Genomic DNA, 465,469 nt, shown 5'->3' with positions numbered 1-465,469 from the left:
TATTATTAAAGCTCATATTTTGGGGTGCCTGGATGGCAGAGTCTTGGTTTTGGCTCATGCTGGGGTCCTGAGAGCAAGCCCTGTGTTGGGCTCTGTGCTCATCGTGGAGTCCACTTGAGACTTTTTTTCTCCCCACCCACCCACACTTTCTCACTCTCTCTCTCTCAAATAAATAAATAAATCTTAAAAGAAAAAAGCTCACAATTTATTGTATTTAATCAGATATTTATCCTAAGATCTATATAAGATCAACTAGACTTCCAAAGAAATCTATAGTACAGTACGTTAAGAACCACTGTCTAAGGATTCCAGCAAACATCTTACTCATAAAGTATACTGGAGACAGTTATAAAAATCAGATGACAGAATTCCACTAATTATCCACTTGGGGTCAGATGACTGAATTTTAGCTTTTAGACTGATTCCTTCCTCTAGGATGCAGACTCTCTGGCCACAGAGTCCTGGGATTGCTAGGCTATCCCATTACATCCATGCATGAGTGTCTGCCAGAAACACACATCATTGTTTTATCAATGAAACAATTTCTCACATTACTTCTGCTATCAAACCCCTATTGTGAGTGGAGATGAAGAGCTGAAGAACTTGTAGGTCAGATGGTAGCTAACATTATCTGGAAGGTGAATCTTTATGAGGAAATTCCATTTATCGGTTTCCCTAGGGCAGCTGCAACAAGTTACCACAAACTGAGCGTCTTAAAACAATAAATATTCTTTCACTGTTTTGGAAGTCCAAAATCAGAGGGTTGGCTCCTTGTGGAGGCTCTTAGAGAGACTCTGTTCCATGTCTCTCCCTGGGCTTCTGGTGGTGGCCAGCAGTCCTTGGTGTTTTGGGCTTGCAGCTGCATCACTCCAGTCTCTGCCTGCCTCCGGCTTCAGATGGCCCTCTGTTCTGCATCTCTGTGTCTGTAATGTCCTTCTCCTTTCTCTTATAAGGATACCTTAAATCCAGGATGATCTTATCTCAAGATTCTTTTTTTAAGATTTTATTTATTTGAGACAGCATGAGAGAGCATGAGCTGGAGGAGAGGCAGATGGAAAAGGAAAGGAAGACTCCCCACTAAGCAGAGAGCCTGATGCAGGGCTCCGTCCCAGGACTCTGGGATCATCACCAACTGAGCCACCCAGGTGCCCCTCAAGATTCTTAATTATGCTCTATTTCAAGGTCACATTCATAGGTATGAAGGGTTAAGACTTGGACATGTCCTTTTACAGGGCACAATTGAACCCATTACATATCACAAATTAACAAACTGCCCCTAAGGTTTAGCCTAACATCGATTCACACAAAATTTACATTATGCTATCTGGGCTGAAGTGATTTATTGACTGATGAGTGGGAAAACAACTCTATTTTGTTTGGGGTTGGCAGGTCCTGTCTCAGAACCTTTAGATTGCTTCTTGATGCCAGTGGGCTTGGTGACCTTGAGCTTGTTGAAGTACAATGGTCTTACTCAGGGGTGGCAATTGACTACTGTGATGATGTTACTGATCTAGACATCCATAAAGCAGGAGGACAGGTATAGGGACATGTTCTTATGATGTTTCTCTAAGTAGTCGTACTTTCAGATGTGGTAGAGGCAGTCTTTCTTGATGACTAATGGTCCTCTTTATCTTCATCTGGTCACCACGCCAAACACCATTCACCCTCAAATGGAGACACTGCCAGTAGAGGAGCATTTCTTGTTAATGTAGGTGGCCTCAATTGCCTCGTTAAGCATCTGGAACTCCTAGACTGATGTTCTTGTGGTATCATAGGAGATTCTTCTTGCCAGTTTCTCCAAGCAGGACTTCTTTTGAAAGATGGTTGGCTGCTTTGAGTAGGCAGGCTCACTCTGAATATCTACAGTCTTCCTGGTCACCTGAGAAAAAGCTGGACTGAAGTAATTTAGACTAAATTACAGACCACACAAAACCTTTTTGGGGGCACCTAATTATCTCCCTCATTCATAACTGAGCGAAGCCTTGTGAGTTTATGTCTGCATCATTGACTAGAAAGGAAACACAATGAGAGCAAGGACCTCCTCTGTCTTACTCTCTTACACACACACATTCACTTATTGAGCAAATGTTTGAAGTATAGAGGAAAAGGAAACACAATTTTAAAATCTTTTTTGGAAAACAAAATAAAGAGTAATAACAAAATGTAGCCACTTTCTCTGACTAGCCCTCCACTAAAGGGAGAGCCATACTTGCCTGCTGGAGCAGTACAGTGAGGACTTAAATTGGTCTGGCCCATTCTGGTTCAGCTCCCTGGGTTTCCTTTGCTATGCATACCTCGTGGTCCCATCTGAGATGAGACTGGGAAGTTACTCCTTTGAGAGCTGAACCAATAGAGGTCTTTCTCCTGTTCTGGGTTCAGAGGTATTATAGCTTTAGGGGAATTATACCATGTTGAGCACCTGAGCTCAACAGGCTCAGGTGCTCTGTCCTTTTTCCAGCCCTCACCTTATTGGCACTTGTTATGTTTTCTGCTCTGTAGCATAGTAACACCACAGTCTAGAATTAAGGAGAGACCACTAATACCGCTCCTGCTTCCAGGGCACATCTCAACCAGTAATCATTGCAGTGATATTAGGGTGAAGTAAACAGCTAGAGGTGCTTAGAGTGGGGAGCACCTTCAGGATCTGCTTTCCCCAGTTCCCAAACCCAACTTCACTGTATTTAAAGCAGAGCCCTAGCTCTGCTGTGGCCCTTTCCACAGAAAATTCTATCTTGCCAATCCTCTATTACTTGAGGTTTGAGATGCCAGCAATAGGCAGGCAGCACCTTTCTTAAAACACACATTTTAAAAACCTGAAATAACAATAACAACAAAAACCCCTGTGTTCTCACTGCTTTCCCATAGATTGTCTTGGACTAAAGCTTTCCTCTTATTTGTCTGATATTATGCTAGTCTTCCAAGGTCTCAAATCCATTCAAACCTCCTTTGTGCCACCAAGTTCCTGAAAGGTGGGTTCTTGGTCTGCATTTGGTCTGCAAATCTGATCTAAAGAAAGAATTTGACCAACTGCTTTCCTTTTCTAATAACAAATGTTTCCAAGTTCCTAGTGGAAAATGAAGAAATTCATATCTCTCAGCAACTCTTACATATTAACGAAAATTCAGAATATTTACAGAACCTGTGGGAATAAGGGGGAAACATAGCTTACAGGAAAAAAAAAGATAGTTTAAATGCTTACATTAGGGAGGGAGGGGCAAGCTGGTGGAAGAGTAGGGTCCCCAAATCACCAGTCCCCAACAAATTACCTAGATAACCTTCAAATCATCCTGAAAATCTACAAATTGGGCCTGAGATTTAAAGAGAGACCAGCTGGAATGCTACAGTGAGAAGAGTTCGCGCTTCTATCAAGGTAGGAAGACGGGGAAAAAAGAAATAAAGAAACAAAAGGCCTCCAAGGGGGAGGGGCCCGCGAGGAGCCGGGCTGAGGCCGGGGCGAGTGTCCCCAGGACAGGAGAGCCCCGTCCCGGAGGAGCAGGAGCTGCACCGACCTTCCCGGGCAGGAAAGGGGCTCGCGGGGAGTTGGAGCAGGACCCAGGAGGGCGGGGATGCCCTCGGGCTCCCGGGGACACTAACAGACACCTGCGCCCCGGGAGAGTGCGCCGAGCTCCCTAAGGGCTGCAGCGCGCACAGGCGGGACCCGGAGCAGCTCGGGGGGGCTCGGGGGCGGCTACGCGGAGGGGGCTGCGGGGCGGGAGCGCGAATCCAACAGCGCAGGCCCCGGAGCACTCGGCACCAGGACAAAGCCCAGGATCCGGCCTCCCCCCGGGACAGGCAGAGGCCGGGAGGGCCCAGGACAGCGAGGACGCTCCTGCCCCGAGCTGAGCAGATCAGCGGCCCCGCCCCTGAGCCTCCAGGCCCTGCAGACGGAGAGCCTCCGGAGTTCCTGCGGGGGCTGAATCCAGGTTCCAGAGCTGGCCCGCCACTGGGGCTGTTCCTCCTGGGGCCTCACGGGGTAAACAACCCCCACTGAGCCCTGCACCAGGCAGGGGCAGAGCAGCTCCCCCAAGTGCTCACACCTGAAAATCAGCCCAACGGGTCCCTCTCCCAGAAGACCAGCGAGACGGACAAGTTCCAGGGGAAGTCAAGGGACTTAAAGTACACAGAATCAGAAGATACTCCCCCGTGTTGTTTTGTTTGTTTGTTTGTTTTTCTTTTTGTTTTCCGTTTCCCCCACCCTTTTTTCCCTTTCTTTCTTTTTTATCTCTTTTTCTTCTCTTTTTTTCTTCCTTTTTTCTACTTTCTCTTTCTCTTTTCTTTCCTTCTTTCTCTCCTCTCTTTTTCTCCTTTTCCCAATACAAGTTGTTTTTGGCCACTCTGCACTGAGCAAAATGACTAGAAGGAAAACCTCACCTCAAAAGAAAGAATCAGAAACAGTCCTCTCTCCCACAGAGTTACAAAATCTGGATTACAATTCAATGTCAGAAAGGCAATTCAGAAGCACTATTATACAGCTACTGGTGGCTCTAGAAAAAAGCATAAAGGACTCAAGAGACTTCATGACTGCAGAATTTAGATCTAATCAGGCAGAAATTAAAAATCAATTGAAGGAGATGCAATCCAAACTAGAAGTCCTAATGACGAGGGTTAACGAGGTGGAAGAACAAGTGAGTGACATAGAAGACAAGTTGATGGCAAAGAGGGAAACTAGGAAAAAAGAGACAAACAGTTAAAAGACCATGAAGATAGATTAAGGGAAATAAACAACAGCCTGAGGAAGAAAAACCTACGTTTAATTGGGGTTCCCGAGGGCGCCGAAAGGGACAGAGGGCCAGAATATGTATTTGAACAAATCCTAGCTGAAAACTTTCCTAATCTGGGAAGGGAAACAGGCATTCAGATCCAGGAAATAGAGAGACCCCCCCCCCTAAAATCAATGAAAACCGTTCAACACCTCGACATTTGATAGTGAAGCTTGCAAATTCCAAAGATAAAGAGAAGATCCTTAAAGCAGCAAGACACAAGAAATCCCTGACCTTTACGGGGAGGAGTATTAGGGTAAGAGCAGACCTCTCCACAGAGACCTGGCAGGCCAGAAAGGGCTGGCAGGATGTATTCAGGGTCCTAAATGAGAAGAACATGCAACCAAGAATACTTTATCCAGCAAGGCTCTATTTCAAAATGGAAGGAGAGAAAAGAGCTTCCAAGACAGGCAGGAACTGAAAGAATATGTGACCTCCAAACCAGCTCTGCAAGAAATTGTAAGGGGGACTCTTAAAATTCCCCTTTAAGAAGAAGTTCAGTGGAACAATCCACAAAAACAAGGACTGAATAGATATCATGATGACACTAAACTCAGATCTTTCAATAGTAACTCTGAACGTGAACGGGCTTAATGACCCCATCAAAAGGAGCAGGGTTTCAGACTGGATAAAAAAGCAGGACCCATCTATTTGCTGTCTACAAGAGACTCATTTTAGACAGAAGGACACCTACAGCCTGAAAATAAAAGGTTGGAGAACCATTTACCATTCAAATGGTCCTCAAAAGAAAGCAGGGGTAGCCATCCTTATATCAGATAAACTAAAATTTACCCTGAAGACTGTAGTGAGAGATGAAGAGGGACACTATATCATACTTAAAGGATCTATCCAACAAGAGGACTTAATCCTCAATATATATCTCCCGAATGTGGGAGCTGCCAAATATTTAAATCAATTAATAACCAAAGTGAAGGAATACTTAGATAATAATACACTTATACCTGGTGACTTCAATCTAGCTCTTTCTATACTCGACAGGTCTTCTAAGCAGATCTCCAAAGAAACGAGAGCTTTAAATGATACACTGGACCAGATGGATTTCACAGATATCTACAGAACTTTACATCCAAACTCAACTGAATACACATTCTTCTCAATGCACATGGAACTTTCTCCAGAATAGACCACATACTGGGTCACAAATTGAGTCTGAACCGATACCAAAGGATTGGGATCCTCCCCTGCATATTTTCAGACCATAATGCCTTGAAATTAGAACTAAATCACAACAAGAAGTTTGGAAGGACCTCAAACACGTGGAGGTTAAGGACCATCCTGCTAAAAGATGAAAGGGACAACCAGGAAATTAAGGAAGAATTAAAAGGATTCATGGAAACTAATGAGAATGAAGATACAACCGTTCAAAATCTTTGGCATGCAGCAAAAGCAGTCCTAAGGGGGAAATACATCGCAATACAAGCATCCATTCAAAAACTGTAAAGAACTCAAATACAAAAGCTAACCTTACACATAAAGGAGCTAGGGAAAAAACAGCAGATGGACCCTACACCCAGCAGAAGAAGAGAGTTAATTAAAATTCTAGCAGAACTCAACGAAATCGAGACCAGAAGAACTGTGGAACAGATCAACAGAACCAGGAGTTGATTCTTTGAAAGAATTAATAAGATAGATAAACCATTAGCCAACCTTATTAAAAAGAAGAGAGAGAAGACTCAAATTAATAAAATCATGAATGAGAAAGGAGAGATCACTACCAACACCAAGGAAATACAAACGATTTTAAAAACATATTATGAACAGCTATACGCCAATAAATTAGGCAATCTAGAAGAAATGGACGCATTCCTGGAAAGCCACAAACTACCAAAACTGGAACAGGAAGAAATACAAAACCTGAACAGGCCAATAACCAGGGAGGAAATTGAAGCAGTCATCCAAAACCTTCCAAGACATAAGAGTCCAGGGCCAGATGGCTTCCCATGGGAATTCTATCAAACGTTCAAAGAAGAAATCATACCTATTCTACTAAAGCTGTTTGGAAAGATAGAGATGGAGTACTTCCAAATTCGTTCTATGAGGCCAGCATCACCTTAATTCCAAAACCAGACAAAGACCCCCACCAAAAAGGACAATTACAGACTAATATCCCTGATGAACATGGATGTAAAAATTCTCAACAAGATACTAGCCAATAGGATCCAATAGTACATTAAGAAAATTATTCACCATGACCAAGTAGGATTTATCCCCGGACACAAGGCTGGTTCAACACTCGTAAAACAATCAATGTGATTCATCATATCAGCAAGAGAAAATCCAGAACCATATGATCCTCTCATTAGATGCAGAGAAAGCATTTGACAAAATACAGCACCCATTCCTGATCAAAAATAACTTATATGTCTAAAGAGGAAAGGCTTACGATCAATCCCCAGTGATGCTGAAAAGGCATTTTCTAAAACTCAGTATCCATTCTTAACTTACAGTTCTCAATAAAGCAGACATAGAAGAATTCTTCCTCATTATAAAATACATCTGAGGAATCTGCAGAAGATTCTTCAGTAAATGAGGGAAAAACAAGAATGCTTGATCTCTTCATTGCTATTTAACATCATTATGAAGGCTCTGAGCCATTGAAATCAGATAGGAGGAAGAAATTAGAAGCAAACTAATTAAAAGGAGGCAGTAAAATGTTTACTTTCAGATATTATCACAAAAAAAAAAAAAAAAAACCAAAAAACAGAATTTACCAGAAAGGCAGTAAGAAGTCAATTCAATAAAGTATAATAGGATATAAAAATAATGCACAGAAATAATATTTTCACATACAATTAAATGCTAGGTTTGAATAGGGAAATACACCATTTACAATAAGAGCAAACCCAGAATACCTAGAATTTCTCTGCCTTCAGTCATCCCGATTAGTGATTTTACTTACTACATCCACTCATTTAGTGCTTCCTGTTATTTGCAGCCAAAGCATAATCTGAGTAAAAGCTGTGTCAGGTTTGGTCTGAAGACCTTTTTTTAAAGATTTTGAGAGAGGGCACAGAGGGGCAGAGGGAAAAGCAGACTTCCCCTGATGAGCAGAGAGCCCGGCACAGGGCTTGATCCCAGGACCTGGAGATTAAGAGGCAAACTGAAGGCAGAGGGTTAACACACTGAGCCTCCCAGGCACTATTTATGAGAGGTTTTTATTAGCACTCTTACTTTTTGCCCAAGTAACCCTGAGGCTTTGGATATTCAGGGTAGCCTGTAGAGTGGTCACAGTTGACAGGGATGTGGAAGCTATGTGCTACCTGCTGGTTGCCAGTCTTCCTTGGCTGACTGGGATCCCAGTTTAGAGATGCTGCTCTTAACAGCAGGGTACAGACCCTCCAGGTCAATTCTTGGAGGGAATTCCAGCTAAGGTATGCAAGATACTCTGCAGAGGTGAGCTCACTGTGCACAAAACTGTGGAGCATTTTAGTTTTACAATTTTTGTGTGTCCAAATATTTTATCAAGTGGTATTGAAGCTTATTTAATTGCAAAGTATATATACATTTGTGAATCATGAGAAAGTGCTTGGATTCCAACTTAAACCACAACGATTTTGAAAAGGCCAGCTACATCCCTTGTGAGCCGTCTTCCCAGCAGCTACGTAAATATGTAACTACAAATGCTCCAGATAAATGTTTTTCAAGGAACTCTTGTTGAATTGCTCCGGATTTTGACAAGGTCAAGGTTCTAATGAAAAATACGGACAGCCTTAGGGTGGACATGCAGCTGAGCACCTTTGGGAAGAGTACTTGCATAATCAGCTTCAGTTGCAAGTATTGCACATCGCTATTTGGCCCTAAAATGGCTATGCAAGTTGCACTGTTCAAGCAGAACTAGCAGCTGAGCTTGGCACAATCTGTGACCTTTCACAGGAAAGCCCACAGCCCTTCTCCAAAAAGCACGTAAGGGGCTCTGAAAAGAGCCTTTGAGTTAGAGTTAGCGGTAAAGACGCTTACTCCGGCACGTTTACTTGGAGCTGGTGTACTTGGTGACGGCCTTGGTGCCCTCGGACACGGCGTGCTTGGCCAGCTCCCCGGGCAGCAGCAGGCGCACGGCCGTCTGGATCTCCCTGGACGTGATGGTCGAGCGCTTGTTGTAATGCGCCAGGCGCGACGCCTCGCCCGCGATGCGCTCGAAGATGTCGTTGACGAACGAGTTCATGATGCCCATGGCCTTGGACGAGATGCCCGTGTCGGGGTGCACCTGCTTCAGCACCTTGTAGATGTAGATAGAATAGCTCTCTTTCCGGCATCTCCTGCGCTTTTTCCCTCTTTCTTCTGGGTTTTGGCTACAGCTCTCTTGAAGCCTTTCTTGGAGATGGTAGTGCCCTTCGAAGTCAGCTCCGGCATGACAAGTGTCCAGCCCCAGCGTTACAGCTCCCTGGTTCCAGCTCTAACGGCTCCACTCTCCCGTCTGCGCCGAGTAACGGAAAGGCGCTCAAGCGTTGGCAGAGCGGTATTTATAGGCACAGCGCTGCAGTGACGCACGGAGCAGACACCATCTGATTGGCTGGCGGGTGGTGGCGTGAATGTAAATGAGGTGATTCTGGCCAGGCTTTCTGATTGGCCAGATGGCCATCAGCCAATCAGATAGCAACTCACAATCTACTGTCAGCCTATAAATAGGCCCCTTAGCGCTTCTGGCGGCTGTGGTCTCCCCTGGTAGATCAGCCTCGCGATGTCTGGGCGCGGGAAGCAGGGCGGCAAGGCTCGCGCTAAGGCCAAGACGCGCTCGTCGCAGGGCCGGGCTTGCCAGTTCCCGGTGGGCCGCGTCCACCGCCTGCTCCGCAAGGGCAACTACGCGGAGCGGGTCGGGGCGGGCGCGCCGGTGTACCTGGCGGCCGTGCTGGAGTACCTGACGGCCGAGATCCTGGAGCTGGCGGGCAACGCGGCCCGCGACAACAAGAAGACGCGCATCATCCCGCGCCACCTGCAGCTGGCCATCCGCAACGACGAGGAGCTCAACAAGCTGCTGGGCCGCGTGACCATCGCGCAGGGCGGCGTCCTGCCCAACATCCAGGCCGTGCTGCTGCCCAAGAAGACCGAGAGCCACCACCACAAAGTCCAAAGCAAGTAGCACTTCCAAGTCCTGAATCCCAGGGAGTGATCTGAACGTTGTGAGAAGAAAAACCAAAGGCTCTTTTCAGAGCCACCCAAATGATCAGTGAAGGCTGTGCATGTGCTGCCGTATATGTGATGTCCATACATGCGTGTACCTACGCAGTGAATCTTGGTAAAAATCCCAGCATAGGGGATCCCTGGGTGGTGCAGCGGTTTGGCGCCTGCCTTTGGCCCAGGGCGCGATCCTGGAGACCCGGGATCGAATCCCACATCAGGCTCCCGGTGCATGGAGCCTGCTTCTCCCTCTGCCTGTGTCTTTGCCTCTCTCTCTCTCTCTCTCTGTGACTATCATAAAAAAAAAAAAAAAAAAAAATCCCAGCGTACTGAAATGACCGTTGGTTCTACTAACTGGGCTCTCACCAAGCCTTCCTGATAAGTGGGCAGCGTTAGATTTTTTAAAAGGGTAAGGGTAGGGGTAGGGGCAGAGCAGCTGAAGCAGGCTCCAGGCTCTCTGTAGATCCTTCTGCAGGCTTTGATCCCAGACCCCGAGGGGAAACCAAGAGTCCTTCACCTAAACCGACTAAGCCATCCGGGCTCCTGGAACAGCAAGGTGTTTAGTTACCACATACTGGAGTGAGAAAGCACAAACTTATTAAAACCACCACTTCTCAGCTAATGTAAACAGGTGACTTTTAAAAAATGTTTTTAGGAAAAGAGCGAGCCTGGGCATGCAAGAGAGCATGGGGGTGGGGCAGGAGGGAGAAAATCCCAAGCAGGCTCCACGCTCAACCCGAGCCCTACCTGGGCTTGGCCTCTAGACCCAGAGATCGTGACCTGAGCCGAAAACCAAGTCCCTTGCTTAACAGATTGAACCACCCAGGTGCCCTGCAAACAAGGCAACTTTAATGCTAATATTTCAGCGAGTTAAGGACTATACTTCAGTGATGAAGAACAAGCAGGAAGGTACGCCTGGCTGGCTCAGTGGCTGGAACATGCGACTCCTCTTGATCTCACTGTTTCGAGTTCTAGCCCCATGTGGGTGTAGAAGTTACTTAAAATCTTTTTTTTTTTTTTTTGAAGGTTAAACTTTTATTCAGCAAGGCTCAAACAATTACATGCTAATTTCCAGCTAGGTTGCACCAAAAGGGACTTAAAATTTTCCTTTTGGGGGGATCCCTGGGTAGCTCAGCAGTTTAGTGCCTGCCTTCCGCCCACTACGTGATCCTGGAGTTCTGGGATTGAATCCCGCATCGGGCTCCCTGCATGGAACCTGCTTCTTCCTCTCTGCCTGTCTCTGCCACCCCCCTCTCTGTGCCTAGTGATATATAAATAAATAATAACCTTTAAAATTTTTTCCTTTTGTTATCCCTGAAGAATTGGATTCCTGTTATATAAAAGCTTCGTTCTTTCTTTAGACCTACAAAGAAGTATGTACAGTTGACTTCACCAAATGATTTATTCCCCTTTCCCATATTTAGAAATTCCTTATGATCCCTCAGACAGTTCCTTCTGGAGCAAGCTTCCTCCTTTCCCCCAGCCAGCCCCAGTGGGTTCACCTTTACAGGCTCTGGGACTTACTTAATATCTTTAAAAAAAAAAAAAAAAGGCAGGACAAGTGAAATCTTGTAGCTTTAACTGGTGGCAGTTCTACAGCACATAGATCTAACAAGGATGCAAGGTTTTCTTAAAGTATCCTCTAAAAAGGAATTTCCTTTCAGACATGCTAGTATCATTCAGTATCCTGAAATCTTCAGACGTATTAGTAAATCAAAACATAGCAAGTTAATCTTAAAATATAGGGCATATGTGAATATTCGATCTGGGTGGCTTCACACACTTTTAATATAAAGGAGAAGAATCATTTCTTAAAATGTACAACAACATATATCAAAACAAAGGTTGGTGCGATGGAGAGATACTAATGTCAGTCTTATAAGAGTGAGGAATATGACAAGAATGTCATAATTATTTGAAATTATTAAGAAATTTTGGCCAACCTTTTCAAAAATTTTAACTACAAAAAAATACTTTTTCAGTTGATTTGTTTGTACTGTGAACACTAAGAAATTGGAAAACAAATGAACATTTAGACTATCAAATGCAAAATTACAAAATATTCAGTAGTCTACCTTATCCAAAAGAAAAATAATCTCATTGGTTTAAAAAAAAAAAAAAAAAGAGGCCATTCCAGACACTTGAGATCTACACATAGGGTATGTATAGAAGCAGATTTGAAGGTATAAAGTTCTATAAGAAGTTAAAGGATGAGGCTAAAGTACATAGTATGTTGATTAGGGGATTTGGGTTATGAAAAATTTAACCATCTCTTGATTTAATGTACATAAATATTGATTAAGACATGCAGTTGGGGAGGGTACAAAAGGAAGGAAAAATTTTGAAGACTGAAAAATTGCACAGGTATGTTGAACAAAATTAGATAATGTTTAGATCACAACAATTACAATTTGTATGTGAAATTTTAAAATCAAGGAAAAATAATGGTATAATAGATAATCGTCTAAATGAGGGATATGTGAAAAATCTAAACAGAAAAGTTCTAAATAATTTATATAGATACACTTCCATCAAGCCAGTAGAGTTTAAGACCCCAGCCTTAAAAAAAAAAAAGCAAAAACAAAACAAACAAACAAAAAAAAAACAGCCTTGCCAAAGCACAGAGTATGGAAAGGCAGAGGAGAAAGGAAGTGACTTTGTAGTAGAGAAATCTAGCAAACACTATCTCAGCCAGGTGATCAGTGATAAGCCATGTTGATAGCATCTGCCTTTTTCTCCCCACTTACTTACTTACTTACTTACTTAATTTATTTATTTATTATTTTTTGATAGCATGTGCCTTTAGTATGATATGTTGAGAAGGACATTTCACTTCTTTGTTATTCCTCCCAACAACTCCATAATCCCAATTAAACCATGAGGAAAATACCAAACAAATCCAAGTTGAGGAACATTCTACAAAATATTGGACTATAAATCCTCAAAATTATTAAAGTCATCAAAACCAAGGAAATTCTGACAAATCTTAGCCCAGAGGTGGCTAAGGAGACATGACCATTAAATGTCATGTATTTTGGGTTGGATCCTGGAACAGAGGAAAAAAACAAGACAAGTTAGGTAAAACCTATTGAAATCCAAACAAAATTTAGAGTTCAATTTACTGCGATGTACCAATGTTAGCTCCTTGCTTGTGACAAATGCACAAATATTGACAATAGGAGAAACTGGGTGAGAAGCATACAGGAACTCTATCTTGACAACTTTTCTGTAAATCTAAAATCATTCCAAGTTAGCTTATTGAAAAGATCAAAACAAACTCAAGCTTACTGAAAAAAAAAAACAACAAAAAACAAAAAAAAAAAAACCAGGGAAGAGTTCTAAATCCAAACACAACAACAAAAAATAAATAAATAAATCCAAAAACAGATGAAATACAGCTCTTAATGTGACAGTAGAATTGGCTCTGAACAGAGTGTGGTTCAGGATGTTCTAGTGTCCTCTTAAAAAAACTTTGAGGGGTGCCTGGCTGGCTCAGTTGGTTAAGCTCCTGACTTTTGATTTCAGCTGAGGTCATGATCTCAAGGTCATGAGATTGAGCCCCCTTGTCAGCCTCCATGCTGGGTGTGGAGCCTGCTTAAGATTCTCTCCCCCTGCCTCTCCCCACCCCTGCTTGAGCTTTCTCTCTCTTAAAAAAAGCCCCTCATTTGTAGCCGGTGTACTTGGTGACAGGACACAGTGCCCTGCCCACTGTGTGCTTGGCCAGCTCCCCAAGCATCATTAGGCAGTAGCTGTCAGGAATTCCTTGTAGATGATAGTCAAGAGCCCATTATAATGAGCCAAGTGAGTAGAATCACTAGTGAGGTGCCCTAAAGTCACTAACAAACAAGTTCTTCACTCATAGGGTTTCTGTAGAGATGCTAGTTTTGGGATGAACCTGCTTTAAGACTTACTGTATAGACCTTAAGTATAATAGGGTATCTGTAACAACTCTGGCATTTCCTGCTGAGTTAGGGACAGATGGGGCTAGGCAGGAAAAGATAAGGGAAAGGCCCAGAGTCAGTCCCATCAATCTCTGGGCTCCTGTAAATCCCAAGGACACCGAGAGGCCTCAGAATCAGGCTCCTATAAATTCCAAGGACACTGAGATACAAGAAAAACAGAAATAAGGAAGCAAATGTGGCCCCCTGGCTCCCAAACATTAGGGAGTATCTTCCTTTGATGGCTACCAAGTAATCACTGAGACTCAAAGACACCTATATGTCATTCACTCAAGATGGCACAAGAAATCTCAAGGCCATAAACTCTCTAGTCAGGTTTTCTATAAAAGGCCAGCCAGGGCAGCCTGGGTGGCTCAGTGGTTTAGCCCTGCCTTCAGCCCAGGGTGTGATCCTGGAGACCTGAGATCGAGTTCCACATCAGGTTTTCTGCATGGAGCCTGCTTCTCCCTCTGCCTGTGTCTGTGCCTCTCTCTCTGTGTGTGTCTCTCTTGAATAAATTTGAAAAAAATAATAAAAATAAATAAAAAAAAAAATTAAAAAAATTTTTTTTAAATCTTAAAAAAAAAAAAAAAAGGCCAGCCAAATAAACCTTCGGTGGACAACCCTGTCAGGACCGCTATCACTTCTGAGAGCTCTCTCTGTATCCCCACTTAATAAACTTCTATCGGGGATCCCTGGGTGGCACAGTGGTTTAGCGTCTGCCTTTGGCCCAGGGCGCGATCCTGGAGACCCGGGATCGAATCCCACGTCGGGCTCCCAGTGCATGGAGCCTGCTTCTCCCACTGCCTATGTCTCTGCCTCTCTCTCTCTCTCTCTCTCTGTGACTATCATAAATAAATAAATAAATAAATAAATAAATAAACATTAAAAAAAATAAACTTCTATCGCTTTACTCAGTCTCCTTTGTCCGTGAGTTTCATTCTTCGACTCCAAGAGACAAGAACCTGGCTCTCCCACTTCACTGCCATTCTTCTGTTATCAATGATGACTTTTGGAGCCTTTCTTGGACATAATAGAAAACTTAGAGAAAGACCTGGAAGTAAGAAACACAGCCTCCCACAACGTGAGGAAAAGAGAGTAGCAGGTTATAAAGCCATGGGGCTTATTAATACACCATGTATTCAGATGAGGTATTGGGCAAACTCAATTTCTGATGGGAATAAAATCAAAAGGCAAATGAATAGAAATGAGATACTTCAGGTCAACTTGGATTGAACTATACTCTTAGTTGCATGGGCCACTCAGAAAGCAAAAGATTGTCACCTGGGGCTTGGAACCTCTTCAAACTGGAGCCCCATAGAGCTGCTTAATTTTGCAGATCTCAGCCTCAGCCTCTTGGAGAGACACCAACTTCCTTACCCAAGGTCCAGATTCCTGGAGGAATGGACTTATGTCCACTCACTGTCCCTTAATATTAGAGGGAGGACGATGATATCGGAAAACAATGCATCTGGGGCAACAACATCAATGTGTTAGGAGGACTATCTACTTTCCAGTGTTTCCTGATGTGGAATAGTAACTGCTTATCTTTGCCTGTTTTAAAAAACCCTGTCCTGTGGCAGAAGTGGTTCTAGTCTACCACCTGAGCAAGTGAAGGTGATGCTTTGCTGTTAGAGTTACTAGCCTGAGTGAATTTCTAATTTTGAGAAAGTGAGATGAGGCATCATTTCATGTTGGGTAGCTTGTTTCTGCCTCCTTTGGTGCAAAAAGGTGTTTCTTTATTACAGCATGGGGATAGGGCCCATGGGCAGAAAAAGCTGGACTGAGGTTGTAAGGAATGGCTGATTATATACCTTGGAGTTGGGTGGGGAAGTAAAAAGGAAAGGGAGTTTCCAGAATGATTTTCATACGCTAAAGAAGACTCTTAGGATCCCAGAGGCCTAGCTATTGTCAATCTAAGGTTGTTTTTCCCTCTAGCAAAACATTAATATGAAGACAGTTGGGAGTTTCCTGGAGGTAGGTTCTACTCTGCCAATCTCTAGTATTTGTCACTGAGCTGCGGGCTATAAGGGCGTTTAATTTTATCTGTGTTTCCTTTTTGCCTTTGTTTCCCACATGGATGACTGTTTCCTGAACTGGAGGCTGTCCTGGGCCTGGGGTTGCTGTTGCTGTGCTTTTGTTTAACTTTGTATTGGGGTCCAATGGCACAGCACTCCTGCTGAGTGAGGGACAGGCAGGGCTAGGTCTGAAGATAGGTAAGGGGCCCCAGAATCAGGCTCAGGAAAATCCCAAAAATGTGGAAGTGAAAGGAAACCAGAAATAAACAAATCAGACCATCCAGTCCCAGGTGTCAGAGGTGGGGTCTTATTGCAATGGATGCTTGTGACCGACAGAGAATTACTGGTCCCTAAAAGGGAAATGGGCCGCCGTTAGAGGTGTTATCACTAGCCCTACTCAAGGGTGTTATCAATAAAGATGTTAAAAGGGCTTAGATTCACTGGTTGGCTTTCAGTAAAAGACCAAACGTTGTAGGGGCCTCAGTGACAACCCTGTCAGGACCCCTCTCACTCCTGAGCTCTCTCTGTATCCTTGTTTAATAAACTTCTATCCCTTTACTCACTCTCCTTTGTCCGCAAGATTGATTCTTCAACTCCATGAGACAAGAGCCTCACTCTCCCACTTCAGAGCATCCCAACCAGCTTTGTCACAGGCTCCCCGATCTTAATCTGCAGCACTCATCCCCTCCTAGTTTTGCACACTGTCATGCTAAGGTCTCCACCACCGTCCTGCTCTCCCACCTTGCCTGCCAGCCCATCCTTCTCTATCCTCGGCTCTTCTTCCAACTTTCTAAGTGGAGCTGCAGCCTCCAGTTGGGTATTGGTAGCTGTCGAACAGCCCCCTGTGGCAGCTACTGCTTTCCCTTCTTTGCCGCCATGTGCTGTGCACAGTTCCTCAAACAAATGCATTGGACCAGCTAGTGTTTTCAGGGCATCCCCTGTACTCATGCAGCAGTACACAAACACCTGACCTATGGGCCACCCCTCCCTGCCTGCAGGGCCAACCTAGGACTTCCCCCTCGGATGCTTCTTTCCCAAGACCCCATTTCTTTGATCCCCTAGTTGGCTCACCTATTGTTGGCTCACAACTTTGGGAGTTCCCTGAGTGAAAATCAAAACTAGTCCCAGAGGGCAAGGGAAGACTGAAGGAAGAGATGGGCCACTCCAGGTCAGTAGGTGGCAGCTTTAATAAGCAAAGGACCTTGCATCCAAGGCTTGTCTTAGGCAGCAGCAAGACAAGTGGATGGCCACACCCTCCCACCAGAATCTTAAGAGTTAATTTAGAGGCCATATCTGGGTTCCATCTTGTGCATCATTCTGATGCTCCCTCAAGGCTATCTATGTCCTTGAAGGGACTCCTAGTACAGGAACAGTGGGGAGAGACATACATTCCAAGGACAGGGGAGTGGGTAAGTAGCTTCCGATTGTCCAGGTCCAGTTTGAGGGTCAACCTGCAGTCACATGTCTGTCAATGGCTCCCCCTAGCTTTCAGGGCAAAGCTCAGAATCTACAGTTTAGCTGTGAGATGTAGCTCCTGCCCACATCACTGGGCTCTTTTAACACTTTCTCATGTTGTAGTTTTATCAAGATACTTCAGTTCCTTGGACCCATTTTGCTTTAATTCACGTTTGTCTTTCCTAGTTATATTCCCTCCCTGGAATGTTCTTCCTTCCCCTCTTCATTTAATTAGTCTTTATAAATCTTTCAAGATAATTCTTATGCATTACATCATTTGTGAGGCTTTCCTTGACCATCCTCCATCTTAGGGCCATTTAGATGTTCCTCTTTGGTGACCTTGTATAGCATTTAATATGCTCCAGTAGAAGTTGTTAATTTTTATGCCTGTTTCTTTTACTGAACTATAGACTTTTTTATGATGTCTTCATTGTTTCGGATGTCACAGTGCCTGAAACATAAAAGACATCAATTAATGGCTAGTTGAATGCATTTATAAATAGATTTGTGTCCTGGGTTCCAGCTGCTTACTATTTAGTCTTTCGTTTTTTAAAATGTATCCATCCATTTTAGAGAAAGAGATAGAGCATGTGAATGGGGGAGTGGCAGAGGAGAAGGAGAGAATACTCAAGCAGACTCCCTGCTAGGCTTGGAGCCCAACTCAGGGCTCAATCGCAGGACCCTGAGATCGTGAGCTAAGCCAAAATCAAGAGTAGAATGTTCAACTGAATGAACCACCCAGGTGCCCCATTATTTAGTATTTTCGTGACAAAATAATAGCAACATAGAAAATTGAGGGGGAAAAGGCATCCATGACTTCAACATTTTGACAAATTTAATTTATTTATGTTTTCCACAAGCCTTTATGAATACAGAATATTCTCTATTTTCAGTATTATGATTTTTTAAAAACACATTAGATTTTTTTCCTAATTCTTATTGTTGGGCCGGTGGGATCAAGGGGGATCGGGAGGCACCAACAAAATGGTGGCAGACCCCCCACCTTGTTGCCCCCACCTCAGAACTTTCCCATCACCAGCAGACACCCCCCACCCCAGGACATGTCATCAGGGGGGAGACTGGACCTATGCAGGAAACCTGAGCCTACTTTATCCAAACCCCATATAAGGGCATGGACAGTTATTGCCCTAGGCCATTCCACCAGTAATATGCCTAATACCTATCATCCTGTACAGACACCCAACCCGTTCCCCCTTCCCCCTTAAAAAGCCCGCTTGCCCTTGCCTGCAAGGGACTTCCCTGGCCCATGACTTTCCCACTCTCTCCCTCCCCTGCAGACTGCAGAACCTGGGACTGAGAGCACATCCCATTAAAAGCCTATTTCAACCAACTTTTGCCTGGCCTCTCTATTCCATTTCACTACCAATCGGATTAAACCTGACACTTATTTTCACTAGGTACATGAAAGTCCATCAAAAAACATTTATTGAGCACTTACACATCACACACTGCATCACACACTGTTCTCAGTGCTTTATGTACCTGATATTGTTTAACTTTAAAAATAATCCTTTAGGTAGGTGCTATTATACCCATTACACAGATGAAGAGATTAAATCTGTTTAAAACCACAGAGCTAGCATGAGAGCCAGCATTTCACCCCAGATGTTATGACTCTAAAGCCCACCTTAACCACCACTATACTGGAATGGATAATTTACCATAATTTACTTAAATATACTTCCATTGTTGCCTATCTAGGCTGTTCCCAAGATTTTATTATTACAACCAGTGGTCTAATGAACATCCACATGCAAATAGCCTTTTTCTCCATCTGAAGTATTTGCTCAAACCATTCCTAGGTATAGGTTGAGTGGGTCAAAGAGTATGCAAGACTTTTATGGCTTTCTCCATATTGTTCAATTATTCTTCCAGATGGCAGCATAAAAAAGCCATCAGCAAATCCTCAGAGTATATCTTTTATTTTGCACTCACAGAATTTGGGGTTCTTGAAATAAAGATTTGCTTAGTTGGTAAGGTAAAGTACTACCACATTATTTTAATTTGCATTTTTAAAAATCGGAATGATATTAGACATTTTCATTCATTCGTATATACAGATAGACCCTGACAGAAGCATTGACAAATGTATGTTTGTTTTGCCATGTAGTCCCATCTTGTGAAATGTCACTTTGGGTCCTTTAAAAAATGAATTTAAACAACAAATTCAGATTTGTTGTTTTCTAACCATATAAAACTTAAGTTATATGGTACACCCTTCCTAGAATATTTGTAAAGTCTGAATAAAGCAATTTTACAGTGTAGTCATTAAGAGCCAGTTGGATTTTGAAACTACCCCTTAAGGAAGAACGGATTCCTCATTAGTGTGAAATGTGGTCACACAGGAGCTCCTTTAAAGTCAAATATAATCTTAAGTGACACCAGAGAGAGCCCAGCAGGCATTCCATGGGAAAATACATCCAATTTTTAATAATGTTTCTGAAATGGCACTTTTGAAAATGTACAGTGAAATTTGAATACTGCACCTAATAGTACTGGGAAGAAAAATTGAAATCAATGCTTAAAATATTCATTCAGACTTCAACTTTTCTGTGAACAAGGAAAGATATAAAATAAGAATGGTAATTAAATGAACAATTGTAGAACACCCACAGATGGCTGTTCAGGCCTTTTTTCGATGGCTCTTTCTGGCTCGTGTGAGCATGGGAAACAGACCGACCTGCCTCAAAACCCAGCTGTGCTGCTTCTAAGTTGAACCAGCTCCCTGGCCTCTCCCCCTTGCACACTGTAATGCCTACTTCGCAGGGGAGCAAGAAGCCCAAGTCCTAGATCACATCATTACAGCGTCTGGCACGTAGCACATGCTTTAGATCAGTTAGTGCTTTTCTTCATCTATGGTGGTTCTCAACCAGGGGTGACTCTGCTCCCCATGGAACAGTGAGTAATGTCCAGGGGATGTTTGTGGCCAACGGAGCCTGGGAGAAAAAGCCCTCGAGTCAGGTCTGGGTTTGAGTCCTGGCTCTGCCACTTTCTGCCTGGGCAACAGGGAAGGTCTCTTGACATCTCAGCCTCCACTCATCTAGAGCATCTAGAAGGGAGAACCTCTCATGAGGTTTATGTGGATTTTACAAGTGTAAATTGTAATTTCCTCTCCTTTGTTTGTCAGGCTATACCTGGCACAGAGGTCCCCTGGCCAAGCTCAGAAATCTGCTGCAGAACCACCCTCCTTTGGCTTCAAGTTTCCAGCTGGAGGCAGGTGGATTCACACTATTGATCACCTCATTTGTGAGGATTCTGTATCTGACACTTCATGCCCATTGTTTAAGACGCAAATGTGGAAAAGCGTCCTAAAGGAGGCTTCCTGCCCATGAGCCCACTTCCTGCTTCCTCTCCTGCCTGCACTGTGTTCAGCTGGCCAGAAGCTTGCCACACACTTGGCTTCTCAGCTTCCTGCCAGGCTGCTTTGGGGCCCCATTTATCTACACAGAGAACAGACACCCACACTATGTGTCTGAAATGTGTACGTGAAATGTGTGGTTATGGGTCTCCCACCAGATCTCAAAGTTCCTGGAGACCATTAACAACACAGTGAGGAACCCCAGTGTGACTAGCTTTATGGGCATCCCTCTGAGCACTTTCTGAAAGAAGTTGTGCACAACTGAAAATCTCTTGGGAAGTTTGGGGCCACGGCAAGGAAGGCAGCTGATGGCTGTCAGCAAGGGGCCGCAGCAAGTCTGTGCCAGGGTGGGGACACAGATGGAGTCTGTCTCCTCCCAGGCCCTTGCCCCCAGGGAAAGCGCACCCTAGAACCCGGCCTGCTATCCCTAGAGTAGACCGGGAAATGCAGAAGCATCTCAGGTAAGCAGGCTGTCTTTAAATGAGATGGGCTGGGAAATGAGTGTGCGCCCGGAGAGCACTCTTCTTTTTGCCTGCTCTCCTGACTGCCTGGCCGCAGGCAGGCCCCGTGCCCCATGCAGCTGCTGAAGAACGCAGAGGGCAGCCAGTCTCACCTGCAGACGTTAGCTCCCGAGAGTGTGGAGGGCCCAGCCTTCCCCCGCCGAGTGAAACAGAACGAAACCAAACAACACCTACTTTTCACATTTGGCCCAGATGCATCCAGAGGTAGAGGGCACAGGAGAGGCCCAGTACTTTGTGTGCTTCCTGAGTTGGGCTTCTCTGCATCAACACAGAAGCCACCAGGGTCAGAGACAGAGCAGGGACCTCCTGTCCTTGTGCCTATCTGCAAACATGTGTTGCTTCAAATCCAGTTTTTTTGAGTCACCTGCTACCAAAGGCAGTTGTTCCAATGGGAAGGCCCAGCCGCTCCCATCACCAGGGGGAAATCTGTTCTCATTCCTACCAGGAAAGACATCACTGTTTCTGCCAAGTATAACCGAGCACTGCTTGTAGGGTTCACTGGAGGGGGCCCTGTTCACTGTGGCATCCGGTGGCAGGATGGGTATAAAAGCAGGTGATACCTCTGTGGGTGTCTGGCCATCTGCTCAGTGGAGCTCTGGGGCTTCAGGGGTGAGATGGTGGCAGAAAGGGGGAGCCAGACTTGGGGGGATTCTGGTTTAGTGAAGACCTCTTTTAAGTAGAGCAAAATCCCCAGTGAGATGAGCAAAGGTTGAAGAGCAGACATCACCGCCTCCCCTGCGCTGGCTCCCAAGCACACCGTTGGTTAACTGCTCTCCATTTATGCTCTACAGCAGTTCCCTAAACAGGGAGGGGGTGGGTGCTGCGTAGGGCTGGGGTGTAGTAAAGGAGGGTTCTCAAACCCACTCTCGGGGCCTGCTGCCCAGGATCTGGCTCAGCCAGGGAGCAAGCGGGTGAGGAGGGCAATGTTGGGCCAGTGGGATCAAGGGGGATCGGGAGGCACCAACAAAATGGACCCCCCACCTTGTTGCCCCAACCTCAGAACTTTCCCATCACCAGCAGACACCCTGCCCCCCCAGGACACGGCATCACGGGAGCCTGGACCTATGCAGGAAACCTGAACCCACTTTACCCAGACCCCATATAAGGGTATGGGCAGTTATTGCCCCAGGCCGATTCCACCAGTAATATGCCTAATACCTATCACCCTGTACAGACATACAACCCCTTCCCCCTTCCCCCTTAAAAAGCCTGCTTGCCCTCCCCTGAGAACGACTTCCCTGGCCTGAGACTTTCCTGCTCTCTCCCTCCCCTGTGGCCATGGAACCTCGACCGAGAGCACGTCCCATTAAAAGCCTATTTAGACCAACTTTGCCTGGCCTCTCTATTCCATTTCACTACCGATCGGATTAAACCTGACAGGCACAGAGCTTGCTGAGAGGTTCGTGGACAGAAATCACACACCAGACCTTGGTATCTGTCATCCAAGATGTCCTCTTTGAATGACATCTTTATTTGCTCTTTGAGAGGCTGGCTCCCTTCAAGAGTGAGATTTCTGTCTGCTAAGAGCACATTTATTCAACAAACCTTCCCCCAAGGGGGAAAGGCCATAATTGGCAGCCAAGGTAAAATTTCAATAAAATGGAAACTCAAAGAGAAAGGAAGTTGTATTCACATACTATTTATTTTCCTAATAAATTATCATAAACCAAGTGGTTTAGACAACACACATTTACTATCTCACCCTTGTGTACATTCAGAAGTCTGACCTGGGTCTCACATGGCTAAAATCAAGATTTTGGGGAGATTTGCCCTTTCATAAATAATCTGATAGCAAACATCTTTTCTCATAGACATCTGTCATGTGTTCTCCCCTTAGGATAGACCCCTAAAATTGAGACTTTTTCTTTCCCCCAAGAAGTTAGTTTTCTTTCTTTTCATAAAATACCTCTTCTTGTGGAACTAAGTTTGGGGCAGTTTGATCTCTGTCAAGGGAACTGACTCACCACAATTGATGTAGACTAATAATCTAAAATGGGATGATGCAGGAGACCAATGACAAGTCTGTGACAGTGGATGAGATCACCAGGAAAGCCAATGGGCAAAGAATGGACCCTATAAACACCAAGATTTAAGAGGCAAGTGAAGAATATTGAGAGATAAGAGGAGAACAAAGAGAGCTTGGTATCTTGAAAGTCAGAAGAATGGAGTTTCAGGAATAGGTAGTGATGAATACAGTTGGATGCAACAGAGGAGCCAGTGGGACCAGGGCTAAAATGTACTTGTTGGGTCTAGCAGACAGGTAGTTATTGTTGACATAGCCGGTCTCTTACAGAAGAGTAGTAGGGCATAGTAGACCAGTTATGATGGGCTGAGAAATTCATGGGAGGTGAGGAAGAGCAGAAAACAGTCCAGAATATTCTTCTGAGATGCAAGAATTGGATGGGGGGGGGAAGGGAGTGAGTGTAGTGAGAAAGGGAAAGCACAAGTTGGGAACCAGCCTGTATGAGCATCTGGGAGTCCTTGTCATCTCCCTTTTGGCCTTCATTTTTCTCTTAATTATAGTTATCCTGAGTCTTTGGATCTGCAAACCATTTTCCTTGGCTAAAAGGATAAAGGTTTGTTGGGAGATGGAAAGTTTCCACCATTTGCCCATTGCTGGCAACTTCATCCATTCATTGTCCCTTAGCTCTCTCTTGGATCTGAACTCCACTTCTTCCCTTCATAAGAACTCAAAAAAAAAAAACAAAAAAAAAAAAACAAAAAAAAAAACACCACCTAGAAAGGGATTTTCCAACCTTATCTTATTGGGAGCTATTGTAGTTTTGGAATATAGGTGAGGTTTGGTGGGGTGAGGCCCAAAGCCAATGACCAAGAAAGCATTCATTATTGAGATGTCTTTAGTGCGAAATGGTGGTTTTAGGAAAGCAGGGAGACAGGACCCAAGGGCAGGAAGAGCTGCTGCCTAGGGGTTGTGAGGGAAGGCTGATGATATACTTGGTAGCTGGGGGAGGTAAGGAAAAGAAGGTTTTCAAAGGATTTTCATATGCTAAAGAGGACTTGCAAGATACTGGAGGCCTTGCCATTGTTAAGTTAAGGTAGTTTTTCCCTCTAGTCTGGCATTCAAGAGAAGACAGTAGGGAGTTTCCAGGAGGAACATGACACTCCACCCACTTCAAGTATCTGTCAATGGGCTGCAGGTTATATGGACATTTAATTGTCTACATTTCCTGTGGAAGCTAGGTTACTGATAAAAATGCTTTATTCTTGAAAATTGCTAAGGCATTTGTAAATTGAGGGAGACTCATTGTCTTGCAGGATTGTGATCTCTGTAAATTAACTATCTGTTATTTTCTTTCTTTAGCTTTAGGCCAGCCAGGAGTACCCGAGGAATGTCACACACCTTCCACCTGGGGCTGGGGGAGGTGGGGGGGGGGGTTGGTTTGCAGAGTGTCAGCTTCTGTTTTGTCCTCAGCTAGCCTTCTGCTCCCTTATCGGGGGCTTTAGTTTGTTTTTACACACTTTTGTGTCTTCACAAAACTGATTTCCTACTGCCTTTTATAAGACTCTTTTTAGACGTGAATTCATCAGAGCTCCTTGTGCTTCCATATTATTATTATTTATTTTATTTTTTAGAAACCACTCACCTTTCTTCTTCTCCAGGATCATTTGTTCTTTTAATGTAATTACATATATTTGTGCCAAGCTCTCTAAGAGCTCTCGTAAGGTCTTTGGAGGAACTAAGCCCCGAAAAGTTTATGAGAGAGCCTTCATTCCCTAAACCATATGTATTGCAGAACAAAACTATGTTTTTAGCGATAAAATTATACATGTGTGCTGAGACTAAAATAACTTCTTTCCATTTTTTTTTTAATTGCAAAATTCTGGGCAAGAACTTACCAAAGCTGTTCTCTCCTCATCTGGGGGCATGTCTGCTCTTCTTACTTGCCAAGCAAAGTCTGTATCTCCGCTGGGTCCTCTCCGGCACTGTGCTCCTCTGCTAGAGTGTAAGTTCTAGGCTTACAGCTTCTGTCCCTGCCTCAATAGGTGCCTGATTGAAGGAAGCCGTCCCGGTGTTCCCATTGCCCCAGGGAAGAGCCATAGATTATGTTTGTGTCCTGTCTGCCCTCCTCTTTCCTTCCTCTCTGCTTCCACTCACAGTTGTAAGAAGTATAATAATGATGGAGAAAAGAAGGCTAGCTGAGGACAGAGCACAAGCTGCCACCCGACAAGCGACACTCCACCCCATCCCCCACCCTACCCCCCCCCAATCTACCCCCGCCAAAATAGCATAAGTGTGACATTCCTCTGGAGGTTCCCAACTGTCTTAATGTTAATGTCTCGCTAGAGGGATAAATAACTTTCACTCAACAAGGGCCAGGCCTCCAGTATCTGTAGGTCCTCTTTAGCATATAAAAATCCTTTTGAAAACCTCCCTTTCTTCCCTGCCTCCCCCAACTCCCAGATATATAATAAGCCACCCCTCACAAGCCCAGGGACTGCAGCTCTTCCTCTTACAGGACGTCTTTGCACCAAAGACGTCTCAAGAATTCTTGGTCGTGGCTCTGGAACCTCACCTCATCAAACCTCACCTATATTCCAAAACTACATCAATAGGTTGGCAGAAAATAGAAATGATAATAGAGGAAGTTCAACATATGCAGCAGCCGTTCTAGGTAGTCGCATGCACTGATCCTTGTAGAAACCACAAACTGTTACTACTGCCTTATCTCTGTTTTATAGGTGAGGATACTGAGAAGGATTTGGCCAAGGCACCTGTTACCGGTTGAATTGTGTCTTCCCAAAATTCCTCTGCTGAAGTTTATCCCCCAGTAGTTCAGAAAGTGACCTTATTTGGAAATAGGGTCATGGCAGGTTTACTTAGTTAAGGTGAGGTCATGCTGGAGTATGGTGGGCCCCTAATCCAACACAACAGGTGTGCTTATAAAAAGGAAACCTTTTGGACACGAAGACAGACATATGCACACAGGGGTAACTAACTCCATGTGACAATAGAAGCAGGAATTGGGGTGATGCTTCTACTAGCCAAGAGACTCCAGTTATTGCTAGCAAACCCCCAGAAGCCTGGGGAGAGGCATGTTACAGGTTCTCCCTCACTGCCCTCAGAAGGAACCAACCTTGTTGACATCTTGATTTCAGACTTCTAGACTCCAGGATGGTCAGAAAAACATTTCTGCTATTTACACACTCGCAGTTTGTGGCACTTTGTTACAGCAATTCTGGAAAACTGAGTGAGTTCCTCGCAAAGCTAGGATTTGGGTCCAGCCTTTCTGACTCTCCGTCTAACGCTCTTTTTCTGATAGGTCAGTTGTCACACCTCCTGAAGGAGCAACTACTTCCACCTGGATAGTCTAAGACTGCCCCTGGAAGAGGTGGGCTCTGTGCTGTGCTTGATAATCAAGAGAGTGCTAATGTGTGGAAGAGGGAGCCAGGAAGGCAACAGGTCAGTGTGGCCTGGAACAGAGAACCCATATTAGGAAGCATCTGGTTATAACTTTTGCATATTCTGAGTATTACAAATATGATCTTCTAAGAGGTTGTAAATCTGCTGGAAATAAAAGTCGTGGCCAATAGGGAGCCACTTAACATTTCTGTGAACCTGAGCATGCCATTAATCAAAGGTCAGGCTTCCACAGAAGCAAGCTCTTTATTTGGCTTGCTGGCAGGCAGGTTGGGGAATGGGGAGGGAGAGGGTCATTGGAATATATCAATTAGCCCAGTCATGTCAGCAGACACCTCTCTCCTGATCTTCAGAGATTGGCAAGCCTCTGTGTTTGTTAGATCACTGTGTGTGCCCTGTTAATGCAAAACATTTGGAGATGCAGTTTGTCAGGAACAGTTGATGGATATAATCTTATTTGGTGGTGGTGGTGGGGAGGTGCGAGACCTTTGTTTCCTTCTCTCTCCAAAGAAGTGGAAAGGAAAACATCAAGATGATCGTCAAGGGACTGGCAAAAGTGAGGGGTCTATGTTGACCTGACCCCAGGGATACCCAAGCAGGGGATTACAGATGGGACTGGCTGAGTTAGTCCTTGAGAAAGATCTCCACAGTGACCTTTGTAAGCCTAGGAGATGTTGATCCAAGCAGAGATGGAAAGATGAAGCAGCTAGCACAAAGCTTTGTGCATTTATCTGCTCTGCCCAGGGGTTTTTATATTGAGAAGCTACATCTGTTAAAGGTTATCACCAGCCCTGGAGCATGTGAATAATGAGGCCTACCAGCCCCCTGGTGACAGCATGTCTGATCTAATTGCAAGCTGCCCTCTCTGACAACTCTTCGTGACTGAACAAGTGCTGCCTTTTCCACCACTGGCTTCATGTGGGGTTACACAACGCTGTAATCCTGGTGCAGCAGCTGAGAACGGTTCTCAGATAATCACTCTGCAAAGCGATATCATTAGCAATATTAACACTTGCTTGCAGAGTACTATAATTGTGCATGTGGGAATCAGTATTGACTCAGAATGGCACAGATTTATCAAAAAAAAAAAAAAAAAAACACGAAGAGTGTGTACCAAGCAAGGATTTCCACACAGACCATCCTCCTGATGTAGGAATGAGTTAGGGATAGATGGGACTAGGCATGGATAGATAAGGGAAAGGCCCAGAGTTGGGATCCCATAAATCCCAAGGACACCAAATGATCCAGAGTCAGGCTCCTACCCATCCCAAGGAAACAGAGATAAGACAATAAAAACAGAGAAGAAAGTAAATTAGGCTCCCTGGCTCCAAGGGAGTATCTCCCATTGATGGTTACCAGACAATCCCAGAGATTCACCAGACTCCAAACAGCCATATGACCATTCACTTAGCACAGAGATATCTCTAAGCCTTGGTTAAGTTCCCAATAAAAGGCCAGCAAAAAAGTCCTCAGTAGCAATCCTGTCGGGACCCCTCTCACTCCTGAGAGCTTTCTCTGTAGCTGCTTAATAAACTTCTATCACTTAACTCACTCTCCTGTGTCCACAAGATTCATTCTTCGACTCAGTGAGATGAAAACCAAGCTCTCCCATATCATTCCTCCTCCCCTATCATATGGACAATGTTCTCACTCAATTCTTCTACCATCTGCACTTGGATATCTAGGAAAGTAAAATTTTGTCTCCATGTCTAGGAGAAAATAGTTGCTGAGTTTTGATAGATGAAGGAAGACCACCTCATTATATAAGCTGAAAGGGTAGATCTCAAGACAATGCAATAGAGTAGGACAATGCAAGGATATGAGGGTCTCAAGCCTCCCAGACAAAACTGGCCATGTCATGAGGGGAAGGAGACCACTGTCCATTTTGGAGTGCTTGAGAAGGCCAGAATTCTCCAAAATTATTCTTTCAACTGATTGTAGAAATCTGAAATACCTTTAACCAGAGCCTCTCATATCAGTGATAAGAAATGAGGTGGTCTCTAGATCCATACTCACGAGAATTTCCCAACCACCTGTGAACTTGTTTTCACTGTTTCCACCCTGTAAGAAGAAGTTTAGAAGAGTTAAAACCCAAAGCTAATTAGTGGTTATAACTAGGAGAAACACAGTACTCTCTGACCCTGACCCTGTGTGACTGGTCTGCACCCCCATTTTACACTAGCATCCTCAATGAGTGGCACCAGAGCCTTCCATGAGATCTGGAAACAAGGAGTGGAGAATGCAAAGGAAGAATGGGCTTCAGAAGCCCATGACACCTCAAAGGAACTTAAATAGAAAAGGAAAAAGAATGTGGCTTGGGGTCCTGGAGACAGGCTGACTCACACTTTCCCACCCATGCTGAGGACTGACACTGGACTGTGTTTCCCTCCTTCACTTTGAAAAGGATGAGAGTCATAGAGACTGAGTTTGGGAATAAAAGTCTCAGAGCCATGTGTCAGCCACAGATGAATGCTAAGATCCTAACTGCTGTGAACAAACAGGCCTAGCTAGAATTTCAGAGCCCCCAGGCTAAGGAGAGCGGAGGCCAGGGAATTTCCTTTTTTTGTGGTTATTCGCTTTACATTTTTCCCCTTCCAGTTTTCCTCAGATATCTTCCTTTAGTTTTTAATTGATTAGAAACAGTTGCCAATAAGGAAGAGAAGGTATGTTGTGAACTACTTATAGGGATTCCATATTTGTCAAAAAATTGCTTTCTTGCTTTTCATTTCTTGTGGATAATTTTTAGCTTCCATTTTTAATGCCTGCCTGGTCCTCCCTGATGAAATTCATGTTGTAAAAGATTAAATGTGTATGAGAGAGGTATGAGGAAAAGATTACCTGAATCAAGTGTTATGTTCCAGAAATTTTACATGCTTGTCTTTACCCATCACAAAACTCATATGTAGAGGGCACCTGCTGTGTCTTACTGCCAGGTATTCCTCTTCCTTTCTCTGATAATCAAATTCTCTGTCATGAAATATTTCGGGTCATTTAGGAAGGTCAAACTTTGCAACAGTGGGGGTTGAACCATCTAGACCAGGGCTTGGCAAACTTTTTCTGTAAAGAACCAGATAGAACATATTCTTGGCTTTGCAAGACATACCATCTGTCATGCCTACTCAACCCACCGTTGTAGCATGGAAGCAGCAAATGAACTTGACCAGAAGTGACCCACATTGGGCTGGATTGGGTCCAGGGTTGTAGTTTGTCCACTGTAGATCTGGACCCCGCCCAGTTGAAATGCCCTGTGCTTCGTTCAGAGACAGGTGTAACCCAAACTGAGCCAATCAGAATATTCCCTGGAAATATTCTGTTGGAGCCACAGAAAAGTTGGCCCTGCAGTTAATTATTGTGAGGATGTGAATGTGGAATTGGCAAGAGCCATCATCTTTTGTGTGGTAGAAAGTTTCTGACAAAGACATGGAAGAGAGGCTGGCAGCATTTCTTGAGACCCTATCCCCGGCTCAGGAACCAGATCTATCTTTATGACTTATAATGCTATGTGCAAGGTAGATTTGTAGAAGCTCATTTGAGTCTTGTCTTCTACCTCAGCCCTTGTAGGATCCAAAACTCCTCCTCCCAACTGGTGGAAGGTATCCCCTAGAAAACTGGAAACAACCTTTTTTGGAAACTGCCCTAGCTGCAACCACACAATGTCTGCAAACACTGCTGACCCAGTGCACTTGCTACCTCTGGGCCTGCCTGCTCTCCCAATGTCAGTGTGGCCCTTAATGAACTGCTTTGTGCTGGCTACCTTTGCTCTGGCTATCTTTATTTGAGCATGCATCCTCACGTAAACGTTTTGTGGGGAGTCCAAGGACTGAAATGTCCTTTCACGCAACACAACACACACCAGTAACACATACTTATTGTTATGATTTTGTGGTTGGCTCTTACGCAAGGAAATGCTCATGAACACAGTCTCTACTCCCCAATTTTTCTACCTGGTTGCCGAACGTAGTGGCCCTAGTGGTTGGAGCAACTAATTTGGAGCTTATCCAGAATACTAATTTGTGGTCCCGGGAATTATAATTTAGCCAGGATAGTTTCCAGGGGGTCTCTTTCCAGTGTGACCTGTTGAAACTATTCTCAACTTCTCTCAGGTGACTGAGAAAGATTCTTTCTCTAGCAGTTCTCCTCTCATCCCCAGGACCTTTATTGTTTTTCTAATGAGCTGAAACAAAGAAACACAGGCCTGGAGGCCAGAAGAGGCAGGCATTTCTGTTCCTGGATCTGAGAAACAAAATGTACCCTCTCCCTGACCTTTGTGTTTCACACCTCCTCTAAGGGAAAGCTCTGTTCTCAAAAGAGCAAGAACAAAAAAGGATGACAGACTTAGCATGCTCACCAGAAGGCAATTCATCAGGTCATCAGTCCTGCCACATGGATTGTCATCAAGTCTGTGGTTAGGAATATAAACCAAGGGAAGGCGGGTGACTTTGCTGCAAATTAGCCTAAACTGGAACACATGTTCAAGGTTTCCAAACCAGTCTGATGTCTCTTCCACCACCCTGCTGGGTGTTTTAGGCAGCAACTTCAAGTCCCTCAGAAAAGAATGCATATCCCTAGACAGCCTCACCAACTTCTGCCAGGCATTGCCCACCTAACGTGGAGCAGTGGTGTGGCCCACTCATGCTCAGTGATCTAGTCAAACCTCCATCTGACAAAACAAAACAAAACAAAACAAAACAACCAACTTCAAAAGAAAACTTAAATCATCTGAACTACTTTAATAAGGAGCAAAGAGGATTCCATTAATAAAACCCAGTGAAGGGCACCTGGGTGAGTCAGTGGTTGAGCATCTGGCTTCAGCTCAGATCGTGATCCTGGTCCTGGGATCAAGTCCCCCATCAGACTCTCCGCAGGGAGCCTGCTACACCCTCTGCCTATGTCTCTGCCTCTCTCTGTGTGTCTCTCATAAATAAATAAATAAAATCTTTTTTAAAAAATGAAACCCAGTGAACGTTCTCAAAATCCCATTTTCCCATCTTCCCCCCGTATAACTGTCACATGTGGCTGCTCCATTCTCCCCTCCTTTTTGTCCATGCTGCTGCTTCACTCCTTCTGCTTTCTCCTTCCTCCTTTGGATATGTTTCTCTCCCAAGGATTCCAGTCCCTTCCAAAGTAAACCAAATGGTGGCTTCTACTGTTCCATCTGTACCTAATACCTTTATTGTGCATGAGAGAGTCTTGGGAATCTAGTGAGAGAAGTGAGTGGTTCAGGGGAGAGAGGAGTTGTAGAGGAAGGCAAGACTTTGTGTCTTTGATGCTGCTACCTGCTAATCACCCAGAGACTGCTAGTGTGTGGTATTTGCCAAGTAAAGAAGTGTCACATGTATAATGAAGCCTACAGGAGGTACAAAAGAACAAAAGCTGTCACTTCCACTTCGTACTTCTAGTCATGTGGAGACCATCTTGTTGTTACACATATAGCAAAGAGGCTCCCATCAAAGAGGGAATCTTATAATCTAGCAAATTATGATGTGTCAAAGAGCAGACAGCAATCCCGTTGATTCCAAGTAATGAAGTAACATTAGGAGCGACAGGGCATATTTTCACCACCATGAGGTTTCCCGGTACACAGATGAACACAAGATGGCAGGTGAGCCATTGGTTATTGTGCCTCTTTTTATGGTGGATATGAGAAGAGTGAGATGTTCCCTTGACTATAATCTAGGGTTTGAAAAATGAAGTTGAGTGTTTCATGCTCTAACAAATTAATGAACACAGTTATTAAAGGAAGCGTGCAAGGTACAGGCTAGACACTTCTGGAAATGACTTCCCTGTGAAAATGATTACCTCAGTTCTGTTGGCAATATCGTCTTCATTGTTATGTATAGGAAAAAAGTTGTTAAGTGTTTGAAAATAATTAGATTCCAGGAAAGCCAATTAAACAAGCACTAATTCTATTGTAAGGGAAAGATAATGGACAGATTTTTATGACAAGATAAAGTAGAGGATAGGGAAAATCATGCAAGAGGAAATGCCATAAATGCCATAAATCCACCATTCCTTCTAATCCTTTCTTTTAGCTTTTCTTTAAAAATAAAAAGATTTATTTATTTATTTATTTGAGATAGAGTGCACACAGGAATGAGCAGGAGGGGCAGAGGGAGAAGGAGAGAAGAATCTCAAGCACATTCCCCGTGGAACATAGATCCTGCTGTGGGGCTCTATCTCATGACCCTGAGATCACGACCCTAAGATCATGACCTGAGCCAAAATCAAGAGTTGGAGGCTTAACTGACCAAGCTACCCAGGCGCCCCAGTGCATTAGTTTTCTTGAAGGCCAGCTCCCAAGCCATGCTGCCTCCAACTCTCTCATGTTTCCAGGGAGAGGTGCAAGTTTTCCTTGTAAATATGACAGAATATAATAGAGTCACAACAGATCCATCTCTTTTATCTAAAGAATGTCTCTGAATTACTGTGAATTACTGAAATCCTATCTCTAAAAGGCTGAGTAATCTGTTCTCTGCTTTGGGTACATATGCTGATTCATTCCGTTAAACTTCTAGCAGGGGAGGAGGGGCAAGGCGGCAGAAGAGTAGGGTCTCCCAAATCACCTGTCCCCACCAAATTACCTAGATAACCTTCAAATCATCCTGAAAATCTACAAATTGGGCCTGAGATTTAAAGAGAGACCAGCTAGAATGCTACAGTGAGAAGAGTTCGCGCTTCTATCAAGGTAGGAAGACGGGGAAAAAGAAATAAAGAAACAAAAGGCCTCCACGGGGGAAGGGCCCGCGAGGAGCTGGGCTAAGGCCAGGGCGAGTGTCCCCAGGACAGGAGAGCCCCGTCCCGGAGGAGCAGGAGCTGCACCAACCTTCCCGGGCGGAAAGGGGCCCGCAGGGAGTTAGAGCAGGACCCAGGAGGGCGGGGATGCCCTCGGGCTCCCGGGGACACTAACAGACACCTGCGCCCCGGGAGAGTGCGCCGAGCTCCCTAAGGGCTGCAGCGCGCACGGGGGACCTGGAGCAGCTCGGGGGGCTCGGGGGCGGCTCCGCGGAGGGGGCTGCGGCGGGGGAGCAGCTCGGGGGGCTCGGGGGCGGCTCCGCGGAGGGGGCTGCGGGGCGGGAGCAGCTCGGGGGGCTCGGGGGCGGCTCCGCGGAGGGGGCTGCGGGGCGGGAGCGCGAATCCAACAGCGCAGGCCCCAGAAGCACTGGGTGCCGGAGACACAGCCCAGGATCCGGCCTCCCCCCGGGACAGGCAGAGGCCGGGAGGGCCCAGGACAGCGAGGACGCTCCTGCCCGGAGCTGAGCAGATCAGCGGCCCCGCCCCGGAGCCTCCAGGCCCTGCAGACGGAGAGCTCCGGAGTTACTGCAGGGGCTGAATCCAGGGCTCTAGAGCTGCCGCCGCCACTGGGGTTGTTCCTCCTGGGGCCTCACGGGGTAAACAACCCCCACTGAGCCCTGCACCAGGCAGGGGCAGAGCAGCTCCCCCAAGTGCTAACACCTGAAAATCAGCACAACAGGCCCCTCCCCCAGAAGACCAGCGAGACGGACCAGTTCCAGAGGAAGTCAAGGGACTTAAAGTACACAGAATCAGAAGATACTCCCCCGTGTTGTTTTTGTCTGTTTGTTTGTTTGTTTTTCTTTTTGATTTCCGTTTGTTTCCCCCACCCTTTTTCCTCTTTCTTTCTTTCTTTCTTTCTTTCTTTCTTTCTCTCTCTCTCTCCCTTTCTTTCTTTCTTTCTTTCTTTCTTTTTCTTTCTTTCTCTTTTTGTTCTCTTTTTCTTTTCTTCCTTTTTTCTTTTTTCTTTTTGTCTTTTCTTTCCTTCTTTCTCTCCTCTCTTTTTCTCCTTTTCCCAATACAACTTGTTTTTGGCCACTCTGCACTGAGCAAAATGCCTAGAAGGAAAACCTCACCTCAAGAGAAAGCATCAGAAACAGTCCTCTCTCCCACAGAGTTACAAAATCTGGATTACAATTCAATGTCAGAAAGCCAATTCAGAAGCACTATTATACAGCTACTGGTGGCTCTAGAAAAAAACATAAAGGACTCAAGAGACTTCATGATTGCAGAATTTAGATCTAATCAGGCAGAAATTAAAAATTAATTGAATGAGATGCAATCCAAACTAGAGGTCCTAACGACAAGGGTTAACGAGGTGGAAGAACAAGTGAGTGACATAGAAGACAAGTTGATGGCAAAGAGGGAAACTGAGGAAAAAAGAGACAAACAGTTAAAAGACCATGAAGATAGATTAAGGGAAATAAACGACAGCCTGAGGAAGAAAAACCTACATTTAATTGGGGTTCCCGAGGGCGCCGAAAGGGACAGAGGGCCAGAATATGTATTTGAACAAATCATAGCTGAAAACTTTCCTAATCTGGGAAGGGAAACAGGCATTCAGATCCAGGAAATAGAGAGATCCCACCCTAAAATCAATGAAAACTGTTCAACACCTCGACATTTGATAGTGAAGCTTGCAAATTCCAAAGATAAAGAGAAGATCCTTAAAGCAGCAAGACACAAGAAATCCCTGACCTTTATGGGGAGGAGTATTAGGGTAACAGCAGACCTCTCCACAGAGACCTGGCAGGCCAGAAAGGGCTGGCAGGATATATTCAGGGTCCTAAATGAGAAGAACATGCAACCAAGAATACTTTATCCAGCAAGGCTCTATTTCAAAATGGAAGGAGAGAAAAGAGCTTCCAAGACAGGCAGGAACTGAAAGAATATGTGACCTCCAAACCAGCTCTGCAAGAAATTGTAAGGGGAACTCTCAAAATTCCCCTTTAAGAAGAAGTTCAGTGGAACAATCCACAAAAACAAGGACTGAATAGATATCATGATGACACTAAACTCAGATCTTTCAATAGTAACTCTGAACGTGAACGGGCTTAATGACCCCATCAAAAGGCGCAGGGTTTCAGACTGGATAAAAAAGCAGGACCCATCTATTTGCTGTCTACAAGAGACTCATTTTAGACAGAAGGACACCTACAGCCTGAAAATAAAAGGTTGGAGAACCATTTACCATTCAAATGATGCTCAAAAGAAAGCAGGGGTAGCCATCCTTATATCAGATAAACTAAATTTAACCTTAAGACTGTAGTGAGAGATGAAGAGGGACACTATATCATACTTAAAGGATCTATCCAACAAGAGGACTTAACAATCCTCAATATATATCTCCCGAATGTGGGAGCTGCCAAATATTTAAATCAATTAATAACCAAAGTGAAGAAATACTTAGATAATAATATACTTGTACTTGGTGACTTCATCTAGCGCTTTCTATACTCGACAGGTCTTCTAAGCACAACATGTCCAAAGAAACGAGAGCTTTAAATGATACACTGGACCAGATGGATTTCACAGATATCTACAGAACTTTACATCCAAACTCAACTGAATACACATTCTTCTCAAGTGCACATGGAACTTTCTCAGAATAGACCACATACTGGGTCACAAATCGGGTCTGAACTGATACCAAAAGATTGGGATCCTCCCCTGCATATTTTCAGACCATAATGCCTTGAAATTACAACTAAATCACAACAAGAAGTTTGGAAGGACCTCAAACACGTGGAGGTTAAGGACCATCCTGCTAAAAGATGAAAGGGTCAACCAGGAAATTAAGGAAGAATTAAAAAGATTCATGGAAACTAATGAGAATGAAGATACAACCATTCAAAATCTTTGGGATGCAGCAAAAGCAGTCCTAAGGGGAAAATACATCGCAATACAAGCATCCATTCAAAAACTGTAAAGAACTCAAATACAAAAGCTAACCTTACACATAAAGGAGCTAGAAAAAAAACAGCAGATGGACCCTACACCCAGCAGAAGAAGAGAGTTAATTAAAATTCTAGCAGAACTCAACGAAATCGAGACCAGAAGAACTGTGGAACAGATCAACAGAACCAGGAGTTGATTCTTTGAAAGAATTAATAAGATAGATAAACCATTAGCCAACCTTATTAAAAAGAAGAGAGAGAAGACTCAAATTAATAAAATCATGATGAGAAAGGAGAGATCACTACCAACACCAAGGAAATACAAACGATTTTAAAAACATATTATGAACAGCTATACGCCAATAAATTAGGCAATCTAGAAGAAATGGACGCATTCCTGGAAAGCCACAAACTACCAAAACTGGAACAGGAAGAAATACAAAACCTGAACAGGCCAAGGAGGAAATTGAAGCAGTCATCAAAAACCTCCAAGACACAAGAGTCCAGGGCCAGATGGCTTCCCAGGGGAATTCCATCAACAGTTCAAAGAAGAAATCATACCTATTCTACTAAAGCTGTTTGGAAAGATAGAAAGAGATGGAGTACTTCCAAATTTGTTCTATGAGGCCAGCATCACCTTAATTCCAAAACCAGACAAAGACTCCACCAAAAAGGAGAATTACAGACTAATATCCCTGATGAACATGGATGCAAAAATTCTCAACAAGATACTAGCCAATAGGATCCAACAGTACTTTAAGAAAATTATTCACCATGACCAAGTAGATTTTAATCCCCGGGACACAAGGCTGGTTAAACACTTGTAAAACAATCAATGAGATTCATCATATCAGCAAGAGAAAAACCAAGAACCATATGATCCTCTCATTAGATGCAGAGAAAGCATTTGAGAAAATACAGCATCCATTCCTGATCAAAACTCTTCAGAGTGTAGGGATAGAGGGAACTTTCCTCAACATCTTAAAAGCCATCTACGAAAAGCCCACAGCAAATATCATTCTCAATGGGGAAGCACTGGGAGCCTTTCCCCTAAGATCAGGAACAAGACAGGGATGTCCACTCTCACCACTGCTATTCAACATAGTACTGGAAGTCCTAGCCTCAGCAATCAGACAACAAAAAGACATTAAAGGCATTCAAATTGGCAAAGAAGAAGTCAAACTCTCCCTCTTCGCCGATGACATGATACTCTACCTAGAAAACCCAAAAGCCTCCACCCCAAGATTGCTAGAACTCATACAGCAATTTGGTAGCATGGTAGGATACAAAATCAATGCCCAGAAATCAATGGCATTTCTATACACTAACAATGAGACTGAAGAAAGAGAAATTAAGGAGTCAATCCCATTTACAATTGCACCCAAAAGCATAAAAGATACCTAGGAATAAACCTAACCAAAGAGGTAAAGGATCTATACCCTAAAAACTATAGAACACTTCTGAAAGAAATTGAGGAAGACACAAAGAGATGGAAAAATATTCCATGCTCATGGATTGGGAGAATTAATATTGTGAAAATGTCAATGTTACCCACGGCAATTTACACACTTAATGCAATCCCTATCAAAATACCATGGGCTTTCTTCAGAGAGTTAGAACAAATTATTTTAAGATTTGTGTGGAATCAGAAAAGACCCCGAATAGCCAGGGGAATTTTAAAAAAGAAAACCATATCTGGGGACATCACAATGCCAGATTTCAGGTTGTACTACAAAGCTGTGGTCATCAAGACACTGTGGTACTGGCACAAAAACAGATACATAGATCAATGGAACAGAATAGAGAACCCAGAAGTGGACCCTCAACTTTATGGTCAACTAATATTCGACAGGGGAGGAAAGACTATCCATTGGAAGAAAGTCTCTTCAATAAATGGTGCTGGGAAAGTTGGACATCCACATGCAGAAGAATGAAACTAGACCACTCTCTTTCACCATACACAAAGATAAACTCAAAATGGATGAAAGATCTAAATGTGAGACAAGATTCCATCAAAATCCTAGAGGAGAACACAGGCAACACCCTTTTTGAACTCAGCCACAGTAACTTCTTGCAAGATACATCCACGAAGGCAAAAGAAACAAAAGCAAAAATGAACTATTGGGACTTCATCAAGATAAGAAGCTTTTGCACAGCAAAGGATACAGTCATGGGATCCCTGGGTGGCGCTGCGGTTTAGCGCCTGCCTTTGGCCCAGGGCGCGATCCTGGAGACCCGGGATCGAATCCCACGTCGGGCTCCCGGTGCATGGAGCCTGCTTCTCCCTCTGCCTGTGTCTCTGCCTCTCTCTCTCTCTGTGTGTGACTATCATAAATAAATAAAAATTAAAAAAAAAAAAAAGGATACAGTCAACAAAACTAAAAGACAACCTACAGAATGGGAGAAGATATTTGCAAATGACGTATCAGATAAAGGGCTAGTTTCCAAGATCTATAAAGAACTTATTAAACTCAACACCAAAGAAACAAACAAACCAATCATGAAATGGGCAAAAGACATGAACAGAAATCTCACAGAGGAAGACATAGACATGGCCAACAAGCACATGAGAAAATGCTCTGCATCACTTGCCATCAGGGAAATTCAAATCAAAACCACAATGAGATACCACCTCACACCAGTGAGAATGGGGAACATTAACAATGCAGGAAACCACAAATGTTGGAGAGGATGCGGAGAAAAGGAAACCCTCTTACACTGTTGGTGGGAATGTGAACTGGTGCAGCCACTCTGGAAAACTGTGTGGAGGTTCCTCAAAGAGTTAAAAATAGACCTGCCCTACGACCCAGCAATTGCACTGTTGGGGATTTACCCCAAAGATTCAGATGCAATGAAACGCCGGGACACCTGCACCCCGATGTTTCTAGCAGCAATGTCCACAATAGCCAAACTGTGGAAGGAGCCTCGGTGTCCATCGAAAGATGAATGGATAAAGAAGATGTGGTTTATGTATACAATGGATATTACTCAGCCATTACAAACGACAAATACCCACCATTTGCTTCGATGTGGATGGAACTGGAGGGTATTATGCTGAGTGAAGTAAGTCAATCAGAGAAGGATAAACATTATATTTTCTCATTCATTTGGGGAATATAAATAATAGTGAAAGGGAATAGAAGGGAAGGGAGAAGAAATGTGTGGGAAATATCAGAAAGGGAGACAGAACATAAAGACTCCTAACTCTGGGAAATGAACTGGGGGTGGTGGAAGGGGAGGAGGGCAGGGGGGTGGGGGTGAATGGGTGACGGGCACTGAGGGGGCACTTGACGGGATGAGCACTGGGTGTTATTCTGTATGTTGGTAAATTGAATGCCAATAATAAATAAATTTATTATAAAAAAATAAAAAATAAACTTCTAGCAGTTTCCTGTATACACACTCAATGGTCTTAAAATGTCTTTGCACATTTAAAGTTGCATAATACTGATTATTCCATCATTTTCTGGAGAAAAAGACAGGTATCATTCTTCTTTCTTCTACTGACAGGAAAATGTAGAGAATAAACATTGAACAAAGTTTTTGCCAACAAGGCATTTTCTGAGAGGATCATGTAATATATGAAGACTAAGCCAGGTCTTTGAAGAATCCAGGTTTTAATAAAAAAAGAAGTGCTACAAACCTTGGAACGGATGTCAGTGGTTTAGAAAACATATTTTTAATGACCAAATCTTATGTTTCCAATCAATCAATTAACATAATAGATTGATAATTAGGACTAGAACAGACTTAGAGATCACCAAATAAAGCATCTCATTTTTTCTTAGAACATTTTCATCACTCAGTATTAGGAAAATATGCCACATTACAGATGGAGCATTAACTTAATCACATTAGTATCATTGGCATTTCTAGATGTTATCTATTATAATTAATACTACAGAGAATATTCTTTAATATTAATTTTTGACCAAATCTCTCACCAATTTCTAAGATTTTGATTTTTAAGTATCAGTTTATGTGTTATTATTTGTGCATTCCATAGTTTTCTGTTGGATTTACTTTTCTTTGGCTCAGATACATCCTTTACTGGTTCCTTCAGTAAAAACATATAGGGGACAGTGGTAAAGCCCTCTTAATACTTGCATATCAGAAATGTTATTTCACCCCAACTTTGAATGATAGCTTACCTGGGTAATGTATCTTAGGTTGACAGTTACATCCCTTCATTCCTTGGAAATGCTCCATTGTCTTTTGGCATGTAGCATTGCTAATGAAAATCCACTAACAATCTAATTATAATTATTTGGTAGATATTTTTCTCATTTTTCTTGGATGGCTTTTGAGATTCTTCTTTTTAATCTCTATTTTGACAGTTCCAAAGTAAGTTGTCAGGTATGAGATTATTTTTATTATGTTTAGCATTCAGTGTGTGTGTTCACATTCTGAGGACTCATGTCTTTATTTCTAGAAACTCTCAACCATTACCTCTTCCAAGTTTTGTTTATCCACCATTCCTTCTATTCCTTTCTTTTTTCTTTTTCTTTTTCTTTCTTTCTTTTTTTCTTTTTTTTTTTGGAATTGCTATGGACATATGCTATGAGCTTTTATTACAGCATCATCTTTCTGCACTTCTTTTTCACATTTGATTTATCTCAATATGTCTCCATGTGGCTTTGTGTGAGTTATGTGCCTTATGTCTATTCACCAATTACTTCCAACTGTGACCAGTCAAAAATTATTTCTTATGCTGATATTGCTCCATTGATTACACATTTTATTTTCAGCTTTCTAATGGGTTACTTATATCCAACAGTTTCTCTTTTGTTTCTGTTTTTTAAATGATAGTTCATTTTAAAAGGGTGTTCTTATTTCTTTACCATACAAATTTGTTTGAATAGATAATACATTGATATGGTTCAAAATTCAAAAAATACAAAGTATATTCAATAAAATCTCCTTCCGACCTCACCAATAGCCACACAGTTTCTTTTCCTGGAGGCAAATGAATTATACATTTCCTTCCAGGAACAAGCTACACATCTTTAAGCAAAAACAAACATACTTATTTTAGAGCTAATTTTAGATGGCTCTATTATTTTTATTTTTATTTTTTATTTTTTTTATTTTTTTTTATTTTTATTTTTTAAAATTTTTATTTATTTATGATAGTCACAGAGAGAGAAAGAGAGAGAGGCAGAGACACAGGCAGAGGGAGAAGCAGGCTCCATGCACCGGGAGCCCGACGTGGGATTCGATCCCGGGTCTCCAGGATCGCGCCCTGGGCCAAAGGCAGGCGCCAAACCGCTGCGCCACCCAGGGATCCCTACTCTATTATTTTTATTTTATTTTATATGTCTTAGTCCATTTGGGCTGCTATAACAAGCTCTCACAGGTCTGGAGATTGGAAGTCCAAGATCAGGATTCCAGAATGATTGCATTCTGGTGAAGGCCCTCTTCCAGGCTGCAAACTGCCAGCTTGCTTGCATGGTGGAGCTACAGCAAGAGTGAGGGAGTGAGGGAGGGAGAGAAGGTGAAAGGGAGAGGGAAATAGAAGGAGGGGAAGGAGGAGGAAAGGAAGGAGAGGAAAGGAGGAGGTGGCAAATTCTTTCAAGACTTTTAATAGGGCACTAATCCTATTTTAATCCTAAATACATCATTGGATCCTAATGACTCCCAAAGGTCACACTTGGGGCAGTAGGTTTTCATATATGAATTTATAGAGTGCACAAACATTCAGTCCATAAGCTTGTAACAGTCCTTTTGGCATTCGTTTTCCTTGTGAATTTTGGAATTAAAGTTTGCAGGCTTATGTGACTAAGACCACCCTCCACTCCACCCCCACCTCTGTCTCTGTTTCAATTTGGACTTCCCCTTCTCCATTGGCTTTGTGTTTGCACCAGATCAACCATAGCTCAGAACTGATCCCTTCCTTACATGGGGTGGGGGGGGGGGGCTGTGACTCCTTTTCTCTGGAAATATTGGGATTAGAAGCTGTGTGATGGGGAGATGGGTGGGCTGGCATGGGTCCAGGCTATAGAGTTGGGTCTCTTTCCTTCAAGCTCCTTAGACATGACCCACTCCTAAGCTCTGAGCTCCAAAGCACCTTGCAGCCCTTTGGACCTTTTATCATGGGCTGGGAAGTCTATGCCTCACCTCTGGCATGAGCAGTGAGCTGGCCTCCAGCCCCCCAACCCCCTTTTGTGACTGCTTCCCCACCCTCTTGCCTCATCCTTGGGAGCCTGGCAATTCCCACAAGGGTTATCTTGTTTGTGAGCATAATTTTTAGAATTCTTTTTTCTCACTTGTTGTGATGCTCCTGTGCACTTGGAGCAGTGGCTGGGGGAGAAATGTGCTCGGAGTCTGAACACACAAAACTGTTTTCATGGGGAGTCAGCATTGTTCAGTTAGCTGGGGAAGTGGATATGTGGAGAGACAGGGTGCTCTTTCCCTAGGGAAAGTTATAGTTGGAACTGAATCCATGTCTACTGACCCCACAGCTGGGGCTCTCTGCTGGAGCACTGAGCTGGCAGGTGTGTGGGGGGTAGGGGCAGGGTAGGGGCTAGCTACAGGACAAAGCTTGTAACAGGGTCTCCTGGTCTTCCAGAAGCTTGCCTCCTGGTTGGAGGTGACAAAACCAGATGTATGAAACAGCTATGGAAGGGTTAGAATCTAATTAGAGTAGTAGTTCCATAATGACAGAGCCTGGGGCAGTGGGAGGAAAGTACATAAGTAGACAGTATTAGGCTTGTTGGAAAGTTGGAGCTTAAGCAGATCCCTGAGGAAACAGAAGATTTTAATCAGGCAGGGGGAAGAAGGATGAGAAGGAGGTAGGAAGAAGAGACTAGGGCCTAGACAGAGGTAAGGAAGGGGGAAATAGGCAGGATGACTGCATAGCGGGGACCCGAAGGTCATGGCAGCAGAGGAGAGCCATCCTCAAGGATCCTCACCCCCAGAAGCACAGGGATGTCCTGGAGCTTCAGAAAGAAGGGAGATTCAGAGAACCAGAGAAGAGGGAAGTTCCACAGCCACGATAATTAGTTCCTCTAACTCTGGAGGGAAGGAAGAGAAAAGATCCATGAGGAACAGAAACAGGTTTTTATCAGCCAGGTGGTGATTGTTTGATAGTAGGAAATTTGTATTGTCCTAAAAGCCTCACAGAAGTATCTGTGTCTTTAAGTACCCTCACCCAAATAAAGCAAACATATGCTGACTATTGCTTTTCAGAAAATTTATACACTTTCAGAACTTATAGACAAATAAGCAGTCAAGAAGCAGAAGTAAAGCCGACAGGTCTGGTTAGGAGGGCATCAGAAGCCATATTTATGCCAAGCGTTGACTGGGTGTGTTCAAAACATCTGCTACTTGTGTAACTATTTATTCCATTCATATTGCTAGGGTTTACAGAATTTGGGGATGAACTGATTAGATACTGCAATATCAAGAGGTAAGTAAGGTGGTTGTACTGAAACTTTACAATAATTAGTGATTGAAGTCTATCACTCAACTATTTAAGTTATATTTCCCAGCAAAATGTGATTACTTTCTTTTCTTTAGAATCATATAGACACAGTAAAAGAAAATATCAAGCACTACCTCACCCCTAACCATGCCTCACCCCAACCATGCCTCTACGAAACTGGGCAGAGGGGTGTGAAAGTCAGATGAAGAAATATGCAGAGGATTCTCAGACCACCACCACCACCATTGTCAACAGTTACAAACATTCTTGACCACCACCTAGATACTAGACATACAGAGGACTGTAGGACAAGCTCTTGTTGATATCATTTTACAATCCACTTACAATCAATTTGAAAAAAAAAGTAGCCATAAATAAAACTCTGCAGGAAGGCATAGGTACAAAATGAGGAGCATAATTCAGGGATGAGAGTGGGATCTGAGGGCCTAAATAATTGAATTGAATAAATATTTTATTCATTCTTCACAGTATTTTTTCCCTAGTTTTATTAGGATCTAATTGGCCTATAACATCCTGTAAGTTTAAGGCATATAACCTGTTGATTTGCTACACTTACATATTGCAAAATGATTACACCATAGTGTCAGCTAACACCTCCATAACAAGACATAATTATCATTACATTCTTGTGGTGAGAACATTTAAGATATGTTCTCAGCAACTTTCAAGTATATTCATATATAAAATACAATACAGTTAACCATCTGTCATCATGCTGTACAGTAGATTCCCAGAACTTATTCATCTTATAGCTGGAAGTTTGTACTCTTCAACTGACATCTTCCCCATTTCCCTCCCTCCAGCCCTGTCAACCACCATCCTGCTCTCTGGTTCTATGAGTTCAGCTTTTTTAGATTCTGTGTATGAGTGATTCCATACAATATTTGTCTTTCTGACTTACTTCACTTAGCATAATGTACTCAAGATCCATCCATGTTGTCCCAAATGGCAAGATTTCCTTCTTTCTCATGGCTGAATAACTTTCCATCTTATGTCTGTATATATATATATATATATATATATATATATATATATATGTGCGTTTGTGTGTGTATGTATGTCTGTATATAGACATGCATACATACATACGTGTGTGTGTGTGTGTGTGTGTGTGTGTGTGTATCTTCTTCAGCCATTCATCCACTGATAGGTACTCAGGTTGTTTCTGTATCATGGCTAATGTAAATAATGCTGTAGTGAACATAGAAGTATATATATCTCTTTGATACCCTGATTTCATTTCCTTTGGATATATACTTAGAAGTGGAATTGCTGGATCAGATGGTAGTTCTATTTTTACATTCCTTGAAGAATCTCCATACTGTTTTCCATAGTAGCTGTACCTACTTACATTCCCAATAGTGCACAAGGGTTCCCTTTCTTCCATATCCCGACCAACACTTATTACTTCTTGACTTTTTGGTAATGACCAGCCTAACAGGTGTGAAGTGATACTTGATTGTAGTTTTGATTTGCAGTTCCCTGATGGTTAGTGATGTTAAGCATCTTTTCATATACCTGTTGGCCATTTGTATGTCTTTTTTAGGAAAATATCTATTCAGGTCCTCTGCCTATTGTTAAAGCAGACTGTATTTTGCCATTGAGTTAATTGCATGAGTTCCTTATATATTTGGATATTCACCTATTATCAGACAGATGGTCTGCAAATATTTTCTCTCATTCCATATGTTGCTGTTCCTTTTGCTAATTGTTTCCTCTACTATGCAGAAGCTTTTGGTTTAATGTAGTCCCACTTACGGATTTTTGCTTTTATTGCTTGGCTTTTGATGTCATATCCAAAAAAAAAAAAAAAGTTGCCAAGAGCAATGGCAAGGAGCTTTTTCAATTTTTTCCCCTAGTTTTATGGCTTTAGGTCTTACATTTAAGTCTATAATACATTTCAAATTAATTTCTGTGAGTGTTATAAGGATTCAATTTTGTTCTAGTGCATGTCACTATCCAGTTTCCTCAACACCATGATTGAAGAGACTATCTCATCTTCATTGAGTATTTTTGGTTCCCTTGTTGATTTCTGTCAACAATACTGGCTTTTTGTTTAAATCTCCCAACCTACGGTATCTTTCTATAGTAGCCTGAACAGATTAAGACAGCCTTCCATCAATGAACCCACCAGTACCCACATTATGGCATACGAAGCTCTGACTTATTAAGAAGATTTTTTGAATGAACTCACTCCTTGAGTGGAACACCTTCTTCCCATTCAAAGGTCTCCACCAGCCTTTTCTTTGGGTGCTTTTAAAGTTCTTTACCAACATCAAGTTATGATTGGATAGGAAGCCCAGGATATATATATATATATATATGATTTATTTATTTATTTAAGAGAGAAAGCAGAGAGAGGGGCAGTGGGAGAGCGAGAGCAAGAGAGAATCTCAAGCAGAACCTTGGCTGAGCCTCATGCATGGTTAGATCTCACAACTCTCGAGGTCATGATCTGAGCAGAAACCAAGGGTTGGACACTTAACCAACTGAGCTACCCAGGCATCCTGATTCAGGAGATTCTGATAGACTCTAAGCCATATGCTTTTTTTTTTTTTTTTAAGATTTTATTTATTTATTCATGAGAGACACACACACAGAGAGAGAGAGAGAGAGAGAGGCAGAGACACAGGAAGAGGGAGAAGCAGGCTCCATGCAGGGAGCCCAATGTGGAACTCCATCCTGGGACTCCAGGATCATGCCCTGAGCTGAAGGCAGGTGCTAAACCGCTGAGCCACCCAGGGACCCCCTAAGCCATATGCTTTAACTAAAAGTTTGCTAGTGTTCAAGGCAAGTAGATGCCCTCAGTGGATCTGAAATAAATTACCCTTAAGAGAATAAAACTTCTCTTCCTCACCCATCTCCACCTCAGTCATCTTCAGATAGCCACCAAGGAAGATGAGGACCCTTGGAAAAGAATTTATATGGCTATTACTAGAGCAGTAAGTCAAACTTTCTCTTCATATAGCTAAAGGAAGAGTCATGCATTAAGTGGATATAGGACAACTTTGGATCCAATCTCTACTTTGATCAGTTCCAGAAAGGGCTCTATTTAGAAACAGAAGATTAAAACTGGAACCTTTATGCATTGCTTGTGGGAATGTAAAATGGCACTGCCATGTGGAAACCAGTTTGGCAGTTCTTCAAACAGATAGACTTACCATGTGACCCAGCAGTTCCAATCCTGGGTATACCCACAAAAGAATTGAAAACAGGGACTGAGATACTTGTATGGCAGTATTTACTGCACTATTATTCACAGTAAGCAAAAGGTGGAAACAAAGCAAGTATACATCAGATGAACAGATAAGCTATATGTGGAATATCCATAGGGAGGAATATTATTCATCCATAAGGAGAGATGTAGTCCTGATACATGCTATGACACAGATGAATCTTGAAAACATGTTAAGTGAAATTAATCCAGATACAAAAGGACAAACATATAATTCAATTCTGTGAAATATCTAGAAGTAAATTCGTAGACACAGAAGGTAGATGAGAGGTTACTGGAGGCTAGGGGGAGAGGGGTTGGAGAGTCATGTTTTTAATGGGTTCAGAGGTTTTGTTTGAAGTAATAAGTAGGGTTTGTACATAGATAGTGTTGATGGTTGCATAAGTTTGTGCATGTAATTAATATGGTGGGATGATACATTTAAAATGGCAAATTTTATGTCATATACATATATAACCAAAATGTATATTTTATATCTATACATAACCAAAAAATGGTAGCAGGAGAGAACTCATTTGTGATCAAAAATATTGGATTTTTCAAACCAAACATAAAATGCATTGCAATAGGTAAATGTAAAATACGTCCAGCTACATTAAAAATAAAGGACTTATTGTTAAAATGCAAAAACTGGGACACCTGGGTGGCTCATCAGTTTAGCGCCTGCCTTTGGCCCAGGGCGTGATCCCCTAGTGCCAGGAACAAGTCCCACATCGGGCTCCCTGCATGGAGCCTCCTTCTCCCTCTGCCTGTGTCTCTGCCTCTCTCTCTCTCTCTGTCTCTCATGAATACATAAATAAAATCTTTAAAAATAATAATAAATAAAATTTTAAAACTTAGGAGATTTAGAAGAGGACCTGATATTCTGCAGAAGAATGTGAAATCTTGGAGATAAACATTCTTCCCCCCTTCTTGTGGGTTTAGACTGTCTCAACTCTGAAAACGAAGTTTGTTTTTTGAAGAGTGTGGGTGTACATCGTTACTCAACATCTGGACAATGATAATGGGGCTGCATGTGTATCTTTCCCTGTGCTGCTGACTGGACTCTCTTTAGGTTCCTGTCAAACATTGCCCCAGACTGAATAACCCAGACTTGCAGAAATGTCCGGCTGGGAACTACGGTGGGGAAGGGTCTATGGGGAGGGGCCTAGTTTTTCTGAAAGGTGCTTAAAATTGTCCATAATTAAGTCCATGATTCCCTACTTCCAAGATGTCCAAGCACAGACAAGTTGCTATCAGCTTCAATGTCTTCATCTCTAAAATTGGTGTCATAAGAGTACCTAACTCATGAGGTTTCAGTGAGGATTACATTGCTTAAAGTATGGAAAGCACTTAGAAGTACTTGGCACATAGAAAGTACTCCATGGGGGACACCTGGGTGGCTCAGGTATGTAAAGTATACATATAAACATCTGCCTTTGATCCCAGGGTCCTGGGGTCGAGTCCCACATAGGGCTCCTTGCAAGGAGCCTGCTTCTCCCTCTGCCTGTGTCTCTGCCTCTCTCTGTGTGTCTCTCATGAATCAATCAAGCAAGCAAGCAATCAGTAGAAAAAAAAAAAAAAGAATAAAGCAAGAAAGCAAGCACTTCATAGTAGTTATTGATATTAATTATCTGTGTATTTGAGGTAAGGGACATCTGATGGAGGGGTGGGGGATGGGAACCAGTTCTGGCCAGGATCTGCCATTGAGGGGAACTCTGTGAATGATGGACTTCCTTGGGTTATGAATGGCTCTGAATATACCGTTCTACACTGTAATTTTTCTGAATTACCCACAGTACAGCATTAAACCTGAAATTCCTGCAGAGTCTGGTGGAAAGTAGGGATGTTTTAGGGAACAAAGTGTCAGGACAGTAGGGAAATGAGGCCTGCCCCCCATCAATCTCTGCACATCTGGCCCAGGAGAAGCAGCCCCCTCTTGTGGGGACTGTGTCAGAGCCCCAGAGGGAAGGAAGCAGGGGTCCCTGGTGGAACCTGCAACCAGCAGAGGAACCCAGGCACCCAGGGGCATCAAATGAGACTTGGAAGTCAAAGATTCACTAGAGGACACTGTTGGAAGGAGAAGGAACAGAGTGGGGAATAGACCGGTGGGTAATGAATTTTCTCCTGTTCCTACTTCTGGCCATGTGAGATTACAAAGCACTTGAGAGCCAAACCCAGCCCAGGTCAAATCTTCTGGTCTTCTCTGTGAAGTGAATAAAAAGTGATTATTGGCAACTCCTACTTTTACACAAAGTCACCAACCAGGGCATCTGTGAATTATGGGAGGAAGCCCCCCCACCCCACCCCACCCCTGTGGATTCCATTAGGATCTTGCCCTTCTCTGCCTTCCTCACCACACCTACCCTAAGTTAAAGAAGTGGTTGGCCTGTCAAACCATCATGTAGAACATTTCAAAGATTACAACACAAAAACAAGGACCAGTGTGTCTGTTTCCAGCTACAGGTTTATTTCCATGACAAAATCAATTTGTAGAAGTCACAGGTCTGCCACAGATGCCAGTCACCACTCAGAGTCAACGAAAGCCCACAGGAAAGCGCAAACAGATGGACTCAGCTACGCCTGCCTCCCTGGGGGCTGAGGGAGGACAGCAGAGCAGATCCAGCAGGTGAGCTGACTCTCTGGGGGGGACAGGAAAGCCCAGGGTGGGGTGGGGGGACTGACACAGGCACTACATGGGAGGCTTTCAGTGTGGTAGGGAAATACCTTGCCCTTAGAGAGAAGGCCCTTGGACCTCTCCCCTTGCCCAAGAATACCACACCATTTGTTAGAAAGTTTGCTGTGTGTCCCCAACAGCAAAGCACAGATACAGTTTTACCAGCAGGAGCACAGAAACATCCTAAGAGCAAAAGGCAAAGCATTCTGGGGGCTAGGGGTTGATTTTCAGCCCGAGACACAAAGCCAGCTCAGACTTCTGAATTTTTCCATCCTTGTTCACATCGCAGTGATGCAAAAGAATCTCCCGGAACTTATCAAGATCCGCTCCACTGATGCTGGGCTGAGGACAGCAAAGATACCACGTCAGCAGGCCAGCCAGTGGTGGCCCAGCCTTTCATGCCGCCCCCGTCCCCTCCACGCCCACTACACTTAGGGGACACCCTCCCTGCCTTCTGAGAGGGGCTCCAAGGAGACAGGCACTGTGGGGTGATCCCATCTCCTCATCCCACCAGATATTGCCAAGTTTCCTTCTCAACCTTGCCATTTGGGCAAGAGACCCTCAAGCCCCACATCCTTTCTCTGCAGCTCTTATGGAAAGCCTACCTTTTTAGCAGCTGTGATAAACATATTTGGTCTTGGAGCAGGGGATTGTCACCCCAGATTCTGCCTTGAGACATGGATAAGGGAAGACCCATTTTACTCTCTCCCCAGGGGAAGTTTGCCTGCTTCTAATTTTTAAAACGTTTATAATGAATGAAAATCTAAAGCATTATGTGGCTGAGCTGTGGACGTCAGATTTATTCCAAGGGATATTTATGGGCCAGGAAGGAACCGTGATACACATCAGATGGGAAATTAATTTCCAGCTCAAAATGCCTGCAAAAGTGAGTATGGGTGAACTAAGTGATTCTCCCCAGGCTACTTTATTTAATGCTCATGATAACCTTGGAGTAACCCTGGCATATAAATTAGGACACGGATGCTCAGACTGCACTGACCTGCCAAGCTAGGAAATTGCAACAGCATTTCTGATCCTGAATCTTCTGCCTCCAATTAAATGCTCAAACCCCCAGTTGACACTGTTCTACTGGAGAGGTGGTGGCCAGACCTGCTATATGAAGGCTCTGGGTCTGGATGTAAAGCCCAGGTCCATGGAGAGAGGAAACCCAGCTCATTGGATTCCAAATCCCTTGATTACTGGGTTGGTCTCACCAAGGAGCACAGGGGGCTGCTGTGTGAAGGATTTGGTTTCAGAAGCCCTGGGAAGCTGTCCCCATCACTCAGCCCACCCCCAGGTTGCTTTGCTGCCAAAGAAATCTCCAAAGACCTCTGGTGGGAAACGAAACTGTTCATCCTTCAGCTAGACAAGCTAATTTGCCATATTAAGACAAGCTAATTTGCAGTGTCCCAGCAGGGTAAGTGAGTGACATCAAGTCTATCCCTGATACCAGGTTTTAACTGAGGGAAGGAAGGAGGACGGAGAGCAGCAGAACAGTAACCTCCAAAGTGGGCAATTTCCAGGGAACATCAGGCCAGGAATCTGGGGCCAACGTCACTGCCCGTGGAGGGTCCATCAGTGATTGGACTAAGAGGCTGAGATGTCATACAACGTCAATACGTACACTTTGTTGGGGCTCACCAAGATACTCTAGGTGTCAATGACAGGCAGGTATGGGTGTGGTCCAGGAAGTGGTTTAGAAGTCTTGAACACAACAAGCTGCACTCCATGACTCCACAATGGGAGTCTTTTCCTTGTACAGTGGCAAAGTGGGGACCATCCTCAACCACTCCTGCCACATCCTTTCTCCAGTTAGCAGCACTCTGCCCCAGGATCCTCCTAGCAAATTCTCATGTTTAGAAAAGACTTGGGTGGTAGTCACTTACACATTAGCATGAATTAATTTGCCAATGTATTTATTTTCTTCAAGCTATTTTAGCTTTTTTTTTTTCTGATTTGTTTTCTGCAAAAATAATTATTTCCTTAATGTGAGTAGAAACATTTTGTGCGTATGTATTGGGGGGAGGGTATGAATGTAGGTGTATATAAGGGAAGTTTCCTTAGACCTTTTGAGTTATGCTTTTAATGTTTGACAACTCACTAGGAGTCAGGACATGTAAACACCACCATTCAATGATGTTTGGACCATCTAAGATCACTGGGGGCCTAATTTTTAATAGCAAGTCACCAGTATAAGTACATACAGGTTCCAAATCTAAGGGTTCTACACAAATTAATTCTAATCTTCAGAAGAACTCAATGAGGTTGTATCTACTATCAACTTCTAATTTATGGATAAGAAAACTAAAACACAGAGAAGTTAATTAGCCTTCCCACTATCACACAGATGGTACATTTCAGAACCAGATACAAACTTGGGCAAGCAGGCCCCAGAGCACATCTCTTTAACAGTACACTATATCATAGCCATTCATTTAAAAATGCATTTTTTATTTCTTATCCATCTCATGGGAAGTGGTGAAAGTGGATCTGGGGTAGTTGACTAAAAAGTGCTTATCTACCCATCCTTGAATCCTGGGACTAGGGGAACCTTTGGGTCTGGATCTGGATCTGTCTCCTTGTGCTTGCCTGTGATAAGTGCTCAATTACATCCATGGAATTAATGAGTGTCTCCAAAAGTGGTCTTCATGTTTTCATCATGCACCCTCCCTTTCCTGTACATTCTATCTCTCCTTAAACAGCAAAAGTGAATATCCAAACCCTCTCCCCAGATAAATCATTACCAGCATTCCCCAAATCTCCATGCTAGAGTCTGCATCAAGACCTCAAGGCCCTGCCTACTCCCCATTCTGACCCCTAGAGGAACTGTTATAGCTTTGATGGTGGCAAGTGGTCTTTACAATAAACCTCTTAACGATAACTCTTTCTATCAGAATATTTAATTAGCCAAAACTTCAGTCTCTAGCCATGCAAAATCATAATGTGTTCTCTCTGTCTCCATTTTGCTATTTATTGGCCATACTGGTGTTCAAAACACCAAGTTGACATATAGAGGCCAAAGTTATTGCCTTAGATTTCAGCCAGGTCCTCGCCAGCAAGCCTGGAACATTTATTCTAATTATCATCTGTCATTGCATGTTTTACAATGAAAAGGAGGGAGTATGTTGGTGGTCTTTTAGGATCATCCCCTCTTGCTAATCCTCTCCTTGTCTATAACAAAGAAAAGTAGAAGGGGTGTCTACCAGGAACAAGAATGAACATTGGGGACCCTGGAGGCAGAAACTTTCATCCTCCCCAAGCAGACAATCTGGTCATCTCTGGCATCCCATTTATTTGGTTTCCAACATTACCATTCACATGTCTACTCCTTGGTGTGATGGAGCTGGGCATCTTAAATGTCTTGTGCCTTAAGCTGTAGATTCTCATGCTGATTTTTTGTGCTGTGCCAAAGGACTTACAGGCTTTTTATAAATATTGTGCAGAAATTATTTTGACTGATCTCATCATCCTGACAGAGGCAACCTTGGGCACCATTTCTCAAAGATCAGGGAAAGGGGTGTTCTGGTCACCAGATAATCTTGTTAATACAGATTCAACATATGTATCATACATAGTTGTACAAGAACGAAAGACTATAAAATAAGTTTAATTTGAAGGTCATTATTTCAAACATCAGGGATCCTGACCAGATACTACACTTAAAACTGAGCCAGCCCCCTGCTGACTTCATGGCATGCTCTGGTAATTGCTTTTAAAACATATTCCAGATATTGGTTTGTGTACTTGTCCCATGGTCCTTTCTAATAAAATGAAAATTAAACAGTCACAGGTGGTGACTCTAGTTTATGAACTGAGATATGTCAGATTTACTCAAAGATTTTTCCTTGACAACATCCTTCAAATGAAGTTTTTTAAGCAACCTCCAAGACTGGGAAAGATCCAATATAGGTTTGCACCTCAAGGATCTGGCTTCAAAGGAGAACATTAATAATTAACTGCTTTTAAATACTTTTTATCTCAACAAATCAGCCCTGACCAACTGCTTTTGTACTACTGACCATGGTCTCACTCAGTCCTTGGAATCTGGCTCTCTTAAATCGGCTGGTACTTAAACTGAGAGGTACATTTTTGTGGCGCCAGAAGACCCACCAAGCTAGAGGGCCAAGGACTAGAGTGATGGGGATCCTCTGGTTTCCCATGGAGGTGATACAAAACTATCAAAGAATGAGGTAAACACATGTTCTTGAATGGCCTAGTATTTTTCCCTTCTCTTTAATTTTCTCCAGGAGAATGTCTTCTTTACTCTGTTGCTGGTTTAGGTTTTCCTTCCATATCACCCAGTAACTTTTGGAAGCCACTGCCAAACTCGGTGACAACCAAGAGATATGCAACCCCCTGGGCTGTGCACTTAGGCCATCAGTGGCCCAAGTTCCACTGCGCAGAGGAGGCTGCAATGCTCTGAGAAGCAGGCCACCCCCCCCACTCCCATGCATTCTGTCAAAGGCAAATTAAAACTGCAGTTTAGGAAAGCCTACTGCCTCGCGACTTTAGTGACCCTAGGATAATTGCTCAGTTTCTATTACAGAAATCATTCTGGCATTAAATAAGTAGTAAGTACAGTGGGACTTTCCTTTTGCAAACAATGCAAAAGGCACAACCACACCCATCCCCATCAGTTCTGTCTGTGCAGATACCTGTGGAGTCTCCAACAGGAACAGCTCATGAAGGCAAAAAAGGTAGAGGCAGGGGACCAGTCGGGATGGGAATAATAAAAGTTAGGAGGCAAAGAAGACACCAATGTCATCCTGAGTGGAAGTCAGAAAAAAATCTCGTCCAAGCCCGCTCAATCACAGAATGTAGACTTCCTGGAGATGTATGCAAAAACTGGTAAATTGAGGGGAAATGCTCTGCCACAAAACTCCATAGTTTGGTTGTTGTTGTTAGAGAGAGAGAGAGAGAGAGAGAGAGAGACCAGGGAGTGGGGAGAAGGGACAGAGGGAAAGGGAGAGAGAGAATCCCAAGCAGGCTCCATGCTCAGTGCAGAGTCCAACATGGGGCTTGATGTCATGACCCTGAGATCACTACCTGAGCTGAAATCAGGAGTCGGACACTTAACCAACTGAGCTACCCAGGCGCCGCCAAAAACCATAGTTTTTGTTTGTTTTAAAGCTTTTTATTTATTTATTCATGAGAGACACACAGAGACAGAGATAGAGACAGAGAAAGAGGCAGAGACCAGGCAGAGGGAGAAGTAGGCTCCAAGCAGGGAGCCTGACATGGGACTCGATCCCAGGTCTCCAGGATCATGCCCTGGGCTAAAAGCAGCACTAAAGCACTGAGCCACCAGGGCTGCCCCAAAACTCCATAGTTTTAATGAGGTTTTCAAACAGGTCTGGGATTCCAAAGCCAGTTAACAATTGCTTCTCTATTTTGTTGCCATCTGGGCCAATCAGGACAGAATCATTTTGTCCTGTACTGTAAAAATCTCAAAAAATCTCTAAGGATGTGAATGTACTAAATTTGGTGGCTATGCAGTCCCAAAGAAAAGGAACAGTTGCAAAGTAGCTGCTTAACTAGATCAGTCAGCCAGTTAATACAGTTCACCAGGATTCAAGGAGATTGCTTGTTTTAAACAGTCTACACTGGGGTCCCTGTGTGTCTCAGCAGTTGAGCATCTGCCTTTGGCTCAGGTCATGATCCCGGGGTCCTGGGATTAAGACTTGCATCAGGCTCCCCACAGGGAGCCTGCTTCTCCCTCTGCCTGTGTCTCTGCCTCTGTGTGTCTCTTATGAATAAATAAATAAATAAATAAATAAATAAATAAATAAATAATAAAATCTTTAAAAAAATAAAGTCTATACCACCTAAAACAGCTTTATGATCTAGATTATAATCTAAATCCTATCGCTTCAAATCACAACAATGTGTTGATAATTAGCCAAAATTTTAGGCTAGAAATTAAAGTAGCTCCTTAGGGGCTGCGGGGTGGGTATGTGTGGAAAAATCCCAATACAGGAATGATTTCATGAAATTAAATTAAAAGTCTTAGGTATTCTAATAACCAAGTCCAGGGGAAAAGCCCTTTCTGTAATCAAAAAATAAAGCAGAACTGCGTACAGCTGCACTGTGCTCCTATGGTGAAAGAGATGGTTTTTATATAATGGAAACAAGAAGCTTCTACGGAGGCTTCACTTAACTGAAACTACAAATGATACAAAGAGAGAAAGGGAGACCTGTCAGGTCTCACAGAAGCTCAAAGGTTGTTAAATCGACTATGTCCCCAGATTTTGTCTCTAGCATTAATTTTCAGCATTTACTGATTCTCAGAAATAAACAGTGGAATCAATCATGATGGCAACCCCAACCCAAGATGAGAGGAATCTCAACAGCCTTGGGAAATCACCTGCACAAGCTCCATCATGTCTTTGACAAACCCATCCACTTCTGGGCCTTCCAGAGCTCCAGTTTTACTCTGCAAGATAAAAGTCAGAAAGCTGAAGAATAAAGTAAGCAAATTGTCCAAATCAGTATCCTTTTGTGGTTGCAAACAGGTTCAGAAATGGCACATTCCAGTTAGGTTTCCTGTGCAGGATGTGAATGTATCACAGAAATTAAAATAATTAATTGTAAATAACAACCCCCATGTAAAGAAAGGGGAAGCAGTAGTTTTGAATTCTGTGGCTCTTGCAAGGAGTATTAATGATACATACCGAATTCATTTGTTTCCCTAATATCAGGCTTCAGTTCAGACAAGCGTTACTTGCACATCATATCAGTCCTTTGAAGGATAGGCTGATATTTCTTTTATTTCACTTTATGATTTAGCAAGGACTTGGTGATTATTAAAATACACATTTTAAAGTGAGAATGCCTAGATTGAATGAGTATTTTAGAATTACTGTTGGGCTGTACATAAAACCCTTATTTTTTTCTATTCATTTTATAAGAACGTCTATAAATTGCAATGTATATTAAAATATTTCAGTTTCTTCTCTAAAGTACCAGTTATAACAACTCATCCATCCATCTTTCCTAGTTTTCTTCACCCTGAACCTTTAACATATCACTTTTAACAAATCTATTCCCTTAGTGTATTTACCAAACACCAATATAGCACTCACTCCCTGCCAGGCACCCTTCTAAGAGCTTTACAAATATGAAATCACTGAATTCTTGCACCAATCTCATGGGATAGGTATTGTTAGTGTTATCCTCATCATCCTAACTTTACAAATAAGGGAAATGAGGTACAGGGAGGTTAAGGAAGCTGCCCAAGGTCACATGATCACATCCAGGCGATCAGTCCCAGAGGCTGTACACTTAAATACTTTGCCACCCTGCCTCTTCCAGGTAATGCTTCTTTCTACTCAGATTGCGGCACACACAGATGTCCAGTCTGGTTAGTTTCATGATGGCATCTCTTTTGACTTTTCCTAACTTTCTCATTTTTCTTCCTTCTTGCATTACCCTACCTTGTCCTCAAGAAATGCAATCTCCTTGCCATACCTTGGGCTTTAGAATTTTTTTTTCTCCTCTCTAATGAAGGACCACATAATCCTACAAAAGAAGTGGCTTTTATGTCATCCAGGGCTCACTTAGCCTATATTTCTTTGGGCTGGATATGGTTTTTATTTTGATTGTTTGCTTTTGTTTTTGAGCATACTATTCTAGAGATCAAGAAGGAGAAATTGTCTCCCAGTCTGGAGGCAAAGAGAAAAAAAAATGTGATTTTATTCTCTTCTCAACAATCAATACCCTTTTGTCCATTTTAATGTAGTCTTCAGAGCTTTACATAGAGGCACCTGGGTGGCTTAGTTGGTTAAGCACCTGCCTTCAACTCAGGTCACGATCCCAGGGTGCTGGGATCAAGTCCTGAATCAGGCTCCCTGCTCAGTGGGGAGTTTGCTTCTCCCTTTACCCCTCCCCTTTGCTTGTGTTCTCTCTCTCTCTCTCTCTCAAATAAATAAAATCTTTCCAAAAAAATTTTTTTTATGTTTACATAGAGAAGTTGTGTGATGTAGCAATGCATATGTGATCTGTGAGTTGGATGACCCCCACAAAGGGGCTAAACAAGCTTGCTACCTAAAAGTGGTCAGAACCACACAAAAAGATATACTTACAACATCATAGTGGGCAAAGATTTTCTCGAAGTCCCTCTTTCTTTCTTCAGTAGAACAAGCCTGTATGTGGAGAAAATAGTATGTCAGTCCACCAAGGGGAAGACTCAGTTGTACAATTAATTCTTCCAGGGTCATAGACAACCTTTATAAACTTGGAACCAATGACCTTTAACCCTATGATCCCAACAGAGTCTTGAAGGTCTCTAGATAATGCGAGACAAACAGATGCCTTCCTTTTTTCCCTCCCTCTCAAATTTATGGAGAGGCAAGCATGACACAAGCCCACCTAGAGAAATGTCACTACTTACATCCATCTTAAATTGGAGAAGGAAATTCTCCTGAAGAGCCAAAATCCTAAATGGAAAAGAAAAAAAAAAAAAAAAAAAAAAGAAAGTAATTTACATGATGACCTGTCAGCTCTCAGAGGCAAGTAAATTCATAACTCTGGTATGAGGAAAGGATAGGCAATTTCCAGATTATTCTGGAAAATAGAGTAGGTTCTTGAAAAATAGGAATTTGTACATTATAATTAAAAAATTAATTTGTAGAGACTTTCATAGGGATTAGTAGTCACCATAGAGAGACTTTTAAAAAATCATCTTGGTGAAAAATGGCAACTGAAAAATCTCTCCTCCACAACGGCAGTGAGACAACTGGCCAAAAAAAAGTGTCAAAATAACTTTTTCAAATTTCTAGAAATTAAAGTCTTACAGAAATCTGGGGAGTGTTTATTTTGGAAAAATCACTAAATTTTGGTAAGAACAGTGGATTTTGTGGCATTTTAACTTGCTTCATCTTTCTCTCCTCCTCAGCTCAATGGTATCCTTGAAAATGAAGAGCCCATAGTCCCAGGGAAAATGAGCATTCTAACCACTGCTATGTGAGCAGAACAGAGTTGGAGCCCTTTCAAAACTTGATTCCCAGAGAATTGTCATTATTTAACTTCTCTGACATTCTCTGAAAGACCCCACTTGCAAGGTGCAATAAATGACCTTATTTTGAACTCATCTAGGAGGGAAAGCCTTCTGCCTGGGAACATTTGTCAAAAACAATTAAAAACAATTAAGATCACAGCTGACCACAGTGGTGGAATAAGTTTAGGTAAACCGGGGCGCATGGGTGACCTCAGCTCAGGTCATGATCTCAGGGTCTTGGGATCAAGCTCTGCATGGAGTCCCATGCCAGGCTCCATGCTCAGTGGGGAGTCTGCTTGTCGCTCTCGATCTGGCTGGCACCTCCACTCATGCTCTCTGTCTCTCTCTCAAACAAACAAACAAACAAACAAACAATTAAAAAAAAATCTTAAAAAAAAAAAAGAAAGAGTTTGGGTAAACAACAGGCTAACTAAAAAGCTTATAAGGAAAATTTAGGGGAATGAGATGCCCACAGGGGTTTTTATAAGCTCTGACATATTCCTGGGAATCTAGAAAGCTGTAGACATGCATAGGACTACATCCATTCCCAGGGCTGTATGTAGGCACAGAAAAGACGTCAGGAGGCTCTAAGAGCTCACCAGTGGCTTATCATTAGGCTCTGTGCAAGCAGGAAGTTAAGGCAAAGGCAGAGTTGTAAACTTCCTGGCTGCAGGTAGAAAATGTACCCCAACCAGTACACAGGGCCCCTCAACAAACATTAGGGGGCTTACAAGAAATCTCTGTTGGATCATTAACTAATCATTAGGCTAATGAAGCAGACTTCAGTGTTCACATATGACAAAGATACAGATTTTACAGGATTAGTTTGAAAAAGTCACTAAGCAAAAAGACAACATTTATCAACCCATAAGAAATACTAAAGGGAATTCTTCAAGCTGAAATGAAAAGAACACTAGGCAGTTGTTTGAATCCACATGAAGAAATAAAGAACCTCAGCCTGACGTGAAAGGCCATGTATTGTACGATTCCATTTATATGAAATACCCAGAATAAGCAAATCCACAGGAACAGAAAGTAGATTAGTGGTTATCAGGGGTTAATAAACAAGGGTAGGGGAAAGTGATTCCTGATGGGTATGGGGTATTTTTCTGGCATAATGAAAATGTTCTGGAATTGGGTAGTGATGGTTGAATAGCCTTATGAATATACTAAAGTATACCGAATTGTTCAGTTTAAGATTGTTATAACACATAAATGATACTCAATAAAAAAATAGTCCAGGTTTTATTTTGGAAAACAAATGTATTTCTGTACTTTCTGCTTAATTACAATTCTACTTCAATAGAATACAGTCAGTTTCAAAAGACTAGTGTTGGGTTTATGTTGCATTCATAATCATGCATCCACAATGTAGAGAAAGGCAGAAAAAAATATCATGGCACAATTTGAAAAATTTTGTTCTTCTGGATGCCCAGGGTAAAAAGAATTGCTCTGAGCCAAGTAGAGGGTAGAATGTCCTGGAACTCTATAAGGAATCCTGTCCTTACCAATTGGTTGGCACCAAGCAGCCTAAATTATGTTGCCAGCTAGAGGACAAATACTTGAGAGGCGCTCGTCTGTGGAGTAATAGGGCTGTATTCCAGAGCTGGGAGTAGAGAGAGGAGTCCCTTGCATAAATGTTTTAAGACCTTTAGGTCATTCAGTTATTTCCTTATTGCTGCTGTGACAAATTAGCACAAATATAGTGGCTTCAACAGCACAAATTAGTATCTTACGGTCTAGAAATCAGACACTGGAACAGATTTCACCAAGCTAAAATCGAGGTGTCCACAGGGCTGCTTCCTCCTGGAGGCTTCAGGGGAGAATCAATTTCCTTACCTTTTCTAGCTTCTAGAAGCTGCCTGTATTCTTTGGCTCACAGCCTCTTTTTCCACTTCAAAGCCTTCAAAGTCTGACCCTCTGTTTCCTTCTTCCACATTTAAAGGACCCTTGTGGGATGCCTGGGTGGCTCAGCGGTTGAGCATCTGCCTTCAGCTCAGGTCATGATCTTGGAGTCCTGGGATCAAGTCTCACATCAGGTTCCCCACACGGAGCCTGCTTCTCCCTCAGCCTGTGTCTCTACCTCTCTCTCTGTGTCTCTCGTGAATAAATAAATAAAATCTTTTTTTTTTTTTTTTAAAAAAGGACTCTTGTTATTACCTTTGGGCTGACCTGGATAATCCAGACTAATCTCTGTAAGGTCAATTAGCAACTTCAATGCATCCTTCGTGCATCCTTGCCATGTAACATAAAATGTTCACTGGTTCTGGGAATTCAGACATCTTTATTCTGCTTACCCCAGTTGTCACTGTCAAATTCCATATCAAATTGGTTTTGAAATAATGTAGTAACTGTTTTGTTGCTTTGCATCTCTGTCCAGTACTAAGTCAATTCTCCCTTCAGTCCACAACTACTCATCAAAACCTCCTCTATACATAACACTCCACTGTCAGAGTTTATGCATACTTCCTATCTTCTGGGTAGGATCTAGTAAGGCATGTTTGGCTTGCTGCAGGTAGGGATCTTTTGGTAATCACAGTGACCAAGAGGACATGACAGAGGGGAGGTGACCTCCATAGACGGGAGCCAGGGATGCTAGATGTGCTGCACTGCATGGAAAGTTCCACAGAATGGGGAATCATCCCATATCTCACCTGACTCTGGAATGTCCCAAGAGCATTCATGTGTGTACAAATCCTGCTTATAATTATATGAACCTAGGGCTGAATTCCTATTTACGTTAAAAATCCAGGGTATTTTTCTCAAGGTATACGTAATTTACTAATCTTGTAAATTATCTGTATAGTATACTGAATCACAGAAGTTGAGGGATGACTGTACTTTGTTTCATTTAGAACTCTTTCAAGATTTATTTATTATTTATAAAACTATATCAACAGCAACTGAGTTCCTGACACGAGTTGCCAAAAGGCCATACTCGTATCAGTCAACAACTTAATGAACATATTCATGGTAATTTTACAGCAAGATGTAAACAACGACCGCTCGGTTGTCTTCCCTGTTGTTATATCTACCCACCTTATACACTGAAATACACCTTATAACTAACAACTGTTTTCCTTTATTTCCCCTTTATGTGTGATAGTTTGTGCATTACACAAAGTGTTTTAGCATTATCTGCATAGGTAGATTATATTATCTGTGGATTTTATTTCAGGAGTAAACAGCATTATTAATAGGGTATGAGAGCAGCTTACAGTAATGGCACACTCCAGCCTCCAGAGGGCGCTCAAGGCTCCTCAACTCACCACCTCTGAGAAATGCCTTGAGTGGGGTGAGTGGGTGCTTTTGGTGACTGGAGCAAGGGAATTAAAAGCTCTTGTTTTCATCCAGATTGCTATGTTTTGAGTGAAGCTTTTAGGTGCTTTGGGTCTTCACGTTAGGACTGGTTCTCTCACACAGTTCTCAGAGTAGCTAGACTGATCACTACTTAGTAGGAACCTTTGCCTCAGTTGGCCGAAAGAATTGTGGGAAAGGGCACCTAGGTTATTCAGTCAGTTAAGCATCTGACTTCGGCTGAGGTCGTAATTCCAGGGTCCTGGGATTAAGTCCCACGACTGGCTCTCTGCTCAGAAGGGAGTCTGCTTCTCCCTCTCCCTCTCTTCCTCTCCCTGCTTATTCTCTCTCTCTCTTTCTCAAATAAATAAAAATCTTAAAAAAAAAAAAAAAAAAGTATTGTGAGAAAGTTGAGTGGGACCCAAGGGATACAGCCAAGACCACAAGGGCAGAGATTCCTCAGTCCTCAGTCTTTGGGAAAAACACTTTTGTCCTCCTCTCCATGCCTCTTCTCCAGCAAAGTGGCCAAAATTGGGATGAAGGTCCTGGGAAAATTAACCAAGGCAGATCCACAGGCTTCCTCACAGCAACTATGAGACTCATAATAAAAGACCATATAAAATTTTGGGGTCAATGTCCTGGTCACCACTACAGAGAGGTTCTTCCTGAAGTGTCCCCATTCGATCCCCTGCTGCCAAGAGAGGAAGAGGTAGCTGGTACAGGGTTTTGTGATTCTGAACTCAAGTTAATATCTGTGTGTGACATTAATATCTATGTGTGACATTAACTCTCTGCTGCTGAAAATTCCCCTCAGTCCTTGGACTTCCTCTCTCCCAGCCATCCATGCTTGTGCTCTGCAGCCTGTAACTGCCACCCTCTATCACTGTCCACACTACAACTCTGTCCACCCCATCCTGAGGCACCTGGTATCACAACTGCTTCCCGCCCCCCCCCCCCCAGATTAGATCCATGTATTCTGGATCAAATGATTTTTTTCCCATTCTGTGGACAACCACACATTGTTTTGGGGTCAGCTAACCTTGAGAAGACATGATGACATGCCCATCGTGTCACAACACTGGACTTAAAGACAGCAAGCACCTTCACAGGTACTGGACCACTTCTGCTGTTACCTCTATCCTCCTCCACTCTGACCCTTAGGTGCTGAGGGCCCATGGAGGCTCCACCAACACGGAAAACCAGACAGCATGGCTGGCATCTGGTTCAGTCGTCTTCTGTCCTCAACTAACTGCTCAGCATTCCCAGAGACAGTGAATGGGATTCCAGACTTATTTTTTCATGGGGTACTTATGTGAGACCAGGAATGTCTGGCCTTTCAAGGCAGGGGCTGGCCCATGACCCACCTATAAAATTTTATGAAAACTCCGTATTGTGCACTGTGGGGGGTGGGGACGGGGTTATTATCTTTACAAAGGAATCTATCATCCCAGAAGATTCCAAACAACTGCTGTTTATTTGGCAAGCTGAGTCTGTTCTTCAGGGTTTCAGGCAAGATTGACATCTGCTTTCAATGAGAAGAGTGTACTGTTTGTGGAACCCCTAGGACAGTGTGTCTGAGTCATGCCACCATTCCCATGCTACTCACCTTGCCAAGTCATTAAGATCCAACCGGCCATCTTTATTTTTGTCAAAAATCTTCATCTGGAATGCAGAAGGGGAAATGATTGTAAGAAGTACTTGTAATAGGAATCCACTTTGAAAATTACCGAAGTACTTTGCTATTTTGCTCTTCTGATTCCATAGGTGTCTAAACTGGCTGAAGCTGTCTGATATCACAGAGTACTCCCTACAGAGCACAGAAGAAATATCATTTTTCCATTGAAGGCAAAAGTCCTTGAGAAGAATGTGATTTAGGGGAAAGCCTGCCTCTCTAGGCTTCAAGGATTGTAGGACGGATGAGAGGGACAGGCAGAGACTGGAGAGTCAGGTGGACAGATGTGAGACCTAACTCTGCTGGAAAGGGGATTCTGGAGGGAGGAGAGCACTAGCTGAAGAAGGACAACATTGAGTGGACGGAGTTGCTGTGGCTTAGCCTCCCTGAGACACTCTGAGCATCCAAGGATTTGGAAGATGGGTTGAGAATCAGTGGACTTTGCATAGAGCTGGCTGTGATGGGATGAGATGATGCAGGAATATAGGGTGGAGGTGGACCCCTGAGCTGCAGGCTGGAAAGAGGTTGTGCATAGGGAGACACTTAGCATGTCTGACTCCATATTGCCTCTGTTTCCCTTCTGCTGTGACCTATGGCTGACAAACCTCTGTGTAGCCCTGCACATAGGCATGCTACAGCTTAGATTTGCAAAAACCACTCTTTCCCCAAAACCTACTTCACCCAAGGAGAGAAGGAAGTACATACAGAAATAACAACTCTATGTTTAAGATTTACAGGGATGCCATGACCAGGTTCCTATACGCAAAGATCAAATAACCAAAGATAGAAAGTTTCAGCACCTTCTTTGGACCCTTGTGGCCTCCTGGACATCTATAGATATCAGTTACCTCTTAACTCCAACATCCTACTCTTCTTCCTCTTCCTAACATAAAAGAAGCTCATATTTCATGCTGAGGGAAGATGTTCTTGGAGACAACAGTCTGCCATCTCCTTGGTTTGCTGACTTTCTGAATAAAGTTGCTTTCCTTTCCCCAGTATCTTGCCTCTCAATTTACTAGTCTGTCATGTGCCAAGAACATGTGGACTCTGCTGTAGATGTGGCAGAGAATTAGTGGCTTGCATCCAGCAAGAGGTAAAGGATGGCTGCTGGATTAGCCTAGACTTCCCAATGAGCTAGCCAAAGCTAAGAGCATGGGTTATGAGTTCATCACAGACTTCAACTGTGAATACCAGCAAGGTAACAACTGAGTGGCCAAGAGGCATCAGCCTAAGAGGGGTCAGAGCTTTGTGCCCAGAGACCTTAGCTCCACCACTTTCACCATTAGGGCCAAAAGCCACTTTTCTCTTCTTGATGCCATTTTTTAAAAAAAGATTTTATTTATTTGAGAGAGAGAGAGCATGAGCAGGATGGGGGGGCACAGGGAAAAAAAGAAGCAGACTCCCCACTGAGCAAAGAGCCCAATGCAGGACTTGATCCCAGAACCCTGGTATCATAACCTGAGCTGAAGGCAGACGCTTAACTGACTGAGCCACCCAGGCACCCATCCTCGATACCATTTTTGCAGAAGAGTCTGGGTTGGACAAAGATGATTAAGATGTCTAAGAGGCCAAGCTCCTCCTTTTGTGGAAAGACTTAGCATTAATCAAAGAGACTATTTAAATTATTATCAGAGGAGGCTTTAAATAAGATTAAAAATTAAAATCAGGAAGCCAGATTAGTTTAGGCAAAGTGGAAGAAAGGCATTTCATGGCATATTTGAGTCTTAGTGTGAGTGAATTTTCACATTTCAGTGCAGCAGATTATCTCTAAACATATTTGTAGGAAGATATTGTTCAGAGGAAAAGATGGAATGAGAAAATCCGAGTATATGTAGCAGATTTTGGTACTAAAAAATGTATCCATCCATCCTTCCTCACTTCCTAAATCCAGTTTCTTTTTAATATTTGAAATGGATTTAAAAGCCCATTTCCCCAAAACTTTAGATACAAAAATGTGTATTATAGATTATATTAAAATGCAAGTTATATTTTTATACATTTGGACATATTATACATCCAATCACGTCCCTTAAATGTAAATTCTATATCCAGTAAAAATCTGAGAGCAGTACACTTTGCTGGAAACAGTCATGAGTTATTTCTCATGACACCATCATTATAAAAGGTTCTATTTTTAATACAGAGCTAGATTATCTTGAGCTTTAAGCAAGTAGTAACATCTCTAAAGATGTGGGCCCATCTGCATTGCTACGCGAATTACTCAAAGGGGAAAATGCCCTTTGCTCAAAATTGGCTTGAGGAAGAACTGAACAACAAGGTGGTAAATCATGCTTCTACTCATCAGAAAATTGGCTAGATGGTTCACTTAAGTTCAGAGAAGTGATCTGAGTCAGAACTGTGAATTGAGGGTCAACCCCATTAGCTGGCAGAGCCAGTCATGAGGCTGGTTAAGGTCACCGGCAGAGTGATAGTGGGCACAGAGGGAAGAGCATGCTTCATGTCAGCCTGGATCAGAATGCTGAGTGCCTCCACCTATGGGAAGGAAGCAACTGGGAAGCCAGGACCAGAGTAGAAGATGGGACAAGCTTAACCTCCTATGTCTGTTTGTTATGGTCTCGGATTTTAATTTGCCGATTTACAATAGTTCAAGTTCCATGCTCTAATTAGGTACATGAACTTAAGAGCTCCTACATGCATTAGCTTACATTTTTAAAAGCTCAATATTATCTGATAATATTCTATTCAGACAGCTAATCTTTCCCCCTGCCAGGTACTGGCAGCATCTCTCAATTAGATGTCATAATTGGATTTTGTTAATAGGCTGTTTCCTTCCTTGTCCTGAACATTAATTAGGAGTTAGAAGAAGGTGAGGTCTGCAGACCTTGACTTTTCTCTTATGATTGGATGCTCTGCTGTGACCTCATTCATTGTTAATGCTGCAGATCCCTTTCAATTGTGCCAATCCTTATTTGGGTCCATTTGAATTCATTTAGCAGGTTTACATTTCTTTTTTTTTTTAAAGATTTTATTTATTTATTTATTTATTTATTTATTTATTTATTTATTTATTCATGAGAGACACACAGAGAGAGAGAGAGAGAGGCAGAGACACAAGCAGAGGGAGAAGCAGGCTCCACGCAGGGAGCCTGACATGGGACTTGATCCTGGGTCTCCAGGATCACACCCTGGGCCAAAGCCATCGCTAAACTGCTGAGCCACCTGGGCTACCCTACATTTCTTAAGTAAAGCTTTTGATGCTAAACCTCAGAACCAAATCTGTAATGTGGTGCTGCTATGACTGTATCCATTGCTCAAAAAAATCCATTAAAGCAGCAGTAAGGTGATTTCACACTTGGTGTATAGTTAGACTAAAGTTTTAAAACATCTTTTGAGAATATTGAATTTGTCTGTTAGTTCATGCACAGGTCCCTAGGGTAATGTAAAGAGTCTTAAAAAAATAAGCTATAGTTCAGTTCCCAAATATATTCATTGGAAAAATATAAGCTGCCTCTAAATTTAAGATAGATTGGCTATAATCTCATTAAAGTCATCTGTCTTCTGATTAGACTAGGTCTTAGGATGGAAATGCTCATACTTGAATCCTCAACACTTGCCTATCACCTCAGGGCATAAAGAACCAGTGAGGGGCCACGTGGAGTTTGATCATGAGCCTGTCTTCATGGGACAGTTTGGAATGAAAATCAATGCTTACTCACAGCATGCAGAAGCAAAGAGCCACGTTTGGGCAATGAAACAGACACAGAATAACAGGACAGTCTTGGTCCATGGCCGGTTCTCAACCCAGATAACTCAAAAGTTAGGTGAGACCACTCTGGTCCTCCTCAGCTACTTCACAGGATTAATTCTAAGCTTCCAGATCTGAGCTCAGAGCCATCCAACATTGCACGTTGTCCGATCTTCTTCAGCCCAGGGCATCCCACTAGAAGAGATGCCACCCTGGGGTTTTTAAAGATTGAAACCTAAAGGCCGAAGAGAAGCGCCCTGGGCAAGCAGGGTTGCTGGGCTGATGCATGACGTGCAGAATCCTTCCAGCCAAAGATTGGCTTTGTGAGCAATACCCATGTCCCCTTCAAGCCCCTTCCTGTCCCTTATAATGAATGGGTTGTTTGAATGAAGTGACTGACCCTGGGGACTCGATGCAGGCATAGTTCTCTCTCCTTCCCCAGCCCCTGCCCCAGCTTATCAGTGCTCTCTCTCCCCAGAGCACTTTTGTAGAACCCTTTCTGGTTCCCTGTTGTCTTCCATTAATTTGTTTCCTACTTTGTGTTTAAAAAGATGTCAGTTCTTAAGATGATTCATGAGGAGAAAAATACATTTTCCTAGCTAATAAATTCTGGTGTGGCTTGAGTGCTCCTGTATTATCTTTAAAAATATTAAGAGAATCCTAATCTCCCAACATGGCTTTGTCCTCACCTTGCTCTTCACTTCCTTCAAAGGAATTGTCATCTCTTCTTGTTCTCTCAACAGAGCTTTACTCTTCCTCTTTTGAAAGTTTTCTTTTTAATAACTTAGTATTTAAACTTTCAGACATGATATTATGGTGGAAAAGATAGGCTTTGGAGGTAGATTTGGGTATGCATTTCCACTCCATCCTTCTTATATTTGACCTGTTAAAGTCTATAATTCTCAGTTTTTTTCATTTGTAAAATAAGAACTAAAAAATAATTATCTTTATGAGGGTGCTGAGAGAACCAAATGAAATGTTTGAAAAGTTCTTTGCACAATTATTACAAGTAAAGTACTCAGTACTGGAATAGAAGCTCACTATGTTGCAGTGATAATAAGACACCACATGTGCTCAGTGGAGAAGGCATCTTAAAACAATGCAACTTGAACTCTGTCGATCTACTACCTACCTTCTCTTGTCCTTCCTTTGCTGAAGCTCTAGAATTGTGGCCTCCTTATAATCTGCCTTGTTTTTTTAAAAGTTAGGAAAACTGGATCTCAAGATGAGATTGCTGTTTTTTAGGAACCGAAGGCAAAATTGAACTCAACTTGTTGGTCTTTGGTTTAGGGCAATGACGTGTACATTTGGAATGGATTGGAGTGACCAGAGCAAATTTTTTTCCCTCCTTTACCAAATTTTCCCTAACTGGAAGACTCCATACACTCAGGGACCATGTCTTCCTCAGTAAGTTCTCCCTAAATATTTGTTGAATGAATGAACTCCCATCTTTGGGTCAACTAGTTTGCTAGATCATATTCTGACCTAGAAGAAATAAAGCATGAAGAGAGTGAGGGTTTTGGAGGACATGCTGTGAGTCATCTTGAGAATCTACTCTTCAGCTCAGAAAAAACATTTCACATTCAACGGAAAGAACACAGTAATGTGAATTCTGAATCCACAGGGACTTGTGGCAGTCCTGTCCTTCTCAGATTGTCTTTTTATATTTGCTCTACTCTGCCTCCTCCCCCCACTCCTGGTACCTGGTTTCTTCCCCTGCTACCTCTCTCTGGTAATCAGCAAGGGGCTCCAGCTGCCCTGTGTCTGACCCTGGGCTCAGCACAGCTCACACTTAATAGGAGGAGGAGACCCAGACTGGATGGAGACCCAGACTGGATGACTGTCTACAGGATGGGGGAGACCCAGACTGGATGACTGGATGACTGTCTACAGGATGAAGGACCCCAGTGAGAGCCATAAAGGATCAAGCTCAGCACTTCCAAGCACTCCTTCTGGCTCTGTCCTGGGGGTGGATGTGTGTTAAGGAACACAGGTAAGGGAAGCAGGAGGGTCCCAAGTGCAAACTTTGCTTTTGTCGTCATGGTTTCCTATTTTAGCTGGCTGTTAGGCAACCTGCAAATTCAATTTTGACTATTTGCATTAAATAGCCTACTGTGTGTCTGGCCCCATTGGAGGGCTGTGAAAGCAGAAATTAGATGCTTCCCTTGCCCTGGAAGAGTCATCAGTTAGTAAAGAACAAGACCCACAAACAAGTCATGTCTGTTGTCCTTGACTCTAGTCACTCATCAGGAATTCTAATGATGATTCCCCCTTCCCAATCTCAGATATGAGAACTCATATCTGCTAACCTACCTCACTCCATGCTGCCACCCTGTTTCACCTGGATAGCAACAGTGGCCTCTTAACCGGCCTTCCTGACTCCCTCCTTGACTCGTTTTCCAGCTCTTCTCAGCACAGCAGCCAAGTCATGGCATCTTCTGCTTCCAACCCTCTGGTGGCTCTCTATCTCCCTCAAGCTCAATCCAGAGTTCTCACAATGGCTAAGAAGCCCTATATGGTCTGACCTCTGTTAAGTCTCACTGACTCTGCCCCAGCCACATACATGGGTGTCTTCCTGTCCTTGAAGATTACAGGCACACTGCTACCCCAGGGGCTCTGTGCCTGCTGCACCTGTGGTTCTTCCTTGAGTCTCACCCTCTCGAAGGGTGAAAAATCACACCTCTCCAGTCCTTCATCCTTGCTACCTTGCTGGTATGGCTATCCTTCAGCCTTGTTCTATGTGTTCATTTTTTCCATAACACTCATTACCCTCTGTCATGTAATATAATTTATTATTCATTTTGTTTATTGTTATTGTCAGTTTCCCCTTTGTCTGTTTTGCTCACTGCTGGATCCCCAGGACTAGATGAGTACCAGGGACAGAGTAGCTAGTTGGTGGATATTTGTGGGATGGGTCAAATGGATGACTGTGATAGGAAGATAGCAACACGCACAAGGTAGTCTGGGCACACAGAGGAGAGGCACCTGTGCCCACTACAGAAGAAGGTGACAGAAAGTTTTCTAGCCCAAGATGATGTCTAACTGAATCTTGAAGGAAAAGCAAGAACCAGGAGAAGAAAAGTGGGGAGAAACTAGTTGAACCACATTTAGAAGCGGGAAAGAGGCAGTTAAGCATTATAGTTGGAGCCTGAGGAAAGCCCCTCCGAATCAAAGGCAAACAAAGGAATACTAGGAGCATGTTGGAGATTTGAAATGAGGGTATTTCATTGTTGGTGCATGTTTTTTAAGTTAATAAAACCAAGGTAACAACAGCCAATGCTGACAAGGTGTTAAATCAATCACTGGAAAAGTGCTCAGCTAGAAACAGTCTGCTTGTCATTCTTTGGCCCAGGCAGTTACAGTGACATCACTCCCATCACAGTTCTTATTCTGCTGACAGATTTCACTGGGAATCAAGTAAGAAGAAACCTAGTGATCTCCCTGTGGCTGGGAAATTGCTTCCTGCTTCCCAACCACAGGGACTTCCCATTTCACTTTTCTGTGCTGAGTACATATTTACTCAAGATTTCAAACACCATTTGCATGTTATTAAAATAGATCCAGAGTAAGAAGCCAAATTATATCCTTGATTGAGATCCTGGCCTGGGGTTTGATTCTGTTCTGGGCATGAGCTTCACTTTTGTCCAGACCATTTTACAAGTCCTCATGGTCAAGGGCACCTTCCTCCTTCTCAGGGTGGGTGTCCACAACTGGGGGCAGCATTTGGATAGAGTGCCGAGGGAGAGGAAAGAGGGGCCCAGGGCTGAAGACTGAGGCTCACCTTCCAGTTTAACTGGGGCTTTTGACCAGGTAATTCAACTTCTCCCAGTTACCTGATCTTTGAAGTGCATTTAAGAATTCAACTTGGTGGTGACTCAGTCACTCACCTTTTCGAAGCCTCCAAGATCAGATATATATAGCAGATATAGCATGGAATAGCATGAACAAAGCCAACCCTGCAGAGAAGTCATCAGAAATAATACCATGTCTGGAAACATCACCTAAAGGCCTCAATGGATCAATCTAGTGGCACACATTTTATGGGAATATACCACCTCTTCTCAGTGGTATGTGTTCCTTACTGTGCACCAGGAAGCTCAGTAACATGAATCTAAGTAAGAACTCTTCATGTAATATAGATAACAATCCTACAAGTAATTAAGCCTTCACTGGCAATTTCCTTGCTTCCTAATTGAGAAAACTATGGAATCTGATTGGAATGGAGCAAATGTGTGGGGATAGGAAGGTGCTCGGAGATGAAAGGCAGGGAAGCCAGGTTGTTGACAGGTTTGATGGGTACCAGGAAAGATGCATCATGTTACAAGCTGAAACAGAAGGTGAGATTGAAGTTGCCAGAGGCAACTTCTCCCACGCCACCATTTTTCAGGGACCTGTGACACCAAAATAATCTCAGGGTCATTCAGGACATGGATGCCATGAGGGGCAAGCAAAATAATGACAAGGACCACAGCAAGTGCCACAATAAAAGCTAATTCATATTATGTCCCAGACACCTACCAAGTGCTTCATATGCATCAGCTCTCTTTGCCTTCATGGTAATTAGGTCCTATTAATCTCCCATTTTATGAATGAAGTAAGTAAAATTGAGAGGCTTTGACAATCTCCCAAGGTCACAGCTAAGAAGTGGCAGAGGGAGGACACACATCTCCTGTCTATCTGACTCTCAATTGCTCTAAATCAACACACTAAATGAAAAGAACTGTCCACTGTGGTAAAAATGGCTCCCATGTGCTTGGTCCTGATTGTTTAGGTTTCTGACTGTCCATGGTTTACCATTTTCCGTGTGACTTCAAGTAGCATTGAGGTCATTGGCTTGCTGCCTGGTAACCTAATATCACCTGGACTTCCCAGGTCTCCCCAAGGACAAGTGAACAGCTTTTCCTCTCAAACACATGCAGTCTCATCCTCAGAGAGGAGCTAAAGCAGCTCAATTTTAGCCAATGTTTTGAGAGTTGAGTTTCTCTTGGATTCATTTGATCTACAGATGCTCTGTGCCACTGTTTCTGGACCCTGGGGAGGCAGCAAGGTAGCTGCCCTCATGGAGATCACTTTGCTCAGTTACTTACCATGATGCCAGTATATTCTTCTAGCTTAGCCTCAGAAATGCCCTTTTTGTGGTGGAGGAAGAGGTCTCGAAGGAAATTCTGTGACATCAAGAGAAGAGCCACATCTTATATGGGAGCAAATAAACCACAAAGACCTCAAGAGGCCTTATCTAAGGATTGTGTTCATTTTTTAAAAGGAGAATATAAAATCCTTTTAGCAAGTAATAAATCCAAGAATGGAGGGCTGTCACTATTTAAAGAGAGCTCATAGAACCCAGAGAATACCTCCAGGCATGGAAAAAGTGTCAAAAACTGTCATTTATGTGTCTCTCCTAGAGAGAGCAACATTACCTGTACTTTCTAAACATTTTAAATACAAATACATTTTTTAAAGTAACAAATTCAAATCCATGTTTCTTGGGCCTACAGAAATTAAATTCATGATCCATGTACATCAGGTTCCCCAGTGATGAATAAGTCCCCTCCACCCAGTAAGAGTTTCCAGCAACACTTACAAGCAACTCAGCTGCTGATATAAAGCCACTGCTGTCAGAATCATATTTGCGCCAAATCTGAAATATATGAAAGCCATGCATCCATTTATTAATCCATTAACCATGTAAACAAGCACAAACCCGAAGAGGTAATGTAGGACTGACACTGAAGTCTCTCCTAGGTAATCTGCGGACTCTTGAGAATGCAGCCTGCAGCTTTATTCCAAGATTGTACACAGGTAGACAGGAGACAAATCCTAGAGCCCATGCAAAGGTGGGAGGAGTCAAATTAAGGCACCTGCATAAAACTAAAGCCCCAAATAGCAATAACCTTAATGAAAGGGTGAACCCCTCTAAAATAAACTGCTGCCAAAAGGCCCTAAGGAATCTTCCTTGTGTGGCCTTGGCTCTGGGTAAAGGGAATAAAACATCTTGGGTAATTCCTAGTGACAAGACAACCCTTCCATTGGTTTAGGAGCAGCATTCATATGGCTGAAGATACCGTTACTAACTGGAAGACAGAACAACTGAACATTTTTATTTTTATTTATTTATTTTTAAAGATTTTATTTATTCATGAGAGAGAGAGAGAAAGGCAGAGACACAGGCAGAGGGAGAAGCAGGCTCCATGCAGGGAGCCCAACGTGGGACTCGATCCCGGCGGCGCTAAACTGCTGAGCCACCCAGGCTGCCCAACTGAACATTTTTATGCAGACTCTAAACTGCTTTCTTTAATGAGTGTTTTTTGGATTATTGCATGTATAAGCCCTAATATTTTGGCAAGTTCTCAGACTCCTGTACAAAAGGAAAAAGTAAGGGCACCTGGGTTGCTTATTTGGTTATGCATTTGACTCTTGGCTTCAGCTCAGGTGTTGATCTCAGGATTCTAAGTTCAAGCCCGGCTTGGGGCTCCATGCTAGGTATAGAAACTACTTTTTTAAAAAGAAAAGAAAGAAAAAGTAGCACTAAGTTGTTTTCTTTAACTGACAGATTTTCTGTAGATGTAGAATGGGTTAGCTGAGTCACCAACTAGAGGGACCTTAATTCTAGACCTGGGTCAGCCAGCCCTGCCTGAGCACCCTGCAGGGATAGTGAGGGTACTAATGGGCCGTGAGAAGGTTGAGAAACCTTATGCCTTATAGTCCCTGAGTTCAGCCAGACTTATAAAATCGATTAGTTAAGTATAAATTATATTTGAACTTTTATGATGTGAGTAAACCAAAATTAAGAATGAGAATTTCAAAACCATTTTCCATGCTTTTTTGTCTCCTGCTCTTCTCCAAAATGTTTCCATCTACATTATCTTATAATTTTGCTACAACTGAGCCGGCCATTGGAAGCCCAAAGATTTTTATGTGAATAATGTGCATGTCTATCCTTAAAGAATGGAAGCAAAATACAAAGATTTCCAAGCAAACAAAACAGAGTTAGTCTTGCCATGTGTGTCATAGAAATATGATGGAAAGAGATATACCTGGGGTAGGTTTAGAAGAAACTGACAAAATAGAAGGGATGGGGCAAATGAAATAAAATTAAAAGAAAAACAAAAAGACAGGAAAGCTCCACAGTGCCCTTTCCTTTTTCCAATTCCTCCTAACTTGGAGGTTATATTTTCTATACACTAGGGCAATCTGTTTATTCTTTACATTTAAAATTTTCTGAGAACAGGGACGCCTGGGTGGCTCAGTGGTTGAGCGTCTGCCTCCAACTCAGGTCATGATCCCAGAGTTCCAGCATTGAGTCCCATATAGGGTTCCCCCACAGGGAGATCTGCTTCTCCCTCTTCCTATGTCTCTGCCTCTTTCCGTGTGTCTCTCAGGAATAAATAAGTTTAAAAATATTTTTCTGAGAATATTTTTAAGCACCATTAAAATGATTTTGAAATATTACTTAAAATATTTTATAAATAATTATGATTCTGTACACAATTAGAAAATATAAAAGTACAAAGAATATGAAAATCAACTGAAATCTTACTACTTGAAAGCAATAAGTATTTATCTGATGTGTATTTACCTGTGGTCTAATTTATGTAGGTGTTAGGGTGAACCATTTTTTAAACAATGTTAAGATCATAATGCACACACAACTTTGCATCTTAACATTACAACACATTTCCTGTAAATATAAACATTTCTGATTATACCCTTAAGATAGATGCCTGGAGCAGTAGAATTATTAAGTCAGAGGGTAAAGATATTTTTAACTTTGGATAATGACATTTTAAAGGATCCTGATTACATTTTTGCAAAATTGATCACCAAAAAATTGTTGCAGTATGCATGCCTACCAAGAGATCAACAGATCAATCTCTGTGCTTTCTTGCTGGCACCACATATTTTGTTGATCCTCTTAAAATCCTTACCACTTTGGCAAAAAATTAGTTGTTTTAAATTTACATTTCTTGGCCACTAGCATACTTTTTTTGTCTACTCAGATCTCTTCCATGAATGCGTATGCTTGCTCAATTTTATGACTTCCACTTGGCCGGAAGTAAATACAGTCATGCAAAAGGGTACTAAGCTATTATATCCTAAATGGGGACTTGGTAACTGTTTCAGGAGCAGGGCCCCAGAAACAAGAACTTGTCTGGATGCTCTGACTTTCTTGGTCCTCTTTGGCCAACAGACAATAACACATAGAGGCTGAAAGAGATGCTGAGGAGCCACTGCTTCTGCCTTCAGCTTTTTCTTAAGCACAGTGATGGCAAACAGAAGGCCTTCTGGCTGGTTCAGCACCCTAGTGAGTTACATTTTCATGGTATTACATCTTCCAAACTAGATTTAGCTGCCAAGATATAAAAACAAGTAGTTTCACATAGAGTCTAGATGTCCAGACAGCAACTTGCTGAAGCTTCCCTGGTTTCTCTGCTTTGGATGGGGCATCTGCTCTCTGGACTCCCCAGCTGACCCCCATCATATTCCTCCATGTTGGCCTGCCTATTTGTTGTCTAGGCCTCCTCTAGTCCAGGCTGAAAGACTTTGTCAGCTCAGAAGCAGCCTAGGGCAGCACACAGAACAAAGTGCGGCTTGGAGCCCACGTTCTGGCCCATCACCAAGGGCTTCTTTGCTTGGTCTTCTCCTCTGTGGGTTTGGGGACTGGGCAGGAGTGGTGGCCACCACAGTTGGTGGCTGCTGAGATCCTGGCCTCTTCTCAGCTCCCATTCTCCATAAATACACAAACACTTAACCTGCATGAACTCCACGCTGCTGTCCAAGGGGGTTTCCTGACGAAAGAACAGAAGGAAATTTTCATCCTCAGACAAGAACGTGTTGGCAAGCTAAAGAAACAGAGAGAAGTAGCAGTCAGTGACACTGGCCAGTGCTCCCTGGGTAGAAGACACAGTGGGACATATTATAGGCCAGGAAGGTTTGGATTCCTCAGGACCAAGAGCTCAGATTACAGTTCTGTGCCCTTGGCCATCATTTTCGATTCATTGATTCTTTCAAACAGCATTGCATCCATAGTAGGTATGAAATATAGTGGGTATCTGCCTTCCACAAGTTTACGATCTAAAAACCATAATCCTAATTTTAATAATAAATTTGCCAGTGCTTAATATGTTCTAGGCAGTATTTTTAGACTCTCCTGTATTAAAATAATTTAACTCTGTAATATAATAGAAAATTAAAATAGCAAATAATTCTTTAATGTGCCACGAATTGTTCTAAATTCTTATGTATGCTTCCTCACTTCATCTTAACCACAACCTATAGAGTACACAACACATCATCATTATTATTTATTAGTTAAGGAAACTGGAACTTGCCTTAGTTATGTGGCTAGTAAGTGGTGGCACCAGGACTACGGCTGTACTTTTAAGTTTTATGCTGTGCTGGTGAAATGCTATACGCATGTTCACTTCACTGCCACACAGACAGACAGGAGTGATTGCTGTCTGTGTCTTGAGTTTTGGCTATTTTCTTCTTTTTCATTATCAGTGTCTCTATGATGCTACAATAGTTGGTCCATGAGTGATCAATTCAATCATTCCACCTTCTATTTGAGCACCAGTTCTACTGATTTACGTCACTTCTCCCATGAGTAAAGGTGACATTTGCTTCTGCATGATTATAATTCTCACCTCAGTACCATAGGCATATTGGGCTGGGTTCATCCTATCCTATGTACTGCAGTGTTACTGTCTTGAGTTGTCCCCCATAAACAGTGGCCATTCCTTCTGTCCCTGGGCACTCTCAGCATCTTGTGCACTGCCACAGTGAGTCCAGGCAGATGCTGTTGGTGGCATGTAGGCATGATGAACCCACACTCCTGTTCACTCCTCTAGTTGGATATGGGTCTGCTCAAGGACATAATCGTATGAACAATTGCAATCATATTTTGAATATCATATATCGAGTAGCTACTATGTGGCAGGCACTGGAAATGTGCTTTTTATTAATGATCTCATTAAATTCTCATACCATTCCTACTGGTAGATATAAATACCCCCTTTTATTCATGGAGCAGGACAGTGCAGTGTGTGTCCATGATAGTCTTTAGAGTGGACCCAGACTCCTTCTCCATTGCTCATGTATTATTTGATCTGGCAAAATTTAATTGATCTCTCTGTGCTTCAGTTTTCTCACTTGTAAAATGGGGATAATAATATTTATATCCTGGTGCCTTTTATGTGAAGGCTAAAAGTAAAATGAGGCACTACTTATGAACTGTTGAGCAAAATTCCTGGTACAAATGAAACCTTCAGTAAATGCTAACACCATGTTGACGAAGAGCCTGAACCAGAGGCTCAGGGGGAAGTAACTTGGCCAAGGTCTTATGTTCATGGCATGGACTTGGCGCTTCCCCTGCCCCTTCTTGCCCCGCCCCCAGTTGTACCCATCTGGGCTCTAAGGTCAGATGGAATTGGCAACTGCTCTTCCGAATGAAGTGGTTTTTCACATGGGGTAGCACAGGGCAAGAGACCAAATTAAGACATGATTCACTGGTCCTCAGCCTTTAGAACCCAGTCTGTCTTCAGCTTTGGACAGAGGAACTCCGGACAAATCAAATGCCCGAATAAGCCCCAAGCTTGGCTTTGGCTGTCAGTTGCAATTCCTGCCACATCTTAATTGTGCTAGAATATCTAAAATGCGTCCAGGTGGGCTGAGGATTTTTGTCTCAACGACCTGTGATTGGAGTGAGATAGTTAATGGTATAACAGGAGGAGGTAGAGGAGACCCCGCTACTCCTAAAGCTCACAGACTCTAGAGGTTTAAGGGACCTGGGACTAACGTAACCCAATACCAACAGCTTGTGTACAAACACCACTTCAATTATGCTCACTTGTAGGACTGCATGGATGTCAAAGTTGTTGCCAGGTTTCCAAGTGCTTCAAGACAGTCTGTCTGTTGTCAGTAAGATAACACCATCATTTTCAGACATTTACCATGTTTCACTTTATTCTTTACTAAGTCAACATATGTTTACTGGGCACCATTAACTGTTCCACTCTGTTCTGAGGGCTGGAGAATGCAGTAGTGAACATGCAGTCATGAATACTTTGGCATTTCTAGCTTGAGGCTTGCACTTACTTTTCCTTTAATGGAGATGCAGATAGCTTTACGTCAATTCTACTATAGCTGTTGGTTACATATATAATTTTTGCCGTGGAGTGAAAATTTTGGAGACAACCACACTCATACATCTTAGTTTTCTGAAAAAGCTGCTTGCCGGTGAACATGTCTACTTTTATAAGGAAACATTATCTTGCCCTCTTATCATAACTTTCTGAAGAAAATGGTACTATTTTTATCAATAATATTGTCTATCCAAGTATGGCAGCATGGAGAGACTAGCTCTTCAAGTTTCAGGTAATATATCTAGTGGGTGGTTTTGACTATAAAATAGTTTTTAAAATGAGCTTATTTTTATGTAGAAATGCATAACTAGATAGCATGAGCCCATGGAGTCCTATCTAAAAGTAGGGTCGCAGTTAAGCCAGAGCCTTTTACTGGCCATGCAGTGCATGTGAAATAGGGATGACATTCCATGTCTGTCCCCTCTTACAGTGTTGGGGATCCAATATCATAATATGTATGGAAGTCCTTTCTAAACTAGAAACACTTTGGAGCTGAAAGGAAAAACGGTGAGGGAGGTTACAGATAGAGGGCTTGTGGCACTGCATGCTCAATGGCCTTCCTTGCTCTTTTAGACTCTGTACATGTGGGGTGAGCTGAAGTGAGGATGGTTGCTCTCTGTTTTGTTTCAAATGATCTCCAGGGCTAGATCTCTCCAGCCTCTGCTGGGAGCTGATTCAGAAGTTTCAACTCATTTATTGTCATTCAGTTTTTCCTTTTACCCAGGTTGGATTTGAACAGCACACAGCAAAGAGACAAATATTGGATCAAGTAACTGCAAAGCCTCCAGTATATCAATTCCTCAGTTATAAAATAACTATAAATATTGCTTGACCTAAAGAAAATGATATGAGTTGCTAAGCAGATGAAAAGGAGAGGTGATTACTAAATGCTGTGTAGGCCAGAAGCATGGCAGAGAGTTCTAACTTCCCAATCAGATTAAGATTTGCATTATCTTTGGAGAGAAATGACAGCCCGAATAGGTTTGGTCAGGAAAGGGACATCAGGAAAGGTACCTCTTTCATCTGTACACGACCATCTCTAGAGACATCCAGGGAAGCCGTGAATTGCTGTTTCATCCTCTGGACATTTTCTTCCAAGGCTGCATCCTACAATAGGCCAGGCAGAACCACAATAAAGCCAGTGGGATTCCAAAAATGTAGTCAGGATATCAAATATTCAGCCCATAGAGCCTTGATAATTATGCTAATCTAACCCAGAAAGCAGGTTACTTAGACATTTAAAGCAAGCCTACCATGTTGAACAAGGGAGAACAGTGGTGAAGATTTCTTGAGCAAACCACTACTGATCAGAATCCTGACCAGGTAATATCCACAGCTAGTGAGTGCCTAAAACATGAATGAAGGAAGAGAAGCTGAAAGACTAGTCTAAGGGGCCTCAGACTGATGGGACCCAATACCATTAGCTTGTGTACAAACAACACCTCCATTAAGCTCATTTGCAAGACTCCAAGTTCTCTTCCCAAGAACTCAGAGATTTTTGTGCTGTTTCTAAGTGAAAAGCCTGGCTCTTCTAGGCCGTCAGTTTGCCATCACTCATTCCCTTAATCTTCTCCTTGGACCCACTGAGGAAAAAATAACTAGAAGGGGAAAAAAGTAATAGAGTTGTTGTTGAATTACCAAACACGCTGTGTCTCACTTCCATGTACAAGCTTTTCTACATACTAATGTGTTCTTCATCAGTGGATTGCAGAGTTAATACAAAGAAATATGACATAAATAATCAACAGTGGAGAATGAATTCTGATGAAAGAGTTATGAGGCAGAAGCACTCTCCAACAGTGCCAGTCCCAAGACTCCAGACCCCATCAGCCATGCTAAATTCAGTCTCCTTAATACTATCCCTAATATGATCCCACAGTATCCTTGCCAACCAAGCTTCCTTAGAAGACACTTGACTACATATAGAGAGATCAGTGTCTCTAGTCTTGGCACCTTGGGTGTGTGTATTTGGATTTGAGTGTATGGGTTGCTGTACGTGCACCATACAAAAAAAAAAAAATGATGGAGATCACTCCACAAGGTGAGTCTTCACTTTAAATTTCTGGTTGAGGGGATCCCTGGGTGGCTCAGTGGTTTGGTGCCTGCCTTTGGCCCAGGGCATGATCCTGGAGTCCCGGGATCGAGTCCCACGTCGGGCTCCTTGCATGGAGTCTGCTTCTCCCTCTGCCTGTGTCTCTGCCTCTCTTTCTCTCTCTCTCTCTCTCTCTCTCTCTCTCTTTCTCTCTCTCTGTCTATCATGAATGAATAAATAAATACATCTTAAAAAAATAAATTTCTGGTTGGCTTTCTAGATTAAGAGATAGCAATCATTTCTGTGTCTCTGAAATATAGTATCTGTGGAATGAATAAATGGTGCGTTATGGTGGGGTAGGCTTTCCCAAAGGAAGATAGCTACTAACATAGGCAATGTTGGTGGAAAATTAAATTTCAAAATAAATATAAAGCCAAAGAATCTATAACCAGCTTCTATGTGCTGCCTTTAGTTTGAAGCCACAGAATCTTGACTTTTGTCCTTTAACCCCAAAGGCAATGACTCTCTCTTGGACCTAAAGCAACAGAGCCTAGGGAATGCCTCAGTTGTAATTTCCCATCAGCACTACCCTGCCCACCTTCTCTGAGACTCTAGGCCCATCATCTCTGAAGCATTGAAGGAGGCCCAAGATGTGCTACAATCTGTACAGGAAGGATGTATACACAGCCCAAGAAGGTGATGCTCTGCTATGCACTGACTATATCCAGACCTAGTTCAGAGGCCAGTTCTGAGCACTTGAAAGAAAAGGCAAGGGGCTGAGGGAAAGGGTGAATAACAGGAACAACAGGAAGATCACCCAATGGTTCCATTAAGTCTGTCCCCTCAGAGGACTCAAGAAGCAGGGAATCACACACAGGTTGGTTGCTCTCCAAGGTTGACTAGCAGCACCTCACTGTTGGCAATCTTAAAATTCTTCCAAGGTCTCGGTGACCTGCTAATCAGGGAGGAAAGTAGAGCTATTCAGGCCTCTGAAGAACTGCTTGCCAATCCTAAACACCAGGCCCTATCATGGAGGCCTCCCGACACTGCTTCTGTACTCACTGGGGTATCACTAATTAAAAGATGTCACAAATGGTGACTGTCACTCAGTTTGAAGGACTTCCACTTGGGAAGTCCCGCCCCCTTATTAAGGAGATGCTTAGGGCCTACTCCTTTCTTGCCAGGGGAAAAAAAACAGAATTAGGAATAGTTTCCTTAATCATGGTTGTCTGGGTAACATGGAGGGCCCAGCACAGGTTCCTATAACCACACTCCCCAGGATAATGTCTCAGCATTTTGAAACAGAATAATGGCAGATGGTGACATTTTGGGACAATGGCTTATACAACTTATCTGGCCTTGAAAGCTCTCTCCCCAGCTAAGCACTGAGAAGAAAATTTATAGAAGCCCCCTCCCCTACCTCTTATAGGCAGTCACTGTTCCTGGAGGGATAGAGGGTGAAAGAGATGTAAATTGGCTTAGGGTGATTTAAAAATGCAAGATCCTAGGCAGACACCAAATGTATTGAAATTCCTAGGGGATGGGACACACAGGTGCACAGGACACTGGTGACTCACTTATCTCCTTTCCTGCAAGGTGACTCACTTGTCTACGCCTGCCCCTATGTGAGAGGCTAAGTCCCCAGGCTGGCTCTGAGGGAGGGAAGATAAGAGCTGCACAGCTGCAAGAGAGGTACCCCTCTGCTCCATCACTAATGACTCTAAAATTAGCCAAATCCCCAGAAGAAGATGGCTCATTGTGTCCTTGACTCAGAGCAGACCCTTGCACTTTAGTGGCCTCACCCCCACCTCACAATGGAAAATAAGACCTTCCTAGCTTCAGCAGTGACAGCAATTTTTCTCCTTTCCTATAAACCACTAAAGCAAGGAGCTTCTGAAAAAGTGTGAAGTTCTAAGTCTCTGGGAGTTTGGATTTTTTGACCATCCAGTTTATTCCAAGACTTTGGATGTTTCTGCCTTCATCTATTTGTTTTCTCCAATACTCCTGCCATGCTTGACAAAACAGCATCTGACTCATGGGTTCCGGAATGTCATGATCCCTTGTGCTTATAGCAGTAAGTAGGAGCAAGGCAGAGACAGAGAGAAACTGAGAGACAGAGATAGAGGAAGTTAAGGGAAATAAGGAGAAGAGAAAAGAGAAACTGATAAAAGACAAGAAATGAGAGGCAAAAAAAGATGAGACAGATATGAAAAAAGAAAAAAGGAAAAGAAAAGACAGGGAGAAGAGGGATAAGAGAGCTTTGAGAGATGGGCTGCACATAGAAGGAGAAACAAGGAAATGGGAGAGACAAACATGGAAAGATATATAAGACAGAGAGATGAGAGGCAGAGAGGTCAGAAAGTCAAGAGCTGATGGAAGATAGGGGCCAAGAATCAGAATGAGAAAAAGAAATAGAAAAATGAGACAGACATCAAAAGAATAGAAGAGGCAGAGAGAGAGAGAAAGAGGGAGAGATTTATATATACACAGAGAGACAAAGAGAGATGGGGGTCTCTCTAGCTGTTAGAGGCAGATGGCAGACTCTTATGTTCTGAGCTGACTAACCACCCCACCACCAACAACCCTGAAACACCCTCCCAAAGTGTGCTTTGGTGTATAGAGAGCCTTGTTCCCTTGTTGGGCTCCTACATGAAAGTGCAATGCACTTTGTTCTTCTGTGTAAACGGCTGTATCTAAGGATAAGTGATCTCCAGGATTCATTTTATTTTTTATTTTATTATTATTATTTTTAAAGATTTTATTTATCTATTCATGAGAGACACACACAGAGAGAGAGAGAGAGAGAGAGAGAGAGAGAGACAGGCAGAAGGAGAAGCAGGCTCCATGCAAGGAGCCCGACGTGGGACTCGATCCTGGGTCTCCAGGATCACATCCTGGGCTGAAGGTGGCGCTAAACTGCTGAGCCACCTGGGTTTCCCTCCATGATTAATTTTAAATGCTACTTACTGCCTCCAGAGCTATTCCTCTTACCATGCATCCCATGATGGAGACTTTACTGGGCTCTCCCATCCCTAGCCTGGTGTGTCTTCGTATGAGTTTTTCCTCTGCTTTGGGATCTTCAAAAATTAGTCGCTATCTCTCAAGGCCAGATTTACCACCAGGGAGGGACATGGGTAGGATAGATTGGTTTACATTTATTATACCTGGGCTCAGGGTATATCGATTATTTTCTGGTTTGTCATTTCCTAAGAAATCTATAACCTCTTCTAATAAGATGAATAATAGAAAATGATTTTTAAATGGTCTATTTGTAGTCTGCTATCAAAGGAGTATCAAATGCACTAAATGCTCAGAACCTCAGAGCACTTAACATCTTTTCCACTTTTCTGAACAAAGTGATCTTGCCTTATCTTCATGTCTAAATCCATTAGCAGAGGCATAACCAAGGAGACATTCTAAACAGAGCTGTTTGAACTTATAGGTAGGATCTCTTGAGTGGATGACAGATGTTACACTAAAAGTCAGTGACCATCAAGTCTAATACTACCTTTTATAGAACCTGCCTCAATTCCTCCATGTTGCTAGGAGATGGAGAAAAATTACACACAGGCAAGGAAGAAAAGAGGTCAGATGGGATTAATAGGTACAAATCAACACAAGACCTAGATGCTTCTTGTATTTTGCTAAAGGCAGATAAATTAATGCTTAGTAGCACAAATACTTACATCAGTGCCCAATGTCGTCAACATGTGGTGAAAGAAAGCATCAAGTTCCTTCTCTTCTATGTAACCTTTTTCTAAATGCAACAAGAGATGCATAAGTGATAGTCACTTACATAGAATACCATGTGACATTAACTGTTTATCTAAATTGTTTTGAGTCTCATAATCTATAAAATCTCCATGAATACTATTCTTTACTATTCCAATAACTAAGTGCTAGCATTTAACTCTCAGAGACATGGATTTGAATAGTAAACACATATTCAAGAGTAAATGCTCTACGCTGGGTTTATATTGAATATTTGGAAAAGAAAAGCTATTCAATACATAGATTTTAATCCACAGACAGACATGAATCTTAGAAGAGAATCCAACCCAAGCCTTTGGAAGCTTGGAAAAATTTAACAAATGTGATTCTTGAATCATAGTTTGCAGAGTCAAAACACGGTTGTTGAATTATTACTAAAGATAAAGCACACCTTAAGTGGTTCCATTTTCTTTTCAAGTAGTATTTTGGGTGTGGGTGTGGGTTCTCTTTGAGGAGCACACTTAGGGAGAGCTGACTTCAGATAGCTGCCTGTCGGTCACAAGCCTCAAATACATGTGATGATCTGTGTCATGTATGGCATATCATTTTACACACACACACACACACACACACACATTGAGAGGTGGACCAAGTCTCCCCCCCACCTTGAATTTACACAGACATCTAGAGCTGTAACTGCAGGATACCCACATCCGCTTGGTCTGGTATACTGCATTGACGACGCTGGAAGACAACTTTCCCTGCGAGGAAGGACGGAAGGGAAGGGGAAACTCCAGGTCCTTTCAGAGGGGCTGGGCTGGAGCCACGGCTACACCTGAATGTGCCGGTGGCTTGTTCACTTACCATCCGCGTCAAAGCGCTGCCAGACCCGCCAGAAGCCGGCGGCGTCCAAGCACCCCTGAGGCTGGTCGCGGGCGCTGTCCATGGTGCTAATCGAGGACGCGTAGGCACCCGCCAGCGAGGAACGCCTGGGAACTTGGATAGCGGCTCCTTCCTGACTCCCTCGCCCGCTTCTTTGCTCTCTGGTTTGCTTTGAACACCTGTCTGCGGGGGCGGGGGCGGGGGCGGCTGGCCAGGCGGCGAGGGGTGGCGCCTTGGCGTCGCTACAGTCCCTAAGCCCCGACCGCAGAGCCCGCCCCGCCCCTGCAGGCGCGCAGGTTCCCGCCCCGCTCCGCCGGGGGCACCCCACGGGGCTCTCATCTGCCTCTACGCTGTGGGAGTCTGGGGAGCAAGGGGGGGTCCTGGGGCCTCCATGGCTAACTGCCTTTGCCCTTTAACTTGTTTGCCAAACTCAGAGAAAACAATACTCCTTACATTTGACTGAACACCCAAACTTGTGCCCCAAGGGGTTTTCTAGAGAGAGCTCTTGAAATTAAACAAAATTAAACAAAGTGTAGGAAGAGTTGTCCATGTTAGGGCCCTTTGGATCTGATGACTTAGAAATATAGTGTGTGGGGGGGGTGGAGGTAGGTGGAGAAGGATGATACTGGTAGTGATAGGAGATTACCAGTAAGCAAGGAGACCTTCTACAGCAATTATTGATCCCTGAATATTTAGGGCATGCATATTGTTAATGCTATAATGCACCATAAGGACTTGCAACTAAATAGGGATTCTGCAAGGAGCTATGGTTTAAAGCAGGGTATGGGAATGTTGAGGGAAATCTAAACCATGCCATGCTTTGTCAGCTTCATGCTGGGTGGAAACTACTTAGGATTCTCTACTCTCTACCCCACTCTCTGTCTCTTAAAAAACTTTAAAGTTTCTTGATAACTTTTTCAAGTTTTTTTTTTTTTTTTAACGCACATATATATAAGCCATCTAAGTTACAGTAGTAAAAAGAACATGACCCTCCTGGTCAGACAGTCCTGAGTTAGGCTCCCAGCTCCATTACTTGCTAGCTTTGTAACGTAGGCCATTAGTTTTCATCTGAGACTCTGTTTTCTCATCTATAAAATGAGGATTATAATTCTACATTGGAGGATTACTGTGAGGATCAGAGTCACTCAAGGAGTGCATGATATAACTGCGGTGGTCTTATAGAGGAGAAGGGGTTGACGGCATGATTTTTAAAAATGATTTAGAGAAAAAAGGAACATGAGAAACTGTCACAGCCAAGAGCAGTCTAAGAAGACACCATAATTAACTATAATATTATACCTTGGTTAGGGTCCTGGAACAGAAAAAGGACGTTATGCAAAACTAAGAAAATTTGAACAGATTTTGGTTAATAATAATTTTAAAAAATGATTTAGAAGCAAACAGCTCTGGGTTGAGGGTCCAGCTTTGCCTCTTACTAGCTATGATGTTGGCCAAGTTACTCAGAGGAAACCTCATTTTCTTCGCCTATAAAATGGAGATAGTTGTAAAAATTCTTTGTCATAAAGGTAAAATGAAAAATACATATAAACTTCTTAGCACAGTAAACACTCAGTGTAGATTAGCTACTAGAATGATAAATCTCCATACTACACATTTAGACGACGGTGAAAAAACTTCAGGATTTTTGAGTAATCATCACTTCTGGAGAAGGTGTTGGGTACCAATATTGGAGAATATAGCAGGATGAGAGGATAAGGGGCTCAGTGTCCATAATTATATGTGGCCCTGGGTAATTACAGATACAATGTCACACATCAGTGTGAAAGAGTAATCTGTATAACTCACCAAGTTGGTGATGGATCTTGTTTTCTGACAAATAATGGAAAAAGGAAAAAGGGCAAACGTCCAAAGTAATAATCAATGTCTAATATAGAGGGGTGTTTAAAATAATCAATGGTAAGTCTCTATGATGGGCTTTGCTGTGGACACAGCAAAATCTTAAGTTTGAAGCCTAATCTCCCCCCCTCTTTCTCTCTCTCTCTCTTTCTCTCACACACACACACACACACACACATTGCTGAGAACATAAGAGCAATTTACAAAAAAAGCAAGTAAGAAAAGTGTGCATATAGTATGACCCAATTCTGTAAAATAAAACACATTTTTCCACACATGGGGAAAAAAGGAAAGATATACACTAATGATATAAATTATGTTATCTCTAGAATGGGGAAGAGGGAGACTCATGGGTGGTTTAAACTGGCTTTAATTTTGCTATTTGTAATTCTACTTTAGAACTTTCTATGGTAAGCATATAATGCAAAGTATTATAACTTTTTAAAGATTTTTTTTAATCTTTAAATACTTTTTTTAAATCTAAGGGAAGGAGAAAAGAAGTATAGCTACAAGAACTGCTGTTCTTCTTGGAACTGGTGAACAAATGGAATTCAATGGAAACAATTTCCAGGAGCCTGGCATGTGGAGCTCAGTGGGGAATTGTAATTTCCAGATGATAATTTTTTATTTTCTTCCATCGTGACACTAGGTAAATCATGTTCAGGTCCCTTGCATTCTCTCAGAGATTTACTTAGGGGGAAAACCATCCCAACCCTTGACAAAGAAGAGAGACATTGAGAAAGGTATTTATTATTATTATTATTATTATTATTTTAGTTCTTTGAAAAAATTAGTAATATTTATAAACCTCCAATAAGACTGCATAAAAAGAAGATTTGAACCACCAATATCTGGTATGAAATAAGAGATAACATTACAGATCCTGCAGCCTTTAACAAGATAATAAGAGAATACTATGAACAACTTTATAGTCATAACTTTAATAAGGAAAATCTGTTGTATTTACTCATATTTCTACTGTTTTAACTGTACTTTCTTCTTTTTATTTATTTATTTTTTTATTGGAGTTCAATTTGCCAACATTTAGCGTAACACCCAGTGTTCATCCCGCCAAGTGCCCCCCTCAGTGCCCATCACCCAGTCACCCCAACCCCTCACCCACTTCCCCTTCCACTACCCCTTGTTCATTTCCCAGAGTTAGGTGTCTCTCATGTTTTGTCACCCTCACTGATATTTTCACTCATTTTCTCTCCTTTCCCTTTATTCCCTTTCACTAATTTTTATATTCTCCAAATGAATGAGACCATAAAACACTGGATCAGGGGGTGGTGCCTGGGTGGCTCAGTCAGTTAAGCCTCTGCTTTCGGCTTAGATTGTGATCCTAAAGTCCTGGGATTAGGCCTCATGTCAGGATCCCTGCTCAGTGGGGAGTCTGCTTCTCCCTCTCCCTCTGCCTGTTCCCCTGTTCATGCTCACTCTTTCACTGTCTCTCAAATAAATAAACAAAATCTTAAAAAAAAAATACTGGATTATCAGGAATCACCTATAAGATTGTCTCACTGCAGAAGTTCTCCTACTTAGAAGTGGAGTGAGGGGAGTCGGGGTGGAAGAACCAAAGGTGATTTATCTGAGACCCTCACCGTCCAACCAGAAAACTCAGAGTAAAGCAAATACAAAGTAGCTAGAATCAACCTGAAATAAATTATGCAATTTATGGATTAATTTAGACCCTTCCACAGAGACTTTAATTTAAATTGTCTAGAACAGGGATCCCTGGGTGGTGCAGTGGTTTAGCGCCTGCCTTTGGCCCAGGGTGCGATCCTGGAGACCCGGGATCGAATCCCACATCGGGCTCCCTGCATGGAGCCTGCTTCTCCCTCTGCCTATGTCTCTGCCTCTCTCTCTCTCTCTCTGTGTGACTATCATAAATAAATAAAATTTAAAAAATAAAAAAAATAAATTGTCTAGAACAAAGACTCTTCACTGATTTTTTTAAAGCTCCCCTAGGAATTATATTAGAACCACTGACTAGCCCTTTGTTATATATTTTGGTCATTTTATGATTTGGATATGGCTTCTCTGAAGGACAATATGGAAAAGGAAATACTCCTCAGAATTTATACTTCTAGATCACTGGTAAGTTTTACTAGTGGCTGAGACTGGGTCTATGCAATGTGTTGTTTTTCTTTTTTAATCCCTGCTGATTTCATTTTTTTTCCTGTAGTCATTTCCTGCTTTTCTCATTAGCATAGCTAATTGATGGTTAGTTGTACAAGAAACATCAGTGGCCTATAATTTGAAGCATTGCTAATTAACTGTGATGCATGCATTCAACTCTGAGTTAGAATATCTGCATCTTTTTACAAATTCAGAATGAAATTTCTATCTGGAAATATAAACACTGCTTTCTTTGGCATTATCGTCCAATATTTATTGAATATAAAATATTCAATATTTATTGACTTCGAACATGGTGGGCCCCTCATAGTCTATATAGTAGACCTTAGAATTTAAAGAGATTGTTTTGGTTTAATGGCACACCAGCTCCTAAGGATAAAGGAACTGAACAGTCATGAGGGCAATTTTGTAGGATGGAAGTGTTAAAAAACTGGCAGTGCTTTACAACCACATAAGTAATAAATGTCAACAAACTGTACACTTGAGGAGGGTGAATATTATGTTATGTTGATGATATGTCCGTATAGCTATTAAAAAATCCACTCCCCTCACAGTTAAAAAAATTGCTCCTTATCATTAGTCCTGACTGTTTCTCTGTTCTCTGAGGATATAAGTTAGCCATGTCAGGATGTGGTATTAACCTTTTCTCACAAGTGGTCTGGGTTTATAGAGCTTTTAAAAATGACTGATTTACTCCTAGCTTGTCCGTAAGGAAAATACTGCCTGTTGAAAGAGCCCTTTGAGCCTGGGAACTGACTTTCATTCAAGAAATCAATTTGGCTCAATTCTCTAAATAGTTATCGATTGCGCACCAAATGTCAGGTACTGAGCAGTACTTGCAAGCAGCATGGGGTAGTGGCTGGCAGTGAGGCCAGTACCAAGCTGACATAGATGACTTGAAGTTTGGGGCCCAGGGACTAAGGTCTCAAGGAGGAGTAACCCAGAAAAGTACACATGGGGTACAAGAATTACTCATTGATGAATTTTTTGCAAAAACATGAATTCTTTCAATTTAATAGAATATATAGTCAGTGATTGATTGATTGATTGATTTACTTATTTATTTTTGCCTAAAACAGCATTAATACAAGTGAACTTTCAAATAATAAAGTATAAGATCCAGGTGAATTATTTAAAACAATGAACCTTTTGCTATGAAACAGTGATCATTGAAACATTTTTTTGTCCTTCTGGGCTCTCTTAGAACTCATTTTCAGCTCCGGCTGCCTGTTGCCAGCTATTTCTGTTCTCAGCACTGAATGCGTCATGCCTGCTGTTCTAGCTACTGCTCCCTTTGAAGATGATACTGTTTTCACTACCTTCCAGCAAAGGTCTGCCTGGTTTGCCTCAGAGTTCACCCAAATGAAACTTGGCAGTGGAGGTACATCCTATCTTTTCATCTGGACTGTGGCTTTTCCATGATGGTCTATTGCTAGATAACCACTCTCAAAAGTAGAGAACAGCAGTTATTTACTTGCTTAAAATTCTGCAAGTTGGCCTTGGGCTTGGCAAAGGATGCTTATTGCTGCTACTGGTGGCATCACCTTGAATGGCCCAAAGAGTAGTCCCCTGTGTGAGGCTGGCAGGTACTACTGCCTGTTGGCCAGGAGCTCAGCTGGGGCAGTCTGCAGGGATGCCTCAAGTTCTTCTCCACATGGCTCACTTGAGGTTCTCATGGAAGCTGGATGCCAAGAGGGAGCATCCTAAGAGACCAATACACCACTGCAGATCTCCTAAGGCCTAGCCTCAGAAGTTATGCTGCATCACTATGGCATAAACAGGGTGCAAGGCCAGCCTAGACCCAGCCTTCAAAGGGAAGGCTTCATAAAACATTAAAAGTCACCTTTAACACTCTACAATGATCTTTCTAACTCTCAAAAAAAGTCTGTTTTTTAAAAAAATAAATTCCTATTTTTGTCTTGTGGATTCTCTTTCTTTTAAAATATTTACATATTTCTGACATCTTTAAGTCCCCTTTGGATTGCTTCATTATCACTGGTGGTGAGCTTACTTGCTGCTTTGTGATTTTTGCCTGTGAGCTCATCTTCACGGGAGTCATGTGCAAGCCCCCAGCTGGTGGAGACTACCCTAGAGGATTTGCAATCTGGCCTCTGCCAGCTGTTTGTAGCTTCCTCTTCTTCTTTTTTTAAAGATTTTATTTATTTATTCATGAGAGATACAGAGAGGCAGAGACACAAGCAGAGGGAGAAGCAGGTTCCCTGTGGAGAGCCTGACACAGGACTTGATCCCAGGATCCTGGGATCACAACCTAAGCCAAAGGCAGATGCTCAACCACTGAGCCACCCAGGTGCCCCTGTTTGCAGCTTCTTTACAGATTTAGAATGATACCTAAACCACTGTAGTGAAGTAATTTGAAAAGCTAACAATGGTGTCTTCTTGGATTGGAAGAAAGTCATCCCATTAGGATGAGGAAAACAGTGACACTAACAGTTCTGTTAAATAATGCCACAGCCACTGTCTGTATTTTAGGTGGCCAACATTTTTCTCAGTTTGCCACTTATCTTTTTTCTCATGGTCACACATGACACACAGCAGTTTTTATGGTATTAAGGGTTGGAGTTGTCAAAGTTGTCTTTCGTGTCTTCCAGTTTGGTGAGAAAGGAAGATTTTAATCATTCTGATTAGTCTCATTAGGGTCTTCACTACTCCATCACCTGCTAGTATACTAATTCTACTAGGTTTGTGATTGTTAATTCTTCAATTTTTTTTTTTTGGCCATGGTCATTCCTATATTACATGACATAAACAAGGGCTAGAATGTATTTCCCAAAGAGAAGCACCATGGGCACATCCCTTTTTCTCTAGAAAAGAACCAAATCATGAAATCAGAGCTACTGCTATCTAGTGGGACACTTTAGCTAACAAATGGTATACTCCTCTTCCCATGTTCCCTCAGGTGATTCTTTAATCTCTGTTTCTGGCACACTCCTCACTAGGCAGACAGTGTAGGGGAGGCTATGGGCAAGAGGAAACTTCTGTTGGAAGTCTTTCTAGGACTCCTGCTACTACCCATAGGGAAAGGGTGCAGTTCACTTTGTATAGAACTTAGATTGAATGACAAAATTGGTCCTTTTCATTCAGCTATAGATGTGCACAGCTCACCAGGATCATAGGACCCAGGAGTTAAAAGCCACAGGTCCAGAGAAACAAGCACCTTTTATTGCCAATCATTGTTCTCTGAGCTTAATGCCTTCCAGGACTCATCCAAGGGCAGCAACATATTCAAAGAGCTTAACATGTCCATACTCTAGCCCCTATGGCTGGCTTAGGATTCACTCACTCATGTCTCTGAGTACAGTTTGCTCTGCTCTGAATGCATATGGCCCTCTGGCCCCCAGACCATGGTCCCAGGCTCCATATTTCTGTGACTTTCTCTTTCAGGAGTCGGAAAACTTTGTAAAGGACAGATAGTAAATATCTTGGGCTTTCAGAGTCCCTGGGTGATTCAGTTGGTTTAGTGTCTGCCTTTGGCTCAAGTCATGATCTCAGGGTCCTGAGATAGAGCCCCACATGGGGCTCCCTGCTCAGTGAGGAGCCTGCTTCTCCCTCTCCCTCTGCACTCTCCTCTCTCATGCTCTCTCACTCTCTCTCACTCTCAAATAAATGAATAAATTCTTAAAAAAAAAGAAAAAATATTTTAGGCTTTCTGGACCCATAGATCTCTATTGCAACCACAAACTGTCATAGACAATATCTAAACTAGTGGATGTTGCCAGACTTTGGCTGATGGGCAATAGTTTGCCGACCCCTTTTCCAGATAATTTGGAGAAAGAATTTGGTTCTTTGGGTCAGAGGTTCACTCCTGATCCAGTCATTTAGTGTAAAAGATTTGGAGTTGCCCCTTTGGGTGCCTGGGCTAGGAGGAAAGATGGACCTTTCTAGCAGGGCAGCCCAATTTTGTTCTCTGTGAATGGGGCAGAGGGAATTTGCATATCTCGCTTCCAGACTTCAGTATGATTATGGATGAAGAAACTCCTAGTTACTCTGAGCATGCTGGGCCCACATTAAACTCCACAAGAAAATGAAGCAGACCCAATTCTGAAATGCCTGGATGCCCATAATAGTGGCACAGACGCAGGCATGCAGATGTCCACAGATGGTGACAGGACCACAGCACTGGTCCACAGAGCTGCCATACTGCAGCATAGGCTCTGAGCCCCTGGCCAGTCAATGCCTCCAAGAGTGCAGCCTAAGGATTGAAGTCCCTGTTGCAGGAATAGTGTTGCTGTTTTCTTGTGTCATGCCCTCTGGTGTAACCTAGGCACACACCATTTAAAGTTCTACTTTAATAAAATATCTCTGCACAGCTCCAACCAGCATCATCCTGAAGCCAGGGTTGGCATGGAATGAGCTGGGGCTTGGGCATGGACTGTGGGCATCTGGTGTGCTCCCTCGCTGGTAATAAAAAGCAGCACTTTTACGTACTGACACATCAAAACCTCCCTTTTGTACATATCTACATTTTGAGGACACAGCAGAATCCGTATAGAGTCAGAGAAGAAAAAAACAAGTGTGGTGTGGAAAAGTGCAGTCTCCATCCCGGAATGTGAAGCAAAATCCCACAAATTGCCATTGCCTGGTGGCCAAAGCCTGGTGTGTATCCCACAGGAGGGACGTGGGAACCACGAAATAGTCACCAAACCCAGATATCTGAAGAGGAACTTTGGAAGAGAGCTAAAAGGACTTGGATGAATTTTAGGGAAGATTAAAGTTCTTTATACAATGGGAGGTAGTTAGCAGAAGACTACTCAGAGGAGCTCACTGGTTAAACACTTGAGTGATTATGCTCTCTTCCTGATTCTAATTGAAGAGCTACTTATTCTACATTTGCTCTGTCAGTTCTCTGTAAGGCTTTGAGAAGATGCACAATCAAGGAACCACATATGCTGAGGACCTATGGAGTGTTGGATGTTTCCCTCAATTATCTCTTGAACCCCTGGAACAGTCCTGAGAAGTAGATTTTGGTATTCTTACTCTTTAAGATGAGCAAGCCAGGACTACAAGCGTTTTGAGTAACTTCCCCAAAATAACTGTCAGTGTAGCAGAGCCGTTGCTCCCAGCCAGTTTTTCTAAAGCCAAAACTTACTGCCTTTCCACTAAAATAGAGGTTCTCCATTCCATCAGACCCAAGGTTTCTTCTTCTTCTTCTTTTTTTTAAGATTGAATTCATTTATTTAAGAGAGAGAGAGAAAAAACACAGGCGGGGGTGGGGGGGAGCAGCAGAGGGAGAGGGAGAAGCCGACTCCCCACTGAGCAGGGAGCCCGATACAGGGGCTGGATTCCAGGACTCTGGGATCATGACCTGAGCTGAAGGCAGATGCTTAACAGACTGAGCCACCCAGGTGCCCCCCAAGGCTCCTTTTTATAAGAAATATTTTATAAGTCCTTTTTTAGTCTCCTGAATTGAAATATCCACTGAAAATTAGCCTTCCCTTATACGGTAGCACTTAACATTTTAAAAAACAATGATACTTGCACAAAAATTTGTACACAAATGTTCATGGTAGCATTATCCACAAAAGCTAAAAAGTGGAAAAAATCCAAGTATCTGTCAATGGATGAATAAATAAATAAAATGTAGCATGGGGGGGATCCCTGGGTGGCGCAGCGGTTTGGCGCCTGCCTTTGGCCCAGGGCGCGATCCGGGAGACCCTGGATCGAATCCCACGTCGGGCTCCCGGTGCATGGAGCCTGCTTCTCCCTCTGCCTGTGTCTCTGCCTCTCTCTCTCTCTCTCTCTGTGTGACTATAATAAATAAATAAAAATTAAAAAAAATGTAGCATGGGCATGAAGCGAAGTATTAGCAATAGAAAGGAATGGGGTGCTGACACATGCCACAGCATGGATGAACTTTGAGAACTGTGGGTTAAATCAAAGAAACCAGGTACAAGTCGCACAACACGATGTGTGGCTCTGTTTATATGAAATATCCAGAACAGGTAAATCCATAGAGACAGACAGGAAGTTAGTGGTTGTTTAGGGCTGGGGGAATGGGGCACTGGGGATTTATCTATTTTTTATATCCTTAAATATCTTATTGATTTATTTGAGAAAGAGAGCACAAGAGCTGGAGGGGGGGAAGGGAGAAGCAGACTCCTTGCTGAGCAAGGAGCCAGACATGGGGGCTAGATCCCAGGACCCTGAGATCATGACCTGAGCTGACCTTAGACACTTGACTGACTGACTAACCCAGGTGCCCTGGACTGGGGATTTAAAGCAGGATTTCTTTTGGGGGGGGTGTGATGAAAATAAAAGTTATTATGGTGATGGAGGCACAACTCTGTACTAAAAACCATGGAATTATAGACATTTCATAAGTTTGCCTGAAGTGGCTTTGCCGCAAGTGTGACTTCCATCTGGCTTGAGGCCACCTAGGGTCACCCTCTCAGAGACTCTGCTGCTCATCATGGGAGTGGAGTCACCCTCATCCAAGTGGTATTTACTTGTAAGCATTTCACATGTGACCATTGCTGTGCTCACTTCTTTTTATGAATTCTTATTCAATTTTCACAAGGACATCAAGATGTAGAGAAGTAATCGTTATTCCCAATTTCCAGATGAGGAAACACATCTGTGGATTTCAGTAAGTTGAGTGAGCTCTAAGAGCCCTGGAGCAGGGGATGGCTGGGGGCTCCCGATATCAGCTTCCTACTCATCCCTTTTTCCCACTTGTAGGACAGGAGCAGTTTACAACCTGTCTGCCCAAACACTCTGTAGGACCCTGATCCCTGCCACTCCCCCTTCCCTTACACCCTCTGTGTTCACACCCACCTCATCCCACAACAGCCACTTCATCCGCAAGAAGAGCCAACACAGCTGCTCTACCAGGTGAGGCCCGCTACACAGACCGTGCTGAGAGCAGGTGCAGAGCTGTCCTGAGGGCCAGCTTTGCTCTGGACACCTTCCATATGTGGACGAAAAGTCAAGCCACTTTTTCCAAGCCCCACAAGCCAGCCAACAGTCTCTGGGCCCACAAAAGGGCAGGATCCCCGGCCCCAATGGTCTTCCACCAGCATGGTCCTGTCCTTCCCACCTGCTTTCCTGCTCCCCTCATCACCCTGGAGCGCAGGGCTAAAAAGTCAGCAGGAGAAACTACCTACTCTGCTTTAGCTTTATTTTTAAAAGAGACAGTAGGGGATCCCTGGGTGGCTCAGCGGTTTAGCGCCTGCCTTTGGCCGAGGGCGTGATCCTGGAGTCTCAGGCTCCCTGCATGGAGCCTGCTTCTCCCTCTGCCTGTGTCTCTGTGTCTCTCATGAATAAATAAATAAAATCTTAAAAAAAAAGAAGAGACAATATACATTTGCCACTTTTTCTCCAAGTCTCCATAAAAAGCACTTTGTTAAACAATCTAGGCTTAACAGCCTTACCACCTCTCCCATCCCCACCCCCAGCTCTCTGGCCTTGATCGCAAAGGAGGATGCTGAGCCCTGGAAGTGGGGGTGGGGAGAGTGCTGCTCCTCTGATTGCCACCTGCACTCAGTAATGGACCAGCACTTCCCCAGCTTTTCCTTCGGAGGGAGTTAGCTAATCAATGCCTCTTCTCTGCATGGGATTGATATTAAAGCTGCAATCAGTGCTGTGGCCAACGAGGCTGCTCTGAGTCCATGGGGCTCCTGATTGCCAGGAAACGGCGCAGCTTCTGGATTGGGACCTTCCTCCTTCCACCTCTCCCAGTACCATCTCCCTGCAGGGGGAAAGCTGGAGGAGCCTGGGTTCTACTTGCTTAGAAGTGCAGTTAATGCCAAGCAAAAAAGGGCTTTTTTCCCCCTGGCAGGGGACAGGGTAACTTTTTCCTATCAGTGTAGTGGGGCAAACATATGTATGCACTTCCCCTTCACTCTTAGAGCTTCCTCCTCTGCTTCCCAGAGCTCTGGACTAGGAATCAGGAGATAAGCTCTTCCCCTTGTAGGATGGTGTTTGTGGGGATGGACTGCCTGGATCACCACCTGGGTAATCTTGGGTAAGTTACTCAATTTCTCTGAGCCTTAAATTCCTTATTTTTTAAAGGATTTTTAAAATTTATGTATTTATTTATCATTTATTTATTTATTTATTTATTTATTTATTTATTTATTTATTTGATAGAGAGAGGAGGAGTGAGGAGCAGAGAAGCAGAGGAAGAGGGACAAGCAGATTGCCCACAGACTGGGGAGCCTGACACCAGGCTTGTTCCCACAACTCTGAGATCATGAGCTGAAGTCAGGAGTCCAACATTCAACTGACTGAGCCACCCAGGCACCCCAAATTCCTTATTTTTAAATGAGGATGATAATGCTACTTCCTCCACCCGGATGCGGTGAGGACTGTATAAGAGGTAAAGCATGTGAAGTGCCTAACACGCAGCCAAAGCTCATGTTTCCTATTCTTACCATCATTTTCTCCCTCTTTCTGGAGGAATTTCAGAAGGCTCTTAACTATTCTTTCTGTTTCTTCACCTGTGCATTGTGAGTGATAGTGCATTTGAAAGCATTTCACAAATGCCAGAAACTTCTAGGAACTAAAAGCATTGTATTGGCATATTCCATTGAGGGGAACAAGCCAAGTGAGTGAGGGACAGGGAAGCCTGTGAGCACGGGCTGGCAACAGGCAGCAGCTGTGGGTGAGGGCGGGCACAACTCGGGGATGGGAAGGAACAGAGCAGCGAACTTGAGCCAAAGGGTCCCCGCAGCTTTGAAAGCTCCCTGGAGCCCTCAGCTCTCCGGGGCGGCCCCCAGGTGGGGCGGCTCTCTGGTAGGGCTGGACCAGGTGCGGTTTCCAAGGAGAGGGAATGTTCACAGCCCGGTGCTGGGCATGTGGCAGATGTGTAAACATTTGTTAATGAAGAGATCACGGCCCATTTCTCCTGCAGTGGTCAGAAGAAGTGGCAGCATCACCAGGGAGAAGCTGGAAGGGGAACTCCTGGATGTTTCCAGAACCCAACTTCTGCAGCTTCTGCTAATGGAAAACTAGTTTGCTCTCCTAAACAGGCCACCAGGGCAGACCTGCTCCCCAGAAGGCATCATCCCTCAGGCCAGGAAATGCCAAGAGGCTGATGGAGAAGAGCGGGCTCTTGCTCCCCCACATCCTCCTGCAGAACAGGGTGGGATGCTGTGTTTGCAGGGGGAGGGCAGCTGGGTTTGTAGTCCCAGGGGGTCTTAGAATCTCCATGAAGCCTACTGATATGAACTATAAATATGTCCCATTAAATAAGTTCAACATACCTACTTTTAAATTGAAATATTTTAAATTCAGTTTGTTCAAAGTTGATGCCGACTGGTTCACCAGAAAGCCAACTCTGAGCAAGACAGTGTTGTGTAAGAGGGTTATTGGAACGAGCTCTTGGGATCAACACCTATAGAAAGGAAGGAAGGATCGGGACTGGGCAGAGGGCAAAGTGGAGCTACGATGCTCTAGAGGGTTCTGGATGTGGGATGACCTTCCACAGCTGTCCTCGCTGGGGGTCAACAACTGGGACCTCTTACTCAGGCATTGTCCAGCCGCCAGGGGTGGGGGCATGACCTTGGGTAAGGTGACTAGTGGCAGCTGATGCAGTAAACCTCTTCTCCCAGAACTGAGGTCTGGTTCCTCCCAACACCCACCACAGTGGGGGAGCATAAGTTAATAGGAAACCATATTATTGGGATAAAATAGTCATCTCCTGCCATCCCTGCCTATCTCCTTGCCACGTGGAGAGCACTCATTCTGTGAAATGACATCATTTGTTCATCACTTTATTTTCTGTCTCTTTTTTTAGACCCTTGGCTCCCTGAGTTCAAAGCTACATGAGTCAGATGATGGGAATTTTGCAGACCAGCACCTGGACCATTTCCCGATACATAACAGTTGCTCAACAAACATTGAACAAGGTAACTAGATGAGAAACCATGATGGTTGGCCAGATGCCTGACTTGTGTCGTAGATGTTGGGAGTCAGAGAAAGAGGGGAGCGAATGTGCTATGCAGCCAGGTTCCAAGGCTGATGACTTGGGGACCCAGGGCAGTAGGCTGGACTTGGAAACACTGTGCCTGAGGCTTTCACTGGGGGCTGGCAGCCCCTCCAGTCTCTGGGTGCCTGATGAGTCTTCATCTAGTCTGGGCCCCCCTGGGGAAGAGAAGCAGGCAACAGGCACATCACGTCCTTCCTTCACATTCTACAAGGCACCACGCTGTGGTGACGTTGGCCCCAGCCTTGCCAAGCACCGAGCCCTGCTCCCTGCAGTCCCAACACCTGGTGTTTCAAAAGCAGTGGGAGTGGGATGTCTGGGTGGCTCAGTGGTTGAGTGTCTGCCTTGGGCTCAGGGCGTGATCCCAGGGTCCAGGGATCGAGTCCCCACATCAGGCTGCCCGCAGGGAGCCTGCTTCTCCCTCTGCCTGTGTCTCTGCCTCTCTATGTCTCTCAATGAATGAATAAATAAAATCTTTTTTAAAAAGGCATAAAATCGGCAAGAGACCCTTGTGGTACACGGGGCCCTTACTGTCACCGTCCCTGCCACAGTGGATCCTTTAGCATCAGTGCTAACCACAGGGAGCATGCCAGCTGTCTGAGTGGTCCTGACATCCCTGCCTTCACCTCGGGGTCTTGCTTTGTTTGCTTCTCACGAGCAGTTGGAGAGCTAACTTCTGGTCAGTGTTCAACTAAATAAAATCGGATTTAGTGAGATGGAAGATTCTTCCTCTCACCCTTTCTCAGAAGAATCAATCTAATTCATGCTGCTGGGACTTTGGTAATCTCCTCCTCCCTCTTTCAACTGAACTCATTAGTGACATAGACTTTTTTTTTTTTTTTTTAAGTTATTCAATGGTTGGAGCAGTTTAGGGAGCTACTTCAGGACGTGCTGTCAGCCCAGAGATCCTCCTAGAACTGGCACTGCTTTAACAAGACTGAAGTGATTGCTTTTTGTGCTTGGATAACCCAGCCAACCCCCAAGTCCCCTTGGGGCCAGCCCCTTCTGGACCAGAAGACCCAAGGGCCCAGCAGGAGGATGGGCGGGGGTGGGGGCGGGGAGAGGTCAGGGTCCTGGAAGGTGCCCAAAGGCCTATTCTCATGCAAACATTCGGCCCAGCTGTGTAGGCTGGGGTGTCCACCGTAGCTCAGCTGTGTGCTGAGGGAAGATCGGTTTGTTCTGGGGCTGCAGGCAGGCTGTCCCCAGAGTGTACCATCCCTCCAACCAGGAATCCTCTGGGGCCTTTATCTTCTGTAATTCTTGTGCTTTGACATCTGGTTCCTTGCTGAGACTGGAAGGACGCCCCTCCCAGGGCTGCCAGTTCCCAGAGATAGGAAACAGTTCACCTGGGAGCGTGCTTTTCATGTGCAAACAAGCCAATCGGGTGCCCACTCATGCGTCTGCCCACCTCTTTCGTGGGCTCTCACACTCAGGGCCACTGTGCCCCTGCCCTAATCACACCTAGGCCAGGTACCAGACAACACAGGACAGCCACAATATTCCAGAACCCACCAAGATGATTCAAACCAGCCAGTCCTACACTGCTTACCGTGCCTTGTCTCTTCCTTCTTGTGGAAATTCCTGTACAGGCTCTTGCCCATGTTCTCCCTTCTTTCTTCTGCCTCCTGACTGAGCACGGTGCCTCCTGTGTGGCCTGTGAGGCGTGGTGTCCTCCCCACTATGAGTAACCAGCTACCTTTGCAATGGCAGGTGTCTCCTGATCTATAGACCTCACCATGCCTGAATATAAAACCTATTAGGTCATAAAAAAAGAATGAGATGTCGCCGTTTGCCATAACATGAGCAGACTTTGCTGATGTTATACTAAGTGACAGGTCAAATGAAGACAAATACTGTGTAATCTCACATGTGAAATCAAAGAAACAAAAACCAACCAACCAAACCAACCAAAAACCCAGACTCTTGGACACAGGGAACAGATTGGTGGTTGCCAGAGGTAAGGGGTGGAAGGTGAGCAAAATGGGTGAAACAGGTCAAAAGATACAAACTTCCAGTAATAAAATAAAATAAATCACGAGGGTGTCATGCACAGCATGGTGACTGCAGTTAATAATACTGTCTTGCAAATATAAAGTTTTTAAGAGACTAAACCTTGAAAGTCCTCATCACAAGAAAAAAAGTCTTTTGTGACTATGTGTGGGGACAGATGTTTCCTAGACTTACTGTGTGTATATCATTTTGCAATATATACCGTTAGCAAATCATATTGTACACCTGAAGCTAATATAATTTGTCAATTATGTCTCCATTAAAAAAACATATATTGGCCTCCTAGGCTCTCTCTTGGAAGACAAAGCCCTCCTGCTGCTTACTTTGAGGCAGGAAACCATCTCGCTTCTCATTTCTGACTACAGCTGAGACCATGCACCCTGTGTCCATGCCAGCCCCAAAGATTATGCTTTACACTGAAGTTTGAGCTTTTATTCTAACTCTTTAAGAGTCAAATTTATTGGGGCACTTGGGTGGCTCAGCGGCTGAGCATCTGCCTTTGGCTCAGGTCGTGATCCCAGGGTCCTGGGATTGAGTCCTGCATCGGGCTCCCCTCAGGGAGCCTGCTTCTCCCTCTGCCTGTGTCTCTGCCTCTCTCTCTGTGTCTCTCATGAATAAATCAAATAGTTTTTTTTTAAAAAGAGTCAAATTCATTTGTGAGGAGCAAAGAAATCTGAGACAGTTTGTAGGTCTCAAATGCTCTGTTCTACGGGACCATGGACCTTGGCAATTCTGGTGATGGTGGCGGGCGGTGACCCACATTCCAGACCCTCCAGCACCCCCCGGCTCCAGCCCACGCTGACCAACTCACAGAAGCACATTTGCTGCTCGTCCATGGTCGGAGTGAGACAAACAAGTGTAGATCCCAGCTGGAGTGAATTATGGCTGCAGCAGGGGAGCTTTATGGCCTGTGCAGGTGCAGCGGCTCCATCCTGCCCTCGCTTTGTGTGTGAGTGGGCTGGGTGTGCACACCACGCAGCTCACTGAGCAGACAGCTTGCCCAGTACCCGGCCTGTGCCAGGAGGAGGCTGGGAGACCGCCAGGAGCCTCACAGCCTGCTTTGAATTAGATCTCCACTTTATCCCGTCCACATGCAGGAGACACACATGAAAAACTAAGGCACCAGAAAGAGAAGAAAACTGCATCCTTTCTTTGCAACCTCCTCCTGCAAGGTGCCTCTGCCTTTCCCACTCTGTTTTTAGCAGTCTGGGAATGGACTTGGGCTCTGGGCTCAGGAAGTCCGAGTTGGGAGTGTGGGGGTCTATTTGGAGCATGTCACTAAGGCAGAGCAGGACCCTGAAGGTAGCAGGAACCACAGTGAGGGTCCAAAAGCTCTGTTCCTCCCTTTGCAGCTTGTAAGCAGGTGGAAAAATGGGTCAGCCTCCTGGGCCTTCCACTGTGCTCCCCAGAAAAGCTGTATGGGGCACTGGCCAGGCTCCTGCTCTGCCTTAAGAACAAAGTGGGACAGGGCAAGAAGGAAGGCACCACAGGGTCCCCTCACTGTGGGGTCCCTCTTGGGTGCTGCTCTCACTCTAGCAAGTGACAAATGTTAAAGCATTGTTTCAAGACCATCTCCATTTAGGATTGTCACACGTGGGACTGAGGACAGCTGCAATTTCTTGATTGAAAAATCAGGGTTCCCCTGCCTTGGATTTTCTTTCTTATTTCTTTTTTAAAGATCTTATTTATTTATTCATGAGAGATACAGAGAGAGAGGCAGAGACATAGGCAGAGGGAGAAGCGGGCTCCCTACGGGGTCCCAGGACCCCAGGATCACAACTTGAGTCAAAGGCTGATGCTCAACCATACAGCCACCGAGGTGTCCCGCCTCCTGGGATTTTCTGTTGTGACTTTTCATTCTTACATCTTTTCAAAAGAAAAGGTATCATTTGTTTTCCCTTCGAGTTTGCATGATGATTTTCTCTGGGAAAATCTTTTTGCAATCAGGGTGTTAAGAAGGGTGGTCGACAATTGCGAGCTCAGGTGGGAGGTGAGCCAGCACCGGGTGGCAGAGGCTTGAGGGAGGCTTTAGTCCTGCCGGTGTTTCTCCCTGTCCTAATAAACCAGGGCTCAATGATTCTCTTCCTGTATTTTCAGTAGCCAGGTTTTTTGTTTTTTGTTTGTTTATTTATTTTTTATTTATTTATTTATTTATTTATTTATTTATTTATTTATTTATTTATTTTTGCACTTTGACTCCTCTCCAACACCTGACACATGCCTGACAATTGCTGGCCAATGCCACATGCAAGGTAGACCCCAAATGACGGATGTGAAACTAAGGAAAAGTAACATTGCAAGGTGGTCCTGCACAATCCAGCCGCATGTCCGCCCAACAAGCAGAGGTGATTCCTGGATGATTCGGCCCCTGCCTGGCGTTCCTGAGATGGACTGTGAATTAGCCTCATTGTTAGTTCCAGGCTTGTGCATGGCACAGGCAGGAACATCATCATTGTAATGTGGCTTAGTGGGAAGATTCCCCTCTTAGGAGTCGTTCTGCTTCTGTGTTAGGATTATCTGGGAGGCTCTGGCCCTCTCCATACTCAGGCCCCTGGCCATCTGGCCATCCCAGTGGGTTTTGGGACACGCAGCTCCCGGTCTCCTCTCTCGTGGTCTCAGCACTTAGCTTCCCTGGGTCCTGAATTCAGGCACAGCTCCCTTCACTTCTACAGCATGTGAATCAAGATGTGGGTGGATTGCCAAGTCCTAGAGGACCTGAGAAATCAGTCTACTCTCTTCCTTGAAGGTATCTTTCTTTTAGAGATATGTAATAAATTGCTACAAACTGAATGTTTATATCTTCACCAAATTCTTATGCTGAAGCCCTACCCCCCTAATGTGATGATATTTGGAGGGGGGGGGCGCATAGGAATGGTGATTAGGTCATAAGGGTGATACCCTCATGAATGGGATTCCTGCCTTTAAAAAAGAGACACCAAAGACCTCCCTTGTCCCTTCCACTATGTGAGGACACGGTGGGAAGATAGCCCTTTGTGAACAAGGAGGCAGGAGGTCACCAGACACTGAATCTATCAGCATCTTGATCTTCGTTTTCTGGCCTCCAGGGCAGTGAGAAATAAACGTTTGTTGCTTAAGCCACTCAGTCTATGGGCCTTTTGTTATAACAGCCTGACGGGACTAAGACAAAAATTCTAATATATTCACAAAACAAACACAAAAGCCCACAGCCTTTGAGGAAAACACACTGGCCTTCAGCTCAGCAGGTACACATCTTGTGTTCTTGAACTTGGCTGGGGGACACGGGGTGCAGAGGAGTGTGGGTGTTCAGGTTCTCCAGCAAGCAGAGGCCAAGGTGGGATTAGACCGCAGAGATTTATTTATTGGGGAAATGTCTGTGAAGGATGAATGTGGAGGGAGCAGCAGGCAATGATGCTGACTGACCACTTGTGGAAGGCGACGGGAAAGGAGACTTGGGTAAAAAGCGCTTGAGTAAATCCTGGTCTGAGTAAGTCCCAGTCAGACCAGTGGAAGGTCCTAGAGCACCGAATGCCCGGTAGAAGCCCAGGAGTGAGGGTGTCGTGGCTTTGGCACGAGCACTGTGGTGGCCCTATAGGAGTGGGTCGGCAGGTGTAGCAGGTGGAGGCAGTCACCCCTGCCCCCCATCATTTTCTCTTGAACCAGCATCTCAAAAGGTATCTCCTGACCATCATTGTGAGGGGAAATGAAGGATTCTTGCTAATTGCCTGCCTCCCTGGTCCATAGGCTGTATCTGTATATACTCCAGATCTTTCATTATTGCTTACAAATCTGCAATGGCTCCTATTTGCATACAAGTTGAGTTCCATCGCCTAATACAGCACCAAGGCCAGCCACTACCTGGCCTTCTCCCTGTTCAGCTCCTGTGCCGAAATCCAGAGAGAGATTTCAGGTGTGGTCTTTACCAGATACTATTCCAGGTGAATGTGATCTTGTTTGCTCTACGATGAACCAGAATTCTGCGCTTTATCTCCCCACGACTGCATCTGGTCTAACATGGGTCATATCGTGTATTTATGGGGGACATTACTATGAATCAAAGTCCCTGTATTGAGGAAGGTGTTACTTCAAGGCCCTGTGCAAATATCACCTCCCCTGAGGCCTCCTGAGCATCACAGACAGAATAGACTCCCCCTTCCCACTGTAATCTGTTGACCACGAGTGTAGGCTCCATCATGCTGTGTACGGCCGTTGGCTCATGGAGGCTTATCTTTATCCTGTTTTTCCTACTTTGATAGCCATTAGAGGTGTCTTTTCCTATGGGATCTATGACAGCAGGGCTGCATTTGGAAGAAACAATCTTTTTTATCTGTCTGCACAGAATCTCATGCAATGGCAGGAAACCACATTTCCTGGCACTCAGTCTATGCCAGGTGTGTATGTGTGTGTGGGGTGGAGGACAGTCATGTCACACATGCCCCGACTGGTATGATTCTTCTTGCCAACAGTCAACCACACTGCTTGTGATTTCAAAACATTTATCGTTCATGCTTGTACCCCTTGCATGACCCTTGATTTGAGGTAATGGGAAGTGGATCAAACTCAAAATATAAATTTTTTATTAATTTCATGTTTTTCCCTAAAGGTGAGAGCAAGCAATGGATTAGCAAGCTACATTTACTTTGAGTATAAGAAGTTTGGTTATCTGGCATCTGTGATCAGGATTTTGGAAACAAAAGTTTACCACCACAAAGCCAATCCTCACTTGAAAAAGTAACCAGAGAAGGTCAAAATTCCACTTGTAAAATCATTTTATTGGTATAAATATACATATGAATAAAATACCTCAGCCTGTAATGTAAGTGAATATTTGTGAAATGTCTTAAAAAGAGTAGTGTTTTGATTTTTACAGGTGTCAAAGTATTCTTTGTTAAAATCATACATTAAAAGCTAATATGCAGACAGAAATTAAAGGCTTCAAAAATCACGAATATTCATAAAACTTCATTCCAATCAACTATGTACATTCACCCAGGCACATGGTAGGATCAGCCATGGGCCTCTCTCTGTGTTCAACTGTGCTTCTTGATGATACTGCAAAGGTCACACCGACCAAATTTAAATTTACAATTCCACATCAGGAAGGAAGAAGTTCCCCATGGGAGAATGTAAAAACCATAGCCGAGATCTAATATATATAATTTATACAAATTATTTATTAGTGTGCTTTGTTAATATACTTACACTGTGCAATTGCATACATCAAGAATAAATTGCTCTATTGAGTCAAGTGCAGATTTGACATGGGTACCTGCAGCAATACCCCACTGTCAGCCGGTGGTGTTACCTGTGTATGTATCCAGTTACTTTGTTTACCTCCAAAAACTCATCTTGCAGGGCAAACTTTAGCTGCCTCAGAGAAAATTCAAGTACAGCCCATGGATAATTGCTGGCATTCACTGAAGGCATGTGAAGGAATGCTTCAAAATCAAATGCCATGGGTGAGGAGAAGACCAAACAAATGTGTTTTGATCCCCTTCCCTGCCCCAAATGGGTCTGTTTCAGTTTTCAAAAAGTCAGTAAAGAAAGAAGGTGAAAGAAAAGAAAAAAGCACCAAGAGAAGAGCGTCGGAAGTAGGAAGAGGTGTTGTCCTCGATTCCTCTCTAATGGCTAACAGAGCACCCTGCGCAATCAGAATTCTGCACAGGGACCTTTACACAAAAATAAACTCTTTTTCTGCTTCTTCCCCAGAGTCACTAGACTTGCTGCCTTGGTGGCCATCTTTACTGGAGGACCATGGCTTTTGCTCTTGGTACTCCTGGGCCTGCTGGCCCCAGCTTCTCCTTGAAACTGAAACAGAAAGAGAAGGACCTCATTAGGGTCAATACACACAGTACAATCAGTGGTCTGACCAGTGATGGGGTGAGATGTGGGGGCCCCGACAGGTGGGAGGGCTCACAGGACTCAGGCACACACAGCTTACCAACTATGTTTAGAGACTTGAGATGAAAATTAAGAACAGACCAACAAAAACGGAAACGAAGTAAAACAAGAGAACATAGAGACCCCAGTCTATGAGAGGACAAACCTGTCATAGCTGTGGTTGAGAATCTGGGGTGAGGGTGGGGGAAAGAAGGGGACCTCTGACCCTGCACGCCCCGCCACCCCTGGTGCGGCCGAGAGAACAGGACAGACAGCCTGGCAGAGTTGCAGCGGGACAGATGTCCTACTTGATGCCTTCTGCCACCATCTAGAGTTGGCTGCCTCTGCTTTGGGGCCAGGATGGGAGGAAGGGCCCAGCAATTGTGCTCAGGCCTTTCTGAGCCTCAGCAAGCATCGGTTTTACTCTCTAGGAAATGAAGAATTTAAAGTCTTGTGAAAAAGGAATGAATCCTGTTGATGGTAGAGTCAATTTGGAACTAGGCTCCGGATAATAGAAGTGCCAGTCCTGCTGCCTGCTCTGATCACACATAAATGTGAAGGATCCCCTGTGGCTTTACAAAGTGATGATGGGAGGATAATTAGTGGAACTGAGCCTTCGGTATCTGTCATGTCAGGCACACTCTGCTGTATGATTGCTACTCCTCCCAACTACTCTGGAAGGGAGGTTTTGTAAAACTTGGAATCTGGATTTAAACTGGATCTCTCTCTTGGGTCACCTGGGCAGCTCAGTCGGTTGAGCATCTGACTCTTAGTCTTGGCTGATCATGATCTCAGAGTCCTAAGATGGAGCCCTGCCTCGGGCTCTGTGCTTAACTGAGTCTGCTGGAGATTCTCTCTCCCTCTCCCTCTGCCTGTCCCGCTGCTAGTGGGCTAAAATAAGTAAAATCTTAAAATAAAAAGTAAACTGAATCTTTCTCTTCAAAGACCATGTTCTTTACAACTAGAACTCAGCTTCACTGGTACCATATACCTCAAGGCTATTAAGGGTTATTACATATTACTCACCAAGCCTATTGTACAGATACCACTTAAGCTAAAAATACCATACCCCCCATGTGTATTGCTTAAAAGAAGAAAAAGCTTCCTTATCACTCAGAAGTTCAAACGATCCAACCAGGAACAGGCCTGGAGAGTAACAGGATTCATCTGATGCTTCTCATCAGCCTGATTTTAGCATTATGCTAAAAATTCATCTTGCCAGGAACTAGCTATTTAAATGCTTAATTCACTAAAGAGTGTTTCAGGAAGTAAAAACTCCTGAAACCTAATAGTCAAAACACAAATATAATAAAGTACTTCCCTTGCAAATATGGTTGTCAGGGCCAGATTCTGATCTCTAGACAATCAAAATTTAAATTTGGTTAATTAAATTAAAGTGGAATTATCCAGTATTCTGAAAAGGATAAACCTTTCAAATCTCATCATAAAAATAAGTATTTTTTAAAAATTTGACCTCTTTTTACCCAACACTTTTGAGTAAATTCTCAGATGGAAGGGAAAAGTGATAAATAAATATCACAACTGATTTTATTCTTTAGTTTGTATTGTGTAAAAAAAAAATTTCCTTTGAGAGCTGTCAACAACTCAGTTTGGGGCAAAAGGTAAATAATTTTCTGTATATAGCTTGTCCTTTATCACAAAATCAATTTGATAGTAATACACAGAGTCCTCTAACTTTTCAGCTTCTGCATGTGCTATGAACAGGAGAAAGTAGAGCAAATTTTTATCTTCATCTCGAAGACACTGCAATAATCTGACCCCAAAATAGAGCATTACTAGGAACATCATGCTAGAAAATTCTCTTCATTCCCTTTTAAAACCAAAATGAATTGTTCTTGTGTATCAAGTGACTCAAAAATAAATTTCCAACATTCTAGGTTCAAAAGAAGAAATAAACATGGTGATACACTGCTTATTTGTCTTCAGAGCAAACATTATTTCCTCTAATTCTTAGATTAAAAAGCTTTTCATCCCTCCCAGTGGTTTAGTTTCCTCAAAATCCCAGGCCTAATTCATGTCTGTGACATCAGTGTCCTCTCTAAAAATGGAGAAATTCATGCTATCCACAATGGTTATGTCACAGGTAAAAACCGACCAAGGTCACTGGAGTGCAGAGTACTGAAATTCAGAGAGATCCTACATAGGAATCTCCCTGCAGAAAGCAGACTGTCCTTCAATCCACATTCAAGTGACACTGATTCTGAGTCCTCCAGGGCTGGGGGGCAGGGGTGGGGGTGGAGGACGTGGCAAGGACACAGCAAACATTAATAAGTTAACAGGTTGGGGGGATCCCTGGGTGGTGCAGCGGTTTAGCGCCTGCCTTTGGCCCAGGGCGCGATCCTGGAGACCCGGGATCAAATCCCACATCGGGCTCCTGGTGCATGGAGCCTGCTTCTCCCTCTGCCTGTGTCTCTGCCTCTCTCTCTCTCTCTCTGTGACTATCATAAATAAATAAAAATTAAAAAAAAAAATAAGTTAACAGGTTGGATTTTAGGTTGGTGACACAGACCTAATACCAGTCATGAAGGCATAAATTTTAATCTGTCCACTATGGTCACTGAGAGGAATAACAACATGGTCTTTCTAGAGGCCTGACAAAAGCAATTCACTAAGGCAGTGACTCTATTTAAAAATTCATTTTAGGGTCTCCTGGGTGGCTCGATTGGTTAAGTGTTTGCCTTTGGCTGAGGTCAGGATCTCAGGGTCTTGGGATGGATATCTTAAAATAATTCATTCTCAAAATATTCACTTTCATTGATTAAACTCTACCATTTGTGAATGTGATCATGAGACAAGCAGCGGGCTGGCATTTCCTTACATGGCAGGGAGGTCAACGAATGGACAAGAAGAGCAAGCAGGTGATATCAGGGAACGAAAATCAGACAAGTAGCCAATGTACTCTCAGAGCCTCTCGCCTTCTCATTAGTCCAAATCACTGGTGCAGACAACTTTGTAGGGAGAATGCTCTTTGTCAAGTTTGTTTTCCAGTCCTTAGGCAGCATCGATTTGATTACATATAAATAGGATGCTAATTACAATTTTATTGAGGTAGGTTTGGTCAAGCTTCCACTAATGAATACTCCAAATAAGATTATGTCTGCTTGAAACTTAAAACTCTAGAAATTATTTTAAAATATTTAGAAAATCCAGGCTTTTTACTAATTCAGATGAACCTTCTCCTACACAGTCTGAGTTAATGCTTGACTTTATGCAGGATTAAAAAAAAATCAGATTGTTTTACTACACTTCTCTAATGCAAGTATCTGTATAGTTAACATGCTGGGGGAGCTGTGTGTGTGTGTGTGTGTCTATACAAGTGTTTCTTGCTATGCCACGTACCATTAAAATTATAAAAAATACCCGAGTAAGTGAACAGGTAATTTATTCAACACAAACACTTTGCGTATATTCACACCTCACCTACACTGCCAATGCCTAGTACAGAGAGGCTCAAACATGAAATCTGTCATTCTTAAAGATGATTTGACTTTGTATATATCACACATGCAAATATTTATGTGTATAGACATGTGCTAATTTTAAAGCTTCCAAAATGTGCATATAAATTCAGAATGAGAGATGCATTTGAAAATTGGAGCTTTTTTTCCATTTTAAGCTCCACTGACATTCATATTTCCCAGGAGGAAAACATGATGACCTTAAAAATAACATTTGATAGCTGGCTCTGTTTTTTTTTTATATACTTTCTGGTAGGAGCCCAAACAGCTGAAAATTGATAAATTTCTTTTCAAGAACTTATATAAGGGTAGTAGAACCCAGTTCTGGTGAAAAAAAAAAAGTAGAATGGAGCACCAGCTTACCAAAAGCCATGGCCAACATATTGGTTGGCTACTGGTTGGATTATATAAGAATCAAGTGACATATAAAAGGAATCTTAGAAGATGGGCTGAATGAACAGGATACATCATGATACACACAAAGACAAAATCAACAATTTTTTTTCCCAGAAAATAGGACATACTCTAATGAAAACATCACAGCTTATAATGAAATGCACGACAGGAAAGCACAGGAAATTCCAAAGTTACAGATATTTCCAGGAAAAGAAAGTAAGCATTGTACCTGTGCATACTAACAGAGCCACACAATTAAAACAGTAATCATGATAAAAATATGCAGCATGCTTTGAGAACAATAGCCTCTGTTTGTTACATGGATACACGATTTAGGGAAAGAAGAAAGCTGTTTTAGCATAAATGAAGCTGCTCATAAAAGATCCAAAGGAAAGGACACAGCATGGTGTAACAGAATTGCTCTGCACAAAATGCCATTTGTTAACCAGGAACTAACTATTCAGAAAGCAGACTGCTTTGCGGTTCTCAAGAATGAAGACAGGCAACTGCAGGAATCGGCACTAACAAAACAAAATGAAAATCTTTTACATAAATTTACTTTAATTGAAGCTCCTGTAAAATGGCTTTTTTGGTTCCTGTCAGTATTTAAAGAAATCAAGGTAGAAAAGCAAATACAAGATGGTCCTGTTGACTTCCATCGAACTTTGATGCAAGCCCAACACAATGGGGATTGTAAACCAGAGAGGAGGTCATGGAAAAACCTGCGAGAGGCACAGAATTTCTTGCCTTCCTATGGTTTGGCTTATCCCTGTCTTCAACCTCCTTTGACTCTATCTCAAAGCCTTCCTGCAGGATCAGTGTGGTCCTGGGGCAGTCTCCTTGAGTGTCGTGTGAGGCGCTTTCAGTGGCTTCTCAGAAGAAGTGACACTGCATCGCATCAAGGTTCTTTGTTAATAATCAAGTGATAGAAGTCAGTCAATACAATAGTTCAAAATGCAAATTTCCCAAATCTAGAAAAATCTATGTGACTTTATCAAAAGAGACAATATAGAGACAGAACTTCTGACTTAATGTACTCTAAAAGTAACTCTGCCTCTCTTGAGAAAATAAATGTCTGAGGTGTTTATGTAATTTTTCTATCACTTGAAGATAAGAGATTTTTTTGAAAATGTCAGAGAAAATCCCTTGTAGAGAGTTATTGTTAGCCTGTGTCTATAAAGTCCACCGTACAGAAAGTCCATGCGCATGCACGTGTGTGCATTCCAATAAAACTTTAAGTACAAAAGCAATGGGACATAGTGTATTTTATTATTATTATTATTATAGGGTCAAACAGGATTCTGCAGTAGTGGCCATGGAATCACTGTTATTTATTTAAGTTTTTAACTGAAGTATAGCTGACAGATTATTTAGTTTCAGGAATTCTTTAGAAGCTTCTCCTGGCCCAAACAGAATGTTTGTATGTGACCTACTCTGTGGGTCATGTCCTTAACTTCATCCAATCTACTCCATCATCTAGCTAGTGTGTGCCAGATACTCAGCAAGTCAGAGCACACGGCTCATCCAACGGCATTGCCCAAGAAAGTTGGTTCCAAAGGTTGTTGCTTGTGGGGGGACCAGTAGATGCTTTATCATTGTTTTGGTTTTTAAACCTCTGTCAAGGAAAGTCCTCAAAGACAACAGTTCTCACTTGAGGCCCTGTACATAAGTCAGTGGGTTGTTAAGCTGTAAGGTGGGTCATAAGACATATACTATCAGTAACACAGTGCTCAAGTTTGAGAATAGTTTATCCTCTTGTAGTAAAGAAGTTATTCCTACAATAAGATCACTTCACTGACTTGCCATCTGGGGTGCTTTCTTAGAAGGCCATGAAGGGCGTGGGGTTATAGCTTGAATACTGGGCCACGCCATGCCCTTAATCACTGGGAGTCTAAATACACTCACATGTTAACCCCTCAGAGTTTTACAGGAAGAAAAGTACCCTGTTTCAAGGGAAAAAGTACTTCAAAGGAATCTTATATATCAGAATATTTTATATTTTTTCCCTTCTTTTCTTTTATGATACTTTTAAGACTTCCTTTCAAAGATTTTTCAAGGCAAATTTATAAAAAGTTATCAACCAGCAAGATCATAAGTACTGAGTCACAAAAAAGACGTTTTGTCTCTGAATCAGCTACACTTGCTCTAACATTTCCCAATGGAGATGAAAGCCCATTTGAAATCTGTCTTTTTTTGTCTCCTGGGGCTATCTCCACCTGAGCAGAACACCAGAGTTTACCACAGTATCAAATGGAAGATGGGTGCCAGAGAGCAACTGCTATAAAACTGAATAAACCATTCTTAGAGGTTGAAAAGTTAATTGGTACTTTCTCCTTCTCACTAAAGGGTCATCAAATGTCCAATGGAAGATCGTGGGCATGGTGTGAGGTCTAGCTTTTTACTGATCCTTGCCTGAAAGAGGGTAAGGTAAGATGGTTAGGCCAATACTCTCGAAAGGTAGAAACTCTGTTACTCTATGAATTTCTGATCCAATCCCAATTAAAATCTAACAGAAGAGTAGAGAGATAAAGAGGACAGGAGGCATGATCCCAAATATAAAAATAAACCTACATGATCAAAAAATTTGAAAGGACAAGTCACCCTACTCAGAAGTAACTTGATTCGCATCAGGATAGTTTGTAATTTTAGATTTTTAAGTCAATGCTTTTTGCCCCAAAAGGAAGGGAAGGACCATCCTGTTGCCATTTCTGATTAAATAAAAAAAAAAAAAAAGCAATTGTATGAATAATCTCTGAGCCGGTTGTAGGATAGACATTATTCAATTAAAGTCTGTTTTTGTTAGTGCCAGTTTGTAAGCTTTGGGTCAGTGAGGGATGATAATCGAAGGCTCTAACCATTTGTTGGCTGTGACTTCCTGTGCCCAATTGCATTCACTTCCTCTTCCGCAATGGTGGAGTACAGTTTTGAAGATCTTTTCCCTCCACTGGAAGGCTTGTCACTGTCATGATCTGAATGTCTTTTGTAATAATCTCCTCTTTGCACTACTGAGGAAAAGGGATTCGTTTTACCCTTTATATTAGCAAATACATCAATGTGCCGACATTAATATAAAGAATACTAATACTAAAAATTAAAGTACCAGAGAACCCACCCCATTTAGGATGTAAGGAACCTACAGCGTTGGTCCTACACAGATACACCATTATCTACAGAATTCAACAGCCAACATTATGGAAATGTGGTGCAAAATGAGGTGAGCTCCGAGTCTGCCCCCAAAAGGTGCTAACAAAAGGCCCCTGGGTTACCAATTTGATTTTATGATGGGTTAACAAAAATCACATTCACTATGGAATAATCCAGAAGAATCATAGCAATTTACCTGTTTCAGAAATTAGTTGGGCACGCTAGTCCAAAGGGAGGCACAGAACAAGGAAATGAAGTAACCAGCATGAATAATGCACAAGAAAATAGGAATGAGCACATCAGGAACATTTTCTAATGAAAAAGACAGGGCTCATAAGTGGCTATCATTTCTGGGCCAGCAGGGCCTGTGAGCTGATAAATAAATTGAAGTTGAACTCCTATCACCTTGGATGTTTACATACTGTTCTCAGACTGCGTGTGTATTTTCAGTTCAATTTCAATACGAGGTGACATCACCAGAGTGATCTCTGTGGTTAACTTATTATGGATCCCAGATGCAAACTCTCCAGTCCCTACCTACAAAGATGGGGCATGAATCACTCATAGCGTCTGCTCTCTGCAGGGTGAGGGGTGAGAAGAGGAACCAAACATCTACCCCAGAGCTCTGAAATGTCTAAAGAGCAAATAAGTTCCCCAGGAAAGAACACCTGATTCTTCCCAAAGCAGTTAAGGGCATGCTAGTGTTGTTCATCCATTTTAACTGGAGGTGCGCCATGTTCCCTGTGCTCAGGAGGCTGGTGGGTACCTCGAAGCCTTGTTTTAATCATGAGCATCTAAAAAACATCACTTTCCATAAATGTCAAGCAATTTTCAAAACGTCCTTACAAGTAAGATTGCAAAGTTGGCAGCTGCAGAAAGAAGGGAAAAAGAGGGTAGGAGCGGGGGAGGGGCTGCCAGGGACATGTACTGGCTTGAGTGAGTCTGACTGGACACCACCGAAGGTTCTTCTTTCTACACTAAGACTTCCAAGGGCTGTGGCTGTAACACCAAGCCCTGTATTTGTTCATTCCATGTAAGAGGACTAGAGGCCCCAGCTACCTTTCATGGCTTTAGTTGGTCTGTTTGACATGAGTGGTTTATCGGCTTTGGTCAAAACCCTATCTTCTTTTACCGATAGCCAATAAGCTATAAGCCAAAGCTTATACCCACCAAATGAACCTGCAAAATGGAGAGGGGAAAGCAGGGAGTATTATTATTTTTTAATTTATTTTTTTATTATTACTCTCCCAAGTCACAAAGATAGTACTCAGAAATACTTTCTATTAACTGTGACACAAGACTACCATTAATAAAAGAAAAAAATAAAAGAAAACATGCCAATGGAGGAAGATGTCAGAGCCAAAAAGTTTAAGAATTCTGAGGCATCAGACATCTAAGATAAAACAAAGCAGCCCGAAACCATAACAAAAGCCATCTGGTCATGGGTAATGACTCGTGTGGCTCTGGAATTTCTTTATAGGCAGGGGCTTAGAGATGGCAATTATATTACTTTTTATGAAGTACAGAACCCAAAAGTCAATGATGTATTTGACAGAATGAGGGAGGTGGGTGAAAGGAACGGTGGATGCTGAACCCACCCCAAAAACCTCACCTCTACTGATCACTCTTGATCTGATTCTGGGAGATGGTACCCAAGTTCCAGGATATTCTTGCTCTGCTGCTACCCCAGCAAATTAGAAGCAGCAAACTGGGTATAGTGATTTCCTGAAAGTCCATGAGAATAAGGAATGTCTGACCTCATGATGGAGCAAGCATAAGGAGCTAAAGGTCTCTCGGGCCTGCAGGGCTGCTTGTGAGCCACAGCAATGGTAATTTACAACCAGTACGAGCTTTTCTTGTAAATAAGGGGACCTAGAGGCCTGTAAGTAGCACCAGATGAGTCACAAAATATTGAAGGCATTCCTTACCTGCTGGGAGCCAGTTCAGGAGCACCTAGTGATTACAAAGAAGTTAAACCTTGGGTTGGGGTGTCCAGTATGCCTTCAATCTCTGTGTATGGTCCTTTATTAAGCTCCAGTGTCATCAATAATGTTGAATCAAGTTTCTGAATGAGGAAACTGCTCTGGTTCCAAAATTTTATTCGAAGGGATGCTGATTTAAATTCTAAGATATTAGTTAAGTCCAAGATTAATTCCTTTCTCTTGAAAGAACTCTCCTTGGAGAAAGTGAACATAAAGAAAACATTTCTTACCTTCCTGGGAAAATGTCCTGGGACTGGGCTGGGGGCTACTCTGGCCATCTCTCTCCTTGTCCGAAGGAACTTTTTTCAGGACAGGTGGAAGAAGAGCAATTTTAGAGGAGCCGGGGCTGGATGGAGAGTCTGGGATGTCCTCTGGGGAGACACAAACACATGAATCAAACTGTTCCACGAACTGGATTCCTAAAACATAAGCCAGGTGAATCTTTAAATACTAACAGCCAATAATTTTTTAAAAGCATCATCGAATTTTTCTGGCTGAAACTTAATTTTGTGTTCCCGCAAGTAATATCTACAAACAGTAGGGGAAAAATAATTAAAACTCATGAAAGGTGAAAAATCTCTAAAACTCACAGATAGAGGTGAATTTATCTTACAGACGCAGAAAATTTTAATGAGCTGATACTTGAAAATTACACTGTAAGTGAACTCAATGTTCCTTCTGCCTCAAGACACACAACCAAAAGACACAGAAGCTGTTGGATTTTCTTCAAATATGTAATATTTATGATCTCCTGCCTCTACCTACTGATGAATTCAGTGAAGTGGTCATGAAATACATACAAACATATTCCTATGGAATGTGGGTGCATGTACCTATCTACACATACTGAGAACACCACGAGTAACTTGGAATCACTGACTTTTAGAACCAAAAGGACTTTGGTGATCACTGTATAGGTGAAGAGATTAATAAATGAACTGTTGAAGGAAATGATGACAAAATTGGCTATGATTAAAACTCTAGTTTCTTAATTCTAAAGGCTGTTCTACTTCATTTTGACTGAAAGGATTTCCTAAATTGTGCTCCTTCTTCTGCTCTGTTGCTGGCGAAGTTATTTGAACTTGGCATGTGTGTCTGTGTGTGTGTGTACAGAGAAGATAATTTTTGGTTAGGTTCTCCTCAGCCTTCTACTTCCAATTCAACTCTCCTACATGCTTCACTACCTGAACAGGATGCAATAGAGCTCTCCCTGCCCAGACAACCTCTCAGAGCCATGGAGAGGAAATGAGAGAACGGATTTCAAAGTGTCTGTTGAATTCTCAAGTGCTATAAAAACAAACTAGTTTGTGCATTTAAATCTTGGTATACTAAGTGCTAAGAAACAAATGAACACATTTAACAAATAAATTGAAAACAGAAGCTCCATGCCACAGAATATTGGGAACCCAGATAGTTTGACATTAAGAATTTCCAACGGGGGAGACGAAGCACTCTACAAGCAAGGTCCATTTTATGAGTCATTCTCAGGCAGCCCAGGTGGCCCGGTGCTTTAGCGCCGCCTTCAGCCTAGGGCGTGATCCTGGAGACGCAGGATCGAGTCCCATGTCAGGCTCCCTGCATGGAGCCTGCTTCTCCCTCTGACTGTGTCTCTGCCTCTCTTTCTCTGTGTGTGTGTGTGTGTGTGTCTCATGAATAAATACATAAAATCTTTTAAAAAAAAAAAGCCATTCTTTTACTGCAGAGCAGACTAGAGCTACACCTTGCTGATGAAGATACCAGCCTGCTTTTGACTCATTGAAAAAAAATTTTCAAGTGTTTTTTTGCCTTCATTCTCCCCATTCTTTCTATTACGACAATATTTTGTGCGCATAACAAAACGTTTTATGTTTCTCATCATAACAAACTTCGGTTTGACGTGATTCCACTGTCCTTCTGTAGCTGTGAGTTGGAGACTGGGCTTTGGGTTTCTTTAAGGACCAATGGGCTATAGAGATCAGCAAGCTTAACTAGCTGGCCGCTTGGTGAATGAAAGACACGTTTGAGGGAAAATGGGAAATACCCACAAGTGGAATAAGTTTGGGTATGTGCAACACTGCTTTTTTTCTCATTTCCACCCAGTCCTCTGCATGTTGATGAATGACCATGATGAGCCAGCCGCGTGTCTTACTTTCTAGTATGCACACCCATGGTGGGGGAGGACAGCGGGACTGGTACCCCCACAGCTGGGGGAGCCCTAGTGTCTGCCTGCTGCTCACCAGCTGTGGGACTTGCCATACTGAGTGTCTCTGGGCCTCACATTCTGCATCTGGGGAACAGAGCTGTGGTGGGAAGATTAGAGGTTTATCCACATTAAGCACTTACAACAGTACCTGGCACAGAGTGAAGTGTTCAGTTCAGATTAGCAGTAATGATGGTGATGAGCATAATCCGACTATATGTATATAATCTACCCTTATTTGCCTAATTATTATAAGAGAATAAAGTGAAGAGGTGATATGGGGTTTATTATATTATCTATCTAAAAATTCTTATAATAGACCACTGGGGCAAACAAATAACTTTTAAAAATTAAAAAAAAAAAGAAAAGAAAAGAAAAGAAAAAAGGACCTGATATGAAATACCAGTTGCAGGAGAGAATAAGGCAGTATCTAATCCATTTCTGATATTTTTAAGTTTCTTCTATCATCAGTTTTTCTAAACAAGAGTCAGAAAACTTTTTCTGTAAAAGGCTAAACTGTCCACATTTCAGGCTTTGCAGGTCAAACGGCCTCCATCAAAAGAACTCAGCTCTGCTACATTAGCACAAAAGCAGCTGGAGACAACACGTATACAGATGGCTTGGCTGTGTGCTGCTAGCGTTTTATTTACAGAAACAGGCCCATAGTCTGCCAGGCCCTGTTCTAAACCCTAAATCTTTCACAGAATATTCGTGGTGCCCACCCCTCATGCAAGGCCTTTTCTGAAGCATCTGTAGACTCTGGAGACAGTTCTCAGAAAGCCCAACTGAGCCCTGCAGATGGGCCAACCTAACACAAGACTGTTTTCTCTTTGGCCCTCTAACCCAGGGCCTGAATGCAGGGATAGTCCCAGAGTCCTCGCGCCTTGGTGTCAAATAATGAAACCCTTCAGCCTTTGTTCCTCTGGAAGCCACTGTCCAGTTTCTGGGACCCCTCCTGTGGCCGTGTTCACCAGCAGCTCCTGGAACTGTCTGTGGGGTCCTGATGCAGCTAGCCCTGCAGGCTGCCCCTGCCCAGCACAACCCTTACCAGGCCGTGAGGTGGTTCTTGGTTTCTGCGGGATGGTGGGCCGCGCTGCCAGGCTGGGTTTGGGGGACTGCAGGAGGGGCTTCGGGCTGGTGGGTGTGCTGGACGAGCTCCGGGACCTGGAGCCCACATCCACTTTGGGCTCTGCTTTGGCATTCTTTTCTGGTGTTCCCAAAATGAAGCGGTTCTCCGGAATGCCTGGGTGCAGCTTAGGCACTAGTGAAAACGGGTACAAAAAGCACACTTTATTTTAACATTCAAAGGTGAGGGGCACCTGGGTGGCTCAGTGGTTGAGCATCTGCCTTTGGCTCAGGGCGTGATCCTGGGATCCTGGGATCAAGTCCCGCATCAGGCTCCTTGTGATGAGGCTGCTTCTCCCTCTGCCTCTCTCTCTGTGTCTCTCATGAATAAATACATAAAATCTTTAAAAAAAATCAAAGGTGAAAGAAACAAATTATTTAGAGCTAGGAGAGTTCTGGTCTGTCTGTTCTGTCTTTTCTCCCCATGGATATTTCAGAACTGAACCATGTCGTTCTAGCATGCTTGTAGAATCTAAACACGCTGCTGGAAGACTACAGCTCTTTGTGGAAAATCAATGAACTTAGTGCTACTCTTCTGATCATTCCTGACTACTCCACAGATGGCAACCTTAAGTTCAAGCGTGTCCATGTCCATACTAACATATGGAGAGGATACAGTGCTTAATGCATCTGAAGCACTCAGATCTTTCTCCGATCTGGCACGAATACAGGCAGGTATGACCGTAAAACTGTAGGTGCCTCAGTTCTGGACAATCATCATCAGGCAGGGGTCTGGCTGCGGGTCCTCAGTGAGGGGAGTACACTGACATCCACAGCCTCCCATTTAGCAAGAACTGTGGCAAAGGCTTCAGGGATGTAATCTCATGCCCCACCCTTGCCCTGCTGTTGCCTTAAGCATGCAGACAACCGAATGAAGCAAGAGGGTTAAATGTGAGCTACATTCCAACTCTTCCTGCAGGAAGACATTCCAGCACAACACGGGAATTTCAAACAGCAAAGTGAGATTTCTGATGCACAGTTTGTAAGCCACCCTCTGGTTCCCATCAAAAGTGTCTTATTCTTTACCATACCCAAAAAGTCAGAGGGACAAAGGATATTGGATATTCATGCTGAAAGGAAGGGACACTCCTTCATATCAAACAAATGGACCTTCTACTTACCATGTGTGGCTTATTTTTAACATCAGACATGCCCCTCCCCCACTCCTCGGATGTCCACAGTTTGAGAGCTCTTATCAGAGGCATTTCTTCCTTTTGGGAAATTGGAACTGGTGCCCCTTCCAGGCACACAGCTCTGGGAGTGGGAGATGCCGCTGAGGTGGAGCTGCAGCAGGTGAAGGGGTGTGGCCTTTAGGTGCAGGCTGACAACACATTCTCCTCTCTCATTTCTATTTTTCTTCTGTCAACTATGTGTGACTCCGGAACCAGGAGGGAAAGTGTTCTTCCTTAGGGGGTGATGGTCTTACCTGCACCACCTCCATCCAAACGTTCTGTGCTGCCCAAGGCCAAGCTGGAGGAATCCTGAGAGATGGCATCATTCCCAAGCTTCTAGAAAATTCAAGCACACAGCCCCAGCAAAGTGCATATTTATTTAAAATGTAAGAAAAGAAACAAAGCAGAAAATAAATGTCAACAAATAATGGCCCCTTTACTGTTGTCACACTGTGTCCCACCTCTCTGTGTCCCTGGGTGCCTGCTCCTGGGACAAAGCTTGGAGGAACAGGTTCTTTTATGTGTTTATAATCAGGGTTCTGGGGTTCTGGAGTGTGGCCAATGCCCCAAAATGATCCCCCCGGTGACAGGTACATGGGCTCAGGGGAAGCCAGTGAGCTTGGGGATCGTTTCTGTCTCCTGTGTTTTGCTTTTGTTTTCTTTTTTTGTGGAACACCTATAGAGGCTCTGCAGCCCCTGATGCTCCAAGCAACAAGGGTACTGACGCTCTGTGAGTTGACAGGATGGTCTCTCCAAGTTGAGTTCCCAAAATCAAAATTTGAAAGCAGTGGAAACCTTTTCAACTTCAATGTACAGGATAGGTAAAAAGGGACTGTAATAGGCAGGGCCTTTGTTGCCACTGAGACAGAACCACAAGACCACAAGACACAGATTTATCATTTAGGAGGCAATGGACAAACAGGCCAGAATTAATTTAAAAAACCTCAGAGCAGGGTGCTTGGGTCTCTCAGTCAGCTATGCATCTGCCTTTGGCTCAGGTCATGATCCTGGGGTCCTGGGATCGAGCCCCACATCGGGCCCCCTGCTCAGCAGGGTCTGCTTCTCCCTCTGCCCTTCATCCCAATCATGCTCTCTCAAATAAATAAATAAGATTAAAAAAAAAAAAAGAAACCCAAAAGCTTCAGGTGAAGGGGTTTATGACAGCAAAGGGGGGCAAGGTTAGACACCATCATCTCAGGGAAGGAGTGATAACTAGGGAAGCTAGGACTTGGCCTCTTCCTTGCAGTGCAGAAAGTCCACCTAAGAGGGAGGCATTTAAATACAAAAAGTTATCCTAAATGAAAAATCAAGGGTTTGCCTAATAAAATCTAAGTACTCTGTTGACAAAGACGGACTGTCTACATCCACCTCCTGTCTAGAAATATAAAGACGGTGGGCAGGTAGACCAGGAGGCTGATGACTCCTAAGGCAGCCTGGCCTTCGGCCTGTCCCTTCCTGCTCAACTCATACTTGTGCTTCTGACAAACCAGAAAAGCATGTATCTGGTGCCAGTTCCCAGCTTTCCACTAGTTTTGATGATACAGGAGGTGTTATCTGAAACACAGCTGAGATCTGACTTATGCATGACATTTATTGACTGGCCACAGCCATATACCAGCCAGGAGTGGCAGCTCCCGGGGAGGGCAAGTACACTGCAGCAATTCTCAGGGCTCTCTCAGCAAGACTCTGGGAGTTCCCTTAGGGGAGGCTGCTGAGCAGGTCTCTGAGAAGAAATGTGCACATGAGTTCTACAGCTAGAATGGGCACACTGTTTGGTGTTCCTATGTTCCTAGAGACAAGTGATCCCAAGGAAAGGGAGTCCCGTGCCAGGGCTGCAGCCAGGAAGTCCCCGCCTGGACCAGCAGGGGGTGTCCAAGCCCATGGACAGAGGGAGCAGTTCAGAGGCAGGGAGGGCCTCACCAACACTTGGCCTGGCATCCGACAGCCTCTAGAAGGCAGAGGCACGTGTAGTTGTGCTCAGATGCAGATAAGAAGGTGGACTATTCAAACATGGTCAGGATGAGACTATGTCAAGCAAGATGCCAGTGCACAGATTTAAGGAGACATCGCCTTTCAGCGCCAGGTGGGCACCTGAGAGCCAATGCCTCCTTGCACTTTGCACCCTTGGCGCCTCGCTTGCCTACATTAAAAATATAACCCAAGGAACAGTTTTTCTTTTTCCTTCCCAGCTGTCTGAGGTAGTTAACACAAAATACTATAAGGTCCATTGTTTTTGAGTGCAGGCAGCTGAGGAGGTGGCCCTAGAAGACAGGGCCTCTATGCATTCAGTACTTGTTATTTACTCTCCTTTGTTAAAAAATGAGAAGTGCCATAGCTTCACTTTCACGATTTTTTCCTTTTTTTTTTTTTTTTTTTTAAGATTTAATTTATTTATTTGACACAGAGAGAGAGGAAGCCCAAGCAGGGGGAGCAGGAGAGGGAGAAGGCAGCTTCTGGCTGAGCAGATAGCCTGATGTGGGTGGGGCTCAATCCCAGGACCCTGGGATCATGACCTGAGCAGAAGGCAGACGTTTAACTGACTGAGCCACCCGGATGCTCCGTCCTGGTTCTTTTCTTTTAAATACACGTATTAAATGTGAATAGTGTAAAGAAAATTATTCAAGAGAAGATTGAAGACACCATAAATTTTACCAACAGTATACTGACCAATGGGGCTTATGTTGCTAACTTTTATAAAGAATACAGTCATTTTAGAGGAAAATATTCTTTTACTAATTTTAAGGGTCTTTTTTTTTCTTTTTTTAAGAAAGAGGCAGAGGGTGGGTAGAGGGGGAATCTCAAGCAGGCTCCAGATGCAGTGCAGAGCCCAACAGGGAGATTGATCCCACAACCCGGAGATCATGACCTGAGCCAAAATCAAGAGTCAGGCGTACAACCCACTGAGCCTAGGTGACCCTTCTTATACTTATTTTTGAAAACCTTTCCTAATATTTTATTATTCGGATAGAAAATCCTGACTGGTTTGAATTTTCAATACGGGTATACCTCATTTTATTGCACTTTGCTTTACTGCCTTTTACAGATACTGTTTTGTTTTTGTTTTCACAGGTTGAAGGTTTGTGGCATCACTGCACTGAGCAAGTCTATCACCACCTTTGTTCCAACAGCATTTGCTCACCTCACATCCCTGTGTCACATTTTGGTAATTCTTAACAATATTTCAAATTTTTCCATTATTGCTATATATGTCATGGTGATCTGTGATCAGTGATATTACTACTGTAGTTGTTCTGGGGTGCTATGTTTACTTATGGCCCCATAAGGCAGTAAACTTAATCAATAAATGTTGTCCATGTTCTGATTGCTCCATCAACCAGCCATTCCCCCATCTCTCTCCCTCTCCTCAGATCTTCTTATTTTCTGAGACACAACAATATTGAAATCAGGCCAGATAATAACCTGACAACAGCCTCTAAGTAAGTGTTCAAGTGAAGGAAGAGTTACACATCTCACTTTAAATCAAAAGCTAGGGATGGTAAAGCTTAGTGAGGAAGGCACATTGAAAGCTGAGAAAGGCTAAAAGCCAGGTCTCTTGTGGCAAACAGTTACCCAGGTTGTGAATGCAAAGGAAAAGTTCTTGAAGGAAATTAAGTGTTATTCCAGTGAACGCATGAATGATAAGAAAATGAAACAGCCTTATTGATGATATGGAGAAAGTCTGAGGGGTCCAAACAGAAGATCAAACCAGCACAACTACCCTTAAGCCAAAGCTTCATCCAGAATCAGGCCTTGAATCTCTAAAGCTCCATGAAGGCTGAGAGAGGTGAGGAATCTGCAGAAGGAAAGTTTGAAGCTACTAGTGTGGATCATGAGGTTGAAAAGAAGCTCCAGAACCAAAAAATGCAAGGTGAAGCAGCAGGTGCTAATGGAGAAGCTGCAGCAAGTTCGCCAGAAGATCTAGCTGAGAGAATTAATGAAGGTGGCTACAGTAGAATACAGATTATCAGCGTAGACATACAGGCTTCTGTTGGAAGAAGATGGCATGTAGGACTTTTATAGCTAGAAAGAAGTCAACGCCTGCCTTCAAAGGATAGGCTGGCTATCGTTAGGGATTAACGCAGCTGTTGATTTGAATGCTCAGTCACCATTCCAAAAATCCTAGGGCCATTAAGAATAATGCTAGATCTACTCTCCCTGTGCTCTATAAACGGAATAACAAAGCCTGGATGACAGGATATCTGTTTAGAACATGGTTTACTGAATATTTTAGGTCTATTGTGGAGACCTCCTTTTAAAAAATTACTGCTCATTGACAATGCACCTGGTCACCCAAGAGCTCTGATGGAGATGTTGTTTTCATGCCTGCTGACACAATATCCATTCTGCAGCTTGTAGGTCAAGGAGTAATTTTAACTTTCAAGTCTTATTACTTAGGAAATACATTTTGTAAGGCTAAAGCTGCCATACATGGTGATCCTCTGATGGATCTGGGAAAGTCAACCGAAAACCTTCTGGGAAGGATTCACCATTGTAGATGCCATTCAGAACATTCATGATCCATGCAAAAAAAGTCAAAATAACAATATGAACAGGACTTTGGAAGAATTTGACTCCAACCCTCATGGATGACTTGAAAGTGTTCAAGATGCCAAAGGAGAAGTCACTGCAGATGTGGTGGGAATAAGAAGAGAACTGGGATGAGAAGTAGAGTCTGAAGATGGGCCTAGCATGGCTGCAATCTCATGACCACACTTGAATGAATGAGGAGCTGCTTCTTAGGGATGAGCAAACCAAGTGCTTTCTTGAGATGGAATCTACTCCTGGTGAAGATGTGGTAAAGACTGTTGGAATGACAACAGAGGATTTAGATTATTACATAAACTTAGTTGATAAAGTAGTAGCAGGGTATGAGAGGATTCACTCCAATTTTGAGAGAAGCTCTACTGTGGGGAACAGGCTATCAAACAGCATCACATGCTACAGAATAATCATTTGTCAATGTGGCAGACTTCATTGTCTTATTTTAAGAAATTGCCATAGCCACCCCTGCCTTTAAGCAATCAGTCAGCAGCTGTCAACATGAAGGCAAGACCCTCCACCAGCAAGCTCAGATGATGGTTAGCTTTTTTTAATCAATAAAATATTTTAAAATTAAGGTATGTACATTGTTTTTTTAAGACACAATGCCAGTTGCACACTTAGCAGACTACAGTACGGTGTGAACATAACTTTCTATGTACTGGGAAACCCTGAAATTCATTTGACTCACTTTATTGCTTTATTGTGTTGATCTAGAACTGAACTTGCAATGTCTCCAGGGTCCACCTCTAAGGATTTTTATTATTGATGTTGTTTTAATCAAACACAAGATGGCGCCAAAAGCTCATTACTAGAAGCCTTGAACAACTGAGACTTCCAGACCATAAGAATTTTGTCACTTCAAGGCAATTTATGTATCAAATCCACAGCACATGGAAAAAACCCTCTAGCACTTCCCATCTTTCTACCAAAAAGCAGCTGTTCATCAGTGAAAACAGTGATAAAATAAACAGCTCGTTAGTGAAAACAGCACGTTTGTTGTTGTAAGAAATGCTATAAAATGGTTTGAAATTTAAACATTTCCTTGGGTGACTCACCAATGATATGATCGCAGTGTTTATTCTGAATTCTGACTAGGGAAGGCCACATGGTGCCTGTGTCGTCGAATTAGCAGAGGGCAATTAGTTACACGGTCCTCCCTTTGCACTTCCCTGAACCTTCTATAAGGGTCACTGAGTAAGAAGGGATCCATCACAAGGAAAGTACTGGATAACTAAGATTCTGGTGGGGTAAATGAGGTGCATAGCTGTAAAATCATGCGGGATGCAGGATTTAATGAAAAAAAAAATCAGCTGTTAAGTCAAATAAAACAACGCTCTACACCCTGGCATATAATACAGTTTAATAAATCAAGGATTCAATGGGGTGCATTGTTTTATTCTGATACTTCAAATAACAAAGATGAGCAATCTTCCTTTCTTTGGGAAATCCAGTTATATAAACAAAAAAGAGCTCAGATTCATGTACCAAACCCAAACTCTGGGCTATCATGGATATGCTGATCTTAGAGATCACACTGAAGCTATGATCTTTCAAGTAGCTACCAGGAGAAAGGAGAGATAATAGGGGGAAGGAAAAAACCCACAACGTCTATTTTAAAAGGTGTTCAAAGAATAAATGATGAATTTAGTCAGATTTGGAGAGAATAGGGCAATTTTTAAATGATCAAATTTTTCTTCATAGCAGTCTACAATATATCTCAATGATCAAGTATTCCATTAATTCTAACAGAATACCTTGACTTTCTTTCCTTTTGACTTTCAAATCTGGCAAGATGAAAAAACTGAAAGGCAGATCTACTTATATATAATTAGACTCTTGGTTTCAGGGGCACCTGGGCTGGGTAGCTCAGTTGGTGAAGTGTCTGCCTTTGGCTCAGGTCATGATCTAGGGTCCTGGGATGGAGCCCTGTGTAGCTCCCAGCTTGGTGGGGAGTCTGCTTCTCTCTCTCCCACGGCACTGCACCCCCACTCCGCTCATGCTCTTTCTCTAATAAATAAATAAAATCTTAAAAGAAAAAATCTGGTTCCAGTTTTTTTTTTTTTTTTTTTTTTTTAAGGTTTTTATTTTTAAGTATTCTCTACACCATCCATGGGGCTTGAACTCACAGCCCTGAGATCAAGAGTCTTTGCTAGCCAGGAGCCCCCATGGTTTCAGTATTCTTATTTGCCTCTGGCAGCTCTATCTCTGGTCACCCTTAGGTCTCAGTTTGGATGCAACAGACTCTGTCTTCTCCCCAGATCTGAGTATTTCCCCACAACACCCGTCCCAGGCTCCTGACTTGCACGGGTAGACAAAGGCCAGCAGCCTCTCTCAGTCAGTGACTTATCTTCAAGCCCTGTGGCTCTCAGAGGAGTGGGCCTCCGTGACAGAGGGAAAACCCAGCCATGCCTCTGTAGCTCATGCTCTGGGTTCTTTTGGGAAAAGGCTTTGGTTTCGGATTTTTATTTAACTGTATGGGCTCCTTCTGGTCATCTCTCTCCGGTAAAAACTGAGAGGGGGCAGAGCCACAAAGACAATCAGGTCAGGAGGGGCCCCCCTCACCTTGTGTGCACTGGCCGCTCTTCTCTCCTGCTTGGCCTTCATCTCTGCCAGCAGACCGCTGCCCATCACCTGCACCCCATACCTGCGCCCGGCCTGTGGGCTGCTCTTGCTGTCACTGCGCTCCATCTTGCCCACGTCCTCCTCTTGGCCTTCCTCCAGGGAGTCGGGCGTTTTTATCTCCTCCACCCGCTCCGAACTGCTGTTGTGCTCCACTGGCTTCGTGTCCTTCCTGGGCATGTCCAGGGCTGGACTTCTCATAGCCCCTTTGGGCGAGGACGGCTCGTCTGTCATCAAGACCGTCGGTGGCCGCTCAGATTTGGATCGAGATTTGATTAAGTTGAGAAAGCCACTCTTCCGAGAGTCTCGCTTCTTCTTTTCATCTCCTCCTTCACCAAGCTCATGGGACTCTGAGCCTCTTGCTGAGGATCTCCTGTGATTCAAAAGAACAAATACTGTGGGGTTTGCTGTAATTATAGTTCTTGCAAGAATCAGTCAAAATACAAATAGGGAGATTGCTGCTTATCTAGCCATTCTGAAGCAGTAAAAATTTTCATTTGAGGGGTGCCTGGGTGGCTCAGTTGGTTATGCATCTGCCTTTGGCTTAGGTCATGGTCTCAGGGTCCTGGGATCAAGCCCCCTATAGGGCTCCCTTTTCAGTGGGGAGCCTGCTTCTTCCTCTTCTTGCTGTTCCCCCTGCTTGTACTCTCTCTCTCTCGGTGTCAAATAAATAAAATCTTTAAAAAATTTTTAATTTGAGCTATTGCGCTTGGTAAATAGTGTGGAATGTTATAGTCACAGGTCAGGAGATGGAGGAACCACCAATCAGGAATGGGAACCTGAAGGTGTAGGTGGTGGGCCTGGGGGGCAGAGATGAGGTATTTTTGTATCTAAATGTTCTAGTCAGTTGCCTCTCCACTTGTAAGAACTTCTAGTAAAGCTGGCTCCTCAAAGACACAAGTGAGGGATGGCCTAATTTAATTTGACTGCATTGATAAGGGCCAGGTTTCCCCAGTGTCACCTGAAGTCCTTGCATCATCACTAAAATCACATCTGAAATTCCACCCTTAGTGCTTGACTCAAACAAGAATGTGGGTCCTTACTTAAACATAATACCACTGAAAAGGGTAACAGAGAGGGTAAGCTCTTCATTCTGTATGAAAGAGAATATTCAGGAATGGGGGAATGGGCAGGGAAAGAGCAACTCAAGGGGCCAATTAGAGGTCTCATTGGTTCCTTTCACTTAGAACTGGCAGACACAAACCCCATTAGGTCCTCTGTGTCCCCGGTGACATCACGGCCAAAGGTTTAAAGAAAAAACTAAGGGAGGGAAAGAAAGGCAAAAACAGCCAAGTCTGGAAGCCTAGAGAACTGAGAGTGAAAACAGACTTAATGGACACGGGAAAGCTGTCCTCTGAAGTGCTGGTAAGAGAGGGGAGAGGCATGGGTTTGCACGGAGCTCCAGGCACCCCTGGAAACAGAAGTGAAGGGGGACTCCAGACAGGGAGAGAGCCAATAGCCCATTCACTAAACCGTCAGATCCTCTCCCCAAACCAGAGACCAAAACTGCCCCTTCGCACCCTTTAGGGAGGGCGAGGGGCAGCAGGACAGCTGAGCAACGTGTGCCATCCTGAACACAGGTAGGTTCAGGGGGAGGGCTGCTGACTGTGGTACCTCACAGTAGACCTCTTTGTCCTAAGGATTATTTTTGGCTAATTAAGAAGTGGCAGACACCAGAGAAGCTCTGAGAACAGAAGTTGCTGTTTTGGAAGAGATGTTTATAAGAGAAATCTCCATTCATAAGGGTGTGTTCCTCTCAGCAGCAGGAAGAGATAACTACATTTCTGGAAACTTATCAATGGAGAGGGTATGGCCCTAAATGTGCATAACCACCTTACCCTGTTTATAGGCCTTTTTCTGGTAATCTTCCCACACTTGTTCCCCGTCCCCTATCCCAACATCTTTCTTTTGTCTTTAACTGAAAATGGTATTTCAGGTGGTAGCTTGAGCCATTTTGCGGGAACTACTCAGTTTTTCTAAGTCTCTCCCATGCATATAGGAGGTGTCCATGTTCTTGAACTTCTTTCTCCTGTTAATCTTTTATTATAGGAGTGTCTCAGCCAGGAACCTAGAAGGGTAGAGAGAACATGATCTTCCCTCCCCTACAATCACAAGAAAGCCTGCGTATTGGGGCAGTGATACTCCCAGCCTCTTTCTCTCATTATGGATCCCAAAAGGGGACAGCCAGGTTTAAGCCCTCCAAGAAGGAGATCAAATTTCCCAACAAGCTCAAGAGAAATGACCCAAAGACTCTGATAATCAGGGAGACCCTCGCCCAACCAAATGGTCCAAGAAGGGGACCCTAGAGTGAAGTCCATCAGTCAGTAAGCCCTACTTGTTGCCAGGTGAACTGGAGGGTCCCCACACCCTTGACCCAGCCCATCCCAAAGAAGTCGCTGAATGAGAAAAGATTCAAGGACAGACACACAACACAGTGGATAAGCGACATAAGCAGGAAAGTTTATTAAACCAAAAGTATACTCTTGAGGGTGCCTGGCTGGCTCAATTGATGGAGCAGGCAATTCTTGATCTCAGGGTTATGAGTTCAAGCCCCACATTGGATGGAAAGGTTACTTAAAAATAAAGTCTTTAAAAAACAAAACTAAGTACACTCTTGAGATTTGAAAGTAGATAAGGTTAAGAGAGAGCCAGCTGTGGTGTATGCAGGTGTTTGGGGTTCTATTTTATATGTGCAGTTAACAAGAGAGTAGAATTCATAATTTGGCACAGGGAAGCAGAGTTTCCCACCTTTTCTTCTTAACTTGCTCAGGGGTTTCCTATCATGGCCCTGCCATCTTGGGCCTGTCTGGTGTGATCCAGCTTCTCATGGACTGCTGCCAGGACAGGCCTCAGACCTTCCCCACAGCTGGCCACCAGGCATCCCCTTAGAGCCTCAATGCTTCTAAGACATCAACTTCCAATAGCTCACTTGTGTCCTATTTCATTTCAAATAAAAGAGGAAAAAAACAAACAAAACAAAAACCTGTTGTGCCATCAGATATGCGTAACAGGAAAATGTGATAGTGGGAGTGTAACACTCAAAGTTGGAAGATACAGCTGGAGAAATCTCCCAGACAGTGAGGAATAGGGGGTTGGGTAATAGAAGGAATGAGAAAATGAAAGAGAAAAGATCAAAATAAAATAAAACAAAAATTAGTGTATTAATAGAGAAAACACATAATTTGAATAATGGATGTTTTTTTAAAAAGAATACAGAGAAAAGGGAAGAAATTATGAAAAAAAAATTTCAAGGAAAATTCCAGAACCAAAGGATATGAATTTTCAGATTGAAATGGCTCATGAGTGCCTAGCAAATGGGTTCAAACAAAACAAAACAAAACAAAACCTACCCAGAGCCAATCATCATACATTTCTGGGAACAAAGAGAAAATCCTCAATGTTTCCAGAAAAGACTAAAAACAAAAATATGTAACAAAGGATCAGGGCTCATGAGGACTTTGGATTTGTATGGGCCAAGGCCAGGCTGCCTCGAGATGGGCTGCTTTGGCATGGAGATTATTTTGAGTCAAAATGTCATCAAAACCTGACAGATTCCAGAAAAGCTCCTTACCTCCTCCTTGACTGCCTGAAAGAATTTAGCTAGAGGACCTGCTCCAGGAAGAGAGTTGTCAGCATAGAGAACTACATTACACTATGAGCTAGGGGTGGTGGATGGGGAAGAAGCTAGCAAGGCCTATTGGATCAAGGTCCTCCATGTCCCACTACCTAAGTGGCCCTGCAGACATGTGCTTCTCGAACATTTACTCTTCCTGAGAATTGTATTCTTTCCCTTTGGAGTCCCAGACTGTGGCTCCCTTCTTAGTTCAGAATCACATATATGCCTCATTCTGCCTGACGGTCTTTAGAATTTCATGTCTGAGTGGCTTCCTGTATGTACACAATTATATGTTATTCTATCCTGTTACTCTTCCTCATGTCAATTTGATTCTAAGTCCAGCCAGAAGAACCTTGAAGGGGACTGGAAAATATTGCTCCCTGACAGATTCTTATAGCAACAATAGAAGTTAGAAGGTAATAGGACCAGGTTTTGAAGATTCTAAGATGGATTCGATCTAGGATTCCATACGTAGTCACACTGTTAATCAAAATGAAAGACATATCTGCAAGTCTCCAAAATACCCCTCTCAAGCTGCCCTTCTCAGGAAGCAACTAGAGGAGGTCATCTGCCAAAACAGGGGAATCAAAGAAGGAAGGAGAAGAATTAGGCCAAAGGGAGCAGAAAAAGGACGCAGGTATGCAGCACAAGGAAGCCTCCAGCAGACAGAGACAGGAGGTGGCAGGGCCATAGCAGGGAACTGGGCCCAGATGCCACATGGGTCAGGTAGGTCAGGCAGCCATGAGGGATGTGTTCCAGGAGATGAAACAGAAGATACCTGAACACGTGGAGAGGAGATTAATACCTTTCTTGCAGATGTATGGGACACGGCAGTGGACAGGAATATGCAAAAGTAAGCATATGTAAAGGAGATGATTATTAACTACAGTGAACATAAAACACTGTAAAGGAGAGCAAACCCAAAGATAATGTAACTCAGTCATGAATATTCACAAGGAAAAGAGTGTGTGTGTGTGGTGAGGGGTGGGGGTGGTTAGCAGCAGGGTCACAGTGTATCAGAGCCAAATTATCATCCTCTACAGTGAGAAGTTAAGTCATGCTTGCTTTTTAAATCTGAAAAACAGGAAAGAGCAAAGAATGTTATTAAAAAATATGGAAGCACAAATAAACAGCTAAGGGCATAGGAATTAAATGCCTCTGGGGAATAGGTAGTGGAGAAAGAAACAATGGAATTTGTTTTTCTGTCTTTGTAGAACATCTGGCATTTTAAACTACAAGCATTTATAAGTTTGATTGTCAAACGTTCTTCATACTACCTGCAGATTTTACCCATGCCTAGCCTTTTACATATCAAACTGACAGTCTGTTTTTATATAACAAAATGAAATGAAAAAATGAACTTCTGGTAGATTCCATCATTATTTGATGAAAATTTACTTCTACTTCTCTTTGTGCTTCGAACATACTCCCAGAGCAGTATCTTTGCAAAAAGTAGATTTTATACCTTCTAAAATTTGCCCAACTTTCCTCCAGAGCCTGTTACAGAAAAAGGCATCATAAGGATGCAGGAAATCACACGGAGGCAGGTATAAATGGTTCAGATCAGATGTGCATACACCTCTCCACTAACGTACCGACTTCTGATGTTTAGGAGGAGGCGAGCCTGCAACGGTGTCTGAAGTTTGTAGGAATATAGGCCAAGACTGTCTCAATTCATTCAAGCAATTGTGACTAAAGGCAGACTATATATTACAATCTGTGCCAGACACACTCAAGTTATAACGAACAGTAAGACCTGGGGGTTGCTTCTGAAGAACAAACATTCTTGGGGGGAAAATGATTGGAGAGCAGATCATTAAAAGGGACTTTCCCATTTTGCTCTGGTTATGCTGGCATGTGGTGACTGCTTGAATCTTTTACACTGAGGACACATCCGTCCATTCCTCATACCATACAAAATGGGAAGAAATGCTCAAAGGATTATGTGTGCTCTAACAGATGGGAGCAGAAGATGAAAAAAAAAAAAAAAAAGGCTTTGAGTCAGCAGCAGAGAAAGAGCAATTAATTGGGGGTGAGGGTGGGGAAGGGGCAGTCACATGACAGCTTCAAAGAATAAATGACATTGAGGCTGGTTCTTGAAGAATGGGAGCATAGACTCTTTCCCTAGAATGCCAAGCTTCAAGGCCAGTGTCAAAGAAGACAAATAATTGGGTCCTGAAGCTCCTAACGTGCAGTTAGTTATACTGTTATGGATATAACAACCTCACTTATTTCTACCTCACCATCCTACAGAGGCAAGATAAGGCACGTCAATCTACAGAATGGACCAGTTTCTTTCCTACCTGAGCCCAGCCTGCCCAGTCTTCCACCATCGGCTTATCACTATGGTTTCAATTCATTGCTGAATTTGGTATCTCAAAGTGAAGAATACTTCACAAACACTTATCCACATTAAGAGTATATTTAGGGATAGATCTGCATTTAGTTGGGAATTAAATAACTTGGTACAAATCATGCTGAATGCTGGAAGTGTTCTGGGTTAAATAACTATTAACAGAAGTTCATAAAAGGATTATCTTTTAAGGTAACACCACTTAATAAGAAAATAAAACAATCTCATTTTGATGCTGTCTGTTGAAGCTGGGCCATTTAGCAGTCATATAGGGTCCCCACATACACCAAATTACTAGTGAGGAGAACTTAGAAATTAAGTCATGTCACCTGTCAAAGTTCACTGCCCTGGAATAGTCACCCAGATGTCAGTGGTAAAGCTCTAAAAAAATACCTTGATGTGTTCTGTGGTTTATGTCAGAATAGTACAATAGTTCTCAAACCTGAGCATGTCTCAGTGTAGCTTATCAAAGTACAGACTGCACGGCCCCACATCCAGTTTCTGATTCAGTGGGTCTGGGGAAGCAGCTTGAGAATTTGCATTTCTAGTAAGTTCCCAGTTGACCGTGAGATTGCTGGGCATGAGTTAACGTTTTGCGAGCCATCAGAACAGTAAATCCCAAGTAATATATAAAAATAAGATAAATAAGCCTTGGCACTGTAAGTTTAATTGCAACTTAGTAAACTTAAATGTGCATTAAGCAGTATTATGAGTGAAATGACTCTGAACTCACTTGGAATCCATTTTGGTCACCTTCTTGGTGAAAAATTCATCCACACCTTCATCCACTCTCCCCATAAGACTGTTCTGTTCACCATCTTGAGGGACTATGCTGGCAGCGCAGACCTGCAAGTCAAACATGCAAAGGTAACTCACAGGCAACTTCATTCCACCAAGGGTACGTCACATTCCAGGCATGGTGATAAAGGCATGGAAGGACAAGGCCTGTGTACTGGAAGGCAGGCCTGTGTACAACCATGACAACGGAAGAAAGAAACAAAAGCGAGGCCGTGTACTATAATACAAAGCCTAGTGGAGGCTTGGTGCTGCTGGGTATGTGGGAAGCCCCTCACCCTTCCAGGCTGTGAAGCGCCAAGTGCCCCTTGCAGGTGATGGTAAGGGAAAATGAAACACGTGCTAGATTCTGAGACTGGAGATAATTCCAGTGGCCAGAGGCCAATGTAGTGTGGGTGGGATTAACTGCTGAGTACAAATGCTGGCAGATGCTAATAGGGGCCACTCCAACCAAACCCCCTCCCTCACTTCCTTTCTTTCTGGGGGGCAAGAATCCTCACTTTGAGGTATGAATACTTGCTTGTTTAACCCACATACCACAATTCTATTTCCTTGCCTATGATGGGTGGGTATGGAATATGATATAATTCTGATCAGTGTGATATAAAGGAAATCTGCTAGGGGCTTATGAGCAGGTCGTTCCTGTAGAGGAAAGAATGTATTTTCCTGCATGGTTTAAGGGAGGATGTGACGTCTGAGCCACAGCAGCCATATGGGGTTCAAGAGAAGGCAAGCCTGAGGACAGAAGCCAATATGTGGAGGATGACAGAGGAGAGGGCAGAAAACACCTGGGTGCTTATGCTTTGCTGCTGAATAAGCCAGTCCTTTATTCTGAGACTTCTGGATTTTTTGGTAGGTGAGAAAAATCGGTATTTCTACTTAAGTCATTTTTAGTTTGTAACACTTGTTATCTCCAGCTGAACGAATACTTCCCAATAATACATGGACTTATGGTGAATAGCCTTGAATCTTATGGAATTTAGTTTGTAGGTGAGAGCCCACAAAAGAGGGGCACGGCCCAACCTGAATTTTGTTCAGATGATTCTAGGGCAGCGTGAAGGATATACTAGAGAAGCCAGGGATTCTATGTAGGGGAAACTGTTCAAGAACACAAAAGAGAGATTCCTGTAATAGTCTAGTCTAATCTGGAGGAGATAAGGAGCAAATTTAGTACTGGAGATATGAGAATACAAAGAAAGGAGTTTGTCTCAGAGGAGGTTGAAGTTTCTATGCTAGGAGAATGGGAGCATGGTTCTAGGGAACATAGTTCAAAGACCAGATGTGGGAAAAGAAATGATGAGGCCAATTTTTGCCAAGCATTTGAGGTACTGTGGGAAACCCAAAGTCAGGCATCCAGCAGCCACTTGAAAGCTTGTGTCTCAGGAGAGAAGTTATTCGGAAATCATTTACCAAGTTAGCATTTCTCTTTGAATGGACAACTCATAGTGAGCTCAGTCATGTGTCTGATTTGTGTCTGCAATGGTGTATTAAGTTAATATTTCACACCAACAGATTGTAGGCCCTTGAGAAAGAATGGGTATCTTGCTCATTCCTTAGGGCGCAAGGACAAATTCTCCTAAGGTTGAGATTATCTGATCTGAATGTCTTGCCAGACTGGGGGGCAAGGGGGGGACGGGGAGGTGGGGGTGGCTTTCTGTAATCTTGATTTGCAAGAGTCAAGTTGCCTAGGGGGGATCTTGGCTCATGTCCATGTCTGCTTATGCGCCAATTTAAAGATAAGGCCAATCATTTGCTTTAAGCAATCATCCACTTCACTCACTGGGAAATCTCCATTATGAAAATGAATTGAGTGTTTGAGTTCATGTTTGTGAACAGCTGAAAAGTGAGCAGCAGATAGCAGATGAAGACAAAAGAACCCTGTGAAGTGTGAATAACAACAACTATACTTCACATCTGAATGATGCTTTATATTGGAGCAAGGTTTTCCTATGTATTATAATAGAGCAGAGAATCAGCAAAGTTCTATAATTCAATTATGGGGAGAAAGCAGCTCTCTGAGTAACTTCTATCACAAAAGATACAGTAACACAGAACTTGCTTGTGTTAGCATTTCTCCTTTTGTAAAAGAACGGAGAATGGGGTCTCTACAGTTATCATGGCTCCTGGTGTTTGTGTAATGCCTGGTAGTTTATAGGAGTGTCTTGCACATTAGGATTTCATCTTCGCATCTACTCTTTACGCTGAAAAGGAAGGACAGTTTTGACTTAGTTTCTGGCTAGTCACAGATCAAACGGGGGCTCAGATGGTGGGGGACACCCTGACCAATGGATGAAGAGGGGCTAACACGGGGCTTCTTCCAGCACACTCATGGTTCCCTTTCGAGGCCCCCTTTCAAATTCTCCCTCCCATTTTGAGAAAAAAAAATTACTTTTGACTACCATAAATTTCTCCTGTAAGCCTTTTCCTTTCTTTCGAGATGGAATTCTGAGCTAACACAAAAAGCCTTCGGGGGTCAGGGAGAACGTCAGTAGGTTTCAGAGATGGAGGCACACAGGGCCCTGCAAAGCCATCTGCTTTCGCAGGATGGACCAGCTTTCAGGGCACAACGGAGCTTGAGGCAAAGCCCTCAGTCCAAGCCTGTCCTCTTAGAAATGAAGACACTGGGCACAGAGGGGTGACGGCAAGTCCAGGTCACCAGGAAATCTTCGATGAGATGTGGTTTGAAATGCATCTGTTAGAACAGGAAGTGGAGGTGTCAGCAGCTTGTACAAAGAGCAGCAGAAAAACCAAACACAGAAACGAAACACAGTTTGTCGGAACAGTTCAAGGGTAAATACACACGCTATTTGGGCTCAATTTCTAGCAACAGGAAAGGAAAGGACATAGAGACATCAGAAGTTCTCCGAGTCCCATCTGACTGTGGTCTTTCTATCAAGGAGCATACGTTTCAGACTAAAAAGTGTGGCATCGTTATTCGAAAGAGAAAGCAGAAATCTCATCCCTGAGCTGGCTGGAACAGACTCCATCTGCATGCACAGAACGGCTCCTGCAAATAAAATAGGGCATCAGAATGGCTGTTGTCGGATTTCTAAGAAATCAAGAAGGTAGACTCGGCCCCTCTAGCGTATGAAAACATGCTAAAAGGATAATTTGTGAATGCCTAGAAGATAAGCCAGTGATTATGGAGGCTAATCCATCCTCCGTCAGGGTGATGAAGATGAATGCGCGAAGGAAACACAGTGTGTGGTTCACCTGGATTCTGACAAGGCGGCTGCCAAATCTCTCATAACGTCTCCACAGGCTGGAGGGAGAGAGATTGGCAGGAAGGAAGGACGATTAGTATTTTATTGGTAACTCTGAACACATACACCCAGAGAGTGCTAATTAGTGAGCTGAATAATCATGCAATCTTACACGCATACACAGTAAGAATCATGGAGAAGTGAGAGCTTAGCAATCAAGTTAGGAAATAAAGAACCCAAAGGACATAAAATGAAAGATTAGACAAAAATTAATGAATTTGAGAGGAGCAAGAAAACTAAAACCTATCTCTTCGAAAAAAGGACTAATAAAGGAAACAATCTTCTAAAATTAGGAGAGAGGCATTAAAGTCGATCAGAAATGGAAAAAATGGGACATAGCTATGGTTCAGGAGATTAAAAAGTTATAGGAATTCTATAAACAACTAAAGGAACAATGAGACGAAGTGGATGATATCCTAGAAAAATATTGAGGGCCAAAATGGTCTCAAGAAGAACTAGGTAGTCTGATTAGATCCGTAATAAAAGAAATAAAATCCCTAGAAGAGGAATCTACAAATCAGCCTCACCTGCACTCATACAACACATCAGGCCCAGAGGGCTTCCCTGGAGAGGAACAGGCAATCTCTATTATATACAAACTAGTCCAGAAAAGAGGAAATGAGAGCTGCCAAACTAATTTTATGAGAATAGTATAACTTTGAAACCCAAAGTAGATAGTCTAGACAAGAATAAGAAAAACTATTATATATGCACAAGAATTAAGACAATAAAACAAAAACCCTGGGGTGCCCGGGTGGCTCTGTGGGTGAAGTGCCTGCCTTCATCTCAGGTCATGATCTCAGGGTCCCAGGATTGAGCCCTACGTTGGGCTCCCTGCTCAGGGGGGAGTCTACTTCTCTTTCTGGCTCTGCTCCTCCCCATGCTCATGGTGCTCCCTCTCACTCTCTCTCAAATAAATAAATAAAATCTTTAAAATTCCAATAAAATATGGCAGACAAAGCCTAGCAGTATATTAAAACAAAGTAAAAATATACACCAGAACCTAATACAACACTGTATGTTAATTATACCACAATTTTTAAAAAGTGAGAGTATCATGAGTCTTATCAAGAAGGTATACCATTAGAAAGGTCTGTTATTGTGATTCACCACAATAGCAAGACAGAAGAGAAAAATAAATGATCAATTTCTAGAAATGCTGAAGAAAAAAAAATCAAATTAAATCACTATTCACTGAGAAAAAGATTAGCAAACTAGGAAGAAAACTTTAACAGTAACAGCAGAAACTGCTACATGCCTACCCAGTCTCCGTATCAAACTCTGACTTAGTTGGAGTATCCATCTGACCAAGTGAAACACATTATCTTCTCAGATGCTCTTGTACCTGGGGCTGGAAATATGGCTCATTTCTGGACAGTGACATGTAACAAGTATACTAGGATTCAGGGGTAAGTTCAAATATCCTGATGGATGTAACCCCTTATTCTCTAAAATATGATTATAAATACAGAAGATTATAGGCCTTGCCTGAGAGTAAGACCAATACCAAGACCAAGACCACCCAGATGGTACAGGTATTAAAAAGTGAATACATCCACTCTTACCACTTTTACTCAACATAGTACTGGAAGACCTAGCCATAGCAATCAGACAAAAGAAAGAAATAAATGGCATCCAAATTGGAAAAGAAGTAAAACTTTCACTAACATGATACTACATATAGAAAAAACCCTAAAGATGCCACCAGAAACTACTAGTATTGATAAATGAATTCAGTAACGTCACAGGATACAAAATCAATAGACAGAAAAGCATTGCATTTCTATACTCTAATAATAAAGTAGCAAAAAAGAGAAATTAAGAAAATAGTTCCGTTTATAATTGCAATGAAAAGAATAAAATACCTAGGAATAAACTTAACCAAGGAGGTGAAAGATCTAAACTCTGAAAACTATTTAACACTGGTGAAAGAAACTGGAGATGATACAAACAAATGGAAAGATATTCCATGCTCATGGACCGGAGAAACAAATATTTTTAAAATGTCTATACTACCCAAAGCAATCTACATATTTAATGCAATTCCTATCAAAATACCAGTATCATTTTTCACAGAATGAGAATAAATAATCCCCGAATTTGTATGAAACCAGAAAAGACCCCTTGTAGCCAAAGCAATCTTCAGAAAGAAGAACAAAACTGGAGATATCACTTTCCCAGATTTCAAGATACACTTTAAAGCTATAGTCATCAAAACAGCATGTTACTGGCATAACAACAGATACATAGATCACTGAAACAGAATAGAGAGCCAGAAATAAACCCATGATTCTATGGTCAATTAATCTTCAACAAAGGAGGTAAAAATATGCAACGGGAAAAAAACAGTCTCTTCAACAAATTTTGGGAAAACTGGACAGCTACACGCAAAAGAATGAAACTGGACCACTTTCTTATACCACACATACAAGTAAACTCAAAATGTATCAAGGACCTAAATGTGAGACTTGAAACCATAAAAATCCTAGAAGAGAGGAAAGACAACAATTTCTATGACATTGGTGATAGCATTTTCTAGATATGACTTCTGAGGCATGAGAAACAAAAGCATCAAAACAGAAAGCTTCTGCACAGCAAAGGAAACAATCAACAAAACTAAAAGGCAACCTACGGAATGGGAGAAGATATTTGCAAATGACAAATCTGATAAAGGTTTAATATCCAAAATAGATTAAAAAAAAAAGAAAAACTTCTACAAGTCAACACAGAAAAAACAAACAATCTAGAAGAAGAGACATGTCTCCAAAGAAGATATTCAAATGGCCAGCAGACACATGAAAAGATGCTCAACATCACTCATCATCAGGGAAATAAAAATCAAAACCAGGTTATCACCTTACACTTGTCAGAATAGTTAAAAATCAGAAACACAAGAAGCAACAAGTGTTGACAAGGATGTGGGGGAAAAAGGAACTCTTGTGTGCTGTTGGTGGGAATGCAAACTGGTACAGCCACTGTGGCAAATAGTATGGAGGTTCCTCAAGAAGTTAAAAAAAAATTACCACATAATCCAGTAATTCCATTATTGGGTTTTTTGTCCAAAGAAAATGAATTGGCTTTTGTCCAATTCAAAAAGATGTATGCACCCCTATGTATATACCAGCATTATTTACAATAGCCTAGATATGTAAACAACCCAAGTGTTCACTGATGGACAGACAGGAATGGGATATTACTCAGCCATTAAAAAGAATGAAATTGTGCCATTTGCAATGACATGGATGGAGCTAGAGTGTACTGGGGTAAGTGAAACAAGTCAGTCCAAGAAGACAAATACCATATGATTTCACCCATATGTAGAATTTAAGAAACAACACAAATGAACAAAGAAAAAAAGACACAAACCAAAAAACAGACTCTTAACTATGGAGAACAAACTGATGGTTCCCAGAGAGAGGTGGATGGCGGGATGAGGGAAACAGGTGAAAGGGATTAAGAGTACATTTATCACGATGGGCCCTAAGTAATGTATAGAATTGCTGAATCACTATACTGTACACCTGAAACATAATACGGTATGTTAACTCTACTGGAATTAGTTTTGTTTTGTTTTGTTTTGTTTTGTGAATACTATCTGTGGATGAATAAATAGAAGTGTAGTAGTTAGAAGGAAGGAGGTGATATGATCCTGCAACTTATTCAGAAAAGAGTAACAAAAACATAAATGGACTACAGATAGTGTCATATGAAGAACAACAAAAAAAAGCTGAGGACATTTAAATCGGCGAAGGAAAGACATATTAATAACCCACATATATCTGTAAGTCTGCTAAGTCTCCTTAAAAGACATGTGTCACACCACATATAAGAACAAGATGGCCAGGTTATAATTATAAAGGCAGATTTCAGCAACATATAAAAAATAATAAGCTAACTACTGGAGCTTCTAGGAAATGGCTGCTTCTGAGAGGTCGCTAGAGGCAGAATGGTCAACTACTCTGGCTGCCTAGAGATCTTTAAGTCCTTGATGAGGAACCGGACAAGATGACACGGCAACTCCTAGCCTGGTGATATCATGATTTGAAGCAAATGGGAGACAGCTGATTACCCAGAATTTATGTTTTCATTACAGTTGGTTTGTTTCATCACTGGGGCCAAGTTGTGTAGGGCCATGCCAGAAACTGTGGCATAGTAACGCTGACAGACCGTGTAGAGCAAAGCCACTGTATGATATGTAATTGTAATTCAGAGGATGATTGTAGGCAGATGAATTACTTGCCCTGAGCTTCATATTCCCTTGAACAATGAGTCAATAGTCTGTAAAACTCCTTCCAGTGGAGATGAGTCTAGTTAGTGGCCATCAGAACCAGAACTGGGCAGGTTTCCTGAATCTCACTCCAATATTCTTTCATTCTTCAATGCAGATGCATCTTCCTTTAGAGAAAACTTTTTCCCTATGGTTACACCAGGTGAAGGCAGCAGAAGCAGTAGCTAGCTGGCAGCGGAGGGGTAGGAAGACTGGGTGGGCACTCCTGCTACACCTGCCTGCCGGGCGTCATAGTTAGAATGTGTCTGTTGGGTTCACTTGCAGGCAGGCAGCCACTCTGCCAAGCTCTGGCTAATGGTGTCACTTTCAGACCTGGTCCATCAAACCTGGGTGTGACCCTGATCGCGTCACGTCACCCTCTTAGCTGACTGGATGGGAATCCAAGGACCAAAGAGCAGATGAAAGCAGCCTGGGTCTCTGAATGACCATCGTGGGGTCCTCAACCAGGCATACCCACAGTGGACCATGATGTGAGTGAGACACATTCCAAAATATTAGAGACCTGGCATTACTATCCGCTCCTGCCACACACACATTTCTCTCTGTCACCTGCTGTACTCATTCTACTGGTGCATTTTGGTGCCTTTGAAAATAGCACTGCCATTTTTTATTTACCCACGTGAAGCTCTCGTCCCCAAAGCAGACATTCTAAAAGTCATTTCTACTAAGAAAATAATTTTTGAATACAAATTTTTATAAAATAGTTGGGCTTGCTCCTTAATAAACATGAGTAAAACTCCCCCACATTAGAGTAGCAAAGGGTGATATGAATCCATTTCTCGGGATTTTTTCTCTTCCTCCTCCATTTCAGTGTCAGGGACACAGGGAAAAGCAAATATTAATATAGTAAATAGAGTTAATACTAATAAAATGGAAATAGTAACTTTGAGGAACAATGTTTACATTTAATAAGATTGTATATGTTTATTCCATTTATTTGTCATGATGACTCAATGATGTGGGCAGTGTAAGGATTTTGGAAGCAGGCTGGCTCAGGTTCAGAAAGATCCCATGTCCAGACACACACTGCCAGGGAAAGGGGGAACCTGCCAGCTGAATCTCACGTCCTCTCACTACTGTGCTCCAAGATTAAATTTTACAGACTAATCAGCCATAATATAGTGTTTAAGAATTCATATATATATATATATATATATATATATATATATGAATGAAATAAAGGAAGAAACTGGTATACTTTATCTCTAGTTATTAAAAATAATTTTTTTTAGAGAGGTTCAGTAAAGACTTGAAACATATAGGTAAAATATCTAGATCAATTATTCATAAGATGTCAGACAGTGTAGAAGGATTGTATTTGACCAGAAGATTACATTTCTACTTAGCTTCCTTTTTTAAAATAGTTATTTACTCTTCATATTTACATAGATATTTGTATATTTTTGGCACAAGAGTCAAGTTACTAGTATTTTTTTGGCCCAGGAAAAACTGACATGTTGGCATTTAGTTTAGCCTTGTGTGCCATAAGAAGTGAATATTTGGCCTTTGTCCTGGCTCCTGATAATTTCTAAAACCTTGAAATTCCCTGAGTGAGAGAGCTAATAGGAACATCTTTTGCTATTTATAACGAGCCCCTTGCAATCATTCCGAGTTTATGATAAAGCAGGTGAGTCTTGGTGGGCCTCCAGGCAGCTTCAGGATAAGGGCTAGTCATCAGAGAAACCAACCACATTAGAGGAGGGCTGTACCTTTCACCCCCATCCCTGGCCCTGGGAAGGAATAGGACCTGGTGACAGAGCTAGTCACCAATGACCACTTGATTGATCATGCTTACTTAACAGAACCTCCATGAAAGTGATGGGCTTTGGAGAGCCTCGAGGTTTGGCAAACCCATGGAGGTATAGGGAGGGTGGCTCACCCAGAGAGGGGCGTGGAAGCTCCCAGCCCTTCCTCTTCCTCCCTTACCTCACTCCGCACATCTCATCCAACTGGCTGTTCCTGAGGTATATCCTTTACAAAAAACCAGTAATAACATGTAAAGTGTCTTGGGTTCTGTGAGCCATTCGAGCAAATTATCATACCTAAGGAGAGGGTTGTGGGAACCTCCCTTGGATTTATAGCCAGTTGGTCAGAATACAGTGGACACCCTGGGACTGGTGTCTGAAGTGGGGGTGCCCCTGAGCCCTAAAACGTGGGGTCTGTGTTATCTCCAGGTGGTGTCAGGTGAACTGAATGGGAGGACACTCAGTTGGTGTCCAGAGTTGAAGCATTAGTTGGTGTGTGTGTTGTGGGGGGCAGGGAGCACCCACATATTTGGTGTCAGAAATGGTAAAGTAAAAAGGAAAAAAAAATAGCCACACCTTGGCTTTGAGCATTCTGATACTTAGAAAAGCTCAATAGGGGAATCAGAAGCCAAGAGCAAGCTCTAGAAAAGTTAAAATAGACTTAGGATAGATAAGAGTCTACTCAATCCTAGCAAAACAAAAACAAGACAATATTAAAAGATTATTGCTACTAAATACTAGTGAGAGAGGGAAACAATAATCCCCTCATTCTCAGCTGAAAATGTGGCCACTTCACTCAGAGTGGAGAAAGTACTTTGAAAATTGCAAGCAGGGGCATCTGGGTGGCTCTGTTGGTCAAGCATCTGTCTTTAGCTCAGGTCATGATCCTGGGGTCCTGGGTTGGAGCCCCAAGCCAGGCTCCCTGCTCAGTGGAGAGCCTACTTTTCCCTTTCCCTCTGACACTCCCCCTGCTTGTGCTCTCTGTCAAATGAATAAATAAAATCTTAAAAAAAGAAAGAAAATCACAAGTATTGTGAAATCATAAAATAGTACATTTTTCACTATGAGCCCAAAGGAAAGCAAGCTATGCCATGTTTCTCAGTCCACTCCCCACCTGGAAAGAAGCCAGATCTATTTGGAGCCATGACCATAATCCACAGTTTTAGGACACAGCCTTATGCTACCAGGAGTGTCCCTCAGATGGAACAGCCAGGTGTGAGGGTAACCTGTGAGCCCCGGCTTTGCTGTAGTCAAAGTTCAGATCTCTCCAGCATACACCTCGTACATTCCTCCACCAGGACTCTGTCTCAGCTTTCTTTCCTTCCCTTCTCTTCTTGGTTTTTAAATTATGTTCACAACTTTCTCTTTCCATGGGTCACTGGCTTAACTGAGAGGAAACTTAAATCATCATTTCATGTACAAGTTACACTGCTAATGACTCTCCACATGGAAAGAGCCAAAGAGGAGCCATTTAATCAGTAACCATCTAGAATCTATTGTGGGAGGTCATCTTCTTCACTATCTAAAAAGGCCTTTTCCTTATTTAAAAAAAAAGTTTATTCTTTTAAGAATGCATAATAGTGTATGAAAATGTTAAAATCAAGTAAATCAAAAACCAATGCACTGAAATTTTTTTTGAATGTGTCAAGCTATTCAGATACAAATGAGAGAAAGAAAGTAAACACAACTAGCCTGAGCTGGTGTGAATAAATGACTGACCAGTCAGATAATTATTGTGACCTTCATTTGCTTATGTCTCCAGCCATCCACATATCATCCAATAAGTACTGTTGAGCATCTACTATATTCTAAAACCATAATGTGCATTGAGCATAAATCCAAGGATAATAAGCCACATGCCTTCCTACATGGAGCTTACAGAGAAAAGAGAGTGCTTAGAGAACACTATGATGAGAGTTATAAATGCAGCTGTAACAGCAGCTATGAGCAGCAGGCATTAGAGAAGCTGTGGCCTCCAAGGAGGGTTGTTCAGGGTGTGCACTGTGCACAACCAATCTGCTAGAATGACCTCCCCTGCAGTCATGCAAGCACAGTCTTATGCGGGCACAGAGGTGGAGACAGGGAGGGCCTCCTGGGCCTGAGAACCACCCAGGACCTGGTGGCAGCCTCGGGAGGCAGGGGTGGGCACCCCGGGGCATGCGCAAGCCACCTTTAATTGCAAACAAAGGCTTTGGTACGTATTTCCATCGTTTCACACTCAAGACATTACAAACCCTACAGGCCGTAGCCCATTTATCTCACCAGGTGACTGCTATTTTTCTAAGGGCGTCCTCCAAGGGCGCTTCAGCTCTGGAGAGTTGGAAACTTGACAGCACCGTCTTTTCAAAACTCCGTGGGCACCACACGGAGATGTTGGGCTTGACCAGCCCGCTGGAGGGCCCGCCGCGCTCCCTGGGCTGCGAGCCCGCACGGTGCAGGGTGCTCGGGCACCTCTGTAGCCCCCCGGCCGGAGGGGCCCCCAGCCCACCTACCGCCGCCTGCGTGGGCTGCTGCTTCTTATTCCGTTTTGGCCGCAGCTTGGTAAAGTGCTCCAGCTTCTTCCCCTCCTCAGAGGGCAGCTCAGAGATAAACCCTGAGCTCCGTTTCTCTTGCCGGCCGGATGGGAAAGGCGGGTCTTCGATGTGAATCGGCACCTCCTCCAGTGCTTTATCCAGGTCAAACTCCATCTCTAAAATAAAGCAGAGCCCCCAGAAGCTTATTGGTACACACGGATGAGAGAATCCCATCGAGGAATTCTTTTTTAGGAATTCTATCATGGAAGAGCAAACACGTGTTCACAAATCCCTGAACTCTCCTTGTCCATAGTTACTCATGCAGAAGCATCCCTGGGAAGCATCCCTGGTCTGAGGTCCCTGCTAGGGGTGTTTCATGGTTACCAGGAAATGCCAGGCATCCCAAAAGAACTCACCGAAGGCTCTGGAAACGGGCCGTAGCATCCGGCTATGGATACTCTTCCTTTTGGACTTAGGAGTCATCTAGCAATGAAATAAAGAAAGCACTTAGGTATTCAGGGAAAACTTGCCTTTCAAACTTCAGAAACATTTCTGGGTGGGTGAGGGGGAGAAACATCTGAGATCAAATGTTTACACTCTGTTTCGCTTCTTTAGAAAGGTTGAGGGTCACACCTGACAGCCTGACTGAACCCACACATTTCTAAATGTTTACAGTGTTCTCAACTGATAACAGCCCTCTGCATTCTTCTTGGTTCCAGCCCTCATCAGTTACAGTCTATTTATATGGTGGAAAAGAACAATGAATGATACAGAATATAATTCCAAGCTGCACATAGGGATATTAAAATGGATATAAAAAAACAGGTTAAATGATTGTAAACATTAGTTGCTAAAAATTGAAATTGCAACTATTCACTACTCATTACCAGGAGGAGCATCAGAACATCCATGCAAGGCAACACCCCACTCTTGATCCCTTTAATGAGTTAAGTACTGTGTTTCATTTCACACTTCTGCCAGAGATTTTGATCTTTACATTAGGGGCAGAGGCTAACTAGGAAAAAGTTGCCATAATTTAGAAGTTCGTATATGCCATCACTTCTTGGTAAGTCTTCCAACCTGTTAGCCTTTTAAATGAGACCCAAACACAAACCACCAAAGCATAAGCATTGGTGCCAACTACTGATTATGTAAAACCAAACCTAAGCAAGGGATTAGCTTCTCCTGTAATAGGACCACATGTGTGAAAGTGGGAGGTGGCCTTCCTTGGTCAATCACCTAGCAAAACAAATTTGAAGGAAGAAACTGAGTCATAAAGATGACAACAGCTCCCATTCAAGCTGACATTAGGAGTAGCACCAGGGACAGACTCATCAGGAGTGCGGCCCAGTGTCCCTCCCAATCACACCCTTTGTAATCAACATACACATGAATGGATCTTAGGGATCTTTTAATTGGTTTGATATTGAAACTAGTATTTGTGTAAACTAAGAGATAACAGAATTTACTTTATAGTCTTTCATTAATAGGGTGTCAGATAAGGCTTTCTCAAAAAACATCCACAAGGTTGACAAACTCTCTTTGGTTCAAGGACTGAACCGATTCATACTGACTTTTAAAGCAAACAATTTTACAGTTCTAACAATTTTATGTCAGTTTTAATAACAATATCCTTTTGCTACTACTTATTATTGAGAGAAGAGGGAGAGAAAAGGTGAGTGATTATATTTCAATCCAGACTGGTCTTCCTGAAATACACAATGAAAGTTTGCTCATTTGGTTCTTTCAAGGTTTGGTTAAAAGCAGACCATCTGGGGCACCTGAGTGGCTCAATTGGTTAAGCATCTGCCTTCAACTCAGATCATAATCTCAGGGTCCTGGGATAGAGTTCCCTGCTCACTGGGAGTCTGCTTTTCCCTCTCCCTCTGCCTGCCCCTCCCCCTGCAGGCATTTGCTCTGTCAAATAAGTAAAATCTTAAAAAAAAAACAAAAAACAAAATAAAACAAAACAAAGAAACCTGACAATCTGAGGGATATGTATTTGTAAAGCAACAGGCTTTGTGGGTTCAGTAAAAACACAATCAATCCAATGAAATTGGAAAGGGATCCACTCTCTGGTTGTTCTCCCCCAAAACTGGCCTTGCAATTGACTGAACAAGGTAGTGTACTGATGGGTCTATTCATAAGTGAAACCTCTAAAAAGAATTAATTTTCAGGAGACACAAACTCCCAAAATATAGTCTTTAGCATTCCATCCACTTTGTGTACAACCATGATAAATAAAAGGATCAAGCAGTAGCTTGGGATATAATTTCCAGCCAATTCATTAAGACAGCCACAAATAAATAAGAAGTTTTAAAATGCATGCAATGAGGATGTCTTCCAACATTTTTTCCTGTGACTCTTGATTAGATTTTATGGAAAGAGTGTTCATGGGAAAAAATAATTTGGTTCAAGTTTCCCTATATACCCTTTCTAACAGATACCAAATGTATGTAAAACATATGATTATGACATTTCAAATATATTACAATTCTAAATGAGGTAAAATATATATACATATAATTACATATAAAATACATAAATATGTAACATTTATAAACAATATAAAAATAGAGAGAAAGACATTTACAAACTGATGCCTATCTGTAAATAGGTGATTCAGTTTAACCTAATTTTATAAGAGGAATGTACAAAAATCATCAGAATTTTTGATGGCTGACATCAATCAAAGGGGAATTAGTTGGCTCTTGATTTTCTAATGCTTTAATGCTTTCCTTCATTTCATATGCTCTGTACAAGTGCAAATACCTCCTAATTGCATTTCACATAAAACTCTTCCACTGGGGATCCCTGGGTGGCGCAGCGGTTTAGCGCCTGCCTTTGGCCCAGGGCGCGATCCTGGAGACCCGGGATCGAATCCCACGTCAGGCTCCCGGTGCATGGAGCCTGCTTCTCCCTCTGCCTATGTCTCTGCCTCTCTCTCTCTCTCTCTCTGTGACTATCATAAAAAAAAAAAAAAAAAAAATCAAATATTTAAAAAAAAAAACAAAAACTCTTCCACTGTATGTGATATTTGTTAGTTTTGAGTTTTTGACATTTGGACAGGGACAACAGACTTTCGCTAAAACAGGCAGGACTCAAAAGCAGACTAGTTTCTACAGTTGGTATTAAGAATGCAACCCAATTTTAGACATTTCTTCTGATGCATGAATGGTTTCATGATCCCTTTCTTACAGTTTAACGATGGAGAGGGAGAAAAAAGTGAATTTTATTTCTCTCGTATTTTTCTTTCCTTTCTTTCAAACTTTTTCTTCCTTAACCGTTTTACAGGGAAAGAAAAAAGGAAAAAAACTTGTTCACAGGATGCCTGGGATCCACTCTCTGGCTCAGTGGTTGAGCATCTGCCTTTGGCTCAGGCCATGATCCTGGGGTCCTGGGATCGAGTTCTGCATCAGGCTCCCCACAGGGAGCCTGCTTCTCCCTCTGCTGTGTCATTCCTGTGTGTCTCCCCTGAATAAATAAAATCTTAAAAAACAAAACAAAACAAAACAAAACAAAAAAACTTGCTCACTCTTTACTGGCTTACTCCTATGATCCCATTACATATAAATCTAAAGCAAGATGAAATATGACAGTGAGCTATGATTACCTATCCAAATATATATTTAGGAACAAATATTCTACATTTCCCTAGAAATCTGGTTTATATGCCAGGTTGGTCCTGCCAACCTCTTCTCATACCTGTTGATTAGATAAGTTGCAACCTGAGGGAAAAAAAAAAATCTAGTTTACCATCATCTTTAAAACTGTCAACAATCTTGTATCAAAATAAAGGGGTTGATTTTCTCAGACTGTTTCTTAGTCTTCATTTCCTGCCCTGGATATTTGTCAGTGAGTATTTACTGAGAGGAGAAATCACGAAGTGCCCCTCAGATGAAGAGAGTCAGCATCCGATGCAGAAGAGGTACACACACCAATGCACTCTTCACAGGTCAATTCATGGTTAACACTGTCCACTATTATTTTAGGTCTAGACAAAATTACTTTATCGTTCAAAATACATTTTGTTTTAAGTTATTTTCAATATTCACATACTCAGGAAATATGAGGAATAGTGTGTCAGATCTTTTAAAAATAACTTTAGAAGGAAAACTCTAAATGCAAGACTTTTTTCTCATCCTGACATCACAAAGCATCAATAAATCACCACCATGGCAGAGTGCAGATGAAACGCATGTCCCTATTCTCTAGGAATCTAAAATGTCCATTTTGCTTAGAAATCTTACTCATTTAATCCTATTTTTATAATGGAATTATAACCATTACTTTTCCACAAGTTATAGACTTACATTGGAACCTGACAAATATCACATTTTTTTCCTGTTAAACTCACTTTTAACATGTAATTCCTAGACATCCCTTTTTTTTTTAATGAGTTAAATTGGTTTTATCACCACAAAAACAGGATGGAGAAGTTGCCTTGTTCATTTTATCAAGTTCGTGCAAAGAATAATAACATTCTCGCTCCGAGCTCTAGAATCCCTAATGTTCTTTTCCATGAGGTTAAAACAAACAAACAAACCAAAACAAAAACATGGTTGGTTAAAAAAAAAAACAAAACAGTTGGGAAATGGATTGGGAAAATTCTTCTAATACAAGAAGCAAATCCTGATGCCAATTTTCTACAGTCCTGAGAAGCATGAACCAGGAAAAAAAAAAAATCTGGACATTTAAGTAATCACACTTTTTATTTTATTTTATTTTTTTCATGAAGGGAAATGAAGGGAAAAACCACTTTTCCTCTCTTGAAGGGTTGGTACCCTCTTCATCAACACTCTGCTTGCTTTTAGGCACAGCAAGGATACTTTAAATTCATTGCCTGTTTTGCTAGCTGAACCATCTTGTAAAATCCAATCTTGTCTCAAGTTGCTGCCTGTTTCATGCGGGATCCACAGACAGATGACGACACCAAGTCTACGGGGAGACTAGCCAGGCAGCACACAAGCAGATGGAGCATGAGAATGTAAACTAGTACAGCCAGAAACTGCAGAGCCACCAAAAAATACTTACACTTGTACAGCAGAGAGTCTCCATGCAGCAAAAAGGAAGGAAAAAAATATGAATGGAAGAGAGATAAAGCAACAGCATTACAAGAAAAGGGGAGGGAGAGACATGGTTCACAAGCAGAAAAGCTCCATAAAAAGCCTCCATAGCAGAGGAAATAAGAAGGGGCCAAAAAAAATATTATTGGCTTAACACAGCCAATCTAGCTTTTTATAAGCAGAAGCACAATTATAGCTTGAAAATAGCAGAAACTCATAGACCTGTTACCTCTTCTGTTAAGAGCATACAGAATGCCATCTACAAATCCCATGAGATACTGACCCCACTTGGGGAATGAAGACATCACCAGCCCCGAAGCACATTGCAGACAGAACACTAGGCAGACATTGGACAACCCCATGCAGGTTTTGGTTCTTGGGCCAAACTGATGGTCTCAGCAACAATGTGGTAAAGGTGTATCTCCAGCCATGTAGAAGCATTTCCTCTGGGGGGCTTTCTGTATTATCCTATGCTCCCCAATGCACTTTAGGATGAAGTAGCTTTGAATTTTCTTTCTCCTTCTGTTGCCAAAGCTTTTCAGGAAAGGAGTTGATGCCAGGTTCTAAAACAGTTACCTATGCACAGTGTTATCAAGGCCAATGATACCTTATACCTTATATTTTACTTTAAATTTCTAATGAAATAATTTTTTAAATCTCACTGATCATCAACAGTTGTTAGATCATCTTCTTAATGTCATGAAAATTTATAAAAGAGTTTAAAAAAACATAACAACAAAAAAAAGTTCAGCTATTGAACGTCAGGTTTTGTGAAAGCAAAGTATTGAGGGGTAGGGGAGTTGGGGGTATCTTTTCCAAATTTCCTGAAAACACACCCTGACGAAAGCTACCTCCTCCATCTAACTGGGCTCTTTTTTTCAAATTTCTGATTGTTTCTGTGCCAATTTTTCTCAATACACAACACAATGAAATAATGGGTCCAATCTGGGAATATGAACAGTCTGGGTCTCTTTAGAAAAAAGGTGGCACAGGGGGACCTGGGTGGTTCAGTTAGTTGAGCATCTGACTTTGGCTCAGGTCATGATCTCAGGATCCTGGGATGGAGCCCTGCTTTGTGCTCTGTGCTCAGTGGGGTGTTTGCTTGGGATTCCCTCTCTTCTTCTCCCTCTGACCTTCTCCTATTCACATGTGCATGCTCTCTAAATTCATACATACATACAATCTTAAAAAAAAAAAACAGGTGGCACACCAGTCAAAGGCATTCCCCACAGCCATCACCAACATCACCGTTATCATTAGCATATTATCTGCTTATCAGGAAAGCTTCCATCAGCAATGTGCCAAAAAAGTCTCAGTCTCCAGACTAATTTCATACTTTATTAGGTAATTTTCTTCAAATAGATCTCATTTTAGGATTCAGTAAATTAGATTGAAAACAGCCTTGCTAGATAAAGGAGAAAAAGTAAAAATACATTTTTAAATATTCCTGAATTGCCTGAAATAAAGACTCCTGCTTCCCCTTTTAAATCCACATCCTCTTGAAAGTTTCCTTAAGGATATGATTATGGATACGTACACGAGTGAGTTACAGCTGGTGGTTAAGTCTCATGGATAATCTTAGACTTCCCTTCTTTTTATGAAAGGTTAGTTCAACAAGACAAGTGCTCTGTCCCAATTATCCACCTAAAGATCATTATATGTGAAGGTGAGGGACCTTTCAATTGGTTCAACTCCTAGAATGACAGGCAAGCCAAAAAAAAAAAAAAAAAAAAAAAAAATTCCTATGAAGAGGGAAACCATGGCAACAGATGACTCAACTTTTCAATGGAAAGAAGATCATTAGTTCATTCCTCTGCTCCTTTGGCACACTTTTTGCAACTCAGTTAACTATATTGACTAACTACTCCCACTAGGACAAGAGGAGGACCAGTGAGTGTTAAGAGCTTATCTTCTCTTCAGAGTATGTCTCATGTGCAAGGCTTTGGCATCTAAGAACAGAGCTCTAATCCTGAATCTGTCACTTATGGGGTTGTGGGACTTTGGCCAATGTTTTTGTAATGTCAAGTTGTTGTTGTTGTTTGTCTATGTGCTCATAGGCTGTTTATTTGTCCAAGAGTAAGGAGGAGAGAGGATGAGGAGAAAAACCGATGCCCCAAGGTGGTAGAGCTGAGGGGAGACATGAACAGAAAGGCTCCTCCTCTTTCTCTTGTATGGACTCCAGAGAACTCCAGCTTCATAGGAGACCTCTGAGGGTGGCGTAGGGGCCTCTAAGAGGCCTGGCAGTTGTCGTCTGGGGTCAAGATCCCCACAGGGGCAGGTCCCAGGTTCAGAATGGCTACACACTTGAGATAGAGCATGAACTGGGGTGGGGGGCGGGGGGTGGTGTGCGCAGGGCAGAGGGAGAGGGAGAAGCAGACTCCCCGCTGAGCAGGAAGCCCAATGCAGGGCTCTATCCCAGGACCTTGAGATCATGACCCTAGCTGAAGGCAGATGCTTAACCAACCGAACCACCCAGGCGCCCCCAAGACTAGTTTTCTAGTTCGTAAAATAATTTGTTGTGAAGATTAAATAAGATAAAATGAATATTAACTGCTAATAGTGCCATTCAATAGCCTCACAGTGCTTCTATAACTGGTAGTGATTATGAACAATAGTGATTCTATCATCTTTCCATTTCCTGTTCCCAAGATAATGACTGGGGGGTGAGGATGCATGTGTAAGCAGTAGGCTTATAAGAGCCAAAAGCTGGGAACAATCTAAAAGCTTTGATAGGGAAATGGATAACTCAAATGAAATACAGCAAAATGATGGAACAGCAGTTTTAAAAGAGGAAAAAAAGTTTTATGTGTAACAACATGAACAAATCTCAAAAGATAATAGTGAATGAAAAATACAAGTTTTAGAAAAATATGCACGGCATGATGCCACTTATGTAAATTCTAAACCATACAAAATAACACTAAATATTGTTCATGAATCCATGTATGTCTGAACATACAAAATAAACAGGAAGTGTCCCAACCCATGACAGTGGTAAGGGAAGGAGGAGAAGAGAGATTGTTGGTAGCGGTGGAAGGAGGCTACCACTTTATCAGGAACATTTTATATTATTTAAGATTCAACAAATATTTACTGAGCACCTACAGCTTACCAGGCAATCTTGAGAATGGCATAGCAGTAAATAAGGTAAAGTTGGGTCTCTGGGCTCCTAGAGTTTACATTCTGGTATCAAAAAAATATACTGCTGGGGCGCATGGGTGGCCAGTTAAGCATCCAACTCTTGTTCTCATGCATGTGAGTTCAGCCCCTCAATGCGCTCTATGCTGAGCATGGAGCCTACTTAAAAAAAAAACACACACACAAGCAACTCAGGGTTGTTTTTTATGTGCAAGTATTTTATAAGCATTATGACTGCTGTGCCGTGTTTCAAGAGGAGAAACCATCTTAACATTTAGTAGCTCCAAAAAGCCAAATTAAAACAAAAACTTGGCACCATGTCTACCTTCTTCATCTTGTTTACCAAGAAACTCACATGTGAGAGGTTAAAAAAAATTATCATGAACCTTGATGGGGTTTACTCTATTTATACAAATGTCTTGGTAGTGATTTTAGCACTTCCTTCTATCAAAGCACAGAGATTGAGTGAACTGAACTACAGCTTTAATCCAGTGCCCCTCCCCCACAACACAGAGTTTATAGACTAGGGCACAAACATAAAAATGGAAGTACATGATCTATTTTAAAGATGAATCCCTGAAATTAGATATATTTATTTTCATGAAAAATTTTTTCTATTGTCCTTATTTTCCCATTTCATGTTGAACTGATAAAAACTTTCCTCATGGACCCTCATGGCTCATGCGTCCACTTCTTCAACCAATAAGCTCTTCACCTACATATACCTGCTCTCCTCCAGCCAACTATGTATTCTATTCTCAAATTTCAAAACAAATAGTATAAGACATGTGTGCTCTTGACATAGGTCCCTTAATTATTAACATTTTGTCACATTACTTCATTTAATTTCTTTCTTTCTCCCTCCCTGTCTCTAACACATATGCACGCACATTTTTGGTTGAATCATTTTAAAGTTTTTGACATCTTGACATTTCACTTTCAAATACTCCCGCAAGAACACTTTCTCCTACAGAACCATACACGATGATCACACCTATTAATAGCAATTCTACAGTTTCTAATGTACACACTATGCTCCGTATTCAAATTTCCCCAGTTGTCCCTCAAATGCCTTGGAGCGCCCCTGCCTGTTGGATGCAGGATGTAAGGAAGAACTCACCACAGTGTGTCCTATGTCTCCTGAGTTTCTCTTCCTAGGGTGTCTTCCTCTCCCCATGACCAATCCTACTTTTCTTTTCCATGATTCTTTCTTGAGCAATTCAGGTCAATTGTTTCACAGACTTTCCCATATTCTCCATTTACCTGGAGATTGGATTCAGGCGAGCCATCACCCCCCCTCGTCCCCCCACCACTGCCACACAGATGATGCTGTGAACTAATGGCTGAATCACAGGTGGCACCCACATCAGGTTGTTCCACTGTTGGTAACACTAAGGTTGGTCATTTGGTTAGGTTGGGACTTCCAACCACTTCCTTATAAGGTTACATTTTCCCTTGGTAATTAATAATACATCTTTGAAGTGATACTTTTGTTTCATGGTGATGGCCCCATTTTCAAACAACCATCAACAATCCTTGCCTGAATGAATGAATACAACAGAGGCTACCAAATTGTACCTTTCCGCTTCTATCATCATTCCTACATTTATTAGGTACTGTTTCCCTGCAAAGATCAACTATTCCTTAAAAAGTCCTCTGTATCCTCTCCTCTTTTATTTTCTTGGTATTGCTATGGACTTGTGGATTCTTAAAAATTAATTCAATGTATCATAAACTATTACTGTCCTTATTCTTTTTGGTGCCAGAGTGTCCCAGGGGAAGCCATTTCAATCTGGACTTTGTAGCCTTTGAAATGATCCCATTGGAGTTGGAGCCAATCCTTGCTTTTTGATACAACATATGCTAGGCTCACCTTGTGCTTTTCTGTGCACTTTTAAAAAGTAATTTCTATGCATTTCTATTTTTAAAAAGTTGAGCTGGTGTAGAGCTCAATGAGAAAAAAAAAGATTGCCTAATCCCTTCTATAATGATGGTTGGACAGGAACAAGTTTTAAACTCTAGGGAGGGTAGGGGTACATAAGCCATAACTCTGAGACAGCTGCAATAAATCTGTGGACAAAAGAAGAACAATACGTAGAGATTTAGTGAGATTTAGTGGGGCTATTTCCCAGTGAACACAACATTAAATTCAGCTATTCATATCACCCTTATTAACTTATAAGTTATAACATATAACTTATAACACCCAAAGTCTCATTTCATATAAAAGTTAAAATGGCATCACGGTGTTAAAACAAAAGCATTCAGAGAGCAGCCCTGATGAGAGGCTATTGTGAAAGTCACAGCAAGGAATGATTTGTACATTAATGTGGATCCCTTCCTTAGCTTCCAGATCTGTGTTTTTTTTTTTTTTTTTTGATGCGAGAAAATTAAAAATCTTTATCTTCTTAGCTCTGTCCTGTTTTCTCCAGGAAACAGTTAATGGCTCACTTTTCAATCATTTGAACTCTTCTTGCAACTGATGCCAAAGTGAAGTTTCATACTTGAATGTGAAAAAGTAGCTATAAAAAAAGTAGCTTTAAAAAAGTAGCTATAATTTAATGCATTTTCCTTAAGGGCTGTCCAAAGAATGAAAGCACTTGGTACTGCTTTCAAGCAAGTATTTTACCTTGAGAGCCCGTGTTGGTGCTGCTGGGCACAGAAGCATGATGCTTATGAACACAAGTACCAGGTATGGTCCCCTTGCAGTGTTATTATAAAAAAGCAAAGTTTATTTGCACTATTAAGTGCAATGCTTTGCATTTTACTGCACTATTAAGCACAATGTTATTCTAATAGTCATGAAAAGTTGAGTAACAATTTGCCTTTTTTAATTGCAAAAGAATAAATAAATAATGAGGGAGTCTTCACCAAGTATTACCTTTAAGAGAGATATTTAAGTCTAGATCTTTGGAAAGTCCATGTGAAAATGGAAGGCAGGAATGAGGCAATCGGGAGACTTAAAAAATTCGCCTTTGGAATGGACATCAGGGCTCAGTGTCACCAAGATGAATAATCAAACTTAGCCTAAAATGCTTAATGTAACACATTTACTCTGTCCATAGGATTTTAGCCCTATAAAGATGACAAAGATTAATCGTTCCTACCACCACCACCAAAAACCAGATTCAATCCTATAACAAAATGGAGCACCTGGGTGGCTCAGTTGGTTAAGTAAGCATCTGACTCTTGATCTCAGGGTTATGAGTTTTTCAAGCTCTGCATTGGTACCACACTGGGCATAGAGCCTACTTAAAAAAAAAAAGAAAGCTTAAAAAAAAAGGCTTTAAATCCTTTAAAAATTTACTCTACTACTGGTTTAAAAATCTTAAGTCCAGTAAATCCCACTGGTGCTAGTAAAAAGAATAGATGGTGGTTGAAGGGCTGTAGTGGTCAATCAGCAATCAGGAGATGTGGTTCTGACTGGATCTCCAAGTTCTTTTAAGACTGACTCTTCAAACTCCTTGTCCTACATCTTCAACCTCAGACTGAACTTAAGGTAAAGATGGCTTACCACCCAAACTCTGTAAAAACCCGATCTGGTTTGGAAACCAAGATCTTTGTCATGTTTGGTTCAACATCCCTTCTGAATAGACTCTCCAGTGAGATTCTTAAAAGAGAATGGATTCTTAAGTCATCTCTAAATTACAGATCCATTCCTTTGATAATTATTTGCTCACAGCCTTCAGTCATCCTTATTAACACAGTCTGCTTCATCTATGAGGAAATATGTCAAAAAACAAGGTGATCTTTTTTGCCCCTTGTGATTTTTCATCGGCTTTGGTTTCATTTTAAAGTGAGTTAACTATATGCAACCCAAGCTACAGAGAACACTTAGATAAACAGTCTATTAGACACTCCTTAATGTGCCCACTATGGTGTTGTATTATAGCTAAAGAAGACTGGCTTTCTAGAGCACATGGGTACAGTCTTTACCTGTTGTTCAATATTAACTATATAGCAAACCCTACACAAATACCTTTCGAACGTTTAAGATTTCAGTATCAAATAACTGCATACAGGTGGTCAATTTATTCAGTTACCTGGGTAGTCAAGGCCACATAGTACACAATGAGAAGAATTTCTGTGGTTTTGCCAAGGCTGTGACAGAGAATGCTCTAATGTCTGTTTTAGAACAAGACCATTTGGCCATGTCAATTGGGTATGGCCTTTGGAGATTTCAACAGAGTACTTGCTCAAGGGCTGGAGTAGATTTGAAGCTGCTTGGTTGCAGGTATCCACCCTAGAGCTCAGCTCTGATTAGGTGGTCTTCTGAGCCAGAAAAATGGTCATGTAGATCAATTTTGATAATCAGATGTTAGGTCTGAAGCTCTGGCATGAGTTTGGCTAAGGCTCCCCCTTACCCAACAAGCAGAACAGAGCACCATGCAGGCATAACTAGGAACTGATCCTGAACTTTGCTATAACTTTCTTGTGTTATTTTTTAACCTCTCTTTAACTCTGTTCACTCACTTTACCTATACATTACTAAAGGTGCCACCTAAGTAGTTTCTCAAGGAAAGCAGTACATGTATAACTCCAAGAAGCAACTATATGAATGAGGTTACACAACTGAAACTAAAATTTATAAAAGAAATGCAGTTATATCTGGAGTGTAGAAGTCATTTGTTTTTGGTCTAGTTTCCAAGTGTGGTTTTCAGTATGAAAGTCAGTAGGAGAATTTTCGGCAAAATATGCATCAAAGGTCAAAGCTAAAAACCATTTACGTTAGATTTTGATTTTGTTAAGGAATAGGCTAAGGGTACCTAGGCGGTTCAGTTGGTTAAGAGTCTGCCTTGGGCTCAGTTCATGATCCCAGGGTCCTGGGATTGAGCCCCATGTTGGGCTCCCTGATCAGTGGGGAGTCTGATTCTCCCTCACCCTTTGCCCCTCCCCCTACTTGTTCTCTCTCTCAAATAAATAAAATCTTTTAAAAAATAAACAATATATAAACAAGCTAAGAGATCTTTGTGAGCTCTACAAGACTGTGATATGGCCTCCAGCCTCTTTGTCACACCCCTCTATCCCTGCCATACCATAATACCACAAGAGTCCCTCAACCTGGATGTTCTCCCCTCAGTCTGAGCCTCTGTGTACACTCCTCTCTGCTACATTTACTTACTCATTCTCCCAGCCAACCTCTCTTCAAATACCATCTTTCACTGTCCCAATAGTCACCGAGGGCCCACTGTGTGCCAGGCATGATGCTCAGAACCTTCCTCCAGGATGCCTTCCTTGAAAACACCCTTCCCCCAAGGTGGGCTGGGCACCCCTTCTCTGCTTCCAGGGCAAACCACACACCCTCGCAGAGCACTCTCCCACCACATCTAACATGTCACTCTATTCATGTACAACCGCCTCAAGCCAAAAATGAGCTGAGACCCACTGAGAACAGCAAAATTTGTGTGGGAGGGAAGGAGTAAATCAGGACCAAGAAGTAAAAGAAACAAAGCCCAAATTAAGGCTGCATACAAGAAACTATACTTCTGTAGCCCCTGAACACTTTTTAAAAAATATTTTATCTATTTATTTGAGAGAGAGGGAAAGAGATAACAAGAGAGAGCATGAGAGGAGGGCAGGGAGACATAGAAGCAGACTTCCCACTGAGCAAGGAGCCTGACACAGGGCTGGGTCCCAGGACCCTGAGATCATGACCTGAGCCAAAGGCAGATGCTTCAATAACTTGAGCCAGCCAGGAGCCCCAGACTGACCTGCCTTGTATATGGAATGTATTTATGTCACAACCTAATGGATGTACATGTGTGTATAACTGAAGCAAACACGCAATGTAATCTGGTACTTCATATTCACACTTAATGTTTCATTTCTGAGGAGTGTCTTTAAACTCCTGGTCAAAACCATCCCATTGATTTGATGAGTCACCTGTGGGATGTGACAGAGGATTCCAAGATGCATTCTGTACTAATTCAAGCCTTTCTGGATGACCTCATTTCGGTGGCAGACTCCCATCTTTCCAAACCTAAGCAAATACATGTGTGGGATTTACACGGATGGTAGTGCTGTGGAAACTGGCTTTGCCACTTCTGCCTTTCAGCAGAGCAAACTTGGTGGGGGATGTCTTGGTTTCTTTGCCTTCCATTTCCAGCAAGAAGCTGGGAATATCGTACACAGTGGATGAACAATAAGCATCTATTAAATGAATAAATGGCCTGCTAGTCTATATTTTTAGTTCAAAGAGTCATTCGATAGCTCATAACCAGCTAAGAGTTCATGAATGAGAAATGCTCCTGTATCCTCCCTGGGCTCCTGTGCCAGCAGATACCTTGTTCCTGTCTCTGTCTCTCTCCCAGGGTAAGCAAGCCCCCTTGAAGGACCGCCCACTTCCTTCTTCTTTAGACAGACACAAACATATATACACACATACTTAGTATCCAAAGACACTGTGTTCTTTCACGATTTGAATACAGTCCTTAAAGAGGACATCTTTCATCCTGCAGGGATCTGACCTTTGGTCTCCACTGGCAAGCAGTGATAATCTGGAGCTTTCTGATGGAAGGAAGAGGTTGTCAAAACAAATGCGCATAGTCCACAAACATGAGGTTACTAAAGTTGCAAAGTGGAACTGATTTTAGAGAAATTACCAAATACTGGTTCTACTGTACTATCCCAGGAGTTACTAAATCTGTGATTGCTTATAAGGGACTTAGCTAGTTAGCACTTTACTAGAAAATGTCCTGTTTAAGGAAGTATAAGTAACTCCTCTGTCATCTATAACCCCCCCCCCCCCCATGTAAACAATGGTATGGTTTTGGTTTGTTTCATCAATCCACAGGCTATTAGGGTCATTTGCTTAATTTAATTCATGAGGGAAACCAAAATTATCTTTTATATTTACCATTACATGTTAGAATAGAGCTCAGAAGAATCATGATATCCTCTGCAAGTCAGATGCCCAGTTTTGATGCTGGTTTTGGAATGCCCTGACTAGTCACAACTAGTTAATGTTCTAAGTTATTTTATGGTGCCAGTTAAAAATTAGAAGATTAAGAAAACTGTCAGCCGCCAGGGAATGGCAGCCTCTTTAGGGATTTGCAGGGTACCCCTGGCATTTCCACAAAGGACTGCCACAAAAATTACTAGAACTTTGAGAAACACACTACCTGCTCTGGCTGAACTATACAGATTGTGCTATAGGTTTGAAAATTAAAATGTGGAAATTAAGAGGTTTTCTTGGGCTGCTTTCCAGTGGTTATAAAGTCAAACCTCCATTTCCCATAATGATATCAATAAGGAAATGACATTACAGAATAAATAAAATCATAAGAAGAAGCCAATAGGGCTTGAACACAGTGCAACTAATTTACATGAGGTATCGACTCAATGAACTATACTTGGTACTGTTGTTAATAGATTAGTTCAACTAATAACTGCTGATACTTGAAAGTGGGGTGGGGTTTTTTTTTGAGGGGATTTGTTTTTAAAAAGTATTTTGACCAAGACAAACAGATCTTCACTACATTTTAATCTGTATTAAAAGGCTTAAAAATTAGGGGTACCTAGGTGGTTCAGTTGGTTAAGCATCTGCCTTTGACTCAGGTCATGGTCCCGAGGTCCTGGGATCAAGCCCAGGTCAGTCTCCCCACTCAACAAGGAGCCTGCTTCTCCCCCTCCACTCGTGTTCTCTCTCTCTCTCTCTCATGCTCTCTCAAATAAATAAAAACTTTTTTTTAAAAAAAAGCTTAAAAAATTATATATTAAAATTTGAGGCTGAATTTAAGGGAAAATAATTGTTATTTTCTCATTGAAAAAAGGATTCACAAGATGTACTAATAATTCAAGCCTTTTAAAATTCTTTTCCAAAGAAACAGCAGTAAGTAGATGAACTGCTCCTTTGCATGAATATCTTTTGATTTAAAACTGGTATGACACTCATTAAAATAAATGAAAGAATTACACACAATTAGTGAGTTAGTTATACTACAGAGCAGACACTGGCTCTTCACCCACTTGGCATGGGATCCTAAATGCTGAGCTTCTGTGATTTTTTAAAGGTGGTAAACTATATATAATGATAAATTAAATACTGAGAAATAACTAATCAGTAGAATGCAAACAGCATCCTTCAATACCCCAAAGGCCAATGACAAAGTGAAGTTGAAAGAGACAGCTGGGAATATTGATTTCCTAAGAGCACCTGATTGCAGGAAAGAACAGATGGTCTACGGACAATCAAGAGGCTAAGTAAATACACGTTTCAGCATGACATAGAAGGCATGTGTGTTGGGATTTTAAGTATGTAGGAAAGCTAATTAATCACTGTCACCAACAAAATAGCACATGGAAAGGCAAGTAATATTCCAGGTAAGCCCAAAGTGGGCAGATTCAAGTCTACCAATTGAGCATGTCAGATTTTTGACCCAGTGGTTTCCAATAACGTTTAAAACCTGAAGGCTTAGGTTATGTTTATACAGCACATGTCTTTCATTTGGGTTCCTGTTCACATGTCAATTTAATCTGGAATTAGTAAGCAGACGTGTTACACAAAGCAATGCAAGTCTAATTAAATCTAACTCAAGATTTAATTCTGGATGTAAGAAATATGCCATATATGACATCCATATACTATGATACCAAACTGCCTGCCTTTGGGTGACCTCAGGTCACTTGGACAAGTTGCTTAACTTGTTCTATGCCTTGTTTCCCCACTTGTTCTTAACTGTTCTATGCCTCAGTTTCCCCACTTATAGACACAAGATAGCAATGATATCTACCATTCATAGGTGATTGTTTAAGGACTGAACTGCTTACTCTTCATAAAGAGTGAAGAATAGCACCTGGCACATTATAGGGACTTCATCTGTGTGTTAAAGAAATGAACACGACTTTTTAAACCATCTGATTTTCTCCTTGGAGTAAAGTGACATCAGAATCTCTGGGGCTATGAGAGTGGACACAGGCTGGAAGTCTGCAGGTTATTCTGATGGCTCTCATTCTATCCAGGCCCTCCTCCCCTGACCGCCACCCCCACCCCCACCCCGTGATTCCCATCATATGAACTAGATAACCTCTGAGTTTTTTTCTTTTTTTAAAGATTTTATTTATTGATTCTTGAGACACAGAGAGAGAAGCAGAGACATAGGCAGAGGGAGAAACAGGCTCTCTGCAGGGAGCTCAATGCGGGACTCGATGCCAGGACCCTGGGATCAAAGCCTGAGCCAATGGCAGGTGCTCAACCACTGAGCCACCCAGGCACCCCCTCTGAGTTTCTTTCTAGCTAAAAGAAAAAGAGAATAATTTGATTGAAGACAGTTTTGCAACTCTGCCCTTTTATTTAAAGAAAACTGCCTTCTCCTTCAACAATTATGAAACTAAGATTGATGAGAAGGTCTCAGACATCCCCCCCAGTGGGTATCAGGGCCTGTCACACCACTCATTCATCCTTATTTCAGCCCTCACTTGGTCAAAGAGTAAGTTTAGGAAATCAGTCTATTGGGACACCTGGGTGACTCAGCGGGTGAAGTATCTGCCTTCGGCTCAGGTCATGATCACAAGGTCCTGGATTGAGCCCTGCATCAGGCTCCCTGCTCAGTGGGGAGTCTGCTTCTCCTTCTGCCCCTGCTCTTCTCCTTCTTCCCCCTGCTCATGCTCTGTATCAAATAAATAAATAAATAAAATATTTTTGAAAAGTTTTTTAAATAAAGAAATCAGTCACATAGATGATTGTTTCCATCTTCAAAAAGGCAATCCTTGAACTCAACTAATATAAATTTCTACCTCTAATTTATAGCACTAAACCTTCCTTAGTGTGATTATAACTCCTCGTTCTTTAAAGAGATATAAGGATTGAAATGGAACTGACTTTTGGACCAAAGAGAAATGGAAGAAAACATGAGACAAGATATCTGGGGGTAGGGGGAAAAAAAGAGATGCCCAGATTGCCTACTAAGTTTGTTAAAGAAATGTTCAAAAATAGATTTAGCAGATGTCATGAACATCATAGGCAAAAACTGCCAGGATCCTGAATCTGTAAGTAGAATTGCTAAGGAGGAGGTTGGTAATGAGTCCAAGTTTCTTTGGAATGCCCTAGGCAAAGTGTCACAGGGCTCTGGGGTATCAATAAACATTTTAGGTAATAGTAAACTTACAGCATCACACTCAACAGTGCTCTTGCTGTGTGTATGGCACAAATTCTACCTGCTGGAGGCTCACAGTTCCATGTGGGAAAGGCTGTATCCATGCATGGATGCACTTGTTCTTCTGGGACCCTTTCACACAATACTTAACCTGTGTCCTATCTTTCAGGATCACTTAAGCCGGAAATGCTGCCAAGGAATATGTACACATTCATTCATTCATTCGTTCATTCATTCATTCAGAAAACCAAAACAGATTAAATCTCTCTCCCTTGCAAATACGTTCTTCAGACCTTTTTAAAATAGCACCATGTGAGGACCTGGATATTTGGTAATAGATATCAATGAGAAATACAAGTGATTTGCCACTTTGATTTTGAGAGATGATAGGAGGGGTAATTTTAAAAGGTGAAACTAATTTTCAAATTAGCTCTGGATTTGTGCCACTGGCTTAGGGTATAAAGTCCAAAGCTGAGAAAATGGATTCTCTTTAGGAAAGGGATCCCTGCACTCAGAAGAGCTGCCACGGCGTACACTGTGGGTGGCTTGGGATCGATGGTCAGGCTGAGGGTATTGGGAAAATCATTACAGTACAAATCCACTGATGTGCACTTTCTCCACACAAATGTTCTTTCCCATTAAACTAACAGTAAACTCAGCTCTGGTTTTCTGCTCCTTAACAAGTAATTAGCTGAGTTAAAACAATGATGAAGGAATTAGTTGGAACAAAAAAATGCTATTTTCAAATTCTGCCCATGTATTGCTCTTTTATAGAGAGCTCCATCCCATGTTTCTCTGTTACCCACTCATACCTAAGGCCCTGCTCCCCCCACCATTCAGCAGGTGCTCAGTCAGGAACAGTCCTCAATGCTTGCCTCCATGGTGGTCAGAACCAGAAAAAAACCACCCTTCTAACTCAGGCCATCCTATGAGCCTGGTTCTGGGAAACCTCTATTTATGCTTCTTAGATCACAGCAACAGGAACATTTTTATAAAATGGAAACCATCCCGTGTTGGGTATGCTTGCAGCATAGTTTTGCCCTTTGCTCCTGATGGTGGTTCTGCATCTCAATTTTAAAATATAACCTGCAATTTAAAAAAAGGTACAGGGGCACCGGGGTGGCTCAGTGGTTGAGCATCTGCCTTTGGCTCAGGTTGTGAATCTGGGGTCCTGGGATCGAGTCCCGCATTGGGCTTCCTGTAGGGAGTCTGCTTCTCCTTCTGCCTATGTCTTTGCCTCTCTCTCATAAATAAATACATAAAATCTTAAAAAAATAAAAATAAAAAAATGGTACAGACTTCTGATCATCAGATACACAAGTCCTAGGAATGTAACATACACTGCTCTAAGTATAGTTAGTACCCTACTGCATATCTGAAAGTTCCTAAGAGTAGATCATAAATGTTCTCACAAAGAACAAAAAGTTTGTTAACTATGTGTTATGACAGATGTTAACTAAATTTACTGTCGTCATTTTACAATATATATGTATATATATCAAATCATTATATTGTATACCTAAAAGTAAAACAACACCAAGATACCTGACAGAAAAAAAAAGAAAAAAGATACCTGACAGGCTCAGTCAGTAGAGCCTATGACTCTTGATCTTGGGGGTCATGAGTTTGAGCCCCACATTGGGTGTAGAGTTACATTAAAAATAAATAAGTAGGGATTCCTGGGTGGCACAGCGGTTTGGTGCCTGCCTTTGGCCCAGGGCGCGATCCTGGAGACCTCGGATCGAATTCCACGTCGGGCTCCCGGTGCATGGAGCCTGCTTCTCCCTCTGCCTATGTCTCTGCCTCTCTCTCTTTCTCTCTCTGTGACTATCATAAATAAATAAATAAATAAATTAATTAATTAATTAAAAAATAAATAAGTAAAGAGGGTCTTGGGTGGCTCCGTTTGTCTGACTCATTATTTAAGCTCAGGTCATGATCTCAGGGTCCTGGGATGGAGCCCTATGTGGGGCTCAGTGCTGGGCGTGGAGCCTGCTTAAGATTCTCTCTATACCTCAGGATGCCTGGGTGGCTCAGCGGTTGGGTGCCTGCCTTCGGCTCAGATCGTGATCCTGGGATCCCGGATTGAGTCCCGTATTGGGCTCCCTGCGAGGAGCCTGCTTCTCCCTCTGCCTATGTCTCTGCATCTCTTGAGTCCGTGTCTCTCATGAATGAATAAATACATACATACATACATAAATAAATCTTTAAAAAAAAAAGATTCTCTCTGCCTCTCCTTCTTGCCCCTACCCCTGCTCATGTGCACTCTCTCCCTTTCCCAAATATATAAATAAATCTTTTTTAAAAAATAAAAAGTAAATAAAACAAAGAGTGTTATATGTCAATTGTACCTTAATAAAAAATAAATTTAAAGAAATGATTTTCTCCTCTATTCTCACCCCACCCACTTTAAGAACCACCTTTTTCTTTCACATGACAAAACCCTAATCAATCATACAAAAACAAAGTTTACACAATGAAACACCATCCTTATAGTGGCTAAGCTAGTCCTTCTTAGCCAACACTCTCAGCCTAAACCACATAACTTATAAATGCAACAAAATACATATTACTAACTCACATTTTCTTTACTCTTTCTGAACTCACACATGACCAAACAATTCTGGCAGAAAACGTGACATGTAGAGTTAATTTTGATTTTAAACCTATTTCCTAAAAAAACAAAACAAAACAAAACCTTATTTTCTATAACATACTTATTTTTTGGGGGGTTAGCCTAAGAGCTTACTGAATAATTACCCTGTGTTAACTTCGATTGCCTCAAGATGCAAACAAAGTAAAAACACTAAAGAAACATTTTACAATATACTGGACAAGCAAGTTATTTAAAAACTTGACAATTCCTCCTACATAGAGTAAATAAATACACTTGTAAGTTTACATAGTTGTATAGCAAATTATCTGCCATCATTAGCTCTACTAGAATGTTATTTGAAAAAGTAGGATTATATTTCTGACTTTCTTTGCTAGCCTCTTTGTATATGATAGGATTTTATCTGGAGGGTTCTCAATTATTTTATTCACCAACTTTAACAGGTAACAATGGCTTATAAATAAGAAACTACTTAAAGCATTATCTTTCCTTCTGGACTAGAAAAATAATAGTGGGCACCTCAGATCCTTGGTTTTGAAAGTTAAAAACAAATATCATTCCTGACATGCCTGAAACTAAAAACTACTAAAATTATTAGTAATTGTAGAAACATTTGGGCAAAGAAGTAGCCCAGATGTTATCTCAGCAGCACTCTCTCAGATTATGAGGAATTCCTAAAAGATGAATTATTTTAGTGAAACATAAAAATATTGAATACGGAGGCACATATAACTGTTATAATGGTAAAGTAAAATGTAACTATGTTAATAATACAAATTCTAAAATAATGAAATAGGAACCTAAGTAAAATTGCCCTTAGAGCAGAAAAAATTTATCAGCAAGCTGAACACTCTAGTTATGTGGCCAGATGAATATACCATGTGAAATTTAGAAAATAAGGAATTGAGACCCACTGCTAGGTAACACTGTATGTATATTCCATCTTCTAAAGCACATCAAGTCAAGGGAATTAAATAGAATATAAACTAAATGGGAAATGCAAATTTAAGAGGATACCCTCAAATTATGTAAGTTAAGAATAGGAAAAAAGCACCATAAGGAAAAAAATGATAGGACCAAGACAGAAATAGTCATTCCACACATTCTGTGTGGGAAAAAGTCCTTCCCACATTTTTAATGGCTTATTTATTTAAAAATATTTTCTTGTTACCAATGACCTTCAAAAGTTAAATAATAAATTTCTCCTAATGAATTTAGGAATTTTTTCCACTGCAGCCACAGGACAGAACCAGGTTTTATGGCTCAGTGAAACTTCCACAATTTGTCCTTGGGAGGGGTGTATGGGAATGCTCTTTAAGAAAAGTTTTAAGAAACAAATAAACCCAAAAGAATGAGCAAAAGAAAAAAAGAGAGAGACAAACCAAGAAATATACTGTTAACTCTAAAGAACAAACTCGTTGTCACCAGAGGGGAGGTTGGTGGAGGGATGGTTGACATAGGTGATGGGGATGAAGGAGGGCACCTGTGATGAGCTCCAGGTGATGGATGAAAGTGCTGAGTCACTATATTGTACACCTAAAACTAATATTACACTGTCTGTTAACATATTGGAATATAGAATAGAATTAAATGAAATAAAATAAAATGAGGTTTTATAAAATTACAAATCCAAAGTATGGTACCGGGCTTTGGAGGGGGACCTGAAGCTTCAGCTTTATTAGCTTCATTAACAATCTCTGTAAGCAATAAGTTTCTGAAAGAATGATCTCTGCCAGGGAGTTTTATTTGGTCTGGTTTGTAAAGGTGAGATCTTAAAAAAAAAAAAATTTAGTAGCAAAGCCCTATGGTGATGGAGTCATGGTGTCACCAAAGGATGTGTCTTACCATACAAGTATCCAGATCTTCCAAACGCTCCATCTCCGTGAGCTCCTCCATCGTGATGACAGAGTGTTTAGCTGGCTTCTCCTCCACCAGCTCAATCTCTATGGCCTCAGGCTCAGGAAGGGTCTTGCCTCGTCTGCTGAAATGGTCAGTCTAAGAGAGTCAAGACGGGTACAAGGAGAAAAGGCACCAGAGGCAAAGGAAGAGCAGGTTAGCAGAATTCTGGAAGATACCTTCCACAAGGTGGCACAGTGAAGGATTCCACCTGTGTGTGGTTAATGACAATTTTTAACACATTCCCACTACAATAACTCACCTCTTATTATCTTTGGAGGGTGGACTGTCTTAAGCAAGAAATTACAAAACCTCCTTTAGTAATTGACAAGAATACTTAGTCTAGAAGAAAACAAGGAGTGTTCTTTTTATTAATTTTATTTTATATTTCCTCTGAAATAATTTATTTCTCTCTCTAATGCTTTAAAAGTATCTAATTAGGAGACACAAGATGTTTCCAACATTCTCAGTTTTTAAAGGGCTGAAAGGAAGGAAATTGCTAACAAAATTGTAATTGCTGCTAGCTTTCATTGTTTTCAGATCATGAATACCATATTTAATAGGATTGATTAATTTCCAGTGTTATGCTCTAGGTAAACCTAAAAAAAATTAATGATAAGAGAATAAACTGGGCTGAAATTAATAAACTCTAGTGTTGAGCTGAATCATCACTAGGAACTTTGATTAACTCTTGTGAAACGATAATTGAGAACCAGTTGACAATACCGTGGAACCTCTGGCTATACTTCTAAAGTTAAATTAGAGAACATATTAATGTAATTGGAATGTCCCTGAAAACAAAATTTCATTTTTTTTTTAGATACTATTCCTTTCATATAACAGTTAAGCTAAGCTCTCTCCTTACAATCCAAATCTGCAGAATATTAAAATAAAGCTTACTATAAAAGTGCACCCACAGGGATCCCTGGGTGGCTCAGCGGTTTAGCGCCTGCCTTCAGCCCAGGGCGTGATCCTGGAGTCTCGGGATCGAGTCCCATATCGGGCTTCCTGCCTGGAGCCTGCTTCTCCCTCTGCCTGTGTCTCTGCCTCTCTCTGTGTGTCTCTCATGATTAAATAAATAAAATAATAAAATCTTAAAAAAAAAAAAAGTACCCACACAATTCTTTTTTAAATTGAAAAAAAAAAAGTCAATATTTTCTGAGTACATTCTTTAAAGAAGGACACATGTTAAAAAAAAAAAAGCGGAAAATTCAACCCTTCAGTGTGGTGCTCATGTACGGTCACGTTGATACAATATCATGTTGAGGGCATTTTGAGGTGGTCCTTGCAGCCTTGGGTTATGGAGAAACTGTTTCTATAAAGCATGCTCCATGGATGTTGTGTCTGCTTATTTAAAAAAGGAAAAGTCTGACTTGGGAGCTCTAAACAATAACATAGCTCTTTATTGTGCCATAAGCTAGAAGCTAGTGATTCTTAGATTCTCTGTGGGGAGGAACCAGTTTTTTATATTTCCAGTTTGCCACAAACCGATAGAACTGGTGAAATACAATAAAAATGAAACTTTAGAGAAATAACTGTGTTTGTGTATTGTGGCCATCTCAAATTGCTCCAGAATTTTCTCTGTGTTTCCTCTTGCCTGTGGACCTAACCTTGTCAGGTGCCCATAGGTTCGTGGGGCCAGCTCCAACCCATGGGCAGCATTTTGATGGCACTGCTCTAGACGCCTGTCCTACCTTTTCAATTTTAGAGGACAGCCTATGTATTTTTCTAAAATGAGTTTTTCAGAATATTCATGTTGCCTGCCTCGTGGAAAAGAGGCAGTTACTGTTGCTCTCACCGTGGTGTTTTCTGGCGTCACCAACAATTCAATGTCATAAAACTGGCTATATCCAGCCTGTAATTAACCTGAAATGTTTCTCTGGGGAATATGTCATAACTTGCTTGAGAGATTCCTATCACATCACATTGCTACAATGTTCATGACGCAAGATGTAAGGAGTAACAAAACTTTCATAGGTGCCTCAGAGGACTTCCTAAAGTTAAAAACACATGAAGTGTCTGATATATTTTTTATATGCACAGTATTGGAAGTAAAGTCTCCTACTTTGATAAAACCAGTCTCTAGATGAAGAAAATTTATTTCTTCACCTCAGTTACATCCAAGAGGCCTGGCTGGGCACTCGGCAGCTATCAATCCCTAGGACATGTCCATTTTACCCTTGACTTTCTTTGGACTCCAAATATTTCATTCCCCTCACCCCATGTTTTCAAGAATAGTCCATTACCAAATTATCATATCAGAGAGCAACAAAACAAGCACACAAAAATTAATCGTAATTTTCTTAATTTTAGATCTCAGCCTCAGCATTATTTCATACCAAAACCTTTGACCAGCAATATAAATCACACAACAAAACTTCTCAATACAATTACTTCTCCTTTCCCCTTCTATTCCCTCTGGAGAAGTTCTAACATGTTCTATATTTGGAAGCACTGTAGGAGGGAAAAGCAGGATCTTGGCCCATAAAGTTGCAAAAGAGTAAAATGCAGGAAAGAAGCCACATCCCCATGTTGGAGCCTGCCCTGCTTCACAGCAGCCCACAACAGGAAGTCCCACTCAAGATGTCCACCACACTCACCAGTTTATGATGGCAGTGTGAAAGTGCATCCAGAATTTCATCCACAATCCGATCAGACAGGAAGGAGGCCACTGTCAACTTCACTTCACTATGTGAAAAACAAAAGTACACAGTGACATTTTAATTTGTATGGAAAAACATCACCCACCCTTGATGCTATGCTGTTGATAAGGTCAACTGCGATTCTGCTTCTGTCTTTGAAAATGGAATAGAAGAATGTGTGAACAGGGCTAAGGATTTCCAAAGATAAGCTTTAAGTGCTGCCATAAACACACAGGTAATAGATTTTCTTTACCAATTTCAACCTGCCTCTGCAATCTCAAAACTCAAGATTTAGTGGAAGAAATGAAAAACACCTGGGTAAAGACAAACTTAATGGGAACCACATGTACCATGTTGTGAAGAACAATTCTTCCATTGACAAAAAGGAAAACAAACCCAGGCTGGAGTAAATTAAGAGAGTCTGATTGTTAGACTTTGGTTATTACTTAAATATGCATTTCCCCCCATCTTAAAAAAATAATAAAAAAAAAAACCTCTACCGACCAAACGGTACCATACTCAACTGCTTCTGCTTGTACTCCTCATCTTCCTTCAAATTGCTACAGATTCACTGTTCTCCTGCCTTTTAACAGAGGTTAGGGAAACATTCAGTTTCTGTGCCTCTCACCTGACCTGAAGAAGGGGTCTCGACGCCAGGAAGGAACCCGCTAGCTAGTTTTGGGGTTTTCACTGATTAAGAAGTCAGCCATAAAGGTCTCACTCAGAGAGCTGTTTTTTTAGTCTGCATTGTAGTTATTGGCTATTTTCAAGAATTCAAACTCCACTTAAGTCTGTTCAGTCTGAATAATCCTACCTAAATGCACATATGCACAAATAGACACAAATGCACAACACTTTTAAAAGTGAATGTGCTAGAGAGATACCCACACTCCAACATAGCCTTTTAAAAGTTCAATCTGCTTTTGAAGTCAAGAATTTTAAATATTTTAAAGCAGGGGAAGGGAGTTATCAAAATAAAATTATTTAATCCTAAAGCTAAGGTTGAAAGTCTGTTTGTGTAACAGGGGGAAAAATCTTTTTAACCTAAAGGCAGTAAATTTGCATTGACATTTTTCCACCAAGGCAGATTTCAGATGGCAAATCAGAAAAATGGAAGCACCAAGTCTTTGATGTCTACATTAAAAATTTTCCTAGGCTAAAGATAAAAGGATGTTTGTTTAATTCCTGCCTCTGAAACAAGGTTTCAGTAGCTATTGGATTTATCTAACACTTTACTTCTTTATTCCCCAGCGGTCCACTGATAAGATTCACCTGGGTCTCATTAAAAATACAGATTAAAAAAAAATTAAAAAAAAATACAGATTAGTAGGTCCCACTCTAAACCTGGGATGAGGGGGAAAATTAGAAATCTCATTTTGACAAGTACTTCCTCTCATTTTTTTAAGGCATGTTTGGGAATTTTACTTCCTCATAAAACTATAGAATCTGTCATTTTATTTCTCCTTCTCTTCCCCACCCCCTCTGAGTTGGGGAAGGGTAGTTTATCTGTTTCAAACTGTAGCACCAAAAAGATCCTTTAAAATCACACACACACACACACACACACACACACACACACACACAAGTTTCAGGACTGTTCTATCATTTTGTTACTGGATATTATGCTTCTTTATTGAACTTCCAAACTGTAAACTTTTTAGAGGAAATAATTCCACTCAGCCTGCGTGGGCACAGCTGCATCTGACCGTATGCACAGGTGTAGCCATGCATATTTTCACTCATTCCATCAGTGCTCTGTATAATGCATTATAAAAAGCCAAGCAAGGAGTTAATGAACACAGAAGTGATTCACTGATGACAGGGGTTCTAGCCTGCTGCTCACTTCTCAGAATGTGCCCATCTTCAGAAGAAGTGAGCATATCTGCCAGAATCTGGAACTCTAGTAAAGGCATTAGAATCTGATCCACTGGTAGTTCAATCCAATAGGATAGAAGAATGGTGGCCAATACAATTTTTTTCCCTCAGTACCTAAGGGGCTTCAATAAAAATCCTAAAACTACCGGTTACAGAAATATGTAAGTATAATCTAGTCAGGGCTAGAGTGAATAAAATCACTGATCTATGGGGTCCTATAAATCTTCTAAATGTCCTTTCATTGCTTAAAGTCTGTCAAATTATCTTATCATTCAGCTGAGCTGGCCCTAGAATCTCTTATTTGTAGAAATCTACACACACACACACACACACACACACAGGACAGCTGTACCTGAGACCAGACACTGTCCCATCCCTGCAGAATTCCTCAACCCTCAAAGTTCCATGACCTAGCTTCCAAATCTACATTGTACTATGATTTTTGGCTTATTTTAACTCTCGTTTTTCTCATAGGCTCTCATTCAGCTACACATCATTCAGTATGCTCCCAATTCTTCAGATAAGAGCTAGGGTTTGGTTTGGTCTTGTTTGCTTATCTAAGTATTTTATTGAGTTAAGAGGGGAAACTTAAAATATTTCTGAATATAGTTTCTAGTCTGCAGACTCCCCAGTTGAGAAGAACTGAAATTCATGAAGTATCATTCAGACTGGTAAGCACTCCAGAGTTTCTATATGGGAATCCAAGGCAGTTTGTTTGATGATCACATCCTTCTCAATGTTTGTATCTTGGCGTATTTTTCAAACTTTGCCAAGCACAAATCTATGTTGATGCTCCAGAGCAGCATTAGTACGTACACTGTTATCACAGACCTACCAAAAGAACACAGGAGGAAAACATGGTGAGGCCACAGTGGGCCTCTTTGCCTATTTAGAGACTGTGCATTTGCTCAGAACAGCACAGTGGCAGAAAGCAAACTTCAGGGTAGTAACTTTTAAAGGTGGAAGATAAGCTTCAGGAAGAGAAAAAAGTGATTATAAACATATACATGCCCTCTCCCGCCGGTTAAAAATAAAACAGTTAAGAAGATCAAGTAACTAACTGTATGCTCTTCAGGAACACAGGCGTATTTGTGGTCACCTTATTTTGGAAATGTATAAACCTATGTGTTTACGCACAGCTCTATTTAGATACAGTCACTGCATATTAGACATGTCCACCACGTTCTATACGGAGAGAGCCAACAATAACACTCTTCACAGCTGCCTGCCCTGCATTCACAGAAACTATGGAACCTTGGTTTCTCGACATCATAAACCCACCTAATTTTGTTAAGGATATCGACTCCAGATTGCTCCAGCAGGACGTTTTTAACAAAGGTTCGTGGAATGGAAATCTTTTCAATGCTGGCATGAATCAAATCTTGTCGAATGTGTGCTTTTTTCATCACATTTGGACAAAGATTCTCGGCGGCATCGACCATGGACTCTAGCAACACCTGTAATGAGCACAAGTGGAGGGCAGAGGTGACAAGGTAGTAGGGGTGTGTGTGGGAGGGAGGCAAAAAGCTGAGAGCTGGTTAGGTGTGACACTGAGCCCTCAGAGCCCAGGGACACAGCAAGGTCCTGGAGCATGACCAAGGAATCTGAGTCACTCCAGGGCAACCTGGGCCTGTTGGATGATCACGGATGTCAGGTTATCACTTTATTTTTTCTTTTTTTTAAGATTTTATTTATTTATTCATGAAAGACACAGAGAGAGATGCAGAGACATGGGCAGAAGGAGAAGCAGGCTCCCTGCGGGAAGCCCGATGCAGAACTCAATCCCAGGACCCCGGGATCATGACCTGACCCAAAGGCAGATGCTTAACTACTGAGACACCCTGGCACTCCAGGTTATCACTTTCGATCACCCGGCAGATCCACCCAAGATTTGGGCTGGCACCTGAAATGTCACGGTGTGCCAGCTGCGCTTAACAACAAGGTGCTCATGAGAAGATTAAAGAAGACACATATCAAGCCTTTGTATGCCAACTGACCACACCAGACTGTTCCCCCTGCTGCCAGAAAGTAAAGTTACAGAAACCCCTAGAAAATATATCAAACTTGAACTCGTTTGATTTTGCAAATCACAGAAATTCCAAACTGAACCCTTCAATAGCTCTATCAAAACATCAGTAGTTAAAAAAAACAAAACAAAAACAAAAACAACCCACAGATCTATGCTTTTAAAAGAAAAGCTTCAGTGCTAATAAAATTGAAATTGTTACAACATGGAACAGCATGAATGGCAAACAAAAACATTTACTGGGCACTTGACAAACAACAATCAAAACTCTAGAGTCTGCAAAATGTTTCTGCACATTTTATCCTTCTGATGTCTGTGAAGAGGTGAGGTGCTTTTCATGTGATCACCATTTTGAAGTTGAAAAATGTGAGTGAGGGGAAGGGAAAGAATTTGCCAGAGATGGAGGACATGGCTGGGAAGTATGAGAAAGGGCATAACCATCAGTGTGAGACCTCAATCCGAATCCTAGCTGAGTGACACCGGACTGTACGGATTTCCCAATTTTACTTTCCTCGTGTATCAAATGGCAAATATAAAGTTCTTGCCTCCTCAGATTATTGAAGATAAAATACATTACACATGTGAAGTGTTCAAGATAATGCTCAGCACACAATAAAAATTCAGTCTGTCACAGATATTATGAATCTGTTTCCAAAGACACTACTCTCACTTCTCTTCTGCTTCTGGAAGCCAGCGGTGTCCCATTACTGTTCCGGTGTGAACGAGGACTACCGAGGCAGGATGATGGCCCGACTGGCACAGTGCTCTGTCTGCTTGTATGTACAAGCCCGTCCACTAGTAAAGCCTATCATTCTACTGCAGGATGAGCAGCAGAGCAGCAGGATGTTTATAATGATCTTGTAGAAAACCAGAGAGGACAGGGAGGAGGCAGCCACCTGAAAAGTATTCAAAAGCAACTCACATTTTGACAGCCCTTTGTCCCTATTATAACTCTAATTACTGATATCACACATTATTCCAAGAAAGCGGCAAGCAATGCAAATAAGTCCAGTTTAAGACCAATTATTTTCCTCTTTAGCATTAGAATAAACACACTCTGGCCCAGACTATGTAGCATCCAGTGCTCCTGATAAGATAAACCTCAGGTAACAACATGCTATTTAGATTGTGTTAAATTCATCAATGAGGTTTGTGATTTTCGGGAAGGTTCCCCTGCATGACAGAACAAGTTTAGCCAGAATGAATCTCACACCTAGAGAGGAGACCTGGCTTCTAGACTAGCCCCTGACTTGAAATGTCTGTGGAATATTATCACAGAATAACTTTGCAGATCTCTGCACTCTTGCTACAACATTATTTCTCAGGCCTCTTGCTGCTCTATAAATTGATAACTGCATGACTTCAAGCCTGGAAGTACAATGGAATCTTAGCCTGCCCTCAGCATTTGATTCAGTAGCTGCTTTGTGGCGAGTCCCCTGCCACTCCCTCTAGTCCAACCACTGACCAACATGACAACACAGCACTTTATATTCCACCAGAGAAGATCATCCATGGTATCCTTTGATCCACATAACAACTTTCTAAAGTGAAGGCTGATTTTCACAAACCCATTTTATAGCTAAGGAAATCGGGTCTTGGAGAAGATAAGTGACTTGCTTGAGCTCACTTAGCTGGTTAATGGAACAGGTTAGACGGGGACTCAGATCTTCTGTTTCCTACTCTGGCCACCCTACTCCAATGCCCCTGTCCATTGCCCAGAGGAGCCTTTTCCTCTTCCTTTTAGTAACCTACAATTTTCATCCCATTCCCTTGGGTCAGTGGTACCTGAGGCTACCATGGTAGACTTTCTGGTAATGGGGTTGGTAGAAAGGGGAGAAAAAATGTCAGGTAAGTCTGCAATGGAGCCTCTGACTACTTTGTATCTAGCCCCCAGTGCAGGTCCTACCTAGCACAGCATCTCCTTCCAAATATCATGGCCTTCTGCATACCAAACCATACTCTAAAATCCGTCCTTCCCACGGCTTCAAAATACTACCTACATTCCAACCATTCTCAATCAAATGTTTATCTATAACCACCTACATAATCCATACAATACATACACGATGCAGTCTGTTAACCATTTTCACCTGCATTTTCTACCACGGAAAGGTCAATTACAACACATTTCATCCTACCCTTACCCTCACCTAAACAATAACTACAATGGCAAAATCAACCATGCTCACAAAGTTTTTATTGTGATGGTACTAAACGAGACCAGAAATTTGAGTCTCCTTAGACTCGACCCACCTTAACTGTATCGACCACATCTACCTCTAAAACATGTTAAATTTACTCCTACATGCTTCCTCAAAAGCAGAAAGATGTCAGAATATTATTCATTAGCACAGAATAGAAATATCTGATGACTGCTCAATTTTCTGGCCTCATTTCTTGTCCTATGTCTATATTCCCTGTGTAACTATTCCCCTTAAATTAATTGGCAGCTCCCCACATGATGGCCTGGGCTCTGCTCCCATGCTTTGCACACATCGTTCTCTTGGCCTAGAACCCTTCTTTTCCCCCTCTATAGCCAGAACCCTTCCACACTCAGCTCTGCTCAAACATGACCTCTTTGAGGAGATCTTCTTGCTCGTCTCCCCTTATACCCTTTACACCTTTACATGACATCCTTTGGGTAATCACCTAGCATCTGGTGGGGGGACCTCAGAAATTACATGTGTCATAAATAGTCAAGAATGTAGCATCTTTTAACCATTTGGGGATGAAAGAATCCCTCTGAATCTGATGAACACTCATCCAGAAAAATTAGTATAAAATTTAGTGTGTAATTTTAGAAGTTCATGAAGAGCTAGAGGCACCAGACTCCAGATACACAACTTGGACCTGATGGCAATTGGGAAATTCTACCCCTTATTGCCAGGGCCTACCGCACTTCTTGGAACAATCTCTAGAAAACGTATAAAAAGTATTACAAGCCCAGGGACTCAATGAATATGGGTACTAAACAACCCATCTTTTCTCTCCTAATCTCTCTCTCTGTTGCATTGGTTTATCTACTACCATCCTAATTATGATAAGTCTTAATATATGGTAGGGCAAAACTATCAACTATTTTGTTCTTCTTCATAAGTGTCTGAGCTATTTCTGAGCTATTTTTGAGAATTAGCTTTGTCAAGTTTTGTTAAAAATCTGTTGGAATTTTTATTGAATTACATCCCATAATAGAGGAGTTTGGGAAAAACTGCCATCCAGTGATACTGTCTCTTCTACCCATAAACATGACACATATTTTACTTTGTTTTAGACTTTCTTTAAAGACCTTCAACCAAGTTTTGCAATTTTTCATCACTGAGGTATTATACATCTTTAATATATTCTTAGGTACCTTGTATTTTTCTGTTGATATTTTTTTTTCCAAAAGATTTTATTTATTTGAAAGAAGAGAGAACAAGCACGAGCCACAGGGAGGGGCCTACGGAGAGGGAGAAGCAGACTCCCTGCAGAGCAGGGAGCCCAATGTGGGGCTTAAGCCTAGGACCAAGTGAGCCACCCAAATGCCCCAATAATTAACTATTTCTAATGATTTTTTAAAATTAATTGTTGCTGATATATAGAAATGCAATAGATTTTTACATATTAGTCTATCTCCAACAACTTTACAGTACTAATCCTAATAACATAGCTGCAGACTCTTTTGGGGTTTCTATGTAGACCACCATAAAATATGAAAATCAGAATAATTTTTCTTTCTTTTTAATCCTTATAATTTTCATTTCTTTTGTTTGTCATATTGCACTAAGAACTTTAATATAATGAATAGAAATGGTGATAACAGAATCTTTGCCTTATTCTTGATTTTAAAGAAAATGTTTTTATTTTTTCCCCCAATAGAAAAATTCCAGACCTACAGAGAAGTTCAAAGAATGGATTAATCTGTATCCTTCTCCTAAAACTTAGAAATTGCTAGTAATTAGCAGTATTTGCTTTTCTCTCCCCCCTGGGTCATTTGAAAACAAGTTGTAGGCATCAAGACTTCCCTCCTAATTTTCAATTATTAGATTTAGCTTATTATTTTCCACCCTTTCCTTACTTCTGATACTGGCATTTAAAAAGACCATGTATTTCACTCTAAGCTAGTTTAGCTGAATCTCAGAGGCTCTAATATTACTATTAAAATTACTATTTAATTCTGAGTATCTTATTTAAAGCATACTTTCCCCTTTGACCACTGAGTTGTAAGAAATTTTAGGGGCATCTGGGTGGCTTGGTTGGTGGGCATCCGAATCTTGATTTCAGCTCAGGTCATGATCTCAGGGTTGTGGGATTTAGCCTCATGTCACCTCTGTGCTGAGTGTGGAGCCTGCTTACGGTTCTATCCCTCTCCCTCTGCCCTTACCCCATCGTGCTCTCTCTCTCTCTCAAATGAATGAATGAATGAATGAAATTTCTCAAATTTGTAAACAATTGGATTTTTGCCTAAATTTTCTTTTAATTTTTAATTTGTTTGAAATAGGACCAGAGAACACAGTTTATGAAAACTGTTGTGATGTTACGACCTCATTGGCATTTTTCATAAATATTCCAAGTATCCTTAAAAAAATTAATATTATTCTAGTCCACTTGATCAGAATTGAGAATTCTGTTGTTCCAGTATCCTCCTCCTTTTAGAACTTAACCTAAAATGTTTATTTCTTTAATATATTATTATTCTCTATCCTTTTAAAAGTACGATACAAATTGTATATTAGTTTCAGGTGTACAATACAATGATTCAACAATTCTATACACTTCTCAGTGCTCATCAAGGTAAGTGTACTCTTAACCCCCTTTACCTGTTTCACCCCTTCTCCCATCCACCTCTCCTCTGATGACTACTAGTTTGTTCTCTGTATTTAAGAGTCTGTTTTTGTCTTTTATTGTTTGTTAATTTGTTTCTTAAATTCTAAATATGAGTGAAGTCAGATGGTATTTGTCTTTTTCTGATTGACTTATTTCACTTAGCATTATACACTCTTAGCATTATACCCTGTTGTTGCAAATGGCAAGATCTTATTCTTTTTATGGCTAATATTCCATTGTATGTGTATGCATGTGTGTGTATGTGTGTGTGTGTATATATATACATATTTAACTATATATGTAACTATATATTTAACTACATATTTAACTATATATATATATATTTTTTTTTTAAACTTTTGAGGAATCTCCATACTGTTTTCCATAGTGGTTGCAGGAGTTTGCATTCCCACCAATAGTGTATAAGGGTTCCTTTTTTTCCACATCCTCACCGATACTTACTCCTTGTCTTTTTGATTTTAGCCACTGTGTCAGATATAAAGTGATGTCTCATTGTGGTTTTGATCTGCATTTACCTGATGATTAGTGATGTTGGGCATCTTTTCATGTGTCTGTTGGCCATCTATCTTCTTGGAAAAAATATCTATTCAGGTCCTCTGCTCATTTTAGTTGGATTATTTGTTTTTGGCATTGGCTTGTAGAAGTTCTTTACATATTTTGATATTAACTCCTTATCAGATATATCAGTTAGAAATATCTTTTCCTGTTCAGTAAGTTGCCTTTTTGTTTTTTTGGTGGTTTCCTTTGCTGTGCGAAAGCTTCTCATTTTGGTGTAATCCCAAAAGTTTAACTTTGCTTTTGTTTATCTTGCCTGAGGAGACATACCTAGAAAATATTTCTAGGTATGTTTCTAGGTATGTGACCAAAGAAATTACTTCCAACACTTTCTTGTAGGAGTTTCATGGTTTCAGGTTTCACATATAGGTCTTTAACCCATTTTGAGTTGATTTTTGTGTGTGGTATAAGAAAATGATCCAGTCTTATTCTTCTGCCTGCAGTTCTCCAGTTTTCTCAGCACGATTTGTTGAAGAGACTGTCTTTTCCCTATTGTATATTCTTGCTTCCTTTATCATAGATAAATTGACGATAAAAATGTGGGTTTATTTCTGGACTCTCTATCCTTGTTCCATTGATCTATGTGTCTATTTTTGTCCACTACTATACTGTTTTGATCGCTACAGATTTGTAGTTTATCTTGAAATCTGGGATTGTAATGCCTCCAGCTTTGTTCCCTGAAGACTGCTTTGGCTAGCAGCAATGTTTTGTGGTTCCATGAAAATTTTAGGATTATTTGTTCTAGTTCTGTGAAAAATGTTGGTATTTTTGTGGGGACTGCATTAAATCTGTAAATTGTTTTGGGTAGTTTGGGCATTTTAGCAATGTGGGTTCTTCCAACCCATGGGCATGGGATATCTTTCTATTTGTTCATGTCATTACTCTATCATTACTTTTTAAATGTATTTGACCAATTAGGGTAGTCATTTTCAAAGATTTCTACCATAACGGTCAATTTGTCCATTTCTCTTTATTTTTTTTTTATTTTTTTTCCATTTCTCTTTATAAATATGTCCACTTACCATGAAGCCATAGGATTAGATGCATATACATTTGAAATTATGTATTTCTAGTAAATTGGGTCATTCAATGATCTGTTTTATTTTCAGTGATGCCTCTTCTATTGTATCACTAGATCTGGATGGGAGCATTCCTCTGGTGTGGAACTAAACCCTTGTATTCCAGGGTGGCTAGGTTCATTGTCACCTGCCTATGCCAGTTGCTGTGAAAAATCAAAAATAATCTCCAAGACGTCCTAATGCCCTTCTAGGTGTGCAATATAGCCCCTAGTTTTGTGCCTCTGTTTCAGTGGTTACATGAGAAATTTTAACATGGATACTCTACTCCCTGTCTAAAGCAGCACTGTCCAACAGAACTTCCTCAAATGATCAGTCCTGACCAAGAAAGGAGCCACTAGTCATACACAACTAGTGAGCACTTCAGACATGGCTACTGCAACAGAGAAACTGAATTGTAAATTTTCAAAATTTAAATTTAATGTTAATTAATTTAAATGTAAATTACCACACTGGACACTGCAGGCCTAATGGATGGGGATGTCTTAAATCTTTTCTGGAATATGACTGGGATATTAAACTGTTCTTCCTCATTCCTTATTGATTTAAATACCTGCTTCTAGTATTTAATTTCATCTTAATTTTATAGCACAAACTAAGCATTAAAACTGTTGTTTAGGGATCCCTGGGTGGCGCAGCGGTTTAGCGCCTGCCTTTGGCCCAAGGCGCGATCCTGGAGACCCGGGATCGAGTCCCACGTCGGGCTCCCGGTGCATGGAGCCTGCTTCTCCCTCTGCCTGTGTCTCTGCCTCTCTCTCTCTCTCAGTGTGACTATCATAAATAAATAAAAATTAAAAAAAAAAAAAGCTGTTGTTTATAGTCAACGTTTCTCTTTACCCACATTTGGTATTTTTCCTGCTTGTTATTCTTTATTCTCTGTCCTTCTTTCTTTGATAATTTTTCCTTTGTCCTAAAATATATCTTTTCTTTTAAAGATTTATTTTAGAGAAAGAAAGAGAGATGGAAAGGGGGCAGAGGGAGAGAATCTTCAAGCAGACACCTGCTGAGTGTGGAGCTGGACGCAGGGCTCAGACTTACAACCCTGAGATCATGACCTGAGTTGAAATCAGGAGTGGGACGCTCAACCCACTGAGCTACCCAGGTGACCCAAAAGTATGTCTGGCTATTTATTCAGTGTAATCTAGTTACATTAAACTATCTCAGTTTTTCTTACATGAAAATGCTTTCATTTCATCCTCATTCTTAAAAAATAGGTTTTATTTTATCTATTGTTCTTGGTTCACACTCTACATTCTCTCAGAAGCACAAAGATATGCTTTTCATTGTCTCTGGCTTCCACTGGCTGCTGATTTGAGACTGTCTGGTCGGTCTTATTACTGATCTTTTTTTAATAATATGGCTTTTTGCTCCCTCTGGCTTCTTGCAATATTTTCTCTTTGTTCTCAGTGTTTTTCACTTTTTGTTAGGTGATTCTAGACATGGATTTGCTTTTATCTGACATGGGTTTCACTGGATTTCCTGAATTGAAAGATTCTGGTTTCTCATCAATGTCTGAAATTCTCAGCCACCATTTCTTCAACTGTTGGCCTTTTGCTGTTCTCTCTTTCCTTCTGGAAATCGAAATTAGGCTTATGGTAAACTTTCTAACTTAAACATGTTTCTTAACTTTTCTTACACAGTCTCCATTTTGTTAGTCTATGTTATGCTACCTTCAGACCATCTGAATTGAGCAGGCTCTGCATTTGAAATGTGATTATCAGATTTTACTTAGCATGTGTCTCCCCAATGTTACTTATGAGAATCTATATTTCCTAACTGTAAAAATAACTAATACTCAGAAAACCTATATAATATTTGTAAAGTAAATTGGATGAACATCCTTCCCATGGCAGCTACACTCCTGTATTCTTGCAGTGAGTGGGTAACTTGCTGTAATTCACCACAAGCAAATACAACATCCACACTAATGTGCCCTGAAATCTTTCTTTTGCTTTAAAAAATAAGTATAGGGGAAAAAAAGAGAACTTTTTGAGACAAACTGAGTTACTACCTGCTAAAATGCCATCAACACCCCTGAGGCCTCATTTCCTAAGTAAATCTGAAATTTACCAGTGAAGTATTTCATAGGGTATGCTGGGAGTAAAATCATGAATTTCCAAGGCCAAAAGAAGCACTCTGAAATTGAAGTCTAAAAGGGAAAAATGAAAGTTTCTTTTATGTTAAAGGGAATTCAAATCCCATTATCATCTATTATTACTCCAGGAATAAATGTTAGGATCAAAAAACAGGGAAAACAGGAAGAGAGTTGTCTTTTAAAAATATCTAGAACAGGCCAGCCCGGAGAAAATATCACCTCTTTTCAAAGGAATTTCTCCAAATGTAATTGCTTTCTTCTCTTCCAGATAGTCTGCTAAGAAAGCTGGCTCACCTGGCTATTTTGATTCCTTTTCTGAAAGGATATTTTCTGAAAGATGGCTCAGAGGGCTATTTGAACTTATTATTACCCAATATTCAAAATATCTACTGCTGACCTTCATGTAGGACAATGCTTAGACACAGGTGATATAGCCCAATGGCTTAGAAGAAGTTAACTCCTAGCAAGCCCAGGACACAATCCCAGGCCTACTTGTGCCATTTTTTAAAAATTCACTGTAATAAAAAATTATTTTTATAAAATAATCCATCCACTTTAGCTTCTGCTAGTGTAACATATTAACTTTAAAGAATTTGGGAAATAAAACTTTTTTTAGCCAGAAAAAAGTTGATACTAGTAGTGAAGTAAATAAGGACCCCTGTGGTTTAGTGAGAAAGTCAATATGGATTCTAATAAAAATTAAAATACTCCAATAAAAATAACTGTAAGAATATCAAGATACTGAAAGGCTATATGAATAGACAAGTGGGCGGGGCACCTGAGTGGCTCAGTTGGTTGAGTGTCCAACTCTTACTTTTGGCTTGGGTCATGATGTCAGGGTTGTGAGATCGAGCCCCATGTCAGGCTCTGAGCTCATCGCAGACTCTGCTTGTCCCTCTCCCTCTGCTCCTCCCCCTGCTCTCTCAAATAAATAAATAGAATCTTAAAAAATAGACAAATGGGAATTTTTTTAAAATAGTAAAATGATGTCCACTCGTCAGTAAATCAGAAGGAAACAGAGAGGAAGTGAGCTGTCTGCAGTGTATTGAAAGAAGTCTACTGTACTCAGCTACAAGGAAATTAATGAGTAACATTTGATTAAGAAGTTGTGATTGAAGGTTTGCTACAATTCATGCCAGTCACTGCCAAAGATAAAGAGATGGAACCCAAAAGGACCGAGCAAAGAAAAAAGCAAGTGGGGAACACAAAAACAGGCCACTGAGGAGCCCACACCTGCAAGACATGAGGAAGAGAAAAGCATGCTCTGACGCCTGCAAGTGAGGAAGCTGTGATGCTGACAAGGTGTCCAAAAGGCCAGCATCCAAGAATGTGGGGAATGTCTACTTACAGGAAAATATTTTTGGTCCTAAACAGATTTATATTATCTCAGGATTTTAAAAATTCAAAAGCCTCTTGCTTCAGACCTCTGACTTTTGCTCCTTCCCAAGAATGAGCAGCAAGTCTATGCCAGCCACTTGGTTTGCAGAAAGAAATGGAGCAGATGTACAGGGATATAACTTGTGGTTTCAATCAGCTGAGACAAATACAATTGGGAGCTATTTGACGGGAAGTACCTGTTGCAATGTTCCACGCTGATTATTTTTTTTTTTTGGTTTTACAGAAGTTTGTTTCTCATTCCCATCAAGTCTGCCACAGAACTGTGGGACTCTCCAGAACAGCCACTCTCCATGCAGGGGGTTCAGCATTCTAAACTACTTCAAGTTTCTGTGCAGGCCTCCCTGAGGCTGGAAGAGCTCTAGAGTCTTTTTTTTTTTTTTAAGATTTTATTTATTTATTCATGGGAGACACAGAGACAGAGGTAGAGACATAGGCAGAGGGAGAAGCAGGCTCCCTGTGGGGAGCCCGATGTAGGACTCGATCCCAGGACCCCGGGATCATGACCTGAGCCAAAGGCAGATGTTCAACCACTGAGCCACCCAGGCGTCTTGAGAGCTCTAGAGTCTTTTACCAACAAATAAAGACTTCAGCCCAGATGTTTCATGCTGATTTCATTGCCAGCCAATTCTTAGTAATGGAAGGAGTTCTCACAAATACTTTAAAGGAAAAAATTAGACCATAGACACAAACATACAATTTATAAAAGAAGGAATACAAATGGATAATAAAATCACTTGACTTATATTGGTTATTAAAAAAAAAACCCAAAGACAAAATGAAATTTTTCTAATCCTTTAGACAGAAAAATATTAAAAGATCAATATGCTAATATCGGTGAGGGTGTGGCAACATGAGCAATTGCCTACACTGAGCAGTCTACAAATGTAAGTGAAAGTCTATAAGGTACCATTTGACTGAGGCATGGGCCAGTTACAGGCATTTACCCTAAATGGATTGATCAGAAATTAGACAATACATTATGCTGGCTGTGAGGTAAAAGAAAATACGTATTGGGCTCTGACCCCTGTTCCTGGCATAGGGCTCCAGAAACCCTTGTAATCTCCTATTAAGAGAATAGTAGAAGCATCTTTTGTTCTAAAATTTGGCCTCTGACTCTGATTCCTGACCTAAAGGCTCCTAAAACCCTTATAATATCCTGGGTGGTAGGAGCATCTTGTGTTCTAATGAGGTGACGCTGGGTGGGCTTCTGAATGGTTTCCTGGTTGGGGGCTGGTCACTGAAAGACCAAACCACGATCAGGTCAGGATGTTCAGCCTTGCTCCTCATTTTCTTGAGAAGGAAGAAGGGCTGAAAATGGAGTCAGTCATGACCACATGATGAAACCTCCATAAAAATCTGAAAAGTACATGTCCAGAGACCTTCCAGACTGGTGAACATGCAGAGGTGCAGGGCAAGGGGTGTTCTAGGACGGGAAGCTCCACGCCTCCCCACAGACCTTGCCCTGGGCATGTCTTCCATCAGGGTGTTCATTTGTACCCTTTACTACATCCTTCAATAAAGTAGGAAATGTGTTGAGTTCTGTGAGCCCTCTAGGAAATTAATCACACCTAAGCAAGGTGCCATGGGAAGCTGTGATTTAATTATATAGTCAATCAGTGAGATGCACAAGTGACAACCTAGACCTGTCACTGGCATCTGAAGTAGGGGTGGGGAGGTACAGTCTTGTGAAACCGCACTCTTAACCTGTGGGGTCTGAACCTTCTCTAGGTGGAGCATGTCAGATTGAACTAAGTTGTAGGACACCCAGCTGGTGTCACAGAGAATTGCTCAGTGGGGGGGGAAACACCCACACATCTGGTGACCGCAAGGGTCAGAAGAGAAGCATTCTCCGTGAAAGTGGAGGAGAGACCCACAGGTGGGCAGAGGTTTTGGAAGACACTGGTAGATCCACATAATGAGATACTATGTAGCCATTAAAAGGATAGTAATCATTCACTTATCTTAAATTGTGTTCATGATATTGTATTGAATATAAAAAGTATTACAATATAACCGCATATATGTACAATTGTGTGGGTAGACATAGAACGTCTGGAAAATCACTAAAATATTGAGGATGATGCTTCTCTAGGATCTCAAGTAATTTTTTCATTTCTTCCATACTTGTATTGTTTAAATGCTTCACAGACTAAGTTTCATTTTTAAAGTCAGAAATAAATAGCAACATAGACAGTATCCTTCTTACATATTGTATCCTTCGTGGAGGATAAAGCAAGCGCCATTAGGTAACAGTCTGGCAGAATTCTGTACCAAACAGCCCATCCTTTTTCTGCCCCTTTTGTCTTTATTCAGAATGGATGCAAAATACACATTAAATAAAATGAAGACAACACACATGAGTCTCTCTGCATTATATACACAGGAAGACAGAGGGGCTTAAACTCCTAAATAATCCACAACATTTTCTTGCTCATTATTTTAATTTACAAGCAGAGTAATTAGCATGTTGCATAGTTATTACTGAGTCCCACATCAAATCCCTGTGAGCTGAAGCAATTTCGTTCTCAGAAGAAAACAGACAAAATAATTACAGAAATTTAGACCAGGTTTTTTTAATGCATCCTCGAGCAAGCAGATTAGAAATGAAGAAAACCTTCTGAAGGTGAAATTTCTCTGTGTAGCTATGTTTTGAAGTGGCCTTAAGAAAAATTGAGCCTGGGCAGCCCGGGTGGCTCAGAGGTTTAGCGCCGCCTTCAGCCCAGGGTGCAATCCTGGAGACCCGGGATCGAGTCCCGTGTCAGGCTCGCTGCTTGGAGCCTGCTTCTCCCTCTGCCTGTGTCTCTGCCTCTCTCTCACACAGGGAGTGTGTCTCTCATGAATAAATAAATAAAATCTTTAAAAGAAAAAGAAAAATCGAGCCTTAGGTTACGTTTCAGAGACTTTTTTTTTTCCAGCCAGGGAGGCTGTGGACAAGTCTTTGCTACTTTGGCCTTATGACTTCGTCTAAATCCCTATCCTTGGGGCACCTGACTTGCAGCATCTGAGTGGCTCAGTCGGTTAAGTGTCTGCCTTCAACTCAGGTCCTGGGATCAAGCCCCATGTCGTGCTCCCTGCTCAGCAGGGGTTCTGCATCTCCCTCTCCTTCTCTCTCAAATAAATAATTTAAAAAAATAATAAAACCCTATCCTTCTTTTAGCCAGTTTCATATAAGCACTGTTACCTCTTGACCTAGCAGGAGACTCTCCACAGCACCAGCATCTAGGCCCTGTAAACAGAGCTCCTGTCCTCCTTCCTTCCTTTTGATTCTCTAAATCAAATGTAATGCCAGAAAATATTTTTTCCTAAAGTGGACTTCTCTTTCTGCCTCATAAATAGAAACCCTTCCTTCTTTTATCAATGGCAACTTGCAAAGTACATTTAGAGATTTACCATCAAAAATATGAATTTTCTAGGTTTTACTTGATCTCATTAGGTAAGAAGCTATTCCACAACTTGTAAACAAAGCTAGAAAGACACAGTTCTCAATCTTTACTACAAGTGCATGTATGTGTGTAGGCCCATGTGTGCACACACAGACACAAATTTGTAACATGTAAGTCGTTATGGGATGAAATGATGTTATACATAGTTAAATCATAACAATTTCAGTTTCCAAAATAACAGAAACTCCACAAACCTTGAGTTGTTCATCTACAACTCTTGTGACTTCTCCAGCCATTGATTCCAGGGTCTCTTGAATTGGACCCGATGACAAGCCACTGGCTCCCGCCCAAGACGTACCACCAACATGGTATAAATTTGGTAACAACTGTAATAAAAGTACAAATAAGCTCTCCATAATTATTTAAGTAAAAAAGTCATTGCGGAGTTAGTAAAAAGGATAAGAAACATCATCAGAGATCATTTGCTCTCAATCAAAGGCTCTTTATATAGATTAATAAACGGGTTCAGCTTTGAAACTACAGAACGATACATTATCTCCACGCCCCTTGATAGGCATCTGGGGTATGAAGGTATCTGACTAATGCTCACGGTCCTACTTACAACACTCGATGATCGAGTGAGTCCAAAACAGAGCCAGGCCCAGGCCCCAGATTTTCCGGCCCCGTTAGTCCTTTCCTTGTGAAGACACACTTTGGGAACCAAATTCTAATTTGAAAGAAGCTTCCTCTTAGAGGTGATAGAGGGGAATTTCAGGCTATTAGCTGGAAGTAGAATAATCTTAATGAGCTGTTCCTCATTTCAACTACAACTCTACCTCTCAGGGACTCAGGACCTGATTACAGCCCTTGTCACCACATCAGCCCCCTGCATTTTATTATTTTTTGATTACTGGGAATCAGCCCAGGGAACAGAAAGGAGGCAAAGAGGCACTCCATTCACTCTGCCACTTATTAGTAACCTTGAAATTGGGTAGAAAGATAAAAAAAAAAAAAAAAAGGTAGAACTAGTTTCTATTTATTTTGTATATTTTTTTATTGGAGTTCGATTTGCCAACATATAGCATACCACCCAGTGCTCATCCAACCAAGTGCTCCCTCAGCACCCATCACCCAGTCACCCCATCCCCCCACCCACCTCCCCTTCCATTACCCCTTGTTTGTTTCCCAAAGTTAGGAGTCTCTCATGTTCTGTCTCCCTCTGATATTTCCCACTCATTTTCTCTCTTTTCCCCTATGATCCCTTTCATATATTTCCCTATTTCTTATATTCCCCAAATGAATGAGACCATATAATGTTGGTCCTTCTCCGATTGACTTACTTCACTCAGCATAATACCCTCCAGTTCCATCCGTGTCGAAGCAAATGGTGGGTATTCGTCATTTCTAATGGCTGAGCAATAGTCCAGTGTATATATAGACCACATCAGTAGAACTAGTTTCTAAAAGTGAAGTTTAAAAAGGCTTTTTATTACATAAGACTCCCATGTAGCCTGAAGTGAAACTCACCGTTTTAGAGTTTTTAGCATCACGCATGAGCCTTTCTGCTGACTTCAAGTCTTCCTGGACAGCATCTCCCACACAGTTTCGTAAAGAGTTGAGGTGGTCCTGTACCTTCACACATATCCTGTCAATCATCTGCTCCAGGCCACAGAGGGACAGTAAGCATCCAAGGCAGCACAGACAACAGCACAGAAGAAAACGCGGAATGAATGAGGGCAAAAACATTTTCTAGCTGAAACAGGCAAGAAGGCAGCTTATAGCCAGTTATAATTTACCTATTCATAGTGGCAGCCTTGGGCAACATGAACTCCAGTAAAACATCTCCGGGGCTTCCGTCCCCTTTCCTGCTCTAGGAAATGCATTGAAGTGCGAACTCCTTGATGATTCAGAATTTCCTGGCTACTCTGTGACATTTCACTAGGTAGTAGCTCTCCTTTATTTACTTTTATTGGGTACCCTCTGTGTTAGACATAGTGCTGGGTAGGGAGGAGGGAGGACGCAGAGAAATGGAGCACGTCATTTGGTGATGGTTGAAATGACTACAAGATGGTGCCCACAGCCAGTTGGGTCTCAATATTACAGAATCATAACATCCCTGGAAATTAATATCTTTCAAGCTAATTCTATTATATCAGGTACTTTCCCACATGAATTAAAAGCCACTCCCCTGCCCCCCAAAAGCAAGTTGAGGTTTTATTATTTTAACGCAGGCAATAGTAAAGTTGATAACCTTTAGTTTCTATTCTGTGGGAGCCCTTCTCTCAGGTTAATTACATCTGAATCATTTTTGGTTACTCCACAGACCCAACCATGAAATCCAAAGGGAAGTGGTAAATCACTATTACAGACAAAAAAATATTATATATGGGTAAGATTATGTCCTTTTGTATTTGAACTTCTAGAGAAAAACACAAAGAAAGCTAAGAATTCTAAAGAAAGAGATAAACGGTGTGGTTTACAAAGTTTCTCCAGTACTTGGATCAGAACTGCAAGCTATTTTATGTTCTTAAGTTATTAATTCTTCCAGAGACCTTATAACATCCAGAGTCCCATCACATCTGATATAATTCATTTGGCAGAGATGACACTCTAGTAATGTTTTTATCTAAGTTCATGATTGCTCTATTTTGAGTTATCTGATCTAACAACCATAGGAAGTCAAAGTCAGCCCTCGTTCCACCACAAGTTCTGCAGCTATAGAGACTTGGCTACACTGCTCAGAAGACTTACGGTCTGGTTAGAGTGGCAGCATCACCATCCTTCCTGCCCTCCTCTTCTAGAAAATCAGGTTCATACCATCTACCCCACTTTCCTTTCTAATGTACTTTGAAGACAACACAGGAAAGTAACACCACTTAGAACACCTTTCCCTTGACAAAAGGTCACTAATGTCGACATTAATGTACATTAAGAACAGCTCCTATTGCTATAAAATGTCCTGAGGTTTACAGAAGCGAAGGATCTGGAGCTCCCCACAGGAAAAAGAAGTTCTATGAATGATGCTTCTAACTAAAATCTAAGCTCGTAGGGAACGATCATATCTTAACTTGATGCGTTTTCACAATGCCCAGAGAGAACTAACTATATGTTTTAAAATATCTTAATTGATATAAATTCTAACTCTTCAAATTGTTGTATTGATCTGTGCTTCCTGAAACAAAGAGTCATCTATAATTCAGATCTTACCAAGAAGAAGTACTTAATACTTAATTTCAAGAGACAAACCACATACTAAGAAAGGAAGTGGTACATGTCTGAAGCCATACAAGACTAGTTTGAGAGGCATGTGGATGTGACACTATGTGAGTTGGTGATCCTTAATATCAGGAGGCCGGAGACTCCTGAAAATGTGTGCCATTAGGCAGTCCCCAAGAAGACAAGTTCTAATAAACTCAACACCATGTTAAGTGGGACTTTTAAAATTATATCCAAAAGAAATGTAAAAATTTAGTTCTTCCATTCAAATAGGACATAAAACCTCCCAAGTCTCAAAGATTTGTCTGAATACATGCTTGCTAAGTTTAGGATAGCCCAACAGATCACGTGCAGATGCTTCACAACCAAAGAGCTCAAGGCCCAGGAAAGTTAACCTGCAGAAGGTGATACAGAATGATTATGTAGAGAGCAAATCTACAATTCTGAAACAAGAAATCAAGCGTTTTGACTATCAGTTCATATTGAAGTCCAGAATGCTCACAAATATGAAAAAGAACAGAAACCAGAAGGGGAAAGACTGTCATCCCTTGGGTTGGCCCATCACATGCCTCCACGGTAGATGACAGTACCTGAGCTCTTTATCTTAAACATTCCACGGAGCCTTAACCACCCCATTCCACTCTTCTCTTGCAGCGCAGAGAAGCTGCCAAAGGCCACCATCTGAGTAGCTCACTTCCTTCTAAGGAGATGTACTCTGTCATTCTTGAACATGATCTTCTTTGAGTCCTAATATGTCTTCCCACGTCCTTCCTACAGACCCATGGCTTCCCCTTGAGGCCACACTGAAAAATCAGTCACAGCCTCTTTTCCACGGTATGGTCTTGCACATGCTTGAACACAGTTATCTCTTCTCCCCTAATCTGTTTTTCTTCAGGCTTCACAGCCCTAGTTCCTCTTGCCACTTTATTATGGTGACAGTCTTATGGTTCCCAACCCTGTCCCCACACCAGGTCCCTTCTCTGAGTTGTCTCTTCCATCCTGGATGCTCATGAAATATACCCCCTCAATAAAACAAACTGGAACACAGGAGGAGGAAATTGGCAACATGAACAGGACCAGTGCCTTCCTTACTGTAACAAGTTTACTTCCATTAATGTGGTAAAGGTCGAATTGGCTTCTCTGGCAGCTAAATCATACCACCGACTCATGTCACTTGCTGATGACTACTCAGGCTTTTTCAAATGCACAGGGCTATAGAACCAAAGTTCAGAACTTAGAACTATTAGTAGCAAATGCCATCTCCACTTGTTATAACTGTTCCCCGTTCCAGCAAATACTGTATTTGCTGGTATTTTATATTCCATGTCAATTTCTTTATCCAATTCAAGAGAAATATACTGAACACCTAAAACTGAATGATGAGATATGGTCCTGAGTCAGATATGCCTTTTGCTGCTAAGCAACTTAAAAGCCTAGAAGTAGAAAGAAATATTCACAGATAATTATAACACAAGATAAAAAGTGCTACATAATATAACATTTACAAGGGCACCACATTTTGCTTACCACTCAAACTCAGCTCCTTTTTTTTCCTACAATAGTGCCTGCCACATAGCAGACCCTTATAAGTATGTATTCAATGGGCACAGGAATGATACAACATTGTACAAGATTTCAGCCAAGGGAGGGATCCTATCTAGTTGAGGTTGAAGGTGGCTTTTCAACTGGGGCCTGAAAGATTTCTACAGATTGAGAAAATAGAAGGGACTTTCAAGCAAAAGAATAAACATAAGCTATGGCACAACCAGACACCTGCAATTCCTATTTCCTGCTTAGGAACAGGGTACTGGGATCCCTGGGTGGTGCAGCGGTTTAGCGCCTGCCTTTGGCCCAGGGCGCGATCCTGGAGACCTGGGATCGAATCCCGCATCGGGCTCCCTGCATGGAGCCTACTTCTCCCTCTGCCTGTGTCCCTGCCTCTCTCTCTCTCTCTCTCTCTCTCTCTCTCTCTATCATGAATAAATAAAATCTTTAAAAAAAATAAAAAAAATTTAAAAAAAGGAACAGGGTACTTCACCATTTGCTTCAACGTGGATGGAACTGGAGGGTATTATGCTGAGTGAAATAAGTCAATCGGAGAAGGACAAACATTATATGTTCTCATTCATTTGGGGAATATAAATAATAGTGAAAGGGAATATAAGGGAAGGGAGAGGAAATGTGTGGGAAATGTCAGAAAGGGAGACAGACATAAAGACTCCTAACTCTGGGAAACGAACTAGTGGTGGTGGAATGGGAGGAGGGCGAGGGGTGGGGGTGACTGGGTGACGGGCACTGAGGGGGGCACTTGACGGGATGAGCACTGGGTGTTATTCTGTATGTTGGCAAATTGAACACCAATAAAAAATAAATTTATTATAAAAAAAAAAGGAACAGGGTACTTTATTGTGGCAGAGAGGATTGGAAAGTTAGGCTAAGGCAACACAGGGTGAGACTCGGCCACATGGTAAGGAGCTGGAACTCGGTGTGGAAGGCACCGGGCATCAGTCCCTGGCTCCTCCTACAGCTGTGAAGCTCTAACAACCCTCACTCTGTAGTAATCCTGGTGGCACAGCTTCCAATGCATAAGATATGGGGCATAGATAGCAAGAGGAGACATGGAAGGTGGATATAACAGTTCTCATAGCACTTGTAAAAGAAGAGGTACAAATGAATTGGTAAAAACACCTGAGCAAGAGGCTGGTGATGAAAATGGAAGGGAAAAACACTTAGAAGGTCAGCAGATGGGCACAGCGACCACTGGCTGGCGACAGCAAAGGAGACATCCAAGATGACCCTGAGGGTTCTATTCTCAGGGACTGATGATGCCACTGAGAGAAATGGTAAAATCAGGAGTTCTAAGGGATAAGTTTTGTCTTAGTAATCCTGTATCTCAGAGCTGCTGAACAAGTGTTGACAAGATAAAACTTTCCAGAAAGAAACAGAGGGAGACCCCAGGAGTCCTCCATAGATGAGGTTGTAAAAATATAAGAGTGGAAGAAACAGCTAAAGGAAATAAGCACTAAGTACAAAACTTAGGAAAAGGTCTACATTTGGAAGATGTAAAGAGGTAAAGAGTCATGTAGAAAGGAGACAGATAAGACCAAAGAGCAGCAGAAAGATATTCAAAATGGCACACTGTCAATGAACCAAGCAATGAGTCTTACCAAAGGTAAGGTAGTCAATCGTGACAATAATTGTGACAGTAAGAGGAAGAGCAGCAACAAACATTAACGGTTTACTGGTGATGGGTGAGTCAGGTACTTCCCATGCTTGATCCCAGTGAATCCTCCCAGCATCTTCAGAGTCATCTCCCCAGATTCACAGATGAAGAAATCAACACTTAGACAAGTTTAAGCATCTAACATCAATTCATACCTACAGGGAAAGCAGAATCCGTCCTTAAATCTGGGTCATCTACACTATCCTGTGTCCTCTCATTAACAGATGAAGAGGGAGTAAAAGGCTGGGGACCTGGGGAACAGGAGACCATGGAGAGAGCCATTTCAGTACAGATGGGGACACATGTGGAACAGTTATGAAGTGACAGGGTAGCAAAGAAATCAAGAAGGCAAGTATAAAAACTACACACGAGAGGTGAGAAGACAATGTTTTGAGTAAACAGCTCCAGGCAATAAAATCACCTTCTCCCTTTTTTAAGTGGTCAGAAAACTTTAAGGGTGAGAAGAGTGGAGCTCAGCAAACTATAGGCAATGCAAGGCCTGTTTTAATTTTTTTTATTTTTATCTTTTCAAAGTATATAAATTTTATGATTTCCACATTAAAAAAAAAATCCATATAGGAAAAAGGACTGGAAAGAAAGAAATTAAGACTGTGTGGGTGAGGGTATGTCTGGACCTGTCTTTATAAATAAAGTGTTATTGGAAGAGCCACCTCACAGACTATGACAGCTTCTGCTCTCCAAGCAGAGCTGAGTAGTTGCAGTGGAAACCTCACAGGCTGCAAGGCCGGAAATATTTACTATTTGTTTTTGTATTTTATATTTGTTTTTATCTGCTGACTCCTGATGAAGAGAGTTTATGAGAAGGAAAAGAACAGACTGAAAACAAAGGTTAGAGCATGGAGCCTTACAGAGGTCATTCCTACACAAAGAAACAATGTGCAGAGTTATGAGACATCACTGTTTCATCACAACATTTTAATACCTTTGGTGTCACCTGGGAATGATGCCTGGCTACATAGCTGGCAGGGACATTAGTCACAGAGGGTCTATTATTTCTGTATTCAGATTTCTGGAAACTTCAACAAGAAGTTTCAGTAAGAAAGAGATAAGTGACTAAAACGATTAAAGTCTAAAAACTGCTAATCATAACCTACTAAGAAATCTCCAAAGAGATAAAGGTGGCAATATACCTACTACATAATGATTAAAATAATTCAGACTGATGCCACCCATGCAGAATTAAACATCCACGCTACGCCTCCTGTGTACAATTTCCTCTGGGTTGAGGTGACGAAACTTACTTTTAAGGATTAGCATTACAGGTTGCTGCAGTAATTTTTTTGGATGGGCAAAATGCCCTGTGAACGAGGGGTAAAGTTGGAAGGATATTATATTAAGAAAAGCCTGCATTACAGCAGCTTATAAAGGAACCCAAGGCAAAGGTTCAGTGTACGATTTTAGGCTCTCATTGCTTTTAATGTTCACTACTGAAACCAAGAAGTAACAGTAAACTATAAAATACTAAGCTAATATTAGCCCCTTGTGGGGAGAAAAAAGGGGGGGGGATTTTTAAAGCATTAGTAAGGGCAAAATACTTTTTTTTTTAATTTTAGAAGAAAATTTTCATTCTTAAAACTCCCTGTTACTTCACTGATATTCATATAATTAATGTTTTTCTTTTTCTCAACATGTATCGCCTTACTTTTTGTTTTACAAAGAGTTGTGTCTACTGTTAAGGTTTCAAAGAATACTGTGAAACATATGGGAATAAAACTCACCTAATCACACCACCTGACCTAACCTTCATGAATATTTTGGTGAACACTCTTTCACAAACCTCTATACAGATCTATGCAGTCTTCCAGATAATTTTACCTACTTGGAATGTTATACGTGATGCTTTTATTATGGACACTTTTCTTTCCTTCTCTTTTAAGAAAAAGCAACAACTGAAAATTAAATTGACATTTGTGTGAGGTTAAGAAATGTGTAAACCATCAAAAAAAAATGGTCTCAAATGACAAGTCAGCTTCTCTCACCCTGCTAAAATAAATACTTTTGGAAACCTGTTGCTTTTTAAATTTTTCTCATGGCTTCCATTTGAAATTTAAAATGTCTAAATTTAAACTTAGACTAACATTTGTATTTTTCTAACTAAGGATATTATTTTAATTCCAGGATGGTTAACTATATTTGTATTTTTGATTAAAGATGAATGATAAAAGAGGTTGATTCCATAAAATAAAAACTAAAAATTTAGTGTACTAATACTCTCATCCAACTTTCTCCTTCTTCAATTCCTAATTTTAGTTAGTATCAATACTTTTTACATTATGATTTCTAACATTCACATTTTTTAATGTAACAATCCTTCGGTTTTCCCCTCTTGTCTTAGTTAATATTAAAATTTTGAACCTACTAAAATGCAGTTACATAATTTTGACTATGGGATCCATAGAGAAAGGAATGTAATCCTATGTCTTTTAACCCTGCAGCTCCAGGTAGACTGCCTAAAGCAACAATTTTGAAAAAGCTTTTCTTCAGCTTTTGACTTCAAGGATTTCCTTTCTGCTACAGTTTCTTATTTATACATCATACTGTGTACTCTCTTATTTTTCATTGTTATGGTGGAGAATTTCCTCAAAGACCTTTTTGTGCAGAATGCCTGGGTGGCTCAGTGGTTGAGCGTCTGCCTTTGGCTCAGGGCATGATCTCAGAGTCCTGGAATCGAGTCCCACATCGGGCTCCTTGCAGGGAGCCTGCTTTTCCCTCTACCTATGTCTCTGTGTCTCTCATGAATAAATAAATAAAATCATCTTTTTTTTTAAAAAAATAACTTTTTGCACATACAGATTATTGGGGGTAAAATTTCTGCATTCATGGCTGAACATATTTATAATCTGTCCCCCATCTGTTTGACAAAGTGGCGAAGTAGAGAATTCATGGGCCAAAATAAGACCCCCACAGAACTTTGATAATATCACTTCATTTGCTTCCAGTAATTGGGATGGACGCTAAGAAATAGTTTTAGTTCCCAAGTAAGACAGCTTTTTGATTCTCTCTGGCACTCTTTAAGACTTTTTTTTCTTTCTTGTAGGTGTTCTGACCAGGACATGTCTAGGTGTAGCTCTTTGGTCCCTTCATTTGGATCCATTTCAGTAGGTCACATCAACCCCAAGATTTATGTGAAATGGTTTTCTACTGTTTTTTTCTCCTTTTATAGTCTGAAGTGCCTATCAGAAGGCTGTTGGTCAATTTGAATCTGGTCACCATTTTGACTTTTCTTTCATATTTTTCATCTTTTTACTGTATATTATAAAGATTTCTTTTACTTTTTCTTCTAGAGAAATAGCTTCATTTGTGCCCTATTAGTTTATGTTAAATTCTGTATTACAGTTTCCATATTTTTCAATAGTTAAACATTGTCTCTTGTTGTTTAGCAGCCTCTTCCTATTTTGTGGATACAATACTCCCTCAAGTCCCACTGAACTTACTAATTACAATATTTTTCAAAGTCTTTGGCTGTGCTCTGAATTAGCCGAGGTCAGATTTTTGGTTTATCTTGCTTTTTCCTTGACGTATTATTTCCCCAAATATCTTATAATCCTTGGTTTGTGTTGATACTTTGGGAAGAAAATATTCCACATTTCTTTTATTATTATAATTCCTTTTTTCTTCTCTAACATTGGCTAGAGGGATGGGAAATAAAGTAAAAAAGAAAAACACTTTAGCGCGTGTTAATATTCAACAGATTCTTTTTAAATTTTTTTTTTTAATTTTGAGAGAGAGAGAGAGACAGGATGAAAGTGGGGACAGGTACAGGGAGGAGAGAAAGAATCTCAAGCTGGTTCCATGCTCAGCATGGAGCAGATGTGGGCATCAATCTCATGACTCAAGCCAAAATCAAGAGTCGGATGCTTATCTGACTGAGCCACCTCGGTGCCCTAATATTCAACAAATTCTTAATTATTTCAAGGAATCTAGGAATTTGTTTCTATCTCACATGAGTGTGAAGGAGGAGAGATGGAAAGGAACACAATGTCCCCAAAGTAGCAAATCTGCTTACCCTCAGATCCTCTCATCTGTAATGATGGGTTCCTAATATTTGGATGGAAATCTAAAATATGTTTTACTGATAATCTTAAAAGGCACAAAATTATCAGCAATTAAAAGCACATTTTTAGCATTAGAATCAGCCTACATTTTCCACACTCTACATCTTCCCCCAAGCTCTATTTCCTTTTGCCATTTTCAGAAACCAGTTCTTGTTATCCCATTGTGGATAATTCAAATGATAGAAATCCTGGGTCCTCTGCTCTGAAAAGTGTTCATTGTGACTGAGTAGGAGAGTATAGTGCCCTCTTACCTGCTGTGTGGTGCTGGTGACGATGCCCTGCTGGAGGCGGTAGGCCTGCTCTTGTAGGTATTTTCGGGTCTCATGATTCCGGAGAAGATAGTTTTCTATCTAAAAATCAAGCACATGGATCTCTCAAGAACACATTTCAACTCAGCAGAGGGTGAAGTGATAAGTGAAAGAACCAGTCGCTGAACTTGAAACCAAAGCACTGATTCACATTCCTGCCTGTGCCTTGACCCCCTACAACACAGTAGACAGGAAGCTGGCTGTCACTGTGATGCACTCTTGGTGTTTGAGTTAGAGATGTAACCTGCAGGTAATGGGAGTATTTTTATGTGACTTGGTAGCTGACAAAGATAAGCAAGGGTTTATTGTCCATGTGGTTGGGGACCCAATTCAGTGACTCTCTGGTTTCTGGCCCACAATCACAATCTCTGTCTCTTTAGCCACTCAGCAGTTCAAAAGCTAAATAAGTATCCCCAAGGGATATGGATGGCACCCTCTGAAACTCTCAGCCTTTAGGTGGGAGAATCCACCGGCACTAGGAAAACTCTATTTTAAAGGAAAAAAGGAGAAAATAAGTACAATATTTGAAGCCTACAAGCTTGGACAACTCAAAGACATATACTAGTTTCATTAATTCCTGAGGTTTTCATATGGTCTCAAAAACAGGACTGACTTTAGCAAAAGCAGAGAAAATAAGAAAACAAATTTCCACAGAAGATAAGACCCCTTGAAGTTGCTTGACAGTTATTTTTTACACAAATAATCTTCAATTAAGAATTCAAATATACAAGTGATAACCAGATTGAAATGAAGTGTTTAAGAAGAATATGCAATGGGTATATACTGAATAACAAGTGCAGGGTTAACTACTGGGACTTATAGATATGTATGAAGATGCCTGCAAAGAATGATTTGAGATTGGTAATTGCACCATCTGGCTTTTTTTCCCTCCGTTGTTGTTTTCCTTTGTTTTTAATAATACCACTTAACCATTTGGCTTTTGTCACTACATTTCCCTGGTTGAGAACTTCTAATAGCTGTGAGGTTCTCAGTATTATTACATTTTCATTTTAATTTTCCATATGCTAAAATAACTACTACCTAACACCAATTAGGTACAATTAAAATACAGAGTATAATTACTATCATCCCTGGAAACCATAGAGCAGAACAAAACATACCCTTCTACTAAACGTAAATGAAGGAATTAAAAAAATAAAAAGATCCCTGAAATAAAACATCATTAAAGTGACACATTAAGACAATGACATTTTATTACATTAATTTTCTCTTGCTGCTTCCCGAAAAGTCATCTCTTTCCAAGGTGACATTACTATCGACAGCAAATGTTTTTGCCAAAAAAAAAATATATATATATATTCTTGCCTGAAACTGAAATATAACAGGCACACACAGTGCCACTCAGCTTTGGGTACTTTTGCTTTGTGATTTGTCCTTTTACATTTGGACTTGGTTAAGCACTGGCTGGGGGCCAGTTGTGAGAGTAGCTTGTTTATTCAGTAGGCTCAGCTCATGTACAGGTCATGCACCCAAGACTGGTTCATATGTTTCCAGACCTTCCCCAGGGGCACCAATGGTGCTGGCACAGGCTAAACCTAGAGGGAATTTTTTTAGAAAAAAAAAACCTATATTCAAAGCACATTTCTAAAGCTAGTGCAAGGGGAAGAATGGATAATGTTTCAGTGTCTTTAATATCAACCACGGGCACATCACCCCAGAAATTATTTGTATCTTGGATTGGCAGGGTAAACCTTCCTTCCCTGCACCATTCCAGGCTGAGGACAAGAACCCACATCCTACAGGCGGAGGACAGAGGGCCTAACTGAAGTCAGGACAGGGCCAAAAGTATCATCATGTTTGCCAGTCCCCCTGGGCAGCAGTGACCTGGAAGGTCAGCTAGAATGCCTCCAGTCTCACTGCTGAAAACAGCACAGCGCAAAAGGCAAAAAGACCTGCATTTCAATGTAGGCCTCTAGTATATATATTATATTATATTATATTATATTATATTATATTATATATTCACACATATATATATTTTTTAGGAATGTAATATTTAAACAAATAAACAACTTCTAAAGATCAAGTACAGAATCCCAATATTGTTCTTTAGTAAAGTAGAAGACTAAGGGAGCCCGGGTGACTCAGCGGTTTAGTGCCACCTTCAGCCCAGGGCCTGATCCTGGAGACCCAGGACTGAGTCCCATGTCAGGCTCCCTGCATGGAGCCTGCTTCTCCCTCTGCCTGTGTCTCTGCCTCTCTCTCTCTCTCTCTCTGTCTCTCACGAATAAATAAATAAATTGGTTTTTAAAAAAGTGAAAAAAAAAAAAAAGTGAGGGCATCCCTGGGTGGCTCAGGGCGTTTAGCACCTGTCTTTGGCCCAGGGCATGATCCTCACGTCCCAGGATCAAGTCCCACATCGGGCTCCCTGCAAGGAGCCTGCTTCTCCCTCTGCCTGTGTCTCTGCCTTTCTCTCTCTCTCTCTGTGTCTCTCATGAATAAATAAATAAAATTAAGAAAAATGTGTTTAAAAAAAAAGATAGCATTGTCAATTTCACCCTCTCTACCCTTGTAACATTGCTATCTTTATATGTCTCCATTTCCCCCTATTTATTTGAGAGAGAGAGAGAGAGAGAGAAACAGGGAGAGTAGGGGCAAGGGGAAGAAGAGAGAGGCAGAAGGAGAAGGAAAGAGAGTCCCAAGCAGACTCTGTGCTGAGCATGGAGCCCAACACGGGCCTCCATCTCACAATCCTGAGATCACAATCTGAGCCAAAATCAAGAGTCAGACACTCAACCAACTGTACCACTCAGACATCATCTTCTTTATTTTTGAAGAAAGAATTTGCTAAATACAGAATTCTAGGCTGCTGGATATTTTTCTTTTGACACTTTAAATATTTCACTCTACTTTCTTCTTGCTTGTATGATATATGACCCAAAGTCTGTTATAATTCTTACCCTTATTTCTCAATAAGTAAGGTGATTTTTTTCACCCTCCCTCTGGCTTCTTTCAAGATTTTTCCCTTGGTCTTTGTTTTTCTGCAGTTTGAATGTGATACGCCTACATGTAGTTTTTTTGGGTATTTATCCTACTTGGTGTTCTCTGTGATTCTTTGATCTTTGATTTGGTGCCCACCACTGAATTTGGAAAATTCTCAGTCATTATTATTTCAACTATTTCTTCTGTTCCCTTGTTTTTCTTCTCCCTCTGGCATTCCCACTGTACGGATGCTCTATCTTTTGTAAGTGTCCCACAGTTTGAAGATATTCTGTTGCTTTTGTCCTCCCTTCTTTTTTACTCTCTTTTTTAAAAAAAAATGTTTATGTGAGAGAGAGAATGAGAGAGTAAGAGGTAGAAAGTGCATAAGCCAAAAAAAAAAAAAAAAAAAAAGTACATAAGCCAAGGGAGGGGAAGAGGGAGAAGCAGACTCCCCACTGAGCAGGGAGCCTGACATAGGGCTCAATCCCATGACCCTGAGATCATGACCTGAGCCAAAGACAGTTGTTTACCTGATCAAGCCACCCTCTTTGCTTTTCAATGGGAAGTTTCTACTGACCTAACCTCAGGCTCAAGGATTCTCCTTAGCTGTGTCCAGCCCACTGACAAGCTCATAAAAGGCATTTTTCCTTTCTGTTATATTGTTTCTGATCTCTAGTATTTCCTTTTGATTTTTTTCTTAGAGTTTCTATATTGTTGCTTACATTATCCATCTGTTCTTGCATGGTTTTTACTTTTTCCATGATAATCCTTATTATACTAATCAGTTATTTAAATTCTCTGTCTGATAATTCTAAAATCTGTGTCGTATCTAAGTCTGGTTGTGGTGTTTGCTTTGTCTCTTCATAATATGTGTGGGTTTTTTCCCCCTTGCCTTTTAGCATGTCTTATAATTTGTTGTTGTTGTTGTCATCGTCGTCGAAAACTGGATATATTTCATAACAGAAACAGAGGTAGTGAGCCTTTTAGTGTGCAATTTTATGTTAATCTGGCTAGAAGCTGGGTTATATTGAATGTCTAGAAATTAAAAAGATTTTAATTGTTTTTATCTCCTGGTTGCTTTCTAGGGATGGGGTTTCCCTAGAAATCCCTTCTTAAATACAGTGTCTTTGAACTTTGCTCAATTGTAATCCATTCTTCTTACACTTGATGTGTTAGTAAGGTGGTAAGGAGGAGAATCGTTCTATAAACTTATGATTAAATTTAGGGTTCTTAGTGGGCCTGAGTCTCTGGGCTTTGACCTACCAAAGTATTGCTTGGCTTCTTTTTTCTGTGAAACAGGAAGGCTGGGATTGTCTTCCACTAGGTCAGATAAGGCTCTAGTAGTATAGTTTCCCTTGAGTGTAAGCCTTGTTACAGACAACAGAATGCTCCAGGTGTATTTCAAAATGGTTACTTGTTCCCTTCCCCCTGCTGCTAAATCTAAAAAGATGAAAAATACATAGGCTCTGCCTTCAAGGAGTTCATAGTCACTGGGAGAAAAAAATATATATATGATTCAAGTAAGTCAAATGATGTCCTAAGGCCAGTGATACAGAAAAAGGGCAGGAAATTCTGAGAACACGAGAGGATATTTTTCCTGTGATAACTTGGTAAGGCTCTTGGAGGTGAAGCCCAGGAGAGGGTCAGGGCCTCACTAAGACTAGATTTCTAGGAGTTTTTAACTCATAATCCGGTCCACATTAAGCCTCCAGTAATTCCTCAATTCCTGTGTAAGCATTTCTCTGAGCTAGTGGCTCCATTAGCTTCTGCCCCTGGTGAGTCCATCTCAGCTTTGATCCACTGTGATTCTCCGTAATCCCATGTGTCCAGTTTCCAAAGGGTGACAGTCTGCTTTGCTTTTGTTTCAAATCTCTGATGGATCTAAGAAGTCACCAATTTTCTGTTTGTTCAGCTTTTCTCTTGTGAAGATAGGCGCAATGAGTGCCAAACCCTTGACCTGTCAAATCTAAACCCTGAAACCTGGGGTCTCTAGGATATGTCTTTTATTAAAAGTTGCTAATATTCTTTGGGAAAATATAAATATGTCTAACATTTTTACGATGCTTATGTTTTGTGCTTTGCAAACTTTTTTTTTCACATACACTAACTGGTTTTGCTCCATGGGCATCACAGGTAAATTACTTGGGTCATACTGTCCTTCAGTTTTCTTATGTGCAAAATGGGGGTATAACAAACCTGTCTCATGGATTTATTTTAGAGATTACCAATGTTAATTTATTTACAGCATTTATAATAGTGTCAGGCACCCAGCATGAACTGTATGTTAAGTGTCAGCTAAACATAGATACTAACTGTATGTTAAAGATTTTATTTATTTATTCATGAGAGACATAGAGAGAGCCAAAGGTACACACAGGCAGAGGGAAAAGCAGGCTCCGTGTGGGGATCCTGATGTGGGACTTGATCCTGGAACTCCAAGATCATGCCCTGAGCCAAAGGAAGACACTAAACCTCTGAGTCACCCAGGCATCCCTAACTGTATGTTTATATAGATGAAGAAACCAAGGTTCAGAAAATTTAAGTAACTTATGAAAATTATAAAGCTGAAAAAAGTTTGATTTAGTCAGATGCTTTTTTTTAAGATTTTATTTATTTATTTGAGAGAGAGAATGAGAAAGAGCACACTCAGGAGGAGAGGCACAGAGAGAAGCACACTTCCCACAGAGTAGGGAGCCCAACACGGAGCTCAATCCTAGGACCCTGACACCATGACCTGAGTCGAAGGCACACACTTAAGTGACTGAGCCCCCCAGACGCCCCTAGTCAGATCTTCTGATACAAATCTTGGATGATTTCTGTTGGCACATCACAGCTTTCCCTTCCCCTACCCCCTACCTTATTCCCTTTTATTCAACAAAGTCTAAGAAGTATCCAAGCATGCATGCCAATTACTGTGCTACTGCTGAAAATCTAAAAAGATGAAAATACACAGGCGCTGCCTTCAAGGGGTTCACAGTCACTGGAGAAAAAAAGATAGGGAGTCAGGTGACTCATACGATGTCCCAAGGCCAGTGACTGAGACAGGCACAGGAAATTCTGAGAAGATTACCTACACAGGGAGGAAAGAGGCTCTGAGAAGTCTTCCAGATAAGCTGACACTTGCCTTTAATGTTGACAAATATTCACGACGTGGGGAAAGCATGAGTGTCCTGAGATCAGAGCGGTGATTCCCAAATTTGTGGCCACCAGGAGAGTTTGTACAAACATGGATTGCTGAGGCCCATGCCTATTTCTGAGACCCAAGAATCTGCCTCTCTAACAAGTTCCCTGAAGGAAAGCAGAGCAGAGAGGCAGAGTTGGTAAGAGATGAAGGTGGCAGTGGATAGGAGGAGGATTCTGGGCAGAATTTTATGCCAGTTCAACGAGAGCAGGCTCTATCCTAAAAAGCCACAGTAGCGGGGAGGGCAATGGAATGGGGAGGGGGTGCCGAAGAGGTTAGTCTGCTCAAATTTGCTGCGAACAAGATGGCTCTTTTTTGACTGCAGCATAGAAAACAAACAAGAGAATGTAATAATCCTGCTGAGACGTAATGAGGCTTGAACAAAAGCATCCATGCTAGGAAGAGAGGAGAATAGAGCTAATGAAGAGATTTATCTATAAACTTGATGACGGCATGGCTATGGAAGACCTGGGAAAGAAAAGTCAAGCGTGGGAAGCTGGATGGTACTACCAGATAGGTGGACAAAAAGGACGAAAGATTTCAAAGATGCCCCAGCTACCAATAGTAAAAGTACAGTAGCCTTCTTCAGATGGGAAACCCTTAGCAGATCTAAAAATCGAGAAAGGTAACGGTAACTGTAGAAAGAGAAGGATGGAGGTACAGCAGAGCAAGAGTATGACTCTGGGCAAGTTTCCAGCCTGGGCAGAGACGGCCGGGTCATAGGCACCATGGACTTTGAAGGGGGAGATCTCTGTCATCCTCTGGGGTGTCAGAAAGGAGGTGGGAATGGATGTGGAATTAGACACATTCATAACAAAGCTGGTAAAAGAAGATCTCATCCACATCCTAAATGTCTTGATAAGAAAAGAAGGGAAGTGGGGCACCTGGGTGGTTCAGTCAGCTAAGTGTCCAACTCTATTATGGGTCAGGTCAGAATCCCAAGGTCATGATCTCAGAGTCCTGAGAATGAGCCCCGTGTGTCGGGGTCTGCGCTAAGCAGGGAGTCTGCTTGAGATTCCCTCTTTCCCTCTCCCTCTGATCTCCCTCCTATTCTCTCTCTCTCTAATATATAAATCTAAAAAAAAAAAGAAAAAGAAAAAGAAAGAAAGAAAGAAAAGAAAAAAGGGAAGGTTTTAGCTGCTGAGGGTAAAAGTTGTGCTGGCATCCAGTTCGACACATTCTCTGAAGGATGAATAAGACGCTATCTGTGCATCAGTGCTGGTATGCTGATGGTGTAAGGATGTTATTCCACCTAAATTTCATGACAAGTTTTCGTATTTCTTATGTCATTCCTCCCTTGGTCACACATTATGCAAGTTGTGATCGCAAGAATTCAAGTTCATGTGAAAAAAACCTTTGTAAGATATAAATATCACACATATTTAAGATATGTGTAAGATATTCACACATTCAGGATTATTGCTAACAAAACTCAATTCAAATGTGGATTTATTATGATTAAGCTATTGAATCTCCAATACCTTTTGCAGAGCCTCTTCTGTTTTTTCAGGGTTTGTTTTTAGGGCTTGAGAAGCATCATACATAGGGATTGGCATAAACCTCAATGTATAGTTCCTAGAAAAAGGAGAAAGTAATATTTATTTAAAAATAATGTCCTACTACCTTACTTCAGCACTCTTTTTTTTTTAAAACCCAGAAACAGTTGCTAGAACGTCTTAGAAAATTCTGAACTAACAAGCTACCTTAGGGCCCCAGATTATAGGTCAACTTTCTTTAGTACTCATATATGCAGCGCCATGGGCCACCACGTCAGCTCAAGTTGTCTTATAAAAGTGACACGACCACAAGGCAACTGATGGTGGTGTTTTCAAAACCAGATTTTCAAACTGGGACTGGAAAAATGGGCCGAGAGAAAGGCTAGGAAGTCCAGCCTCCACCTGCTACTCAGGATTTAGTCACCCAACAGATCTGAACGTATCTGTATCACCACAGTGACACCTGTCAGGCCCAAACCAACAGAGGGAAACTACACAATGAAACCAAAACATCTGTTTGCAGAGCAAGGACTTTAGCATCCACAAAAATAGTCTGTGTAGGCTCTGCACCGCTTTAAACAAGGAGGCCCCAAAGCAGCCACTGTCTTCAGAAAAGCTGCTTCACACAGGCTTCCCGCCAGGCTGAACACTCAGACCCTGTGCACGTCTCTGTGGTCTGCATTTCATACATGGCCTGTGTCCACTGGGCTCAACTCCCAGTGAACCAACTGGTGGAAAACTGTGTTCCTGTATCATCCTCCCTGCTGTTGCACAGCTGGTTGGGCACAAGAGTGCAAAGAGAGTCGTCTTTGTGTAAGGAAATCAACACGGAACTCTGAATCTGTGCCCTGGCCTTGGATCCTGACCCTGCTGCAAACCACTCTGTGCCCAATGACCACAAACACCTGCTCCTGGACCACACACTAGCCCTGGGGATGCCTCCTCTCTCCCACTCTAAACCCAGTTGCCTTTTTCTACCGCACGACACTCAGAAGGATGACCTTCTGAGCCATGTGGTGACAAGTGGGGTGTTCTAGTCCACTGGGATCTCACAGTCAGTTGCCGTGTAAACACTAAACAATACTCACAGTGTGATTCTGGTGGCTATTTAGATGGCTTCTACTGGAAGAGTAAATTAACTAACTCCCAAAATACGGTATCATCAAGAACTAATAGAAGAAATAAGCAACTATCTTAATAAAAGTAGTCATCTATATGGGTGTTATCTAATGGAAAAAAATGTTTCTCAGTCCAATGTATGGTGCTTTGATGTAAAATAATGTACAAAGAAAAAGGCTGTTATTTCTAGGACTTCAATTTTTGCCTTAGCTTTGTTTTAGCAAAATTGTTTTTGTTTGGTTTAAGAGGAGCCAACCAACTTAAATGAAGAGACGGCACATGTATTTTGCAGCCTTGAGGATTTTCCTTGGCCTCATCCAACTATGATCATGCTCCCGACCGGCATACTTTATTTAAACCAAATGTGATTTTGGGCCACTGGCATTGTAGAGCACAGCATACATAACAGACTGTAATCCGGGGAGCCCTACCATCAATCTGGATACGTTGAGTACTGAGTGTGCAGATTCTTGGCTTCTCACAAAGACCAGTGTGGGCTACTGGCACTCTACAGCAGTGGCAACTGTGCTGTGCCCACCCAAGTGTAGCTATTTGTGAATGAATGTTTCCATTAGAAGGTTTCCTGATGCAATGGGAGTAATTATAGATGGTTTTGCAGTCACAGAAGGCACCAGGAAGAGGTGGAGCAAGCTACCTTATCCATGTTTCGTGATGGTCTATGGGGGCAGCACTCTTGACCTGCTCGATAAATCAGAACCCTGGGATTTAGAACTGGAAGGCACTTCGGGATAATTTACTCTGATTTTCTCACTTCATAAAAGAAGAATTAATCAGAAAGGTGCAATGTTTCCTTTGCTCAAGAGGATAGGCTTGTAGATGACAGAGCCAGGGACTTAATAGAGGGCTCTTATTTCTAGGCCTCGGATTTTATCCATGGCACCATGTTGGGCATGAGAGCCCTACCTAGGAGGCTTCATGCATGAAGGGAAATCTGGGGAAAAAACATCAATGATGAGTAACCCCCACCCCTTCCCCAGGGGACCAGCTTCTATGCCACTAGCCCCTTATTTCCTACCCACATTTTGTCACCTCTCATTTTTAATGCTAGGTGATCATTTCTGCCTTCGGAAAACAAGATGAGGGCTGAAGAGCTCAGAAAGAACCAGATTTCTAGAATTTCTTCCAGCCATCTTTGTATTATTGCCTCATGTTATTTACTGGGAAAGTTAATTTGACAATTAACAGTAATTGTAGATGTTAGCTACTATGGTAATAAAACCTTTGACAGTAATGAGACAAGTTAATCGGCCGTTCCTCAATTCCAGTTTTATTTTCTGGAGCTTAGCTTTCTTCTTTCCACTGTATTCAAAATTGTCAGAATGCGCAGAAAAGGCAAGACCCAATAGGAAGAGAATGTGAAACAACAAGAAAAAGCAAGGTGACCATAGCATGGCTTCTCCGCATGGTCTCTTTAATTCCCATGCTGGTGGTGTATCTCTGCCCTCGTGTACAGATGAGGAAAGTCACACCAGACCAAAGCCCACATCTTCCCAGGTCCCATGGTGGAGTAGCAGAGGCTAACTCAGACCCAGACTTTCTGGATCAAAATCCATTGCTCCTTCTATCACATCACCGGTAACACAGATACCATTGGTTCTTTTGCACTTTTCCAGAAAGAAATCCCAATTAAAACTTACTTTTCCATAGCAACAGCTATATCTTGGAAGCCTTGGGCAGTAATGTTGTTCTTGTCCCATATCACAGTCCTGTTTGGAAATCAAGTCACACAAATGATCAGACACTTAGGGATGGACAAAATGCTTCTCCTACTGAAGATGAGTCTCTTATAGACAATATTCTCTGGGCAAGGAGTAACATTCGACTTAGTTTTAAACACAGCAAGGATGAGTATCTCCTCCAACATTACATTCTTAACCCATTTACTGCTCACACAGTACAAGAAAATTGTACTGAAAAGCAACAGCATGCTCATTAACTTACCATGAAAACACCTGATGCTTTGTAGCCAGAAAACCCTAAAACCTGGTTTCTCTGATATTCTCTCAACGTATTCTCCAAATAGTTACTTGAGCACTCATGTCTGAAGCTGGAGCTGTTCATAAAAGATGCCAAAGGGTCTCTTGTCCAACACAAAGAATTTCAGGTCCTGAGACTGTTGCCCATTCTAAATAACTAGAAAGAATCCTCCTACATTGTCTGTTTTCATTGTTGCCCTGACATGGTATGATCAGCAATCCCAGGCAGTTCGCACTCTGCTGGTAAACCCACGGCTTCTATAAATAGGAGGTTGTTTACTTTTTAAGCACAAATTCTATTTTGGAAGAAAAATACTACTTCACTTTCAGAATGTGAATTCTTCAGAGATATTCTGGCATCTGTCAATTCACCTGACACATGAAATGGCTTTTATTTGGCTGATCCAAAAATCACACCTCTAGCTGCTTTCACTTCCTGATTGCAATGATCCTGATCTCTTCTTTATGTACAGTACACCCTGGCCTTCCAAGAAACTGTTGTGGTTCTTGGCTTTTGTGTAGACAGAAGGTTCAGGAGAACAAGGAAGCGTCCAAAAACATCAATAAAGAGCCCTTGAAGAGCAATGTGAATTAAATATTCATTTATCAGACTGCTGGGCTGGGGAACAACTACATTTCTCCGAAGGATGGAGGATAATATGGTCCTTAATAAAAGTGGTTACCACAGGGGCGCCTGGGGGGCTCAGTTGGTTAAGTGTCTGCCTTCAGCTCAGATCATGATCTCAAGGTCCTGAGATCGAGTCCCACATCAGGGTCTCTGCTCAGCAGGGAGTCTGCTTCTCCCTCTCCCTTGGCCTGCCTTCCCCCTGCTTGTGCTTGCTCTCTTTATCTGTCAAATAAATAAGTAAAATCTAAAAAAAAAAAAAAAAAAAAAAGAGTGACCACTTAGCTAGTTCTTAAGAAAAGCCACACTTGGGAAACACCAGGAGTGGCTGAAAACCACTACACAGAATAGTTAGCACAGAGCACAAACTTGCCTTTAACCAGGGTACCCCCTGCATCCCTCAGGTTTTAAGTCTATATTGGCAGTGGGGGAGGGGAAGTAAGATAGGCCCTCGTGTTGGACCTTCAGTCTTCCTGATTCTACTCTCTACCTGTAAAACTCTCCTCTGCTGCTCACTGACCTTCCCCTTACAGCTGTCAACATTGTGAAACAGGACATTGTGCCAGTTTTCCATTGGGTTTTATGCCACAGTGGAAATTGTTAAGACAACAGCTCATAGGAACCACAATATCTAACTTTGGGAACCCACCCCCACCCCGCCATCCCCAGTATTTTGACAAAAGACTTGAAACGGTCACCTCTTCTCAGTTGGGCTCATGGGAAACTCAGGTCCCACTGGGTACAGCCAGTTCTCCAATGCTTGGGGACTAGAATCTTTTCCAGAGCTTTCTAGGGCCCTCCTTAGGGTGAGCATCCACATCTCAGGGCCTAGTGCCTGACCCACATACCTGAGTTTGGTGTTGATTTGTAGTGCTTTGGCCAGCATCTTGGCTCCCATGTCCCCCATTCCATTCCCACTGATGTCCACTTTGGTCAAGGAGGTATTACTTCCCAGGGCATTGATGATGATAGTGACCTCAGTCTTGAGTTTTGAGTCGGCCAGGGACAAGGACTGCAGGGGCTGAAAAGGGAATAGGAAGTAACAGTGACATGGTCTGATCAAAGTAGCCACTGCTCTCAATGACCCATTTCAGGGAGAATCACCAGGGGAGGTACCTACTGCACGCACTTGAAGTGTCTCATTTTAAAACTCTGCCTAAAAGATGTTGATGAATGGGACCCAAAGGTTCTGGATAAAATGGACCTTTGCAGTCAAACACAGAGAGCTTGTGTTTCAGTGCTGAACACTGGCCACCTCTCTCCAAAGGGAAGCGTGGAAGGATGCCGGAGGGGCAGATGTCAGCTCTTTTGAAGTGGAAGACATGAAGAAATGAATAAGAAAAGTACATAAAAATTTCTGAGCTTCTATATGGCTACACTACCCCTATTTTACCCATTTTATTTTTATAAAAGGTGAAATGACATCTTAAAATACTAGCAGAGGACAAATGCAAAATAAAAGCCAGCCAAGATTAATAACAGCTGACATTTACCGAACGCATACTATCCTTAACCACTGTTCAAGCTTTTTGCATGTATTTAGTCATAGAATCCTCCCAGTACTCTAACACTGATGTATTACTATACTCAGTATTGTTATCCCCAGATCCCAAGTGAAACACAGAAGGGACAAGTGACTCAACTGAGGTCATATAGTTAGAAAGTCACTGAACAGAAGCAGATAGTCTGGTTCCTGATTCTGTTCTCTGGGCTCCGACACCATCATGCTGCCCCTCAGAGTACACCCTCAATCCTTCTGGATGATCATCCTCAGCTTTATAAGTAACAATCAGAAGATATACAATTTTTCTAAAAAAAACAGAAAAAGTCAAACATCTGTGACTATTTTATTGTTAGAAGCTGGATGGTGAATCCAAACCAGCCCACTCGCTGTCCGTTTAAGCTGGGGACTAAAGACCAAGTGGCCCAGAGGCAGGTTCTGTCTGGCCAAGAAAATGAAGAGGGCCCCTCCTTACCCCCACTTCCTTTTACTTGTTTACGCCACCTGCCCAGACCCAGAGGCATCTGGATTTGCAATCCCTGAATTCAGCCATAACGGAATTAACACAGCACTGAGAATTCCAGAACCTGAACCAATGTGGCCCTGAGAATCAGAATGCAGCCTTCCCTGGGGATCTGGATGGCTTCCAGGTTGCTTATGGTGGTCTAGATTGACCCAGCCATACATAACAGTTCTAGATGCTTACTCTGTAAGCAGTTTGACATTACAGGCTAGGGGGTGAGGGGGGATACTGGAAATAGTTGCTAGGGTCATCTACGTTCCACCACAGCCCATGGGATCGGGGCTCTTGAGATGTGCCTGGTAGTCTGTAGGACTTACACCACTGCGTGGCATCTCTCTATACCCACTCAACCACCAGATACTGATTTGTTTAGGGTACATCTGCCAGAAGGCTGCAGAAGGCAGGATGGGAGAGCTGATGGTCTCAAGACTCAGTTACTTCCAAAGCAGCATTATGCATTTGACTAAAGGTTTACCAAGTGACCATATTTACTGTCCTTATTGTACAAATTTGGCCACTTTTTCTAAATGTGATATAGCTATCGTAAAATCAAAAGGTAACGTATGAACTTGAATCAAATTTCTAAAATTAAATGGCATGGTAAGTGCTGAGGCATTTAAAACCAGAAAGCCTGCATATGTTTAGACTCAGGCAGGTTTAGTGGGGCTGCTTTAATGTTAAGATCCCACACTCAGGGAAATGAAAAAAACTTAACTAAAATGCCTCAGACTCAGGGAAACTTAATGTTTTAAATGAAAACAAATGCAGTGTTCCTTTAATAAAAAGCTAAAATCACATCTCTCATGATTTTAATAATCTCTATTCAGCTACTACAAAAATGTTATATTATGGCTTCTTCCTAATACTGGAAAGCTGCCAAGTCTCCCAGCTAGCAAGCACCAATGCCGGTAGTATATTCAAACTCTAATACACCCCAGCTAACACTTAAAACTAATAGGCAGAGTCATTAATGCGAACAGAACAGCCTGAATTGCATGCATATTTATAAGGTCATCCCTTCCTGATTTATTGCACCTCCATGTAATATTACTATTTGAAATCTTACTATTTCTTTTCATAGCTGAACATGCTTAATCTGAATCTGTCTCCTTGCCACAGGCACCCCCAGGAGAAGCACATTTTCTAGTACTGATTACAAATGGTTTTGTGATACTTCAAAACAAGATTCCCTGTCATCTCAGCCTCTCTGCATTACTGTCCCAGGGCTCTGGGCACAGCAGCCCGACAACCACTGTCTATATTTGAAAGTGACACTGGAGCCCCTGGGGAATCAAGGTTTTCTAACCAAATATAATGTGTGACTCAGGCGAAGATAGTATTCCATGAGCTGTCAAAGAACAGGCTCTGACAACACATGGCCAGAATGTAAAAAGCAAGACATTATTTTATATATGGAAAAACCTTTAAAAAAATAAAATAAAAAAGGGATCCCAATTGTGTCAGTTATTGGTGGAACTTTTAGTGTTGCAAGGCTCGCCTCCTAATCATTCTGAATTGTTTTGCACATTACTAATTCAGAAGTAGGAAAAAATAGAAGGTAATTGCTTTTTGAAAAAGCCACCTACTTTTCAATGACGTGAACATAAAGAGCTTTCCCCTGTATTTTATTAGTGGCACACTTCCCAAACTTATAACTTGACAGAATTCACATTTATAGAGCAACTTTCCCACCTGCAAATAGGTTTTGAGGCATGTTTTAAATATCAAGATCGTTTTTAAGTGAGAGCCTTTTGGAATTACAGAAACAGAAGACCCTCATGTAAGAGGCAAAACATGACATTTTAAAATATTTTTTTCACAAAATATAAATTTCGCTAAAATATACACTAAGAAACAGTAGTTGGGGATGAATATTAACTGTGATGCTGAAATATTAGCATCTTCAATCTTTTAAAACAGGGCCAAGACTGGGAAATCAGAAACTCAAAGCAGAGTGGTATACAGTCAAATTAAATATGCAAAACTGCATCAATTTTGATTTATGTGCCTCATTTTAATAACCCAGTATAAAAGTAACAAAACATGGAGTTTGTTACCAAATGAGGACAGAAAGAAGTGTTCAAATTCATGAATTGATAATGAATTTCATCTCTGGCCCACAGTTTGGAAATTATATCCACACAAAAAAGAGACAGGACAACTGAATTTTCTTCCACCTTCCAGGTCAGATCTACACAGAAAGATGCCAGCATCTAGGAAAAATTCTAGTCTCCACCTTTCTGGCCCCTTGGCTTTCTCAGAAAACCTAGCTTAGAGTCATACTAGAACTTGCTACTACCCTGCAAGAATTCAAAGTGGAAAACAATGCTTTTTAAAAATGTGTCCCCTCGGGATGCCCGGGTGGCTCAGTGGTTAAGCATCTGCCTTTGGTTCAGGGCATGATCCTGGAGTCCCCGGATCAAGTCCCACATCAGGCTCCCTGCATGGAGCCTGGCTTCTCTTTCTGTCTGTGTCTCTGCCTCTCTCTGTGTTTCTCTCATGAATAAATAAATAAAATCTTTAAAAAATAAATAAATAAAAATGTGTCCTCTCTCACATGATTCATATAGGAAATCAGTCTCATGACCTAAAAAGTAGCAATCACAAAACATCAATAACCTGAATCTTTGTAGTAGGAATACACATTGATTTGGGTTTTAGGTACCATCAAAGCTACTTGGTGGCCAAACAGGACTAAAATATGAAGTGGAAAAAACCCTTAAAAAGCCTCAGTAAAATATAAGGTGCAAAATATAAGATAACACCAGGTTTAAGTTAAAGAAATTAATAGTAGATCACTTCTTGCTTTGTTCATAAAATATCCTTCTCTTGCACACCTGCGTGACTCAGTCAGTTAAGCATCCGAGTCTTGGTTTCAGCTCAGGTCATGATCTCAGGGTCAATGTATCTGGCTTCTCACTGAACGCACAGTCTGCTTGAAATTCTTTCTCCCTCTCCCTCTATCCCTCCTGCTCATGCTCTTACTCTCTCTCAAATGAATAAATCTTAAAAATATATATGTTTTTTCTTTTTTTCTAATGTACTTTAAAGGGCAGCAAAATAGGATACTATTTAAAATTAAATTTCTTTAATCTGAACCAAGTCTTGGCCAGAAGCAACTAAAGGGAATAAAAATATAAGAATAACACTTGAGCTCTAAAAGCAATTTCAGATGAGTAACCAGCTTTCTTAGTCTCTTGTAATTCTACATAATTATGAGACAAAATTCAAATTAGCAGTATGATATTTCCCAGCATGATATAAGGTCAGAAATTCAACTAGATTGAAAAAAAATCATATTTGCAGATTACTGCAACAGCTGAAGTTAGGACATAGTAAGTTTCATTAAAAGATGGGCTTATGAGCCAATTTATACTTCTTTTAATCTTTTAGTTACAATCTTCCTTTAACTAGTAATGAGTTGAAATGAAGACTAAGCAATTTTGAATACATTCTATGTACTAAAGCATATCTATTTATTCCATTAAAAAAAACAGAAATGGTGTAGATAAAATTATCTGGAAGCATAGCAGCATTAACTCAGTAGAAATAATTAGTAAACATGGTAACAAGCTAAAGACTTGAGGCAAAAGTCTTTAAAATAGTACTCACCGATTCTTCATCCTGAATCATCTGTACTAAGCTGTCCAACACAGGTGTCAGATTTCTAAAGAGATTTTAAAGATGTGGACAGTGGAATCAAATCAAAAGCTTTCACGAGGTTGCTTATTTTCATCATTGTTATATAAAAAAATTCAAAACTCTTACTTGGATTTCATATTATTAAAATTTTTGCCTAATGCCAGGTGTTGTATTGATCTGTTTTTACTGAGCCACACTATTAAGGTGGATAGGTCAGATTCTAAACCTGGAAAGAATCAGAAAAAGCAGAGAATCAAAACACACGTGTATAAATAAATTCTCAAATGTAACATAATTAAGCAAAGGTGATACGCACTTGGATGACTTTCCCTATGGTCTCGAGAACCCTGGGATTCCAATCTTTCATTTTCCAAGGAACTATTTTCTCTCTTTTCATGTCCTATTATTTCACAGGGTTAAACTCATTCTCTGCTAAGACATACCTAAATCTCTTATACACTCAGTGGGTAAGTCAAGTCAGCAAGAAATGGGGAAAGGATGAGTCTCATCTCTGCCCATGATTTTGTAAGAGGCAATTCCAACATACCGTTTCTTGGCGAGTAACTGAAGTTGTCTATGTGAACTTAACAGGCTCCTACTCACATGCTACTATAGTTGGCAGAAATGAAGCTAATGAAACAAGTTTCTGAGTAAATAAAAAAGGATTTTATTTTATTGTCACTAAGAATGCAAAAGGTCAGATAAAGATTATTATCAATGTTCTGATGACAATTTTTTTTTTAAACTGACTTGTTTTATTGCATTTTTGGCCATGGTATCAACTTACTAAGACTCTGGCATTGACTTATTCCATACATAAATTCTGTTAAATCTAACAGTCCTATTAGTCAAGAAGTGCCATGACACATTCGTGTAGGTATTGGCTAGATTGGGCTTTTTCTTCCCCCTTAGTAACTTGCTTTAAATAGTATTTGTTTCTTCTCTGATTTCCAACTTACCATTATCGGAGATATCTAGGCTGGTGATGTTGTGGATTTCAGCAATGCAGCCTTCTAATACTTGTGCACCTCCTGATCTCAGCTAGAGAAACACAAACCACACACAAGGTAAAGGAGTCACCTACTAGAAGTGGAACCAAATAAAATTAAAAGCAAGAGATACAGTCTCAGACTTCATGCCAAAGAACAAGTGAAAGCTTATCAACTCCATAGCTATCATCAGTGGTAAAGAGCCAATCACTAGTCATTGCTACTGTTTCCCATACTACCTAAATCTGTAATTGCTAGAAAAAGAAACAGAAAGATGAAGAGCATGGGTTCTGTCAGCCTACATGCACTGTCTTCATTTCTGACTTTTGGGAACCTAACAATTCCCTTTTATACGTAAGGAACTGTTATGGATTTTGTCTGATTATTCCAGATTTCAGGGTAGGACTCCACCAAGTAGCAGCAAAACAAGCAAAGGAGATAGCGAAGATGAATTCTTGCTGTCAACCACTTCAGGAGAGACCCAGCCTGTTGTCCCACAGAAACAGTGTTTGTGGTCTCAGTATTACAAAGTAAACAGCTCAAGGTGATTACAATGATCTGTACAAACTCAATGAGCCACAGAAGAAAGAAAGATGTTAGAATAATTTAAAATATTATGGTTGCCTTATAGCAAAACTAATTCTCATTTTATAACCTCATTTATTTTACAAAGACCGGCAACCTATAAAAGTCAATACTTTGCATCTTTTCCCAGGAAACCAAAAGCATATCTACAGAGATCAGAAGATCTTTTTGTTTTCAAATATCTGAGTTCCTACTATATGTAAAGGATTGTAAAGGATGAAAATTTCCCAAGATGTGGCCTCTTTGCTCAGCAAACTTACTATTTCATAAGGGAAAGAAATGATCACCTTCTGGGAACCTATTAGGTACCCTGGTTTCTCTACCAATGTAAGAACATTAAAATTTATCTAAGCTGCTATACCAAGTGTAAAATGCAAAATGCTACTTCCTACTTGTGCAAGTTTTGATGTAAGAATTTAAAGAACCAATTCACTGTTTTACATGCAATATTTTTATGCTACCCAGAACCAAAACCTGCTCATTTCCATGGCTGCTTGGGTGTCAGGCAGTTTTCACACAGATCAGATCCTTGGGATTGTTATTTATTCAGGAGTATTTCAGATGAGGTGTTTAAATTCAGCCTTCTCTACTTTCTACGGTGGCAGCAGATCACTCTGTGGGGCCTGACATGAACTGTAAAGGGGCAGACCTGCCCAGGAGGTTGGTCTTCAAGCTTTAGGGAAACCAAGACCAACTAACTCCAGTTGAGGGGCTTAGAACGCAGTGTGTGCAGCGGCTGCCAAGGCAGAAGGCCCATTTTACTACACTGCTTGTACTCCCAGGTGCTCTCCAGCTGACCCACAAACCCGGAGTCCATCTTTATCACATCATCTCTAGACTCGCCCCAGCAGCCTGCAGTTCAGAGTGTAGTCCCCAGACTGATGGCAGTCTGCAAAGTTTGCTACTGGTCTTGGGTAAAATAGATGCAGAAATTGACTATGAATATATTAAAAATCTGAGTAATAATACTTTGAGGTCTGTTGCATCAATTAACAAAAATTGAGGGCTTATATTTTTATGTCTTTTTAAATCTTTTTCTATATATTTTTATTACATTTTTTGCAAAAGTACTGGTTTATGATAGAATGGAAATTAAAAAATAAAAACACAACAACCAAATTCTTCACCACATATAGTTTTGAGAAGCAATGCTCCAGATAATAGCTTGTTAATACTTGAAGATGTGAATGTGTATACAGACTATGTCAAAGTTAAAGCAAAAAATATTTTAAGCAAACACTTCAAAGAAACATAATTTGGCTTTTAGAGCATGAAAAAATGCTCTTCAGAAGATAAACATAAGTGCATAAAATCTTCACAATGTGATTATTTGCTGTTAGCGATGTCTCTGCAGAGAAGTAAAATTTCTTCAAGAAAATATCTCATTATTATCAAGTACAGTAACAATATTCCATTTACAGATATGGAAAATACAGGTGACATTTAAGTGCTCAATTCTGTTTATTTTATAAATACTCTTGACTGATAATATTTGTAGCATATAGCCATAAAACTAACATTCTTCCAATAGTTAAAAACCAATCAAATATATCAACAGACCTTAATTTATTGATTTATAAAGTACTTACACAGTGGCCAAGCTAAGGAAAGCCCAAGGAGAAAAAATAAAAGCACATTATCAGCAGTAAGCAGAGCAGAGAAGCCGAAGCCTTTATCAATTTATTATGAAAAAAAGGGTTAGAAAAACGCTTGCAACTAAAAATCCGCTCCCAAAACCCAAATCAAAACTTTAACTAATAAAATAACTTATCTTCAGGTACCAAGAACATTCAATTGAATTCACAGGTTATTAAATGCCTAAAACTGCCCCAAAGCTAAGGCTTTCCTAAAACAGTAAAAGCTTTTCCATTACTGTAAATGAAAATCCTTTTAAATGAAATTTGCATAATGAGAGGCTATGTCTGCATGTGTGCATGTAAAACTGGTTTTTAAATTACCCTCATTTGGATCCCACACACTAGCATTATTTAAAAGAAAGCAAGATCAAAGAGGAGTAAATGTGACTGAATCACTGAATACTTTTTGAAATGTTAAAAATAAACTCACATTTGTTTCAACAGAGAAGTGTTCTCTTGCTCAAGAAAGGTAGATGTTACTCACAGTTCTAAGAGAATAGTTGCATCTAATACTCAAATAGCCATAATGAGGACAAGAGAAGCAGAAAACTAAAATCTAGACAGAATTTTTAATAATTCATTTTCCTTTGGGGCATCTGGGTAGCTCAGTCGGTCGAGCATGCAACTCTTGATTTCAGCTCAGGTCATGATCTCAGGGCTGGAGGATGGAGCAGGAAGTCTGCTTCTCTCCCTCTTCCCACCCCCACCCTCTGCTCTCTCTCTAAAATAAACAATATCTTAAAAAAAAATTCATTTTCCTTCCTCTAGATCACTTGCCATTTAAAAAGATGTGACAAAATATAAAATATATAATCTAAATATAAAATAATCCCTCAAATTAGCATTTTTCTTCTACAGGGGTCCCAATTTCAATTAAAAAATAATTTTTATCCTGGGAAATTTTCTCACTTTATGCTGTGAACAGCGGGGACGCCTGGGTGGCTCAGCGGGTGAGCGTCTGCCTTTGGCTCAGGGCGTCATCCCGGAGTTCCTGGATCAAGTCCCAAATCAGGCCCTCCACAGGGAGCCTGCTCCTCCCTCTGCCTGTGTCTCTGCCTCTCTCTCCGTGTCTCTCATGAATAAATAAATAAACTCTTTAAAAGAAAACAAACTGTGAATAGTGTATCGGTTTCTCCAAGGACAAAAAGTGGTTTGACAAGAGCGGACTCAAAATGTCCTCTTGTTAAGTGGGGTCTGAGGCCAAAAGGCAATTTGGAACCGAAAAAGACAGATATAAGTAGTCATTTCTAAGGAGCAAACAGTTGTGCGTTTTATTTTGCTTCCTATATGCTTCCTGCTGCGACAACAGTTTTTGCTTTGCCTCCCACCCTGGGCCCAACAGGAAGCTGATCCCTGGGGGGTACAACCGTGGAAGGTACCCACCCGCATCGCAGCACACCTGCCTTCCACCTCAAAGGTGGGTGAACCACTATCGCATTGGACAGAATTGCCTCAGAAGTTTCTATTCCGGTGCTGCAATGTCCTAATCATTACAAATGATCTGATCTGCTGCTCCTCAGCACCCTGGCGGGAATTGTGGAATCATGTGCAGGAAAGTTTCTGCTTAAAAGAACCGACTCTACACCCAGACCTACAACTTTGCATCACTCCTGAGGTCTTGGAGATTCTTCTCTCTCACTTGGAAGGACCGTGAGCTGGAGGAATTCAGCAGCAGCATTTCTCTATTCTGCTCCTGCAGTAGGACCACGGTGACATTTCTACACAGGCCAGAATGACGGAGCCACTGGCTCCCTTCAGGTAGACAGGTGTGTGGAGAGAATCCATCCGCACGCCAATTTCACTACTACCATATAAAACAGTTGTAAAACACTTCTTTTGGAATGAACCTTGAGGGCAACGGGACACATATCTTTGAACATCCACAAGGATGCTGAATCCTTACCCTGTGAGAGTGAATGAGGATAGCCACAGGCCATTCAGGGTACAAGTCTGGCCGTGGAGGGTAATACAGTTTTGCGTCCCAAATCAGGTGGGACTATAAATTGATGAGACTAATTCTTCTTGAAAGATTGAAAATGGCTTTGAAGGCAATTCCCAAAAATATTTCGGAAAATCCAGAATCTTAATACTTCTAAATAAAGATTTTTAGAAAGGCCGTACTGACTCTTGCTGTAAATTCTGACATTCAAAATAAGGCTTCACAGTAGTCATTCTCTTCCTCCCCAGAGGATGGCTCACACAGGCCGGGCTCAGCAGGGTGCCAAATCCCCGGGAGCTATTATGGTCTCCATTCCACAGGTGAGAAACGAAGCCTGAAGAAATGCAAGCCAAGTGGCCTAGCCAGACTTCAAAGGGCGCTTTACTGATTTCAGTGTACCAACCCTTGGTCATGACCCCTTTTGTCTCCCAGGACTACTTGTAATTCTTTTCCTAGAGAGATGACCCCTTTGGGTACTAAAAAGACCGAGGGAAAGAAAACAAACTGGTAAACATAATTCATGTGGAACATCTTAAGGAATGCAGATGCTTTTTTCTCTAAGTAGAGACGTTATCTGTACATGAAAGCTTAATTTCCATACTTACTAGCTTTGCCCTCACAGATCCAAAGATTGCAGCCTCAAATTCTGGACTTAGGTGTCCAAATACCAATGATGTTTGCTTGGAGGAAAGCAATTCTATAATTTATAAACAGCTACATGGTACTTTTATTTTTAAACAGCATTTAGCATAAATCTCCTCTCTCATTCAAACTGATGAACGTGAAGTGCCTCTTTCGGGGAAATACAGAAGTCCTCTGAGGACCACAGGGACAAGTCACCAGAGAGGTGAGCATGGACAGTGAAGGGACCAGCAATGGTAAAAACTAAAAATCATTTCCATAAGTAAAGTTATTCTAAGCTTCCTATGTAGACACTTAAAAAAAAAAAACTACTCAAGTGTAGTTGACACACAGTGTCCAGTGTACATGTTTGTTTCAGGTGAGGATAATTGAACAACTCTGTACATTAAATGCTCAGAATGCTAAGTGGAGTCACCATCTGATAACCTACAACACTATTACAATATCACTGACCATATCCTCTTTTCATCTCTGTAAACATGTAATTCTGACTTCAAAGTTACTTCCTTCTCCCCTCCCAGTAAACTCAACCACTGTCTTAAGTGATGGCCATTTATCTTCTGTAACACCCACACAAACCTGATTTTAAAATTAACCAATGGCAAGTAGCTATTTCATAATAAAATACAAAAACTTCATGTTACATCACATTTGTCCTTTGCTTCCATGGCTGGGTAGACTGTCATATTAGAGGCATCATTGGGGGACCGTGAACTTGTTTGGTGCCCACATCAGGAAATATCCAGTGTTACACTTTGGACTGACTCTTTTCAGGTCAGCCCCTCATCCTGGGTCACTGTGGAAGATTTCCAAGATGACATGGCATCAGAGAGAAGTTTCATCCCCTACCACCACAGGTGGGGCAATTTATCTGATCATAAAGGAACATTAAGTGCTGAATTTTTGCATGATTTTGATGGGCATGCTAACAGTAGAGGGGATTGTGTCTACTATGGCTAAAGAGAGAAAGAAAAGAAAAAAATATACACATGAATAATTTCAAACATCCAAGTTGGTGAAAGACTTTTTCTAAGAGCACTACCTAAACTGTGAAGTATCAAATAATTAAAAGGGTATCAGTTAATACTCAAAATGGCCAAGCATTCTATGCAGATAATATCATAACCCCTAACACCTTTCCAGGGGAGATTTACTTTATCATGGAGAGAAGCAAAGAGAAACCTAGTTAGATTTGGACACCCATCTGTAAGAAGAAAAATATGACAAGACACCTTAATTTAGAAAAATAACTTTGTGTTTCATCAATTTCCACAAGCAGCAAGATAACGTGACTTTATAAATGTGGCCACCAGAACTGTGATTCAAGCGTTAAGATGGTGGGAGAGCACGGTACTAAGGGTTCTAAGGTAGTCTGAAGGGTTCCCATTTCTCAGCAGTACCACTGTATCATATAATCTGTAAGTGAATGGCCAAAATAAAGTTGTAATTGCCATCATCCTAACGGCCAACCCTAACATCAGAGAGCAATCATTTGATCTGGATTCCCACCTTAGTAACAAAAAAATCATAAAGGAAAAAGGTCTATTAGCCATTTGGTGGAACCTAATGAAATTGTCAACAGTCTACCATTTTGACCTACAAAAATGTCAATTTTATACAGTTCACCAAATAGAACAGTCTTTGAACATTATTCCCAGTGGGATGATAAAGAAGTTTAAAAACAAGTGACATAGCAATATAACACAGTATTCTTTGGGCATATGATAACCTAACAACTTATTTGAGACGTAAATGTCTTAATCACATTTGATGTTCTAATAATTACCTGTATAATTAACAACAATCAGGAAAGCACATTTTCATCATACTCTGCCATTAGCAAGCTGATCATTTCAACTTCTTTAGACCTTACTTTTTTCATCCCTAAGTATGGGAACCAGATGATCACTTATGTCCCTTTCTATTTTGATCACAGAATTAAATGGAAGATGTTGTACTGATAGGAATCACTATATTTAATGAGGATAGTAAAAGGTTTGGGTCATTCAGTAGTGTGAGCTAGTAGAGCAATCAAGTTTGTACGAATTTGCTTTTTTTTTTTAATAGAATAATCCTTCCTACCCCCATTCTTCTTACTCCTCCCCCCAAACAAAAGTTTTAATTAATGCCACATTCCTTAAGAAAGTATTGGTAAACAATTAATTCATATTTCCAAACTTGGTTTCTATTATATGGTCTGTCTTTATAAATAAAGGAACAATACGGCTACCTGGGTGGCTCAGTCAGTTGAGTGTTCAACTCTTGATTTCGGCTCAGGTCATGATCTCAGGGTCTTGAGATCAAGCCCCACGTTGGGCTCTGTGCTCAGTGGGGAGTCTGAGATTCTCTTTCCCTCTCCCTCTACCCCTGTTTATGCTCTCTCTCTCTCTCTTTCTATAATAAATAAATACATTTTTAAAACAAACAACACTGACTTACACATGAAAATTTGACAGTGCAGAAAAGTACCAGACAATCAGAAAAAGAATAAGATCACAAAGGAATGAAGCAGTCAGGGGAGAAATTCTACAAACAGATAAACAATAAAAACAAATAACTTTTATATGTCCCAGATGCCCCAGATGAAGAAGAGCTCCTTTAAACTCCATAACACTAGCCACCAGGTAAGGCACTAATGTTGCCTCCATTTTGCAGATATAGGTGTTGAGATTTTGAGGTATCATCTAATTCATGTAGGACCGCATATCATTTGAGACCAAATTCAAATTGAACCCTTGGAATCTGACACAGACATGGAGGAAACTGGACTTGACCTCACTCCTCAGAGACGGGAGCCTTGGAGAAGAAGTGGGACACACCAAACATGAGCCAGAAGGAGAGAAGAGTGGGTACACAGGCCCAGGTACAGAAATGAAAGGACATAACCTCCAGAAGAAACCAAGTATGACATATGGGGTTAAAGTCAGGCTCTGGAGGGGCCCCATGATTTGTACCTGGGTATTTCCTTACTGGTCTCCACATAAAAGGAAAGTCTCAAGACTTTTAGGTACCCTCTAAAATGTAGAGGTTTTTAGTCTCAAATTATCTTGGTATTCTTTGAAAGGAAGTGTCTGCAATTGTTAGAATTTTGAGAAGCATCTTAATTTTCCTGTTTTAAATCAAGATCTTAAAAAAATAAGATGAATGACACCACAGCCATTCTCTTTCAGTCTCTGAACTCATGTCAGATTACAGGCATCTGTGCCCCGCAAGGAATGCAGAATGTTACGTTTTTCATAACAGTAAAGCTAGTTTATGGCTTTTCTATCTAAAGCCTTCATCATAAGATATTTAAGCAACTGGCACTAAGAATGAATAAAAACAAAACAAAACAAATCCCTAAGTCATTAAAAACCCACTCAAATGCTTTCTGAATGGTGTTCTATGGCTGTTTGTAGATAAAACTTGCAAAATGCAGAACATCAGAGACATCTATAAAATGTGTGTTTTTCTGAACCCTCCAGATTCAGTCTCACACTTTTTCCAGGAAAAAGGCAAAGCAATTTTGATGGTATTATAATCTCTTCCATTCCATAGTCTAAATGTGTTCTTACCTCACAATTGCTGAGATCAAGAGAAACTCCCTTCAAGTTATGATTGCAAGCCAGGCCCAACAACAGTGCTCTGAGGGGAGAAAACACACACGTTAGATACAAATTCCACACGTTGCCCCCAAAACATAGTCACATGCTGAATAAAGCCCAGAGAAGGAAGAATGCTTTTCCGAACCACAGGTCAAGCACCAAGCACCACCTCAGGTTTTAAAATCCCGGCCGCATTTCTGCCTCCCAGACTCCGTGAGAAAATGACGCTGTAACATTCTTCTGTTTGATGGGCAGTGGACGTAATAAGAATGCATGACCTTCCAGGACCGCTTTTCCTATGCAAATAAACCAACAGTACTCCTAACTGCACACTGAAATTAAATTGTGTTCATCACAGATCAGTTCCCACCTGCATCTGCTTAAGAACACCTTTAATATTGTTTCTGAAATTATTAGGCAATTGTTATCACAGTAGCAAAATAACACTGGTTTTCCCTAAGGAACAGGTTATGAAGAAGTCAGGCTCTGTACTATCTAGCATAGGAAATTACGGTCTATGCAGAGGGCTGTTTTTTGTTTTGTTTTGTTTTTCTAAGCATTTACAGCAGGAGGTAAGAGAGAAGGCACAAGTCTGGAGCCTTGAGTCCAGGATCCTGCCTGTCCAGCTGGCCACCACTAGCTGGTGTCGGGGCAAACTGCATCAGCACCGTGGAAAGGAATTTTCTGATTTGCACGTCGAGGAGGCTGGACTCATCACATGGATCACATCTCTAAAACAATGAATTGGTTCCACCTGTACAAGTCAGTCCTGTACAATCATGCACTTTGGCAGGCTTGATGCAGACATTTTACACGTGTGCACACATCCATCAGTCACACCGAAGGGATCAGACCTGCACCAGGTCCTGGGAGAAGCACACAGGTGAGCACCAGAGAGCTCCTGATTTCAGGGACGGGCAATGGTGGGCACACATCATAGGCATATAGGAGGAAGTACCAGTGGGTGGAACCAGGAGGCGGGGGCCCACCACCTGTTCTCAATGTTCCCAGGAAAAGGGACTGCACCCAGTAGACTCCAAAAATACCCCGGGGTAAGAGTGAGGTGGGAAAGGCTGGGCAGATGTCACCTGGGCGCATACTCCTGCTTAATTATTTACTAAATTGCTTCTCTTTCCCTAACCAGTGCTTCCCCCCAACCCCCTTCTACCCCCCCTTTCCTTCTTGGGGGCAGTCTTGAGCGGCTGAAATCGCCTGAGACGGAGAAGCCCAAGGCCAGTCCCCAAGTCCTGGCTCTGTACTGACCACGTCGTAGCTCCTGAGACATCACACGCTGCTTTTCTCCTATCTCAGGTGCTCATCAGCAAAATGGGAGAGTCAGCACATGACCAAAGAGGTCCCTTCTTGTTTTAATAAGTGCTGGGGTTCTAGAACCTAGCCACATATTTTAACACTATATTCTTACAATGCTTCAGTGGGAGGGAAATTCTTCCTGTTGGTCTTACGCGAAGATGAAGGCTGAGGAAACAATGGTGCACATTAAGATACTGACACACGGATAGTACCGAAGACCAGCCATGAGGAGGGAACAGCTCCCGAGGCTCTAAATACAAACAATTCACAGCAATTGCAAAACAAAGCCAGACAGAACAGCTACAAAGCCTGGCATGTGCTGGGGAAAGCCCTACAGCAGGAAGCCTTATTACTTTTAACCCAGGGATGGAAGGAAACCTGTCTTCACGACTGTCCTCTTTAATCCTCCAACTGCAATCCTGGTTAACAGAAGAATTTGTATCTCATTTCACTGGCTCTGGATATGTGAGGCTAGTTACGACTTTTGAGTAGCACGTGCAATAGGGTTCTTAAAAATACTCAGTCTGAGGGGCACCTGGGTGTCTCAGTGGTTGAGCATCTGCCTTTGGCTCAGGTCGTGATCCCAGGGTCCCCACTGGGAGCCTGCTTCTCCCTCTATGTCTCTGCCTCCCTGTGTCTCTCATTAATAAATAAATAAAATCTAAAAAAAAAAAAAAAAAACCTCAGCCCAGGAGATGGGGAGAAGGGGTGTCATGTGAAAGGGAGCCAAGAGGGCACTGGGAAGTAGAGACGAGGGGGAACGAAGTGAAGGTGCCAGCGTGAGCAGGACACAGGAGCTCGGGCCTTACTCTGTGTGACGCAGGACAAGGAGCATCCTCAGGACAGACAAGGACCATGCTGTTCTGAAGACTTTAGAAAACACCAAGGAACAATGTCATCATGTTCTTTACTAAAACTGAAATACTTCATCATGGACTGCAAGGAGAAAGCGCAGCTCTGAAGTAACAGTCATATGCTTTCCACTGCTTTTGAAGCAGCCCCAAATAGAAGAATACTTCTGCAGAATACTGTTATGTCCAAACTTAGTAGGTTTCTCTCAATTTTAGTAACGTGCTGCCGAAGCGAGCACAACAGGTTTCTCTCAAAAGAAGGTGCATTGCTTTAGCATATTTTCTGATGGCTGCTGACCCCCAATCTTTCAGCAAGCTAAGGCCTCCATCTACCCCTCTTGGTACAGGGGAAAGTGGCGGGGCAGGCACGTCCTCAGCTGGTGGCAGCTGGTGGTGGCAGTGGACACTGCGATGCACCTCCCAGAACCCCCTCGGCAGTCAGTCTTCATCAGCGGTGGCCTTGGCTGAAGCAAATGTCATGTCCCAGGCCATATCCTTCCAGAGGCAGACTACAGACCAAGGACTGATGGACACAGGGTCAGGATGTCCCAGCCTCCATCTCCTACATGTTGTGCTCCATCTTAACATCTGCTTCACGGGAAACCCAACCTGTGACTGTGAGTTTGGGCAAATTACGTAGCTTCCTGGGCCTCCATTTCCTCCACTCTAAACTAGGAATCCCACAACGCCTGCTCACAGGTGCTGTCAACACTGATGGTTACGGCCCACATACAAGCAGAGACCCAGTGTCTAAACTGGGGTCTTGCTTTGCAAGTTCTCTTCCATTCCCCCCACCTCACAGGTAAACCCGAACACCTTAGTTTTGTTATATCTTTTCACGGTATAGAATTATATTAAATGTACATATGGAATTTTGCTTACAGACTCTTCAGCCATGGAGCCTGTTCCCTCATATTAAAATTTTTATTAAGCAAAACACAGAGCTGAAGAGACCACTTACAGGACACTATTAGATGTTCACATAAATAACAACAGGTCACAAGATTTAACAATTACAAAGTTCACTTTGAGGTATGATTTTTTTTTATCAGTAAGTCTCTATAATGAACAATACAGTGGGGGATCCCTGGATGGCTCAGCGGTTTAGTGCCTGCCTTCGGCCCAGGGTATGGCCCTGGAGTCTCGGGATCAAGTCCCACGTCAGGCTCCCTGCATGGAGCCTGCTTCTCCCTCTGCCTGTGTCTTTGCCCCGCCCCCTGTGTCTCTCATGAATAAAAAAATTAAACAAACAAACAAACAAACAATACAGTAAAATCCAGCACTGTGGTGGTATGGAACATTCTATAAAATCAATAATGCTAATCAATCAAGTGCTACTCTACATTTCACAGGATCAAGAACATTAAAAGAATTGGAATGCTGTGCACCTGTCACTAAAACTGTTTTGATCTCCTATTGGTACAATGAGGACAAGGATCAAGTGTGGATTTGCTTTCTGCCCAGTACCACCTTCTTGTCTGGCACACTTCAAATGCTCAATAAATATTAGTTAAATGAATGAATAAGTAAATATGACTAAATTATAATGGATCCCCTTTTAGAATACTGATTCCATTAGTTTAATTAATATCCACACAAAGAGTCTCATCATGAGGCTTTTACTATCTGTAGCTGTTACATTTATAGACCTTCAATATATCAATTCAATGTTTAAAACAAAACAAAACAAAAGGCTGCCATATCCATTGGATTTTTTTCTTCGTACTTGACTAGATCTACTGTCCTTAAAGACATTCATTGTTTAAGTCCTATGGTGCCATGTGAGATACTGGAATCAAGAATTAAACACCTCTCAAAAAAAAAAAAAAAAAAAAAAAAAGAATTAAACACCTCTCAAAGAGAAAAAAGGCAACTCACAAATTAGATAAAGATTAATTTTCTAGTAAAATGAATAGCAGACATTAATTTTAACATTTCATACAAATTAAATGCTGATTTACATGCCAACTGGGGAAAGGAGAAATCTGTGTATGCATTTGAGCGTATGCAACATGTACGTACTCTTAACTACTTGAAAATATGTTCTTTAGACTTAAAGAGAATTTGATGCTATAGCCCTTTTGATTATTTCTGGCAATGGTGAACAGAAATTTCAATGATGATAAATTATCCTCAAGCCATATTTTAGTTAAAGAGTTTAACTCCACCACTAGGAATGTTAACCCATTACCTAAGTTGACTGCCAAATAAAAACACCAGATAGATAGCCTATACCGACCTAGGTAATTCAGTAACTAAAGCACCTAAAAACCGACTCTGCTGCATACACACTGTGTATAGAATTTATTAAGGTTAGGAGAAATATGTAGAATAAATATTGAGTAGAACACACATATATGAATACACCTAAAACAGGCTGAACAGAGGTTAACATAAAGGAAACAGCATCTGAGTGCACATTTATAGAAGATCAGTGACAACTGCCAAGGTCACAAACCAAAGGAAGATTTTTTTTTTAAACAGAAGATGCAATAATATCAACAGTGCACAATGTACTCAAAAAGAATGTGATTTCCTTTTGTGTCCCAAGTTACAAGTTAGAAAGGCATTTTCATCTGCGCCGTCTGTTTTAGGATTATGTGTCATCTTCTTCAAGTACATTCATAATAACAAACTGAACGTTAAAAGTTCTGGTGAAAATTAATTGACCACTCACTTTAAGGGCTCAGGAGACAGTTTTGTGCCTGAAAGGTTGATTTGCATCAGAGCCAGGGAGCTACTGAAAAACTGTTTGAAGGATGGGGGTACTTCTTTTCCTTTCCTAAAAAACAAAACACGAGAGTCATGCTAGCATTTGCACCTCTGGTCCTGTACCCCACTCCCAGATTGGCAAAATTACCCATTGGTTATTCAGACACTGGGAAATAACCCATGAATCCATAACGTTTTTGGGAGAAATTTAAAGGTAAAAAGAAACAAAATGCCTTGAAGCTAAATATATCCAATGCCATCAAAGGAATGATGCAAGAGAAGTTAAGATATTAAAGTTAAGTCTTAAAAACTATTAAGAAGTTAAGATATTAAGTTAAGTCTTTAAAACTATTGCTATTAATCGCAGCCAATGAACTCAGTGTGTTTGCCCACAGATCTCCTTGTTTGAGTTTTTAAGAAATTAGAGGTCAAAGGAGATGTAGATTTCTCACAATTTAAAGAGCTTTCCCCCTGGGTGGCATTGAATACTTAGAATTACTACATGCACTTTGGCAATACTCTTGGATGTGGCATGTCTTAGATTCAATAATATGCGACCGGATGTTGAACCGAGGAACAACACAGAAAGTCTGATTGGCATGAAGCCTGCAAGGCAAATGGCCTGCTCAGCTCTTCCGCCATCGGGCAAATATAATAATTTCAAGCCAAATATTAAAATAAAGACAAAACTCCAAAGGAGATGGCTGTAAATTCCAAATATGTGCCCTTGTTGTTATAGTAGAAATCATACATCTCGAAAAAGAGGCAGAGTCAACGCCATACTATGAGAGTTTTAGAAAAACAAGATCCCAGGGTCAAAGTTGGAATGTGAACCCTCTGCTTGTTTTGTTCTATCTGCCAGAATTGATGGCATGATTGAGTAAATCCACATGTATAAAGCACTAGCCTGATGAAGAGTAAACACTCATTTAATGGTAGTTATTCACACTCTGTGGGTGGATTCACAGAGACTGAGGGCAGAGGCCAGGCCAGGTCTAGCTCAACCATATAACATTCAACAATATTTCTTGTACAGAGGTCCAGGAAAACCTGTCAATATTAGAAAAAAGTTTTTAAAACAAGATAATTTTAAAACAAGCAGAACCTCTAAGAGGTTGAAAATAAATTTAAGAGGAAAGAAAATTCTGGTAGAATACATGTTAGATGTTTCCAATGAACTCTGGTTCCAAATAGTGGAACAATATAAGCTTATGCGCTCCTGTTTGTTTTTTGTTAGCAAATGTTAAAATATTCTCTGAATATACGTTCTCCTACTACTACTTTGTCTGGTGTCTACTGTACCAATGTTTCCAAATATCCATTGCCCCTTTCTGTGAGAAGATGATGCCTCATCACCCCACCCACTGGCAGGCTTGGTCATGAGAGTCACTTTGGGCAAGGGGACATCACATCAAATAGAAGTGATGTGTATGACTTTCAGAGAGAAGCTTTCCCAGCCAGCATGAGCCGTAATTCTTGGTCCTCTGCTGTGTGGCTAGAGATCTGCCTTCCAGAATAAAGGCAATTTGTCCAGCCTACAAGGGACGTGTCACAAAATTATGACTGCTGAAAGCCATGGAGATGGGGGTGGGAAGGGAGGATCATTTGTTATTATGAAGCAATCTATCCTATTCTGACTGATATACTTATGAACAAAAGTATGAATAGCCTGGCGGACAGTCCACAGCTCAATGTAAATACATCAATTTCAAGATAATTACTAAGGCTTGCTAGGACTGTTTCTAGGTAAGGTGCTAGGTATTCAATAAAACCTCTCATTTGGAAGACAAGGTGATTTATTAGTAAGCTCAATAGCTCTACTGAAGACCAGTCATCACAAAGGGGGCACCTGGGTGCCTCAGGTGGTTAAGTGGCCAACTCTTGATTTAGGTTCAGGTCAGGATCTCACAGTCATGGGATTAGAGTCCTGTGTTGGCTCCACACAGAATCTGCTTGAAATTCTCTCTGCCCCTCCCTCCTGTGTGCGATCTCTCTCTCTCTCTCTCTCTCTCTCTCTCTCTCTCTAAAATAAATAAATAAATAAATCTTTTTTAAAATTTTTTTTAAGTCTTAAAAATTTTTTTAAATGCATGGAGCTAGCCATAAGCTCCCAGGGGGAGTTTATACTTGCTTCCAAGTTCACTGTTGAAAAGTCCTTTTTAAAAGAGTTTTTACTGTATTGAGAGTGCCTGTGTACATATGACAAGCAGTTACTAGACAGTTCACATAGCAGACTGAAAGGGGTGTTAAGAATATCCATCGTACTTCAGTGAAAAAAAATAACAAAAACTTGCACTTTCAAGGCAACATATTGATAGATTATGTTTTAAGGTCACCTCCCTTCATGCGCAACACACATCCTTTATCGCTCTATTTTCAGATCGCTATGACCTTCTCTGGGAGGAAGATATTCCTAGATGACAGTGATGGCAGGTATAAACCCATACCGGTGAGAAAAGACAGCTCTGGAGAGATTGAGCACAGCTAAATATTGGAGACACCCCCGGAGAAGAGCTGCACAGACCTGAGGAAGAAAGAAGACACTCTTAGTTTCAAATATTTCAAGGACTAAGAGAATATTTTATTAGAGAGAAAGCCTTCTCTGTACCCCATCTAAATGGATGCTCTGACACCCCCAGAGTGATATGAAAAAAAACATTACCATGTCCAGGGAACATTCCGTATTGGATAAATCCAGATGAGCAATGGCATTCGGCTGAGCCAAAAAACTATACATGTACTTGAAATAAAAAACAAAAAAACAAACACATTAGGATCTGGAAACACACACATACACACACGTTAGTATTTTAAAAAGATGTTGCCCAAATCCTCCCATAATCATTCTCTACTCTTCCCAAGAGAATGAGCAGAATTTCATGTCATTCATTCCTTTGCCTTCTCTGGAGCAAAGTTCCAAAGAATATTTAAAATAAAATTATGTTTGAGTTTAAAAAAAAAAAAAAAAAAGGCCAAATGAACTCTTGGCTGCCAAACCCCCTTTTGTTACACATGACTTAATTTTCCTGATTAACTCCATTTTTATAATTTTGGAGCAGTGCTAATTAATTTTAACTGCTGAGATTAAAATTCCACCTGAATAGCACTCACCCTATCAAAATGTTAATCATTTTTGAAAACGTTCAAAGTTTCACTAATTTGAATTTGAACCATAAGATGGGTCTCAGGCAATACTCTCTTCTGTCCAACACAGCTATTTTTCTATCCTTACTTTCATAATCTAACAAGAAGGGGTCTGATGGCACTATTAGTTTAGTTTCTTTAAAAAAACCTCACATATAAGTAAGACACGTCTGGTTTCAAAGGGTCACAATGTCTAAACTCTCCCCTTATTCCTGTGCAAGGCCATCAAAACAATAAATTTAAGTGCCACCTCACTTCCCTGTGTGAGTAGCAACTCCCAAAGTCCACCAAAAATAAGCTGCATCCAAACTCCTGTCACCAAGAAAAGAACTAAATTCTCCTTAGCTTCACGGAATGCCACCAGATCCTTGTAAAAACAAAAAAGCTTACACCGACATGCGATGCCCTTGTCCTCAGCAAAGACTCAGTGCAGCGGCTTAGCTATATCATGCTTGAGCAAAATCCCTCTACTAAGGAATTCAGAGAAGCAAAAGATTAGCCTGTAAATACTTTAGAATAACTAGACACACACCACAGACTGGATTATGAGACGTTCTGATCCAGAAAAATAATTTGTTCCGGCTTCGGTAAAGATATCTGCTTCTATCATGCTTTGCCTGGCGCTGTGGTTTCCTCTCATCCACCAGCTGGGGGAGCTCTAATCACCCTCGATTGGTGACAAGACCCTACTTGGCCAACACCTCTCCAAAGAGGCAGGTCCCCTGAAGGTAGGGGCCCAGTAAGCCCCTCGCTGCACCTGCTGTATGGCTCCCAGAACCTCCTAGAGCCTGTCCAGGGCTGGGTACCCACTCACGCAGGCCTCATCCTTCCATCTCTCCTACCCCAGAGGCAAGCTAGTACAAGACCCCCTCTCAGCCAGTGAAAAAATTCTGGGTTACTCTACCTTGAGTGACTAAATGCCCCTATGTTAGCAGAGTCTTATTACTTAATCTTTGGGCTCCTCTTTTACCCCTCTATTTCTCTTGTCTGTCACCATAATGTCTTGGTGGTTTCACATCAGACTCCTTGTTTCATATTGGGAGGGAGCAGATTTATGAATCATCACTGAAGGTGACCACTAACATGGAGCAATGCATTGAAAGTCATGGCACACCAGAAAACAGTATTGCTTAAAATGGGTTCAAGTTATCAGCGAGAGGGGGAAAGATACTACAAAGGAACTGTGGCAATATTCCCTGCTTTACAGAGAAATAAGAATAAATCTCACAATGGTTTTCAACCCCATAAAGAGGTAGAAGGCACACAAAGGTAGAAGGCACACAAATGTGCAAAGATGCACATTTGCTATAGGTAAGGGAGCATTTCTTCTCAACTCTATCATGGTGACCAGAGGGGACAACTCACTCAATCTGATAGTGAGATCATACCTAGTTCACTGTACCAATAAGATGTGCCAAACATTTATATTACCAATTCAGCTGCATGAAGAATCTCATCATTGAGGGTAAACTTTTTGCCTTCAAATTCAAACTTCTTTAAAAAGTGGCCCCAATATCTTCCCAGACCTCTCCTCTCCCTACTGTATTCATGGAAGATAAGACTGGACTTCATCCCAATATTTTCTATTAACAGCAAACTACTAAAAACAACAATAACAACAAACCCACCTGTCTTCTTAACAATATTATTTAATGATGAAATCAGTTTACATTTCCAATCTTTCTTATCAGGCAATTTTAACAGGTGCAATAACGATTAAAATGAAGGGGGAAAAAAGTCCTTCAGAAAAAGTATTTCCGAAAAGAATCACACTTCAGCAATGTTGGGTGGCCGGGGGATCTGTGTGCTAAACTACATTTAGTTAAGGACAGCTCTAGAATTTTTCTCTACAATATCTCATGAGCTCATAACTAAATGATCTGAAAGTGTCATGAAAAGGGGAGATGAGAAGAGCCACATTTGACAATCATTCAGGATCAGGGGATCTGGTGTCTCTGAACATGGCCATGAGGAAAGGAAAACCTACCGAGAGGTCGTCTCCACGAAGGACGTTCCCTGAGAGGTCGAGATGGGTAAGGGTGGTGGCAGTCAATGGGTTGGCACTCAGTGACTGAGAAAGGCTATTCACCCCTGCAACATGGAAAAGATCCAGGCTCAGTTTGCACGCCAGAAAACAAAATGAGGTTTGGGAGTTCTATAAATGGCTCTGCCTCAAACTGCAGGTCTGAGGTCAGCCACAAGTATTGTCTGTCCCCAAAGGTAGGATTGTCTTCTCAGAAAGAAGAGGTTAGTCACAGACACAGCCATCTCATGGAGTAGGAGAGAGAGAGAGAGAGAGAGAGAGAGAGAGAGAGAGAGAGGTGGCTTCATTCTGCTCCACTTCTGATGTGGATGGAAAGGATTTGACTTTGAAGTCCTAAAATGGTACACACAAGACTAACTGGTCACTTCTATCTTTCTCTTAATTCTACTCGGTGTTCCTGACTTGGTGTATAGGATTTGAGTAATGTAGATTGTATTCAGGCACTACAGCCTAGTTAAAGTACTTAGAAGTTAACATAGAAATCAGATAATTGTTCTACCTAATATATCATACTTTTTTTTTTAAAAAAAAGATTTTATTTATTTATTCATGAGAAATAGAAAGAGAGAGGTAGAGACACAGGCAGAGGGAGAAGCAGGCCCCATGCAGGGAGCCTGATGTGGGACTTGATCCCAGGTCTACAGGATCATGTCCTGGGCTGAAGGTGGCACCAAACTGCTGAGCCACCCAGGCAGCCCATGATGTTTACGGCAAAAAAAAAAAAATCATATTTACGGCAAAATTCAGATGGAAGTGGATTTTTACAAAGAAAACACGATCTGTACACAATGTAAGAAGCAATCAAAAGGCAAAATGAGTAATTGACACTGTATACACTACTTACATAACACAAATGGCTCAAGTCAAAGTCAACTGAACTGAACTGAATGGGTTCTTGCCACCTCAAAAAACAAAGAATAAACACCTAAGAAGGGCAAGAGTATTCTGTGAGGTGAGAGCCATGTTCTCTTCTATGTGAGTAACCATTATGGGGGCATGCCTGTTGGTGGGTTCTCCTCAGGCCACTTCTCTCCATGGGGGAGGAAAGGCATAAGAAAGGGGTGACTACAAAATGGAAGCCCAGGAGAGTCTGGTGGCTCACTGGGATTCGAAGATGCCAATATACACAGTAGCACTGATGCTCACTCTTAGAGTAACAGGGATATGGGACATAGCACAGCTCTTCCTGTTTCTACAGTTCACAGTTTCAATTTGTATATTTTGGAAATATGGCTATTTCTAAACTGGATATACATTTATAAATTTTTTTTTCAGTAAAATTCTTCTTGAAAATCCCAGCCTATCTTAAGCACCCTCTGGGGAGACAGTGAATGGGGTTTTCATCCACACTCACACAGAGCCTTCCTCAGGATAAGGGACAGGGGTGGGGAGGGTGAGCAGTAGGGCCTGCCAATGGGAGCCAGAATTGGTCACAATAGCAGGATCTAGTGAGTCGCTCCAAGAAAAAAGCAGAGGGTGCCAGGTACAGCCCCGCACTGGAGCAGGTCTCTGCTCTAAGTTTAGAATGTTTGGTGCATGGCACTGATGAAAGGATTATTATCTTATCGCCAGTTTTGGGGGGTCACAAGACATGACTGCACTCACTCTGTGTCTGATAAAGACTACTGAGCCATTTATCAGGCACGAATGTGCTTCTGGGTATGTACAGAGAGGAGACAGAAGTGTAGAGTGAAAAATATTTTAGTTAAGTACCAGGAAGAATTTGTTGGCTATCAATTCAACATTTATTAAGCGCTCATAAACTGTTTATAAATTTCTGGGGATTGGGAAATATATGTAAGTCAGACCCATCCGTTGCCCTCAAAAAGTTCAAAGACCATCGAGAAGGAAACTAAATAAATTCCAGCATGAAAAAATCAGCATTCCCCAGGGAATATTTATTCACTGCAACAAAAGTTTATCTAAGACCTACTGTCCACTAGGCATGGGCTTTGGTGACCCAGCAGACACTATATACCCTCAAGTGAGAGACACAGTCAAATAATCATAATCCAGTGAGGTCAGTTCTATCAGGTAAGAAACAAGAGCTCAGCAATGAAGGAGGTGGAGATTTGATTAATTAGGCTGGATAAAAGGAACTTGCAATGGCCTATAGAAGGCTAATTTCTGAAGGTAACATCTATGATTGCCTAAATCACCAGTGTATACTGTTAGTAGTAGTACTAGTATATTCGGTAATGGAATAATTGAGTCCAAAACATGGCGAATTTTCATCAAGAAAATCATTTGTAAAATCACTTCCTTAGGGAAGTATAACAAAACTCAATAAATAAATTCCGAAATTAGAAGGTCAAATTAGTCTTGACAGGAAAATGCTTCTTGACAAGTGTGGGTACTTGGCAGTTGGCCAACATCTGAACAGAATCAGAAGAGAATTATATTCTCAGCTCAGCTTCATGCTACTAAAACAAAATGAAAGACTTCCTCCCCTACCTCTTGAGGCCACATCCACGTGAGGCTTATGTTTAAAGGCACACTAACAGCAGAAAATTACAAAAATATAGGATGGAAAAAATCAGGGCTCTTACAACCCAAACTAAACACAGAGTTACACGCCATTCTCCATTCTGGCTGTCCAGTGATTTTGACTATTTTTCCTATTTATTACTGGAGTGTTTACAGCTGGATAAAGGTGGTACCAGATGGCCCTGCACTGACATAATCTGGCAACCAGCAGGACATTTACTAGAAATCCAGAAAACTATCATTTAGCTAATATCTGAGGAAGAGAAAAGGTATTTGGAGACATTGGGGATGTTATGGATAAATTAAAAAAAAAATCTGACTTGAATTATGGAGCCATGAATATAAATGTTTTCATAGGACTAAAATACAAATGTCAAATTCAGCAAAAGACTGCAATGTAATCTGAGCTACTGTGAATCTTCAAACCTTTTAAATACGAGAGGAAAATCTACAAGAATAATGAAATCCTTTAAAAAAAATCCTTTTTATATATTAAAAAAACAACCTACATTTCAAGACATACATCTTTTAGGAAGGGCAGCTTAAAATTCTTTGGTCAGAATATCATTAAACAATATTAATTCTCAAAACACATATTTTAATGTACACATACTTTATGGCAGAGAAGAGATAAATGTAGTGTAGTGACCTTTATTTGTGAAGGGCATGGGCAACGTGGGTTTGAGGAACTCTGTTCTGCCTGGTGAACCTCCCACCCTCATGACATTGGAGGATAGAGACATAGTGAGTGGTGGCATGGAGGTACCCCAACCCCACATTTGTCCTTGGGAAGTTAAATGATCACCATATCCCTCTATTTGTTTCACAGTAATGAACAAATAAATTAAACATATAAATTCAAGTTTGTTTTTTTAAACACCTCTATCTTAAAAAAAAAGAGACCACATAGCACAGTGATTACAGTTAATACCGTATTGTGTATCTGAAAGCTGCTAAGAGTAGATCTTAAAAGTTCTCATCACAGTGTAAAAGAAATTGTAATGTGTGTTGACAGAATCAACACATCTGAACAGAATCAGGAGAGAATTATATTCTCGGCTCAGCTTCATGCTACTAAAACAAAATGAAAGACTTCCTCCTCTACCTCTTGAGGCCACATCCACATGAGGCCTATGTTAATAGGCACACTAATAGCAGGAAATTACAAAAATATAGGATGGAAAAAATCAGAGCTCTTACAACCTAAACTAAACAGAGTTACACACCATTCTCCATTCTGGCTGTCCAGTGATTTTAACCATTCTTTGTATTTATTATTGGAGTGTTTACAGCTGGATAAAGGTGGTACCAGATGGCCCTATTGTGGTGATCATTTCACAATACATAGATATCAAATCATTACATTATATACCTGAAATTAACATAATGTTGTATGTCAATTATATTTCAACAAAAAAATAAAATTTTTAAAGTTATACCTATAGAGCACATGATAAATGATTAACACTTTTAATATGTAGGGAATATATATAAATCAAGAAAGAAGATTAACATGGCAAATAGATAACAAAGGATGGAAACTACTAACTTCCACCAAAAGAAAGACAAATGACTAAGAAATGGAGGGTGTTGTAGGGATGGGAGTGAGGGCAGAGAATTCACCTAAGCAGTAAGCAAAGAAACTAAAATATCAGAACACTTTGAGGTGCCTGGGTGGCTCAGTCAGCTAAGTGTCTGACTCTTGGTTTCCACTCAGGTCATGATCTCATGACCTGTGAGATCAGGAGCTTCACACTGGCTCCCTGCTCAGCAGGGAGTCTGCTTAAAGATTCTTTCCCTCTGCCCTTTCTCCCACTCATGTACACTTGCTCTCTCTCTCAAATAAATAAATCTTTTTTAAAAATCAGAATGCTTTTGCTTATATGCTTGATAAACAATGAAAAAGGAGAATAACATTCAATGGTGGTGGGAGCACAGAGATTCATACAAATAACTTGGAGGACAACTTGACAATAAATAACAAAAGAAAGCATTTTTTAAAAGCTTTTTTGATTTAGCAATTCTAGAGAAATTTATCCTAAATAAGTAACAAATGACTATTAATTATATACAGAAGTCGTGTTTGCATTGTTTGCATGATTAAAGAATTAGAAACCATGCAAAAATATAACAGATCATTTAAATAAATTATAGGATGTCTTCCACACACTGGAACAGCATGCAGCCACTGAAAGTGTTTGCAGTCATAAAGGATCACAATATACCACGTGGGGAGAAAAGTTTATGAAATGGCACACATACTGTAATACCACATATGCATGTAGATAAACTACATACAGGCAGAAACCACGTGGAAGGGTGGGTGCTAGGCTGTCAGCAGTGGCAGTCTCATATGGTTTGGTGCTGGCACTACAAAGAATTTGGCTTTCTTATTTATGCTTTTCAGTATCTTCTAAATCTTTATCATAAATGTATAATGCTTTGATAATCATCATAAAAAAGTTTTTATCAAACTGATTTGCTGGAGTAGAGGGTAACATCACCAGACTAGACTTAGCTTTAAGATCTTTGGAAGGCAGATGTGGGGCTGGATCCCATGACCTGAGCCAAAACCAAGAGTCAGGTGCTTAATCAACGGAGCCACCAGGTACCCCAAGTGTCTAAGTGTCTGACTTAATTCCATATTTCCATATTATAAATGGCTTAACTGAGAAACCAAGACCCTGTGAAGGCATGTTCATATTAAGTAAAAAAATCAGGGGGATCCCTGGGTGGCGCAGCGGTTTGGCGCCTGCCTTTGGCCCAGGGCGCGATCCTGGAGACCCGGGATCGAATCCCACGTCGGGCTACCGGTGCATGGAGCCTGCTTCTCCCTCTGCCTATGTCTCTGCCCCTCTCTCTCTCTCTCTCTGTGTGACTATCATAAATAAATAAAAATTAAAAAAAAATAAAAAGAGTAAAAAAAAAAAAAAAAATCAGGACTCAACCCCAGGCAATCTGCTTGAGAGCTGACACTCAGGCCCTCTATATACAGCCCTTAAACATGACAGTGGTCTGGGTGCTGTGCCAGGGGCTGGAGAGATGGAGGTCAGGAGGCAAGGACAGCCCCCCTCTAGGATGGAAACACAGTATTTGTACAGGAATGTTAGATCTATAAGTAATAATGTGATCAATAATCTGCTCTAAAAGTAACATAGAGGAAAGAACGGTTGATTCTACTGAGGTCTTAGGAATAGGGAAGGTGTCTCAGAAGAGACGATTACAGATAAATGTTTTATAAAATAAACCGAAGCTCTCAAGAATATAAGGAGAGGTGTGCAATCATAGAAAACATATATAGTGGTCTCTGCCGGAGGCCCTATTCCTGGTACAGAGTCCCCTAAACCCTTGTAATTTCCAAAGTCATAATGGCACTGGGGACATCTCTTTTTCTACTGAGGTGACTCTGCGTGGGCTCCTAGATGGCGCTGATCAGCAGACAAACCAAGCCACAATTAGAAACTTGAAATTTTCAGCTCCCTCTGTACCCCTAGCCTCCAGGAAAAGGAGGAGGGCTGGAGACTGAGTTAATAATGGATGACGCCTAAGTGAGGAAGATTCCATAAAATCCCAATGGCAGAGGGAGTTTCCAGGTGACAAACACATCCACACCAGGAAGGTGACACACTCCAGCTCTACAAGGACAGCTGCTCCTGGGCTCAAAACGCTCCCACACCTTGTCTTATCCCATATCTTATCTCTTCACCTGCTTGTTCATTTATGTCCTTTATCATATCCTTTATTTTTTTTTAATTTTTTTTAAAGATTTTTTTTTAATTTATTTATTCATAGAGACAGAGAGAGAGAGAGAGAGAGGCAGAGCCACAGGCAGAGGGAGAAGCAGGCACCATGCAGAGAGCCCGACATGGGACTCGATCCTGGGTCTCCAGGATCACACCCTGGCTGAAGGCGGTGCTATACCGCTGTGCCACCAGGGCTGCCCTATCATATCCTTTAATAAACTAGCAAACAGAGGTGCCTGGGTGGCTCAGTCAGTCAGTTAAGCGTCTGCCTTCGACTCAGGGTCCTGAAATCAAGCCCTGTGTCAGGCTCCCCATGCAGCAGGGGGGGTCTGCTTGTCACCCTCTCTTTTTGCCCTTCCCCCTGCCTCATACTCCCTCCCTCTCAAATAAATAAATAAAATCTTTAAAAATAAATAAATAAACTAGCAAACATAAGTAAGTGTTTCCCTGAGTTCTGTGAGCCAATCTAGCAAATTAATCAAACCCAAGGCAAGGTCTTTGGAACCTCCAATAACCTGGGCTTATAACTGGCATCTAAAGGCAGTTTGGGAGCAGTCTTGTGGGACTCAGCCCTGAACCTGTGGGATCTGATGCTGTCTCTGGGTAGACAGGATCAGAATTGAGTTAAATTGTGGGACACCTAGCTGGTATCGCAGAGAATTGTTTGGTGTGAGGAAAAACCTCCACACATCTGGTGACCAGAAGCAACAGAAGGGGAGTGTTTGGTGTGAGGAATCAAGGAGTCATATAGGAAAGAGAAACACGAAGGAAGGACAGAAGGAGGTTTCATCTCACAGGATTAAAGACTTTCCAAGATACAAAACACATACAAAGGCACAATGTGCATGGGGATATTTCAAGTATTACAGGGGTGCTGATATGAAAACATAATGATAGAATGGACAGGATGTGCTGAACAATCAGATACACGAGAGGGGGGAGTCAGAAAAGACTCAGGGGAAGGAAAGGCAATTTCCAGAGCAGGATAGAGGCGTAGAGCTATAGTGTGGCTGGGCAGTTAGGCTTACCAGTCTTTTGTGTAGGAGACCATCTATCTGACAGTGTGTGTGATGGGGGCAACAGGGGGGTGGGGGCAGGGGAAATATAGGTAAGCACTTCCTGACTTAAAGTCAAAAGTGAAATACTGTATCTCAAAATTATTCTCTGCTCTGAAAGCATTTCACTTTAGACAATCAGAATTCCAATTACATAGTTTCTTTATCTTATAACTATCATAGTATTGTAATACATATGTAGATACATAACTGAGTAACAATTCTAACTATTTAAGGTAGCATGGTGTAACAGAAATATTCAGACATAAAGTAAATAACACATACTGTACCTTTAGGTGACAATGAGGTTTTAGATAAATTTAAATGCTTTAATCCCTTTGGGAGTTTGGCAAATTGAATACTTAAAGAGGACACACCTGAGAAAGGAAAAAAAAGATTCTTAGAATGTTCATGTTCTCAGAATTGCATTTGTTTTATAATGCCTGAAAATTAACTTAAATTTGATTCTAATTTAAATGAACATTTTTTTCTTTCTAATGTCAGAGTTAATTCCCAATTACCATCACACCTCCCCTTTTTTTCTGTCCTACCTAAAGGATAGGAGAAAAGAAAGATTGTTTAATTAAGCATAACAATATAAAAACTTTACTGTTAGAGATGTTTTTCTTTGGACTAAAGTGTTACCCTCTCCTCTATAGTCCTATTTCAAATGCAAATACTCCTAGGAAGAGTGATATAATTGCTTCTTTTTAACCTGTGTCTTAATGAGTTGATCACTCTTCTGGGTGAGCAGATGCATGCTACTTAATTATTATCAAGAAAATGGTATAATGTTAACTATTCAGATAACAGCTTCAATTTTAGCACATGGATCCTAATACTTAATTAGCTTATGGCTAACAACCTCAGACAAAGCATCAGAATGTATTTAAGCTCTTAAAGGTAGGTTTTGTAACTTGAAAAATCAGTATTAAAAATCAGACAGTCTAAATTCAATGACCAGACTGGGAGACTGTGAACATCAGCTTACTTATTCAAGGACTGCAATGAATGTAGTCTGTTCACTGGGAGGAATGAGTAATACATGAATGTATGCTCTTCCTACAAATCTTTCAACCAATTTCCCGTTACATGTGAGTTATCACCTTCCCCGGGGCATGTTCCTGTGAAGGTTCCTAAAACTATATTAACCATTTGGTTTCCTAGACTAATTCTCAAGCTCTATGCACTGATACAGAACTACCATGGTCGCTGACCTATTATATAACCCCACATTCTCTGCACATTTTATCAAAGTTTATCAAGAAATAACTACTGTAGAAATACCCAGAAAGATCATGCAGCTTCACTAAGGCTCCAGATGGGTGTCTCCCCAAGGATAGTGGGTGCTCTGAGAGTCCCTATTTTACCTCATACCATTTCCCAAATAAGTTTGGAAACTGCTACATTAAATGATGTCAAACAGGTCTTTTTTAATGTGAATATTTCTAGAGATTTGAATACATTAATCCATATTGTTATTCTTATGAAAGAACATATAACTAACAAGTTAGCAGGGACAGAGGGAAAAAGGAGTCATTTAAAAAATGTAATTAATCTAAAAGACAGAAAAGGAGAGGGAAAAAAATCAAAGAAAAATGAGGAAAAAACAGCAGACATATAGTAGATTGCTATACAAATAAATCAATAATTACAATAAATGTACTAGGATACTCAAAACCAGTAAAAATGGGTTATCTAAACAAAATATTAGGTGTTTTCAAGAACACTTATAGATACACGTATTTAGAAGTAAATCTAAAAGAATGTAAAAAGATATATGCTGCAAACACTAACCAAAAGAAAATTAGTATATGTGCAATAATAGAAGACAAGTTCAGTAATTGAGACATTTCATTAATGAAGAAGAAATAATTTTAAATTTGTATGGTCTTAATAACATAGTCTCAAAATGTACAAAATAAATCTAGCGGTAACAAAAGGAAAACACATAGATTATCATATACATGCATATATGTTTGTACTACCTCGCAACAGTGGGAGATTTTTAAACACATCTCTGTCAGTAGATGATAAAAGAGATAAAAAAAAAAGTTATAAAGACACAGATGATATCAAGAGCACAATAAAAAAATCTGTTTGAAATATTTAAAACTGTACCTAATAATTGCAGAACATTTCTTCCAAGTACACATGGAGCCTTTATTTCCCAAAAGTGACAATATACTGAGCCAAAAAGTAAGTCTCAACAAATACATAGGATGTTCCTTAACTGCTGTGAAATCACACAAAGCATATTCTCTGATTGCTACTACTAAGTGCAATTAACACAGGAATTATTGCAAAAAGAGAATTAGAAAATCCCCAAATAATTAGAACTTAAGCAATATATTTCCAAATAACAAATGATCCTTCCAAAAAAATCACAATGGAAATCTTAAAAATATTTTGATTTAAATTTTAAAAAACTATGATATCAACATTTTAGGGATACAATTGGAGCCATGCTTAGAGTGACATCTATAGTCCTAAATACTTATGTGAATCCCAAAAAAGCTAGAAACTAATTATCTAAGTATCCATCTCAAGATATTTGAAAGAAAAACAGTAAATTAATCCCCACTCCATCCTCATAAATAGGAGTGGGGAAAGGATAATAAAGAAAAGGAAAGAAATCTATTAAACAGAAAGTAACAAAATAAGTAAATTTAACAAATCCTGTTCTTCAAAAAACTAGAAACATTAATAGACCCCAGCAAGACTGTTAGAAAGAAAGAAGAAAGAAAAAAGAAAGAAAAGGATCAAATGATCAAAAAGAAAAATGGAAAAAAATACCAGTAGAAATCCTACAGACACTGTAAATATAACTAAAGGGTATTGAAATTTTTTCTTTAGGTCAAAAATGTATCATTTAAGAAGAAATGGACAAATTCCTTCTGAAAAATACAATTTACCAAAACGTACATAAGAAGAAATAGATAATCTCAATAGTCATCTATCTATTTAAGAAAATAAACCTATTATTAAAACCTCTCCACAGGAAAAAGCAAAAGTTGCCAAATATAAAAGAGTATATACTATATAATGCTATTACTTACAAAGTTCAAGGATTCAAGGATAAATAAAGCAAACCTATCCTAACAGATGTCAGGAGAATAGTTATATTTTCTGAGGGGTAGAGGGCAAGGGTGAAAATCACTAGAGCAAAACCCTGGGAAGTTGAGAAGCTCTGGTAGTGTTCTTTGTCTTGAGCTTGGTAGGTAGTGATTCACGCAGAGGGTTCACTTTGTACAACTTCATTAAGATGTGAGCTTGGGATTTGTGAACTTTTCGGAAGGTGTATTATACTTTGATGAAAAATTTTACTTCAAAAAACTTATGCATGGGAGATAACAGAGGAGTAAACGGAGATGGCCATGGGTATGGTGATGCCTTTTTAGATATAACACCAAAGGCATAATCCACAAAAAACATAACTGATAAACTGGACTTCATTAAAATTAAAAAGTTCTGGAGTGCCTGGGTGGCTCAGTCACTTAAGTGTCTGCCTTCCACTCAGGTCACCATCCCAGGGACCTGGGAATAGTCCCACACATCCTGCTCCCTGCTCTGTAGGGAGCCTGCTTCTCCCTCTACCCCTCCCCTCTGCTTGTGATCTCTCTCTCTCTAATAAAAAATAAAATCTATTAAAAAAAAAAAAAAAAAAAAAACCTAAAAAGCTCTGTTCCGGAAAAGGCAATGTTAAGAGAAAAAGAAAGCAAGCCACAGACTGGAAGGAAATGTTTGCAAGAACTGATACTCAAAATATACAAAAAACTCTTAATTCAACAATAATAAACAAGCCAAGTGAAAAGGAGCCAAAGACCTTAACAGAACCCTCACCAAAGAAAATACAAGGATGGCAAATAAGCATATGAAAAGACGCTCCACACCTTATGTCCTCAAGCAAATGCCAATTAAAATAATAGTGCGATACCACTACCCACCTCTGAGAAAGGCCAAAATCTAGAACAGGGGCAACATCAAATGCTGGCCAGGATGGGCAGCAACAGGAGCTCTCATTCTTGGCTGGTGGGAATGCAAAATGGCACAGCCACTTTGGAAGACAGTTTGGTCATTTCTTATAAAACTTAACATACATTAACATGTGATCCAGCAATCACACTCCTTGGTATTATCCAAAGGAGTTGAAAACTACATGAAATTCTGGAAAAGTCAAATAAATAAATAAAAATTAGGTATGGAATCAGGAAGGATACCAGATTCTCACTTATAAATTTTGATATGAGTTATCACTGCCTACTCATGACCAATTCTTTTACATAGTTTTTTACCTAGCAAAACATATGCTGTGACAATGTTTAAAAAAAAAAAATCCCCAAGCCTATATCCCATGTCTTCAAATTATGCTGAACATACATTAAATCAAAGTTAAAACCTACCACTCAACTTCAAATCTGTTGTGCTCAGGCTGATCTCAGTTGTTCTGCTTTTTTGGAAAAATGACAATTTTTAAAATTTCACTACTTTCTTTTGCATCGGACATACCACACAACACCATAAATGCCTAGAACCAGATGCAAGGCGGGAATGGAACAATTATTTTACGCCACTGGTGACACTACCCAGTATTCATTCCTTAATCATCAGCTATCTTTAAAAAAGGTAGGAAGACAAAAAGGAGTAAACAGTCCAGCACTATTTTTCTCTAGAAATTGATCACATGGTAAATAAAAGTGAAGCTCCTGAATTAGACTAAAGGTGAATGAAGTCATGTTTGGTAATTTATTTAAAAGAAAAAAATGCAGGAAAAAGGTAAACAGGATAGAAAGTAAAGTAGACTAAAGACATAAGTACAAGACAGTCTGTTTCAAGTATTTTTTATCAAATTTCCGACTACATTATTAGCTTCTTTCTTAACAAAATATTTTGTTTTAATTTCCTAGGCATCTGCAAGTCATAAATATATTACATTTCTTCTTTAAAGAAACACCCTTGCTAAGTGCTAACACAATAAAAGGCATAAATGCAGGGCACTACTGTCCATTTTTTTTAAAAATAAAAGCACTAAATTGATTCTTTTTATTGCACTATAAATTGATAAGGATTATTCTATTGGTTTCAGGTGTACATTACAGTGATCCAACACTTGCTGATCTTTGAGAAAAGGTAACAGATTATTACACAAAGGATCCTCTTGCTTTCTGGCAGACTTCAGAAACACGGGCTTGGCAACACGAATAATAAATTCAGTGTGGCTGTCAGCCAAAAAATCTCAAGAAAAAAAAAAAAAATTAACCTGCCTGGTACTTTCTGAAGCCACTTACTCAACGGTGCCATAGAACAAACTCATCATTGAGAAGACATTACCCCACAAACAAGGAAAGAAGAGACTTTTAAACTTTTGGCCAAAAATATTTAATTCTGCTCCCAAAATAAAGCAACACATAGCTTTCAGAGCTGTGAATTAAAACAGAATTTATCACTGGAAGTTTTCATTTGGAGACTTTACTAACTGAATTACCCTCCTTATGATTTTTTTTTAAGTATGTGTCAAATCTAGATGGAAAAATGGTTTCATTTTTGTTTCTCCTTTCAAAACAAAACTACTATGGCTTCCTCAACTTCCAAATATTTATGCTTAATAAAAAAATTAATTATAAAATGTTTAGTATTATCATGTGCCACCTGATGTTATTAACTTACAAAGACAGGAAATTAAATTTGACATTGCATTTTTTTTTTTTTTTATGATAGTCACACACAGAGAGAGAGAGAGAGGCAGAGACACAGGCAGAGGGAGAAGCAGGCTCCATGCACCGGAAGCCCGATGTGGGATTCGATCCCGGGTCTCCAGGATCGTGCCCTGGGCCAAAGGCAGGCGCCAAACCGCTGCGCCACCCAGGGATCCCGACACTGCATATTTAACCTATTAATCATGCATGTTTTTAAAAGCCTATGATAATACCACATAAAATTCTAACACTTGGATATCTAGAATCAGTATGATTCACATGCTAGGCAAAAAGGTTTATGGAAATCTTTGTTAGCTTAAAGCATCAATATTAATAGCTTAACAAAATTCTGCACGTGGAGTTCTAGCAACAGAATATGGGTAGGCAAGAGGCGTCATTTTTTGTCTGTTAGAAAGCATATAGATTTGAACACTGTGGATGTCAGAACACAGGTGACAGTGAAAACCTTCAGATTTCTTTTTTTTTTTTTTAAGATTTTATTTATTTATTCATAGAGACAGAGAGAGGGGCAGAGACACAGGCAGAGGGAGAAGCAGGCATCATACAGAGAGCCCGATGTGGGACTCGATCCAGGGTCTCCAGGATCACGCCCTGGGCTGCAGGCGGCACTAAACCACTGTGCCACCAGGGCTGCCCAAACCTTCAGATTTCTATTAATTCCACTGGCTTCCCTGGAAAGTTCAGAAACACTATGAAACATGAATAAACAAAATACAATGAGGCGTTTCCATTTCAAAATTAAGGATGAGGAGGGACGCCTGGGTGGCTCAGCAGTTGAGCGCCTGCCTTCGGCCCAGGGCGTGATCCTGGAGTCCTGGGATCGAATCCCACATCGGGCTCCCTACATGGAGCCTGCTTCTCCCTTTGCCTGTGTCTCTGCCTCTATCTCTCTGTGTGTCTCTCATGAATAAATAAATAAAATCTTAAAAAATAATAATAAATAAGGCTGAGGAAAAAAAAGATCCAAGAGCTAGGAATATAGGAATAAAAAGACCAGTGGTATTATGGAGTCTGGGCACCGAACTTTCGAATGCTGTAAGATCCAAAGGTAGGCAGTTTTTAAAATATTGTTTTACCTTGTATCACCTTAAAAGTATCAATTAAATATGGCTAAAGTCATGCATCTGAAGAAAAGTACTTTCTGTTTTATAGCTATCACGTACAACCCTGGTATCTTAAAATATTAAGGTGATTAAGAAAATTGACTGATATACTATGGAATAAGCCAATGTTTTTCAAAAAGCACACATAACATTCTTTCCTCCTACTTCCCAAGGAAATCTAGACAGTCAAAGCAGAAAATCACAACCATGGTATGAGAGCCTGACAGACCAACTAGCAGTCTGATATTCAGGAAGTCCTAGACAGGAGCCTCAACAACTGGTATCAGGTAGAACTCTGCAAGCTGTGTCCAAATCATGTAAACACAGTTTCCTCATTCATAAAAAGGAAAGAATAACATTTGCATGATTTTACTCCACAAGCCTATTTTATAAATCAAAGGAAGCAGTGAAAGCAAACATCGAGTGCATAGCATGTGACAGGCTATTATTATCTGCTTCTGTATATTATCTCATTTAATCCTGAGAACACCTTTACACGGTAGGTACTATTGTCATTTTAGAGACAAACTAGAGTACATGTAGCTCAATGAGCCCTGAGTAATATATAGAATTGTTGAAGCACTATACTACACACCTGAAACTAATATAACACTGTATGTTAACTATACAAGAATTAAAATTTTAAAAATAAAAATAAAGATGAGGAAACAAACATAGAAGTTAGGTAACTTGTCCAAGGAAATTTAGCTTGAAAGTGACAAAGCCCAGAACTGAACTAGTGCATTTTTTAAAAAGATTTTATGTATTTATTTGACAGAGAGCACGCGCACAAGCAGGAGGAGTGGGTGAGGGAGAGAGAAGCAAACCCCCTGCTGAGCAGGGAGCCCATGTAGGGCTCAATCTCAGGACCCAGGACACCTGAGCTGAAGGCAGACAATCGACTGAGTCACCTACACACTCCAGAACTCATGCATTTTGACTCCAGAATTTACAGGTGTACACACGATTAGATATGAAAGATAAAAAGCACCAAAAACAGTTCAGTGGCAGTTAGTTCTAGAATCTGTTTCTCTTGTCTTATTCAGATCAAACCACCAGATGGTCAGAAAGAAAAAAAAAAATCTGGGTACTTCAGGTCAACATTTCCAAAAGAAAAACATTCTGAGACAGGATTCAAAATCATCTTTAAACAAAATAATCCAATTTAGAAGAAAGTAAGGGGAGGAAATGGACAGACATTCCTGACAAGGCTAATAAGACCATAAAAATGAGGGGGTTGGGGAAGGACAACCAGTTAGTACAGAACATGGAGTTTGTAATGATTACGGAAGTCAAGCATGTGGAATGAGCAGAGAGATCTGTAGTCTCCAAACGACTCAACTATTATCCAAAAAGTCATGTTAGATGCAAAGGATAAGTTCTAAGGAAGTGACTGAGAACACCATGGTATTCAGACACGACGTCAGCCTAGGGATCTACCACAGAAAGTTGATGACGTTGAGCTGGAGCAGACATTCATAAGCCTTTTCTACCATGACCCAAATAAAGAAACAGATTTGACATCACAGTGAAGGAACCTCATACAAAAATAAATGCATACACATATATTATAAAAGTAAAACCAAAATTTTCCCAAACAAATGCACTGTGATGTTTTCTATTCTTTCATTTTTTAAACATTTTATTTTATTTTATTTTATTTTATTTTATTTTATTTTATTTTATTTTATTCATTCATTCACTCATTCATTCATTCATGAGAAGCACAGAGAGAGAGAAAGAGGCAGAGGGAGAAGCAGGATCCACACAGGGAGCCCAACATGGGACTCGATCCTGGGTCTCCAGGATCACGCCCCGGGCTGAAGGGGCTAAACTGCTAAGCCACCAGGGCTGCCATCTATTCTTTTTGTTTAATATTTTATTTTTTCGGGATCCCTGGGTGGCGCAGGTTTGGCGCCTGCCTTTGGCCCAGGGCGTGATCCTGGAGACCCGGGATCGAATCCCACGTCGGGCTCCCTGCATGGAGCCTGCTTCTCCCTCTGCCTGTGTCTCTGCCTCTCTGTGTGTGACTATAATGAATAAATAAATAAAAATCTTTAAAAAATATATTTTATTTTTTCACTTAGAGAGAGAGCATAAGCAGGGAGGAGGGGTAGAGGGAGAGGGAGAAGCAGACTCCACACTGAGTAGGGAGCCTGACCCAGAACTCAATCCCAGGACCCTGAGATCATGATCTGAGCTGAAGGCAGACTCTTAACCAACCAAGCCACCCAGATGCCCCCAATATTTTCTATTCTGTTCTATCTCTTCTTTTTTTTTTAAGTAGGTTCCATGCCCTGTGTGAAGCCTAAACCAGAGTTCGAACTCACCACTATTGAGATCAAGACCTAAGCTGAGACCATGGCTAGACGCTTATGGACTGAGCCACCCAGGCACTGTATTCTTCTTTTTTAAATGCTTGTCATGAGCTATTAAATTGATTTCATGACCTGCTAATGGGTCTTGACCTACAATCTGAAAACACATCAGGAGAAAAGGCAGAGAGCAAGCTGGGGTACAGTCCTGGCCTTGTACCCAGAATAAGAAGAGCTCGTGCACGTGTGTGGTCTGTTTGCTGCCTTGTGTGTCTCTTCCGAGAGAGAGAGAGAGAGAGAGAGAGAGAGAGAGAGAGAGAGAGAGAAGAGCCCTAGCACATGAAGCCCAGCTCTTACACACTACACTCCTGCTTACTAATTCATACTTCACCCTCCTTCACCACAAGCCCCTTGACAACAGAAGGCTGTCTGTCCTTTGTACATAAGTGTGACAAGAAACTGAACACTAACTAACAGGAATTTGCTTCATCAACATTCATATCACAAAGCAAGAAGTCAAATTTGCTCTCTGAGTTTCCAAATAAGTCCCTGAGTGGATGGTTCAGGTACAAAATCAAATTCCGTATGGTGTTGAAATTCCTCAGAATCCTGGGCTGCTTTTAAACTGTCTTGTGTTTTTCCTTGAGTTTCTTTTGGTCTCTTTTATATACTATATGATTCAATTATAAATTCTTTCCCCATGCTTTCTATTGTTTTCAAACATAAAATCCTGTCACTGAACAGCTCAGAAACAAAAATCATGAAATATTTTGCCTAGATTGAAATTCTTATAAATATTTTACACTTCGTGGGATTTCTTGTGGAATTTCCATCCACGAGTAGAAAAATGACCAATCATATTCAGATATTTAGCCTGAATTTTTAAAAAAATCTATACAGAATTTGTGTTCAGGAGGCACAGCTCCAAGAGGGAAGGTAGAAAATATGGGTGTTGGCAGTTGTCCAAGAACACTGGCAAATATATCAGTGAACGAATCTAGAAGGGGCTTAAACAAGGAATGTCTCAGCTTGAGAACACATTTTCATGAGTGTCAAAAATTAAGTGTATGTGAGGAGACACCATACCAGAGAGTCAATATGTACAACAATGTTGAGGAAAACATGCTTGGAACAATCTGGGATTTTAGCTCCTATGAATGGACTATGTATGAAAAGATCAAATCAGGCCCTCAAGGTAAGAATGTAGAGAACAAAAGCCTGGAAACATCATCTTTGAGCCCATGTTCTTATATAAAAGAAATTGCTATAAACTTTGCCATGATTTTCAATGCAAGTAAAAAGCTACAGAAGAGAATTAAGATGAAGTCAAACTCAATATAAAGGTAATATTCACTGAGTATGTCCAAGGTCTGAGGAGATTGGGGAGGCTGGGGGAGAAGGAGCAGGAGGGATGATAAGGAAGCAGGTGGAGAAGAAATGTCTGCATCTAATTAGAATGCACCAGAATGAAGCAAGCACCACCACAGAAGGTTAAACCAAAGACAAGGGTCTGACAAAGATTGCGTCTGAGGGGACAAGCCACCTAGTCCAGCTACACCTCACATGTGAGGTTCATTATGGAAAACAAAGGGCCTCATGTGCATTCTTCCTTCAAATCCCCCCAAACTCAAACTGTATGTGGTTTTTCAGGCCTGGCTTCTTTCACCTGCCATGAGGTTTCTGAGGTTCCACCATGTTGTAGCCCCTCATCTGTGTCCACAGTTCAGCTGGGTGCCATGGTCTGGACACACTATACTGTGTGTGCCCACTCACCAGTCACAGACTGCAGAGGACTTCCAATGCTTGGCTACTAGGAAGAAGACACCTATAAACATTCATTCCCAAGTCTATGTACAAACATAGGCTCCTTTTCTCTTCAGGGATATCCAGGAGTTCCACTGAACTGCTGGATCATGTGCAAATCTGTGTTTAGCTTTATTATTTTTTAAAGATTTATTGATTTAAGAGAAAAAGAGAGGGTTGGGGGGAAGGGCAGATGGAAAGGGAGAGAGAGTCTGAAGTAGACTCCACACAGAGCATGGAGCCTGACGCAGGACTTGACCCCATGACCCCAAGATCATGACCTGAGCCGAAACCAAGAGTTAGTTGCTTCGTCAACTACACCACTCAGGTGCCCCAATTTGTGTTTAGCTTTTTAAGAAACTATCTGACTAGTCTGCAAAGTGGCTGCACCATTTTACATGCCCATCAGGAAAGCATGCATTCCCATTTCCCATGTCTTCCCCAACACTTTCTTTGATCACAGCCATACTGCTGGTTGCAAAGTGGTACTCACTGTGGTTTGAATTTGTGGGGTTTTTTTAAGTATGTATGTATGTATGTATGTATTTAAGAGAACGCAGGCAGAGGAGAGGGAGGAGCAGACTCCCAGCCAAGCAGGGATCCCAGGACTCCGAGATCCTGACCTGAGCTGAAGCAGAGGCTTCACTGACTGAGCGACCCAGGCACCCTGAATCTTCGTTTCTGCAATGACTAAGCAGTGTCCCTTCCTGGCCTACTGTGCTCTGGATTTATATCCTTAAGCACCTGCCTCCATCAACTCTCCCTTCACTGACTGTCCAGTCAGTGGATAAATATGTTTGGGTCCCTCCTACCTTAGAAACCAAACCAAAAACAGCCATCCTGTCTATAAAAGGTGATTTACACATAGATCTACATCTACATTTCCATGTATCATATTCATCACTTTCTAGCATTTGACTAATACAGACAACATCTAGTTTTTTCTAAAGAAATCCCAATGAAACTCCTGTTTCAGAGATAGGCATCCATTATTTTCAGCTGTGGTTTATTCCATGAGGATGATTTTCATGCAATCTAGTGTCCTAATTCAGTCTCAAACTTCCTTTAGATTCACCACTTTAAACGCTAGGAAATTACTCTTTATTTTTGGATTGAAAGCCACATGGGTGGGTATCCTTCGCAGTGAAGAACAGTGTCTATATCAGGAACACAAAGCAGAATTGAGTATCTGTACCTTCAGTTCAGTTTAATAATTAATCCTCAAATATATAACATTCAAGATGAGAGGCTTTTATTCAACAATGCTGGAGAACATTTGCCACAGATAATGAAAACAAAATACTCCTTCTAGAGATAAAGTATTTCTTCTTAAACCCCACCCACCAATGTTCTCCTACCGAGAATTTAAATACTCAAGTTACACATTCTACTGACTCTTCCTTCTGCCCAAACACTTTTAACGAAACCCTTTTCTGCCTCATCATGAACTCCAGTCCTCCATTTTCTCCTGATCTTCATGTTCAAATCCTGTTAAATGTTAAAAGATGCTTCTGGTATACAGAATAGTGAGATGGTCCACAAGATTCCTACCCCCATGGGACACATGCCCTGTATAATTTCCTTGAGTGTGTGGGCAGACTAATGAATACATGGCACATTGCTAACATGATTGGGCTACTATTCAACTGACTTTGAGTTAATCAAAAGGAGACTGTCTTGGGTGGGCCTGACCCAATCAGGTACCCTATTCAAAAGAAAGGTAAGCATCAAAGAGATGTGCTCCTTACTGCTTCAAGCCTCCTTTCAAATGGAGGAAGGATATGAGCACAGCCTCTGGGTGGAGGGAGTGGTCCCCAACGACAGCTAGCAAGAATATGGTGACTTCTGTCCTACAGACCCAAGGACATTAATTCCGCCAACAACCTGTAAGCTTGAACACAGAAGGTCACATGTGATCACAGCCACAGCTGACAACCTGTTTCAGCCCTGAGAGGCTCTGAGTAGACAGCCCAGCAAACCTGTGCCAACTACTGACCCAAAGAAATGGTCCGGTAATGCATCTGTGTCATTTTAAGCCACCATGTTGGTGGTCATTTGTTACAGAGCCATAAAAAAACTAATATGATAGTTTAAAAATAATATCCTTTCTGTGTATCTCTTCAAAAGAAGATAATTAGATAATGAATGTTAGCACCAGTATTTTCATCAAAGGGTGGAAAAAAACTAGAAGCCAACAAAGCATCAGGAGCATTTATTAAATAATTACAACTGAGCCTGACAACATTTTCCGAGTGTAGCCACACTAAAACTCTCTAATCCTCTTAAAATTTTGGCATCAGGAATCACATGAATGCTACGGTACCTCGATCCTCCAGTGGGTTGCCAGCAAGGTTAATCGTGTGGAGTCCTGAGTTGGGATTATGTGCTAGAGCACTGGCCAGTTTTTGTGCAAAATCTCTGTAAGTAAACAAAACAGTGAGATTAAATAACACAAAAGGTAAAACTGCTCAAATAAAACACTGACAGCTAGAACAGCTGGAGTGAAATCTAAAAAAAGAAAACCTTTCTTTACAGTATTAGTCTACTTACCACATATTCATTAACACCCAATCTATTTCACACAACTATATATCCTCATTAGAGAATCCATAAAGCCACAGCCAAAATGTGGTTCATTTTGATTAGCCAAAACCTCATTCAAAAGCAAAAAGAAAATATATAAATGCCCCTTTAAAGACATTATTACAGAATGCTATTAATAGTATTACAGCTCTTCCATAACTAAAAAAAAAAATCCTGAATTGAACCTGCTTTTCATGAAAATTGCAATAGGCTGTTCACTATATCTTAATTCTCATTTCATGCAATACTCACAAATGCAAAACTGATTGCCCTAATTATTGAGTTTAAAGGCTATGACTGCTAGCACTATGCTTTAACAAAAAATCAAAATCACTATTTTAGGTATGTTGTACTTAAAATAACACACTAAGTGCTATGATTATGAAGCTATCAACCCTGCTCAGTTAGGAGCAGTAAAGTCTTTGTTCTAGCAGATTCAAATTCCACATAAGGCTTGGGCATTGACTACTGAATCACTACCAACTACCGAACAGGGTAAGTATGAATTTGGAAAGAGACAGATACAGACCAAGGCAAAAGCAATGAAATCATGGGAAATATGTTGTTACTAGTGTCATTAATGGTATTCATAAAAGCTAACACATCGCATCTATAAGATGAAAGATACTTTTCTAAGCATTTTACATGTATTAATTTACTTATCCTAACATCATAATTCTATAAAGTAGATACTATTGCTTTCTCCATCTAAAAGATAAAGAGACTGAGGCACAGAAGTGAGGCAACTCACCCAAGACCATGAGGCATCTGGCCCACCCTCTTAACCACCACACCATGCTCCCTCAAGAACAAGTGACTGGATCACAGAAGATGTTATAAAATCCTTAACAAGTATCCATCCATCCCTTTTCTTTTTCTTTTTTTTTTCTCTTTTTTAGAAGGGAAAACACTGTATATGTGAGTGACCCAACTTTTCTTTTTTTTTTTAACTATATATTAATTTTAGAAGAAATGGTGGAAAGATTTTAAGCCACATATTCATATATTCAGGAAAATACTCACGTTCTAAGCCCAGCATTTTCCAACACCAATTCCTCCAGCCGATTGGACCTACTCACCACTCTCAAGATCTGTTCACAGACATCAGTGGACTGTAAGAGAAGATATTTTTTGACCATGCCATAAGTCTAAAAGCAACCTCACTTTATTGTTTACAAATCCATGCAGATGTAAAGTTTTAATCAAATAAACCATTTATTCATGTATTCATTCATTCAACAAAACCTGATCAAGCATCTACTACTATGTACCAGCACAATGAGGGTCCTGAGAATACAATGCCATGAAAGACAAAAAGTCCCTGTTTTTAAGAGTATACCATTATACAGACAATTATGATGGAATGATTAAAAACCCATTTTAGTAGTACTGTGGGCACTCACAGGTATATCCCAATCTTGGGAAAACCAAAAGGAATTGCCAAAGAAAGTGATCTCCAGCATGGAGAACAAAAGACTTAGTGATGCCAATGATGGTAACAATATTAGGTTTGTGATGACGATCCCTTCACTGAACTTTTGTCATGTGCTAGGGCCTGAGCCCTTCACTCCAATAAGCTGAGTATCAGAAAATGTTTTGATGCAATCCCATCAAAGGAACAAGTATCAGTTCTCTTGAACATTGGGTGAAAAACATGAAAAATTTCTATTCTTTTTGAAGACTGTAGAGTAAGATCTCAAACGCGATTCTTCATTTTAAAATACCAAATATTAAAAATATACACATATGTATTTTTGTGCTTAAATCTTAGTTAAGAGAAAAGCAGTAAGAGCAGCCCTCAAATCCTGTCATGACACTTCCTTTTATCCCAGGACATCCTAGGAAGCATCTGGGCACTCACATGCATTATTTTCCAGAACTGAAATGATTAGTTCCATGATTTCTTGCCTAAACATCTAAAGCTACTGAAAAGACCATGCCTGTGGGAGATAATGATAGATGGGCAGCACCAATGGCCAGGACACATTCCTGAAATAGTTGGCACCATTTCCAAAAGTGGGATATGTACCACCTCCACAGAGCTCTCCTGTGCCCCATTTTGAAAATCATGACTGTTTTAAGGAGCCAGGTAAACTGACTTGGTAGAGAAGCATTGTCCTCCCTGACCCCACAATCCCTGAGCTAATCTACTTCTCTTTCCTTGAATGACTCCCCTCTCCCACCTGTCATGTCTGCTAGCTCAGTCTTACAAATGGTCCCCATGTCAGCAAACAACAAACGGAGGCTTCTATTGCCAGGTCTCCCTCTCATCATGGCTTCCTGTCTGTTCCCAAGAGTTCACCTGGCGCCCCACCATGCCTAGCTCCATCATCTCATCACTGACTGCAGATACTCTCCTTTTAGCTCATACAGTTTCCATAACTCACGTCTCCACACTTGCTTGTTGCTCAGCCTCTTTGGTAGTCAGTGATGATATAAGGACAATAGTTAATAGGGAATGCCTACAATATGTCAGGTACTGTGTTAGAATTTCTATACACATGATTTACTCATCTCAATAACCTGCAAATTAGCTATATTGCTATGTCCATTCATTCATTCATTCATTCAACAAACTAATCAGATACCTAATTATTAAACCAATTTTTATGGAATAGCTATTAGGAGCCATGTACTGTGATATGCACTAGACAGAGATGAGCTCCAATTAACTCTCAATAATAGGAAGCTGAGGTCCTAGAACGTCAAGTAACTTACCTACAGTCACAGAGCCTTGTAATAGGAGCCAGAATCTGAAGACCCAGGTTTCTATTTCCAGGCCCACCCTCTTTCCTATACCACATTGGCTTTTGATGGGCCCCAAATGAGTTCAGTCCATGCCCATACTCATAATACGTTAAGCTACTCATACCCGAGGTAAATTCAGAGAACCAGCAAACCTCAACCCTCCACTTTCTACAGATCCACGTCTTAATCAAAATCCTACCTCTTCACTATGAAAATCGTAAGGCCCAGTTTCCATGACCTCTGAAAGTTGGAGGCTTGACCATAGAGTGACCAATAAAACAATCTCTAGATTATTTCCTGTCCTAAAATGAAGTGGTAGAAAGCTAACTTATGGGTAAGTGTCCATACGGCTGCTTTGAACTTGCAAAAAATCCCCAACAGAGCATCTTATTTCCACCAGTGAAACATATCAAAAATTTGGTTCCCCCATACCTTATAAAAGCTAACATCTCACTTTTGATTTCATTTTGTTTACATATAAATCTGCCCCAAAACTCCTCTAGAAAATTAATGTTAACTCTCATAACTCAAGCAGACCAACCCTACCTGCTAACGTTTTCCCAAATTCGTAGGAAGGGAAGTTTTGTGGAGATGGAATGCAGGATAGAAACATAAAATCTGCTATTTGCAGCTGTACAAACGTAACTTTAATGGTTTTAGCCAACAGAATGAGTATATACAGAAGGCTTCGCTAAATGTCTTTCTGTTCATTATCTAAAATTGCCTGAAGCAGCTGAAAACATAAGGAAGAACTTCTCTGAGGCATCTCACATTACAAACTTTGTAAAATGTATGCAGATCGCTTGCAGGAAAATATCTCAAGAAAAAAGCATGTACACAGTTCACCAGATTAGTAGGAAAACAAATGTTTTTTGATAATTATCAGGCTTTTGAAACTAAGCAGAAGTAAGCAACATTTGCAACATCTTCACTTACCAGTTTCAGATCCTTGGAAGATAGCTTTGTGAACCACTGATTATATTCCAGAGCAGCAATGATAGGTATTAGGTCCCTAGAAGCAGAAATAACAACATACGTGAAAGCCCTCTTACCGCAGCCATGCTGGCGCTTTATTTTCAATCTGTGACATCCAAGTTCACTGGTTAGTTGCTATTATTTACAATCACAACATCCAGCTAAAACTACTTCGACCACGAGGTAACAATGAAATTCTTTGGGACAGATCTTCAGTAATGATGATAGTAGAATTCCTAAAAGCTGAATTTATTTCCCTCTGGGGCCCGTGATGTCTATATCCAAAGGAAGAGAGACTGGTAGCAGCATTTGCTCAGAGAACCTCCTTGCTCTTGGAGAAACGTACTTCTCAGTCTATATTAATGAACCTGATTTCTTTAACCATCAAGAGTGTCATATACAGTTTACCCTTGAACAACACAGATTTGAACTGCATGGATTTTTTTTAATAATATAATACTCTAAATGTATTTTCTCTTATGACTTCCTTAATAACATTTTCTTTCCTCTAGCTTACTTTACTGTAAGAATGCAGTATATAATACAAACAAAATGTGTGTTAAGTGTTTATGTTATTGGTGGGCTTCTGGTCAACACTAGGCTGTGAGTACTTAAGTTTTAGGGGAGTCAAAGGCTGTATTTGGATTTTTGACTGTGTAAGGGGGATGGTTTGTTGCCCCAGCCTCCACTCTCCCACCATGGTTACAAGTCAACTGTATTCTCTAATTGAGGAGTTTATATTGTAGCAAGGACACCATTTAGCCTTGTGGATAATAAGTGACCCTGAATGGATTCCTGAGGCTTAGCAAGCATGTTACAACCCTTTGGTACTTTCTTGTGGTTTCTAGTATTTATTAAATACATGAGATAGCCCAGGTGTATTTTTGTCTTATGCTTCACACAAACTCTTCAGCCGTTGAGTGCAGCTATTTGCATCAGAGACCTGCCTGCACTATTTTTCCAGCCTAATCTCCTTTAACATGCCCCTAATTCATGCTCAAGCCAAAAGCAGATGATTTACTACTCATCAAACACATCATACAATTTCACAGTCAGAAATATCTTTTAGTGCTGTGTTTGGCTATGAAAATCCATGCATGCTTCTTTGTGTGCATCACACATCCTCTCCTCTATGAGCCCCTGGGTCACCCCAGCCAGTGCCCTGTTTGCATCTCTATTTAGCATTAATTTTATTCTGTCTTGGATTACAGTTTGTATTCCATGTCTGCCCCTCACCATCCCAGCTTGTAAATTCTTTGAAAACCAAGTCTGCTTCAGTTTTCTGGCTTCAGTGAGACCATAATCAGTTTCATCTGCATGGCATGACACATAGCAAGTACTCAAACATTACTGAAATAGAAAAGAAAGGCAGAAGGTGGAAAGAGAGGTGAAATCCACATTATTTCATAGCTTCTGGGTACCAGGCCCTGTGGCAGGCACGCTACACAGACCATCCCGTCCAACCACACGTTTGGTTTCATCAGACATGCTTTTTTTTTTTTTTTCCAGACATGCTTTAAAAAGGAGGAATGAGTCCCGAAGGTAGGGGGAAAAACAGTGCAAAGGAATTACTAGTCCCAGTCATGTGGTCTCATATGCCACCTGTTCTACTGAATAGTCTCTTCATTAATTCTGCTAGAGTTTTAGATTTCAGATTTAAAACCACGGATGGCAACTTCTTTCCACAGTGGTTTTATGGTCTTCACTTCCTTCAGCATTCCCCGCTGGTTACGTGAGAGTTAGTGCCTGTCATTCTCTCTGGTCCCTGGTGACAGGGTATAGCTTCTCAGAGGGCAAGTACACACTTTGTCCAAGAGTGCTCTCCTGGACTTCCTCACTCAGGAACTCTAGCAAATCACTCTCATCTTACCTCCTTTTGTGGATTTAATGTCAAGTAGCAACTACACTTGAGAACCTCTTTATTTTGTGTTCTAGTCTGTCACTTGATTTGAAGTACAGCTGGCTTTTGTCATAATGAAGTCATTTTCAGGCAGTGAAGAGCACATCATTAATAGAACCAGGTTTTACACTGACACAGGAGGTAGGGCGGCATCATCTTTCCATATGAATCGCAAAAACCCTGAAAAGGCAGAGCAAACTCCACAACTAAAGGTAGAGAATCTAAGAGAAGAAATGGTCAACAGAGCAAGGAATGGCTTAGTCAAGAATTTTTTAGATCTGACACCAAAAGCATGATCAAAAAAGGAAAAAATTGATAAGTCGGACTACCAAAATCAAAAATCTTTGCTCTGCGAAAGTACTGGCAAATCACATTTTTGACAAAGGACTTGTATCAGAATGTATAAAGAACTCTTGGAAGTCAGTAATAAGAACCCATTTAAAAAAAAAAAAATCTAAACAAGATACTTCATCCAAGAAGATATATCCATGGCAAAGAAGTACATAAAAAGATGTGTGGAAGGGGAGGAGGGCGGGGGGTGGGAGTGAATGGGTGACGGGCACTGGGGGTTATTCTGTATGTTAGTAAATTGAACACCAATAAAAAATAAATTAAAATAAAAAAAAAGATGTTTGAAGTTATTAGCCATTAAAGAAATGCAGTTTAAAGCCAAAACGAGATGCTACTACAAACGTATTGAATTGCTAAAACTAAAAAAAAAAAAAAAAAAAAAAAAAAAAAATCAACGGCTGGCAAGGAAACCCTCAGACATTGCTGATGAGAATGCAAATGGCACAGTCGATGTGGAAACAGTCTGACAGTGTCTAGGTTTAACATACACTTACCATAAGATCTAGCAATCTCAATCCTACATAGTAAACCAAGAGAAATAAAAACTTGTTCTTATACAGAAACATATATATTATTGTTTATAACGGCTGTATTCCTCATTGTCCAATGCTGGAGACAACACAGATATCTTCCACTGATGCTGTGGGGACTTCCAAGGCGAGGATAGAAAAGGCAATAATATGGCTTCTGCTCAGTTTCCTCTCTTGACATGTTCACCCACGGAATCTAGCTGCCTTGCTCTGAGAAAGTCCAGGCCACACAGAAAGACCACGTGGAAGGGTCCCTGAAGAGAGCTAACATCAACCACCAGACATGTGAATGAAGAAGCCCCTTCAAGATGGTTCCAGAGCCAGCCCCACCATCTGACTATCTGCTTGAAAGAGCCCCAGCAAGAACCACCTAGCAGAGCCCAATCAAGCCCAGAACCATGACAGATAATTAAAAGTGATTGTTCATGCTGCACACCATTAAGTCTGGAGTGGTCTGCATATAGTAGCTAATTTAAACACTTAGTATCTAAGAAACAAGACTTGAAAGTTGTATTACAGAAACATGACTGTAGGCAGGGCAACCATAAAAAGCTTTTAGAGAAATGTTTCAGCAGATGAACAATTTCAGCAATGTAGGTAAGATGTATCAGAGGAAGATGACAATTTCCACTATACAGACAAGATGTATCCAAGATATGGGAGAAGCCTGAGGCAGAAAGTAGATTTCTGGAACAAGAGCCAAGGCAAACTAAATAATTTTTTCCTAAACTGATTTCCTAAACTAATACAACCCTGGTTGAAATATGCATACTATTATGATGAAATCATAAACACAAAGACTGTTAGAATAGTTATTACAACCAGGTAGGGTAGGGGTGCAGGGGGAAATGAAATGAAAACCCATTCATGTACATCTTCTTAGGAGAGGCAATAGCCTATTTTTTGACCTGGCAGGCATAGTGGTTCAGTTTACCCTTATTTGCATTCTGATACAAAACTGTATGCTTTTCTTGACATAAACAACTATAAGAATGGCCTTACCGGTATCTCAAAATACTCATTAAGCTAACCCAAATAGTTAACTCCATCAACCGTAGAATGGATAAACTGTGGCATGTTCACACATTAGAATGTAAAACAGAAACAAAAGTAAATAAACCACAGCTACATACAACAATGTGTAAAACATCAATTTCTCAGGTCTGAAATATCTCTCAACCTGGCTGCACTGTGCAGAGAATGGGGAGCTTTAAAAGTCTGAGAAGCAAGCATTCAGGGAGCACTTTAGCAAGCACTTGGAGAAAAGTCAGTCTGAACCAGGTGACATTTGGGATTCCTCGAATCTGTTACTCTCAGAACATCCAAGCCACCAGGCCAGTCACAACACAGAGGCCAAGGTTCCAGGAGATGCCATTTAAATACAACAATCATCAATCATGATCAAAACCAGTGCATCTCATCGCAACAGAAACACACACACACACACACACACACACACACAAACAAACAACAACAACAAAAGAAAAAAACACAAGACCATACGTCAATAATTTCATTCCTGAGAGTTCATTTTCCTGGGTGGCTTACTTAGAACTTAGTAATAAGTGAGCGAAATAAGCAAACCTAGGATAAATACCCAATTTGGCATTCACGCGGACCTCCCAACTGCTGCGCCAATACCATGTCACTGCAGAAAGCTCCCTGGATTTCCCTGGTGGGGTCTGTGTCAATCAGAACAAACTCTTTCTCTTAGGTGTTTTCACTTAGTACCACTAGCGTTATAGTATATAATGTAGAAAGGTTTCCAAACACCAATGCTTGTCATCATGACTGATTTTCACAGGGTATCGGCTTTTTACCATCAGTCCATGGCATTTATTGTGTATCCCACTGTGTTTTGCTTTGATCTCTTAAAAGGCTCTTAATTATCACTTGACTTTCCATCTGAAGAGCAATGTCATCCATGAAGAGCCACAGTTCAGGGAACCCTCTCTTGAGTCCTGGCCACATGGCAACATAGTATTCTCTTGCCATTTCCATAGGACACTTCTACCATTTCCTTAAAATGAGAGCAAAAACATTTTAAGACTCCAAATCCTGAGAAGATCCAGTGTTAATATCCTTTAGCAGAATCTTTTCTTACACTGTATTGAAAGAGATGACACAGTTTATATTCCCTAACCTCTTTCTGGATATAAATGGATGATAGAGTTGTCCCTTGTTGTTAATCCAGCCATGGGTTGGGGTTTGTAATATAAGTTGAGATCCTTATTTCTCATTTCAGTTGGCAACTCTGAATAATCCAAACCTTCCCTTAAAACTCTAAAGAACCAAGTTTTTCACCTCTACGTTTTCAGAAGAAAATGTCATCATAACGTTAAGAGCAGCATCAAGGAAAAGACAATGAACTAGCTTCTGGAAACACAAACTGTTACGTCACATAGGGATTTTGTATCTCTAACTCTTTTTCTTTTAACTAAGAAAACTGGCAACTTGTTATAGCTGTTCATTTTTAAAGGAGGCAAGTCTTTTAGGATATAAAAGTAGCAAGCAGAGGCACCTGGGTGGCTCAGTCAGTTAGCATCTGTTGATTTCAGCTCAGGTCATGATCTCCAGGATCCTGGGATCGAGCCTGTATCAGGCTCCATGGGGAGTTTGCTTGAGATTCTCCCCCCCCCCCCCCCGCTTGCTTGCTCTCTCTCCAAAATAAATAAATAAAATCTGTTTTTTAAAAAAAGTAGCAAGCATTTATTTAAACCACAACATTTATTTGTACCAGCATAAAATGTTTTAGATATATTAATCCCTATAGTCTTCACAATAACTCCAAGAGGAAGGCACTATAATTTTTAAATAGATACTGTGAAATACTTCAAAAAGGTGTAAAAGAATAAAAATAATTGACAGATTTGAAGGATGTCTAGCGAGCCCCATAATCTACAATGTGGAAAAAGCACAAAGGTAAAAGCACAATAATCCAGTGAACAACATGTTAATTATCTGTAGTATATCCGCACACCACAGTAGTGAAGATTTACCCCTAATAAATCTAACAAACACTCAGAGGTTCAAAGGAGGTATTTCATGCAAGAACACAGTCTTGCCACTCTGCACACTTTCTGTACACATACGATGGAATATGCGCTCTTGTGGAAAGGATGGTAAAATTCCAAACCAAAGCAATATCTTCCTGACATATTCATTTGAGAGCCTTTCTGGGTACAATTTAGACTTTTCTCCTTCACATCGAGTTTGAAAATGGAAGTGGGGTGCTTTAAAAAGTCTCAAATATTATGGATTCGCTATTCCTTCCTGCTATCCTAATTTATATTGCGGTTTAATTATATTAAATATAAATATAACATATTTATATAATATATATATTATATATTTATATTTGTCCTATTATTAAATGATTAGCTGGACCACTCACCAGCTCTGTAAGGTACATGACAATCTGAAACACTTCACAGATGACGACATGACCAGAATCCTAAATAGATGATCTCTAAATTTTTTGATCATTCACTCTTAACTGAAAAATATTTTGAACACAAACCTCCACAAAATCTGTTTATCTATAAATTATATACATGTGCTACTATCTCAATATATTATGTTCAGTGTAAAACACACACACACAAATAAAACAGATGTAAAATAAACATAAAACAAGTTCTACTCAGGGTGCTTGGGTGGCTCAGTTGGTTAAGTATCTGCCTTTGGCTCAGGTCATCATCTCAGGGTCCTGAGATCCAGGCCCCCTGGCATTGTCAGGCTCCCAGCTCAGTGGGAAGTCTGCTTCTCCCTCTCCCTCGGCCCCTCCCCCTGCCTGTGCTCTCTCTTATTCTCTCAAATAATAAAATCTTAAAAAAAGAAAGAAAGAAAGAAAGAAAGAAAGAAAGAAAGAAAGAAAGAAAGAAAGAAGAAAAGGAAAGAAGAAAAGAAAGAAAGAAAGAAAGAAAGAAAGAAAGAAAGAAAGAAAGAAAGAAAAAGAAGAAAGAAAGAAAGAAAGAAAGAAAGAAAGAAAGAAAGAAAGAAAGAAAGAAAGAAAGAAAGAAGAAAGAAAGAAAGAAAAAGGAAAATCAAGTTATACTATTTTCTTCATGTTCCCCAAAATATCATCAACTCTTACATCGGAGTCCACCTGACCTAGGCTGGAAACCACTGTTTATACAACTGTTCACAGACACTTTAGGATGGAAAGCAGAAACCGGTGCTCTTCACACCTGATTCCACACTCCAAACAGTACTTCATCCTTTGGCAATAGAGTGGGCTTAGAGAAACAGAGCCTAGATCGGGAAAGAACTACACTAATACCCTCGAAACAGCATTGACCAACATTAACCCACACTTGAAACTCTTTTCCTTAAAGTGTCAGGCTCAGGAACGTCACTGAGTAAGAAATATGAAAACTCGAAAATATGAGTCTGAAGGGAATGAGCTCCTCCCTGAGCTCTCATAAGCCAAGTTTAAATTCAGTGATGCATGTTGTTGAGTCTTTAGAGGATTGATGAGACTAGCTCCTCTTAAAAATCTCCTGGGCACAAGAAAAATCTATGTATATAAAGCTATATATTCTCTTAGACTCAGCTCCACCACCTCTACACCCTCATCACTCCCCGCCACTCCAAATTACAGTATAATTACACTTGTAACACACAGGCTCACAGGCCTTTGAGAGATCCCATCATAAAGTTAAGATGATCTGTTGAATTAGCAGTCCTCCCTGTTACCAGACCTGCAACGTTAACATGGATGCCACATGCATGACCCAATCCTCCCAACTTGGATAATCTGAGAAAAATGGTACTTACAAATCCCCAGATACAAAAGATAATGGCTTGGAGTGAGTGAAATGAACGAAACACTCAGAATTTATAGGAATCCAGAGAGGATTCAGACACGAATTGTGAATTCAGACATGAAGCCCCGCATTGGGCTCTGCATTCCGTGTGGAGTCTGCTTGAGATTCTCTCTCAGCTCACATTCTTGCTCTCACTCACTCTCAAAATAAATAAATAAATAAAATCTCTTTTAAAAAATAAAAGACAATCCTAGAGTACCTGGCTGGCTCAGTCAATAGAACATGCGACTCTTGATCTCAGGATTGTGAGTTCAAACCCTACATTCACGTAGAGATTACTTAAAATCTTGAGTCACCCAGGTGGCTCAGTCAGTTCAAGATCTGCCTTCAGGCTCAGGTCATAATCCCAGGGTCCTGGGACCAAGCCCTGTGTTCAGCTCCCTCCTCAGTAGGGAGTCTGCTTCTCCCTCACCCTCAACCCCACCCTGTCACTCACGCTAACTCTCCCAGTGCTGACTCTCTTACTTTAAAAAAGTAAAATAAAATCCTTTTAAAAATCCCCTCAACCTCCCAGAATAATGATCTGCTCCCCTAGAGCAGCTCAGTGTCCCTTGAAAATCCTTTATTCTGAGCCACTAGTTTGATTCAAGAGCTTCACATTAGACAGCATGAACAAGACAGACATAGCCCAGCCTTCATGGAACTTCCATTCCAGGATCACAATGGTTTTAGGGACCCTTAAGAAAGGATGTTTCTAACTCTGATGACTAAATACAAGATAAAGCTTTGAATGGGCCAATTAGGAATTATGTTCACATAGAGATACACAGGAGCCAGGGGCTACAGTGGGAAAATCCATCAATGCATATGACAAGTATTACCCTATTTGCTAACGAACTCCAGCTCCACATATGGCCCATCTAATCTCTCCTTTTGTACTTCCAATGTGTCTAATTCCTCTATTCTCTTTTCCATAATTCATACCCAAATGAGAAAATAACCAACATTTTTGTAAAACCTCTCAAATTCGGAGAACAACCCAAATCACACTGAGATTGTGCCACTTTGAATCCTTCCAAATGACCATGCCATTGAAAGCCAGACTGTTCCTTCATGGAACATGCTCATACTTCTAATAAACAGAAATGTTCTTCCAATATACTTTGTTGTGATTTGATTGGCAAAATACTATTAATACAGGCCATCTTATAGGACTGACAGTAACCTCTTTATATAGAAGATGGCGCTAATTTGACCAGGAAGAATCATGGGGAAAAAATTACCTCCTCAAGAAAGGGAGGATAAACTTCGAAGATCAGGGAGAGAGAGTTCTGAAAAAAGTCAAAGTATGTAGGCATTAATAGAAAAGAGGACATCTAGAGAAACAATCCCAATCCCCACTGTTAATAAGCCCACTGCAATTGAAAAAAGAAAAAAGAACAAATTTCGAGAACTCCTTAATTTTTTCATAATTATTATATACCAAATACTACAATAGTAATAGTCTTATATAGTGTAAAACAAAGAAATTTTAAAATGAGTCAACAATAAACATAAATAGAAGCTCTATTTTTTTTTTTTTTTTTTTGCAGCTCATCTTACATTTTTCCTTGGGTACATACATCCTGCATGAGAGGCCACTGATCTAGAGCAAGCAAGAGTCAGCAAACCACAGCTCACGGTGTATATTTTTGTAAATAAAGTTTATTCCAACACAATCACATTCATCCAATCACATGCTGTGTAGAGTTGCTTTCGATTTATAACAACAGCAGTACATAATTGCAACAGCGACCGTCTGCTCCATAAAGCCTAAAAAACTTACTATACTATCTGGCGCTTTACAGAAAAAGTGTTCCACCTTTTAATCTAAAGTCTCAGTAATGAAAAACATCCTTCTAGCCCTTAACCAAGTAAAAAAGTAGATGATTTATGAATACAGCATTTACTGACAAACTGAAAATTCTCCAGCTAAGGAATTAGAAAAAATCTGTACAAAAATTCTAAGTTTTTCTTTTTTTAAGATTTTATTCATTTATTCATGAGAGACACAGAAAGAGAGGCAGAGACACAGGCAGAGGGAGAAGCAGACTCCCCGTTGGGGGAGCCCAATGTGGGACTTGATCCCAGGATGCCAGGATCATGCCCTGAGCCAAAGGCAGACGATCAACCACTGAGTCACCCAGGCATCCCTGAAAATTCGGGGTTTTGACAAAGTTTCTCAATTGTGGATAGGATTCTACCTACTGGGGATCCCTGGGTGGCTTAGCGGTTTAGTGCCTACCTTTGGCCCAGGGCATGATCCTGGAGTTCCAGGATCGAGTTCCACGTCAGACTCCCTGCATGGAGCCTGTTTCTCCCTCTGCCTGTGTCTCTGCCTCTCTGTGTCTCTCATGAATAAATAAATAAAATCTTTAAAAAAAAAAAAAAAGAAAAAACAAGATTCTACCTATTTCTACATATTTCAAGTAACTGTATTTATTAGTAGCTTCCCTAGATACAGTTTCTATCTGCTGATAGATTAATCACCAAATTAAGTACAGGGGATCAGCTGGAAAATTTAGCACTGCCACTGTGAATAACCTATTAATGGTGTAAAAATCATTAAGGAGGTAACAAAGAAAGTGAGAGACACACCTCAAGTTGCCCCACACAGTGTCACCACTCTGCTCACAGTCTGTGGACCCCGGGGAAAGCCTGAGATGCTCTTCTTCCTCTCCTCTGCCTGTCGCTCCCCCCTACTTGTATGCTCTCTCTCTCTCTCTCTAATAAATAAATAAAATCTTAAAAAAAAAAAAAAACCTCTTCCCTTTTCTAACTACGGATCTGCTTAAATCTGCATTTTCTTAATTTACTTCAATCATTGCCACGTATCACAACAGAGTGAGTGCAGAAGCAGACACTGAATCTGGCAGCCTTCTATTAATTCAGAAGTTAAAGAGATCAGCAAAAAGGTAAACTAATGCACTCTTCTGGCTGACTTCTTCTGCGTGTTGGAAAATATTTTTCATAAAAATGGTACCTGTATGTATTAGCACATAATAGGTTCATTAACATTTTTAAATGAATTAATATTTTTAATTTTCATTTTAATTTCTAATATGTTGAGTACCAAAAGATTCAACCCACACAAACAAAAGCTCAACCGTTTTCAAGAACTGTAAAAGGATCCCAGGGCCAAAGACATGGTGATCTGATACAGCAGGACTACCCACTCTTCTTATTCTACGTGCAATTTTCTTTTTTTTTTTAAGAGATTTTTTTTCCCCAAATATTTTATTTATTTATTCATGAGACAGAGAGAGAGAGAGAGCGAGAGAGAGAGAGAGAGGCAGAGACACAGGCAGAGGGAGAAGCAGGCTCCATGCAGGGAGCCCGATGTGGGACTTGATCCCAGGTCTCCAGGATCAAGCCCTGGGCTGAAGGCGGCACTAAACTGCTGAGCCACCCGGGCTGCCCTACATATAATTTTCTATTTTAATCGTAAAAAACCTGCAGAGCAATTTTTTTCTCTGTTTCTCAGTTCAGTTTTTCATAAGCGACAGAGGAAACACAGGCAATTACTGTCTGCAATTCCAGCTGTCCAAATGGCAAAAAAAGGTACAGCCAGAATCCCAGGATCCTCTCTCTCAAGTCCAAACAGGGAGGGAAGGTTCCTCAGGCTGAGGTTCACTGGGGAACGGCTAATACCTGCCACTTAAAATAAGTAGCAGCACATCCAGGGTGGTGGAGATGGGGATACACAGGATAAACCACCAGCAAACACACTAGGGCACCACACAACTACATCAGGAAGCAAAAGAACTTCAACAGACTGAATGAAGAGCCTTCTTTGGGGCCTGATCACACTAGTCACAGCCTTAAACGCATGACAGTCAAGATCTTAAAACCTACCAGTCTCTTAAATAGTGTGCAACACGGTTCACAGTTTCACTATCATTATCACAAGGCAGATATTGGCACACTGACTTCCACCAGGATATAAACATATATACCCTAGCAATCCCCAATTCATGAAGAAATTAGAAACTAAAAGTCATTTCTTAGAACTGCAACATAAAATTTTCTTCTAGAAGAATGTTCTAATGGCAATTAGGAAAATAATACTATATCATATATACAGGGCAGATGATCAAATAGACTTGTGGACTGGTACAAGGACTTAAGAACTATATTGTTTCCAGAGTTTCTAACTACAAACTCTGGATTTGATGTATACACATGCACTTCATTCCCAAATGAACATATCTGAAACTATTACTTGAAAGGCCAAATTCAGACAGTCTTAGATTCTCCTGATTTCCCTTCTAACAAGGTTTTCTGGAGATCACATATGTCCATAAGCACCAACAGAGAAGTAAGGTTCTAAAAGCAGAATTAGTTATAAAAGGAAGGAAAGATGGAAGTAGCCTACCTGTGGTCAAGATGACTGAAGTCTTGTAAATTCAATTCCCTGGTGTCTTGTGTCAGATAAATTGTATCCACATCCTGTCAGAAATATAATTCAATCATGTGAATAGTCCACATAGATGATCAGAGAAGAGGAATACAAAGAGAATTAGATAATGATACAGATTTTTCACATTTTCTGAGAAAGGAAGATTTAAGCAAAAAATGAATGGTGGGGGCGGGGGAGAGAAAGAAAGAAAGAAGCCAGTCAAACATTGGAATATTCTCCAGGAGTGTGTGTGTGTGCACACACACACGTCTGCACACAGATACACTTACCCATTGTACTTCTTCTCTGTATGAAAATCCAAGCCAGTCACAAACACAGGCATACATCTGAGAAAATCCACCTGAAACACAGGACAGAAATGTGAGAGGTTTTCAACTAACTGATTTATCTTAAGTTAAAATTTAAAAGTTGAAATATGGCCGATGTTGACAATGCTGATTATTCTTTCTGTTTGGGAAGACAGCAAAGGCTCCCCCCCACCCCCCCCCCGTTCTATAGTAAGTACATAGCAGCACGCAATACAGCTTAAATATAGGACTTCTGTCCACCAAGCTAAAGTCTGTGCGGTACTAATTACACCTTAAAACTAATTGTACCTTTACAGTAGCATACTAGGAATAGACGTAACTTCCTGGCAGGGGGACATCTATGCAGCCATTTATAATTTGGTTTTAAAATGCATGCTCACCACAGGGGCCTTGCTCGGCCACAGTCTGGCTGTCCCACAGAGCCTGGAGACTGGCCAGTCGCTCAGATGGCTCCATGGAGACTTTTTTCATGATTCGCCTATAAGATCAACAGTAACAATAAATTTCAAAAATTCAGTTTTTTGTACAGCACGCAGAAATCTATTTGGTGATATGCCTTTTTTATTTTTTTGTTTTTTGATATGCCTTTTTTAAAATCAAAGATGGGCACCACTTCAATTTTGGTAAACATAATTCCATTTTTTGAGTACTAAGAAGCTGGAAATCTACAGGAACTTAATAAACTTCTTTATTTAGCTCCCTTTTGTAAGCGTGGGTATTACCCAGCAATGTAAATCATCTCTATGTTATTTACTTGTTTTGTAACATTCGATTGTATTAGAATAGTTAGAAAACAGTGTGTTCTATTTAATTATTAGATTATGTGTATACTAAATATAAATCACTAACTTTCCAAAAATTAAAATACAAATCTCCTCTTTCCATAATACCCCATATGAATGTCCATCATGGGAGAGTATGCTCCTTTTACTACCTCTTTCCCTCCTATGACCACAGCTCCTCTGGGCTGGGGAGCACACCCAGCCCCCATTCTCATGCAGAGCTAACAGAGTCCTGCCAGCATGGAGAAGCAGGACACATTAGTGGTTACAAGCACAGCCAACCACGTCCAAAATTTCATTATTCATAGAACTAGCAAAGTAGGAGGACCTACCGTAATTGTGAAAAAGAAAGAAATTAATACCTATGAAGTGATTAAAACAATCTCTGATGCCTGGTAAAGTCAGATGTTAGCCGATGCTCTCATAGGTACACCACACAATCATCATGTAATGAGCAACTTATGAATCCATTAATTCACCCCCAAATTTTTATTAAACATCTACAAGTGTGGCAAGAGCAGCTACCAGGTACTAAGCATACAGCAGTGAACAAAATAGGTATTGTCCCTGTGTCCCCAGTGAGCAGTCTAGCATGAGAACCAGACAAATAAATAGGCAGCATAAAAGGAAAAGTCTTAATACAGGAGAAGCATCGGGTATGGGGACAGCAGAGAGGACACTAATTCTCTGGTAGGAGATCAATGGAGGAGTAGGGAGTTTGGGAACGGTCTTCAGTACATCACACAGCTATGCTAAACCCTGAAGAGGAAGACAGACTTAATCTCGGGTGAGGGTAAGGGGGGAGACCAGGAGCCAGGGAAGGTGTTCCAGATAAAGGGATGGCAACTTCATGGAGGTGAGAAGGCTTGTGATCGCTTCCAGAAACGACACATAGTTCAAAGTGGCCAGTAAATGCCATGTGACAGGGAAGGGGAAACAGAGTCCAGGGAACGAAAGAGGAACCAGGTTACAGGCTCCAAGGTGAAATTACAGAGTTTGGATCTTATTCTCAGGGCAATGAAGAGCCACGGAAAGCCTGCAGGTGCACAAGACAGACAGGTACTGGAGAGGACTATCTGGAAGGCGAGGATGGGGGGCAGACATTGGAAACAGATAAGTAACTTGGAATTAAACAGAAGCCCACAGGATGGGTAAGAGCCCCATGAGAGTGAAGGTCATGAGCTTCTGGTGGCCCCACGTGGACCAGCTGGGGGACTCTGTCCTGTCACTCTCTGCAGCCCAGACCTGTGGCCAAAGGGGGCAGCTGGTGCGCGTGGTGGGGCCACAAGCTCTCCAGGCAGGCGAGCCAGAAGAACAGCGGGACAGACGGACCTGATGGTACTGCCAGCGCCCAGCTGGAGGGTCGGACACAGCAGGATGGGCACTTGGGAAAGGAGGGGGGAAGCCAAGGGATGGATGGTTGGGAGGCCCTGAAAAGATCCAAGCACTGCTCCTTCCAGGGAGAGAAAAGTAGAAGGGCTGTGGTCAGAGCAAGATGAGCAAATTGTGATGTCACCCAAGAAGATGCTGTTCCATGAGGTGCCGGGGTCTGGGAGCAGCCCTCAAAGTAGGGGGTAGGGGAGGTCATAGGCTTCGAGGAAGGGTAACAGTGGGTCAGAGGCACCCGTGATCACAGGGGGACCTGGGTGCAAAGTTGGCGGAGTTAAGATCCTGTTATATCGAAAATATTTTCATCTTCCTTTAATGACTTAAAAACACTTTTGCTACATATAATGTTCTCAAGTCATCATGATGAATCTCGATCCCCATGTAGAGTATTGGCAGGCAATGTTTCCAGGTAGCTCCGTTTTCTCACTGGACGGATGCCAGATAAGATGTGCTTGTTCTATGCTTAGACGAAACCTCAAATACATAACAAAGTGTTTAAATACTAATGTTCTACTAGCACTGAAAATATTTCTACTTTGCAATTTTTATGATGGAAGCATAATCACGTACAACCAACAGATGTCAATTGTCACGAGTTCCTTCAAATTCTTAGATAAATGCATGAGGTCTGCAAGTGCAGCACGATTTTTCTGTTTCACCTGAAAATACCTATGATTAAGCCCCATTATCCTAAAAGTTCTCAATTTGGGAGTAACCATGGGTTTAAGAAGACATTCACACTGAAAGGGATATTACAGAATCTGGCAATTTGGAATGGCTCATCTCGGTTCAACACTACCCTTCTAGAACTGTAGTGGCATTATTTTCTGGCTACAAGACATGCAACGAGAGACCAGAGCGGTCAGAAGCTGCCCCAAGCGCTGACACAGCTAGATTAAGTGAACTCTGGATGCACTGAAGGACACTGGGGTCAGACTTCATCTGAGCTCACATTTGTGTTCTATGATTCTTGCTTCATCTCAGCAGGACTGCACGGCATGCTGTTTCAATGACACAGCATGAAGTGAAGTTAGTCAAAAGCAGGAAGAAAATAAGGCAAAAATCTTTGGCAGGAAGCTAGTGGGATCAAGTATAGGAAGGTGGCAGTCTAGGATTATAGGGACTCCTCAGGGCTGAGTCAGAAGCTAAAGCCTCAATTTTGCTCCCAAAACAACACCAGACATTCCTGTTCAGGGGTAAGGACAAGTCAGCTGCAGAGCAAGAGAAGCAGCAGCCAGTATAGACGTGTGTGCAGCTGCTGCCCCTTGACCTCCAAAACCCCTCTTGGAAGTTATCAGTCTGAGCTTTCCCAAGCAGCCCTGCTCTGTGACAGTTCTCCTCTTGCCTTTGCCAGGAACTAGGACACACTTAGATTTCAGGAACTGAAGACGTCTCATGAAACAGGTGCACTTATTTCCGTAAGAGATAAAGTTAGAAGAACTAAACTTCCAGAAGGTGGGAAGCGTTCACGTGCTCTAACACATGCTCAGAAACAATAAATGGGTTAGAGGGGAGATCCCACCGCTGATCCCCATTGTTTTCTGCCTGTAGCTAAACAGTGGCAAGAAGTCCACGTGCGCACCCACAGGGCACAGCTCATACATACACAGGGAGAGAGAGTGTCATGGACAGACACCAAGGACTTGCTGTCAGAATACCTGTCATGACAGGTAAACCAAAATCCTAGCGAACAGACAAAGCCCATGGCTCACTCGCAGGCACTACTGCATAGATGGATCAAGCACACCTGCATCACATGAGTCTAATTTACAAAAAGGCCCAGGAAGACAGCGAACCAGATGACCAGCATGCCAGCTCTCTGTGCAAATCTTGGGCTTAAATTGTGGACCCGGAAAAGCTGTAAATTCTTTTAATCCACTTAATTGCTTTATTTAAAATTCAATTTCAAAGCTCCTACGCAATAAGGAAGTTTTCTCCAGAACCACAGAGGTTTTACTGACGGGAACCACACCCCAACTAAATGCTGCCTCCGATTTAGACAATTGAACAGACTATAAAGCACCCTTCTTTTGTTTTTACAGAAACTCCTATTTTTTTTCTTCACAATAACCTCACCTACCTACCTCAATTGGCTTTGACTTCCTATACCGGGATCTGCAATACCATTTTTATTATGGTATCAAAGAAAGCTTGTCCTAATACGCGGACACTAATACTCAGGCAACTTTCAAATGTGTCACATGTATGACAGAAGAATTCAGCATGCGGAAATCCTAAGGGAAAAAAAATCATGTTAGAAGGCTACCATTCTGTCCCCCGAAAAGGATGCTATTAGGTACATTTAACAACAACAATAAAATCAAATTAGAGAAATGCATTCAGCTTCTGTGTAAACATATAATAAAAAATATATATATCAAACTTCAAAGAAGCTCCCTACAAACACCACCAATGTCCTTTTGGATGGTACAGGCTTTCCTCTGGGGCCATTGGGTAACTGACCACAACAACCTGTACTACAGATAAAACTTCTGGAACACTGCCAAAGCAGTTTACATGAGCTAATTTTAGCCTTACCTGCATTAACAGCATTATTCCCATTTTACAGATGAGGACACTGAGGCATAGAGAAGTGAGTTAACTTGCCTAGGATCTCAACCCCACTAAAGTATCCTGACAACCTTACACCTTGGAGCTGTACCTCAAGGCTCTCCCCATACATGTTCATAACGCAAAACCTAGGACTGTTTCTTCCTGAAGCAGAACTACCATTTTACTCTAACGTTCAAAAGTCTTTTCAGTAGCTCCCCAGTACCCATCCTTGAGGCGTTTGCTCACAGTGACATCTGCAGGCTCCCAATTCCTACGTTAGGCAGGCAGCTGTCTCCCACAGGCACCTGCTCCTGCCATTTCCCCACAGAACTCTACCAGACCCACCATCCTCTCAAAATCCCCTCTCTCAAAAAAAAGCAGAAAGCAAATACAAATCATACATTATTTTCCTGGTGTCTCCAGTTAAATGTGACTTTCCTTTCTCTGAAATCTGAGGATTCTCTCTCTCCTCACTATTACCCATGGAACTTTCTTATACTGCCTGTAGCCTATAAACTTTTAGAGAGCAGGAAACATTTCACTCCTGTATGCATGCCTGAGGGAGTCCTTTAATGAACATTTTCTAAATGAATTCTACTGTGCTCTGATGACTTAATTTGACGTTAAAAAAAAAAAATCTAGCTTGGTTTTGGAGAACAACCAAGGGTCTCAATATTAGAAAAGCTGAAGGCTATCACACAAAACCGCTTTTTGAAGAGAAACTACAATGCAGACACTTCTGGGAAAACAGATTAAACAACATTTACTTACAAACATTTCCCTAGCTTCCTTAATATCACTGTCTCAAAGGCCAGGCCTCCAAAGACACTCAGTTTCGCACAGCGTAAGGATGAGAGCAGTCACAGCACAATGCGAACGGAGATCTGATTTTTAAATTTAATTTAAATTTTCTTCTTGCATCTTTAAATTCCCTCTATATTTTGAAATAAATTTTTCTTATTTAATGGGAGGAGGGTAAATGTCATTTTGTAAGGGAAAGAGAGAGGAAGTGATAAATACCCTAACATATACATATGGTGGGGGAGTGGTAAAGAGTGGACACTGGTGTGACTATTGACTTTAATTAAAATTCTTCATTTTTTTCCTATCTGCATTCTCTGGACTGTCATCAGTAAGACTGATTATACTTTGTATATTATTTATACCCTGTTTTTATTTTTGATTTTGATTATGGATGTAATTTCACAATTATATTTGGGTAAAACCAGAAATTCAGATCTTTGCAGATAAGTTTCATTCATATATAGTCAAACTTGGGACTATCCAAGAACTGATGATCTGAACCCAGGGCTGCCCAGGCTGCGTTTATCCTCCGGATTGTCCTGGTTCCTGATAATACACTCATCAGATACTCCCCTGTCCATCTGCCTCTACTAGGAGAGCCCCAAGCAGGGAAGGAGACGAGACGATGAGGGCCAGGGACCCAGGGTCCCCACCACAGGTTCAGGTAATACATCTGATGAGACAAATGACTCAAACCAGGTTAAGGATTCCAAATATAGTTTCTTTCCTAAGTTTTTATTTTAATTCCAGTTAGTTAACATACAGTGTTGTATCAAATACAGTTTTATATTCTTCAACTTACTATAAGCGGATGTAGGACATTCCGGAGACATATTTTATTTTGCACATTCTCCATTATTTATGTCAATTTATGTCATTATTTACTGACCAATCTAACAAGGCACACAAGACAAGGGATGGAGAAGAAAGGATATAATCACCCACCTCTCCACCTGCCCCCCTCACCCCCGTCAATCGATAACCAGCACCAACATAATCATCCATTTCCCCTGCTAAAATTATGTAATACAATCTAAGGAACTTCCAGAGTAAAGCAGAACATGCAAATCACAAAATATTACAGGTTTATTTTGACAAGCTAACGACGCACAGTGGGTAGGAGAGCAAAATAAAAGCCAGGTACATTTACATTCTTTAAATTCTCTGCCAAGTCAAGTTCTCAGTTACAATCCATGCCTTCTTGCACATCGGTGGCTTCATCTGAACTGCCTCTGAATCCTCTCCCTGCTTCTCAGGTGGAGCTCCACACACCCAGCCTGCACCCAGCCACCACCTGCTCACGCCCAAGCACTCACTGTCTCATCTGCTCCGTGTCACCTCAGCCCCCACACCTGTGGATGGAGGACAGGACCATGGTCTTCCAAACTCCATGTGCTCCTGAGTCATACCGCCCAATGATGCATAAGGCACATGATAAGCATAAAAAACCTCAGTGAGGATGTACTATGTGCCAAGGACTAGGGATTTAAGATGAATAAAAATGCAGACTTTGCTCGAGTAGCTCCTGGCCTAGAAGGAAGCTCAAGTATGTGGCATGCATTCTGTGTCCCTCTTACCTTCTCAAGGATAGTGTGGATTTACTACCGCCATTTCCAGCAACAATCTCTTGTGTTCTCTCTCTCTCTCTCTCTCTCTCTCTTTCTCTTTTACTGGAGCACTCCCCTCATTATAGCCATGTGCTTTAGTATCTCCCATTCTGAATGCAAACAAAAACTCCCTGTAATTCCTCCTACCTCTTTAGCTACCTCCCATTTATCAGTTCTCCTTGGTAGCTAAATGTCTCTAAGAAGTTTCCCACACGTACACATCCACTTCCTCCCTTCGGAGTTCATCCCATAAGCATGATGGCCCTCCTCTCCCTACCAGAACCCTGGGACTGCTCCAGTCAAAGCCACCAGTGCCTTCACCATGGCCAGTTCACCAGCAGCCCTCTTCTCTCAGCTCATTCGACACCCAATCATTCTGCAGTCATCACTCCCTGCTTCAGAAATTCTCCCAGGCCCTGGTCTCCCACTGGAATCCTGTCCCGACACTCTCTTCGTGGTTCTTCCTCTTTCACTTGTTCTCACTGACAAGACACTTTCTCTTCTAGGTGCATATCTCTCTCTGGATGATCTCAAAACAGTCGTGCATGCAAGACTCTCTACACTAATGATTCCCACACTGGCTATGTCTCCAGACCTAGACCTTTCCCTTAGAAACCTAGGAGTCATCCTTGGTCCTGCTGTCACCCACATACCAAATCCATGAGTCAGTCCTGTACCTACAATAACTGTTCTATCTTCCACCTCCCAACCTTATCTCTAATGTCACTGCCCTACTCCTAGCCATAGCCATCACTCCCCTAGATCATGGCCTATGTTCTAACTAGCTCCCCTCTCCTGCTCTTCCCCTTCCCACTCCCCTCTCTCTCTAGCAGCAAAAATAAATGCTATAAACCATATAAGGAATCATGTCACATCCCTACTTGCATGTGACAGTGGCTTCCTAGTGAGCCAGCACTAAACTACAAACTCTTCCCCATGAGGATCTATGTACACTGACCAGCACCTATGCTTCCAGCCTCATCTCATGCCAGTTATCCCCTCCCACCTGCATTCTGCTCATTCCCAGACTCCAGCCACCAGGTTCTCTCTCAGTTCCTCAAAGACACCAACCCTAGGCAGGCGAGACAGCATGAACAGGTCCTGAGAAGGAAAGGCTGTCTGCCCTCTTCAGTTCAGGCTCTTTGTCTTCCAGGGGGGTTTGTTCAAGGTATCACGGCCACATGGAGGCCCTTGCAGACAGGATTTTATTCTTTCTATTAGTCCTGTATGGACAATCAGTTGTAAACATTTACTCAAATTTACACTTACTTTATTGATGCAACTTCCCAGTGTAAATTCCACATTGCCCAGGGCCCCAACATTTAGCACCCTGCCATCTGCAGCAGAAACTCAATAAACACCCACTGACTGTGTAAGTGTGCAAATAAACAATTGTAACACAACATGATAGGTGCTAGCAAAGGAAGTGATCACAAAGCTTTATGGACACATGAATAAAGAAACTCTTTAGAGATCTGGGCTATGTCGTTTGGAGGGGGAGTCTGTCTGGATTAATAGTGTATATGAAAGCACCAAACACAGGCCGGACCATGGGGCCAGACGGCAGTGGTCTGCTACACCAGGCTACATGGCATAGAAGCTACTGGATAATTCTGGTGACTGCGAAGAAAACCAGTTGTGAGGAGGAGGACTGAAGACAGAGACATTGGCAGGACAGTGTGGCCCTGGGACAGTGAGAGCCCCTGAACCAAGGCAGTGGAAGCGACAAGCCAGATGAGTACCAGACCAGGAGATACGCATGAAAGGAGTTTGGCAATTAATGACGTGTGTGAGTTAAGGACAAGAGACTATGTAAATGACAAGCCACTAACTGAGACAGAATGTCAAATCCAGACAGGCTTGGAGGTAAAGCTGCTAAGGTTACAGGCCGCATCCTGTGTGAGGTGCTGCTGGGGTCATTCCTATGCAACGCAGCCAGTGACAGAAGTGAAGATGAGGCTCACATCTCACATGGAGGTCACGGACTTAGAAACTCGCCTATATGTAGCGGTGGCTTCCCTGGAAATGGAGCTCATTATGTCATGCTTGATTAATACTTGCTGCCTAAACCTTCTAACAAGACGTTAAATGGAGAAGAGTGAAAACATCTTTCTTAGACAATTTTCTCTGGGAAGGAAAAATAGTAGAATCCAAACCCAGAACACAACTGACAATTCCCTCAAAATGCCTAGAATATTAGGCAAATAAAACTGCACTTTAAAGAAAGCAGTTCTTTAAATATTTCTCTGAGGATCATATAAGCCCTGGATAAATAGGCTGTGCTTATAATGTGCTTATCTCATCAGTGTTAACTCAGAATGAGAGGAAGTGTGCTCTAAGGAGACTCTCGTGCAATGTCACACGACTAACATCATTGAGGGAGAATGAGCTGTAGTGACTGCTAACTCATGATTACCCCAGATAGTTCTCTGGTGGCTCTAAGGATGTTCTTAGTATTTCCCCCTCACTGCCACTCATCACTCCTCACTTCATCCCACACCCTTGCCCACCTGCACCTCTCCTGCACAGACACGAGAGTGGGTGTGGCCAGATAGATGCCCCAACAGCTTGCCTTTAAGGGACTTCATACCTAGACATTCCAGCCAGGCAGGAGGGAGGTGCAGCCCCTGCTCATCTCTTCCATGCCATGGGAATGAGGCCAGGGGATGCTCTAATCCCTGAGCAACCAGCTCGCCAGAGACTCAGAGGAGCAAAGGGAGCCCAAGGCTGCAGAGAGGAGGAAGGCCTGGGTGAACAGCCAGAAAGCATGGGCCGCCCTCCATGCTAGCATATGGCAAAAAAAAGAGAGAGTCCAGGGCAGAGCTGTTAGAAGAAACTAGCAGGTCTCAGAAAGCCCGAGACCAGATGGAAGCTACTACGTCCAATGAGCCACCTACAGGCACCCAAGGCTTGAAAGACACAGGCTAGGTTTTCCTGCTTTGCCTCTTACTTTATAGGCGGAGCATCAGAGTAATATGTTCCATGAAGGGCAAGTCTCCAAAATTTCCCTGCCGCTCCCACCAAGCAAGGTACACAGTTAAGCATCATCTACGTGTCTCTGTGAGGCTTCATGGCCTCCTTGCACAGGGCGAGTAGCAGGGAAAGGAATTTTTATGATCTCTGTACCATCTCCTTCCAGCAGGAAGGTATTTTCACTCTGGACTATTAATTTAGGGAGCTTTTGGACATAAGGATCCTTCTGCTTTTTTACCTCATCCAATCCAACCCCCACCCTTCCAACAACTCACACGCTCCCTAAGGACAAACTGTCACCCAAGCACATAATCCTAATGAAAGGCGCTTAACAAAAAAAAAAAAAACATGAGGGCAGGCACAGGGATAATTTACTAATATTCCTAACACATGTTTCAGAAAACTCAGAGAAAAAAAAAAAAAAAGGAAAATGAAGCCTGTCACTCTTCATGAATGCTAGACCTGAGCCCCTTGGTACTCCCCTACCAGCCATAAGAAGTCACACGAGGGTACACCCCAAGTTCTGTCACAAAGGTTTCAGTGTCATGAGTAGAGTCTAAAGGATGGCCAAACCCTTCATGGCTCAAGTCTTGAAAGTAGAGAATGAGGCAGAGCCCCATGGAGAATCTCAGATTTAAACCACAAAGACCCAAGGGAGGGTTTGCTATTGAACGTTGAAGCGAAGATGGAAGCATGAGCGAGGCCCTGAGGGAAGGGGCTATTGGAAGGTATATTCACATTCACCAGTCTGAGGAGGAAGTTCTCTGCTTTCCTCACCCTTCCTCCCCGACACAACCCCCCAGCACTCACACTGGGGAGAGGCCGGGAAATATCCTCCGCAGACAGGTGCCGATGTGAGCCAGCACTTCGCTCACATCCTCAGGCGACGCCATCTTCATGGAGATGCTGTACTTCTCGGTTTCGACCACCATCTGCAAGAACCGAGTTGGACACTGCTTAATAATCAGTCCAATTCCTTGAATCTTTGGTTTTACATTGTGTAAATGATATATGTATGTATATATGTACGTGTATATGTATGTGTATATATATATATATGAATATATATGAATACTAACAAAAAAATATATATATGAATATATATATTTTCACATTCATGCTGACCTATACGGATACAATACCAGCTTTTTAAGGACCACTTCCTTAAAACCATACTCTCAGTTAAGACCTGAGGAACTGTTTGGGTAGAGGGTGGAACAGTTGTCAGAAACATCCAGAAACTGGAACAAGTGTTTCCAAAAGCAAAATTCAAATAGACTCCCCCTCCTCCTGTGTGAGGGAGACAGGATATTCACATTCACACAGGATTTCTCCTTTTACCAAGATTTTGTCTGGAGACGCGGTCTTATCAAGTCTCTTATATATCCCTACTCTCCAGAGTTAGTAAGTATACCTCCTTCAGTGAGTAGCTGAGGGCAATCTCATCATCACTGTTTTTGTTTTTTGTTTTTTTTTTGGACATGTTTTAAAAACAAGACCCCTTATGAGATGTTTAAATGAACTGTTAAAACCTTTTGCCTGGCAACAAAAGAAAAATAAAATGCTTATAAACATTTCAACTCCTCTAAAAAGAGAGAATTCTCGCAAAGGATTATCTGACAGGAACAAGGTCATAATGTTCAGGGCTAGACAAAGAATCATTCCAATTGGTGCCTGGGTGACTCAGTGATTGAGCATCTGCCTTTGGCTCAGGTCATGATCCTCCCAGGGTCCTGGGGTAGAGTCCCACATCGGGTTCCCCATAGGGAGCCTGATTCTCTCTCTACCTATGTCTCTGCCACTCTTTTAAAAATAAATAAATAAATAAATAATCATTCTAATTAACTGCTGAGAAATGTCCAAAGCTTACCACCAAAAAAGTTGACACAGAGGTCACAAAGCTAGTGTCAACTAGCTGAATGTCAACATATAGTTGAAAACATGTATAGGTCAACCTGAAAAAGGGGCAGGTCGCAAAGTACAACAGGTTGTTTATTCAAATAAAAAGAATCAACTTCACTTTAAAAAAAAATGCTGTTATCTTGGATCTCAAAAATATTCATGCCAAATGCAATCCCCTTGGATTTTCATTGCATCAAAAGAACCTCCCATGTTTACTTCCTGCTTGTATTTAACTTGTACAAAAATATGAAGGGGGGCACACTACACTTCATGTGCAGCTCGCCAATTGGATTAACAAAGTGAGTGGTTTTTAGCTTTGTTTTAGGCTGTCCTAAAATTTGCTACATTAAAAATAATCATCTGTCTTCCAAAGTGTTTACATTAAAAGGAGAAGTAATGAGGGGCGCCTAGGTGGCTCAGTTGGTGAAGCGTCTGCCCTCGGCCCAGGTCATGATCCTGAGGTCCTGGGATGGAGTCCCACATCGGGCTCCCTGCTCCGTGGGGAACCTGCTTCTCCTGTCCCTCTGCTATTCCCTCTGCTCATACTCGCTCTTTCTCAATAAATAAAAAAATCTTTAAAAAGGGGAGGGGGGAGTAACACAATTTGTCAAAATGAAGAGACCAGAAAAGACTTACATGATCTGAGACCTTAAAACATTACTTTCCCGCAGCACCCCAAAGGGATCTCTGACTACACACCACCTCTGCACCAGTAGGTTGGCTCTCCATATTAAAAAAAAAAAAAGAAAGAAATTTTATCCTTTCATGCATTGGTCTTCTAGAAGGTGGCCCAGGGAATATTTGTCCCCAAAAAGGCAGCAAGCATTGCTGTACCTGGAGGTAATTTACTGTTAAACCCCAGGATACCTCAAGGAAGTATCTTGAGCAAATTAAAGCTGCTCTCTGCCATTTGGCTCAGATATTCTGTGGTTCTGTGGGCTCATATCTGTGCCTATACATGTTTTAAAAAGCCAGAGACTTAAAAAATAAATAAATAAAAAAAATAAAAAATAAAAAAAAAGCCAGAGACTTGGGACACCTAGGTGGCTCAGTGGTTGAGCATCTGTCTTTGGCTTAGGTCATGATTCCAGGGTCCTAGGATCAAGTCCCGTGTTGGGCTCCCCTGGAGAGCCTGCTTCTCCCTCTGCCTGTGTCTCTGCCTCTCTGTCTCTCATGAATAAATAAATAAAATCTTAAAACAAACATACAAAAAGCCAAGACTGGGATCCCTGGGTGGCGCAGCGGTTAAGCGCCTGCCTTTGGCCCAGGGCGCGATCCTGGGGACCCAGGATCGAATCCCACGTCGGGCTTCCGGTGCATGGAGCCTGTTTCTCCCTCTCCCTGTGTCTCTGCCTCTCTCTCTCTCTCTCTCTCTCTCTCTCTCTCTGTGACTATCATAAATAAAAATAAAAATAAAAATAAAAAAAATAAAAAATAAAAAATAAAAAAAGCCAAGACTTTGGGAAGCAGCCTTTGTGTCTGTGCCCCACACCCTGCCACCAACATTCTCCCCGAGGGTAATTACATCTTTCACTGCATGGCCCCTTCTCCGTTCTTCACGTCTGGTGAATCCATCCAGTTCACAGTTTGGGGGGTGAGTAATCAGTAATTAGCTTATTCAAATTCTGCTTCATCTTAACACCTAATCATCCTTAATTGCTCAGGACTGAATAGAATGCCAGGGAAGAAAAGAAGGTGGCAGGTGAGGGGAAGAAATGAGACCTTCAAATTTACCCTGACATGACAGCAGCACATAGCCCTGAAGAATATGTCAGCACCTTAGGCTAATGTAAAGATTGCCGCTGAGTGATAGAGGTGACACTAACAGAGAAAACCATTTCAGCAGGACAAAGAGACCCCTCTGTCCCTACTATTTCAGTGGGAAAAATCAAATGTTTGCAGCAAATCTGGCTTACACGTCTACAGCAGAACAGAATCCACCACCTCCAGTACACGTTTAAAATAGTAATCAGCAACAGAGTACTGGTATGTTATTTAAGATTCAAGTTTCCAACCGCACTCTGTCTCCTTTTTTAAGGTAGAACAACCTGGCTACACTCTTAGGCACTTTTAAATAAATGCCAGCCAACTGACTGGTAAAGCATTCTTCATTCTTCTAGCAGACACAGCCATGGGTGGTTGCCCAAAATCATCCTCTGACATAGCAAACCTCATCATTAAAAAAAAAAAAAAAAAATCAATCATAGGTGTTTCAGTTGTACAAGAAATAGTCTGAAAATTCTATAAAACTATATAAATGTTGGTCTCAGTGTATCGACCATGAATAGGTATGGACTCCAGAAAATACGACGGCAATGAGATGTGGAAAATAAGATAAAGGTCTCCCACATTCCCACAAGGAAGAAGAACAGAGCGGTAGTGAATGTCACATTTTCACCAACTCAGTAACACACACACCTCTCTCGCTCATACACAAGGAAATGTGAATGCCCTGGGCATTTGATCTGAATTGACAAAGCTAGAATTAAACAGTGATAAAAAGTGAATCAATCCCAGAAAACATTACAAAAGAAGGAAAAAAGAAAAAAAGGGGAACGCCTGGGTAGCTCAGTGGATGAGCGTCTGCCTTCGGCTTCAGTCATGATCCCAGAGTCCTGGAATCGAATCCCACATTGGGTTCCCCGCAGGGAGCCTGCTTCTCCCTCTGCCTATGTCTCTGCCTCTCTCTCTATAGGTCTCATGAATAAATAAATTTAAAATCTTAATTAAAAAAAAAAAAAGGAAAAGTATGTCCCAATCCAGGGTGGATTGTGAGTGCCACAGGCAGACAGACACTATCATCTGTATGATTTCACATTAGAGAACACTGGAGAAACCAGACCTCAAATTTTCTGAGGTTACACAGGTTACTATTTCTCAACCTCTGGGATACAAGAGAATCAACTGAGTCCTAACGGCTGTGTGTGTGCGGAGGGGGGTGTGACTGGGAGGGAGGACTGCTGGAGGTATCGGTTTCTGAACAGCACCATAGACATTTCTGAAACACGAGGCTATGAGCACCCAGCATCACGGGCCCCTCTGTGGAAACAGCACCACTGCCCCCCTGTACTTTCTTCTCCAAGATCCATACTCCGCCAAAGCGATGCTACAGAGCTCCTCCTCCAGTACACACGAGAACAGCTCCACGGGCCTGAGGTGAACTACTTTCGATCACATTAGTGCCTCTGAATGCCAGAAAGACTGAAGGGACAGGACTCCAGTGTCCCTAGACTGGACCAATGCCAGCAGCCATGCGGAGAAATGAGTCCTGCTATATCAACATCTTTTCTCATAATTAAATCCTAGAGTCAAACCACACTTTGAAAATAACCTTGGCATTAACATTTCAGTGGTGCCCTTCTGCTCGATCACAACCCCAATATCACCAACATAAACATGCCTGAATTAAGACCATCAAGAAGGCCCTGCTTATGTCATCATTCGTGAATAATCATTCACTCCTGCATATGTCTGCCATTTGGGCAAACATATGGTGCTGTAATTTTTCTTCCAAACTCCAGTTTCTAAAGAATGCTAAACACACAGGATAAAACACTGCTCTCAGATGAACTCTGGAAAAGTTCCAAGGATTTGTATGTAATCTCAATCAACATAAAGTGACAATTCTGACAATTTCTTTTAAGAATGTTGTCAACAGACTACATGCACAGGCCTGTGCACACACAAACATTTTCTTCATAGTTTTAAACATGAAAACAAAAAGTAGAATGAAGGAAACAATAAGCATCAGAGTAAGAATAAAGGAAATTGGAAACAAAAAAGCTTAAAATCAAGAGAAAAATCAACAAAACCAAACAACAAAACCAAAATCTTTGAAAAAGATTCAAAGAATTGGTTTACTTAAATTTTTCTAAAAAATTGAAAAAGAGGGACAAATTCTATGAGTCCATGATCACTTTAATACAGAAAGTAACAAAAACTTTTTTTTTCAAAGAGAAAACTACAGCCAGTACCTGTCATTAACATAGATGCAAAGGTTCTACATAAAATTTAAATAGAATCCAACAAAATACAAAATGGATGATACATGATGACCACGTAGGGTTAATCCCAGGAATGAAAGGTTGAATTAAAATCTGAAAGTCAATCAATATAATTCACCTGATTAACAAACTATAAGAAGAAAAACACACAATAACAGAGAAAAAGAGAAAAAACGTGACAAAACACAACACTAATTCCTGATAAAAACTCACAGCCAATGTGAAATTGAAGAGAAACTCCTCAACCAGATAAAGGGCATCAATGAAGAACCTAGAGCTAATACCCCACTTCATGGAGAAAGAATGGCACTTTCCCTCCTAGGTCAGGTAGAGAACAAGGTCTCTAGTCAGCCCTTCTACTCAGCACTGATCTGGAGGCATTAGCCGGGGCAGTTGTCAGGGGCTGAGATTTTATTTTACGTTGCCTAGAAGTAAGTTAGCCTGTTGCTGTTTTGTAAATGCTGGCAGGACACAGGAGACTCCTGGTCAGACAGAAAGATTATTCATAGCACAGCAAAGTGCAAGAGCACCATGTGTGCACAGACCAACCCCCATTACCCCAAAGCCTCACAAGGTGACACAGAGGGCTCAGAGAGATGCCTGCACTCACAGTAGGCTGCTTACAGGAAAGGACCTGCTGAACTTGGATAATCTGTTTTCACAATAAACGGTAAGCAAGTCCGCTCTTTGTTCATAAGGGAAACACACCATCATCTCACATGGATGCTCATGGCAAACACAACCCTGATGAGCAGCCTGGGTACAGAGCAGTCACAGCATGAATTCTTGGCATACCCAGCAAAACACGCAGGAACGTGAGACACCCAACAGCAATAAGACAAGAAAAAGAAATAAAAGGTATTAATACTGGAAAAAAAGAAGAGAAATTGTCTTTATTCACACACAACACAATTGCCTATGCAGAAAATGATGAAATCCATTTTTAAAACCTACAAGAACTATTACTCTAGGTGAGCACAAGAAGTTGTCAGGATACAAGATCAATACACAAAAGTCTACTTTAGGTCTACTTACCAGCAAGACACAATTAGGAACTGGAATTTAAAACAATACTATTTATAATAGCATCAAAAATTACATAATACTTCGAAATAAATCTGACAAACGATGTGTAATACTGAAATGTGTACACTGAAAGCTACAAAACACTGATGAGAGAAATTAAAGACCTAAATATGTGTAGAAGTAGTTTTCTTGGATCAGGGATGCCATACTGTTAAGATGTTAATTCTTCTCAAATTGATTTATAGACTCAATATAATACCAATCAAAATCTCAAGAGCCTTTTCTGTACAAATTGAGCTGAGTCTAAGCTCATATGGAATTGTAAAGAACCCAGAATCACTAAACAACTCTGAAAAGGAAGAACAAAGTTGGAAGACTAACACTATGTGATTTCAAGTCTTACTCTAAAGCTATCATAATCAAGACAGTAGTAGTGGCATAAAAACAGACAAACAGACCACAGAGACAGGATTCAGTCCAGAAACGGACCAACACACACGAACAACTGATCTCTAACAAAAATGAAAGCCAGTTCAATGCAGAAACAACAGTCTTTCAAACAGGTGGATATCCTACACATATGCAAAAAAAAAGAAAAAAGAAAAAACAAACCTCCAAAAAAAAAAAAAAACAAAAAACAAAGAAAACCCATGGATCCATATTGCTTTATATACAGAAACTACTTCAAAGTTGATCACAGGGCAGCCCTGGTGGCGCAGAGGTTTAGTGCCGTCTTCAGCCCAGGGCGTGATCCTGGAGACCCTGGTTTGAGTCCCACATCATGCTCTCTGCATGGTGCCTGCTTCTCCCTCTGCCTGTGTCTCTGCCCCCCTCTCTCTCTCTCTCTCTCTGTGTGTGTCTCTGAATAAATAAATAATCTTAAAAAAAAAGTTGATAACAGACCTAAATGTATAATGTAAAGTTCTAAGACTTCCAAAAGACATAGAACATTCTGTAACTTCGAGTTGAGCAAAGATTTATTCAATATGACAACAGTACAATCCATTTAAAAAATTGACAAATTGGATGTCATCAAAACTTAAAACTTGTGCCTCTGAAAAATGCTGCAAAGAAAATGAAATGACAGGCTGCAGACTGAGAAAAAAATTATGTATAAATTGTCTATCTGATAAGAGATTTGTATTCAGAATATATAAAGGACTCTTAAGATAATAACAAAACAAGTCAACTTAAAAAAAATGGCAAAACATTTTAACCAACACTGGAACAAAGGAGACAGATGATGGCAGTCAAGCAGATAAAAAGATACTCAATATCTTTAGCCATTAGAAAAATGCAAATTAAAACTACAATGAGAAAGCATCGCATAGTTTCCAGAATGGCTACATTTAAACACACTGACCACACTGGTGTCAGGAAGATGTGAAGGAACGTTCTGGAACCCTCATCCACTGTTTGTTAGTGGCAACATCAAATGGTACAATTGCTTTGGAAAACAGTTTAGCAGCTTCTGAAAAAGCTAAACATGTACCTACCATACAATTCAGCCATTCCATTCCGAGGTACCCACCCACGAGAAATGAAAGCCTACGTCCAATCAAAGATTTGTACATAAATGTTCACAGCAGCTTTGCTTATCTTGGCCAACAATGTAAATAACCCAACAGTCCCTTAAGAGGTAAATGGATAAAGCGGAGATATAGCCATACAATGGGACGTAATGGGACATAAACAGAACACAGCAGAACACAATGGAACACAACTCAACAAAAAAAAAGTAACTATTGAGACAAGCAACAAAATAAATCAATGAATTCCCAAATAATTATACTGATGGAAAGAACGTAGGTGATAAAGAGTACACACACACACTGTATGATTCCACTCATACAAAGTTTTAGAAAATCCAAACTAATCTCTAGCTGCAGGGAGCAGATGCCTGCAGATGAGGAGGAGCAGGAGGGAGTGTCTACTGGGGGAGATGAGGACACCATGGAGTGACAAATAAATTCAGTATCTTGATTGTGGTAATGGTATGGGTACACATATGTCAAAACTTAATCAAATTGTACACTTCAGTTTGCTGCATATTACTTACTATAGCTCCATAAAGCTGTTTTTAAAAATCTACATTTTAAGGGCATCTGGGTGGCCCAGTCGGGTAAGTGTCCAACTCTCAATTTCATCTCAGGTCGTGATCTCAGGGTCATGAGATGAAGCCCTACATGGGGCCCTGCCTCAAGCCTGGCATCAGGTTCTGGGCTCAATGGGGAGTCTGCTTGAGATTCTCTCTCCCCCCACCCCACCCCTCCCCACTTTGCACGCTCTCTAAAATAATAAAAATCTTTTAAAATTTTAAAATAAATAAAAATAAAAATCAACATTGTATTAACACCCCAAAATTTCATGTATCACTATATTCCCAGAAAGACACAGATATGCTATGTAATAGCTATGAGATTTTAACACAAAACTCTGTTGTACAAAATCTCTAAGGAACAGTACTCTCACGTTTACACCACTACCACATAGGAGCTAATTAGTTCTTCTCAGACTGAGTTACGGAGAATGTGTTTTCTTTATGAGAAAACCTCCCCAGCCCCTACCCACCCAGGCCCCTGTTCAGTCTCTCATTCAGAAACTTTCATCTCCCCTAATCCTGTTTTTCTACATTATTTCAAGAGAATTTCAACAGTGAAACCAAAATAGGGGTTTCTCAGTTTCAGAAACTCAAGAAAGGTTAGGACTCTGGCTATGACACACAGGCAGGTGTTGTTGGCACCCACCTGAGCTGACTTGCTGCAGATGACGCCATGAATCTCCAAGTAGCTGAAGGTTAACTCGAGCTGCAATTGAAATAGAGATCTGTAATGAATGAGAGTTGTAAAACCTATAATTCAAGGTAAAAATGCTACAACTAGAAAGAATCTGAGAGCAGAACAAGATACTAGGCATCTTCGGAAGGCAGGCTGGTTTAACATCTCCATTTGTGCATTAAGATATGACCTAGATTTATCATCTTTCAGAAAAAAGTATTCTTTGTTTTACTAAAGGGTTGAAAGGAAGCTACAAGTCAGACTTTTTACATTTTATCCAGGTACAAACTCAACGGAAAGCTCTTGTATGTCTGCTCTAGTATTTATTCATTGAATGTATAAAGTGAGCCATTTAAATATACTTTTTTCTCCTATTTCAAAATTTTCCTTCAGAATGTCCCATCAAGATAAAGACAATGATGGTTTTGCCTTCTTTCTAAACCCTTTACCTCTTTGTGTTATACTCTGGCTACTTATGGAAGTCATCATTCCTTCTTTATCCATCATAAAAATGCATATTTTGAATGGATTTCAAAAAATATAATATGTAGGAATTTTAAAACTGTGGTTAAATGCAACACAGTTAAGTAAAAATCTAATCTGTGTGTGCAGATAAATGGTTTACTTCCTTCCTATTTTAATCATAAACGATCCTTTCTCTCTTCTCTGGTAATCAGCAATTTTTTTTCTTCAAAATATCTCCAGTCCCACACTTTTCCTATTTTTCCTGGACAATAGCCACTAATCTTTCCCCCAGTTTTGTGGTCTTTCATCTGACTACAGCGACCAATCACAGAGCACCAAAAGAGGGGACTGAGTTAGATCAGTTTATTTGACCCCTTCATCCTCAGCCTAGAAAAGTGAAGGAAAAGCACCCAATCGGAAGCAAACTCAGAGACCCTTAGTTTTGGCTCCTGGGTGCTATGCTTGTAACCCTATACATTTGGTAAGATGAACCGCCGAACAGAGAACCCCTGAATCTCCAGTTAAATATCTTGATGTATAGTGCTGAGGACTGGAGGTAGAAAAGCTATTCATTCTTCACTTAGTCAACTTACAGACATGCATGGAAGGATTGTAACTCGTGCAGGACGGTAACTGGAGAGAATGACACATCTCGTCCTCCAAGAGTCAAACGCGGCACTGGAGGCACATTTTAAACATCCTATTCAAGGAGAAGTCTTCTTACCTATCATTATTATCAATATTGTTGCTTATCTGGGTTTTGAAAAGTCATCTCAAGCAGGGAATTATTTTCTACAAGGTATACATATCTGCCTTCAGTCAGTTTAAATTAAAACCCAGAAGCATTGTTTCACTTGCTAGCTTTTGATATAGTGACCGAGTTTCTTTTTTCAGTAAAGCCCACTGGCCGGCTCTGCAATGGCATTTCCTCTGGGGAATCATACCCAGAAATGTAGGGCACCCAATGACCAGTTCAAGTCTCTCTAAAATGGAGAGAGGGGGCGCCTGGGTGGCTCTGTCAGTTGAGCGCCCAAGTCTTGATTTTGGCTTGGGTCATGATCTCAGGGTTGCAGGATCGAGCCCTGCATTGGGCTCCATGCTCAGCAGGGAGGCTGATTGTGATTCCCTCCTTCCCCCTCACCCCCTCACTCTGCTCTCTCCCAAATAAATAAATCTTTTAAAATAATAATAAATAAAAATGAAGAACTTTAAGACACTTACAAAGGAATTTGAGGGCATCATTTGGCTGAATTATTATGCTCCCTCTCACCCTAGTCCTTAATAACTGTCTCATCCTTAACAAGACAGTAATTTTTTTCAAATAATTCACCTTTATCAATATTCAGTATTTCATAGACACTCTCTCCTTCTGCAGCCTATTTCACTGCTATGGGAAATACCTAATTAAATAAATTTACTATTGTAAGCATAACTGCTAGAATAGGTTTGGAAGCAAACCATGGAGCCTTGGTGGGCATCTCATTCAACTGGTGGGAGCAGGTGTGAACAGGTACAGGCTCTCACAGTTCAGCAGCTATGAAATTGCAGCTGGCATCCGTAGGCCCCATCAGGGATGGCACGGACAGTCTTGATCAATTTGGCCGAGCGAGGTTAGTTGGAGGTCAATTAAGATGCTTCTGCAGCACCTTGGGGCTGTCACTGGGAGAAGCAGTGTCAGGGAGCCAGGCAAACACGGAGTCGTTTAGCAGGGCTCTGAGGAAGAACTTCAAGTTTATCAAGCAAAGAAGGGGCAAAAAGGAAATCTAGGCAGAAGATTAAGAATTTGCAAAGCTACAGCGGCATCAAAAGAACCAGGAATGGACAGAAGCTCGAAGTAGAGCCAGTAGGATGGACAATCTGGAAGCAAGGACAAGCTGTGTCTGTGACTCGCTGTGCAAATCCAGAGATATTAGTGGCTGGTTAGATATAAGGAAGGAATTAACCCAGACTATCAATAGCTCCCCACTGCTCTCCCACTCATCCCGCCTCTACGCACCCCCAGTGTGTCCCCCTCCCCCAGGCAATAAGCAAATGTACAGGTGACTGTGTGTCCTGCAGGAATGTCTTTCCCCCCTCCCAGTCACCCACCTTTCTGACCTGTTTCTCTCCCCCACAGCCTCTCCACACACCCCTGTTCCCCAAAGTATGGTGCTCTTTCATACCACTAAACTTTGACCAGCAGAAGACCCTCTCATCTGGTTGATGTGGAGCGATCCTTCAACCCAGCTCTGCAGGTCCACCTCTAATCTGATAATTACCCATTCCCACTTCCAAAGCAGAGCTGGGGCCTTCTGGGGTGACAGCAAAGTTCTATTTCCTCATCTGGGTGTGACTGTGGAGATTGTTCTGTGGTTCATCATGGAGATATACATTTCTATTTTGTACATGTGACTGCATATATGATACATTTAACAACAGGAAGACAAAAGATGTTTAATCAACCCCCAAAGAAAAGAGAAGAAATCTATGCCATAATCAGTACCTATTATACAGTAATGTTCTGAATATAATTATATCCCCAGAAAATTAATGTCACTGACATAGGTTTTGCTTCTCAGCCAAGGTGTACCGTAGCACATGAAAATCCGCCTTGGCTAAGGGGGAGACCTGAACACAGATCACTTTGAAAGAAAAACTGCTTTGCTCAATTTGTGATGCTGACAATATCAGAAATCAGAACCAATGTCCTGGCTACCCTAGCCAGGCCAATGTGGAGCACAATGTACATCACAGAACAAAGCCAGACCTTCACTCAGGGCAGAGCAAGGGAGGGGGATATGGAAGCAGCCAGCAGAAGAGAGGCGGATGACTTCCCAGGAAGTAATACACCTTTCTGCGGCAAAACTTTTTTAATTAAGGTAAACATGTTACTCAGGGGCCTTCTACTCAATAGGCTACTTGACTATTTCTCAAGCTCATAAAATTTCCTTCTGCAATTAATTTTTCACCATGGGATAATGGTTCATTCACTTCCTTATAGCCTTCAGGTGTCTTAATATATGGGTAACAGCCCAATACCATTCACATAACAACTGATTTCATTTATAACACAGTAGAAATGGAGAAACTGGGGACACCTGAGTGGCTCAGTGGTTGAGCATCTGCCTTCGGCTCAGAGTATGATCCCAGGGTCCTGGGATCGAGCTCCACATTCCTGCAGGGAGCCCGCTTCTCCCTCTGCCAGTGTGTCTGCCTCTCTCTGTGTGTCTCTCATGAATAAGTAAAATCAAGGAAGGGGTATCCCTGGGTGGCTCAGCAGTTTAGCACCTGCCTTCGGCCCAGGGCATGATCCTGGGTTCCTGGGATCAAGTCCCACATCAAGCTCCCTGCATGGAGCCTGCTTCTTCCTCTGCCTGTGTCTCTGCCTCTCTCTCTCTCTCTCTCTCTCTCTCTCTCTCTCTCTTTCATGAATAAATAAATAAATAAAATCTTTTTAAAAAAATCAAGGAAGGGAGGGAGGAAGAGGGGGAGGGAGAGAGGGAGAGAGAGAGGGAGGGAGGGAGGGAGGGAGGGAGGCGGGAAGGAGGGTGACTCACTTTACATTTCCAAAAGGGGGCAGGGACCAGTGGTCATTCCTGGTGGAAACTTCCTAAAATTTAGCATTTGTATAATCAGAAAGAAAAAAAGGCAGCAGCCACTGTCAGCCCTGGACTAGCAAACAGTGGATCGGTATCTTGGCAAAATTAAATAGCTCATTTAAAGAACAAAGTGGTGTCATAGTATTTTTCACAGGCAACCCCAGCGTACACACAGAGTGGCTGAGGTGCTCCGCTACCGGGAATGAACCCTTCAGAGTGATGAAGATTATTTCCCACATGTCAAAGCCTTAGAAAAATCTGCTGCTACTGGACCGAAAGAAGTAAGAGTTAGACCTGAGGAATGTGTAAACCATGCCCCGGGTGAGAGAGAGAAATGACTGGAATCACAAGCCTCAGGGATAAGAGCACAAAACACTTCACCCCTTCTTGTGGGATCCTTTTACACAAGAAGAGGAGAAAGGATAGAGTAAAAACTATTCATCATCACAATGCTGAGGGGCTTTCTGAGGAGAAGGAAGGAAAATACTGTGCACTAAGAGCACCCTGGAAACAGCCTAAATGGAGAAGTCTCCATCACTGAGGAGAGTGTGTGTGTGTTGCAGGAAATGAGCACTTACCTTGGTAGGGATCCGTGCTGTTACAAGGAAGGCTCGGCATGAAGTGAGCACCTGCAGGACAGAAAAGCTGCATCAGTACAAGTATCACCAGTACAAGTACAGGACCAGTAGGCTTTGGTGTCACCTACAGGACTGTGTGACACTGAAGCATCAAGAGGCCATGGGGCTTGGTTCCTGGCACAAAAGAACAGTAAGTGACCTGGGACAGCTTGTCAGCCGTAAGGAACTAGTTTAACTTAAGAGTCACTATACGAAGGTCCACGCTGAACAAATCACTTGTAAAATCTCAAGACAAAGGGCACCTGGGCAGCTCAGTGGTTGAGCATGTGCCTTTGGCTCAGGTCGGGATCCCAGGGCCCTCCCTGCAGAGAGCTTGCTTCTCCCTCTGCCTTGTCTCTGCCTCTCTCTGTGTGTCTCTCATGAATAAATAAATTACATGTTTTTTTTTTTAAATAAATAAATAATAAAAAGAAGTTACTAAGGCACACAGAGAGGATGTAACTTGCCCAGGTGACCAGCAAGCAGGTGGCAGACCTGAGATTTGAACCTGGGGTGGTCTGGGTCCAGGGACTGCTTCTAATGCCTTATACTGCCTCTCAAATCTCCAGAACCCACTTCCTTAATAGCCCACACACACATATCACAGACGAGTCACAGGACTTTAAAGCCAGAAAGAAATAAACAGGTATAAGTATCATCGACAGGATGAGGGATGTTTGAGTAACATAAGGAAAAGAACGAGTCCCTACTGGTTCTGTCTCTGTCTCTGTCTCTGTCTTCTATCTGCCTGCCTGATTCTATCTGTGAATCCCTCACTCTGTGTGTGTCTCTCCCCACCTGCTCCCCCTCTTCCACTCCTGCCCCGCTGGGGCTGCCACTGCCCCGGCCATGCTCCCAACTTCCCACTCCCATCTGTCCTCTGACACACTCCCCGACATCCACTCTGCCCTCACTTCCCCGAGCTTGCCCTAGGCAAATCACTTGAGAGCCTGTATCGTATTTATGCCTATCACGAAGCAGTAGACACCAACCCCAGAGGAAATACTGAATTCTGGACGAATATTTCATCTGTAACACAGTCACAGAGAAACTTGAACAAAACACGAAATAAAAATGACAAGGCGCCTTTGACATGGTTAAACAATGAGCACATGGGTAATTAAGTGATTACAAGGTCCCCTGTGTGAATCTAATTAATAAGTCTTAGAAAAGAATCTCAAACAAGCACCCAAACAACTGACATGCAGCAGCAAGCACCAGTACAAGGCACAGGGTGGCCTTCTGGCCCTTTCTATGTAGTGTGCTCTGGGGAATCAAGTCTTCCACAGGCAGCCACAGCTTCAGATGACGGACCAGCCCTCTCCTGATCAGTCACCACATGGGGTGCCACTAATGGGGTATTAACTGGGTCAGTACATTTTTTAAAGGGGAGGATAAAAAGCCCAGAATGTTCATATGGATTCACCTTTTGAATAAAGAGCAATCTATCTCTTGACTCCATGTAGACATGTGGCTATGCTAAGGATCACTTCTGCTTTCACTCAGGCAACGACAAAGTTTGCAATCTGTGGTCCTGCGTGCCAACTCCCTTTCTTTAAAAATATTTTTTAAGTACACAGTGTCCTCCAGAAGTTGTACAAAGCGTCCTTCTGGAATTTGGACAACGGCCAAAAGAATCTGTTTGAAAAGAGCCACATCCATGAGGGAGCCCAGGCTTTGGAGGAAGAAGCTTTGTGCAGGCTGGTGGTGCACATGTCTGGTGCTCATCTACTGTCCCCAGAGGCATGAGGACTGGTCTTAGATAGTTTGGGAGGGGATGGGGTGGAGTGGGTGAAATCTTCCAAAGCTGACCAGCCTTTTCCAAGATGATGCCCGCTTGTGAGATCTACAGTGAAGGGATATTCTGAAGCAAGAGTGAAAGGTTACAGTTCCAAGAACTGTGCCTCTTGCTCCATTAATGCAAACTAGGCCAATAAATGGGGCTATGCTCATGCTGGTAATTCCAAAGCACTTAGTCTCCTAGCTTTCCTGTTCTGCTCCAAGACTGCCCTGGGATCTGTGATCTTGGGAGGTCTTAAAGTGCATACATATGGCATCTAGCAGGTGAGTGGCAATGACACAGGAAAACTTCTGCGATATATCCTGCTAATAAGTGCCACTTTGAGGCTGGGGGTAACAAGCATCTTGCTTGCAGGGTCACCAAATCCTCCCATTTGCCCAGGATATTTTTAGCCCTAGCACTGAGAATCCTGTGTCCCGGAAATCCAGGACTCTTGCTCAGCCTCCTTGCATGGGTTTTGTGGCAGATTGAAATTCTGGTTCTGCCACTCTCTTAGCTGTTTAATGCTGACAGTTAGTGAACTTCCCGATGCCTCAGTTTGCTCATCTATCTGTAAAGCAAGAAGAATATTCCTCTGCAGGACTAATGCCGTTATAAGTAAGATACAAATGTAGATAAAGCCCTAGCCCAGCACCCAGGAGTTCTTTGCCAAAAACCAGCTCTTCTAGCATTATAACTGAGGTGGTAGCATCTTAAATTTAGATTCTCAAATTAAGAGAAGTAATCCAGCTACGGTTACTGGATTTTTAAATAATAGTTTGGGACAACAAAACAAAACAAGCAACAAAACCCACCAAGATTCTGGGACAATCTCTAGGCTGAAATTTTCTGTTCAATATATTTGCTTGCAAAGTTAAAAAAAAATAATTGGGGAGGGCGGAGGGCAACAGAAGAAATATCTGTGCTTAATCAAGCAAATTTAGTCACCCAGGGCAAGCTATAACTTCCCTCCCACCTCCTGGGGAGACCCATTCTTCCACAAAGGTCTTAGCATGCAAACCACATTTTCAACCCCTGTAATGAATTTCCTCTCCCTTTCATTGAAATTCAGGCAGCAGCCTTGCTCCCTCTGAGGCTTCTCTACTCAACTTTTTACTTCAAAATTTCACTTGGAAACATTTATAAAAATCCTCCCTACCGCTAAGACTCACAGCTTAGCAGAGAAGCCTAAATTTTCTTATGGAAATGATATATAATGAGGCTGGCTATGGAGCCCTCTCACTGCACTTATTAAAAACTGAAATAAATACCTGTTTCACCCTCTTTAATAACTCCATTGCCTAAAGCCTATCATCGCAAAGGTAATCCATAAATTTATGCCACCTAAATCCACATTCTCTCATGCAGATTACCAAGTAGCCTTTCCTTTAAAATTGGGCTCTACAGATGGCAAACATTCAAAAAAGGGTCTTATACACCCAAAGTGCTCTCTAATTTGCAAGCAAACTCAATGATGCATGCCATTTAACGCATACCCTCTTCCAGACTCACAGATACAAGGAAATCATGGACAAGTCCTCTTTAATCCAAGACACATGCTCCCAGGAGAAAGCAGGGTAGGTGGCGAAGGTCATTATCACTGCCATGGAGTTATGAGCGACAGATGCCCAGAGCCTTGTTGTGCAAGATCACCCAGAAAGTTGAAAGAGAATCAATGTCTCCTGACCTTAAGCCTCCTAACATCCCACTGTACACAGCCATGATGACCATCACCCTCTCTAACTAAAGCAGGAGGACACTTCACCCAAAAGGAATGCAAACGATACATCATTTTCATGCAATTTCTGGCCCCCAGTCCCTTATAAAACTGGATCACCATATCCCCGAGTATCTGTCTCCCTCTGTCATTAATAGATGTGCCCTAACAAGGCAGTCTGGTCTAGCACAGTATCTGAAAAATTACAGCCTATGGGCCAAATCCGGTGCCCGACCTGTTTTCATAAATAAAGTTTTATTGGGATATGGCCACACCATATATGTAACGTCTTGTCTTTGGCTGCTTCCACACTACAAAGGCAGAGTTGAAGCAACGGAAGTTTTTAGAGCATATGAAGCCTCAAATACTGACTATCTGGTCTCATAAAGAAAAAGTTGGCCAACTCCTAGTCTAGTGGTTTAGAAGGAAAAACTCTGGAGTCAGGTTGTCCGCATGTCAATTCAATCTGCCACCTGTGTGACTTGGGAAGATAACTTAACCTTCTCTGTGAATTGAATTCTCTGTGGTCCAGTTTCTTCTGTAAAATGGGAACAATAATTGTACCTACGCCCATGGAGCTGGCAGGATTAAACAGTTCATTGTACATTGTACATGTAGAAGAGTGCTGGCAGGTGAAAGAGCTACAAGGGTGTTATTATTTGTATATCTCAATATTATAATAAAACCATATATGCCCATAACAGCATTGAATTAAGAAGAGAAAAAAAAAAAAAAAAAGAAGAGAGTTACCCAGATTTACCCTGGGGTTTGTCTCAACCTAGCTGAGTGACCTTATGGAACAAATCACCATCTTTGTGGACCTAAACGTACCCGAAACCAGAATAAGGGCATTGGAAGAGATCCATGTCACCTTCCTACACTGGGGGTCCACTGTGGGGTTCCCCACATTCTGGGATCCTGCTCCTCTTTGGTTTGTGTGGACAGCTGGGAATGAATGGCAAGTCCCCAGTAAATATCTGCTGAGAGGAATTAATTCCGTCTTGGGGCCCTACTCCCTGGCATGACAGATGCTCCCTTGACAGGAGAGCAACAAAGCCAGGGGAGTTCTGTTTTCATTCTCTAACACCTGTGCAAATCCATTTCTTTTTTTCACCTGGTTATTTACGCCACTGTGCAGAAACGGAGTGTTTACACACACCTTGTCAGACACAATCACTGCGTTCCCTCTGCAGCCCCATTACTGCAAGTTGTAGGGCATTATCAAAGCGTGAAAAAAGACAAACACACTTAACGTTTCTCCACAGATGAACATGTAGCTACTTCAAAACAGCAAATCTCCTTAATCACTCCATATCAGATCTTCTCTTCAAAGCACCAGCTGACACAAAACTCTGGATCATGCCACACGGATTCTATTATAATGACACATTCTGCAAGGCAGAATGATTCCTGGAAAGGGGCCACCCCTAAGCTCCGAATAAGATGAGTCTGGTACCCAGCTCCAGCCCCTCAAGGTACAGTTGGGCTCCAGTCAGGCCCTCAGGTGTGGACAATTTCTGTCCGGAGCTCTCAGCCCTGGGGGGGCTGTGAACTGGACCTTCCAGGCTTGCCCACTTGGGATGGGATTAGTCATCCCTGTCCTGTTTATGTGCTAAATGAATTCACCAACAGGAGAGTCACAGACATGCAACGAGGACAAAAAACATACAACATGGAGGGAAGGGTCAGATTAACCCAATTAATTAACAAAACTTCTGCTTCCCCAACACAAGACGAGTCAGTCTCTTCTTGAATGGGAGAGTTACTAGAACCCAATTCTACCTAAAAATCACAGAGCTGGGATCCCCAGGTGGCTCAGCGGTTTAGTGCCTGCATTTAGCCCAGGGCGTGATCCTGGAGACCAAGGATCAAGTCCCACATCAGGCTCCCTGCATGGGGCCTGCTTCTCCCTCTGCCTGTATCTCTGTCTCTCTCCCCCCACCCCTCTCTCTCTCTGTGTCTGTCATGAATAAATACATAAAATCTTTTTAAAAAATCACAGAGCTTAGGGGGAACCTGGGGAAAAGTGTATCCAATTCATTTATTTTACAGATGAGGAAACAGACCAGGAAGGGTTGAATGATTGGTCAGCATCCATTAGATGCTTTGTTTCAAGCAGGAGAATTTTAAACACAATTTAAAAAGGAGGGGGGGGGGGCTTGTTCTCATATTCCAAACAAAACAATACAAAACACACACACACACACACACACAGACACACACACACACACAAAGCAAGAACCATCCTGAGCTCAAGAAGGGCAGAAACCCCATCTACTCTCCAGATTCGAGAAGCAAAAAGGAATTGAGAGGCCCATCGGGCTGCTCCTATCGGATGGATGGACTCCAGTCACTTTTCATCCATGTGTGACTCCTCTCAAGATTCAAACTTCAGCAGTGAGAACTGCCTGTCCCAGGCATGGCGTCCAACACAGACCACAGAGAACCACTTGAAAGAAAAGACAAATGACCATTATAGCGTAGTGACAAAGAGCACTGGCTCCAGATGCAGAGAGCCGGAGTGTGAACTCCACTAGACCACTTACTACCAGCTGTGCGACCTTGGGCAGGTTACTTAGCCTCTCTGTGCCCTGGTCTCCTCATCTGTAAAAGCCTAGAAACAATATCACCTACCCAGACACTCTATGTGAGGTTCTCAGAACAAGACATGGCACAGAAAGGAGTCCAATAAAGAGGTGTCCTTGGACAAGTTTATCATAATAATGACAGATAACAGCTGGCTATACGGCAGAGTTGGAACAAGAAGTTAGTTTCACTGTCTTTTACCAGAATCCTATGGTGTAGTCCCCTCCCAACCTGCACCATTTCACTTTATCAGCCCATGTTTCCCAGCCTTATGAACTAATCTTTCAAGCCAAGGAGACACAGAAGTCACTTCCTTCTTTTTCTTTTGTTATATTAGCACTGTCATCAAGTTTTAAAAGTATAATTTTCTTTCCTCCTCATGGAACAAATTTATGAAATATTTTTCCACTTTGCAAAAGTCTGGTGGCACAGGGTAGAGGGCACTGACTTGGATTTAACGCTGCTACATAAATAATCAGATACTCTTCATGAAATTCAGAGATACAAAATTAGGAGAGAAAAAAAAGAGGACTGGGAGTGATAGTGGTACCATGAAATCCAGGTACGCACATAATTTTTATTTTTATTTTAGAGAGCACACACACAAGTAGAGGGATGGGGCAGAAGGAGAGGCAGAGAGAGGCTCTTAAGCAGGCTTCACACCCAGCACAGGGCCCATCACAGGGCCCGATCTCATGACCCAGAGATCATGACCTGAGCTGAAATCAAGAGTCCAATGGTTAACTGGACTGAATTCCCCGGGCACCCCTGCAGAGAATTCTCAAATTGAGGACTGCAGCCCATTGGCGAGTGGTTCAATCATCAGTAGAGTTGAACAAGTATCTTAATAAAATGGACTAAACTGAACTGGAAGAGAAAAGAAAATCAGGTGCCTTGCAAGTAGGTGCCACACACACTGTTTCATGAAACGTTTGTTCTAGAGGTATCAGCGTGCACATGGTGTGTGTGTGTGTGTGTGTGTGTGTGTGTAGCATGCATAGGAGAGGTCCCTCTCAAAACCAATATATAAATACAGGGCTCTCCTCAGAGTCGAGGTTTTGAGAGCGTGATCACACTGGCTTACAACACCTATAAACACGATCCACCACAAGGCTACAGAAGAGGTTGAGGCAGAGCAGTAAGGAGGCAAGAACATGGGCTTGGCAGTCAGACCAACCCCAGAAGAAACCCCAGCTTTGCCACCTCATGAGCTGAGAGGCAGCAGGCAGGTGACCTGAAGTCTCCAGGCTGCAGCACCCTCACCCCTCAATTAGAAACCACACTAATCCTTGTGTAAAAATTAAGAATAACCTATGGAAATGCTAAGCCTGTAATAGAGACATTACTGTAAAAGGAGCCATTATAAATGTTCTAAAACTTACAGAGTATAGCTCTGGAAGTGATCCATAAGGATAAAAAATTGAGACCTAAGAGATGTGTGCACACTTGCTAGTTAGAGATGGAGCCCAACTCGGAAGCTCCATCCCCTGGGCTCAGCTTTGTTCACAGCACCTCCAACTCCAGGATGTAGCCTGAGTCAGGGCAGGGGAGATTATTTCCATGGTAACTGTAGCCTCCTCCCAGAGACTAAGAAGTCAATTAGCATTTCTGTGCAGTGATGTAGTGAAACCTGATATAGAGGAGGACTTTGGACTTTGGACTCAAACCAAAGCCAATTCACATGAAAACTCCCCCACTTATCAAGGACATAATCCCTCTGAGTCTTACTTTTCTTACCTGTAAAATGGGTAGAGCATAGCCCCAGCAGGGCAGTTGTGAGGATTACACGGAATAACTTGTGAAACGCTAGCTTTCTCTTAAACCCTCTTAACTGCATTCACAGATGATGCTAACACCTGGCTCAAAAATCTGTGTGCCTACCTCCCCTGGTAAATTAGTGTCACCAGGGGTCAGTCACACATCCATTCTCAGAAAGGCCCTGGGCTCTGGAGTCCTACCTCCACTGCTCCCGTGGGTGACAGGGGGAAGGACTCTCTGTGTCCCACCTCTCACCTGTAAGATGAGGGACTGTAACTCGGTACCTCATCGCAATTTTGGGGGAGGGTTAAGCAACAGGAACTGGGAGCAGTGTTGCAGATGATGCACTAGCATCATCATCCTGCATCCTGAGTGCCTCAGGTGGCTGCTCCGTCATTCCCAGGCCTCATTCTCAGGCCGTATTACCTATTGCTTAAAAGCTGCACCACCTCTAGAATTTCTAATTCAGGCATCTCACTCGAATGATTACCTTCTAATTTCTCCCCAAAGTAAAATCGGTGGGCCAAAAGGGCTATTAAAATGCAGAATCTGAGGCCCCATCCCAGACCGGGCTGCATCTGATTCTGCATTTTAGTAAGATTCCCAGGTGATTTCCATGCACATGACAGCCAACCCCAGGTATCTTGTCCCCTAACTCGGCTAGTCCACCACCTTCTTCCTAACCCCTGCACGGCCAGGCCACCGACCATCCTCCATCCTGCCTCCCCTGCACCCCCTCATCCCACTGAGACCTCGCTGAAACCATTCCTCTACTGTTAATACCTTCCTTGTCCTCTCATTATGCCCACAGAGGAAAACCTCAACTCTGGATGACCACCCCCCTGCCGGCTGCCTATTCCATGCCTGCTGAGGTGGCTGCCAAGCACAGCTGGAGAACTGATCTAACCCTGCAAGCCGACTCCACTTCCTTCAACTGGGAAGGCAGCTTTGCCTCCTATTTCATGGAGAAAACAGACGGAATCGGAAGGGAATCACTGACTATCCCACCCCAGACCTTTGGGCCTGCCTGCACCTGCTGCTGCCTCCACCCTCCCTCCTCCTCTCCCCCAGACATGCCAAAGGTAAATGCCCATCCCTTTACCTGGGCTCTGGATTACATCCCGCCCATGTGCCCTGGAACCTTAAGCAACTGAGGAAACTACCTTTCCCACGGGCTCAAGGTCTAGAGGAGACCCTGGATCGTACACACCCCTTCTGGCGCAGTGATCCCCCCCTTCCTCTGAGCCCAGCTTCTCAAAAAAGGGTATTTTGTTTTTATCTTCCCACCCCAGCTTTTCTCCCGTACTTTTCAAAATGGGCTTCAGCCCCCGCTGGTCCTGCAGAGGTCCTGATCCCATATGCCTGACTAAACCCAGGGTGCAAGTTTCAGCATTTCCTCACCAGATCGCTCCTCAGCCTGGCGCTGAGCTGCACAAGTGCAGGTGCAGCCCTGGTGCCTGTGGTTCTCTCTTTCACAGGCTTTCCACTCACCTCTCTGGTTGCTCCCATTCCGTGTCCCTTCCCCACTCCCTGCTAGTCCATTCCAACCTCTCCCACGACCCCACTCCACCCCAGATCCAGCCCAGTGCAGACCTCTCCTCGCTGGGACCATCAAATCCCACTAGGATGCTGGGATATCTCTCCAACCCTAAAGCCCAGCATGTCCCTGACTCAACTTGTGGTCTTTCTCCCAGAATCTGCTCTTCCTCCAATGGTCTGAGGTCAGGGATGCCCATGGGCAGCCACGCAGTTTCTCAAGGCAGAAATCCAGGCATCATCACCTTCACTCCCTACCTCATCCTTCACCCAGCTCAATACCATCCAAACATCCCTTAAATCCACTCACTCACCTCCATCTCCACTGTGACAACTCTGTCAGGCCACCTCATCTGGTTCCTATGCTACCTCGGCAACTACTTAGGTGGGTCCTGCAGGGTCTGGAACCCACATGTCACCATATCCCTTCTCAGCCACACACTTCAGTGGCTCTGAGTGTCACTTCATCCCTCTCCTCATCATCTAGCCACACTGGCCTCCAGTTGGTGCTCCCAAGGGGAGGGTCCCGCCCCTCACCTGCTCCAAATGCTCCCCCCACTGCCCCTCCTTTCTTTACCTTCACCTTGTTCACACCTACTCATCCTTTGGATCCCAACCCAAGATAGTTCAGACTATAGCAGATCTCTCCATCACACACTCTCACAGCATTTGCACACTTCCTTAGTGACACCCATTACAATTTTTTTAAACATTTTTTTAAATTTTTATTTATTAATGATAGAGAGAGAGAGAGAGAGAGAGGCAGAGACACAGGCAGAGGGAGAAGCAGGCTCCATGCAATGAGAGCCCGTTGTGGGATTCGATCCAGGGTCTCCAGGATCGCACCCTGGGCCAAAGGCAGGAGCTAACCTGCTGCGCCACCCAGGGATCCCACAATTTTAATTATCAATGGAATCATACATTTCACATCTGCCAGCCCCACCAGACTGTAGGGTGCCTGCCAGCAGGGTCATATCTATCCTATTCAAAGCTACATTTCCCCATGTGGGGCACAAAGCAGGGGCTCAAGTGACTGTTGAAGAAGTGAAGGCAACAAGGAAAGCTCTTCCCCACCTTCCTTTCCAGATGTGAAAATTCAGGATTTTAGGAGGTAAAAGGCTGCTACAGTCTGTGAAAAGGATTAGAAAAAATTCAGGTCTGCCCATGTATTCCTGCTTCCTATCACATAAGTGACACATCCTTCCTATTTAACAGGCATATCCTAGAAGGAAAGTACCTGAGAATCTGTTGTCTGCAGCTCCCCTCCACCCACTTCAAACACATCTACTAGCTAATTCCCAACTTACCTGTCAAAATGAAGAGAAACGGAACAAGATTACCTAGCAGAGGAAAGGGTTAGAAGTGCCAAGTGCTGACATCCCTACCTTTTGCCTACTGTGTTCAAAGAACTTCTTCACTCACTAATTCACTACAGAAAGGCAGGTTCCAGCTCCAGCATTCAGTAGCTCCCATAAGCTGGGAATGTCACCTCTAGCAATGGGTGCAGGATAAGCAAAATCTGCTTTAATAAATAATTTAAGATACCCTTTGGCTTTCTATATCTTGATTTTGCCCTTGATTGTGCCAACGGGGCAACAGAGTTAAATCCACAAAACTGAACAACTTAGGAAGGGTGGGTCAGGGTCCTGATGAGACAGGTTTTGGACAAAATACAGAAAAAAACATATGTTATTTTAGTGACAATTAACAGAAAATTTAAACAGAAGCTAACCTATCCTTTAAAACCAGGGCATAATCAGAGGATGTGCCAAAGAGAGGAAACCACTTAAAAAAAAAAAAAAAAAAAAGAGCTTGTTTTTCTTTCTTGAAATTTCAGATAAAATGAGATTTGCTACAGGGAGAAGTGTTTTGCTTAGGAAACAGAGAAACATCATTCATCTAACTAAAGAACTCCACCAGAGCATTTTGCCAAATGGCTTGAAGTTTCAAGGTAAAGTGAAACCTTGGGGCCAATGTTTTTTCAGCCAAAATCAGCTTTGGTACAATGGCAGGAAGCAAGAAGCAAATATCCTCAGACACAAACACCTGCTGCTGCATCACTACTCGCTTCCACAAGCACCTAAAGGGCCCCTGCTTGGGGTGGGGGGTAGCAGCAAACTGTCAATGCCCCCAACCTGGATGGTTCCCAGCCACTCCCATGTTCTCCCCTATCCCGCTATGCCAGAAACAGGCAGGGTACCCAGTCTGGCATCAACCACTTCCCAGTGTCACTCCCTCCCAACCCTCCCCTCTAAAAGCAGCACACTATGCTTGGGTCCTCACCCATGGCCCTGCTACCTTAGAATAAACACAAGTCTGTGTCAGCTCAGCTCCCAGACCCACAAGATCCTCCTTCTGCCTTCTTTGTGTATGTGTAGCATTTAGCATACTTTAAATATCTGAGTAATTCTTTTTTCATTCATTCATTAAATAATTATTGAGTGCCTACCTTGTGCTAGACACTCAGATGAAAAAGACATAAAGCTCTGCCTTCAAGCAGGTTATACTCCACTGAGAGGAGACAGATCATAAATGATAAATAAGTAAAACACATGGATGGTATGCCAGATGATGAGAAGTACTGTGGAAAAAGTTATATTTAGGAAAGTGAACATGCACAGCTGCATGGGCACGGCGGGGAGGCAGGAGTGGGAAGTGGCATTTTTAAATGGTTTGGTGAGACCTCGTTATGAAAGGAAGGAATGAGCCCTACAGCTATCTCTGGGCAAGCAAGCATGGTCCAGGCAGAGGGCAGAGCAAATGCAAAAGACCCTGAGGCAAGAATATGCCTGTGGTAACAGAAGGATAAAGAGCCCACTTGGCTCACAGAGAGCATGCATGGGTGAGGCCAGAGGGTAGCAAGTGACAGGGAGTGGGCTGTGAGACCTGAGAGGCCTTACAAGCCATCACCCACACATTCACTCTTACTCCAAATAAAAGGGTAAACTACCAGAGGACTGTGAGCACAAGACTGACGTGACCTGATTTTTTTTTTTTTTTTTTTTTAGATTTTATTTATTTATTCATGAGAGACACAGAGAGAGGCAGAGACACAGGCAGAGGGAGAAGCAGGCTCCATGCAGGGAGCCCAATGTGGGACTCGATCTCAGGTCTCCAGGATCACACCCTGGGCTGAAGGCGGTGCTATACCGCTGGGCCACTGGGGCTGCCCATGACCTGATATTTAAAGCAAACCCCCTGATCGCCATGTTGAGAAGAGAATGGGAAGTAGGTAAGAGTGAAGCAGGAAACCCAATCAGGAGGTGACTGCAATGACTGGTGAATGATCGTGGTTGGAACCACAATGGTCAGAGTGGTGAGAAGTGGCCAGAGTCTGGAGAGCCTTTGACAGTAGAGCCCAATTAGATTTGTGGAGAGAGTGCATTTGGAATAAAAGAGACTGTTTTGCTAGAGGTAAGAATTTGATTTATACCCATAATTACATAACAATTCAAGATGGAACATGATTGGGATCCCTGGGTGGCGCAGCGGTTTGGCGCCTGCCTTTGGCCCAGGGCGCGATCCTGGAGACCCGGGATCGAATCCCACGTCAGGCTCCCGGTGCATGGAGCCTGCTTCTCCCTCTGCCTGTGTCTCTGCCTCTCTCTCTCTCTGTGTGTGACTATCATAAACAAAATAAAAATTTTAAAAAAATTTCAAATGTACAGTTAAGATGGAATAACATAAAGCCAGAGATTCTATCTGAATTCTAAAAAGGAACTTTGGGAAGAAGGAGGATGGTGTTATTCTTCTGCCTTTCCTCACAGCATCTCTACAGCAGCACGATCTCATAGAACCTCCTAGGACTGTTCTTCATCTGTTCTCTTCAACACAGCATCCACTAAGCACTTAAAATGTGACTAATGTGGCTGAGTTGCTGAAATTTTATTGAATTCTACTTAATTTTAAACAAAATACCTACATGTGGCTAGTGGCTACCATATTGAATTCTACAGCTCTAAAGGAAAAAAAATCACTTCACATTCATAAACTATATGTTACACTTTTTCTTTCGTAACTAAAAGGATACACAACATAGATTTGTAAGATCTTATGTTTTATTATGCTCTAAGTTACCATCTGCTTCTCTTCATTCTGCACACATTCTTTGAAAACAAACAGTGGATGGCTTGGTCTTAACAGTTTTCAAACACATTTTCTTAGTTTTTGTTTGCAATTCTAATATCTTTTAGGCCATCACTCTATCAATGACATCCAAAACGAGATCTCCCTCCCTGAAACATATTCAATGCTAACATTTTAAATGTCACCGAGAAAGAAAGAAAGAAAGAAAGAAAGAAAGAAAGAAAGAAAGAAAGAAAGAAAGAAAGAAAGAAAGAAAGAAAGGACATTTTTTATGATAACTGAACTACACTCCTGCTCTGAGTTCAAAGCAGTTTACAGTATTGGTTCTCTCATTTTTCCTCCCAAGATCACAGCGAGTGACAGGGCTGGTGTCAGTACCCCATCTTTCAGCTAAGGAAACCACAGCAGAGACAGATTAATGGTGGTCCTAAATTTTACAGTGTAAATCTATAGGTTGGTCAAGAAAGAGCAACAGGAATCAGGAAAACATAGAGAGAGAAATCTGTTGGAAGTTAAAAAAAAAAAAAAAAAAAAAAACACCATTATGTGCATATCTTTAGTTCCCAAATTCTAGTGAGCTGGCAGGGCTGGGTCTGGAATATGCTGTCTGGATGAACAGAGTTGGTGGCAATACCTGCCCTTGTGGTCTCGTGTCTCAGACCTTCTACGCACCCCAACAACGCCCCTAAGGATGGCCAAGAGGCTGGCCCCACAACCGGCAAGTTCAGAGCAGTTTGCCTGGGGCTGGATTTGGTGAGGCAGCCTCAGCATGATGGGGTTTCCTTACATGCCAGCAAAGCAGACTCAAACAACAGGGCAACATTCTTGACTAATCTCCTCACCCAACAGCTGGAGAATGAGCTTTCATTAATCTTGCTTTTGAATCACTCAGGCTAACCTTAGTTATATCACTAAATTGCATGGCCTGAGAGATTAATAGGGCAATTCAATCAGTGTAGAGCTGACCTTTTACTGAAGTTGTCAGTTAAATTCCTTCATTTTTAGGATAAGGAAACTAAGTCCCAGGAACACTCTGATAACTTGCAAGAAAACACAACTGTATTCATTTTTCAAACCAGCAAGCCTGAGTTCCTACTACCTACCACTGACATATAGTATCATGTCTCCTAACCTTTTTTTTTTTTAAGATTTTATTTATCCACTCATGAGAGACATACAGAGGGGCAGAGACATAGGCAGAGGGAGAAGCGGGCTCCCAGCAGGAAGCCCAATGTGGAAATCGGATCCCGGGACTCAGATCCCGGGACTCGGGGATCACGCCCTGAGCCAAACCAGACGCTCAACTGCTGAGCCACCCAGGCATCCCTCTCTTGACCTTTTAACTACAGTGTGTTTCTAGGAAATTCTAGGATTAGAGGATCATCAATTTTATATATGTATGTGTGTATATGTATATATATGGAATATTCTATAACATATCATGACATATTACATAACATAAAACACAATTATACATATAAGCTGTATGTGTATAACTTAATATAATGTAATCTCCCCCCCAGGAAGGATATTAAAATTGGTGATGGTGTCTCTGAACATTACTAAATTAGAGCTGAGACATAACATAAAAGCAAGATAACACTAATTTAAACCATTAAAATAATTTAAAATCGTTTTGAATATGGGTTAGTTAGTTCCTGTGAAATAAGTATAAATATACCAAATATATTATGTTTGGGGCCAAAAGTACTATTCAATATTTGGGGAATCTAGAAAATTAGAGCTGTAACATAAATCTTGCTTCTTGGGATTTTAGAAGGGTCTCTTAAGGATGGCTCAGGTAGCCTGGTCTTTTAAAACGCAGTCTGAGCAAGTCTGAACTGAGGTTCCCTCTTAGTGAGCAGAGACATTCAAACATTCCCCGCCCTGAGCAATAACTCAGTGTGCTATACTCAGGCAGGGCCTTTTACCACACTGTCTGATGAAGGTGCAGAGCAAAGCCATTCTGTTCTGCTACAGGTCACCTGCCCGAAGAAAGCTGCTGGCTGCACTGTATCACTTGGCTTGTCCTTATGATAGCCGCTGTTAGAGAAAACCACATTTCCTTCATAAGTGATGTTTTTAAAAATCTCCTAATTGTAAGTTTTAGAAGGACTTTCAAGATATAAGGGCAAAAACTCCTAGTTTTAATCATGAAAAAACTTGTAGCCAATATCATTAAGCACAGCCAGGGGCAGGGCCATAACTGGTGCATTTTAGAATAAAGGGAGATGAGTCAAAACTCCATCATTACACTCAAAATGTCTTTTTGATTTCCTGTGAAACCTTCCCAGCAGCAAAACGGATTCTAATTCTACAGACAGGTAGAAAGAGAAAGCCTCCCGGAAGCTGCGTCTTGGTCTAGCACCAAGAACATGCACAGGGACTAGGGTGGACTTCACCTTTGCGGCCTTTGTTTCTTTTCCCTGAAAATGTTAGGGGAGTTCATCACAGATCGTACAAAATTTGCATGATTTGCATGAAGATTTTTAAGGTAAAGACAGAGAAGAAGAGAGCATAAGATTGGAAATGGAGGGCATCCCGGTTGGCTCAGCAGTTTAGCACTGCTTTCAGCCCAGGGTGTGATCCTGGAGACCCGGATCAAGTCCTGCGTCGGGCTCCCTGCATGGAGCCTGCTTCTCCCTCAGCCTGTGTCTCTGCCTTTCTCTCTTTCTGTGTGTCTCTCATGAATGAATAAATAAAATCTTAAAAAAAAAAATGGAAATGGAAGCTGCAGGGATGAACCACATGAATACTGCCAGCCCGATGATTCTTGCAGACATAATCGCAGGCCAGTGGTGCAGTGCTTCTCAAGACTGGCATGCCTGCGCCAGTTCTGCTGCATAGGACAAATTATCTGGTTCCCCACACCTCCCATCCTCGCTTGTGAACAGACACAGACACAGAGCAGTATCTGCTTCTCATGAACACTGAGATGAAGTGAGAGGATGTGTGTGAAAGCGTTTTGGCAGAGAGCCTAGCCAACGACAACAATTCAAAAAACATTAGCTGGCTGATGACTGTAACAATAACAGCCATAATTCAAACAGTTATAGTGGCTTTTGGACAGGCAGAACCAAATAAATTTCTAACTCCCTTACCTTGCCAATGAATCAACTGAAATCAGAATTACAATGTGCTCCAGACCTAATTTGGTTTTCGAGTTCTCTTACAATTACACCAAGGATCTATGCAGAACAGGTTCCATCCAAACCATCCCTTCACGAAGATTCATGACTGTTACTTTCAAATTTAGTAAGTTAACAGAATGTCCATTTTTTTATTCATTAGAAGCCAGTATGTGACAGTTCCCGAATGTTCAAGGGCCAGTTTGATATCTGGTTTCAGCAACTCTGACATGATCAGAAAACTTGCCAATTTACAATCATTTCCAGAAACCTGACTCACATCCAGTCAACACATATCCGTCACCCCAGAAGGCCTTTCAGGGCTCCTCCCAGCCTCCCTGGTCAGAAGGACCCTGGCTGTCGAGGGAGGGTCCTCCCTAGTACAAGAGCTGGCTGACAGCCACTTTCCAGTAGAGCCAAGGCTAGAAAGTCAGAGCCCTTCATAAGCAGACGTGCTTAGAGCAAATGCTTAGCCAGGGGTCATGGGCCTTTCTGTAGCCACATGGGCTGGCCTCACATTCTGGACTGCTCAAAAGGTACTCCTTCCATCAACTCTCCCGTTCACACTGCTTCTCCTCTGATGAGCCACCTGTCAGGGGGGCAGGAGGGCAAGAGGGCACGGAGATATATTTTTGAAGCCTCCTATAAGCTAGGATTGGCAAGGCACTTCCCTTACCACACATAACCCGGTGAGGAAGGTACTAGAATCTTCAGGTTATAGATGAGGCAACCAAGACTCCGAGAGGTCTCAGTCCCCTTGCCCCAAAGACCCAGATGGAGCCAGGTTCTGGAGCCACCTCCATCATTGCTAAACCCATGTGCCCTGCAGTGAGCATCCAACAAGGTCTTGCAGCCAACGCTTCTCATCACTACCTCAAACCAAGTGGTGGGGCTCGCCCCATCCGTCACCTTATTCACTCCTCAAAATCATCTCACGGGCAACGATTCATATTCACCTGCAAGGGCTTGTCCATGTCACACTTCACTTGGTGCGGTGTCCAGCAGAATGGAGGCCTAATGTAAATCTTCCCTCTCACCACCATACTACAGCAAACCTGTGTCCTCCGCAGGGGATTATTGTGAACATCGGGACTATTGTGAACATCAGGCTTTCAAAAACAAGCCTCTTGGGCAGCCCGGGTGGCTCAGCGGTTTAGCGCCGCCTTCAGCCCAGGGCGTGATCCTGGAGACCCCGGATCAAGTCCCACATAGGGCTCCCTGCATGGGGCCTGCTTCTCCCTCTGCCTGTGTCTCGGCCTCTCTCTCTCTCTCTGTGTCTCTCATGAATAAATAAATAAAATCTTTAAATAAAAAAAAAAAAAAAACAAGCCTCTTTCCACTAAGTTAACAGGCTGATTGGTAATTAAAAGATGCACCAGTCTATCATCCTAAGCATGTCACAATAAGGAAAGGATTAACTCAAATTAAGGCCCCTATGGTGAGGAGATCTTTGGGGGAGGAGAGACAATACTTTAACCGACATGCCGATTTCACTATTGGTAGGTGAAGACGTCCCCCCCGCCACAGGTCCTCAGAGAAGCATCCATGGTGGCTGTGAATTTTGAGCACAAACCAATGAATTATCCCAACTGGAGAGAAATAGGTCCATATCATTAGGTCTCACCACTGGAGGCACACAAAGTCCCACTTATTTTAGAAAAATACCCTGGGGCACCTGGGTGGTTAGGCATTTGCCTTTGGCTCAAGTCATGATCTCAGGGTCCTGAGATCAAGTCCTGCATCAATCTTTAGAAAAATATATCATAACTCTTTCATTCATTAATTTGTAAATAATTCTTCCTCCAGTGATTCCGCTTTTGCAGTAATTCATTATGTGAAGGCATGCCCTCTTCTCTGACTGCTTAAAAAATATATTCTTTACCCTCGATATTCTTAAATCATCCAAATTTTCACTAAATGACAGTAGCCACACACACAGCTATTTCGATTAAAGAAATAGCTTTTTTTTTTTTTTTTGAGATTGACAAATGCCTTTAATTTAAGTAAATAAAGCTCAAAGGGGGAGTTGTCACTGGTGGCATCGAGTCCTCCTTTCTCACCCTGGCTCATCTCAGGCTGCCTCTCCAGTCACCTCCGCAGGGAGACCTGGGGCCTTCGGGCCGCTGCCCCTCAGTGGCGCTCCAGGGCCTTGGCAAGCAGGTGGTTGAGACGGCCCACTATGGGGCAGGGGTCCTCGACCAGCCCTGCTTTCGCGTAGATCTGATCAGCCAGTAGCTGGGCCAGTTCAGGCTCGCTGTCCCGCAGCTCACTGAGCTTCTTGATCAGTATGTGTCTGGGGCTGATCTCCAGCATGGGCTGCAGGAGCTGGGCGCGCTCCTCCTGCGTCTTGGTCAGCTGCTGCCTGCGCAGGAAGTGCCGCGCGGCCCCCATCTCCAGCACGGTAATCCTGAATTCATCTCAAATCGTGTATATGAAAAAAAAAAAAAAAATCGTGTATATGTTTAAAGCAAGAGCCTAGACTTACAATTTCAGGCTCCATGGGTCCTCCAGGGAAACCACAGCAGTGAGGTTAGACCTTTTGTTAAAAAGAGATAATGCCCAAGGAAGAAAAAAAGGGGAAAAAAAAAAAAAGACAAGGAGCCACCCATCACTCAGACACGCAACACTTCTCTGAGCAGACAAGAGAATATCACCCTGCTGTTCTCTTGATGGAAAACCACAGCCCGCCAAAAAAGGATGGCCACGGGGCACTGTGATGGCCAGTGCCTCTCTGACAATCAGTGGCAAAAGTGCACATGAAAACCACTCTTTGGTTGGCAGTGACAGCTGCAACTTTCATCACTTAGCCTCCGTGTCTTTAAACTCCCCATTTGCCCCAGCCCATGCTCAGAAAGTCCCCCTTCCTGTTGACCACCTATGTCCCAAGTTCTATCTGCTGACATGTGCCCAGACCATCCAGATTCCTCTTCTGACCACCCGTACACTGATGCCCTCTTAATAAGAGACTGGGGTGGTGACTGTCCACCTTCCTGCATTCCCCTTTTAGACACCACACACAACCTCACCTTTCATGATGGTTTAACCATGAGGCACTTGCTTTTCGGGAGATGTGAAAACAACTTTTTTTTTTTTTTTTTTTAAAGAAGCTAGAATCACTGAGCTAGAAAGAACTTTAAAACTGTACAACATGCCTGCAAACCCTTTTCTGGACTGTTTGCTCTGCAAGGGCAAGACTAGGCCTTAATCATCTTCATCCTGCTGTACCACTTCTCCAAACTGTTTGCTGAAAGATGGCCCCCTAGGTGAACCCTCTCTCATCAGCTGGCTATCTACATGACAAACTGTTAACTGCTAGAGACCAGAGAGCTTAAACCAAATGGCTCCATGCAGTGGAACCAACCACTAGACTGGCAGTTAGAAGGTGTGAGTCCCAATTTGAGCTCTACCATTTGCTGGCTGTTCAATGTTGGGCAAACCACTTGGCTTCTCTGGGCTCATCTCCTCCTCTCTGCAGGGAATCAATGAGACCACTTTGAAGGGACCCTGTGACTCTATTAGGCTATGCTTTCAGGTTTAAGAGTAAGTTCCTTACTTACTTAGGAACCTTAGTGCCCTTAGGGGCACCTGGGTGGCTCAGTGGTTGAGCATGTATCTGCCTTTGGATCAGGGTGTGATCCTGCGGTCCTGAGATTGAGCACCACATTCCCGCAGGGAGCCTACTTCTCCATCTGCCGGTGTCTCTGCCTCTCTGTGTCTCTCATGAATAGATAAATAACAAATCTTTAAAAAAAAAAAAAAAAAAAGAATAAGTTCCTTTAACTTCCTGTTGAAACAAAAAACTGAATGAGTTACTATCAATTAGTGAAACTACCTAGAGATAAAAATATTTCCCTATTTTCCAGAGATGGTTTTACTCTCAGTGCTTTAGAAAGCAAGGACACATGACTGGTCATCCAAGACCTCTTTCTTTCAATTCCATAATTCCATGACCAAGTAAGGACTTTTGAAAACAATGTTATAATCCTATGACTATTAAGATGTTTATACTGTTGTGGCTTTTATAAAATACACAATCAAAAAAAAAAAAAAGGCAGAAAGATTTTAATTTTTCCTGGAAAGAAATGGGGCAAGCCCTCCAGGCAGTGTTGTCAATATAAATCTGCTCAGCCTATGCACACTCTTCAGCGTGTGCATAGGATAAATCTCAAATAAAGAAAAGCTTCAGTGTTACCCTTAGTCACAAAATCGCCATTAGTCACAAAATCGCCAAACATAGCACAGGAAAGACTCTGAGAGGAGGATAAGGCACAGAATATTTAGAATTTGTGGCATGTGGGAGTCACGAGGATCCCCAAGGTCAGGACAGCCTGACCTGTGTGTCCGGTCAACACACAATAGCATGAGCAATGGGCTTCATCACCCAGCTGGACACTATCTCTCCACTGGCATGTGCCTTACCTCAACAGGACCTCCGTCCTCTATACAAAATTATCATCTAGAACAGCAACCTCAGAGTAATGCTGATATGGGTGACCAGCAATGGTCCAGCAGACCACAGATTCCAAAATAATACATGAATGATCATAATAAAGGTTCTCAAAATAAATTACTCATGTATAATAAAAAACACATTTTTAAATGATGTATTTTTAAAGTCTGTAACAGGAAAAATATGAAAACAGAACTGCAAACTCCCCCATATTATCTCATTTTCTCACAGGAAGAGGCATTCTTAAGTCTCCTTCTCAGAGATATTGATCAAGGAATGGCCCCAAGAAGGGGCAAGTAGAAATAGTTTATTTTAACTTGGATTCTTTATTTTTAAATTATTATTTTAAAAGCTTTTCCCTGCTCAAAAAAGTCAATGAGCCTAGAGTGAGAAGTTTCTAAATTTTCAGTGGTGTTAAATATTTATCACAGAGGATGCCTCTGTTCTTCATGTATAAACATGTTTTACTGTCACTCAAACCCATTAACTAATGGTATCATGGCAGCCCCGTTTCTGCATCTGGGACACTCTCCCTGGTGAGTTTCCCACCCCACCTGCCCAACAAGGTACATTCTTTTTTTTTTTTTTTTTAAAGCAAATGATTTTTTTTTAATTTTTATTTATTTATGATAGTAATACACAGAGAGAGAGAGAGAGGCAGAGACATAGGCAGATGGAGAAGCAGGCTCCATGCAGGGAGCCCGACGTGGGATTCGATCCCAGGTCTCCAGGATCGTGCCCTGGGCCAAAGGCAGGCGCCAAACCGCTGCGCCACCCAGGGATCCCCAACAAGGTACATTCTTAAGGCAAGAACTTGCGGGCTGCAATACACAGAACCACTATACATTCCCACTGATGGGAGCCACGGGGCTAAGCTCATGGCCTCTTGTTGAGGTTTTAATTTGCACTTCTTATAATGTGCTGGCAAATTTAGACAAAAATGTTGAAAAATGAAAAAATGTTGAGGGAACAATGTACTTTTTTAATGATAAGATGCCTTGGAAATGTAACTAGACACACTTTACCATAAGTCATCTTAAGAACTACCATTAATCAGAATCTACTTTATGGTTAAAGTAAACAATGATACCTTTCCCCCAAACTACTTTCCTGGGCTAAGGCAAAAGGAAATAAATCTGCAAACAATAAGACACTTCCCAATAGGTAGTGTTCATTTGCTAGAATCACTTCTCTTGTCACAGATACCCCCAAAAAAGCAACTATTTACGTGCAAAGATTTCTTTGAGGTAAAATTAGAAATGTAATATAACTTTTCTTCCCTGAAACCCTTCACTTCTAACTATTCCAGTGAGCTGTTTATATTACAACACTAATCCTTCTAAGGAGACCTACAGTAAGCCCGGCTCTTTGCAGTTGCTGCCACAAAGTAGCAGCTTAAACCAAATCCAGATTACTTTACCGACTCATAAGTAGTACCTCAATTCTCTTTTTTATTAGTTCTACAGTTTTTAAAAAAAAATGTATAAACCTACCCTAACCAGAGTAGATTACCAGCTGTCTGACTCTGCCCCTCACCAGCTGTGTGATACTAAGTGGAACATTCCACCTGTATGCCTCAGTTTCCTCTTCTGTAAAATGTAAAATTATAGCACTCGTCTCCTAGCATCATCACAAACATCAAATGAGTTAGTAGTGTAGCACTGTGCCCAGAATGGTATGACATCACCATAGCCATTGTGCATCTTTCTTTGCAAATACAAGTTCATTAACACTGGATGGTGAACGAAGAATGCATAGATCTGCGACCCAGTGCAATGCACATGACAGAAACCAGGAGGTGTTATGTGGATGCTCAATATAACATTCCTTCTATTTTTCTGTATGTTTGAAAAATTTCATAGTAAGATGGTGAAAGAAGTGCATGGGGGAAGAAATATGTGAAAAGGGGACGTTAGCATGGCAGATGAGTCAACTCCACTTCCAAGATATTATTCATTAATAACAATGCACAACAATAACAGTATAATCATTTTTTTAAGATTTTATTTATTTGAGAGAGAGCATGAACAGAGAGAGGGGCAGAGGGAGACAGAGAAGCAGACTCCTCACTAAGCAGGGAGCCTGATGTGGAGCTGCTCCATCCTAGGACCCTGAGATCATGGCCTGAGCCGACAAAGGCATATGCTTAACCCACTGAGCCACCCAGGCGCCTCAATAGTATGATCTTTATAGAAATCTTACCTTCGTGTTCAAATACTTTAAGTAAGTCTTATAACAATCTATAAGACAGCTACTCCAAAGATCATTCCCATTTCGGAAATTCAAAGGCAAGAGCAGACTCAAAAACCTGCTGAGGACCATACAGTTGACAAGTGTCATCATGGAGAATCAAACATGGTTCTACTTCATCTTTCCCACTGCCAGAATAACTCCACCACTTGCTTAGTGCCTGTCTTCATGGAAGAATCACTCCCTTGTTCACCACTGTCCCCAGAGCTACAGTTCCTGACCCCACAAGCACACAAAGATTGGTGAGTGGGTTGGGTGGATGGTTGGAAGGAAGGGAGACTGGGAACATGGTTTTTTGTTCCACTCATTACATCCAAACTCTACCCAATATATTGTAAAGAGAAGCTTAACTTTTATTAAAATTGTACTTTTTCTGATTATAAAAGTAATATGTATTTATTATAGACAACTACATTACTTCTTACCAAAGAAACTAAGTTAATATATTTCCTACATGTGGATAAGAGTAGACATTGTTTTCCCTCAAGAAAGACTAGAGATTTTCCAAATGTATCCAGCCAGGACCTCCATTCAGATGAACAGTGGAACTTCCAAGCACAGCTCCAAGCCATGCCCTGGAGTCGGTCCAGCAGAAGCCAACAGAGCAGTGAGAGGTTTGCAAATCCTGTACCACAGGAACAGCTGACAGAACCAGGTCTACCCAGCACACAGGAGATAAGACACTCACGGTCAGGAGGAGTCTTCAAATAGTGACCGGGGCTGCATACAGCAGAGAGAACCAGCTTTTTCTGTGAGCTATTGAGGACCAGTGTATTGAAATTAAAGGAAAGAACATTTTAGTTTGATAAGAAGGAAACCCCAGACTGACTAGGTCCCCAGATAGAGGAGAAGTGAACTCATTTTTGAGGAAGCTCTCTCAAAATCAATAACCTTATCAAGAATACTATACACAAGTGTGCAGAATTGAACTAGAAACCTTCCGAAGTCCCATCCAACTCCTATTCCCTGGGATCCCAAATCCCTATTCCTCCCTGTGTCATGGGCATCATATATACCAAGGCTTCACAACCTATGGCACATACGGCCAATACCACCATGCCGCATGTGATGTCTCATACATTCACACAAAACTGACAAAGGTGAATCACAAATATCTCTAAAGCTCAACTTGTAGTAAGAAAGAATTTCTAACTCTAATTATTGAATCTCTCCCAGATACTCTGGATAAAAGGATGTGGACACCCCAGGAACAAACTTTTTAGCTCCAGCTGTGATGTCCAAAATTGAAGGACTGCATGGTATAGGGAAAAAAAAAAAAATGGGAAACAAGTCCAAATGCCCGATTCTGCACTGACTAGCTATGTGGCCTGGGGCATGCCATTGCCTCTCTACAGAGGTCAGTGTGCAAAAACTGGCTGTTTTGAGTCCATATAGTAGCCACTAACCATAGGTACTTTCTTCAGCCTTTGCAATGGGACAAGTGCACCAGAGGAATTTTTAATTTAAATATAATTTTTAATTATATCTCCTTATAATTAATTTATTGAATTTAAACAGCCACGTGTGGCCAGTGGCTATTGTACTGAATGAACAATAAAGCTCTAATGACTCCAGAAAGAGTCAAATTCCAGACTAACCTCAACACATCATTTTTTTTTTAAGATTGTATTTATTTATTCATGAGAGACACAGAGAGAGAGGCAGAGATATAGGTAGAGAGAGAAGCAGCCTCCCAGCGGGGAGGCTGATACAGGACTCAAACCCAGGACCCCAAGATCACGACCTGGAGCCAAAGGCAGACACTCAGCTACTGAGCCACCCAGGTGTCCCTCAACCCATCATTTTGTGTCAGCTCTTAATACCACACAGACACTGTGAGAGAAGGAAGAGGGATGGAATCCAAGGCCCAGCCAGGGAAGACTACCTGGGCCCCTGGCTCTTTGCCTCTCCAGTCCATCATTGTTCCAACATCCTGGGATGGACACCGCAGTAGCCCTTTATCCTTTAACCTCCAGAGCTGGCTCCACATTCAAGTATGGCAGGGTAATCACCAAATTCTCTGGAAAGATGAACTGCAAAATGCAGTGATCTGTGGGAAATACCACCAGCCACCTACCCCTGACATGAAAACATTAGTAGACTATTAGTAGATATTGGTGAATGATTAGTGAACATAACTGAAATACAATGTACCCTGCAGAGTATAAACAGCTACCTCTAAATGAGTTAAAAGCTCTCTTACAAAGTATAGCATCAGACTGATTTGAGGTTTCTATATTTACTTCAAATCTGATTATACAACCAACTACAAAATCTCTGTCCCAAGTTTGAAAACACAGAAATAGTGAAAGCCAGAAAACATGACTTCTGAAAGAGTTATCTAGGTTGTTTCTTCAATAAATGTAAAGAGTCCTGAAAAACCTTTTTAAAAACTGCCAGACAATGTTTATAACCAGCAGACTCCAGAGATTTACTTGGAGTCAAGTCTCCTAACATGCATTGGTGGCACCAGTCATCACAGCACTGGAGGAGACCTCAAAAGAGCAAATCGTGCTAGGGCAGTGATTCTAATCGTGAAAGACTAGGTTAGGAAAAAAGTTCACAGTAAGGTTGGGAAATTATTATTTTGCAGTCCTCTACAATATTTTTAAGCCTGTTTTTATGAACTAGGCAATGGCCACCAGAAAAATCTTATAAGCCAGTCATCTGTTGCTAACAACTGCATCTGGAAAGCTTCCTGGCAACACAGAGCAGCACCACTGGCTAGTCTCACACAGGAAATTTTTCTATGCAGAAAACTCAGATGTCTGCTTGCTGATTCTTAATTCCTAAAGCACATTCTGTTGATACTGCATGCCTCTTATAATTATCCTGGGTCTTGCATCCCGAAGCAAGGCAAACAAGAGCTTTCCTGCTGCTGCCCACACCATGGGTAACCACCCTTCCTGCTTAATTGGCTCTGATCACTGGGCAGACACTGAACTGACTGCTTTTTCTCTACGCATGCTGACTCAGGGATTCCCAAACGCCCAGCATTATTCATGTTTCAAAGCATCTAGAGTAAAGAACACTGATATTCCACTCTACCAATGACTCCACTCTAGACCTCAAAGCAAAGTAATCAAGTGCTTCCTGGCTGACTTCAATCTTAAGCCACTAACACTTTTTAAAGACTTAAAGATGATCTGAAGTTACGAAAAACATGAAATGGACAGTGCCCTAACTTTGAAACACTTAAGGGAAGATCTGAGGGCACAGTCTTTTTGAGTTGGCCCATAGATCATATCTTAGCTTGGGCGGCAACAACAAAAACCACTGGGTGGGTGGTTTAAACAACAAATTTTTTTTTAAGATTTTATTTATTTAAAAAAAAAAAAGATTTTATTTATTTATTCATGAGACACACAGAGAGAGAGCGAGAGAGGCAGAGACATAGGCAGAGGGAGAAGCAGGCTCCATGCAAGCAGCCTGATATGGGACTTGATCCCGGGACTCCACGATCATGCCCCAGGCCGAAGGCAGGTGCTAAACCGCTGAGCCACCCATGATCCCTAAACAACAAATGTTTATTTCTCCAAGTTCCATGGAAGACCAGGTGCTGGCCAAGTCAATTCCTGATAAGGGCCCTCCTCACAGCTTACAGATAGATGCCTTCTCGCCCTTTCTCACACAGCGGACAGCAAACCAGCTCTCTGGTCTCTTCTTAGGCAGAAGGTGACAGCACTAATCCCATCCTGAGGACCTCCCCCTCATTACCCGATTACAATCTCTGAGGCCCCGTCCACAAGTAACATCACACAGATTCGGGTTTCAACATAGCAGTCTGGCAGGGAAGCAAAAACACTCAGTCCGTAGGAGGCTCCAGAAAAGAAACTGGGAGTCTTTCCTCCATCTTCTGAATTTAAATCACTGCATTTTCAGCAAGGAAGGTCTCGGAGGGGGAGAGGAGCACACTGCAGGGCACAGTTCCAGGCGCTGGAAATGCTTGATGATCACTGAATTTGCCAACACGGCCCATGGGTTCCCCGTCCCCGCACCCCAGCAGCAGAAGGGGCAAACGTCCGGCAATAAGCACCAGATGAACTCCGCTTGGCTAGCTGTTCCTCCATGAGGAGCAAGGCCCACGTGAGCACGCAGGGTCCTCCACGTCTAAAGGCGATACAAGAGTCCTGGCACCATCTGGACTGAGCACTCTGGAAGCTGACGGTGTTAATATCAACATGAAGCCTTCAGGCCCATCACAGAACTTCAGCTGTGTCATCCAGGATAGACGTCCCCCAAAGAGACACCAGCCTCTCAATCCTCTGCAGCCTTAACTCTTCTGGAGTTTGAGAGAACAGTGTCAAACACCCAAACATAATGCTTCCCAACTCACAGACACCCCTACCTCTCTGAGAGGCCCTCGGACACACGGTAGCTGTGGCCCTACGATCCCAGGACTCGGTCAGACCCCAAGGCTCCACACGCCTGACACTTGTTCATTCCCACTTGCTTAACCATTCAACATTCTTTCTTCTTTTTTTTCCCTCATGAACTGCTTCACTCATAGCTCTGCTGTTTCCTTCTCATTCTTCCAAAAGATCTCCAAAATGACAGTCCATTTGGTAACTCATAGCCAGAGGCAAAGAAGTCATTACCCACCAGGAGAGGCGGTCCACGACCACATCTGGTCATTAGTGTTCATTTCATACAATGCATATGTCGACTGCCTTCCCCTCTAGGCCTCATTCTTGTACTAAAAATATTTTAATTGTCATTATAAACTCACCACCATCTCCATGCATAGCTGTCTCGTTTTGATTAGAAGGCACTGAAACGGGCACGTTAGGTCCTATCCCTCACCCACATGGAGCACGGGATCTTTGCTGTTTCAATCTCATGAGTGGCTTCACTGAATTGAAGAGAATGCCCTCAAGTAGGAATTCTGAATTCTGCATTTTCAAATCCAAAAGTGGTTATAAAAATCATGGATGGAAAAGCTGCTGAATTGCAGAATATATATTGCTATTTGAGAGTTTCTGTATCTCCTATTTAAGGAAGTTTAGACCTCTTAGAAAATTCCAAACAATTTCCATTAATGTTTCGTTTGTCTCAAAGCAGGAATGGTGGGCCCAGTGTTCGACAGACTGAGCTATCTCCTTAGTCACTGACTTTTATGTCTCTGCACATGCTCTTCACAATGATTACTTCGGGGATTAAGAGGAAAAAAGGCCACAGCCCAAACGACTATAAATACTTAAATTTCGGGGGGATCCCTGGGTGGCGCAGTGGTTTGGCGCCTGCCTTTGGCCCAGGGCGCGATCCTGGAGACCCGGGATCGAATCCCACGTCGGGCTCCCGGTGCATGGGGCCTGCTTCTCCCTCTGCCTATGTTTCTGCCCCTCTCTCTCTCTCTCTCTCTCTCTCTGTGACTATCATAAATAAATAAAAAAAAATAAAAAATAAAAAAATAAAAAAAATACTTAAATTTCCTAGAATCGGGATCCCTGGGTGGCGCAGCAGTTTGGCGCCTGCCTTTGGCCCAGGGTGTGATCCTGGAGACCCGGGATCGAATCCCACGTCGGGCTCCCGGTGCATGGAGCCTGCTTCTCCCTCTGCCTGTATCTCTGCCTCTCTCTCTCTCTCTTTCTCTCTCTCTCTCTGTGTGTGTGTGTGACTATCATAAATAAATAAAAATTTTTAAAAAATAAAAAAATAAATTTCCTAGAATCTAAGCATTTAAAAATTACTAGGCTGCCCATGAAATGTGTTGGTAGTGAAGTCAAAAGGTGCTACAAATACTGTGTCTATTGCATATTATTGTCTTGCATTATCCAAGTATTGTATTATCTAGTACTATCATGTTTCTCACCTGTTAGTTTCATGCAAATTCCAATTGATTTTCAAAATTAGACCATTAGAGGGACACCTGGGTGGCTCAGAGGTTGAGGGTCTGCCTTCCGCTCAGGGTGTGATCCCAGGGTCCTGGGACTGAGTCCCACGTTGGGCTCCCTGTAGGAGGCCTGCTTCTCCCTCTGCCTATGTCTCTGCTTCTCTCTCTGTGTCTCTCATGAATAAGAAAATTAAATCTTAAAAAAAAAAATTAGATCACTAGTAACTGCCACTATTTATATAACAGTATGTGCAGGGATCCTAGGCTTTGCTTTTATTAAGTCATAAGATTCTCACAATGACCCTATAAGGTGGGTACTTAAGGCCTCTCCAGGACTTTGATTACTATTTAAAGTTCCTACTACTTTTAAGCTGTAGAGCAAAAATCAAGTAAAAAATAAATATCAGATAAATAACAAATTTCATGACTTTGTATCAGACCAAGGTAACTTCTTTGGTACTAATAAATCCTTACTGTGATTGGTAAAATAATTAAATGTGTTCATTATCGGGCTATTAGCCTTCACCAGGTACATGCAGACACTTAGTCACCCACACTTGGGAAAAAATAAGAACTACAGACTAGAACAAGCCCGCAGACAATCTGCAACTCGATTTCAAAAACACAGTATTAATTTCATCACCTTCTTTACCAAATCTGCTAATAAGTGGCAAGTTAGACTGAAGTCTCATTCCCCTATCCATGGGAGAGGTGCTAATGTGCAGAAAAATGAAGGTCTAAGGCCCAAAACAGTCTACAGAGTGGAATAATCAGTCTTTGACACCTCAGGAGCTTTACTAATGTGCACCATCAAAGAGACCAATTCCTATGTTAGCGCTGCCTGACCCAAAATCCAAGATCAAATATCCCAAACCAGTGTATTCCTCTATAAACAAGCATGTATTCAAGTTTGTCATGATTCTAACCAGCAAATTCTGCAATTTATTTGGTATTAATAATCCTCCCAAATAAATGTTATTACTATTCCTCTCTTTTGCTTTCTTATGCGAAAATGTATGCTAAGTGCCTAGAACAGGGCCACCATGCACATAGCAGGTACTCAATAAACATTTACTCAATGTCACGCATGAAGCAATAGTTGTGCTACCTCACTCTTCCCCCCCATTACTCTCAGTTTCTTGTCCTTCCCCCCAAAGACCACACTGCACACAGCCTCCAAAGGGATTCTTCCGAAGTACAAAGATACCTAAGTGGCTCAGCTGCAACCACTTCACGGACTTCACACCTCAGCAAGCTGAAGTGCAAGCTCTGTCACAAAGCAACCATGCCGCATCTCCAGCCCATTCTCACCACCCTTGGCCTTGGTGGCTCTGTGGTAAAAACAGTGAAGTCCCCCATTCGTGGAGTCTTCCCCCTCATCTATCAACCAGATGCCCTAGATAGCTGTGTTCACCTGAAAGGCACCACATGTCTTTATCACTGCACTTAGTTCATTGTGTTATTAACTGTTTGGTGTCCCCCTGCCCCCACAGGCTATGAACTCCTTAAGGGAAGATTATTCTAGTAATCACTGTATCCCCAGTCCATAACAAAATACTCAACACATGGTAGGTATCAATAAATGTTTACTGGATCTTGGATGGAGCAAAATGAAAGAGTACTACATCTATCCAAAAAAGAGCCATAGGCAGCCATGCTTTTGAGGATGACAATATTAGGCCCACCAAGTAGAAAAATATAAATATAAATACATAGAGATACTATATATATATATATATATATATATATATGTATATATATACACACACACACAGAGAGAGAGAGAGAGAGAGAGAGAGAGAGAGAGAGACTGTGTAATAAAACAAAAACTCTCCATTATTGGGGCACTGGGTGGCTCAGTGGTTGATATCTGCCTTCGGCTCAGGACATGATCTGGGGTCCTGGGATGGAGTCCTGCATCAGGCTCCCTATAGGGACCCTGCTTCTCCCTCTGCCTATGTCTCTGACTCTCTCTCTCTGTCTCTCATTAACAAATAAATAACATTTTTAAAAAATACTCTCCATTATTAGCAGTGATTGCAGAATTGATACTCATCATGTAAGGCAGTACCTGCTTGGGCTCTCATTGAATTTCTCAGGGCAATGAGATATGGATAACCCAAAGAACTGAGAGCGATGAAGTGGTAGTTATATATTCTTGGACTCTCTGCTCCAGGGGTAACATTCTAAAAGCAGATTCAAGGACAGAGATGATTTTCAGCCAGTGCTAAGAAGCAGCAAACTGATGCCAGAGGACCACCATGCAGGCACACAGCCTCCACTCAGTGCAGAGGCGGCGGGGCTGGCGCGGAGCAGCCTCAACCACCACCCAATGGACATGTTGGTGCAAACCTAGTTTCCTGCAGGAGAGCGAGCCACGGGAAGCCTCAGGACCCGGTGCGCACTCAGTGAGCACTCGGCTGGCACTGCAGATTTCACTTACTGTAGCTTTAGCTAGAATCACTACAATGCCCAAGAATGTTTGATTTCTGTCTTAACTAAGCATCACCTCTGGCACAGGTGCTGAGTATCACTGGCCACAGAGAGGTCTCAGCATCACCACCAGCAAAAACAGAAGACAAAGGAGTGGTCCAGCTACCTGTGAGCTGATCCCCTAGACTGTGTCATGGACAATCAGCCTTCATTTCTTAAAAACAAAGAGTCTCAAATTCTGTATCTTAAAAATAAGGCGTAGGTGGGAGCTTCCTTATGCTATTCTCTTTCAGCTGATATTAAAATATCCCATAATAATTTGTTCTTAAGAAATTTTCCAGAGTAAATTAAAAAAAAAAAAAAAAAAAGCCAGAGTTTTCTACTTCAGGACTTTCATTCTAAGGCAATCAAGAAAAAGTGAAGAAAGTGAGGTTATCACAATTATCTTGTTGAAGGGAAAACACCACAATACTAATAACAGAACAGATTCAAACATAGATTTCATCCCACCTGCTAGAGAGGGACTCAATCAATGTCACCAGATGCAGATTAAACGCTTCTCTATGAATCGGTACATAGCTGTGGAAATTACTTGCACCTTTGGAATTTATTATTTCTGTCTTTCATTTCCAAAATACTTCAGACAGGCATGATGCTATCTAGATAGGATGCCTTCCTTATACACCCATACAGGTTTCAATCTCTATGCAAACATTTCTCAGTACAACTCCAGCCCATTTCCTACCACCAGCTGACCCTTCAAGTCCTCAAAGACACAAACTAGAATTTCCCTCTTTTTGCAAACAAGCCACTACTTCAGAAGAAACAAGGAGGGCTGAGCGGAAGGCCTTTCCTCTGTGTTTTTAATAGAGGAATATATAAATATAAAAATGGCTGCCATTCATATATCTTTGTATTCATTCCCTCACACTTTCATCACTGCCAACCGTATTTGTAAAAATGTGCCTTTTTATTTCTTTTTAAATTTTCTTCCTTCATCTCAATCCAGAGTACTTCCTCTCACCTCAATAAGCTCTACTAAAGCAGTTCTTTTTATAATTACGTGGAGAAAAAGAGGGCAAAGCCCCCCCTTCTTCCAAAGGTTCTTCCAAATCACCTGAGCCCAAGTGCTTTTTTGTTTTTTGGTTTTTTTTAATTCATGAGAGACACAGAGAGAGAGGCAAAGGGAGAAGCAGGCCCCCCTCTATGGGGAGCCTGATGTGGGACTTGATCCCAGGATCGGGGGATCACAACCTGAGCCAAAGGCAGACAGACGCTCAACCACTGAGCCAGGTGCCCCAATCGTCTTGAAACCATGTATGCTCTCCCTCCCTCTCTGTCCCCGCTCGAATTTTGTTGATAAAAGGCTTACTCTCTCCAGAACTTGGCTTTTGCCCGGCATTTTTCTACTCAGGGAGCAACCTTCTATCTCTACTATGTCCCATCACACTTCGTTGTCTGCCTGGCTCCCAAGGTCCTCCTCTGTCAGAGTCATCCCCCACTCCCCCAGCCCTCTCCCCTCTCCCCACCCCAGCAGTGCTCACAGGCCCCACCACTTGGGCTCCCAGAGCTCACATTCCACACCCATCAGACATCAGGGCTTCCTCCTTCATGAATGGCCTCTCTCCTCCCTAATCCAACATTTCCACCCAATTTGCAAGAGCCAGAATGGCTTTGGTCCAAAAAATAACACTCTGGGAGCGCTGCGGACACAGGACAATCTTTTATACCTGTGCATTCCCACATTACCAGAAGAGTGTCCCCTGCCATCTGGCAGAGCCCACCCAGGATTTGGTAGGAAGAATTTACAAAACTTCAAAAAGTGGATTAGGGCAACTAAGTAAACACTACAAAAGGCAGGAAAACATGTAACTTTTTGAATCATCAAAACTTGAGAATTCTGGCAACTAAGTTACCAAAATATTTTCACCACTGGTAAATTCCACAAGCAGGCTTTCTCCAACAATACACCACAAAAAAAAAGCAACAAAAATACTCAAGTCCCAAATGCATATGAAGTAGAGAGAGGAAAGAGAATTATTCCAAAAGTCCCTTTCGGAATGCAGGTTCCCTGGAACCTCACGCCATACGTGTGCTGTGGTCCAGGCATGAGCCCACATTTGGCAACAACTAGTGTCCAGTCTAGACTGTGGCTCCCAAAAGGAAAAGGTGCGTGCCTAAGCTATTTGTGAATTTCCAGACTTGCACAGTGGCTAGCACAAAGAAAACACTCGATAAATGGTGGCTTAATAAAGACAGGCTTGTTTTGAACCTCAGGTCCTGGATTTAAGCAACAAATCCTGTAATGGTATTTAAGGCTTATTGACAAACTCCTCATTAAGTAGGAAATTTAATTCGAACAATAAAAGCAAAATTTTTTCTAAGCTTTTGGCAGAGCTCATTATCTGGAAATTGTTGTTAATTTATCTCATTTTCATTTTCTACTTACCTTCCCAATCTAACACAATCTCTTTCCTTTAGGGTAGGAGTCAGCAGACTACTTCAGACAGCCAAATCTGGCCCACCATCTATTTTTCCTAAAAAAAATTTTGTTGTGAAAAGAGCCATATCCATCTACTGTCCATGGCTATTTTCACACTACAAAGGCAGACCTGAGTATTTATGACAGAGCTTAAAACATTTGCTATCTGGCCCCTTTATAGAAAAAGTTTGCTGACCCTGGTTTTAGAGCATCATGGAACACTGACTAGCCAATTAAGTGTGTTTTATAAAATAACTCAAATGATTTACTGACTTACAGTTATTTACAAGTTAATTGAAAATATTTTCTACTTTTGGTCAGTATGTTTTGTTTTTTTTTTAAGATTTTATTTATTTATTCATGAGAGACAGAGAGAGAGATTGGCAGAGACACAGGCAGAGGGAGAAACAGGCTCCATGCAGGGAGCCCGACGTGTGACTCGATCCCGATCCCGGGTCTCCATGCCCTGGGCTGAAGGTGGCACTAAACCGTTGGGCCACCAGGGCTGCCTACTATGGTTTTATTTATAGCCTCACAACAGAAATCTACTACAGATATGCCTCAAACACTAACAGAAGTCAAATCATAAGGAAAACTGTTTCTTGTCACCTAGTATATGTCATGATACACTTGAAGCATCTGAGAGCTCTTAAAGAGCAGAATAAATTCCAGAGTTAAGAAAAAAAAATGGAATAAAGAAGTTAAAATGACATTAAGGCCATACAAGATCGAACCAGGGTATAAGGGCATGCAACATCCTGATCTCTCTGCATACTGAGTACATGTGGTATTTAATGAAATGAGGTCTGCACAATATTGATGAAAAAAAAAATGGAAGAGAGAACAAGTAACCTTTTGGTTCACTTATCCAGACTAGAAGGCTACGAGAAAGAAGTGCCCTTTTGGAAATACAGCAATCTTAGCCCTACACAGAGACTCAATGAAGACAATATGGAAGGAACAGAAGCATTTCACCCTGACCTGTACCCTTCACACCAGGAGATTCACTCCACCCAGCTTTTAGTGACTGGGAAGAAGCCGAACTCTCGAGCCTTATGACCTGCCATCTCATCCTCAGTACAAACATCTCTCCTGCTGAGAGTCTGGCCTTCCTCTGACAGAAGCTAGTTTATTCCTACCAAGTCCCCCTTCATTCCTCTTCCACCTACCCAAATTCCACCTGTCCTTCAACATCTCATTCAAAATCCCAACCAGTACGACTGCACCTTAGAGGGATCCATTCACAAAGACGATCATGTAGATTACACCTCTGGAGTTGGCGTTAGGGCCACCATGTTGTATGACTTCTCCATAAACTATCTCCCAACCACATCACAGCAGGGTAATATCCCCTTTCTCCTTTGTAAATCAAGGTATGTATCCCACCACCCCCACTGGACTGTAAGCTTCTAGAAGGCAGAACACACTACACATTTTTTCAATACATAAGTCAGTAATGAACTAACAACAAATAGCATTTAGCAAGTAAGGCACTATCCTCCATGCTTTGTATGCATTATCTTATTTAATTCTCAAACAACCCTATGAGTAAGCATTGTCACCACTTCCCAGTGCTACAGATGAGGAAGCCAAGACAAAAGTGCTAAATTTGCTGAGGGTCATAGAGCTACAGAAGGGCTGAGCCAGGACTCCAACTGGAGTCTGTCCTTAAATTATATCCTCTCACCCTAGAAAGTACTCTATAAAACTTCTTTAGTGAATGAAAACAGATCCCAAACTCTGGTTCCACTCTTAGCTGGCCCTTTGATCTTTCCATTTCCTCCCTTAGAACATCCCACAGGATGGGAGAGCAAGGGGGCCAACAAATCTGGTCTTCCATCATCTACACACAACTGCAGCGGCTAGCGAACTCCATCAGGACAAAATTGCACCACAGTCCTGCTTTTCACACCTATGAGCAAGCGAATCATACAGTGTACAACTATTTCCCATGCTTCTTTTTAACAGCCAGGCCATTTACCTCTTTATAGACAGCTAAAGTCATCATCCAGCTACTCATCCTCAGTAGTAAATTCAACTACGGAAAAGTAGGGTAGATCTACTCTACCATACATGAGAAAGAACCTCGCAGCTCTGGTCCAAGTGAACACACGTCTTTCCCTTCTCCCTATCCCCAGAGATGAAGGATTAAGTAAAACCAGAAGTGCCCGCATACCCATTTGGAAATGAAAATGCCACACTTAGAAAAGCATTAAGAAGTCCCCTGTTGAGCTGGCTTCAAATGTTTAATTATATGTGTAATGTAATTAGATGCATACATACTTTATCACTGTTTTCTAATGAGCTTGGCAACAGGATACAAACTTGGCATTTTATTCTTAGTTTAACGGGCTTGTTTTCGTGCTTACCATAACAGCTTGCTGGGGGAGCACTGCAGAGCGAGTCTGATGGGTTTTACAAGAGGTGGCAAGGAACCACTCCCTATGGATGTTACCACATGGAAATGACCAGGACCAGAAACTTCCATTAGGAAGAAGGGTTCATCCAAGGTAGGCAACACCCCTTCATAAATGGGAGCCCTTGACAACAACCCTCCCACCTGCAGATAAGATTCTGAGCTTTAAAAACAATGAGGTGAGTGGGAGGGGGAGCCACAGCTGCTTCATCTGAAAGAAAGCACCTTGCCAAAGCTCCCCTGTTCAGGGGGAGAACCCACACCTATGATACAAAGCAAGTGCTTCGGAATCCCAGGCAAGAAAAATTCTCCCAGTAAAAGAAGCTATTATGGATCTAAGGCCCAGCCCCAGTGAGAGCAGGAAGTCAAAAGCTTATTTGGGAACCTGCCACCTCCAAGCATAGCAGTAAGAAAGCAGTAAGAGGTGGCAGATGGAAAGGAGTGAGGGTGGGGGCAGAGGCTACATCCAGACAGCTGTGGCGTTGTAAACGTGTAGCAGCCAACAGTATAGGAACAAGAGTCTCAAGCATCTGATTAACTGAGAAGCAGCTGTGGTAATTTCTGAAATAACTTGAAAAAAAATCAAAATATAGCATTATATTCAACCGTTAGGTAGGCTGCAAGAACAATCAATGGGCTGGGAATAAAACCCAAGTTGGAGACACTCAACCTTGTTCTAATAGTGTCCATGCACAGGGCCACTCTAGAGGTAGAATCAGATTATAATGAGTCCCCATCTGGGACTTCCAAGAAACGTTCCCTAAAACAAGGTCCAAGACAGAGCCACTCAATATTTAAACCCAACCTTTAACAAAGGCCTGTAAAGACTCAGTAATTTGAGTCTAAGAAGAGACTCCTAAAAATTCAGATAAACTTGTTTACTTGAACTCCTCCATGAGAGCAAAAATAGAAAGAACACACAACCTAATCACATACAGGTTTTCTAATTCAGCTAAAATCAGCAGAACATAGGACCATAGGAAACTGTCTGTGCTAAAATGACATCAAGCAAACCCTCCTACCAGAATTGCTTCATTATAACTCCTTATTGTAAACCAATAAGTGTACCATTCCATACAACATATCAGTCAATACGACATATTTTAACCAATTCAAAATTCTGGTCAAAAAACATGAGTTTTGGGGGACAAGGGACGATAATATATGTAAGCAAGGTTATAGACATACAAAAATCTCAATTCCACATCTAGACATTTCCACCATTTTTGAACGATAGGCAGAAGACTCAAGAATAAAGACGGCAGGATTTAAACATTTTTGCAGGAAGATCCACAGAACTACCAAGCAGATAGTTATCATGTGTTGGTTATGCCCAGTCATTTTGCATCTGGTATTCTGTGAGAGTCTCAAGTCCTGTCTGTCTCCCTAAATTGACTACTCACCTTGGGTTTCATTTGAAAACATTGATCTGTATGCAGCTGGTGCTTATTAGGAGGTGTTAGCTGTCTGCTCAATGAGTTCTAAGAGTGATGTACTGAGCTAATTTAACCCAAATGGCTTTATAATTCTGTCTCAACCTCCTCTCTGCAGCCGCCTACTTTTTCTAGGGCAGGGTAATGGAAATTATTTCAAGAAATGGAAAAAGTGTAAAGTCAGGAACTCCACTGAGCTTGTTTCCCTCGGGTAAAGGACAGCCAGCTGACTATCCTCAGAAAATAAAGAAGTGCTGTGTGACCTCTATCGGTTATTCAAATTTAGTAATACCATCAGGACTCTCTGCTTTCAGAGAACTAAACCACCCAACTGGGTCTCAGTTGCCCTCATACTTGTGCTCAGAATTCTCCTTCTGGGGACGCCTGGGTGGCTTAGCAGTTGAGCGACTGCCTTTGGCTCAGGTCGTGATCCTGGGATCTGGGATCGAGTCCAGCATCAGGCTCCTTGCAGGGAGCCTGCTTCTCCCTCTGCCTAGGTCTCTGCCTCTGTGTGTGTGAATAAATAAATTTAAAATCTTAAAAAAAAATAAAAATAATAAAATAAAATAAAATCTTTAAAAAAAATTCTCCTTCTGGTTCAACTGACACAGAAAAGGCTATCCACAGAAAGAGGTTTTAGGGGTGTCTGTGGACAATGAAGGAAAGTGTGACATCTCTGGAAGCCAAGTCCAAGTGTTTCCACATCGGGGGCCTGTCCCAAAATATGAATTCTTTTCTTAGTGAATGAATGTCTTCCCTTAACTCTTTCCTTTCTATGCTCTATCCTCTTGGCTTTCTTAACTCATCTAGGACCAAGGAACAGCAGGCGTCCACACAGCCACCTTACCAATAGCAGAGGAGTCCTATACGCGTTGGAGGGAGAACGGGTGCTGGGCCCCACCTGGGAGGCCTCTTCCAACCACAGCAGCCAACACCGCTTCCTGCAGCTCTCTCTCCACGCCACCCTACACACCACTCCCAAACCACTGCCACAATCCCAGGGAGGCCAGACCTTCACCTGGCTTGGCAGCTCCCCACCCTGTAACGTGTACAGGCAACATAGCATTTTTTTCAACCATGGTATATATTACCTAAAGTATCCTTAGAGCAACATTTATTTCTTTTTTCCATTCCCAGCCCTAACAAAAATAGCTCAAAAAAGAAAAATCGAAACCAAAAATTTACGTCCATCACAGACACTCTGCCATCAAGAAAACCGACGTTAGGAAGCACTAGGCCACACCTCCCAAATCAAAACAGTGGCACAAGCTACCCAAATATATGAAGAAAACCAATTTTCACAGTAGCAGCCAAAATGTGAAAATACTTTTATTGCAAAATTGAAGAGTGGAGCCCAGGACATACACACTGGAATGCTAATATGAGTAATTACACAGGTGCTTATGCAAACACAGAACTCATGCTTCAATTTGGCAGAAAGATAAACATTTCTGGAATAGTCTGCAAGGTTCAATTACCTAGATCTGCTGGTTAATTTCCTTTACATCCAAACGAACTCCCCCGAAGTTAATCCTTGCCCAATGGAAAAGTCACTTCTAGAAACATGTTCTACACAGGCCAGGATAAGGTACATTTGTACTCAGCTGCCCCAACATTTTTAAATCAAGACATGATTATTCTATTGTGTCCTATGACTTAATTCAAACAAATCTACTCTTGACAACACTTATTTGAATAATATCCGTTATCTACTATGTGCCAGGCCCTATTCTAAGATCTTGAGTATACAGTAATTAACTATATGGACAAAAACTCCTGCTCTCAGGAGGCTTATATTCTACAAAGGGGAATACAATACATGATCACATATATAAGACAAAGGGCATGGCAGGTGCTGACCAAAGTGTGATGAAGAAAAATTAAATCCAGTCAAGAGAATGGGGTGGGGGTTACAATTTTAAATATCAGGGAAGACTACAGAGAAAAGGTGAAGGAGTGAGCCATGCCTAGTGGAAATCCTAGCAAAGGTGAAATAGCTAGCTAGCTCAAAGATCCTGAAAAAGAGGCAAGGGTGGGGGGCAGTGTTAGTGATCAACAAAAATCTACATTTTGCTAGAAAATTGTTTCAGAAACTTGTTGAAAACTGTATCCCACAGAGAGATATCAAAAGACCTCACTGTTTCTGGTACTCGAATTTTCTCTTAAATATGTAACATCTGACACAACTGTGATTCAGAGACATGCACGTGTTTTGCTTTCCCACCATCCCTATGTGCATGACAGCTTCTTGTTTGCAGTGAGTTAAGTCCCAAGGGCTCCAGGAGTATGTTTAGCACCACAGCAACCAAAGCCAGAGGCCAAGTACAGCACTTAGATGTGCTGCAAGTCAAAAGATGCCTATATATGGATTCAAGAAACGGTGTGCAAGAAGCTCTACCTTTATCCCCTATGCCATAACTATTCTCATCATCTGTGCTCAGGTCAGCCCAGAAAACTGAAAATGGTCATAATCTCAAAACAGAGATGGAAAGAAAAAATACCCAATCTCTGCACTTCTAAAATACTAACATGATCCAACTTGCTCCCTTAAAACTTACAATTTTTTCAAAGAAAAAAAGCATAAACATCCTTATTTTGAATACACAGGAACAGAAAAAGGAGAACTGTGTATGTAAAAAAAAAAGCAGAATGTGAATCTAGAACGCAAAGGAAGGTCAAGGCCAGAGTGACAGGAGTCAAGGCTGAGAGTCAGGTGCACCTGGCCCCCCTCTCTGGTTCCCTAGTCATGCATCGGGGATGGGCCTCTTCTGCTTTCAGAAGCTTCACTTCCTCATCTACAAAAAAGTTCCTACTCCCTACAGGATACAACTGTTGCAAAAACTGGAAATAGTGGATTAAAAGCAGCCAGCATGTAAAAAGGTCAATCTCAAAAGTTTATGCCCATGTGACTCCATTTATAGAATATGCTTGAAATGACAAAATTAGAGAGATGGAGAACAGATTACTGCTTGTCAGGAGCTGGGGGCAGAACACAGGGAGAGCACTGGCCATGATTATAACAGGATACCATGAAGGATCATTGCTGTGGAACTGTTCTGTACCTTGACTGGGATGGTGGTCACATGACACATGATAAAATCACATAGAACACACACATACACACACATACATGAGTGCATACAAAACCTATGAAATTTAAATAAGGTTGATGATTCTAACAATGTTATTTTCTTGATTGTGATAGTGCAATATTCTCATGCAATGTTGGCTATCATTGGAGGAAACAGGGTCAAGGGGTCAATTATTATTTCAATTAAGTGTTTTTTTAAAGCTCGTAACTTAAAAAAAAAAAAAAAAAAAAAGGCCTGGCATGTTATGAACACTCCAGGAGTGACCTACTGGGCAAGTTACCCTGTCATCCTTCAACCAGAACTGTGAATCCCTACTTCTCACTTTAGATCAGAGAGGAAATGCTGAGCACTGTGCCCGAGTGAGCACACAACGTGAGGGTTTGTTGCAATGCTGGTCATCACTACTACCATTACCTTTGGACTTCAGCCCCATAAAACCCCATCAAATATCCAAGTGAAATACACAGACTCTTTATATAACCAATGGAGAAACTTACTGACAGGAATTTGCTTACCACAATATGCAAAGAATATTTATTCAGTTTCTGAATAGCAAACACATATACACTATATATATATATAAGAGTCCTAGGGAAAGAGAGAGAGAAAAATACTTCTGTGATCTAGAGCAGCATTTTCCAAAATGTTATCCAAGAAACACTAGTTCCCTGAGATGCTCCACAAAATCAAAATAAAAATCAATCAATCAATCATCCATGGTCAAATAAATTGGGAAATGCTGCATACACTGTCCCCTCTGGGAGCTCCAGTTAAAAAGAAAATCCCTACCCAACTTCATTTAGTCTGTCTTTCCCTAAATTTACATGTTCACAAAATCACTTTTATCAAACCTACCGACATCCTGAGAAAGACTCCCAAGGCCTAGAATTTTAAAAGTCATTCTATATGGGTCAGCTGCTCACTACTCACTTTTTTCACCCATTATGTACTTCAAAAGAGAAAGAGATGGCTTTTCTCCAGCTAGTGCAGTGGTCTTACTGCCTGCGGCTGGTGTCAGTAAATGCTTGCAGAATTCAATTCAACACAAGTACAGTCCTGGGATGACAAGTCCAGGCAAAGGAGAAACAGCTCTTCCTGGTTTCTTTGAAGAACCTCACTTAGTTGAAAAAACAAAAGTGCTCCTTTCTTGGAAGTTTCTGAAAGTTTTTCCAACTTTCAGATAGATGCAAAGGTTTTCCATTATGCCAGTGTCTCTTCCCCCTCTACAGCATCCACTCACAACTAAAGGAGCAATTTACACTGTGATATGATCATGAGGAATAAGCTCATGGAAATAAGCTCATGACCAAAAAGATCCCTACTCAAAATTATAGGCCTTGAAATTCCTTTAGCAGGATAGAATGTTTCCCATCAAACCTAAGGAAAAAGCTCTAATTTTTCCTGGGAGAGGTAGAGTCAAATTAAAAGTCATATCATGAAGATGACCTAAGCTTAAAGGTATATAAATGAATTGCAAATGTCAGAATTTTCTGAGATCAGGCATGGATGGAGGACTGGGAAAAGGGTTAAGATCATGCCTCCTAGGAAGGAGCAACAAAAGAAGGCAGAAGTTCTCAGAATCAAGCTTCACTTAATCCACAGATCCACTGAAGCCAAAGACAGTGCTTGACAGTAACACATTTCCATTTAGAGGAATAACCCATACTCCAACTTGAAGGACCACAGACTAACTTGAAAATTAAAAAGAAATCAGAACAAATTTAAAAGAATGAAATTAATCATAATAATCAATAAGGGGGGGAAATCAAGGATTTTTTTTTAAAAAGCACACCAAGTATTTGAAGAATATACACTTCAACATTAGCTCGATTACATCCATCTTCTATGTAAAGAATTAGAAGAGTTTATCATGAACCCCTGACATACTAAAAAAAAGTCTCAATCACTAAAGGATAATAAAGCAAACGCACTGAGCATTCTGCTCCAAAGGCACAATCATGCATTTTGGGAACATTTCTAACCTGTCTGAAAATGAAAAGGTTTCAGATAAAAACTCAGTGTAACTCAAGCATTCCAGTGTTTCAAGTTTACTATATAAAACTAAGCAATGGTTTGGATAGTCCATCACAGTCGGTCATCCTAGCATCACAGGAATATGGCTGGCAGGCTGATCTATTCCTCAGCACGACTGGGTCTAATCCTAACACTTCCAATGAACCAAGATGTCCACTGAGAGATGTCTGTCTGTCCCTCCACTCTGCTTCTTCAGTGGCACCCCCCACCCCCGGAGTGTCACAGGACCAAACGTCTCCTTGTGGCCACAGTAACTAGAGCACTGATCGCCTTGTCTTTGCTGTCGCAGCCTTCTCGCAGCCCAGATAATAACACAGAGGGGGAAAAATAAGTATTTTGAGGAAGAAAAATGTATATTCTGGTAATTGAGCTAAATTTGAGATAACAAAACAAAACAAAGGGTCTCTATGGTTTCGCAGAGATCCTGGTGAGCTTCCAGAACTCGGCACCCTCCCCACCCCCCCACCCCCGCCCAACACCAAACAAGTTAGGGGAAAAAAAATAGTCAATAGGAAAATTTGATGTGTGAGCTACAGAACTGAAATCCCCTCATGGTCTGTAAAAGTTTTCTTACAAGAAACTCAGTATCTTTTACACTCTCACTGCTTGCTGCCAGATGTTTTGTTCCTTATTTCAAAGGGAGAAAGCCAGTCTGTCCCTTTCCTTCCTTCTCTCCCTCCCTGGCTCCAGCACACAGGAACAGGAAACAAGACTCTCCTAAATTCCTTTTAATGTTGATGCAAAGAGGGAGAGCCCAGGTACCCTCATTCCTAACCCGAAGTTCTATTAATAGAATTGTAAATGCTGTGTGCCATTTTTTAAATAACTGCAGTGGGAAGACCGTGAACAATGACCGCATTGTGGCCCTCCCCCCCCACCCCCCCCCCTCGGGGAGGCCGACCGCTGTCTTATCAGGAGGCCCCCATTTGGACACTGATGCACTTGCAAAGTGACAGACCCTCCCCTAACTGCAGGAAAAAGTCCTCCCTTGACTCCTTTAACCTGCCTGAATTCACCGAGGCCAATAACACCATGCTCAAAAACGAATTAAACTTTTTCACTTTAAAAAAAAAAAAAGTGTTTTTGTTTTTGTAAAAAACTAAACTATTCGGCCAGGCTTGGCAGAACCTTTCATTTACACGCTGCAGCAATTGGCCCGAATAGCCCTAAGGGAGAAGCCAGACTCGCTTCAGAAAGGAGGGAGAAAAGCCTCCAGGTTGGCTCCCTGGCTCCCCCGCTGTGCCCAGTAGAGCGCACAGGAAATGATTCCCATTTCTGTTTCTCTGCTGCAGTATTCAAGGGAAGGCGATCCCAGAAAAAAAATTAGTATGCCACCGGAGCTCAAAGCCTGCTGGATCGTCAGAGTGCCTCCTCTCAAATTCCAAACACAAACCCACAGGCCTGAAGTGCTGGGCTGAGCCCAGAGGCTGAGGGCCGGCCTCGCAGCCTCACTGCTGAGCATCACCACGTTCACGCTTGAGCACTGGGCCAGCCTCACGCACGGCCTATGCTGCTGCAGCCCGGGGCCAGGGGCGCACCTGCCGGGAGGGCCACACCACCAGGCGGAAAGAGCCTCAGTGAGCTCAGGGAAGCCAGTAATCAGAGAGGTGTGTGTCTGGAACAGCGTGCCCTGCCTTGCACTTCTGAAACCCTGGCTCGCCGACAGACATCAAAGGCTCCGAGCACCAGCACTGAGTGGTGCCAGCACAAATCACGCAGCCCGCGCCCTCCTGGCTTCCCTCGCTGGCCAGCAACGTGAGGGTCCCAGCCACAGGGGCACCCAGAGACGCTGCCCAGCAGGAGCAAGCCGAGAGGGAGCCCTTTCTCTCTAACACCCAGTAAGTCTGTGACCAAGGTGCCCGAAGTTCAACCGGACTGAAAAGGACACACCATGATCTCAACAATAAGTGCACACACAGCACAGAACAAATCCTACATAGCAAGATTATACATTCCCATTTAGTTTCCAAACTGGGTAAAACAATTGGTATTCTTGGCTATGACCATGTAATAAACCTGCCACCTTAACAGATTTCCACAGCATGGCACCTGTCTATATGAATTACCTGACCCTAACACATGGCTGCAATTTCCACCCTGAGACCCCTCCTTCCCTCCTTGTGTCATTACATTTCTTATATTGCTTATATACTACGTTCCGTTGTTTTGCAATGTGTTTCCTGGCATTATTTCTCAGAAATGCATGGTACACACTGCCACTGTTTGCTGGGGGACCAGCCTTGAACAAGCTATGGATTCTCATATAAGCAGCTTGTGACTACTTATACTTAACCCCAGAGATACAGCACATCCTTATAATGTCAGGACGACTCTGTCTGCCCTAGTCTTACACAGTCTATGATACACTTCGTAAATATTTTAATGTCCTAGTATCATAGGCAGTACGTTACTTGATGCATTAATTTTCTAATTTTTTTTAAGATTTTATTTACTTATTCATAGAGGTGCAGAGAGAGAGATAGAGAGAGAGGCAGAGACACAGGCAGAGGGAGAAGCAGGCTCCATGCAGGGAGCCTGACGTGGGACTCGATCCCAGGACTCCAGGATCATGCCCTGGGCTGCAGGCGGCGTTAAACCGCTGCGCCACCGGGGCTGCCCTAATTTTCTAATTTTTACTCTTACTTATCTACAGCATGTGCTCCCACCCTTAGCAAATAGAAAACCCTATGTATTTTTTACACATTCACATTAAAGTCACACATCTCTTACCTCCATGGTCTCCCTTTGTTTCTACTATTAAATATGACCAGAAATGAAACTATAGGACAATTGCAATGCTTCACCCAAAAATGACATCCACCTTTTATTCCATAGAAGAAAAATTACAGCCAATATGATACTGTCTGCGATGTTTTTTAAGGCAACAGACAAAACACAATCTAAGTTGTGTTCACAATTTAGTTCAGAAATAGTTAATTCACCTACTGGATTAGCTAAGTTTTTTTTTAATTGATATTTTTATTACCAAAAAGTATTTTTTTTAATGCATGTAAGACCCATCCCTGATACTCCTTCTATGGACAAAATCAGTGAATATGACAAGTGAGTCCAAGTTTTGGGGCTGAAAAGCTTACAATTAATTTGGTTTAACTGAAAAAAAATATCTTGTGCTGTATAAATCATACAGTGTATGATTTCAAACTCTGAGATGGTCACACCTAGAAATCTGAAGCATTCATAACCTCCCAACAAAAATATTGTGCTCATTATGCTACATTAGCCCATCTTTAGCAAGCAAAGTTGAAATATTTGTGACTTCACTTCATTTACCACCTGGCTTGTGAGAAAGGCAATTCAAACTTTTTTTTTTTTTTAAAGATTTTATTTATTTATTCATGGGAGACAGAGAGAGAGAGAGAGAGAGAGGCAGAGACACAGGCAGAGGGAGAAGCAGGCTCCATGCAGGGAGCCTGACGTAGGACTCGAGCCTGGGTCTCCAGGATCACACCCTGGGCCGAAGGCGGTGCTAAACCACTGAGCCACCTGGGCTTCCCAGTCTACTTGAACATATAGATTCCTTTAGAAATGTCCCTTTATCTCTAACCCTCCAAGACACGTGTTGGCAATCATCCTCCAAGCACATGGCCCACCGATATACATCTGAAGGGTCTCATGTCTCAGGTTTTATTAGCCGGTAATAAGTGACCTTTTCCCAACAATAGCTAGCCCCCTCAAGGTCCTGGGAACCTTGCTTCCAAAATTCCTTAGAGAACAGGCTCTCCCAAACCCCTCCCAACTCCCAGGTATATAATCAGCCACTCTTCACAGGCCTGGGGCAGCCGCTCTTCCTGCCCATGGGTCCTGTCCCCGTGCTTTAATAAAAGCACCATTTTGCACCAAAGATATTTCAAGAATTCTTTCTTGGTTATCGGCTCCAAACCTCTTATATTCCAAAACTTCATCAGTTGGAGCTTATTTTGTTCACCACACAATTACATATTGTTTACCCTGAACTGGGAAGTTTCCATTTACCCCTGCTCAGGATAGATAATAAGCAAAAGATTCTCTGGCATATTAAACATTAAATAATTAGAGTAATGACACCATGAATATCTATATGCTGCTTTGAGTTTTGTGGTACATGTTTGTGAACCTGAAATTTCAAAACTGCTTTCACAACTGTAAAAAAAAAAAAAAAGAAGAAAGAAAGAAACAGAAGCTGACAATATCACCTCAACCAGGAAACCCCAATTATCCAATTTAATTTCACTTTTTCTAGAGGTTAGTCCTCGTGGGGGAAAAGTCATCCAATAATTGACTTTCCTCAACTCTTAGAGGCTGCTACAGCTTTTGCTGTCTCAAAACACACCTTCCACCCCAGTTGGAGAGAAAATCCCACTAGAATCCCACATTTTACCGTAAGGCACAAACCCACCTGCCCAGGTAAGAGTTAGAAGAAAAGAAAAGGCTACAAAGAGTCCCTGAAGAGAATTCAGTCTTTCCCACTATCATTTACTAATGCCTGCATGAGGAACATCCTTCTAAAGGAAGGTCAGCTGGCCAGCCCACAGATTGCCAGGTGCCTGCCTGGTAAACACAGCTTAATGACTAATTCATGAATCCAAGAAACCACAAGAGTCTAGTAGCAGAGAGCCCAATTAACTCAAAATTAAACAGCACCCAACATCTGTGATTCAGCCTCAGCAAGACGAGGACATGGCTGCCAGGAGGTGCTGAGAACTAAGGGAGCCACCATCTGGGATATCTGGGAGAGAGAAGTGCCAGGAAAAACAATTGTATACATCTTTCCATGCAGGACCTTGTACAAAAGTGAGAATCTTTTCAGCTGAGTTATTTGGTGAGGTTTATATCCCATCAATTGAGAAAACATGCGGCCCCCAACACACCCTCTCATTAAACCAAATCTCTGGTGTTTCAAACCCCATGTCTACTCAGATTGCCAGCTAGAGAGCTTATCAAGACGGAGACAACTTGAGCATACTCATTGAATGGCTGGCCAGGCAATCTTACAGGGGGAAGGTGTGACCAAAAGAGCCTCTCTCCTGTACTAGGATCTCAATATATTGAAGTGTTTTGTAGGAGGGAATCGGCAGCAGGGCAAACAGTAAATGAACAGGTATGCAATAAAGACATGTTTCACTTGACACCAGCAGTAAAGATAGCAAACCAAAAAAAAAAGTTCTGGAAACTTCTAGAAAAAGTCCTAGAGGCCTTTTGTGAAATAATGTGACTATACATATCATTGAACTATGCACTTAAAAATGGTTAGTATGGTAAATTATGTGTGGTTTTTACCGTAATTTTTTAGAAATAAAAAAAAAATGCATATTCAGCTGTAGCAGCATGCTTCACTGCACAGAAAGCCAAGGAGGAAAAGACAAGGCAAGATGGTGGCAGGTGTTTACTTGCAAAGGTTCTGCAGCACTTACTTATTCGCTGATTGGACAGAAAACAAAGGTAATGAACAGGAAGGCAGTATTCCTGGCATCTTGTCCATAAGATGGAGAACAGAATTGAAAGTTCCTTCCTTGGCTCATCTATATAGTCCATCACATGAGAAGTATCTAGGATATCTGCACTGATTCTCAATTCTGTGTAAGAACCCAAAAGGCTCAGGGCCCTAGGGGTGACATAACAGCTTTGCCACTGGGACTGTGGCTTTTAAGACTGATCCAAGAAGAGGGTATTATGTTCTAGATCTACCCCCCTCCAGAATGCTTGTAAGAGGGTGTCTGTCAGCAGACTTGCCAACTTGATCAAGATGGCTTCCCATGGACATCTACGAAAACGTGGGAGAGTCTGCCAAGGTAAGTTCCAGCCAAGCCTAAAACCAGGTCCAGGGGTACAAGCTTCAGGGACCAGATTTCAACGTAAGGGAAAACTTTAAAATGACTAAAAGTCTGCAACAGGGCAGCCAGGGTGGCTCAGCGGTTTAGTGCCGCCTTCAGCCCAGGGCCTGATCCTGGAGATCCAGATCGAGTCCCCCACGTTGGGCTCCCTGCATGGAGTCTGCTTCTCCCTCTGCCTCTCTCTCCCTCTGTGTCTCTCATGAATAAATAAATAAATAAAATCTTTTAAATAAACAAAGAAACAAATAAATGTCTGCAACAATATTAGACTCTCCTCCCTATGCAGTGAATACATCACTAGAAATGGAGTAGCAGTTCTTGGCTAGGTAAGACATTGGGTTAAGTCTTTTCCTAAATCAGGTTTCTGTGGGACATTAGTTAGGAATGCATGTGGCTACAAAGAATAGAAAACCCAATCACCTTTCATCTTTTCATTCCACCATCCTTAGTGTGTTGACTTTTTTTTTTTTTTTTTTTTTTTTTTTTTAGTGTGTTGACTTTTATCTTCACCTTTGCTACCCTCTGGTCACAAAACAGATATCCCACCTCCAGGAACGAGCCCGTGTTAAAGGCAAAAGGACCCGAAAACAGAAAGGGAAAGCTCATCAATCAGAAACACAGAACTTTCACAGAAAACCTCAGTATGCTTTCACTGTTATTTAATTGACCAGAAGATACTATATGCACATCCCTAGGCCAGGGTTTCTCAGCCTCAGCCCCACTGATGGTGAGGCCTTGCTGTAGAGGACTGTCCTGCACATCACAGGTTGTTTACCAACAGCCCTGGCATCTACCCATAGAGGCCAGTAGCACCCCATCCCACCTCCAGCAGCAACAATCAAAAATGTCTCTAGGCATTGTCAAATGTACCCTTGAGGACAGCATCACCCATGGCTAAGAACCACTGTTAGACTAATCACCACTCCGTAGGATAAGGCAAACAAAGAGGGTAGTAAAGGGGCGTAGTCCACCGGACTTTTTCTGCCCTGAATGCTCTATACCTATTTCTTCAATGTTTTCTGACGAGCTCCCTTATTACTATATCAAGTATTTTGGGAAACTGGAGAGAAACAAGCAAAATGCCCCCACATTAGAAGTCCTGACAAAGTCTGAAAAATTTAGATCGATGCTCAAGGAACAATCAGGAAAAAAACATGTAAAGGGCTAAATCATAGAGACAGGCAAGACATCCTTCCAGTGGCTCAGATCAGGAAAGATAAAAGCACACACAAGAGTAGTCTGGAGTCCTTAATGAAAATGTCACTTCAGAGGTAGAGCTTGCACTTGAAGAGTAGAAATACTTTGACAAGCGGCAGGTGAGAAGGGAAACAACATAAGCAGAGCTCACAAAGTGAGCAGGTTAAAAGCCCAGAGCTACTCTCTGACAAACCTAGGTCCTTACAGACTCATGCCTGAGAACAGGCATTCGGCATTTGGCTTCTCTGCACCTTCGTTTTATCATCTCTATAATGGGGGCAATAACAACACCTATCTTCTAGGGTTGAGAGGAACAAAGAGGGCGAATTAACTACTGGAGGATCTAGCACCTATTGGGCAATTAATTGTTAGTTTCTATTATTATTGTTATTATATAATTATGATACATTACTTAACATAAGAAGCACTCAAGAAGAGAGGCCATCTATCAAAAATCAGAGGGTTCCTCTTACAGTGGTTGTAGTATCTTGACCAGAACAACCAGAATGTGTAGTTGGGGGCAAAGTCAGGCTCCTGTTAGTCATGACATGCTGGCTGAGATCCAGGTGGGGCAGCATGAAAACCATAACAAAAGCACCACCCACACCCGCCAAGAGGTGATGGCAGAAGGGTTGGCTGGGGTCCATGGGCGATTCCAGGTGAACTTCATGGCCAGTGGCGATGGTCAGGTTAGTAGTAAGATTTTCCATGTTATAAAAATCAGTTTTAGCTAGCAAAGCATTACTACTTGTACTATCTGAGTGATTTGCATATAGCAAGCCTGTCCATCACTACCAGAGAACTACTAGAAACAAGGAGTTCTAGTAATAACTTGAAAAGTCACTGCCAAGAAAAGTCAAACTATGTAAAGTGAGAGACATAAAACTTGCCTTCTAGTTGTAGCATAAGAGACACAGATGTCAGCAAGAGAACAATTAATGTAGTATCTTTAATAGATTTAAGGGGAAAACAGATAAGCTCTAAGAAAACAACACATTTCCAATCTATGCATTGTAATCTGCTGGTCTTGTAAGTCTCACACTCGTAGCTTCTGGCTTGTAATTTCTTGATGACCAGAGGAAAAGGAATAAAAACCCACTGAACTACCAATTCTCCCTATCCTGTCTTCACTCAGGGTTTCTCTAGTAGCTGACTCATGCAGATGCTCCCTAGGAGTATTCATTACTTCCTAAATCAAATAAGTTTCCTAAGGCAGAGGCTGTGGTCTAAAGACACAGAATACTTAGCCTTACCTTTAAAAAAAAAAAAAATCACAAAGTACTCCTATGTGTGCCTGAAAACCACAAAGGGAAAGGCAAGACAAAGAGCAGATAGGGCTTCCCACTGCATGGCTCTGAGTCCCATGCCAGGAGCAGAGCCAGCTCCTGCTCCCTGGGATTACCTCCGCAGTAACACACAGAGCATGTTATACAGTCCCCCTGACACACATTCCCAGTGTCTGTAAACAGCCAAGGCGTCCAATATTTCCCAGAACAGTACATCTGTCATTTAATCCACTGCTGAGTTTCAATAATTACTGAGCACCAACAACAGAAAAGACTGATGTGCTGGGAGTAACAATCTATGTCATGTATTCACAAGTACTGAATAGGAAAAAAAATCCATTTGTAAATGTTTTCTACTAGAAGAAACATGTCACAAAGCAAAGAGGTGCCTTTTTCTATTTTTGGGCAGCTTACTCCTAACATACAGAAGTGATAAACGAGATTTTTTTTACCTACCACCAGGAATGATAATTAAAAGTAAACATAATTTACCATACTGATAGCGTGTTCTCCATGTAACACTGGACACTCTACATGTTATTTTCCCCAGTCTTCCCTCAATAGCGTGGATCACCATTGTCCCTATTTTACAGGGCAGAGATCAAAGCTCAGGGAGGAAAATTAAGTGACCCCAAAGTCAAGCTGAGGACCTTGGATCACAGTGTCACACCACTAACGTGACAATATTATACATTAATAAAGCATACATTTGATTAAAACCATAGGTTGTAAAAACAATTCACCACAGTCTGTCCACATTTGTTCTTTGTACCTTCAAAGAAGGCCTAGAACACAGACTGCATGCCCTTTCACACCAAATCCAGCAGAGTCAGAACTGCTCTGTCCAATGGAAACTTATGAACTGTGCAAGTCTGAATTTTCTTATAGCCACATTTTTAAAGAGTTAAACAGAGAAAGATGGAAGCAAGTTTAGTAAGTTATTTTATTTAACCAAATACATCCAGAACATTATCAATTAAGCACGTAATCAACATGAAAATTTTATTTATTTATTTGAGAAACAGAGCTAGAGCATGATGGGGGGGAAAGGGCAGGGGGAAAGAGAGAAGCAGACTCCCTGCTGAGCAGGAAGGATGGGGGTGGGAGGCCTCCATCCCATCCCAGGAACCCAGGATCATGAATGAGCCAAAGGTGGATTTTTTTTGGGGGGGGGGGGTTAAAGATTTTATTTATTTATTCATGAGAGACACACACACACAGAGAGAGAGAGAGAGAGAGAGACAGGCAGAGGGAGAAGCAGGCTCCAAGCAGGGAGCCTGATGCGGGACTCCATCTCCAGGATCAAACGCTCTGGACCCAAGGCAGGTGCTAAACCACTGAGCCACCCAGGGATTCCCCAAAGGTGGATGTTTAACTAACCGAGCCACCCAGGTGCCCCCAACATGAAAATTATTAATGAGACATTTTACATTCTTCCTTTCACAGAAGTCTCTGAAATCCAGTGTGTACTTTACACTCTCAGCACATCTCAGTTCAGACCAGCACATTTCAAACACTGAGTAGCTATTAATGACTAGCAGCTACCATGCTGGCCACAGACCTCTAGAACCTTAGAGTCCCACATATGGAACACTGCTTTAATAATCTGTCCCTGTTCCTATAATGATCCAAAAAGGGAGCACTCTCCTCTTGTCCCTAAATTCACACACTTTGTGGGATGAGATCACAGGGATACCAGACAGAGACTACCTGGAATTCACCCCGTAGCTTCCAGTTAATTCTTCAGTGCTTTGAGCTGTGGAGGAACACACTCTACTGCATCTGGCCTTAAACCTGAGGTTACACAGATAGCACCTCCAGGAGGTGAGGACACAAAGGTGGACTTTCAGCACCCCTACCCTCTGATTCTGTCACAAGCCTCTTGCCTGAAGTCCCTTTTCCTCAGTAACTTGGGGGAGTTATTTCAGTAACTGCTTGTCAAGAATAACTATCATCAGGGCACCTGGGTGGCTCAGTGGGTGAGCATCTGCCTTTGGCTCAGGCCATGATCCTGGAGTCCTGGGATTGAATCTTGCATCAAGCTCCCCACAGGGAGCCTGCTTCTCCCTCTGCCTATGTCTCTGTGTCTCTCATGAATGAATAAATAAAATCTTAAAAAAAAAAAAAAAAGAATAACTATCATCAAGAAACACAAGAAGGAAACTCTGGGGCTCCCCTTATTTCCAACCTAATAACCTAAGGCAGCACTGCAAAGTCAAATGCCCTCAGGGCCAGAGGCGCCAATGCCCATCCAAGGGGATAACTTGTCCCAGCCCAGGACACCATGCCAGGTGGGAAAGCAGCCCCGGTATCGCCAGATGATCTGATTTCTCAAGGGAAGTCATAAATCTGAATTTCCAGGTTAATCACCTGATTTTTTAAAAATAGATTTTATTTATTTATTTGAGAGACAGAGAGGATGAGTGGGGATATAGAGGGGGCAGAGGCTCCCCACTGAGCAGGGAGTGAGGGGCTTGATCCCAGGACCCCGAGATCATGACCTGAGCCAAAGGCAGACATGTAACTGACTGATCCACCCAAGTGCCCCTAATCACCTGATCTTTAAGTATGAGCAACTCACATGCTATTTTAAATAAGTATGTGTGACTGAACAGGAAGTAATTGTAAACCAATGCCATTGTGGGGAACTGTGCTATAGATCCCAGTGTTTGTGGGACACAGAAAGATACCCAATGACAAGGAGGGAGTCAAGGGCTGAGAGGGTCTCTCCTGCACCCTCTGTCTGCCCTACAGAGGAGCCCAAACCTGGGCTCTCTGGGAGAGCTCTCTCTAATACAGAAGGACAAGGAAAGCAGTGCTAACGCAGGCTTGCTCCAGCCCATTCCCCGGGCATCTACATCTAGAAAGTGAGGGGCATGATGTCCACAGAGAAGGAGCAGCACCTCCTGGGGCCATGTGATCGTCCCAGTCCAGTGAACAGACCTAGGGAAGCAGGTACTGCCAATTTCTGAAAAAGAAGCCAAAAGTACAGATTTTTTTTTTCTGGAAAATCTCTTTGTTACTTTTTGGCAGCTAATTCAAATTTATTTCCAACACTGTGTAAGCCAAATTCAGTCTACAGGGCTATCCCGCTCTAGCCCCCAAGTCAGAACATCTCCAACATCTCACCTCGCCCCAACATTCCAGTGGCTTTAAACCCACACACTGTCACAACATCATTACAGCATTAACTTATCCCCTCTTCTCCATGAAAAAGGTGCTGTTGATTGCAGGAGACTAGGAGACAAATAACCAATGAAACATGGTATCCTGTACTGGATCCTGGAATTCAAAAAAAGGGACAGTAGTGGAAAAACTAGTAAAAGTCCAAATAAAGTGTGGTCTCATTAACATTATTGCACCAATGCTAATATCTTGGTTTTGGTAAATTTACCCCAGTTAAGTAAGGTGTTGACATTAGGGAAAGCTGGGGAAAGGGCCCATGGGAATGCTCTGAGGTAGCTTTGCCTCGCTTCCCCAAACCCAAAATAATTGCCAAATAAAATGTTAAAAAAAAAAAAACTTACTGAACTGCACTCTGCCCCCCAAAAATGTTAACTTTATAGGATGTTCATTTCTAAAATGAATTTTTTTTTTATTTTATTTCTGAGCAACCTCTATACCCAACTCACAACCCCCAGATCAAGACTGGGATGCTCCCCTCACTGAGCCAGCTGGGCGCACCCCATGAAATGTTTTTTAAAATTTCTCCTGAATCTTCACGCTGGTAGACTGAGTGACTACAAGAAACCAGAAAGGACCAGAACAGGCTCTGTTCTTTGGGCTTTACATCTTATGTGCTTATTAGCAGTAGGGCACAGAATCAATGGACTTTTAGTAAAATATAAGGTAAGAATGGTTCATTTGACTTGAATCGAGAAAGTTGCCCAACACTCAATGGCGTTTGGCCTTAGAATATAAATTAGTTCACAAATGGAGGAATAGAGATAGACCTTATTACCCAAACAAGAGAGGCAGAACTGAAGTAGTTGGTACAAAAGCTTTGACATAGAATAACACAATCTGTACAGTGGACAGACAGTAGTACTTCTGAGGAATGAGAATATTCATATAAATAACATACATTCTATTTAGATCACCCTGCATTTGTTTTTTTGTTTTTTTTTTAATTTTTTATTTATTTATGATAGTCACAGAGAGAGAGAGAGAGGCAGAGACACAGGCAGAGGGAGAAGCAGGCTCCATGCACCGGGAGCCCGATGTGGGATTCGATCCCGGGTCTCCAGGATCGCGCCCTGAGCCAAAGGCAGGCGCCAAACTGCTGCGCCACCCAGGGATCCCTCACCCTGCATTTGAAACAGCACCTTAGGTTGCAACATCCTTACCTCATCACATTTCCAATCAGTCCCTCTAAGTCTTGTTTCTGTTTTTGTAATCAGGTGGAAAACATATAAATGAATAAACTGAAACGTTTCCAAACGTATGTAGAGACAGCTGTACCATGAACAGGACCCCCCTAAATGAAACCGCAGAAAAATCTGTAGGAGCCCCTTCTATTTGCGTGTCTGCCCCTCCTGTTCTTTTGGTCTTAAATCAGTTTGACAGATGTAATAATTATACTTCAGAGGAAACATGAAATAAAATCATTCACTAGCAGAATTACAGTAACTTTAAGCTAAAAGAACACAGCAAGAGGGGCCCCTGGGTGGCTCAGTTGGTTATGCGTCTGTCTTCAGCTCAGGTCATGATCCCAGGTGAGATTGAGCCCTTCAGCTCAGAGCCTACCTGTCTCCCTCTCCCTCTGCTCCTCCCCCCAGTGCTTGCTCACTCGCTCTCTCTCAAAGTAAATAAAATCTTTTTTTAAAAAATGCAGCAAGAAATAGTCATTCTTCTGTTTAACAAATATTTACAAGGTTCTACCATGAAGCAAACTATGTGTGGGCCCTGGGAATAAGCAGAGAGCAGAACAAAGACTTCTGGTTTCTTGGGACTTACCCTCCAGCAGGACACAGAAGAGAGAAGAAATAAGATGAGCAAAATAGACGCTCTGCTAGATGAAACTAAATGCTAAGGAATAACCATGTAGAAAAAGGAAACAGAACGTGCTGGAGGCATTGAAAGTGAACACAGGAGGTCGAGGTCGGCAAAGTCTCTCTGAAAAGGCGATGTTGGAGGAGAGACCCAAAGAAAGTGAGGGAGTCAACCACATGGATTTATGGCTGGAAAGGAAAGGGAGTTCCAGGCAGAGGGAACAGAACAGCAAATGCAAAAGCTCTGAGATGGAAGTGCCTAGACTGTTTCGAGAGAGAGCAAGGATGGACGTGGAGCAAGCAAATGAGAAGAAAGGAGGGGGTGAAGTGAGAAGGTAGTAGGGGGCTGCATCACCTGACCCCTTGTAGGTCCCCAGGATAATGACTTCTCTTTGAGTCTGAGTGAGATAGGAAGGGGAGTGACACAATCTGAGTACAAGGGAGGATAAGGCTAGAAGAGAGAGGCCACATAAAAGAACAGTTCACTAATTGCAGTTGAAAAAAGTTAGGGCAGCTTGGACCAGGCTACAGCAGGACATGTGATGAGAAGTGGAGTCTGAACATACATGGAAACTGGTGCCTATCGGATTTGCTAATGGACATGACAAAAAGTTAATTTAGGAATGACTCCAGGTATTTGTCCCAAGTAAATGAAAGAAGGGAATGCTGTTCAACAAAATGAAGACTGTGGGAACTAGCAGGCTGGAGATAAAAGGACAATAAGGATTTCCATTTTGGACATGTTACAGATTTTTTTTGTTGGTTTTGTTGCTGTTATTTTAAATTCAAGCAGTTGATTCTTATTCCAGCATTTCTGAATTTATAATCAAATTAATGACAAGATACAGTCTCAAGATCCATTCAGAAGAGGTATCATCGCTCTTGGTTTTGCTATAATCTGCCTTTCCCAAATTCCATCCCAGCCCCACACCTTATGGCCCTCCTTACCCCTCCCCATGCAACCACAAACACTCCTCAAAAATATTAAGTTTTTATTAAGATTAGACAATTAGGGGGCACTTGGGTAACTCAGCAGCTAAGCATCTGCCTCTGGCTCAGGTCGTGATCCAGGGGTCCTGGGACTGAGTCCTGCATCGGGCTCCCCAGAGGGAGCCTGCTTCTCTGTGTGTCTCTGACTTTCTCTGTCTCTCAACTCATGAATAAATAAAATTTAAAAAAAAATCAGGCATTATCCAGGCAATTTTGGCCTCAGACCGCCTTCTTTGCCCTCCCTCTGCCCATATCTCCTTACACAACCTCTCAGAAGTGTTCTCCTAGATGAGGTCCCCCAGAAACAACCGCCCAGGGAAACAGATACATCAGTAGCCTCAAGGGGTCCCCTGGGCAGGTGATGTTTGGAATGCCTACTGAACACACACAAACAGAAATGTCTAGCAAGCAGTCAGGTGCAGGAGTCTGGAGTTTGCAGAGAGATCTAAGCAACGGCCATAAAGGCAGACACCTTCTTCATACCAGGACATCCACAGAGAAGGGTTACAGGTCCCTGCCTCCCACCGCGCCCCATGAGAGTGTGCAAAGCTGAGGAACCAGCAAAGGGGACTGAGAAAGACCAGCTCCAGGGAGTAAAGGAAGACCAGGAAGGGGGTGCCCAGGCAATAAAGTAGAGAATGTATTTCTAGGAGGAGAATAATCGACGTGTTCAATGTTGCCACCAGGGGAACTTACAAGAAGATGAGGGCCTGACTGTGGGTGGTGGCAGGGAAATGTCACTGCTGAGCTGCTGGAAGCAGAGCTGGTGGGGGATGAGCAAGGGCACATGTCCCACTGTCATAGGTCCGGCACAGATTGGGAGCAGAGATCTTAGACGTAACATATCCAGACAACTCACACAAACCCTTCCGCTCTACAGGGAAGAAAAGAAATTGGCTAGTTCCTAGAGGGGAAATTGGAGCTGAGAAAGGATGTTCTTATTTAATGGGAAAAATAATAACTTGTATGTCAGTGGGGATTCAGTAAAGAAAACTGATGATATAGGAAGAGCAGGGAAATTCTGTGTAACAACGTCCTTGAGACAGAGGTAGGATGCGATGCATAAGGAGCTGGGAGCTCAGGCACAGATACAGGCAGGTGGCAGGTGTGGTGGCCAGAGCAAGGGGAAGTTCTCTTCTGATTATTTGTTTTGTTAGTGAAAAGGGAAGTGGCTGAAAGTAAGGAGGCAATGGATGGGTATCCGAAGAGCAAGTACAAAGTGTCGTGTAAGAGGGTGGGGGATCGAGCGGACAACAGGAAGGGGTGATGAAGACACACACCATGGTAGTGATCCTAGAGGCCGATCCTGGAACTCCAGCTGGAAAGGGATGGGAGTCAAGAGATGGGGTAAGGGTGGGACTATGAAGAGGTGGTTCATTCGGTGAAGTGAACATCCTGAGGGTACGAGCACTATCGAGTTTGGAGGGACCGCAAGGCGAGGAGGACATGATGGGAGCAGGGCACCCAAAGTGAGCCATGGAGGCACTGAGGCTACTGGTGGTCATGGCATCAAACACCTGACCAGGGACACATGGGCTGAGGACACTGGGAGCAGAGGCTGGGAAGCTGAGACTCCAAAATGTGGGGAGCATGATCAGCGGGAACAGTGGCCTCCCAGGGACCTGGCAGGGGTGGTCTGCAAAAAGGGACTAGAAATAGAAGTCTCCAATATGTGATGGGAGGGACCAGGTGGAAGAGCAGATGAGGGCAATGGGAGGTGGAGGGCAGGAGAGACCCCAGATTCAGAGCACATGAGGGGAGAAGGGAGGTAGTACGGACACCACAGGGAGGGCACCACGCACCCCACCCTGACCCGCACCCCCTGGCCCCGCTCCAGCCGCGATTCCAGGGTAAGGAGGCAACATCACAGCCACCTGGCAGGGCTGCAGGAGGAGCAGCAGGATCAGGGCAGATCTGGTGTCCAAAAAAGGCAAGAAGGGGGTGTTCACAGACCAGGAGGGGAAGCAGGGGGATTCCCTATGTGTCTCCATGAGTTCCAGGGGCAGGGACAGCACTGGAAAGGAGCCCGAGGACTGGGACATGGGCATGACGGATGCCTCAGAGTCCAGGCCGCCTGTGGTGACTGGCACAGACAGGAGAAAGAGGCGTGCTGGCACTGGTCCTCATGGGCAAGGCGGAGAAGGGTGGGGAGACTGGCAGGGGGCAGGGCAGTTCCATGTGACCCCTGCTGAGGAAAGCTGGGTGGGGGACTGAGGAGATACAAACCTCCCCCCACTCCTGGACCAGCAAGAGGTTTTGTAAAATTAGCCTCTTGAAAAAACTTGCAGATCTATCCATGCACTTACCCAGCATGGATGCTTCATGTCTAATACAAACGTAAATCCTCTACCAACCACAATTCTGCTTTTTTTTTTTTTAATTACAACTCAAAATACCCCGAATTTCCCCAACAGCTGGAAAAGGAACATGAAAACAGGAGCCTTCACAGTGAGTGACACACAGGCAACTGAGGGCAGCAAACATTCTAAAGTTCTGGAAAAATCCAGCAAAGGGCATTCATACCCCTGTAAGTACAATCTTATAAAACATCAGAACAAGAAGGAGTAGTGCGCATCCCCTGGCTGCTCAAGAATTCTTAGAAGGAAGCCGTGTGCTTGTTCTACGTCTGGAAAATAAGATTAGACACACAGTTACATCATATTTCCTGACAGGATTATTAGAGTATGGTTACCCTGGTAACCAGTGAACCATACGGATGACTGGAGGAGGAGAAGGAAGAGAGTTAGAAGGCATCTTTCTCAAAAAGAATAAATCACATAGTTCCAGAGCTGGAAAGGGTAACAACGGGCCCTGTGGTAGGATCTTCCACCCAAATGCCAGAGAAGATGCAAAGTTTTCACATAGAAACTGTAAGACCCTGGTAAAAACTCCACACATTATCCAAAGAGAAAAATAAGGCAAAAATGCCACTTCTTTGGTGTTGAATTGAGAGATACTGGAGAACTGATGAGCAATAATCAGTAAACAAAGGAAGATGTCAGGCCAGCCTGCACTGCACGGCAGAGAGGACATACCCTCAGCACCTCCCTCATGCCCAAACACTTATTTTTCACCCAGTCCTCCCAACAACACATCTCTTTGAACAGTCAATGCAGTCATCAAAGACCAAAGCGTATGAGCAGAGCCAGGATGCGAACCTGGGTAGGCCTCACCCCTGCACAGCCCACACCACCTCCGGGAGACTGTGTCTCTGTGGCCTGGTGCCCACGGGGACTATGGTCAGAGGAAAGCACAGCCGAGCCCTCCGGCCTGCCCCTGGACTGGACTGGACTCAGGAAATCCACTCTCTCACTCTCCCTAGAGTTCATCTTCTAGAAGCAAGATTAAAGGACCTCTACACAGATGTAAAACCAAAGAGCCACAGAAGCCTCTGGTCTAGCTTCGTAAGCCTAAGGTCGTGTTCTTAGAAACACGTGGGAGGAAACCTTAAGGGTGTCTAGTCATCCCCAGATGTACACACCCCATCTGAGGCATCTCCACACCAAAGTCCCACCCATCCTAAGCCTGAACTCCTCGAAATGTGGGCCCCTCACTAACCGGTGAAAAACCTACTGTCACATCAGCAATTATACTTTGTCCCCATTTGACATCCTTTCTCTGACTCTAGTTTTATCCTACGGACTCATTCAGAATAAGTCTGGAAACACAGTGAGATCAGACTATTTAAAGATGGATTTACAGATGGAAGCTGCTTCCAAGCAGAGCTTCCCCACTTCACACCAAGCCACACACCTGCCCCACCCCCACCTTCCCGGCATTATTTCTCTTCTTGGTGCTTCCTCAAAGATCATGAAGATGGTGAGACATCTCCATCCAAAGTGTCCTCGGGGCCCTGGGAAGGAATTTTGTTAGGCTGGGGAGTGAGGGGCTGAAATTCATTTGGAAACCCTAGATCTTTCCTAATACTCCCCCAACATGCTTTCACCATTCCAGGTTTTTTAATACATATATAAAAGACAGACAGACTGTAAGAGTTGAAAGTGTATGCTCCAGTGCTGCCCACACCCTTCATCAGGGCCATTCAGATGTAGTGATGTTCCTCTCTTCTGGCTCTAAATGTTTCTGCTGACAACCTTTTTATTGTGCATGGCATCTTCTGCAAGTCTCAGATCCCTCCAGAATCAGAATGCCTAGATCCATATCCCAGTTGGGCAAGTGAACTAGCTACATGACGCACAGTAATACCTAAAAGTTCAGTGTCTCAATTTGTTCATCTGTGAAATGGTCATAAGAGCACTTGCCTCATAAAGCAAGATCAAACAACAGTGCTTGGAACGGAACTGTAAATGGGAGGAGCTATGATTACTGCAGGGTCCCTTGACCTTCTGCCCTCTGTTTTTGCTACATTTCCTTAAAAGACCTTAGGTCATTAGAAAACACTGCCATACTCCTTTCTTTCAGTACTTCCCTATATTGTGTACAAAGGAATCATTCACAAGTAAATGCACGGTGAGAACTAAAGTATCTGAGAATTTCCCAACTTTCCTGACTTCCAGACTCTCATCTATCCCTCAGCAACCCTTATTCAGCATTTTTTTTTTTTTAAGATTCTATTCATTTATTCATGAAAGATACAGAGAGAGAGAGAGAGGCAGAGGCACAGGCAGAGGGAGAAGCAGGCTCCATGCAGGGAACCTGATGTGGGACTCAACCCCGGGTCTCCAGGATCAGGCTCTGGACCGAAGGCGGTGCTAAAACTGCTGAGCCACCCCATTATTTAGCATTTTCATAGCCTTCTGGACAGTCTTCTCCAGCACTCACTTTAGCCTGATTCTAATGGTCGACCATCCTGCACAGGGGTTTCTTCTCATAGTAAGAGATCCATGGTCTTCTGCTGATCCATCCAGATTTTTACCATTGTGATCAATGCCCCACGTGGCCAACAGCATGCATTTTAAATGACAGATGGCTGGGGTTTGTGGTTCAACCTGATGTTGTAAAGCAAAGCTACACTAATTGGCCCATCTGGGAATTAAACCTCTGAGCTTTGGCCTCTTTAAATATCACACCCTAAATGAATGAGCCAATATTCCTGGTCTCCAGCCAAAAGCAATACATTCTAATGGACTGTTCTCAATTATCTGTAAAATCCTACAAGTGGAAGATTTGTCAGATAATGAGTAATCTACACTCACAATATTGTGACATACACACCAGTTCAAAAATAGCAATCGTTTCAAAAGACATTAAGCCATACACTAAACACTAAAGATTTTAAAGGAAATTGACTTCAGAAGTCAAGAGCAACTCGGCTTCTTTACTGTGCAGCTCAAAAAATAAATGACACCCCTAAGAAAGGTCTGCCCACCTGGGTTGACCAGGGAGCATCCAATTCAGACACTCAGCCAAATTCCCATTTCAGTTCTACTTAGAACTTGGTCTGTGACTCTGATAAGGCTAAAAAAAAACATCATAAAAATAATATAAGTAATGAATTTATAAGGAGAGGAGAGTCATAACGCACCAAGCAGAAAATGAAGTTGACAGTTCCTGCTAAGTTTCGTAACAACACAGGCAAAACGGGCATGATGCTAGGATCTTGGAAGGTGGAAAAGGGGTGTCCACGGTCAATTCTTTCTTAATAAAATCACCACCACCTCCACTGTTTACTGACTGTATGCCAGGAAATGAGTATGCTAAGGATGCTCTTCACTCCACCTCACTAGCCTTTATGAAAATCCTATGGTGTAAGTTATTGAGGTATAGCAAGGATCAGCAATACACACAAGGTCCAAAGCTACTCCACGCCCTCAATTCCTGCCCTCTGTCTGCAGCAGCAGCCCTAGCCTGGTCACCGACTTTCCAGCCCAAGATGGACTTTGGTGAGGAAAAAAACCTCCATCTGGTGGTTTTACTGGCACTGGACATCACAGTCCAAAAGGCCACAAATATGCTGCTAGGAGTTGGCTTGTCTACTCAAGGAAGAACATGTGAAATCTCCCCTACTCAATATCCACCACACAAGGCAGAGTACTGGACACTGGACACACTCCATGACAAAAATTAAGCTACACCCAGAAAAGGATCAGACAGGATTCATAAAAGGAATAGGGCTTCCCTCCCCTATTCCTCATGGGAAAACTATCTCATGGCAGGGAAGACTCCCGTTATCACTCCATAAATTCCACTGAAGGGAAGGAGAAGGAGGAGGAGGTGGGGAAAACCTAACCCCACCTTTGGATGCAAGCTAGAAGCCAGCTAGTCTTCTAAAATGGCCAGAACTGGGACACCTGGGTGGTTCAGTGGTTGAGCGTTTGTCTGCCTTTGGCTCAGATTGTGATCCTGGGGTACTGGGATCGAGTCCCACATCACACTTCCTGCAGGAAGCCTGTTTCTCCCTCTGCCTATGTCTCTGCCTCTCCTGTGTCTCTCATGAATACATAAAATCTTAAAAAATAAAAAATAAAATCCAGAACTCACAGGCTCAAAAGCCTTCCCAGGAGGGTTCAGACAGATGAGGATGGGAAAGCATTTTCCCCTCCCAGGCTGGGCTCAGGGACTGTGGGTGTGTGCATGGGGGCGGTGACAGGACTCTCCTCCTAGGACACAAGGAGCAACTTCTTGATTTTTAACTCCATCGCTTTGTTATGGTAGTTCCTGTTTATTTTACATTTGGTCTTCTTTTTTTTTTTATTTATTTATGATAGTCATACAGAGAGAGAGAGAGAGGCAGAGACACAGGCAGAGGGAGAAGCAGGCTCCATGCACCGGTAGCCCGACGTGGGATTCGATCCCGGGTCTCCAGGATCGCGCCCTGGGCCAAAGGCAGGCGCCAAACCGCTGCGCCACCCAGGGATACCTTTTTTTTTTTTTTTGCATTCATGGAATATACATATTCCATCAAAACTTTTAAGGGCTCTCCACAGGAGGATTAATGCTGACAGAGACTCCAATTCTGAAATAATGGGATCACTTCTGAATTTTCAGCCTATAATACCTAGGTGCTGATTCTTTTAATTTTAAATAACTTCCAGGAGAAAAATATAGCACAACCCAAGAAGCAAACTTGAAGTGTGAAATCCCTTTATAACAGAACTCATTCATCAAAATAGTTGTTAAAACCCAGTCAATGGCCCACTTATGGGAAGTGTTAAATACAAAGATTTCATTAGAACAAAATTCTCTGAAGTGGTTCGATAAAATAACCAATTTATACTTGCTCACAGGCAATGACATAACTGCAGAACTGTTCCAAAAGTATAGGCTCTTCTAAGAAAACCAAACAAGAAATAGAGAAGGACCACCTTTTTCTTTTTTTCAGTAAATTAATATATAAAGACAGACCTACTAGGAAAAGCAGTGGAATATGCCTCCAAGCTATTTCCATCATATGCATGGAAAATCAGAGTGTAATCTGACAGGTAACAGTGCAGGGAAGAGTCTCCCCCGGAACAAACTCTGGGAACAGAACTTAGCCACACAGAGCCACTGCAAATAGAGTCATGCTCTCTTGCCCACGTTAATACTACTGAGTGAGTGTTGCTTCTTTGGTATCCTTTTTGAGTACAGAAGTGTCTTTTTAATACCTTCACGGAGTCAAAATATTAGTCAGTAAATGAAAATTTTCAAAAAACTCTTCACTCCATCATGTCCACTCTGACCAAACAATACTCTTTGTAACAAGAACATTTTCTAGTGTTTCATTTCACCATGCAACAAAAGGATCATTCACAGTGTTGTCCTCATTCCCGGCTGGCCTCATTCAGTTCTCTCCGAGGACCTCTGAGCCACCATTACCACCACCACCCCTCACACTGTGCTCTCTCTATTGCACCTTTCAGAAAACAGCCCCATACAGTTCAGATGTCAATGACACCATTGTGGACATGGGAGCTTCAGAGGACACTGGCTGGTCATACTATTGTATGATAAGACAATTAACTTGACATTCTGTTCTTTAGAGCTGGTCTAGATCTCAGTTTCCTTCCAGCCTCCTTACAATAGAGGTGAGATCATCAAGGTCAGAAGAAATGTGCCCAATTACTGTCACACAAATAAAGAAACAGAAATGCAAAAATAAAGAAATTAAGTCTCTTAAGTTTGTAAGTGTTACTTGGGCTGTAAATAGTTCTTGAGAAATGATAACGAGTGTAAACATATTGGCACAAATATTAGAAACTAAACCACCAACCTGTGAATTTTGCATAGACACGGGGTTGACTTGCACCCAGATATTTAGTATCTCAGAAGTGGTGACGGAGAATGCGGAAGTCGAGAAATGTATTTGGTTATCTCCACACATTTTTGTAAAGCACAAACAGATGATAAGCATTGGACTCCGTAAGCCTGACATCATAATCCAACATAATGACTGCTTTTGTGGAGAGCCACTTCACTTATTAGAACAGATATGTCATTTATTTAAACAGGGTATTTTTACATCCAATCTACACATTGTCTTTGAAAGGATGATTATGCCCAACATACAACAGCAAGCGAAAAGAGCATAATTTTCAAATGAAATTCCAAATGGCTCCTGAGTCTGAAATATGAAATAAGTACTAGTTTATATCTATCCGTTGTTCTTAACAGGACACATCCAAAGTGGTGATGGTGATGAAGTAAATCATTTTCGCTAACACAGCAAGGCATAACTTGACATACACTAAATACGGGCTCCGGCAGCCTGGGTAGCTCAGCAGTTTAGTGCCCCCTTCAGCCCAGGGTGTGATCCTGGAGACCCAGGGTCGAGTCCCACGTCAGGCTCCCTGCATGGAGCCTGCTTCTCCCTCTGCCTGTGTCCCTGCCTCTCTCTCTCTCTCTCTCTCTCTCTGTGTGTGTGTGTGTGTGTGTGTGTGTGTGTGTCTCATGAATAAATAAATATAGTCTTTTAAAAAAAATAAATACGGGCTCTGTATTTATTGATAGTTTCAATTCGCTCTTTGGTGTAAGTGGTATTTATTGAGTGCCTACATGTACCATGTCCTAAAAAAGGATCTTAAGAGTACAAAAATGCAGTAAGACTAGTTTTTTCACCCTTAATAAAAACTAATAATAAAATTAAAAATAAAAATAATAATAGGACTTACATTCTGGCACTTTCATGACTGATTTATATGTGCTGAGTCATTTAATCCTACCAACAATCTTAGAAGATAAATACTATTATTAACTCCATTTTACAGAGCTGACGCACAGAGAGGTTAAGTGACTCACCCAATGTTACACAGCACCAAACTGGTAGAGCTGGGGCTTGAACCCAGGCAATCTGGGATCACAGTCCACCCTCTTCACCCTCTTGTTATGTTAAGTTTCTCACAGGCTGGTGGGAGGTAAGGAAAGAGGCTGTGTCTGGAAGGGATTCCCAAAGAAACACATGGGAGTTGAGTCCAGAAGGATGAACTGGATGAACTGGGGAGAGGGAGGTATTCCAGGCACAGGGGGTACAATCTGGGAACACGAAGGTTTGAAACCTCATCATTCATTGGAGCAGTTCCTAAGGCTGGAATGCAGGATGCATGCAACAAGGAGCAGGAGACATGGCTAGAAGGGGAGGGAGGGGCCATAGAACAGCCCCAGAGAGCTAGTGGGGAACAGGGGACTCCTGGCAAGGTAAGGAATGGCTGGGGGGAAGGTGGGAGTTTAAACTAGGAAGCAAGGAGGCAAATTCGGAAGTGCCTATCACAATCCAGGAGAGAAGCAATGAGCATCCAAACTAAGGTGGTGGAACGGTCCAGTGACCAACAGTTACAGCAACGGCAGAATGAGGACCCATTAGTAACAAATCTTTGAGACATGCCCATCCTTCATACAAGATATGCATCTTCCATATAAAATGACTTCAATTTTATATGGACTGCAGGTGATGTGGAAACCCAGGGACAATAAATTAAAATATAGATGCTAGCAAAGGTGAGAGAAAGAGCACTGAACATGAGCACAGAGCTCATGAGCACAGAGCTACTGTGGACTACTGTGGCTGCCACGGTGTCCCTCCCCAGCAGGTGACCTGGGACAGTCCACATGGTCACTTGCACGCTCAATTCTTCATCAGGCTAGAAATGAACTCTAAGTCTCCTTGCCAGATTCTGTCTGAATACTGTCTGTCAGCTGAAGACATGTCAGAATCAGTAAAATGCTCATGCTATTTCTCTCCTTTTTTAGCTTATTTTTTTTTAAGATTTTATTTATTTTTTCATCAGAGACACACAGAGAGAGGCAGAGAGAGAAGCAGACTCCCTGTAGGGAGCCCAATGTGGGACTCGATCCTGGGACTCCAGGATCACACCCTGAGCCAAAGGCAGACGCTCAACCGCTGAGCCACCCAGGCATCCCACTTAGCTTATTTTAAACAAATGTTCAAAAAAAATAAAAATAAAAATAAAAATAAATAAACAAATGTTCACAACCAAGCACAGCTTCAAAAAAAAAAAATTACAGAGATCACAAGTAACAGCACAACATCTTCTTAGAAAACACATCTTTTTTTTTTAAGATTTATTATTTATGATAGACATAGAGAGAGGCAGAGACACATGAGGAGGGAGAAGCAGGCTCCATGCAGGAAGCCTGATGCAGGACTCGATCCCCGGACTCCAGGATCACCCCCTGGGCCGTAGGCAGGTGCTAAACCTCTGAGCCACCTCAGGATCCCCCAACATAGAAATTCTTAATGACACTTTTCAGAACATGGAATTTTCAGAGACCTCATATCATTTTCATAATTTAACACATCCTTATAATTTAAAGCCCCAAACCCAGAGTGATTATAAATCTCCTACCTTATAAAGAAATCACATCAACAGAATGACATGTTTTCCAGTATTTTCACAGCTTAATTGCTTACCTATAGAGAATACCTGAGTAATAGAAGAACCAGGACTACAAGCTACAACACAGTGCAGTTTAGAACACACACACACACACACACACACACACGCCCCAACAATGCATGCGATTAGAGAGGGACAAGCCAAAAAAAAAAAAAAAAAAGAGAGGGACAAGCCTTCTCATACTCCAAAAAAAGAAAGCAGCATAAACCCACACAGGACAGATGGAAAAGGCAGGCAACTGAGTTTATCTTCCAGACCAGCCCTTGCATATGAGACTTCAGGAAGTAACTTCACCCATGTGGAACTTGGTCCCTTCATTTGCAAAGATGGGATATTTACAGGTGTTCCATTTCCCTTTTTAAATCCACACACATAGAAATGTGGGATATCCCAGATACTAATCTCTGCCTCCCCGCCCCGAAGAGGCACAAAGTCCATCCACTATTAAAGGTTCTGACAAGTTCTGCTGTTGAGAAATCGTTCTATTTCTTTACACATGTTTGGCCAGAAAAAAAATTTTCATTTAACACCTCGGAACCCTGGCATTCCAAGGGATACAGTGCGTCCAATGGCAGGAAAGGGATCTGTCCACACTTCTCGAATCTCTGCTTTTCTGGGTGAGGGCCTCGTCCTCTACTGTTCAGATGGGCTTCCTCCACGAAGCAGGCCTCTGGACTTTATCCAGGCTTCCGCTGAAAGGGAGGGCCTTTCCCTGCAGGGCTATATCTCCAAAGGACCCAGTGAAGGACTCCTGGTTGGGTCATAGGTCTACCCATCACCTCCTACCCTGCCCCAGACTAATCACTGTAGTCAAGGGACTGGGCCCAGAGCCCAGCAGGCACAGAAGCCTCAGATCTTGTCCTATGGCCAGGGAGGCCGAAGCTACAGGAGAATCGCAAGGCTGGGGCAAGAAAGATCCCCTAAAGGTGAGTCCTGTGTGCAAGCATGCATGTGCAGGGGATGGAGGGAGAGGAGGAGAAGCAGAATCTCTTCCTCAACCTCCCCAGAACCAGCCACCCTGTAGTCCCCTACTACAAGCGGCATTCAAACCTGGTGGTCATCCTTGACTCCAGCCACTCTTTGGCCACTTCCCCACCAGCCCCATCCAAGCCAGCACTGCCTGACAACAGAACAGGCATGTCAACCCACTTCCACCTTCACTGGCCTGGCCTGCCCAGTGCTGTGGCCTCAGCACTCCACACGACAACCACTCAGTAAATATTTGCAGACAAATAGGTAAGTTAGGAAAGAGCATCTGGGCTGGGCAGATACAAACAGCAGACCACCAGCTCAGCCACTACCTAGAATCCTATGATTATTAGAACCAAGAATTTTAGTTCTGGGGCTCCTGGCAACGAAGGCCAGAAAGAAAGAAAAAAAAAAAGTATGATTTTAATTGATTTGTTTAAAGGAAACACGTCAGTTTTTTAAATGAAAAAAGTTCACTTTTCCTGGCACCAAATGCTAAAAGCAATCTAGCATGTAAGCTATTCATTCAATAAATATTATTGAATATAATATTTATATTATATATAATATTAATTATATTAATATAAGGAAAACACAAGAAGAAAATGACCTGTTTTTTTAACAGAAAACAGAGACGTATCTTTCTCACTAGGCTTCTCGTAGCAACATTAAAAATTAAAGTAGTGAAGGTGCTTCTGCGGGTGGGCCCAGCCAGGTGTCTGTCTAGAGGCCTAACCGCAAGAAGGCAGGCATGGGGCAGGGAGGCAGGGGGGCCAGGCCACAGGTCCCAAGACAGAGTGGAAAGAACACAGCTGCAAGGTCCCATAGGCAAGTGTTCTTGGTTCCCGGCCGCCCCCCATTAGCTCTGGGGCCCTGCTGGAGAACTGTAAGCAGGGGATGAGATGCTCGGATTTGCGGTTCAGAGAACCACTCCAGCAGCTATGCAGACAATGGATCAGAGTGAAGCCAAGGCCACAGGGCTGGGTTAAGAGGCTACTGAGGTTTTCCTAGAGAGCGGGTAGGACAACCTGAACTGCACCCACAAAAATCTCTTTAGCTTCCAAGAGGCGGCCGCATCGGCAAGGCAACTGTTGCAGTGGCGGTGCCCCAGGAGAGGTAGGTAATCCTTACCCAGAATAGTTTGTCAGGGACGATCCCCTCACCCGCTAGCGAGACCCTTGCCTACAGCACAGAATGTCTGACACCTGCAGCTCTTATATGAAAAGCAACAGAAAAGGGCTTTTTTGACAGCAGGAGGGTGGCAGGGCTGAGTTAGCCCATCCTGGGGTGTGAGTGGCAGCCACGCTCCATTCCTTAGGGTCCCTACCAGCAAAAGATGTGGCTGCAGGCATCCTCCCCTCCAGGAAGCTTCCTTCCCGTTGAGTGATTTCCCACAGAAATGTTGTTATAATCAAACAAACTTGTACAATTTATCTTGATAAACATGATGCATTTCCACAAAACTTAGCAAAATTACAAGTTCCCTCACCTCAAAAAAGAAAATCTTACAAGATATAATCTAAGAGCTCAGCAAAATGATAAAACGGCTCAACCACCCTCAGTCTTTCTAAGTCTACACTGGAGCACTGGAGCACTGGAGCACTGGAGCCAGTCCTCAAAAAGTGCCAAAGGGCCAGCACCCCTGAGAAGTGTCTCACCCATGGCAGCAGATAATAAAGGCCTAGACCATTCCAGGTCCCCACCTCCTCTGCCTTCAAAAATAAAAGAGGACTTTTTGACCTGGTTACAACTTTCCTGGTATCCCAGGCTGCAGGGCAAACGTAAACCCTACCATGTCTCCCCTTCCTCCTGGGCTCCCAAAAGCTTCAGCACAGCCCTCTCTGATGCAGCCCCTCTGTTCCCCAACTGCACTTCACACTTGCCCTTGTTTGGCCACCTGCCACTCAGCCTTCAAGGCTCAATGGGGCATCACCTGCCTGGGGAAGCATCCCTCCAATCCAGGACTAAGGCCAAGGGCCAGGCTATGACCTACCACACTGTGGGCACACCTCTCATCAGGAGATACTGACATGATTTATTAGCATCTGCACATTCTCTTTCTGTTCCAAATCTTCACACCCCCAGCAGCAGCACAGGCCAGACACCTCTCAGGGGCTCCATCAGTGGCTCCAAACCAAATGCAGAATGAAACTCTTCTACTTCCCCTCTCCTCCTGACTTACCAGAGTAAACCTCAAGATGCACAAATGGGTTATTTTAACCACAATCTCCCAAGATGAATAGGATTCCACGCTCTCCATAAGTTCGTTATTAACAAATCCTATCTAAGAATGTCTGCTTCAATGAATAATAAATGAATGAATGCCGGACTAGAGACTGAAACTTCCCAAATATCTCTATTATCCATATATGATATCCAAACATCTACACCAAAAAGCCTGAACAACTCTTCAGGGTAAAGACATCCTTATTTCTCATCTCATTGTTTTCCTCAAACCCTATCTTCCAAAACACACACCTACGACAGCCAAGATACTTCCAGTATCTCTGAAAAAAATCTGTCTGAAACAAGAAGGCATCTGTGCTTTAGGTAGGAGATCCCTCACATGCTCCATTTCAGCATGTGCTTCCCCTCCCTCATACTTGACCTGAACACCAGCAATGCCTCGGAGTAAAGACGACTTTTCTCATCTCCGTTTTTCCAAAGACAAACTTCTAAACACGTCATGTCCTGTCCATTTAGGATGAGGACCGGTGAACTCACTTGTACAGACCGATGTTGTAAAAGAGCAAAGTATACTGGATGGAAGACCAACAGCCTCGAAGATACCAACAAACGGCAGCCAACACTAGGCCTCAGGGTTAGTTAGCACAACGGTGCCTTGAGGATTGCAGGACACTGGAGAGAGCATGCCCAGACTGAAAAGCTGTCACTAGCTCTTCCAGTCTCTGTGAGAAACAAATACAGCCCAAATGTTCCAACATCGAAGTTTCCAAGAGTGGCTGGAATCAAGATTCAGGACTGAAATCTCTGAATTTGGAAATGTTAGTAACCAAATTTTAATTTTTTTAATTTTATTTAAAATCAGTTTGCCAACATATAGTATAAACCCAATGCTCACCTCATCATGCACCCTCAATACCCATCACCCCACCCACCTCTTCTTCTGAAACCCTTTGCTTGTTTCCTAGAGTCAATTTTCATTTTTTAAAGACTGTTTGGGGAAAGCACAGGAGGATACAGTACAAGCTGCCAGCTCATGACCTCCGCTTTAGGTCCAAATCGCTCATCATCATCTCAAATGGTCCAATGGTTCTCATGAACTTTTGCCTTCTTCCCCATGACTGAAAGATCTTTTGTGACTAGAAGTACATATGACCCTCCTAAGACTGGCACCAACTGGAGAGCCTAAGACTCGAGGTCTGTGCTCACCAACAGCTGGTAAAACACCCTTGTTCGCTGACAGGAGTTGTGTCTGGTTCACCACTCCTCCATGTCACTTTATCACTTCAACCACTGTCTCCACAAAAAGCCAGGGGAGAGGTGGAGGCAGACGGGCTCTCGGAGGAAGGCCTACACACAACCTAAGATAAGCGAGGGAGAAAGAGACAGTAGAACCAGAGAGAAAAGTGGGCAAGAGGGTGTGACATGTGACTTGGAGACACAGAATGACTACAGAAAAGAAACAAGGCCTGCAGGTCTGTGGGTCTACAGGGAAGAAAGGTAAATAAACATGCACACAAGAGGGAAAGACACTACATCAAAGTAGAAAGGAAGCTTTTAATGACATGCCCCAAGGAGCTCCTAGCCTATAGCCGCCTCACTGGAAGATGCATAGTGCTCTCCAGAAAGTTCACAAGTCAGCCCTGAAGGAGTAGGCTCCATGCTAAGCATCTGAAGCATCTGAAGAGCCCCTGCTGTTGTGCTCAGTCCTTGTCAGTAAAACTAAACTGAGGCATCCTGTGGCGGTTCAGTCCCCTTCAAAGTCTCCTGTGAGTACTTTATCCCTTTCAGATGTCTCTGGCTTCTCTGGACATACACTGTTCTGTGAGGCCCATCCATACCACTCCAGCCCCACACGACTCTGCCCCATGAGCTTGGTACACAAGAAAATCTCACTTGAGACTTAGGCTTAAATAGGAGTTTCCTATATTGGGTCATTGCCTCATCTACAAATGGAGAAACACCAGAACCCTCACAGTGGGGACAAGATGAAACAATAAACATCAAGACCCATGCTCAATGCTTCAGACATAAATGGTGCTTCAATGGCTCCTCTCTACTCACAAGCCCATGGCCTCCCACACAAGCCCCAACATTTTACAGACTGTGACCCCACACATCAAAAGGAGAAAGTTCTGAAATCCTGACCATACACAACAGAAGGCTGAAAAGACACATAAGCCATAAATCTCTTTTTCTTCCTCTTCCTCATCGACATGAATTTGCTAAGCGACAGATTACAAGAAGCTGCACTCAAAACCACAACATAAGGTATCCAGGAGCCCATATCAATAGTCAGTAATAATTTTAATTGCAGCCTGTTATACAAGTTGCCAGGAAATTTTTTTTCTAATCTTGGATGTTGTTTTAAATATAGTAATAAAAGAAAATATGACCAGCTATGAAAGCCCATATGCTATTCCTTTTCGGGACTACAGAATGCTCATTCAGAGTTTGCTTGTACACACCAAGTAGCAGCTGGAGGGGAGCCAGAGAAACCAGAGAAAACCCCTGTTTGAAAGCTAGTGAGTAGAAAGCTGGAGCTGTTTCCCTGGTTTCTTCGAATCTGAAATCCCCAACGCAAATCAAGTTGATGCTGGGACTTTTATTTCAGTTTCACTGAAGAACCACATCGAATGCTCGCTCCTGCTTTCTGTGCTACAAAGCCTGCCTTCATCATGGCGAACCAGGAGTACCAAGCCCAGCTGGCCACTCCATCCTTGAAATATTCCTGGTTCTCCTCTTCCCACTGGCTGCTCTTCCCATCCTTTGTTGGCTCATGCTCCTCTGAATGTTGAATTCCTCCCAGCATGGTCATTTGCTGCTGCTTCTCTCTCCTCCCCCCACCCCAGGTGGGATCCCACCTGTTCCAGCAGCTTGAAGTCCTTCCTGTACTCTGGGGCGAGTCCTGACTCTTTCTTGAAACTAAACCTCTCCTCCGGGCTCTGTACTCACATTGCCATCGACAGCTCAGCATCTCCACTGGACATTTCAAAGGCATCCCAAACTCAGGGCATCCAAAAGTTAAGACCTTGCCCCCTGCCCGTCCCCCTCACCACACTAAATTAGGTCTCCACCGGTATACCCACTTGCTGGATCTCAGCCCTGATTCCTCCTTGTTTCTCAACTCTACACATATGCCCTGTCCTTTCTCTATTTGAAATATTTCCCAAGTCCCCAGCCCCTCCATCTCCTCCGCCAGCCCCCACACCACCAAGTTTTCCCGTGTGCCAGGTCTCCGGAGGGCTAACTCCAGCCACAGAGCTGCTGGAAGAACAGGTCTGTGATTAAGCTGAGCATGTGCGTTACTGACCAGTGCATGGGTGACCTGGGGTCACCGATCCTGAGACCTCACTCTGAGAACCCCTTCCCTGAACCGAGCCATTCACTCTCACATCCATGGCACGGCCACACCTTACTACAGGTTTTCCCAAGGCCTCAGTGCCCTCTAACTTATTCTCTGCCGAAGAAGCCTCAGCAATCATTTTAAACATATCACAAATTACATTATTTCTCTATTTAAAAATGAAACCCAAACTCCCTTGTGACCACAGCGTATGTGGTCTGGCACGACATCTCCAATTCACCATGCTCTGGCCTCACTGCTTTTAGTTTCCCCGAAACAATACACTTCCTCAGGCCCTTTACACATCCTGCTGAATCTGCTTAGAAGCCCCTTCCCCCTCACTCTTCACATGACTGTGCCTACCTTTCCTTCAAGCATCATCTTAAATGTCACCATCACGAAAGTGTCTGATGACCCCACATTGACCGTCCCCACCTTACTCGAAATTCCCTACCATTATACCCTTTTTAGTAATTTGTCTGCCACAATTTGCTCTGCCTCCCTCACTGTATAGATGGCTAGACAACTGGAGTCTGTCATACTTGCCACAACCCAGCATAGCACCTATGACACAGCACATACAGAATAAATTTATATTGTATAAATGGATGGACAAGCCAATGAATAAATGCGAACTTTGCAATGAGAGAATTCAATGATTTCACATTTCTAGCTCACATAGTCAAACTTTCCAGATCAGCTGAATCAGTCTTTTTAAGATAAGTCAATTATCTTCCCAACAAGTCAAAACAATACCATATGAGAGCAGTAGGGGGGAAAATATGCCCCTGAACACAAATCATTTCCACACACACACAAACACACACACAAAAAAAAAAAAAAAAAAAAAAAAAAAACCACAGCAGAACTCTAAAATCTGGAAGCAGGTTGTCTTTTTTTTTTTAAGATAATTAAGTATCAGCCTTTACACCAGATGACACTTGCACAAATACTTCCAGATTAAACAGTTCATGGTATATGACAATATGTCAACACCCTCTCACAGAACATATATTCCTGCCCCCACCGAATGGCAAATATTCAAGTTTCTACGAACTCTCCACCCCTTCCCCCAACCCCGGATGTTGGAAACCTCATCCCAGGGAACGGCTCTGGGAACCAGTCTCCATAGAGACTTGGTAATAAATGAAGCAAATTAACACAACGCTCAATGGAACCTGTACTTCCAACCCCCAAAACAGGGCCTGGTCTGCTCCTTTCTGATCCCTGAGAAAGGTCCTATTCCATGCTCGCTCATTTTTTTTTTTTAATTTTTATTTATTTATGATAGTCACAGAGAGAGAGAGAGAGAGAGAGGCAGAGACACAGGCAGAGGGAGAAGCAGGCTCCATGCACCGGGAGCCCGACGTGGGATTCGATCCCGGGTCTCCAGGATCGTGGCCTGGGCCAAAGGCAGGCGCTAAACCGCTGCGCCACCCAGGGATCCCTCCATGCTCGCTCATTAAGCAAATATTTACTGAGCAAGGAGGTAAGTGAAAAAGGACATGGTGGGTGTTTATAGCAATATTCTACAATCACACTACCCTAAAAAGAATGTCTGTTATCACTTTCCCTACTGAAAACTCCTCCAAGAGTTCCCAGAGGCCTTCAAGGATAACTCGATGTTCTTTGGTCTGGCACAGGAGACATTATCTGCTTTTCCCGGCTGCTGTTTCAATGCCTGGCTACCCCTTTTTCCAGCTCCCCACATTCTCACCTCCTGCAACTCTGTAACCAAATCTGTTAGTCTGCCAATGAAGCTCCCTTCCCCAGCAAACCCTGCACTGACCACCTCATCATCCTACACTAGCTAGTTCTAGACTTTCCTCCAAATGTCGCTTGGTGGAACAAACGTGGACGCTCTGTGGCCCTTCCCGGACTTCCTTGTTTCTCCCTCCCTGCCTGCCCAGTGTCACCAGGAGGGGAGGGTCTAGGCCGTGTGCACGTCCTGCTCCCAGGCCTTACGTAAAGCCTGATACAAGAAGGTCTACCAGAGAGTGAACATAGCCTAGACGTCATCAGCTGCAGTGTCTGTAATGGGTGAGCACACAGAGGAGACGTGGCCTACACCTGCAAGAGAACATTATTCAGCTTTAAGAAGAAAATCTGGTGGCACCTGGGTGAGCTCAGTCAGTAAAGTGTCCGCCTTTGGCTTAGATCATGATCCCAGGGTCCTGGGTTCAAGCCCCATGTCAGGCTCCCTGCTAGTGGGGAGCCTGCTTCTTCCTCTGTCCCTCACCCTAGTCATGCACACACTCTCTCTCAAATAAATAAATAAAATCTTTAAAAATAAAAAATTTTAAATTTTAAATAAAAAGGAAATTTGGCACATGCTACAATGTGAACAAACCTTCCCATGCTAAAATGAAGGAAGCCAGGCCCCAAAAGATAAGTACCTAGTGACTCCACTAATGTCAACTAAACAGACAAGCTCTTAGCAGAATGGTGACTGCCAGGTCTGAGATCTGGGTACGAAGTTTCAGCTTCACAGCATGAAGAAGTTCTGGAGACTGCCGCCGCACAAAACCGTGCATGTGGTTAACAACTCTGTGCCACATACTTCAAGATGGTAACGATGGTAAACTTTAGGTGATGTGGGTTTGTTTCTTTTACAGTAACAAAAAAAAAAAAAAAAAAAAAAAAAAAGAGCAAGAATAGCTGTAACTGAGAAAAAGACACTTGTATCAGCACAGCCACCGTGTCCTACCACCAACTGAGGTCTAAGCAAGAATCCTTCAGTTTCCAGAAAAGTCAATTCCACACAGAGATTTCTATTTTCCCACTTGTTAGAAGTCATGCTGCCACAAAAGGCATAAGGCTACAAAAAAAAAAAAAAAAAAAACAGAGGAGACCACTGGCAAACCAAGGGTGTTCAGGGCCCCATGTGGCCAGACTGTTGGGGCGCCCTCTTCCCTCCCCCTGTGGCAGGAGGTTCACATGAGCCTCCTTTATCCGGCCAAGCACACGTCCACTTCAGGACCTGTTGTCAGACTTGTGCCCTCACCAGGAACACTTCAACCTCACTTCACATGCCTCCCAGACGTCCTCAACCTCCCTGAGCAGCACAGTGGCCCTAGCATCTGTCACCTCACTGCCTCCATATTTCCCACCTCTGATTACTACTGGACACCTCACCATGTGTCCAAGTGGTTGGTCACGGTCCACCACCCCCACAGGAGCCCAGGCTTTAGGGATCCGCTTTGTTGCTACTTTCCCAACACCTAGAATGTCCTTGCCCTAAAATATCTGTCAAGTATATGAGGAGCAAGATCACATTCAGGCCTACACAATAGATACCACGAGAAGACAGGACACTTAGCACTCAGGATTGCTGTCCATATTTAAACATTCTGCAGAAATTTACCTCCCCTTCCTGACACAAGGAATTTACTGTCTTCCGACCAGGATCGGAAAGTGATCATCACAAGGTGATGATCTGAGAGAGCTCTGTTCCAACAGTTCCTCTGTCAATGGACATACGTGTCTGAGCCAAAAATTGTTTTGAATCTTGAGGTATGAGGTTCCTCAACACAATGAGTACCTTGTGCTGAGAACACTAGGAATTGGCCAGGGTGCCCCCTGCTCATAAGTAATAATGGCAGGGTCTTCCTCCACAGTGACCAGAATCTCCTGCACGCAGCCCAGCATGGGGCTGGCTTCTCTCTGTGGCAGCTGCAGACCAGACAAGGCATCCTTATAGCCCTCTCCTCTGTAGGGCATTAGAAGGGGTTAGCCTCCAGGGACTCATGATTCCCTGGGGTATCACCAAAGCCGGGCACCCACACTGCTCACCTGAAGACTTGCCTACAATGCCAGCCAGTCACTTCTTTTGCCTCTTCCTTCTGTTCTTTTTTCTCCATCTGCCAAAATAGTTACTATGACTGGTCTCTGCTCTTCCATCTTTCTATTCTGAGCTAGAAAACCAAAATGGCCTAAATCCGAACCATGTTGTAATCTGACCATTAACACGTGAGAACTACAGCCAAGAGGGGGGAAAAAAAGCACAAAGGGGCAAACCATGCTCTGCACAGTGGGGAATGTTCAAATTCATGCAACAGGCCGAATCCCCAAGGTTCCATCCAGTGACAGTCTGTAAAACAAACTGTCACAAAAACGAGAAAAAAAAAATATCCAGGAACTATTTCTACCATTTTTAAAAATATTTTCTTTCCTTTTTTTTTTTTTTTAAGATTTTATGTATTTATTCATGAGAGAGAGAGAGAGGCAGAGACACAGGCAGAGGGAGAAGCAGGCTCCATGCAGGGAGCCTGATGTGGGACTTGATCCCAGGTCTCCAGGATCACACCCTGGGCTGAAGGCGGCCCTAAACCACTGAGCCACCCCGGCTGCCCTCAAAAATCTTTTCAAGCATTTACAAATTCCTTAGGTAAGGACAGCTTCAACCAAGACAACCAACCAATTTTAGCTCACATTTCTCTAGCCATTCCTTCCCCATCTAAGAACACTTTTTCTACCAACGGTTTTCCAAAAGTCAATCCAGGTCAGATGTCCAAGGTGGCAGCCATTTTTTATCCCATCCACGTGACAGATTTTTCTGCCTCTGCCTCTATCTTCTGGCATTCTAGCTACCTAGCCAGCAGGTTGCAGGGAGAGAGATCTTCCAGATGAAGGTGGAATTATTTGGAATGTTTGCAAATCACCAAAGGGAGAAGGGAAAAGCGTGCTCTGAGAGAATTAGTTCAACCATCACAATTCCAGCCCTCCCAGGAGTCTCCTCGCTGGGTACATATGAACCAATCACCATGTCATCTTCAAAACTGAAGGGAGTGAGCGACCCAGCCAGAGAGAATGGCCTTGGAAGGTGTGGAATGCTGACCTATTGAAAGATGAGATCCTGGCTTCATACTTAGCAGACTGTCCTTGAGAACTGTCTCCAAGTGGATAAGGAGGGCAGAGACATGAAGATGGGGCCTACATGATACCAGTAAGTAATTCGAGCTTACCAGAAACTCTGCTCTTTAGAGACCTTCAGCCTACACCTATCAACCAGGTAACTCCTTTCCAAATGCAGCTGGATAAAGGCATGTGCCGTTATGGTATGCAGGTGGCATCTTTTCAAGTGGTTATAAAGTGGATGCTGTGTTAGCAAAGGAAAGGTTATCAGATCATGGAAATCTAAGGATTCTGTCTGCAAGCACACCAAAGGAAGCACCCAGGTGGCCTGACAAAGAGTCAAACGAGATTGAATGCAGTTTCATTATACTTCTGGCATGTTGCTTTTAGGGAGAAGAAGACAATTTTCTCTTTCCTCCACTGATAACTTAAAAAGAGGTGTTGCTTTTAGGGAGAAGAAGACAATTTTCTCTTTCCTCCACTGATAACTTAAAAAGAGGTGCTCACTATGAGGAGAAGCAAAGGGGTGCTCAGTCCTCAAATGTTTATTAAAGTACACTGGACCATACAGTGTGTCGCTGAGTGCCAGGGAAACCACAGCTCCCACCTCTGGGGTGTCCACAGTCCAGAGGCCCAACCCAGCTCACCTGGGAATTCCCTCCCCCTGTGAGACTAAGTAGCAATCCCACTCACATCAACAGCTGTTGAAACAGTTATTCTCCCAGGGAAAAAAATATTCATCCATTCAGCATTGATCCGAAGCTGGCATTAAACATAACACTAACAAGGCCAAGGAAACCAACAGTGTCTCCGTGCCATGGAAGCCATGAGACACAGTTAGTGTCTGTGGTGCTCCAGCAACCTCACTGGCCAAACCTGAAAAACAGTTTCCAGGTACTCCATGCCGCTTCTTCCTAGGTGTCTAGCTGCTCAGGAACACATCCTGCCATTTACAAAAGCCATCTATAGATGGTAAGCACCTCCACTTGTAATGATATTCAACCCCCCACAGCGGGACAGAAGGATGAAATGACATGAGGCATTCACTGACATGTACACACATATATATTCTAAACCGTGTATGTGCATGCACGTGTGTGCAGGCATGTGTCTCTAGTCCAGAGGGCCTGAACATCACCCTATTGGGGCACCTGGCGGGCTCAGTCAGTTAATCATCCAATTCTTGGTTTTGGCTCAGGTCATGATCTCAGGGTCATGAGATCGAGCCCAGCATCAGGCTCCTCACTCAACATGGAGTCCGTTTAAGATTCTCTCTCTCCCTCTGCCCTCCCTGCTACTTGCACACACACACACACACACAAACACATGTTCATTTTGTAAAAAACAAAAAAAAAAAAAATTCACCCTATTTACCCCCTTATATAAAAGCATCAGATTTCTTCAAAATTAACTACAAGGAATGAAAAGCCCAAAACAGTATCAAATACTTAGATTTCTTTGCCAACATAATATTATATAACATAACATATTATAGCATTATCTCCATGTTCAGAAGGTATTTTGGGTTTTTTTTTTTTAAGAATTTATTTATTTATTCATGAGAGACACAGACACAGGCAGAGGAAGAAGCAGGGCCCATGCAGGGAGCCTGATGTGGGACTTGATCCTGGGCTGAAGGAGGCACTAAACCGCTGAGCCATCCGGGCTGCCCAAGGTATTTTGTTTTTGTGGGTTTTTTTTTTTTTAAGATTTATTTATTTATTCATTCAGAGAGAGAGAGAGGCAGAGACACAGGCAGAGGGAGAAGCAGGCTCCGTGCAGGGAGCCCAACATGGGACTCGATACCGGGTCTCCAGGATCACACCCTGGGCTGCAGGTGGTGCTAAACTGCTGCGCCACCAGGGCTGCCCATTATTTTGGTTTTTATTTGGAAAGTGACTTCAACCTTTCCTATTTGAAGAAAGCATTATAGGCTGTCACATTCCCCAGGCTTCCAGACAATAGCACGCATTTACCATTAACTTACTCATTCAAACACCACCTTCTGCCCCTCCCCCAACCTCCTCCCCCAACCTGCCCTGTTTTTAGATCCAGGCTGACTCAGTCCCTCTTCCAGGTGCTCAGAACATCCTGTGTGCCCTCAGCAGCACTGTTACCTCATCAGCAGAACACCTAGGTTACCTGTCTTCCCTACAAGCCTGGGAACAAATCAAGTACAAAGACCTTTTTTTTTTTTTTTCTTGTTTTGCCACAAAACCTCCTAAGTCCCTGTAAACCAGTGATTGGGTGCTCAATAAAGATTGAAAATGGATTAAATGACCACACTTTTACTGACCAACTACATTATATGTCACGATGTTCTGTAAATCCTGCCCTCAAAGATTGTTTGAAGCCTAGAGGCTCCCAGTCGGTTAACCATCCAAACTCTTGGTTTTGACTCAGGTCACCACCATCTCAGCATCATGGGACCAAGCCCTGTGTTGGGCTCCATGCTCAGTGCAGAGTCTGCTTGAGATTCTCTCTCTCCACCCTCTCCATTCCTTCCCCCCTGCTTGTGCTCACTCTTGTTTTCTCTCTCTTTCTAAGATAAATGTAAAAGGTCTTTTTAAAAAATTCAATTCTAGACATCCACAGAAGAGACAGGCACTGGCCAGGCCACCAGTATGTGTGTTGAATGAGGACTGCAAGCACTGGAGGTGGGGAGAGGCGCCAAACGGAGTGCACAGAAAGGTCTATCTACGTGTTCTTTAAGGTTCTTCCCATTCCTGAGTCTGTGACAAAGCAGAGCCCTTTGCCCCCAGCTGGACTCCAGAGAGGCTGAGAGGCAGCCTTCAGCTCAATCTGCACCTCTGCACCCAAGAATGCATCGTCATGGGTAGGAATGTTATCTTGAACATTCGACCTGCCTGCAGGAAGAGATTACTGACTACATAGCTTTGTTTCCTTTTCATTTCTGAACAAGACCTATTCAAACTATGCCATTTCTTGGGGGGGATAAAATTTGTTAGTATATATAAAAAGCTTAGAAACAGCTCCTGGTAAATGGCAAACATTCAGAATCCACTAGCTACTAACGTTATGTGTTTTCTGTGTAGTCGGAACAAAGGTAAACCATGACAATCATCCTCCTTGTCCACTGTGTCATTATTCAGCAAAATGCAAAAATCTGAGAAATCATAGCCCTAAAACAAACAGGGAACACCCTCCTCTGTAAGTTTAAGGCAATGCCTTTGCTTACATAGATGTGGCAAAATAACGCTGCTAGAATCACCTAACGGTGTCCACTTTGCCTTTGAAAATCTACCTATAACCATGGAGAGGGGTGGGCAGGAGAGCGAAGAAGAATATATGTTCACATTCAACCTAATCCAAGTGCTTTTTCTCATTCGAAACGATGCTATAACCGTGGCAGAAATAACGCCAAATTCCAGGTACATTTTGGGTCTTTGGAGCAGGACTGCCCTTGCTCAGTGACTAAGCCTCACTATTTCAGCTTCTTAGGCTAGTAGTGTCTGAACAGAACACATGTGGGTAGGTTTGCTGCTAGACAAGCAGGGTAAACTGGAATCAAGTGACCCACTCACACAGTGCCTTAAGAGTAGAGATTCAGTATTTCTCAAATCTGCAACCCTGTTATCCCAGTCAAGAAAACATTCTGCCTCCTCCTCTGAAATTTTAATAAAAGGTACAGGCCCCAGAATAATGAATACAGATGAAGTTTGTATATACTTTCCAGGAGGTTCATGGGCTCTAGATTACAAAAGTTAGCAGCAAACACACAAGCACAAGTCTCTGAAAGGACCTTCTACTGAAAGGACCACCCCCTTCTACTGAAAGGACCACCATCCTCCCTTAAATCAGCTCTCACATTTATAGGCTCCCTTCATTAAGGAAATCTAGCTCTTTGAAATCAGCATAACCTTCAGCATCAAAGGGCACAGATCAGAAGTATGCATGCTACCATATACAACAAACCTTACCTAAATTATTACACTCAAGTTTTTTTTTAAGTCAAAATTATAAAAGTTATTTTATTGCTTGCAAACATTCACAGGAGTCACAACAAGAAGCCAGGCTTGTGAAGCCCAGGACAAGCTACAAAGCAGAGGATACCTCTGATGAATAAATCAGAGTGATGCGCAATTTATCTAATTAGTTTACTCACCAGGTAAACTAAGTCTTCTTCCATAGGGCCAGAGCAGGATGCTTTAAAAGGAGTCTGGGGTCTTCGCTGCTTCAAACTCAGCAGCTTACCTTCCTATATCAGCATTACACAGCCCAACTCATGAGTAAAGAGCTAAGGGGAGTCCCAGAATCCAACCTCAGGTGAACACAATTTCCAAATTTGGGTATTCACTGAGGAAGGCTTTCCCAAGTATGGGGTGTGTCCAGAATCCCCTCCAGGTCAAAAGCAAAAGCCTTTCAACCTTCCAGAATACCAATGTCCCCGTGGGGCACCACACAAACCCGGGGGAAAGAAAAGAGCCTTTGGGATCTAGGACAGCTTTCTGGGCCACCAGGCTAGGCTGACATCCAGGCGCTCCGGGACAGTCATCTGCCATTACCTCCCCACCTACCTGAGCCCCCGGTAGTTCCTTCATGGCCAAGGGAACCATCCCACACAGCACACCCTGCGTGGCCATCTCCCAAACACTGCCCCACACTTTGTGTGCAACCTTTCCTGTGGGTCAGATGAGTTAGGGAAGGGGGCTCTCCAAGAAAAACATAGGTCTTGCTTAAGAAGACCACCCATTCCACCCCCTGGTGCTGGAGGACCTGAGGTCTGGGGCATAAACCAGGGAACAGAAAAGGTGATGTGCCTTTTGTGGCTACTTTTCATTTCCATGGTAGGATTCATGACAAACTGCTTAGAAAGAGTTAAAAAAAAAAAAAAAAAAAAAAAAACTCTCTGCTGGCCCAAGGCTTAGTTTATCAGGTTCCCCCAAGAATACCAAAATCTGAAGAGGATCTTCTCAAGGCAAAATCAAAGCCTGATAACCAGAATCATACAGACTCTTTCCTTCTCCTTACTCTGCACCTAACGAGTGGCCCAGATCACTGTGTCTTCAAAAGGTCTCACAATCTCTCCAACCTTACTCCTTCCCAACCTTACTGAAGAGACTCTAGCCTCAGACCACACACACACACAGACACAAGCACACACACAGACACGAGCACACGCACGCGTGCGCACACACACACCACCCAACTGACAGCCCCTCACCCCAGGCCCCTGTCAACCCACTGCCCTCCCCTCAAGCAGACCCCCCTTCCCTGCCCAAAGCCCCAATGGCTCCTCAGTTCACACAGAACAAAACCAGGGACCAAGGCTGACAAAGACGGGGCCCAGAGTTCTGCGCGGGAAAGACAGTCAAGGCAGGTGAAGACAGGAAAGCCCGACAAAACCAACATGCCTCTGGGTTTTTGTTTGCTTGTGCAGTTACTCTGAGTTAATATTTATTCCCTCATTGCTCCCAGAAGGAATTTGAGATGACTTGAAATAAAATGCAGATTCTAAAGAACTCTAATTATTGAGGCGAGCATTTAAAGATAAGGAGGATAAAGATGGAAGGAGAATTAGAAGCCGTAGCAAGCACAGGAGCGCATCTGGTAGAGGGTCAACAGACTAGGGGCCTCCCGGAAGACCAGAGGAGCAGAAAACCAGGTGCGTTAGGGCTCTCGTTATCTAATAAAAAGAAGCCTACAGGAAAAAGGTTCCTCATAAACTCTGAGAGGCACTTGTTCCAAAGGCAATACACATACACACTAGAGGAGAAATACGATGATCAGTGTCCTCAGTGACAGTTTTTAGTTTTTACTTTTTTTTTTAAAAGAAAACAAAATCCGTTTTGTTACCACGTGAACTTAGAGTTTTAGTATCAAAGTGTAGTGTGAGAACTGGCGGCATCAGCACCCCTGGAAACTGGTTGGAAAGGCAAATTCTTGGACACAGCTTTCAGCTTTTAAATTGTAGCAACAGTCTTGCAGCCTTTCCCCTCCATTCAACTGTCTGATGAAGAAGCTACCAGCCTCCCAATAAATCTGACCTCCGGGAAAACCACCAAAGGGCAGGAGGGACGCACGTCCAAGTGCCCTGCCTTTGAATAACTTAACATGGTTCAAGGGTAGCACCACAATGAGTATTCATTAAGCAGCCCCATGGAATATGGCCCATGTCACCCAGAATCATTAAGACAATTCAGAACTAAGCCCCTGTCAGTCCCTGGGGAGAGGCGTGCATAGGGTGGGAGGATCACCAGCCCAGCACTTCCCGATCAGCACAAACAGTCCCACCACTCCTTACTCTGTACAGTGCTGCTGTGCTCAGCAGCCCTGCTCCCTGTGCAGTTTCAACCTGTTTTAGAGTAATTACTAATTGAGGCTACTTTCAACTCTATCCTCCTGGTTGTAAAAGAAGCTCTCTGCTTCTATCAAGAAACACATCTCAACTTGATGTCACCCTCAAACTACACTGGTACCAGCCTCATCATTAATATGGCACGGCTAGGATCAAGTCTTAACACTTAGCCATTAAAAAAAAAAAAAGAAAGAAAAGAAAGAAAGAAAAGAAAACAGAGCAGATTTGCACAGTGTTTCCTCAGTGTTACTTCCATACAATTTCTATGCATCTTGTTAAGAATGAACGCTCCCGTTCTGCAAGTCAGGAGGGGCTGAGAGTCTACAGTTCTAATGAGCTCCCAGCTGACACCCACAATGCTGGTCCGTGGACCATGATTTGAGCAGCAAGGGGCCAGACAGTGTTCCTTTTAATTCTGTTGTGTCTGTGAGTGAGCACAGTGAAAGGAAAACTAGAATATTATCATAATAAATAATAAGAAAACTCAATATCAATTCAGGTCCTAGCAATACCCTGTTTCAGGGAAGGGGTACCTTCCTTTATATGTCAAAGGTGGGAAACAATAAGATTGCATTTTGCCACAGAAGAAGCGATTACCTGACATGGAATTAAATAACCTGCCTAAGGAAAAGATAAAGGGGAAGACAAGGGAGATGAGAAAGGGAGCAGGTGGTACAGAGGGAGTTGTGCCGAGCTATGCCCTGCTTAGGCCCCAGTCTGGCTCTGGCCACCATAGGGTGAGTACTGGGGGAGCCCCTAGGGTGGGCAGCGGAGAAGGCAAGAGTGTGCAAACTGCTGTGTCTGCAAGGGGGAATGTTTAGAACTCAAGAACGCCGATCCGATCGTTTTCAAACAGTGCGCAGTGAATAACAACTGAATACCTCTCAGAACAAAGGATCAAAGCTGAGGCTGAAGCTGGAACTGGTGTGCAAGACCTCATGACATCACAGGGCTTCCAGGATTAGACAGAGCAGACTAGGAAAGTCTCCACATGCAGAAAGTGACACCGGCCCGAGAGTCTGCAACATATGACCTTGTCCACATACCGCCTCTGCTGTAAACCTGGGAGGCCATCTAAAGCCTTTGGTTTCTCCATCTGTAAAATGGAGATAAAATGGGCCCAGCACAGTCACCAAGAGGACTAAAATAGTGACTGCACAGAGCACAGGTGTCTCAGGAGCCTTTAATAAATGAGAGCTAATTATCATTTTCCTTTCTTCTCCATTCAACGCAGCAGTGATGCAGGCTACCTCGGATGCTCCCTGCCCTCTGTAACACTCTGTGATGCAGTGAGACTCTCTGCTCCCCTCTATGCCTTTGCTATTTTTCGGACTCTAAAGCAAATCAATTCACATAGCAAAACCTTACATGTGTAGGCAAAAATCTCACCATCATAAAAATAAAAACTATTTGGGGATAATTATATATAGAGTACCTCCGTCTGTATCATAGCCAGTCCCTGCAAGAAAGCCAAGTATATGCTTGACTGTTGGTAAATATCTCAAAGAAGGATGGAGCAGTCTCCATGAAGGAAGAGGGTGGCTATGCCAGGGAACAGCATGGAATATTAGAGATGCTGACAGGGAAGGGCTAGCAGAAATGAGGTTGACTCTCATAGTGAAGACAGATGTATACACATGAAAAATATAAATAAGCTGGCTTTAAAATCAGGCAGAAAAAGATCTCACAGTATAGCTTAGTCTTCCTCTAAGACCCTTTACATCCTTTTACGTGGCATAGTCTTAGCTCCGTTCAAATGTCCGAACCACTTAGAAAAAGATCAGGTGGAAAAAGAACCCAACATAACACAACACTGAATGTTTGAATCTCACTAGACTCCAGTGTCTTTGGTATCTCTTCCCCTCCAGCTTTAACTGGGGCTTATTTTAGCAAAATTCATTCCATGTTTTTACATCCTTGGGCTCCTGACGCCCACTCTGAGTGAAAGGAATCGCTGAAAGGCAAGGAGTGAGAGAAGGAACTGGCCAACGTCCAAATAAGTGCGCCTGAAAACACATTTATTTGAAAGTTCAAAGCCTTTATTTAAAAAAAAATTATATATATATATATACACACACACACACACACATACACACACACTACTGTGGTTTCTCCCAAATAATCTTTAAAAGGCAAAACTGCTTTCCCTGCAGATCTGGGGATCTTAGAAATGCCGGTACTACTGACACACACAAGTAGGTCTTTGTCCAAGCCTTTCGTGAGACTGCTAATGAGCTGTCAACGGGACCCCAGGCAAAGAGCCCTGCCCCAGGGACACCTGGGTGGCTCAGTGGTTGAGCATCTGCCTTTGACTCAGGGCATGATCCCGGAGTCCAGGGATCGAGTCCCACATCGGGCTCCCTGTGTGGAGCCTGCTTATCTCTCTCCCTATGTCTCTGCCTCTCTCTCTCTGTGTCTCTCATGAATAAATAAATGAAATCTTAAAAAAAAAAAAAAAAAAAAGAGAGAGAGACCTGCCCCTGGGCAGCAGGCTGTGCCACAGGCCATGGGCCTTCACCCCCCTCACACATCTCTGTCTGCCCCGCACCTGCAGGCCTTGGACCCAACTGTACTAAAAACATACAATGATCAGAGAAGCCACTTGACCCGGGGAAGAGGAGTCCCAGGCAAAGAAGCCAGTACCCAAGAAGCAGGCCTGAGGGACAGCCAGGCGGCAGTGAGACAGCCACTCCCGTCCCCATCCCAGACCTGGCCTCAGCCTCGCTGGCACAGGAAAGGGTGGGGAAGGAAAAGCACCCTTCTCTCCCTGCAGGCAAAGCTTCAGGTCACTGGTTTTGCAAACCTGAGTAACAGTTTTGTTTTTTCCCTGAAATGAATCATCCCCCGCCTAGCAAGAGAACTGTGATCACTTAGTGAAGAAGAAAAATGTTTCCCCCAGATTGCGGGAAGCCAAGCTGGCTCATGCCCAGAGTTCCCGCAGGGCCGTGCCAGGAGGAGGGTTTCTGCACCTTCATCATATGCTGCAGCCCAGCGAGGGAAACAGGCACAATTAAATGAAAACCTTCATAAGAGCCCTTTGCAACTCAGAGAAGGAAACAAGGGTTTCTTCTCACCACTCACTCCCTCCCCCTGGCCTTTTCTTACTGAGTCATGCAAGGGAAATCTCAGAGGTGGGTCACTGGGCAAGGGCCAGCCAGTTCCTCAAATCAGGCAACTCTTATAACCTGGCAGCATTTCAGCGTCAGTCTTCGGTCTTCAGTCATTTCTCGAAGACAAAGGTCATTTGCCAAAGGAGACATGGGAATTCCCAAAAGCTACCCTGATAATAAGAATGCCCCTTAAAACGATATAAACTCTAAACAGGAAGTTTCCCTAGCAGAATATTCATCTCCCGAGCAAGAAAGCATCTTCACTTACAGAGGCGTATCACACATTTGAAGGGGAAAAAAACACGTGTTAGGAATTAAAATGTAAATTCCAGATTTATTATGGGAGTGGCCCTCAATTTACATTCTTACATTCATGAAGTTTTGTCTTTTTTCAAAGCTTATGTTTTGCAATTATCTTGGCTATTTTCCCAGGAGGAAAAAAAACTGACAGAATAAGAAGAATGATGCCTAAAATCTGGAAGTCATCCTTGGTATCTTCACCACCGAAAAGCTAGCTCTCGGGTCTTTTGTCTTGGGGGATATATATTCTCATACTAAAGCAGTCCAACAACATTTCAGTAAGTTTGTTACAAACAGGAAGCCTGGCCTTTGGTGAGGCTGCTCTAAGGGGCCCTGTAAATCTTTGGTGCTTTAAAATACACTTGGGGGCAGCCCAGGTGGCTCAGCAGTTTGGCACCGGCTTCAGCCCAGGGCCTGATCCTGGAGACCTGGGATCGAGTCCCGCGTCGGGCTCCCTGCGTGGAGCCTGCTTCTCCCTCTGCCTGTCTCTGCCTCTCTGTCTCTCTCTGTGTCTCTCATGATTGAATAAATAAAATATTTTTTAAAATAAAAAAATAAAATAAAATACACTTGAGCACACCCAAAATGAAAGGGGGTGGTGGGTGGGCGGAGGTGTGGACAGGATGGGCCAGTGAGAAGGGTTTTTACTCTTGACTTTGCCAAGACTGATCTCTAAAGGATGGGACTTAGAATTAATACCATCACTCATACGCTGATTTTAAGTTCAGGGGGCATGGGATGATTTTTGTTATTACCTCCCACAAGACACAGCATGTGGCTAGACATACAGTACATCAAATTACTCTTACTTCCAGGAGGAAAAGAATGCAGCTGTATAGTTTGATGGGCAGTGAACGCCTCCTGGAATAGAACCAGTGACTGGGAAGCAAGGGGAGGGTGGGAGGGTCACATCTTCAGAATCTCCCTGGTGGAAACTTAACAAACAACACCTCCTCTGCCCACAGGGGTCTGGCTGATTTCCCCTTTGCCCCGTCCCCAACTCCAGCTGACAATCACTGCCTAAGTGTGCCACTGTTTCTGTTGGGGGTGAGTCTCACATCCAGTGTATACGTATGTGGGGTTTGGTGGCTAATAATTTACAGCTTTGCTAGAGAACCAACCCTTTGGGAGAAGAGGAGGGGCAGTCACCTGAATCTGACACGTAAGTGTGCGGCTGGGGTTTAAGGACCTCCATGGAATATCCTTTTTCTTTCTCAGCTCCACATCTCCAGCCCTAGCTGCAGGTCTTGGGCCTTTCTGGGGCCCCATGAAGCTAACCAGCTCACTTCTCACCAGCATGCTCCTTGAGACCCTGGAGTCCCTTGCCTCTGCCCTTGCTCTGCCGAGTTAGTGACCCCTCCTTCCAAAGACCTGAGGATGCTCTTATCTGCTGGGGTCCCCCTCCTACTCTTTCTTAATGGGGCCTCTATCTTTTCTATTCCCTTGTTTTCTCATTTTAGAGGTGTTTTGGAAGGACTGGGATTTGCACCAGATTTTACAAATACGTTCTGATTGCTTCTCTATGTGTGCATCTCCCCTGCCAGATTCTCAAGTCCAAAAGGATGAGCATCATATAAATCTTGTAACCCCACAAAACCTAGCACAGTCCAGGCGCATGGCAGATATATTCATATTGCTGAATACATGAATAATTTTAAAAGCATAAAGGTCAGATAACACCAAGCTTTTAAAGAAACTTCACACTGGGATCCCTGGGTGGCGCAGCAGTTTAGCGCCTGCCTTTGGCCCAGGGCGCAATCCTGGAGACCCGGGATCAAATCCCACGTCGGGCTCCCGGTGCATGGAGCCTGCTTCTCCCTCTGCCTATGTCTCTGCCCCTCTCTCTCTCTCTCTCTGTGACTATCATAAATAAATAAAAATTTAAAAAAAAACTTTAAAAAAAAAAGAATCTTCACACTTCTGGGTTACCCTCTTTCCTAGCTCTGTGTCCCTCCATGTTCTAGTGACACCGGATTTAAACTGCCAGATTACTAATCTAATCCTCATTTCAAAACTCCCTAGAACAGTGGCTTTCTCACTTTCCTGACTGCAAGTACAGAATATATTTTACACCGAAGTCACTCTGTGTTCACATGGAGCTGGCAAAAATAAATTTCACACGATACATAATGTGTAAAAGTTTTCCCAGATCAACTATGCTATTTTAGTTCAGATCTTAAAAATGCCAGCCATGATGCACTACACTGATTTCACAGCCAACTCACAGGTCATGGCCTCCAGTATAAAGATGTTTTTATTCATCCTTTCAAGTCTCAGCTCAGACACCGTGTCTTCAGGGGAAGGCTCCTTGCCTCCCTAAATTGGGACTGCATGTTCTTCATTTATGCTCACATAATATCCAGCCCTTCTACATTAACTTGTGGTACGACAGCCTGGGTCTATGGGACGGGCAGGAGATTCAGCAGATCCGAGAGAGTTGACCACATATGTCCATGTAAAAATATGTACACACATATTCACAGTGACATGGCTCACAACAGCCCAAAGATAGAAACAAGCCAAACGTCCACTGATGGATGAATAGATAAACAAAATGTGGCATAGCCACACAATGGAATACTACTCAGCCATGAAAAAAGAATGCTATGCTGATTCATGTACAACACAGATGAACCCTCAAACATTATATAAAATCATATAAGCCAGACACAAAAGGTCTCATATAATTCCGTTTAGATGAAATATCCAGAAGAGGTTAACCCATAGAGACAGACAGTAGTCTCCCTGATGTCAAGAACTGAGGAGGATGGGAGAATTGTGCACAGCATGGTAGATGAATTATATATTACTGAAGTGGTTTAAAAAGGAGGAATCTGGGATCCCTGGGTGGCTCAGCAGTTTGCCTTCAGCCCAGGGAATAATCCTGGAGACCCGGGATCGAGTCCCATGTCGGACTCCTTGCATGGAGCCTGCTTCTCCCTCTGCCTGTGTCCCTGCCTCTCTCTCTCTCTCTCTCTCATGAATAAATGAATAAAATCTTTATTAAAAAAAAAAAAAAAGGAGGAATCTGGGGCACCTGAGTGGCTCAGTCAGTTAAACGTCTGTTCAGCTCAGGTCATGATCCTGGGATTGAGCCTCAGATCAGATTCCCAGCTCAACAGAGTCTGCCTCCCCCTCTGCCCCTTCCTCTGCTTGTGCTTTCTCTCTCTCTCTAATAAAAAAATAAAACCTAAAAATAGATAGATAGATAGATAGATAGATGATAGATGGATGGATAGATAGATAGATAGATAGATAGATAGATAGATAGATAGATAGATAGATAGAAGGAATCTAGGGCTGCCTGGCTGGCTCAGTCAGCAGAGCATGTGACTCCTGATCTCAGAGTTGTGAGTTCGAGACCCACATTGGGTATACAGATTACTTAAAAAATAAAAAATCTTAAATAAATAATAAAAAGAAGGAATCTAGAGGCAGACCTGGGAATTGGCCCAAGTGGTGAACGGCAAGAGTAGAATCTGCCTCACTTACCCTTTTTCCTCCATGGCTAGCACCAGGCCAGGAGTGTGGCAGAGGCTCCAAGAATATCTGCTGAATTAATCATTGACTCCATGACCATGACTGGATGGGCTTTCTCAGCAGGAAGATACTTCCACCTTGGGGCAGCCTGAGGTCAACCACTCCAAGAAGGAAATGGGCTTCATTTTTATTAACTGACCTTCCAACTTCACTTACAAGACAATCTAAAGTTCAATGTCCTTTATGATTGTAAACTAAAAGGGGTTCTTTTAGAGAGAGAGAGAAAAACACTTTTTTCCTGTTCCAATGTCTCAAAAAGAAAAAGGCATACAACAGTCTGTGACACAGAACCCAACATGAAATCCTGCTAACAGAAGTGCTCTGGGGCCCATGGAGGGAGGAAAGGGTGCTATGGGAAACCACGCCGCTTGGTGAGAGGCCACTCCACAGTGGGCCATGACCTCACACTGCCTACTTGAAGCTTAATCCTACAAATATAGTTTCAGCACAGCCAATAGAGATTAGAAACAAAGGCTCGGGGAAACTAAAATCATAAAAGCAGTGCACTGATGTTTTGTTAATAAAAGTAAAATTCTTATATGAGTGTCAGATATGTTGCTTAATCCACACACAGCCATTTTTCCAGCCTAACTGGATGGCTACCTCAGTTCAGGCCTTATCAGTGTCTGTTTAAATGCCAACACCCATGGCCACCCTGCCAGAATGCCACCAGCTCACTATAAATAAGTGACTAACAACATTCTGACCCGAGAGGTGAAAATTTTGGTTGTCTATTAAAAATAAAACCACCACTCACTCCCATAACAAAAAAAAGTCTTTAAACTTCACTTTTAGATCCCCACAGAGGGGTCGAAGGAAAAGCCATGTCTAAACAAAATAAGAACACGATAGGATGACTACCTCAACAGTATTCCCTCCCCACACTATTTTGGCTCCCAGAAGAAACTGTTCCCCAATATCTAAATACTTTTCTTTTACCATCTTCTTCTTTAACATGTATTTTTAATAGCAGGAATATGTCCCATTCTGCAACCAAGCAAAATTTAAAACAATATCAGATCTTAACCTTGGCACAAAAAAACCTGGAAATCATGTGTTTCTTGTAAACTGCTTTTTTTTTAAGATTTTATTTATTTATTCATGAGACACACAGAGAGGCAGAGACATAGGCAGAGAGAGAAGCAGGCTCCATGCAGGGAGCCCGATGTGGGACTTGATCCAGGATCATGCCCTCAGCCAAAGGAAGGCGCTCAGAGTTGAGCTGAGCTACCTGAGCTACCCAGGCGTCCCTTGATCTCTTTTTTAAGTGACGTCTTAGACTATGTCACCCACCTAACCAATGTACCAGCATACAATTATTGTTGTATAAAGTACAAAAAAGGTGGCCATAGACAGAGAAATGCAGATCAGCTCAGGGAATGTCTAATTAAGTGAGGAACAGATACCCAAACAAGTGACATGCACAGAAGACAAATAAATTCTATGAGAGAATATAAGGACATAATAAAAGTGCTGACAAATACTCTCTGATCACTTTTCTAATTCAAAGCTCCAAATAGTTGATAAATATTTACAAGCACAGGTATTAATCCCAGTGCTGTAATGGCCAGGGCACCATAGAGAACAGTCTGGTGGCTCCTCAAGAAGTTAAACACAGAATTACCAGCAATTTCACTGCCTGGTATACACCCCCAAGGAACTGAAAACAGAGACTAGTAAGTTGATGTTCAAGCACAATAGCCAAAACATGGAAACAACCCAAGTGTCCATCAACTGATGATTTTTTGTTTTGTTTTGAAGATTTATTTATTTACTTATTTACTTATTCAGAGAGAGAGAGGCAGAGACACATGCAGATGAAGAAGCAGGCTCCATGCAGGAAGCCCGACCTGGGACTCGATCCCAGATCTCCAGGATCACACCCCGGGCTGCAGGCGCCGCTAAACCGCTGCGCCACCGGGGCTGCCCTCCATCGACCAATGAATGGATACCCAAAATATGTTCCCGTCCACGCAATGTAACATTATTTTACCATTAAGAAGGAATAAAGTCCAATACAGTATACAATGTGAATGAACCTTGAAAACATTATGATGAAATAAGCCAGACACTAAAGGAAAAATATAGGGCTCTACTTACATGAGGTACCTAAAATAGGCAAGTCTGTAGAAACAAAGTAGAATGGTGGTTTCCAGAGGTAGAGGGAAGAGAGGAATGGGGAGCTACTGCTTAATGTGTATGGAATTTGTTTGGGGTAATGAAAAAGTTCTAGAAATGGTTTAGTGGTGTTGGTGGCACTGTAAATATACTTCACACTGAACTGTACACTTAAAATGGTTAAAATGGTAAGTCTTACATTATGCATATTTGAGCATAATTTTTAAGTAAAAAATATATTTTATATATAAATATATAAATATTTATATATATTTATATATGTGTGTGTATATATATATATATATATATTTTTTTTTTTTTTTTTTACCCAATGGCTGGGGCAAAAGCAGTTCAATGAACAGTATGGCATGAGGGTAGAGACAGGCACCAGCCCCACTCTCCTGACAGTCTTGCAACAGACAGTCCTAGGTCCCTAACCTACACAATGGCTACATATTCACAAAGGATGACAATGATCTCCATGTTCCCATAAGAGAAACACTGTATTGCATTATTCTGTGCACTCTTAGCTGAGCAACAGGGACACCTAGGGAAAACAACTTTAGAATAAAAAAATTATCCACAACCTCTACTGGATGCAACTCACTAAATAAAATTTAAAAGTCAAAAGTCACCCATAAGAGCAGCAATTCACAGCAGAGAAGAGTCACAGCTCATCAACTTGCCACTTGTTTTAACTACTCGACAAAATTAAAGTCAGTTCAGACGATGATAATACTTCACCTCAAGTTGGGAGGGAGGACTTAGTGAATTCTCTTATCTTTTGAAATGCAAAGAAATGAGGATCTTGCAAGGAAGAAAGGCTTCAATTACTAATTGAACTAGCTGGGCCCTTTGCTGCTAAAACATGAGCAGCTCACCATCACACCAGCTCTCACAACACTCTTGGGAGGAGCCTCTGCCACCCTACACCATTAACTTAAAAAAGCACAGCTAGGGCATGAGCACTAACCCTCAGGTCTTCTGATTCCCAATCTTCCAAAACAAAAATGGCTCTTTGAAGACCCCTGCATCTTTCCGTATCTAGACAGACAATGCCCATTGTTTTCTGCCACCAGCACAGCAGGCAGAGACTTCTGCTCAGGGTAAGATTCAGAAGTGTCAAAACATGTCAAAATCTAACCCTGCAAAACATGTTTTAAAAAGCTTCTCACATCTCTACTGGAAGTCAAAGTGGCAAATCCACCAGAAGCCAAAGGGCCAGACTTCCCAATTTGCTTTCAACCTCATCAAAGCGATAAAGTACATTCAATGTTAAAACACAGAGCCAAAAAAAAAAAAAAAAAAAAAAAACCACAGAGCCAACCCACAGTCAGTATGAGACTCAAGGGTTCTCAGCAACCGCTTTGCCCTGGCCTAAGTGTATAACAGGAAAACTGTGGTATTTAATATGCACTAACGTGCATTAATTGACGCATAAGCAGTGAAACCTCCGAATCTTAGGATCTTAGATCATAGGAGGCATTTTCATACTTGGATGTCCTCTAGGGCATCCCAGTCAAGAGGCTGAGCAACCTATACCCGAACTTGTCCAGCTCCAAGGATCTCAGGCCCATCCTCCACCCCACACACAGATCAGCACATTGTATTACTGGACAGCTCTGGCTGCTGGAGAGATTTTTCTGAGTTTCAAGACCATCCTCAGACCCTGGTAGCTTTGATCAATTGCCCCCAGTTCAAGGCCACAAACACTAAATCTACCTCCATCTCCTCTGAGGCAGCCCCTCCCACATATGACGGATGCTCAGCACTGAGGGGGAGGCCGTCCCATGATAGAAACCATACAATCAGGGAGACTCATGTCTTTAACTTTGCCTCGCCCCATCTCAGTACTCTTCTTAGAGTAAAGTGTTCCAGGGGCTCCTGGGTGGCTCAGTTGGTGAAGTGTCTGCCTTCAGCTCATGATCTCATGATCCTCCAATTGAGCCCCACATCACATGGGGGGTCCCCAGCTCAGCGGGGGGGGGGGGCATGCTGCTCCCTCTCCTTCTGCTGCTCCCCCTGCTCCTGCTCACTCGCTCTCTCTCTGCCAAATATTGGATAAAAAATCTTTAAATAAAAAAATAAATAAAGCAAAGTATTCTGAAATTACCCTAAACATATCTAAGAAGCAGACCATACGTCTTCTCAAACCAAAGTCAATGGAGGAGATCCCCCCCGCCAAAAAAAGTGTTTCTTCCTCAACTTTACACAGTCAGTTCCCAGGTAACTGCCTTCTTCCCTCAAAACATGGCTCCTTGACACAGATGGTACACAATAACTATTTGGTTAAAAAAAAAAAAAAAAAAGAACCCTCAACAATCTCTCAAAAGGTAAGATGAATTGATGTGTTTCTTCTTGACCTATTTGTTTTCCATCTGGCTAATCTGCAAAGCATCAGAAGCAGATATGACAATAGTTTAAAGGGAGGTGTGAATTCTAATATACAGTTCCTTGTGTCAAAGAAAAAAACTGAAATGAGTGGTCAGCTTTTCTCTAAGTTCCTCAAAACACTGGCGTCCTAGAGGATGTGACTTGGTGCTTTGTGAAATGTGCAATGTATATTATGTAAGAATGCTAAAGGTTCCAAGAACAAAGAAATGGAGAAGTTTGGAAAATGCAGAGTCCAAGTTCTCGGGCACAGGCCACTTCGCTCCCAGCACATCTATTCTGATCTCAGGAACAAGAACTGTTCCCCAATCTAGGAATACAGGCAGAGAGCTACACAGGGTTTCTTTTGATTCATGTGCTAAAAGGGGTTGCTGGTAGAACCACGAGGAAATGAGATCCTTTCTTGGTACTTCCAACTGTTGGTGAGATTTTAGGTGATAGCATTATTTGTTTATAAATAAGAAAATAAAACCACACATTATAATTTTATCACACAAAAGAAATGAAGTGTCACCTCTGAAAGCCTAAGAAATTTTTTCATTGAACCAGCAAGAACAACTCTTAGGATGGGAAGGAAGACTATCTTTCCAGGGAAGAGAAGAGCTGGCAGCCAGGTGAAAATTGAAAGTACACACCATTTCTCTCCCACCTAAATGATGAACCCACATCTTTGGAAACAGGAAATAAATCACTCTCTCTGAAACGATGTGCAGAAGGGGAAATAAGAAAAGCATGTCATTTGCACAGGGACTCACATTCCTGAGGCAGGGGTACACACATCGTACAGTACCACCGGGTAGGAGTGGGCAGCTTTCCCCCAACCCTACCGCCCCCCCAAAGCATCCCATGAGCCCCTGGCTCAGGAACCAGAACAATGGGCAGCAGAACCCAAACCAACTGATCAGGGAGCACCTACTGGCTTTCTGGACCACACTCATCCCTGACCAAACCACAGAAACCAATCCAAGTGTCTGCAGCTGCTGGGACCCCTGCCTTGCCACTCCACTGTGACTGATCCCAGAGTCCTGCAGGATGCTAAATTAAAGATCGATGATGTCAGATACAGCTGCTAAGCAAAGGGACTCTGAGAAAACCAGTTAGGGCTTGATATTTGTACTCCAGGCCCAGCTCATTTACTAGGCAAATATGCCTGTAATCCACGAAAAGATTGCTATGGAGTAGGAATGCTTGACACAAAGATACAGTAAGGAAATAGGTCCAAGCTCTCAAACAGTGTGCAATCTCCTCGAGAATGCTGGTTTGATAAGAGAATCCTGACTATGCTTAGTTAGGCCCCAAATCTTTGAAACTAGCCTTGAAAACAAGCACTGGCCTACATTCCCATAATCCATTTCCCAAGTGGAGTCAGCTAACCATCTGAGCAACCAGTAAAATATTCTGCGTCTCCACTCATTCCTCCCCTGGAGTGATCTGTGTGAAACAGTCCAGTGAATATGTTGCATGAAGGTAGTGGTGTTCTGTTCCAGGTTTTACTGGGAAAGAGAAGGAGGGACTAATCAACAGAAAAGGGCCTGTGCCATTAATTCAAATGAGAAAGAAATTTTCTAGGTCCACTGAATTTTTAGAAAATGATTTAGAAGGCTAATCTCAACACTCGATTGTACTTCCCGTGATTGATTGATTGCTTTCTTTCTTTTTTTCTTTTTTTTTCCTTTTTTTTTTTTTTTTTTTTTTTTTTAAGGTTCTAAGTCTCCCTCCTGAGAATCCCTAATAGGAAACATTAAGAGAAAATATTAATGTCCAAGTCATCCAAGTCAAAGCAATTAGTCCCTGGGACAAATTAACGATGAGTTGTCCTCTCTGGTTTGGTTTAAGGAAGTGAAGTGAGGCCTATGGTTTTCTGAAACATGCCCCATGCAGGTTTCTTTGGGGCAGGTCAACATAACATGCTGTATTCTTTCCTGCATTGTGGACCTCAACTACGTATAAAGCTGTCATGATGAGACTGTTTTTAACCAATGAGGCAGGGACAACCAAGGAGCTGCTGAGGCCTAGCCAAGCAGAGAATCTCTACCTTACGGAAGCCGAGTACCATGAACATGCCTGCAGAACCCACCTGGTCTCCTAACATATGTTATCTAGCCATTAGCCTTTTACAGGCGACAAAGAACAGACATATACAGAGGACGTCCCAATTCATAATGGTCTCAGATGAGGATATTGAGAAGCAGGACAGGAATCCCTACCAGCAGCGGCCCAATTGGGCCTTGTAGAAAACTAAAACCACTATTTCTGGAGATGTTAGTTTCAATTCAGGGACACCTGGGTGGCCCAGTGGTTGAGCGTCTGCCTTTGGCTCAGGGCACGATCCCAGAGTCCCGGGATCGAGTCCCACATCGGGCTTCCTGCATGGAGCCTGCTTCTCCCTCTGCCTGTGTCTCTGCCTCTTTCTCTCTCTCTCTGTGTCTCTCATGAATAAATAAAATCTTAAAAAAAAAAAAAGAGTTCAATTCACTCAACTTTAGGCTCACTCTTTTCTAAAGCAGCCTCCCGGGCAGGGCCTTATCACTCTGCTTCTGATCTTCTTGCCACACACAACTGGCTCATTAGCAGCTTCACACTCCGTGGCTTCTGCTTCTATGAGGGCGTTTACTGCTTTATGCCTTCTGCTTTCTTCTCCCTTCTTTCTCTCTTTCTTTCTTTCTTTCTTTCTTTCTTTCTTTCTTTCTTTCTTTCTTTCTTTCTTTCTTTCTCTTTCTTTCTTTCTCTCTCTCTCTCTCTCCACACACACCCCTCTCTCCTCGAGGACAACAAGAAGAATCTCTGTCCAGTACAGATCAGCGCTGTCAGGTGGGTAGAGCTGCAGGTTACACAAGCTGGTGGTTGACTCAAAGATGCTCACTTTGGGAGTCAGGCACAAGCATCCCTTCTTCAATAGGGTGTGAGGTTTCCTGTACCCAGCACAGGGATGCTGAGAAGGAAAACCCCAAAGGAAGCTGTAGACTGGGCAGGCTCCCAGCAGCAGCAGACGCCTAGCACAACCTGCCTAGTAGAAGTCATTTTCCCAAGCAGGTTCTAAAGTCCTGTAGATGACAGGTTACCATTATTTCAGGATAAGACTGATTCATCCCATGGGTCTCCGATTGGGACTTAAGGACGTTTCTCAAGTTTTGTGTGGCTCACCATCATCCGAAGAGCTCATAAAAACAGATTGCTGGGCCCCACTCTGGGAGTCTGCAGTTCAGCAGGAGTTTGCATTTCTAACACGTTCCTACTACTAATAGGATACTAATATGCGGTTCTCAGAACCACACACTGAAAACCACCACTGGAACCTATTAGGTGTCTTATGACAACCTTCCATTTGGTACAATCTGTGATTTTGTTTCATATAGATTTATCTACCCGATTACTTCAAAAAATAAGTATTCTAAAATGAATATAGGTTTTTATGTCAAGTCACCATAATTATATCACAGAACTGTACACTTTCAGACTTAGACATAACTGTATAAGTAAGCATGACTAGGTACTGCTCTCTGACCTCTTGGGACCCACTGATCTACACCAGTGGTTCTCATACGGGGGCCATTCTGCCACTCAGAACATCTGACAACGTCTGAAGGCATTTCTAATTGTCATAACTGGAAGGAAGAGGTGATGCTGCTAACATCTAGTGAGCAAAGGCCAGGGATCTTACTAAACATCCTATTATGCACAGGCAGCCCCCTACAGCAAGGAACTATTTGTTCTAAAATGTCAATAGTGCTAATGCTGATTAGCCCTGACCCAAAGGTGTTGAGAAGGTGAGAATCCCGAGTGGCCTGGAAATTAAGAATCCTGCATGCCTGGGGATGCCCTAATGTGGAAGAGCAGAACCACACAAGCCAATGAACCCAAGTAATACCCCCTGCCACAGAGCAAAGAGCAATCATAACTGAAATGCAGGGAGAAGCAATCTAGTTAGGCACCAGGACAGGCAGCAGTGGTCAAGGGGCCGTGAAAGCCTGATGGGGATGAATAAAAGCCAACTACTGATTTTTGTTGTTTTTTGTTTTTTTAATCTAACTTGGAAGTGAAAGAGGGGCTTCAGCATATTTCTGAAGACATCTGAATTTGCAATAAAAAGGAGTTTAAAAATGTACAGTACTGCCTTCAGAGACATAGTCCTCAATAACATACTTAAAGCCTTTCTTAAAGAAATATTTCTCAAAAACAATGCACCTTCCCTAAGAGCAGAAAGGAGAAAAAAATTCTGAACCCGTTTCTATCAATAAACCAATACTGGCTGAAAATAGCTCTGGGCAGAGAAAACATCAAAATGAATATCTTGCATAGGACCAGAAGAAAATGCAAGGGAGACATATTTCTTTTAGAATATTTATATAGAGCATTTAGCACTATCACTGCACCAGCACCCTCAACAGCAATGAGCACTAGGATTCACTGCTACCTTTCTATATGCCAGACGCTATTTAAAATATTCTATGTATAATCTCTCATTTAATTTTCAAATCAAATCCATAAAGTAGGTTCTATTATTACACCCATTTTGTAGATGAGAAAAGTGAGGCAGAGGCAGGTTGAATCACTGGCCTAAGGTTAGAGCATAATACAGCAATTTCAGAATTTAAACCCAGGGGGTAGTGTCTGGGGATCAGGCAGTTGAGTGTCTACCTTCAGCTCAGGTCATGATCTCAGGGTCCTGGGATCAAGCGCCGCATCAGGCCCCCTGCTCAGTGGAGACTCTGCTTCTCCCTCTCCCTCTGCCTCTCCCCCTGCTTGTGTTCACTCTCATTCTCAAATAAATAAAATCTTAAAAAAAAAAAAAAAATCTCAAAACCAGGCAAACTAATCCAATAACACACAAAGCTGCCACAAGAACAGAAAGCATAAAATGTCCATGAAGACATTTAAAAAAAAAAAAATGCCATCCTGGATTATAGGCTGATTCCACCATAAGCATCGCTCTTCAGAACAGGAAAACGTGGAGAGAATCTGGCTCTTCTCAGGGAGCACGGAGCCAGCCAGAAAGGGACCAAGCGTGAAGGCCTCCCACACACGCAGGTACCCGGGGACACCACTGGGTCAGCTCCCCAGACAACCTGTAGACATCACATAAAATGACAGATGTCGCTTTCGTTAAACCTCACAAAGAGAACAATGCGTAAGAAACTCTAGGTACCAAGGTGCTAACAGCCTCTCCTCTGCTCCAGTTGCTTTGTTAACATGCAACCCAGACAGGGAAGGCCGGCCCGACCTCTTGTATCCAGGCCTCGTGGGAAAAACAAGAGGAGCTCTGCAAACAGCCCATCTGAGGAGGGTACCAGGAGAGAGGGTTGGGGATCTAGAAAGTTCTAGAAACTTTCTGGGCAAATGGCTGAGAAGGAAACAGCTCCCAGAAGCTTACAATTCACTCAGATGAGGAGTTCTCAGGGGACCAAAGCTCAGACAAGCAGCAGGACGGAAGCCCAGGAGCCCTAAATGGCAGAGTCCGCAGCAGCAAGCTGTCTTGGGGGGAGTCTGGACAGGCTGGCTGTGACTTTCATCAGCACAAGGAGCCTCAGGAAGGCAGTGAACAGAGCTGCACAGAACGTGTCCCCAAACTGCAACCCTCTGGCTAGCCCGAGGATGCGGCCACCCCCTCCCATGACTTAAAAGAAAAGTTGCTGGCTGCATCCCCAAGTGCTGAACTGAACCTTCCAAGACTGAGCAGGATAGCAATCAGAACCAAGGCTTCTCTTAGGGCTCAGCAGCTCTCTCCTCCTCGGAGGGAAGATGACATCTTGGTTGCTAGTGATGCAGGACAGATGGACTCAGGAAACCCAAAACGCCTACTGATGACTTACCAACCGGGCCGACTTCCACTTGGCCAGACTTTGGGCTCCTGTTCCCTGAGGCTACTGTGAGGCCACATTGGGCAGGGAAGCCGAGCATCGGGCATCACACGGCACAGAGATGGTCTGAAAAGAGCCTGTCAAAGCTTCTGACATCTCTGCAGCTGCCCCCTGCTATCTGGCTCCTGTCTTCCCTTGTCTATTCCACCAGGTGACTAAGAACTTGGCACTGCAAGGGGAAGGAGCCTTGTGTGCTTGCTTGCTAAGGCAAGAATCAGGGAAGCCTCCAGGAGCCTCACTGGACCCCAGGCAACATGGAGCACGCCAACAGCTCTGTAAGGAGACAAAGGCAGGCTGAACCATCGAGGGGCTCAGCAAGGAACAAGGGGCTCTCTGAGAAGCTAGCTGTTCACGGAGGACGCTCCCAGGTCCTCAGCTGGACATGCCCCCCACCTCCCAGGGTGGGAGTGGTGGGAGTGGTGGGAATGGTGAGTAGAACAGAAGGAAGGCCCAAGCCAAGGCTGCAGACAGAGCAAGGAAGCCAAGGCTGCAGACAGAGCAAGGAAGAGCCATGCGACCCATGAGATTGAGTGGCAGCTACACACAGGTAAAGTAATCGCCATCACAACTGTCTGGGAGAGGGGCACCTTGGGTGGCTCAGTGGTTGAGCATCTGCCTTTGGCTCAGGGCATGATCCCAGGGTCCTGAAATTGAGTCCTGCATCGGGTTCCTCGCAGGGAGCCTGCTTCTCCCTCTGCCTGTGTCTCTGCCTCTCTCTGTGTCTCTCATGGATATATAAATAAAATCTTAAAAAAAAAAAAAAAAAAAACTGGGAGGAAAAGTAATGTCTCCTCTCCTGATGACTCTAAAACACCCACTAAGACACAGGAGTAGCTGTATGTGCTCATTACCTTCAGATTCCTCTCAACCACGTTGGGTCTCCTGAAAGTGGCCTGAGCCTTATCACCTGCAAATCTGCTCAATTACCATTTATAAAGAGGGTTCAAGGACCCAAGGGAAGAAAGTCCCATGGCAGGGGCAAAGATCAAAGATCTAAATCCTACAATACAATCTCACACAAGTTAGGGTGTGCAACTCTGGGAAAGATTTCTCTGGTGTGGGAACAGGGAGAGTCCAGAGCCAGGACTCCTGCTGACTTGTCACAGCAAGCACAGAGCAGCATACGCAATGGTCACATCACACAAGGCTGTGTATGTCATCTATACTTCAATAAAAGTTTTTTTTTTTTTAACTAAAACACACACACACACACACACACACACACACACACACCAGACTATGACTCTGGAAGCCCATTTGCAATCACCAGAAAACACAAGAGCCACAGGACTCCAAGCCTGCAAATATACCATAGGAGAAAAGACAACACATCCCACAGGCTTGCCCAAAAGGGCCTGAAATTGCAAAATAATAAAAAAAAATAAGCGCAACCGGGTGGCACAGTGGTTTAGCGCCGCCTTAAGCCCAGGGCCTGATCCCTGCATGGAGCCCACTTCTTTGCCTGTGTCTCTGCCTCTCTTCTCTCTCTCTCTCTCTCATGAATAAATAAAATATTTAAATAAATACACACACACACACACACACATTTGCTTGCCTCGGGAGCTAGGGTCTGAAGAGTGCTGGCCTAAGAAATACAAGAACTTCAACAAAGAATATGAGTGAGTCTGTGAAATAGATTTTTTTTTTAAGACAATGAAATTGATGTCGTAGGGGAATTATTCTCCATTGAGACTTCCTGAATAACAATCAGGTGAAAATGTATCCTTTAAAAAGCCTTTTAAATAAATAAATAAATAAATAAATAAATAAATAAATAAATAAATAAATGTCTGTCAGGCAGCAATTCCACTTCCAGGTATTCATCCAAGAGAAATAAATATGAGAATGTACTCATTTATAAGGCAAAATATTGGAAGCAACCTAAATATCTCACAATAAGTGTTAAATTATAGCGATTAATGAAGGGCCATACAGAAGTCTAAAACATAGATACATATTATTCAATATATACATTATACACATACAATATTAATACATATATAATATATATTAATACATATATTATATATACATTATTGTCATAGAAAGCTTTGACTTGAAATACTAAATTTTTTTTTAATTCATGAGAGACACAGAGAGAGAGGCAGAGACATAGAGGGAGAAGAAGGTTCCCTACAAGAAGCCCAATGTGGGACTTGATCCCAGAACTTCAGGATCACACCCAGAGCCGAAGGCAGACGCTCAACCACTGAGCCACCCAGGCGTCCCAATACTAAATACTAATACTTTAAAAAGTAGAGTACAAAATAGTATTCATACTTTCATTTAAAAAAAAATCATACACTTATATGTACATACGTGTAGAAAAATATAAAAGAATCCTTAGTGATAGCTTTTCCAACGGTCACTTCTGAACTGATTGCCTAGGTGATACTTCACTTTTGCTTTCCTATATAACTTTTTAGTAATGTGAATAGCACAGATACTTAGGAAATTTAAAAAAATAACAAAAAGAATGCATTTTCAAGTGCCCAAGCAATGTGCAGCTGGCATTCTTTACTTAGCAGACTATAATACATTGATGTTTCCTATATGGTCAGAGGGATAATTCTGTGATGACACATGCTCTACCCCCTTTAAGAGGCACAACCCACAGGAGCCCACTGAATACTCAGACAAATTCTGTTGATTTCAGTTTCACCTTGTTTACCAAATACTTGTGATCCCAAAACATCTACAGTCTAAAAGGTTCATTGATAAAGTAGGATGATTTGTGATCAGAACAGTGAGAACTCTGAAAGCAACATCCTCCTCCAGTAAGACAGTGGGAGGAGGCTCCAGTGGGAAGCCTCAGCCTGAGAACTGAAGGACCAAGGACCAAGGGAAAACGATACAACCATCTTCACATGCTTGAACCACACTCCTAGGAAAACTAGAGTTCTGTGATGTCCCAGAAAATTAAGCTACAATGAATGCAGATGAGCTACAGAGAAACAAATTCCAGCCCAAACTAAAAAGGGCCTTCTAAAACTTGTTTCTCCCATCTCCGAAAAGAGTTAAGCAAAAAATGGACACTCCACTGTGTATGGATACCCAGGGATGTTACAGAAGAAACTTCTTATAGGCTAGGATGCCTGGTTAGATGCCCACTAAGAGTCTTCCAGTTCCAAGACCCTCTGGGCAACAGTCAAGGATTGCAAGACTCAATAAACTTCCCCAAGGACACCTGGATGGCTCAGTGGTTGAGTGTCTGCCTTTGGCTCAGGTCATGATCCTGGGATCAAGTCCCACATGAGCTCCCTGTGGGGAGCCTGCTTCTCCCTCTGCCTGTGTCTCTGCCCCTCTCTGTGTGTCTTTCATGAAAAATAAACTCTTTAAAAAAAAAAAAAACAGGGGTCCCTGGGTGGCTCAGCGGTTTAGCACCTGCCTTTGGCCCAGGGCGTGATCCTGGAGTCCTGGGATCGAGTCCCACATCAGGCTCCCTGCATGAAGCCTGCTTCTCCCTCTGCCTGTGTCTCTGCCTCTCTCTCTGTGCCTCTCATGAATAAATAAATAAAATCTTTAAAAAAAAAAAAAAAAAAAAAAAACCTTCCCCAGAGACAGCTGAAGTGAGCCCCTCCATACCAGACAGCATCCAAAGGACAAGGACCCTAATCCCAGCTGACACCCATAAATGTCTCCTGAGATGACAAGGCCCAGGAGTTTGCAGAAATAGACACATCTGCCTCCTTAGCAGGGACTAAGCACATTTATGTCGATGTCTATGTACAGTTCAGGCCATGTGTCCATCCCTGCTTCTATCTCTAAGAGGACCCACCATGCATATCTACCACAGCTAAAGAGACCAAGACACCTGCAGGCCAAGGTTCATCATGGCACAATGTTTTCAAAACAAAAACTCTCTCTCAAAAAAAAAAAAATAATAATAATAATAATAATAATAATCAGGAAAAGGACCCAGTGGGTGAAAGTGAACAGACTGTTTCATTTACACACACACACACAGACACACACACACCATCCCAAGCATCCTTCTTTTCCCATCTTTCCCTCTCTCTTCTCAGAGGTGGAAAGAGTGATCTATTTATTTATTTTTTTAAGATTCTATTTATTTATTCATGAGAGACACACACAGAGAGAGAGAGAGAGGCAGAGACATAGGTAGAGGGAGAAGCAGGCTCCATGCAGGGAGCCCAATGAGGGACCCAATCCCAGGACTCCGGGATCATGCCCTGGGTGGAAGGCAGGCACTGAACTGCTGAGCCACCCAGGGATCTCGAGAGTGATCTATTTAGAGAGAAAAAAATAGGACACGGTATCTAAGACTGAGATAACACGCCCTATATACACTACATTCTTAAACTCTATTAAAAGAGAACAAGCATTTTAAAAGGGGGAGGATGATGGACGTGGGGAGGCTGAATCTTCTACCATTTACTCACTTTTATAAAGTTGCATTTTTTTATCTACTTTAACAAGATATAGTAACAGTCTCCACTGAAGTGAAACAGTGTTACAGCAAACCTTCACTAAAGTCTTAGTTTCCTCCATTAACTCTGGAAGAGTTCTTCTCCCTATTCATTCCATATTTTGTATGGATCTCCTGGTCCACCCATTTCCACAATGTCCCTTTCAAACCACTCACACACAGCCCTGCCTCCCCAGGGTGGACCGAAATGCCCTGCTGCGCGGGATCTCGCTAAATCCCAGAGGCTGGAAAAGAGTATCTTTTTAAGAACAATGAAAAGTTACACCAGGGCTGGTATACATCCAAGGGCTCCCGCCCAAGGTCACCGGACTCTCCCATCCTGACTACAGCAGAAACGGGCAGCTGCAGATAACAGAGTAGAACATGAACGCAGCTCAGGTAACAGGTGCACATTGGCCAGAGCTGCCTTCTGGAAATATATGCCCCGAGCCAGAGGAGGCCTCCAACGCCCTACCCAGAGATCAGTGGGAGCTGGCTCCCGCCTTGAGTCAGGGTAAGGTCTGAAGCACTTAAATATGGATTTATTTCTAATTTCCCAGGACTTCTGCCAGAACCCTTGGCAACAACGTGTTGCTCTCTGATACCCTCTCCTGAATCATGTCAACATTGCTTGCTGTTTTCCAAAGCTCAATTTTCTCGAGTCAGGTAACTTCACCCAGGTGCTCTGAAAATTACCTAAGCACTGAATTGTAAGCGATCCTTAAAAGTTGAGGCTCTTAATGGTACCACAAAGAGAACCGTTCAAATTACCCAACGATTGGCACAAGATCCTCCAGCAAAGGGAAGTAAGCCCAGAGGCCTGGACAATGGTATTCCGACAGTGTTCTTCAGAAGCCACTGCGGTCTAGAGACATATGACACGACTTCATCCCTCCATCTACTGTCACAAATGGAAGAAAACACACACACGTGACCTGATGTATTATACTAAGTTTTACATATTTGAGGTAAGCTGTGCTGTCAGCGTAAAACCACGGTCATACAGAACTCAGAATAAAGCTTCTCCTGCCATCTCTACTTGGAAAGCATCCTGAGACTACAGAACTAGCTATTTTAAAAACTGTGATAGTTGTACCACTTAACTGGTGAACAGGGAGTCTCTCTATACTGTATAGCCAAAACAAAATCCAATCTCCCCCTTCTCTTTCTTTTTTTTTTTTTTTCTTTAAGATTTTATTCATTCATTCATGAGAGACACGGAGAGAGAAAGGCAGAGACACAGGCAGAGGGAGAAGCAGGCTCCATGCAGGGAGCCTGATGTGGGACTCAATCCCAGGACTCCAGGATCAGGCCCTGGGCCGAAGGCAGACGCTCAACTGCAGAGCCACCCAGGTGTCCCTCCCCCTTCTATTTCTAATTTACGTTCATCAAAACAGCCTCACTGAAATTGCTGATTGGGTTTATACTATTTTGGATTCAAGTATAAACTTGCAAAACAAACTCCTAAAATACCTCTACTTTATGTGCTCCCTGGAATATTAATGTGTTTTAAAAAGTAATACTGGTGGGGATCCCTGGGTGGCTCAGCGGTTTGGTGCCTGCCTTCGGCCCAGAGCGTAATCCTGGAGTCCCAGGATCGAGTCCCATGGGAGTCCCATGCTCCTTGCATGGAGCCTACTTCTTCCTCTGCCTGTGTCTCTGTCTCTCTCTCTCTCTCTCTCTGTCTCATGAATAAATGAATAACATAAAAATAAAAAAATAAAAAGTAATACTGGTTTAAAAAACAAAACAAAAGGGCTGAACACCATTGGCCAAGGCTGATGTACCTGGAAGTAGCTGCAAAACACCAATTCCAGATCGGATATTTGTCTGAGAAATGACTGCCACAGGCTGAGCTGCTGAACCAAGTCAGACATCAGGGACATCAGAAAAATGTTAAGCAGGCTAGCCATACAAAATAAACAGGGCCTAGTCTCGAAGACTATTTCCATATTTGAGAATATCTGAGATTTAAAATAATTCACAACTAAGTGGATTAGATACTTAGAAAACTTTTAGGTAAGAGATATTCCCCCTTTGAATGTATTTTTAAAATAAACAGGTATTAGTAGAGTTTATATTTTCAATTAATAAAGTACCACCACCAAGATATTTTGGATACACATTACCCAAAATAAGATCCTTAAACCTTTATTTTTTTTTTTAAGATTTATGTATTTATTCATGAGAGACACACACACAGAGAGAGAGGCAGAGACACAGGTAGAGGGAGAAGCAGGCTCCATGCAGGGAGCCCGACGTGGGACTCCATCCCAGGTCTCCAGGATCACGCCCTGGGCTGAAGGCAGCGCTAAACCTCTGAACCACCCGGGCTGCCCAATCCTTAAACCTTTCAATGCTTGTAACGTTAATTTACAGTTATTCCAACCAAACCGGATTACGATGCTCAAACATTATAAATAAATAGTCAAATAAAAAAAAAACACATTAAAGAGATTCTGGGTTAACTCTTCAAAAGGAAATAAATGAACAATGGATGAACTGTTTCAAAGAGAAGAGGTGAACACAGCAAAGTGGTTCCCATCGCATTTGCACTTCTCCCGCCTACTCACTCTAGTAAGAAAGGCAGTCCTGCTTCTGGCCTATTTGATGGCAGGTGTGGAAGAATGCAGGTCTGGCAAAGAGGACACAATCCAAATATCAAAGTGGAACAGAAAAATACGAAGCTGAGGCCGGGATGAAGCTTCCACATGTTTCAGAGCCACTACCTGGGAGAGAAGAAACCACATTCCTCTCCCCAAGGCCAACAACACCAGAAGTGTGAGTGGGAAGAGGTCACCGGCAACCTTGCTTCTTCCTGACAATACTGTTCTTTCAACCATTTGTCCCCCACAAAAAAAAAGAAAAGAAAATGTCCAGGCACTAGCAAATGCTGTCAAAGATCTGGAGAGACTGGATTGCTCACATACTGCTGGAAGGACTATGGAGGGAGACAGCCACCTCTATGTTAAACGGGCAATTCTAAATCAAAGGTACAGTTGCAACCCTTGGCATTTATCTGGCAGAAGTCTGTAACCTATCTCACTTTTATTCCTAATAACCCCAAAACAAAAACCACCCACAGGTCCATTACCAGGTGAGTGGACGTCCATACCAGGGAATATTCCCCGGTGGGGGAAGGGGGCAGAAGGATGGCTACACACATCCTAGAGGAATGTCTGGAGAATTATCCCAAGTGAGAAAAAAAAAAAAAATCCCCAAAGGCATATAGTGTGTGATTACATTTACATAACATTTTTGAAGTAACAAAATTAAAGAAAACGAAGACTACATTAGCAGCTCGCGGGGGGTCAGAGAAGTAGGCACACTAGTTTGGCTCCAAAAGGCAGTACGAGGGCTCACTGTGGTGGGGAATTGTTCTGCGTATTCCAGGATCAATGGCAATATCCTGAATGTGATATTGCCTCTAATTTTGCAAGACAGGAAAAGCTGGGTAAAGAGTACAAAGGATCTCTCTATATGACTTCTTGCAACTGCAGGTAAATCTACAATCACCCAAAAATGAAAAATCTAATTAAAAAGATGCATAAATTAAGACACATTTTTAAGAGTCCAGGTAGTGCAAAAATGGAGTAAACATTCAACTAGCAAATCAGAAAATGGAATGAATCAAAGACAGAATCACTTCCTAATGGCATGCCCTGCAGACAAGAGAAAGAGAGAGAAAGGTATTACAGCAACAGAGGACACGTGCCAGTGCATGGCCTTCTGTGGACCTGCCCGCCACATACATAAAATGTATGGGGCCTGAGGACCGTATGTTAGGAGGGCACTCCTAAGGATGGACAGCCTGTTCTATCTTCCCTTTGTCCCAAGAGGCACCAGCTCAGGCCTGCTCCACCTTGGTTTCCTAACCTACAGTCATTAGGCTCTCTGGCCAAATAAGTTTGAGAAAGACAGCATGCTTCAGCTCATTCTCAGGAGTCAACAATGCCTATCGTTGTATTAGTGGCTCTGCGAAGCCATGCAGTGAAGACACTGGTTTATCTTTAACAGCCTGGTTGCCAAACATATGTGCCCACAGAATGCTCTTCCCCTGCATATCCTAGCATTTCTGATTTCATCTGACCAAAGCCTACCTGAGGAATTTGGGATCCGCTCAGTTACACTCCATCCTGCTGAAAGTGACATAAACTATAAATATTGTTCTTGGCCTTATGGTGACCTGAACACAACCCCTTAATAAAGGCAGCGGATACTCGGGCATCAGGAGTGGCATTTTCTGGGGGCACCTGGGTTGCTCAGGGGTTGAGAATCTGCCTTTGGCTCAAGTCCTGCATTGGGCTCTCCACAGGAAGCCTGCTTCTCCCTCTGCCTGTGTCTCTGCCTCTCTCTGTGCGTCTCTTAAATCTTAAAAAAATAAATAAATAAATAAAAAGGTGGCATTCTCTGTGTCACGGAGAAAACAATGCAGGATCTCTCAGTTCCTCTTGCCTTATCACCTGTGTGCTGTTTATCATATGCTGGGCATTGCACTAAGCAGTATTAAAACATATCCTAGCTCACGTTCAAAGCAATCATTTACAAATAGACACTGTTAGAATACCTATTTCATTAGAGAAAGGAATGAAGGCTCAACAATGTTATACAGTGGCTCCAGGTGTGACTCCAAGGCCCTAGTACTCTACCACGGAGCCTGTGACTGCCTCCCTAGAGACGGGAGGATAAAGTTCACCTACAGGTTATTAGAAACAGGTGGTGAGAAGAGACCTATTTACCCAGTCCCAGTTTCACCTGATATCCGGATTGCAAGAAAAGGCATTAACTCTATGCCTGGCCGTTCTCCACTCTGTACCTGCTCCAGCCCTGCTTCAGCTGGTTCTCTAACAGGTAATCCCCTCTGGCTTCCAGGTATTACTCCGTCCCCTGTTCTGCCCAGAACACATCTCTACTCTTCCCTCAGTGACTCCTACTCAGCCTCCAGAGTCAGCTTAGGGTTCCCTTCCTTCTAGAAGAACTCTTCCCTGATATGCAAGCCTGAGTCTGAGGTCCCTGTGATGTGCTATGACAGCCCTCGGTCATCCTGCTCATGGCACCGCTCAAAGCACGGCCCCCACACATGTTTACCTGCCCCATGAGAGGGTGAGCTCTGAATACATGAGGTCTTGTAGGTACTGCATGTGTGGCACACAGGACGAGCTCAGTAAGTCAGGAAATTATCTATAAAACAATCGATCAGCCACACAAACACAAGGATTCCTGATACTTCTAAGGTCCAAATCTTCCTGGTCATTGGGTGAAAGTGTGAACAACAAGCCAAAGGCTATTTTCTTTTTATTTTGGTAATAATGGTGAAGCTAGGGTGCCTGGGTGGCTCAGTCAATTAAGGGTCTGCCCTTGGCTCGGGTCATGATCTGGGGGTCCTGGTATCAACCCCATATCCGGCTTCCTGCTCAGCAGGAAGTCAGCTTCTCCCTCTCCCTCTGCTCCTCCATCGACTCGGACATGCACATGCACGCTCTCTCTTTCAAATACAATATTTAAAAAATAAAAAATAATGCTGAGGCAGATCTGAGTTCAAACCCCAGCTGAGTCATGACTAGCTAAATGACCTGAGGCAACTTAGTGAGCCTCACCAAATCTGAACAGAGATAAATAGTGCCCACATCCTGGGATTGCTGTGGAACTGAATAAGCTAATGTACAATTGCTCAGCAGAGAGCCTAGCACTTGGTCAATGTTCAATAAATATTAGTTATTATGACCATGAAAAGAAGGAAGATGAAGATAAAGCTTCTACCAAAGATAAACTACAAAGAGTATAAAGTCTCCAACTGTTGAAAAAGGGGAAGTAGGTAACGTATAACATGCATACTCACATACTCGCAGCCTTATAAGGAGGAAGACACTGAGAAAAGAAAATTCAAACAAGATATATTGAAGGTATTAAACCAACTCATTTATTACAAATGTTAGTGGACAGCCAAAGAAAGTCAGAAATGAACATTATCAAGAGATTTCCCTCCAGTGTTTTCATTTAAGTAATTGAATTTCTCTCAATTCAGAAACTCCAAAATCAACAATGTAAAGGTCAGTTTGTCATTGACCATCTTGCTCCAACTTGAATATTTCTATTAAGATTGTCAGACTCAGGGATCCCTGGGTGGCTCAGTGGTTTAGAGCCTGCCTTTGGCCCAGGGCGTGATCCTGGAGTCCTGGGATCGAGTCCCACATGGAGCCTGCTTCTCCCTCTGCCTGTGTCTCTGCCTCTCTCTGTGTGTCTCTTGTGAATAAATAAATAAAATCTTAAAAAAAAAAAAAGATTGTCAGACTCTGAATATTTCGATTAATAACTCCTGTCCATGCATGTAAGGAACAGCCAAAACAAGTTTATGCCAAACGACCAGAAACTACTTAGGATCCAGATTTGGGGAGATAAATGCTTACAGGTACAATTCAAAGATGGGTACAATTTGGTTACAACCTTGACTCTAGCTTATGTTGAGATGAGCATGGGGTGGGGGTCTGGAAGGGTCCTTAACATTAAATTCTAACATAACTATTTGTAAATGGTGCTAATTCTGTTATACTGAGCATTTAAATTCATCTTTGTAATTTTCAGTTTGTAAAATTTAATCATGGCATGGCCTCATACTTAGCATGATGAATAGTATCCATACCAAGTAATACCATGCACCATGTCAGTCTAAGGTAGCAAACACTACTTGACTACTACAACAGTTATAGAAAGGTGGATCCATCTACGTATTTACTTTAAATGTATAAAACAAAAAATGGCAGAAATAAAATGTCTTCTCTCTCCACTACCACCTCCCCAAAATACCACTATCCTATAACACTAAGTAAAATATACTCTAAAGAAATGTACTCTTTATTAAAGCAAAATAAATCAGAATGATGGCACCCATCATTTCTGCTACTGGTAACCCTAATTATGAAGGCTACAGGAACACACCTTGTTGCAGGGGCAAGGCCCCTCAATGAAGTCTTCCCACTTCAATTTCTCTGCCATCCTGACGTGTATGCATAGACCACAGAGAAAGAAGAGTCATCCATCAACAGTGTAATCCTCACATCTACAGGGAAAGGCAGCCAGATATTCTAAAAGATTCTCAAGACAGATGTTATCAGAGAGACACTACAGATTCTGTGGCAAATTCAACTGAAGAAACAGACTATTAAAAATATTCTAAAAAAAAAAAATTCTCTTTCAGGGTGCCTGGGTGGCTCAGTTGGATACGCATCTGCCTTCAGCTCAGGTCCACGATCTCATGGTTCTGGGATCGAGTCCCACATTGGGCTCCCTGCTCCACAGGGAGTCTCCTTGTCCTTCTCCCTCTCTCTCTGTCCCTCTCCCCTCCATGCTCACTCACTCACTTGTGCTCTCTCTCAAAAAAAAAAGAAATCTTTTTAAAAAATTATCTTTCAATGACAGGTACTTGGGATTCATTTTAAAATATTCCAAGAAGGGGCAAAAAAAACCGTAAGGAGATCAACGATAGTGGTAAAACATGAAAAACTGTGGATGCTGGATGAACACATACCAGGTTCAATATACTATCTCTACTTTTGCACAGGTCTGAAAATTTCCAATGATAAAAAGATAAATAAAATATTGTCTCCAACAAAACACACACAACATGTATTCTCCTAAGGCTCAATCTAGGTTTGCCACAACCTCAACCTAGAAGCCAATATAATACCAAAAAGGGTATTACACCTCCCTAAAACTGCAGTCTAGTCACTGGCAATGCCGTCCCCGACTCTGTGCCCAATGCAGTCCAATCCCTGGATCCCCACAGCTCTCCCACACGCTGGGGGGGACCCTGAGTCCAATCTCAGCACTAGCAGGTACTGCCTCCACCAGGCATCTTCCTTCAAAACACCAAATGTCCCCACGACATGACAGGTGTCTTCTTCCCCTTGAGATGGACTCAGATATAACACCTGAGAACATTCAGTTACATAATTAAATCAACATGAGATGAATTTTTTTAAACTCCTCCCAAAGTCCTCACAAATGAAATCGTACAATCAGCCACAACAAAGACACCTATAAAGAAGCTCCACTTCACATCAAATTGAATAATTTGATAACAAGCCGTAGGAGATCATCTCAGCATGGGTGACTGTGACAATCTTTAAAAATACAATGTTTCAAACTTCCATCTGGAACACGTAAATATCCTACCATTACCTTTCTGGGGGCAGATATTCCAGTTAATCCAGGACAAAATGGTCTCAGAACTTTCAAGCAAAATAAGAAACACAGCACTTGAGTTGCATGGAAATTAAGCAATCAAAACAACGAAGGCGAAAAACACTTTCACTTCCAAGCCTTTTCAGAAACGAGAATACTTACCAGCACTTTGTTTTCAACTTTGTCTCCTTTAACTTCCAACTTTACTTTCTTCTTCACTGCAATTTTTATCTTTCTGCCAATAACATCCTTTATGCTTTCTGAAAGAAGGGAATAGTTTTCATTACATTCTCTTATTACTAAGAAAAAAGCATTAGGAAGGGGAGAACATTTGAAGGAGTATTTTTGGTTCTTTTTATTATTATGGATAGTCTTTTTTTTTTTTTTTTTTTTTTTTTAGCTCACTGTAACAAGCCTGATAGTGATCAGTCACCACATATTTAACGAACACCTACTAGGTGTGTTGTATTGTATGCTCAGAAGCGGAGGCAAATATACCAGTACGTGACAGAAGCCAGTTTTTGCAGGGTGTGACATAATCTCGCTGGGCAAATGGATGCACACCCAAGGAAAAACACAAGTAACATCAAGCAGTATCACAGAGTGCTGTGTTGTGTGCAGACTGTATGCACAGCAGGAATTCATAAACTCCCCTGGCTGGTTACCTCTAGCCCCTAACAGCCTCTGTGTTCATCACAGGGGCGTAGAAATGTCAGTATTTTTCTAGGACTGCCTAACGTGATAGTTAAGAAATATGGCAAAGAACCAGAAGCAGACTGGACAATGTAGCATCACAGCACAACACCCCAAAAAGTAGTCAAAGACAACAGGAAAAGAGGAATCAAGAGAGAAGGGGACACTTCAAAATTTGGATGGTGGCAGGAATGACTCCAGTGAGTATCCCAAATGGAATGGGTCCCAAATCAAACTCATTCCCTCCCCTACTCCTCTGGCCACTGATGATGAATCTTGTTTTCCAAATCAGATAGAAAGCCAGTCACCTGCTCTCCGAGAACTACCTCCTCCTAAACAGCTCCCGACCCCTGGGCTTGACCCTGCATTCAAGGACTCAGAATGTCTCCCCAAGACAAGTCCATGACATCCCACCTATCAGCCCTCTGTCCCCACCCTAATCAAAGGGACCCTCCAAAAAAAACACAGGTCTGATCACATCACTCTTGCTCTAGGAGTTGCTGTCATGTTGGAATAGACCCCAACCCTGCAGCATGCCACTCAAGGTCTTTCACATTTTTTCAGTTTACCTTCTCAGCACACATACAATCCAATCATCCCTACCATCTCCATCTTCCACACCCCTGTGACAATCTTAAAAAATAAGATTCTGTATGTCCTACTCTCTTTCCTGGGATGCCTTTTCTCATTCTCCTTCTGGCTATGTTCAACTTCAAAATATAGCAACCTCCTCTCTACTCCCAAAGCTCTGTATTCTATATTATAATCATGTTGGCTTACTCATATATTCAACAAATACACGGACACAGGAATAAGCTCTGGGATTCCAAGTGTTCCACCAGGTCCTGGGATCCAGATGGCCCCTGCCTTTCAGAGGTGCTTACAATCTACAAGATACAGACGGATGTCTCTAGGCAAATCTGCACTCACCACTGTGAGACCATGGACAAGGAGACTCCTGAAGGGTTCAGGGAGTAGGGGACCCCTAAGCAGAATCTTGAAGGAGCAGGAAACAGACCACTGGTCCAAAGTGCAGTGTACACTACAATCCACTGAGGTGCAAGAAGGAAATAGAATTTTTATTTACATCTGCAATGGTATCCAGATTATGTTTTAAGTTATACGTGCTAAATGAAGTTTGTATGTAGCTTAATAAGTAAATATGTTTATTAAGGGGTAATCAAGTATTCTTATTAGAAAACCCACCACAAAAGTTTAGAGCTGCCAAGTTAGGAAAGAGTGAAGAAGGAGAAGGAAGAGCATGGAAACAAGAGAAATGCAGCTCATGGGGGGACCAGCAACAGGAGGGATGTGTGGGCAGGAAAGCGGACCCACTGTGCTGGGAGGTCTCTATGCACCTCCCATCTTGTCAGAGCTCCAAACAGATAAAGACTACTCCTCCCTCCCCTAAAAAAGGTATGTGGGAAAGAAGCCATCAGAAATAGACTTAAGAGTGGGGCCTGGGTGGCATCGTGGGTTGAGCTCCCCGACTCTTGGTTTCAGCTCCGGTGGTGATCTCGGGGTGATGGAATCAGCCCCATGTCAGGCTTCCTGCTGGGTGTGGAGTCCGCTTGGGATTCTCTCTCCCTCTCTCTCTCTGCCCTTCCCGCTTGTGCTCTTTCTCTCTCTGTAGAATAAATAAGTAAATCTTTGGAGGGGGGAATAGACTTAAGGATGTATACACATGGAAAGGGACTGGAAAGTCCTATATCAAAAGGTGACAAGAGGCGATCTCAGAGAGGTAATATGACTGACCGTCTACTCATTCTTCTTAGCGTTTAAATTCTTTTTTAGAAAAGGTCTGTTTCTTTCACTATCTGAGAGATACACATGTTTTAAACATCCTCAGGAAAATAAATAAATAAATAAACGTTCTCAGGAATTAGCTTAAGGGAATAAATACACGGAGGCTTTCGCCTGGTTGCCATTTTGAATGATCTGAGGAGAACTCTGTGAGCACTTCAAATTAGGACAAAAAAGCAGGTGCAGGAATGTTCCCTCCTAATTAGACCACTGAAAGGCCCAGCAAAATCATACTGGGCATGTCACAGAAGCATGTGTCACTTGGTTGAAAGATATGTGAGGCGGGCTAGACTCAGTAAACACACAAATTCCATTTCTAGATAAGGATTAAATTCACTTTTAAAACATATCAAAGAAAAAAAATAAATAAAACATATCAAAGTATTTGAGAACCATCCACATAAACCAGGTATCTAACTCCCATCCTCCCTTCTCTCTTGATTCTAAGTAACTATCTAAACTTTTCATCATCTGGCTCAAGGCCAACTAACTTAAAAATCTACCCACCTCTTTTCCTACCTGGTCCCCTGGCCAGGGCAGCCAGCCCTCCCCTAAGCTTTCTCAGGACTCCTGGAGACATCTGCAGAGACTCTGGGCATTAGTTTCCTCTTCCGGGTAGGGCGCTGGGAAGATCTCAGCCTCCCAGAACCGGATGGGCCACTCACTCCAGCAAAAGCAGCTGATGCTTTATCTCAGGAGCCAGCCGACTCCACAGGTTTGGGGAGAGAAAAGAGGCCAGAGTGGGGGAAGGGGGGGATAACTTCACATTGTAAATTTGGGTGAGAAGTTAAGTTTGGGTTTGGGATTTTTTTAATTCAATAAAAGCAGATGCTTTCATACAAACCTAGCAACAGCTTCTTCACATCAAGTGTCACCTGCTGAGTTAAATCACTTTTGGAAGAGCACACCCAAACTGCCCCCTAGTATTACCGCTAAGAGGAGAAACGGGCAAATTTCTCAAAGGCAAATCAATGGGCAAGCAGGACTTTCTCCGTCAGCCGGATTAAACAGCACCTTTCTGTGTAGTGCGCCAAGAACGGTACAGTGAGGAATACAGGTCCCCGGGGCTCAAAACACGCGCGCAGACACACATACCTTGTTAAAATACGACGTGCTATACGGACACACACGCTTAAACGTTGGGTTTTGACAACACTCATCCCCACCTCATGTTAGCTTTGCCATTTTAACCCTCCACGTAATTAAGTTAAACCCCAAGACACAAAATCCAGCCCAACCCTCCCCCCACCCACGCACCAAAAAAGAAACCCTCAAGGGAGTCCAACAACGGGTCACCTTGCATAGGGGACCGCACACCGGGTCCCCGAGATTCGGGATGGGGAGAATGGGTAGGTTAAGGATCATGAAATAAGCGTGTCCCATTAACCCTCAGTCTCCCGACCCAAGCGTGCGTCACCCGTGTAACCCCTGCGCTCCCGGCCGGCTGGGCCAAGCCACGCCTCGCCGGGCTCGGTCCGCCCTCCAGACCCCACCCCCGCGGAGTGTGCGTGCGGGAGGAGCACCCCGAGGGCTACCCGGCGGGGGCGGGGGCGGGGGGCGGGGGGCGGAGCAGGTGCAGGAGACCCCCCGCCGGCCCTCCCCGGACTTCCCCGAGTTTGGGGCAGTGGGCTGACCGCCCTAGCGGGGGCTCCTGGCTTCCAGAACCCCCACGCCCGAGGCAGCCTGCCCCCTCCTCCGCCAGCCGCGATGCGCCCCCAGGGCCCGCGCCCCGCTGCCCCCCACCCCGGGCTCGGCTCCGCGGGCCGCGAGACGCCAGCAAAGTTGCCGGCGCCCCGCCCGGCACAGCCGCGACCTGAGGGGCGCCGCGACTTGGCGGGACCCGCCGGGGGGCGGAGGAGGGCAGGGGGCGCGGGGAAGGGGCGCAGGGGCACAGGCGAGCCGGCGGCCGCGCGCCCTTACCTGTCAGCTCCCTGGGGACCTCGGAGCCCTCCTCGGTCATGGTGGCCCTGCAGGCGCGCGGGCAGGGCCGCTGCGACTCTGATTCACGGCCCCCCGCCCTCCCCCGAGAACCTCAATTTCCAGAGGCAGCCGCAGGTTGCGCACGGGAGGAGGCAAGAAAGCGAGGGCGGGGATACGATTCTGCCGCGCCCCCCGCCCCTCCAAAAAAAAAAAAAAAAGAGTTGCAAATACGAGGTGGGTCCGCTGCGGCTGCGGCTGCGGCCGCCGCTACATGTCGCCTCCGCGCAGTTCCCGGCGGCGAAGCGGAGACCCGCGGGATTCCGGGCTGCGGCTGCGGCTGCGGCTCCGGCTCCGGCTCCGGCCACCGCCGGCTCCCGCCCAGCCCTGCCCCGCAGCGCACCTAGGGCTCTAGGTGAAGGCGGAAGGCGTGCGGAGAGGGCGGGGAGAGCGGCGCGCGGCGGCGGGGCTAGGGTTTCCCCGCGCTCCGGCCGGGCTGGGGTTGGGCGGGGGCAGCCCCGGCCCTCCTCCTCCTCTTGCTCCTCCCGCTCCTCCTGCTCCGGCTCCTGCTCCTCCTGCGCCTCCTCCTCCGCCTCCTCCTGCTCTCCGCCTCACCTCGCGAGAGCCCGGCCTCCGCGCGGGAGGCCGCCGGCCTGGGAACCCCGGGGCGCGGGAGGAGGGCTGCTGCGGCGCGGGGCTGCGCGGGGCTGCGCGGGCGGAGGCGGGCGGAGGCGGGCGGAGGCGGGCGGCGCGCGCCCCTCCTCGCAGCCTCCCTCCGCGGCCGCCCCGGGCCTGCGTCTGGGGAAGGAGCGAGGAGGGAGCGGGGGAGCGCGAGCCCGGGAGCCATCTGCTGGCTGCGCGGGAGGCGAGCCGGGGGAGCGCGGGCTTCCCGCTCGCGTCCCGGGCACTGCGGATGCGCGCGGATCCCGCAGCCCCGTCTGCGCGGGAGCCGGTTCTGCCCGGGACCCCTCTCCGCGCTTTCCTTTCTCGGCCCTGCCCGCGACAGGCTGTCTTCTCATCAGCGTGATTTTCTGTTTCTGCTGAGCAGGAGCTAGACGAAACCCGAAATCGCTGACCATGTGGGGAGAAGACACTTTTCTGGGCTCGGCGGGAGCCCTGCAGCCGGAGCTGGGAGTGGAGAGCGCGCTTCCGCCCAAGCTTTTCACTCGTGGGTAGGGGCGGGGGGTCTCCTTTCACCCCGGGGCTCAGTCGGAGAGCGGAGCAGTGTTCACCGGAGCCCAAGTAAGGCTGCTGATAGGTCTGCTCCTGCCTGGCCTGGATCCCTCGACTTCCCCCGACTCCACCCCCAGAGGGACAACTCCGCGGCCGGGAGCACTAGTGAGACCAGTGAGCTCTCCGACAGCGGCTCTCTTCCCTGGCAGCTGGGAAGGTCTCTGTCAATCAGGTTCTGCTTTTAAAGGACAGAAAGAAAGGAGGAAGGAAAGGGGATCCCCTGATTTTAAACCTACTGTCGACCTTGGATCCACGAGAGAAATCTCCAGCCTCCCCACCCGGCATTCGCATCAAGGCACCTCCCAGTGTGGTCCTTGCTACCCCTCTAACCCCTCCCACTCCCCACTCCTGCAACTCGACTCTCTCAAGACTTCTTGCCTTCCCCATCCCTTTAAGGCTATCTGATGCTTACCTGTGTTTTCAATCCAGTCCAATGCACACCTTCTTTGTGAAGATTTTCAGGGGTTTTCCAGCCCTGTGATCCCTGTATTGGAACACCACCAGAATATATTGCCTGAAACCTCTGTAAGCCAACCGTGCAGCGCCTTCTTTCACTGCTAGTGTACTTGTATAGTTTTACTGTTTAACCTTGCATTGTTCCCTGAGTCGGGGTTTGTCTGCCCAACTAACTAGACTGGTTGACTTGAGGACCGGACTTTGAGATAAAGTCTGAGATAGACTTTTAAACTCCCTCAACAGACTCGTTCAAAATACGTGTTCAATAAACATTTAACTGGTTGGATTTAAAGCTTATGGCCTCAGGCTCCCAGATGTTTGTCTCAAAAATTGGAACCTGCTGTAAGTTAGACATTTCCTTTATGCCTTAAATATCTTTTATATGCAATAAATGGAAATTAACATCTCAAAACTATCCTCCATTCAACTGTGTGTGCGATAAAGAGGATTTTTCTGGCAAACACCAATAGAGTTTGAGAAATAGCCCTGAGGGGTTCCCTGGGGAAGGCAGGTGGTTTAGCACCTGCCTTCCGCCTACAGCGTAATCCCGGAGCCCTGGGATCAAGTCCCCACATCAGGCTCTCTGCATGAATCCTGCTTCTCCCTCTGCCTGTGTCTCTGCCTCTGTATCTCTCATGAATAAATAAATAAAATATTTTTTTAAAAAGAGAGAGAAATAGCCCTGAAGTTTCCAAACCATGCAGTAACTTGTGAAAATAAGGACAAAAGATTTTTCTTTTTCCTGTGGCCCAGGGTGATGGAAAGAATAAAGGAAAGGCTGTATGGCAGTCCGGTAACTCAGTGCTCCCTGGCATCTTGTAAAGGAAACTGGGATTTCAATAAAAGAATCCATTTTTCTCACTGCAGAAGAGCCTTGATTGGCTCCCACATCTTTGAAAAGCATGGATTCAAATGAATCTCCTATCTCCGTACTCCAAAAGGACTGGCTGATTTTGAAGATCATTTACTTCTTGGGTGCAAATTTCAAGTACATTTCAGAGTAGCAAAGGGAGAATTCCAAGGAGCCCCTTTAATGCTGCATAACCCAGCCAGCAGTAAATGTCCCCCTGCACAGTACAGTCATGTGCAAGCTGAGAGAATGTGTTTCGAATTCTGAAGTACCTACTTATTGACAAAATCTACCCACCCCTCCAATGCTGCAAACTTTTCCTCAGCAAGACTGCTCTTTAACTTCCAGAATCTTAGAGCCATCCCTGCCTGTACCGTCTTAAGAGAGCGATTAAACCACTAAATGAAATTGATTGTTACTATAAATGAACTATAGCCTCATCTAAGTAAATATTTATATATAGCCATGTTTGAGCATTACCAACAGCCCTGAGAACCTAAAATCTATTAGAAAGAAAGAGAACATTGGTTTTTCAGAGAATCCCTACTGTGCCTGAACACAGTTGCAAATGTAATATATGTGGAGCAACAAAATTATTTTAGTAAATTATATATAGACATATTTTTAGTTCATAGGCATACGTTCATATCCATATAGTATATTTTGTAGTGCATTCTGGTGAGAAAGTACACTCTGAATTTAAAAATCTGCCAAAAATACTAATGTCTATAATGATCTAACACACTATCGTTGGAACCATATCATATAATGATTAAACCCATAGAGACAAAACAAAAAAGAAATCATCAAGCTAAGGGGTAGTGGGAGGGGAGGAGGGTGTGGGGATGGGGTGACTGGGTGACGGGCTCTGAGGGGGGCACTTGACAGGATGAGCACAGGGTGTTATACTATATGTTGGCAAATCGAACTCCAATAAAAAAACAAAAAATATCATCAAGTTATCAAAAACAAAAACCATAAGCTTACTCAAGTCAGTTTCTGATCTTGCATACTACATTGAGAACAAGGGTTTTAAAACCGGAAGGTATTCAGATACATGGGAGCCAACAAAATTTCCATTTCCCACTCTTAACAACTACCATTGGTGAGAGGCTTTCTTAAGGTGTATGTTTCTCAACAGGGTTAATGTAAACCTTTCTGGAAAAATATACGATGCAACACTAAGCTTGCAAATGCCTCCAGAAAAAAATTATTGTATCTCTGATTAGAAGACAGTGCGAGGTAAATAGCTATTAAATAATATTCCTTTAAAGTATTTACAAATGATATTATGTTGGGAAATCATAGGAATAAAGATGAAACGAGTGCTCTTATTGATTTTTGTTGCAGCTAGATAGTGGGTACATGGGAACTCATTGTTCTTTCACATATGTTTGAAATTTTCAATAATAATAAGAACAAATCCTTCACAGGTAAGACCGAGCAAGAAGGAAAAGGTCAACTCAGCTCTTAATTTGGAAACTATCTATGTGAGTGTGCCATAATCAGATCTCACAGTTACACAATGGTTTTCTGTATTCAGAACACCTGAACACTCCCATAGACATCATATGGCCTCAATTCAAAGAAGCACTTTTGCTCATGTTAATATTAATGAAATCAGAATGCATTTTATAACTGGCAGAGGGAATTAACATCACGCTTTTCACCCCCCACACCCAACACAACTACAAGATCTGCTCTGGAATCAATGGTGCATCTAACAACTGATGACCTCTGACAGGTAAGAAATTATAATTCCTATATCTTTATCATAATGAGGAAATAAGTTCCTATTTGTGGAGTGACTTATCCAAATTCATAGAGTTTGTAAGTGCCAAAGATTGAATCTAGAGCTTGAGATTTGCAAGCCAAGCATTTTACTATGCCACTTTCCCAGGTTCTTGGTCTGTGGTCCATGGGAAGTCTTCAGATAGCCAGGGCTTGGCCCCACCTGCCCACAAGATGCTTCCTCTCTAGGAGGAAGATTAAGGTGATCTTCGTTTGCCCTAAAATTATTCGAGTGCCAGCCACAGGGTAGGTGTGAATCCCTTGAATTTAGCCAAATTGAATACTTTTAGAAAATCATATAAGTAAATGCAAAACATTTTAGGTGACAAATGATGAATGCTGCAGAAACTCATAGAGGTGGAGGGAGAGAGAGTGCTACATGGGAAAGAGGTGCCTTTATAAATTCACTCAACAAATATGATTTGAGCACTGAATATTTGCCAGAGGATATAATGGTGAATTATGCAGATGTTTCATGGAACCCTTATGAAGCAGTTGACAGAGAAAGAGAGAGAGAGAGAGAGAGAGAGAAATAGATAATTACTTCAAGTGCTGAGGTGGAGAATGGAGGGTGGGGAGGTGGGAGTAAAAATGTGTACAGGACAGAAAACAAGATAAAACCTGGGGAAACTGAAATAAATTGAGTTTTAATCAGTGGAGATGGAGAGGGAATGGAAGGTCCTGCAAAACTTTAGAACTACCAAATGAGTTTGGATTTATCCAAAGAGCAAAGGGGGAGTTTTTGAGAGATTTTAAGTAAGGCAGCACCACAATCAGATTTTCTTTTTTAGAAGGATTACCTGCTTGGAATAACAGAAAAGACAGAAAGCTAGGCAAGACTACTAGCAGAGAGAGAAGGTAGGAGACTTGGAATAAATGACGGGGGAAGAAAACCAACAAAAAACAATAGTAGCCTGAGCCAAGGCGATGGCAGAAGGATAATCAGATCTGAGAGCAGTGGGAGGGGGAGAGGATGGGAGAGGAGATGAAGCCACAGATTCTAGGGTGCTGAGTAGGCAGGAGATAGCTGTCACTGCCTAGAAAAGCAAGCACTGAGGAGAGCACATGTGGTAAATCAAGATGAAGGGTTCAGATTTGATCAGACGAGTTTGAGGCGCCCATGAGACATCCAAGGGCAGACAGCCATTAGATAGGTGAAGTTCAGGAGAAGGTCTGGCATGTAGACTCAAGATTTATCAATGTATGATGTTTCAAGTCATAGAATTCTGTAAGAAAATCTAGCTTATTCGATTAGATGCCAATGGGAGGTACATGGGTATCAAAGAGGGAATGCCTCTCAGGAAGTGAATGAGAGTGTGGAAAGTGAGGAGGAAAGAGCTTGAATAAAATTCTGAAGACTTACAGGCCACCAGAAAAAGAAAAGCTGTAGAGGAGACTGTATAAGTTATCTATTGCTGTGTAACAAATTACCCCAAGACCTGGAAGCTCAAACATTTGCTATGTCAAAGATTCTGTGAGTCAGAGATTTGGGAGCAGCTGAGCTGGCTGGTTCTGGCTCAGAGTCTCTCATGATGTTGAGGTCAGGCTACCAGAAGGGGCCAAGGTCAGTTGAAGACTTTGCTGGAGCTTCTACATAGTGTTGACAGCTCTCAGATCCTCACTGGTTTTTGGCTGACGGCTTAATTCCTCGGGACACACAGGGCTGCTTAGGTGTTCTCCTGAAGGACCAGGCTCTCCCCAAAGTGAGTGATGGGAGTGGGTAGGGATTGGGGGGCAGGAGGAAAACCTGCGACAGAAAACATAGTGCCTTTTGTAACTGATTCTTGGGATAACAATCCCTCCCTCCTGCTGTATTTTATTGGTCACATGGATCAGGGGATCAACCCAGGTCAGTGAGAGAGGTGGCTGGCTACACAACGGGAATACCAAGGCAGGCATCAGTAAGAGCATCTCAGAAAATGTCTACTACAGAGCCAGTGAAGTACCAACCAGCAGAGAGAAGTAGCTGGAAACCAGGAGAGGACATGAAGTTGGGAAGACATGATAAAATAATACTTCAAGAAAGGGGGAAGGGTTAGTGTCCTGTGCTGCTGAAAAGCCAGATGCAATAAGGAAGGAGTAGCAGATATTGCCTGAATTTAGCAGTAAGGGAAGAATTGTTTTCTTGGGAGAGATCAATATCTGTAAACTAATGAGGAAAGATAAATTCCAGTGGGCTGAAGAGTGAACAGGAATTGGAAAAGAAGGGCAAAGCAAAATATAGATAACTCCAGAGCTGGGGTATCCAAAAGGCTATCCAGGGACTTCCTGTTGAACACAGAGCATTTCATGCTTGCATTTATAGAATGCTGCTTTTTCCCAATAGAGTGGAAGAGAGAAAAAAGAAAGCATAGAGTCCCTAATGTAAACTCTGGACTTTAATCTGTTATATCAATATTGGCTCATCAATTATAGCAAATGTACCAAATTAATGTGAAACATTAATAAAAGAGGAGATTATGGTGGATGGACAGTGAGGGGGTGTAAGATAATAGAAAATATGTATATTGGTCTCTGCCCCCAGTTCTTGGCACAAGGCTCCTAAAACCCTTGTAATTTCCTAAGTGATAAGAACACCAGGAGCATCTATTGTTCTAATGGACTTTGATCCCGTCCCTTACACAGAGCTCCTAAAATCCTTACAAATTCCTAAGTGCTAACAGCACTAGGAGCATCTTTTGTTCTAATAAGGCCACTGTGGGTAGGTTCCTGGTGGCTTCTGGTTGGGGCTGGTCATCTGAAAGACCCATCATGCTTAGAAGCTTGGAATCTTCAGCCCCACCTCACCCCCATCTTCCGGGGAGGGAAGAAAAGCTAAAAGTGGAGTTAATAATTAATCATGCCTACATGAGGAAGCCTCCCAATAGTATAGGATTTGGAAAGCTTCTGCACTGGTGAACACACTCATCCACACCAGGAGAGTGATGCACCCCAACTACACAAGAAAGAAGCTCCTGCTCCTGGGATCCTCCCAGACCTCATCCACTCTTCACCTGGATGTTCCTCTGTGTCCTTTATTATATCTTTTAATAAACCAGTAAATGTGCTTCTGTGAGAGTTCTGTTGGATGCCCTAGCAAATTAATAGAACCTGAGAAGGGGATCATGAGAACCTCAGAACTGTACCCAAATTGGGCCGAAGTCATGGGTGACCTAGAGACCTACTAGTGATTGGCATTGGAAGTGGGATGGGAACGGTCTTAGGGGAATGAGTCCTAACCTGTTTATATCCAAACTATCTCCAGGTAGATTGGTCAGAACGAAAGTACATTTTAGGACACCCCACCCATGTCACAGAGAATCACTGCTTGGGGGGAAAAACCCCCCCACTTGCTGTGGGGAAAAACCATGCATTCAGTGACCAGAAATGTCAGAAGTTAAATGTTCTCTGTAAAAATAAGGAAGACACACAGGAAAGAAAGACATAGTAGGGAAGAACTGGACTTTCCCCTATACAGAAAGAGGACTGGAGCGACTGGGGGGTGCAGTTGGGTGCGTCTGACTCTTGGTTTCAGCTCAGGTTATGATCTCAGGGTCATGAGATGGAGCATGGAGTCTGCTCCAGAGTCTCTCTCCTTCTTCCTCTGTGCCTCTCACTCATGCTCTCTATCTCTCTCTCAGATAGACAATGGAATATTATTCAGCTCTGAAAATAAGTGAACTATCAAACCATGAAAAGACATGAAGGAGGGATCCCTGGGTGGTGCAGTGGTTTGGCGCCTGCCTTTGGCCCAGGGCGCGATCCTGGAGACCCTGGATTGAATCCCACATCAGGCTCCCGGTGCATGGAGCCTGCTTCTCCCTCTGCCTATGTCTCTGCCTCTCTCTCTCTCTCTCTCTGTGACTATCATAAATAAATAAAAAAAAATTTTTAAAAAAGACATGAAGGAATCTTAGATGCGTATCACTAAGTGAAAGTAACCAATCTGAAAGGCTGCATACTGGAGGAGTCTAACTTTGCAGCATTCTGGAAAAGGCAAAACTATAGAGACAGTAAAAAGATGAGTGGTTTCAGGGACGAGGGGAGTGAGGGGGGTGAACAGGTAGAGTGCAGAGGAATTTTAGGGAAAGTACTCTGCAAGATACCATAATGGCAGACGCATGTCATTACGCATTTGTGCAAAACTTTAGAGTGTACAACATCAAGTGTGAACCTTGAGATAAACTGCAGACTTTGGGTGACAATAACATGTCCAGGTAGATTTCATTAATTGTAACAGAGTCACTCCGGTGGTGATGTTGATAATGAGAGAGGTTGGGCATGTTTGGGGGCAGGGAGTGTTTAGGAAATCTCTATACCTTCCACTCGATTTTGCAGTGAACCAAAAACTGCTCTGAAGAATCAAGCCTGCTTCAAAAACATTGAGTCAGATGAAAAGTCATAACAATGGTAATAGCCACCATTCACAGATGCTGAGCCCTTGACATACATCCACATTGCTGCTCATCTCCATATTCTGTTGCTCCCTTGTTCAATCTCGGCACAGTTTCATAAAAACAGGTTTCTTGTGAGACATCACTATTTTTTTTCCTTAAAGATTCTATTTATTTATTTATTTATTTATTTATTTATTTATTTATTTATTTGAGAGAGAGTGAGAACAAGGGAGTTCACAGAGGGAGATAGAGAAACAGACTCTCCACTGAGCTGGGAGCCCAACGTGGGACTTGATCCCAGGACCCCAGGATCATGGCCTGAGCCAAAGGCAGATGCTTAACTGACTGAGCCACCCGGTGCCCCAGGAGACATAACTATCTGTTACCAGAGAAAAGTGTGGATGTTTCGGACTGCCAATGGAAACACAGTTTGCCTCCTTACCTGAAGTCTTGAGACTGTACTGCAATCATCTCTGCCCTGAAGCACCTTGATCATTCTTGTATGGATGAATTTATTCAATAAATACCTATGCTTGCATATCCAGATTATCTTGAGAAATAGCTGTCTGTTTCTGGGACTCTGGGCTGTTTGAGCCGTTCTTAAAGTCCTATAAAAGGATCCTAGTCCTCCTACCTAACCCTCAGCCCCAACTCTGTTCCCCAGTTTTACTCCTCCATATCTTTTCCAGAAGCAAGGTCAGCTAACAGTTGAGGTTTTTAAACCTGAATTTTCTGGATGCTTGGGTGGCTCAGTGGTTGAGCATCTATGCCTTAGGCTAGGTTGTGATCCCCGGTCCTGGGACAGAGTTCTGCAACAGTCTCCCTGCAGGGAGACTGCTTCTTCCTCTGTCTGTGTCTCTGCCTCTTTCTGTGTGTCTCTCATGAATAAATAAATAAAGTCTTTAAAAAAAAAAAACCCACCTAAATTCTGGTTCATTTTAACTGAGGCATTCTGGAGGTCTTGGAACTTGGAACAACTGTCTCCTTTGTCCAAGAAACAATAAGCTTATTAGGAACTGTTCACTTTCTATTAGCCCTGTGCTTCCCTTGGCTGTCTACGAGGAACTCCATTGGCAAGCCAACTTCTCCTCTGATAGATGGGAAATTGATCAATAATTCACACTGACTTTGAGTTTGCACAACTAGCTGGTCATCAGACAACCAAGATATCCTAAACATGAGAAAACCAGGCATGTAAAGCTATGCCCAATTTCCTGCTTTCTTTCAAATGATCACATTGAGGTTGTCTTGCATCCTTTGTTGTATTTTCAGTTATGTTCAGCCCTTCTCTGTTGTCATCGTTGTTGCTCTATGAGGAAATACAACTTTTAGCCACTTGATTTTATTCCTACTTTGGCAAGGTGACATGTCAAAAGGCATGAGAACAGCATCAACCATACTGAATGCCAATGTTCACAAGACTTTCCTTCATGTTGAGCACTTTATGTTTTTTAAAAGATTTTATTTATTTACTTGAAACAGAGGGGGAAAGAGGGGTGAGGAACAGAGGGAGAAGTAGACTCACCTCTGAGTGAGGAGCTATCCTGGATCCCAGGAGTCTGGGATAATGACCTGAGCCAAAGGCAGATGCTTAATGGACTGAGTCACCTAGGTGCCCCATGTTGAGCACTTTATTATTTTTTTAAAGAATTTATTTATTCATTCATTCAGAGAGAGCGAAGAGAGAGGCAGAGACACAGGCGGAGGGAGAAGCAGGCTCCATGCAGGAAGCCCGACGTGGGACTCGATTCCAGGTCTCCAGGATCACACCCTGGGCTGCAGGCGGCGCCAACCCGCTGCGCCACCGGGGCTGCCCTGTTGAGCACTTTAAATGCCTTTTCTCGTTTAATCCTTAAGATAACTTATGAAGTAGGAGCTTTCATTATCTCCTTTATTTGGACAGGGAAACTTTAGCCCAGAGAGGGGAAATAACTGTCCCAAGGTCACGCATCAGCATCAGAGTAGGTCTGATTGCAGCTTCTAAAGAGGCTGTACTTGGAGTTATTCCTAAAGTCATTTCGTGGCTTAAGAAAGGGTTACTACCACCATCTGCTGGTGACTAGCTGACTCAACGTGCTCTTGCTCAGGTTGCACCAAGATTCAGACCCCTTTTCTGGCCATGTGTCTAGAACAGAGCCTGACGCATAGTGGGCACTTAGAATCTGTGAAATGAATGAATGAGAGATCTCAGGAGAATTTTTGTGGGTAAAAGTTCTCAAATAGTTCTTTAACTCCATGAAGAACCAAATATGGAAATAATGAGGGCTATCTCCACCCAAGGCAATGATACTGCTTCTAACTGTATTCCATTAACCCACCATGCCACCTCTGCATTGAATACACACACACTTCACATTTCATTGCTGTAACCCAGGTTATAAGCTGAGACTCACTCTTGCGTGTACCTCTACCTCTATTATTTGAAGTGTATATATTTAAGAAACAGTCTTAGCTTCAAAACTCAAAAGGAGAAATCCTGGCTAGCATTTCCAAAGTCCTATTTCAAAAGAGGGTAATAGAACAGTGTTTTGGGGACAAGTGAGTTTCCAAGACTATGCAATACGTGAAGTTCTACTGGTTTCTTCACTGTAGAGCTTCTCAGATTATCTCAGCTGCTGCTTTGCATGAGGATTCTTTGACAGGGGATGATAGTATACAGCACTCTCCAGAGTTATTTGACTCCGTAATTCTTTTTCATGAAGCTCCTATCAATACCTGAAAGAATGTTTGTGTTTTGTGGAATTCATCTTGGAAAGCTTCAGTATCCCCAACTACAACAGAACCCCTTGAGAATAATTTGCCCTATATCATTCGGCTAGGTATTGGCAAAGCCATGGCTCATTTTCATTGTTCTTTTTACAATATCATGCTTGTTCTATTTCTCCATATGAAAAACAAACACTAGTACTGCCTTGTGCAGAAACTTCCAGTTACAAAAGGGATGTAAACCCACATTTAATGATTTGCTCCTGTGTGCCTTTTTCTCCCCCTCGCATCCCTATTATGAATGGGCTAAGCATATGATTGCTGTATTTCACACCATGATTTAATAAATGAACATTCTTGTTTAAACAACTGCCTCTGTTGACTGGCTGGTGTCAGTCTGTCCTGAGAGGCACATCTTACTGATTTTCCAAGTGCCTGCCACATTGGCCTTTTTTTCATTTTCTAGAAAATTCTGCTGTTTCCTGTCCCATACTCTTCCTATGTGTTGTATTCTTTTCTACTCCTCTCATTTTACTCCCTCTGCCCTGACTTCAAGTGCATAGAATTAGATTAATGATAACTTTTGGTTGGTGATGCGTCACCATCATTGGTCCATTCACAGCATCCTTTACTTATTTGAATCATACAGTGAACATCATGCAACCCAAGGGCCAGAATACAAGCAGTAACATATTTACTTACATGTTTCTTTCTTTTTTTAAAATGATTTTATTTATTTATTCATGAGAGACACAAGAGAGAGGCAGAGACATAGAGAGAGGGAGAAGCAGGCTTCTCACAGGGAGCCCAATGCAGGACTCGATGCCAGGACCCAGGATCACACTGTGAGCCAAAGGCAGACACTCAACTACTAAGCCACCCAGGTTCCCTACATGTTCCTTTCTTATCCCATCCTGCTGCATCTCCCTCAAAGGATATTTTGATCCTAAATATTAGATTTATTATTTGCTTGCTTTATTGTTTTCTTTTTTGTTTGCATAAACACACATACACACATTTCTTTTGATTGCTTGTTTTTCTGGTTTTGTTTTGATGTTGCATTTTCTGGCTTCCTTGCCTCAGATTTGATTAGATACTAGATATTGTGAAAATTATATTATTTAGTGTCTGGATTTTGTTGTTTTCTTTTTTAAAAATTAATTTATTTATTTGAGAGAGAGAGAGAGAGAGAACAGGCAAGGGGGAGGGGCAGAGAGAGAGGTAAAAGCAGACTTCCCAATGAACAGGGAGCCTGACACGGGGCTTGACCTGGGATCATGACCTGAGCTGAAGGCAGACACCCAACTGACTAAACCACCCAGGATCCCCTGTTGTTTCCTTTTAAAGATAACAGTATTTGCATTTTGTTCTAGCAGGCTTATTGATCAGCTTTCAAAACATTTTTGTCTTTTTTTAAGGGTTGGTCTGGAATACTCTTTACTTTAGACTGCTTTAGCCTTACTCCCAACCTGTGGTTCTTTGGGAGTCTAGTGAATACCTGGCATGATCAGCAAGATCCTTCTATTCGTCTCAGTAGAAAATGAACATCACTTGGCACTCTGAGAGTTGCTCAGCTTCAGTTTCCTGGCAATTATTCTTACTAAGATTCACTTATGTTATTACATATGGTTTGTATTAATTCACTGTGCTATGTTCTTTACATGATTTTTCTTGAGACAATAGTATATCACTCATTGTGTAAAAGGACAAACTAAGGTGCAAAGAGGTAAAGGAAATAAATTCAAGATCAGGAATTTGGTCTGCTTCTGCATCATCATTATACCATGTGGGCTCTGGGTAGCATGAGCCAACTTTTCACATACCTGGCTCTGTGTGATATTTGCATAGAGCCAAGAACAAGATGCATACTCAGTAAATCCTGGTCACTCTAGGCAAAAATGGGTAAAGGTTTAAAAAGAAATGAGATGGAAACCATTTGAAGAAAGAGAGAACTTGATTAGGAATTTGTCAGGAAGGTTCTATTGAACTGAGAGTCAGTAAGTGGGTTCAGGCCTTACCCTGTTGATAATTAGTAATGTTACCTTTAGATAGTGCTTTCTTATACTTGTCCTCATTTGCTCCTTAAAAATCCCGCTGAGCTCGCCTTGGCAGAATTTTGTAGAAAGTTCAGAACACTTCCTCAAGGTCACAGGGCAAAAAATGGTAAAGCCAATACTTAAAACCCAGTCTGGGGACGCCTGGGTAGCTCAGTGGTTGAGCATCTGCCTTCAGCTCAGGGTGTGATCCTGGAGTTCTGGGATCGAATCCCACATCGGGTTCCCTGCAAGAAGCCTGCTTCTCCCTCTGCCTATGTCTCTGCCTTTCTTCTGTGTCTCTCATGAATAAATAAATAAAATCTTATAAAATAAAATAAAGCCCAGTCTGTTGGATGTGCATTTTTTCTGATCCCAGCTGTGGATAAGTATATTAACCTCTTTGAGTCTCAATTTCCCCATCTTGTTGAAATCTAAAATAAGTCTAGATGAATTATGGCATTTCAGACTTTAAATTTGGAACTAATGTGATAATCTATTAAATACTCCAAATCATATATTCAAAATTTGTGACACACTACATTAAGTACCACATTAGTCATGGTTTATTCCCAAATGTAAACCCAAAATATCAGCACTAGTTTTATGCCTTAAAACAAAACAAAACAAAACACTTCTCTACTTAATTCCAAGTCTTTCCAATATCATACTGGAGATTCTGGAGGAGAGCTCAAGTGCATAGGGCAGGTGGAAGACACCAAGTCCATTCCTTCCACGTGGGGTACATTTCTGAGTCCCCCAAGACCAAGGGACCTACTCCAAATTGTTAAGGCTGGTATAGTTTAGCAATTTCATCTAAATTTTTAAATTTTTTGGTTGGATTAAAAGAATCTGTTTAAGGCTTCACTTTATTCTGAAAAATTTTCACATTTCCTAAATGAGATCTGGGTGGGTTCTACTTTTCCTTCTTGTCTCATGTAGCTATAGTATAGTTGTAAGGTCATTTAATGACACCTCTGAGCAGATAGAGATGTTGCCAGGAACCTCACTGCTTGTTAACAGATGCTCCAGTCCCTAGACATCCCACATTTAGAAAAGGCAGCACTGTCTATGGGAAAAGCATAAATAATTTAAAGTAACAAAATAGGGGGATCCCTGGGTGACTCAGTGTTTTAGTGCTTGCCTTCAGCGCAGGGCCCGTCCTGAAGGCCTGGGATTGAGTCCCACATCGGGCTCCCTGCAGGAAGCCTGCTTCTCCCTCTGCCTGTGTCTCTGCCTCTATGTCTCTCATGAATAAATAAATAAAATATTTTTAAAAATTAAAAAAATAAAGTAACAAAATAGGAACAGCTAGAAAGAGAGCCAATTGAAGGTCAAGACAGGTCTAAGAAGTATGTTACTTAGATGTACAAGTGTTCCACAATGAGATCAGTGTCTATCACTGGGCTTCCCAGCCCCCTCCCTGGCATGCACACATAGAATGATTCTAGTTGTCCAGCATACTGGCATAAAAAGATAAGGCAGCTCTCAATTGGACTGGGTTTTTCCAGGGAATCCAGCACATTCCCAGGCCCCACCAGGCTGCCCTATGGGCTGAGAGGAATCACGATGACAACACACCTGATACTTACTTACTGTGTGTGGTAGTTGAGATGCTCTAAACTGAGGATTCTTGTAATTTCATAAATGCTGTTCAAGAAAGAAGTGAGATAAGGAATTTACAACATTTATGACCCCATAGACTCATAGCAGTTGCTGAGATGTTTAGGATTGTGGGCTGGCTCATAGTGAGGCTCAACAAGCATATTTCCTTGATGAGCAATTTGTATAACCATTATTTTATTTTATTTTATTTTTAAGGATTTTATTTATTTATTCATGAGAGACACACACACACACACAAAGAGAGAGGCAGAGACACAGGCAGAGGGAGAAGCGGGCTCCCTGCAGGGAGCCCGACATGGGACTCCATCCTGGGACTCCAGGATCACACCCCAAGGTGAAGGCAGACATCTTAACCACTGAGCCACCCAGGTGTCCCGCCATTATTTTATTATTAATGTCTTGGATACACACACACTAACATATACATACATATACATTTTATATCATTAGAGTGCTTCAGGATTTATATCAGGGAGCACTTTGAGGGAAAAACCCAGGATCACATCTTAAAAATGCATCCTCACTAGGATTCTTACTCACTTGTACTAATAAGTACCAGGAAATAAGAGTTTCTTGTTTTATTTTGTTTGTTTATTTTTATTTTGTTTGACAAAAGGTATACATCTAGTAAGTCAAGGAGCTATTACCTGAACCCAGCTTCTTAACTCTACAATATTCATGGCACACATTATTGTTGAGGCATACATCTTTAAACAACTTGGTAGGTAAGTTTTTTGAACTAAAGAGACATCCATGGGCAGCAGAGCAGCTCGCCACCACCAGAATGGGTCAGAAATGGTCTCAAACGAATAAGATCTTGGATATTTTATTTTTGCTCAAATACAGTTCATATTTCCACAACCTTAGAGGAAAGTGAGAACTTGGTGAAGTTCCAGTGGGCAACCATGAAAATCTGAGTTTCTATCACATAAGGCAAGCTGAATAACACCAGCTTAGCCAGGTTGGAACAGAGAAGGGCCCTCAAATACAAGAAAGGCAATAGCCCTGGTTTAATCCTATGTGGGAATGTTTTTGTACTTTAACTTTTTAAAATGATAAGCCCAGGGCAGCCTGGGTGGCTCAGTGGTTTAGCGCCACCTCCAGCTCAGGGCATGATCCTGGAGACCAGGGATCGAGTCCTGCATCAGGTTCCCTGCAAGGAGCCTGCTTCTCCCTCTGCCTGTGCCAATCTCTCTCTCTCTCTCTCTGTGTGTGTGTGTGTGTGTCTCTCATGAATAAATAAATAAATAATCTTTTTTTTAAATAAATAAAATGATAAGCCCAGAAGGAGGCCAGATAACAACCTCAGGATTTTAGAATTAAAGTACACATCCATCAGATGGCCCCATAACCAGCAGACAGCCAAACAAGCTTTATTGGGTTAAGTATATCGTATTCAGAGTTTAAGCCTCCTGTTCCAAATGCACCTGCACGCAACCCCAAGGGGAAAAAAAGGACTAAAAAATTCTAATATGGAGTGATAGTGCCCTTGGCCAAAAGAACAGATCCAGAGGATGGAAATGATAATTTTTATAGGCGAGCAAGAAAAAATATACTTAAGCCACAGTATTCTCATGCAGGTTGGATTTAAGGAAGACTTCATGACCCTTTATGATTCACTGGAGGAAGAAACAGGAAAAGATACTTGCTTCCTTTCTCTGATGGTCTTGTTTTGCAATTTTTAAATATGCATTTAAAATGACCACAATATACAATTATGACCACATAATTATGACCACAATATACAATTTTTGAGAAAGATAAAATGTTTTTAAACTATCTATATGCTTACAGTGCTCGATTTCTAAGGGCGCTGTCCTCCTGGGCGTCTTTTTGGTTACTCTTTCTGAATGATGTGCACTGGCTACATAACTGTTGCTACAACACAATAGCACTTTATGTTTTACAATTCTTGTTTCTTAGGTTGACATTCTGGTTATTTTTTAAAATATTTTATTTATTTTTGAGAGTGAGCAAGTGGGGGGAGGGGCAGAGGGAGAAGCATACTCCCCACTGAATAGGGAGCCCTACCTGGGACTCCATCCCAGGACCCCAGCCAGGATCATGACTTGAGCCGAAGGCAGATGCTTAACTGACTGAGCCACTGAGGGGCCCCTCTCCATGCATTTTTCTATATGCTATGGATTTTATAGTCATTCTTGAAATTAACAGTCCATAGAGGAGCAACACTGAACTTCCTTAACCCCTGCAGTAGCAACACTTCTCTTCTTCCACCAGTGTGTATCATGCTGCCATTGACATGTTTTCATGCACATAGCTTTTGGTCATATTGGACCAGTCTCTCAGTATAAAGTCCCAGAAGTTGGATCAGAGGCTAGGAACTTTTTTTGGCTTCCCAAATTGCTTTCCAGAAAGGCATCATTTTTGCTGCTGTCAGCAGTGACTGAGAGCACCAGATTTACTAATGTCCTATTGGCATCAAATATCATAGCTTTTCACATTTTTGCTGTCAATAGGCAGTGACAGGTCCCTCACTCTTGGCTTTTGTTTTCAGCCACAGGACTACACAGTAATTAGCAATGTATCTAATTTGCCACTTGACCTGTTTACTGAATGGGATGTTTGGCTAAGTACTTAAAGCCATCTTTACAACAGGTGATGACTTCCCCTTTGGAATGTTAGTCAATCACCCCATTATTTTGGTGCATAAATAGAGAAGCCCGTCTTTTCCAAATGTCAGTCCATAGTTTACATTTTGCAGCTTAGTTTAAACCCTGTTTATATTTTAGATGCTTGAAACCAAAGAAGACCGAATTTGAAATATTCGTAGGCAAGAATATTTCAGAGGAATTTGATTTTAAATATGCACAACTATATCCAAACCTCCACGTGTAATTAACATGCTTTATAACTGGTGGAAATTATCCAAGCCTTGAAAGAAATCAGCTTGTGCTGGGGGGAGTGACTCTCAGCTGCAATAAGACAATGGGAATGACTTTTTAAATCAAAATATGAAAACTAAAGTATTTCTTCTTTTTGCCCTCCAACAGACCAGCACTGATCTGTTCAATTCAACTCACAGTTACTTAACACTTACTGAATTCACAGTGTATACTCTGATCTGCAAAGGCTGCTGAGCTGAATGAAGTATGATCTTTCCCTCAAATCACACAGGGCTTTATATTATAGATCAGTGAACATTTTTCACTTGACAGATATTTCAGAAATTACCTCCAAGACTGCGAAATAACATCCTGCATCTGGAAGACTATGAGGCTCAGGGGGCTGTTTGCTCTAAGGTGTATTAGTCTTGGATCCCTTCTAAGAGAGCATCAAAGATTTTTCTAGTTAGCCTCGTCTAGGAATGGGCCCCACAGCATGGTCCTGTAGGGTAGCCCGGGCTTCACGTGTTTACAAATCAAAAATCAATAGCCTCTCTTAAATGACTCTTTGTCTCAGAGTGGACACTTAAAGGTTGCTGCATGGTGTATATTGATTCAAAGGGTTTAAAGCTCTATGTTTTTTATGGGATATTGGAAAAAACTTTGCTAGAGCTAAAAAGTGTAACAGCCACTGTACAACACTGACCAGAATGTATCAATAGCCAATTGATACTGATAAGCACTGGCCTGGCCATACACCTCAATTACCCCTGGTTGAAAGGTTGGTTAGCCAAGCACATTGGTTATTGCCCATCACTGAAGCTCAGGCTTACGTGATCTTTATCAAAGATTGGGCATTGTCTTCACTTCCAGTGAACATGGAGTCTCTTGGAGGACAGTATTAATATCCACCATCATAATAATACTATGTGGCAGGCAGGAGTATGTTGGGAGTAATGTTAATGATAATCAGATATGAGTATGAATGAAATTAGTTAAGTACCTTCGCTGTATTAAGCACTGGGTCACTTGATATGTATTCATGCTTGAAATTTTTCTAAGCACATGGGAAGAGTTTTATTCCAACTTTAAAAATAGAAAGTAAGGCTCAAGATAATTAAACAATGGTATCAAGCTCACATAACCAATCAACAGTAGTGTCAGTGCTTGAACCCAGAACAGCCTGACTCCAAAGCTAATGTTCCCTCTCTCATACCATCCTGTTGAAGGAAAGATGCCGGGAAAACATGTGTCAAACAGGGTCAGAGGGAAGGCTAACTGGGGGAGGGAGCCATCTCCAGCATTTGGGACTGTTTGAGCAAGTAAACCAGTCCTGTCTTTCAGGTGATTTGGGATTCCCATATGCTCTTCTCAAGTTATTTGGGGTTGCCAACCATTAAATAAAGCAAATTAGCAAATATGGTGAATTGTAATCATACTTGGTTTTGTAATAAGGCGAACTTGAGGGAGGTGATAAAGAGTAAAGTCAGGGAGAAATTAGAATGGTCTTATTTTAAACTTAAAATTTTTCCTTTCATCTAAGATACATATTACTGAAACAGAGGTATATAGCACTGGCCCTAAAACCAATGGGAAAAGAGCCTGGGGTTCCCAGGGTTCACTTATCTTAAAAAACTTGATTGACATACTGTTTTAAATGATGAATTTACAGATTGACAGGGGTGCCTGGGTTATGTAGTTGGTTAAGCATCCAGCTCTTGCTTTGGGCTCAGGTTGTGATCTCATGGTTGATATGATCACCCTGAGTTGGGTTCCACACTCAGTGGGGAGTCTGCTTGAGATTCTCTCTCTCTTTCTTCCTCTACCCCTCCCCCAGCACACACACTCACACACTCTCAAATAAATAAATAAATCTTTTAAAAAAATATTTTATTTATTTATTCATGAGCAACACAGAGAAAGAGATAGAGAGAGAGGCAGAGACAGACCCAGGCCGAGGGAGAAGCAGGCCCCATGCAGGGAGCCCGACGTGGGACTCGCTCCCGGGTCTCCAGGATCAGGCCCAGGCTGCAAGCGGCGCCAAACCGCTGCGTCACCGGGGCTGCCCCCCAAAAAATCTTTTTAAAAATGATGTATTCACTTATTAGAGCTGACATAACTAAATTATATCTCTTTCTTACTTGACCCTCTCTGGTTTCTGTAACTTTTGCCACTTAGATAACTCTTTCTTTTTGTTGTTTATCATCTGCTCCTGGCCGCTGTCAACTCATGTAAGCAGACGGCAAGAGTGCTGTGCATTTAGCACACAGTGACAATACTCCGACCCAGCCATGTTTGCAATGGAGTCTGGGTGGGGTTTTTAATGTCTTGTTGAGTCTTTATTAAGGAGTGACAGCAGGTGTTCTTCAGGAGAAAGTCAAGACAATTCTTCCAAGAAAGCCATTTGTGTAGCTGTACACAGTGAAGAATCTATGCTCATCCAAGGGAAAGCAAAAAGAGAGCTTGGGCAGAAGAAGTGGTATCTAAAAAGCTTTGAGTAGAGCATGTAACTCTTAATATCAGGGTTGTGAGTTCAAACCCCACGTTAGGTGCGGAGCGTACTTAAAAAAAAACCAAACATTAAAAAAGGCTTTGAAAAGTTATCAGTTCTCTACAAGAGTAAAAAAGAAAAACAAGAAAGGTAAAGAGCTGTGAGACACACAAAGATAAATTGCCCTGTGCCTGTCTTCTTTTCCTTAATACAGAATGTGAGGTTAGGAGTAGGGGTAGTGGCTTTGGCTCATACAGTATTAACAGCAGGTCACCTCATTTCTCGGGAGGTCCATCTCCCCATCTGTAAAAGAAAGAGGACCTATCAACCCTGCAGGGTAGGTAATGGGATTGAATGAGATAAAAAATAAAGCACAAACATATGGTAGAGACTCAGACTGTTAGCTTCCTCCCAGTCACTCACGCTCCTCAAGCATCAGAAGGACACTATGTATATTTCCCATCCCCATTACCCCCAGTCCTTGCAGAGCTGATGCAAGGTCAAGTTTCATTTAAAACCTCTCCCTCCTTCCTTTCTTTCTGTTTTTCCCTCCCGCCTTCCCCCCTCTTCCCTTCATCCTTCTTTCTATCCTTCTTTCCTTCTGATTCTTATTGCCTTTCAAAAGTTACATACATTTGCTTACATGTTTATTATATAAAATATACGTTTATTTGCAGATGACACAGAGAAGCAAAAAGAAGAATATAAAATTTCCCATAATCTACATCACAAGTGGATCCATACACAGATCTTCTGTAGGGGTGTGTGTGTGTGTGTGTGTGTGTGTGCATACCTGTGAGAGAATAAGAACACACCTCTGTGTGTGTGATTTCTAAGCCAGTAGTTCTCAATCTTGACTGTACATTGGAATCACAATGGAGCTTTTTTTTTTTTTTTTTTTTTTTTTTTTTTAAGTAGGCTCCACACTGGGCTTATTTAATGTGGGGCCCAAACTCACAATCCCAAGATCAAGACCTGAGCTGACAAGTAGGATGCTTAACCAACTGAACCACCCACACGCCCCCTGGGGGGCCTTTGAGGTAAATGCCTGGGATCTCAACCCAGAGATTCTAATTTAGAGGAATTGTGGTCAGGTCTGGTAATTGGATTTTTAAAGTTTCCCAGGTGATCCTACTATGGAACTAGTATCTGTTCCAGACTCCTTTGCTATGCTTACATACTGTATTTCACAAAAATAAGTTCACAGCCTAATATCTCCCTTTCATAAACTGTAAAGAATGTACTTCCACAATGTTTTTTTTTAAAGTACAAGTTAGAAATAGTGAATTTATTCAAATAAAAGAAATTTAAATTGCACAGAAATAAATATGTTAGAAATCTGCACACAGTGAAAAATTGAGTATAAATTAGCCAATTCCATAAATATATCAAGTTAAGGCTCTGCAAAATAATACCCATCTCTTTTCTTTCATGTAGATACACATATTCATAACATGCTGATTCCAGCAATTATCAGAAACACCAAAAATATTCTTGAGCTTTATAAACTGTGTGAAACTAGTTTCAACAACAAAATTCTGCATTAATATAAAATCTTGATTTTATAGATGTACTTCATTGCGTCAAAAACATGATGGTTTTTATTTTTTAAGTTATTAATATTATATTAATAATTACGATGTTTTCCTTACCTAGCATCTCAATGTGAACAAAATAACAATATTGATTATTTATTAAAAACATTTTAAGCACTTTTCAACATTACAAAACAGCTACATGCATTTAAATGTTTTCTTGTAAGACACAACCACAAATTAAAAGATAATTGTTTTTTGTCATTTCTGGTAATAAATGTCATTCATTTTTCTTCATAGAAGTATCAATCATATTCCTGTGCCATTTGAAGATTTGCTTTATTTACTTACTTATTTTTTAAAGCTTTTTTTTTTAAGATTTTATTTATTTATTCATAGAGACACAGCTAGAGAGAGAGAGAGGCAGAGACACAGGCAGAGGGAGAAGCAGGCACCATGCAGGGAGCCTGATGTGGGACTCGATCCCAGGTCTCTAGGATCACACCCTGGGCTGCAGGCGGCGCTAAACCGCTAAACCGCTGCACCACCGGGGCTGCCCAAGCTTTATTTTTTTTTTTTAAGTAATCTCTGCACCCAACGTGGGGCTCAAATTCACCACCCAAGATCAAGAGTTGCATGCTCTACCAACCACTCAGCCAGACAGGCACCCCTGAAGTTTTGTTTTAGGACAAAGTATTTGTAAACAATATTAGAAATTTCAGCAAGGGAATTTTTTTACAGTGCATTTCACCTTCTTGAGATTGAAAATGTTTCACGTATTTTTCAACTTTATTGTGAAATAGATTACATTTCATTAGTGGTTTCAATTATACGGCTTTTAAAAAAAGGTTTTAATTTGCTCCATGGTTCATAGTTCTCAGAATACATGTCTTTCTGAAAACCATGTATTTCAAGATATTTTGGATAATCAAACATTCCTTAATAGGCACAACCTCTCAATGAAACTGCAATACATATGCGTCTACATACTTAGCTGTATCATCGGTATGTTCTGGAACAAAAGTAAGGTGACCTTTCCCATTCCCAGAGTCCTTTCAATTGTTTTCAAATCTTAAAATTCCCATCACATTCAGTTTCTTTATTGGCAGATAGGTTTGACCTTTTTTTTTTAATGGTTGCTTAAAGTCAGTTGAAATAATTTATTACATACTCTTCAAAGTGAATTTTGAGGAATAACTTTATAAGAGGCAACAAGGAATACAGCAGCAAAGTTAGATGTTTTATTTTTCTTTCTATAAACTATTGGTAAGCATCAGCAGACAACCCAACACAACTCCACAATATTAGATGTGTACTGACACTTCTCTTTCCCCAAAAGTTAAAGCCAATTTTAAAGACAAATTCCTGTTGAATAGAAGTTGTCTCATTTCATGGTTCCAAGGAAACTTCAGAAAAATACTCACTGTTTTTTTATTATGAGCATTTATCTGCCTTAAACCAGAACTACTGGAGTTAAGCAAATATCTTCAACTATCACTGAATAATTTTCCAGCCAGGGGCATAATTTTAAATCAATTATTTTCTTTATTTGCTGGGTCATAGTCATAATTTCTAGAGGCTTTTTTCCTCTCTAATAAAGATTTGGAAAAGGATGAGAAACTTTGTGTAATTCCTTTGCTAAGCTTAGTCACTTAAAATATCCTGCTCCCAGGACTTGGGCCACAATCTTATTATTCCCTCGTAACTGCCTAGTCAGCCAGACAACTCTCACTTCAAGTGGCACTTTGTGGGCTTCTACTAGTCGTTTTATTTTATTTTTTCATTTTTATCTTTTTCTACTAGTCATTTTAAATGATGGAATATTATTTATACCTAGATTTATTTAACCCAATAACCTGATATTAAGGATATAAATTACTGTCAATTCTGATTTATAGAAGTTATTACCTAACAACTCTAAATATATTCTCATATTCTGACAAATAATTCTTAAAATGAATGCCTAGAAGTGAATTGCTAAGATATATATATATATAATGTACATTAATACAGTCATATACATTATATATAATGAAATAAGTTGAAAGCAAGAAGGTATCTTATTTTTACCTACAGTTTTTTAATTGTTAGTAAGTTTGAATGTTTGTTTCCATATGTTTATTGGCCATCTATATATCTTCCTTCATAATTGCCTATTCATGACTTTTGCCCATTTTCCTTTGGCTTATCATTTTCTTATTGGTTTTTAGAAGTATTTCTTCAGGGCAATTGAGTATAGCACAGCTAAGATAAATATAACACAAAGTTCCTGAAATAGAATGGCTTAAAGAAAACAAATCCTTTTTCCTTTATGTGAGAATTTTTAGGTGAGTACTCCAAGTTAATGGGATAGCTATGTTGCACATGGTTATTCAGGGACCTGGACTCCTGACACCCTCTTGTTTGGCCATATCCTAGGTTGCTGCCCTTGTCTGTGTGGCTAAGTTGGGTGTAGGAATACCTATGCTCTGGATCTCAAAGACAGGGAAGAAACATGGGGCATATTATATAGGTTTTAAGGCCAAGAGGCACATATGGCAATTGTTACTTATTTTCACCTCAGTGAAAACTTAGGCACAGTCATATCATACCTAGATGCAAAGGATGCTGAGATTGTGTTCCCAAGCAGTGTAGCTATTTGTCCAACTATGACACTTTTCCATAGAACAGATGGAGAACAGATTCAGGTGAGCAACTGGTAGTCTCTACAATGATGGGTTACTTTTCACTTGTAAATCATTCACTTTCTCTGAGAAGTCTTCCAGAACTTACTTACCCTATCAAAGGAATTATTTATTCCTTTCTCTATGCCATTTTACTTTATATTTATGTCATAATTATACAATATATTTCTCTTATTGAGTTATATATTCTTCTTCCTCACTAGAATGGTGAGTTCCTTGTGGGATCATACCTCTAAGTCTTAATCATTCATTTTTCCCATCCAGCTTCTAGCAAGTGTCTGGAATATATTAAGTATTAAATGAATGTCTTTGAATGAATAAATAAGTGAGTAAAAAGAGACTGCTTTCTATTTAAAACACTCTATGCCTTGAAATTTCTCCATATAAGAATCCAAAGAAGTAGCCATTATTCTCCTTAAGTGATTTTTTTCTTTTTTTAAGATTTTATTTATTCACTCATGAGAGACACAGAAGCAGAGACACAGGGAGAGGGAGAAGCAGGCTCCATGCAGGAAGCCTGACATGGGACTCAATACCGGGTCATCCAGGATCAGGTCCCTGGCTAAAGGCGGCACTAACCTGCTGAGCCACCCAGGCCTCCCAACCCTAAGTGATATTAAGTGAATTTTCCATGGTCAAACAGCTCATAAGGTAGAATTTTGAGACTACTTCTTGAGCCACCACACTAAATACTAGTTTGATTAAGAGGTTACTCATAAGTGGCCTTCCACTTTTAAGTAGAATAAAATAGGTCATGGCTGCACAATGCTCCCGTGTAGTAATCAGAAAAGCCAGATAAATTACAATAGCACATTTGTTTTTAGACACCAGAGAGCTGTGAGAGCAATGTAGACCAGGTACCTGGAATTCCAGAGAAGGAGGAGTCCTTCTGGAGTCAGGTGATAATCACTTGCTGTTTTCTTCTTCTTTTTTTTAAATTTATTTTTATTTTTTTATTTATTTTTTGTTGTTTTTTGCTGTTTTCTTCTTTAAGGCATTTACTGAATCTAGGTACAGAGGGATGATCAGGCTTAGCTTATACAGTGATAATTTGCTGGAGGAAAGAGAACAAATAAAGTTTTGTGCATGGCTGGCATGATAGATTAGAAATTTGAGGAACTGCAAATGTGGCTGATTTTACCATGAGACATTTGTTGAGTTCTGGGTTATGTAATGGAAGCTGAGAGGCTGTATTTTGCAATGTTAAGGAGGCAAACTCCTGCTAGAGGGAGGAGGGAATCTGTCTCAAATATGTAATTGGTCTCCCCTCAAGGCATCTGCCATATTTGAATGTATAGAGTGGGAGGCTAGAGGGAGGCTAACAGCTCAGAATCTTCAAAGAACAGATCAAAATGCCTCTTCTTGGGCTAAGGAGACAAAGACTTCCAGGTTCTCAATTAAAAGCCTTGGAGAAAAAAAAAAAAGCCTTGGAGGACCATGTCCAAGAAATAAGGATGAACCAGAGCAGATCTAGTTTAGTGAATTTACAGGGAGGTCAAACTCAGCTCAATCCCTGGTTGGACTGAGATAATTAATCTTTCATCCTATCTATTGAAGAAAAGGGAAACTCTCTGGAGAAAGATGTCATCTGGAGCCTTTATGATTCTTTTATACACATCTTCCAGAATACAACAATTATTACTAGATAAGTGAAAAGGCAGAAGAATGTGACTTAAAATCAAGAGAAAAACAAACAATAGAAGCAGACCCATGTAGAAGTCTCACGTGGAAGTTACCAGATATTGATTTTTTAAAGAACCATCATGAATGGATAAAAAAAAGGATAAAAAGAATAAAAAGATGAAGAGTGTTAGAACTGGAATTTTTTTAGAATTTTTTACTCATTTATTTGAGAGAGGGAGAGCACAGAGGGAGAGAGAGAGAGAGAGAGAGAGAGAGAGAAGCAGACTCCCTGCTGAGCAGAGAGTCAATGTGGGGCTTGATCCCAGGACCCTGAGATCATGACCCTAGCAGAAGGTAGATGCTTAACCAGCTGAGCCACCGGTGCACCCCTAGAACTGGAATTGATAATAATAGAATCAAATGGACATTCTAGAAGAAAATAATATAATACATAAAATTAAGAACTCATTGTATGGGTTTACAAGCTATATTATGCATTTCTGGAGGAGACATAGAAAACATAGTGGAAAAGCAGCCAGAAACTGCTTTAGGTGTATAGAATAACATCATTACCTAGTAACCATGTAAACATTACAGTACATTTAGTTCTTAGAGTATGACCAAGAGTCACTGCAATGGCTATTGAGATGAGCAATGATTTAATAAAACATGTGCAGTGTTAACTCTTTCCTTGCAACATTAAATGTAACTGGACTAGGATAGAAAGGGATGGAATACTTCCAAACTCATTTTATGAGGCCAGCATTACCTTGATTCCAAAAGCAGACAAAGACCCCACCAAAAAGGAGAATTACAGACTAATATCCCTGATGAACACAGATACAAAAATTCTCAACAAGATACTAGCCAATAGGATCCAACAGTACATTAAGAAGATTATTCACCATGACCAAGTGGGATTTATCCTTGGGATGCAAGGGTGGTGCAATACTTGTAAAACAATCAATGTGACAGATCACATCAACAAGAGAAAAAATGAGAACCATATGATCCTCTCAATAGCTGCAGAGAAAGCATTTGACAAAATAAGCATCCATTCCTGATCAAAACTCTTCAGAGTGTAGGGAGAGAGGGAACATTCCTCAGCATCTTAAAAGCCATCTGTGAAAATCCCACAGCAAATATCATCCTCAATGGGGAAAACTGATATCATTTCAAGGATCAGGAACATGACAGGGATGTCCACTCTCACCACTGTTATTCAACATAGTACTAGAAGTCCTGGCCTCAGCGTCAGACAAGAAAAAGAAATAAAAGGCCTTCAAATTGGCAAAGAAGTAGTCAAACTGTCCCTCTTCGCAGATGACATGATACTGTATATAGAAAACCCAAAAGACTCCACCCCAAGATTGCTATAACTCATACGGCAATTCAGCAATGTGACAGGATATAAAATCAATGCACAGAAATCGGTGGCATTTCTATACACTAACAATGAGACTGAAGAAAGAGAAATTAAGGAATCAATCCTATTTATAATTGCACCCAAAACGATAAAATACCTAGGAATAAACCTAACCAAAAAGGTAAAGGATCTATATACCCTAAAAACTACAGAACACTTCTGAAAGAAATGGAGGCAGACACAAAGATATGGAAAAACATTCCATGCTCACGGATTGGAAGAATAAATATTGTGAAAATGTCTATGCTACCCAGGGCAATTTATAGGTTCAATGCAATCCCTATCAAAATACCATGGACTTTCTTCAGAGAGTTGGAACAAATAATCTTAAGATTTGTGTGGAATCAGAAAAGATCCCAAATAGCCAGGGGAATATTGAAAAAGAAAACCAGAGCTGGGGGCAATCACAATGCCTGGTTTCAAGTTGTACTACAAAGCTGTGATAATCAAAACAGTGTGGTACTGGCACAAAAACAGACACAAAGATCAATGGAACAGAATAGAGAACCCAGAAATGGGCCCTCAACTCGATGGTCAACTAATATTTGACAAAGCAAGAAGGAATATCCACTGGAAAAAGGACAGTCTCTTCAATAAATGGTGTTGGGAAAATTGGACAGCTATGTACAGAAGAATGAAACTAGACCATTCTCTTATACCATACACAAAGATAAACTCAAAATGGATGAAAGATCTAAATATGAGACAAAGATCCATCAAAATCCTAGAGGAGAACACAGGCAACACCCTTTTTGAACTTGGCCACAGTAACTTCTTACAAGATACATCTATGAAGGCAAAGGAAACAAAAGCAAAAATGAACTATTGGCATTTAATCAGGATAAAAAGCTTCTGTACAGCAAAAGAAACAAAACTAAAAGTCAACCTATAGAGTGGGAGAAGATATATGCAAATGACATATCAGATAAAGGGCTAGTATCCAAGATCTATAAAGAACTTATCAACCTCAACACCCAAGAAACAAACAACCCAATCATTGAAATGAGCAGAATACATGAACAGAAATTTCACCAAAGAAGACATACACGTGGCCAAGAAGAACATGAGAAAATGCTCTGCATCACTTGCCATCAGGGAAATACAAATCAAAACCACAATGAGATCCCACCTCACACCAGTGAGAATGGTGAAAATTAACAAGACAGGAAACAACAAATGTTGGAGAGGAAGTGGAGAAAGGGGAACCCTCTTGCACTGTTGGTGGGAATGCAAACTGGTGCAGCCACTCTGGAAAACTGTGTGGAGGTTCCTCAAAGAGTTAAAAATAGAGCTACCCTACGACCCAGCAATTGCACTACTGGGGATTTACCCCAAAGATACAGATGTGGTGAAATGCCAGGACACCTGCACCCCAATGTTTATAGCAGCAATGTCCACAATAGCCAAACTGTGGAAGGAGCCTCGGTATCCATTGCAAGATGAATGGATAAAGAAGAAGTGGTCTATATATACAATGGAATATTACTCAGCCATTAGAAATGATGAATACCCACCATTTGCTTCGATGTGGATGGAACTGGAAGGTATTATGCTGAGTGAAGTAAGTCAATCGGAGAAGGACAATCATCATATGATTTCACTCATATGGGGAATATAAGAAATAGTGAAAGGGATTATAAGAGAAAGGAGGGAAAATGAGTGGGAAAAATTAGAGAGGGAGACAAAACATGAGAGACTCCTAACTCTGAAATGAACAAAGGGTACTGGAAGGGGAGGCAGGTGGGGGGTTGGGGTAACTGGGTGACAGGCACTGAGAAGGGCACTTGATGGGATATACTATATGTTGGCAAAATGAACTTCAATTTAAAAAAAGTAACTGGACTAAACAGTGCAATCAAAAGGCAGAGACTATCAGATTGGCCAAAATAAATAAAAATAAAAATAAAAATAAATAAATAAATCAGGAATCAATTAAAAGTTGTCCACAGGGCAGCCTGGGTGGCGCAGCGGTTTAGCGCCGCCTTCAGCCCAGGTCATGATCCTGGAGACCCAGGATCGAGTCCCACGTCGGCTCCCTGCATGGAGCCTGCTACTCCCTCTGCCTGTGTCTCTGCCTCTCTCTCTCAATCCTCGCTGTGTGTTCTCATGAATAAATAAATAAAACTTAAAAAAAAAAGTTGTCCACATAAGGTGCACTTTAAATGCAAAGATTAAAAATAAAAGATTGCAAAATTATGTACCATGGAAAGTTGGGGAAAGCTGGAGTCTACCAGTACTGGGCAAAATAGACTTCAAGACATTCAAGACAAGGAGTATTACTAGAGACCAAGAGGCATACATCATAATAATAAAAATGTCAGTACATGAATGAAGTATAGCATATATATATGCCCAATAATAGAGCTTCAAAATACATGAAGCAAAAATCTGAAGGAACTAAAGCAGAAATAGACAAGCCTACAATCATTGTTAATGATTCAAACATATAACTGATAGAACAACTGACAAAACAATAGTAATGTTGAACAAAACTAAAATAGATGGGTATATTAGGGTTCTCCAGAGATAACAGAAGCAATAGGAGGATATTTTATATGTGTATTTTATACATTTTATATTTTATATATATATGTATTTTATATATATTTTATATATATGTATATATAGAGAGAGAGAGACAGAGAGAGAGAGAATACATATATATATATGTGTGTGTATATACACACATATATACAGGAGATTTATTTCTTATAGGAATTGGCTCATGCAGTTATAGAAGCCAAGAAATCCCATGATCTTTATTTGCAAACTGGAGAACAAGAAAAGTCTGTAATGTAATTCAGCCTGAGTCAAGGCCTGAGAATCAGGGGAGTCAATGGTATACAGGACAAGGGGAGTCTAAAAGGCCCAAGAATTGGGTAGGTGGGGTCAATGATGTAAGTCCTGGTCCAAATCAGAAGGTCTGAAAACCAGAAATGCTAATGTCTGAGAACAGGACAAGATGGATCTCCCTGCAATCGGAGAAGGACATATATTATATGGTCTCATTCATTTGGGGAGTATAAAAAATAGTGAAAGGGGTTAAAGGGGAAAGGAGAAAAAATGAGTGGGAAATATCAGAAAGGGAGACAGAACATGAGAGACTCCTAACTCTGGGAAACAAACTAGGAGTGGTAGAAAGGGAGGTGGACGGGGAGTGGGGGTGACTGAGTGACGGGCACTGAGGGGGGCACTTGAGGGGATGAGCACTGGGTGTTATTCTATATGTTGGCAAATTGAACACCAATAAAAAATAAATTTATATATAAAAAAGATGGATCTCCCTGTTCAAACAGAGCAAATTTGCCTTCCCTCCATATTTTTGTTCTATTCAGGTGCTCAACAAATTGATGCTGACCTGCATTGGTGAGGACAATCTTTTTCTCTGTCTACCAATTCAAATGCTAATGAAACTGCATACAGACACACCCAGAAATAACATTTTACCATCTACATGGGTATCCCTTAGCCCAATTAAGTTGTCACATGAAATTTACCATGACTTCTCTCTCCATATCTTCCTTCATCTTTTCTTCAACTAATAGGCATTGATCTAGAGAAGAACATTCTAGAGAAGAACTGAAGAAGGCCAGAACCATGTGGCTTCCTTCATACTTTCCAGGGCTATAACCACTTCTGAGATTCTGCATCTGTTATACTTGCAAGTAACAGAAAGTTTAAATCAAACCACGTTACACAGCAAAGGGAACTTATTTTTCCATGTGGATCAATAAGGGTTACATTTCTGTGTTCCCTTCTTTGCATGTTGGACTCATTATGAGATTAGCATCCTATATGGTGGCAAAGTAACAATAATAGTTCTAACTTTACATTCCATACTGTGCAGAAAAAAAGAAACATATCCTAGAAGTGCCAGCAAAAGTCCTGAAGTTCATTGTTGGCTTGGACCATAGGCCCAGCTCTGACCTAAGCACTGCGGTTAGTGCAATAAAATACTTCTTTGTCTTAATACATGCCATTTTTTCCATCCTTGAAATGGGATAGTTGGGGGTAGGGCATCAGTGGATCTAATGGAAGTGGGGACTATTGGAAAAGGTTATGTGAGGCACAGATATTGAGAATCAACCAATAGGTGACCATTATGCTGCTCAACACATATTCACACACACACACACACACACACACACACACACACACACACACCCCAACTGGCAGCAACAAAAGCTGAATAAGGCCAATGAACATAGATCATTTACACAGTATGTTAGAGCAATAGATTCATACAGATGACAAGATTTTGTTCAGTTATAAAACTATAGCTTAGTGAATTAGAGAGGATAAATAATATATAACATTGTGATGGGATTTTTTTTCATCTTTCTATAAAAGGTTTGTGTAAGAAAAAAAGAGCACTGTTTTTCCTTTGCACTTCAAGGTTTAGGATTTGAGAATTTTCTTCTACTTTCAAGTATAATCATTACATCAGATTTTAAACCAAGACTTTAAACTTTTTGTTAATACTCTAATAATGTTCTATGCTCATGACTGTATAAACATTGCTGAACTTGGCATTGCATTCCTTTGTCTCCTTCATTGCTAAAGTAATGTGCATATAAAAACACTGCCATAATTATGACAATGGAGGGTTGGCACACACTGCTGTGACTATAAAAGGAAAATTAAAGCACAAAGAAAATGTGCAGTAAAGAGAAAAGGGCTTGGTTGAGCAGTGGGTAATAAGTTCTCCAAGTTAAAGCTCATTGAATACAAAAGTTGGAGTTGCTGAGCTGAAACAAATTCTCAGCAGATCATCTGATCCAGTCTCTGCCTTCCAGACAACAGTATGCAAAAAATTATTCAAGACTAAGATTTAATTGTATTCTATGTAGCACTTCTTTTTTTTCTCAAAAAATTGATCAAACAGTAGGGAAAAGCTTAATTAATAATCAAGTCAAAGTGGATTGTATTTTGTAGTTCTGAAATATTTTTGAAAAGATTTTAAAATTCCAAATCCTATCCAGATAGAAAGCACATATTCCAAAATAAATATTTCACTGTTTGCTCTGCCAGTATCATATGAGGCAATAATTTCTTTATTACCACAAAAGCCAAGGGAAGTCCTTGGAACTAGGATCAAACTAGCAACGCTACTTTTTTGAGATTATTGGGAGACAGTTTTTTTTTTTTAAACTTTTTTTTTAAATTTTTTTATTTATTTATGATAGTCACACACACAGAGAGAGAGAGAGAGAGAGAGAGAGAGGCAGAGACACAGGCAGAGGGAGAAGCAGGCTCCATGCACCGGGAGCCCGACGTGGGATTCGATCCCGGGCCTCCAGGATCACGCCCTGGGCCAAAGGCAGGCGCCAAACCGCTGCGCCACCCAGGGATCCCCCGGGAGACAGTTTTTTCTTTGGCTTTCCCAGGGATTATTAAGCACACAATCCAGCCAAAATGCTAAAGAGTATATAAATTATATTTGTAAACAACTGTCACATACTTCAGGAAAGTATATTACTCCTTTTTGCATTTCCAACTGATTTACATATAATTAAAATCATGACGGTAACATAATTTTGTACAACACTATTTGCTCCCACAACTCAAATTCCACTTGTAAAAGTTTATGCTGAAGAAATAGTGATAGATGTGAGCAAAGATATATTTACAAATGTTTATTACAACATCATTTCTAACAGTCCAGATTGGAAATCTCTAAAATGCACCAAAACAGAAAAGTGGTTAATTAAACTATGGTGCATCTACCACAAAATATTACATAGCCCCTAAAATTATAAGGTCATAGAGTATCTAATATCTTGGGGAAATGTTTGTGACATGTATGTTGAGAAAAAGTCAAGACATAAACAGTATGCTGTATCTTCTAGTTTAAGTAAGTAAATGTTAAAATAGTCACCGTTTCTATGCATTTTGGAGAATATACATATGCACGTGTTATCCACATCTCTTCCTTGGTCTGTATATATACTGGGCAACCATAGCCAGAAATTATTATATACAGTATCCTGAAATAGTTCCATGTGTTGTCACTGTATTTCTTTTTTTTTTTTAAAGATTTTATTTATTCATGAGACACACACACACACACACACACACACACACACACACACACACAGAGGCACAGACACAGGCAGAGGGAAAAGCAGGCTCCATGCAGGGAGCCTGACGTGGGACTCAATCCTGGGTCTCCAGGATCACGCCCTGGGCCGAATGTGGTGCCAAACCGCTGAGCCACCAGGGCTGCCCATATCACTGTATTTCTAATTCTTTCTAATATCTTTCCACCTGACTAATGCTTTCTGCTTTGATATCTTTTCACAATGCTTTTCCTTTTTTTTAAAGATTTTATTTATTTATTTATTTATTTATTTATTTATTTATTTATTTATTTTTATTTATTTACGAGAGAGACAGCATGCTTAACTGGGGGAAGGGGCAGATGGAGAGCCAGAAGCAGACTTCCTGCTGAACAGGGAGCCTTATGTGGGGCTCAACCCCAGGACCCCCAAATCATGACTCCAAAATCAGACACTTAACCCACTGAGCCACCACAATGTTTTCCTATTAGAGATAGTGTTTCCTCACGTTGCAATTCTTTTTGGATAAAGTATACTTACTACCCAAATGCTCCTCCACAATATTATAGGCCTTCTTAGCATGATTAATTATTATTTTTATTTTGATTTGAACTCATAGGGCATTTTAGGATATATCATTGAAAACAAAAACTACCTTAGGTACTAAATATTATTGACTTCAATAAACAGAGAAGATCTCTTTTTACAATGCTGTGTATCATGGAAATTAATATTCTGCTTCACAGTGACACTCTCAATGAAGGCCTCCTCTTATAAACTGGAAGTATACCTTGTACTCCTAGAGCAAGCACCCTCTCACAAGATACTCACCTGACTTTGTTATAGGTAGACAAGATGAGATTGTTAAGAACCTGTTAGGCTGTCCTAAAAGCTATAAAGCATGTTTGCTTATGCTCCAAATTGTCTCAAAGATATTTTAATTTATTTGTGCCTGCCTGCTTGCCTGACTTCCGGAATGCAAACCAAAGTCATTATAAAGTGCAGAATGAGGTAGGTGTTTGGGCAGGGGTGGGGAGAGGAAAGCAACCTTGTCTGGGTAGTGGTGTCAGCAGCAACCCAGTGTGGGATATCTGAGTAAGAACACCCACACAGGGGGCCGTGGCAATGGTCTCGCATAGGGTTTTGGAACCCAAGTGGGGTTAGGAGGTTACTGAGGTGAAATTGAGGGATTGTAGTGGTAGCACCAATAGAGATTAGTAGTATATTAGGTTGTTGTTGGTGATGAGCCAATAAGTGAATACATTGAGGATTATAGGAGCCAAGTTTCTCACTCTGGGAAAAGGGAGTTATCAACATGAAAAAGGAAAAAACTAGAACCAATCTGTGCTGTGGGATTGGAGCTGTAGTGTGAATATAGGTCTTCAAAATATATTTGAGCATCTAGATATAGAAATAAAGGTATTGGTGTGCATTCATGTATTATGCAGAAACATATGTATATTCTTTAGTTTTGCTACTGAGAGGACCTAGGAACAGCAGCAACACCCCGACAGCCATGAGCACAGCCAGTGTCCACATCTTGGTATTTAAATACCACCCTTCACTAAGATGAACCAGGGTTTTATACAGAAATGGTTGAGTCCATGGCTAGGGCAGGGAAATTACAAGATGGTCCTGAGACATCTCATGCCAGAAAGTATGGAAATTCTCAAAGAGAGATGGGGACTTATCAAAAAGGACACTAGAGTTAGTTTAAATGGGGCGTTTACTGGTGAAATCTGTGATAATTTGATCTTCAAAAAAAATAAATGATAGTGATGAATTGTAACCCATTGAATAAACCAGCAATCAATGAGTCCACACTGCTATAAATAAATGAATAAATAAGAATAAAGGGTTTTCTTACAGCAGAATTCCAAATAATACATGGAAGGAATGTTAGAATTTGAAAAGCACTATTTGGCAACCATGGAAGTAATAATGAATTTAGCCAAGAAACATTAATGATTGCTAAAACAAGTAGGTAAAAAATTTGATATTTACATAGCCTCAAGGTATTTCCTTGTAAGATATTTGGGCTTCTGCCGACTATGTGTCAGGGTATTCCTTGTATGCAAGTCAGTAGAGAAAAGTCAGGTATCACCAAGGAGACGAGTCTCATTCTTAGCTGAAAATCCCAGTTTCAGCCTATATATTCCACCACTGAGAGTGAATTGCTGGGGCTCACCATGGCTAACAATAAAAATGTATTTGAATGTCATCAATGATTGCTACTCAGTCACCAACATCACAGAGTTTATAGTCATAGCATGAGCACTGATAATTACCACTGTCTTCATCTTTTGGGGTTGCTATAACAAAAATACCATAATCTGAGTGGTTTATAGAAAACAGAAATTTACTTGTCATAGTTCTGGAGACTGGGAAGTCCAGGATCAAGGCACTGGCAGATTGGGTGTCTGGTGAGAGCCTACTTCCTCACGGTCTTTTTTGTTGTCTTTTCACATAGTGGAAGAGGCTAAGGGAATTCTGTGGGCTCTGCTCTACTATAAGAGTACGAATCCCATTCTCAAGGTCTCTAACTTCATCACCTAAGCACCTCCCAAAGGCCTAACCTCCTAATACTATCATACTGGGCATTAGGTTTCAACATATGAATTTTGGTAGGACATGAATATTAAGTCTATAGCACCTATTACAAGATCATTTACTAATCAATTAAAAGTATATTCCAGATCTCAGAGCCTTTGCCTAATCTAAGAAGTTCCAGCTATCTGGGTTGGTTCATCAGGATGAGATATCAGCCATTCAGCAGGTTCACACACATTTAATAGAAACAGAATCTCCACCGAGATTAAAACTAGCCCTCAGGGGATACTGCATGAAATCCTAAAGCTGCATAGTCTGATAGAAATATAATTGCAGGCCTAAATCTGAGGAACATGTGTAATATGAAACTTCTCAGTAGCCATATTAGAAAAGTAAGAAGAAATAGGTGAAATTAACACTAATGATATATTTTATTTAACCCAATATATCCTAAATATCATCCTTTCAACATGCAATCAATATAAAAATCATTAATGAAATATTTCTATTCCTTGTTTATATAAAGTGTTCAGAATCTGGTGGTATTTTCCACTTAGAGCACATCTAGTTTGGACTGGTCACATTTCAAGTACTGAATAGCTACGTGTCCCTAACTTACTGAACTGCATAGACCTCAGATCTTCAGGCCATATTCACAGTGGCAGAGCAGTGCTTGGCACCTCTCTTCTAGGGAAAGTCAGGCCATTTCTTGTCTACCCTGCTGACTTATAGCAGACTGCCCTAGTGGTCTCTCTTAAGATCTTTCCAGCCAGGATCTTCTCTGTAAGGACTTCAGTTCACTGGCAGTTCCTTTAGCTTAAGGGAATCCACCAGAAACATTCTCTAATATTAAGAGAAAGTGATGATAGCCCGTCCTGGAGGGTCAGAGTAACTGCTCTCCCAGGTATATTTTGGCAAGGCCATGAGACTACCTAAACCAATTTGGGTGAAGCTGCAGCAGCAAAATAAAAAGTAATTCCACAGTAGAAAAAAACAAGAGACAGGGGCACCTGAGTGACTCAGTGGTTGAACGTCTGCCTTGGTGGTTGATCCTGGGGTCCTGGATCGAGTCCTGCATCAGGTTCCCTGCAGAAGCCTGCTTCTCCCTCTGCTGATGTCTCTGCCTCTCTCTGTGTGTTTCTCATGAATAAATAAATAAAATCTTAAAAAAAACAAGCAAAAAAAACAACAAAACAAAACAAAACACAAGACAGATGAGTGTGTCATGCAAGAGAGAAAGAGCTTGCTAGTTTTGAAAACACAGCTGGGTCAGGTTCCAGGGGTTCAGATAGACCCAGCAAAAGATTTTGTTGGTCAGGAAACTTTGGGGCAGAAATTTCTAATCTGGTGTCCAGGTACCCTTAAAGGGGTGCAGAGAAGGGCTTCAGGAAGCCCGTGGACCCCTGAGATCATAAGCAAAATGTTGCATTTACATGCATTTTGGGGGAGATAGATACTCACAGGAGTGTGTTAACCTCAGAAGGCTGAGAACCATGTTTTATGGGGTTCAATATTTAGAGTGAGAACTATCACTGATTCAACTCCTGGAGGGTTCTTAGGGCTTCTGAATTTTACTTGTCCCTTTCCAGTGGAGAAAACTGACACACAGAGATGTTGAGTTACTTGGCCAAGCAAGGATATTCACCAGCTACTTACTGACTGAAGTATAGAAATACAAGATTTAGGGACTCTAGGTGATATGTAAGACTCAGGAAAAAATGAGGAACCATGGGCCACAGAAAAGCCCAACTTGAAAGGTTGTTGAAAACTTCTCTGATGAGCCCAGGTGGGTGTGATCATTCCTACTTTGTTCTCCTGGAGTACCTGACCTGTATCACACAGAGAGGAGTATACTAACGACCTTATATTACAATGTTTTCTCAACCTTGAATAAACTTCAAAGATTTGCTCTTGAATCCTTGGGCTTACTGACACTTTGGGTTGAAAACTTCTTGTTGGATTCTCCCTGTTGGGCTACCCCATGCAACATAGGACGTTTAGCAGCCTCCTCGACTGTGTGACTTCTACCCACTAGATGCCTGGGATGTCCTTTCTCCTCTCCCACCCACGGTTGTGACAGCCCAAATTGCCACCAGACATTGCAAAACAACCACTGCCTCATAATGAAGGCCTTTTAACATCTGTCACGATTCTACACTGAAGCTTGCTTAGGCGGGGGCCATGCTTTGCATGGCTCGGGGCAAGCTCCATGTGGTTAACATATTGGATGAATAAAAGGTCAGTTTTTGTGTTCCTGGATTCTGCATGCCAGGTCCAGCGATTCCAAATAAACAATGGGTTAGCAGTCTAGAAAGAAGAAAATCAAAGGGAAACATTTCATTCCATTTGTTCTTTCAGGCACTCCTGAGTTCTGTACCATGAACAAGTTAAGCAGGTTTTTTTTTTTTTTTCCCAGTAAAATATAGGTTGTCAGCTTCTCCAGCATGATAAGGAAAAATACAACTAGAATCTTACCCAAATGAAGTTTTCTTTGGCTGCACACAATGCATTCCGTTCACAAACAGAACACTCCCCCTACTTCTTCATATTCTTTTAAATGGGAGTTTGGAAAGGGCCCAACACCCACTGTAATTTTTTTTTTAATGATCCCTCTTAATAATTATTTTTTTAAAGATTTTATTTATTTATTCATGAGAAACACAGAGAGAGGCAGAGAGATCAGCAGAGGGAGAAGCAGGCTCCCTGCAGGGGACTCAATTCCAGGACCCCAGGATCACTACCTGAGCCAAAGGCAGTTGCTCTTCCACTGAGCCACCCAGGTGTCCCAATAGTTACCTCTTAAAATAAGCATGGTGGAACACAATTTTAACACTCTAAAATAAAACATTTCGCATATTTAGCTGCTACGAGACTCACACAAGGCACAGTGATGGGGCTAAGAACAGAAAATTGGGGGGCTCATCAGCTTTACTTGGAATACTTCATAAGGGCCCAGTTTATTTTAGAACAGAGGTTACAGGTAAAGATTTCACCCCACCAGGAAGGGAAAACCAGTGCTAAGACCCCGTCTTCAGAGATGCTGAAAGGAGAAAATCTCCAACTTATGGAAGCCAAAATTCTGCCAGAGAGCCCTGAGCCTGAAGGAAGGTAGGATCTGAGATCTACCCTCACCTGTGCTACCCGCAACATCGTGGCCACCCCACAGGCTCCAGCAGGTGGTTTTCTTGTGTTTATTTACTTTGATAAGCTTTATTTAAAAATAATTTCAGATTTGGGGCACCTGGGTGGCTCAGTGCTTGAGCATCTGCCTTTGGCTCCAGTCATGATCCCCGGGTCCTGAGATCAAATCCTGCATTGGGCTCTCCACAGGGAGCCTACTTCTCCCTCTGCCTGTGTCTCTGCCTCTGTGTGTGTGTGTGTGTGTGTGTGTATCTCAAATAAATAAATAAAATCTTTAAAAATAAAATAAAATAATTTCAGGTTTAAAAGGGCAAGAAGAGGAGAGTCTGCATATTACCCTCTCACCCATTTCCCCTCATTGTTAACATCTTACACTACCAGGGAGCATTTGTCAAAATTAAGAAACTGACATTGATATATTTTTTTGTTTTTAAGTAAAAGGCTTAACTAGTTCTTTTTTTAAAAAAGATTTTATTTATTTATTCATGAGAGATACAGGGAGAGAGAGAGAGAGAGAGAGAGGCAGAGGGAGAAACAGGCTTCATGCAGGGAGCCCGATGTGGGACTCTATCCCAGGTCTCCAGGATCACGCCCTGGGCCGAAGGCGGCGCTAAACTGCTGAGCCACGGGGGCTGCCCTATTTCTTTTAACATAAAAACATTTGTTTTTATGTCAACACACACTTGCTTGAGGGTTGAGCTGTTAGGGGGTGCAGGCTCGTGGTTCCCTCAAGGGCACAGAAAAGGCCAATCTTCACTTCCATGTAATAATTAGATGCTCCTGTTACATCCATGTGAAAGAACAACCTGGAATCTGCCTTATTTTCCACCGTTTGCAGCCCAGACATTTTCAGTTATAAACTTGTTTGGGGTCCCAGAGGGAGTTCCCATCCTGCGGGATGGTGGAAAGTCAGGGCAATTTCTCCTGTACTCTGCCCATGGGGTTCCTTCGGGGATGGGGTTAAAAATGAGAAGAATGGAGCTCTTGGGGCCTTGATCTGGTCATCCCACAGGTGCTGGCGGAAGCCCATTCTTCTACCTATTTGAGAAAATCTTGGGTCTGGCTCAAGAGCTTAGGTATCACTTGGTCCTCAAAGTTCAGTTCCAGGACTTTTGGATCCTTCGGGCAGATGTCTCAGACCTTTCTTAGTGAGGATGTCCTCATTTACTTGTTTTGAAATATAAGCTTTCCCTATGATTGTTTGACTCACAACTGCCAGGGTAAGTGGCTGACAGGCAGATCCTTAAACCAGTATTCTGTGGATCTGTGATTTGTGTTTCTAACCAGCACTCCAGGTGATTTTATTCATTTATTCGAAAAAGGGAGAGAGAGAGAGGGAGAGAAAGACAGAGAGAAAGGCTCCATGTCGGGAGCCTGATGCTATCCCAGATCTCCGGGCTCACACCCTGGGCTGAAGGTGGCGCTAAACCACTGAGCCACTCAGGCTGCCCCTGATTCTGATTCAAGTAGTTGGTACTTAAATCCGGCTACACTGTTTAATTAGCCTGCTCTTTCTAAGCACTATAGTTTGGATGACTGATGGCTGGAGGTATCATTTTTAGCATTCCCCAAAGGGACTCCTTAATTCAGGACTTTATGAATTTTATTTTACTGTCATTCATTGACAGTAACAATATCCAACTAGGTACAATTTGCTGAACGCTCAACTCAAGGATGAATGTATATATCACAAATTATATGCACCACTGTTCCAGTGATAAATACCCATTCACTAGATGTGGTCAAGGGAATTGTTCTGGCTCCTGGATTTCTGCTGTTGATTGTCTAGGATCTGTGTTGGCTATTATCCTCTCACATACTGCATATGGGTCTGTCCTACAATGATTATTCTGTCTTTGGGATTTCTAATAACAATTGTACATGTAATCTAAGTGCCCGTGTTTTCAGGCTTTCCAAAGCCACTCTCGGGAAGCCAGGATCCGGGTGCCCATTCTGAGTGACAAGTACTTCTACAAATTCTCTGAGAATATACATTCATTTTCACATCACATGGCTGCACCCAGCTTCTCCTTGGTTCTCTTTCTGGATATACAGAAAGGATGGACTGTATTCTAAGCGGACTTAGCAATACTTATAGCAATCTTTAATTTCCACTCAATAAATATCTTTGAATTTATGAACATTTCTATAAGTGGAAGTTCTAAAAATATTTTTTACTTTTAAGCAATCTCTACACCCAACATGGGGCTCCAACTCACAACACCAAGATCAAACGGGGCATGCTCTACTGACTGATCCAGCCAGGAGCCCCTCTCTAAGTGAATTTTAGATCAAGCCATGTGTGTCCTATCTTCTAAAGTCTTCCTTTAATGATCTTTATCCAGCTCCATTTTATCTAACATAGATCATTGTTTCCTCTGACACTGATTTACTGAAGTTCAGAAATATAATTTTTTTATTTTTTATGTTTCAGAAATATAATTTAACTGTCATAAACAGCTGCTTCAATATTTGACCAGCTTTCCTTGTGTTTCCTATTTAATATCAGGGCTCAACTGGATGGAATGTCATCCCGTCTTTCAGTCTATGGCCTATGGAAGCCGAAGAACTGGAAATACGCTCCAGGTCACATCATTCTGATGTTTCATGTTTCTGAGGTTCCCACTTTTCTGAGGCCACGCGATTGTGCGTTTAGCATATGATTTAAGATACCAGCGATTTTATCTGATTCAATCTGGTAAGTCGCAGTCGTTTCTTTTTCTGTGTGTTTGGCCTACCTCTCCCTACACCGCGGAGCTTGGCTGACCCAGTGGTCTCCGAGCAGGGTGGGGTGGGGGGGGGGGTGTGGTTCTGCCGGCAGCTCTGGCTCCTGGTCTGCCCTGAGCTTGCAGGCCCGGGGCACTTGAGATGTGAAATCCATGGCAAGGGAGCAGGGGGTCATGCCTGTGACACACAGCGTAAGATATTTTGCTTCCGTTACTACTGCAGATGTTCCCTTGGTCCCCTCTTCGTGCCCCCAAAGAGTCACTGTAGGAATTAACATACTTTTTTTTTTTTTAAGATTTATTTGACAGAGAGAGAGAGAGAGAACGAGCAGGGGTAGAAGGCAGAGGGAGGGACGGGTGCGGGGCTCCATCCCAGGGCCCTGGATCAGGACCTGAGCCAAGGGCAGATGCTTAAGCAGCTGAGCCCCGCCCCCCCCCCCCCCCCCCCCCCCCCCCGCCCCAGGCGCCCCAGACTTGGGAATACGGAGCTGCACTGCAGAAAGGAAAAGCCGCGCCCTGGGCTGGCTCCCAGACGCAGGGCTCCCGACGCCGGGCGTGTGCGCTCGCATCAGAGCCGCCCCGGCCACCGCCCTCGCCTCTGCCGACCCCCCCAGGCCTCCCAGCTCCCGAGTCCGCGCTCCTGCAGCGCTCCCCGCCGGAGTCCCCGCCGCTCTCCGCTGGGTCCTAAGGCTCACCGCCTCCGCCCCGCGAGACTCCGACTGAACCTCGCGAGAGCGTCTTCCAGCCGCGGGGAGGGGTGAGGGTCCTCCGGCGTCGGGATGCTCGCTCTTTCGACACGACATTTAAAGACCCAGAAGTAAGGCAGAGATCCACGATGAGCAAAACGCCGGAGGTCTTCAAGGAAGTGAAGACTGCCTTGGTGCGCGGGTCAGCCGCTGGGGCGCGGCCCGGGGCCGGAGGGTGCCCAGCAGTGACCAGGGCGCGCGGACCGGCGCGGCGGTGCAGGTGCAGCGCTTCCGTGGACTCGGCCCGGTGGTTCAGGATGCGGGAGGGCCGTGTTGGTGGCTGCAGGGCCGCGCATGTCCCCGGCTCCAGCTGGCGCTGCTCAGCTCCCGCCCCGTCCATCGTCCATCGCAATGCAAAGGGATTCTCCGTTACCCCAGCGCAGGGTCTGGGCTCTGCTGTGCAAAGTTCCAGCCTTTCGAATGCCCCCTCCTCCTAAAGATAAAAAAGCGGCTTCCTCCGGAGGGGAAGCCTGCCACCCTCTCGTAATGAGTGTAAATCACAGGCTGATTTATTAAATCACAAAGGCATAGTCTCACAAAATGCACTAGCAATTATTTGTGGCTCGGTTCTCTGTTCTGCACTTTGTGCAGGAAGAGATGGGATTTTCTTTTCTTTTTTTTTTTTAATTTATTTATTTATGATAGTCACAGAGAGAGAGAGAGAGGCAGAGACACAGGCAGAGGGAGAAGCAGGCTCCATGCACCGGGAGCCCGACGTGGGATTCGATCCCGGCTCTCCAGGATCATGCCCTGGGCCAAAGGCAGGCGCCAAACCGCTGCGCCACCCAGGGATCCCGAGATGGGATTTTCTACAGGGTTCTGGTCCTTTGGTGGGAAAAGCAGTTCCTTGATGGAGGTGCAGAAGTCATTACATTAAGATCTTTAACACCCACTGACTTGCCAGCACACAAGGTTACTGTTGATCATTCCTTGTTCATGTCTGTGGAGTCTCCATGTCTCCATGCACTGTCTCATTGAATCTTTCACCAAAAATCTCCTATAATTTTTTTTTTTTGTACAGCAGAAGAAACTGATTCTCAGAGAAGTTACATTACTTATATATCACTTATATATACAGCACACTTGAGACTGACATATAAGGACCTAGTAAATAAAAATATGGTAGCACGCTGTAGATTGTAGGTTTTGCTAAATGTATCAGTCTTTTTTTTTTATTTTATTTATTTATTCATGCAAGAGAGAGGCAGAGACACAGGGAGAAGCAGGCTCCATGTAGGGAGCCTGATGTGGGACTCAACCCCGGGACTCCAGGATCATGCCCTGGGCCGAAGGCAGGTGCTAAACCGCTGAGCCACCCAGGGATCCCATGTATCAGTCTTTTCATTTGAACCAAATATGTGCCCAAATTTATAACTGTGCCCAAGAGGGGCAGTATTCAAACGATTTTTCATTTAAGGCTATTTTATAACATCTCTTAGTAACTAATTCAGTGATTGACAACTGAGGGGGGAATCTTAATGGCATATATTAATTTAATAAGAAAACCTGATAATTAAATTAATTAAAACAAGGGAATAGTGGCCAAAGTTCGGTGTATGGCATAGAAACTTAATTCTATTACCATGGTCCATAACTGATGACTATGGTGTGTGTATCTGTCTGTCTGTCTGTCTGTTTGCCTAAGGCAATGCTGCCCAGTAGAATTTTATGCAGTGATGGAAATGCTGTACGTCTGTACTTTCCATGAAGCAGCTACAGGTAATAACTAAATACTCTTGAAGAATGGCTGGTGCAACTGGGGAGTTGAATTTTTAATTTTACTTAATTTTAATGAATTTACATTTAAATTTCTGCAGCCACAGGTAGCTATGGCCACTATATTGGACATGATGGGGCTCTAGAACAGGTGTGTCAGTGTTATAATTTAGTTCCTCTGGCAGTTCCTCTGATTCATATTTTTTCTTTCCTCTTTCAGCATTGCTTTATTTTAAAAATTTGTATTCTTTTAATTGAAGTACAATTGACATACATTATACTATTTAGTTTTAGGTATACATCATACATGATTCAATATTTTATATTGCAAAATGATCCGCATAAGTCTAGTTACCACACAAAGTTATTACAATATTGACTGTATTTCCTACACTGTACACTGTCCATAACTTATTTATTTTAAAACTGGAAACTTGTACCTCTTAATCCTCTTTACCTATTCTTACTCCTTTATTCTCTCCTTCTGGTAAACAACAGTTTGCTGTTTCTATGAGTCTGTTTTGTTTGTTTCATTTTTAAGCTTCCACATATAATTGAAATCATATGGTATTTTTCTTCTTTTGTCTTTTTTCACTTAGCATAAGACTTCCTAGGTACATCTGTGTTGTTACAAATGGCAAGATTTCATTCTTGGTTATGGCTGAGTAGTATTCCAATGTGTATGTGTGAGTGTGTGTGTGTGTGTGTGTACCACATCTTGTATATCCATTCAACTATAGATAGGCACTTAGGATGCTTCCATACCTTGGCTATTGTAAATAATGCTGCAGTGAACATGAGAGGGCATATATTTATTTGGATTAGTGTTTTTATTTTCTTGAGATAAATATCCAGAAGTGGAATTGCCAGACTGCATGGAAATTCTATTCTTAGTATTTTGAAGAACCACCATAATGTTTTTCATAGAGGCTGCAACAACTGATATTCCCACCAACAGTGGAGTTCTCTTTTCTCCACCTTCTCATCACTGTTTAATTATTTTTTGCCTTTTTGATAATTGCCAGTCTGGCCAGTGTGAAGTAATATCTCTTTTGTGTTTTTGATTTGCATTCCCCTGATGATGAATGATATTGAGCACTTTTTCATGTGCCTGTTGGCCATCTGTATGTCTTGTTTGGAAAAAAAGGTCTTTCCAAGTCTTCTGCCCATTTTTAATAAAATTATTTGTTTTTTTTTTGTATCAAATGGTATATGTTCTTTATATATTTTGAATATACCCTTATTGGATGTATGGTTTGCAAATATCTTCTCATTCAGTAAATTGCCTTTTTTGTCTTATTAGTTTCCTTTGCCATGCAAAGGCTTTTTTTTAAAAAAAGATTTTATTTATTTATTCATGAGAGACACAGAGAGAGAGAGAGGCAGAGACACAAGCGGAAGGAGAAGCAGGCTCCATGCAGGAAGCCCGATGTGGGACTTGATCCAGGGTCCCCAGGATCACACCCTGGGCCAAAGGTAGGCGCTAAACTGCTGAGCCATCCAGGGATCCCCCATGCAAAGGTATTTTAGTTTGATGTCATCCATTTGTTTATTTTAGCTTTTGTTGCCCTTGCCTGAGGAGACTGGTCCAAAAAAATATCACTGAGACTGATGTCCAAAAGTTTACTGCCAATGGTTTCTTCTTTGAGTTTTATGGTTTCAGGTCTTACATTGAGGTCTTTAATACATTTTGAGCTTATTTTTGGGTATGGTGTAAGAAAGTGGTCCAGTTATATTCGTTTTATATTTGTGCAGCTTAATAGGAGATAACATAGTTCCTTAACATGAAAAAAATAATGAGAAGTACTGTCTATATAACTTCTACTTGGAATGTTTATGCAGCCATTTATCATAACCCATCTGGATCAGTGAAATATAAGTGGTGTTCTTTTTATTAGCTGTGGTGGTCTCCATTGTCCAAAAGCATTTAGATTATATTAGCATTACATTCTAATTGGAAAATCAACCAACACTAGGTGAACATTAGCGCTGGAACACAATAGAGCCTTTCAGTGTAGTATTTACCTGGTTTGTTGGACCAGATTTTTCTCCCTTGTTGACATATGACCCTTCTTTGGAAAGGTTTGTCCTTATTGAGATTTCATTCACATGACTATTCTAGAGTTTCACTGGAATCCTACCTGTCCTAATTCAGAATTTAGGGTAAAAAAGTTTCATTTTGGAATATAGTCAAAAAAACGAACCATGTTTCTTCTTTTAATAAGAATAAGAAATTTTATACAGTCCAGCAATTTCACTTCTGGGTATTTATCCAAAGAAAATAAGAACACTAATTTGAAGAGATACATGCACCCCTATGTTTATTGCAGCATTATTTACAACAGCCAAGATAAGGAAGTGACTGATAGATGAATATATATATATATATATATATATATATATATATATATATATACACACACATATATGTATGTTACTCAGCCATAAAAAAGAATGAAATGTTGCCATTTGTGACAACTTGTATGAACCTAGAAGGTATCATGCTAAATAAGTCACATGGAAGAATTAATATTGTTAAAATGTCCATACCACCCAAAGCAATCTACAGATTCAATGTAACCCTCATCAAAATACCACAGGCATTTTCACAGAACTAGAACAAAGAATCCTAAAGGTTGTACAGAAGCACAAAAGACCCTGAATAGCCAAAGCAATCTTGAAAAGGAACAAAGCTGGAGGCATCACAGTCCCTGACTTCAGACTCTACTAGAAAGCTAGAGTAATCCAGATAGTCTGGTACTGGGCACAAGAACAGACACATAGATCAAAGGAATAGAACAAAGAGCCCAGGAATATACTCTCACTTATGGGGTCAATGGATTTATGACAAAGGAGGCAAGGATATACAACAGGGAAAAGATTGGCTTTTCAGTAAGTGGCGTTGGGACAACTGAACCACTACGTGCCAGAGGATGAAGCTGGACCACTTTGTTTGATTACACACACAAATGAGCTCAAAATGGGTCAGAGACTTGAACGTAAGCCCTGAAATGTTAAAAGTCCAGGAAAGATACCAGGCAAGTTCTCAATGGTGCCCCATGTGGAAGAGATGTCCTGTATTTCTAAGGACTGAGAGCTCTCCCCATGAGGTCACTACCCACCTGTGACCTTGTGAAGAGTAATCACCAGGTGGCAGGAGTGCTAGGGCTGCCAGCACAGGGGCACACCATAGTCTCGAGAAGAAAGGAGCTCCCAAGGTTGGACGAGGCTTTTGTTGAGGGTGACAGGGGCTTGACCAAATCGCTGGCAGCTGGGACCTCCCTGCCGCGGCGCCTGCAGCGCTCCCTGAGCTCCGGGGCCGCCGCCCCGAGGGCTCGCTCCCCCGCCCATCCGCCCACTGGCACACCCAGCACCTGTGTCCGGG

The 465,469-nt window shown here is 42.2% G+C and overlaps 5 protein-coding genes and 1 pseudogene across 9 annotated transcripts; 2 read left to right on the top strand and 4 right to left on the bottom strand.

Annotated features, from left to right (window-relative positions):
- Window positions 1–8,741: 8,741 nt before the first annotated feature.
- On the bottom strand, window positions 8,742–9,146 carry H2BC1 (H2B clustered histone 1). The gene is given in 2 exon segments (XM_038584310.1): window positions 8,742–9,053; window positions 9,056–9,146. Coding segments are annotated over 2 exon segments (381 nt in total). The 5' UTR covers window positions 9,132–9,146; the 3' UTR covers window positions 8,742–8,748.
- Window positions 9,147–9,459: 313 nt separating this feature from the next.
- On the top strand, window positions 9,460–10,024 carry H2AC1 (H2A clustered histone 1). Its single transcript, XM_038584309.1, has one exon. The coding sequence runs from the start codon at window positions 9,460–9,462 to the stop codon at window positions 9,856–9,858; it is 399 nt and encodes a 132-aa protein (XP_038440237.1). The 3' UTR covers window positions 9,859–10,024.
- Window positions 10,025–11,332: 1,308 nt separating this feature from the next.
- On the bottom strand, window positions 11,333–11,438 carry LOC119867763 (annotated as a pseudogene).
- A 37,942-nt stretch (window positions 11,439–49,380) lies between these two features.
- On the bottom strand, window positions 49,381–85,259 carry SCGN (secretagogin, EF-hand calcium binding protein). Of its 2 annotated transcripts, none has more exons than XM_038583965.1 (11): window positions 85,027–85,259; window positions 84,138–84,208; window positions 79,434–79,526; window positions 76,029–76,064; window positions 72,860–72,916; window positions 72,366–72,443; window positions 63,507–63,562; window positions 57,998–58,043; window positions 57,690–57,749; window positions 55,973–56,041; window positions 49,381–49,950 (listed from the first exon to the last, which is right to left on the bottom strand). In XM_038583965.1, exons 1-11 carry the CDS (start codon window positions 85,106–85,108, stop codon window positions 49,822–49,824), a joined length of 777 nt encoding a protein of 258 aa, XP_038439893.1. In that variant the 5' UTR covers window positions 85,109–85,259; the 3' UTR covers window positions 49,381–49,821. The 2 variants fall into 2 exon arrangements, with proteins under 2 accessions (XP_038439893.1, XP_038439892.1); XM_038583964.1 differs by having other exon boundaries at window positions 76,029–76,118; window positions 85,027–85,257.
- Window positions 85,260–105,723: 20,464 nt separating this feature from the next.
- Window positions 105,724–417,850, bottom strand: CARMIL1 (capping protein regulator and myosin 1 linker 1). 4 transcript variants are annotated; one of them, XM_038584305.1, is made up of 38 exons: window positions 417,477–417,850; window positions 413,223–413,320; window positions 297,321–297,371; window positions 292,670–292,729; window positions 283,801–283,922; window positions 273,263–273,360; window positions 272,844–272,914; window positions 272,530–272,603; window positions 260,527–260,602; window positions 257,866–257,954; window positions 256,583–256,677; window positions 243,612–243,698; window positions 235,980–236,083; window positions 233,511–233,588; window positions 233,296–233,372; window positions 230,814–230,918; window positions 225,945–226,014; window positions 217,558–217,639; window positions 216,725–216,824; window positions 216,569–216,623; window positions 211,781–211,953; window positions 209,969–210,037; window positions 207,177–207,270; window positions 199,515–199,613; window positions 190,276–190,404; window positions 189,003–189,134; window positions 174,670–174,845; window positions 171,472–171,559; window positions 168,821–168,970; window positions 146,480–146,546; window positions 146,043–146,239; window positions 134,193–134,305; window positions 127,434–127,863; window positions 120,584–120,665; window positions 119,081–119,293; window positions 116,084–116,224; window positions 113,583–113,732; window positions 105,724–106,780 (listed from the first exon to the last, which is right to left on the bottom strand). In XM_038584305.1, exons 1-38 carry the CDS (start codon window positions 417,514–417,516, stop codon window positions 106,644–106,646), a joined length of 4,272 nt encoding a protein of 1,423 aa, XP_038440233.1. In that variant the 5' UTR covers window positions 417,517–417,850; the 3' UTR covers window positions 105,724–106,643. The 4 variants fall into 4 exon arrangements, with proteins under 4 accessions (XP_038440233.1, XP_038440234.1, XP_038440235.1 ...); XM_038584306.1 differs by having other exon boundaries at window positions 113,583–113,729; window positions 417,477–417,516; XM_038584307.1 differs by lacking the exon at window positions 113,583–113,732 and having other exon boundaries at window positions 106,644–106,780; window positions 417,477–417,516.
- LOC119867585 (translation initiation factor IF-2-like) lies at window positions 417,515–419,459 on the top strand. The gene is made up of 3 exons (XM_038583972.1): window positions 417,515–417,628; window positions 417,696–417,888; window positions 418,522–419,459. Exons 1-3 carry the CDS (start codon window positions 417,515–417,517, stop codon window positions 418,647–418,649), a joined length of 435 nt encoding a protein of 144 aa, XP_038439900.1. The 3' UTR covers window positions 418,650–419,459.
- Window positions 419,460–465,469: the final 46,010 nt, after the last annotated feature.

This window comes from Canis lupus, chromosome 35 (genome assembly GCF_011100685.1).
Source record: "Canis lupus familiaris isolate Mischka breed German Shepherd chromosome 35, alternate assembly UU_Cfam_GSD_1.0, whole genome shotgun sequence".
Classification (NCBI taxonomy): domain Eukaryota; kingdom Metazoa; phylum Chordata; class Mammalia; order Carnivora; family Canidae; genus Canis; species Canis lupus.
This window is presented reverse-complemented; position numbering and strand designations above follow the sequence as displayed.

Excerpts from the sequence above, each read along its gene's own strand:
- CARMIL1 (XM_038584305.1), bottom strand. The coding sequence starts at position 417,516 with ATGACCGAGGAGGGCTCCGAGGTCCCCAGGGAGCTGACAG. Across the intron at positions 260,603-272,529 it reads TTCAGTCATCTTGACCACAG|GGACCTAATACCTATCATTG; the intron begins GTAGGCTACTTC and ends TTCTGCTTCTAG. Across the intron at positions 127,864-134,192 it reads GTGACCAAAATGGATTCCAA|GAGATCCTCAGCAAGAGGCT; the intron begins GTGAGTTCAGAG and ends TTTGAATCACAG.
- H2AC1 (XM_038584309.1), top strand. The coding sequence starts at position 9,460 with ATGTCTGGGCGCGGGAAGCAGGGCGGCAAGGCTCGCGCTAAGGCCAAG.
- LOC119867585 (XM_038583972.1), top strand. The coding sequence starts at position 417,515 with ATGGTGGCCCTGCAGGCGCGCGGGCAGGGCCGCTGCGACTCTGATTCA. Across the intron at positions 417,629-417,695 it reads CAGGTTGCGCACGGGAGGAG|AGTTGCAAATACGAGGTGGG; the intron begins GCAAGAAAGCGA and ends AAAAAAAAAAAG. Across the intron at positions 417,889-418,521 it reads CAGCGCACCTAGGGCTCTAG|GAGCTAGACGAAACCCGAAA; the intron begins GTGAAGGCGGAA and ends TCTGCTGAGCAG.
- SCGN (XM_038583964.1), bottom strand. The coding sequence starts at position 85,108 with ATGGACAGCGCCCGCGACCAGCCTCAGGGGTGCTTGGACGCCGCCGGC. Across the intron at positions 57,750-57,997 it reads TTCTCCAATTTAAGATGGAT|GCTTGTTCTACTGAAGAAAG; the intron begins GTAAGTAGTGAC and ends CTCCACATACAG. Across the intron at positions 56,042-57,689 it reads TCTTTGCCCACTATGATGTT|AGTAAAACTGGAGCTCTGGA; the intron begins GTAAGTATATCT and ends TTTATCTTGCAG.